The 494,111-nt window shown below is 43.5% G+C and overlaps 7 protein-coding genes across 11 annotated transcripts; 2 read left to right on the forward strand and 5 right to left on the reverse strand.

Moving 5' to 3' along the window:
- The first annotated feature begins 59,411 nt into the window (after positions 1-59,411).
- PTER (phosphotriesterase related) lies at positions 59,412-96,029 on the forward strand. Of its 5 annotated transcripts, none has more exons than XM_035129505.3 (6): positions 59,442-59,562; positions 77,477-77,526; positions 79,615-80,063; positions 80,883-81,148; positions 86,854-86,994; positions 93,620-96,029. In XM_035129505.3, the coding sequence occupies exons 3-6, from the start codon at positions 79,632-79,634 to the stop codon at positions 93,828-93,830; spliced, it is 1,050 nt and encodes a 349-aa protein (XP_034985396.1). In that variant the 5' UTR covers positions 59,442-59,562; positions 77,477-77,526; positions 79,615-79,631; the 3' UTR covers positions 93,831-96,029. The 5 variants fall into 5 exon arrangements, with proteins under 5 accessions (XP_088510311.1, XP_034985394.1, XP_034985396.1 ...); XM_088654186.1 differs by having other exon boundaries at positions 59,462-59,554; XM_088654185.1 differs by lacking the exon at positions 77,477-77,526 and having other exon boundaries at positions 59,412-59,554.
- Positions 96,030-99,488: 3,459 nt separating this feature from the next.
- Positions 99,489-108,850, reverse strand: C1QL3 (complement C1q like 3). The gene is made up of 2 exons (XM_035129561.2): positions 107,522-108,850; positions 99,489-99,988 (listed from the first exon to the last, which is right to left on the reverse strand). The coding sequence occupies exons 1-2, from the start codon at positions 108,107-108,109 to the stop codon at positions 99,809-99,811; spliced, it is 768 nt and encodes a 255-aa protein (XP_034985452.1). The 5' UTR covers positions 108,110-108,850; the 3' UTR covers positions 99,489-99,808.
- A 23,935-nt stretch (positions 108,851-132,785) lies between these two features.
- On the reverse strand, positions 132,786-199,038 carry RSU1 (Ras suppressor protein 1). The gene is made up of 9 exons (XM_035129135.3): positions 198,939-199,038; positions 196,479-196,594; positions 192,890-192,940; positions 179,081-179,201; positions 177,163-177,281; positions 174,931-175,013; positions 174,381-174,495; positions 166,680-166,812; positions 132,786-133,263 (listed from the first exon to the last, which is right to left on the reverse strand). The coding sequence occupies exons 2-9, from the start codon at positions 196,585-196,587 to the stop codon at positions 133,161-133,163; spliced, it is 834 nt and encodes a 277-aa protein (XP_034985026.1). The 5' UTR covers positions 196,588-196,594; positions 198,939-199,038; the 3' UTR covers positions 132,786-133,160.
- Positions 199,039-201,431: 2,393 nt separating this feature from the next.
- CUBN (cubilin) lies at positions 201,432-341,352 on the reverse strand. Its single transcript, XM_035129760.3, has 67 exons — positions 341,234-341,352; positions 340,967-341,096; positions 338,265-338,357; positions 333,857-333,895; positions 333,207-333,308; positions 331,429-331,532; positions 326,804-326,930; positions 324,868-325,036; positions 324,626-324,757; positions 322,724-322,819; positions 320,614-320,735; positions 317,671-317,857; positions 315,610-315,722; positions 314,583-314,817; positions 312,328-312,509; positions 311,349-311,511; positions 311,063-311,253; positions 302,967-303,126; positions 300,694-300,872; positions 299,030-299,192; positions 298,518-298,734; positions 296,765-296,895; positions 294,254-294,440; positions 293,645-293,805; positions 291,885-292,066; positions 288,989-289,145; positions 287,794-287,981; positions 278,836-278,995; positions 264,918-265,099; positions 256,088-256,262; positions 254,950-255,131; positions 251,936-252,092; positions 251,264-251,380; positions 250,540-250,653; positions 249,943-250,071; positions 249,427-249,559; positions 246,911-247,116; positions 245,660-245,841; positions 244,472-244,664; positions 243,267-243,464; positions 241,816-241,962; positions 240,003-240,193; positions 239,194-239,377; positions 237,875-238,049; positions 235,715-235,893; positions 235,396-235,605; positions 234,309-234,449; positions 233,823-234,004; positions 232,315-232,486; positions 229,580-229,786; positions 228,896-229,045; positions 228,024-228,145; positions 226,570-226,795; positions 225,591-225,778; positions 223,943-224,102; positions 222,418-222,567; positions 220,766-220,963; positions 217,077-217,206; positions 215,582-215,802; positions 208,913-209,121; positions 207,751-207,913; positions 206,693-206,901; positions 206,152-206,308; positions 205,849-206,024; positions 205,238-205,403; positions 203,612-203,847; positions 201,432-202,092 (listed from the first exon to the last, which is right to left on the reverse strand). Exons 1-67 carry the CDS (start codon positions 341,350-341,352, stop codon positions 201,985-201,987), a joined length of 10,914 nt encoding a protein of 3,637 aa, XP_034985651.3. The 3' UTR covers positions 201,432-201,984.
- A 5,943-nt stretch (positions 341,353-347,295) lies between these two features.
- TRDMT1 (tRNA aspartic acid methyltransferase 1) lies at positions 347,296-367,054 on the reverse strand. The gene is given in 10 exon segments (XM_088654237.1): positions 347,296-347,350; positions 350,429-350,596; positions 350,598-350,836; positions 351,279-351,351; positions 352,258-352,323; positions 356,772-356,842; positions 357,684-357,716; positions 357,718-357,763; positions 359,706-359,811; positions 367,021-367,054. Coding segments are annotated over 10 exon segments (891 nt in total).
- A 17,349-nt stretch (positions 367,055-384,403) lies between these two features.
- On the forward strand, positions 384,404-398,692 carry VIM (vimentin). Its single transcript, XM_035129406.3, has 9 exons — positions 384,404-385,053; positions 386,501-386,561; positions 393,167-393,262; positions 393,371-393,532; positions 395,143-395,268; positions 396,438-396,658; positions 396,752-396,795; positions 397,284-397,366; positions 398,329-398,692. Exons 1-9 carry the CDS (start codon positions 384,500-384,502, stop codon positions 398,365-398,367), a joined length of 1,386 nt encoding a protein of 461 aa, XP_034985297.3. The 5' UTR covers positions 384,404-384,499; the 3' UTR covers positions 398,368-398,692.
- Positions 398,693-411,667: 12,975 nt separating this feature from the next.
- Positions 411,668-457,511, reverse strand: ST8SIA6 (ST8 alpha-N-acetyl-neuraminide alpha-2,8-sialyltransferase 6). The gene is made up of 9 exons (XM_060280790.2): positions 457,217-457,511; positions 456,836-456,946; positions 446,497-446,595; positions 436,796-436,882; positions 424,220-424,364; positions 420,014-420,123; positions 419,035-419,127; positions 416,458-416,932; positions 411,668-415,501 (listed from the first exon to the last, which is right to left on the reverse strand). The coding sequence occupies exons 1-8, from the start codon at positions 457,309-457,311 to the stop codon at positions 416,464-416,466; spliced, it is 1,209 nt and encodes a 402-aa protein (XP_060136773.2). The 5' UTR covers positions 457,312-457,511; the 3' UTR covers positions 411,668-415,501; positions 416,458-416,463.
- Between the last annotated feature and the right edge of the window lie 36,600 nt (positions 457,512-494,111).

The following is a 494,111-nucleotide window of genomic DNA, read 5'->3' on the forward strand; positions in this document are numbered from 1 at the left end:
ACAGAGCCATCGTGGTTATTAACCACCATAGAATCATAGAATCCTAGAGTTGGAAGAGACCACAAGGGCCATCCAGTCCAACCCCCTGCCAAGCAGGAAACATCAAAGCATTCTTGACATATGCCTGTCAAGCCTCTGCTTAAAGCAGTGTTTCTCAACCACTGTTCCGTGGCACACTAGTGTGCCGCGAGATGTTGCCTGGTGTGCCGTGGGAGAATTACTTTATATATAGTCAATATAGGAACAGAGTTAATTTTTTTAACATTTTCTAATGGTGGTGTGCCTCGTGATTTTTTTCATGAAACAAGTGTGCCTTTGCCCAAAAAAGGTTGAGAAACACTGGCTTAAAGACCTCCAAAGAAGGAGACTCCACCACACTCCTTGGTAGCAAATTCCACTGCCGAACAGCTCTTACTGTCAGGAAGTTATTCCTAATGTTTAGGTGGAATCTTCTTTCTTGAAGTTTGAATCCATTGCTCCGTGTCCGCTTCTCTGGAGCAGCAGAAAACAACCTTTCTCCCTCCTCCATATGACATCCTTTTATACATTTGAACATGGCTATCATATCACCCCTTAACCTTCTCTTCTCCAGGCTAAACATACCCAGCTCCCTAAGCCGTTCCTCATAAGGCATTGTTTCCAGGCCTTAGACCATTCGGGTTGCCCTCTTCTGGACACGTTCCAGCTTGTCAATATGGTGCCCAGAACTGGACACAGTACTCCTGGTGAGGTCTGACCAGAGCGGAATACAGTGGTACTATTACTTGCCTTGACCTAGATGCTATACTCCTATTGATGCAGCCCAGAATTGCATTGGCTTTTTTAGCTGCTGCATCACACTGCTGACTCATGTCAAGTTTGTGGTCTACCAAGACTCCTAGATCCTTTTCACATGTACACCAATAGCCCTCTTCTCCATTATTTTGTCTAATCCTCACTTAAATCCATCCTGGTTGGTTGTAATCATAGTTTAACTATGCACTATTCTGTCCTGGCGTGCTCTGGTCCACGAGGTCACAAAGAGTAGGACATGACTAAACAACTAAACAACAACAATGCTGTCCTGAAGCTTCCAGCATTCAGCTTCATTGAATGTCAACAAGTTCTAGAGTTTAGCCTTGTTTAAAAGGTATTTGTTTCTGTGCAAATTGCCTTGCTACTGTGGTTTACTCTTCTTGGGAGAAAAGCAATGACAAACCTAGACAGCATCTTAAAAAGCAGAGACATCACCTTGCCTACAAAGGTCCGTATAGGAAAAGCGGGACATTCCAGATCAAATCAGAAACAGGGACGGCTTCTCCAAATCAGGGACATCCCTGGAAAACAGGTACACTTAGAGGGTCTAAAATGTTAATAATTCATAAACAGGTACACTTAGAGGGCCTGTAATGTTAATAATTCATTATTAAAATTTGACACCAGAGGACCCTGTATAGCAACCAGGAACTGGCAGTAGGGAAACTGCGTTGTTATGGACCAAACATGGTAAGGAAGGTTTTTAATTTACCATCATGTCCTGTGACATTTTAGAATGGTATATATCATATCATTCTAATAAAGTTTAAAAGGTGTTAAAGTGTGTATTGCGGTGTGAGGAATTCAAATCTGCTATTATTATTGTTGTGATTGGACAGCATTTAGCTTGGTAAGTCCATGTTTCATGAAGAAGCACATAACCTGCTTTTGGGAAACTAAAGATTTTAAATTTTACCTTCTGAAAATGTCAGGTAATGCTAAATAATAGCAGTAATTAATAATAATAATAATAATAATAATAATAATAATATAATAACTGCAAGTACTTGACAATCATTTTTAATGATGCACACATTTTACTTGCAAAGCAAAATTAAATTATATTAATTTAACCAAATTGTATTTTGAATTCCCAAGTCATGTTACAACTTTTTAGCACCCCTCATTTTTGCAGTTTGAAAGCTGAAAAATTCAACATGCTCTACTGTTGAAGTAAGAAGATGTATTACACACATACCTTAGCCCACGATGGCAAAGCAGAGCAAGATTAAACTCGGGGGTAGGGGTGGGGGTGGGGTGGAAATGTTACGGAAATTAAATATCCACCCCATAATCTGACACAGTTCTCTTGTTTCTGTAATACGCTGAAATAAACAGTTTGCTCCAAAATCAAATATGTTTCCTTGGGGTCTTGTTAAATAGCTGAATGTAAATTGCAATTGGAACTGACTATTAAAGATCTTGGTGGAGTAGGTTAAACATCTGCTCAATTTATTACAATTTTATTTGTACTTTAGCTGTAACTGGTGCAATTAAGCCAATCAGAGCAAGCGAATCAAATCTAATTTGCTCTCTAATGGAGTAAAAAGGAATGAATAAACACAGTTCTACTAGATCCAAATGATTAAATATGTCTCTGAGGTTCTTCCCTCCTCCCTTCATCTCAGTCTACAAAAATCAGGGCGCTTGTGCTATAATTAACCACTTAGGAGTGAGGCAAACTAGTCTGAACAGAGATTCATTTTTCATAGGTTTTCACAAGGAAGCTAAGCAAAGTGCTGGGGATTTAATGAATTGGGTGCTTGTCGGAAAACGGATAAGTTTACGCTTCTTGTAAAATCATTTGCTTGCTATCCAAATTTGTTATGCGACTGGGAAGGAAATGAGGACTGTGTTAATATAGATTCCATTTTTAAAAAAGGGGAAATGTGACCATTCGGGGTTTGTTTTTTTCATAACTAGATAATGAAATACTGTACAGTAACTGGCCACACAATCCTAGGTCCCTCTGCTGAGTTCAGTGGGGAGAACATAGTGTAAATCTGCTGTGAATCTGGTTCTTTTATAAGCACTTCTTTTAGACTATGAATTGGGAACCTGGGGTCTTCCAGATGTTGGACTACAGCTCCCAAAATCCCTGCTGGATAGAGCAGATGAGAGAGAGAGAATCCAAAAACCATCTGGTAGGTACCAGGGCTGCCAACCCTATTTAAGACCGCCACATGGTAATCGGAATTGAGAAACAAACTTGGAATGGTAAAGGAACTGAGTTATAATTCCTCATTCATTACATTTTGCTCTGAGAAAGCGCTTCACCATTTCTCTCTCCTTTCCCACACCCCTGTAAGAAAAATAAAATCTGACATTGCGTAGGTGCGTGTATTAGTTTGGCTCTCAGGGAGAAGTCTAGGCTCAACCTTTCTCTCTGAGATGATCGTTATGTGCAGAAATTATGTTTTATATGGTTGTTGTATGTTCAAGTTATTTATTTCTTCATTTAAATGGTTTGCATTCCGCCGACGGCTGGCTCAGCCATTCGGTAGAGTGGAGCTGCTGCCTCAGGTAGCTGATTTGGGGGTTCTGAAAGGACAGGAAGCTAATAGCTATTTAATTTATTATTATTATTGTAATGTTTACTTCTAAGGAGAGGTGAGTCTGGAATTTTTTGACTCAGGTACCAATATTACTTTGCCAGCCTTGGATACAACACTCCTTGATCTAGAGAAAGAGGCACTATCTACTGCTATCTGGCATGGATCTAGACATGGGCAAACTTCGATTTCTCATTTTTCCAATACAGTCGTATCTTGGTTCTCGAACACCTTGCGGCTTGAATGTTTTGGCTCCCGAATGCTGCAAGCCTGGAAGTGAGTGTTCCAGTTTGTGAATGATCTTTGGAACCCGAACGTCCATCGCAGCTTCCGCAGCTTCCAATTGGCTGCAGGAGCTTCCTGCAGCCAATTGGAAGCCGTGCTTTGGTTTCTAAACATTTTGGAAGTCAAACGGACTTCGGAATGGATTCTGTTAGAGCTCCGAGGCCTGGCTGTATAAAGTTTGGTTCTCCACAGTTTCACATCAGTTTGTGTGTGTGTGTGTGTGTTTTAAATCCTTATGAAAATTTACCAGCATTTTAGTGCAAATTTCTGCAAATATACACATTTTTGCAGGCAATTTATTTTTGCTAACATATGCATTTATATATGCACACTTTACCATAGTATATGGACTTTTTTAAAAAACACATCAGTTGATTGGAGGATTGCATTGCAAAACTGAGATAATTTTGAATTTGAAGGGTGATTGTGTTTCAGAAACTGTGAAGTAGGCAAGCTCACTTTTAAATGAGAACTGAATCCCATTTCTCCATCATCTCTACTGGGATCTGACGGGATCCTGATGGGCTCTTATCTTCAAAACCACTCTTTTCATTTCACCCAGAGCTGGCTCAACCATTGGGTGGCTCAACCACTATTTATTTATTTTTTAAAAAGCAATACAGTTCAGAAGCAGCGATAGCCCTGAAAGCCTTTCGAAACCATGAATGTGCTAAGAGCCACTTAAACAACTGAATGCCCACAAATGGCTAAAAGTCAGTAACTTCCAGGAAAGCAGACACACATCCCCTGCCCCACAGAAGTGGTACAGCCCCACAAAAGGGTAACCACTTGATCGTGTTGCTTGTGTGAACTGGCTTCAATAGATTTTAAACCTATGTGTAGTATGTAAGATGCAGGGTGTTTCTGTGTCTTGAAAGCCACATGCTCATAAATGTGAATTTAGAGTGCCATATGAATTCTCTTTTCCCGTTAGGTTAATTATTCGTCGTGACTTCAAATTAGTTTGCAAGTTTGAAAAATAAACATCTTAGCTTTGCCTTGGCAAGTTGTCCAAGTATATTGCTCAACTCCCTACTCTAATGCAGCAGAAGATGAAAAAGGTGAAGAAAAACTGTAGGCAAAAATGCTAAAGTTAAATTTCTGCTCAGGCCCTGAAGGGTAGGCTATATGCCTACAGATTTCGTTTTCTTCAACGTGATTCAGCCTCTAACAAATGCTTCAGCTTTGCATTGACATTTATCATTTAGTTGCAGTGCCACAATCTATAATCCCTTTGGAGCTACTCTTCACAGCCTTCTTAAGAAAATATTTCCTGGAAGCCAAGAGGGAACTGACACTCTTTTTTGTTAAGATGAAAACCAGGTCGCAAAAGGAAGTAGGGAAGAGATCAGAGCCGGTATCAAACTACTGCTCTTTAAGAATTAGTATGAAGATTTTAAAGAAGAACCAAATGGCAAGGTGTATATTCTCACTATATCAAGGAAACAGGTTGTACGTTTGGCCACAGGCTGCAGGGTGTTTATCCCATAATGAAATTGGGTTTTGGTTTGCTTTGAAGGCAACAAGCAGGAAGGCGGGGCTTATCTCTTTACCTGCCCATTGTGGTCGGAATGGAAATGAACCCTGCCTAGCAAGCTGGAGACTCCGCCCCCCCTCAGATTCCTAGCATTGTGAGTGGGTGTCTAATCTCCACTCCATTATAAGGGTGTGTGTGTGTGTGTGTAGATAAGTCTGTCCTTCCCATGAACTGCTTTCACAGTGAGAATTGGCCTATAACGAAATGGGGGGGGGGGGTTAAAATAACTTTTGCTAAAAAAAAAAAAAACCCAGAAGCTTTCTTATTAGGAATTACAGGTACTGACATCCCAAAGGAACAGAAAAGACTTTTTTATGTATGGAACAACAGTCGCCAGGATGTTACTAGCCCAGAGATGGAAAGAAGACAAGGCCCCTATCAGAGAGGAATGGCAAACCAAGCTGATGGACTGTGCTGAAATGGCAAAACTGACTGGAAAACTCAGAAGGCAAAAGGACAAATACATTATAAAAGAATGGGAAATATTTACAAGTTATTTAAGAGACCATTTAAGAGATGGAAACATTGGCAGGATTTTAATTTCACTTGTAGTGTAATAATTACCATGGATAATATGGATTGATACACAGTGGTACCTCGACTTACGAAGACGATCCGTTCCACGGCCGTCTTTGTAAGTCGAGGTTTTCGGATGTTGAAGCGCCGCTTGTGCGCATGCGCCGACCACACGCGCCGTTTCGGTGCACACTGCGAAAACACTTCCAGGGGGTGTCGACTTCGGAAGTCGAAACCTTCGGAAGTCAAAGCGTTTGGATGTCGAGGTATGACTGTAATAGTTAGAATTTGGAAGAATACGCAGCTTTAAATGTTTAATATGGGACCCCATGGAGGGGGTGGGGGGAGGTCCTGAGATTCAGAGTAATCTCTGTTTATGGATATATATTTGGTTCTTTTTTACATATAACTTTGTATTTGTAAAATCAAATAAAAATGTTTTTTTTAAAAAAAACAGAGAGAATTTGCCTTCCTCACTCCTGTAAATAGTTAAGAAAAAGCAAGATACATACCTGCACACTTCCAATTTGGCTCTCATGTCCGATTTCCCCCTTGTACGCTACTCTTTTCTGCAACCTGAAGGTAGACAGTGCATAATTCTGTTTGTGGGAAGATAATAATAATAATAATAATAATAATAATAATAATAATAATAATAATAATAATTTATTATTTATACCTTGCCCATCTGGCTGGGTTTCCCCAGCCACTCTGGGCGGCTTCCAACAAAACATTAAAATACAGAAATCTATCAAACATTAAAAGCTTCCCTAAACAGGGCTGCCTTGAGATGCCTTCTAAAGGTCTGGTAATTGTTGTTCTCTTTGACCTCTGGTGGGAGGGCATTCCACAGGGTGGGTGCCACTACCGAGAAGGCCCTCTGCCTGGTTCCCTGTAACTTGGCTTCTCGTAGCAAGGGAACCTCCAGACGGCCCTCGGAGCTGGACCTCAGTGTCCAGGATGGACGATGGGGGTGGAGACGCTCCTTCAGGTATACTGGACCGAGGCCGTTTAGGGCTTTAAAGGTCAGCACCAACACTTTGAATTGTGCTTGGAAACGTACTGGGAGCCAACGTAGATCTTTCAAGACCAGTGTTATGTGGTCTCGTCGGCTGCTCCCAGTCACCAGTCTAGCTGCCGCATTCTGGGTTAGTTGTAGTTTCCGGGTCACCTTCAAAGGTAGCCCACGTAGAGCGCATTGCAGTAGTCCAAGCGGGAGATAACTAAAGCATGCACCACTCTGGCGAGACAGTCCGCAGGCAGGTAGGGACTCAGCCTGTGTACCAGATGGAGCTGATAAACAGCTGCCCTGGACACAGAATTGACCTGTGCCCCCATGGACAGCTGTGAGTCCAAAATGACTCCCAGGCTGCGCATCTGGTCCTTCAGGGGCACAGTTACCTCATTAAGGACCAGGGAGTCCTCCACACCCACCCACCTCCTGTCCCCCACAAACAATACTTCTGTCTTGTCAGGATTCAATCTCAATCTATACAGTTTTGAAGGGCAGTTTTAAGTGCATAAGAGTACTAGAAAATTCATGCTGGATCAGTTCATCAAGTCCAGCATCCTGTTCCAACACTGAGCAGCCAGACACTTGTGTGATGGTGCTCAATACCCTGTGTCAGGTGTGTTGTCAAATCACATGGAAGTATTGATCACAGTGCTATCAAGCTCAACATGCATGCATGTGAAAAGCTGCCTAAAATGTTCAGCACACTCATATTTTATTGTGAAAGAGGAACCTTCAAAAATAATAATAATGAGGAGATTGGTTAAAAGGAATAGTCAGGCGGCTCTGATCTTTTCTGGGTGTCTTGCAGCTGTTTAAAAATCATGTTAAGAGATGCTCAGTGAGAATGTATACTAAAGAATAGCAAAGTTGGGGAGGGGGGCAAACACTCACAGATGCAACTGAATGCCAACATGGTTAAAGAGCAGAGTCAATAAAGCTACAGAAGGCAAGAAGGGTTCTTTTTTATAAAAGTAAAAGTCTTGCCCAAATGAGGAAAATAAAAAGGAACATGAACTTCAAGGAAAATAAATGAAAGTTGATAGAAAGGCAAGAGAGAGCGAATAAGGAAAAGAATGGAGAATATTGTTGTTGTTGTTTAGTCATTTAGTCGTGTCCGACTCTTTGTGACCCCATGGACACGCCAGGCACTCCTGTCTTCCACTGCCTCCCGCAGCTTGGTCAATATAATAATGGTCAATATAATATATATAATGGAGAATATACTTGAAACTATTATCAAAGCATTAAAGCAGAGAATAATTAAAAAGCATCTGAAAAACGAAAACAAATCAGACAAGGCAGTGTTGTGACCATTAGTTGACAAGAGTGTGAAGGGATTGCTGAAAGAGGATAGGGAGACAGCAGAAAAGCCGAATCAATTATTTGGATTTGTCTTCACTGTGGAGAAGGTTGAATAAGATATTCACACCACTTATTTTCCGGGAGGGTGTCTGAAGAACTGTCATCTGCCTATCCACTGTTGGAAACAGGGTCCTGCCCTAAACAGACCTCTGGCCCGATCCAGGATAGCTTATCTTATGTTCGAGGTTTCTGTGACTGAACACTGTGACTGAACACTATCACCTAAGTGGCGGTTTTTTAAATGTTACAGCATGGGCAAATTTGTGCTCCATATGGCTTATGTAAAAGAGATGTTCTGCTTTTAGTAACACATTGTTTATTTCATTTGCTCAGCACCCACTGCTACATGCTCCTTAAAACAATCTGTTGCATTTCACGACCAGGGTTCGCTGATGCAGCTCTGTACATTTATGCTTCTTTTTTTAAAAAAATGGGGGGGGGAAGCAACCCAAAGCAACAACAACAATGAAACAAGCTGCAAAACCTTCCATCAGCGTCAACATATTTTTACCTTGGGTTAGTAACACCCTACACTGTTTTTCATTTTTGTGTGTTATTCTCTCCTTCTACCATTCAAAACGTCATGGTTCCCTCTGAATGAATGAACAGTCTGGCTTGCTGAGCAGACTCTCAACTCTCTTTTTCTAGCTTTACCTGTAAAGTTGCAATTAATTAATGCTGTATTCATTTCAATGGGATTTCGGTATAATTTGCTTTTCTTTGGGTTTGGGCCAACATCTGCAATAAATGGGATTGTATGGATAGCACTGGGAGTTGTATCTTGACCAGTTTCTGGATAGTTGTGGCTGCCCATCCTCTCATTGAATCTTCAGCATTTGTAGATGTTCCTCAATGCCACTTTGTTCAACACTCCCTCTGTGTATTCTGAAAAAATATACATTAGCAGATCAAGCATATGATCAAAGGCAATGGGAAGTGCAAAACTTTCATTCATCTTAGTTGGAGAACCATTTATGCTGACCAGTCAATGAGCAAAGCCACTCCGCTCTGTCTTCTAATGGAAGACTATAAGGACATTCCTCCTGCCTTGCCTGAGAACAGTCATTTTGTCACTCAGAACATTTGGAGCGCCAAGTGATGGATTTGTCTCTTCTTCGCAAGGCAGTTGATTCACTTGGGAGTCTTTAGTGATGGATTGGCTTTTTCCAGGGCAGCAGCTGCTCCAGAGATACTGTACAAATTAGGAATAATCCCTGCTCCATCTTAAGACGTGTGGGTTGGGAGGTCTGGTGGCCAGAAGCAGTTCAAAGGGGGCGGCATCTGCATCATGGTCAGAAACAAACAAGGTCAGCATTTCAAATGAGAATTTGAAGGGTGGTTGTGTTTTAGAAAGTGTGAAGTACATAGCTGCCAAGTTATCCCTTTTTTAAAGGGATTTTCCCTTATGCTGAATAGGCTTCCTCGCGAGAAAAGGGAAAACTTGGCAGCTATGGTGAAGTAGGCAAGCTTCTGCAAATCCAAAATCCAGAGAGCAGAATGGCAGAGCAAAAGCTATAAAGCCCCCAGAGAAAAGTAGTTGTAGGTAAGGACAGGACAGCTTGGTGTTGCATAAAAAATAGTCACATAATGAGTACTGAAAGAATTTGTCTGGAAGATGCAGGGTCATGGTTTTCTTTTTCTCAAATACTTTTAAGCTTTCATTTAGGACAGTGCCTCTCAGATTGCCAGGGGAGGGAGGAGATTCAGGCAGCTGTTGGAAAGCAGGGACATTCAACCTCCACAACTGCCTCATAGGAACAAGACGTCCAGAAAAGAGTTGCTGTGCCCATCAGGCCTCGATCCCCTGAGCAGGCCCTGTTTCATTTAATAAAGTGTTAATTTTACTTACTCCGGGTGATTTATTGCTAACTGGCTCCCTGACAGATTGTGGAGACACAGCTGCCTAAATCTATTCCTCCCTTAGGACCTTCCCAAGCAATCTGAGGCTCTGCTGACTTGTCTGTCTCTGCTCCTCCCTCTTCAAACCTCTTTTGGTCCTAGGAGACAGGGGGGGTTGGAGCTTGTTGCAGCAGGAGGGCAAGACACCTTGGCTTCTTCACCAGTCTGACTCATCTCTGCCTCTTGGCCTCTCTTTTCTCCTGCCTCAGCTTCTGATTCTGGACTACTCTCTACCAGAGACTCTCCCCGCTCACTAAAGCCTGTAACCTCTTCAGCTTCCGACATCTCCTCCTCCCAGGCTTCTCCCTCTGCCCACTCATTATCATCGCACCATCAATCCCTGGGCCCTGAGCTTTGTTCCCTTGGGCCCCCCCCCCCGCTGGAGCCTCCCACCACTCCTCTGTGTCCAGCCAGTCCATTGACAGCTTCTGGGGTTCTGGACACTCCCTGTGGCTCTCTCAGCCTCTCTGTCTGTCCTGCAGAACTCCCCCAACCCCAACACTTTCCCCAGATTGCACACTCCCAACTCTAGAATTACCACTCTTCCGCTGTTTCCCTCCAGCAGTTGTTATTCAGAGGAATGCTGCCTCTAATAATTGAGGAGGAGTCGTAGCTATTGATAGCCTTATCCTCATGAATTTCTCTCTCTTCCCCCTCCCCCAACACACTCACTCTTACACACACACACACACACACACACACACACACCAGCTGCCCATCCCTATGGCGAGGCAAGTCCCTCTCTCCACCATGCCCAGTAAGTTGGTTCCCCATTTATCATTTATTTCATTCTTCATTCAGTTCCTAAAACACCCTCCACCCAACCAGGATCCCAGGGCAGTTTACAACATACTAATTAAAAGCACCACCACTAAGATACTTTGAATCAAGAGGAAGCAATAAAATGCCGACTAGAATTTACAAGATCAATACGCAAGTATAAATACAGCAGCAGTTAATAAATGAACTAGGACCTTGAACAATCAATTTCCTCCAAACGCCTCAGGTGGTTGTTGTTGTTTTGCATTACATCAGAATGTAATGTAGGCTCCATCTGCATTTCCAGAGGAAGGAGTTCCATTGGTGGAATACCACCACAGGGAAGGTCCTATGCCCTCCCCTCCTGCATAATGAGCTAGACCTACTGGTGGATCAGTGAGAAGAAGCCCCCCCCCTCCATCTCAAGGATCCAATTATATTATTCAAGCTGTGTAGTACACACAGCAATACTTTAAACTGGTTTTTATTCTTACCTGTGATGTGTTCTTTACTTACAGATATGAATTATTTCCCCCTGTTTTATTATCGTCTGCCACACTGTATCCCTGTACCAGGGACGTGGGTGACACTGTGGTCTAAACCTGTTCAAAAGCACGCCAGTGCAAGTAGATAAATAGGTATTGCTGTGGTGGGAAGGTAAATGTCAGGGACCGTGCTGAGGGGGGCTGCACTGAGGAGGAATGGCGGGAACCTCCCCGTCCCCACCCCCCAGCTCCTGATCCAGATCCTGAATCTTCCCAGGAGCAGGAGGACAGTATAGATTTAGAACAGTGGTTTGCAGAGGGGCATAGTTCAGAAGGCAGAAGCTGAGAAATACTGGATGGAGAACAGCTAGAAGAAGAAACACTGGGAGAGAGAGGATTAACAGATTCACAGTCTCTGGACAGCATTGATCCACCCACCGCTTCTCCAAAGTCACAGAGAGCTCAGAAAGTGGCAGAACAGAAAGCACAGAGGGTGCAAGCTCAGATTACAAGACATAGGAGTGATGTAGATTAATAGAGACCGAAGGGGGTGGGATCCTTAACTGGGAGCACTGCCATTCTGGGAGATGTGTTCTTTGTTCTCTCGCTGTGATTATTAAAGTTTCTAACTGGTAAGAAGACTCATTTTCCTTCGTTCTGCTTATCTACTGCCGGGGGGGGGGGGAGGGGGAGGAAGCCGATTCCCTGAAGTCTGACAGTAAATGGTGTTTGCGTGTGCTCTGGTTTCCGTCATGGTGTTCCGTTGCGCCAGAAGCGGTTAAGTCATGCTGGCCATATGACCCAGAAAAGCTGTCTGTGGACAAATGAGCCCATAGTCAAGTTGCCCCTTTCACAGCAGATTCCTGCATTGCAGGAGATTGGACTAGATGACCCTTGGGGGTACTTCCAGCTCTACAATTCTATGATTCTATGAACTGCTGTGTGGAATGTGCTGGCAGAGCATCAGAGACACCACAACTCACCAGAGCAGATGTCCATAGATGTTGGACCACTCACAACAGGTAAAACCAGCATTCTAAATCTCATTTTCAAATACCAGCTATACTGGCACAATTCATTTAACATGTCTAATCCTCATGAAACGTTGGTGGCTATGATGTAATGAAACCCAAAGGTGGTTCAACAAAGGGATCCTTTGAACCATTAGATCTGCGGTACTTTTGCTTTTAAAAAAACTGAAATTGACATGACTCACCCTGTGTGAGTTTTAAAAAGTCGAATGCACTCCATTAGTTCCTCCATGCTCTGGAGATGGCAGCATGACTTTCGCTAATATTTAATAGTTTTTTGTTTATGCTCTTTCATCAAAGAGCTACCAAGTAACCATTGACAACCAGGGTTTCATACATCCTGTCATGCTTGAATGTGTAGGCTCAGGAAGAGAGATTGTCCGGGCAGGAATATTTAGCTTGTCTAATTAATTCATCGGTATGAATAGCAAATTGCTTCCTGCTTTCCAAACTTGTGGACAATGCAACCAAGATTTAAAGGAGGTAAGCTCTGTGTGTGGATAGAAGAAGTGGCAATTATTATTTACAGCAGGAATTGGGAACTTCTCCCCCCCCCTCATGTTGTTCAACTTCAACTCCCATCAACCCTGACCAGCACTGTCAATGGTCAGGACAGAAGAGATTTACAGTCCAAGAACATATAAAGCACCAAGTTTGTCATGCCCCCAACTACTTTTTAGCCCAAAACAGGGTCTTGCTTTTTTTCCTATGCTGCACAGATATATATTGGAAGTCACTGTTTGTGAGCCAAGATCACCAAAACCAGACAAACAGAATGGTAAAGGGATTTTTAAAAAGGTAAAGGACGCCTGGATAGTTAAGTCCAGTCAAAAGTGCCTAAATGGGGTTGCGGCACTCATCTTGCTTTTCAGGCCAAGGGAGGCCAAGGGAGCTGGCGTTTGTCCACAGACAGCTTTCCAGGTCATGTGGCCAGCATGACTAAACTGCTTCTGGTGCAATGGAACACCGTGATGGAAGCCAGAGCGCATGGAAATGCTGTTTACCTTCCCGCCACAGTGGTACCTATTTATCTACTTGCACTGGCATGCTTTCGAACTGCTAGGTTGGCAGGAGCTGGGACAGAGCAATGGGAGTTTACCCCATCACGGGGATTTGAACTGCCAACCTTACGATTGGCAAACCAAAGAGGCTCTCTAGGTAGGGCTTGGAGAGACTCCTGCCTGAGGCCCTGGAGAGCTGCTGCCAGCCTGTGTAGGCAATATTGAGCAAGATGGACCAGTAGTCTGAATCAATATAAAGCAGCTTCTTAATTCCCTGCTCAAGGGTCATTGCAGAAGGAACAGCACTGGCATGAACTGAGTCCAATCACCCATCTCTCAAATACACAGTCCTAGGGAAGCCTTCTGCAAAAGTTGCCTGGGAGCCATTACTGATCAGAACAGATTCTCTGAGTTGAGTGAACCAATGGTCTGGCTCCATATAAAGCAGCTTCCCATTTTATGGCATTCCTTATAAAATAATCATCTCTGAAAGTGGTGTTGCTTTGAGTGTTAAAAGGCTCTCTGAAGAATTAGTTTGAACAGCTGTGTGAGGCGCATGGATCCAAAATGTTCCCGGAGGGTAAACTAGTGACTCTTTCTCAAATGCCAAAAAGTAGCAAACAACACCCTTTACAGAGCTGGGATGGCTGATCATCTGGCTATCCCAGCTGTGAAGCTGCTGTTTTGATTTTCATTTTGTATAAAAAAGAAAAGAGAGAGAAAGAGAGATGTTTAATAGGAAACATTTTCTTATTGAAGATGCAGCCAAATGAATGGCAGCTAGAAATTTCTCGTGCAGATGTTAAAAGTAGCAGTGAGAAATTCATAGAATTTTGGCCGTGATTCTGAAATCACTCCTTTTAATTAACTTCAGAGAGTAGCAGCGGAACAAATGAACAGGAAGGAAGGGAATTATTGCAGCTCTCGGTGCTTTCCTTTTTTAAGTGTAATCTCTTTATTACAGCTCTAATTGCTTAGATAAAATGTTGAAAATCAAGAGAATGATGAGCCCTATGTTTCAGTTTCCTATTGCAATGCAACGCAGTACAGAATTTTTTTTTGGGGGGGGGGTGGTGGTTGGATAATCACTGGATGAAGTTTACTTGTACCTATAAAGTGCCAAGACAGCATGGAACTGCAGAAGCTAAGTCAGTTGGTAGAGCACGAGACTCTTAATTTTAGAGTTGCAGGTTCGAGCCCCATGTTGGACAAAAGATCCCTTCATTGCTGGGGGTTGGACTAGTACATGATTCTATATACTATGTACATGATTCTATGATTCTATGAATGTGCTTGTTGTACTTCAGAATTGGAGAGACTGGGGCTCAGGGACAACTTCAGCACGCAGTCATTACTTGGGGCTTCAGATTATGTTAGGAGAACCATTTTCTGCTTCTAGTCTCCATCTATGTGTATATGTTGTTGTTGTTTTTTTAAAAAAATAAACTTCACTTCAAAATTCTGGTGCCTCCCCCTCCTCCTCCTCCTCCTCCTCCTCCTCCTCCTTCTTCTTCTTCTTCTTCTTCTTCTTCTAAAAAGAACTTTTGGAGCATCCCAAATGATCACCCTCTAGATCATGCTTTTTCTTGGGCTATGCAGCTGCCCATGATAATCAAAGCCAAATCTTTGATGAGATTTGAGTAAATGTAAGAAAGTAGAACTCTAGTTTTTATGCCTTTCTTCCCTGTGGTTCAGCCAGACCAAAAGTCACAGAGCCCACTAGACTAACAGCATAAGGCAGTATTTATGTGAGGAGGCATTCTGAGGGCATTTTGGTCTTTCAGCTTCATTCCAAAATCTACACAAGATGGTTCAGAAAGCGAAATCACCCTGAGTCTCCTTTCCCTTAAACTCTCCCATGATATCCTACTTTAAAGAACTCATCACCATGTTCCAGACCTGGCTGAAATCTGATCTGGAATAATGTTTACTGCGAAAAGAGTCACTTGCGCAAAGTTGCCTAGGACGGTCCACTGCTTCATTATTTGCAGCTGCAGAGCAGGAATCAAATAGCATGCCGCAGTGTCATGCAAATGAAAAACAAGTCATTAGTTACTTAAAAGTATCTTGCTTTGGAGATATAATGAATGCTCACAGTTATAATTGGCACATTGATGGTGGCTAGCACCATTTCTGATAACAGGATTCTTCATGAAAAAGCCACTGTTGCAGTATTTTGTACAAGGGAAAGAGCACATTTTGAGCAAGCATCAACCTATCAATGTGTAACATGCTTAGTACATTTCATTTCATAGTCAAAGCCTTTTCTTGTCAATCATAGTATCCACATCCTTCCAATGTCACATCTGATCCTTTTTCTACCGGTAATGACCAGGAGGCGGAGTGCTGTGTATTTAATTAATGAACCAGCATATAAAATTGTCCATCGGTCCAAGTAAAGTGTAGGTGGATTCCCACGAGGCAAGACACAGTGATAATAGCAAAAACCTTTACTGAACTAACAGAACTGGGCAACAAGGGCAAAGCTACTGCTTATATACATTTCTGAAGGCCTGGGCCACTCCCACTCCCAACATGATTGGCTGTCTAAACTTCCAAGCTGCAAATCATAACTCAGAGTTTAAGGGCCAATGGTAGAGGCCCAAATCCTGAAATGTTCTGTGATTGGATATGATGTATCAAATCCAGACTCAAGCTCAGGCAAACACAGACCACTGGATACGTAACACTAAGCCAGGACAACCCAACTTTTCATACCTAGTGGGCCACAAGAGTACTTTGACACGGGACTCTTGGGCCTCATTCTGCTTTATCTCACGGGGGCCAAAATTTCACACACACACACACAGAGCTGGGAAAGCACTAACCAGGCTTTGGGAAGAAGGAAGGAGGACTCCAGGACTGTGTCAGAGCCCTCATGCCTCCTCCCAAAGCCCAGTGCCTTGTTACTCGGTTTTGGGAGGGCAGAGCAAGGGCTGGTGCGGGGCATCAAATTTTGCTGAGGGCCACTAAAAAGGCCTTGACACAGGCCATGCACAAAAACAAAAGCAGAGTGAAATTATTTAGCACATATTTATACAGGTGACTCAACAGCCTGCTGTTTCCTCCACACTTCCCATTTTTCTGGCACTGACAAAACTCTGCATAGTTGTTAGAAAAAGCCAGTTCTGTGGGTTTCAATCCACCCCCTAAGCTCAACATTTGTGTTGGGTAAAGAGGCCTAGAAATTAGGAACCCACCCAGCAAAAATGCTCAGCTCATGCAACAGGAAGCCAATTTTCTCATCACTGTAAACAAACAGACCAGCTCAGAGTTTTTCAGCTGTCTTAATGCCATGTCCCCCGACCACCACAGGATATATTTCTAAAATTTGAAAGTGCTTTTCTCTTCATAGAATAGTCCACTTGTTTTCATTTTATTATTTTCTTCCATCTTACTGTGCTTTTTATTTCTCTCTCTCTCTCTATCTCTCACACACAACACTCCAGCAACAGGATTCGAAGTCTGAGATGTACCAAATATTTTTTCTTACCAGAGGCAATGTTCACAAACTATTACATGGGAAAGGCTGAGATTTCCTTGTAAGAGACAACACACAAAACACAGCAGCATGCAGAGAACTTCACGAGGCATACCTTCATTATGGACACCACTTAGAGAGGTTAGTGATTACGTGTTCTACAAATACTTCTAAAAAGAAACAAATGATAAACAAAATACCAGAGCCTTGTCAGTGCCTGCCCCCCAACTCTAAAATCCATACAGACACTAATGATTGTGAGACTTACTTCCAACTGAACACACATAGGATTGTACTGACAGGCAAGGAATGCAAGCTGTAATAGGGTGTGCGTGTGTAAAACACAAGGTTGTTTCCAGTGTTGCTTTTCTAGAAAAAGAGGTGCTGGAACTCACCACGAGCACCTCCCTTGTTCTCTTCCAATGTCAATGGCACTCACCTGAGACATGTCAGCAGGGCCGTCTTTACCTGGGGATGCAAGGGGTGAGGGGCACCCAGGTGCTGAATTCTGGGGGGCACCAGGCGCCCACCGCTGAAGCCACCTAAGCTCTTAACTATCTACCTGTTATGAAATAATAAATAATTTTGATCAAGTGTGGACATTCAAAGCCAGCCGCTGCTGCCAACTCCACCCTGGCCGCTTTCTCCTCCACAGAGTCCCGCCCTGCATGGAGAGGCGTTGCTCTCTTGCCCACCATCAGCGCGGCTGCTGTGTCCCTCTTCTTCTCCTTTCTCCTCCTGGGGAGCTTTTAAAAGCGCCTTTACAGAGCTCGGGTGCCTGGTTCTTGAGGGGCGATGACAGTGAGACTCGGAAGAGCAGGACGCCAACACAGACGCCTCTCCTGCAACTGTGGAGAAGTAAATCTTGGGTGTAGACGTGAGCAGCACTAAATTTGGGAGTGCTGGGTAGATCTTTGCACCCCGGCAGAGCATATGCTAAAGACGGCCCTGCATGTCAGGACTGAGTTGTGGTCAGTTCCAGCTGAAAATAAGCCCAGGATGTTTCCACCAACTTATCTTATGCCTCTCTGTGTTTGAGCCAGCGGGGCAGAAGTTGAGTGTGGAGGAAAGCTCTTGTGTTTTTCCATTTCTTTCCAGAAAAATAAAATACAGAAAACATTTTTACATTTGCGAAAGGGGAAATACTGTGGCATGCTCAGAAGTGTGTCTAAATCTCCTCTGCCTGGTTCCCTGTAATTTGGCTTCTCATAGCGAGGGAACCGCCAGAAGGCCCTCGGCGCTGGACCTCAGTGTCCGGGCAGAACAATGGGGGTGGAGACACTCCGTCAGGTATACTAGACCGAGGCCGTTTAGGGCTTTAGGAAGACTTATTTGTGTTGATGACTAGATGAGAGTCCATTTGTCTCAAATTAGACCTTTTGTGCAGCAAAAAGCAAACACACACCTCTCATGTATACATACTTAAGTATGTAAAAGGCTTGTTTATAATTATATTTTGGAAATGATTCATTTTCTTGTGTAGCTGCATTGTTTCCGACTTTCTGGATGTCCCACAATCATATTATGTAGTTGTGTTCTGTGTTATAAATCAAGCACTGCTAGGAGTTGTTTGTTTTCGTTTTCCAAAGTGTTTCTTATTCTTATTCTTAATAATAATAATAATAATAATAATAATAATAATAATAATAATATAAAAATTGGTATGGTGTGAGCGAATTGTTATTCTGAAAGTGTGGCCTAGAAAAGGAAGTTGGAGAGCCACTGTCTCCTACAGCAGGCATGTCCAACAGGTAGATCGTAATCTACCAGTAGATCACTGGATGTCTGCAGCAGATCACTGGCTCCCCCCCCCCAAAGAAGCTGAACAACTGTGGTAGATCATTGGCTCCCCCCAAACCCCCAAAGAAGCTGAACAACTGTGGCTCCCCTAAAAAAAAGCTCAACATTTTACCTCCTCCCTGAAACAACTTTGACCCGAACCCACCCCCAAAAAAGCTCAACAACTTTGACCTGATCACTGCCAGTTAGATCGCAGTCTCTTGAGAGTTGGCCACCCCTGTCCTACAGCATCAGGGAGAGAGACTGGATCTCCCTCTCTTATGTCAGAGCTCCATCTGTGTTACTGGAGGTACAGATCTGATCTGATCTGATCCAATCTCCATGCCCCCCAGGATACATTAGTGGACGGCTACTTGTCTATGCTTCTAATTGGTTTTGGAAATGAATATTCTCTAGTCAGTCTCTTTATTATTATTTAAAAAGAAAACCTTCCAGCTTCAGAGCAGCAGTCCTCTCCCCCCCCCCCCGATATGATGCAGTGTTAGAGATGGTTACAAATGCTTGCAAAGCCAGAGAGAACTGTTAAAAAATGTCTGTGATTCATGCACATGGAACGCTCGCTACATGAAGCACATCTATACCCCACTGCCAAATGTATTAGGAGTGTTGGGGAAGGGGTGGTGGGAATCAATTAATGGTTTATGATTAAATGTGGAACAAAGGATCACATTTTTGGTAATTAACACAAAGTAATATTAACAGTAATAATGTCTGCAGGCGTTTGAACCTCCGTTGTCACCCACACAGCTTGGAACCATTTCATCCATGGGAAGAAAAAAAAAACCTAGTGCCATTTGAGTTAACAATCTCTTCCCATATTCCCACGGCAGGCTTAACTTTCAATTTGTCATCCGGTAACATTCGCAGATCATCTGTTTGTCAATCCTTTAATTTTTCTCTCCAAAGTAAGAAAATGTAGTGCTTCTGGAACAGCTCAGAGTCAAGCTGCACACATTGTGTGGCATCAGATGGTGGACTGAGGTGGTCAAACCCCGGACCATATCACTTCACACTACAAGGATGGAGCATATTTCCAAGTGACCCATCTGCATCCTGCATGTAGCAACCTAGCTCATCAGGTAGAGGGATGCATTTAATCCCCCCCAATCTCTCCAGTGAGCTACTTATCTACACAAAGGGAGCTTCTCACATGGGGGAGCGTTTATATTGAGGTGACTTCTCACCTGAGTCAGAAGTGGTATGATCCAGATTTCTATCACCTTTTTCTACTACTTCATTCACTTACCTTCCAAGTCCCGGACTGCAGAATCCGGGACCGGCAGCCGCGTGACACCGGAAGTTGCATCGACGCAACTTCTGGTGTCGCTTTGCCCTTCTATGGGCACCAAAAATGGCTGCCGCCGGCTTCAAAAGTCATATCTACGCATGTCCGGAAGTGCGTAGACGCAACTTCTGGTGTCGCTCTGCCCATCTATGGGCACCAAAAATGGCCGCCGCCAACACCGGAAGTCGCGTCTATGCACTTCCGGACATGCGTAGACGCGACTTTCAAAGCCGGCGGCGGCCATTTTTTGTGCCCATAGAAGGGTAAATCAGGGGGGGAAATAGCCACCGGCAGGAGAAAATAACAGAGAAAAATGGGAGACGAAGTGATACGGGGGACCGTTGGGAAAAGGTAAGTAAAAACGGGGGGTTTCCCGGGGAAAATGGGGTACTTGGCAGCTATGCATTCGGTATAACGGGGGTGGGGATATTTTTCACCCCAGGGGCCACATCGGGCAGCCATCTGAGGTCCACATGCCAGTAGTTTGGTCAGAGGTTAAAGGGGGTGAAAATGTGACTCTTACCTCTTTGCAGTAGACTATGATTCTACCAGGAACACCGTTTGGGGAGGATGCTCTGACCCGTCAACCCCCATCTGGGCAACCAAACAAACTCCCCCTCCAGGACCCCTTTAATGAGGTACCCATTTCCTGTAGTGGAGAAGGGAGGACCCTGGGACCCCCCCTCCCCTTTTGCCAAGGCTAATGATCCAGCACAATGCCTTATCTGCCCACAAAGTCGTGATGATTGCTATCAGACAGGCTCCCTTACATTTGGACAATGCCGAAGTCTATTGCATGGCAATGGGGAATCCGACTCTGGCTAAGCTCGCTGGCTCTGGCATGGCTATTTTCTTATATATCTGAGTGAAGACTCTGGGTTCCAGGTCTGGCGATGTGGTTACACCCCCTTGCCTGCCTGTGATTGGCTAATTCAAATGAGCAGACTCCCAGCATCCTGCATGGCTGTGGGAGGAGCCATTGACGCCCTCCAATGGTTGTGCAGGGCAGGGTAGGGCAGGACAATGGTTCGCCGCCTCAGCTGCAGTCACGCCAGGCTGCAAATTGCCACTTCTGGACTTTGGGTGCAGTAAGCTGCCATTTTCAATAAAAATTAGCAGGAGTCATATCTGAATGAATGATCCTGAGGGGAAAGATTGCAGATTTTCACTCAGTTTTTATGCCTCTAACAGAATTAGTAACTCTTGCCATACAAAACTTTTCTGAGCGTGGGAGAGTGTGAATCTTTCCAGCTCTTAGAAATGAATGTTTTTGGCACAGATCACTATATGAAATATTCCGAAAAATTCAACTTCCCACAGCTTATGACTGAACTCAGATCTCATTTTCATAGAATATACAGGCAAATGTAACACAGGGGAATCTGTCCATGTGAAAATTTCACACATATACTGGACACAAATGGTAGCACTTTTTTAAAAAAAACAACAACCACACACCCACAAAATAGAATAAGATTCCCAAACAATAAATGGACCTCAAAATGTCTTTGCTTTTTTCCCCAATGACCAGTGAGCTTAAGGGCCATCCTGTACATTCAGATATATCTGTGGCCAGCACAGTGCAAAAATAATAACATTAAATTAAAATCCTAATCAGTGAAAGATCTCAAATAATGGCTTGCAACCTGTACCTGTAATTAGGCTACAAGCAGAGCATTCTTGCAAATAATATAGTACATACTAAAACTGAATGGCTCTAGAATGTTAATTGTGCTCTCTCCTATGTTACAAAGAGAGAGCTAATGTCAGGGATCTGAAACAAATAGTACTTAACCTTCTGAGCCCCAGATGAAAATGGAGATGGATGTTTGCTTTTGATTGTCCTGGTCTTTTCATGAGCTGAATCAATAAGTACCCCTTTATAGCTTTGAGTCATGATTCTAATTAGTCAGCCTCTTGGGCCCAGTTTACAAAGTAAAATCTAAGTCCAACGTGCGTTTGGAAATTTCAACAAGTAATCTGAACCCATGCCAGCTCAATAAAATAATTAAAATGCCATCAGTCTGTTAACATGCTTCCCACTCTGCCAACACACACACACACACATCTACACAAAAATATATATGTGTGTGTGTGTCTGTGTGTGTGTGTGTGTACACACACACACACACTCAAATGTCAAACTGCACTTGAAATTATGAGGGGGGAAATTTATTTTGAAGTTCTTCTGGCTGAGAGAAATTGTCAGATTTGAAATACAGATGGAGACTCATGGGAAGGCTTGCAAACAGTTCTGCAGACATGAGATTGTTATTCTTCTGGAGCAGGGTCCCCAAACTAAGGCCCGGGGGCCAGATGCGGCCCAATCGCCTTCTAAATCCGGCCTGCGCATGGTCCAGGAATCAGCATGTTTTTACATGTGTAGAATGTGTCCTTTTATTTAAAATGCATCTCTGGGTTATTTGTAGGGCATAGGAATTTGTTCATTTTTTTCCCCAAAATATAGTCCAGCCCCCTACAAGGTCTGAGGGACAGTGGACCGGCCCCCTGCTGAAAACGTTTGCTGACCCCTGTTCTGGAGTCACAATGTCACAAACCTACCTCTAAGGCAGGGATGAGGAACTTGTGGCCTGACAGCTGCTGACAGACTCCAACTCCCATCAGCGCCAGTCATTGAGACCAATGGGTGGGAACAATGGGAGCTGGAGTCCCAAAACATCAGGAGGGCTGCAGGCTCTCCATCTCTTGTTGTGGCCATGCCAGTTGAGGCTGGTGGGGACCATAATCCAAAATGTCTGAAGAGCACCAGATTGGCAAAGGTTGCCCTATGTATCCCAGGACAGTGAAGCAGGGGGTGGCTGAGCAATCATTTGCAGAGCCAGGCATTTCAGTCGAGGACAGCTGAAGGAATGGACAGTCACTGGAGCAAAACAGCACCCTCAGAGGGGAGATTAGGAAGGGCCACTAAACCCATATGTGCGTATGTTCAATCAAAAATAAAATAAAGACAAGAGAGTTCAATTTTTTATTTCAGTTTTCACCGTTGGCTTCCAAAGGGCCATTTTGCCTCAGGGGAAGTGAAAAGAAGCAATCTGATGAGCCGTCGTGATCCAGCTCCCAGTAGCAGCTCCATAACAGCTTCTGAGGGACCGTCCTTCCCTCAGAGGAGGGGGAGAAGAAAGAAATAACCTGGTGAGTTGGTGCCATCCAGCTCTCAGGGGTGTTTTTTCTCTCCTCCAAGGGCCACCAGAGAACCATCTTGCTATGAGGGGAACAAACGAAAGAGCGAACAAATCAGCTACCACAGACTGCTAAACCCTTAACACCTTTGGCAATTAGGAATGATTCCCTCTCAAAATGAGATTCACCCACCCCACCCCCCGCACCATGTAAACATATACATAAAATATCAGACACCTTTCCTAGTCCCTTTCCAGAGTTCTCAAAGAGCTGCATCATTTTATTTTGGCCAGAATTGTAGTTTGGTCACTGCTGTATCAATCAATATATGCAGATAAATATGAGTGACCCAGTTTGATGTACTAGCAGCTAAACTTAAGAAAAGATTTTGTGGACAATTGTGTAGGTTGTGCGGGGGAGGGGGAGATATTTGGAATATCCAGGTCATTCCCCCCCCCTTCTCCCCTCCTACACCACCATCTTCCTCTGATACCATGGGGCTATTATTGTGGTTTTATGTGCTTATCCATTTATCTCTCAGATTGTGAAGGCATAGCACTTTATTGTAATATAAAATGCCTAACAATACAGAATCTTTAAATAGACCATCTATCTATATTGAGAGAGACAAGAATAGTCTACCTGCGGGTTTTACTCAAATGCAAAATTTGCATAAACCTGGAATAAGAATTATAGTCCCTATAAAAATCTTGTCATTCAGCTCTATAAAGTTTTGATTAGAATAGACTTAAGCCCAGACATAACTTGTGGGCACAAATGCACAGATTATTTGGTCTAAAAAGTGTGACCATACTCAAATCTTAAATTGTGCATTGCATACACAAGATACACCACGGTACCTGTCTATAGGACTACAGGTGGAAATGCACCTTAAAGGTGTCACATATTCAGCTTCTTATTTTGCAGGGGGGGGGGGGTAGCATCCCTGGTGCTATGCAGGGACTCTGTGTGCATTTTCGTCCCGTGAACCCCGACTGCCTTCTCAGATACCCACATGAGAGACCACAGCAAACTTCTGTTCAGTGTTGCACCAGCACATCACACAAACACTTCAAGGGTTCAAGGTCAATAGCGGCTGCTGTCCTACTATAAGCTTTTCAATCTTCCGCTTGGGAATTCACCTATTAAGCTTCCCTAGCCCATAAATTGTCCTTGTTGTTAGAATGCCAGACAAGCACCCAGGAGTCAACCTGCAATGAGGGCAATCCAAATTGCAAACCTGGGAAACACATTTAAGCAAAAGGGGGGCTCTTGATGCTATAATTCTGCATCATGCCCCCATCCCCCCAACCTGAAAACCCTGATTGGATCTGGAGAAGCTTCGGTGCTTGGTGTTTTGAAATAATTATAGAGACCTGGTGTGTAAATGTCAAAATGAATGAAATTTAGCAGAAAATGTAGGAGAAATGGCCAGATCTCCCTATTAGCCCTTGCTGTACATCTCACAAGACAGCTGATTCCCAGCTCTGTATGGGTTCCAGCATCCAGTGATTTATTGGGTAATTCAGCATTTGCCAGTATGTCTTGTGCTAATTAAATGCATCGCACTCCATTCAGAAATGTCACAATTGATTTGTCTTCTGCAAGCACTGACTTTATTTCAATCTTCTAAAAAAGATTTTATGAGCCCCAGATAACTTATCCTGGCACATTCATCTCCCCGGGGCGGCTTCTGTGTGTGAGGCCAGGATGAGACAAAACCAAACAGCCAATGCAGGCGTCTTTTTGGGCAGCTTGTTTATCCGTTAGATGTTGCACACCCAGGCCGATATATACCATATATATGCATTGCAACTTTTTAATGTCTTTATAGATATATATGATAATAACCCTTAAAAACTGTCAAACGGGACAGAAGCTAACGCACGCTATCAACGGATTTTATTGGCTGACGGAGTTGGCAAACAGGGCAGCTTGCAATCTGTACAAAATGTGTTTTATTTATTAACTGTGTTAGGATTTAATATGGCTGTTAATTAAACAATACAAATTCTGACGCTGGCAGAAATCCACTGGGAACCTTCCCATTCCAAGACCCGTTGCAAGAACATTGTTTGACCTGTGCGAGAACATTGTTTGAAGAACCATCTGTGCTAATATGAATCTGTCCATGATTTAAGATTGCCATCAGAGGACTGGCTTGTTGGTGTCCCTTTAAGATTCTGTCAGGCTATTGGCAGGAGAGCATGAGGCCTGAGACTGTGGAGCTTCTCTCTTTGCTGGGCTGACAGACCAGCTCTATCAAGCTCCTCCCTCAACTTCCATCATTAGCCACTCCTTCAGGCCAGTAGTGGTTGGTGGAGCAGGGCAGATGGGGCGGCAATGATCATCTGCCTTCTGAGCATCTATCTACGGCTGGTTCCTGAAGGGTGGGGAGAGGTAGGGAGTCAGGCATGGTGCCTGCGTGGCAGGAGAGTCAGATTAGCTCTGCTGCTGCCCCTGCCACTGCGCTCCCTCTGTCCCTCCTCCTGTCCCTCTCAGGAACTGGGACTCATGCTCAGTGTTTGGAAGTCAGGTGAGCAACACTCTCCTGTCTGCACCACCCCATCGACTGCTCCTGCATCAGATTACTGGGGAGGGAGAGCAGTGGGATTGCAGGGCACCTCCATCAAATTCAATCCATCTCCATCTGCTCTGCTAAAAGACGAGCAGCTTTTGGCTCCACCTCTTGCTGAAATCTTTCCATTTCAGCTGCCGATTGCCAAGATATAATGTCTGAATGTGCTTCCCCCCTCCCCCCTCCCAATTCCTTTTCCTTTTATGACATTTCTTTATTGTAAGCCTAAGGACAGGGAACTCCCATATCATTGGCATTTGTAACCACTCTGAGAGCTTTTCTTTTCTTTTCTTTTACGGAAGGGCGGGATAAAATGTTTTTTAATGAATGCCTTTATAAGATCAGTAAGATTGGCAGGCACTGGGGACAGGGCCTTCTCAGTAATAGGTCCTAACTTACGGAATTCTCTCTCAAGGGATGTGAGGTTGGTTCCCTCTTTTGGAATATTTAAACAGGCTTCAAAAACCTACCCATTTCACATGGCTTTTAATTGATGTGTGAGTGTGATAGGCCCAGAAAAGTGGATTATATTTTTAAAAAAAATAATAAAGAACCCCCTTGAGTGTTATGCAGCTCCCATTCACTTCAATTGAGTTTGCACAGGGGGTTCTGCTCCATAAGAATGGTAAACCTCAAAATCCAATGGCCAAACACATTCAGCATCTTGTTTGTTCTATTTGTTAGTGAAATAGCCCGTAGATTCAGAAACAGGGTGTCATTTTAGATTTTATGGTAGAGGGAGACACCGTAAGAAGACATCATTCAAGGTTGCATTGCAACCCTCCCCCAGAAATCATTTTTAAAATCCCAAAATCCCAAATTTTAAGGCCATTTGTTGTGGTTATTTTTTATGATATAACTACAGCAACATTGGGTTGGATTCAGATTAGTTGTTGCACTTAGTTCCCATTGAAATCAATGGGTGTTAAGCTAGCCATGGTTACTTTTTCAATGGGACCTAAGTGCAACTACATTATTATGGATCCAGTCCATTTCAACACAGGACAAACAATCACACACACACACACACACACACACACACACACGTGCACACTGCTCTTTAATAAACTAGAATTTAAAAAATGCAAAAAAATGTCTTTGCTTACCTGGTAGAGAAGGGAAGGCCCATGCAATTGCTTATAAGAAAGGTCACTCAGGGTCAAAATGCACATGGCAATGGAGATTTGTCATCAGACCTCACAACATCTTTTAATTAACTGAGTTCAGTGGAGCTGACACCCAGGGAAGTATACTCCTAAACTGCTGAAACTACTCTCTCTGTTGTCATCCCCCCCCCCGCACACACACACACACCATTGAATGGGGTGGTGAATGTGAGTGTGAGATGGTGATGATATGGGCATCTTAAACTTATGCACATGGAAAAGGATCTCTGGTCTGAAGGTGTAGATTCATACTGAATATTCAAAATTTGGTGTGGATGAGATATACAATCATGCTTTCTAAAAAATTGTGGCATGGAAATGACAATCAAAGCATGCTTGTTTGATCCATAGGAAATTTCGATTTTCCTTTGGTCTCTGATTGTGAAAATAATTGTGTCCCCATTGGGTAGCTTGCTCCATAACATTTCCATAGAAAGACCATGAAGTCACTGTATGTTTCATCAAGCAGAATGTGCTAGTCAGGCATTGTGTTTCAGTGATATACATTTGCAGCAAAGCTCATGGTCAGTTCTGAAGCAGAGGCTGGTTTACTGTGAAATGTTGCTTTTAGCATGGTTTAGCTTATGCAAAAGACATGTAAGGTCACCGGCAGTGACAGAGGACAAGGCGAGTGGTTCAACAGGAATAAACCCCGCAGGCTGTTTTCAGTCCACAGAACAACAACAACAACAAATCCTGCTCTTGCAAACTGGACTGGTAGAAATCCATCGCTGTTGCTTTGGTGAGGGTATTGGGAGAGAGAACCAAGCTTGTCTTTAATAGAAGCCTTAGGAAACAAAAGCAATATTTGCATAATTCATTTAGGCTTGAGAGATCTCCTGTTGTGGTTTTTTTTACTGAAAATCCTTAGTTCCGCCACCCTGAGCTACATGCAAAAGACACGCACTTAAGATCCTTTTAGATGCCACACTTGTTAGCCCATGAAGGGGGAAGGGGGACAAGCGCACTGGTTCCATTTAAGTGACCCTCCAATTTGTGGAAGGCGATCATCTGAAATGGGCAGGGACTTCTGTATGTGTGCATTCTTGTTCTCAGCGATGCTGAGATGAGCAAAGGAGAAATTCAGTGGTACCTTGGACAGCGATCCTCTAGAGACAGCCCTGTGCAGAGCTCAGATTGGATCCACCAAAGGAGTGGTGCTCATATGATGTCTTGGCAGCAGCCAGCCTCAGAATGAGCCTTAAATAGAAGCTGCAGCTCTACCTCAGTTGCCCTTGCCTTCACTGAGAAGAACCTCTTCATCTAAAGGGCCTACTTGAGCTACTTGAGTTGACTCTAATGGACCAGAGCAGACTGTGATTCCATTAACATTTCTGGAGTCCTTTGAGTCAGAGGAGGGTAACATAATGTCCTTGGGCTGGAGCCTCCTCTTTCTTACACAAGTGGTTATGGTTCATTATGTACTTCCGGGGCTGGCTCCAAGAGTAATTCTCTCTCCCACTCCAAATTCCCAGCTTCGTCCTCTAAAAAGGAGACAGATTCAGTGTGATGACAGTTTCCACTCATGCATGTCTTCTCTGTTTTTTTTGCAGGTCTGTAACTAAGCCTCCTAGAATGTGCCTATAATTTTGAAGACTCTGAAGCACCAGAGTGGTGTCACTGCATTTTCCCTTTCCATTCAAGCAGTAGCCCTCTTGTTCACTTCCCCTGACCGGCATATCAAAAATTTTGCAGTACAGAAGTCAGAGAAGGAGGTGGGCTATAAGCTGGAGGAACCACCTGTAGTTTCACCTTGTACTGAGGTACAGGTACAGGGCACAGAATGCTGTAGAACATGGGACACTTAATCTCAGGGTTCTGGGTTCCAACCTCATATCGGGCAAAAGATTCTTGCATTGCAGGGGATTGGACTAGATCAGGGTTTCTCAAAGTTGGGTCTCCTGCTGTTTGGGGGCTACAGCTCCCATCATCCCTAGCTAGTAGGATCAGTGGTCAAAGATGATGAGCTAGATGACCCTTGTGGTCCCTTCCAAATCTACGATTCCATGATTCTGCCTGTAGGTACATTTTCTGGGTGAAGACCTGCTACTCTTTTATTTCACTGGTTAGCATAGCATAAATGCAGAATAAATACTCTTAGCCAATTACTTGCTTTTCTAAAGTTCTGGAGCTTTTCCTACCAGCTGTCATTTTGAGTAAGTCTGTGCTGGGCAGGAAAAAGGAGGTGGCACTTATAAGCTTCAAGCCTATTGCCTTTGATAAAGGCCACGAAATCTATGGAACTATAGAAGTTCAAACAGATAAGCCTTTGTGTGTGCCAGATTCCCCTTAAAGCACGAGGAATATTAATAGCAATAGCCTCTTGCCTATGCATGAAGCTGCTAGCAAGGATCTCATTAAAGAAGCAGCTCACGTGACTACTTTGGTTGTTCCAACACTGTCCTCCAGATAAGGCACCTATTTTATTCTTGCCAGGGAACTGTTGCCTTTAACTGCTTCATGACACAAGCAGAAAATCAACAGGAAGAGCTTTGCCATTGCTGTGTCACAACGATACTGAGGTTAGGTGCCAAAATCTGTCCTCCAATTTCTACCTCATTCTCAGGGTGCTTCAGAATTTCTTTAGGATTTTGATAGGTGTGGAGTTTTGAACTTACCTAACATCAAAAGGGGGCTAAGGCTGGTGGGTGGGTGGGATTTTCCTTACAAGAAACACCTTCATTATTCTGCAGCCCACACTTCCTGATCTAGATTTGATTGCTAGGGCAAATGGGCAGAGCGACTCAAAACCTGCAATGTTTTAAGAGGCTTCTTGTGTTTACTTATTGGTCGGGTCTAAGGCACTCCGTCATCGATTACATCCTTATTTCACAAGATCTCTTTGACGAATACATTGACTTTATGGTAGATATAAGAATGGAAAGTGACCATTTGCCTTTAAACCTTAAGAGGATTGAACTATCAAGATCACCCAGACACTGGCTCAGCCTGCAGGTAGCCAAATCCAACAATCTAAAACAAAGAGGCAGATCTAGAATTAAACGGTCCTCTCATGTTAATGATAACTTTAGCCTTTGGACACAGTCAGCAGACGGCCACCTTCTCCTAGATAATTCGGCCTCTAACAATATCAATGGGACCTCCCCAATCAATCAATATAATCTATTAATCTTAAAGCTTCAACCACTGTTTTTGAGAATCAGAAGCCCCAAACGGGATGGGTGCCCTATTAATAAAAAATGTTTTGACCATGAATGCATCCAATATTCTCAAATATATATTTGTATTATACTGCACCACTTTATTTTGTGAGCCACCTAGGCACAAGTTGCATAAGGCAATGAACAAGTAGAAGTAATAAGGAAGAATACTGAAATGCCACCACCACCTTTTAGCTTGATCTGCCTCTCTCGTAATACAGCCAGGTCTCATCCAAAGAATGAGGCTGAATGCTTGGAGATTCAGGAAGGAGAAACGGACGTACTTCACACCACACACAGTTAAAACTATGGAATTCATAATCAGAGTATAAAGGGGTGGCCACCAACTTGGATAGCTTTAAATGGGAATTAGACCAATGAATGGAGAATAAAGTTATCAGTGGCTTCTAGCTGTGCTGGCTGTTTATTCCCACCTATACTGGAAGCAGCATGTCTTTGTATTTCAGTTTCTGGGGAGCACAGAGGGTAGAGTGCTGTTATCACGCTCATGTCCTGCTTGTGGGCTTCCTGAAGCATCTTGTTGGCCACTGTGCAAAACAGGACACTGGACTGAGTAGGACTCTTCTTATATTCAATGGGGAGGAAAGGATCAACATGAGAAGGAAGGGTGAACCAGGAAGTCCTCCTCCCCATGCCATAGCCTGGTACAAACTGGGAGGCAACACACCTGCTCTTACAAGGAGAAATTGAATTGGGAGCTCCCAAGATAATGTACAGAATAAATCCACTTTTGTTGTGTCAAAAACAGAGACCCATGGTCCATTGGTCCATGTAGCTCAGTACTACACTGATCATCAGAGGATCTTTGGGGCTTTAGACAGGGATCTCACTGGAGATGCTGGGGAATGAACATGGGACCTATTTACCTCTGAGCTATGGACCTTTCCTGGCCACCCACCACCATATATTCATGGGTAAATTCATTATGTGTAGAGATATCAAGTCCTGTCACTATTATCTGTTCCTATGAAACGATGCTTCTTGCCATGAAAGAGGCTTGGGTTCTCCCCTCATTGTCAGCACTTGCCTGGCAGAAGTAGGAATGAGAATTAACCCCTCCGGCCTGCCCAACTGGGGGGAAAGAGTCAGAATTCCTTGGCAGGCAAGCCACTTGTTTTCCCCCTGTTTCTCTTGCAGGGAGTGCTGTGGCAAACAGGATGAGCAGAAAATATTGTGGGAGGTTACTCAGGAATCCCCACCCACCCACCAATGAAGCTTTCAACAGGAAATGCAGAGGCATGAATCAGAATATGGACAAAGAGGAAGAATGAGCTAACAGGCCACATGCACTCAGAAGGTGGGGGGGGAGCTCTGGGGCTGAGAAGGAGCACACACACACACACACACACACACACACACACACACACACACACACACATCTGAACGAAAGAAAAGGGGAATAAAAATGAAACATACCTGTGGCAAAATGAAGATTCAGTAAGGTTGAGATCTGATGCACACTTTTCCGGGAAGTAAATTCCATAGTACAGTGGGACTTACTTCTAAGTTGCACAGGGGTTGCATTTAATGGCTGCAGCCCTAAACATACTTACTAGGGAGTGAGCTTTGTTGAACTCAGTGAAACATCCTTCTCAATTAACATGCAGGGGGTCTGCACTGTGCCAAGCCTAAGGCTGGAATTCTGTGTGCAGTTATGCATCTGAATAAGCAAGAAGCAGGATCTGAGTCCAATGACATGGTCCAGTCAAGCAAAATCACATGAGGGTGCAAAGCAGGTTTGGTAAGGAGTGTGGGCTGGGGAGGGTGTTTGGCCAGATAGAAAGGTTTGGAGGGCTGCATTTGGCCCCTGGGGGTGAGGTTTCCCATGTACCGGTAAAATGTGCCCTGTGTACCTCAGCTGTTGAGAGGAGTTGAGGGGAGTGTGGGGCAGGAGCTGAATTTGGCAGCTGTGGTGGTGCAGAGCTGAGAAATCTGTGGCGGACTTCAGCAAAGAAAAGTTAGAGCAAAATGCGCATTCACCACTAGGAATACTTGATGATTTTGTTTGGTCTGGAATCCACACTTCCACTCATCCCGCTGCCTCTGAATCAGAACAAACACCAATCAGGTTATCTATGGATTTCCGTTTGTTCCGATTCAGCAGTAAAGAGCAAGTTTTCCCAGAGCAAAAGATAAACCCTGCACCTAGGAAGCACAGGACAAGTGGAAGCGTGGATGAGCGCCCTTTAATACAAAGATGGGAATGCACTTGTCCTTTGCTTTTCATATTTCTCTGCCTTTTGGAGTGCAATTCCCACCTTTATTTGTCATAGAAATGCATAGGGTAAAATGCCCCCAAAATGTGTATTTTGGGGAGGGGAATTGTTTAATGAAAAGGCATGTGTATTCTAAATGTTGACACAGATTTATTTCATATCAGAATGGTAAAACTCCACATAAAAGCATTTGGAAAGCAGCGTTGGAGGCCAATCTGTAATATAACTTTTGTTAAAATGTATTTTTATGGAAGGATGCATAACAGTAAGGCACTGCAATAACAGCAATTCATGATGTTCCCCTTCTTAAATTAGGTGTTTATTATCAGAGAAACCTACCAGGAGGATGCCAATATGATTTCCCATTGTGTCATGCTATTATGCCTTTCGGTAGTAGGGTCAGGTTATGACGGAATTTAATTGTGTCATCTAAACTGGGGAAGAACGTAGCAGAATGAGGAGGAAGCAGGATAGAACAGACATATGAATGAACACGTGTGGAACTGAAACAGACCAGAAGAAGGCCGATCTGCGTATCTGCTCCCACTGTATTCAAATGCGATATTTCCAGGATGAAAAGCCCTGTATGGTAAAGCATACCTGCAGATGGAAACAGTCCACATCTGTGCTTGCTGAGCCTTCTTTCCTCACCCCTCCCAGCCCAAACTTACTCTTAACAGTGATTGCCCAGCATGCATAAGACATTTGCATGCAATCGAGGGAGGAGAGAGAGAGAGAGAGAGAGAGAGAGAGAGAGAGAGAGAGAGAGAGAGAGCGAGCGCAATTGAGGTGGGGTAGGGAATTGTCTCCGAAGACAATCAAGAGAGAAAAATCATTTCTTCATTCTCATTGAAAGTCTACCCCCTCGGTAAGGTCAAGGGATGACTGATAGACCTGTATGACAGTCAGGACACGGGCTAGCAGTCAGATGCCTCTCCTGGGAAGTTCACACAATCAGTCCTGCGTCCTTTACACAGCCCTAATGAGCTTAGCATGAAACTCGCTGAACCCAAGCATGCAGTAGTTTCACAATTAGGAGCTGGAAATGTCGAAGTCTCATACATATTGTCACACTTTAATTTTCAGAATTCGGAGCATCGCCTTCATTCTCATTTTTGGCTGCCCAAGGACTCCTTTCTTTTAGGCTGGGGGGGGGGGGAGAAAAGATGATTAACTGACAGGCAACATGTCAAAAAAGGCCCCTAATCATGATTAATTAATTTGGTGTTGCATAATTTCTTAAACACACGATGCATTAATTTAGCCTAATTATGGATCTAACGCAAAAGTCCCCAGATGGCAGCTATAATTGAGCATTAATTAATTTGCTTGCTATACTTGTGGTTCACAAAATCTCGCGGAATGGAAGAGCTGTGGTGAAACTTGAAAACACCCACCAAAACACCCTCTCTGTCAACGACAACAAAAGCCACAATTAAAAAAAGGAGAAACAGAGAGAACAGAAAGGCTTCTTGCAATAAACGTTGAGATTATCCACTCTTGTCTCATAAAGGTAAAACAATTTAAAAAAACACACCCACAACTCTAAATGGAAGCATGGCTATAACTCTGAAGTGGCCCTCTTCCTTCAGCTGGCAAAGTTCTGGAAATTATATATATATATTCATCCCTGTTTATAATAAAAACAGTCAAGTAGAACATAGAATTTACAGATCTCCTTAGGGCTCCCTCCAGGTGCCCTTTCTATTGCACATTCACAGTGAATTGTGCTCATGATGCTATTGGAGCAGTCACACACAATCTCATTTTCAGTACCATTTGTGCCTGCAAAAGTTTTGGGGAGGACGCACTGCTTCATTGCCAATCAGTGCATTTCCCGCAACAATTGAATGAAATCCCATTAATTTTTATACCACAATTGTTCTGGTTTGTGTTTGCTCCACTTTAGCTCCTACACACAGCAATAATGTGGTAGTATTGGGGGAAGCACTGCAGAACAGAATAAACCCACTTTTGGTGTGTTTTATTTTTTAAAAAAAACACGTTGCAGAACACACCTGCAATAAAACACCAGTCTGGAGGGACTGAGTCAGACCATTGGTCCATCTAGCTCAATACTGTCTACAGTGATTAGCAGGGGATTTGGGGGGTTCTCATCCCGCCTTATCAGAAGAGGCTGGGGATTGGTGGGGCCAGAGGTAAAGGTGGGTGGAACAACAGATCTGACTCTTACCTTTATATAGTAATCTACATCCCAGTCATGCAAGCTTCAGAGGTTTCTACACACACGTCTCTTCCTCCAGCCAAGCAAGAGGCATGGACCTAGTTCAAGGATACATCCCAGCCAGGCAGAAGCACTCATACAGCAGGGCAGCTGAAGAGTGTGGTCTGGGGGACGGTTGGTGTGGTTTGGAAGACGGCATGGCCTTGGGCAGTGGTCTTCAACTGGCCCAAACCTACCTCTGACTCCCATTCTGCAGCATGGGGCCCACATTTTTTATTTTTTATTCATATTCAACTGTGAAAATAATGCATAGGATCATAGAATCATAGAGTTGGAAGAGACCACAAGGCCCATCCAGTCCAACCCCCTGCCAAGCAGGAAACACCATCAAAGCATTCTTGACATATGGCTGTCAAGCCTCTGCTTAAAGACCTCCAAAGAAGGAGACTCCACCAAACTCCTTGGTAGCAAATTCCACTGCTGAACAGCTCTTACTGTCAGGAAGTTCTTCCTAATGTTTAGGTGGAATCTTCTTTCTTGTAGCTTGAATCCATTGCTCCGTGTCCACTTCTCTGGAGCAGCAGAAAACAATCTTTCTCCCTCCTCCATTTGATATCCTTTCATATATTTGAACATGGCTATCATATCACCCCTTAACCTTCTCTTCTCCAGGCTAAACATACCCAGCTCCCTAAGCCGTTCCTCATAAGGCATCGTTTCCAGGCCTTTCACCATTTTGGTTGCACTCTTCTGGACACGTTCCAGAAGTTATTTAATCCTAAAATGGCAACTCACAGAGCAAAACACAGTGTCCCCTCAGGATTACTACTAATTGAAAACTAGTCCTACCCCAGCCAAATTAGCTAAAATTTATAGGAACGATCAAAATAATTGTTGGAAGTGTAAGGAGAAATTGGGAGATTTTTTTCACTGTTGGTGGAGGTGTTGCAAGATTAGCATCTATTGGTCAGACATATATGAAGAACTGAAAAAAATGCTCAAATTTTCCTTTGAAAAAAAGCCTGAGATCCTGCTGTTGAGCATAATTCCTGGGGACATACCGAAGGATAGGAAGAACATATTACTTTATGCTTGCGCGGCAGCCAGGGCGCTGATTGCCCAAAATTGGAAAGGAGATAAGATCCCAACAATCCAGGAGTGGTATATAAAACTAGCCGAATACATGACCCTAGCAAAATTAACCGCCTTGATTAGAGGAATACCAAAACAAAAAATCAAAGAAGAATGGAAATATGTGGAGGATCACTTTTATAAACAACAGATAAGCACTAAGATGGTGATATGTTTAGACTAAGAAGCACAAGATAGTAAGAAATAAGGAAATGGAAAGGGAATAAATGTATTCTAAGGTCAAAGATAAGGAGTAGCTTAGTAGAACTTAATTATGTAAGGGAACCGACTATAAGTGTTTGGAAGTCGGAATTTCACCTACCTCTCTTAACTATCCCTTTTAGTTTTACTTACCTTTCGCCTACCTTTTTCTATTTTCTTCCCTCCCTTCCCACCCCTTCTCATTTCTTTCCCCTCCCCCCCCCTATTGACTTACCTTGGATGTCTCGTTTCCTCTCTTCTGTTTATCTGTTCCTTTTTCCTAGTTTCTTCATAGTTTTGGATTTTTGGTATAGGATTGTAAAGAATCAGTCCGGGGATAGTTACAGGTAGGTAGCCGTGTTGGTCTGAGTCGAAGCAAAATAAAAAAATTCCTTCAGTAGCACCTTAAAGACCAACTAAGTTTATATTTTGGTATGAGCTTTCGTGTGCATGCACACTTCTTCAGATACACTAGAAACAGAAGTGTCAGACCCTATATATATACAGAGGGTGGTAGGGGTGGGTGGGAATGGGAGATGGGCTGATGGGAGTGGTAAACCTGTAGATGGGTGTTAATGGCTGCTGGTGGCTGCAATTAGTCCTGGGCTGAGGTGCTAAAGAAAGCTTGATCATGCATAATGAGATAAGAATCCGATATCTCTATTCATCCCAGGTGCTTCCATGGTTTTAAGCTTGGTAATGATTTCCAATTCAGCAACTTCCCTTTCCAGTCTGTTCCTGAAATTTCTCTGTAATAAAACAGCTGCTTTGAGATCTTGTATAGAATGTCCTGGGAGATTGAAGTGTTCTCCTACTGGTTTTTCAGTCTTATGGTTCCTGATGTCAGATTTATGTCCATTTATCCTTTGGCGTAGGGTTTGGCCTGTTTGTCCAACATAGAGAGCTGAAGGGCACCGTTGGCATTTGATGGCATACACAATGTTAGAAGATGAGCAATTAAATAGTCCTGAGATGGTATGTTGGATGTTGTTGGGGCCAGTAATGATGTTGTCCGGGTGTATGTGGCAGCAAAGTTGGCATCTGGGTTTATTGCAGGCTCTGGTACCAGTGTCCATGTTAAGTCTGGTGGTTGTATTATTGTGGGTGAGGAGTTGTTTAAGATTGGGTGGCTGTCTGTAGGCAATGAAAGGTCTTCCTCCCAGAGCTTGAGAAAGGGAGCTGTCATTGTCCAGGAGAGGCTGTAGATCTCTGATGATGCGTTGTACTGTTTTAACTTGGCAGCTGTATGTGATGACTAGTGGTGTTCTGTTATTTTCTTTTTTGGGTCTGTCTTGCAGCAGGTTCTCCCTAGGTATCAGTCTGGCTCTGTTGATCTGTTGTTTAACTTCATCAGGTGGATATTTTAGTTCTAAAAAGGATATTTTAGTTCTAAAAAGGTTTGCTGTAGATCTCTTAGGTGAGATTCTCTGTCTGTAGAGTTGGAACAGATACGGTTGTAACGTAGGGCCTGGCTGTATACGATGGATTGTTTGGTATGTTTGGGATGGTAGCTAGAAGCATGTAGATATGTTTGTCGGTCAGTTGGTTTTCTGTATAAGGTGGTGTCTATACGTCCATCCTGTATTTTTATAGTAGTGTCCAAAAAATGTATTTCTTGCATAGATTGGTTCATTGTTAGGTTGATGGTGGGGTGAAAGTCATTGAATGTCTGGTGGAAGGTTTCCAGGGTCTGTTGTCCATGTGTCCAGATAATAAAGATATCGTCAATGTATCGTAGGTACAAGAGAGGTTTGAGTGGGTAGGAGTCTAGGAAACGATGTTCTAAGTCTGCCATGAAGATGTTGGCATACTGTGGGGCCATGCGGGTGCCCATGGCTGTGCCGCTGATCTGGATGAACAGGTCATCACCAAATTTGAAGTGGTTGTGGGTAAGGACAAAGTGGCAGAGTTTGGTAGCAAAGTCCGCTGTGGTTTTATCTGAAATGGTGTTCCTTATGGCTTGTAAACCATCATTGTGTGGGATGTTGGTGTATAGAGATTCCACATCCATAGTGGCTGGTATAGTATTGTTAGGAAGATTGTTCAAAGATTGTATTTTCCTCAGAAAATCTGTGGTGTCACGTACGTAGCTGGGAGCACTGATAGCATATGGTTTCAGAACAGAGTCCATATAGCCGGAAACACCCACTGTAATGGTGCCAATACCTGAGATGATGGGGCGTCCTGGATTTCTTGGTTTGTGTATTTTAGGTAGAAGGTAGAAAGTTCCTGGTCGAGGTTCCGCTGGTGTGTTTGTGAGGATCTGTTCTTGGATGTGTAGGGGTAGCTCCTTGACAATCTTGTTCAGTTCTTTTTTGTATGCTTGTGTGGGGTCTGAGTCCAATTTCATGTAAAAGGCAGTATTGGAAAGTTGTCTGTGGGCCTCCTGGATGTAATCAGTTTTGTTCATGATGACGACAGCTCCACCCTTGTCTGCCTCTTTAATTATAATGTCCGGGTTGTTCCTGAGATTTTCTATGGCTCTCCTTTCAGCATGGTTTAGATTTTGTTGTAAGTGATGGTGTTTTCTGGTCACATCCGTTTGGATTCTGTGGCGGAAGCAGTCGATGTACAGATCTAGTGTGGTATTGCGTCCATCAGGAGGGGTCCACGTGGAGTCCCTTTTTGTGTAACATCTTTTCGGTGGTGGTTGGTGGTCGATGTTCTGTTCATTAATGTGTTTGGAGGGCGATGGTTGTTCCCCAGTAAGTTGAGAGGTGTTGTGTTGTGGGGATGTAGTTTGTTCTACTTTGTCTTGTTCTTGTTTGTGATGAAAATACTCCTTCAGGCGTAAACGGCGGAAAAATGCTTCCAGGTCCCCGCAGAACTGAATCATGTGTGGGGATTTAGCAGGGCAGAATGATAGACCCCGTGAGAGGACGGATTCCTCAGCTGGGCTGAGTGTTTGCTGTGAAAGATTGACAATGTTGTTGATCTTGTTTTGATTAGTGGCTTGTAGGTTGGAAAGGTTGCAGAGTTTTTTATTTTTCCGGTTCTTCAGTAACTCCAGTTGAGAGTGGTAAATGGTTTGTTTTTCCTTGTGGAACTCCTGCCAGGCTGGGTGATTCCTGATAGAGTTGTCCAGTGCAGAGAGTTCCTCCTTTATAAGCTTCTGTTTTGATTAAAGAACGCCGATAAGATGTTTGAGTAGCTTCTTGGATAAAGTGTGGCAAAGTTTCCTGGCATATTCTGTGGGATACGTTGATTGAAGGGGGTTCTTAATTCTAAGACCCTTAGGAACAATATCCAGGTTCTTGCATCTGGTCAGAAATATTATGTCAGTTTGTACCTGTGCCAGTTTCTTGGTGAGGTTGATGGACTTCCATTTCATGCGGCTCAATGTGGTGCCTTCCATAGTTCTAGTTACAGGTAGGTAGCCGTGTTGGTCTGAGTCGAAGCAAAATAAAAAAATTCCTTCAGTAGCACCTTAAAGACCAACTAAGTTTATATTTTGGTATGAGCTTTCGTGTGCATGCACACTTCTTCAGATACACTAGAAACAGAAGTGTCAGACCCTATATATATATACAGAGGGTGGTAGGGGTGGGTGGGAATGGGAGATGGGCTGATGGGAGTGGTAAACCTGTAGATGGGTGTTAATGGCTGCTGATGGCTGCAATTAGTCCTGGGCTGAGGTGCTAAAGAAAGCTTGATCATGCATAATGAGATAAGAATCCGATATCTCTATTCATCCCAGGTGCTTCCATGGTTTTAAGCTTGGTAATGATTTCCAATTCAGCAACTTCCCTTTCCAGTCTGTTCCTGAAATTTCTCTGTAATAAAACAGCTGCTTTGAGATCTTGTATAGAATGTCCTGGGAGATTGAAGTGTTCTCCTACTGGTTTTTCAGTCTTATGGTTCCTGATGTCAGATTTATGTCCATTTATCCTTTGGCGTAGGGTTTGGCCTGTTTGTCCAATATAGAGAGCTGAAGGGCACCGTTGGCATTTGATGGCATACACAATGTTAGAAGATGAGCAATTAAATAGTCCTGAGATGGTATGTTGGATGTTGTTGGGGCCAGTAATGATGTTGTCCGGGTGTATGTGGCAGCAAAGTTGGCATCTGGGTTTATTGCAGGCTCTGGTACCAATGTCCATGTTAAGTCTGGTGGTTGTATTATTGTGGGTGAGGAGTTGTTTAAGATTGGGTGGCTGTCTGTAGGCAATGAAAGGTCTTCCTCCCAGAGCTTGAGAAAGGGAGCTGTCATTGTCCAGGAGAGGCTGTAGATCTCTGATGATGCGTTGTACTGTTTTAACTTGGGAGCTGTATGTGATGACTAGTGGTGTTCTGTTATTTTCTTTTTTGGGTCTGTCTTGCAGCAGGTTCTCCCTAGGTATCAGTCTGGCTCTGTTGATCTGTTGTTTAACTTCATCAGGTGGATATTTTAGTTCTAAAAAGGATATTTTAGTTCTAAAAAGGTTTGCTGTAGATCTCTTAGGTGAGATTCTCTGTCTGTAGAGTTGGAACAGATACGGTTGTAACGTAGGGCCTGGCTGTATACAATGGATTGTTTGGTATGTTTGGGATGGTAGCTAGAAGCATGTAGATATGTTTGTCGGTCAGTTGGTTTTCTGTATAAGGTGGTGTCTATACGTCCATCCTGTATTTTTATAGTAGTGTCCAAAAAATGTATTTCTTGCATAGATTGGTTCATTGTTAGGTTGATGGTGGGGTGAAAGTCATTGAATGTCTGGTGGAAGGTTTCCAGGGTCTGTTGTCCATGTGTCCAGATAATAAAGATATCGTCAATGTATCGTAGGTACAAGAGAGGTTTGAGTGGGTAGGAGTCTAGGAAACGATGTTCTAAGTCTGCCATGAAGATGTTGGCATACTGTGGGGCCATGCGGGTGCCCATGGCTGTGCCGCTGATCTGGAGGAACAGGTCATCACCAAATTTGAAGTGGTTGTGGGTAAGGACAAAGTGGCAGAGTTTGGTAGCAAAGTCCGCTGTGGTAGCAAAGTCCGGGGATACTGAGACTTGGAAGCTTATTTAATAATGTTTTTCATTTTTGAACTGTTGAATAATCTGTATTTGTTTCGTGTATTCCTTTGTATTTTTTGTGTGTTAATTTTTCATTTGCTTTCTTGTCTTGGTATTTTCTTCTGTAATTTTAATATTCAATAAAGGTTTTTAAAATCTAAAAAAAAAAAAATAGTCCTGCAATGTGGCAGGATGAATCGTGTCCTCCCTCAAAGAGGGCATGTGTTACAGTGAGGCCTGGAGAATGGATCTCTGTGTTGTGGGTGGGTAAGATTGGTCAGCCACAACACCCGATTGGTAGATCCCTCAATGCAGGGTTCAATTTGGCCAATGGGGCACAGTCCAAACGGATCAAGGGACCTATATATGCCCATGGACATGACCCAGAGCTTCCTCTTTCGGTGTGTGTATTCGGTACACCTGCCCACTCTCGCTACTTTTAGGGCTTGTTGCGCTTCACCTTGCTATGCCGTCGTGTGTTGCCTGTTATTGGGACAGGGGCACAGCAGGAATTTTCCCCACTTGGCTGATTGGCTGGTGCCATTTGGGTTTCACCTGCCACGTAGCAAATTGTCACAACTTGTAAGGTTGCGGATAGGCACTCGTTCAGGTGATAGGGATGGGAGAACGCTCTCGCCATCCCTATGTGAAGAGTCTTCCATTAAAGGAATCCAGGGACTCAAATGGTTTGGTCAACCCCTGAGAGGGGGTTGTGCCCGTGTCTGAGTCCAGGGGGACATCTGGGTGGTGGACATAGCCTGTTCCCGGCTTTCCGCCTATCCAGGTGTTCACCCTTGGGTGACCTATGCTGGTTCCCTGGGTACAGGGAGATAGTCGAACCAGAGCCTATGCAACCACTCACTTTCTGTAATCAATAAAGTTGTGGCCTAAATTCTGCAAAAAACCAAACCAAAATTTGAGCCATGTGTGGATTTAATTAGGGGGGAGGTTTCTGGGTCTGAACATGCAAAAACATGTGGTGGCTAGAGATATGTTATGTAAAAAAATAATGGGTCATGTCTTTTCCCTGCCACATTGCAGCACTTGTGGGATTTGATAAAATGAACATCTCATCAGAGGAATGTGTCTTAGTCCACACACACTTGTAGTGCTCCTTTGGTCTGGTCAGCCTAAGCTGGAATGTAAGATGATGGTGGCAATAGCTTTGCTGCAACCCACCTGGTTTGACCTAATGAGAGTTTTGAGGGAGAGAGAGAGAGAGAGAGAGAGAGAGAGAGAGCTATAGGGGTGTATTTGCCCCCTGGGCCTGAGGTGCCCCACTCCTGATTTGGGCCAAGAATATCATGTTCACAATCCAGTTAAAATTAGCAAAGTGGGGAAGGATACTATTCTTTCCCATGCTTACAGGCTTTTGTGGAAGCTCATGTGCAGGAGCTCCTTCAACAACAATGGGGGGCCATGATGTAGCAAATCAGCCTCCGAAATGATTCATTTAATTGCCCTCTCACTAGTCACTTGCATGGGTAGAAGCAAAGTCCCCAGTTCAGTCAGCCATCGCAATGATTCATGTGGAGAGATGGCCATTTGTGTGTGCAAGTGACGGTGGAAACGAGTACAACAAATTGCACACGTTGAGTGACATTTCATTGCACAGCAGGGCTTGCTGCTGGGAAACAAAGAGAAGAGAAAGGAGAGCTTATGCTACTCAAATGAAAGGCAGGCCGCTGCCGGTTTAGCCCAAAGAAGGGTGTCAAAGGCAGACAGTCAGTCATTTGCTCATCTCTCAGGTATCTCTCTCAGTCAGCCCTGCAGCGTGTAGTATCAAGGCCCAGGGCATTGATGATCAACAGGCTCCCCAGCTGTTGCTCAAGTGTAATTGCGGACATGGAGGGAGATGCAATTAAACTGGTGCATCTGTGCTGTGCATTTATTTAGTTAGTCATTAAATAACTTTTATCCCATTCTTTAACACTCCCCCTCCCCAAAAGGCTCCCAGAATGGCATTGCAGATCAGTAAAAACAGACAGTTAAATGGATGAACATGTGATTGATATGAAAGTGCTACCTGTGCCTTTGATCTGGGGTGGCTCATTCACATAAGGATGCCATCCCTTTGATACCACAATCATTAACAAATGAGCATGCGTGTGTGAATCAGTGCTCAGCACAAGCCTATCCTGAGTCATCAAAAGCAGGACCGTCCCTCAAAAAGGAATATTGCCAAACTGGAAAAAGTCCAGAAAAGGGTAACCAAATTATCAACCCCTATGTTTGCAGCTTTTCGAATCCTTGCAATGGGGTGAGCTTCCGTTGCTCGGCCCAGCTCCTGCCAACCTAGCAGTTCGAAAGCACGTCAAAGTGCAAGTAGATAAATAGGTACCGCTCCAAGCGGGAAGGTAAACGGCATTTCCGTGTGCTGCTCTGGTTTGCCAGAAGCGGCTTTGTCATGCTGGCCACATGACCTGGAAGCTGTACGCCAGCTCCTTCAGCCAATAATGTGAGATGAGCGCCACAACCCCAGAGTCGGTCACGACTGGACCTAATGGTCAGGGGTCCCCTTACCTTTATGTTTGGAGCTTTTTAACATAGGGGGGAAATGGAGAATGAGGGTGTATAAAGTCATGTGTGGTTTGGGGAGAGACATTTCCCTCCTCATAATAGTAGAACTCAAAGTCATCCCACGAAGTTGAATGATGGGCGATTCAAGACAGACACAAAGAAAGCACATCTTCACATAGCACCTGTTTTAAAATACCAGATTTGCAGGCATGGGATGTTGTGATGGGCAGTGTTGATGCTCGGTCCTTTCTCAGAACCCAGGCGAGGTGAGGCAGGGAAGTGGAGGCAGGGAGTCCTCTGGATGCTGTCGATGGGAGCTGACCTTGGCTGCTATGTAAAAGCTGCACTCATGCACCGACACCACAAAAACACATTGGGCCCAGGGCCTGGCAGTGGGGTTGTGAGTGAGTGTGAGGCTGAGTCAGACCGGTGAGGGGCCCTTTGAGCCCTGGGGCCTCAGCCAGGGCCCAACCTGGCCAGCCACTGGGTTGGTGAGAATAAAATGCTGAGCTTTGTATTAAGCCCTACAGGCTTCATATGGGATACTGTTATCAAACCACAGGAGATGTAAAAGAAAATGCCAAATCTTAAATAAAAGAAGCACAGTGGGCTTCTTTCTTTCTTTCTTTCTTTCTTTCTTTCTTTCTTTCTTTCTTTCTTTCTTTCCATTCATTCCTCTAATTCCCAAGGAGAGTGTTGCCCTGAATGTACCCTGAAGCCCACTTAGTGAACAGCCTCTAATTTGAGCCACTTCAGGGCTTCATTAGGTGGGCGTCCATTAGGAGGACTAACAAACCTCACGTCCCCTTGCCCTTTTGGCTGGCGTTATTTCATTACGGCAAACCAATCAAGCTGCTGTTTCCATCACGAAAGATTAGCATCACTTTGCTTTCATCCATCAGACATAAGCAGGTGATTCTGCAGCAAGTGACTTAATTATGTAATGGTTTCACCTGTCTATCTGTTCGGCGCCCTGTCGGCTGCCTGCTTCTGGCATCTTCGGCTGGGGAGATGCTTCTATGCTCAGCATCTGAACTCTTAACACTATCAACCCTATGAAAGAAGCAGCAGAGGAAGCTAAATAATTTATATTGAGCAAAATGACTCAGACTTATGACAACTTTAGCATGATTTGGGCTGTGTACACACTATACCTTTAAAGGTAAAAGCACATTTGATGCACGTTTCCCCCCCTTGATAAATTCTGGACACCGTAGTTGGCTAAGTTGGTTGCAGGGAATTATAAGTCTGTGAGGTGAAACAGAGTCCAGAATCCACAGTTTCTAGGCTAGCAGCTTGCCTCTGTTATAGAACCATACACGATGCTTCCACGGGGTCCTGAAATACTCAGATCATCTGTGGGAAAATGTGGGAAGTTGAGTGTTGTGTGATCACAGCGTTTACCACCACAGAAGGTGGCTTAGGGGCTGCCTCTGAAAGTTCAGTATTGCTGCCACATATACTCACATTTAACCAGATACTTAGCTACTTGCTTGATAGAAATGCCTTGAAAGCTACTGTGTGCTCTTGCTTGAATGTACGGTATGCATCACTTTTCAGTAAATGAATTGCTGAAAAGGCAGAGATGGAGGGGGTGGGTGGGAGAACTGTGCTCATTCAGCTGACTGATATAATTTGTACAAAACTATATAAAAACAGAGCCTGCCTTGTCTACTGGGGACGAGACTGCTGAAATGTATCTGTTAAAAATTCATGTCTACTCATGTCAGGATTCCTCTCAAGAAAGGAAAGTTAATAATAAGGAATGAACAAAAAGCACAAGCTTGCGCTGCAGTGCCATAGTAACAAACCTTTGAGCAATGCCTGCATCTCTGAAGGTTGTGCGGAAGGTAAATAAATATACAAAGCTTATTTCCCTCTTGCACTGTGGAAACCTTCCTATTAAATGGGACCCAATTGGTTTGAACAGTTTGTTTTCTAAGGAGGAAGTCTCACCCTTCTGTCCAAGCCTCTCATTCAGTACTACTGAGAATCAAATTATCTATGGTAGCAAGATCAACATATCAAAGACAGATTGCATGTTCAGACATGGAGAATACATATTGCATTAGTTTTCTTGGTTATAAAGCTAGCACTACTGTCCCGGTGCTTTAATGTTCCTTTCACACTGCATTACCTGTTGCGTTGTGGGACTGTGTTGTTGTTGTTTTGGTCAATATACTGCCAGCCGCACTAAATTTAATTCATACCAGCGGGCTTGGTGTGACACAACAGCAAATATCATGGGCCATCTTCACCCCTTTAATGATCATGTGTTCTCCTGTTCCTCCACTGCATGGATTGCTCAGTTCATTAGAACGTGGTGCTGATAACCCCAAGGTTGCAGGTTCGATTCCCATATGGGACAGCTGCCTATTCTTGCATTGTAAGGGATTGAACTAGATGATCCTCAGCGCCCCAACTCTACAATTATTCTATGATGATTCACCCATAAAAATGGCCAGGAAAAACTATGTGCTAGAATACCACCCAAATGTCATCCTATGGCATGATCCATGAAAACCATAGGGAAATTATAGCACAAAACAACTCTAGGTTAACAAGCTTGCATTTTTCTTTTTTTCCCGGGAAGTGATTAACATGGATATGGGCACTAAGCTTCTGCTAGATCCCACTAGATTTCCAGAAGTGGTTTTTACATTGGGTGAAAGATAATATAAAACACAGAAAGTATCTGGTAAGGTGCTGTCTGCATGAAGCCAAAAGCCAGCCATGTATGTGATATCATCATCATCATCATCATCATCATCATCATCATCATCATCATCATTGCAGCACTTAGGAGACTGCCATATAGCAGGCTGGACTATTTTTTTCCATCCAGCCCAGTGTTATCTACTCTGACTGGCAGCAGCTTCTGATCCTTCTCAATGGAGAGGCCAGGGGTCTTCTGGCAGAGGTGTGGAGCAGGCTGTGAGTGTCCCACCACTGATCTACAGTCCCTTTCTGAGGAATTAAAGCTTTGCAGCGTCACATCAGGGATGCATTGTACCCTGATAGATATAAGTGTGCTTGACGTATTCTTGTGGTCTTTTCAAGGCGGCGATTCTCTATCCACTTTGGAGCAAGCTCCATTGGAAACAAATATATTTGGAACTGGGCAGCAAGAATGTGATGAAGTAAGACTTGCCTCCTGCCCCTCTCAGGAGCTGCAAGGGGTTTCCTAACAACTCTCAGCACCCTTAAGTAACTACAGTTCCCAGAATTGGGGGGATTCATGGCTGTTAAAGTGCTATAAAGGTAAAGGGGCCCCTGACCATCAGGTCCAGTCGTGTCCGACTCTGGGGTTGCGGCGCTCATCTCGCTCTATAGGCCGAGGGAGCCGCCGTTTGTCTGCAGACAGCTTCCGGGTCATGTGGCCAGCATGACAAAGCTGCTTCTGGCGAACCAGAGCAGCGCATGGAAATGCTGTTTACCTTCCCGCTGGAGCGGTCCCTATTTATCTACTTGCACTTTGATGTGCTTTCAAACTGCTAGGTGGGCAGGAGCTGGGACCGAGCAACAGGAGCTCACCCCATTGCAGGGATTCGAACCACCAACCTTCTGATCAGCAAGCCCTAGACTCTGTGGTTTAACCCACAGTGCCACCTGCGTCCCTATAAAGTGCTATAAGAGCACTTTAAATGGTATGGTGTGTCAGTGGCCCCTGTCATCCTTGCCAAATATTATTGGGTATAAAGTCATGTGACGTGGGGGGGGGGACACCACTTTATATCTTCAAGATTGACCCAATGCATTCTGGGCAGAGCCACCATTACTTGCCTGTGCACATTCTCCTTGCACTACTGACCTCATGGCTCTGATGTACATGTGTCATATATATGCATAGTTAGAGTGATACTAGTTATCTGATCCCGAGAATGTTTGTCTTCTGGTCCCAGCCTTGAGCCATTCAAGGAAAGCATCATCTGTCTCCAACAAGACCCATAAATCCAACTGTAAACATTAGAGCTGCCTTTTCCGTTCCTGGCCTTTTGACACACCCTATTTCCGAAATCTGTTCAGTATTCATTTGATACCTTTTCCCCAAAGGCACGGCCATCGTCTTCAAGCAAAGTTGCCATCCGAAATCCTTTCGGAAATCAAATATAGATGGTGACATTTAACTTAAGCAATTAATCATTATTAATTGCTTTGGTATTCACAGGAACAATAATAATTAGCTCATCTGAATGTAAGGCATCCTTTCACCGAGATAGGACAGACTGTCAAGGCAGGTACCCACTCCGACTTGATGATGAAGCAAGTTGAACCTGCTAGATCAAGAACTACATTTGCATTGGGTTTTGTTTGTTGTTTAAGTCATGTTCGAGCTGAAATGAAATTCAAATATAAAAATTTAAATCGAAGAGTTCCATTTTTTAAAAAAAAATACATTTTAGAGTTCTGTTATGTTATTTGGGCAAAAGCAGCTATTTCTTGTTTGATTTTAAATCCATTTAATTATGAAAAAGTGACACATTATAAATATAGACGATTTTTAATTCTATTTAGTCACTGTTACAGTTTGTGGTCCTTCTTGGCTCAGCTTAAGTGAATAACCCACTTTAACCCGAAATCCTATTTTTGTGTGGTTCTGCCCCTATTGCTTGCCATAGTGAGCACAGGGTTGTAGCCACCAAAGTCCTACTCATGGTAGACCGATTGAAATTAATGGGCCTAAACGCAGTCATGACCATTAATTTCAATGGGTCTACGCTGAGTAGTTCCAATATTGGCTACAACCCATAAGGAGAAACAACTTTTAGCGCTGCTTGCCCCTTGAAGTGATGATGCCAATGACAAAAAAGGGCATTATTATTACATTATTATTATTATTATTATTATTATTATTATTATTATTATTATTTATACCCCACCCATCTGGCTGGGTGGCTTCCAACACACATAAAAACACAATAACATCAAACATTTAAAACTTCCCAATACATGGCTGCCATGTTGTATAGTTATTTATCTTCTTGACATCTGATGGGAGGGTGTTCCACAGGGAGCAATATGCAGTAGATCCATTGAAATCCATGCAGTTTGTCATGACTAATTTAAGACCATTGAAGCCAATGATTACTTTGAGCATGACTAGGTAATAACCTTGGAAGATGGTGTTAATCACTAATACAGTGGTACCTCGACTTACGAACGACTCAACAACCAAATTTTTCGACTTACGAATGGGGCAAATGGCCGTGCGCTTATGAATGTCTCGACATCCGAAAGGAAATCATGGCGGTTTTAGATGGGGATTTTTCGACTTACGAATTTTTAGATAGGGTTACTTCGACTTACGAATTTCTCCGTTTCCAATGCATTCCTATGGGAAATCGCGTTTCCAATGGCGCTTTTCGACTTACGAATTTTTCGACCTACAAAGGTGCCTTTGGAGCGGATTAAATTCGTAAGTAGAGGCACCACTGTAGTAGTAGTGCAAGATGCTGCTTGCGTATTGTCAGGCGTATTCTTGTTCAAGGTTCCAGTCTGCTATGCCCTCTGTCATGTTACCATAATTTATAAGGGCCGAAAACAGGCTCTCTACCCCCGCCCCCTGTGTTCCCACTCCATATTCTGTTTTTCCTTTCCAATTCACATTCAACCATCTGTGGCAACTGAGCATGGCCAGTCTTCCTTAGGCTCTCATCGGGGGTTTGCTCTCTCAAACACACATGATACGTGAGAACCAGGCCAGTGGCTCGCCTAGTCCAGCATAGTGCTCTCAAAGTGGCCACCCAGAGGCCTTTTAATAGCCTGCAAACAGGACCTGAGTTCTCCTGCTGCAGTTTCCAACAAGCTGGTATTCAGAAGCATACTGCTTCCGACATCACAGTTAGCAGGCACCTCTTCTTTCTCCGTAGTGTTTCTTTCCATTCCAGTCCTGCTGGTTTGCCAACTGAGTTAACTGTTTTGCCAACTGAGTTAACTGTGATTATGATGAATTTATTTGGGGGGGGGGGTTGTCAACAAAAAGTTGCAAGGTTGCCTGCTGTATACAAAATCAGAATAGAGAGATATGGGGGTTCTTCTTTTGAGCCCATGGAGATGAACAGCTGCAAATAAGACACATAGATAAGAGAAACCATCAGTAAGGAGGAAGAATAAAGACTGGGAGGGAGAAGATATGGGAAATATCGGTTTTAAAAATATAAACACAGATTATTGGGGGGGGGGAGGAGGAGAAAAGTATAACTAGTTTTCTTCCTTTTACCATAATTATTGGACTCCTGTGTTGGTTCATTCCTATGAATTTGAATTAGGCATTTACCTTTAGCAGCACATTTTATTCCTTCTGAACTTATGGGTTGCGATCATAACCTAAGGAAACTTGGGTAACAAATACTAATGAACTATGAGTTAAAAGTGAATGTTTTCTGGGAGATAATAAAGCTATTTGGGGTATCAATTTATATTCCCATTTCTGATTTATTTATAAGTAACAGTGGAAATGCTTCTACTTCACCTGGCCTGTAGGAAAATCTCTGATTTTGTACTGCATATCTAGTCACAGCTCAGTTTGGGGGTGATGATACTGTGCAAATGCATTTTCTCTGTCATATTTCAAAGCATAGGGTTGCAAACACTCTCTTTCCAGTTTAAATTGAAATAGCCTTTAGCTGCCCTCACCTAGGATAAAAATAGTTCTCTCTCTCTCTCTCTCTCTCTCTCTCTCTCTCTCTCTCTCTCTCTCTCTCACACACACACACACACACACACAGAGAGAGAGAGAGAGAGAGAGAGAGAGAGAGAGAGAGAGAGAGAGAGAGAGAGAGAGAGAGAGATGGGAGCAGGGTATTTTAAAATCCAGGCATCCAGCTGACAAAATGGTCCTGGTTGCCAAAGAAGTCATAAAGCATGTTACTTCTCCTCCCGTATGAGCAGCTGTATGTGGGAGATGGCCACTTCTTCATCTTACACCCTTCTGTCCAAATATCCCAGGTAAGGCGGAGCTCTGGAGCTCTTCAATCAGTTGCTGCTTAGGGAGAGAGGAGAGGGTGACAGATCAGAAACCCCAGCAAGGACAGACACTCTCCTCTTGTTGTTCATGCAACTTAGTATGTGCAAGGAATGTGGGGGAAAGTTATGCATGTCAGAACTGAGCCCTATTGGACCCACCCTGTCTAGGGATAGGAAAATATGTAAATTTTGCTTTCTCTTCAGCTCTCATTTTTTCCAGTCCTAAATTCAGTCCTATACATTTTCACATCAGTCTGTGAAGGAAAGTTTCATCACAATCCATCAACCCTTTACTGTGAATTTCTCATTGTACATACATTTTTCTATGCAATTTTGCCTCATGTACACATTTTTGGCAAATTTATGTACACTATTTTCACTAATACATGGATATTCACACATTCCACTAGTATATGCCCTTTTGTACACATTATTTGACTGGATAATTGCATTTAAATTTTGGAGAATGCAAATTTTGGAGAATGGCTGTTTATTTACACACACAAAAAAAAAAATATTGTTTGGAAAGTACAAGTTAGGAAGGGTTGCCTTTAAATATAAACTGAATTGAATTTCTTGCCCCACGTCCCTAACTATGTGTTTTCAATAGAGGTTGTAAAAAGGACTCTATGTACATACAAACTATATAGGCTTTGTATGTGGAGTCTAGAACCTAGTAAAAACAAATCCCTAAATGTGCAGACAAGCCTATTGTCACACAGTTGTACTTCAACAGAGTATGTTGTCAAGCTCTTTTGAACACATGTAAGTTAGGAGCAAGACCAATCCTGTAGCATGAACAGCTGTTGGTGCTGTCAGGTCTCTGTTATTTCCTCTTTCCAATCTAGCTCCTGGAAACTGTATCTGGTTCCTAATTTCTAAACAAATAATCAGACCATTGATATGTTTATTCAGGTCCAAAATTAATTACCTATGTCATTTTTAGGGTTGCCAGACTCAATAGAGGACAGGACTTCTGTGCCTTTAATTTGCCCTGCTCTCTTTTGAGTCTGGATACCTTAAAGAGAAACCAGCAGACCCTTTGCTTGGAAATTAAACAAAGGGTCTGCTGGTTTCTCTTTAAGGTTTCCAGACTCAAAAGAGAGCAGGGCAATTAAAGGCACAGAGGTCCTGTCTTCTATTGAGTCTGGCAACCCTAGTCATTTTGTTATTTTGAAAGCACGGTTGGAATTCCACAACCAGCACCGAAGAGCAGAATAATCTCATGTGATTCTGTAACAAGTAGAAACAGTTTCAAGAACATCCTAGCAACATTGTAAAATGTACTGCTAGGGAAATAATAAAAGTCTAAATTTAACCTCAAAAAAGGACATTCAAAGCCTTTAAAAATTGATTATGGAGTGACACTGAAAAATGATTCCAAGCTTGCAACTCGGGGGGTGGGGGGAGGAAGTGAAGAAATTTAGAACTGGAATATTAGAGGGCAAAAAGAGGGGAAGGAAAATGAGGCTGCAACCACGCCTACTCAAGATGCAGAAGCCCCATTGAATTCAATGGGGCTTACTCTAGTGTAAGCGGGGTTGGGATTGCTATGCAGCGCTCTTTTTCCTGAAATATTTTTTCCTTGTTTGCTCTCCCTAATCTTTGAGAATGCCAGTGAGTATATGGATACAGGTCATTTGAGCTATATATTGTACTTGGGTTATCAGAAACCCTTTCATAATGGAGGAGATAGCTTTAATAATGAATGCACCAGCAACTGATTTAAAGGGGGAGAGTTGCTAGGAAGAAAAAGCGCACAATTCAGTGGTAACTTTACTTCTCCCCCTGTGCCCTTGTGCACCTCCCATTCCTCGATATGGCCCAGTTGACTGTACTTGGATTTGTAGTAGTTAATAAATGTGATATGCAGCAAAATGGACATAAAACAATGCAAACAGTACAATAAAACACTGTCAGTTCTGTGCATTATGTGCAATTCTGATCAGTGCTTTAAAAGCTTTTTTAAACAAAGCAAGGCCCGGGCTGGTTTGATGCATGCTGACCAGCACAAGCCAGCCTGCATATTGATAAAATGAAATGCTTTCATAAAGTAAATGTAAAAGACTGGGACATTTCATCTTGAAATGGCATTCCTGGATGGGATTAGGACAGATCTAGAGATGACAGTATACAGTCCCAGAAATTTATATGCATTCTAATAGTAGTAGTAGTAGTAGTAGTAGTAGTAATTTATTATTTCTACCCTGCCCATCTGGCTGGGCTTCCCCAGCCAGTCTGGGCAGCTTCCAACAAAAGATTAAAAATACATTAAAACAATCGTCATTAAAAATTTCCATAAACAGGGCTGCCTTCAGATGTCTTCTAAATGTAATGTGGTTGTTTGTTTCTTTGACATCAGATGGGAGGGCATTCCACAGGGGAAGGCGCCACTACCAAGAAGGCCCTCTGCCTAGTTCCCTGTAGCTTCGCTTCTCGCAGTGAGGAAACCACCAGAAGGCCCTCGGAGCTGGACCTCAGTGGGGAAAGAGGAAAAGATGTTAGTGTTTGCTTGGCACAATGATCTGACGTGGATGCCATTGCAATTAAAGTTTTTGTGTACCATACACTGCCAACATCCACAAACCATTGCTTGGCAACTCACACACAAGGTTTCTGTGGAATACTGATGGGCCCCAATCTATCATTTGGAGATGGTAATCAATCCTATCTTCAAAGACAAGAACTAGGGGACATCTGCTGGCAATACTGGAAAAATATATACAGTGGTACCTCTACTTACGAATTTAATGCGTTCCGAACACACATTTGTAAGTCGAAAAAAATTGCAAGTCGAATCCCATAGGAATGCATTGGGAGAAAAAATTCGTAAGTAGAAGCAACCCTATCTAAAAATTCGTAAGTAGAAAAAATCCTATCTAAACCGCATTCAAGATGGCGGACGGAGCTCCATTCGTAAGTAGAAACATTCGTAAGTAGAGTTATTCGTAAGTAGAGGTACCACTGTATACTGGATCCAGCGGCGGAGGAAGGAGGTGTGGTGGGTGTAGTCTGCCCCAGGTGTCACCACTGAGGGGGGTGACAAAATGCTGGGCGGCACTCACCGCGGAGCCTGCAGCACGCCCGAGCCACACGTCTCTCCTGGGAGAGACGCAGTGGCTTAGCACACGCAGGCTCCGGGCTGCCCAAACAGCCCGCACACTACCTCCCCCCCCCAGCTGTAGGGCGGCTGAGTGGGAGGAGGCAGGCAAATTCCGGAGGCCCCGCAGTGTGCCCTGCCCCTCTGGGTGGCTCACCCCGCCCCTATGGGCAGCTCGCCCTCCCCTGGGCGCACCTCCCAGGCACACGAGCAGCTTCCTCCACTGCTGGCTGGTTCTTTAGATACCAAAAATAATTTTTTGTATGTGAAGAGGAAACAAGCTACTTGGAGGTGACCCATGTAAATTCAGAGAGTCTTTGAGAGTCTGGATGTGTAACATAGGCAAAGGTTCCACCTATATACACATTGTAACATTCCTCATTGTATAACTTTTGGAATGTGGACCAAAAACAAATTCCTTTTTTTCTGCAATACCTAGGATGCTCTTCTAAAGAAATTTGCAACGGTTGGTTGTGGCTTGGGAAACTTATGGCCCTTCAGATACTGTTGGACTCCCATCAGTCCCTGAAAGCATAGTCAATGATTATGGATGATGGGAGTTGTTGTCCAACAATATTTGGTGGTACACCAGTTAGTCGTCCTGGTTTATATGATTGATCTGACATTGTAGAAGAGGTCATAAAAATGTTACAATATTATGTAATATTAATTAAAAGGCTAACATTATTGGGGATTTTTTTTAAAAAAAGTATACAAGTAGGTGAGTTTGAAGAAGTCAGGTCCTTCAGTAGTCAATGACCTGATAAGTAGCTTTGTACCGTAGTCAAATTGTCACAGCATTTCCTTTTGCTGAAAGAGAGGATGGAACACCTGGCGATACTATTATTGCACTATGGAGGTTCGTACATTTCTTCTGAAGCATCCATTACTGGCCATTATTGGATATATAAGACTGGGCTAGCTGGGCCTTTGATGTGACACACTATGGCAGTTCATTTGTTCACATCAATGTTACGTGCAATTGCTGCAGCAAAGTGCTAAACACTGACCTGCCACTGGTCATACTGTAGCTGCTCTCTAGATAAATAGAGTTAAGTCTCTAGGGCTGTTAATCTGACACTTTTCATGAAAACTAAATTCGCACCATAAAGAAGCAAAAAGGGAAAATACACAGCCTGGTTTAATAAAATGATGTTGAGTTGTACAGATCTGTAATAAACCAATAAAACTGGGGAAGTGGCTCTATTTTCAGAGCCATTGAAAAGATGCTTTCGGAGTAGCGCACTAAACAAAACTAATTTATTCTGGTAGTGTTTCCAGATGGACAAAAAGGCATTCTAAAAGGAACCCCATTTAAATTTAGTGGTAAGCTTAGAGAGGCTTTGTGTAATTGGAAAGCAATGGTAGTGGCATGGCTTTTGCAAAGAACGGCATTGGTGTGTGTGTGTGTGTATTTCTATGGCACCAGTATCAAAATAAAGTTGTTGTTTTTCCTCTTCCTCTATGCAATAATTGTATTTTTGTATCATTTACATCCCTAATGAAACACTACAATCACTATTACATGTGGGTTTCTCTTGCTATATCAATAAAATTAGAAGAGACAGGCACCACTTTAAGGCACTTGGGACAATTTACTTTGACATAATAGGGCCTTTCTGGGGGACTAAGGAGAGAAGTAGAAGTCTTACAATGCATTCCCATTTTAGTATGGTTAGGTGGACCTGCTGCTTTTCATATTACTGATTACAGATTTTTTTTTTAACTTGCTAGAAACAGAGCACCACATTATCCTGGTTCTTGTTTTATCCTCCAAATTGTTCTCTTCCCTCTGTTATTCACCCAAGGTCATACATTTAACGCACAAGGCTTCCCCCTGGGTTCTGTAGTTTGTCAAGTGTGCTTGGAATTCTAGCTCTGCGAGGGTTTAAACTACAGTTCCCAGAATTCTTCGAAGGGAACAACAGCTGTTAAAATGTGGCATGGATGTGGTATAAATGTATGATGTGGGTGCGACCAAAGTATAACCCAGTTCATTAAAAAGGTTCCTCCTATATCTGTTGTGAATTCTGCCTTTCAAGAGCTGATATACACCTTTGGCGCCTGCATTTATTCATAGGTATCATGGTGTGTTATACTCACTGATTAATAGTGAAGCATTGTAAATGGGCATACTGTCACCGAGCTGTGATTTTGTCTCACTGGAGTAGTTCAAAAGCAGCTGCCAGATGGAACATAATATTACATACTGCTGCAACATACAGAATGTCTAGTTTGGGACATCAGATGTGATTTAAACCATCTGAGGCACAATCTAGAAGCGTTTCCTGTTGTACTACCATCCCCGTTCCCACTCATCTTTCCCGTGTCGGCATACACAACCAAGCTTTGGGATACAAACATATCTGAAACTCTATTAAGGGAGACCATGTGCCCATCTAGTTTGGCCATACTGATGTCACACCCACAACAGACATTTATTGCATTTCAACCATCATTGTTTCCCACACGCAAACAATCCTGGGAATTGTAGTTTGTTAAGGGTGCTGAGAGTTGTATCGGGACCCCCCACACACACCGCCCAGAAAAGGTCAACAACTGTGGCCCGTGTTTTTGTTAGTCCCAAATGGAAAACGAGCGAGGTCCCAACCAAAGAAGATTGGCAGACTTAACGTATAGAATAAGAGAACAAGAAGAACATTTGTTTAAAGAAGACTGAAAAACGTTGATTGAATATATGGAAAATAATTGTGTACAGCTGAAAACACTGGCAGCATTAACAGTGTAAATAAGTTCCGATAGATGCAATACAGTAATGGAAAATCGATTGGTATAGTTTTTGTGAAATATGCAGGGATATAAGATATGTAAAATGAACCATGGAAAGAGAAGAAGTGAAATCACCGATATCTTAAGTATGTAAAATGTTTATTTGAAATTATAAAACAGAAAATTTAATAAAAGTTATATATATTTTTAAAAAGAGACAATTGGTTGGGTACCCCACACAGAGCTCCAGTTCCCAGGGAGAAACATGACTGTTATGGTGTTTTAAATGTATTGTGTGGATGTGATTACCAAAACCAGTATGTGGCCACCAGAGGATGTATGCTTCTGAATACCAGCTGCTGAAAACCACAGGGTGGGAGAGTGCTATTGAGCTCAGGTCCCGCTTGGGGGCCTGCCATGGTACTTGGCTGGCCACTGGGAGGAGAGGATGCTGGACTATAGATGGGCCACTGACATTGTCCTGTTCCAGCAGGCTCTTATGTCTTTATGGTCACCTTTCTGATTGCCTGTACCTGGCTCACTCCTTAGTGCCTGCTAACTATAAAATGAGTCTAAAAGCAACAACACTGGATGGGGTTGTTGTTTTTTCATTGTCTGATAACTACCTTTCATAGTACATTATGCACAAATTTTATTCCAAATGGTTAGCTCTGGGCCCTTGGGGCTATCTGCATACTTCTCTATTCTTCTCTATGTTGCCAGCTTCCTTGTGCAGACCTAACCACCTTCTTTGTAACTCAAGTTTGCCTGACTGAGCTAATCTAAACATAGGAGCAGGTTTCATCCTTAAAATGTAATAGATTTTATTTATCCAAGATCCAACAAATAGCCATAGCTGCCAAGTTATCCCTTTTTTACAGGGATTTTCCCTTATGCTGAATAGGCTTCCTCGCGAGAAAAGTGAAAACTTGGCAGCTATGCAAATAGCATCACAATGCAAAGTCCAAATTTCTTTGTTGCCCAGGGGAGCCCAAGAGGCAATAAATCAAAGAAACACAGCAGCCAAATGGGTGATTGTTTTCAATTAAAAGAAAATAGACCTTGCCTTTCCTTGACAGGATACACACTTAAGAACATACTAAATAATCAAGCTAGAATGTCTGCTCTCAGGAACAGTTGTTTTGTTTTAATGGAAAACCCTCGATGAATAAAAAAGTAGAAGGATGAAGCTTCCTAAACATAGCAACTTCTGTTTCTGTTCTGAAATTTATTAGCACTAAAGGTGACAGTGTCAACAATTTTGAATTTACGATGTGCATTACCAAAATAGAAGGCACATGATGCTACTTAATCCTAGGCAAATCTACTCAGAAGTAAGGCACAATTATTAAACTGGCTTTCTTTTTTCTTTAATAAAAATGACTTTTTTAAAAGAGTAGAAGTCAATTAATTCAAGAGGACTTACTCGCAAGTAAATGTGTATGGAACTACACCTGAGAAACAAATAAATGGGGGGGGGAAATGGCCCCCGATTCTGCAGATGCTCTTGAGGGCCTTGCCATTTTGGGGGGTAGTTTTTCAATATAAATTTTGCCCAAGATGACTATTTTAATTTTCTTTGGATAAGCTTCATGTAAATATTGGAGGGAAAGTATTAAAATCCCACCTCCATTTCTGTGATACTCATTTGGTTTCATGAGCTGCCAGAGTACAATAATATCTACTAGCAACAATAAAGTCCTTTATATTATATTTAAGCAAATGTTTAATGGTTGGGAATATGGGCTGTTTAAGTTATGTGATTTTAAAATAATTTAAACTACATTCAATACACATAGAGACAAGCAGCATTAATTCCCTTTGTAGCACAAGTCCAGGAGTTCCTTATATCTATGCTGCCCCAAGCATATGTGATATTAAGCACGTGCACATGTGTAATGTTCTCTCTGAAACTTTTTAAATGTGATAAGCAGCAGCCAAGAGGGCCTGGATCAAGACCCCAATATGCAAGGAAGAGGGTTTGATTCCTTCTTCCTGCACCATAGTCACAACAACAACAACCCCCTTTCTTCCAAGCTGCTATATTCTCCCCAGGAAAGAAGCTTATTTTGTTGTAAATTACACACCTACAGGCAGGAAAACATTTGCTACATTTTCTCAGTAAGTGATCAAATATAGGCAACCAATGTGGAGTATTCATTTAGCACAGTGTTCACATAACCATTTGACAAGCTGGTTGCCTACGTTGTTCAGCCAAGTAGAGAGTAGTATTTTCCTTTTTAAAACAACCCCATTGCTTCTCTTGATTTCTTACTAGGTGCAAAAGTGTAGTAAGAGATTCCTCATGGTCAGGCAATACTTTTCCCATTTGACCATGTAAACTGGTAATATTCCCACTAGGCAATGATCATTTGTTTAATATAGTCATGAGCACCCTAGAATTATTCCTTGAAAGCCATCACTGACCTACATTATACACACATAATTGTTTCATCAGAATAATTCGTCCAGGCAATATGAGTAGATACCGACGGGGCTTCTCTGTTGATCTTATTAATAACTCTCTCTCCTAGAGTGGCTTGCTTTTGGTTGAGGGCATGTTTTCTAAATCTTTTGGTTTTCCTTTGCTTTGCTTCTAGATGCACAATGCATTTAAAGCTCTAAAACTGTTGTTGGTGTTTGTAGATAAAATGCCACCAAGTTTACAAGGCACTGATTAACGTAGCACTTGTTGTTTTGTTCTCATTAAAGATTGCCTTTTGATCTGACATTGTGCAGATCAGGCCGCCTGTTAAGATGGCATACCCAAGGATCATGGGTGTAGTAGGCAGGATTTTTGTTAGGGGGCGCAACCTTTCGTTAGGGGGGGCAGCACCTCATATTTGTATTGTATTGATTATGGGGGGCAGCTTCCCCCTGCCCCCCAGCTACGCCCATGCCTAGGGTGCCCTCTCCTGCAGAATATCACGTTCAGTTGTGCATATAACGGATGAGCCCCGTGTTTTATGTATCCGGATTCCAAGCTAATTGGCAGCAGTAATGTGGGATGGAGCTTTGGGGGGCTTCAACGGGAGGGGAGAATTGTGCGAAATGGGCTTGCATCCTAAAATAGTTTAACAAGCAGCTTCGATTCGAATTGGGAAAAAGAACAAGCCGGCTGCCTTTTGCGCCGGTGACGTGTCCACAGCCTAATTCCTTGCGCGTGAAGGAACCATGATGCTCTGAGGTCACAGCATCTGCCGCATATGGCGAGGGAGAAACGAGTGTGGCTTCCTTCTTGCTCACATGGTGAGAGGGTGCACTGAGCTCTTCCCCTGCTGCGGGCTCCCTCACTAAACGTGCATAAGATCGGGGGGTTTGCAAGGCAACCAAGGCCCTTTCCTGCGGATTTAACCGGGGTTTTCCCCGAGGCACGCCTTGGCGTTTCCCTCCCTACGCGCGAGCCGCTTTCTGACAGGTCCTGAGGCGAGCAAAAGGGAACTCGAGCTTTAGGCGGGAACCGCCTCCCCGGGCAGGCTCCGGCCTGTGGCCTCAGCGGCCGCCCTGGTTGGCCCAGGAGAAGGGCGGAGTTCAGGAGGCGGAGAGGCGCGGAGAGGCGAGCAGGGCCCTCTTGCTCCGGAGTGAAGTCCACTTCCTTGCGGGGAGGGGAGCCGCGAGGGCGACGGCAGCAGGAGAGAGTGACCTGGCTGGGTCAGTGGGTGAGCCTGGAGAAAAAGGAGTGAAGAATAAGTTTCTTTTAGGGGCCTTGCGAAACCCACCCGCGCTAGCAAGGCGGGAAGTTTAGGGCGCCGCTTTTTGTCAGTCTCGCCTGCTTTGTTTGGTAGAAAGCACCAGGGACTCGGCTCTCTCTCCCCGCCCAGGGTTGAATAAAAGGGCGCGAAAGCCGGCTGAAGGGTCCCCCGGCCCCGCTGCTCGGTTCTTTCTGTCAGGCAACTAGTCCCCGAATCCCCTCGGATATATTTGCGGGGTTGAGGCCTTTCATCGCCAATAGCTTAGTGGCGGTGAGACTGGAGCAGGGATCTCTTCGTGGCTGGCTTTCCTGATCGTGGTGGACTTTGGGTCGTACTTCCCCCCTCCTCTTTAAAACCTAATCTGGAATTGCAGACCCTAGTTCTGTAATCAGTCACCATTGAGATTGTTGTTAGTTTGTTATGAGCTTGCAATCGTCATAAACTGCTGTTAAGATATTGTAAGAATCTGGATTACTGTTTCAAAGTGCTTTGTGTATGTTCTTCAAAAGCACTAATTAGAATTTATGCTGTAACCCACTGTAACAGGATTGGTGTGTGTGTGTGTGTGTGTGTGTGTGTGTGTGTGTAAATTCTTTTATCATTTTACCAGTCCTGCCCCCCAAAAGTAATTGAAGCATGCAACTGATGAAAATGTAGTGATTGAAATGTAGACAGTGGGTGACTATATAAGTGATTATTTTCCAAGCGGTAATTCACAGTGGAGTAAGAAAGTAAGTGGTATTGTCGTGCCCAAGGGGTGGAAGCAGAGCCAGCTCCAGATTTTTGTCCCTACCAACTTACAGTGGTACCTCGGGTTACAGATGCTTCAGGTTACAGACTCTGCTATCCCAGAAATAGTACCTCGAGTTAAGAACTTTGCTTCAGGATGAGAACAGAAATCGCACGGCGGCAGCAGCAGGAGGCCATTAGTTAAAGTGGTGCTTCAGGTTAAGAACAGTTTCAGGTTAAGAACGGACCTCCAGAACAAATTAAGTTCTTAACCCGAGATACCACTGTATTTCCACTGTCCTTCCCTTTCTCCCTGTGACTGTCCTTGTTTTTTCTCCTGCATGGACCATCTTGCATGCTTTCTCTTGCATGCCGCCCACTCGTTGTGGTTCTCTTCCTCCACCTTTCGCTCAATCCTTTTATGCTCCTCTGCCTCAGCTTTCCCCCCAGTTGTGTTGCCTGCCAGCAGCATTTTGAAGCCACTGGGGCTGCTGCAGCCACCCCACTTTCTTGCCAGCTGAGGCTCCTGGGTTCCCTGCCAGGGCAGATCTGCTGCTTCACAGCCCCTGCAGGTGATGTCAGGAGCCAGTGCTAAGACCCACAGCAGCCTTTCATTGTCCCCATTATCTGTTCAGGCTTTGGGATTGTCCAGAGCAGCAGACTACTTACTGGACATGATGAGTTAGGGTAATTCTTGCAGTTGAACATAGCTGGGATTTGACAAACTAGCTGTCACTGACTATAGCCCCATGGTTTGCCTGGAATAGATGACTGCCTCTCTGTCCTGCAAAGCGATGACGTTGGTAGGATAGGCAGGGTTTTCGCAGAATGCAAGATCTGGTAGCTGAATTATGGACACACTCTGAGTCACATAAAGATGAATGGTAGTGTAATGAACAAAGCTGCTTGCTATTATTAATGATTTCGTAAGTACTCGTATGTCAACAACAGGTTTTGCGTCGGGACCAAATGCTTCTGTTCTAGCTAGCACTTCTTCAGTTTCAGCCACCATGAGAGTCGGAGGTGCAGATAAATGGAAAAGCTACAGCCTTGACTCCGTGATTGAATGCTGCCCTTGTGGATAACATTGGAAAACAGGTGCCCTGACTAGACTAGATATCTACCATTGTCATCTTTTTGTATATAGATAACGTGGCCCATAAAATCGATATCCTATGACATAAGATTAAGAGCTGTTCTGATGTCATGCTGTCTTTCCTGGGAGTGCTTTGGGAAGAATTTCTCTAAGAATAATGTTATGGAAAGCATTATGTTGGAACTGGAAATCCAGTATTATTTTCATCATTGTAATGTTTTCCGTGAGTATGCCATGCAAGTTATTCTAAAAATGTTTGTCTGTAAAGCCCCTGAGAGCTCCAGAATTTGAGGGATGTTTGGACCAGTTGATTGCTGTGCCTGTTGTCTGGAATAGGAGGAAAGCAACAATGAGAGCTGAAGGACAGAAGCAAAACATATTGGGTTTGTTGGACAGTCCGTAATTAAAATATACTGTGCACAAATGTGTGCCTGAAGAAAATTAATAATAATAATGCTAAAGTGTTTAATGTTGTCATAGATCCTAAAACTAATGCTGAAGGGCCTCTTAGCAATATCTGCTCACCCCAGCCAGTAAGTTGGCAGGGTGGTGGTGTGCAGCCCAACAGGAGCTAGCCCTGATGTTGTCTCTGCCTGCCTCCCTCCCTCTCTTCCTCCTCACAGTGCAGGACAGATGGTGTCTTTGCAAAACTGATTCCATGCTCTCACCTGATTCTCAGCCCGAGGAAGAATAACAGAGGTGGCTGTGGAAGGTGCAGTGAGCAGAACGATTCTTGTCACTCCTCAGAGAAGGAAGAGACTTGTGGTTGTGGCAAGGGACTCCCTTTGTAGGGGGACAGAGGCAGCAGTGTTTGAAGGAATGTTTCAATGTTTCAGTTGTCTCTACACGAATGCACAGAGCATGGGAAGCGAACAAGAAGAACTTGCATTACTGAAACCTGGTGGGGTGATACTCATGAATGACATGTAGAAACGGAGCGGTACAACCTGTTCCAAAGGAACAGATCAAACAGGCACAGGCAGCAGTTCCTTTTCTTTCACCTTGATTCCCCTTACAGCTTTTATGATCCTTTTCGATTTTCTGTCCTAAACTGTGGTCTGATCACTGATTTCAAGGGATTAAGTCTGCACTCCTCAACAAGCCCCACTGAACACAGTGTGGGACTTAATTCTGAGTAAACACAAACAGGATTGCGCTATGTGGCTATGCTTCAGGGGTGGTGGAAGCAAAACTTGTGATATGGACTTTTGTGTTTTCCTGTCAAGTGGTGTTGTATTAAAAAGGCTATATAAATGTCAATTGTTATTATTAATCCCCTTCCTACATTAGAAGATTTTACGGACATAATGTTTTCCGTAGTGACACCATTGTCACAATCACTTCTGCTGTTTTAATTAGAGGTGGCAACAGTGGCAGTCAGATGTTTAATTACATTTTGTAAAGGTGACCAGAATTAACTCATAAAATTAGTGACTAATGCAGTGCACACAAAGTTGACTGCTTCTGGCCATAGTTAGGAAGAAGAAAATAGTGGTCACAAAGTCCATTAGAGAAGAAAGATCCAGGATGGTCACTGTGCCAGAGAGGAAAATGGAATAAGAAACCATTTGAAGGAACTGAATCAATTTGTTTCATTATCTGATTCAGTGCAGATCTTCTGGCTGACTCTTAATTTTTTCAAATGACTCCATGTTATTCTTTGGAAACCTAACATTCTGTCCCAAATAGCCAGCTGTTAGCATTACCTACAGGAATTAAATATTAAACCTTCAAGTATTCTGGCTAAACCAGATCTGCGACTCATTGTCCCTCTTCCCAGTCAAAAAGGAACTCTGCAGGTGTTTGAGAGAGTGAAATGTTTCAGTGTATGACAAAGCATGAAATGTGATATATCTCTTCCCAGCTGGTGTGCTTTCTGCCATTCAACTGCATTCCTACAAAACACTTGGGAGGATTGTAGGATTGAGTTCCCTTGAACTCAGTGGGACTTACATTTGAGTAGATATGTTTAGCCTACTTTCTGCTGAACATTACTCCAGACCTGCACAGCTTGTGACTTAAATCAAGCCAAACATAATCTGACAAATAGGATGCAGAAGAAGGAATTTCAGTTGTAGCTTAGTCTATCTGCTTAAAATACCCTCTTGCCTACAACTATTAGAGTTGCAGGAGTCTTTGGCATCTGGACATCCTACCAATACCCCCCTCATAGCTGCCAAGTCTCCCGTTTTTCGTGGGGAAACCCCCCATATTTTGTTACCCCCTGTTATCCCAAATGGATTTATATTCCGTAAATCTCCCAGATTTGGAATGCAGCTCCTGCCGGCGGCCATATCCCAGCTCCCAGCTGTCTGGACATGCGCAGAAGCGATTTCTGGTGCCCAGACATGCAGACACAGGCAGCGCCGGCACCGGAAGTCGCTTCTGCGCATGTCTGGACATGCGTAGAAGCGACTTCCGGTGCCGCGCCGCTGCTGATCCCGGATTTTTCAATCTGGGAGTTGGCAGCTATGATCCCCCTTGTTTTTGCAGTCCCAGCAAAAAATTGAGTTATTTAATTTCCTATAAGGGAGATGAGAACATAGGAAGCTGCATGTAATGAGGCAGACCATTTTGCCAACTAGCTCAATGGCGTCAACCCTGATTTACAGTGGCTCTCCAGGTTTTCAGACCAGAATCTTTCCCAGCCCTACCTGGAGATGCAAGAAATTGAACCTGGCACTTTCTGCAGGTGCTGCACCATTCGGTTTCAGCCTTTCCTCTGCTTAGAAGGACTTTGGATTTAGGGAAACTCTCTGATAAGGTTATGTCCCTGTGACTCAGAATAAATAGAAACAGCAAGCCATGTTGTTGTTTTGCAACCTTTATAGTCGTTGTTGTTGTTGTTGTTGTTGTTGTTTGTTTTGCAACCTTTATAAAAATCTCTGGAAAGAATTGCTTGATCCAGTAATCATTTTGTATCCTAGAAGGATATGTGTACTTTATGTTTTCCCCACCTTTTCTTTCTGATACAAATAAGTTTATTACAGAAACTGTAGCAAAATTCCTGTTGAGAGCAAGAAAGATGCAAGCTACATCTGCATCCAAATAAATGTAACAACTTTGTCTTACCCATGATAGATTTCTTTGATCCTGTATCTCATTTGTGTATGTTAACAGTTGCAGAAGTTTTATTTGGAGGTCTATTGACTGGTTCAATAAATGTATTGACAGGCTGACTTTACCCCATTTCGGGGGCTCCATTTGGGTTTGTTTAATGTGATGAGCAGCTCATTCACATGCTGCTCAAAAGTTCCTACTTTACCCCTCCCCTTCTCCTGGCTGTGCTGTGGCAGGAGCAACAAGCCACAAACTTTGACTTGTTGATGTCATTCAAATGCAGCTTGTGGTTTGTTTGAGGGGGGGGAGCCTGGGTTTGGGCATCATGACAAGGCTGGTAGTTTGCTCATGGTGCAGTGCTGGCAGGAATAGGAGAGGGGGAAGCAGGAAGTTCTGAGAAGGCCTGCAAATTTGGATTGGCTTTAAGGAGAGACAGAGGGATAGAGAGAAACTAGAACTATGGGAGTACAGGCATCCCCCTACTTAGGCTGAGGTTACTTTAATAGGGATGGTGCACGGGGAGAAGAGAGAGAGAGAGAGAGAGAGAGAGAGAGAGAGAGAGAGAGAGAGAGAGAGAGAGACTCACTTGCTGCTAGGGCTGCTGGCTGGAAGTTGCTCAGGGCCACTGCCCAGCCTGTCCTAAGTCTTCCCTTGCTCAGGCCACTGCCTGGCATGCCTTCCCTCTCTGCAGAGCAGCCCAGTATGCCTTCCTTTGCTCACTTCCAGGCAGCAGTCCCGAGCGAAATAACATCTATCTATCTATCTACCTATCTACCTATCTACCTACCTACCTACGTACCTAATGATGACCTGCTTATTAACATGGTTGCACACAAGTGGAATGTGTATAAGTGTGGGGGTGCTGCTGCTGAAAAACATAGTGGCATTAAGTAAGGAGCTCTAGTGGACAGCACCATTCTATATATGCCTGCACAGAAGAGAACCTCACTGAATTGAGTGGGGCTTACTCCCAGGCAGGTAGCTATCGGGCTGCAGTCCTAATCTTACAAGGGACACAGTTTCTGCTCCCCACCCTTGCCCCCTACCTGAGCAAGTTGGCCTTTTTTTTAAAAAAAAAAAGTATATTTTGGGTTTTATTAAAACAGGTTTCTGGATGAATACTTACCTCTTCTACTGCATGCTTTCTTTTTTAAAAAAAATGGTGTGGATGTGTAGACTTAAGCAATTCTTCCTCTATCCCTTATATTGTTTTAAAAAGATTTTATTTGACAGTGAATGTCCCACTTCAACTCAGCAGAGGGGAACATGTGTTGGTTTGCCTCTAAAACAGCAAATAGTCTTACTGATGGTGGTGGTGGCGGCGGGGGGGGGGGCAACACTCTCCCACCATAAGGATGAAACCATAATCATGCAATTGCTGCAGAATTTGGCTAGTGGGGTTGTACTTCTGCTAGTTAAGCTGCTGGCCATGGTACTTTAAAAAAAAAGTAATGTCTCCATGAGCTCGCAGGTCCTTGTTTTGTTTGAACCTAAAGTATTTTAAAATTAAGCAATTTTAAAATTATGCAATTTCTCACAATATGACTTTTCCATTCTACAGTTTGCATTCCACTGCTTTTCACACCTTTCCTAACATACTGATATGTACAGTAAAGTTTCACTGTGTCTTCAAACCATTTCAGTTTTTTCAGGTCTTATTAAATGTCAGTGACAGAGCACCATGCCTGCCATTAAAGTATTTACTGCTGTCTCTAAGAAATAACAGTTCTAAACCAAGATACAATACTTTGCATAGACATGCTTTTTGCATGGCAACTCATCTTTACAAAAGAGCAAGCTACAATTATCTCTCCACCCCATAGAAGGCAACGAATAGCTACTGGGACATGCCTCTACTAAGCATTTTGGGTCATAGCAATCTGGATTCAGCATTGTTGTTCTGCATCGCATTTACAACAAAATGCATTTTTAATATGTCACTATAGAGAGCCTGGACTAACAGCATTAAAATGTGCTTGCCAAGCCGAAATGACTGCAGAGACTGTGTGTGCGATTATTATAGTACAGCAAAAAGACATTACTATAGGAAATTAACCTAGGGAGTGTGCTCCTTACAAAAGCATTATAATGACTCGGGGCTGATATTCACACTACTCCACTGGCACAAACCTTATTTGGTAGAGAGATGTTTGCACTGCTATAATAATTTGAGGAACCATTCTAATCTCATTGGAAATTAATACCCCTGTTTTAAAATAAAATGTACTGTTACCTAAGCGTTTTGCCTGTGGGCATGGTTCTGGATTATATTTATAATTGATTGTTAAACTATGGTGACAGAATGATCAATTGTTTGTGGTGTGCTTTCAGGTTGATTCAATCTGCGGGGTTTTCTAGATCAGAGTGTTAACTTGCCAAATTAGTCTTGCAAACTTAATCTAGTACCAGCTTTGTATAGCAGTGTTTCTCTTGTTCCTTTGCTACTAACTATGTAGGGTCTACATATTTAGAGCAGCTGTGTGGGAATAGAAAGGAATATAGCTTTAATTTCAAAATGTTTTAGTAGCCTCCTATGTAGTGGCTGGAACATAAGAAAATGTGATATGCAAAGAACTATCTAGCCAGAAGAGAAGTGTTAGAAACTCAGATATATCAGCTAGGTGCCAAATGGCTCCTTAAAACAAGGCTTGCCTCCGTGGGGGTTTAACTGCAGCTTCGGCAGACTCTTCAGTAACCTGAGAAGCTTACCAGCTGCAGAGGGACTGGGTGTGCACAAACGGACCTGTTTTCTGACTTGGCGTGAAAATGGCGCCCGGCTGGGGGTTGTAGGAAACAGCTGATTTAGAGACCTCTGCGACGTGGATAAGAAGAGCTCAGTGACCGCGGAGGGGTGGCCCGCTGACGGTGCACGCCTGGCGGTAAGGACAAAGACTAAAAAGGCACTCCCCCCCCCATAATAAGCGGTGGGAGAAAAAGGGGGTGAAAAAGGTAAAAAGCTTAAAGCCTTATATTACCTTTGTGCAAAAATAAAGGGGCTTACTCTTCCTGGGAAAAGCCGACCCAACTGAAAGGAGGGGAAAGAAAAAGAAAAGACTGAGAGGAACCTACTGGAAAAGTTTGGAAAGCTGTGGGAATTATACCTATCTACCACTGAATTTATCCCCTGGGGTCAGATTGGAGTTTAGAGGTATTTACATGACTTACCTTGGATTATCTTTACTTCATTGAATATTTTTGGGAAACATTCTTTGGACGTACTTGACTTCAGGAACTTTGTGAATCGAGGACTTGCCTAAGAAATTTAAGGACTTACCTAGAGACTAGTGACTGGCCTAGGAGAGGAGATAAAATCACCTCTGGACTTTGTGGATTATTGGTTTGTTGTGCTTTGGGGACATACTTTTCTTCTGGACCCTTAAGAATGTTCAATTTTATTTTGGAATCTACTGACTGGGTCTAAAGAGGGAAAAACAAGAAGGAAGAAAAGAAGAAGTAAAGGACCATCTCTTCTAAGACAACAGAGATACAGGACGTCACTGAACTGAGGCGTAGGCGAAAGAACTTCTTTGAAAATTAATAGATTACTGTTTCAGTTGATTGTTCTGGTGGATGTAAGATCCTCTGATATTGTTGCTCTTGTCTAAAAGGTTTAAGGGGGGAACTGAGCGGGAAAAGACTAGGCTTGGTGGGTGGTAAGAGCAGTCCCAAAGGATAATCTGATAAGGTGGTTGCTTTCAGGGATTTTCCTCTTTAGGGATTTTGGAAAGACGGCCTAGAAAGCTAAAAGTTTATACAAACATGGGGGATAAAAAAGGCATAAGAACAACTGCAACGCCTTCAGATAGGCGTCCCTCCAGACAGGAGGAGGGTAGAGATTGGGAGGGACTCTTAACTGAGATTAAAAAAGAAATAACACAGAGTGAACAGAACATTGAAAAAAAATTGGGGGACATTCAGAATTCAATTGACCAAAAATTTGAAAAAGTTGTGGGGGAGTTATCCCAACAAATTCAGGAGGTAGCAACAAAATCCAAAGGTCTGGAAGAAAGTTCGAAAAAAGTACAGAAGGAGGTAAAAGAAATCAAGAAAGAGACAGATGGTCTTAGAGAGGAGATCAATAGACTAAAGAAGGAAAAGGAGGAAATCCTAGACAGCCTAGCTCTGATGGAGCTAAGACAGAGACAACTTAACTTGAAATGTAGAGGAGTGGCGGAGGAGAAAGATGAGAATATCAAAGAGAAACTGTCAACCGAAATTGCAAAGTGGTTAGGGGTAAATAAAGAGGAAATAGAAGCAGTCATCACGAATGCATTTAGAATCAAGGTAAAATCCGTAAAAGCAAAAGCTAAAAAATTACCGGGAGACTGCTTAGTGATTTTTAATTCAATGTATATGAGAAACGAAATCCTAAGACAGAGCTTCCTAAAAAAATTGATAATTGACGGAAGGGAGATAATTGTATTCAAAGAAGTGCCAACAAGAATGTTGCGCAAGAGGGAAAAATTCCGGGATTTTACAATAGTATTAAGAAAGAATGGAATAAGCTTTAGGTGGGAGATACCAGACGGAGTCTCCTTTTACCTTAAGGGCAAGAGATTCATACTTAGGAACCAACACGAGATTGACAAGTTCGGAAGGAAGTATGGCCAACTATTAGGAATGGAAAAAAGTAAAGAAGAAGGTGCAACAGGAGGGGAGGAGGAAGAGGAAGAGATACAAGGGGATGATGAAGGGAAAAGTAGCGCGGAAGAAGGGGAAGTAGATACAGAAATAGAATTAGATAAGGAAAATCGAACTTAAATATTGTAAAAAATAAATAAAATAAATAAATAAATAATAATAAATAAAACAAAATATGGCATTGAAAATAAAGTCTTGGAACGTGAACGGATTAAATAATAAAAGTAAAAGAAACAAATTAGAATATGTGCTGATAAAAGAAAAACTAGATGTTATATGCTTACAGGAAACACACATTTCAAAGAAACACGAAAGGATCTTGGGTAATAAAAAATTAGGAACGGGTTTTGTTTCATCCAATGAAAAAAAGAAAAGAGGTGTGGTATTATATGTGAAGGAGAAATATAAACCGGAGCTACTCTTCAAGGATGAAGAGGGCAGAGTAGTAGGGGTACACATAATGGTGCAGGGGGAGAAGGTACTGCTAGTGGGTATATACGCACCAAACCAGAAGAAGGCGGATTTCTATAAAAAAACTTGATAAAATACTGATGAAATACCTTGAAGATAAAATAATATTGATGGGAGACCTTAACGGGGTAGTAATGCCAAGCCTAGACAGAACTGAAAGAAAAAGAACAAATGAGGAGGGTAAACTCCCAAAAACCTTCTTCAGCATGATAGAAAGATTAGACTTAATTGACAGTTGGAGGCTTAAAAACCCCACCGAAAAACAATTCTCACACTTCTCTGAGCCCAATCAAAGCTCAGGGAGGATAGATTACATCTGGATATCCCAAGAACTGAGTTCAAAAATTAAAAAAGTAGACATACAGCCACGGACACTCTCGGACCATAGTCCGATATATCTGGAATTGGCAGGAGAGACGCCCTCATTTCGTTGGAGGATGAATGAGGGTTTGTTCAATGACCAAGAGATAATAGACAAAGCAAAAGATACATTCAAAGAATTTCTGGATTTCAACCTAAAAAAAGATATAAATATAAATATAGTGTGGGATGCTGGGAAAGCTCTCATGAGGGGTTTCCTAATCCAACAAAACAGTATAAAAAAGAAGGAAAGAGAAGAGAAAAAGGAAGAATTAATAAAACAACTCACTGAAAGTGAAAAATAATTGAACAAAAAGCCAGGAGATACCAAAGTAAAACAAAAAATAAAGATGTTGCAAACCCAATTTTCCATCTTAATTAATCAAGAAATAGAATGGAAATTAAAATGGTTAAGACAGAGGAACTTCGAATACGCAAATAAATGCGGGAAACTACTATCCTGGCAACTTAAGAAAAGACAAAAACAAAATTATATACATCAAATCAAGAAAGAAAATAAGGTGACAGGAAACCCAAAAGAGATAAGGAAAGCTTTTCAAAAATTTTATGAAGACTTATACCGGAAAGGGAAAGAAGAGGAGGAAGATATTGAAGTATATCTAGAAGGCTGCAAACTTGGCAAAATATCAGAGGAACAGGTCAGTATGTTAAATGCCCAAATAACATCGGCTGAAGTGCAGGCAGGAATCAGCAGAATGAAGATAGGAAAGGCTCCTGGCCCGGACGGGTTCACAGCAAAATATTACAAAGAACTGAAAGATGAAATAACACCAATATTGACATTAATGATGAATGAGATTTTGGATAGAGGACAGATACCTAGATCCTGGGAGGAAGCGCATATAACCTTAATCCCAAAGGAAAACTCAGATTCACTAGATGTTACAAGCTACAGACCTATTTCACTGTTAAACCTAGACTATAAGCTATTTGCGGACATTGTCGGGAACAGATTGAAAAAGGTTTTGTCAGAAATAATACATAAGGAACAATCAGGTTTCCTACCAGGTCGTCATATGAAAAATAATGTAAGGAATGTAATTGATATTATCGAGTATTTGGAGGTGAAAATTGATAAAAAAGCGGCTTTGGTATTTGTCGACGCCGAAAAGGCGTTCGACAATATATCTTGGAAATTCATGAAAAAATTATTGGAGAGAAGAGGAATGGGAAGTAAATTTAGAAGGGCTATCGAAGCAATTTATTCGAAACAAAGGGATAAACTAATTATAAACAATATGTTATTGGAGGAGTTAGACATATCAAAAGGTACGAGGCAAGGGTGCCCCTTATCACCCTTGTTATTTATATTAGTATTAGAGGTCCTGATGGACAAGATAAGAGAAAATAAAGATATAAAGGGGATAAGGGTCGGAAACAAAGCGTATAAACAACGGGCCTTTGCCGACGACCTTGTGATAACGATAGAAGAGCCCAGATCCAGTTTGGAAGAGTTGTTAAGAGAATTGGAAAAATTTGGAAATCTAGCCGGCTTTAAGTTAAATAAGAAAAAGACAAAAATGATTACAAAGAACCTGATGAAGAATGAGAGGATTGAATTGCAAGAAAAACTTGGTATTGATTCGGTAAAAAAGATAAAATATTTGGGAATCTGGTTGTCCAACAAAAATATAAATTTGTACAATGATAATTATAATAAGACATGGAATGAAATTAAAAAGGACCTGGTAATCTGGAAGAATTTACAGCTGTCGTTATGGGGCAGGATTGCCACAGTGAAAATGAACATCTTGCCAAGGTTCCTGTTCTTATTTCAGATGGTACCAGTTATAAAAGGTACCGGGCAATTTTCAGAATGGAGAAAGGAGATTTCGAAATATATTTGGCAGGGGAAACCGCCCAGAATAAGACACAAACTTCTAATTGACAAAAAGGAAAGAGGCGGTTTCGCACTACCAGATCTCCAAATGTATTATGAAGCATCCTGTATTACATGGCTGAAGGAATGGGTCACACTTAAAGATACCGACCTCCTGGACCTCGAGGGGTTTAACAATGTATTCGGTTGGCACAGCTACCTTTGGTACGAGAAAAAAATGGGACATAAGGGCTTTATAACCCATGTAATTAGAAAACCACTATATGAGGTTTGGGTTAGAAACAAACATCTCCTAGAAAGGAAAACTCCAAGGTGGCTGTCGCCAACAGAGGTCCTGAGTATAAAAAAGATAAATATGGAGGCAAATTGGTTACGGTATGACGACATTCTGATAGACTCGAAAGAAGGTTGGAAAATTAAGCCATACGAACAACTAAAAGAAAAAGGAATAGGATGGCTGCAGTACCATCAAATTAATGCCCTGTTCATGAAAGATAGGAAGAACCTCGGATTCGAAAATAAAAAATCCAAATTCCAATTAGAATTAGTGGAAGGTAATGAGAAACTGCTGTCCAAAATGTACAACTTTCTACTGGAATGGCACACAAAAGACGAGGCGACAAAAGAATGTATGATTAAATGGGCAGTGGACCTAGGTTATAACATAAACATAGATCAATGGCAAAAGTTGTGGAACCACCAGATTAAGTTCACTGCCTGTGTAATACTGAAAGAAAACATCATGAAAATGATGTATAGGTGGCATCTCACGCCCGTCAAATTGGCTAAAATATATAAAACAAACAATAAGAAATGCTGGAAATGTAATAAAAAAGATGGGGATTTCTATCATCTCTGGTGGACGTGCGACAAGATAAAGACTTATTGGGAATCAATTTACAATGAGTTAAAAAGATTATTGTGTTATACTTTCCCAAAGAAACCCGAAGAAATGCTGCTGGGTATACTGGGGAGGGAGATTAAGAAGGAAGATCAAAACCTCTTCATGTACGCCACCACGGCAGCGAGAGTTATTTTAGCTCAAAGGTGGAAGACACCAGAGGTTCCAAACATAGATGAGTGGAGAGAGAAAATGACAGAATATTTAGAGTTGGCAAAAATGACAGGAAGACTAAGAGACCAAAAAGAACAAAGGTATCGAAAGGAGTGGAATAAGTTCATGGAATATTTGAAGGATTATGTTAAATGATTAGAAACACTAGTAGAATTACATTTAAAATACAACAAAGAATTATAAAGCCATTGTCCACAAAATATAAGTAAAATTATATGTTAAATATAGGTAAGAACAAACGGAAGGAAAATATATATGTATATATACAAAGGGAAATTCTAAGTAAGATAAGGACAGGCAAGAAAAAGTATGGCACCGAAAATGATGGAATGGGAAATAAAACCAAGAAAGAAACAGGAGGAAGTCCAGTTCGAAAGAACAAGTGGAGAAGATGAACGTTATAGGAAAAGTAAAGATAATCACGACACAACTAAAGTCTGATTGTATAAAAGAAAGTTTATTTAAGAGGTGCATAGATTTGTATGTTTGCTTTTATTTATGTATATGTATTAATTTCCATTATTGTATGTACCTAAATTCAGAAATGTTGAAATAAAAATGATATTTTTTAAAAAAAAACACAAGGTTGCAGTCTCCAAAACAGAATATGCAATTGTCATTTTAAGGCAAGACAGCTCTAAACTTTTATTTTTCAAATGATGGACTGGCTGTTAAACATCTGGCTAGTTCAGATGACAACCTTGAGCTAGGTTAAGGTATTTGAGAACTGAAAGAAGAAAAGTCACTTTATCCAGGGACTGTCCACACATATATTAGCCTATTCCAACCTCCTTTTCTTAATGGTGACACAAACTATTCATAACGTAAGAATATTCTTCACAACCGTCAGCAGGGGGTGGAAGCAGGCAGTGGGGTGGAGTAAGTGAATACAAGCTACAACCCTACAACCAGGGCCGGCTCTAGGGGTAGGCTGGGTGGTGCGGGGCGCCAGAGCGCCGGCCCGGCAGGGGGGCATCATGCGGAAGCTGTGCTACGCCCTGCACCCGCCCACCAGCCGCGGCAAGAAACGGGGTGGAGCGGGGGCACCAGAGCGATCTCCGCACCACGGCTCCAGGGCGCCAGACACGCTTGAGACGGCCCTGGCAACAACCATTCACTGTAATGTTGTTCACTGCTCCTGCTGACACTGCAGAGAGAAAGCATTTTTGTTCCTGAAATCCCTTTTGATTGCGGAGATAAAATATAGCTGATAGAAATCTACAGGTTGTGGCATTAGTGTGAGAAAACAGTCAAGATCCAGTGTTCCCCAGGCATGTACCTCCAGGCGGTGGTGATGTCAGGTGCCATCTTAGTGCCCAGCCATCTTCACTTGGTTGGAAGTGGCCAATAGCCAGGTGCAAAATGTGCTAATTTCAAACACTGTAGAAGAGTGGTCTGCAGTGCAAACGAGTTTTTTAAAAAAACACTGGAATAGACTGATCTATGACAGGTTGGTCAGAACAAATGGATCATTCTTTGGGGGCAGTAGTTTGGATTATATGTCCTTTTGTTCCCTTCCAACTCTACATTTTTCTCCAGTAATGTACACAGTCAATCTTTGTACCAAGAAGAAGTTAGATGTGCTTGCATCAGTATTCTTAAATTACCTTATATACAATTTTTCATGCTCAAGTATGACTCTCTTGACAAAAAAGGAATGTGAATATTGGCTTAGGGTCAGGTTTTTTCTGATCCCTTATCTTCTGTGTACATGTTTAATTATAGGAAAAATCCACAGGAAGCTCAATGGAATTGTTGGTCAAGTCAAAACTACAGAATGTAAGGTTGTGTGTGGAGGTTTCACACTTGGGCTGATTCATATGTTATGTTCAGCTACTGATATTTGCATTTGACAGTATGTGCAAGTAAACAACCCACAAAGATGGTGTAACATATGAGAAATGGTGCATATGTAATGATGCAAACTTGACTTCTGAAGCAGGATGAGATCCAGTGGCAGAAATCAGTGCTCAAGGCAAATTGTTCAAGTTCTCCCACATGGGTTATGCTTTTTACTCAAGACATACAAGCGCCCACCACTTTCTAGAAGTACCATGAATCTCTTAAACTGAAATAGTGGGGAAGCTGTTGACTTCATTGTTATAGAAAACTAGATGAAAAACACACACACCTCGGTGGTTAAAATTATTTTTGTGCAGTGTAGTTTTAACAGAGTTTAAAAGGAGCCATGCAGAATAAGTTATGTTGAGCTCAGCATATTGTTTAAATCTAATTAACTTTCCAGTGGGCGTTTGTTTAAAAATGAGAACATCTATTAAGTGACGAAAGCCAGTCTGTGTTGCGCAGTCCTATTAACTTTTCTTTCCTTCTTTGCCTTGACTGTAAGCATGGGTAGGATCACTGAACTTTCACCAGAACTGTAGCCTGCTCTGACAGAATGTTAGCTCTCATCAAAAGTAGTCAATTAATAGCCAGGGCAGGGAGCTCAAATTTAATCAGAATGTACAGGAGATGTATTTTGCTTTTAATGCTTTGCACTAGAGAAATCCCCTTGGAAATCTTGTTGATTGTAAGCACTGTTTGTGACCTAACTTCTGTCTGCTCCTGGGCCCAGGAATCTGCGCTAGCGCTAGCAAAGCAATATTTCTTTACCTTCAATAAACAAATCAGTACTTTGACCCACATACTGCAAGGGAGACAGAAGCTTAAACCCCTTGAGAAAGGGTTGAAGGAGTGTGCATGTTTAGCAACAGAAGGGCTGATTAATAGTAGCCATCTTCAAATATTTGTTTCTGTTGCTCCAGAGGATAGGGCCTAAACATGTGTGTTCAAATTACAAGAAAGGACATTTCCATGAGGCATTAGGAAGAACTTTCTGGTGGCATGAGCTGTTCAGCGATGAACAGATTGCCTCAGAAGGTGATAGACTCTACTTTGTTAGACATTTTAAAGCAGAGAATGGAAGGCTACCCATATCAGGAATGGTGTAGCAACAGATTCCCTTCCTTGCAGTGATTTGGACTAGAAGACCTTTTGAAATCCTTTCCAATTAAGACTCCAATCCCTTTTTCATTCTACCCTCCAGTGATATTTTCCTTTAGAAGAGGACAGGCACATTTGCCCTTTCATTCCCAAGAAAAGCATCCTCCCCCCAACATAGATAAGCCATGCAGTATTGTATGATTCTATGCAAGAGATAAATGCAATGGCAAATTGGCAGGTGTTCTTTCTGCATGAGGTGAGGTTTCGCAGAAAACAGCTGAACCGTTCACCGACTGCTAGGTGACACGGACTCCGTTTGCTTATTTGCTGGCACTTTATATTTATAGTGGTACACTGTGGGTAGGTCATCCTATGGCGCTGTGGAAGGGTGCCAATTTGATGCTTTGTTTCTCCGCAGCCCTAAAAATGGGCCTGCTGGAGAAAGGAGCCTCTCGGGCTCTTTGCCCTCTTGACTCCAGCTTATCTGTTGCATTTGCAGAGGGAAGGGGAACCACTGACTATCTGCTTGGAGGGCTTTTTACCAGTAGCAAACCAATCTTTATGGTATTATGCGCTAAAAGGCAGGCAGGAAAGGCTTCTGTTTAATCAATAATGTATGCTCCAGTTAGTCTTATCCTCTGGACATCATTAAACATGTATTTTGTTTCATAACTGATGATTTTAGCTGACTGGAGTTTATAACTAGATATCCTCAAGCCTTTGCATCTACCATCAGGCAGATCTGAATTGAGCTAGGCAGTCAGCTATGTTTAGTGTTAATGTGGAAAGTAAACTTAAAAAATAAGTGAGAGTTGGGAGTTAATTATAAATAATAGAAGTGGAGGGTATGCAAGAGCAGACTTCATGACTCTGAACACAGTCAGACAGCAGCAGTAAGGCTTGATGTTTAAATGCTGTAGCCTACTGTGGAGGAGCTTTACTAGTAAGCTTGAAAACTTTGCATATTAAAAATCAAATTAAACCGCACTACATTTTGTTTAAATCAGGCATCCCCAAACTGCGGCCCTCCAGATGTTTTGGCCTACATCTCCCATGATCCCTAGCTAACAGGACCACTGGTCGGGGAAGTTGGGAATTGTAGTCCAAAACATCTGGAGGGCCGAAGTTTGGGGATGCCTGGTTTAAATGGTAAGGAAATGTACGTTCAAGGTTTACTTAATAATGTTAATTGGCAATGGAGCAGTTTCAGTTAACAAATGCGCTCCATTAAACAGATCTACCATAATATCTCACCAGCTTGGAAAGATGCACACTGGTTTCCTTGGCATAAAGCGTTGATACATAGGCTTGCAGTCGGACTCTGATTATTTAGGAATAAATTGCATGGCACTTGGTGGGACCTACTTACAACTAAACATGTGGGATCAGGCTCTAAGTGATAAATGATATGTGGTAGACAAAGTGAAAGAACCAGGCAATTACCAACTTTTTCTTTCTTTCTTTTTGCTTGTGGCTGAGAAAGCCAATGAAATTAACAGTTGATAGGGAGGACTGAACAAACAAGCATTGCTGTTTATTTAATTATTTAAGCCCTTGACTTTTTAGAACTCTGGAACAAATGGCAATGATGTTTTCCTTTAAATCCATTATTAATTCTGCAATATGTTTCATTTCTAATGAAAAGAAGATCCACCTTTGGTGCTAAGGAAGCCTTGATACTCATCTGTCAGAAAGGTTTGTGCAAGTTCAACAAATCTGCATACAGACATTTGTTTTGCATAATTTATGGTGCTTCCATGATCCACACTAGTATCCGTAACTCAGTTGTGTCCTAAAAGCAACAGCATCTGTCTGGGGAAAGTCTCCTGCATAGAAGAAAAATACAGACCCTTCAGCTTTCTCTTGCACTGAAGGCTCTCTGTAAGTTCATACTCTCCTTGATTTTTCCTGCCTATTTTTTCTCTCTGAGTTGCACAGATTTTCTTCCTCATCCTTGATGACAGCTTGCCTAACACAATGGCATATTGATGTATTCCCCCCCCCCTTTCACTTAGAAATGCAAGGTCTCTAATGCTCTGGCATCCTTTTCTGTATTCCCAATCTCTTTTCCTGCGGTTGCATTCCCACTTGGGTAGTCCTGCTGTTGCAAGGCCAACTACTTAGGCTTTACTGAATCTTTGAGGACTTGTGGTTTACTTGATTGTACAATAGCAGTTCAGTGTGAGCCTCCCATAGGGCTTTGAATCGAAGCAAGAAAAATGTAACTAAAATTCTGGAGAAAAGCCAGTATTTCACCCTCACAATTCTGCGTCCCTCCCCCCCCCCTCGGTCAGCACTATACATTAGTTGTTTTCATGCTCTAGCAAGAGCGAAGATGTTAAGATTGCTTTGTATTTTTCTCCTCCCCCTTGTACCACAGAAGCAGCCAGTAAGTACTTTCAATATCAGGGCAGAGGTATAGGCAATAATTTAAAAGGAATTTTCGCCTTACCTAGATTCACTTATTTTAGCAGCTCTTGTCTGTACTGTGCTTCACTACCCCCAAAGTACCCCAAAGCCTGACAAACTATTCTGAAACTGTGTTTAAGACTATAAAACTACAGATTTGGAGGTGGGTGGGGAGAGGAAGTCAGTGTGGTGTAGTGGTTAAGAGCGGCAGACTCGTAATCTGGGGAACCGGGTTCTTGTCTCCGCTCCTCCACATACAGCTGCTGGGTGACCTTGGGCTAGTCACACTTCTCTGAAGTCTCTCAGCCCCACTCACCTCACAGGGTGTCTGTTGTGGGGGAGGAAGGGAAAGGAGATTGTTAGCTGCTTTGAGACTCCTTCGGGTAGTGATAAAGCAGGATATCAAATCCAAACTCCAACTCCTCCTCCTCCTCCTCCTCCTCCTCCTCCTCCTCCTCTTCTTCTTCTTCTTCTTCTTCTTCTTCTTCTTCTTCTTCTTCTTCTTCTTCTTCTTCTTCTTCTTCTTCTTCTTCATATATACAGACTTAGTAATGTTTGAATGGACTGCAAAACAAAAAAGCTCGTCATCCAGCTTTGGTGACGAGTCCTTCCATAAAGCCTTGAGTTTTGCTTTGACTCATCAGTGTGCATTAGTTTGTACACCGAGTAAGAGATTTGGCCAGCATTATAACTACTTGACATAGATTGGATGACTCTTTTAAGAATATTTAGTAAGTCTCTTCAGATGGAAGGACAAGCTATGCCAGCCAATCTTGATTTCCTTGTTCATTTTGTGTAGCCTTCTCTCTCTCTCTCTCTCTCTCTCTCTCTCTCTGATTTCTTTTATTGAAGGATTTTCATAGACCATGAGGAGGGTACATACAAGATCTCTGTTCTCAGTTCATAGAGTCCTTTCTATAGGTCAGCTACATTTGGTGTGAGACACTGCTGTCATAAACATCGAAAATGGCAAACCCATACCAACACCAGAAATATAAGACAAACTAGGAGACACCCAAATTCCTTGGCTGACCCATCACCAACAGCACACCTTCTTAAATAACCCAACAGTAAAAGCAGCAGCAACTACTAGGCCTCTGACCAGGCATCCCCAAACTTTGGCCCTCCAGATGTTTTGGGCTACAATTCCCATCATCCCTGACCACTGGTCCTGTTAGCTAGGGATCATGGGAGTTGTAGGCCAAAACATCTGGAGGGCTGCAGTTTGGGGGTGCCTGGTCTAAACTGTGGTCTAAACCACCCTTCTCAGCCAAAAGAAGGGAACTCACATCGAAACTAGTTTAGTCTGCTCTTTGATGCATGGAGGAAAATTGGTGTATGGGGTCTTTAACATCTTTCTGTCTATTTTCCTAGAATACGCCTTTTTAAACATGCCTTCGCTGAAGGGTAAAGTCCAGACTGTTTTGGGCCTTGTTGAGCCTAGCCAGCTTGGCTACACGATGACCCACGAGCACTTGACAATGGATTACACTTGCTGTTACTACCCACCTCCTTCAGGCCAAGAAGCACTCTCTGAAACATCCATTGAGATGAAGAACTTGTTTTGGCTGAAACAGAATCCCTACAGCCACAAAGAGAACCTCCTCCTGCATCAAGAAACAAGTGCTGTGAAGGAAGAACTGCTGCAATTCAAAGCTGCAGGTGGTGGGACCATAGTGGAAAATACAACCACAGGGATAAGGAGAGACATGAAGACCCTAAAGCAGCTTGCGGAAGAAACCGGTGTCCATATTATAGCTGGTGCTGGCTTTTATGTGGGTGCCACTCATTCTCCTGAAACACGAGCGATGTCTGTCGAGCAGGTGGGTCTCAATACGTACTGAAAGTTGGGCTCTCTTATTGGCAACCTCTGAATACCTCAATATATGTTGTTTGCTTTTAACATAATTAAAATAGGAAGCCTCAAAATTGGGAATTGTATGTGTGTGTGTGCGTGCGTGTGTGTGTGTGCATAATACACTGGGTTGGATACAGAGGAAGTCATCTCTCTGGTGGAAGTGCTTTTCCTGACAAGGCAAGATCCTTCCATGAGAAAATGAACTGAAAACCAGTGGAAACAAAAAATAAAAAAAATCCTTCCAGTAGCACCTTAGAGACCAACTAAGTTTGTCATAGGTATGAGCTTTCGTGTGCATGCACACTTCTTCAGATACAGTGACTTCTGTTTCAGTGTATCGGAAGAAGTGTGCATGCACACGAAAGCTCATACCTATGACAAACTTAGTTGGACTCTAAGGTGCTACTGGAAGGAATTTTTTGTTTGTTTGTTTTGACTATGTCAGACCAACACGGCTACCTACCTGAAAACCAGTGGGTTTGCTGCTGTTATACACAGAGCATCCTGCAATCTCATGCACAGTATTTTAGGATGCATGTGTGAGCTACGTTTCTGTTGCCTACTCCCTTTGGTGATGGTTTGCCATTTTTCAATGCCATCCTTGGTGAGGTGTGTCTATTGATTTTCAGGAGAGATATAAAAACATTCCCGCTCACTCAGGCATTCGAAGGCCGAAAGATACTGACCATGGCAACCTTGAAATTAGGAACTACATTGTTTTACTTAAGTTCTGATACCATGCAGCACAGAGAGCTTTAACTAAAAGGGTGTTTATTTTCTACAGCTGACAGAGGTTATAGTTAATGAAATTCTCAATGGAGCTGATGGAACCGACATAAAGTGTGGGGTCATAGGAGAGGTTGGCTGCTCATGGCCTCTGACAGAAAGTGAAAACAAAGTACTGCAAGCAACGGCACATGCTCAGTCTCAGCTTGGCTGCCCTGTCATCATCCACCCTGGCAGGAATAGTGATTCACCTTTCCAGATCGTTCGAATTTTGCAGGAAGCTGGTGCCGATACCTCAAAAACCGTCATGTCTCACATGGACAGGTAAATGGGCCGCTCTGGTGTTGGATTGTTTGTAAATATTTCTGCTTCTAGACAGGGGAACTTTTAAGAAACCCACAGCAGCTTGAACCTAATCAGGTTTTATCAGTGTTCTGATACTTCATTACAGCAAGCATTGTCATCACAGTTCCAGCAATTGCAGGAATACTAGAATGCCGATACATACCATACTGCCAGATTGAAACTCTAGTGAAGTTGGTGACAATCCTGAAAGTGGCATGTATGTGCAAAACTGCTTAGTCCTGCTGACACCTACAAATCTTTAATTCCAAAAGGCCGGCAGTCTAAATGGTTTGTAGATCTCAGTGCTCATTAGAATAAGAGTGTCTGTTCATGTTGGGGAGTCTCTCCTTGAGCACCTAAATAAATCATCACATTTTCAAAGTCTACTTTGCGTTATCAGGACCCATTTATGTCAGAGGAACGTTCAGCACCATAACTAAAATATTGTGCTGAGATACAACACTTACAACAGTGTTTGAGCTATATGAAGTTGCACAACCCCCTTCAAAACTTATTAGAATATCAATGTCACTTCTCCAACTTCATTGGGTAATCCCTGTCTGGCTCTTAAACCTCTTTAGTTGCTTACCCCCCCCCCCCAGCTTTGCACACCCCCAACACTTACTGCTAACTCCCCACATTAACAGGCGTACATTTAGTGATGCTCCTCCCTTTGGACTCCTGTGTTGTCCTTTCTCACTGCCATTTCATGTCTCTTTAGAGCATTGTGACCCTGTTTCCCCCTCCATTCAGTATTCCAGTGAGGCCACATCAAACACATTGGAGCTCACGACTGGGCATAGATGCAATAAAGCATCCTTGCTAGTGTCCCACATTCCCCTGAGGATGCCTAATGTGTAGTTTGAGAAATATAGCATCGAGTTGCACACAACTTTGAACAGACACAAATATCTCCTGTCTTTTCATCTTTGACTAATTTGGCTTCTTAAATTAGCATACTCTTCTGTGGCAAAAACTCTAGGTGGGATACTGGTTGAGGGGGCATCCTCAAGTACCATACATTAGTTAAAGGTAAAGGGACCAGCACACGGAAACGCAGCACACGGAAACGCTGTTTACCTTCCAGCCAGAGCAGTACCTATTTATCTACTTGCACTTTGACGTGCTTTCGAACTGCTAGGTTGGCAGGAGCAGGGACTGAGCAATGGGAGCTCACCCCATCGCGGGGATTCGAACCGCCAACCTTCTGATCGGCAAGCCCAAGGCTCTGTGGTTTAACCCACAGCGCCACCCTCGTCCCTTAAGTACATTAGTTAAGATCAGCTAAAAGCCCGGTCTTGCACATGTTCATTTGGAAGCAAGTTCTGCTGAGTTCTATGGAGCTTTCCCTCAAGTAAGTATGCATAGGGTTGCACCATAAGCCCATTTGTGTGCATGCATGCTAGTTGAAGTGGCAAGGGGAAGGACCATAACTTGCTGGTGGAGCACATGCTTTCAATGGTTCAACCTCTGGCATCTCCCAGTGGGGCTGGGAAAGACTGCTGTCTGAATTCTTGAAGAGGTGCTGCCCTTTAGTACAAATAGAGGTTCTTCGACTGGGGTATTCTGCTAAGTTTTTCTCAGAGAAGTCCTGTTTATTTAATGGTACTAACTTAATGCCCATTTATTTAGCCTTAGGTAAAGGTAAAGGGGCCCCTGACCATCAGGTCCAGTCGTGTCTGACTCTGGGGTTGCGGCGCTCATCTCGCTCTATTCGCCGAGCGAGCCGGCGTTTGTTCGCAGACAGCTTCCGGGTCATGTGGCCAGCATGACAAAGCTGCCTCTGGCGAACCAGAGCAGCGCACGGAAACGCCGTTTACCTTCCCGCCCGAGCGGTCCCTATTTATCTACTTGCACTTTGATGTGCTTTCGAACTGCTAGGTGGGCAGGAGCTGGGACCAAGCAACGGGAGCTCACCCCGTTGCAGGGATTCGAACCGCCGACCTTCTGATCAGCAAGCCCTAGACTCTGTGGTTTAACCCACAGCGCCACCTGGGTCCCCTTAGTTTTAGGTAAATACCACTTATCGTTTGAATTGGTTGCATTTTGTCAGCTAGCTGGTATAAAGTGGTACACCAAGACCCTCTGCAGTTTTCAGATAGAAGCTTAAGAACTGTGGATAATGGACGGCGCTGAGCTATTCGCACCAAAGGTTTGATTCTGTGTAAGAAGAGCTTCCCATGTTCCTAGCTGGTAGCTGGTCCAGCCTGCTGCATAAAGGCAGTACAGTACATGGCAACATTTGGCATGGACACATTGGAGGGCTATGTATCTGCAGATCAGATAGCTTTAAATAGCCTGGCTCTCTTCCCTGAGTTTTCTGTTGCAGGATAAGAATGGATCTTCCGCTTTCTCCAGACTATGTTGCAAAACAACAACAACCCCAAACCTTAACAATTCCACACGTCCTTAAATAGCTACATCTACATCACATCTGTTGAATCCTCTCCTGCTACAACTGCAAGATTGTTACTGTTACCTCTGTAAACAAAAGTCACAGAACGTCCATGGAGGGCAAAGTAGTGGATGCTTCACCCCTTCAGTTAAAAGAACATGATCTATGCTGCTAAGCCACATTTTATATGACCTTGTGTGGTTGATGATTAGTTGGCAGATGACCATGTATTGATTGGCATTGCTGAAGGCTGGAAGCTATTTGTAGTCATATGACTTATCATTGAATTGTTGTGACTGCTCTAAAACTGATTTTCACTGATCATACATGTATAATTTAAATGTACTTTCCATGAAACACCATGTATGTTACTATCTACATTTCCATTCATGCTTAGGCATTTATGAGACAAAGGAAGCCTAAATGATTTTTTAAAAAAATAAAACAAAACACAAACTCTCTTCCAAATTGCAACTACTTTCTTGTCTGATTGCCTAGAATTAATTCTTGATTGCTTCAGGTAACCATGCCGGTTTGCTATTGACAGGCCTAATTTAAATAAATCCCCAACTCTTTTAATATATTTTCACACCTATACCTAGAAAAGCATATTCCTATGAACGTGATTTTAAAAATTATAATAATACAAAATATTGCCAAGGTACTACAGCGTATAAATACATTTACATAGCAGTTTTGGCTTCTAGTGATGAGCTGTAAATGAAAGCCATACTACTTGCACAGTACTTTGAAAGTCCATTGGATAAGAATCTCTGGTCCTATGTAAACTGTGATTATTTTTTTAAAAAAAGATTTTTATTATTAATTACAGTTGGCAATAATGAGTGTCCTGCTGGTGCCAGTTGTGTTTCAACAAGAGCTTTCTCTCACTCATTCCATCTGTTCCTTCTACTTAATCCTGCTGTTAAGTCACAATATTGAATTTGTGACATCAGTCATTTCCATAGCAACAGACTATGATGCAACTGAATTAGCTGTTAATGCCTTTGTGGCATTAAGCAGAAGGAGCACCAAAGTAATGTAGGTGAGAATGATTCTTTTGAGTTTCACCCATACAGTATTTTTGGGTAGTCAGGCAAGAGAAGGAGAAAGGGTAGAAGAATGCAAATAGTTTGACAACACCCCACATCCAACACTTCATGGAGGCAAACCCTCCTTGTTTCCGCTCTGTCCTTTGCCAACATTTATGCCAAATGTAAGTTATTGTCTGTCTGTCTGTCTGTTTCTGTTTCTGTTTCTGTTTCTCTCTCTCTCTCTCTCTCTCTCTCTCTCTATATATATATATATATATATTCTTCTTGACATCACCTCATATCTTATCAGAAATTAAAGTTTCTGTTGGAAGTTATATTTAAAAATAACCAGAAGGTTTCATTAACCAGAAGGACAGGAGACAAAATATTACGACCACATGTTAGAAATGTAACCCCCCCCCCATTTTTCAAAGGGGGTTTCCTTAGGTGGAGAAACCTACTTCTGACTTCTTGCCCTCAGTGATCTGCGGTAGTTCACCTTTATTAATTGGTGGACAACTTAGTTCACAAATAATTAAAGAAAAGCATGATTTGAATTACATAATTATTTATTAAACATGTATAAATATAAAATATTAATTGTATGGCTTTTCCCCAATGAACTATAAATTGCTTTGTTTCTAGGTTTGTTAGGAGGTATCTGCTTATTTTATGGAGATATTGATTGCTTTTACCATCTTAGGCTAAAAATAACCACAACTGGGAAGCTGGGGTGTGCATACGTTCTTTTTAACGAGCTTTCTGAATCTGGACTATTGCTGGCAATGCAGGCTATGTGAAAATTTACTTGCCCACAAACTTTTAGAAATGCCACCACTTTTTTTTAAAAAAAAAATGTCTCCAAGAAGACCAAACTAGTCTCTGGAATTATGTCAGGAATATCTTTAAAATTTATTAGCAACTTCCTCCCCAAGGTTGCCCAGGAATTCTAAGGGGGAGAGGAGAATCAGTGCAGTTTTGAAAGATTCAGTCCACCTTCTTGATTCAAAATGGCATCCAGTTGGATTCAAATATTGACTAAAATCTGCTCCTTGATTATGCAAAATTTGGGTTTGATGTCTTAAGAGCTGTCCAAATGCACAGTGAACAAACAACTTTACACAATACATATAGTAGAGGAATTTGGGTGTATTCTTATTCCTGAACAAAAAATAATTAAAGGCATTTATAGGTTGCTATTTTTCACCTAAAAATATTGTCTGGCATTCAGCTAAGTTTTACTCAGAGCAGACACACTGTGATTGCATAAGAAGAGATTGCTGGATCAGGCTGGTGGCCCATTTAGTCCACTATCCTGTCCTGACAGTGGCCAACCAAATTAATGGACCTAACTTAGTCCTGTAGATTAATTTTAACTCAGTTGAATACTACTGATAGACTGCTTATTGTTTGAGAGACTGTACATTGTTTTTAAACATATTCACATAGAATTCCACAACCAAAGTCTATCCCTTCCAATAGTTCACAAAATGGAAAAATAAAATGTAATTTAATACAGTCCACTGTTTTGATGGTTGTAAGGATAAATATGTGGTAGCTTGAAATGTTGTCAAATTTCAAGGCTTGGTGACAAATTAAACTAGATTGTAATTCTACTTGAGACCTATTGGTTATGGTTATGTATATGAATCCTTTAAAAAAAAGGTTTTATCAGCAAAATGTTATGGTGGTGACGAGACTGGAAATACTCTGAACCAACACAAAATAGGAATATGGGGAGAAAGTTCAAGAAATTAATTTTATTTTAAGAAGTGTTCACAATTTCTTTGCTAATTGACTTTACACCATAAATGTTGCTGAAGAGTAAAGAATAAGTAAGAAATCAAACTATGATGACTAGCTAGTCTGTTGATACCCATGTGTGTCAAAAATAATAATATTTGTAAGCATATCTGGGGTCAGAACCTCTGCAGTTATGTAATGTAGGCTGCAATTTTACTTACCTGGGAGTAAATCACATTGGACTCAACGGGACGTACATCAGAGCAGACCTACAGGGTGAGTAAAGGAAGCTCCATGAATACAGAGTACATGTTCCATGGGCCTCTTTTTAAAAAGACTCACCCAGTATATGGTGGATTGTGCCATGAAGCTGACTTCTAATGAATGAATCCATTATGAAAGAATATTTGCTGTGTTTGAAGGCTATTTTCAAATGAGGTTAAATGATTCAAGTCAGCTATGAGAAAGAATTGCATTGAGCAAGTTTATAGTGTATACTGTGATTTGTACAGGACTATATTTGACGAGAAGAAACTGTTGGAGTTTGCTGAGCTTGGATGCTACTTAGAGTACGACCTCTTTGGAACAGAATTTATTTTGTACCAAATGAATCCTGATATCGATATGCCAAGTGACAACGAAAGAATTTTAAGGTATGTATTGCAATGCATTAAAATGTACAGACATGGAAACTTCTGCTGGAGATAGCAATGTTGTTAGTGTCCAGGTTTTGAAAGTACCACAAACTGAGCCTGCGTGTAACTTGCACTAGCATGGCATTTCAATATGCCTGCCTTCCACGGATAGGTATTCTACTTAGTTTAACGTCTTAAATCACAAAGGTCCAGGGCAGACATAACACTCAGTCGCTAAGCATGGTTAAGAAATAAGAAGTGGAGAGCATAGCTGCCAAGTCTCCCGTATACCCTGGGAAACCCCCGTTTTTCCAGCTGTTCCCAGCCGAAAAAACAGATTTTTTTGTTTTTCCCCGGTTTATTCTGGCGCGGCAGCCATGCTCAGAAGCAACTTTTGAAGCTGCTTTGCCCAGTTCCAAAATGGCTGCAGCGCGACTTCTGGTGTGGCGGCCATTTTGGAACAGGGCAGACCAGCATCAAAAGTTGCTTCTGAGCATGCTCCGCCCAGTTCCAAAATGGCGGCAGCGCTACTTCCGGTCTGCTACTTCCGGTCCAGTCCCTTATTTCTCAGGCCGGAACTTGGCAGATATGGTGGAGAGGCCGTCCTCATTCCTTTTGCATTAAAATTTATCCTTCTCTTTCCCTGAGATCTTTCACCATAGGCCAAACCAGGTGTTATAGTAGCACAATATTTATGTTCTGTAATTTCAATATCCTGTAGCAGTGATAGAGCCATTTAAAGCACAGCTGTGGCATAAAGGGGGAATTCAAACTTCTGAGACCAAAAGTCCAGCCCCAACAGGAGACAATATATGGGGAGAAAGCATCTATAGGGGAAGGGTTCAGCCAGAAGATGGTTCTTCTATACCCTGTTTGATAAGAAATTGGCACAACCAGCATTGTAACAGAGGTGGTGACTCTCTTAAGCTTCCATTTTGACTTCATGGTTAAGGGTTAATGCCAGGCATAGGCAAACACAGCCCTCCAGATGTGGTCCTGTTAGCTAGGGATGATAGGAGTTGTAGTCCTAAAACATCTGTAGGGCCAAGTTTGCCTATGTCTGGTTAACGCTAACCAATATCTTCCTTAACTATAGTTACAGGTAGGTAGCCGTGTTGGTCTGGTATAGTCAAAACAAAATAAAAAAATTCCTTCCAGTAGCACCTTAGAGACCAGCTAAGTTTGTCATTAGTATGAGCTTTCGTGTGCATGCACACTTCTTCAGATACACTGAAACAGAAGTCACCAGATCCCCACATATAGTGAGAGGGTGGGGAGGGGCTGGACTGTTTATGGCTGCATTTGGTCTTACAGGAAGAATTTCCGACTGTTTACAATTGGTCCCACAGGAAAAGCAAGGGGTGAGATGGTTAAAGATAGCTTTATCATGTATAAGGAGATAGCTTTATCATGTATAAGGAGATAAGAATCCAATGTCTTTATTTAGACCAGGTTTCTCCATCGTTTTAAGTTTGGTGATAAATTGCAGTTCAGCAACTTCTCTTTCCAGTCTATTTCTGCAGCACCTTAAAGACCAGGCATCCCCAAACTTCGGCCCTCCAGATGTTTTGGACTACAATTCCCATCATCCCTGACCACTGGTCCTCTTAGCTAGGGATCATGGGAGTTGTAGGCCAAAACATCTGGAGGGCCGCAGTTTAGGGGTGCCTGTTAAAGACCAACTAAGTTTTTTATTTTGGTATGAGCTTTTGTGTGCATGCACACTTCTTCAGATACACTGAAATAGAAGTCCCCAGACGCTTATATGTGGAGAAAGGGTGGGGAGGGGTATAGGTGATTGACTTGACTGATAGCTGTTGGCATCTGGGTTTATTGCTCTGGTACCGGTGTCCATGTTAAGTCTGGAGGTTGTATTATTGTGGGTGAGGAGTTGTTTAAGATTGGGTGGCTGTCTGTAGGCAATGAAAGGTCTTCCTCCCAGAGTTTGAGAAAGAGAACTGTCATTGTCTAGGAGAGGTTGTAGATCTCTGATGATGCATTCTATACAAGACAAGTAGCTGTCTTACTTACTATTTCTTCGTCAATACAAACCAGCGTCTTTTTTTTTAGCTTTTATGCGTATAGGGACGTTGCAAAAAACAACAGCACATGATTGCATATCACAGAGTAATAACATTGCTTAAAATCCTGCAGCTCTCATTAGAAAAGAAGTTAAACTAGGTAAAACTGAAGGTGTGAACTTCGTTTCAGCTTCTCCATCAACCTGCCCTATACTGAGTTAAATTAACATACTGTGACGTTGCTCCTAAAACCTCTCTGCTTCTTGACTAATCTGGAGCCAATTTTGTGATGAATGAAAGCGCTCCTTGGACAGATACGATTGGAAGTTATGCAGGTAGAAAGGCTATTATTATCAGTAATGCTTTTGCTATTGATTGTGGCAACAGTTCACAATACAATACTCCTTTTTCCTCACCATGACAATTCCCTCATAATTCCTTCCCAAAACTGGCATTGAACAAAAGTAGCAGTAGATTTTTATAGGGAGACAAGATTGCCTTTCACCCAGAACGATTTGCGCATTTATGCTAGAGATGCCATTAAACTTCTTTTTGTGCATTCAGTTTATTGTTGGTGAGCATGCTAGGAAAACTGGCAGGCTACTATTAATTCATAGTCAGCTCATGTTTGGCTTGTATTCATCATAGTCATACAAATCAAGCTGACCTCTGTGTCTGGTTGTATAAACACTGGAGAGAGAAAGGTATTTTTCAAGACTTCACTCATGTTCAGTTCCACTAACGCTGAATAAAAGATTTGTAAATATCCAAATTTGCATGTGCATCTTTAAATATGTCCCTTGAGACAGCATAGGATTGTATAGAGATTTTTTTTTTTTGTCTTACGATAACTTCTCAACATTTTATTACTGGAAATTATTACTGAAATATTCAAATGCATAGTTATGTAAGTTTTGAGAGCAATTACCGTGTTTCTCATATTATAAGACACGTCTTATATTTATTTTTTCCTCAAAAAAACACACTATGGCTTATTTTCAAGGGATGTCTTATTTTTTTCCTCCTCCTCCTGCCGCGGCCGGCATTGCTGCTGCGCCTATCACTATGTCTTATTTTCGGGGTATGGCTTATATTCCTTGAATGCTTAAAAATCCTGCTATGGCTTATTTTATGGGTATGTCTTAAAATATGAGAAACAGGGTATGTGGAAGGAAAGTTGTTTTCTTTTAAAGTCATTGCTGGCTTGCTTATTTATTAATCTGTCAATTCAAGGATGTTTGAGGTGGGTGAAGCGATTATGCTCATGTAGTTCTGCATTCATAATAATATATTGCTGCTTATTAGCTCAGATGTGGCTACAGTGATCATGTAAAGCTCAGCCTCACTGATAATAGTCAACAACATAGGCAACTCTTAATGCTTGTGATCAGATAATCTTGATTCATTCCTCTATGATTACAGTGTTCATAATAATGGATAACTGAGTATCCCAAAATGACCCATGTCCAACTACAGAATTCTGCTCTCTGGACTGTGCTGACCTCTCAGTATTCCTGAATTACACCTGTTTTGCTAGTAGAACATTCAAAGCATGGTGCTATTAAGAAATCCAGCTCTGTCATCTCATACTCAGGATTCCAGGAAGCAAACTTTCTCAGCCCGTGGCTGACTAGGTCTTGTTGCTTCATTTGGTCATAGGTTTATGTAGTCAGTTAGATCTAAGACAGAATGCTCTTGGATGCCTATTCTTTATAGATTTCATGCATTGAGAGTGTGCAGATTTCTGTATCTTGTGCATGGAATCGCCAAACCTCAACCTTCATTCTCAGGCATTGTAGGATTTTTGGGAGGTGGGTGGTGGCTGTCTGTGTTGGATTGCATTTCATCTTCAGTTTTCCTAGACCAGTGGTTCCCAACAAGTGGTCCGCGGACCCCCAGGGGTCCGTGAGCTATGCCAGAGGGGTCCGCAAGATCACCTCCCCAAGATGCGCGTACTGAGCGGCGCACGCGCAGCGGGAGCGCCACGCACTGCTGCCGCGGCGTGGCACCCCTAGCAATCCGCTCCGTCGACTCGGGAGTCTCCTTGGGTCTCCTCAGAGGAGGAGGCGCCACGCCAAAAGCCCCAGAGCTCGCCTGCCTCCTTCCCGCCCTCTCCCTGCCTGTGGCCAGCAGCACCAGACGCTGTTCTGTGGAGTTTTTGGCGTGGCTCCGCCTCCTCCGAGGAGACCCAATGAGACTCCCAAGTCGGCGGAGGGTGGCGGACTCGCTGCTGGGCGCCCCTGCTCCCTCAATTCAGGACCCGGTGGGAGGCTTTGAAGCAGGCGCGAGGTCGCCTCTTCACCTCGGCAGCTGCGCCTTCCCCTCCCCCACCCCATTCCACTGCCCACCCCCACCCCCAGAGAGAGAGGGGGGCACTGTTTTTGGGGGTGGTGGTCTTACCCCCTCTGTCAGTGAGGGAGCAGTGTGGGCGCCTTACAAATCAGCCCCCTTTGCACAGAGGGGTGACTGGGTGGGAGAAGCCCATGGAATGCAGGCGCTCTAGCCCCGAAGAGGCTGTCACCTTGCTTGCAAAAGCAACAGCCTCTCCCGGGCTGAGCCGCCTGCCTGCCTTCTGTTGGCTCTCCTTAAAGCAAGCGAAGTAATTGCTTTAGAAGAGCCCACGGAACGCAGGCGCTCTAGCCCCGAAGAGGCTGTAGCTCTGCTTGCAAAAGCAACAGCCTCTCCCGGGCTGAGCCGCCTGCCTTCCCTGCCTGCCTTCCGTTGGAACGCAGGCACGGAAGGCAGGAGGAGCACTTTTGGGATGCCCCATTCCCCCCTGCTGCCAGTTACCAAGCCTGCTCCGCTTGCTTTGCTGCGAGCTGGGAGGGGTGGTGGTGGACGGGAGCTCCTGTCAGTCCGTCCCTTCTCCCAGCTCGCTGTACCACCAAGAAAAGCAAGAGCTGCTTGGACGCTGTGCGCGGCTCTCCCTCCCTCCCTCTCTCCCTCTCTTTCTTTCTCTGACTCCTTCCTTCCTCCCTCCCTCCCTCCCTCTCTCTTTCACCCCTTCTTTCCTTAGCATTTGCTAATTTCCACCTGCTGCTTCTTGTCAGCTTCTTCTCTGGGGAACCTTTCCTAAAAATGGTCAACAACTTTGGGGTCCCCTGCCTAAAAAAGGTTGTCAATTCTTGGGAATTTTTTTTGGGGGGGGGGCGCCGGAGGGATCTTCGTACCACGGCGCTGGATATGTTTCACTCAGCCATAATTGTTTAATAAAAAGGTGCTAATGGAGCCAAAAGTTATTTTCTGCTGACTAGTAGGCAGGTAGAGATTTGCAGTCAGATTTCAGAGTGAAAGTTTCAAGTTTGGAACCTAATATTTCAGATTTAACTCATCTCATTAAGAACTGAAAATTAAAACTAACTGTATACTGATGGAGTACTCTGTTGTAACTGTAAAAAAAAAACGTATAAAAAAGACTCTTAATTTGGCTCTCACTTTTTAATTTTAGGATTAGGAATTAATGGGGGTCCTTGTCACAATAGCGGCTCGATGAGGGGTCCTCGTGAAAATTTTGTTGGGAACCCCTGTCCTAGACAACTTCCCTCTCCATTCAGCTGCCAGCCCTCAAATGCATACTTCTCCTTTTGTCTAGATGTTTCCCAGCCAAACTGATTTTCCACTTCCCTCAAAGAAGCTGCATTATTTGAAAGCATTCTATAACTTGGATAAACATTCCATTATGTCACAACAACTCTGCCAATAGCTGGTGCCTAGGCAGGCAAATACCAAAGGGTTGGGCGAGTATCATTTTCAGCCAATTTATAGGCATAGCAGCTGTGTTTGCATATCATGCTAAACTATAGTTTAGCACAACTAGCAGGGACAAGTCACAGCAAGCCTTGGGATTGTGCAGTCTCCCTGTTCCTCCTCCCACAGAACCAGGACGAGGAGTTCAGAAGCTACTGCTTCCACTTTTGATTATCTATGGCTTGCCATGTCATTTGCAAAGTCCCTTGGACCCCAGACCTGTAGCCTATCTTAAACTGTGGTAAGTTTCAGACAGGCCACTTTCAAGACTGCTTATTTGAAACTGACCACAGTTGTTGGTCCAAATGATATGACAAACAGTGGCTAAGCAAAAACAGAAGCAAAAGCTTCCAAACTGTTCCTCCTCAGGAAGGATGGAAATGTTAGTTTATTATATTTCTTTTAAAACACACAAGAATAGGTCATTTAGTTTAAAATAGTGTGAGTCTGTACCTGATAATTATTTCTGCGTTAAAGGTAAAGGTAAAGGGACCCCTGACCATTAGGTCCAGTCGTGACCGACTCTGGGGTTGCGGCGCTCATCTCGCATTATTGGCCGAGGGAGCCAGTGTACAGCTTCCAGGTCATGTAGCCAGCATGACAAAGCCGCTTCTGGTGAACCAGAGCAGCACACAGAAATGCCGTTTACCTTCCCGCTGTAGCGGTCCCTATTTATCTACTTGCACTTTGACGTGCTTTTGAACTGCTAGGTTGGCAGGAGCTAGGACCGAGCAACAGGAGCTCACCCCGTTGCAGGGATTCGAACCGCCGACCTTCTGATCAGCAAGCCCTAGGCTCTGTGGTTTAACCCACAGCACCTATCAGATTAATATGAACTATACATTGACAGATGTGTATTGTCTGTATTTTTGCAGGGTTCGGATGTTGATTGATGAAGGCTATGAAGACAGAGTTTTGCTTGCTCATGATGTGCACACAAAAAATAGGTTGAAGAAATATGGGGGTCATGGATATTCTCACATACTTGAAAACATAGTACCAAAAATGTTAATCAGAGGCATATCACAAAAAAAGATCGATAAGCTATTGGTTGGAAATCCCAGACGATGGTTGACTTTCAAGTAGGGACTTGTAAGTATTGCTGTGGCTAGATTTGCTTCTGTGAAACTGGAAATTTGAAATCCAAATTATTTGAAGAAAACTAAAGTCCTACAAATCTGGCATCTTAAGAGTAGAATAAGCCATAGTATTGTGTCCATGTCCTTTCAGATACAGGGAGTGGGGGCAGTTACACAGCTTCGCCAAAGGGTAATTTTTATCTGTAATAAGCATTTGCTTAGCAAGTACAGTCGTACCTCGGGTTACGAACTCGATCCGTTCTGGGTCGCAGTTCGTAACCCGAAAAGGACGCAAACCGAGCGCTATTTTTGCGCATGCGCAAAGCGCGGTTTTTGTGATTTTCGCGCATGCGCAAAGCGTGTGCAAAGCGCGCGCACCGCTTCTACGCATGCGCGGAACGCGCGCGCAACGAAAACACTTCCGGGGTGCGGAGTTCATAACCCGAACTGTTCGCAACCCGAGCGGTTCGTAACCCGAGGTACGACTGTATGGTAGAATTGTATAGCTCTGTTCCACATACTATTTCTAAAATCGCCACAAAACTGCTTAAAGCTGCTGGGATGCATTCATGCAGTGCTTTTAGGGCATACTCCTAACAGCCTTGAGAACAGCATCATGCTGTGCAAGGGCTGAGACTGATGGAGTAATTATGATGGCTTCTGCGGACTCATTCTGGAGTTGGGTCCAAGTACCATTGCTGGAACATTTACACATAATCCTAGCTGGGCTCCTGCAAACCCCAGCTGCATGCCTAAGGCACTTCGGCACAGGAAATTCCCCATTGTTTTTTTATTTTCAACTTCACTCTGATGTGTCAGGTGACACTTGAAAGTAGGAGTGGGGAGCCTGTTACCCTCCAGATTCTGGACTGCAACGCCCATCGTTCCTGACCACTGGCTATGCTAACTGGGATCACTGGGAGTGGAGTCCTAATAATATAAGGATGGATACAGGTTCCCCAGCCCTGTTTTATTGCCGTTGATCTGCAGGAGAGCTGCTATAGAGAAGGGAGGAACCATGAGTAGAAGCAGAAATACAATAATACTTTTGTCAGCTTTCCATCAAACCTACATCAAAGTCAGCTGCCTTAGTATATTTGTATTCCTGATATTTATGGTCAAAACACTTTAACCCCAGTGCCTCCTTTGACCTTCCCTTGTAATATTTTGTGTGAATGCTGCTTTGAATTGAAATTTAAAAGTAAAGCAAAAAAATATGACTGGGGCTCTAAGAAAATTAAGAGGTTGCTTTAAATGTGGGGATTTTTGAAGGTGATGTAATGGTTGTATTTGCTTTAGGCATTTTCTATGCATGTATATTCAGACATTCAGGATTTACTCCCAAGTAAAGTGCTTGTGGTTTCAGGATTTCCACTTAAAAGCACAATCTTTATCCACTTAGTTTAATGGAGCAAACTCCCAAGTAGGTGTGCCTAGGGTTATTTTTGGCTAAAATTACCTCCCTCCAAAATGATTTTTTTTCCTAATACTGATGCTCCTACTAAGTATCCATATGCTATTTATTTAATGATTAGTTTTTATAAAATAATGTTCAAAATTTAAAAATGTTGACAATGTATATTTACATATTGAAAATATATTCAAATAGCATTTTAAGGGCTGGATTTCAAAACCGTATCAGGGTGAATAAAAGCATTTAAAGGCCTCCAATACACACTAGGCTCAATTGAATGCACTTCATTCTCATTGAAAATCAGCAGCCACAGGCGCACAGGATGAAATGTCCTTACTTTGATTTCAACAGGTTTAAACATGGTCATTTCTGCATCAGCTATTGGTCCATGGACTCAGGTGATCCAAACATTTGTTTTTCTTCCAAAACACCACACACACACACACACACGATGTATTTTATAAACAAAGCAGCTGAGCAAGATTTCACTCTTTTAGAAATGCTTGTGTCGCAAATTATTGTGGAGACAATGCCCAAAATCAAAATATGTAATAACAATAATGAACTAATGTAACAAAGCCTATAATTTACAAATCAGTTTGTCAAGATATGATTTAAAAGTTTGCCTTTTATTGTTTCTGTGGTTCTAACAAATAAAAATGCTGATTTTGCTAAAGAAAGTGTTCTATCTGTTTAAAATGACAGTCTGGTGATCTAACGTCGCTTATTATATTTCCAAGCGTGCACAGCATTTGATATCCTGTGGCAATAAATTTCTTGTATTATTTCATATTGGCTGTGCATGTTTAGTTATAGGCCACATTTGAGTGAACTGCATAGAAAAAGGGATTGCACATGTGTAGTGGAAACATTATTCTGCATTTCCAAAAAAAGCAGCACTCTACTGCATCCAGAGTTGCAATGGAAACTTCTTTCCAGGGGGGGGGGGGATAGCCCCTCTGCATAGGTGAATCTGCTCCTTCATAACTTTTGTCTTGCTTGAAACACACTATATGACAATGGGGAAAATCTCCAATGATTTGCGGTCAATTGATGTATACCAAGTGTACTCTCCATCAAATCAATTGTGAAATCAGTAGATGAAGTCAGATGTATTTTTCATCAAAGCAGAAATATTCAGTTCATATATGCTTACATTAAAATGAAATAAAAATTACTGCATCAACTCACAAACAATCATTAGGATAATTTAATCAGAATCAGCTAATCAAGTGAAAAGTACTCGTATTTTGAGAGAAGAATATGTGTTGTTGGATACATATTTTGCTATCTATAAATAGCATGGTGGAGCATCATGAATTTGAATGCCTTCCAAAGAGGGAGAAGATAATGGAATAATGACATAATTCCAAAGTTCCTTTTGGAGAATAGATCTACCTTTTTAATATCTGATTTACAAACATTTAAAAAATAAGACTGCATTATGAAATAAGGGAATGATATTTAGGAAACTTGAACATACAGTAAGCCTCACTTTCAAATGGAAGTTGAGCTTTCATGGTTTCTGTTAATGGGCTTGTGCTGCTATTTCTCTTTATAAGCAAAATATTAAAATAAGTTCATTTACGCAAGCTCCATATTTGCAACATGTTGATCCTAAAACCATTATACCCAGAGTTAACTACAACTGGGTTTGGTGGAAATTACTTTCATGTAAATGCATCTAGGAGTGAATACAACAAGCATTAGGAAAGCATTTCAAAGGTGGACTTGAACAGTCCAATTTAGAGTCCCCCGATAATTTCTGCTTTCAATTGTTTAGTGGGTTTTTTTAAAAAAAACTGTCAGAAGCATTAATTGTGTCAAATGGTTTTTCATGGAAGTACAACCGAAAAGTCTCTTGAACCACTTGACATAACAAAAATAGGTTTAAAGTAAACATGGTTTTTTGTTTCACATTTGAGAATGTCTCCTTTTGCATAATTTATTATATTTTAATAATATACATATATTATACAATCCTATTATTTATTCCGCAATCTGGCACTCTGAAGGCCTTTGTATTGGACTAATGGTAAGACGAAGCCCATCCTTTTAGTTTAGCACTCTTACAGTGCAATCCTGCATGCCTACTCAGAAGGAAGTCCCATGCAGAAGTATCCTGGGTAAGTGGGCATAAGGGTTGCATCTTAATATATCCTCATGACTCCCTATGTAATCGTTACAGTGATGCTTTGTCATACTGTACTGTATATAAAATCTTAAAACATTTATGCCAAACAAAATAGAAACTAGAAGTTTTCATCCAGTATTGTTTCTTGAACACTCATTTCAGTCGGACTTTAAATAAGCCATTAAGAACAGCTACCTTAAAATTGTATATATACCAACAGGTGCAGGAGAGAGCAAGTGTCACTGGTAAAAAGGGTGTAATGAGTTGAATTGACTCCTTTACTACATTTGTTTAGGAAGGCAAATCAGTTTAATCAGGCTGCTGTTTTCTATGTTTTATATTTTATAGTGATTTACCGCACATCATTGATCTTCTTGGGGGGGGGGGGGAGAGTGATATATAAATAATGATAAATACTGTTGCTTTAACACTAGCGGACCTATATATTCCAGCACTTAGCAATGGGTACTGTTGGTGGCTTTTGGCATATCATGAACTTCACCTTCTGATTCCATAGCTATTCATTTATAGGATTGTTACAGAAATAAGATGATTGAAAGGCATTCTGCCCATGAACAACACCATCCTAAATGTAATTGATGGTCTATCGAATTGTAGGACTTTTCTGATGCTGCAGTGGAACAGTTTATTTGCACATGCTGGGACAGCTTGCTCTACAACCAGGGTGTAAAAATGGTTTACTCATCTGATAAATAGCCAGGCACCAACAATCACCTCTCTCACGTTCTAACACGATGAAGGCTGCAATCCCATGCATGCATACTTCTGAGCTTACTTCTGAGATGACATGCATAGAAGATTATGCTCAAGGCCCCCTTTTCCGTATATGCACACATACACACGTACCTGCATGAAATGTTTAGCTTCATGTGTGCAAATATACCAAACCCTACAGACAGGACTGCATCGGATCATTGGCAATGTGACTGGCCCCTTGCTGCGTGTTTGAGAACCTGTATAATCAGTTGTACCTGTTTGTATTTACCTTGCATGCTGCCTGTGTTTTGGATAGCACCATAAAGGAGACGCTCCCATCCAGCAGTAGTTAAGTGTGGATGGAGCCCAAGAAATGAAGCACAAGGTGAAAACTCTGTAGGTAGGATCAGGCTCAAGCGCCATCAAGTTCTGAAGGGCAAAGCAAATGGGCAGGATTGGGCAAGATGTTGGGGCAACACTTGCTCCCCCAGCGTTTTCACTAAGAAACTAGCCAACAAGGATAGCTCGACCCCTACCAAAATGCTGCTCCTGAGTATCCACTTTTACAGTTTTTCCTTATAGGCCAATGGTTATTCGTGCCTGTGAAAAACAATGTTGCACCTGGAGACACTGCTGATAGTGGGTATATGACACTGGAAATAGGGTATGGTCCCCCCCCAAAACATGACCTACGTGGTGGGAAGAAGCCTTTGTAACACTTGACTAGGTTTTTAAAACAAAGGTCAAGCACCAGATCATATACCTAATGGAAATGGCAATATATTGTCTTGACAGAACTGGACTTTTCTATGGTTTTCTCTCTTTTGCACATTGATTCAGAGCACTGCAAGTGCTTCCCTGTGCATGTGGCTCGTTTGCTTGTGCAGAGACTGCCCATTCACTTCAGTGGAGGCAGCAGAATTATTCGCATAAAGGAGTTTATACACAGATTTGCTCCCTCTGTTGAGATGAATGGGTCAGCGCTTGTGGGTGATGCAACTCCATTTGCATATGCTGGAGCTACAAAATGTGTGTAAGAAATCGACGGACTGGAGCAACAGAGAAGAACGGAAAATGAGACACAACTGTGCTACAATCATTTTCAACCCCTGACTTGCACCTATATACAGTAAAATTAGAGCTAAGGCTTGAAGCAGGTATATTTTCTATTTCTAGGTAGTTAAGGGCATATAAGGACAAGGCAAATTCCTTTGGAGGGAATAAGCAAAAATTCAATTACATCTTCTTTTTATTGTAAAATCATTCCTCACCACATACTATGAGTTGGATCCACACGCATCATAGTTAGCAGGTAAGTCACAAGTACCAAAGCTGATGGATGGATAAAAGCAGCAAGATCATAGCACACCAAAAGTATCGTATATGCCGAAGAAATAATTCAGTGCTTTAAAGATTTTTTTCCCCTCTATAAAAGTTGTGATCTATATAGGACTTCATTCACATGGACACTTAACAACAAGGAGTATTTTGCTTTGGCGATAGTGGATCACACATCTGTTTAACTTGCTCTATATTTTTTTTAAACACACTCTCTGGGTTGTACAGATGTGAATCAGGTAGCATTTTGCCCCCACATTAATGAGGTGTCCCTCGGCCAGTATCCTCTGGGATTCTTGATTCGTCGATTTTGTTTTTGTTTTGTTTTTTGCCACGTGAATCCATCACTTAGAAGAATGTGATTTTGTGTTTCACTTAATTATCAGTCAGCATAAATTATAAATCCAGAAAATGTGCTGTATTTGTTGTTGTTTCCTCCATGTGCTTTCCCTCCATCTAATTTTATGTAGACTTCATCTCCTGGCTCCAAATGTAGAACGACGCTGTTACTGGCATAGTCGTAATTTTGGTCTGCATCCTGAGCAATTGCACTAGCTCGCACCTAAATAAAACAAAACACAATGAGAAGATGTGGTTTACAATTATAATACTCGTCAGCTCTGTGGAACGGAAGTGCACGAGTGGCATGCTCCAATGCCCTTTATGATTACGTTCTTGGTAGAAAAAGGTTTTGCCTTTACCACTGTGGCTACTGACATATAAGAGACTAGCAGAAGAGTCAGCCATAGCAAATTATTTTAACTTACGCCACCCAACATCAGCTTGCTTGACTGAATAATACATGACTAATTCCCCGTCTATCAACATACGCCTGTAACCTGTCGTAAAATCACTTCTAATAACTAGAAACACTATTTTATGTATTTGTTTCCCATATGCATAGCCAGGGCCAGATTTAGGTTTGATGAGGCCCTAAGCTACTGAAGGTAATGGGGCCCTTTATATGTCCAGCTGTCCTTTGTCAACAACAAATTGTCACTGTTTTTTGTGTTGAATATACGCTATATGGTAATTTATGGACCTAATAGGTATCTAAAGCCATTTGCACATAACAAAAGGCTAGCAGGCAGGGCCATTATTTCCATCATAGGAGCCTACACAACACAAAACACTGTTGTTGTAAGTAGGTTTTATTATATTTGCTTTTTATCTTATATTTTGGACATGTACATCCAGGGATTTTTTTCCTTTGATTTTTTGGGGGCCCCCAAGAGAGTGGGGCCCTAAGCTATAGCTTGCTTAGTTTATACGTAAATCTGGCACTGTGCATAGCCCATGCTCTTGGGAGCTCAGAGTGGTGTAGGTGAAGATTACTCTTCTCACATTAGGATGAGAAACAGACAGGCCCAAGAATTGGAATGCTGAGAGGTATTCTGAGCCAGTACAACACTAGTCAATTCACCAGATCAGTGCTCTAGACTTAAGCCAAAATATACAGAATTGTGAAACAAGCAGCGATAGCTCAGTTAGAGCATGATGGTTAGAGCATGATGCTGAGTTCTATGAGCTTGGTGTTTTGCCGGTGTGCTTTGCACCTTATTTTCCTTGAACTGTGCCTCCCACTATGCATGACAAATTGCTTCTGACACGAAGGGGAATTTTTCAAAGCAGCTTGTGAACATATGAAATGAAAAGGGAGTAAGCTAGCATTCCACTGGGCCAGCACAATCCCACCTAATGAGCCTAAGCAGAGGGAGGGGGGTTGGGGGAGGCAGGAGAAGCCGACCACAGTCTTGATCTCATATCAGATTCAACAGGTATGCATCAGTCTAACATTGCACTAGACTCCTGTTGGCTTGGCTCATGATCAGAATCAGGCCCATTGTAGGAGAAAGGATATGAGATTATCATAGAGATGTCAAGAGGGGTAAGTATATAATAAAACCACCCCTTGATGCCTTTGACTTTGAATCAATGAACTTTACATCATGTTTAAATTGATATACGAAGTTTAAATTGATATACGAAGAAGATGCAACACAGGAGCAAGCTACAAAATCAACTACCTCCACATTCATTGAATATATGCAGTTTGAAAGCCATTCATCAAATTAAATTAATGCAGGGGACATGTACATCACACCAGCTTTTCTGATTTGAGATTATATTTTAAAACCCTGAATTCTTAATTATGCAGTGTCTACAAGCTTAGAGTTGTAAGTGTATTGGAGTTTTAAAGAATGCCATATTGAATTGTATATAATTAACAAACTTGAGTCTTACAAACCTGGCCACAATCCTAAACCCACTGAAGTAGAACTGCACATAGACCAGTTTAACAGAATCGTTCAGAAAACTTACTAGTTTGGTTTCAGTAGCAAAATATTTAACTATTTATTTGTATGCGATTTATGTTAGTATAACACATCATCATCTGCCTTGTTGCCTGTTCTTATTCCAGCACAGATACACAGAACTGCTGGTGATTTAGGGCTTTTGCAAACCTGAACTAAATAATGCATAACTTGGCATGCAATCTCCTGGATATATTTTTTAAAAATCTTTTTGGGATTGAAAAATGTAGAGTAAGTAAAAATAATAATAAATACACAGGTGCCTTTCAAAAGTATAAATGATAGGTTTTCAAATTGAATTTTCATGTGATATGATCCCACATTAATTCAGAAATGTTAACAATGGATAAGACTTTTCACCATGCTAGATCTCATAAGGTATTAGGAAGCTTAGAAATCACAGGAGCAGGAAAAAAAAACCTCCTCTTCTGCATCATATAACAAGGTTCAGAAAGGCTTAAAAGATTTGTAATTGCTTAACAAATGTTCTAATTTAAGCTGATATACTGTATAATATCCTAGGCAATTCTACTTTGGATTCGCATCCTCAGAAATATGACACTTATTGAAGTGATCTGCCTTGGCTACTCATAAAGCAAAAAACTATCAACTTGTGTATTTCCTAAGGGTTAACGGGTGCTTGGGAGGAGCAGGTGCTTCAGACCATTAACCCCAGAGATATTCATCCCTAGGAATTACCCTGTTTTGAGATTATTAGTGATATTACAAATAGTAAAGAGAAAGAAGGGATGATTGTTTTTGTTTGAATTATTATCACAGAGTTTTAAGTTCAACCAATGCCTGCATTTTATTAAATCGGACTGCTTAAATTATCGCGCAAATTCCATTCATGCACTATGTAAATGCTGCACGTTGAATTTATGTAGCATTTTATGTTACAGTCTGATGAATCCTCCCCACTCCCCCACACAAAAAGCACGAGGTCTATTGTGCTACTGGCTTTAGCATTAAATGTGCTTCATATATCACTACGAAGACTATGTAAAGGCAGTGGGCACTCTCCACAGCAATGGACATTGTCTGCACTAAAATAATTGAAAGATTTATCGATTGAACTCCTAAAAATACTTTGCAGATTGCAGTCATTTGGTGTGCAGCTACAATGCCTTGTGACTTAACCTCGATCCCATACTATGTGTGCGCTACCTTTACAAAACACTGCCTCTCTTGTTGTTGTCTGGCAACCAATGTAATTTCTTTTTAAAGCCTATAAGGACAATCTTAGAAAAAACCCTAAGTGTATTGCAGTACACGTTAAAGGTGCCTCAAAATTAAAAACAATTAATGTGTGTGTTACATAAGTTTCACAATGGCTCGCCTCACTGAGTTATACAAGTATACAGGGACATTAAAACTGCAAACAAACCAATTATGTTATAGCTTCAGCACTTCTATATTTAAGCCAACTGTTAAGGAAGGCAATGTGTTACATGGGAGTCCTTGAGATATTCAATAAATGTTGCTCTTGAATGATTCCACCCCCAACCCTGCAAGTCATATTCACTCTCAGTACTGTACTCATGTTTTCCTACATTACCATCCTGAATCTATTAACACCCTGCTCTCTTTTTGGCCAGTCCCACCAATATTTTGTATTGAAAGCTCTATTGTTCAAGTTCATTAGCTGCCAGCTTCATCAAATCAAACAGTCCCCCAAACTAAAGCTACTCACTAATATGGAAAAAAAAAGTCTTAAGAATTTCTTATGGCTGAATAAATATAAACTGAGTTCAGAACTGCATGATCAATATTTGTCTATTCTGTTTGTAGAGTGACTAAATTAAGCAATTTATAAATGTCTGGAATTATGTACTTAGTCTATCTTCGGGCTTATTTTAATATTTATGATCATAAAAATATGCCATGCACTCTACTGTGTTCTATTTTTTATTTCTATCAAGTGTTAATAATGCTTTTTAATAACCAAAATTAAAAAAGTTTTTTTTTCCCTGAACCAGATGGTTGTACGTGTGAGACATGACAATTTGCTGTGCTGTATTTAATGTTTAACAATGTGGTCTCATCTCTAAAAGCAATATTTATGGCAGGTGTTTGCTAATTTGATTAATTTCTACTGATGTCCCCATAATTTCATTTTTACAGTACTTTTGAGAAACCATAAACAAAAGGTTAAGTGGCATATCAGATTAATATACCAGCCTTTGATGCTCCCATCTGTGATCTGCCGTTTAACACAAAGCTGAAGTGACTGAAAGAGCTCTCATCTGGTTACGGTACACTGGTATTCCTCAGTACCAGTGTTCAGCAATTTCAGCTTCATTATTCTGCCTTTCAGGGGGGGGGGGAATCTCTTCAGTCTCAGGCACTTTCTACAAACACACAATATCATATTTCAGCTTTTTGGGAACCTTGGTTAGAATACTGTGAAATCATGTTCACTGTGCTACCTACAATTAAGGCTATATAAAATAATGAAAATAAAATATTAAAAGTGAACCCCTAATAGTCTGGTGAGTTGCTGTAAACATGAAAACAATGACTAACAAGCCCTTTGGGGAGAAACAGTGTAGTAATCTATGCTCACTATGCATTTAGCACCCTACTGATATAAAATAACTATTTAGAAGTACAGTAAATGTAAAATTCAAGCTTTCTGATAAAGGTTTTTAAAGCTACTTTATTTCTAAACCTAAGACATGTGATATAGTTTAATCAAACTCCTTTTTTGGTTTTCCCTTTTTTAGGATTGAATGTTTATATTTGATTGTGGATACATCTGTAATGTTTATTATACTTTATTTTCACCCATAAACAATCTATTGGACTTCTGCATCAACAAAGCCCTTCTAGGCTCATTTTATCTTACCCTGTGCCATTATCAATCTTGTTTACAAAAACAATAATTAATGCAAGTGTGCTTGTGTGTGGTATGTATGTCAGATCTCTGGGAGCCACTTTAAAGCCAAAGGAAGCACTACTTAAAATGGATTATATATGCCTTTCACTTTATAGAAACACGTGATCTTTTAATGTTTGGCCTAGAAAAGCCTTGAAGGGTGGCTGGGAAGGGGTGCTAAATTTGGAAGCAAAGCAAAGATGGTGTTGTTTTAAAAGCTTTACTCTTCAGACCCTCCTCTTAACAGTCTGGTGAGTTGCTGGTGAGGTTGGAAAGTTCCTTCACCTATGCGACCCTGTGCATGTCTGATTTAGGAGTAAGCCACACTGAGCACAGTAGGACTTCTTGCTGAGTAAATAAAAACATGTATTGATAGGGTTGTAATGCCGGGTGTTATGTTTAGTGCAGTGCCAGCAGCGTCATGAATCTTGAACTTATGCTTGTCATTCTAGCATTTACCCTCCCCGTCTCTCCACCTGTAAATGTTGAGTTTCTTTTTTTAAAAAAGTTTCTTTTTAAAAAATAATAATAATCCTGGCCACTCTCCAGGTTATTATCCCTAAAACCACGAATCTGGGGCGGAAAGTTCCCATTGCCTTGAGCCCAGTCCATTCCCAGCCCCGGCCATTTTCTTCCTTTCTCGAGGAGGCGTGGGTGGGTCCCCCGCCCAGAGAGATCCTTTCGGAGCAGATGGAGAGCCTCTCCTGTCTTGAAATGGCTCTTTCTTCCAGGGAAAGTGGAGGGCGGCTGGCGTGCTGCTCAGGAGCTTCTTCTCCTCGCCCCCGGGAAGCCGCCCCTCCACAATCCCCACCCTCTCCCCGCCTTTCTCCCTCCTGCCCGCCAGGCGACTCCGGCGCCACGAGGAAAGCGCGCAGCAAAAGGCCCGCGCTTTTCCCCCTCGCCCTCCGGCGACCCGCGAAAGGAAGGAAGGGCAAGGGGGAAGAAGAAGCATTTCTTGACGGGACTGCTTGTCACACCAGGTTTTTTGTTTTTTGTTTCAATCCATTTAAAGCACACGCGCGCAAAAAAAACCACAAACACAAAAGCTACGCCTGCGCGCCGCGCGCTCTTTACTTTCTTTCTCCTCGCTTTTTGCAACCTGGTCAACAAAATCCACGAGGTGAGTTGATCTGCCCTTAATGACTGAGCGCGGCCTGGGTAAACCCTTTTGTTGTTATTGTGGGCTCGCTCACTCATTTGTGACTCTGAGAAGGCGGCTGGGGGGGGGGGGGTGGCATGGAGAGAGGGAGGAGGAGGAGCGTTTATTAAGAGACCCAATTAAACGAGGCGGGAGGAGCGGGGTCTCTAGCCTCAAAAACGACCACGGGGGGGGGGGAGAAGCACGGCACACAAACGGGCTGGGTTTCGCCCGCCCCACATTCCTATTCCCGGATTCCACCCCACCCCCCCTCAGGAAGGTCGAGGCTCCTCTTTCCCACGAGTCCGTTTCCCTCTCTCTCAGGACTCCTTTCCCTCTCCCCGGCATAAATTGATTGACCCGGCGCCCGCCTGCTTTTTGCGGCTCACGGTCCACTGAAGCCCATCAATTAGGCACTTTCACTCTCTGTACTTAATGGGGGGCGGGGCGGAGGGCAATGCGCGCTTTTGCTTCGAAAGGCGGCCAGCCAGCCAGCCCTTCTGCACCGGGGGTCCCTCTGGCTCATCCTGCCAACATTTCTGCCCCAGAGGCACCAGCGACTGACTGAACCGCCCCGTCCAACTCGCCCACTTAGGCTCGGGTGTCAGACTACAGCTCCCATCATCCCTGGTCATTGGCCGTGCCAGCTGAGGCTGATGGGAGTTGGAGTTTCACGTCTAGGGGGTCGCAAGCCCCCCACCCTGGGGTTGCCACCAGCCGCAGCTCTATCATAGGGTTCCCGAAATGGACTCGCATTCGACGTCCCGTGGAACCTCTGCTGTTTTCCCTCACGGAGGAAGGGAGAAAGGAAAGGCGTCCCACGTGAATTTGTCTTATGGATGGGCGGTACAGGCTCATGGTGCACAGAATAGTCTTCGCTTCCTCCCTAACTCCCTAAGGGGTGGAATTGGAAAAGGCCCTTCCTTGCCATTTATGCAGTCTCAGGGGCTGGGAGAATGGAGCAGCTCGCGCAACTTAAGTCGCCTCGGGAAGCAGCGACGCTTACTCAGTAGTCTGCACATACGGAGCTGACGGGCTGCCTCGGGTGTAACGGCAGCAGGACACTGCAGCCGATCCCTGTGGCTTTTCCTTGCCAGTTCCGGACTTTGCTGCCTCGTGGGAGCCTCCCGCAGCTCCTTCTTCCTCTGAGCGGGCAGGCTGAGCCCCGGGACCTTTTTAACAACCCCGGGGTTGTCTGTCCGCCGCACCCACCCCTTCCTCACCACGTTCAGCACTGAACAAGGAAGAGTGTCTTAAAGTACATACGCAGAGTCCCATCTCTTCACCACTCATAGCTTCCTAAAAGTATCCAAGCTAGTTTGACTATCTCTTAACATTAGGAATTAAGCGCTGGGCACCTTCCCAAATCTCACCATCTCCCCGGCTTTGAGGCTGCCTCTTTTCTACTCACTACCACTTCCAGGCGGCGCTCCTCTGAATTCCTTTGGGTTTAGGGCTGGCAAACTCTCCCCGGCAGAAATTCAACAGGTGCAGCTTTGTTTGGCACAAACGCGCTCTTCTCGCCTTTGCATCACCTGTTGAATTTCCACCTGGCTAGCCAACAAGGAGAGTCGCGCCAGGTAATAACAACTCAGGCAAACAAAAATAGATGGCAAGCCTCTTTGGCCTCGATCCGAGCTGCTGCGCGGAGTGCAACCGAGCGAGACGCGCTCCCCGCGTGCGCCCACGTGCGGGCTCCCCTCCCACCGGCTTTCTTCCTCTCTCCATCTATCCCTCCCTCTCTTTCTCCCCGCCAGTCCCCACCTGGTTGTTCTTGCACAGATCGGCCCACATGCTGGTGCCGTCGCCGCCGCGCATGAGCACGTGGTAGGTGAAGAAGTAGATGCCGGGGATGGAGCAGGTGAACTTGCCCGTGGTGGGGTCGTAGTGGTTGCCCAGGTTGGTGACGACGTCGTCGAACTTGAGCACCTCGTAGCCCTCGTGCTGCCGCTTGAGGCCCGCGTAGAAGGCGATCTTGGGCACCGTGCTATAGGTGGCGGCGCTGATGGCCCCGGCCGCGTTCAGGCCCGGCGCCCCGGGCGGGCCCGGCAGGCCCTGGCGCCCAGGCTCTCCTTTTTCCCCCGGCGGACCCACGGGCCCCGGCGGGCCGGGTTCCCCCGGCGGCCCTCTGGGCCCGGCCTTGCCCGGGCGGCCGGCCTCTCCTTTGGGGCCCTGGATGAAGGTGGGCAGCGACTGCATGAGGCCTCGGTCCGGGGTGGCGGCCGTGCTGGGCGCCTTGGTGCCGCCGTACGGGTCGCACACCATGCGGCAGGTGCCCAGCATCTCGTAGTGCGCCGACGTGCCCGCCGAGCTGACCAGCACCGGGATGAGGATGACCAGCAGCAGCACCATGACCACCCCCAGCGCTCCGGCCGCGATCAGCCGCCGCCTGCTGCCCACCAGGCGGCTCAGCGCAGGGCGATCCTCTTGCCTGCTTTTGGACAAAATCTTGATGGTGGGACGGGAACCTCCTCGAGCCGAAATCCTCGCGGGGCACCTTCCCCGCGTCCCAGGGGGCTGCTCGCCCTCTTACTCCTCCTCGCGGCCGGGAGGAGCACGCCGGAAGGGCTCCTTCGTCCGATCCCCAAGGCCGAGTCCCGAGAGCCTCGCTCCCCGTCGGGGGCACCTGTGGCTGCCTTCGCCGCCGCCGCTGCTCCCCTCGAGAGGAGCCGCACACACTTTTATGCTGCTGTTGGCGATCGACTTTTTCCCCCCGCCTGTGCCAGCTCGAATCAAGTTCCCTTCTTCTGCTCCTCCCGATAGCCTCCCTCTCTCGCTGCCTTCCCGCGGTTTTTTTTCTTCTTCACCTCTCCCCCTCTCCTCTTTCCAACCCCTTCTTTCCGTCACTCATTCATTCTGTCTCTTCAGCAGTCAGCTACATCAGCTCTGCGAGGGGATCGGGATCGAAGATTCCTGGGGAAATCCTGCTCGCGCTACAGCCAGATCAAGAGAGAGTAGAGCTAGGGGAGGAGAGAGGGGCGCTCCCCGTCGTCAGCCTTGGCCGCCTTCCTCGCTGAAGCTGCCGGGGTCCGCGAGCCGCTCGGTGCCGCTGCCGGGAGCTGTCCACAGGCTCGTCGGAGCGCGCGCAGCCACGACAAGAGGAGGCTGGCAAAGGCGCCGCCGGGGTAATTTATAAGCGCCCGAAAGCGCAGGGGAAAGGGGAGCTGCCTTGGCATCTCATCCCAGCATCTGCTCCGCTCATCCCACTCGCCCAGAGTTTGGCATCTCACTGACAAGTGTGGGGAAATGTTTTCCTCCCCTCTCTCCCTCCACAACCCCCCTCCCCGTCTTACTTTTTTTTTTTAAATTCTCGCTGAGCAGAGAAATTGTGAGCATTTCCCTTGCTGAGCCCTGAGTGATGACAGCTCCCCCACCCCGTTTTTCTTTTTCTTTTCTTTTTCTTTTTTTGCTGGAGCAGATCAAGGAGGGGGGGGGGTCGGAAGAGAGAGAGATCTACTTAGCACCTTTTGGATAACCTTCAGATCACTGATCCAGAATGTAAAGGTCACCCACACTTCTTGTTGGATAGTTCCCCCAGCGGTCTCTGTCTGTCATGTGAAATATCACTTTTAATACAAGGGCAGTGTATTACAGTTCACCCAGCAAAAAGCCATTTGGAAACAGCATCCGCTCCAACCACTGCCATGCAGAGAGTTGGACGTGTTTCCTGGTTTAAATCTGCATCTACCTAAAACACATGGAAAAATACTCTCTGTCTCTCTTTCTCTGGAAATTAAATGAGGAACTATAGTGTTATGGAGGATATAAAGGACTTTCCCCTGCTCTTTGGTCAGACACTGCAGCATTATTATTATTAGTCGTCTGTTAACAATAATTCCTTAGGCAACACTGTAAATATCTTTATAATAGTGCTCCTTTAAATATATCAGGCTAAGAGACCCTCCAGCCAAGGCGATATACAGCAAAGACAAGAAAGAAGTTTCTGTGCCAACTCTGAGCACCTTTTCCCAAAGAGAGGTAGTGTTTGCTCAACTGAATTCTCCTTTCTTAAACTGCCTTCCATCCCTTCTCCCCGTCCTCCCCACTGGAGATGGGGGTGAATGTCATTCTCCGGCAAGGTGACCAAGCCACCAGCTTTCCATAATTTGAACTGGTAGTTCTCTGCAACAGCTATCAAGCTAGTACCATTTCCCTTCCAAGCACAAGGCAGAACAGGGCTGCCTTAAACAAATAGGCCAAATTGATTCCTAAATCGTACTTCTGCATTCAGGAGCAATTGGACGTCAATCAAATGCAGGTGACATTTGCCTGTCAATACAGGGATGATGGCTGAACAAGTGTGACTTATTACGGCAGGGCAAGAATCTGAAATGAGCAAAAGCAGCAAATAAGCAAATAACACCATCCCCGGCGAGTGTTGATCAGAAAGCTGTGATCTTGTCTGGGGATTGCATAGCACGAATCTCTTCTTCATAATACCGCCCCCCGCCCCCCGCGGACTCCCGTTCTTTTTCTTCTGTTCCGTAACACAATAAGGTCAAAGAAGCAGCCAGTGGGGAAACAAAGATCCATCGATTCTTCCTTTTAAGTAGAAATGTCAGCGGCTCCTTGCTCTCTTTCCTAAGAGAATCAAAAAGCAAAGAGCGTGTGGCCACACCATGCCACAGATGGACCGGCCCAGCTCCTTATCTCCACAGCGTGCTGCTGATAAAAGCCTCAGCTTTTGGCATTTGTAAATATTCCCAACGCCGCCCCCTTTTTTCTGCATTTTGTCAGAGCTCAACCTTTAATAAAGTTGTTATCTCGCAAAGACACAATCCAGTTGCCAGATCCCTTTGCTTCAAGCTCCCAGGCCATCCTGTGAAAGGCTTTCTTCTTCTTCTTCTTTTTAATGGGCGTGTGTCTTGTTTATGCTACATCAGCTTCTCCCCAAAGGAAGGTTTTCTTTGTAAAGAGAGAGAAAGATGGAAAAGTCAGAAGCACAGCCAGTTTTTTGTATTCCTTGCATAAACATTAAGTTTTCAGAGCATCATATTTTGCTATAAAAAGTATGCACAATCTATCATTAAATATTATTATTGCATTCATATCCTACCTTTCCTTCAAGGAGCTCAAGGGGGTGAACATGGCTCCCCCCCCCACCCCAGCTTATCCTCACAACAACCCTGTGTAAGTAGGGCTGAGAAGCAGTGGCTGGCTAAGGTCACCCATGGATGAATTTCACCCATTTCATGGCTGAATGGGGATTGTGCCCTGGTCTCCCAGGCACTAGTCCAGCACTCTGACCACTATGTCATACTGCTACTGACAAGATCATTCCTCAAAGGTGGATCATTATGTAGCCAAAACATAAATTTGAATAGTCTGCACTGAAACTTTTCATTGCAGATCTCATTTGCCTTTTTTTTTTAGTTTCAAGATCTGTGTATATGTTGAAATGGCTCCAAATATATGTCCATGTTATTTGTTCCAGAGTCAGGCAGCTGTGTCAGGCAACAGATGTTGTGGATTCATGAGCAGTACTTCCTTGCCAGGAGATAGAGCTGTAAGTTCCACAGCAGGCACCCCCAAACTCGGCCCTCCAGATGTTTGGGGACTACAACTCCCATCACCCCAGCTAACAGGACCAGTGGTCAGGGATGATGGGAATTGTAGTCCCAAAACATCTGGAGGGCCGAGTTTGGGGGTGCCTGTCCCACAGGGACTGCCTCAGCTAGCCTGGTGCAGAGGAAGGTGCTGTCCCACTGCCGGTGCTGAACTAAAATCCAGCAGTCAGCTCGGTTGGTTTCTATATGTGGGGTGGAGAGAATCACTTCAGGCAACGAAGTATCTCTGGCCATCTCTGCTCAAGGAGCATTAATGAAACCTGAGCAGCTCAAGGTGTGCATACATGCATAAGCACACTCTGATCCATTGCACTGATCTAAGTTCAGAGTGCAGCAGCTCTAGGCAAACAAGCCATCCTGCTGTGCTACCCTCAAGTTGGCCCTGTTTTATGTATTTAGTTGATTAAGACAAATGGAAAAATTCTAGGCTCCAATTCAACATGCTTGTAATGGCGCACGTGAGAAAGAATGTAGCCCTCAAGGATAGGGAAATAATGTTTCTGATACTTCCATTGCTAAGATATACAATGTTAGAGAAGTGTGGTTGCAAGGTGAATTGGACTATGGCTGAGCATCTAAGAGCAGCTTTTTCTCCTGCAAGTGAGCACAGCCTCTTCCCACCTTCAAGGGGTTTTCGATGGACAGGGCAGGCAGATAGTTCACCCTTTCAGATGCTGATTCTGCAGTTCTCAGTCCACCCTCTCCTCTATGCTTCACACACAATGTCCATGTCACACTTCAGATATTATGCTCATACCTTTGTGCAACCAAATGTTCATTTGGTGTCATGAAAAAAGCACAATTTATTGTTTAGCAGAAATGGCTTCTGAACCACCAACAGGAAGCAAGTTGACCAACAGGAAACAAGTACTCACTTTTGGAAGATTTAGCATGGAATGCATACTGCAGCCTAGGCTCTAATTTGGGGTTTACTGGGCTTAATAAAAGTATTTCACACAATAAACCACTCGGCACATGAAGATGAATCAGTCATGTGCAAAGTTACTGCACTTACAAAGTTACCTCTTACTGCAGCTAGTATTCTCTTACTGCTTCATTCAAAATAATAATAATATCTGAATAGGTGTTGCAAAAAATGGATGCCATCAGAACAACAAACTTGATGTCATTGCTTTGCCATGGAGTATACTGGTATTTGATGGCTACAGGCATTCATAAAATTGTTCTGCTACAGGTACTAAATACATACTTCCATTCTAAATTCAGAGTCCTCTTTGAAGCGCACATGTGGCACTCTTTGCAACTCCCTCTTGCTTTTTCCTCTCATCTCACCTCTACAGTCACCTTTGATATCCATAATCGTTGATAAAAGGCTTCATTTATTAAGAAATATTTGACACAGTGGGCTTTTTTTGCATCCCTTTCAAAGGCCTTTTGCCTTTTTAACTTTGGATATGCTAAAAGAGCTCAGCATGTGTAATCCAAGTTTCTTTGCAGAGCTTGCTGTAAAGTGGTTGAGAGGAAATGATCGCAAACCATTGTTTTAGGAATACTATTGCTCTTATAGAATTATTTCCTTCCTCTATCTTCCCTTTCTACTACTGTCCCCCCCCCTCCACTGCCACGTTGATCTTCCAACCAGTTGTACATATTTACAATTCTAGTCTTTTTTTCAGTTCTTTCCCTTTAAAGTTTGCCCTTGTTACAGCTATCACCAAAATGTATGATCCCTTGTGCTTATCTGACCAGCTCTCTCTCTTTTTTTGGCCAAAGTTCTGTTTTTTTTAAAGAAAAGAATGCACCTCCCATTTATTCAGAGTGAGGACGGTTTTACACTTGTACTTTTGAGACCCTTGTGTGATTTGTATCCAGTTTTAAATGTTGTTAATATATAGAGTAGATAGAGAGAGGGATTCAAATGTATTTTTAATCTGTTGTTGGAAGCCGCCCAGAGTGGCTGGGGAGACCAGGTTAGAAATAATAATAATTAATATAGTATAGTATAGTATAGTATAGTATAGTATAGTATAGTATAGTATAGTATAGTATAGTATAGTATAATATAATATAATATAATATAATATAATATAATATAATATAATATAATATAATATAAATGTACAGTGGTACCTCGGGTTAAGTACTTAATTGGTTCCGGAAGTTCGTACTTAAACTGAAGCGAACTTTCCCATGGAAAGTAATGGAAAGTGGATTAATCCGTTCCAGACGATGAAAAACACCCCCTAAAACAGCAATTTAACACGAATTTTACTGTCTAATGAGACCATTGATCCATAAAATGAAGGCAATAATCAATGTACTGTACTATAAAATAAATAAGACAGTATTGTAGATGATAAAATAAAATAAAATTATTACAGTGGTACCTCGGGTTAAGTACTTAATCGGTTCCGGGATGCCATTCGCACCCCGAAAAGTCCTTAATCTGAGCGGTGATAGCGTGTGTGTGTGAAGCGCCGATAGAGCACTTCTGCACATGCGCAAAGCATGCAGATCGCTTCTGCGCATGCGCGTGCTGCGGAACCCGGAAGTAAACACTTCCGGGTCTGTGGAATACTTAAACTGAAATTACTCAAACCGAAGCGTACTTAAACCGAGGTATGACTGTAACAATATATATTGTGTGTGTTGTTGTTGTTGTTGATGATGATGATGATCAAACACAATATATATTGTAGCTGATGGGTTCTTCTTCTTCTCAGGGTGTTGCCTCCCTCCAGGGGAAAGAAGCCCACTGGACACAACTCAGTGGATTGGATCAAGACTTAGACATACTTTGAATATACCAAATGGGGCTTGTGATGTTCCATATTGCATCCACAGGGTGTGTGTATAGGGAAGCAGCAGACACACACAATCCTAGGCATGATTATTGAGCTATGTCGCATTGAGCTGAATGGGTCTTACTCCCAGATAAGCGTCCATAGGATTACCAAGCATATGTCACCCATTAATTTTTTTTTTATTACTAAGCATGAGTACCATAGAAACATTTATACTTGGTACCTGCACATATTGCTACACACATATAAAACTAAGCTTTAGTAGTCATGAGGTAAAGAGCACATACATAATGAGCCAAGTTAAGGGAATGGAAAATTATTCTATAAACAAGAGATAAATAATCTAGATAGCCTACAAAGAGATTAGAACAATGTGGGGTACTACAGCATGTTAAATAACTGCAGAAAGCCTACCCTTTACAGAATCAAAAAATTACAATAATAAATCCAAGATAAATGTGATAATAACAAAGAATAAAAAAAATACAGCAAAATAAAAGACGAATACAGAGCCGGCACAAATAAAAGGGTGTGCCATAAATTATTTTTTGTTTCATTTGTTTTCATTATTAAAACATTGTTAGTTTCATTATTTATTTGTTTACATTACTTTTGCTTCAACCGGTGGTGGCTAACCCTCTTCAGCCTCTGAGGGTCCCATTGAGGGTTGGCCCTGGTTCCAAGGGTCACAAGCCAACCTGTGAGCATCTCACACATGCACATGCACAGCACATTCACACACTCGACTCGGGGGGGACAGGAAAGGAGGCAGAACAGTCACACCTACACATATGCCACAGACAGACAAGCACTCGCTCACTCATCATTTGTGCTCCCCATGGCAGGACTGATGTTGTGGGGTCTCCTCATGTCCCACACTGCCCGGAGGAGCAAAAGCACAACACCCAAGCTTTCACTTGTATTTGCCTTCATTATTCATCCCCCCCCTTCATTGCCTGTTTCTTTTGCAATTTTTTGTGCCTTCACCTATGGGAGCTATAACAGCAGAGCGGCTGCCATTTTGTTTTCCTAGAATGCCTTGGCTATTGCATTGTTCTGAGGAATTTGGGGTGAGGGGTGGGGTGGCAGTCACAGTCCCTTCCCTTAGAAAGCCATGGAAGAGGGTGGGGAAATTTTACACCCCCAATGACCACATTCTCTCCTGCGCAAATGTCCAAGTTCACATACCATTGGTGGGCAGAGCCAAGGGCAAAATTGGGTGGAGCAATGCATATAAATGTTGTCTTCGTACAGCAGTTTTGTTTCTGCATGGACATCCTCTTCTCTGTCCTTCATTAAGGGAAGCAAAAGACATGATCCAAGTTTTAGGACACATTCCAGACCTGCAAAAACACTTGAAGAGGGTGTGAGGCCGAGTGAGTGAGAGGTGTTGCTGATGGGAAGGTGTGGCCTGTGGAGAATCCTGAGGACCAGATAGACCCTAGATGTGGCCCCCAGGCCTGAATTTGCACAACATCTAGAGCATTCTGGGAAAGTAAAATGGCAACTGCAAGGGGATAGCTGCTGAAATTGACAGCTGTTTCCAAAAAGGAAAAAAGAGAGAAGAAAATGTCCCCTTTTTCCTTAGAATATTGTAGAATACAATATTTTAAACACTAATTAATACTCATTTGTTACTCAGGACATTCATTTTCTGTCAAATTGACACCCATAATAAATAAGAAGCAACAAGAGACTGGGACAATAAAATAGTCAAACAGCTGCAGTCTTCATTATTGTTCTCCCCAACACCCTAAATATGTATATCCCACAATGCTGTTCTGTTTATAAGTGACCTCTTCTGAAAAACATAATACACATTTAAAAATATTTTAAATTCCTCTTTCAATTTACCGTAATCAAAAACTGCAGATGTATTTTTCAAATTGTTTTGTTTGTTGTAAAGATATAGTTGTTTTTTTTAAAAGAAATACCATAACTTTCCCTAACCTCCAAGCCTGCATTCAATCATCTTTCTTTGGACTGGGATTGATCTTGCAATGTAGTGATTCTCTGTTTGGATTCTTCACTGTTTGGAGCAACAGAATAGGACAGATACGTTCTTTACCTGAGGCCTAAGGATGTTAACCTGACGAATGGGAACATATTGCTTGCTTACCTTTCCTTTTTCTTTCTCCCTTAGGAGGTAAACGGTAAATATTAAGGGGGCTGAAGACAAATGCATCTTACAAGGTACTGAAATTAAACAGAACCCCTAAAATCTATGAATAAACTGTGGCATAAATCACACGGGCCTTTTATTAAAAGCTATGGCACTTGTTAAAGTCAGTCCTGGGGAATGAATCTGGCCATGAAGTAAGAATGTAGGGGCCTTTGAAATGGAGATTTGGATGCTGGACGATGGGGACTCAGAAGTAGCAGGAAGGACAAGCCCCTCTATTGTGTCATCTACAGTTCTAGACTCCCATGCTATTGCCCCTCCCTACCTGCAACCTTACACATGAAATACGGTGATCCTTTATATTCATCAGGAATTTGATGGATGTGCAATAAGAATGGATAGCTGGGAGTGGAGAACTCAAAATTAAAATCCTAAGAGTGGTGAATTGCCAGGAGATTTATTGTTATTTTTTTCCCTTGTCAGCCTCTCAATATATTATTCTCTTTGTTCCCTGCTTATTAATTCCTGAGTTGCTAATGGTGTAATTTACTTTGCAAATTGCAATCATTTTAATTATTCATTTGTAAGGCTAAAAAAGAGAGGGTGGGGGTGATAATAAAGCAGGGAGTGTTTCAAGCCAGGGAATCCTCCTTCAAGATACAGAACAGGCCACTAAGCTGCTGAGGATCGGATCCTGATAAGTGCCAAGGGTATTTTGAACTTTTGCAAAGTCCTTCCAAAGAACCCTTTTCCTGGACTCGCACTCTTGATGCTAAACATCAATACTAGCGTAGTTTTGTCTGCTCATGCAGGAGTGATAGGCCCAGCCTCTCTGGAGAATTTATTCTGGTGCAGCGTGCAGGACTGGACTGGATTAAGGATAATATTCCATCACCATTGTTACTGTTGTTGCTGCTTTTCCATAAATGTGTGTACTTATGGAGCAAACAACAACAACAACATCAAGAGTGTAAAACACAACAAATCCAGTTAATAGCACTACATTTAAAACTACTAAACAATTAAAGTATAAAATGGCAATATTAGACTGAAGCGAGCAGAAAAGCAGCAAACGGCTAAATGTAAAAAACAAAAACATTTTGAATGGGTGGGTATTAAAAAATTGTTCTGGATGAGTTTGCATTCCTCCTAAGGCAGAGGAGGAAAACTTTTCCAGCCTGGGGCCTCTTTATCTTCCCAGCAACCTTCCGGGGGTGGGTGGGGCCAGAGGCAAAAGTGGGAGGAGCAATAACTATATATTTTGTTTTTGTACAGTGGGCTAGTTTCCCTCACACACTCAGACACCCCTTTATAGCCTCCGTTCAGGGGAACAAGAGGCTTTAGCAGAGTTCAAGGGGACATTCTAGCCTGGCAAACAACCCTGAGGATGCCTAGCAAGGCCGGTGAAGGGTTCAACCTAGAGAAAAAGGGGGTGGCTGCAGAGGGGGTGTGGCCTGGCAAGAATTCCAAGGGCCAGATAGAGAGGGCTGGAGGGCCGCTCTTGGGCCTCAGGCCTGAAGTTCCCTACCCCTGCCCTAAAAAATCATTCTGGCCTGTACCTAAGAGTGGATGCCAGGCCAAGACCAGCCAGCTCCTGCAGAAGGAAGAAGCCTCCACCAAAGAAGATGAAGAAGATTGGCAAAATTAACTATTGAACTATGCAGGACAAATTAGCAATTGGAATTTGCTGCCAAGGAGTGTGGTGGAGTCTCCTTCTTTGGAGGTCTTTAAGCCAGGCATCCCCAAAACTTCGGCCTTCCAGATGTTTTGGACTACAATTCCCATCATCCCTGACCACTGGTCCTGTTAGCTAGGGATCATGGGAGTTGTAGGCCAAAACATCTGGAGGGCCGCAGTTTGGGGATGCCTGCTTTAAGCAGAGGCTTGACAGGCATATGTCAAGAATGCTTTGATGGTGTTTCCTACTTGGCAGGGGGTTGGACTGGATGGCCCTTGTGGTCTCTTCCAACTCTATGATTCTAAGGAAAGAGACTTTGAGTTTATAAAAAAGGGTAATGTTTAATGCATACCTTTTAAGCTTTGTGTTTAGGTTTCTACATTAGTATAACTTTTTTAAGCCACTTGTAATAAGATGAAGGTTTTAAAATGGGATTGTTAAAAATGTAAGGTGTTATAGACGTTCTTGAACAAGTCTTAAATAATGAAACCAAGAAGGTGGGTGGAGGGAAGTCAAGCAAAAAGTAATGGTTTATGATTTTTCTTTTTTCTTTTCTTTTGTTATTATAAAATCAATTAATTGGTTATTTAAAAAAAATCACTGGCAATGCTGGTTGGTCCAGTTTTGTCAGTGGAGGCCAAGTGGCAATAAGCACCTCCCACTGGCAAGGTGTCAAGTGCAACTCCTCCATACCCTCCAACATTTCTCTGAAGAAAATAGGGTCACAGTTATCCATATGCAGGTAACGTCCAGATGAGATTTCTGGGATGTGCTACATGCGAAGCATATGCCTTTGAAGACCAGCTGGAAACACCACTTTAATCCAAAAGTTGCAGCTACTGAGGGTATGTGAATGGCGTAGCCAAAAGCTGCTTTCACTAGATTCATTAAGAGCATGAGGCGGTTCCTTTGAACACCCATAATATGCACCAGGCAAGCAATGATCACCCAACAAGTTACAGTCTTAATATTAGTGCCTACATTCCATACATTCAGACCCCAGGAACTGAGGGCTGCTACATCGAGCAATATGTTGTTTTGAATTTATGTCTAATAAAAAGAAAACATATTTTTGTTGCTTGCTGTACTAACTTATTTATTAGATTTATACCCCCATCTTTCTTCCAAGGAGCGCAGGCTGGCTACACGGTTCTCTCCCCTCCTCCTTACAACAACCCTGCAAGATGGGTGGTGAGACTGAGAGATAGTGATGGGCCCAAGGGTGCACGTCATGACTCACTGGGTGGGGGTTTGACCCCCCCAGTCTCCCAGGCGTCACGCTATCTCTTTAACAACTTTGCCAGACTAGCTCCTAAAACTTCTAGTAGTAATAGTAACTCTAGCAATAACAAAACTGGATTAGCTCCACTTGTGCCCAATAGGGAATGCCATTCAGCTACCTCTACAAACTGACAGACAGAGTGGCTCCACGAGCCATATATTGTAAAACACTTTGCCACATCCACATTTTACGTATTTAAGGGCCCACCATGTGTGAAGAGGCCCTGAGGAGATCCTCTGACGTAGGCCTTGAAGGGGGATCTTGTCTTCACGGAGGAGGTAGCAATAGCTCCTTAGATGGCTGGTGTCTCCCTCTCATCCCCTTTAACAGTTGCCAGTTTCAGGAAAGTTCAGCTGGTGCCGAAGCCCAAACTTCTTTGAGTTTTCCTTTCCAAGCGAGTATGTTTGGAGACCTCCACGTGGGAATCGTAGGAGGCAGAACAGAGAGCAAAAACTCGGGAGCCGATCGTTCTGAATGGGACAGATGGCAACTCTAGCCAAAAATAGCTTTTTCAAGAAGTGGAACACATGGTAAGTTGCATTAATTTTAATAATTGCTTTTTTATGCCTTGATTTTTTTAAGCTGGCAAGGACCTCTCTACCCAAGATAATTAGTATACTTCTCAGTTTGTGCTTTGCTGTTTTTTCTTTCTTTCAAACTCTACGGTTACTGAAAGCTGCCCACTTATGTCAGGAATACTGTGCAACTGTCGGATATGCATCAGAGTCAGGCTGGTGAGTTGGTGCGAGGCGCCTCCTGAAGAATAGCTCTGCTTGCTTTATCAGGAAAGTGCCTGTGAGGTCCCGACAAGAAGGGATCTTTTGTTTTGTTACTAACGTGAACAATTTGTGGGGGGGGGGAGGGAGCCCCATAAAAGTTTTTAATAGTATTCTGTATTATCTGATTTTCAAAGATAGGTGGTGGGTTTGTTTGAGCACATTTTGGGAGAAGAGGACATTTTAAAGCTCCTGCAGCCATCATATAAGACACATTGCTCTGTTGCAGACTAATAAATGATCTAGGGATTTGATTCCTTAGTAATCTCACCTTGCAAAATTGATGACTTTGAAAATGTGCATGGAATCCACCCTTTGCTACAAAACATAGGGGGGGGAAGCCTAGTCAGGTTCCTAGTAACAGCTGAAAGAGGGGCACCCTATTTTCCCCAGGTTACTGGACTAAAGTGCCATCAATGGGAGACAAGGGTGAGTATTTGCCTTTTTGTCCAAACCTGTAAGTGCGGTGTGTACTCTTACCCAAGATGGATGCCTCGGTGAGTTGAGACATGAGAAATCAGAAACACCATCAGAATAGGGAAGGGGAAAAAAACATGCTTCAGGGGAGAGAGAGAGAAAAGTTGATTCAGTTCCTTCCTTCTGCTGTAAGTCAAAGATGTTACTTTTGACAGGATGGCCAGTGAGCTGTGATTTATAACATTTTCATAGCATTTGTCCTGCTTTATTAGGTTTATTAGAAATACTGTGTGCATGCTGAGGTTGGGAATTCAATGAGATGGGAAGAGCCCAACCCTCCACATTTCCTGGAAGAAGAAAACGCCACTCTGAGGCCACACATTTAAAGCACCATGATACCACTTTAAACTGCCATGGCTTCCCTCAAACAATTATGGGAGCTGTAGTTTGTCAAATGTTGCTGAGTTGTTAAAGGTAAGGAAAAGGGACCCCTGACCATTAGGTCCACTCGTGACCAACTCTGGGGTTGCGACGCTCATCTCAGGTTATTGGCCGAGGGAGCTGGAGTACAGCTTCTGGGTCATGTGGCCAGCATGACAAAGCCACTTCTGGCGAACCAGAGCAGCACACAGTTGTTAGGAGGCCCCTATTCCCTTCACACAGCTTCAATTCCCGTAGTGCTTAACAGTCAAACCTTCTTCCCATGGAACTCTGGGAACTGTATGCCATGGGCCAGGAGTCGGCTTCACCTGCTGATCAGCAGCCTGAAGGAGCAGGAGGCAGAGTGACTCCACCTGCTGCTGATCAGCCTTCTTGCTCCTGATGAGAACCAGTTGGCTCCAGATTTCTTAAGCAGGGTTTCCAGCCTCAGTCAGTTGCTGGAAACAACATTCGTCGTTCTTAGCCAGACCTTGCTGCTTCTTGCTTCTCATGACTGTGACCCCTCGGCTTTCTTGACCCCTGGATCATCTGACTACGTGAACTGAGATACTCCTGGACTGAATGTTGCATATGGACTCTGCCTCCAGGCAAGTACCCTCCCCTGAGACTCGGCTGGTTGGCTGGCTACTCCCTCCACTGAGTTCTTGTCAGTTAAGTATTTCTATTATTTTATTTGATCTGCCTCCCCTTGGCTACACTTACGTACCACTTTAAAAAGTCTCAAAACAACTTAAAATTATCAAAGTGTACAGGATAGAAAATTTACAACACACCAAACAGATAAAAGAACATTGATTGATTAAAAGTATTCCTCTTGTTGCATATTAAGTGGCTCCTTGCATGGGGGGAGGTAGGTGCAGAGTAGTAGGGATGTGGGTGGTGCTGTGGTCTAAACCACTGAGCCTCTTGGGCTTGCCAATCAGAAGGTTGGCAGTTCGAATCCCCGCAACGGAGTGAGCTCTCGTTGCTCTGTCCCAGCTCCTGCCAACCTAGCAGTTTGAAAGCACGCTAGTGCAAGTAGATAAATGGGTACTGCTGCAGCAGGAAGGTAAACGGCATTTCCATGCGCTCTGGTTTCTGTCACAGTGTTCTGCTGTGCCAGAAGCGGTTGAGTCATGCTGGCCACATGACCCAGAAAGCTGTCTGGACAAACGCTGGCTCCCTTGGCCTGAAAGCGAGATGAGCGCCGCAACCCCATAGTCTCCTTTGACTGGACTTAACCGTCCAGGGGTCTTTTACCTTTTGGGTGCAGAATGCAATCCACGCTTCCATAAAAATGCTGCATTGTTATTTATGTAAACTGGGGTGTAATGATCCTGCAAACAAGTTCTTAGTTTATTAATAAAAAAGCATGTGACCTTATTCCAATGAAAGATAAGTGGATAACCAATTTCTACTTAGCTTTTGGCATGTGCATGACCTCAGAGGACAATGAGGGAAAGTCTTCCATCAGACAATATATCCCGGAAAAGACCCTTGGAGATGGTGTTGGATCAATTAATTCAAATGGGATGAAGTCTTCTGTGGAAAATGGGCCATCTCTCAAAGAGTAATTAAAATATAAATGTTATATTATAATTAACCTCTCATACTTCGCATAAGCTCTTTTTATGAGGTAAAATATTTCTTTTTTGGTTCTTTAAATTCTGGAGTCGCGTTAAATATAGACAGGACAGATCCCATCTAGTTGTAAAGATGTTATACACAGGCTGTGAACCTGGGAGCAAGAGTGGTTGGTCAATCACAAAAATAATAGTCAATAGTAGGAAGAAACATTTCTTAAGTTTTTAATTATAGGCTGCTTTGATGTGTAGGATTTTTGCATCTGCTCTCACAAAGACAGGGGCTTCAAAACACAAATGCCCTATGAGTCGGGTTGGTGAAGGCTTGCCCATCACTAATTCACATACCATTGGATGAGAGGATGGGGGTTGAAGTGAAAGTTCATCTTCCAGGAGGTTGTAAAAGGTCCCAAGTTCAATCTCCAGTACCGTATCTCTAGGTAGGCCTGTGAAAGATTATTGTCCGAAACTCTGGAGAGAGCTGCTGCCAGTCAGTGCAGACATTGCTGAACTAAATGGCTCAATGGTTTGACTCATTATCAAGCAGCTTCCTAGGTTTGTATGCATTTCCTAATCAAAGTCCCTGTAGAACCTGGATGGCTTTGGAGTTTAAATTATTTCAATCTGTCTGCACATATGGTCCTCACAGCCCCCAGTAGTTTCAATAGTTAAGGAGTAGCAGTCCAATAATTCTATGGCCCCATAACCTTGTGTTTGAAGGGCCTTCCTACTTGTTCTGAGCAGGATCTTGCCCCAGAGCCCTGCCCTGATGGCACCACTGCCTACCATGGATGAACAGGCTGAGAAAAGAAAGTCGTAATGCTTCTTCTCGGACTCGTGTCAGCCAGCAAGTGCCACAGCTCCCCGACACCCCGTTGCTCGCCCTTCCAAATCCGTTGCCTTCAGTAGCCAAAGTTTCAGCGTAAACCCACAGTTAGGTGTCCGGAAAGTGGCTTTGTCTTCAGAATTGCTGAGGTGATAGTCTCCCCCTAATCCTGCTGCGATTGCAAGGGTGTGTGTCCTAATGATGATGCATGGCACCTATTATCCCGTTAGTGTTAATGGAAGGGAGAGACACCGATTAGCAGAAGAATGAACACCAGCCTATTATGCACAGTTAACATTAAACTGCTTGTGGAATGCTGAGGTATTTTTCTACAGAGTTTAAGGGCCTCTCCCTCACTGAGAGCTATTGTCTGCTCTCCAGGGTGATGGCCTCTCAAGTCACTTGCAAAGAAATGGCTCTTCACTTTATTTTATTTTTTTAAAAAATATGGATTTATTGTACCAAAGCATTTATTTGAATACACTTGTCCCTCCTTTTGATTCAAAACCCTAGAGCAGGCATCCCCAAACTGCGGCCCTCCAGATGTTTTGGCCTACAACTCCCATGATCCCTAGCTAACAGGACCAGTGGTCGGAGAAGATGGGAATTGTAGTCCAAAACATCTGGAGGGCTGAAGTTTGGGAATGCCTGCCCTAGAGGTCTCTGTTGGGGCCATGCCTGAAAGCTTCAGCTATAGTTCCTTGCGGTGCTCCGGCTGTAGGCTCCACTTCCTGTTCAGTAAAGGTTGAACCAACATACTCTTGATAATGTGTCTGTTCTGGTTGACAGTTAACCTTTGCAAAAATCTTCGCTGCAAGATGCCCACTGATTTAATGCCGCCGCCTTGTCAGGCAGAGATTCTATACATTGAATATTCAATCTCACTGCTGTTGCAAACGGAACTTTTCCTCTGGGAAGGAGCTATACGGGCCATGTTGGGGAGTTTGGAGTATGAACTTCCTCCTCAGCTAATTATGAGCCATAATTAAGGACTCGGCTACATTAGTAAAGAAAAATCATTTTCAATGCATTATAACACTGTGGCAACAGTTAGCGCTGTAGAGTTTCGTCTTTCGCCAACGTCATTTCCTATTACGACGTTTACAACGTGTTTTCCTGAAATGTTTTTTTAAATGTGTCTAGATCCATCCTATGTCAGCTTGAGCACCCACAGTGGTTCATAAGGTGTTATAGGCGCCACCAACAAATCTAGGGAAAGGGCATCCTGCGTTGCTGCCAATGCCTAGGGTTGCCATATGTCCGGGAAATCCTGGACATGTCCTCTTTGGGGAAGCCAACATGCCCAACCGGGGGGGGGGATTTTTACATTTTAAAGGAAATGTTCAGGTTTGAGGGTTTTTTTGGGTGTGTGTGTGTGGCTCAGGTGAGGGTGAGGGTGGCTTCAGGCTGTGTGCCTCTTTTTTTGCTCTTGGAAGACATGGCAACCCTACCACTGCCAGGTAAGGGGTAAGGGGAGGAACAAAATGAAAGAGGAGCCTGTGCGGGGATTGGGCCTGTGTAGTATCATTATAATCACCCAGGAGCACACCTGGACTATGAACTTACTCCTTTAGGAGGGTGTGTGTGTGACTCCACCCAAAACGCAATTGACCAATCATCCAGATTTAGGAACTACCCATCACAGGGTCTTGCCAGGATTCTCACTGAGTTTCTTACACTCCGCACAGGTACAAGGTCTCTGTTGTACACGTGTTTGCATGAAAAAGCCGAACTTGTCGATTTGTACAGCCCAGCTATCTGCGTACACAGGTAGTTAGATGGAACACTCTTGCATTTGAACAACTATACAAGTGTACAGCTCAACTATTTGTGTAGAGAGGTGCACAGATTGAACACGGAGGCAATTATGCTTCTGAATACCAGTGGCCGAAAACCACAGGAGAGAGGAGTGCTCTTGTGGCTTGAGTCCTGCTTTCAGGCTTCCAACAGGATGCCGAATTGAATGGGCCACTGGCCTGATCCTGCAGGCTCTTCTTATGTTCATGTTTTCAGGATTCACAAATGGCCCCTGGGATCATACGGTACTACAAGCACATTTCCTATATTCCCCCCACTGCTGATCTTCGCCATTTCACAACTGAACACAACAAACCCTAAACTTGCTAGATATATAAGTTTATATCATGCAGATGCTGCAGTCCTTGTTGACTAATGACATCAAAAGAATTTTTTTTAAAGTATTGCCTAACAGCATTTAAGTGCTTTGTTTTACAGGACCATATATATATATAAATTAGACATGCATGATATTCAATACTAGTTGTTGTTCAACGTTTTCTTCTAGGATTAGCCAATAAAAAAATAATAGTCAATATAATTATGCACGCAAATGATGTAGCTGGATGTTCTTCAGCATCAGGCCTTCAATATCTGACAGCATATCAAAATAACTCTTGAATGGTGTGCCTGCCATCCACTTGAAAGGCTCGGTTGATTAATTGTCACACCAAGAGGGGTGTTGATGCATGGCGCTGTCAGCCACACAGAGCTTAATTTGAGCAAGGCTCAGCCCCAGAAACTTCTTCTTAAATCCCAATGCTCAGCCCTGGAGAATGCAAAGCATGGTGGAAGGAGGGTGATGCATTTCTGAGCATGTGCAAAGTGCTTTCCCCTCCCTACCACCAGTCAGCCTGCACTCCTGTTCCAAATCAGAGGGCAGGGCAGAGTGGCCTGCATTAGTGGAATGAAAGCTATTTGGCTCAGGATTTCTGAGGGATTCAATTTTAGTTAGGAGGGCTCAGTGGCCCAGCACCCGCTTTTCATGCAGATGATCCTAGCATCCCCAGTTAAAGCAAAGGTTTCAGGTAGGTGGGGAAGGCCCCTCACCTGATCCTCCTGAAAGCTTTTGCAGCCAGCCTATGCAGCCAGCAAAGAGCTGGATGGACCAAGGGTCTGATTCAGTAGTACAACAAGGCAGCTTCAAGAGAGCCAGTGTGGTGTAGTGGTTAAGAGCGGTAGACTCGTAATCTGGGGAACCCAGTTCGTGTCTCCACTCCTCCACATGCAGCTGCTGGGTGACCTTGGGCTAGTCACACTTCTCTGAAGTCTCTCAGCCTCACTCACCTCACAGAGTGTTTGTTGTGGAGGAGGAAGGGAAAGGAGATTGTTGGCCGCTTTGAGACTCCTTAGGGTAGTAATAAAGCGGGATATCAAATCCAAACTCCTCCTCCTCCTCCTCCTCCTCCTCCTCCTCCTCCTCCTCCTCCTCCTCCTCCTCCTCCTCCTCCTCCTCCTCCTCCTCTTCATGTGACATCCAGGCAGGCCTGCTCTTCAGCTAGGGATGCTTCAAGAAAAAGCTTATGATGAATACCTAACCTGCACCTCCTGGGTGAATGTGCATATTGGAAGGCAGTTGTCCTTTGGTTTTGCACTTTCTCTGAATTCTATGATGCTGTTTTTGGCTCCGAAATGGATGAAACCATGTTTACTAATGTATATTCCAGGATGATGTGCCTTTATAAATGTGTATTTTGAGAGAAGTAAGTTTAGAAATGCACATTTTCTGAGGATTCATCCAAAATACATATTTATATACACATTTTGGTGCAGATTAAGAAGAGAGGCAGGATTGGTGCAGATTAACGAAGAAATAGGATAGAAGAAATTCACCTCTGAATACATGCAAAGGTGATACAGACGGGAAAAGGACTGATCTGTCCAACCCTCTCTTCATTTAAGAAATTAAGCCCTGTAGCTGCATCTCCAGGATATCTAAACATTAATCTAGATTTGAATAAAAGAGCAGGAATTCCTAAATGCCTTCATAAAGGGCGAGCAGTGTTGTGGAGATGTTGCACTCCTGTATTCTGCTGCTCTTTGCATTTGCAATTCAACCATCTTGTCTTCTGGCATTTGAATTGTTGCCTACAGACTATAAATGAGCTAATAATAATAATAATAATAATAATAATAATAATAATAATAATAATACAGCAAAAATAATTTTGCAAGATAGAGAGTAACTAAGTGACTTACATTTTAAGAGCATAGAGTATATAATAAAATCAGGAAAACAGAACAATGAATTATAATAAGTAATAGACGATGAAAATTATTACAAATTATTGCTTGCCTTTCAGCCTAAGGTCCCAGGGTGTGTTGCAGCAACTAAAACACAACATTAAAACACAATTATTGCACAGGACGCGGGTGGCACTGTGGGTTAAACCACTGAGCCTAGGGCTTGCTGAGCAGAAGGTTGGCGGTTCGAATCCCCGTGACGGGTTGAGCTCCCGTTGCTCTGTCCCATCTCCTGCCAACCTAGCTGTTCGAAAGCACGTCAAAGTGCAAGTAGATAAATAGGTACCGCTCCAAGCAGGGGAAGGTAAACAGCGTTTCCGTGTGCTGCTCTGGTTTGCCAGAAGCGGCTTTGTCATGCTGGCCACATGACCTGGAAGCTGTACGCCGGCTCCCTCGGCCAAGAACGCGAGATGAGCGACGCAACCCCAGAGTCAGTCACGAGTGGACCTAATGGTCAGGGGTCCCTTTACCTTTACCTATTGCACAATATTAAAAACAGTTTAAGACTACTTAAAATAACTTAATCCATAAAAGCAAACCTCAGCATCAAAGACATATCAGCAAAGCAAAAACATCTTAACTTGATACCTACATGAACATTCATCACTTAATGATGGCTGTCACTCAGACGTGTAAATAGTTTACTGTGGAAGTCAGGGCACTTGAGTTTCATAATGCTGCATGCAGGATCTGTGAATGCGCCTTGCAAAGTGAATGTGCCTTGATGCTAAAGCTGACGGGTTGTGAAGATGTATTTGCGAACAGTTTGGGATCTGATTGAAACAAACCAATAGCCACCTGATGTTCAAACCACATAGCAGGGATGGGGAACGTGTAGCTTTCCAGTCGTTGTTGGACTGCAACTTCCATCAACTTCAGCCTGCCTGGCCCATGCTTAGAAGTGATGGGAGTTGTTGTGCAGTAACATTTGGATGGCTGAAAGTTCCTCTGCCCCTGACATATACGATATGCTACCCTGGGTCGAGATCCAAGGGAGCTAGGCGAGAGAACAGTGTGTTCATCCGAGGAGGAGTAACAAGCAGTAACAAGATGATTAGGCTAGGGGAAGCCAATATGGTCCCCTCCAGATGTTTTAGAGCAGTGGTCCTCAACCTTGGGCCTCCAGATATTTTTGGCCTACAACTCCCATGATCACTAGCTAGCAGGACCAGTGGTCAGGGATGATGGGAATTGTAGTCTCAAAACATCTGGAGGCCCAAGGTTGAGGACCACTGTTTTAGAGGACTACTCCCACCATTCCTGAGAATTGGCCATGTTGCCTGGGACTGATGGGAGCTGTTGTCCAAAACATCAGGAAGGCACCAGCTTGGCGAAGGCTGACATGAACAGTTTCCATATGGCCTGGATTCCTGAGGGCCACCTTGCAGCTTCCTGAGCCTTGAGAGCCAAGTCTTGGCTTCTTCTCTGTAGGTGACTTAGGAATGGACTACAAACCTTTGATTTCCACGATGTTTCGTTCACTGCCAAAGCATAGCTCTGGTTCTTTTAAGGGCTTGGTTGTATTTTTAGCACTTCCTTCAGCAATTGTTGCATGGCTGCCTCTGAATTATTTGGAATCTTAATTGGTGGAGCAGATGCAAGAGCAAGGATAGGAAAGAGGAAAAAAACAGAAAGAAATCCCTGCTGAATTTTCAAGGACGTGCTTGTCAGGCCTTTGGGAGACATTTATGCTTTAAGGTAACACTCTGGAAATGTTTTTTTTTCCTCTTGTATGTTACGAGCAATGGAATGATTCCCCCCCCCAAGGGCTGCACCTTAGTTATTTTGCTTTCTGTTCCAGCTAGCAATATCATACCCAGGGCACATAAAGGATAAATACTGCATTTTGGATACCTCCCCAGCCTGCCATTCCATTCTAATGATATAACAGATAGACCCACTGGCATCTGAGTTTCCACCCTGGCCCGACAGTTGTAAATGCCCCAATTTCAAGATAAAAAAGATTTGATTTTTGTGTCCGGACTCAGAATAAATTAGCCGTGGGTCCACACGCTACATCATAAGCAGATGCAGTCCCATAAATGAGCAGAACACGAATGAAACACGACACTTTAGATGGCGAAGGAGTAAAGCTGGAGGTTTGTTGGGGAGAATGTAGGAGAAGATAACCTCCTTTACCAGTTGCCAGAAACGGCGGGAGGGGAGCGTGGCCACCGTGAGAACAGGATCATAGAATCATAGAACCAACTGTAGAGTTAGAAGGGACCCTGTGGATCATCTAGTCCAGTGATGGCCAAACTTGGCCCTCCAGCTGTTTTGGGACTACAATTCCCATCATCCCTGACCACTGGTCCTGTTAGCCAGGGGTGATGGGATTTGTAGCCCCAAAAAAGCTGGAGGGCCAAGTTTGGCCATCACTGATCTAGCCCAATCCCTTGCAATGCAGGAATATGCAACTGTCCTATCTCATGCTCTAATCTGCATCCTTGGCATTATCAGCACCATGCTGTAACCAACTGAGCTATTTAGGATGCTGGGCTCGATGGATTGGCCTGATCCAGCAGGCTCTTAGTTTCTTAACCGCTCCCCTTTCTACCAAGCACACTTTATGATGTGTTATGAACATATGGAGGCACCCTACTTCTAGTTTAAGTGGCTTGCAGAACAGTTTTCCTGCCTCAATTTACCACCCTTAAAAATTGTGCATGACTGGCAAGCGCCCAAATGGAGTATCTCGACTGCTGGTCACGAAGACACAGATGCAAACCCCTGTCCCTATTTTTATCACTGAAATCTTAGAAGATATGCACAAATGATTGAATCAGCAGCCCACACTTTTGAGAAACCCCAGCTTTAAAATTATATAGACCTGAAAGAAGGAAAACTTGCTTCAAAAACTGGTCTAATGACTGGTGACTGCTTACAAATGGGACCTGCAAGATCTTGACTGCGAGTGTCATATGCAGGGCTTATTCGTGCTTACTTTTCTCTGCTCTGACATGAGTGTTGAAGCCTGGAACGCTGCCCGGAAAGAGTGGGGCAAAAGATAACTGTGGCTAAGTCCATAAGGGTTGGGGTGCTGGCTTAGGAACCTGGGAGACCCGAGTTCAAATCCCTGCTGAACCATGAAGCTCACGTGACCCTTGGGACAGTCACTGTCTCTCAGCCTAGCCTACCTTCTTTAGAGCAGGCAACCCCCAAACTCTGCCCTCCAGCTGTTTTGGGACTACAACTCCCATCATCCCTAGCTAACAGGACCAGTGGTCAGGGCTGATGGGAGTTGTAGTCCCAAAAGAGCTGGAGGGCTGAGTTTGGGGATGCCTGCTTTAGAGGGTAAAATTGGGGAGGGAGAAAGAAACAACTATGTAGGACACTTTGAGCGCCTTGGAGGAAAGCTGAGATAGGAATTTATTATTATTATTTTATTTTGGGGGAACGCTTGCAGCATGGAGTGCTCCTGTTCATTGTGGCAGCCAGTTGCCTGTGCCCTCCTCTCCAATAGTCCTTTCCATCCCCTCTCCCACTTGGTTTCCAGTCATTGGTTGTTTGGAGCTCCTCCCCCACCTTCGGTCCCCCCCTCCCCACCAAAAATTTGTTGTACTTCTGCAAAGCTTCATGTTTCCACAAGACTGCTAATGCATCCGTTTTGTGTGTAGATCACGGGAGGGGAACCTGTCCCCCCCCCCCAGAAGTTGTTGGGACTCCCAGATTCCTATCACCCCTGGGACTTCAAATGTGCTTTTAAAGGTACGTGGCCTATGCAGTCTTTGTTAAAGGTCCAGGTCTGGTGTTTTTGAGTCGGAATCTGGTTTCTCTTCAGATCGTATAAATCTTTCTCCTTTCCCCCCACAGCTTTTGTTACATATTTAATGCAAAACCAAAATGTAGTCTGGGCTGATATCTCCCCCCCCCCCCAACATGCCAAAAGATCTGAAAAGGTTTGCAACAGGTTGCAAAGATCTTGAATTTAAGAGGGGGAAAACACAGGTTTTAGAGCACAATTTATGACTGCACATTTTTTTTTTGTTTAGCTGTTAAGACTCCTACCAGATGGAAACTTTACTTGTCGTTTTTATGTAGTGCCACCATATTTTATTTTTATTTTTTTTAAAAAAGTGGGAAGGAGACATTGTCTCAGATATAGATGTCAGCTGCTTAATCACCTCCCAACTATGATTTCTAGGTCTGGATGTGGAGCAGGCGTTATGTAGATAAAAATATTTCCTTCGGTAAAATCCACACACTAATTTAGAACAATTTTTCGATCCAAGTTTCTTTTCTTTATTCCTTTCTTTACAGAGGAGATTAAATTCTATTTAGGCTCCTCTCTTTTTAGCTACATTAAAAGACAATTCAACATTGGCAGAAAGTTTTTTCTTCAAATGGTAAAGTTTCTTTAAGAAAAGCCTCTAGCAGCTGGTAGCCCTCCTTAGTGATAACATTTCCCCATTTCCCACCCAAATTTACAGGGAAAAGTGGGAGGATGTTCAAGGAAAGCATTGAGACACACCAATAAGAAAGGAGAGAAGCTGATTAAAATTTATCACGTCTTACGCAGAAAGCGCCATGTTTTAAATGAGGTTCCCTAATAGTACTAAAAAGATGAAGCTTGCAGTTGTTGCCAATGTTTGATACACTCAGAGTAGACCTACTGAAATCAATGGTCAGGACTAACTTTGATTCATTCAAAATAAAAAAATTCCTTCCAGTAGCACCTTAGAGACTAACTAAGTTTGTCATTGGTATGAGCTTTCGTGTGCATGCACACTTCTTCAGATACACGCACACGAAAGCTCATACCAATGACAAACTTAGTTGGTCTCTAAGGTGCTACTGGAAGGAATGTTTTTTATTTTGTTTCAGCTATGGCAGACCAAGACGGCTACCTACCTTTGATTCATTCCGTGGGTCCGAGTAGAACTTGGTTGGATACAATTCTTAGCCCCTTTTTTGCTGGAAAAGGGCTCTGCACAAGATAACTGAGAGCCTTTGTCAGTCAGATAGGATTTTACTGGTCTAGATGGACCAATGGACTGACTCAAGATAAAGCAGCTTAATGGGTCTCCTTATATTTTTACTAATGTAGCAGAGTCCACAGTAGGTAACATTATAAATGTGTTATAACACCATGACACCAGATGGTGCTGTAGAGCTAAAATCGGAACTCTGACATTTTCCATTGTAAGTTTTTAAACGGTTTTTTTCAGAGCATTTTCAGAACATTTTTTAATAGCTGTGTAGATGCAGCCTGTGTTTGCCCATATTTTTTTCAAATGCACTTAAATGCAATTTTTTAAAAAATGCACTTAAAAAGCCGTACCACGTATAACTGTACAGTGGTACCTCGGTTTATAAACACAATTGGTTCCGGAAGTCTGTACTTAACTTGAAATGTACTTAACCTGAAGCGAACTTTCCCATTGAAAGTAATGGAAAGTGGATTAATCCGTTCCAGACAGGTCCGTGGAGTACTTAAACTGAAAATACTCAAACGGAGGCGTACTTAAACCGAGGTATGACTGTACCTACTTCCTCTCTAATACAAATGAAACATGCCACAAAATCCAGGAAAGGGGAGAAGAAAGCAACATATGGTACAAAAATGATTTTATTCAGGAGTATTACATAAAATATGATTGAGACACAGTTTGGTGCTGCAATAAAGTGTAGCCAGCTGTGTGAATTAGTTAAGCCAAAAGTACATTTCATACATGTTTTGAGAGTCAATAAAGTGGTTTACATTGGATCAAACGGCTATATGATTTAAGCAGAAATTAATACATAATTATAATGGATTACTCAGCCAATGCAGTTTACACTTTGTGAGTAGCTGTGGATATAAAAAGGTATTCTTGTGTTTATTTTATAAAACATCCATTTCTGCTAGCAAAAAAGTATATAAAAGAATTGGACATGCAAAAAAATAAAATAAAATAGAATTAGAAGAATGGTGAATACAGGCGGCTTATTTGTTCTTGGCAGCTAAGGGCTTCCGGCTGATCTTCTTGGACTTATCATTGTTCTTTTTGGGTGGTTCGGGGTTCGCCTGCATGTGTCTGCCATAAAGGCTATGGAGAAACAAGGAACAGAAGGAACATGTTTAGTACCTTCCCTGAACTCAAGTGCAGCATATAAAACAATTATTACAGTACTACTATCATCATCATTATTAATTTAGTTATACCCAGCTTTTTCCCCTGATGGGAGTCAGGGAGGCTTAGTAAACAAGTGTATCGTTTTATTAAAAATTATCAGTCCTGACAACCACCTCATCCTCCATTTGTGATTGTGTTGGACATGGCTCACTGGCAATGAGCCCATTCTCCATACATCATTGTTCCATATGTATGCTGTTGTCTTGCAATATTATTATTATTATTATTATTATTATTATTATTATTATTATTATTATTAATATAATATACTCAAAGCTGCTTACAACATTGAGAAAAATACATCCCAAGGCTTGTTTATCCAATACATCCCAAGGCTTGTTTATCCATTAAACAAGGATCCAACTAGTCTGATCAAATATCTAGGCCTCAGCTGCCCCAAAGAATCACTGCCCCACTGGACACCACCATTTGGGCAGTGGTTCATCCCAGGTTTCTTGCAGTCCTTCACAAGGGGAGGCTGATGGGAAAGGGTTCGTAGTTGACACAGGCAGAGAAATTAAAGCAGAATAAACTTGTGCAGGGTGGGCGGGTGGTCAGAATGACCCATTCTGTGGACCGTGCTGGGTGTTCATAATGTTCATCAACCACGAGGAATGTGACGGCAAATTGCTGGAAACATAAATAATGCGTTGGAAGGATTTACTCCTGCTTGCTTGAACTCGGAAATGGGATTTCAAGGTCGGTTCTGTGCTGTGACACCCCCCCCCCCCACCTTCTAAGTCTAAGACGAGGGTAGCCAAAGTGGTAGACTTGAGTTCCCACCATCCATGACCATAAACCATGTTGGCTGGGGCTGATAGCAGTTGCAGGCCCATCATCTGGAGGGGGACCAGGCTGGCTACTCTTGTTCTAAGACGTGATCGTATTGTGTAACATATGCCAGCAATTTGTTTGTATTAAGTTCATGTTCTATTTGTTTTTGTTGTTAAAATTTGAATAGTAATCTATCTATCTATCTATCTATCTATCATCTATCTATTTTTTAAAAAACTAGTTCTGCATGCTATGACATTTCTACCACTTCGAAGCCAAAGCATAAGAGTTTTTACACAACAGTTTTGCTGAAGGAAGATCCAGGCTTCTTAAATTCTTAACCTTGGAGACATTGACAAAAATTGGGTTGAATTGGCAAGATGGAATGTCGATGTAACAGAGAGTGAACTGGCTGCGTAACCAGAATACTCGAGGGCTTGATAAAGTGACACAGAGCAATGGTGTCAGAGTCTTCTCTGCCTGCTCACACATGATGGATTGTTGCAAGAGAGCTACCAACACATCAATGCCACATTAATACAGACCCCTGATTAAATGTTGACGAAGTATCCTACAATTAAGATTGCTGGCACTCACAGGAAAGCTAAATGGACTCTAAGGCTGAGAGGATTTACACTGAACACCAGAGAGCAATTAATGGATAATTTATGAGTAATTCCTACTTAAAGCAAAATTAAAAGCCTTTGAGACAAAACAGGATACAAATGTAAACTTGCTCTGTTGACAAAGAACCTTTTGGAAGATACTCTGCATGTCAAGAAAGAAAAGCGATCCCAAAACTTTTCCTGCTCTGGCGGAAGTGATGGGAATAGCTCAAGAAAAACCCGGCACCTGTTGTATGCAAACATATTCTCAACCAAGTCTGACACACAGCCGTCAGAATGAATTACTCTTTATTCTATCTTCTTTAAAAAGCCAAATAGTCACATTCTAGAAGTAAGGGCATTGGGGAAGGGCTGTAACTCAGCTGCAGATCACATGAACTATGTTAAAAAAAATTCCATGCTCAATTCTTAGCATCTCCAGGTAGATCTGGGAGAGACCTGTTTGAGAGCTGTTGCCAATCAGTGCAGACAAGGGTTGGGAAAACCTGTGGCCCTCCAGATGTTGGGCCAAGGTTCTTGATCAGTTGGTTATGGACCGAAGATCTAGGTGGTCTTGGAGGAAACTGGTTTTCTAGATCCATTTCAATTGGGGTTTAGGCCTGATCTTGGCCCCAAAACTGCTTTGATCACCCTGTATGATGGGAGAGAGACAAGGGAAACAGTTCCCTGTCAATGCTCGTCAACTTCTCAGCAGCTTTCAATACCATCAACCATGCTATCAGAGTTGGGGGTTCAATAAGGCTTACTCCCAGGTAAGTGGGGTTAGGACTGCAGTCTCAGCGCTTCAAAGAAACAGATGAACTCCAAACATCTGTTCTTCTCAGCAAGTGTCATCATAAAGTAAACTAGTAATTATTATTATTTGCATTATTCACCAGTTACTACATAAAATGTCTCAAAGCAACTTAGAATTGCATTCCAGGCTCTCTTCGGTGAATATGCTGGCAAAGAGAGACTCTCATATGTAACCATGATAACATGGAGGCAACAATAAAAGTTATTCATTAATGATTTGCAATAACAGGATGGTAAGATAAGGATCGCAGAACAAATTCTGAGTAGGCAGCCACTTATAGTGCAGGGGACACAACTATCTAGGTTGGACTGCTTGACCCTTGAGTGTGTGTGCAAAAGCCAAGAGAACAAGCATAGAGAGGGGCATTTCTAATGATTCTATCCTCAGATATATGTATATCACAGGTGGTGCTGTGGGTTAAACCACAGAGCCTAGGGCTTGCTGATCAGAAGGTCGGCGGTTCGAATCCCTGCGATGGGGTGAGTTCCCGTTGCTTGGTCCCAGCTCCTGCCAACCTAGCAGTTCGAAAGCACGTCAAAGTGCAAGTAGATAAATAGGGACCGCTACAGCGGGAAGGTAAACGGCATTTCTGTGCGTTGCTCTGGTTCGCCAGAAGCGGCTTCGTCATGCTGGCCACATGACCTGGAAGCTGTACGCTGGCTCCCTCGGCCAATAATGCGAGATGAGCGCCGCAACCCCAGAGTCGGTCACGACTGGACCTGATGGTCAGGGGTCCTTTTACCTTTATGTGTGTGCAAGTATCAGAATCTACAGTGTGCAAAGAAACTCTGAATATTACGTATTTAAAATGTAAAAATAAAATAAAATACACTGAATCCTAACAAGTTTCCATTTGTCCTTCTTGTTAGTGCTACCAGTACATGTTCACACATTAGCTGTTGATTATATAAGGCCAAGTTAAAAGACTAGCTTGCAAATTACTCTTCCCCACAACGGCCAGTTGGTGCGGAGATGGTGATTTTTAAACGGGATGCTCTATGCAAATCTCCGCAGAGCAATAATGAGATCATAGCATAAAACCAAGATTTCATGTTCTTCAGACATCTGTAATTATGCTGTGTGGCAACTAAAAAGTTGTTGGCGCTATAATCGTAACTGATAAATGGCACGGCCTCTCTAAACAACGATGCAGCCAGACCCGCCGCATTGTGTGCAGATTCCTCATTAAGGAAAAGGGCAAATAGTTTTCTAGAGGATTTAATGTCAGTCTGAAAATACTTTTAAAAAAACACACCAAAAAACGAAACCCTCCATAAGAAGATTTTCTGGGTTTTTCTTTGCCATAGAGTCTGGTTATAAATACACTCTGCAACAGCACACAAGTGTATATAATATGCAAATCTATAAACGAAACGAAAAAAGGTATCCAAAGAAACACCGTGCAATCTCTACCCTGCCCCACTGAGGGTAACAAATGAGAACACTCTGGCTGCTACAGCAAAACTAACAATAAGGGAGAAAGATGCTCATTAAACTTCATCATTCTGTCCACTTTAATGATGCCTTTACTTAATAAAAATTCCCTGAGCAGTTGCAGGGATATTAGGCAAGGTCTTTGGTTATGTATCAGGGGCCTAAGCTGTCACTAGCAAGCCTGCAGTTCAGGAGGGGCATCCCCAGGAGGAAAGGGCAAATGCAGCCTCCTTTGTAATAAATGCAGAGAGAATCAATAACTGCAGCTTGGTACATTACTTAAGCATTTAAGAAAATAGGTGATCTGTCTAAATTAAAGTGCGAAGTGCTAAATGCTGCAATTTAAAGCATAAATCAAGAGGCCTGAAAACCTCAGACACTGAAGCTATAAATCCTTTTATTAAGGCTTATAACTTTAACAAGGGCTATTAAAGGGGCTGGAAAATGGGAAAATATTTTGAAAGTAATTCCACTCCCAGTTCAGTTCCCTTTGCGAAGCACTGAAAATGTCAACAGGCCAAAGCTTATGCCTTTTTGAAATGGTTGGGCTGAAAGGGGACCAGAGCAAACTCGACTACAAATAGATACGATGCTCTTGGGGGAAAAGCTCTACATGTTTGTGCATGAGTTAGACTGTTCCATTCAAAATCAGCTGAAACTATTATTATTAATGATTATTATCATCCCCATTATGAAAATGTGGCAATGCAAGACGCCACCTTAGAAATAGGAGGTTTATGCTTCTCTGGGAAGATGCATTCATTTCTCACTGCATGGTTAAGCCACATACTCGGTTCTGGAGAAAGTGCCGTTTTTAGGTGCTTTAGCACTATGCCCGAGTGGAATAACTTGCACAGCAGAATGAAAATTTTCCTGCAGATTTCAGAATGGAGACATTGCTGCTCTCTAGCCTGCCTCAGACTTATTTCATCACGTTGTATAGAAATAACAAAAACCGTGAAAGCACTAAATCATATATATATATATGCAACACCGGAGGGGATGGAATACATAACACATATGCAAATGTTTCTGAAGAGGCGGATAAGGCTCAAAAAGTGCAACGTTCAGTGTGCAAAAAGTCCAATGTAATAAGGTGCTAAAGTCTCTCAGGCGTCCTCGTCTGTCCTTGTTATTTCATCATGTTTGCTTGATGCCACAATATTTTGGCCTATTCTGCAATAACGCACCTATATTTTCATATTTTGAATTATGGTGCTGGAGGAGACTCTTGAGAGTCCCATGGACTGCAAGAAGATCAAACCTATCAATTCTTAAGGAAATCAGCCCTGAGTGCTCCCTGGAAGGACAGATCGTGAAGCTGAGGCTCCAATACTTTGGCCACCTCATGAGAAGAGAAGAATCCTTGGAAAAGACCCTGATGTTGGGAAAGATTGAGGGCACTAGGAGGAGGGGATGACAGAGGACGAGATGGTTGGACAGTGTTCTCAAAGCTACGAACATGAGTTTGACCAAACTGCGGGAGGCAGTGCAAGACAGGAGTGCCTGGCGTGCTATGGTCCATGGGGTCACGAAGAGTCGGACACGACTAAACGACTAAAACAAATTTTTCATCATTTGGTCTTTTACAAAAACCAAGCATGAACAGTAGTACCTCGGCTTACAAACACTTCCGGTTACAGACTCCGCAAATCCAGAAATAGTACCTTGGGTTAAGAACTTTGCTTCAGGTTGAGAACAGAAATCGTGCCATGGCGGCGCGGTGGCAGCGGGAGGCCCCATTAGCTAAAGTGGTGCTTCAGGTTAAGAACGGACCTCCGGAACGAATTAAGTTCCTAACCAGAGGTACTACTGTATTTCAAAATGGGCAGGAAGGGGGTGGCAATGTTACTGATATGCTGTGCCAGTTACGACTCTGCCTTGAGACTTCTGTGTTTAACGGGAAAGCTCAGGAGGGGAAGGGAGGGCCATATATTGCTATATTTAAAAAAGTGAAAATCCGGACACACAGGTTGTTGAGGGTTTTTTTTTTCAAAGTTGTTGAAGTTTCTGAGCTATTTTTAAGAAAAACCACCCAAAACAACACTGCCAACATAGGTTGTCGTATGTCCGGATTTTCCCAGGCATTTTAGCGATTTCCACCCGGATACTGCAGTATTCTGGCTATGTCTGGGAAATCCTGGACATATGGGGACATGGGGTTGTTGCACACTTCTCTATCACTCTCTGCAGTGCTTGAGCCCTCACACATTCTTTTGCATTCTCAAGCAGGGCTACCGCCCTCAAAAGCCTTGACTCCCCTGGTGGTTGCCTTCCAAAAACTTTGCCCACAGAGCAAAATGGGGTCTATCATTTGGTTATTTAGGTAAATGGGCAATTCTTGCGTAGCAGGGCCAGTCCACCTCTATAGTCTTGTGGCCCAGAAGAATCCGAATTACCTCTAGATGGCTGGCCCTATTATACCCACTGGTGTCACTCAGCTAGAAGAGCATCATGTGCTTTATTGTGTGGGCGAAAACCAGTCACCTGACTTCACTGTGACATCAGGCGGCAGCAAAAGTTCTAGGAGTACCCCCAAGCAGCATACCTGCTCCTTCAGAGGAAGTGTAACCCCATCAAGAGCAGGCAACCTCCTATCCATCCAGTCTAGGGAACTGCCCACCAGCAGCGGTTCAGTCTTATCTGGATTAAGCTTGTTTATTAGCTCTCATCTAGTCCATTACTGAGACAAGACAACGGTCCAGCACATCCACTGCCACACCTGCAAAAGTAAAGGAGAAGTAGAGCTGTGTGTCACCAGCATATAGCTGACAACGTACTCCCAAACTCCAGATGACCCCACTCAGTAGTTTCATGTAGATCAGGCATCCCCAAACTTCGGCCCTCCAGATGCCCTCCAGACTACAATTCCTATCTTCCCCGACCACTGGTCCTGTTATCTAGGGATCATGGGAGTTGTAGGCCAAAACATCTGGAGGGCCGCAGTTTGGGGATACCTGATGTAGATGCTAAACAGCATGAGGGATAAAATAAAACCCTGAGAACCTCACAATGAAGGCTCCACAGGGCCAAAGAGAACTCCTCCAACATCACCCTCTGGAGATGACTACCCAAGTAGGACCAGAACCACCGCAAAGTGGTGCCACCTACCCCAACTCAGACAGTTGCTCCAGAAGACTACCATGGTTGATCATATCAGAAGCGGCTGAGAGGTCAAGGAGAATTAACAGGAGCACATTTCCCCTGCCACTCTTACATCTGTCATTATACCAAAAGCAGTTTCTGTGCCAAAACCAGGCCCAAACCCTGACTGAAATCCTGATTGGATCTAGAAAAATCAGCTTGCTTCTAGGCTGCCTGGATATGGCCTGTGATGTTCTTATGTTATTGCAGGATCTCTCTTTCTCTCTTAAAAATGGACAGAAAACTGTCAAAAGTTGGAAAGCTTTTCCAATAGTATGGCTGGACGCTCTGTGCAAGGGAGAGTGCCAGCTGCAAATATAGCCCCAATTTGAGGAAGAAGGATTCTAGTTTTGCATTATATGTTCGGTGGGATTAGTGCTGCTCTCTTCCCGTTGCCATGGCCCACATTACATGAGAGTAGAAAGCCTAGAGTGTGGGATACAAAGTCATATTTACAAGCCTGAAAATACATAACAAGGGTGATTAGATATAGGCTCCAATCCCATGGTAATTCCCAGACCCAATTTTGAATTCACATTTTAAATAGCATGGCACGATGTTTCTTTGTTTGTTGTTGTTTTACATCTCACAAAACAAAAACACTCGCGAAAGCACAAGATCACCACTGAGGCCTTGTGGAGAAGAGCCTGCTAATTAGCAGCTGCTCCCATTATCTGTCCCATTATCAGTAGAGTGTCAGGGTTGTACATATGAGTAATCCGCATGACTGTGTCAAAACTGTACAGGTTGCAAAGGGGGTCCTTCCACTTATTCCTCAGCACTTTCAAAGCCAAGCAACCCACCATCAATTAAGGAATGATACAGACATTATGAAGGGCCTCAGCAATTCTTCATAACCTATCACCATGGAGGTAAGACTGATTGAGAGTTTATTCGGGTGTGACTCTCCCTCTGTGCCAGCCAATCTTTATAGTAAAACTGCAGTGAAAATGTCACTTGCTGTAATGAACACAGATCATAAGTTAAGCCTCTCGGATATTTCTCCATTAGTTCTCATAAGATTTTTCCCCCCTGCGTTTGTTACATTTTTTTCAGGAGGAGGGGTGGGGGGAATAAACATGGAACATAATCGTCTCGTTGTTACTTAAAATGATCGTGTTAAAATTGTAACTGAGCAATAAGCAAACAGAGACAGTGCCAGAGGTGTTAGCATTGCTCACGTTCCGATAGTTAGCTTTCTAGATTGTCTTAGGTCTCTAAGGGCTACATAGAAGATAATGAACTGGAACACATCAAAATTAGGAGGAATAATCAAATCATTGGGTGTACCAAGGTGATCCATCCTGAAGCTTTTATGTATCTCAGTGTGTTCATGGAGCATACTTGTAGTGCCAGCCCACCCTATATTTCGCTAGCACAATTCAAAGTGTTGGTGCTGACCTTTAAAGCCCTAAATGACCTTGGCCCTGTATCTGAAGGAGCATCTCCACTCCCATTGTTCAGCCCAGACACTCAGATCCAGCTCTGAGGGCCTTTTGGTGGTTCCCTCATTGCACGGTTACAGGGAACCAGGCAGAGGGCCTTCTTGGAAGTTGCACCTGCCCTGTCAAGGTGATATATAACTATACAAGGGTGGCGCTGTGGTCTAAACCACTGAGCCTCTTGGGCTTGCTGATCGGAAGGTCGGCGGTTCGAATCCCCGCGACGGGGTGAGCTCCCGTTGCTCTGTCCCAGCTCCTGCCAACCTAGCAGTTCGAAAGCATGCCAGTGCAAGTAGATAAATAGGTACCACTGTGGCGGGACGGTAAACAGCATTTCTGTGCACTCATCATAGTCCTCTGTGTGCCAGTAGCAGTTGAGTCATGCTGGCCGCATGACCTGGAAAGCTGCCTGTGGACAAATGCCCGCTCCCTCGGCCTGAAAGTGAGATGAGCGCTGGAACCCCATAGTCACCTTTGACTGGACTTAACCGTCCAGGGGTACTTTACCTTTTTATAACTATACAACTTTTAGAAGACCTCTGAAGGCAGCCCAGTATAGGGAATGCCGTATTTAATGTTTGATGTTTCATTGTGGTTTTATAATTGCTGAAAGCTGCCCAGAGTGGCTGTGGCAACCCAGTCAGATGGGCGGCATAATAATCATAATCTATTACTTATATGCCACCCAAACCATGTGTAGGTGCTGTGGTTCACCAGAGTCAGGGATGAAAATGGGATGCTTGTATAAGAAACCCTGTGGCATGGATTTGCCTTTCCCCAAGACTGTTTCCTCTATCGCAGGCCTATGTGATAAAGAGTTAAGTTGGGAGTGACAGGATCTCCTATGCATTGACACTCATGAATGTAACACAGGTGTAAGGCACTCAAACAGTGTCAGTTGCAGTGTTTGGATGTCATGGTAAGCCATACATAATGGTTTAGCACACACATGCCCAGTGTTCTCACTTGGTTCCTCCCTACTCCCAGAGTTCTCAGATTCAGACAGGAGGGGGCATTATAAACCTGGATCCTTGTGCCAAAGCCAATGTCTGACAGGAGGAGGGAGGGGAGCCTGGCCCCAGCACTCATTCATAAACCGTGCTTTGTGAAGTCTCAAGTGTTCATCCTAGCTGGGTCAGTGTACGTTCTTCTTACCTGGCTATTTTATCTGTTCATTTATACTGTCACTGAAAAGTATTACTATCCAATTCCCTTGGCTGAATGCTTGAGAACCACTTGCTGTGGTTTACTGTTGGTAACCCTGAAAGCTTTGGTACATAAAAGAGTTTTATATCTGTTCTTCTAATGCAGGGATATTGATTAATCATACAAGTTAAATATGTGTTGCAGCTTCAGGTAGAAGGAATGTTTCTGCTCATATATATATAGGTGCACAGGAATACCAAATGTTTCTCATATGTCTGCCAACGCATTTAACTAATCCTACAAAAAGAGAGAGAGACAGGGACCCTTGATGTGTTCATCTGCTGATTGATGATCATAGAGAGTAGAGACCCAAGCATGAAATCTTAATGCAAAGACATTTCAAACTGCAGCCAAATCACTAGGGAAAGACAGTCAAACAACTTAATTCTGCAAAGTTTGTGACAACGTTATCGACTTTAAGAATTGGTCCTGGTTTTTCCTACTTTAACTGTCTGCCGATGCTCAAATATTTACTACTGTGCAACACCTCACACTGACACTCCGTAACATCAATTCCTATTTTATCTTAACTTGAATTAAAACATAAATGCTCACAGGCTGTATTTTTTAAGCAAGGTACATGCAGTATATTTTCCTTCCCAGGGTGGTTTAGCACCAAACACACCTGCTACTATGATATAAAATCATTTTATATTGAATGTCCACTAGGCTACAAAATTGCCATGTAAAGTTCATATATTTTTTTAAAATACTCTCTTCAAGCTTGGAGAAAAAGCAGTGAAAGGGGCTGGAATCACAGATATGCTTATTTGGAATCAAATTCCAGTGAAATCCATAATACTTATTTCCATTTAACTTTGCTTCTGATCAGGACCCAGCAAGGACAAATTCTCAACACATAGAAAAATTTGAATATATATTTCTGATACATTGAGCTGTTGATGCCTTTGATTATTTGGCTGCATCTACTTCAAATTCTGTATTTAATTAAAACTGGTACAGACGGTCCCTGCATCGTTAGAGTTTGAGAATAGCAGATGCAAAACAGGCAAGGTGATATCATTTATTGGAGCAACCTCAAGTATTTCTTATAATCAGGTATATAAGTGAAGATGAGTATACAGTTTATGTAACTAACCGCAACACATTTCCCCCCACTTGCAGCACAATATGCATTATTTTCAACTGGGAACTAACACCTTATCAGAGTAACTGAAAATGTAAATACCCCAATCTAATCATGTCTTGTAAATTGCAGTGGCTTTGATAGCCACCAGGGCATCAGCCACTTCCATGCAAATGCACCTATGTGGTCCTTGCAGAATTCTCATCTCCACCAAAGACGCTCATCCCTATCACAAAAGGTAGCTAAGCAGCCACGCCTTTTAAAAATGTGTTAATTTTGGCTGTGGAAATATATACAAAAAAATAATAATCTCCCAATACAAATAAAAACAACTTCCAGATTTCAAAGCGCACCAGATATTTCCACTTGGCTTACAAATGCTAGAACTCAGGAAGAGGTATTATTGATTGGTAATGAGCTTCCACTGAGATTGAATTAGCTGATAAGTGACTTGATGTTCATTACTGTCATCCCCAACGATAGGTTCAGATAATGGCATTGGCAGCTGCTGCTGCTTGCTGGCGTGAGGTCCAAGGCAGACATTGAACTGGAGCTTAGAAGGCAAAAGGAGCCTCACTTACTTCTTTTTGAGTAATCCCTTTTGCGATCTTGGGCAGTGAGCAGAGCACATGTACTGCAGACGGAAGGGCCCTTGGCTTCTCCAAAAAGGACTTGGTAGCAGCAGACCTCTCTCTACTAGGGTCACCAAAGAGCTGCCGCCAGTCAGAGTCTGCAATATTGAGCTAGATGGACCTGGTCCAAGCCCACTTCTTCTGTTCATATGCTGAGGCACTTCCTTTCCTTTCTGTGGTTCTTTATTACAGTAATATATGGAGCTTGTTTGTTTGTTTAGTCGTTTAGTCGTGTCCGACTCTTCGTGACCCCATGGACCAGGCACTCCTGTCTTCCACTGCCTCCCGCAGTTTGCTCAGACGCATGTTCGTAGCTTCGAGAACACTGTCCAACCATCTCATCCTCTGTTGTCCCCTTCTCCTTGTGCCCTCAATCTTTCCTAGAATCAGGGTCTTTTCCAGGGAGTCTTCTCTTCTCATGAGGTGGCCAAAGTATTGGAGCCTCAGCTTCACGATCTGTCCTTCCAGTGAGCGCTCAGGGCTGATTTCCTTCAGAATGGATAGGTTTGATCTTCTTGCAGTCCATGGGACTCTCAAGAGTCTCCTCCAGCACCATAATTCAAAAGCATCAATTCTTCGGCGATCAGCCTTCTTTATGGTCCAGCTCTCACTTCCATACATCACTACTGGGAAAACCATAGCTTTATATATGAAGCATAGATGCTTTAAAATGTCTAAAAGGCACCCCTGCCTTCAGCTGCTTTTGACTCACTATGGAGAAAAGGATCAGCCCTCTGTTGCGAGACTGCATCTCTCATCATGCCAAGACATTGGCCACACTGGCTGGGCCTGATGCGAACTGGAGTCCAACAATGTCCGGAAGCCACACCCCTGCTTTAGCATGTCCACAAAGGTGTTGGACAAAGTTAAGCAGCAGGTGGAAACCAATTCCAGGTTTCCAGCTGCAGTCATTGCTGGTGCCCTTCCGCCAGCCTGTCAAAGTGTGTTATTTGGAGGCTCATGCGCTACAATCAGCGCATAAGCCCATAAGATGCCACACTGGAGCTCTTGCACTGTTTGAAAGCATTACTATCAGACTGTGTATACATATAAAGTGACAATTTGATTAAAGGCCCACAAATGGTGGATGCTCCCTCTCCCTAAATTACTATTCAGAGTGCTTTCAGCACTTAAACAAGGCTGAATCCTATGTATACATATACACACATATATACAGATACTCCTTTTGACTATCAATAAAACCTGCTGTCATCTGATATCTCTCAATATCACTCACAGCTAAGGGTGGTCATGTGCAGCACAATATCCCCATGTGCTATAACCTTATGCCATAATCTTAGGTTTGGGGAATTCTGTGTCCCGTGATGCACAGCTATCTGAACTGAAGGAGATACAAACGGACAATGTCAGCTGAACACATAAAATACGGTGACTCAGTGAAAAGGATAATAAGATATCATCTCATTGAATAGAAAAAAGGAGGATATTAGATAGCCTTAAGAATGATGGATAGGCTTCAGCTAGAGGGGAAATTTCAGCTAGATGCATGGCGATCTGAAACAGATCTGAAAAATGTTTACAGCCTTCAGATGAAAGTCTGATACTGTATTGTGGCAAAGGCATTCATTAAATCGCTTGGGCCAGACAACAGCAGGAGGCATTTCAACCTGTGCCACTTACGCACACACACACACAGAGGGAGAGAGAGAGAAAGAGAGAAAGAAAGAAAGAAAGAGTGAGCGCAATGTGAACACGAAATAAGTGGGACCCCAAAAGGCAAATTTTCACTAAAATAAAACATCAGTGGAACATGCTGAGGACCACACAAGGATTAATCGTCCCTTTACTTTACTAACCTTCAAAACTCAGCTTAACTATCAAAGTAGCTGCAGACGACAGTTTGGAAGCTTCAGCTGGGGCAGAGATGTGTGTGCAGAGCTAAATGGCAACATGAGAACAGGCCTTCTCTGCAGTGGCTCCCCATCTGTGGAATGCTCTCCCAATGGAAGTTTGCCTGGTGCCTTCATTACACACCTTTAGGTGCCAGGCAAAAACATTCATTTTAAACCAGGCCTTTGGTTGATCTGTTTGACATCCTATACCCTTTTAAAATGTGGCTCTGTGTGTGTGTGTGTGTGTTATCGGGTTGTTGTTTTTATTCTGATTATATATGTTGTGATCTTTTCTGTGAACCGCCCTGAGAACTCTGGGTATAGGGCGGTATATAAACTCAATCAATCAATCATAATAAATGCTTGACAAGTATGAGGTGGGTGCTTGCTCCCATATGCAACTGAGTGTGCAATGACCGTACCACCCACTGGCTTTGGAGGATTACCAAATGTCAGTGCGGTCCTCAGGTTGCATGTGATTGCTTACTATGGCATTGTGTTCGCATCCTGCTCTTCTGTACATTAGGGGTAAAAATAACCAACAAAAAATTATTATGTGAACTAGAGGGCCAAATTTACCCCCCCCCCCCCCGGCCAAACCTTATTTTTCCATAAGACTGCATCTACAACTGCATGAAGGAAGAAATGAGGATTGTGAACCAGGCAATGCTACGGTAGGAGTCAAGTGGCAGCCTGTTCTGTGATCACAGCCATCTGTTGAAGTAACAAGAATCACAATTGCTCTCTTAGCTGGTTACACACACACATTGGTCAGTGTATTTTAAATACGGTAACTGAGTAGCATGAATGGTATTGAGACTGTAGATGAGGTCTGGGGGAATGTAGCACTGTTCAGACTACTTATATTTAAAACAATTAAAAAATTACAACCAATGATGAGCTAAAAACCAGATAGAGACACATGTTAACATTTCACATGTCTGGATAGGCTCGACTAAGTGACTTGGAAGGGTCAGCTCTTAACGGTCTAGGGGTTGTAATTGTTTTTCCCTGTAACTGAGATGCTCTACTGTGCTTATCTGTTGTTGGTATTTATTGTTTGCAAGCCACTTTTGGAATTCATACGAATGGAAAGCAGCATAGAAATACAAACAACGAAGCAGAGCATTCAACCTCTCCAATCAGTAGTGTGCTTGTGCATACAGTCATGTAGAAATAGGTAGGGGGGGGAGAGCTTGCATGTGTGAGCCGCACTCTGACCCTCACTACACTCTGCATCTGGTGAATCAAGTTTAGCCCCTCTTAAGTGATGGAGAAAGAACTAAAAAGAGCTTTGATATTATGTGGGAAGTCAAGTCTGAGGGGATGAAAGAAAGCCTGAGTTTAGGGTCAAATAAGTCCAATACTTTGGACACCTCATGAGAAGAGAAGACTCCCTGGAAAAGACCCTGATGTTGGGAAAGATGGAGGGCACTAGGAGAAGGGGACGACAGAGGACGAGATGGTTGGACAGTGTTCTCGAAGCTACAAACATGAGTTTGACCAAACTGCGGGAGGCAGTGGAAGACAGGAGTGCCTGGCGTGCTCTGGTCCATGGGGTTACGAAGAGTCGGACACGACTAAACAACAACAACAACAACAACAACAAAGTAAGGGCCAGGCAGAAGTTAGATCGTGATCTTCTGGCAGATCTCTGCATGATTTACAGTAGATCACCAACAGTTGTATACCCAACTGTTCCACAATAGCAACAACTCCCCCCCCCCCCGCAAAAAAAAGGCTGCTGAAACAACCACAAAAACTTGGAGAAACCCTTTAATGGATTTTTGTGTGAAATGGATTTAATTTAATGGATTTTTGATACTGAAAACAATTGCCCAGATTGAAATGAACTCAGAAGTGTCCTTCCTCTTAATTCTAAATGTATGCTCACCTGCCGTTCTAAGCTATTATATCGTACCTGCCTCCAGTTGATGGACTTCAGAGTACTTTGGGAAAAAACAAAGGATGGTATTCAACCAAATTTTACTCAGGGTAGACATATCAAAATTCATGAACATGACTAAGTTAAGTCCATTAATTTCAGTGGTTCTATTCTGAGCAAGATTTGGTTGACTACCACCCAGAGTATGAGCGATGAGCTCGACGTATGTTTATCCTCTCTATAAAGGAGGGTGTTCATAGCGCTCGTAGTGTTATATGGTCCGTGGTTTCATAAAGTCACAAAAAAGGGAAATAATGGTTTACAATCTTTCTCAGGGAAGCCTTCAAATAGAATAGCAGTTTCCTTACCACATGCACACACACACACACACACACACACACACACACACACACACACACACACACAACATATAATGCCGCCAACATCCACCAAGCAATATTACCAATAGGTTAAGAGCATTTATCCTTAGCTTTATAAAATTGCTTTAATGGTACTTAATATGGAAAACAAATAAGGACTACAGCTAGGTGCAGTGAAAAAAAAGAGAGAGCATTGTTTTATGCATTCGTATTTCCTTTACATTATTTATAGGTCCCGGAAAGTAAGGTATTTTACATAACACTAATGTAAAATCTGAAATAGTGGGAAAGCGTTCGGACAATAATATGTGGGGTAATATTACACACACACACAGAGAGAAAGAGAGAGATGTAAGCTATAAAACAACAGTAAGGCTGCAATCTTAATGTTTGCTTATGCATTGAACACAACGAGACTTACTTCTGAGTGACGGTGCACAGATTTACAGTGAACTGGCCTCACCAACAGAACTGAGTATTTTCTCCACGCTACTGATGCCAAGGCTCAGCAGCCTAACCCTGTCCTACACATTTTTACCTAGGAATAAATCCTACCAGAGGTGCCAACTTCCGAGGGAGAATGGGGGAGGCCAACATTGTGTGACGTCAGGACAAGCCAGGGGGAGGAGCCAAATGTGGCTGCAGCTTCAATGGCTGGCGACTCCTCCTCCTCCTCCTGCCACCGCTACCTGCCAAGGGCAGCTTTCCTGTTTCTTCCCCTCCGAAGCATTGGGAGGAGGAGCCGGCCATTGAAGCTGTGCCACGTTCAGCTCCCCACTCAGCCTCCTCTGCCCCCTTTGAACATTGGAGGGCCCCCAAAGGGCTCGGCCCCTAGGAGATGGCGCCCCTGAATCCCACTAGTTCTGTGGGACGTAGGCTTGTTCACACGGTACCTTTAAAGATCATTTGAAGCGTGTTCTTTCCCTCAATTAATTATGGGCCCTGAAGTTTGCCCCTCACAGAGCTGCAGCAATCCTTAACAAACTACAGTACCCAGAATTCTTTGAGGGGGAAAAGATGTGCTTTAAAGGGATACTGAGCACACTGCTCTAGGTTCTAGTAAGCATGCTCTTCAGTCTAGACCAGGCATCCCCAAACTTGGCCCTCCAGATGTTTTGGGACTACAACTCCAATTATCCCTAGCCAACAGGACAACCAGTGGTCAGGGATGATGGGAATTGTAGTCCCAAAACATCTGGAGGGCAGAGTTTGGGGATGCCTGATCTAGACTAACAGAGGGCAAACAAACCACTATGTCCTACATACAGCCCAATCTGATGAAAGCTTACTCAGAGCTCCCCTTGCCCCCATGAAATCCGGCTGTCATGCTGAGAATATTTTGGTTTCGTTGAGGCTCTGGGTGGTAGCAGCAGAAGGAAAGTGTACTCATAACGGATCAGAAATTTATTTACTAAAGTTATATCACACCCTTCCTTCCAAAAGGAGTCCAGGGTGGCAAATATGCCCGTGATTAAAATTGTATATATTAAAAAAAAATGTATATTGGGTTTAGACATGTAATGGCTATGCTTAATACTTGGTTTCTAATCTTTTCTGTTAATATTGTTTGTAACATGCCCTAGGCCTTAGGGCAGGGGTCAGCAAACTTTTTCAGCAGGGTGCCTGTCCACTGTCCCTCAGACCTTGTGGGGGGCCGAACTATATTTTGAAAAAAAAAATGAATGAATTCCTATGCCCCCAAATAACCCAGAGATGCATTTTAAATATAAGGACACATTCTACTCACGTAAAAACACCAGGCAGGCCCCACAAATAACCCAGAGATGCATTTTAAATAAAAGGACACATTCTACTCATGTAAAAACATGCTGATTCCTGGACCATCCGTGGGCTGGATTGAGAAGGCGATTGGGCTGCATCCGGCCCCCGGGCCTTAGTTTGGGGACCCTGCCTTAGGGTGAAGGCTCAAATTCAATAATAAATAAATAGAAAGTAAACCCACTAAGTTCAACTGGAACTGACTTGCATTAGATATTGGACTGCACTGTTGACATCGCTTGGAAAAGAAACAGTCAGGCCCCCACCCATCTTGGTGGATAATTTCTGGGCTTCTCTGAATAGGAGGATATGTAGCTGTAGCAAAACTTGAATGGTTTGATAGTCAAGCATTTAACACAGGCTGATGCAGTGTATAAGTTATTTTTACTACCATAAGCAACTGAAAGTTTTATGTTATCCAAAAGAAATTGGGGTGGAGGTGGGGGAGAGAAACACCTGTAAATGCTCATTCTTCAAGTCTGCATTTGATACTTTCTATGAGCAGATAAATTTTCAGTGTCACCGTTCCTGAGTTTTGCTGCTATTTTTATTTCCAACTTGACAGAATATTCAAAGCTGACAAATGTGGTAGAACAGACAAAATTATTAAAAGCTTCAATTTACAGCAAACAGTTGACAGTTTACTTTTGCAGCTCATAAAGCAAAAACCTTGGAGATGTAAATACACAGGTATTTCCATGGTAAGGTAGAGGTAGCATGCCTCAGAGAGGTTTTGAGATGGTGTTCACGAAGCATTTCAAATGAAAAGAACACCTCAAAACATATACTGTACATTCTTTCTAGCATACCTTGTAAAGGTAAAGGTAAAGGGGCCCCTGACCATCAGGTCCAGTCGTGTCCGACTCTGGGGTTGCGGCGCTCATCTCGCTCTATAGGCCGAGGGAGCCTGCGTTTGTCCGCAGACAGCTTCCTGGTCATGTGGCCAGCATGACAAAGCTGCTTCTGGCGAACCAGAGCAGCGCACGGAAATGCTGTTTACCTTTCTATTGTAAAAGCCAATTCTTGTAAGGTCACCAATTTAAGCTGCATTTTAACTCTTCACGGTCGGAATTGGGGGGGGGGATGTGGCTTATATTCAGGCCAATACGGTAAAGCCTGCTCTAGCCCGAGTCGAACAATTGTTCCAGCTAGCCCAGTACTGCTTACACAGACTGGCAGCATTTCTCTGGGGCCTTTCCCAGGCAAATCTGTAGGGACTGATCCAGGGACCTCCTGCATTCAAAGCAGATGATATACCACTGAGCTTTCACCCTTCCCCTTCTTCTGCACATGTCTTTAGAAACTACATACCTCACACAGTTGGCAGACCTTGGGACCTCAAATTTCTGTGGCACCCTGTGCAACATCAAAATTCAGCACCCCCTCGCTTCTCATTCTACCTCATAGTTGTGGTGCCCCCCCAAAAAAAACCCTGGTTGCGCACCCCTCAATTCGCCTCCACCCCTCACTCTGAGTGTTTTGATGTTATCCAAGTACTGGAACCATTTTGTTCAACAGTGTTCACAACATTCTCAGAAATGCGATCCTCAAAATTCTTGGAATATGCTCATATTCAACTAACAAGATGCTTTTAAGCAATTAGCTGTGAATTCCACAGTGTGCTCTATAAAAATAGGAAGAAGCTAAATGCGAAGTGCTTAACACAAACATACCCTGCTAACTGCATCCCCTGTTGCTGGTGCTATCCAGCACCAGGCGTGTTGCTAAATCCTCTGAGCGAAAGGGAGGGAGAATCTGGCAATGTATTTATGGTATGATATGGGATGGGGGGTTTGAAATCAATCATCAAGCATTTATAACTGATCAGCAAAAAGGATGGAAGAAAACACAAGAAAAGGACAGAGGGCAGAATAGAGATGGACAGACAAAGTTCTCCTGCAAGGAAGTGAAAGGAAGCAGACGGTGAAGATTTTCATGCTAGAAGCAGTTTTGCTCATCTACAAAGACTAAACCACAATTCCTAACAAACAAGGTAATAAATTGGTTGGTATTTTAAACTTGTCAAGAAAATAATTCAGCTAGACCTTTTGCGGATTGACCATAATTCACATTTATTTGCAGCTTTGAAGCAAAGGACAAGGTATTGGGATAATAAAGGTGGCGCTGAAACACAAGTGAATAATCAAACAAAAATGACAAAAAAGCCGAAGTAGTGATTTGCATAAGTTCATATTGGAGAGATGGCCGAGAACCTCAAGTTTCACTGACTGCAGCAATAATTCTGAATGCAAACCAGATTCTGCCAGGTTCTCACTAAATTCTGTCAGGTTCCACACCCTCTTAGTCTTTTAGCCAGACAGGGGGAACTTATGGTGCTTGAGATAGTACTGAACTACAACTCCCATCAGCCCCAGAAAGCATTGCCAATGGCCAGGGATGACAGGAGTTTTAGTTTAGCAACATCTGGAGGTCCACACCTACTTTAAGTGAAACTTATTTCCTAAGGCAGCCTTTCTCAACCCTGGGTCCCCAGATGTTATTGGGACTAGAAACTCAATCACTCCAGTACTGCTAGCTGGGGATGATGTGAGTTGTAGTCCAACAACATCTGGGGACTCAAGGTTGAGAAAGGCTGCACTAGGGGCTCTGATGCGTAATATAAACTGGGATCATAAACAGGGGCTGCTATGCCTGGATCTGCTGAATTCTTACTATTGGTTTTTTACTATTGTGCCCTGCTTTTGCGGGTAGTGTTATAAGTGTATAGTTACAATGGTTTTATATTCCATTTGGTTTTGTATTTTAACTTACTTTATGAGCAGCTTTGCGGCGCGTGTGCTCGCAAAGCAGATTATACATCTTTTAAATGAATGCAAACATCCCACCAGCTTTGTTTTATTCAAATGGTCAACTGTGTAGCTTATTCTACGTTGTATCTAGTGCAGCACAGCTTGGTGGCAGAATACATGCTTTGCATGCAAAAAGGTCCCAGGTTCAAATCCTGATGTCTCCAGGTAGGGCTGGGAAGAAACCTTGCCTGAAACCCTGGAAAGCCACTGGCAGTCAGAGTTGACTCTACCAAGGTGGATGGACTTGTTCCTAAAAGGGTGCTTTTAAGGGCTACCTCCTCTCACACTGAGTCCCCCTATGCTCCCAGAAAAATCCACTTGAGGGTTATGAAACTCTCCAGAATAGAACAGAATACAGGGGCTTCAGAGGAAAAATCAATGTAACGCAGGGTGGTTTGAGCTTACAGAAATGCCTTTCTGATCATGCAAGTCACATTTGGGATCCAACCCCATATTTTGACTACTGAAATTTGGAATTTTGTATTGCCTTGGGCACCAGGGTGTTTTGGATCCGTTCTGGCAGCAAGGGCTGTTCTGAATCAGGCAGCAGCGAAAAACTGCAGTTCAGTTTTAAATGTTTCTTCTGATCAATAAAAACTAGTACCAGTGAGTAAGATATATATGCATGTGTTGTGTGTGTTTTAATAAAAGCCTGGTTCCCACACAGAGGAAAGATATGTACATTTTTAGAGAGCTTCAACTCTGAACTGAATCGCCTCTCAGTCCTCAAGAGACTTTTCTGTCAGTATAACAAGCTCGAAAACAAAATATGAACGACAAGTGCAGATAGTTAGCTGATTGAGAACACAGAGTGAAAAGTAACCATATTAATCTCTTTCTTCCCAGAGATTGTGCAACTCCCAGGCAGAAATATCGATCCTGACCTAGTCTGCAGCAGCATGGATTTATAATCAGTGTTCCAAATATAAGTTGGAGAAATTTGTTCCAAAATGACAGCTTTTATCTCTTTCCCTCTAAATTTATCTTAGTTGGGTTCCTAATGAAAGGTCATCGTTGTTAAAGAATTTTTCCTTGGTGACCAGGAGGGTGTACAATCTTGTTACAACATCAACAAGCCTGAAACTGACATCAGAAATATTGTCTGGTCACTTCTTGCTACAGCACACGGGACTCGTTCCAAAGGGATTGGATTTGTTATGTCTGCAGCAGCAAAATACAACAAAATTCCATCATAAAGATGGAAAAATTATGATGGCATTAACTATGGGGTGGGGACTACAAGTCTGCTTCATCAGATGCATGAAATGTAACCCAGTTACAGGAATATACAGTATAAGATTGTGGTTGTGGGGGTGAGACTGCGAATGGTGAGGTCAGAGGGAAATGAAATGCAGAAAGCAGTGATAATTATGATATTAAACAGTTGCCATTCTTAAAACAGATGTTGGACAATTGCATGCAGTCTCTGGCAGTGTGCAAGTTTAGATTCTTTCCCAAAAGAAACGTAGCTGAGGTCAAGCATTACTCATTAATGAATTCCCTGCAAAGTTCCCCCATATGTATTTACCTAGCAATTCACTCTAGAGCAATGGTTCTGAAACAATTTTTCTGATGGACCATTGGAAAACTGGCAAGGGTCTTGTGTCGACCCCTTAATGATTTTTCTGCCTGTGGCAGTAATGGTAATGTGTTGTGCTGTATTATTTTTATTGCGATTTTTTTTACTTCTTCTGTTTCTTATATACATAGTATTTCACTGTGTTACAATTTGAATTTCACAGAATTCAAATTGCAATGCAATGAAATACCACGCAAAAAATAAAAGGAGCAATAGCAACACAATTAAAAACAAGTATGAAGCTTTAATGCGAAGGATGTGCTATCTCCCATCTCCCATGCTGTGGACCATTAAATGAAGCTGCCAGACCACTGGTGGTCCTTGGAGTTTAAGAACCCCACATCTAGTGTAACCTACATGGAACTGGCCGCAGGGAGACTGGAGAAACAGGGAAAGAAAATGGGATTAGGGATTTGGGGAGGAAGGAATGCTGACCAACCAACTCGAGGGAAGCACAGAAACGTTCTGCACATGTGCACATCCTTATGAGGTGTGTATGGGGAGTGGCAGTGGAGAAGCTGATTATTTTGCTTATGCACCACAATAACTGGTAGCTGGGCCCAAGTTCAAAGTCCATTAGGTTTAATTTGCAGCGTTTAGCTGAAACTTCTGTTTGTAAGAGCAAAAGGCAAACAAGCATTGGGCACTCCTATAGGACTAATTGCAGGATTTGATAATTTCCTATCTAGGCCTATCTAGTCCAGTACTCTTGCTCTCATAGTGGCCAACAACACACCTATGGGAAGCTTGCAAGCAGTCATCTTGGCATTTTCATACACTCATTAAACATATTAATGTTTAATAGATTATTTTATTTCATTTTTCTGTTGTAAGCCGCCCAGAATGGCTGGGGAAACCCAGCCAGATGGGCGGGGTATAAATAAATAAATAAATAAATAAATAAATACTCTGCTTCTAGTATGAATATAACCCATAAGTGGGCCATGTGCTTTTAGCTCCACCCCAATATTGTCTTTTTCTCATCTGCTGACCATGTGCTTTTTGAGAAAACCCAACACATGAGCACCTGCCCGTAGTGGCAGCTGTTGCCCATTTGGGAATGGTAGGGTGGAAGGCAGGGAGACCAACAACAGAGGGAGCCAGAGGCAATGACAGACGGAGCCACAAATTCTAGCTTTGTCCCCATCCTCCTCCTTGCTGCGTTCCACACTGACACTTAAGGGGAAAGAAGCTGACAGGCAATGCTGCTCCCTGGTCTGGTTGTGAGAGAGGAGACAGGCAGGCGAGGGCTAGCTGAGGGAAGACGAAAGTTCCTAATTTTATTTTTATTTCTTAAATTTATATTCCACCTTCCCTCCCAAAGGAGCACAGGTTGGTGGGGACCAGACTGCAATACCTGCTAGCAAGTAGGAGTTCTGTGCAATTGGGACACCTGCAAAATCATGTTTAGTGAAGGGGGTGGGGATTACTAGGGGGTGGGGACGCAGACTAAAAACATCAACTCACTCCTTTATCTACACACTTATGCCTTGCATGTCAGTAACACCTGAACAGGGCTTCTGTCACTCCTTGTAGTTTAAGCTTCCCAACTGCATATTATTTCTTAATTAAAATCCTCCCACATTTTTAGTTTTAGTTTTGTAAAAAGGCTGCACCTATTTGCTCCAAATTCATTCAGACTACTTCTTTTGTTTCTCCTCCTCCTAGAAATGGGAGTTGGCAAATGTTCTGCGAGACACTGATAATGCCACTGGGATTCCTCCCCAGCCCCCACTCAGGGATCAGCTGAAAATTTACACGATTTCCATTACAATGATAAAGTGGCCAGGATAATATATTGGCTCAAGAAACATGAACTGAGCAGTTCATCTAGGCAGTAGCCAGTTCTGAATATTTTTAATAAATATGCAAAGATGATATTCTGTCACATAAAATAGCTAGTCAGTGGTAAACCTGCGCTGCATTCTTGCCCATAACGTTCCAATTCCCAGAATTAAATAATCATGTCTATGCATATAAAGAAAACTTTTGCTCTTCAATATCTGCATTTTGCATTGGCTCTATGATTCATGTTGATTACCACTATATTTTATCCATGAATATCTATTTATTTATACATGTTACAGATTTATTTGTAATACCCATTTGTGTGTGTGTGTGTGTGGTTTTCTTTCTTTCTTTTTTTAATATCACTGTTGTATTCTATAATGCCAAAATGCATTGCCTATTAATATCTCAATTCCCCCTTATTCCCAGGACAGAGTAAAATGGAAGGGAATTACTGGATTGCTCAGGAGGTATAGCAAGAGAAAAGAACCACCAGGACAATGAAGAAATCTGAATAAATAGCTGCATGAAAACCGACAGAACAGGAAAACCAGCGAGTATTCACATTCTGGGCCTGGCCTCCGCAGTACATATAGAATGGGTTCAAGCTAAATAATGATCCAGATTACAAAATGTGCAGCAATAATAACCACCAGGCCACAAAGCCCCCTCACCTCTCCATCCCAGGAGCACTTCCTATCATTTCTGAATGTGGAACAACCATGAAAATTTAAAACCCCACAAAATTCTTAAGCATTTTGCTGGCTTCATTATCGCAAATAGCAGAGGAGGAATTAAAATGGTTTCCGGAATATACTATTGCTCCTGTAACTGAAGGCTGTTCCAAACAAACAAACAAAAACAAACAAACAAGGATTCCCTCCTCATAGGAAAACAACATGCCAGGGAAAATACCAAACAAGAACCTTATGCTCTAGTGTCTGGTTGTCTAAGTGCAGGAAATTTGCTTGCCAACAATTTCACTGTGGGAAGTGCACTGGAGGGAGGGGTGGCGAGAAGCTCTTGAAGCATCAGTGCAGGGGGGGTCGCAGTCACAGTGGAAATCCCATTTGGACGGTCTGGATGCCTGTGAAGAATTTCCATTGCTCCCAGGAAGCCCGGGAAATGGGAGTTCCCAATGACTCTTGCTCAATCCATCATGCTAGGAGGGCCTTGGGAAGGCCATTTGCCCAGGCTCCCTAGCAGCCATGAATGCTCTGTCTTGACCTTTGAAAAAAGAGACCTCTGCTGCTGGCGCATGCTCTCCCTTGGTGCTGCATTCTCCCCTTTTACACAAAGCTATGAACACTGCTGGCATCAGGATGCAGTCTTACAAGCTGGGGCTAAACTTCAGGAGCAGCACGCTCAGCTCAGAATAGGCTGGGTGGTGGGGTACTTTTGAAACGGCCACTGCAAGCCCTCAGTTACAATGTGAGGCACCATCACTAGTTCTTTTATTTTACAGTTTTATCCTAACAATTCCACATGGCTAAGCTTTCTGGCTGAGCGGCATCTGAATCCAAAGCCAACACTGTGGCTGTACTAAACACCCCCCCCCCCCGGTCCACAGTTTGTATTTATTAAACCTTTACCCCACGTCACATACCAACAGTGCAATTCAGCTCACGTTGTGCTGGAGGAAAAGATTCCTGCTAAATCTCCTGATTTTCAGTTTGCATCAGAAAATGTTCTGATGCCCTAGAGAGTGATGTGATTCAGCATGCTTATTTTATTTGTATTTAGTAAACAAAGCTAAAAACTTCGAAAATGACAAGCTTGCAATTCACTGTTAATAATAAAATTAGGAAACAAATAAGCTTCAATTGAAAAATAAAGGATGGGGTGGGGAAACTTCTGAAATTTTTCTGCCCCAATTCAGAAACCAATTTAGCAAGATTCATCTCCAAAAGGTAGACTACTCAGATACACAAATGGAGCTTTATGTAAGAAGGACTTTCCTTGCACACAGTTCAGCGCTGAGTAACTGGCTGCCTAGATCAGAGGTTCCCAAACTGTGGCCCGCAAGCTTCATTCACATGGTCCATGTTGTGTCCATAGATCTGCGGCTGATCGCAGAAGATGGTACATCCATCGTACTAAAAATGCATATTGATTTTTAATTGTATATACATTGCTTTTTTAACAATTTCCTATGTTGTTTTTTATTGGATTGCAGCTTGCATTCTATGACATTCTAACTGTAATACAATAAAATATAGTATCTACGAAATAAAAGAAACAATAAGAATACAATTAAAAATCATACAGCACCTAGCACAGCATGTTAGAATTGCTACAACAGTCAGAAAAACCATTAAGCCACTCACCCATACCTGCAGCAATTCTTTAAGAGGTCTGTGGGGTGAAAAGGTTTGGGAGCCACTGGCCACACAGAATATCCCCACACGACACCTCTAGGAACTTCAAGTGCCATTGGACTCTTTACCTGCACACTGGATTGGATTTCACAGAACTTACCAAACAAACTTGCTTTTCTACTGTGAACATTTTCAAGAATGTATAAATAAAGCCTCCAAAGGCAACAGTAAATACAATATATGACTGCCTGAAATACAGTCCTAAACGATCCTTTACAGACCACTTTGTTCCTCTATTAAGATGCTACTTGCTTCTTTGATTTATCTGATAATAAATTTTTGATGACTAGGTAAGTCCCATAAAATTGCTCTGGAGCAGACTCCATTGATTAGTAAGTCTGAGGAATTGAAACTGTCAGGAATTCATGTGTTAAGGGCGAAATTACTGCCAAACATGTATTAGATCATCCATAAAACACAAAGAGGTTCATTTGGCAATATTATTTTGTATCCGTTTGTTCAATCCAGTTTCTATTCATGCTCATCACTGTTAAGCTTTGCATACCTTTCCCCCTACTTAAAACCAACTAAGCTTAATCCTGTTCTAGGATTGTAAGGAAACGCTGTAATGAAAATGACATTCAGAAGTTAGTTAGAAATCAAGTCAGGGTTGGTGGTGGGGGTTGGGTGAGAGGGTTATTTTTAGACCATGAAGTTCTCTGCTGAAAACCGAATCATGTCAAGTTTCTTTGCTGAAGATAAATTACAGCATGTGCTTGCAATCCAGCGGGTTACATGGAGAGCTTTGCTTATTCAAGATCCCTTTCTGCCTCCTACATTGCTGCCCAACAAGCTGTTCCTGAAATCCAGCAGAATTCCTGGAGTGAGCCTCTAAATGTAGCAGAAGGAGGGTGAAAAGAGCAAGATAATAATGATAATTATAATAAAAATAATGCATGCACAAAAGCACTTGCAGATAATTAAAGAGTTCAGCCTGGAGCTGAAGAAACTCTAGAATTATGTGAAGCAAATCTGCAATTGTTAAAATATCCATGCATAATCAGAATTCAGCATTCTGAGATTTTCTGCTTTCACTTAACATAACAAGTTTCTAGATCTTATGAGGAAGCAGCGCTACATGCATTCCAATATGCACGGTGACATTCCTGCAAAGATATCCATCTGGCTTCCCTGTTCCCCAAAGTAAAATTTTGTTGCAGAAGCCAAAGAAAAAAAACAGCTGAATTTCAGGGTAACATTTTTGCCACTGTTATTTCTCAGCGCTGTGCCTTTGACCTTAAAAAGTACCCTGAAAAGAGAATACATTGCCTAAAATAAAAAAATAAGGACCATGCTGAACTGTGACTTGTCCAAATTACACTGAAATCATTTCCACTTAAGCTTTTTGCTGGATAAAAAAGTTGATAAAATCTCTCCATAAAGCAAAAGCCAGTTCTACAGCTACCCGAAAGCCCTCAACAGCAGAGTAAAAAACAGCTAAGGATAACACAAAAGCCTTAAACAATATCAGCTTGAAATAAGAAACTGGAGCTCCATAAAATACCAGCATGTAATAAAACAAGATATTACTGTGTTGAGAATAGAAACTGCAGCCCGTTCTGTTTTATTATAAAAATGCTGCTTTTTTAATTTATGTCCCAAATAAAAAAGAGCAACGTACATAGTAACTCATCCTGCCTAGTTGTAAATAACCTAACCGGAATGAACAGCTGAAGCATTTTTGAAGTTATAAAGGGTTAAGACCTTACCGCCATACTTAGCATTGCTCTTACTAAACAACAGAGGAATCTGATTGGTCTCCAAAGCAAGGATGTGGACCCAATTTGGCCCATGCAGTCTTTCCCCCCAAACCACACCCAGCTGCCCCACACGCAGCATCATATTGTCATGGCAGATATGGGGCAGGTGGAGACACGGCTGCCAATGCACAACCAAGAGCCTTCAAATGTGTTCCTAATTGTGCACTGGCAAGATGGGCTTGTTTGTTGCCACTGCCAATCAGCTGATTGGTGGCAAGAGCAAGCCAGCTAGAACGGGCTACACTACACAGTTCCCACGGGGCACTTTTTAGCACAACCAACCCTTGCGGAAAGCAGACCTTGAAGTTCACGCCGATCAGTTGATCTGCTTGGCTGGGCTTGGATTTTCCTATCTAGTGTAGTCTGCTGCGCTAGAAATGAAGAATGGCTCACTTGATGCCATTGTGACATCAGGTGACTGGCAGGTGGGCAGAGTCCACTCACATGTCAAAATGGCCCACCAAGGGTGGGGGATCCCAGGATACTCTAACCACCCCACCCCTGCTCTAAGGTTTCGTATTTTACACCATTAACTCCTCTGCCTTAGTTTGCTTCTAGCCACACAATGCTTTTTCCTCATTCGTCTGAATTCACCAGGAATTTCCCATAGTATATTACCACCTTCGCAAATGGCTGTGCTGGCTGGGGCTGAGGGCAGCTGCACTCCAGCAACATCTGTAGGGCACCAGGTTGGAAAACGCTGCGCCAAGGAACTGATGACTGAATATAATGTTGTGGATATTACAGAAGTTTGTATTTTGATTGTGTGTATGTATACATGCATTTGTTTTGTTATTGCTGGAAGTTGTACTTTAATCTATTACTATAAGCAGTCTTGTGTGAGTTCTTCTTATAAAGGAAGCCTTTAATTGTTTTTTAAACAAAGGAATTAAACAAGCACTCAATATGTTCCAAAGAATACAAATCCTACAAGAACTGACTGACGGCTCATTTTATTTATACTCCAGTTAGTTACACTTTTCTTGCTTGAGTTAAGCTCTCGAGAAACTAGTGCAAACATAGTTAAAGGATAAACCAAAGGCAAACTTTGGGACCTTTTTCTAAATGCGAATTGCGATCCTCATTACTGACAGTGCACTAGGGCTGAAGCTGCACAGCTTTGTTATGGACTTGAGCGGCAATAATGTTTAGAATTATAATGGAGGCAGAGGTGCCTATCCAGTATAAAGACCCATTCTGAAGTTTCCATTGTATTACAGTGGTGCCTCGCTGAACGAATGCCCTGCAAGACGAATTTTTCGCTAGATGAATGGATTTTGCGATCAGAGGTAGAAAAACAAACCTCCGACTGCAAAGTCCAGCGTGCAGCGAAAAATTGCCAGGGCTTTTTGCCGCCTGCCTTCCCCTTGGCTTGGGGAAGGCAGGCGGCAAAACACCCCCACATCTGTCGGGCGGGGGGGAGGGAGGAAATCCCGGATCTGTCAGGCGTTTTCGCTGGCTGCCTTCCCCAAGTCAAGGGGAAGGCAGCCAGCAAAACACCCCCGCACCAGCGCGCTTTCGCCCCATCACCCGGAGCCAAAGCGCGCCGGTGTGGGGACGTTTTCGCTGGCTGTCTTCCCCAATTCAATGGGGAGGCAGGCAAGACGCGGCGGCGGGGGAACGTCTTCCCCTGCCGCCGCTTCTCGCCAGCATGGGGCTTGGCAGAGGTGGGGGAAAGGCGCAGGATCATTCCTTCGCCTTTCCCCCACCCCTCCTGACAGAGCCGGATCCGACGAAGCTTCTGAAGCTTCGTCCGATCCGGCTCTGTCGTTGGCAGCAGCGGCGCTTGCTCTCTTGGCTCGGGGAAGCGCCTGCCTGCCTTTCCCGAGCCAAGAGAACAAGCGCCGCCGCCACCACCAGTTCCCCCCGAGCCCATAGGAATGCATTAATGGACTTTTAATGCATTCCTATGGGAAACGGTGCCTCGCTAGACGAAATTTTCGTAGGACGAATTGAGTCCTGGAACGAATTAATTCCGTCTAGCGAGGCACCACTGTATAGCTATTCTATTAGCATTCTATTAAGTATTGTTGGATTGCACAGCTAAGTATTGGCAGCAGGGCTGTTGGCTCCCAGGAACACACAGTGCTAATGTGGTTATTACCCATAGAATCTAGCAGACCTACACAAGAAGAGCATTTAAAATGTTCTTATAGCACTGAGTCCCAGAAACACAGCTATTTCTAGCAAGCATATATGCTAGAATGAGAATATGTGAGACTAGGCGCCTAACAGTGTCCTAAACTCTTGGGTTGCTGCCACGATATCTTCCTGAATGTAAACATATAGATTGAGATTTACTGATTCACAAGGTATCATGTCAAGGGATCTTTTAACTCCATTTGACAGTTCCCAAGGGGAGAGGAAGTTATAAATTGGAAGCATTCTCTATAAGAATCCTGCTGAAATCAGATGACAAGGTCATACAAACAGCACATTTGAAAGCAAGTGTTAAGACGAATCCATTTGGCGTAACAGCTGCTTAAAAAAACAAAAAACAACCCTGGCAAATATTTAAGTAAATGAAATACTTTAGCTTTAGCCAAGATGAAATCATCAGGTGGCAACCAGAAAAAGTATCACAAATAAGAACACTAAAACAAAGAAAAAAGAATGAACCATGGAGAAATGATCTGGAAGGACATGAATAATGCTTCGAATATACATAATGCTTCGAATGTACTTGGAAAACTGCCGCCTGTTTCTAAGTGCTATCAGCGAAGCCCACCCCTCTTTGCTCATTGAGGTTTAACCACATCATCAAGTCACTAATTATGTTACACTAATTCTGTATGATATTTCCAGACTGCAATTTTTCATAGGAGTTTCATTTGCTGTTTTGTTCTAAACGTTTGTGCCTGTGTGTAGTTGCTGAGTATATTATAGCCAATAAATCATACTATCCATCATGTCTTTGTCACTATTCTAGACATACAAGATCCTCAGAGGATACACATAACAAAAAAGGTCACTTTGAGAAGTTGACTAGGGGCACAACCACCCCCCCACCCCCCATGGTAGATATTGCCTTTTGGATAAAGTTGCTGTCATTATGCTTTACATGCTTTGATGCTTCTCTGTAGGAAAACAAACTGTGGAACACCCCCACAAAGACAACAAAGAGAGCTATTATTTTGGGAAGCTCTCTGTGGTAAAGTCCTGGGTTCAATCCTTAGCATCTCCAGGCAGGGCTAGGAGAGATCCCTATACGGAAGGCTGGAGAGCCTCGAACATTCAGTGTAGTCAACGCTGAGCTAACTGGACCAAAGGTCTGACCTGGTATAATGCAACTTCCTATGTGCAAACAATTTTGACTGCTGGAAAGCCAGGTTTCTACTTATTTGAGAAAGCCATCGTTATGCAGTCACATTCCCAGGTAAAAGGCAGCAGAAAGGATAGGGCGTGGTCTCTGGGAGGGACTGTGATATGCTTGTTGAGTGAAACTAGCAAGGTAACTGGGTCTCAGTAACTGACGCCACCTTTGCCCATTCCTGGGGTGGTTCAACTGACATGACATCCATAGTCATGCTGGAGACTCCATAACAATTTCTGCTCAACTGGTCCAGCTTCCTTTTGTGTTTACATAAGGTGCAAATGATACATGCCTCCTCTTGGGAGTCCTGTTGCTTGCACATCTGTAAGCATGCAAAGAATCCCAAGTACTTCCTGGGAGCAACATGGAAGCAAATGCGGATACAGGTAACGATTGGCAAAGTAATAACTTGCTACGATGTGCACAGAACCACAATGTAATTCAACAGTATTGAATACCTTGCCAGTTGGGGAGGGCAGTTTTACCACACCCTAGCTTCCCAGGATTCCTGAACAGGTGTGTGTGTGTGTGCAGTGAGGTTTCTCCTCACTTTATAAAAAAACCCCTGCTTTCTGTACGGGTGGTTATCATGGGGTAGAATTTTCCATGTACCATGGGACTTTGGTACCCAGGAGATTTTGCCACCTCGGGTGAAGGACAAGATGATGCCTCACCCCCAATTGCACGTACAAGAGCCAGTCACACCAGAAACTGAGTCCTGCTGCCACCTTTCATTGTGCCCAAGGCGAGCAAGCTCACTTAAGGAATGCCAGCTTGGACGCATGGCTCACAGAGCTCTACTCACTCCTGACCCCTCTACAGCTTCCACCCAAGGCAGCTGCTTCCCTTGGCCTGGCAATCCTGTCAGCAGCTGCTAGCATAATGCATAGTGCACCTTTGTTAGATTGTGACTACCTTGAAAACTCGTCAACATGTTGGTACGCAGGCACTGCTAGGAAACTACCTGAATACTATGGTCAAAATAAATGTATCAGTGTGTAGGTAGGCTTAAAAAGAAAAAAAAAACCACCACATTTTGTACGGCAATCAATTTCAATTCTTGAGCATATGGCCATTTCATCAGATGCATGTTGTTAATTAACAAATGTTGAGTGTGCACGAAATCTTTAAAACATGTTTGATGCACGTTTCTCCTTACCCCTCAAAGAATTCTGGGCACTGTAGTTTGCTATGGGTTGCTGGGAATTGTAACTCTGTGAGGGGTGAACTACAATGCCCAGAAGGTGGCATGCTGGAATGCCAGGGAAATAATGTGCCTTGAATGAACTTTAAAGGTATAGTGTGTGTGCAGCCAAAATAAATTTGTTGTATTGCTGTACCACGCCCCTCATATGCACACCTTTATTAGAGCAAGCAAGATAACCAGATATTTGTGTATGGTGTTGATATTAAAAGCTGCCTTCTCGCTCAGACAGAAAGAAACGTTCCAACCTTCCCTTCCCCTCCAGATGCTGTCACTGCTTGTAAGCAAGGAACTTCAGCAGGAACAAGCATGGCTTGCAAGACCATCCTTCAAACCTACACGCCATCAAAGACATTTGCCCACCTAAGGATCTATCACACTCTATGTGTAATTACATCCTTCTGTCTGATAAAATGATTGCGCTGCTGAAAAATTACTGGATTCCCATCTCTTTCAGTGTAGCCAGGCATTTCGTTATGGTTTCATCATAACTCCTAACATATGGCAGTTGCAATTTGACATATATCCTCTAATCCATGGGTGGGTAATTCATTCAGCACTGAAGACCTTATTGAAAATGCATCATAATGCAGAAGGTGAAGCTCAGTTTAATTATTTATGCACCTATAATTCCCTCTGCATAAAACCTTCCTGGCCATGGCGCTTCCGACCCCAGAGCTGTTGCAAAGCTGAGATGCACCTTGTACTTTTGTAGTGTCTGGGCAAATAACCACCAGTCTATGACACGGAGCAGCCTATGTAAAGACCTCCAAATGTTGTTGGAATACAACTCCCATCAGCTCCAGGTAATGGTCAAGGCTGATGGGAGCTGTAGTCCAACAGCGTGTGGAAAGCACCACATTGCCAACACCCCCATCAAGTAAACAACAGCCACCTAGCTTAGGTGCTTCTGAGGGACTGCTTTGCCTGAAAGAAGGAGAGAAGAAGCAGCAGTTCCTTCAGTGACCAAGAGTTTCTTTTGTCTTTCCTGTTTTATTATATAACTTTTATTGATGACATTTTAATTTTTTTTACTGAAATTGCTTTGTGAAGGCCACCTGAAAAAGCAGCATACAGTTAGATACCTTAATTAGGGTTGCCAGACTCAATAGAGGACAGGACTTCTGTGCCTTCAATTGCCCTGCTCTCTTTTGAGTCTGGAAACCTTAAAGAGAAACCAGCATGGAAATTAAACAAAGGGTCTGCTATACCTAGGAGAATTCAAGAAAGCAAAATATTTTTTTCCTTGTTTTCCTCCTCTAAAAAACTAGGTGCGTCCTATGGTCCCCCCCCCCCTTAAATATCTGAGGTGCACGTACCAATAAGATCACAAGGGCTTTGGGCCACAACTCCATTAAGACAGAGAGAGAGAGAGAGAGAGAGAGAGAGAGAGAGAGAGAGAGAGAGAGAGAGAGAGAGAGAGAAAGCTACTGAAGACAAACAGAAGGACAATACTCACTATTTGTACGTCTCTGAACGAATATATTCAAACACATGAGAAATGCCCAGCTGGAACTGATCTGCAATAGGGGTGACCCAGGGATTGTTCTCTGCTTTGAAGACTTGCTTTTGACCGGTCAAATCCAAGTTACCTGAAAGGATCAAACAGACATTTACTCTTCTTGGATAATTTAAATAACTCCAGCATTTAAAGAACCACGACCAAGAGAATCAACCAAGGTGCAATATGATTCTAAACATATTCACCTGTAAGTAAAGAGTCCTAATGTGTTGAAGTCAACTTCTTTCCGAGAAAGTCTGAATAAGACTCTATTTGTGCAATCGAATCCAATTTCTGTTAACTCAGAAGTACACTGAGTTGACACCAGTGGTGCTTACTCCAAATTATCCTGCATCCTGAGTATCTTTTATATAAGTGTCAGGAACCTCGAGCCCATGGACCTAATCAGATGCAGAAGGAGTTTTAATTTGGCCCGTGAGGCCATTTTCCTTGAGCCATGCCCACAAGTCATATGTGGGTAAAGACACAGCTGGAAAGGAACAGCCAGGAACCTTAAAATGCACTCCAGGTTGTTCCTTTTAAATCTGGCGCCAGATACAAACCCTACTGGGATTATTTCCACTCAGGAGCTCCCAATGGTCTCCAATCAGCTCAGCAGTGACTTCAAGCCCCGCCTAGATTGGCTGGGATTTTTGTTTTTATGCCTGAGAGCAGGCATAGGCAAACTCGGCCCTCCAGATGTTTTGGGACTACAACTCCCATCACCCCTAGCTAACAGGACCAGTGATCAGGGATGATGGGAGATGTAGTCCCAAAACATCTGGAGGGCTGAGTTTGCCTATGCCTGCCTAAGAGCCACATTCCCTCATGGACAACCTTCCTTTGGTGGGAGGGGACAGAGGCAAAAGTTGGGAAGAGCATCAGATGCGACCCCGAACATTGCACGGTAGATTTCATTCTGGTCAAGAAGCTTCTATACACATCCCTCCATTCCATCCAGACCAACAAGTTTGAAAACACATTCCAGCTAGGCAAAAGGCACACAGCATGGCTGCGAGGGTTGCGGCCTGGGGAGGGGTGTGTATGGCCTGGAAGGGAGGCTTGGGGAGCTGCCCTTGGGGCCCTATGTTACAGACTATCGCAGGGAAACAAAAGTAATTAGGGGGGGGGGGAACCTATCAAATAAAGCTCTGAGTCTTTAAAATGCCAGGTTGAACTATTGTTGCGAGCAAAAATGTCACAAAGCTCTTTCCCTGCTAATGTGAATTTGGGCATGGCTGAGAGATGAGTCTAAGTTCTGCTGAACCGTACCATATGTGAGATTTTATAAGGTAAGTAAGGGCTGTGGATAATATGCAGAGAGAGAGAGGGGGGCTGGGCCTCTGTTGCCCCCTTGTATTGCATACTGGCAAAGCTATCAGAACAACCTCACTTCCCTAGTGCTGGATCAACAAGTGGCAGCAATACATGACGTTCAGGCATTATACGGGGAAGCACGTGGTGGCTGAGCTAAGCAGCACTAGAGGGATGGGCTGCTTGAGAGCAGGTGCCGCCCAAAGTCGCTGTGGTTCGCTCTGGTCACACAGTGTGCATATTCCATGCTCTGTGCAGCACATGACCCTTAATGCAGCCCAGGAGAGGAAAGCCTAATGACTTTGGTACACGTGCAAAGGAGAAAGATGGATGCTCGCCTCTGAACCATTTGTCATTCCTCTTCTGTCAACTGATGGGAGGCCTGTTCTCTCCACCCCTCTGCCAGCCAGGCAGCAATTGCCCTGAGCACTTCATGCTTGAGTGCGCCTGGCTTGGAGCCTCGCACCCTGCCTCCTTTATTAGAGGCCTCGGACGCGCTCCTGTTCTAACAAGGATCAGGCAGTAGGATTAAGCACTGTGACAAAGAGGAACCTAATAAGCGAGAGGCCGGGGTGTCTAAATCTATGCTGCCGAGCTCAAACAACAGATTCACACAGTTTTAAAGGCAGAGGCTGTCGTGGAAGCAAGCAGGCGCTGTGATTAGCAGTAACCCCCTGACCAATGCTGCTATGAAGATCATATTTTACTTCGAGGCTTATTCGGCAATTGCAAATTGGATTTGCCATGTTATTACCTGGAAGAAAAAAAAACCACAACACCTACAGACACTTGTCTCTAAAGCCCCCAACAGTAAGCACTCACTTATGCTTATAATTCTGCAAGCCTTGCCATCGGGAGAAGGGAACGATCAGCCCGCCGCCACTCATGCGAATTGCAAAAAATGTGGCACAATGCTCAGAGTGTAGCTAGTCGGATCCAAAAATCTCATTCAGAGGAGTGCAGAGCAGAACGATCCAATCTTGAAATTGAGAGGCTTACTGCCAGGACTAAATCACACATAAGATTTAACTTTGGCTTTCTCACCCCTCAAACATAATGTTTCCGATAGAGTTACCAAGTACTAAAATAAAATAATTTAAATTGAACACATTTGAGAAGGGGGAAAAAATCATGCACTAGGAGATTGGGGACCAGCTTTTGTGGAGAAGGGCAGGGCTTCTAACCTTGCCATTATGGGTAAATGAGGCAGTGCCAGGAAAGGGCAGCTAAATGCTAGTTACTTAACTTCAGCCTATCCTATCATGGGAACGAGGCATGGAAATATTGAGTCAACCCCCCCCCCCCACAGAAGTAGGAATGGAAGGAATGGAAGCTACCGTATTTTTCGCTCCATAGGACGCACCTGACCATAGGACGCACCTGCCTTTGCCCCCCCCCCCTTAAATATCTGAGGAAGCTTCTTTTGCAAAGGGGGAAAGCTCCATTTTTTAAGGATCAGCTCAAAGTTGTACAGCTTTTTTGCAAATAGGAAAAGCCCCAGGTTTTTTTTTGGGGGGGGGGGTCAGCTCAGAGTTGTGCATCTTTTTTGCAAAGGGGGGAAGCTCCATTTTTTATGATCAGCTCAAAGTTGCTGAGTTTCCTTGCAAAGGGAAAAAAATCCTGTTTTTATGAGGTTCAACTCACAGTTCTGTAGCTTCTCAAGGAAAGGGACCCATTTCTACAATTTCCAGACAGATAATCTAATCAGCCAGTCACATGTCTCCCTCTGCAGACAACAATTAAGGCCTAGGCAAGGGGCTGGGAAGGGAGCCAACTCTCTTATCTCACTCCCCGATCTCTTGCAATCAGCTGCTGAGCGGGTTCCTTTCAATGCACTCATTCCCTCTTGTTAGCCTTTAGCTCTTTCTTTCTTTCTTTCTTTCTTTTAAAAAAAAGCAGGATCTGCCTTTAGCCCCTGGGCAATTCGGCTCCAGGGACCACACATCCGCTCCATAAGACGTACAGACATTTCCTCTTACTTTTTAGGAGGGGAAAAGTGTGTCTTATGGAATGAAAAATACAGTATTTAACTGAATGAAATATGCATCCTTTTCAGGATACGTAACCATCCCTAGAGACCATCCCAATATGAAACTGACTATTACATTGATAGAGGTATGGCAGAACAATGTAGGTCTTGCACGAAGTTGTGGCTGTGTTAGGATCTTGACAGCATTGTATTTGGGTACCTTTGCTCCCTGAACAAAGCGCAAACATGGTTTGCGGCCACCCAAAATGCTTGTTGTGGGCAAATGTCAAATAGATGCCTATTACTGTAAACCTTTTGAATGTGGGTTGGCCAATGGGAAAATTCAGATGACCCCAGCTGGAGACAGAGAAGGAGGAAGGGAAAGGACAAGCATCTCATGGCCAGCTACAAGGAAGTCAAGATGAATCTTGGAAAGGAATGTTTTTGGAGGAGAACTGGTCTAGCAACACACACACAAACATACATGAAATACTTTCTCGAACAAATGTTTTCAATGCTGGATCTCAAAAGATGAGTAAGTGGAGACCTTTATTAAGCAACATTCATCTCAAAAATGACTTCAAATCAATCTCATAATTGTAGAAAATGCTTGAAAACCCTGAGAACATCTGCTGGGAGGAAATGCTCATTCTAGCATTAACTAATTAACACTGGAGTCAGAAGAATAAGAGACAGAGGTCAGCAATGTGTTGGAATTTACATCCTGCAAAACTCCAATTTACATGCCAAAGTCACTGGAAATGAATGACTCTGCAATGACCCTCTGATTCACCAAGGAAAAAATTGAGTATCTCATCTTGCTTCAAGAGAGATTTGCACTATTTGGAACATATGTTTAAGTAATTAAAAGGGTAACAGGGTTTAACTAAAAGCATCATTACTCAACAGGAAGTGCTTTTTATTCCATCTCCACCTGTCTGTTCCTTTTTCTTTAGCGGTAAGGGGAGACTTGACTTGGGCCCTGAGTAAGTTCTACTGAGCCAATTCAAACCCTCAGCTTAGTAAACAGGGATGCAAGGAAGCCTTTCCCCTTTGCTCCTACCTGATAGTGGGACCAAAAGCTAAAGCAAAGCAGAAATTAGGAGAGTGGAAGAGTGGAAAGGGGGTGGGGCAGAGAGAAGAAGCAGGTGGACTAACAGAACTTCAACAAAAAGTACGTTGAAATGGCAAAGAATGAAACCTTACCCAGGGAGTATGAGAGCCTGAAGAAAGAAGGCCAAGTGTTATGCTGTTGGCTGTACTGAGTTGTAAACTTCAAGTAAGCAGCTCAAGAAAGTTAGGAAATTGTTTTGACACTCTGACTGTGGAATGCTGATCCAAAAATGGCGATACAGAACTCTATCCCCTCAGGGCATTAGCGTCTTGCCAGGCAGACCCTGAGTTAAGGGACTGTCCTGGCATTCTGAAGACACCCTATTTTAAACTCGTAACACGTGGTTTGAAGGTTTTATATTCCAGGAAACCAGAGTTTCTCAGCTCAGACAAAATCAGGAACTATGCTTGATTAAATATTTCCAGGCTGCATGCACAAAAGGTTTATTTGTATGTCAGTTAATTACGCTGAGAAAAAACTCGTATGAATCCGGCCATACTGTTCTCTCATCAGACTTTATTTATATACTCTCCTCTCTTTCTTTCTTTTCTGTTGTCCACCTTCCATTCCATGCCACTGCCCTTAAAAGATCCTTAAGCATTATCACAGATTTCTTTCGCAGGTGTTATCTGAAGGATAATCTCATATACCTGCATTGATCCCAAGATCATTTTCCGAGGCCCTTCTCCAGGTGCCTATGTGGGGTGAATGGCTGTTAAGGAGAGGCCTTTTCAGTCATGGCATACTGGCTGTAGAATACCCTCCTCAAGGAGGCCCACTCGGCACCCACACTGTGGTCTTTCCAGCATTAGGTGAAAAGCTTTCTTCCTTCCCCAAACTTTTTGCATTATAGCACTTTTTAGACCCTGGGCACAATGCTTCAACCTGTGTTTGATTTTATATTCATACTAGCTGGCCCTGCCACGCACTGCCGTGGCTAATCCCTGTGATTGCCACCACCCTGTGTTGATCCATGATGTATCCTGCCCCCTCTTCACCCTACCCCGGGTTTCCCCTGTGACTGGCCCCACCGTGTCCTGACCTATCCCGTCCCCTCCTCCCCCCAACCCCCACCTCCATTCGGCCTAGTCTGTAAAGGCTTTGGCTTAGTATGTAAACGGCAGCTGAGGTGCTGTTGAGAGGAAAGGTTCTATAGGTGTAGTACCAGGGTAGCTGCCGCTAGAGGGCGCTGGTTTGCAACCTCGTTCTTTTCCCAGCATGCACTTTCGGCTGAGTGGTACGTTCTGGAACAGGGGTATTTTGGGGTTTCACCTGGCGGAGGTGTGGCACCTGTCTTCGAAAACCTTTTAAGAGCCTTTGGACATTCGTTTTGGACGTTGTGTTCAAATTTGAATGGAATCGGTGAAGCAGTTTCGGAGAAAAGTGGACACAAACCCACATGCCCTTTTTACATTTATATAAATATAGATTGGATTTTTTAAAAAATTATGAGTTAAAGAATAAATTGTCCACCATCAAGAGTACTTGTCATTGACAAGCAAGATAAAAATACTGCAAATCAGCAAGTGATACTAAGGCTAAAGTTTAAGTGTCCTTTTCTATTTCCGCTCAGAGGACACGCTCTCTTTCTGATACTCTGTAGAAAGAAATTAATTTTATTTTCTTATTTGGATATAAATACCTCTGAATCTAACTTTATTAAAGGCTAAGTAAGGGATAAACCCTCTGAACAGAACATACAGTTAGGTTATATGTAAAAGCACGCCTGCCACGATTTTCTTCAGCTTTGCTCTACACTTTCAGGATTACATTTTTATTACTTTGAGACCACGTGATTTGCTTCCAAAAGAGAAAGACGACGTGGCCTCAGGACCCAATCCACTGGGGAAGTATTCTTTTGCAAGCCCTTCTGGAGTGACTGGAAGCTGCACAAGAACAGGCAGCCTCTGCTTCAAGAGGGGCTGAGGAGGAGGAGGAGTTCACAGTGAATTCAGTTCAGTTCAAAATTTATTTCTGTAGAAACAAGCATGCAAACAACCCCTATACCAAATAAACCATGACTACTTTGGTACAGCTGAGCAGAAATGTCTCTCAGGAGACTTTTTTTTCCCTCAGAAACCATTCAAGCTTTTTTTTTTTTTTGATCCCTAAAAATACTGCCATTTCCCCTCCCAGAATGAGCTACGGCCAGGGGTATTATTAATTACTACTGCTGCTTATTGCATTTGTCAGTCCCTCTATACAAAAGGAGGGGGGGAGCTTGAAGTCAATTCACAAGAGAGAAAAGAAATATAAAAAGCTGAACAATACAAAATACACAGAATGCTCGTTCAGCAATGCATTAATAATCTGATATCGCAATTAAATCTGTTGCTTTGTTTTGGCTTTTCTCCTCCTCTACCTTCTAAAATGCAACTCCAGTCATTGAGAAATCAAGAGTATATATGGCAAGAAATTTAGTGTTCCCTGTCACTTTATGTGACTGGTTACAACTCTGTTGTTGAGCTGAATCATGATGCGTCTTACAGTGCAGCACATAACATTTTAAATTCAGGGGGAAAAGACAACACCTACTAAAATTTTATCTATGGATACTGCTGCTTACCACAATCTCATGAACTGCATTTTGAGGAACAGTGTCAAAGGAACTAGAGATGTGAAGGTTGGGAGACGGGGGAATAGAAAAATTGGGAGGGGTGGGTCCAGTTATTCCTATTTTTCTGGAACACCCCCCCCCCAAGTTTTAAGACTTATAGTATTTCCCTTTGGTATCATACACTGAGAGTTACTCATTCACAGCCCTAGATTATAGCACAAAATGATGTAGACCATCATTAGTTCTCCTAGTGGTGCATCAATAAAACTGTGAGCACATTTGCTAAGCTAAGCAGAGTCCCGTATGGTTTCAAATTGGATGGGAGACCCTGTGTGGGAGATTCCTGCATTGCAAAGGGGTCGGACTCGATGACCCCCGAGATCCCTTCCAACTCTACAATTCTATGCTGAGTTAATACTTTGAAAAAGCCATGCAGTGTAAACAAACAAACAAAATGATGTTGACATGTTGCTTTATATATAACACGTTAAATACAATACCAAATGCCACTATTGCCAGGTGTGACAATATTAAGTTTAGCTGTGGCAGGAATCTTTGCCTCCCATGGTCAGAAATGTTCCTTAAGTATTTGCTGGGCTTGCTAGTTTTAAAGATGCTAATGGCTAAGTTTGGTTACCAAAATGAAGGGCTGTGTTCAAGTAGGCTTTCTCAGGCATCCTTATAGCAGCAATGTCCAAGTCTTACCTAGCTCAGGAGGCAGCACTGTAAGGCGGTTGCCCTGGATATGAAGTTCTTTAAGCTGAGTGAGTTCACCAATTTCTTTAGGGAGGGATATCAGGTCATTATCCCTAAGGCTAAGCTTTAAGAAAAAAGAAAGAGAAAGAGAGAAAGAGAGAGAGAGATATTGAGTGGGAGAGACACAGACAGGCACACAGTGTTGTCAGAACAATTCTCAGTTGATAGGAAGCAGATGTTTATGTCAATATCAGCCATAAATAAATATTTTATACTGCAAAGTCCTTTCTTTCTTTCTTTCTTTCTTTCTTTCTTTCTTTCTTTCTTTCTTTCTTTCTTTCTTTCTTTCCTTCTTTCTGACACTTCACCCCGCCCTAAACATTCAATTCCTCCAATTTAGTTACAAGTGTCTGCTGATTAACAATAGGCAACGCCAAGAATAGGAGGCCCGTTTCTTCAAAGCCCCCACCGCTCTCCTGCAAATTGACTTGATTCTACTCTTACAAGGGCCGCAAAAGCGAATTGATTTTTTTTCCAAGAATTTAGATAAATTACTTACTATCTGCAACTTTGTGAGCTTCCCAATATCTGGTGGCAGGATTTCAAAATCGTTGTCACTTAGATAGAGTGCACGCAGGGTGGCTGCAAATTAAACAGCAATATATAAACAGGGTGGCATACAACCCAAACCATTTGAGGCCTGATCAATAAAAAAGTGTCAGCTTTGATTAATAACCCTGACTTGGTGAAAAGCCTTTGACATACCCAAAGCTCACCATAATAACAAGCAGGTCAAACTTAGATTTACTGGCTTATTGTACTGTTGGGTCTGCTCAGGAAAACATCTATATCCAAAAGGACTGACACAATTAACAATTCCTATAACATTAGGCTCTGGCAGGCCACGGCACACCGTTTCAATGGGAGCCTGCCAGGACAGAAGCCATCACAGCTTATTAACTTCCAATTCCTAGTCATTATCGAAATTTGCATGTACAACCCACCCTCAAAAGCTCCCGATAGGCTTCACCCTCTGCCTCTCGTAGATGTCTGCAGAGAATAGCTGAGAAGTCATTTTAGATCGGGCTGGAGTACAAACACGGCAAATACAAGAATTCATTTTGTACAGATCTGGAACCTAAGAAGCTGCCTTATACCAACATAAAGCATTGGGTCCTCCAAGCTCAGGACTGCCTATACTGACTCGAAGCTACTTGCCTGGTTTTCAGACAGAGAATCGTTTCCCAGCCCTACTGGGAGATGCTGAGGATTGAACCTGTGATCTTCTGCATAGAAAGCAGATACCTGGACCAGTGAGCTTTGTCTATTCCTGCTTTATTCCTTTCAAGAAATGATAGCAAATTTGGGGGAAGTGGGGATGGGGGGGGAAGGATAACTTGGTTTCATTTTAGTTAATTACATTTTCATGGCTCCCAGATGGCTTAGTACACACCACACCCATCCCAACACTGAACATAAGGACACCGAAGGAAAAGCAGCCATTTCACCATGGAAAGATGCATTTGATGGAGACACAGCCTCCAAAGCTGGACCAAAATTGCATCGCTCAGTTGCAGATCAAACACGAACGCCACAGAGGCCATTAATGTCAATAGGTCTAGTTCCGGGGTGGGGAACCTTTTCGACCTGATGGGCCAAATCTTTATCTCCCCGCTGTGGGCTAATGTTAACCGGGTGTGTGTGTTTAGTTAGCCCCCAAGGACTGGGGGTTGGGTGAGTTCCCTGCACAGCATCTGATGCCGATGTTTATTTAATCTTGCTTTCTGCCAATCTAGATGTGCCTCTACCTGCCCCACAGCTGGTATCACATATGATATGGAGAAGGTGACTGTGGTTTGGGGGAAATGGCCCGGTGGGTCAAATTTGGCCCAGGGGGCCAGAGGTTGCCTACCCCATAGGAGCCAACTTCTAGGGGCCGAGGGGACTTGTCCCCCTAAAGTTGAGGAGTATTGCCATCCAAATGGTTGGTGTGTGTGTGTGTGTGTGTTGCATCATGTGATTGATTATGCAGGTTGAGGCTTGCCTGCCCCCCCATATTTTACTCATCTTGGCACCTCTGCTCCAGTGTGGCACCATGTTAGAGTCTCATGAGAGGGATTAAAACAGGGACAGCCAGCAGGTTGGCCTTCAGAAGCTGTTCAACTACAACTCCCATCAACCCTGACTTTTTACCGTGTTGGCTGGGTCTGATGGGAGTTGCAGCCCAACAACATCTGGAGGGCTACCCCTGGATTAAAAGGAAAGGATGGCTCATTTATTTGCTGCAGGCATCTTGGCAGGTAGAAAGGGGGGGGAATTAACTGGCCTAGCTGGTCTAGGGCAAGCATCAGCAGCCAGGAAGCTCTATATTTGCCAAAGGCGCTGCACGCTGAACCTAGGACTGATAAAGAATTGTTCGTGGAAAACAGATAACAACGTGGTGGCTTGCATTTCGTCGCTCGCATGGTGACCTTCTTAACTGTTCCAGCACTTGCCGAAGTTTTAGCTCAGTATGAAATGGAATAAAATTCAAGAAAATATGACCAAGGCGGTAGCTCATACAACACTCCTAGCCGTCCACTTACTCCCACCGAGATCAGGTGACTGTAGATCAAAAGGTACAGATTGCCGAGCTATGCAGAAATATTCAAGGCGGCTCATAGAAGGAGGCATATATCTCTAATATTCTTTTTTTAGAGTTCAGCCTCCCTCAAATAAATTTTACCTGCAGAAAGCAAAGCAACTTTTCAGGATGATTTAACACATTTTTTTTTTAAAAAAAGTTTCTTACTTAGATAGAAGAAGTTTCCGGGAAGGGAATTTTCGTTTAAGTTATTGTAAGTCAAATCAAGAACCTCCAGAGCTGGCAAGGAGCCAAATCCTCGTGGCAAGGAGTTAAGCCTGTTCATCCTAATGTTAAGAGAAGGATATGTAAGATATTATTTGGGATATGAAAGCAAACATGTTATTTTATTTAGTATATGCAGGCAACTGCTCATTTACATGTGTTCAAGGAACACACGACTGCACACACGGGCATCACCGCAAACCCAGAAGTGGCATAAAAGGGGGCAAAAGCAGCCACAAAAGAGCGCAAAAATGCTGCAGAAACAGCGCCGAGCAATCCCACAAGCTTTTGCAAGTGCAATCCCAGGAGCTCTTGCTCCTTTGAGGCCTGTTGAGAGTTGGAGTTTGAGCAAGGAGGTTTGGAGGATGTTTGCAGGCTTTTTCAGCGGCATTCCCAATATACACGATTTCACTTAAACGTGCAGTGCCTTGGAACGTAACTCCGGCATAAATGAGGAGTTGCCTATATCGCTTGTTTCTCTCTGTTAAGCCATTTTAGACTTTACTGAACACATTCCCTCTTGTATATTTGCTTTGGATGCTGCATAAGGTGACACACCAACATAACATAATCTAAAAGCCCATAAAAAGGGAAAAAACCCACCAATAACACAAGGAAACAAAAACAGCCACATTAAAAACTCACAATGGCTAAGGAAATGTCCTTTAAAAAGGGAAACGGTGCTTCCAGACTGTTGCTATTTTGGGTGGGATTCAATCACATACTGGGAAATTTAGGCTGTGCAATTACAGTTGATTGGAAAATCATGTGCAACAGATATGCTTCTCCAAAACATTTGCCTTTTTTCCAATAAAGGAAGTAATGGAGAAACGCACTGGAAAGTGTAGGGCAACAGTTTCTTTAGTGCAACACCATCTCACCTCCCAGCAAACAAATCAGAATGAATGCTGCTTAAATAACCAGTGTCGTCTAATATCTCTGCAAGCAAATCAGGATGAAGGCTCAATAGACAGTTCCCTGGGAAGAGAGGTTGATTGGTAAACCATTCTGAGAATTTTGCCTTGGTACAACTGGCTAGTTTCTGTACAAATACCGTACTTTTCTGTGTATAAGACGAGGTTTTTCCTTTAAAAAGTAAGTTAAAAAAATGTCTTATACACAGTCAGGGCATATTGGTGATGTGTGATTGGTTGATTTAGCTAGCCAGAGACTGCCAGCGGCTATTGTTCATGTTCTTGGTGGCTGTGAAAAGGGTTGGCGTTGATTTGCTGTCGCTGCGGCAGTTGGGCGGGCAATTGATGGCTTCTGCCGGTGAGTGGACATATGATAGGCAGCATTTTTGGGGTGAGCGATTTTTGGCAACCTCTCGTTGCTGCAGCAATTGGGTGGGCGATTGCTGGCTTCTGCTGGTGAGGGGACAGACGATTGGTGGGTTCTTTTGGTGAGTGAGTTTCCTTACCCCCCATAAAAAAAGCTCAGCAACTCTGGGAAATCCCCCCCCCCAATTTTATTAAGCTGGAGTCTCTAAAAATAGGGTCTAAAATAGGGGGCAGGTTATACACGGAAAAATACGGTATCTCTCTCCCTCTCCCCCAAATCCAGGCAACCAAGAGGCATCAAAAGAGTTCAAGAACTCATTCTAGCCAGGCAAACCCACTGGAGAGGTGAAGAAGGGCCACTGAGGGATGTAGCTGGGGGAAGGGCTGGGTCGAAAGCCCTGGAGGGCCACATTTGGCCCATGCCTGTCTTATTTTAATGTGTGTTGGAAGCCGCCCAGAGTGGCGGCGGGGGACCCGGCCAGATGGGCGGGGTACAAATAATAAATTATTATTATTATTATTATTATTATTATTATTATTATTATTAAGCATCCAAGCCACTGATCAGGACGGATACGCACCCCAGGTTCAAGTGCTTCAGCTTCTGAAGGCTGCTAATCTGAATTGGCAGCTCCTCGATCTGATTGTTGAAAAAGTTGAGTACTTCTAAATTCCGGAGGTCTGCAATGTTTGCAGGCACAGCTGTAAAGAGAAGCATAAGTCTCTCAAAACAACAACAACAACAGCATGAAAAATGCCACCCTTCCATATATGGACCAGAAATACTGTCTTTAACAAGGTCCAGAAAATTCATGCATGACAACTTATCTAATATTCATTGGCAGGCATCTATTAAAAAGACAGTAATATACCACTGGTTGCAAGGTGATGGAGAAAGATAACAAGGGTTGGCTGCTACTGACCTGCTTTCCCAAAGACACCTTGCAGACCATTGGGCAAGAGAATGACTGGACTAAACAGGACCTTTGCTTCACCTAGAAATAGCCACTCTTATGGGTGGAATCCAATTGGTGCCCTTCCAGTAACAGAAGGGTTCTTGATCCAGCAGGTGCCTTCACTGATGGAAGAGGATGGGAGGTGATTTTTGCCAAGTCCTCCCTCCCTGTGCGGCCCATCCCCATGCCATCTCCCACCCTGATGTGAAGGACCCCCAAACTCCATGGAACACACTTTTGGAGGGTGTTGGGGGGATCAAAATCCCTCCCACAGACACAAGGGCGTCCATTAGATCACACCCCATATTTGTATGTAACTAAATATGCACATATCTGCAACCTGGCAGAAGGAATGTTAAGTGATGCAGTGGAGGGAAGGGACCAGCAGAGGTCAGCAGAAAACATTATTTATTTTAATAAAATTTATGAAACTACTAATTGTTCAAAATATTGAAACCCCAACACCCTGGCCACTGTAAGGCTTAGCTCGTTGCACCCTGTGCCACCTTCATGCATTGCATGGCAATCAAGCAAGCTTGCTGAAGTTACATCTGTGTTCCAGAGGGTCATAACACATGCAAGGGAGCTACGGTATGTCAGGCTGGGGGGGGGGTCACTGGTGCAGGTACTCCAAGATACATGTGCTGTGCATAGGTTGCTGTTTTTTGAGCAGGTAACATGTTTCCTAGAAAGTTGTGCCCTGGATTCATCGTAATAACATAAGAAGAGTCTTTGGATCAAGCCAATGGACCATCACAATGGCCTATGGGAAGCCTTTAACAAAGGACGTGAATACAGCAGCACTCTCCCTGCTTGTGATTCCACAAAACTGGCATAGAGTGGAAGCAGAACATAACTATCATGCTAGTAGCCATTGATGGTCTTATCCTCCAAATTCCTCTTCCGAGGTCCTCCAAGTCGGTGGCCATCACTACTTCACCACCAGGCAGTGTCCACACATTCTCAAGCAGGAATTAGAATCCCCCGTTTTCCTTCTTTGAATGAAAGATGGAAAATCTTGGAACATTCTGAATACCATTTTGTCCCTTCTTACCAGTGAAGATGTGTTTACTATCCAACTGCTGCCTGTGTCAATTGCAAAGCCATACTCCATACGCCATTAACAATTGTCATTGATGGGCAGGGAAATTGGAAGGAAAACTATGTAAATCTGCAGATTGAGCGTGGGTATTCTTGCATCAAAAACACAGTCTCAAAATACACCTGGATTCCCACAGGGAACAACAAGAAGCGCACATCTATATGCTATAAATTGATCATATGGATGCCCTAAATAACATTTTTATTTGGCTCCATCATGAATAAAATAGAAGCAAAAAAAAGCATTCCAAATAAAATAGCCCATTTGGATTGCTGTTTAAATAACCTATTATCCCAAGGAGACATTCATTTAAAATTCAGTTAAATTGTAACAATTAAAGCTCAACTTTAAATAATGAGTTGTTCAGCCGGGCCATTTTTTGATTCGCGTCCCAGGAGGTAAATGCTGTGATCAATACACACACACACACACACACACACACACACAAGGTTACATCAGATTAGCAACAGATCAATGTGCTGATACTACCTAGAAATATGAAAAAAATACAGTTGCATGATATGAATACTACTACCCAGATAAAGATTAAAACTCTATATGGGTTTAATTTTCATGTGAGCTATTAAGGCGAAATCTAAGCAAGCAAATAATGTTTACATGTTTTGGGGGATTGTATCCATTCAAGCTTTCCACTGTATTATCACCCGAGGACACAATTTCAACATGATCCATATTCCAGTTAAACTGAATTCCTAAACTTTATGCCCATTCAGACACAACGAAGTCTATAGAAATAATTGGTTTGCATCCTTGTGTTTCAGATTATCTGGATAATGGATCTGGATGTCTAACAGCAATGTAGATAGCAGATTGAACAACATATACAGCCAAATAATTTGCAAAACTATCATCTAGGGAATATCTCATAACATAGGCATCACTCCCCATCCCATTAAACCCAATGAAACAAATATTTACACAGTAGAGTATGAGCCCTTCATTTCCTAGGTTTTTCTTATCATTACTTCCTTCAAAATTAAAAACTAAAAAATAGTCCAGTAGCACCTTAGAGAGCAACTAAATTTGTTCTAGGTATAAGCTTTCGTGTGCATACAGTGTATATTCTTCAGATACACTGGTTTCAGTGTACAGTGGTCCCTCGACTTACGGTATGAATTTAATCTGTCCCGAATGCACATTTGTAGGTCGACAAGTTTGTAAGTCGAAAAAAGCATTTTCCCTTAGGAGTTCATTGGAAACGGAAAAATTTGTAAGTCGAGTAAACCGCATCTAAAATTCATAAGTCGAGAAAACCCCATCTAAACCGCAACGGTTTTCCTTTCGGATGTCGGATGTCGGAAAAATGTAAGCATGCGACCTTTTTTTTCATTCGTAACTTGAAATTTCGTAAGTCAAGTACTTCGTAAGTCGAGGGACCACTGTACCTGAAGAAGTGTGCATGCACACGAAAGCTTATACCTAGAACAAACTTAGTTGCTCTCTAAGGTGCTACTGGACTTTTTTTTTTTTACTGCGTCAGACCAACACGGCTTCCTGTCTGAATCTAGATTACTTCCTTCAGTGTGTATGGAGGTCCTGGGCTGCCCAGGTGACAAGACACACACACACCCTGGCCTTGCTGATGTGGCCCAAAGGATAACAAAGCAGTATGTTTGGCACCAGCTTGGCTGCCGGAAGGAGGTGTACAAGGTGCCATCCAAGTGCCTTAGGGAATGCACTCCGGATTTGTGTAGGGTTTGCACCTTAAGACTTTTTCTCTCTCGGAGATATCCCGCAAGGCAGCAGAGGTCTAAGACTGAAGTTTTCCTTCTGTTAGATGGGTTACCTTCCCAGGTTGATGAGCCCCACCTGCTCCTCACTTCCCTCTACAGCATGTGCAGAAACTGCCTTCTGCCTAGGCCTGCGCCCCAGGGTGGTCACTTCGGTGCTGCTAATGCAGAAGCTTGACTTCACCCCTGGAGGCGCACTCTATTGTCTCTTGACACCTTCATTCAATACTGAAACCATTTCGAAATTATTCCCCATAGTTATACATTGGTGAATCTGCAGCCTACCTCATGGTGGTTAAATAAAATTTCCATCCATTGGCTATGCCGACTGCGCAGGGTTCTAGATTGTGCAGAAGCCTAAGTGACTACAGCAGGCTGCCCGCCTAGCAGCTACCCCTTTGACTAGTAGAGAGAGAAGTGTTATGTCCACGTAGCCGGAACAATCCTCAGGGAAAGGCTGGGTGAACAGTGTGCACTATGAACACAGGGAAAGCAAGCAAAAGGATTTGAGCCAAGGATGCCCCCCCAGCAACCCCACATCCCCAAACTGCACACAGTTGCAGCTCCCTAATGCAATTAAACCCTGTTCTGTGGGTACTGGCCGTTTTGACAGGATGAGAGATTATTTTACTCTCCTCACTAAATCAGTGCAATTTAAGAGGACAAACGATGCTAAATGTGAATTAAAGCTAGGTTATGCAGACTCTGTGCTGAATGGAACATTCCTCCTCAAGCCACTTTGGTGCGAGGGACAACATTTTATGACAAAGTCTTTCAAATAAAAGCTGCATCTTCTGGAAAATAACTGAAGATCTGAATGCATCCTGGATTAGAGCTGCAGCAGGGGTATTCAACACCTTCAGATATTGCTGGAATACAACTCCCATTAGCCCCAGCCAATGCTGATGGCAGTTTGCATTGTTAAGCTTTCAAAGTCTTAGATAACCCCTCTGATGACAATCAGTTTTTTTTTTACCATCTATTTCCTTACTGTTCTGATACATCCCCCTGGCCTTATCTCAGGCACATGAAGCTGTGTCCTAGATATTGTTTTGTCACCACCCCCTCAACCACCTGTGAAATTTACTAACCTTCCCATCATTAGTTCATTAATTAATAAACAAATCAGAAATGAAAACGTCACCTGAGGCTCTGCTTCAAATCCCCGGAAGCCAGGAAGGAAGACTGGTGTCAATTATAGGCAGGGCCTTTTATGTTGTGGCCCCTACCCTTTGGAATGCCTTTCTGAGCAGGGTTTTTTAGGTCCTCATTACTCTATTGCAATGGTTCTCAAACTTTTTCTCTCGGACGCACTTTCAGAATAAATTTGCTCATGCCACACCGCTTTTATCAATGAGAAATAAGTTAGAAAACAAAAAGGAACAAATCCTAGCAGTGCTTGATTTTGAACATAGCTGAACACAGCTACGTTGTAATATGATCGAGGGACACCCAGAAATTATAAAACAATGCAGCTACATAAGAACATGATTATTCCCAAAATATAATATTGATTGCCCTCGAATCTTCCTGCCACACTTGCCATGTTCTCCTATATACTCTTTTGAGAACCACATTGCTTCAGGTGGTTGCTGACGACGTGGCTTTTGTTATTGATGCAGTTTTTGGCAGTTTATGCTATTTTTGTGCTGCCAGGATTTGTTAAATGGGTTGGACAGTGCTAATTTTTAAAAAATCAGAGTATATACTAGAATTCAGGGATTATGTTTGCTTTGTTTAACTTTTATTACTATTTCTTAACCACCTCGATTCTTTTAGGAGAAATAGGTGGCACCTACTTTTTAACTAGGGGCGCGGGTGGCGCTGTGGGTTAAGCCACAGAGCCAACTAGGGCTTGCCGATCAGAAGGTTGGCGGTTCAAATCCCCGCAATGGGGTGAGCTCCCATTGCTCGGTTCCAGCTCCTGCCAACCTAGCAGTTCGAAAGCACGTCAAAGTGCAAGTAGATAAATAGGTACCGCTACAGCGGGAAGTTAAACGGCGTTTCCGTGTGCTGCTCTGGTTCGCCAGAAGCGGCTTTGTCATGCTGGCCACATGACCTGGAAGCTGTACGCCGGCTCCCTCAGCCAATAACGCGAGATGAGCGCCGCAACCCCAGAGTCGGTCACGACTGGACCTAATGGTCAGGGGTCCCTTTACCTTTACTTTTTAACCCAAACATATCCTGCCCCTCTTCTATCTTGGGACTCAGGGTGATGTGCACAGGGTTCCCAGGTGGTCTCTCATCCCAGCCAGATGGCTGGGGTATAAATAATAAAATCATCATCATCATCATCCATGCATTGACCAGACTAAGATCGCATCATCCTGGGACCAGTTCACGGGAGGGGGGCAGGTTATGTTTCAAGCAACATGAAGGCAATGTGTGCAGATTAACCTGGAATGTCAAAATGAAATTCATATTAAACCTTTTCCCAATGTTCAGTTTACATAGCAATGTGCTTCTCCCCCCCACAAGATTATATATTTTCTAAATCCCTTCAGCATGCGGCCTGACTAAAAGATGGTTATTGATTTTACTCTAAGCTTCAGAAAAAAGGACATTTTTTAGTTTAATGCATGAAAGATGGCTTGACACAAGTATTGTACAAAGATATTGCCAGCCTCTATTTTCATATAATTGAGAATGGGTTTGATTGAAATTTCAGCCGTCTTAACCATCTGAGCATTTAACTTGGAAGGATTCACATGAGGGAAAATGGATTAAAGCTATAAGCCTTCATATTACACAAGCATTTTTATTCTTATTTTTTAAGTCTGGAAGTCCTATGGCTTTTGTTTGCCTGAAGATGTTTAGATTAATTTTGATTGTGTTCAAACTAAAGTATGCCCTGCAAGAAAGCTCTCAACATCCCATTCAGGACTGATCTCATCCAGACCTTCCTAGCTGAAGCAAGACCAATGCATCATATATTTTCCAGCTACAGTGGTTCCTCGCTTAACGAATTCCCTGCTTAATGAAATTTCCGCTTAACGAAAGGATTTTTCGAGTGGAGGTTGCCTCGCTAGACGAATTCGTTTTATGAAAAATTCGTCTAGCGAATCGCGGTTTCCCATAGGAATGCATTGAAATTCAATTAATGCGTTCCTATGGGTGGCGCTGTGGTTAAACCACTGAGCCTAGGGCTTGCTGATCAGAAGGTCAGCAGTTCGAATCCCTGTGACGGGGTGAGCTCCCGTTGCTTGGTCCCAGCTCCTGCCAACCTAGCAGTTCGAAAGCACATCAAAATGCAAGTAAATAGGAACCGCTATAGCGGGAAGGTAAACAGTGTTTCCATGTGCTGCTCTGGTTTGCCAGAAGCGGCTTTGTCATGCTGGCCACATGACCTGGAAGCTATACGCCGGCTCCCTCGGCCAATAATGCGAGATGAGCACGCAACCCCAGAGTCGGTCACGACTGGACCTAATGGTCAGGGGTCCTTTACCTTTACCTTTATGGGCAAAAAAAAATTTGAAAAAATTCAATGCATTCCTATGGGATTCGCTAGACGAATTTTTCGTTATAAGAAAAGACCCGTGGAACGAATTAAATTCGTCTAGCGAGGCACCACTGTACAGTCTTGGCCTGCCCAGGATTGCTGTAACATAGGAAGCTTTCTTATACAAGTTCAGACCATTTAGCCTAGTAGGCTAATTTAGCCTAGAAAGGCTGCAGCTCTTCAGAGTCTTAGGCTAAAGTGTTTTTCACCACCCCATAACTGATCCTTTCAACTGGCAATGCCAGGGACGTAACTTGGAACAATGCAAAGCAATATCCCTTAACGTGCATATTGCTTTTTTGTGGCTCCAGAGTTAACACAGGCAGAGTTTCCCATTGTTATTTCTAATTCTGGACAGCAAACTGAAACGTATAAAGGTTTTCAATACCTCCATGTTAAACATAGCTGCGAAGGGCAGGCGTGAGACTGCTGTTTAAAATCCGAGCTGCTTACAAACAAATCTGACTTTTACTTAAGTACCCGCTTCTATTTATTTATTTATAGTATTGATATCCTGAATTCCCAGCACAATGCTTGCTCAAGGTGGCTTCTAAAAACAAGAAAATTCATCAAAAAGTAAATATACCATTAAAATCACACGCCAAAAATCAGTAGATGGAACAACCCCAGAAGCAAAGACAGCACTCCTTAAGAAAATATTCATTCCAATCAAATGAAATGCAGCTTTAAAAAGGGAGAGAGAAGTTTTCTGCCTCAACAGGATGCCATCATGGAAGGGATGAGGCAAATGTCCCTAGAGAGGAAATTCCAAAGTTTGAGTGTGGCCACTGAAAATGATCCTCTTGTGTTTTCTCTACCTGCAACCTCTTTCAAGTATGTGTTTCTAAATTCTGAAAGGGGAAATTGTATAGATCAGGGATGGGGAACCTGCAGCCTTCCAGATGTTGTTGGACTACAACTCCCATCCTCCCTGATCATTGGCCATGCTGGCTGGGGCTGATGTGAGTCCAATAACATCCACAGGTTCCCCTGTTTTGCTCAAATGCCTGGATCCACTTCTTCCTTACATAGCTGTCAACTTTTGGATTTGAAAATAAGGGATCAGCAGCCTCACCTGTCCCAGGGACAGTCTACAGTATATCTAACAATCCAGGATAGCAGCGGGAAACGGCGCTGGAATAAGGGAATTTCCAGCAAAAAAAAAAAGGGGGGGGAGGTTAACAGCTGTGGCTTGGAATAAGGGAGTTTCCCGCAAAAAAAAGGGAGGGTTGACAGCTATGCTTCTGAACCACAGGTTCCCTACCTGTGATATTAATGCAAAGCAACCAGACAACTGTGGAACAGACTGCGCAACTGGCCAACAAGTGCTTGCTCTTAACATCTGAAGACAGAGAGCGGAATGAAGCCAGCAAAATCCTAGAACAGGTATGGTTATAGAATTAGGGTCTATCAAAGATGGAACTGCAAGTTGCCTTATAACTCACAAAAAGCATTCAATAATAAACTCCTGCAGACAGTCACAAGTTTCCTGAAGTTTCACGAAGTGGCTTTTAAAGAAATAATAATAATCTCAATAGTGACCTCCACTGGACAAGTTAGACAATGCTTCTGTCTTAGGGAAAAAAAATCACTTCACGAACAGCACTTCTTTAAAAAAAGAGGGAAACAAAAATAACTAACCTTCTGAAAATGTCATGTGCATCAACACCAGCAATTTTTCACATAAATTAGGTCCAAAAAGTGACCTCTCAAAAGTATTTGCAATCAGGTTGAAAGTAATAGGCTAGGTAGTTTACGACAACCCTGAACAAAGTTGCAAACCAAAGAGTCACTCCTAACAAGAAACAGATAGAGTGGCAATAACGAAGAAACAGATATATTTATTAATAAACTGTCTGGTGAGAAGAGAAGAAAGGGAAGTGGCAGAGGCCTTCTTCTAACACGACTGCATACCTCCAGAAACCAGGACGACCTAGTCCAATTGAAAGCTGGAGCAGACCATTGAGTAACTTGAAAACTGCTGAACTCTGACAAAAGATATTGGTGGTCATTCTTGGATAGAAGACAGTTTAAGAGAAGGAAAATAGGACCTTGACGGTCCAGAATTCTAATGGAGAAAGCTGCAGAGATGTGAGCCTCCAAGGAAGCAAAATGAAATATGTATGTGGCTCAGCTGGTGGATGTAACCCTCCAGATGTTGCTGAGTTACAGCTCTCATCACCCCTGGCCACTGGTTATGCTAGATGGGTCTAATGGGAGCTAGAGGCCAACATCTGGAGAGTAGCAGGTCCCCCACCACTGTGCTAAGCAGTGATCTTCAGAAAACTCTTTCCAGCAACTAGAAGAGGAAGAAAAAGTGGGAAGTGATTGAAAAGTGCTACAACTACCAATGTCCTTGGCCCGTTCAAGTTCCCAATAATAAGAGCTTCTGCTCTCCCACTATGGATCTCAGTGGTCTTCAGAGACCCAAGGGGTTCACTTTCCTTTGGAAAAAACGTGGTGAGATGTTCACTCAGATTAGTTTAGAGCCCTCTGAGATCAATTTATTTAATCTGCCTTGTTTCCCCATTAGTCCCTCCACCATCAAGTCCCTCCACCACCTCTCCTTTCCCTCAGTTGCCCCTTGCCCTCTTCGCTCACTACTAGGGTGCCTAGCCCCAGAACTTCTGCCTTTTTCTTCCTCCCATTGTGGCAAGACTTGCTCTGAGCCTAGATCTTTGCTCTATTCTTCTTCTGGTACGCCTCCATCCTTGCTCCCTCCCTGCTTGGAATCCCCTCTAAATGGGCCACCCACTATGTGTTTCTCCACCAGCCGAGTCAAGAGTCTCTCTTCAAGGCCACCCTGCCGGCCTTTCCTAGTCTGTTTGCCTTACCTCTGCAGCTAACTGTTGGACTGAGCAGGGATCTGCTGCACTAGTCATTCCTGACCACGCTTAATGCAAGCATGGTGCAACGGATAGCATGTCAGACCAGGTCTGAATCCCTTAGCCAAGATTCGCACGTTGGTACAGCTTACTCTCAACTCAAACCTATCTTGCAGGATGTTGTTATAAAAAAATAGAGGGGGAAGCAATGCCCATGGGTATCACTGGTGGCAGAAGTGGTCTTGTGGGTGGAGGGAAAATGAAGGGACTGAGCTTATTTTGTATGTTTTGTATGTTTTGTTTCTACAAAAATCAATAAAAATTATTATTAAAAAAAATTGAGGGGGAAGAACCATTTATGCAATTTTGAGGAGGGATATAAATGTAATAAATGAAAAATTTAAAATTAACCATAATCGTCAGTAGTAATATCTAAAGGGCCTCCAAAACCTTGTTGAGATGTCTCCAGACTTTGGGAACCCAGTGGAACCCCGCACATGTCTACTTAGAGGTAAGCAGGACTTGCTCCCAGGCAAGATGTAGAATATTCCCCCTCTTTGCATTATCCTTTCAACAAAAATATATGAGCTTACTTGCTTTGCTTGGTAAGTTTGTTACCTGTTGCTTTAGGCTCTCATTCATACCTTTGGATTGGATCCAATCCATCCTATCTAGGAAAGAGTTAATTTTCTTTCTCTTTTTCTGAAAGGACTATTATTGGTCAAGTAGAAACTAGTTGAAACAATTCCTCAAATTTCATGGTTGATTGCCACAGATATCCAGAAAGATATATAATTCGATGTGCAACAGCTCCTAAAATCTCCAGAAAAGCATTATAGCACAGCAGATAAGGAAGCGAAGGTTTAAGGAAACCGAACCTTATTTGAAGAATTTGCATTTAAAATCTATAGTGACCCCCCCCCCCTTTGCTGCTGCCTCCTTCTCTTTTGGTCTTAATAGCTTGAAATCATGCATATTTTCCCCAATGACAGATGCATACAAGCATATTCTCCTTTGCTGATCTGTGGATGAGGCAGACACTAGTGTGCCTACATGTGGCAGATTTATTGATAGAAAGATGAAAAGCACGCTAAGAAAAATGCATTAAAAATGGAGATGTGAAAGCAAAAGAACGAAAGCAGGACATCGTGACTTACTGTAATGATATAGGGCTGGCCGTTTTTGGCAGGGTGACGGATGAAACACTGAATTGTATCCAACTAAGAGTAGACCCCATTTGAAATGCATGTCGCTATGTTAGGGAGGCCCACTGATTTCAGTGGGTCTACTCCAAGTGTAACTTGCATTGGATACAACTTACTAACTGGAAAATACTGGACACCATTCATGCATATTTATTGCCTAAGAAAATGGACATATTTACTATAAACAACAGAACAGCAAAGCAGGCACACTCATTTATATGCCAGAAAACCAGTAAGAGATGCTAATATGACCTTAGTGGGGCATATCAAGTGTCATCGACACTGTTTTCTCCAAGTCATTTTGAGGACTCTCTACTCAGACAATTAATTGTATCTTTTTAAGGGATTAGGTCAAGGGTGTCCAAAGTGACAAATAATAAAAGTGAGATTCAGACTTTTGGAAGAGGTTGGTGGGGAATAGGCATTTATTTTTATTTATTCAACCTCTACCCCAACCTCCAGCAATTTGCTTGGTGGCTTACAAGGGGTAGAAGTTTCCAAACCACAATTTAAAATTAAATACAAATACAGTGGTACCTCGGTTTACAAACACCTCGGGTTACGAACTTTCGGTTTACGAACAATCCTAACCCGGAAGTAAGTAACCCGAGGTTTCCGAGGTTTCAGAGACAGCGAGAGAAAGGAGGCTGCCCCGAACGCCGACAACAGCCCCTTGCAACCGGTCCGGCAGAAGAAGCAGATGGGTAGCAAGCACCGCACCGCGCCTCAGCGCCCTCGCCTCCCACCATGGCCGCGCCGCCGGTGACCCTCGACCGTCATCTCAGAGCGGGAGAAGAGACGGCGCCGCGGTGAGGAAGGCGGGAAAGCCCGAGCCTGCTCGGCAGGGAGGTAGCGCTTTCCCCGCTCATGGGGAAAAGGAAGGGGTTTGAGCCAGGCGCTGTGCAGGGCAGGCGCATGCTAGGGGTTCTTCTTCCTCAGGCGCTGGCAGCGAGGCTCCCTCTCTCGTCGCCTGAGGAGGAGGAGGGGGAAGCCGCCACGACGACGGAGGCGACACTTGCCGGCTGAGGGAGTTTGTGAGAAGCCGACAGAGCCGCCCTTCGCAATGGTGAGAGCGGCGGAGAAGCGAAGGGACGGGGATTGGGGGGTTCCGCTGCCTCCGGGGCTCCTGACCGTGTCCATCTCTTCTCTCTCCCAGCAGCCTGGCTCCAATCCCAGCGCCACCAAAAAATAAAAGTTAATTTAAGTTAAAAGACAGTAAAAATTGTGTTAAATTGCTGCTTTAGGGGGTGTTTTTCAGCGTCTGGAACGGATTAATCCACTTTCCATTACTTTCAATGGGAAAGTTTGCTTCGGTTTATGAACGCTTCGGTTTATGAACAGACTTCCGGAACCAATTGTGTTCATAAACCGAGGTACCACTGTACATTTTTTTAAAAATGCATGAAAAAATGTATTAGTAGTACTTTAGTTCACTGCCTACTGCATTATTAAGACCTATTTCAGCAGTGCTTTCATGGTCATTGTTAACATGGTTTGCTTTAGCCTGATATGTTTTATGTTGATTATATTTTTTGTTTTTTTAAAAAACCCTTCAATTGTAAATGTTCATTATACAATATAATTTACATTGCAAATATTGATCTATATGTTAAAATAACATTGATGTAAAATAGGGTACAAAGTAGCTTTTAAAATTTAATACAATTTCTTAAACAAATAAGTGGATTTTAAAAAAAAAAAAAAGACGACCAACCTCTTATTCTTCCTTCTAAAAAAGTGACTCTGCCTGCTCTCCATTCATAGAATAATTATTTGAGCCTATAAATACATGCCTGGCGTGCTCTGGTCCATGGGGCACGAAGAATCGGACACAACTAAACGACTAAACAACAACAACAACAACAAATACATACTATTTATTCCTTGTCTTGAAAATTTCTAGTTCTTCCTTCATATATGGAGTTACTGATCTCCAGCCTCTGATAACTCTAAATCTCTCTCTTTAAATGTAGCTGCTAACTTAACAATATTTAGTTGTTCCCAGAGTTTCCCCAAAAAGATGTACCTGGTATTTTCCGAGAGCTTCCCTAGGATTTGCATACAAGATCCTGACCAGCTGTTATAATATATAGGAGTAAAGTTTTATGGTATAGGATCATTCCAATTAAGGGTGGGTTTATAGATCAAGGAAACTCAATCAATTTCGGGGGGGGGGGGGGGAAGCCATCCCATAGATTAACGTTTCCACAAATTTTCTAAAAGAGGGTAGAAGTGGCAAATGAGGCATGGTGGACCAACAGTGGCTGGGATGCTACCAATGAGAAAGCTCTATCCCTTATCAGTGCTACAGGGAGTTCCAATAAGAGCTCTCAAAAGGCTCTTAAAATGAAGGAGGTCACCTCCCGGCAGCGCCGTGGTTTAAACCTCATGCGGTCATGACCCCTGGCTGCCTGATTGGTCAGCCGGGGGGGGGGGGAGCACGGGCGTGACGCAGCCAGGAGTCTCGGTGATGTGGGAGGCATCCCTCTACCTCCAATCTGGGCCACTGGGGGTCCCAGATGCCAGTCTGCAACACCGCCCCCCCCCCGGGAAGTGGAGCAGACCTCTCAAAAGGTTCACAATCTTAAAACACGATGTTATGGCAGGGGTGGAGATTCCATTTCAGCCCAAGGGCTTCCTTCTGAGGGCCAGTAGTTAGCAGGGTCAGAGACAAAAGCAGGTAGATTTACATCTAATGTTTGCTTTGGAGGCAGGCTAGTTGGATGCACACACACAAACCCTCTCCACCCTCCATCCAGACAAGCTGCTATCCTGGTGACAACCAGCAACCCTCTCTCCCAGACCCGCATTTAAAGAAAAAACGCTATGCGTTGACCATAATATGTAGTTTGGCCCTTCATATATTTGGCCCAGAATTTTGACCAGGGACTTGGCAGCTGGTTCTAGAAAGACAAGAAGCACCACTTGACCGTACGGCAGCCCTCTCACAAAATGAACCACAGCCACTGGCCTTGCAATCTAAGGAATCGGTAGACAAGTTCATTTGTGCTTAGGAAAGAAATAAAATACTTAGGAATAGAAATGCACTTACTCGTCAGCTTGTTGTGACTGAGGACCAGCTGTGTGATATGGGACAGAGTGACTGTAAATGAATAGAGACAATAAAAGAATAAACAGGGCAAAATTGCATTGGGGAAGAAGAAGAGAGACATACTTCAACAGGAATGCATCTGAATGGTAGAAATAGATACCCACATACCTTCCTAGCAAGGTATAGCCTAACAGGTTACAAAAGATGGCCCTTTGGACTAGAGATTACATTAAAAAAGAATTAGACTGGCAACTCGACAAAATTATTACGAAGGGGAAGATTACCACATTGTCACAATTCATATCCTACAGGAAACTTATTCTCTTGGTAACTGACAATTTCTTTGTGATTAATTGCTGTAACTAAACATAGCATAATGACAGACAGCTTTGAGAGTTAAGGGGGGGGAAATGTCACTGAAGATATTTGACAGCAAAACCCTTAAAGGAAGGACTGTGCTAAACTATGTCACCAGATCCACAAGATGGCATCCTAGCTTCATTTTCAATGCTTTAGAAAGTAGCAGATGATTTCAGAAGATTCCTTATGCTGCCATCGTAAGACTCGCAAAAACAGAGAAGACAGGAAAAAATAGAAAGTTGACATTATTACAGATCTTGAAAGGGGTTTGAAGTTTATGCCAACTTGTCATAATTTGAAAATAACTTCCTTTACCTAGGGAGCTGAAAATATTACCTAGTAATTTATGTACAGGGCCAGTGAAGAATGGCTAAGTTTAACTTACAGACATTCTAAGAGTGCTAGCCAATGCATATTTCTTCAGGCATGCAAATCCCAGTGAGCTCAGTAGGACTTAAACTCAAGTAAGTGTGCACAGGATTGCAGGCAAGCAGCACGATCCTAACCATGTCTACTTAGAAGTAAGCCCTAGTGAATTCATGATTACTCCTAGATAAGTGAGGTTAGGATTGTGGCCTAAATGACTTATATGCATTCACTTTTTACAGTGTTTGGGTACACTGTACATGAAGCATACAACATACACTAGTATCCTTGTACCAAGCCATTATTATTTATTACACCTAAAAGAAAAAAGATGGTGACAAATAACATACCAGAAGCATTTCCAGCACAAGGGACTATGGAAAGAAGGAAGCTGTGCAAGAGAATGGCTTCAATCTCCATTAATTTCAGTCAAGGCTTGTACACATTGCATTATCCACATGCCGTTAATATGCTATCACATTCAAGAAGGTAGCTTACAACATGAAAATGAGTTTAAAGAAAGATAAGGCTTAAATGCCAAGACAATGTTGTACCCACACTGTGATTCTGTACCCACACTTGTGATTCTCAGCAACTGGTTTTCAGGGGTTGTACCAAAAGCAGCGGTAGAACATAACCATTGTGCACCCAATGGGACTTACTTCCAAGTAGACATGTATAGGATTGCAGTCAGATACTTCCGCCCTTTTAATTTCCAAGGGAGAAATGACACTTTATACAACACACTTTTACTCGCCAAACACCCGCCTTCCTGAGGACAAATACATTTTGCCAGGGGTCCACAAATGTTTGGTTTGGCTTTGTAGTCAAGACTTCTATTTTCGGTTGCCACCAATTTCATTCTCAAACCTCTTGCGTGCAGAGAATTTGAGCAAAAGACAGGGTCTTCTCTCATTTGTGTGAGATACTGAGGAAATAAGGAACAGTAGGTGCTTCTCCCAATGCTTGAGGAGAACAATACCGTACAAGGCGGTATTGTTTTGCTGACACTGATTTCTTAACCTGCTTGAGAACTGCAGTGGAAATTCATGTGGTGCCAGTTAACATGCTCACCAGAGGGCAAGGGGCACTTGTCCCTGACTGTACACCCTGTGGACGGTTGTACACTCCTGATGTATGTTCAGGTACACGGCTTTCTTTTTTCTTTTTTAAAGAAACCCTCTTTTGGCATATAGATGGGACCTTTCCAATGACAAATGTTCATTTTCTCCTGGCCGAAAGAGTTAACGCTTTCCCCATGTGGCCTAGACATTAGCAAGTACTACTGCCTAATTAACCAAATGCCACAATGGGAGCTGAAGTGTGGCATCTGCCTAATAAGCTGCCTAGCTACAAACCAATAAATAACTTAAATATCTTTGACATTATTAAGCAATATGATAATTTCTGATGGGATAATTTAATGTTTCAGACAAAGGGAACTCTTGAGACAGGTGTTGCTACTTATCTAATGTCACATCGTGAAAAAGAAACCTGTTACAGCATATCTGAATTATTTACGAGATGATTAGCATAGACTGAGCACCCGCCTGTCTCCGAAGATTCAGGGGAGAGGTCGCTAAGGCACAAAAGAGAGACTTCCGTTGCTCCAGATTTCTTTACTGCCAGCAAAACCATTACTAATTTATGTTCACTTCAGAGAACATATCATACAAGAAGATTAAAGAAAGGTCTCAGCCGATATGATCTTTTTTTACAGTCTTTTTAATCCATGGCGCCAGAAGAAGAGTTTTCCAAAATATGAAGTTATTTGCATCCAGAAATTGACACGCTCTTGCCCTCAGAACAACCCTTTACAGTTTGTGCAAAAGCTCTTTTAAATAAACCTCAGCTTCTTACTTCCTGATGATCTTCCAGTGGTTGCTTCAGAAACTAGCAAGAGATAAGCTAGTGGGTGTTCAACTCATGAAAAACGAGAAGCTTGAAGCTGAGGATTCTGTAATTTAATTTATCCTCCAATCCTTCAGATGTCACAATTTTGTAAAGTCACCTAAATGCTCTCACTGTATTTATTTTCTTACATTTCTGTCCCATTGAGCCTAAGTTGGCGTCTATGTACCACCAAGGCATTAACCAGACACAGATTGGCTTAGCTTCAGAAATGTTGGGGTTTCAAATGCCAGTTTAGACCATAACCATATATTGGGTATCTATAGACCCTTGAGCTATTTTCCTAAGTGACATTAATAATACATTTTTGTTCTACGATTTTTCTTAATAACCCTCCCCCCCCACTGTGAATATAATTAATGCTGGATGTAACATGGGAAATAACAGTTCTAAATGTCTATACAAGTCCATGGAGTATTATTGGGTTTGAACAGTATGGCAGAAATGTGAACCAGCGTTTCACCACTGCTCTAGGGCATACAGAGTATTTATCTGGACAAACTTATGTGTGAATCAGACCTCCACACATTACATTTAATGTACAGCTGCCCCTTTTCAGGAAATCTTCAGATGATAACACCTCAAAAGCATTTCAGGGCTCTGATTTCAGTTTTGTCACCTGAGGGGACTTCCGAAATGTCTTTCTTTCCAAAGATATATGGCAGGCATCCCCAAACTTTGGCCCTCCAGATGGTTTGGACTACAATTCCCATCTTCCCCGACCACTGGTCCTGTTAGCTAGGGATCATGGGAGTTGTAGGCCAAAACATCTGGAGGGCCGCAGTTTGGGGGTGCCTGATATATGGTGATATATGGCTCTTACAGTAATGTGCCCTTCAGCATTTTCTGTGGTTGTGACGTGTGTTCAGACCCAAGAATATAGAAGCAACCTTATGCTTGGAAGTGCAAGAAAGCCATGATGGGGGCAAGCAGGGAGAAGAGAAATACTTACACAAGCCAGATATGTCCAACATGCTAGAGATCCCTCGATCACACATGTCCACCTCCAATATGTTCTTCTCCCTACTCTCCTCCACAATTTTTTTCAGTGATTTGGACATGGTTAAGCTGGAACCAGAACAGAGAGACATAGTAGAACAGGAATGAATGACAGATATGGGAAAGTGACATAAGACAGTAGCATTCTAACTACATAGAGTGGCCTTCCCCAACCTGGTGCTGTCCATATGTTGTTGGGACAGCAACGCTCAACCACAGGCACAGGCAACCTTGGCTCTCCAGATGTTTTGGAACTACAACTCCCATGATCCCTGACCACTGGCCCTGTTAGCTAGGGATCATGGGAGTTGTAGTTTCAAAACATCTGGAGAGCCATGTTTGCCTATGCCTGCTCAACCAGGCAAAGTGTACTGTTTAAACCAACAGTCAAGTCCATAAGCTATGTACAGCTTATATCAAGGTGGAAATTGTTTTTAAAACTTACATGCCAACTATTTATCAAAAGAAAATCCTGCCAGCTAATAAAAAAGAGACAATAGCAACACACAACCATGCATAGTTCAATGGAATCATAAATCAAACTATTTGCATAAAAACTCAGACCAGACAGTGACAAAGCAGCTGTCAGAACTCAAAAACATCAGAACACCAGCAAGAGGAAATATCCCGTCAAAAATATTCAGTAAACAACCATGTCTTCATTAGCTGTCTAAAAGTGGGAAGGCCTGGCACTTGGTGCCAGGATGGGTGTCACTACAGAAGAAGTTCTACTGGTGGTCACTGTCAAGGGTGCCTCATCCTGTTGAGGCATAAGAGCCTGGGGGACCAAGTCAATGGCTCATCTAGGCCAGCATCCTGTTCTCAAAGGGGCCACCCAGAAAATGATAAGTGCAGGCAGATAGGCTCATACAGCAGGTGGCAGTCTTCAACCTATGCAGGTCCCAAGCCATTTAGGGTTTTAAAGATGAACACCACCACCTTGAGTTGAGCTCAGAAACTAACTGGCAGCTAACACAGATCACACAAAACTAGTGGGGTAGATTAAAAATGCCCTACACCCACCAGCATCCTAGCTACCTCAACGATAGTCCTTCCTATCATTTCTCTGCCACTGACAGGTGGAACAGTCACAGGGAAAAAGGCTCTCATAAAACCTTGAATGACTGGGCTCAGAAGAAAGAACTTCTGGCAATTGTCTCTTAACTCTGCAAAGAACGAGGCAGTCAGTTTGCTCGCACATTAAGCTGGAAAGAGGCACAAGCCGTCTCCATATATGCACAAGTATTTGCTTAGGGAAGTGTACACTCAGCGATGTGCACAGCTTAGCTACCATGTGTGCAGGGGCAGACTCTGGTAATACGGTGCCCTGAGGCAAGGACAAAAATTTGGCACTTTCCTAAATATTGGATTTTCACAGCAATTCCTTTTGGTCCAGTTACTTTTTGTTAACGGATCTTGTTAGCAGGTACCCATCTAAACATAGGTATTATCACTGCTTTTTTCTAAAAAAAATGTTTAGGGGTACTCTCTTTTTGACTCTAGAAACTAATCACCATTTTATACTTGAAATCGGGGGAAATAAATGCAGCAAATGGACAAAAGTACAAAGATTAAAAAAATGTTTAGGGGTATGCATCCCCCTAGAAAAAAGCACTGGGTATTATTATTACTACTACTACTACTACTACTACTTGTACCGCCCTAAACCCAGCGCTGGCATGCACAGCTGCAATCATGACACACTTCCACGCAAATCACCGCACAAAAGTACACAACTCAACTATTCGTGTACTCCAGGCACAGGCAACCTTGGCTCTCCAGATGTTTTGGAACTATAACTCCCATGATCCCTGACCACTGGCCCTGTTAGCTAGGAATCATAGGCATAGCTGCCAAGTTATCCCTTTTTTTAAGGGATTTTCCATTATGCTGAATAGGCTTCCTCGCAAGAAAAGGGAAAACCTGGCAGGTAGGATCATAGGAGCTGTAGTTCCAAAACATCTGGAGAGCCAAGGTTGTCTATACCTCGTGTACTCCTTGGGTGTTATCACCTTTCAGAGCAGAGATGGGTAACCCATCACCCTTGAGCACTGGCCATGCTGGCTGGGATCTGGGCCACAGATCCCCACCCCCCTTTAAGAACCAAGAACCTCCGGGTTCTTATTTTTGCTTTCCATGGCACTCTCTGCAGAAACGCAGGAAGCTTCACTCGCGGGCTGCTGCCCGTCCACCGGAGCCTCGACCCCGCTTTGCAGAAGGGGAAAGAGTGACGGCGGCCTCGGGAGGGGGAGAAGGGGCGAGTCCTTCCTGGGTCCAGGAGGCTGTCAGTTCACACGACCAGCAGCGGCCAGGGAAAGGAAGGGGGCCAGGGGCTCCAACTCGCCGCCCAAGTCCGAAAGCCGGGCAGGCCCCGCCGGAGCTCTCAGGTTTCGGGAGCGACGCAACAACTCACCGACGGGACGGGACCGGGGCGCTGCTGGCTGCTCAATTCAGGCCGGACGGGCTCCCCGCTTCATGGCACACGCCCTGCTCTGAGGCGCCGCCTCCGCCCCGCCCCGCCCCTCCCCTCCCGGGGCGAGTGCCTCCCTTCTTAGTGCGCAGGCGCCCGGCGGGGAGGGCGAGGGAAGCCCCGCGCGCGCCGCTCCAAGTAAGGCGAAGCGCTCCGGGGAGCAGCGGCTCCGCCCGGCGCTCGGAATGCACAGCCGGCGGCTGCCCAACCCGAGAAGCAGCTCCGCCTTAGCCCAGCCGCCATTGGATGGGAGGACCCAGGAGCGAGCCAATAGGCAGCGGGCTCGAGGCTATGGAGCAGCGCGGGCGGTGGCATTGGAGGAAGTAGTTGGGATCTTTCGCGGGAGGCGTCCGGAGTGTGTTCTTCCTCCCCCCCTTTTGGGGGGGTTTGGGCAGCCGGATGCCAAAGCGCATCCTTTGCGCCGAGACCTTTTATGCTTGGAATTTGCGGGGAGGAAGAACGCGCAGGCCAATAGGGGGTGGAAAGAGGAATCAAAGGAAAACACTTAAGGCGGAACAAAATAATAAAAAAAAATTCCTTCCAGCAGCATCTGAGAGACCAACTAAGTTTGTCATTGGTATGAGCTTTCGTGTGCATGCACACTTCTTCAGATATCTCTAAGGTGCTGCTGGAAGGAATTTTTAAATTTTGTTTCGACTACGTCAGACCAACACGGCTACCTACCTGTAACTTAAGGCGGAGCTCTAGAAATGAAGGACACGGGAAGATCCCAGCCGCATCAGAGGAGAAGGTCCATCTGACCTGACATCCTGTTCTCGCAATGGCCAAGCAGGTGCCCGTGGGGCGCAGGTCGTGCAGGCAGGACGTGGGCGCAGCAGAGCGCCCCCCCCACTTTTGCCCCCCCCCCCTCAGCAACTGGTATTAAGAGGCGTCCAGCCACAGCGGGCGCTGCGACTGTCCAGGGGTTTGGCTTCACCCCCCCCCAAAGGCACACTCTCCCGTTGTCTCCCGAGACAAACGGATGCCAACAATTGCCTCCAGCTTTGGAGGTAATGCATGGTCATTGCGACTACTGGCCACTGATAGCCTTAACCTCCACAGATTTAATCTCCCTTTAAAACTGCCCAAGTTGGTGGTCATCAGCACATCTTCATCTCCCCCACTCCTGAAAATGCCTTAAGGCTTAGCACCCAATATTGAAAGCTTTCCTCCCAGGAGAGTTGCTCCATTTTGGGTGCCCTTTTCTGAATCTTTTCCAACTCCACCATTTCCCTTTTGAGATGTGGCAACAAGAACGTTAAACAGTATCCCAAGTGATCACGCCATAGATTTGTGTAATGGCATTATGGTACTGGCAGTTTTATTTTTAGTCTCTTCTGCCATGATTAATTTAGGCCAGTGATGAAATAAATCAGCAAATGTCTCACTTGCAGCAGTCTGTATGGACATCATCGAAGCAAAAGGAAACAAGTCAACTCCACAATGACGACTTACAATCATGGTTATGCTGTCGTGAGAGAGGAACGTAGGTTTACTTATATTCACCGTTCCTATAGACACCCTCAAACCATCAACCTAACAAGTGGGGACATAGCATAAGCATAATCAGCATGACAGATGCTTAATTAAAATGGCACTATCACTTAGTAAAAAAAAAGGTAAACGAGGCTACTGATGCCCAGCTGGTGACATTTGAACCATTTCTAGTTTCCGTCCCAATTCCAACACATGTATCCCAATGTGTTTTAAGATCCCATTGCAGGGCCATCTTACTTGGCACAAAATGCCCCTTGCATTTTGGAATGGGCAGCTCATCCCCACAAATGACTTTACTCAGCAAGCTTTACTGCCTAGGGTCAAAAACCACATTTGAGAGGTATGTGCACCACTTCCACTCAATTTATCTAGTTATTAAATGTATTAATCGCCTTTCTGTTAAAACCCACTCAAGGCCATTTACAGGCTTTGGTCAGGTTCCAATGAGTGTAAGTGCAACTTGTTTCCATGTGCCGAAAGGAGTGTTTGCTTGTGTTCCTCAACATGGGAAACCGCTTTTGAAACTGGGGGGACATTTCAGAGCTTTTAAAAATTGATACACATGGGACTTTGCTGTTCAAAGTGTGTGTGAGTTGGGGGGGGGGTTAAAATAAATCCCACGGTACATGTTGAAGCCCTCGGATGCACCTAAAGTAATGTATTGGATCCTAGCCAATAAAGTTAAATAACTCAGATACTAAAACCCCAGCATCAATGAAATCAGAAGACAGTAACACAGCACAGAAGCCACCATCATTTAAAGAGAGAAGCGGCTTTTAATATTGTGCTACTGCCTTTTTAGAGTCATAGAATCCTAGTGTTGCAAGGGACCTTGAAAGTCACCTACTTCAGCCTTGGGTCCCCAGTGTTGTTGGACATCGGCTAAGCTGGTTGTGGGGTGATGGAGCCTGTAGACCAGCAATATTTAGGAACCCAAGGTGGTTGCACAATTATTATTATTATTATTATTATTATTATTATTATTATTATTTTGTATTTGATCTGAATTACTGTGGTTATAGATATAATCAACTATTATTATTTTGGAAAGTGTGTAAATGTCCCAAATGAGTGATATGAATTTTAGACAAATTCACGTGTCTTAGAACTGAGCATGATTTTCTGTATCCAACAGGAACGCTAGTTGATGTCTTCCACTCCACCAATAGTTTTAGTTCAAGAGGTGTTTTTTCCCCCCAATGCTCCACTCTTACCATTGTCTATATAGAAGAGTGATTTTGGAGAATAGTTTGCTTAGGGGCACTCAGCTCTCATTTGGTGTCATTTTCAGTGTTGTGTGCCCAGTAGCAAACAGATATTCTTACAAGCAATCACAAAGAGCTCAAAATCATTTGAATTTTAAAAATACATAACAACTGCATTGACCAAAATAATTTTATTGTATTTATGGAGACAATTATATTCTTTGAAGTCTCTTCAATACAGAGAAGTGCTGAATAAATGTGTATTTTTCCCCCACAGAAGCATTATTTCAGCTGTTCCAAGTTAGCCTAAATCCTGACGGTAGATTTACATACTCTGAATGGAATTTTATGAACACTTCATGTGATGCAGCTGTAAATGGAGCAATGTTGGTGTCCTGAGAAGAAAAGGGGGAATAAAAAATAATAATACTGATTACAGAATCTTTTCACAGAAAGCACATTCCTATAAGAATGCTACACAGGATGATTCCAGGCTGTCTTTATTTTGCACAGAGGATTAAATCACATACCAGCAAATTCAGATTGCGCAGTTAAAAGTTTATTTGGAATTCCTCCCCTGCTAAAGTGGACTTTTTGCAATAAGGAAAGTGATGAGGAAACATGCTTGGAAGTGTGAGATAACAATTGCTTGATGGAACCTAATATAACTTCCCCCAAACAAATCAGAATGAATGCTCAATAAATAGCTGACACCGTCTAACCGCCTCACAAACTTTGTGGAACAAATCAAGATGACTGTTCAACAAACAAGTTGTCTGGAACCAACCCTGGTTTAAGACATCCTTTTTATTGTGAATTTGTGATGATATTGGGGTTATTGTACACGATGCTGCTTTCAATACTGTTTGCAGATGCAAAAGTTTTGGGCTAGACATACTGCTTACTTTCCAATCAATGCAGATCCCTAGACTTCCAGCGGAAACGTCCCTGTAACTTTTTATACTGCAAATGTTCTAATTTATTTTTGTTTTGTTTTGCTTTTGTTGCACTATAATGCAAGAGTGCCCTGGTCCCAGATGGCAACAGCATTGGAAAAGCATCACAAAACAACTAATGAAGCAGAATGAGGTGTGGATGTTTGACGAAACGTATCTTAGGTTGTGTCAAGCATTGCTTACAGGGGCTGTGTACACACCCATATCTTTAAAGCACATTTTCCCCACTCAAGAATCCCGAGAACTGTAGCTTCCTTAGAGTGCTGGGAAGTGTAGTTCTGTGAGGGAGAAACTACAGTTCCCAGGATTGTATGTGATTTAAAATGTGATTTAAAAGTATGGTGTGTACATACAGAGCAGGGTGCATTTCCATTGCTTCTGGTGGTGGCAGGGTATTCTGAGCAGCCTGTGGATGAAGATCTTAAGGGTCAGCCAGGCTTGCGTGCGAGCAGCTAACCCTTCCTAGTACTCAGGTCCCAAGCCACGTAGGGCTTTTAAAGGCTATCAGTTTGAATAAACACTCTGAATTCTTCCTAGAAACAAATTGACAGCCAGAGGGGTTCGTTTAAAAGTGACAAGATGTGTTCCCTACAACGGCTGTGTTTTGTAACAACTGCAATATGACTGAACTGTCTTCAAAGGCAGCCCAACACAGAGTATAGTATAGTCCAGTTAAGATTTCACCAGGCTGTGTATAACTGAGCTGCCTGCAGGTGAGGAATCTCATAATTTTATGCAACACTGCTTTGTCTGCATTGCAACATGAAAGGGGTGAGAGTTTGTGAACCGAGATATTAGTAAATCTCATTTTGGGCACGCACAGAGGAAGGAACTAAAATAGAAGGAACACTTTAGCACAAACTCCACTAGATGTCACTACAGTCTCTTTTGGAATAACTCGCAACAGAGCTGGAGCCCATCACCGGGAAACATCACATAGTACAAAATTAAAACATACCAATCCACAGTACGGTCCCATAGATGCATGGCTACTGTCCGGTCCATTATAGAGTTTCAGATAGTTGCTACTACAGTCACCAGGATCATCAATGCTGATGAAAGCAAAATTGACGGTAACAGCCCTTCCTTGGGGGGCTTTAATCGTCCACTCGCAGTCTGTCTGATTCTGATAAGAAGCTGGGTAGCCAGGGCTGGCAAATGAACCAGTCTCACCATATAAAGTACCACCACATCCTACAAACAGAATGTTTGTTAGTGCTAAATATTTTTGTTGTACTGTGCATTTTGTGACGGGGCAACATTCTCAGCAATAGACATAATGGAGGAAGTATCAATGGTTATTGCTGCATCATGGTATGACTTTTCTTCAACTAACTTCATTGGGCTTAAACTGGATGAGGAAGATCGCATGAGCGTTCTCCCCCCCCCCCTTAAATCCCAACTGGCCTAAATTTATAGGAATACAACTGCAAAACAAAACACAATGTACCAGTTTTTAGGTTATGTCTTGTCATTGCTCGTGAATTCCCAGGCAGCAGCCATGGCCAGGAGCACGTTTTACCAGCTTAGGCTTGTTGGCCAGTTACAAACCTTTTGGACAAGGAGGCCCACCTGGCCATTGTAATGTATGGAACGTCCAGATTGGGTTGTTGTAATACACTGTACAGGTGATTCACCTTTGAAGTTTATCTGGCAATTTCAACTAGTTCAAAGCATTATCAATATTTAATCTCAGGAGTTGGGTGAAAGGAGCATATAATGGGATTGTTAAAGTAGCTGCTCTGGCTCCAAATTTGTTTGCAAGCACAATTCAAAGCGATGGTTTAAACCAGGCATAGGCAACCTTGGCTCTCCAGATGTTTTGGAACTACAACTCCCATGATCCTTGACCTCTGGCCCTGTTAGCTAGGGATCGTCGGAGTTGTAGTTCCAAAACATCTGGAGAGCCAAGGTTGCCTATGCCTGGTTTAAACCTTCAAATTTTATAAAGCCTGATGTCATGAACTGGCAGGACACCAAGGAAGGAGAAGTGGATCCCAGCGAGGAGTGTAGCCACAACTGGATGAGGCCTCTTCTGCTGATGTATGGCAGGGATGGGGAACATCTGTGGTTCTCCAGGTGTTGCTGGACTCCAGCTCCCATCAGTCCCAGCCAGAATGGCCAATAGTCAGGGTTGGTGTGAGTTGTATGCCAACACATTGAAAAGTTTCCCCATCCCTTCCATACATCAACAGACGAAGCCTTATTCTGAGATTGCTCACTGATACAAGTTGGATTTGTGGGGATGAGGAGCAGCGAGTGGTTCCCTTTCCTTGAAACTATTTCTGCAGCAAAGGCTCCCAAACCAGTCCAGTCCTTCCATTCAGGAATGGTCAAAGGTTTCTTATTTCAGCACATATTTATTTAGAAGGTGAACCTGACACAGTTCTAGATGACTGGCAATCCATGTTTCATAGTCTACTCAGTGGGTGTCATTATAATCTCTTAAATAAATGTAGTTTAAATTAAGTCTTAACGTTTTAAAAAATAATTTGTAAGCTACCCTGAGAGCCTTGAAAGTCCAAATAGCAGGATATAAGTGGAAACAAACAAACAAATATAGAATGAAAACCATTGCTTGTACCCGTTGGTGATGAAGTCCAAGTGATTTCATATCCTTCACTGGAAGCTAGGATGTCGCTTTTGAAACGGAGATACACAGCATGATTTTTGGCAAATACAGGATTGGGTAGGGTGTTTCCACAATACTTGCCAAGCAGTGGAGAGTTTGCATCACTACCATTTCTGACCTTTAGAAGAATATACAAAGCCATTGTTAATGAAATGTTATCAGTGATGAATAACTAAAATCTTTGCAACTGATACAGGTAACTTGATGGAAACAGCCTCTGTCATGACACTAACAGGTATCTTTCATCTTCTTCTTTTTTTAAAAAAAGGGTGATTCCTACAAGTGGTTTGTCACAATGCTGACCTTATGATCAGCATGGTATCTGAGTCAGACCCAGCACATAGTAACAGAGGCAGAATTGTCACATGCAATACAGTAGCAGAGTCCTCTTGGAAGTTTTTACAGGAGTTACCGTAGGAGGGATGCTACGTGGCCCATTCTGGTCTATCGTCTAACCTAGCATTAAACTAGCTGCTACTTGAAAAGGAAATCGCAGACATAGGAGATAATCTGGATCAGGTTCCTGGTTTAAGCAGGCCATGTGAAGCAGATAATTGTCATACCTCTAAGAAATCACGGCATCCACTGTGTGGTAGGTTAAAGGAATTGAAAAAGAGAGAGATGGTGTGATTTAGTGGGGACCGCAGAATAATAGTACAATCCAAGTTGTGAGGGTAAGGATCAGGCCAGCCCGGGCTTTTCAGATAGCCAAATGATTGGTTGTATTCTCTGTTGCAGCCTAGCAGGAGACAAATATATAAATATAAATATCGTTACTACATTTTACAATATCTTCACACCTTTAGATTTTCACTCTGCATGCTAATAATTTTTGGTGCCTACAAGAAGCAGGGCAAAAGCTTTACCTGAAGCCAGGTAAGAGAAGCTAAGTCCATTATTAACCTCATAGGCTTCTGATCTGAAAATTACAACAGCAGTCCGCCCATAAGAATAAAACACAGGAATCACAAGATTTTCGGGGCCGCAGAATCGGTGGACATGATCAGCATGTTCTGGATTGCCCTGAAATGTAATAAGCAAGAAGTCAAATCTGGGGGGGGGGGGAGGGAAAAAAGAGCATATGGAAAGGAAGGAGACTTTCCTAACAGATTGTGACATATTGTGGCCAGTGACATTTTGCACAGCTATTGCAAGATATAGTACCATGTGGACACAGGCATCTGTTTGCCAGTGCTTGTGACATTCTTGGCATATATATATGCACATAAGTTCCATTCATGCAATTAGCATCAGGTCTTGTTTGGCCTTCAGTATCAGACAATGCAGAGATTTGGGCAAGGGGGATTGAAAGCAGGGAAATCTCATGGAACTTTGACACCCAGGCTGGGGACCCCCACCTTCACCCTTAGCACACAACGATCCTAGCGGCAGGCCTGGCTGACTTACCAGTGGTGAGTCTTGGAACTCTAGATAATTTTGAGAGCAGTCCTGGCTGGACTGGAGGTGGAATTCCTGCACCACTATTTTCACATGTTGCTCAGGAGGAGCATCAATAGTCCACCTGCAGTACGTAAAGGGAGGATATGCTTCTGGAAAGTAGGGCGATGTCGCCCTTTGGCTAGTAGAAGTTGCATTATACACACCTCCACACAGTCCTGTTAAAAACAACAGCAACACGGATTAGTCTTGCTTGTTGGTTTATAGGCACTCTTTCATGGAAGAACAAGGCTATCAGTAGCTACTAGGGATGGTGGTTCCTAGCTGCGTCCGAGGCAGGATACCTCTGAATACCAGTAGCTTCAATTCTCATAAGGGGAGGGTGGTGTTGCGCTCCAGTCCTGCTTGCAAGTTTCTATTAGGAATCTGACTGGCCCCTGTGGGAACTGCTTAAGGGGCTTATTTTGCAATAAAATGGCATATTAATTTAGTTAAATGAATAAACACAGAACAAGGACACTGGACTAGACGGGCTATTGCACTGATCCAGCAAGGATCCTTTTATTTACTTCGACTCAGAATCATAAGCTGTTGACCTAAAGCGATATTTATTTGAAAGCAACAAGACACTGAGGTACAAATGTTCAATGTCAAGAGATAAAATGTGCAGATTCAAAATAGTTCAATTATATCATGATGGGGTTTTAAATATTTTATTTCTATGACATTGGAGTTGTTTTGCTCTTTCAAATACTTGGAGCAATGTGCAAGTTCATGTTTTCTAAATTAGTGGTCTAACAGTCCTAACCAAGCCCCACCTTCTAACCCCTCTGATCTCCCCAAATCCTCTCCACCCAGACAGATACATTTCAGTCATCATCTCTTCCATCAAGTCTTATCTTCTCGAGGAAGCTGGATTCTCTCTACAATCGGTTTCCTAATCTGATAACACTGAGCTATATAAATGCTGGTTTTTAAAGTTTTGAAATCCTCCCTGGAGTTGTGCAAGACAAAGGAATGGCTTATTTCACGGGATCTTCTGGGAAGAAAATGAAAATTATACTCACTGTCCACAGTAGTGTAGGTAACATTGAAACCTGCTCTTTCTACATACATGTCAGTGACAAACTTAATGGTCAAGAAGTTGTCAGTAGAAAGAAAAGGAGCTGGAACTCCGGAGCCACAAAACTTGCCAACAACTGTAGCATTTTCATTACTACCATCAAACAGCTAAAAGACAAAACAGAAACATGACTTCTATGTGGCATGATATGTGTGTGAGCTTAACAGTTAAAAGCTACGGGAATGATTGGTGGAAGGAGTTCAAGTGTTCAGTTTGGTGACTGATGTCTCACAGGGTGTCTTACAAATGCAAGAACTACTGCAATTGATTGCTTAGCTGGTTAGAGTGTGGTGCTGATAACATGAAGGTCACAGGTTCGATCTGCATATGGGGCAGCTGCATATTCCTGCATCACAGGAATGTTATTGAACTAGATGATCGTAGACCACAATTCTAGGATTCTATGAATTATTATTGAATCAAATCAAAATAATGGTCCTGTTAAGATGTAACCTTTTATCCAGATGCTCTGTCCTTGCATCACCCCTTCCCTCTTCTCTTTTTGGTGCACTGCAATTGAATAATCATTCAGTAAACTAACCATAGTTTCCTGTTACAGTCAAGGCAGGAAACCATGGGTACAAGGTTTGGTACAAAGCAGGATTGGAGCCCAGAGTTTTGTGTTTGTTTAGGAGGCTATACCTTGTAACCATTATTGCACAGTTTGGACATAATGGGAAATTATGGTTATGTAGCCCAGGAAGCCTTCAATCATAGCATGCCAAGGTGGGAGGAGAAATGGAGCAGAATGAGAATCAAGCAGTCAGAGAAAGACTCATGCTTAAGAAACCAAGATATGCAAGTCCAAATGGAATCAATTTCTCTTTTTGATTTCATGTAAAGAAGGAAGTCATTTCCAACTAAACATTTAGTGCATGTTCAGTATCTTATTGAACTTGAATTAACCTATTCTTTTCTTTTTCTTTGAGAACCTTGAGGACAGGACCGTTTAGAGTCATATAAAACTATTATATTTCCTTTACCCCTGCGGTCAGGTGGACGTTGAATGAAAAGAAATAAGGGAACAAAAGTTATTTTGTAGCCTATGGTCAAAACACAGCAAAGAGAGTGCCTTGCACTTCTTGATTAGCACACACTGATCTTACTTGGACATAGTCATAGTGGCAGTTTTGAACAGACGTTTCTGCTTCCAGTTGAAAAGTGTTAAAGGTGAGATTGATCAGCTTGTTTATGGGGGCAGTTATAACCCACACACACTCAAGATCTTTGTCATATTTGCCATCCATGTCGGAGTCTGGTGAGCCAAAGCTGTAACTTGAATTTGTCAGATAACCACCGCAACCTTGCTGAGGTCCTGTTAAAAAGAGAAATCTGTCATGTACTGCATGTACTTTATAGCAGTATTTTAAAGGATGTTCTGTATTTTTTGGTCATATTTAGTATCTCTTTTCCTATTCCTGTCTTGATGCTTATTGTCAACTATGGGCTTTTGGGGGCTGAATTGCATCATTTTATGCTTTGCACAGCTTTTTTGTTTTTGTTTTGTTAAACTAAGCCCTTTTCACACAATATGTTCAATATGTGGCCAGCAGAATCTCACACGCTGTCATTGCTTCCAGACTCCATAGACAAACGATTCATTCGATTCACTGAACGCGAGAAGATTGAAGCAAAATTTCCCTTAAACTCCTCCCTCATTATATTCAATGTAATGTGTGAAAGTGGGGGTGGATATGTCAGGAGACGCCTCCAATGCTACCAACAGGACTGATTATTTGATAAGAAGGGATGCATCCCCTCCGACCATGTAGTCAGAAGCAAAAAATGCCCCAGCTGCATAATGAAAGAGAACAGCTTACTGCACTTTCCAGGAGAGTCCCAAACCGAGAGGAAGCAGGTAAGAAGGGATAGCTATGGCGAGAGGGGAGCCAGAAAGGTAGAGGAGAGAGAAGGAAAGCAGGAGATTGGACGTACAGTATATATTTATTTCACATTTATATGCCACTTGATTGTAAAAAAAAACCTCATAGCGGTTTATAAAAAGACAGAGGGAGGGTGGAAGAAAGAGGGACAAATGGGGGAGCAGTGTGAAGTAGGGGGGATAACTGGTGGGGAGCTTTGCCCCAGAGGGCAAGGGACAGAAGTAGCAGGAGTTGGTAAGGAAAGTGTGCAGACCAGGCAAAAACTTCTAGTGGCATATTTAAGGGAGTCGAGAAGGGAGTCTATCAGACAGGGGGTGCTAAAGGAAAGCCGTGGGAGTGCAACAAAGAGTAGTTGCCTTGATAAATAAAGCACACAAACTGAAGGGTTCAGTGATTGCTCGTTGATGATAAAAGAATACTTAAAAAGTAAGTAAAAGCAACATACATCTTATCATGTCACAGGTTTTTTTTAAAACAGTAGGTGGAGCTGTGTCCTTGTCTTCAGCCCATAAGGACTAATATTCCTAGATTCTATTAAAGTCGTTGAGATGTTAAAAAAAGAAGCACTTACATTTGTATGCAAACACCTAATTGCTTAGTCAATAGAGCATGAGACTCTTGATCTCAGGGCCATGGGTTCGATCCCCATGTTGGGCAAAAGATTTTTATATTATTATTATTATTATTATTATTATTATTATTATTATTATTATTATTATTATTATTTTACACCCCACCCATCTGGCTTTCCTGCATTGTAGGGGGTTGGACTAGATGACCCTCTTGGTCCCTTCCATTTCTACGATTCCACGATTCTATGTGGCCAGCTGATCAGAAATTCTGAGTGCATGAAATCTGCATGAGTATCAGGTGCTTATAATGATCAGATCAAAATAGGTATATTTTTTTGCTTGGCTGCATTTTTTTTAAAAAAAACAACCCCCTCCAACATTATGCAAAAGAATACTTCATCATAATGAACTTGGGATGCTGATAAACCAAAGTTAAAAAGATCTGCTGAGATTGGATGCAATGGCTGACATGCCTTAATAAACCAATTGAGGAAACTGTTTTGTTATTTATTTACATACTCTTTTTCTCCTATGATGAAACTCAACTTGGCAAAGAGCCCAGGCAAACTCTCATCACCCAAGTACTGGCCAGACTTGTTGGGCTTCAACAAGATTCCTCCATCATGTGTCTTCCAACCATGGTTCTGATGACATTTCCCTGTGTAACATATGTCTAAGAATCAAAGAATCTCTTTAGTCAAGCCGTAGGCTTGGACACACAAATGTACATGTGGAGGGATCACGCTATATAGCTGGGCATCCTGGAAAATTTCACAGCAAGAGCTGCATGGGGCCTTCCTAGAGAGCATGGGATTAAGTCACAGCTGCTGCAATGCCATTCCCCTAGGGATGCATGGATCGGTCCATTTCTTGATTGCATCCACTTCATATCTGTGTGTTTTGCATTAGTCGGTTCTGCCCCATTTCTGCATTAATTTGAAGCTTTTTTTAAAAAAAAAAAGTGTGAAAATTTGCATTTATTTTTTCCATATCAGAATCTGTATTTAAATATGTATTGCATCACAAAACAAACATTTAAATGCACATTTGAGATCAATGTGTGCATTTCAGTCTAAAATGCATTTTGGTACTTTTAAAATTTGAGAATAGTATCAGACAACTTGGGAGAACTATGGCCAGGCGGTGCAAATTCAGTTGGGCTTGCTTAAAAATGTGGAGTGAACAAAATTATGCTACATCCCTAAAACGCCCCTGCTCCCAGATGCTTTTTCATTATACACACCTGGAGGACCAACAAGCTCCTCCCACCCCCACTTTGGTTGATTCGGATAAAGGCCTTACTGTGGATTTTGACATTTTATAAAATAGGATAATTGAAAGAGTGCATAGAGCTCCTTCTGAGCCCCAGTCCGTGGAAACTGGAGCAGCAATATTACCTTGTGTCTTTTGCACATAATTTTTCTGCTAATGTAACCCATTGCAAAAATGTGCCTTTCTTGTGAAAATCTCTCACTGCTGACTTGGATGGAAGGAGGTTTGAAGCCAAATATTGAGCAGTATGATTTTGGCTTAAATGTAGTGCTTGTATGCTGTGACAGCAGTATTAGTGCAACAATATTTCTGGCTCAAATGAGATAATTGCAAAAGAAGAAGAAGAAGAAGAAGAAGAAGAAGAAGAAGAAGAAGAAGAAGAAGAAGAAGAAGAAGAAGAAGAAGAAGAAGAAGAAGAAGAAGAAGAAGCAGCAGCGAAATTGATAGAATTACAGACAAAACATTGGTTGGAATGGCACCAGCAATCATGAAGGGAAGAAATATGAGAGAGTCACAACTAAGGCAGAGGTTTTCTCTCCATTCAAAGCATGAATGATATTCAATCCATTCAGCTCCACTGGAGATAACTGTAAATACTTGCACTTAATTATAAACAGATCTCTGGTACGGAACTAAGCCAACATGTTGAGCCATATGTAGAATATCACTTCTCAACAGCTCATTCTTTGTTACATTATCTTTGCCCCTCATCACCGCAGCATTAAAAAGGTGCCAGAATAACACAACAAAACCCAGAATGAAAAACAGCCAAACTAAAAAAAAACAGAGGTAGAGAAATCAGACAAAGCTGAATCCTGGGTAGCCCAATTAACTGAGACCTCCAACCAACTAGTGAAATTCAGCCTGTATACTTGGGCTATGTACTTGTTTAGGCTGATTCCCAAGCCAAATTGAGAGGGATCTGGGCATTGGCTGGGCAGCCCAGAGCAATTTGGCCCTGTCAGAGGGTGGGGTGTCAGGTAGGGAGGGAAGGGGTGACTAAAAGAAAGGACTACTGGGCAGTTGCATCTTCAAAAGAGAAGGTAGGGGTGGGTGAGTGTGCTTGGCAGGGGGTTGGACTGGATGGCCCTTGTGGTCTCTTCCAACTCTATGATTCTATGATTCTATGATTCTAATTTCTCCCCACTCCCTGAAGCAACACCACACAGGATTAAATCTTCCTGCTTACTATGAATAAGCAGGAAGTTTTCATCCTGTGCAGTGCTGGTTACTACTGATTTGCAATGTTCCCTTCCAAGTGTCAGACACCAGGCTGAGGAGTACTGCTCTGATGAGGAATGGTGGGAGCCTCCCCCTCCTGCTGCCCCTGACCAGGACCAGGATCCTGAAGCTGCCCAGGAGCAGTGGAGCAGTATAGAGTTGGAAAAGCGGTTTGCAGAGGGGCATAGTTTTGAAGACAAAAATTGGGAAGAACTGGGGGAGGGGGTTTGAGCAGCAAAGTGAGCAAGACCAGGAAGAGAGAGAGAGCTAACAGATTCTCTCTTTCTGGAAAGCATTCAGCCTATCTGTCCAAGGTCATGTAGAGCAGATAAGGTGGCTACACAAAACACAAGGTAGGTTGCAAGATCAGGTTGCAAGATGGAAGTGACTATGGGGGAAGTGGGTGGAAACCTTAATTGGGAACACCTTCCTTCCAAGAATGGATGCTTTGTTCTTTTGCTGTGATCATTAAAGACTCTTTAAATGGTAAGGGACTCATTTCGCTTTCTCCTGCTTATCTACGGCCAAAAGGGGGCCGGGGGGGGGCAAGTCCCAGGAGCCTGACACCAAGTCACTGCTTTCACACACTTTCCCCTTCTTCAGTTTGGATTTTCACAGACCTTATCTTTTTCAGTGTATGCCTGGTAAGAGAAAATCTGGATTGAAGGAGGGGAATGTATGGGAGCGCAGTGATCTGGAGGAGAATTCATATGGACAATGGATAATAAATGGAGGTACAGAATCTTACCATCCACATTAAATGAGAGTATTGATGAGACCCTACTGATGCAGTATGCCTAATAAAAAGAAGTTGTTTTGATTAAATCACATGATGCTGTTTCTCCTCCTCATTTTTTTCTAATTAATTCCTATAGCTTCTTTTCATGTCAACAAACTGCTCATCAGTAATAATAATAATAATAATAATAATAATCCAGAAAAGATGAAGTAGAGATAACCTTATTTTGGATGGCATCTGTGCAGAAATCGTAAGTAACCATTGATGAAAAGGGGCAGGATTTTGAAGGAAGGAAATCAGGAATGTTTAGATTGCTCCAAATGAGTTTACCATTTGTGTTCACCTCCTTCCAAGATTTAATTAGGGCTACCCACAACATTAAGCAGAACACAGTAATCACATTAGCCAGTCTCACTTCACTAACACAGCCAGGGTGGTGTACACTTGATAAACATTAATGAAGAATTGCGTTTCACATTTGCCCTGTGGATGCTGCACCTCTTGGCCTTTCTGTTCTGGCAGATGAGATGGAGCTCCTTTCACAAGATTAATTTCCCATGAGCTTTCTGGCTTTACTTGATTTAGATCTGCCTTCATCACCAAAGTGCCCTGCTGATGTTCAGGACTGCCACACCCATCAGCCACAGCCAATGCAGTTCTGCTGGTTGGAGCTGACAGGCATTGTAGTTTGACACATCTGGAGGGCACAAGGTTGGTGAAGCTTGGTCTAGATTTAAGCAGAGTTCTTTAACCTACCTTTGAGGGAGGGAGAGGAGAATCCAGAATCCAACCTTCCTCCAAGAGGAAGCAGCACTTTAATTTCACAATGACCTTGTATTATATAGAAGGTGGCACTCCAGATATACTCCTTATCCCTATATTACTTTTAGATGGTATCAAATGAAAAACAGCTGCCAGCTGCGGTGTGTGCATGTGTACAATGGCTGAGTGTTAAGGATATTTCTGCTACGTCACAAAAGCTTTATGACAAAGTGACAAAAAGTTAAGGGAGTTACTCCCGCCCGCCCACCCACCCACCCCACCCCACCCCGCAAAATCCCAATGAATTACCAAAAGAAGAACAGGTAGGTAGCTATTTTCAGCCTATCACTGATCTATTCAACGGTCATAGGAAGGCTGAATTAAAGTCTGTATGATTAACATTAGGAAGAACCAATTATAACATTTTTATAGCATGAAGCTTGAAATGAGGTGGACACATGCTGAGTTTCTCAAGTGGGCTTGACCATTCCTGTTGGGGGTACCACTCTGAGTGCTTCTCCATGCAACAAAAATATTCCCTGCAAGGTAGAGAAACCTGCACATTAAGAAGAAATGTTCTGGCCCAATCCACTCTTGTGTGTGTTTGTGTGATTTACCCTCATAGGAAAACATTCATAAACAATCATCGGCTGTTCCCCTGCCCTGTGTGGGGCAGTTCACCCTACGAGCTCAGGATTCTACCACCTCATTCTGCTGCACATGAAGGTAAGGCTGGTAAGGTAATGACTCAATAATATTAAACCTTTATACCTTACCCTCGCTATGAGTATAAAAAAGGGTACTTCAGGTCTACTAAGGTGCTAAGCATTCACGGATAAAGGTAAAGGTAAAGGGACCCCTGACCATTAGGTCCAGTCGTGACCGACTCTGGGGTTGCGGCGCTCATCTTGCTTTATTGGCCAAGGGAGCCAACGTACAGCTTCCAGGTCGTGTGGCCAGCATGACAAAGCCGCTTCTGGTGAACCAGAGCAGCGCACGGAAACGCCGTTTACCTTCCTGCTTGGAGCGGTACCTATTTATCTACTTGCACTTTGACGTGCTTTCGAACCGCTAGGTTGGCAGAGCTGGGACCGAGCAACGGGAGCTCACCCGTCGCAGGGATTTGAACCGCTGACCTTCTGATCAGCAAGCCCTAGGCTCTGTGGTTTAAGCAACAGCGCCACCTGTGTCCCAGTCTAGGTTTGCCCAAATGAAGCACCTAAGGAAAAGAAAACGTAGCAAAGATTTCCTACATCTCATGCTATTTCATAACAGCTGGCTTGCATTGAAGGTGCTGGGAGAATTCCCTTTGACCGTTCCTTTTACCTAGTGTCTCTCTGAACGATGCTCTCCATCCATTGGCTGTTCCAGAGGAATCAGTCCTGAACAGCAGCAGCAAGTTGTTTGTGGAGCTCTTGATAGAAGGCAGGGCGGCGGCTGCACCACAGAACGTGCCCAGGAGCGGAGCGTAGATGTTCAGGCCATCATACACAGTAACAGAATCCTTGTGGCAAGATGAGGATGCTTCAAGGTGGAAGCTGTTGAACCTGTCAAGGGCATTTTTACTAGTGAGTGGGATTGTTTCAGCCCTTCTTTTCTTAAAATGCTTTTGGGGATAAATAATAATGGCAACAGATATTGGTCTCAGTTGGGGTGACCAACGTGGCATCCTCTCATCAGCCCCAACCAGCGTAGTCAATGGACTAGTATTTTATTTCTTTACAGGAATACTTATATACTCTCAGCTCATTAAAAACAATCATGGCAGCATGCAAGAAAAATATGATTAAAGTATCATAAAACACAGAACAAATGAAGAACACCGAAACGTATCTACTCTTCAAAAGCGTTCCACTTTTGCTGGAAAGAATTATGGCAGAACCTGTCAAACTGGGTTTCTCTCGGTTCCTCATTTTTCCAATCTTTAGTTCAGTCTACATAATACGCAGACACAGAAGAAGAATGTACATGTTTTCCTGTATATTTATCCTATTAAATACTTTTGGGCCTAAAATATGCATTTTCTTCAAGCCATGTTCCCTACTATACTGTATTTTTGCATGTTCCTTTCACTTATATACAAAGATTGTGCACTTTTCGCTAATATTCACTTTTCGCACACACTTTTGGGTTGGCGATGTGCATCACAGAAATTCAGGGAAGTGCAAATTTCATTTTGGTTTGCATATTGGTCTGGGATGTGCAAATTAGGTGGACGCACATTAAAAAAAAATTCTTATCCCTCCCTGTCCACAGCACCTGAAGAGTACCATGGTGTCTACCCTGGTCTATTCAAGCACTGTGGCATTCTGACTTTTCTTGGGTGTGTTTTTTTTTTAATGGGAAAGGTTCTGGACTGAAGAAAAAGCACTTAACAGTAGAACTACCATCACAATCCAATGTACCTGTAAGGTTATTCAGAAATAAGTTCCACTCACTGACTTACAAATAAAGTTGCATAAAATTGCAGTCCTATGTATACTTGGAAACTAATCACACTGGGTGCAGCTAAGCTATTTTGAAAGTAAACTTCCATGGGATTGGCTGTATACCTTTAAAGCACATTTCTCTCCTCAGATAATTCTGGGAAGTGTAGCTTGTTAAGGGTTGCTGTGTGAGAGGTGAACCACAGTGCCCATAATTCTTTGAGGGAAATAATGTACTTTGAATATGCTTTAAATTTATAGTGTGTGCACAGTCCTAGGTACTAGGCACTAACAATTCCCATGCTTGCTGTCACTATAGTAGTTTAAAACCAAACCAAACCTAGAGACAAAGATTTTTTTCATCATAAACTGAAAACTGCTCTTGGCTTACATACTTGAGTGCCACTATCTTGTTGCTTCCGACGGTGATGTAGTACGAACAGTTCATGTTGTGATGATACTCAGTAAATGAATAGGTAGGGCTCCTGACTGTACCCCGAGAGCTGTTGAATACGCCGCCACAAGCTACAGTGAAAGGCAAAAGATTGTCATTACTGCCAAAGAACCTCTTTGCCATACACACTTTGGGTCTAGGGTTTCACTCAAATGCAGTAAGCGCTGGTCTATTTTGTTGATACCTGATAAAATATCCCTTTCATTTGCTCCTTCAGAGTTGGAGTCCAACAATATCTGGAGGGCAACATGGAGGTATACATTCTAGTATATATATAATTTGTTATATGGTTAAAAACCAGCGTATTCCATTTAATACAACATATACTAGTATGGATAAAGTAAAGTAAAGTAAAGTAAAATGGTAAGTAAGCAAACTTGAAGACATAGTAAATTAAAAGAAAGATAAATGTTTTATGTAGACATCATCATCATCATCATCATCATCATCATTATACCCCGCCTATCAATCTTTCCATCATTACAGGGGAAGAGCCTTTTGACAATGGGGATTTTTCTGTAACACCCATCTAAAACTGCACGTGTAAGGGCGGCACACTTTGCAAGTGTAAAGGCCCTCCTATGACCATGTACCTCTAACTGGGACAGGTAGGGAGTTGGTTTACAATATATCTCGCATTAGCAGTGGATGAAAAAGAAGGTGCCATAGGCCAGTTGTAAGGAACCTTTGGTTCTGCAGATGTTACTGCACCACAGCTCCCATCATCCCTGGCCAATGATCACGCTTGCTGAGGCTGATGGGAGTTGTAGTCCAGCAACTTCAAAAAGGCCAAAGGTGCTAAGGAACTGCATGCAGGCAAGCGAAAGGCATTCCGCTCAGAAGAGGGAGAAAGCTGGCGGAGGAGGGCCAGAGCAAAGAAACCAAAATGAGCTGCCAGGGAATTAAAAGCCCCCCTCCTTCACAACCAGCAAATGAATTCTGCGAAAGGGATTAGAGCTCTCTGCTCCTCCTCTGCCAGCCCTCAGGGAGGCAGTAAACTTTTGTGGGCTTATTTACAAGGGTGAACTACGGTAAAGTACAACAGAAGATGCAGATAAAACACAACAATGCATAAAAATTGCATTAAAAAAAGAAAAGAACCAGCAGAAACTGAGCACTGAGCCTGGAGGCTGAAGGCCTGCCTAAGCAACAATGCCATCGGGTAGGTGGCAAAATGCTTTCAATGGATCTCCTGAGACAGAGTCCACAGAGCGGCTGCCCCAGGCCATCTGCTGATAACCATAGAGGCTCATATGGGAGGAGACCATTGGTTTCTTTAATTATTTCAGCCACAGTGATGGTTGTTTCCTGTGTCCCTGATTACTTCACTGGTGCATGGGAAAGGCTTTGCAATGCATTAAATCATTCAGCTGGATTCAGTAGATCCCAACTTTTTGGAGGGGGAGTGTGATTAAGTGGCTTTGTAACTGCTGCATGGCTCCCTCAGGGTGAAAGTTAATGTCCGCTTTAAGATCTACTGAACAATTTGCAGCGGCAGAAGCCACAGTACATTCTTTTTAAAATTCTCCATAATGGATGCCATTGGGAGTCTGAGAGGTGGCTCAGTCTTTGTCCCTTGGTTCACAGCTCTCTGCAAAACCATCTGTGACCACCATTGTGCTCTGTTTTATAGTCTTCCATTTGGCAGTCAACCACTCTGGGCTCTCTCTTGACAAATCGCCCAAGCCCACTGCTGTCCAAGCTTCTAAAGGACTAGTCATCACAGCAACCACTAGCATTGCAAAGCAAATTCTTTAACAGGCAATGAATGCCTAGGCTCCCATTCCTCATTTACAGCTACGGTAGGGTGGCGTCTATCGAGCACTGCCCTTTGGACTGTTGACAAATAAGAGACAAAAGCACAAGAGGTTTAAAAAAGCGGCGCTTATGGTACGCAAGAAGAGAAAAGCTTCTCTCTTCTCCCCCCTTTTGTCTTTTGTGAAGGATGAAGCTAGAAGGAAACAGAATGTTCATGGCTAGAATGTGTTTTGCATGGGCCAAAAAGCCAATAAAAAGCTACTAGTCATACTTTACAAATGTCAGGAGTCAAAGGTCAGGTGGCAGCAGCCAATTTGAGTGAGTTATGAAGGCCTCTTTCACAAGTAAATTAACATTGTCATCCTTTCACAAGTAAATTAACATTGTCATGCCAGTAGCTCTCAGGATGACTCATTTCAAACAATGATACTTGATTTCATGCTTCGAGGCAAATGGCTGTTTCTCAAGGCTATGGGCAAGGAGGGGAACATACTACCTGGTACAAAAAATGAGGTTCACATACTTGTTATCGGCCCAAAGTTTGATTAAGTCTTTAAAAAAATGTTTTCCAATGTCAAGGTCTGTGAGTTAGCTGGGGCCTACCTATTCTCTTTGACTCAGAAGCCACTCTCGCATCCAAAGGATGAGGGTTTAGTTTTGTCCCTGCCTAGAATATTTTATACTGGACTAGACACTTCCATTAGCTCAATCCCATGGGCATTGGACAGTTTGTCTTTAAGAATATTGCACTATGTGATCTTTGCAGAGTAAATTCTTTGCAATGTAACAGAACTAAAGTGTTCATAGGAGCTTTCTTATGAGACCCAAATGAGATTAAAGTACAGGAAGTTTTTTTAAAAAAAGAGCAAACAAGAATAATGCTTTATAGGATGCATAAAATTTACAAAAATGTATTCTCTGGAAATGTGATGATGATGATGATAAAAAATTACAAGAACTCACTAAAAAAATGACTACAGATATATGCTGAATGTGTGCACATGAATTTCTCCATTCCGGATTCCACCATTTCAGTGGCAAAGGAGAAGCAGAGGGGAAATTGCTTGCTTTCTAGCATTCTGGCATTGAACATTGAATCATGCAAATATTAAAAACATGGCATTGCATTCAGGGTCATTTTGCTTCATTGCCAGTGGGATAGACACAATGAAAAGAGATGGCCTTGAACTGTTTATTTGGCATTGGGCTAATCCTGAGCGTTTTATGACAATTATTTCTGAAAACATGAGAAGTGCTTTGTGTGTGATATATGTCACAGCTAACTCTAAAACCAAGGATGAAACCCTAAAGCATACTTACCTGAAGCTAAGCCACGGTGATCACAGAAGGGGTTGCATCGCAACAATCGTCCATAGGGTGATATCCAATTAATGGGCTCCATCAGTGCAAAGATTTCTGTTTGAGCAATGGAAATTCTCCCTCTCTTCTCTCACATGCCCTCTAAATCTGTTCCAGGGGTTTCCCCCAGCCTTATGGAGCAGATTTGCGGGAAGACCACAGGGGATTCATACGAGGAGGAAAAGGGAGAAGTTCTATTGGGCAAGTGCATATCTTTGGGATGCATTAGTTGGATAGCATCCTTAGACTACAGATGCCCATACAGGTTACATGGATTACCCCTTGGCCCCAGTTCAAAATGTTCTCTAAGCAGTGGTTCTGAAAATGGGTGAGATTTTTCATTGGCTGGTGTCTTGTTTCTTTCTTTCTTTGTTTGTTTGTTTCAGATTTGGAGGAACCCACAAAGTCAAGGGATAGTTAGGTCTTCTTCCAGGGCAGCATTTCGTTGCCTGACGCATAGAAAGACATGTTGTTCCCACCAACAAAAGGCTATATTTAAATGTGGCTACTCACGGATTGCAGCGTAAGTGGCCAGAAATCCGACACCAACAATATGAGAATCTGTGTAGAAATTCAACAGTGCGGCTCCAACGATGCTGATAGGATGAGGGATTTCATTGCCGCAAAACGTTTCTTCGGGGTAAGGACCAGCTCTGTCCCCTCTGAAGACCTTCACTCCATCATAGGCACAATCTCCTAAGGCATTATGAGCTGCATGGCATCAAATTTAGAATGGTTCGTCAATATTTTGTGGAACTGTTTACCCAGCCTCTAATTACTTTTTAAAGACAATTTACCCCATCATAGAAAACAGACTAGGATACTACTTGTAGAGCAGGAGCGGGAAAACCTTTTCAGCCTAATGGGAAATCTTCAGGGGGGCACATGCCAACGGTGGGTGGAAGCAGAGGAAAAAGTGAATGGGGTCAGAGGCAAAGGCAGGTAGATCGTCTCCAGGCATCCCCAAACTTCGGCCCTCCAGATGTTTTGGACTACAATTCCCATCATCCCTGACCACTAGTCCTGTTAGCTAGGGATCATGGAAGTTGTAGTCCAAAACATCTGGAGGGCCGCAGTTCGGGGATGCCTGATCCTCTCCTTCATTTAATTTAAGGAAGAGAACATCACATACAGTATCAGAGGATAATTTTATATATATATATATATATATATATATATATATATATATATAGAGAGAGAGAGAGAGAGAGAGAGAGAGAGAGAGAGAGAGAGAGAGAGAGTGTCCCATATATATATATTTCAAATTTCCTTTCTCTCAAAACTGATTGCAAAACTGATCTCTTTTTCAAACTGCTTGGTTACAGGTTATTTTTTATATATGAAAAACAACAACCCTAAAGTGGATCATGCTATAACTGATAGGTAACATTCCTGCCTGCTGCAGGACTGCAGTTTTGTTTCTTGTTTTGTAGTAAACAAGAAGCTAGCCAAAAAGTAATAATCTGGAGTGGTACAAGCCAGCACAATGGTACAGTTGTTTCTGATTTCCAAAATGCAAGCACATGCCAAGATGAGTGAATCATCTCTTAGGAATCATCTCCCACTCCTAGTGTGCTCAATTTCAACTAAATATTTGTGATACAGTGTGTTCTGTATCCTTCTGGTTAGAGTGAGCCTAGAACACTTTTGAGCTATAATACATCCTTGCAAACACAGATAAAGAAGGAAACCGTTTGTTTAGAGACAGCTGGTCTTGGAGGCCTCAGAAAAGATAAATAGGAACACTAATCTTCTATGTGACTCCTTTACTGTTCCTGTAATGCTTTTCGGAAGTAACTACTCGCCAATGAAATTTTTCCTACTTTATGGATGCTTCTGAAATCCTCTTCATCTAGAATTCTACCCCAGTTTTCATTTCCCACAACTGCCTTAGAACAACATTGTGTGTGTGTATGTGAGTAGGGAAGTCTGATACATCAGTGTGGCAACTCCAGATTTGCTTACTCAATGTGAGGGCCAAGGACAGACAGCTGGGCCAATGAGCTGTGCTGTGCTGCTGGGAAAGCACTGCAGCAAGTGACCAAGATTTCCAGGAGCTGATACCTGCTCGGAATATGCCTTTAGACACATTCATTCTTCCAGAGGAAACGTTTTCACAATCTGGTAAATAATGAGGTGAAAGGATTAACATTTCTGTCACTTACATTGCAAACCGAATGTTTGGAAACGTAGGATGACAATGGACTGCGGCTCCACATCTATGATATAATTGCAATTCAAGTTGTTGCCGTATTGAAGGGGAAAGTTAGGAGAGGCAATTCGACCTGATGGCGCAGTGAAGTTCGCTCCACACCCTGCATGCAAACAAAGAAACACAGTCAGTTGCCATTGGAAAAGTTCAAAATCAATTATCTCCATGTGATTTCTGGGTATAAGGACAGAATGGTAAGGACATGTAAAATACTTTCCATTTTTTGCAGCCTATAAAGTGTCTCAGTGCATGCTCTGGAAAGGTATTAAAGTCAAGCAAAAAATTAAAATACGTCAGTTTAGTTTTATTATTTATCCTCTACCCATCCAAATGAATGTTTAAGTTGATTTACAAGCAATTAATGATTATTGCTAGTATTTTTTATTTTATTTTTAAAATTAGAACCAATGCATTTGTCTCACATTTCTCATTCTAATACACCTAAGATCAGGCTTCCTCAACCTTGGCCCTCCAGCTGTTTTTGGCCTACAACTCCCATGATCCCTAGCTAGCAGGACCAGTGGTCAGGGATGATGGGAATTGTAGTCTCAAAACATCTGGAGGGCCGAGGCTGAGGAAGCCTGATCTAAGATCCTAGCTCTCACTAAGATGTGAGAGCTATACCACTTCAAACCTCAGGTGGGGTCTCATGTGTCTGTATATTCCTCTACAGCAAAATAAGATAAATCCTGCATACTGTATAGACAACCTGCAAAGGAGAAAGTGTGCAAAACTGGAATGTTCTCCTTGAGAAATTTAGTTGTCTGTGTGTAAATAATATTTTCTATAAAAGAGGATTTACTCTTGTGAGCCTTTGCTTGCAATGTGATGTAGAATAGCTACAACTGAACTTAAATCTCCACGCATGCCCTGGGATATGGGTCCATTGTGCCATCAGTTTGCATCAGTGTATCAAGCCTATAAGATTTGGTTAGTGTCGCAGTACACTGCCACAAATGGAGCTCCTGTGGGCAACGGGAAGTCCTTTACTCCTATCCTCTGCATTTGTGATGCCACTGTACTGACACAGTTTGAATTAACCTCCCAATAAACAGTGCCAACAATATAGAGGCCTACATCCTAATCAGTTTCCAATCCAGGTGTGCAAGCACCCAAGCTACACCTCCAATATAGATGGCGCTTCAGATGTAGATCATCACAGCAATCCTCGGATTCAAAATTATTTACTACATTTTACTTCTTTAAGACCAGAATGCATCTAACTCTTCCAGGAAGGCTAAATATTGTGCTGCTGAATATAAAACTCTCCAAGGACTTATTTTAGCATATTTGTAGTTTTGCTTTCTATTCTGTGCCTGGCATTTTATAGCACAGTACAGTTATTAGTAATTTTATCACTATGGCTCTCTATTTTGTTTTGCTTGGATTTATTTTATATATTTTACAAAGACTCTTTTTTCTAATGCTGACCATTGACCATAAGAAAGAGGTTGATTGATATTGATTGATTTACTCACTGCTTATAAAAGATGCAGAGAAGCCACGTCCTGGGGTGTCCTGTGACTGAAACACTACTGTCATCACATTTCCTGGTGCAACAATAGGTCCGGGAGCTGAATTTCCACACCCAACAGCTAATACTGCATCTTCCTGTTCAATATCATGTCCTCTCAACACCTGGGGGAAAGGATTACTCTTTTTTTGAACATCTAAATAAGGCATCATGCGGATTTTCATTTTACACCAGCTCCAAACAGTTTTGGCAATCCTGATTTTACCTTACAGGCCAGCAAAACAGTAGGATGTTAGACTCGTACAGAAAGACAATGGGCATATAATAAAAAATACCCACTGCCCCTCAATGAGGCCAAACTTAGATTCACAAAATGTTTAGGGGTATGTGTACCCCTGCGTCCCCCCAGAAAAAAGCACTGTTTATATGTACTGTGCATAACTGAGGAAGAAACACCTGAAATCACCTATCAATGTTCAAATGCAGCCTCAAACGTAGACCAGAGACCTGGTGGAATTAATGGTGTGCTTAGCATTAATTCACTCTTGAATCTAACCCTGCTTGGGTGAGCTTTTCATTATGGGAGAAAACATATTAAAATCCGTTGAGGTCAACAAGCTCAAATTGTGCTGAGCACAATTATTAATGCACAGGTGTTGCTGGTGGAGACACCTGGAGAACCTGGACTTGTATTCCCAAAAGTCTAGTACAGCTCTTTTGTGTATGCAACAGCTTCCCTTTTCAAAAGGAAAGGCATCAAATCGCTTTCTTTAATGGCACATTGAATGTTTCACCCAAAGAGCCACAGTGGGCAAATCCTTTCTGATATCTGCACCCCCCACCAAGGATCTCTTGTGCACAAAAGCATATTTCAATTAACATTTTCAAACTCTATCCCATTCAGTAGGCTGAAACATGAACTCTAAATTGGCCAAGGTATATTCCCATTGCTTCTATAAATACATATGCCATCTTGGCCCTCTTTGAGCAGTAATCCAGCAGCTCATGTCTTCCTACACGATGATAAATTATGCCTGCCCTTTATGAACAAGTGGGAGTTGTGTGCTTTTGCACAGTCTGGGAATAACAACACACACCATCTGCCAAATTCTTTAGAAAACTATTACACTCTAAGGAATGCCAAACATCCCCTTCTCTTCAAGTGTCTTCCAGAGAAGCAGATCTTTAACAGCCAAGGAAGTATACACGATTCTTTTGTTATTCCTGAACATTTCCAGGTATTTGATGAAAGCAACATTAAAGAAAAAGGTTTTCTGATACAGAATGCATATCAATTCATGTAGAAGCAGGCACAGATTGGGGTGCTTTTCTGTCATTGTTTTTCATATAAGATGCGAATAACTTGGCCTTGTTTTTCCAAAAAGACCCTTGCTGAGGGACCAATCCTAAGCACCCTGGGAGGACTGCCAAGGGGCCATTGGATGCTGTGGACCTGCCTGTCCACCTCTGGAGTGGGACATCTGTGGGCAGACAGGAAAATTCACCAGCACGGAAGTGAGATGCTTTACAGAGTCAGTCCTTCTACTTACCTGCAGCTCAATCCTCAGACCTGCTTCGCCAGCCTAAAACTGCTGGTGAACTATACTCACACTTACCATAGTCCACAATACTGACAAAACGTGTTTGCTTACCTTCACATAATTGCTCTGACACTGTCCATAGCTATCCGGAATCTGGAAATTCTCATTGAAGGTTATCTCCAAATGTTTGCTTTCATGGGTAATTATTGTCCATGAGCACCTAATGTTACTAGGAAAGTCCTGGGGCCAGTGAGGAGAACGGATGGTGCCATTTTCGGAATGAAGGATGCCCCCACATCCTGCAGAAATGGCAGAGGATTATAGAATGAGTAAAAAAATGCATGCATTTGGATGGAAGATCACACTACGCAGTCTTTTCCTGGTGAAAAGGTATGGTTTCGTGGTCAGGTGGCAGTGGTTTCTTGTGCTAACTGTTGGAGGTAGGACCATCACTCAGTGGCAGAGTGCATGCTTTTCATACAGTAAGTCTGAGGTTCGATCCCTGCCATCTCTAGGTGGAGCTTTCTGAAACCTCGGAGAGCTGCTGCCATTTAACGCGGAAGACAAAACTAGATGAACCAATTGTCCAAGGCAGCTCTCTACTTTCCCAACCACTTGTAACCAAAAGCAGTCATGGATTACTTATGTAGCACACTCTGAAAAGTGTATTATTAATAAGTCCCTATATCAGAGTATCTTTCCTGACTGTGTGCAGTGGTCTACTAACAGGCAATTCACAAAGAGTTTGCATGTATCAACGGCTTTCACTCAGCTCTCCCTGCCTCTGTGTCAACATCTCAACAATAGCTTAAGGAGCATTTACTGCATTGATGCGGATCATGCAAATGGGCCCTAAAAGGGTCTTTTAAAAGGGAGTGGAAGATGGACCTATTTTTTTGCCCATGGTATACCTGCATTTTATCTCTGACTCTCAAAGATTTCCTTCATTAAAATTGTTCTTTATTCCAGCAATGGAGACATTTCCCTGTCCACTACCATATCCAGAGATGGAGGGGGTTGGGGAGTCCTACTTCACAACAGTCAATGCTATGCATTAGAAGGAAGGAATTTATAATGTTTTCCTGCTTACCTAAAGAATCTGCAGTCCATGTTGCATAGAAACCATCTCCCTGCACTGAGTGGTCGGAATTGAAGTTTATTAATAACTGATTGGAGCCTGACTGAATGGTGCCTGGTGATGAAGCTCCACAGTATCGTCCAATGACAGGAGAACTCGGAGATCCACCATTCAGAATGGTGAGCGAGTCCCATCTACAGGTCCTGTCATTTTCAATTTCAAAGTCCACAAAAGTAAGCTGTGGGAGAGCAGTAAGAGATGACTGTGAACATAGAATAGTATTTGCAAAAATGCACCGGAAACAGAGCTATCTCAGTCTACTAAAAGCTTTATATGATAAAATAATCTATTTGTCCTCATTCTTACTCCAAAAAAACAGACATCATGATGTGCTCAGTTCCCTTACTTGTCCTACTTCCTTTTTTATTTAGGAGGAAGTGCTAAATAGAACCAAGCCAAACACAACCCACCAACCTTTTATTGTAGCTACCAAGGTGTTTAACAGCCTCCTGTTTTTCTAATCCCAGGAAAATGAAAAAAAGAGAGAATTTTACTGAGCTGCAGGTATTTGCTGGAGAGATTAATGCAGCTTAGTGCAGGGGAACCCGGCATTTTTGGTGAACGCATCTGGAAACACATTGTCGTGCACACCAAAATGTACCCATTCGGTGATGCTCAGCACTGCCCCACCCCCCAAAAAACAGGTAAAACACCTACACTCCCCTCAAACAAATAAAACAGACAAAAAATCACACATACACAAACATTGCAAAAAAAAGAACAATAGTTCATTTAAAAAATATACAACAAAAATTAGAAGGGGCAGAGGGTCTTGGAAGGAGTCAAGTGGGTGGTTTGAGGGCATGATGACACCCATACTCTCAATTAGAGTACTTCATGTAAAAGTTGCCTTGTTCTTATGGATAAAATACACCTATTTATTTTATTATAAGCTAGGACCCTCGTACTTACGGGACCGTCTCTCCCGGTATGCCCCGCGGAGGACCTTAAGGTCCATAAATAGTCAATAAATAGTAACATAGTAAATAGTCCATAAATAGTAACACCTTAGAGGTCCTGGGTCCAAAGGAAATCAGATTAGCCTCAACTAGAACCAGGGTCTTCTCAACACTGGCTCTGACCTGGTGGAACGTTCTGTCTCCTGAGACCAGGGCCCTGCAGGACTTGATTTCTTTCAGCAGGGCCTGTAAGACAGAGTTGTTCTGCCTGGCATTTGGCCTGGCGCCAACCTGATCCCCTCCCCCATTTTCGCTTTCCCTTCCATATGAGGCTGCATTTTTAATTTTAATTTTAATGTATTTAGTCTTGTTCTTAAGTTGTATTTTAATCAGTTGTTCTATATCTAGTGTTAGCCACCCTGAGCCTGGCCTTGGCTGGGGAGGTCAGGGTATAAATAAATTATTATTATTATTATTATTATTATTATTATTAATAATAATACTCACATTGATGGTATGTCCCTCTGGTGCTACCAAGAGCCAGGAGCAATGGCTAGAACTATTGTAAGGTGCTGGGTAGTTAGGGCTTGAGATAATTCCACTTTCACCTTCCACCACACCACCACAGGCTGAAATAAAATTTGAGATATTTGAAGAAGGTTTGTTCATTGGCTCATAGAAAATGCAGACATGCCAATTCCTAGGTGGCTTCATTGGGTGGGTGGGTGGGTTGGAACACACCACCTGCATTGCTTGCATTCGCACATAACAGGAAGCCATTGTTTGTTTCAAGCATATCTTTTAACAAGCCACAAGCCATTTCAACAACAACAATCTTTATTACGGTCCATAGACCCATCAATTCGTTACCAAGCGATACACAGCTGGGACACCCCCGCCCTCAAACCACTCAGACATCTTACTCAAATTCGGAATAGGAAACATTAGTTCTTGTAAAAGAACCCTGCAGTTGGCATGGTGGGGGCACATGCCCCTTGTGGTCTGGCCTCTGCCTGGCCTGCTCCTACAGAAAACTTCAATCTTGACCCCTCCCCTGTACTTTGGGTTTGGTTTTTTTTTACAAAAAAAATTATTAAAATTGTACGTTAAAAAAAAAATCTGCCCTTCCTCCCTATTTCCCCCCGATCCTGATTTTTGTACAGGCTTGTCTACCAATTGGGAATCTTGGTTTTTATATACAGTTCTGAGAGCTTCAAACCAAGGAGAGACTTTGCAGACAAGCCATTTCACAGATGAGCAAACATGGTATGTCCCATGTTCACGTCATGGTTTATTAATAGAAAACAGGTTGTTTGCTTTGCACCTTCAGTACAACCTGCTAGAATCACCATACACAGGAAAAGTAACAGGAAACTTACCCAGAGATCCATAGTGGATGAAGAATCCTTTGTCCCTATTTTGATCATTGCTCAAAAATTGTATCCAGGTCTGAGGAGCTGCTATTAGCAGTGGATGCTGAGGTGGGCTGTGGCCACATAGTCGGTATAAGAGCTCTCCATCAGAATCCCCTAAATAGAAAAACGGTGCTATGAAATATCTAAAGCCAGCTAAACTTGGCTGCCTCAAAACAAGCAAAGATACAAAGTTGTTGCAGTACCTTGGCTTCGTGAACCAATGCCCCTGTTATTAATTGACAACCATGGTTTAATCACAGTTTAAGAATGTATGCACAACTGCACCATTTGCCCCTCTCTGGCTAGGGAAAACTGATATTTTGTTATAGTCCGATGAATAAAATGAAATACGGAATAAGAGAGGGTAAAAGGAGGCATTCCAAGGGCAGCTTGAGATCAACTGGACCAATGCACTTCCATTCCTACAACACATACCTTGAGGTGGAGGGTGGGGGGGATAGGACCAAAGCAGAATAAAGGAATAACAACAAGGAAAACTCAAAATCCCACCACAATCACCTTTCACCCTGCCCAGTAGAGCTATGGATTTGACTGTTCATTCGCCACAACTCTTCTGCTGCCATCACCATGCTCCCCACTAGAATTGCTCTGTTATTTATTCACTGGTTACAGGCAGCTGTAACTTACCTCTCCGGATTTCTAAGTAGTCGTTCTGGCAATTAATGTGCTGCTCCAAGTGGAAATCTCCAAAGAGAAGGTAAAGAGTTGTGATGGATGGCTGTGGATTTTGGATGACCCACTCACAGTTCAGGTTGTTTGCATAATTGCTGGTGCCATCATAACCAGGAGAAGTGAGATTCCCACCACCTGAACTGAGCAGATGGCTGCCACACACTGGGAAAAAACACACCATTTGGAACAGTAAGGCAACATTTCATTATTTACCTATTTATTACATTCACATCTCACCTTTCTTCCAAGGAGGTCAAGGTGGTGTACACGGTTTTGCCCTTCCCAACTTTTTCTCACAACAATTATATGAGATGAGTTAAGTGGAGAGACAATGACTGGCCGAACATCGTCTTCCACATTCCACTGTTGATATTGGTACTAGTCTACCACTGATTACCAGGCCAATATTCTTGGTACTTCTATTACTCCATAACTCTCAAAGCAGGCAACACATTTGAAAAAAAAATTAACATGGTAAAATCTCTTCTTCTAATATGCCTCGAAGAGTTGATCATTCCACTGCCCAAACATACCAGAGAGGCACGGCAAGTTCTGACGTTATTTCGCCCTATTTCGCCCTTTAAAGACTGGCAAAATGGCTTGCTGTTGAAACACTCTGATTAAAGTCTATGTCACAGAAGTAGTGGTTCGGCCACCACAGGTAGCCAATGTGGTGCCCTTCAGACGCTGCTGGATCCAAACCCCAGCACCACCAACCTGTAAGGTCAGAGGTCAACACTGATGGGAATTGTAGTCTGGCAACATGTTGCAGATGTTGCATTGGCTACCACAGTATTAAAGATAGGGGTGCTCCAAGACATTTCACTGCTGAAAAGCAAATGAATCTTCACTGCAAAGTACATACCGTGTTTCCCCCTTTTTAAGACACCGTCTTATTACTTTTTTTTCTCAAAAAACCACAGGGTGGCTTATTTTTGGTGGCATGTCTTACTGGTATTTTTATTACGAGTCTGAGGGAAGGGAGGTGTGCAGCCCTCTCTCCCCGGCCCTGGGATGTTCGCGAAGGGCTGCTCTCTCTCTCCTCCAAGGTGGGGACTCACTTAATAGCAATCTGCTACACTGGAGCTTCTTAAATCTAAACCAGTATAATGGAATCTATCTGTGTGATACAGTCCTAGCAGTAGCCTATACGTAAAGCAAGCAAGGATCTCTACCAGCCAGCTGCCCAAGACTTAAGTTCCAACAGTCTGATGTTCCAACAATGTAGCACTTTGTAGTCACTGATAGCAAAGAAGCTACCTGCTGAGAACAAAGAAGCCAGCTAAGCAGCAATTAAGATTGCTGACTTGGTAAATGGTAGCAATTGAGAAGCAATTGAGCCAGCGAGGTGAGGAAGCACGTGTTGTTAGGACCTGCAGTTTAACTTTTGTGTAGAGCAGCGTTTAGCAGCTCCGTTTAGCAGCTCGCAAACAGCGAAGGAAAAAGTCCTTAATAAATAAAAAAAAGTCCCCAAGGCAAGGACTGCGATCCAAACTACTTACAAATCCTTAAAGGGGCAGCTCCACAGACAACCAAGCAGCATAAGGTAGAAAGAAAACTGCAGCAGGCTTTTTAAAAGGCTGCCTTATGCCTTCGGTAAAAGCAAGGAGACAACAATCAGACACGGGAGATTCCCGTTAAGAGGAAATCAACGTGCATTGAATGGAAAGGTGGGGGGAAGCGAGAGGTGGGCTGTGTGTGTGTGTGTGTGTGTGTGTGTGTGTGAGAGAGAGAGAGAGAGAGAGAGAGAGAGAGAGAGAGAGAGAGAGAGAGAGACCCAGGGAGGGAGAGAGAGACAGACGCGCGCACGGAGGTCTCTCCCTAAAAGGGAAAACAGCCTTTGCATTCTTCAATCGCCCCTCTTTTCTTCCTCGTGCCTTCATCTCCTCCCCACCCCACTTTTCTCCCCTTCACCAAGTAGAGCTTACACAGCTTGGCTAAAAAAATATTTTTGGATCCTTTTATTTAAAAAAATGCTCTCAGAAACGGGAAAGGGAAATCACGAGGCTTTGGCAGCCAGCAGCTACGGCTGTTCGGTGCATTTTTACAAGCTTTTAAAGGAAATACGTGTCTGTGGAACGACAGCAAAATGGGGAGAGATTTTTAGGGGGGGGGGAGTTGGCTGGCGGGAGGGGGGTTATTGCTAGTGGGTGAAGGGTCTATCAGTATGTCTTATTTTCGGGGTATGGCTTGTATCGCGCAATTGCTTAGAAATCCTGCTATGGCTTATATTATGCCTACGTCTTAAAAAGGGGGAAAGACGGTAATATCCAAGGCTGGTTGTGTTATTTCGGGATGTGAGGCAGAAAATCCCATGAGTACCTGTCCTTGAGAATAAAAATGTAATACTAATAAGTTAAATAACTAGAATTTCCCATCTTTTCATGGCATTCAAAATCAGGGACCCAAGGCGGCCACTTCACTTTTTCTAACGATAGGGCAGGCCCTGATTAGACACTCATTGGGCAGGTCAAAAATTAGGCAGAATCTTTCATTTACTCCTCACCTCCAGTTCTCCTCCTTGCATGTTAAAGATGCAAGCAGAGAACTGTAATACTGGAACTTCATATAAGTCAGTTTAAAGAGAAATACCATGTTATAAGAAAGCTGCTAAACAGACTTTATATTAATTCTTTTTGTCAGTGCTAAGTTGCAAAAACAAAACAAAACCCCCCAACATGCTCTATTACCTGCTTCTTCATCAGAAGCATATGTAATTCTGAAGCTTGCCTCAAAACCATCATGACTTTTTACCATTACGATGGTTATCTTGTTTCCAGAGGATTTCACCTGAGTCCCTGGAGCCACCAAACCACACAGCGTGGAGAGTCGAGGTGCGTTTTCACCAAAGCCATTGTGAACCTACTTGCCAAATAGAGAATAACATTAACAAGCAGACCTTTAGAAAAGGCTTTCTTCTAAGTGTGGTATGACCCTCAACATGCCTCAAACCCCATTGAAATTACAGTGGTGCCTCGCTTAACGAATGCCCTGCTTAACGAAATTTCCTCTTAACGAAAGGATTTTTCAAGCGGAGGTTGCCTCGCTAGACGAATTCATTTTATGAAAAATTCGTCTAGCGAATCGCGGTTTCCCATAGGAATGCATTGAAATTCAATTAATGCGTTCCTATGGGCAAAAAAAATTCAAAAAAAATTCAATGCATTCCTATGGGATTCGCTAGACGAATTTTTCGTTATAAGAAAAGACCCGTGGAACGAATTAAATTCGTCTAGCGAGGCACCACTGTATGGAACAAATGTGCTTTGAAACATGTAGGAGGAAGGGGAGTCGGAAGGTGCTTTACACCGAGTCAGCTCATTGGTCCATCCGGCTCAGTGTTGACTTGAGTGGCAGAAGCTTTTAGGGGTCTTTCCCAGGTCCACCTGGAGATACTCAGGTCTGAGCTAGGGACTTTGTATATATAAGACATGTGCATTACCACAGAGTCCCTTTCCAAGCTCTTCAGTCAAGATTGCCAAATTATTGCAGTCAAGACTGATACTCTACATGGCAGGGAGGAGGAGGTTGCACTCAGGATCAGATATTCCACCTCTTCTGCTGCTGCAGCCTGCCTAGCTGCCTTCCTTGTGCCCAAACCTTTGTGTGGTGTGGGACTTCAAAACTGCACCAGTGGGCAAGCATGCCAGTCATAGCAACACTGATCATAGCAACCTGTTGCAAAGCAAGGAATTCCAGCCATGGAGGTATTAGGAGGGATATCAGGGAGTGGATTAGGTTTGGTAAACCCAACTTCCCTGTGTTTTAAATGCATCGGTACTATTTGCACTGGAAGTTGGTCTATTTGGATAAAGGGGGCATTGCCACACCAACCTCAGCCTGTCCTCAGTCAGCCCCCACCTGCTGCTTTCCTAGTTACAGCCAACCAGGGGGGCAGCACTGCCAGCTAGCTCCCCCCCTCCTTAGTCTCTGTGCTGTGCTTTACAGAACTCAGCAGGGAGGAGGAAGATGGGGACAAAAACAGTTGCCTTTGCCTGTCCTTGGCTCTAACTCCCCCTACTGTTGATCTTCCTGCCCTCTGCCCTATCAGTCCCAATGAGAACCAGCCACCACTAGTCATTCCTAAAAAGCTAGGTGTGTTTTAACGTCCATTGTCCTGTTTTTGTAGTCAATTTAACTTTGCTATGCCATTTCCATATTCCACAGTAGTACAAATAACCCTTTTCCCCACACTCACAGCCACATAATTCGAGCTACAGTTCTGGTAGAGTCCAAAAGCCATGTCATGAATGGTAAGGGTGACCCGGCGTCCCAATGGCACCATGATTCTCCATTCGCATTTTAATTTGTGCAGGGCAGAATTTGGATAGTTGGGGGACGTAAATGTCCCAACAGTGCCGTGGAGATCACCTCCACACTCTGGAACGACACAAATAACAGGCAGTCTGAACTGATGTTTTTTGGGAGAGCAAAATAAAACGTATAGTGATTTTGAGGAAAGGTCAAACAAAAGGTCAAACACTCGGGTGTCTACAATGGTTGCCTTGTTTACCATTTTTCGTCTTGGTTCATAATTGAGGCAGAAACTAAAATCAGAATATCTTACACTGTATCTTCGACTTGAAAAAAGATTTGCCAATAGCAGCTGGACTAGAAGAAGACACACCCAATGGCATGGAATAAGCAATAGTCAAAAGGAAACCACAGTGTTTTTGCAGCTCACCTTCAACACTAGCAGAAAAATGTAGTCTGAAGCCTGGAGCATTGATGGATCCATCAGTGGCAAACTTAATGTAAGCCAAGTTGCTGGAGGTGTCCAATGCATTGGGTATACTAGCACCACAGTATTTACCTAATAAATCCCCTAGGTAGTTAAAGAGAGGAAGAGAGAAAGAGAAAGAGGCGTTAATAAAGAGGGTGAGCATCTGATCTGAGGGTCTCGGGTTTGATCGCTGGCATTTCCAGGCATGGCTGGGAGAGAGCCCTGCCTGAAGAGTTGGAGAGACACTGTCAATCAGTGACAAAGCTGGGTAAATCAGTGGTCTGACTCAATGTAAGACAGCTTTCTGTGTTCCAGTCATTGTATTTAGTTATATTTACTTGCATTTTACTTGTATTCTGTGTATATTAGGCAAAGCTGCATACTAAAATATGTCCACTAGGAGAAATTTGCACTAAAACGCTTTCCTCCACCACCACCACCTGAGACCCATCTTCATGTGCCTCCTCCACAGGAGGTCCAGAGGCCTCTAACATTCATCAGAAAATAGAGACACTCTAGCCTCAGCAGAGGCTCCCCATTTGTGAAATGCTCTCCCCAGGGAGACTTGCCTGGCACCTTCATTTAGGTGCCAGATGAAAATGCTCCACTTCAAGCAGGCCTTTGGCTGATGAACATTTTATGTCATTTTATGTGTTTGTGGGAGGTGGGGGGTATTGGTTTGTTTTTGGTTTATTGTGTATTTAGTTTGTGTTTTTATGCTGTGAACCACCCTGAGATCTTCAGATGGATGGTACACATATTTTAATAATAATAATAATAATAATAATAATAATAATAATAATAATAATGCCATTTATCATTAGGACTTTTCAAGCAAGCAAGCAAGCAAACAAACAAACAACTGACATTTCTGGGATGGGGTGGGGCGAGGGATAGCACAGAGAGGATTCCAAAGTTCTGCCCCAGTTGCCTGCTCACAAGGACAGCCATGCCCTACTCAGAATTGTAATGACTTTAGCAGAAAACCGTATCATACTGTTACTTCCCTGCACCAAGGAAGAAAGAGTAACGACATGGTTTCACAGACCTGACGCATACTGTTCTCGAATTTCCAGGTAGTCATATCCACACTCAGATGAGTTCTGGATATCTAGTGCTTCAAATCGAATGGTGAGAAAATGACCCACAGGTCCGTGGAGAAACCATTCACACAGCAAATTGTCTGGATAGTGGAGATCAGGGAATCCGGCACTTTCAATGACTCCGTTTTGTCCCGTCAGTGTTCCACCACAAACAGCTGCAAAGAAACAGAGTCTAATCACTGAAATGGTCCTACGTATTCCAGTCTTCCATTTAAAGATTTTGGATCAGTAAAAATGCTGGGTATTATTATTTTTTCATTTTACCTCTTGAATACTTGACATTGAATCCAGAGTGTGGGTCTATACTGTCTGAACGAAATCTCATATATAAGGTAGAGCCAGATGACCTTTGAATGCCTGGTAAAGAATTCCCACAAAGCTTGGCGATTACTGGTGAATTGGCGTCGGCACCGTCTCGCAATTCAAGGTAACTTAAAGTGCAGCTGAGAGAAGGCAACAGATACATTTAAACTGGTGAAAATTGCTTTGCAACATTTCAGGAAGTATCTGAAACATGGAACTAACATCCTTCAGTGAATGACATGGTAGCTGAATTCTGAGCGAGGCAGGAAAAACAGAGACAGACACCCCAACAATCAATAATACCTAGGGTCACCTGAGATATAAATCAATTATAGAGCAAGAAGTATCCAAATTGGTCACAGCATTATGGAGAGTTTGCTCTGCAGTACTTTACCCTCCTATCTGAAGCATGATCGAAAATGGCTTCTGAGGGCTGGGTTAAAAAACTGAATTTAGAATGCTTAGTTCTGATTCATTAAGTGCCAATTATGAATGCAATTAGATCAATCAAGCATTTTTGAAGTCTTTTAATTAAAAATCACTGTAGGAAGAGTAATTGGGACTATCTTCAGACACATATGGCTATGAAATCGACCGTATCATAAGGATGATTTTTTTCTTCTCATATATATTCAGTGGGAATGCTTTTAGGGCATATAATTGTCCCTGAGTATCAGCAGATGGAGAAAGGAAGGAAGGAAGGAAGGAAGGAAGGAAGGAAGGAAGGAAGGAAGGAAGGAAGGAAGGAAGGAAGGAAGGAAGGAAGGAAGGAGGAGGAGGATTGCAGGAAATGTAAGATGAAGAAGAACATTTCTCCTCTATTATTTCTTCTTAATGGAATATACAAGGCAAACAAAACTGATAATATAAAGATTCTTAGAAACCTCTCCCCCAGAAGGTTCTTCACATTTATTTTAAAGTTAACAGTACATCCTAAATGGGGATATAAATGCTATATCCTTCAAAAGACACCGAATTTATAGCAAATAAAACATGCCTGTGAAACTACTGACACAGTCACGCTTCCACTGATGCAATGCATGTAGGTTAGTGGTGGGGAACCTGTTGCTGGACTCTCATCTCCTAACTGTCCCAGACAGTATGGCCAGTGGTCCAGGATGATGGGAGCTGCAGCTCAGAAATATCTGGAGCGTCACACGCTCTCAAGCTCTGATATAGCCCTTAAAGAAGAACATAATGCTCAGCTAAGGCAAAGCTAGCACTTGCCCCTTCCTTAGGTTGCTAGTTGCCTCCCTACATGTCTTTCTACCTTTCTAGCAGGTTTCAGGAGATCCCACCCTGGCTGTCAGACATCCTGGTTCCTCTATGGCAGGCATCCCCAAACTTCGGCCCTCCAGATGTTTTGGACTACAATTCCCATCTTCCCCAACCACTGGTCCTGTTAGCTAGGGATCATGGGAGTTGTAGGCCAAAACATCTGGAGGGCCGCAGTTTGGGGATGCCTGCTCTATGGCATCACCCAGCTCACCCAGGCTCCTCTCTTCTCCGATAACTATGATTCATTTTTGAGACAGAAGAAAGTGTCGATTGGGATGAGAGCTCTTCCCCATCATGTATCACTGGAATATCCCACCATTTTTAATGGGGAGACATTTGACAAGCAGAGAAACAGACTGAATGTTCTGGAGGAGGGTCCCTGCTAGCCTGCAGTTGCAAAAAGGCCTCCTCCCCCCAAAGCCAGCGGTACCATTTTGCTTTACTGTAGCGTAAGTACAATACTGATTATGTTACAACCATACATCTGCTAGACAAGAGCAGCCACTGCGGTGCCATAGAGCCAATGTCCTGAGATCAGTGTTTCCATAGCTTACTGGGATGGTGCACAGGTGGGCAGTGGTGCCCCAGCAGAGGTGCTGGAATGGATCCACTGGTGCACCCGCACAGCACCCCCCATTGCCCTGCCCTGTCCCTGCACCATCTCAATAAGTGGCAGCAGCATTGGTGCCAGGAGAGCTCTGCTATACCACCCCACCATGCCAGTCACTCCTGTCTTTAGATTTAGAAGAGGAATAAAAGCAAGAACCCCATTACATTAACCCCCAACCCTCCATGATAGCTTCAGGAAATTTAAAGAAAGCTAATACAACAATGTGCTCCTACTTGGGTGAAGACTGGATATCAAAGTGATCTTCAAACTGCAGCTCCACTGCAGTCCCATAGGGAGAAATGATCGTCCACACACAATCAGCATGCGGTGGGTAATTGCCAGGATGGCCAGGTGAAGAGACAAATCCTGAGGGGTTGGACTGGCTGATATAGAAGTTCCCTCCACAAGCTGGAATCAGAAGATGAGGAGGAGCTGGTTGAATACTATAAGGAATGTGTATAATAATGTCTCCTATTATAAACACACCAAAATGGATCATCTATGAGACTCACCTTAATTTTCTGGTATCATAAGGACAATACATGATACATTCTTCTGTTGTTGTTTTTGTATGTGTGTGTGTGTAAGTTTTGACATTAAATCGTTTATAGCTTTGGTTTTATCAGTTCTGCCCTTCCTTTCAAAATTAACACACAGATGCTCTCTTCATGAGTCATCCTCATGGAGGGGACTTCATACAATGATCACGGCATGGGGCCATGCCACTGTCCCTGTCCCCTGGATGCATATGCATCAGCAATGATATATGCAGAGAGGAAGACCTGCCTGAGAGCAGTAGCTTGTGCATAGGTTTCTATGCAGTTGTGACACCTGCATGGTTGGGAGTCTCAGCTGCGTGGAAGTTCACATCCATGCAGATGTTCATGCCTAGCTTCCTCCCTGCAGATATCTACACCAACACACTGACGTCCAGAGAGTGGGGCCAGTGACATGCCCAATGCCTAGGGGCAAGACCAGCGGCATGCCCTGCCCCTTAAACTGGGTAATTTGTAAAGGAGGCAAGTTTCTCCTCATATGCTATATGCCATAGAGACTTTGTAGCTGTTTCCCTACAGGCATTCATAAAACACCAACTGAGAAATATGCCAGTGTGGTCCTTCACCAGAAGTATTGGAAGAGGTAATGTGCAAATGAGGTCCAGGGATGTATTTTGACCAAGCTGGTGCTCCTCCACTCAAGCAAGGACCCCGGCACTGAAGCCATGCTGAATTTTTGCAGTATACCAACAGCTATCAACCATGATGGCTAAATGGGCTTTCCAATGTCACAGACTCCCAGTTGCTGGGGGAATTACAGAAGGAGAGAGCTATTGGTTTCCTGCCTTGCTTGTAGGCTTCCCTGAGGCATCTGGTTGGTCATTATGGTATGACGGATGGTGGTCCAGATGGAGGTATGGTCTGAGCCAGTTGGGCACTTCTTAACCATTTAATGTTCCTGTCAATCATGGATCCCGACATAATTTGAGAACCACTGATTTGGAGTATCATGAATGTTTCGGTAGCCCCTGTTTGTATTTAGTGCCAATACTCACCAAGACCCTTTGCCTCGTACTTCAGTTTGAAACCTTGCCCTCCATTACTGCTATCAGAAAGGAAGTGGACAAATAGCTGGTTGTCTGTGGTGTACATTGTAGAAAGGGAATTGCTACCACAAAAGCGTCCATTCCTGCTGCTAGGTCCTAACAGTGGGGCAGAAATGTCTGGTCCATTCCTAAGCTAAAAACAAAAACAAAACATTAAATGTGCAAGATGATTTATTTCGTTCTCACAACAAATCTATGAGAACAAGCTATTACTTCCCATTTTAAAGATGTGGAATTGAAATGGACAGGTAATCCAGGGGAGAATTGGGATTTTAACTCAGCTGCTTCAGGCCTAAGGCCTTTTAAGATGTCAGAAAGTCAATAACCCACTATAGGTTTTGTGTCTCAACCCATAAAATGAAAAGGGGAATGCTACTGTTTTATGATGGGAACTCAGGGCTAACAAGGAACCAGTAAGAAGTAAGCAAGCTCATTACTGGTCCATAAGGTATTCTGGACACAAGCCAGTTAAGGCTTTAAAGATGGTTTTATCCAATAACTCCCTCCCTTTAGCACATGAACTTCTGCCTGTGTAACAAAGTTTCCTCTCCCTCCCTTTTCTATGTGCATCCCAATCTGTTCTGGGGTTGAGGAAAACCTAGAACAGGTTGGAGGGGTTCATGTGGGGAAGGAAGAGGAAGGCCTTTGCTCTAATGGGATGACTTTATTGGATAGAACCACAACACTATAAACTGATGCTCAGAAACAAAAGAGTAACTGGCTGAGCTATTTCAATATTACTTTCCTATTGTCCTCACCTCAACATAATCTCCACGGCTGCAGGCAGCATCTTCATTTATCACCTGGAACAGCTCCTCAGAATGGATGCCAACGATGAAGCCAACAGTAACCATAACATGCCAAGAACAATTAAGGTTAGGAGGATAGGTTTGCGGATAGTTGGGTGAAGTGATCACACCACTGTCTGTGTACAAATAACCACCACAACCTAAGTTAAAGGAATAAGACTCTGTTAAGGAAAGGACTGTTTACTTTTATTTTTATTATTACATTTCATTCCTATTCTGTCCAAAACTCTGAAATCTCAGATTTATCCGTTTGGTGCTTCTAGCTCTTATAGAATCATCCTCACAAAAGCAGTGCATATTATGAGTCTGGGCCAAACTCGTTAACATACATGTTTTCAGGCTCAATTAATTCATTTGTAGGAGATCTTCTACTAGATCTTTGCCTACAGATTATGCCAGTCACTTTAATTACAGAGGCAGGGAATGGGATCCAGCTGGCAGGACAGAGCCAGAATGGCACGTTTCTCCATGGGCCACCTTGACAGGTGAGTGTGGCTGCCCACCTGTCAGCCACCTGATGTCATACAATGTCAGGTGAGTCTACATTGAGCCTGCGGTTTTCAAAGGTAGAATTGGGATGTGCACTCTTGGTGAACTCCCAATGCTTCCTTTGTGGCTCTGACCTTAACTCAATTTGTGGTTGCAAAAAAATAATCATCATCATTTGCAGTTGTGGCTTGAATTCACCCTGGGGCTACAGCTGCAAAGGAAGGATTCAGAGCACCTTAGAAATATGCTCCAAATTCCCGCTTTCTGGCTGTGGTTCAGCACTTTTTGAATGTGGCACCTTTTCCTGCTGCTTCATGTACTTGAAGTTAAGTCCCATTGTGGCCAATGAGGCTCTTACTTCCAGGTAGCATGTATAGGATTGCTGCTGTTGTGCTTTTTCCACAATCAAATTTGTCACTAATATATCTTGAAATACAAAAATTTGAGAACTAATTCTCTCTAGAGCCAGATATTATGTGTAACATGTGGTGCTCGGTGCTTCAGCAAAGGTTTGTTTCATGATTCACTGGCTACTTGCAGCCAAACCTATCTCTCCCACTCCAGTTTGCTGCTGAAAAGCCAAACCTACAACAATTGGGGTGCTATTTCCTTGACATGGGAAGCGACAACTTCTTCTGAAGCAACTGTAAATGTTTGGAAACGTATGAAGGACTAGGCATCTCCTCTTGTATCATTTTAAGATTCTGTAATTTGATTATTCTGCTTCTCCAGGACAGAGGTACATTAAAAAATAATCATCTTGCAACAGTCTAATCCTGTTATCATATACATCTGGGTTCCTTCCTTCCTTCCTTCCCTTTCTTTCTTTCTTTCTTTTTTGCATTTGTAGGGACTTACAAAAATTTTTTTAACTACGTAAGAACAGTTGCACTGTTTTGTGGTATGCAATTCATTTTCCTTTAAAAAGAAAAAAGAACCCACAGCAGTACAAAGGCAGCTTGCAAATCTTACCATAATAGAGAAATGTTTTCTTACTCTGCATTTCCAGGCAGATATCCAGGCAGATATCAACAACAATAATTGTGCAGTGGTTTTGAAGTTACACTTGAAAATTGGGTGAATTTAAGATTACATCTCAAAAAACATGCACCCTTGGGATTCACAACATTTATGTGTGTGTGCAGAGGATTATTGCCGGACAGGACAGGCAACAGTACAAAAAATAAAGATATTCTATAATCACTTCCTTCCAGTCCCCCCCACCCTTAAATATGCAAAGGCACTCAAAGAACAGTTTTAAATGACAACTTACTTTTGTGGTAAGAAGCATTAAACCCAGCACCAGTAATACTTGCATCTGAAGTGAAGTGGATGAACAAAGCATCCCCAGTGGATCTTATTGGTCCAGGAACTTCACGACCACATAGAGTGGCCAGGACTGGTGCAAGGCTGTTGTCTCCTATGGGAAAAAAAGGGAAATTGCATTTTCATACTTCCATTACTTGTGAAAGAAACAGCCATGTTTTATTTGGAGAGGCAATGTTAGAGCTGGAAGTTCTCCGTTCACCATTTCATTGGTAGCTAGAAGACGGACTGGTTTGCATGCAACACTAAGCCAAACCATGACAGCATAGCTGCCAAGTACCCCATTTTCCCCGGGAAACCCCCGTTTTTACTTACCTTTTCCCGGTGGCCCCCCGTATCACTTTGTCTCCCATTTTTCTCCGTTATTTTCTCCTGCCGGCGGCCAATTTTTTCCTGATTTGCCCTTCTATGGGCACAAAAAATGGCCGCCGGCTTCAAAAGTCGCATCTACGCATGACCGGAAGTGCGTAGACGTGACTTCCGGTGTCAGCGGCGGCCATTTTTGGTGCCCATAGATGGGCGGGCCGACACCGGAAGTTGCGTCAACGCACTTCCGGTCATGCGCAGAAGCTACTTTTGATGCCGGTGGTAGCCATTTTTGGTGCCCATAGAAGGGCAAAGCGACACCGGAAGTTACGTCGATGCAACTTCTGGTGTCACACGGCTGCCGGTCCCGGATTCTGGAGTCCGGGACTTGGAAGGTAAGCATGACAGAGTCCGGGACTTGGAAGGTAAGCATGACAGTGGGAATCCATGAGTGTGTGGGTACTCACAATGAAAACCATGGGCAACTTTTTCCTCGCCATGTTTTCCTGCTGCGGAACTAATCAGAGCTAAGACATGGTTTGGCTTAGTGTTGTGTCAGACCCTAGGGTCATGGTTTGTCTCTCTGTTCAGACTTTGTGGCAGGTGCTTGGTGGCCTTTGGAAATACTTCTGTGTGGCATTTTAAAATGCAGTGGTATGGAGCTGCAACAATAGCCTCCCGGCAGCACCACCACAGCTACTTAATGGAAGAAGGAAGGGGGGGGGGTGAATTGGTGCCGAGGTTGAGGCTGTGTGAGTGCACCAGCAGAGCCAATCTAGCACTCCTGGTGCTGCACCCATACGGCCCTGGGCCTTGCCTTCTCCATACCCTCCTCCTAGTAAGCAGAACTGACACTGCCGCTAGGAAGCTATTGCTGTAGCTCTGCTCCATTGGATAGCCCTATCTGATGGCAGAAATCTGTGAGAGTCCCCTACTAGAGGGATGAGCCCCAGCTCACCATGAGTCTAACACAATAGGGGAGGCAGAAGACATGCAGACACAGGAAGCTGGCAAGGATGAGAATTGCAAATTGCATAAACCAGGATTTCCATTTGCGGCCCACAACTATGGAAAGGTGCCAGTGTTTCTCACCATCTCTCAGGACAAGTTTATCGTAGTTGCATGAGCTATGAGACTCAATATCCAAGGACAGGATGTTGATCTCCACTGTTGAGTCTGGCGCTCTGATAACCCATGTACAATCGGCAAAATTTCTGTAGTTTGAAGGCCAGTCCGGTGAGAACAGAAATGAAGGCGTTTCACTGGTTCTTGAGAAACCCCCACAGGCTCCTGACATGAAATAGAAAATCACGGGTAAAAATAAATTATTTTTTCATCCTGTTTAGTGACAACACTATTTGTTTCTCTTCCGTGTTTGTTTCTATGTACTGTAGCCCTCTAGATTGCTAGATTACAGCGCCCATTGATCATTGGCCATGTTGGCTGGGACTGAAGGGGTCCACTGGTGCCCTATCCCTGCTAGAGTATGTGTACATGTGTGTACAACATGTCCATGCATGTATTGGGCCCACCTAATGTCTTCTTGATACAAAATCAGGGCCTCCCCTGATTATTTTATTATGTGGGCAGGGAAAGGGCCTCTGTTGCTCCCCAACAACTGGCCTTGCATTCTGACACTGAGGTTCAGCGTAGCCTTTTATGGTGTGATGGAGTCTCCTTCTTTGGAGGTCTTTAAGCAGAGGCTTGACAGCCATATGTCAAGAATGCTTTGATGGTGTTTCCTGCTTGGCAGGGGGTTGGACTGGATGGCCCTTGTGGTCTCTTCCAACTCTATGATTCTATGATCCTCCAACTTGTTGCAAATATAATGTAACTGAGCTGTCGCATCTACCTGACAATTAATGCAATCCCTCTTACTGCTAAAACCACCTCGTATTGAACAAAAGGTTTACTATACAATAGGTAGCTAATCTTTAAGATAACTGCCACAGGTGGAAAAGGTGGTGGGGTTGTGATTTGCTAGGATATGAGTAGAGGTCTATGGGCTTAATTGTGTTGCAGAGACAAGCCTGTCCTCCTGCCTCTCTGTCCTGTGCTGTGCTATCACCTGCTCCATGATTCTGTATGGAAAAGCCAAGGCAACACTAAGCTGGCATGCGTACTGGCATGTGCACTAGAACGGTATGCTCTCAAATGTTTCACTTGGCTTAAAAGCATGCCTGAAATAAAGTTGACTACCACTGGATGATAGCAGACTGACAAACATACACTTTCATTGTCTGCCTTCCTCTCAGTTGCTGAAACGAAAAGGTTATCCACACCGACAGGAGACCAACCTATAGGAATGCCAGGTCCCACAGCTGTAGGTGCTTCCACCACATTCCAGTCCAAAAGGAAGCCCTTTCCATTTACAGAAAAATCAGAGGTGAACTGGAGAGTAACAGAGCTTCCAGAAGAGGTGAAAGAAAACGGGGCTACACCACAGTACTTTCCTATGAGACGAGAGTGTGTGTTGGGCCCATCATATACCTGCAACAGTGAGAATAAAGATTAGTAACACACTGATGGGTTTTTTTTTTAGATGCAGAGTCAACATTTTTCAGGATACACTTTTCTGAGCAAATTTCCCACAGTTCTCTTTCTCACCCCCTGAGGAAAAGAAGGCCACTTTTCAGAATTCCCCCCAAATTGTTGTTGTTGTTTAGTCGTGTCCGACTCTTCGTGACACCATGGGCCTGTCTTCCACTGCCTCCCGCAGTTTGGTCAAAGTCATGTTCATAGCTTTGAGAACACTGTCCAACCATCTCATCCTCTGTCGTCCCCTTCTCCTAGTGCCCTCAATCTTTCCCAACATCAGGGTCTTTTCCAGGGAGTCTTCTCTTCTCATGAGGTGGCCAAAGTATTGGAGCCTTAGCTTCACGATGTGTCCTTCCAGTGAGCACCCAGGGCTGATTTCCTTAAGAATGGATAAGTTTGATCTTCTTGCAGTTCATAGGACTCTCAAGAGTCTCCTCCAGCACCATAATTCAAAAGCATCAATTCTTTGGCAATCAGCCTTCTTTATGGTCCAGCTCTCACTTCCATACATCACTAGTGGGAAAACCATAGCTTTAACTATACAGACCTTTGTTGGCAAGGTGATGCCTCTGCTTTTTAAGATGCTGTCTAGGTTTGTCATTGTCATTTTCATCCCCCCAAATACTCCCCCCAAATACTCCCCACTTTTTGTGTTAGCAAAGACTTCCTGTTTGCTTCTGTCAGAAAGGTCCCCCCCCCCCAGGCATCTGGTTGGCTGCTGTAAGAACTGAATGCTGGTCTAGATAGGCCTTTGGCCTGATCCAGCAGGGGTTTTCTTATGCTCCTATGGTGGAAGGATTGAAGTGGTTGCATGTGCGGCCAAAATACTGTTTCAAGCCCCAGTCATTTTAAGTTGAGATCTAATAATCTGACAGTTCCTTTCGCTTTGTGGCTTATTTGTACCAGAGTTTACCAAAATAAAAAAAGTTTGCAAGTTCAAGCCCCACCTTCAGGTTGTCAAAGTAGCAGCTATACACATCTTCAATATCCATCTGTGTGAGTTGCCCATGGACCACTTGTGTTGTGTTGGCAGTTATTGTCCACCGGTAGTTGGAGTAGTGAGGGTAATTTCTAGGCCACAGTGGAGATGCAATTTGTCCACTGCTTCCCACCACAGTATTTCCAAACACTGAAAAATGAGAGGTGGTTGTTACTACTACTACTACTACTACTATTAATGTTCTGTTGAATGATTCTGTTATGTAGGTAAAAGAGGGGAGATTTTCTTCGAGATTCTGTCTGCCACCAATTACTGCCTCCAATTACTTGCCTTAAGTTTCATTTTTCCTTGCAAGGCTTTGCTATTTTAACTTAACAATAAGGTTAAAGATCCATAGATGCCTACATGCCCCAAAATTTAAGCATGTGGGTACAGTCATGGACAATGTGTTGGGGCTGCACAGCTCACCTGACTTCCCTCTAGGAGAGCCACTGCTGAATGGCAGGGTGGAGAAGGGGGTGAGGGTAGGTGATGGTGAGGTTGGCACAGTGCAGAAGGGAAATCCTGCCAGCATGTTTGCACTGTGCCAACCTTGCAGCTGTTCTCCTTCCCAGTACTGTATGCAGCAGCGACTCAGCCGGAGGGAGGTCAGGTGAGTGGTGAAGCCCCACTACGCTGTCCACTCCTACCTGAGTGAAGAGGGACCCTGAGTTGTAGCAGGGTGTCCTGATACAAAAGAGGGCATTGCTCCTGCACATTTAATAGTTGTATGGAAAGGGGGATTTCAGCAGGTGTAGTCTTGTTTTTAGAGTTGAGTCAGTGTACTAGTAATCCGCCATTTTTTACTTTCTGAATTTTGTGCGGTATCTTTCCCCTTCCACATTGCCAGTGCATACCTGCCACCTCTACCACAGACACCAAGGGCCTCTGATTAAGAATGCATCCAATGGCAAATCACATTTGATGTAACTTTTACATCGCCTCTTCATATTTTATGGATTTTTGAATCCCAGGGGATTTATTTAGCTTCAGTACTTATATCCTACCCACAACAGGTGTGTGTGTGTGTGTGTGTGTGTGTGTGTGTGTGTGTGTGCACTAAGCTATCACAAAGTTAAGGAAGTTACATGATGCTACACGCTCCAGAAGTGAAAACACAGCAATATAATCAAGGCGTACGTCTACACATATCTTTCTTTCCTTGCTTGCAAATGATCTGTAAAGTGATCGCTTCCCTTTGAGTTCAATATTTACTTACTGTGAGCAAATGTGGCCTGGAAGCCCCTTCCATCACCTGAGCCATCTGAGACAAATATAACCCACAGGCCATGTCCAGTGATAGACGTATAATTCTCCAGCAATGAGTCACCACAGAATCGTCCCACCAGCTGGCCACTGAAATTGCCTTCTCTAATTTCTAGGTAGTCCTTGGAGCAGTTGCCACTTGCTTCCACCTGAAAATCTCTGTTTTCAACAGCAATGTGGGCACATTAATTGACTTAACAGTGCATGGGATAGAATATAAAATACAAAGGGAAATGAATGTTCTGCATCGACCAATGATCTCTCAGTGATTTCACACTTTTCCTCTTACAAGGGTCAGTAAAATGCTAATGGTATTTAAGGGCTCCAAAATATTCTGTATAAAATGGGATCCAGTCCATTTGCAGTGTAACGCATATGGGAAAAGTTATCAGTGAGCCTCATCACATTATTACAAAATGGCGGCTATCCTGTTATACTGTCTACTTCTATATCCTATCCTTTCCGTGGGTGGTATACAACTTAGTTTTACTAAGTGTAGACCCATTGAAATGAATAAACCTAGCTTAGTCATGGTTGTCAGTTTCACTGTGTCTACTCTGAATTAGTTGAATACCACCCATGGTATCCTGTTCACCCTATGCGCTATCATGCAGGGTTTAAGGCATCCGTTTACCACTCTACACATCTGGAAGGATGTGCTCTTCAACTGAGATGAACCAGCTTGCTTGACACACTGGCATTAGTAAGTCAATTAACACATGTTGGCTTGTGGATCATGTGGCGTAATGCGTCAGTGCATCTGGATGTTAACCAGCAGGTTGGTGATTCGAGCCCAACCTGGGATGGCTGTTGGCAGGTTTCCTGCATTGCAAGGGGTTGAACTAGATGGCCCTCAAAGTCCCATCCAATTCTATGATTCTATGATTCTAATCTAGACAAATGCAGTGTTCAGAATTCTTTCAATTTTAAGGAAATGCCTCATTTGGGGGGGGGTTGGGGGGGGAGGTTCAGTGTTTATTTTGCTTTTCAACTGCATGAAACCCAAAGGAAAAGCTCCTTGCCATTTTAAAGGTTCTGGGTATATTTTTAGTTTTATTTTTTGTCCATGGGTGTGTATGCATTCCTTGCAAAATGCATGACTTCAAAAGCACATGCAATGGGTTCTGGCTTAATTGCTAAATGAAAGATGCCGAACTGCAATTTTGTCTTAAATCATACGTTTGCTCTTATACAGAAGTGGTTCTTTCTCATCCAAGGGTTTGTAGAGAATAGTTGATGTTTCTGAGCAGGGATTATATAGGATTCTGCACATACTTATAGACGCTATTTCCTTAAGACACATTGGCCAAGTATTCTTGTGAGCATGGGAGAGGGGATTAAAAATGGGACCCTCTGCATCTCAAAGTTTCACCAGCAACAATTTGGCTGACTTATTCATTCTTGAACAAATTGGCTTTGTCATATGTGTACACCAGGAACTAATCTGAACCCTGCATGCTAGGTAAACTGTATTTTTCCTGTATCAAAATTGTATTCTGTATTTCAAAGGTCAGCCATGAATAGAAAATCAAAACCAGAGTTTTGTATGGTTAACATGCACAAAATATCACTACTCAGATTTCCTTCCAGTTTAAGTGGGCCCATATTAAGTGTCTTCAGGGCACTTCCGCCCATCTGGACACACTTCGAACTCATTTAGAGCTTTTCTTTGGAACATGCTAGAGGAGCAATTTTGCAAGACCAATATTCAAAAGATAAATAGCTTTCCCCAAATAAAAAGATACAAAACTGATAACAGACACAGCAGATAATAACTGACATCTTAAAGACGGTTCAAAGACCTCCCACTACTTTGTGATTTTCCTTTCAGTTATGAAGAACTGGGAAGAAACTGCACACACACACACACACACACACACACACACACACACACACGTGTGTGTGTGTGTGTGTGTGTGTGTGTGTGTGTGTGTGTGTGTGACAGAATTTCATGATTTCCTCAAGGAGATAAGGATGAACTGCACCTGCTTCATTCCACATTGTACATTCATTTCTTACAACTGTGCAAGAGACTCTGGACTAGGGGGCGAGGGAAGTATTTGGGAATGAAATACCAGTTCAGTTTGGTAAATCATAGACATGTACTATAATAACTGCTCGATTAGTCTGGGATATATACATGTGTTTGTTTTGCAAGAGATCCTACAGAGGCAAAAGAAGGAGGATATCTAATAATCTCTCCTTGTTTCTGCTATGCCAGAGGAGTGGCATTTACAGCATAGAATGCAATTGTTTCAATGTCTACCATGATATGCTCTCGATAATGCACGGCGGAAGAAACAGACGGCAGGCCCTTTATGGCCACTACTGTGTTCTTTTTCCAAGTTGTTGTTGTGGGCACCGCTACACTTCTGCATGCTGGTAATTACATTTCCTACTAAACACAGCGTTTCCTTCCTGGAGCTCCATTAAAAGGCTGAACAATAACCCTTTGGAAATTCAATTTACGTGAAAGACAGCTGGAGCCGGTTGCCAGGGGAGACCAGAATGTTCCAGACACATTCAATATTTGGCGGGTAAGGCTCAGGGAAGTTGGGGCTATTGAAGGCTCCTCTCTCCATATGGAAGGTACCTCCGCAGGCTGCAAAGGAGAGAGGGAGAAATGAGCTGCAAGAAGACCAATGGAAAAGGAGAAAGATACTGCAAGCAGATTAGAGATTTTGATAGCCACGAAAACGTGGGAATTCCCTTTTGTATAGCTTCTTGAGAAAAGCAAATATCTTCATCTCGGATTTATGACTCAGAAGAGGAAATCCTAGCTATAGGAAGCTTTTCTAGTGGATCAATTTCTCTACTCTTGCACATTGTGGGGCTGAAAGTTTTCCACGGTCCTCATATGGCACTTTTGCATTAAATGAAAGGTGCAGGCTAGAATACATTTTTTAAAATGTTACACTGCGGACTCCTGCCTAGCAGGTGGCATCGAACCGCAAAGCTTTAAAATCTAGGAGTATGCAGGCTTACCAGATGTTGATGCAGCAACAATGGCATGGAAACCTTTGGCAGTATTGCCACCATTGGAGATGAAATTGACAGACAAAGCACTGCCAAAAGAAGTGACAGGATGTGGAATGGTGGTGCCACAGTAGCGTCCTGAAAAGACCAACATAAGATAAATTAAATGTTTGGTAGACCTTTTGAGGGCAAGGGGTCCTGTTTCATCCATTAATCATGGGCCTGTCCTCATTTCTTTATTTTTTCTGTTTAAAGAAGCTTACTATATTGCTCTTCAATGGAGCTTCTGGGATAGCTTCCAAAATGAAGATACAGGTGTCAAGGGCCTTACTACCTGTTATACTTATGGCATAAGAAGCCCTCACATTTGAGGGGATTAAATTCCATGTCAGGTACAGAAGAGGGGAGCACTGCACAAATTCACCCCACACCTGGTATTAAATGTCACCTATCTTCCATCCATTCCCAACTTTAAAGGTCACAATTTTGTCTGCAAACAAGTGAATTTGCTAAAGAAATAATGATTATGATAATAATAATAATAATAATAATAATAATAATAATACAATAATAATATTGCAACAAAATAAGTAAATGCTAACATACCCTGCAAAGGTGCATCATAATTATCCCCTTCTTGAATTTCTACGTAATCAGTGCTGCAATTATGCCATCTGTCTTCAGTTTCAAAGTCAGTAAATGACATTGTGACATGATTGACTGTTGAGAGAAAGATATGTAAGGGAAAGTTTTACATTTCACAAAAGGAGGACCTGAGTTAATGTTCACATTGAAGGCTGGCTATTTATTTATTTGATTTGATTTTTTTCTCACCAGGATAGAACCACTTAATCATATTGAGATGGTTCAGACATGCATGAACTCCTTCTTGCCACTATTTTTATGCACAGCGATCTCCCTTCTCTTTTCCTGGTCTGCGCATATATTCACAATTCTATCTGCAAATGAATGCTAGTTTCAAAGAACTGTGGGCTCTTTTGTGCCAGCACAAGACTTGCATTTGCCCTGTTGTAATTTGAGCTTTATAGCATTCAGCACAACCTTGAAACCTTATAGTTGGGGCACTTAGGGACAGAATGGCGAAATTGTACGTTATCTCATTTTGCCCCAGATCCTAAATTTTTTCACATTAATTCCCACTCAGAAAAAGATTTAAGTGTCCCTTGGCCATGCCCATCTACCAGGATGCAGGACTTCCTGCAAAGAGGAAAAGAAGGAATTTTGCATTGTTATCACAGATGAGGGGAGGATGTTAGTCATTCAGCCTGCTTTCCCATAAGAGAGGGATGTGTGTCTGTTGTTAACTTACATGGTTCCTGAGCTCGGATAATCCAACTGCAGTTCTGATTGTTTGGGTACTTGGCCGGGTACAGAGGAGAGGAAATGGCTGCACCAACTGAATCAACTTCCAAGACACTTCCACATTCTTTGGAATAAAAGATACAAAGGAACATTAGTTAAGGTGTGATATAAAACTGGGCTTGGAATCATGATGAAATTAGACCTTCCTTAAAAATCTTGCATGTACAGATGCTGACAATATGTGGCGAGGCTGCTTTCTGGAATCTCCCCAAATCACTTCCCATAATGGTCAAATATCCACTTCCATCAGTGGTGGGCAGAAGATAGTTTGCAATCTACTGACTTAGATTTCTAGGTACATCAGCAACTGTTTCTGACTCTTAATAGTTTGACAAAAGGTTGCTTTCCTCTGAATTAGATTGCTGAGCTAAAGAAAGCTTTGAGGGAAGCCAGGATATTGCAGTTGGGTTGTTGGCAACAATGTTTTTTCCCCCTTTTCTTTTAACTTACTGGGTTTTTCCTTGAAAGGTTAAGAAAGGGAGATACAGGCTGGCATATAGATAGCAATTGTATCGTGTTGCATGCATGATGAGAACTGACCACACAATAAACACCCAGTCTGGAAGTAACCCTAGCTAGGCCAAGAATTAAAATATATTCATGACAGTGAGAAACTTGCCTTCAGTGAACTGAGCCCTAAAGCCTCTGAGATGGACAGTGCTGTCAGAGCGAAACCGTACAAATATGGTATTTTGGGTGGACAGGATAGGAGGAGGTCTCTGCTGCCCACAAACTTTCCGAAGAAGTGGAGCTTCAGCATTGGAACCATCAAATACCTATATAGCAGAGCAGTATATATGATTAAGGTTAAGAACTTCAGAACAGCATGGCTTATCTACCAAGGCGAAAATACACACTATATGAATGTTGTAACCATAGTCTGGGCAGCAAATAAAAATAGCCAGTTACATCCAAATTGTACATGTACTGTACTAATACCAGGTTTCAGATGTGATATTTGAAATTTGTTTGTGGGGAGATTATACAATGTAGTATCAAACAAGTGTTACCCTACACTTAATTTTCCTTATTGCAAAACGTCTCTTGGGGAAGAGGGTTTGTTTCATAGGAACTCCAAATCAGCCTTCAATGTGCATCCTGAATTTGTCAGGATGTGATTGAATCCCACGCCAAAATAGTGGCAGTCTGGAAGCTGCCAGAAATATTGCTGAAATTGAGGCTTTACCAGGTGCCATAGCTGATATGTGTTGCTATTTAGCATTTTTGTTGCTATTTAGCATTTTTAGCATGGTTGAAAATTTCTAAGGGCACAGTACAGGTACAAACTGAATTCAATTGACTCTATTTTATTTTATTTTGTATTTATTTGTTTGTTAAATTTGTGTTTCATAACACACACACACACACACCCCACAGCTGTTCACATCAATGTGGCTTCATTAGTCATAGCTGCCAAGTTATCCCTTTTTTAAAGGGATTTTCCCTTATGCTGAATAGGCTTCCTCGCGAGAAAAGGGAAAACTTGGCAGCTATGTCATTAGTGTCAGATTAGTTTCTGTTTGTGACCAGTGGGCATTGAAAGGAAGGGAAGGGAACCTATGCAAAGGTTTTCACACCTTGTCAAGAGATCAATTAGGAATAGCTTAAGGATTCCAGGAGAAATTTATAAATGATCTTAACTGTAAACAGTTAAAATCCGTTAGTAGGATTGGAATATCACTTATAGTTTAATGGTGAGTTTTGGATATAATGGAGGTGTAAAAGATGCAGAAGGAAATGATTAATAATAGGACCCACAAAGGAGAGGGTGGAAGTCCAGGAGATTCCTTGGAATCTTGTTTTTATTATTTATGTTCGATATGTAATTGTAACATTTTAATCTGAAAATCCAAACAAATAAATAAAAATAAGGGGGGGGGGAGAGAGAAATAGCGTAAGGATTCCAATTGGTGTGAAACTGGTTTGAAAAACAATACCCCAAACAGTAGAGTTTTATAACATACTGCAAGATGCATATGCATTTTGTAGAATGATGTGCAAACACAGATTAAAAACCCAGCAGTGGAAATGCAGTGAGTACACAGTAAGCAGCAGTGTGATCCTAGCTGAGCTCAGTTACCCCTCTGGCAATTGTCACCAAATAGGGAAAGTCAGTGGAGAATTACATCTTATTTTGTGGAATAAACCTTTTATTTTCAGAATGAACTTTATGTGGTGTGTAAGATTTTGCCACATCCTGGAACGCCACTGAAAACTGAGTTTCTTCAAGAGGCATGATAAATTGCAAATCTCATCGTGTGTGGAGCTGGTGGGTAAAAGTCACAATGGGATGAGTCAGGCCCCTTCACTATCAGCAAACTGTGACTGTCAAAATGTCATAATTTTGCAATGCTCATTCTCTCGTCTCTTCTTCTTCTTCTTCTTCTTCTTCTTCTTCTTCTTCTTCTTCTTCTTCTTCTTCTTCTTCTTCTTCTTCTTTGCAGGGATAGAGACAGAAGAATGAGAGAATCTGGAAGTTGGGCATAATGCACTTTTCTACAGCAACCAGATTTCCTCGCTTCCCCTAAAAGTGCCTCATGTTCTTGAGCTCATGCCCTAATCGTCTCCAAATGCTGGAAAGCCTGACCAAAGATGCCGCTTCAGATGGGATGGCTACAAAACACATGAGTGAAATGTACAGAAATTGGTACATTCAGCTTGGTGGGGTTTTTTTTTATAACTGTGCTTTCCTGGAAACAGCAAACAGTGCAATTTACCACAAATACTCCACCCATATGCATTTTGCATAAGCATCGTTGGGTAATCAGAAACATGGATACATTATTAAGTCAGAAAAGGTCTCTCTTTTTGTGTGTGTGCCTGCATGCACACACATGCAGGGTGGAGAGACTGGAAGGAAAGGATAGCTACTATTGCTTAGTTTTGGGGTGAGGTCTCCTCTCTTCCCAGTCTAGCACTGGGGTGGTGGTGGTGTTTCGTGTGCCATCTCTTGTACTTCAAGAGCTGACCATTGGAGGGCAACACTATTTCCTGATGACTTGAAATATTGCTTAAAGCTTCCCAGGTTGGCCTGCATTCTATTCTCTTAGCTTATATTCCTAAATTGAAACACAACTCAAAACTAATCGGTTCCAGTTGTTGGAAGAGAATGACTCATAGTTTACTGGTATTGCAGACCACAGAGCAAATCTCAGTTTGCTCAGTACTTTTTGTGGTTGTTAGAACCTAAAACATTATAATTTTTTTCAAAAAGTCTGCCAACATGTACAGCTTTAGAAATGACCCTTAAAAAAACAGAAGCTTTGATTTTGCTCATCAAGCGAAGGACCAGGACCATGGTATGATAATTGCATTTCCAACATGCATATAACTTACATGGCTCGTTTTTTTGTACATTGGTACCGAGATAGAAAGTGCTATTCTTGCAAGAACATCCAGGTGAAACTACTGTGTGTACACATGCACGTGACTCCACTAGCATCCTGGGTACCACCCTTGTGAATAAGTATCAGAGGAATTTCCCACAGAAATTTCTCCCCAAGCTGTTATTTGCACTCACAGCAGCTTCCCTCCTAGGCAAATAGCAGCTGGTGGTGTGTGGACAAGTTTCATTGAGACATGGGAAAGTATTTTTCTTCTTCGTTAAAAAATTAATAATCTCTCAGTACTCACTGCAACATAGTCATAGTTACATGAACGATGAGATTCTATTTCAAAATCTGTGAAGTTCAGCAGAACACGGTGGCCCCCATCGACTCGGATGACCCAAGAGCAGTCACTGCTATTGCTGTAAGGCTGAGGATAGTTGGGAGAATGGATTTCACCGCTTGGAGCTTGGAAAACTCCTCCGCAACCTAGAAGTGAAGGTAACGGATGCCCATTGGAGAAACCTGCATATTTTACAGAGAGTTCAAATGACTATCTGCGCTACATGTTGTACGTAGTGCAATGTATCGGCAAACCCATTGACTCCAGAAATAAATGCTGTCCTGCTTATTAGGCTGAAATTGAAACAACAGTCCTAGCTTCATTAACGGGATCCACTAATGGGCACTTTGGTGGGCATCGAAGAAGGCAATGAAAGTTTGCCCATTGTGCTGGCTGGCTGGCAAGAGGGTAGGAGTGGGATTGTGCATGGCCTCAGTTTCTCTGGGTTACATGATGTGCAGCAGCCTCAGGACACAGCACAGGCTCTTAGACAGGGAAGTGTCTCTCCACTGCCTGGACAACTAGGTGTCTCTCCCAGCGCTGGCCTGGGGCATTCTGCTGCCTGAGGTGAACAGCGAGTTGGCGCTCCCTCCCAAGGTCCCAAGGTCCCTTCCAACTCCATCATTCTGTGAATTTAGGGGTCCAACTCAAAGCAATTCTTTGAGTTAAAAATATGCTGAAATGCTGTGCTTTGAGCTCAACCCTTGCGCATCCCATCATTCTCCGGGGCAACTGCTTATTGTCATTTTAACACATCTCTAATTACAATGATCATGGGTAAAACTTAAGGAAAAAAGAAGCAGAGGAAGAATGAGCTAGCTCCATGGCGCCACACTTGTACTAAGTATTGTTGTAGCATACTAGGAGAATTTGGAGTTCGACATAACTCTGGGGTGTTGTCTTCTACACTGCCTCTTTGGCTGCTCGCAGGCCCTATATTTAAAGAACATTTTAAGGAATTGGTATATAAATTGTTGAAAACAAATAAAATAAATAAACAAAGTTAAAGCACACGATTCCCCGCCTAAAGAATCCTGGGAACTGTAGTTTACACACACACACACACACACACACACACACACACACACACAATCATTCTCACCTCCAGGTATCTCTTGCCAAGTGGCATTGAAGCCCCTTCCATTCAAAAATCTGTCTGCCTTGAATCGGACTGAAACTGCATTTCCAGTGCTAGAGACATGTAGAGGATTTTGTAGCGATCTGGGGGTGCACAGTTGGGCCAACCTGGGAGAAGATAAGTCAGGCCCACCGTAGATCTAGAAAGAGAATAGAAAGAGCAGAAGCAAGTCTTGCTTTTTAAAGAGGAAGCAACAACTATCAAAAGCAACTACAGTCATACCTCGGTTTAAGTACGCCTCGGTTTGAGTATTTTCAGTTTAAGTACTCCGTGGACCCATCTGGAACGGATTAATCCACTTTCCATTTACTTTCAATGGGAAAGTTCGCTTCAGGTTAAGTACGCTTCAGTTTAAGTACAGACTTCCGGAACCAACTGTGTTTGTAAACCGAGGTACCACTGTGTCCCATTAAGAAAGTAGATTTAACATTTCATAAGAATAATAAAAACTGGAAGTCAAAATAAATGTACGTAATTGAATGAGGCTAAATGACATTCCTCTGAATATTCCAGCCGCCCTGGGCCATCCATCATTTGTGCAGAGCTCATGTGTTCTCCTACATCCTGCAAATCATGTAGAGGATTTTGTAACAATCCATTTATAGCCAAACCTCAATCCTGTGCCGACTTACCTGAGAATAAGTCACATTCAATTCAATATAGACACATGCCCTGACAGTCTCCCACCTCTAGTCCCACTTTTGATGCCCTTGAATAGGCTTTAGAAGATTTCCCCATAAAGATGCGGAAAGACAAGGGCCACAAAAAGTGTGTATCAGGGTACATTCAGCCTCTAGGCCTTGGGGTGATGCTGGTCTGCCCTACATGGCAGGTCAGTTATGAAGAAACTTGTCAGGTTCACAGCTTTAATATTTCTGTAACATTTCAGTAGGAACAGTTAAATGCCGTGGATTAATGTATAATGCATCACCTGCTAAAGGTCTCAGATTAACATATTTTCCGAGCTAAGCAAAGATTTTTAAGCTCTCCAAGGCCTTTTAACAACTTTTAACATTTTGTAATATTAAACATTTTTGTTATATTAAACTTGACATCCCTATTTATGCCTGCTTTATTGCTACTGGTCCATGTTTTAGTGGTAGCTGGCCAGGTTTCAGCTCTTTTTAGCTTTTTTAATATGAGCTGCATGGCTTTTATTGTCTCGTTTTATTTGGGATCTTTATGTTGTGTCTGTTTTTGCGCTATTCTATGTTACTTTCGTTTAAAAAAAGCTAATTGTTGTATGTCGCCTAGAGATCTCATGTTATGAGATGCTAGACAAATGCAAATAATAAATAAATCATGCAATGTTTTGAAATTAATATTTTTAGCTCTGATTCTAGGAGTTGCCTGGATATTTTTTTTTACACTTATAGCCCCATCCTTGATGGGCTTCCTGATTGTGTCAAGCCCCTACCCATCATCAGAATCTCAAGCTTTGGGGCTGCTCTTCAGATAGTCATGGGCAAGAGAAAGGAGCGGGAACATTGGGAGTGAGGCTAAAAGTGTGGCTCTGATCCAAAGTGATAATGGCAATGCTTTACATGCGTTGGGAAAGAAAGGTTCCCAGATCTTGGGGAAGCTTCTAAGTGTGTTCATTGGGGCCATATAGAAGCCCCCATTGGACCTTTGTGAATGTCTGAGAGGAGCTGGCAAGCCTGGGAACATGAGTGGGTGGCGTTTTCATGCGTGCCCCTGTGTTCTCTCAACACTTTTAACCCCCGCAAGTTCAGACAAATGCTCCAAGGGAACTATTGCAGAGATCACCACCACACACTTAAAGCACATTCAACACATATTTAAAGCATATGACTTCCCCAACAGAATCTTGGGAAGTGTAGTTTATTAAGGGTGCTGGGAATTGGTAGTTCTGTAGAAAGTGGAGTTCTTGGTGAAGTCCAGAAATAAAGAGTAAATTGCAAGAACTCGGGCCAGGAGGAAGATGAATTTCAAGTAAGTCTTCAAAAGGTTTTATTTATGTAATGATGAATTCAAATAGGAATCAATTCCAGTATGATAGTGAGGCAAATAAAAATAAATCCCAGGACAAGGCCTTGTTTCGACAATTCTTCATCAGCAATGTTTTAATGGTCAGAGTGTACCAAGTATGTTTGCCTTGCTGATGAAGAATTGAGGAAACAGGGCCTTGTCCTGGGATTTTTTCACTGGAATTTATTTTTATTTGCCTCACTATTATACTGGAATTAATTCCTGTTTGAATTCATCATTACATAAATAAAACCTTTTGAAGACTAACTTGAAATTCATCTTCCTCCTGGCCTGAGTTGAGTTCTTGCAATTTACTGTTTATTTCAGGAATTGGTAGTTTGGCAAGGGGAGAAGCTACTGTTCCTGGGATTCTTTAAGGGAAGTTTTGTGCTTTAAACGCACTTTGCATGTGCTTTAAGCTTATGGCGTGCATCTGCCCATTGGTAATCAAATTATCCTCCAGCATAGGAGTAGCCAAAGTAGTACCCTCGAGATACTACTGAACTTCATTTCCCATTGTCCTTGACCAGTAGCCATTCTAGCTGAGGCTGATGGGAGTTGCAGTCCCACCATATCTTGAAGGCACTATGTTGAGTACTCCTGCCCTAACTGCTATAGTTTGTGGCTGTTTGTGAACATAAATACAGTACAAAGAGATTATGATGATAACAACTGTCTCTTACTTAGGATTATACTCACACAGAAAATCAGGGAAAACCGAACTCAGCATTCTCATTTTCATAGTTTAATAAACCTTAATACCCCTGATATTGTGGTAATAATTTGAGAACTGCTGCAAACACCTCTCAATTGTACATTTAGTCAGCTGCATATTTCAACCCCCAAAGGGATTTTCTTTCCAACTCCTAAGCTAAGGTTCACGAACAGATGTTTTGCAAAGTGAATCAGTGCCATCAATCCTAGATATAGCTCAACAATATTCCTTTTGATTCATTCTATTTGAATGTAACTGTCACAATGAGATGTGCTCCACCCTGCCATGCCTTTCCTATACGAATTATAGAAAATAACATTCCCGTGTTTTCCCAAGGAAAATACTCAGTGGAAAGAACAGGGCAGCCCCTCCAATTCCATTGCTTTGAATAATGGAGAATGTAAAATAATAAGCCGTCACTGAACCATGACATTCCACACACCCCACAAAATGTATACAGATAATCTAGTGGCTCAAAGGTCAGAATATATGCTTTCATTTGAAAGAGTAGCAGCATATTGGCTTCTCGACTAGAGAAAGGGCATGTGATTCGAACTTATAATCACTCCTCTGTCCTATCGGTTCTTGAAACATGGTGTGGCTATTACAGAAATGAATGGAACTGCTGTTAAAAGGACATCTTTATTAAATAGTTGGCCTTCAGTTTGGGGAGGGCAATGGGGGTGCGGGGGCAGAGCCAACCTGCTCGTCTCAGCACCACTCCTGTCCCAGTATGGAATTTCCATATTTCTATAAAGCCTATTACAGTGGTGCCTCGACTTACGAATTTAATCCGTTCCGAAGGCACCTTCGTAGGTTGAAAAATCCATAAGCCGAAAAGCGCCATTGGAAACGCGATTTCCCATAGGAATGCATTGGAAATAATGCATTGGAAATGGAAAAATTCGTAAGTCGAAGCAACCCCATCTAAAAATTTGTAAGTCGAGAAAACCCCATCTAAAACTGCCGCGGTTTCCGTTCGGATGTCGAGAAATTCGTAAGCGTGCGGCCATTTGCCCCATTTGTAAGTGGAAAATTCGGATGTCGAGTCATTCATAAGTCCAGGTACCACTGTATATAAGGCACCTCCCATGTTCTGCACTATCATCACAGCCAATCAGGGCATGGTGGGCAGCGTTATACAATGGGTGAAGGAAGGGCTTGTTATGATGCCAAGCTTTCTTGATCACCTTAGAAGGTTCCGGAGAAAGCGAGCTTGGACACCTGAATCCTTTATGTGTACAGATCATCAAATGCCTGCATACGCTCCAACATTTCTCAGCTGAAAATCGGGACATGTGTCACGCTGCCACACAAGTCAGCTGGCTTGTGTGGAAGCACAGCACCAAAAGACATGTGCGCTGCTGCATGAATCTACCTGGCAGCTGCTTGCTCCCTTCCTCCACCTGTGTCACACCTTAGGCTACCATGACAGTGGTGGTGGCGGCTTGGGTGAAAGCAGAGAGGAGCCGGCAAGTCTGTTGCATGTATCTGCCACCTCCACTTCAGCGGGGAACTGCCTCCCCTGTGTGTGAGGTTCCTACTGTACAAGGGTTCCAATTACTAGTAGTAATACTTCTACTACTAGTAAAAGGGATGCGGGTGGCACTGTGGTCTAAACCACAGAGCCTAGGGCTTGCCGATCAGAAGGTTGGCGGTTCGAATCCCCATGATGGGGTGAGCTCCCATTGCTCGGTCCCATCTCCTGCCAACCTAGCAGTTCAAAAGCACAAAGTGCAAGTAGATAAATAGGTACCGCTGCAGCGGGAAGGTAAAAGGCGTTTCCGTGCACTGCTCTGGTTCGCCAGAAGTGGCTTTGTCATGCTGGCCACATGACCTGGAAGCTGTACGCCGGCTCCCTTGGCCAATAACGTGAGATGAGTCCTTGCTGTGCGCCTGTTTTAAGTGCCCTGCCATGAAGCTGTACATAGCCAGGTTAAGAAAACTTGTTATGCTACCGACACCATTCCAGAGCCTGAATCAGTAGCCAAGTTCCAACAGATAACACACTGGTTTCTAATGACTCCCTGCCCAGTTACAGCACTTCAATCCCATCCCATGCCATTTTTGGAAAGTCCACCAGCCTTCAAGAACAGCTTTTGATTGGCCCAAGAGGCTACAGAAGGAAGGGGGGAAATGTGAAAGCCCTCTTGCATGAGTGGAACTCCATTTGCAAGGCTCTGGACCCAAGCTTCCATCCACAATGCCCTACTTGGTCTCAGTCCTAATATCTTAAAAGCACGATGGGTTACCAGTTGTCATTAGGACTTGCAGCTCCCATAAACCCCAGCCAGCATGGCCAGTGACCAAAGGTGATAGGAGTTGTGGTTGAATGACATTTCAAAGGCCACATATTCCCAGTCCCTTAAAAGCAGCTGAATTGCTTGCAAATCAAGGCCGAGGGGGGGGGGAGGAGAAATTGATTATTTGTGGGTGCACCCCTACAGGAAGGGTGCAATACATTTGTATTTTTCTTATCATGGCAAACTGGAAAACTGAAGAAAGAGAAAGGGTAAACTTCCCCTTTCCACACCCTGCTTCCAATCTGGATTCCCCCAGCCCTACATGGCTGCTATTTCAAAAGAAAAGTTTTAAAAGATGGAGCAGGAGCTGTACATCTGAGTCATCGCCTCTCGCTTGGTCCTTAATTGGTTCAATGCCCTTTTGCATCAACCACTGGTTTCACAATTGCCTTTTGTACAGTTTCAAAAAATGCAAAGGCTATTTCAAAAGCCAGGCGATTGAGGAGTGGCTTCTCCCCCCCCCCTACGCCTTTCGCTGTGGATGCCAATTCGTCAGATGCTTTCACAAAGGCTGGAGCAGAGACAAGCCAGACTGTTTCCATGACAGAAAAGAAATATTTCATTTTATTTTTTTTATAAAAAGTTTGGTTTTGGCTATAAAGGGGGTGAAAAACCTCCAATTGTTACCACATGAATCCCACATGTGGGAGAAAAAGCTGCGGGAAGCTTAGAAGAATATTGGGGTGTGGTCCATGCAGAAGAGCCATATGCTAGAATAGAATGAAAAAAAGCTGTTCATAAATCGGAACACCCCTATGGAGAGAGAGGGGAGGAATAGCTCTCTTCCAACAGATCACACAGAGGGTGCAGCACAGATCAATAAAGCCCGTGGTTTTAGTCTGGCTTTTGCCATTTGCTTCTGCTCTGCTAGTTCCGTTTATTGTGACAATCAAACCGGCATTCCAAAGTTATGAGCAACAGAGAGAGGCCATTTCATGTGGCTGGCCATCCTCGTGGTGCAGATTTCAATGGGTAAAACTGGCCCCTGCTGAGATCTGACTGTTCTCCCCTGCCTGAACAGAGAGGTTCAGGCAGAAGGGAATATGCAGCTTGATCCTGCTTTGCAGGACTGAGAGGGAGGTTGAGAGGGAGCGAGAAGAATATAGTGTGCAGAAGGGGGGGGGTGAGGTGGAGCAGGAAAGGATGCTGCAAAGCTCTTTCACGTCTAAACTGCAATGCCAACTTGGTGTTGCTGTGCTGAAGGACTGAGAAACGGTCAGCGAGTTGAAAGTTCTGCCGAGCAATCAAAACATGGTAATTATGACAGATGTGGGTGATTGCAAAGTGTCGCTGGGGGAGAACCAGTTCCATGGAAAGAGTGGGAGGGGTCTGGTCTTACACTGGGGACTGCATAGTTCCACTGCTATCATCTCTTCCTGTTATGTACTAAGCTGGGTTCCTAGAACAATAGGCAGGTAGAATCCTAGAATTCAACAACTGATTGGCTTGTAGTAGCAGCCCAATCAGGCTCCAGGAGGGAAGCAGAATCAGCCAATCAGACGGGACTCATTGTGTAAATAATATATATAAAAGCCTGAGGTTTGGGAGGGAAATCCAATCACTGTTTTACACGCTGCAATAAAGAGCATGAAATCACTGCAGGACTCCGAGTATATTTTACTTCCCTTAGTCTCCTCCTCTCCAGGCTAAGCAGACCTATCATCCATCTCTCATAGGACTTGTACTCTAGAGTTCTCACCAGAGGCGTCCTTCCCATAGGGCCTAGTGGCTCATTGTGCCAGGGCGCTGGCCTCTCAGGGGCGCTGGCGGGGTGCAACCAGCTACTAAGCCCTATGGCTCCTCCGCTGCCTCCTCCTCTCCCTCGGCTACAGGAATCCCCTCAGCCGCTGCCTACCAAGCCACTGTTCTGCTCCTCGGGCCACTGGGCAGCAGCGAGAGCACCGGCAGCGGGCTATTGTCAGGCAGCGGAGGAGGAGGCAGCTCCCCAGAGCCTCGCAAGCTCCGTGGCCCTGGGACTCCTGCTGCTCACGGCTGCGCAGCCCGCCAGCAACCACCGTTAAAACAAGTGCACTCTGCAGGCAGCCGTGGCGTTGGGGGCTGAGATTTCTGCCAGGGAGTGGCTCCAGGCAGGGCTAGAGTTGGCCAAGGCGGGGGGCAGGGTGCAGTGCAGAGTTCAGAGTTTGGAGGCGGCAGCGGCAGAAGTAGCCGCCTCAGCAGTAGATCAGACGAGCCCGTCCCATCGGTGAGCCCACCTGTCTGCGCCATAGTGAGCCGCTGTGCACTCTGCTGGGGGGGCAGCGGGTGGGGGTCCAGGCTGGATATGAACCGCCCTCCAGCTGCTGCCCGCCCGGAGTGAAGGGTGGGGGTGGGGTGGGGGCGCCCGAGGGATCCCTGCACCATGGCGCCAGATAGGCCTGGTTCTCACCCTCCTGGGCATCCTCCTCTGAAAATGCTCCAGTTTGTCAATGCTATTCTAAAGACGAGGCACCCAGGAATGGACACATGACTCCATGGAGCTGTTCTCTTCAGTTGCACATCGTCAGCTCATCTCTCACCCTTTGAGTCTTCTGAAGCCTCCTATCTTCAGAGCGCCCCCGTCAGTGACTCCTCCTACTATCACAATCCTCATATCAAATTTCTCTGCTCTTTCATCTCCAGGCTCATTAAAGAGGCCACCTCAATCTTCTTTACTGGGATTCCTCTTTTAATCTACTTTAGCCTACTTTTGTCATCTTCTGATTTACTATTTTGCTTGCCTAAAATCATGGCTAGTAGGCAGAAACTTTTACTCCCTCTATTCCCCACAGATCATGCTAGTACAACACCAGAACTAGCTATTACTGTTATTGTCATAATAACAGTACCTAGGAATGGTTGTGAAGTATGACCTTCCTTTATGTCCCTTGCCTGACTGAAGCATAATGCTGGCTTGCTTAGACGTAAGATGGCACCATGAGCCCTGCAGGGACAGAAAAGGAGTCCAGACAGAAAGAGGGAGACAGTGGTCACAGCAGCAGGATGGACCTTGAAAGCTGGAGGCAGAGGAAATGGAAACAACCGAAGCTCAAGGGGGGAAAGAGCAGGAAGGAGAGTGGGTTGGCCAAACTCTAGGAGGCCTCCAAGGTTAATTCATTGTTCCAAGCAGAAACACCTCAAGGCTACCTAGGTCACCAGTATTTAAACTTTCAAAATAGTCCCTCAAAATAGGTTGAAATGCTTTTCAAAAAAGAGAATTCTGAATTGAAACCACTACAGCCAACAGTAAAATAGTTTGTGTTTTTTCCATTATTCTGTGGAAATTTTTCCAAAAACAGTAGTTTCATTGTGCTGTGATCTGATCATGATGTCCTAGCACACTTCTGTAAGACAAAAGCACACACATACAGAGAGGGGGGGGGCTTTACAGGGAGGGTGAGATGGGGAAGAAGAGAGATTCATACAGTGGTAGTTAATTAAGACTCCCTGTTTCCTCTTAGGTAGGGATATCTTTCAGATTGATCAGCTTACATGAATCATTTTAGGAACATGTGACTTCTAATCTGGGGGACAGCAAGAAGATAATATGAACTCTCTTGAGAAAAGAGGTAGTCTTTATCAATGGATTTGAAAACTCTGTGGTACATCATGCAAAAAACAAAACAAAACACCAGCTTCTCAGGTGTGCTTGCATCTCAGGTTCAGGTGTCTAATAGAGGGGGTTGGTAACTGGGACATATCCATATTGTCAGGATTATGTTTCAGATTCTTTTTCATTCATGAAACTCTAGTCAGTAAAAAGACCTGGTTCTGAGTCGCCATCCCTCCCGCCCTAATAAAAGCCACCTACCTCTAATACATCATAGTTGCAACTTGAATGGTATTCAACGTCAAATTCCACTATGGTGAGTTGAATGCTGCTACCTGGGGCTGTGTGAATATACCAGTGACATTCCCTATTGTTAGGGTACTTGTTTGGATATCCTGGGCTATGGAAAGATCCAGATGTTCCTGAAAGCTCTGCACCACACCCTGGAAAAAAGTAGGTGGAACAGTTAGGTTTCAGTTTCTGTTAAATGTACATATTGCTTTCCACTACAAAAAGTTCCAAAGTGATTTGCATCCAGGGTAAAAATACAGTAACAAAATAAGCAGGTTAAAAATATAGTCAGAAAACAATGATCATAAAAGAGTTTATCATCTCCATCATACATAACCACCCCACCCAACTTAAGATGAACACCAAATCAGAACAAACATTCCATCATTGGTGGTGTGCAGATGCCCAGGCTAACCCCATTCAGAGCAGGATGCAATCCATTCATCCAGACAGAGGAACCACCCACTGACAGTGTCTCAGTCTTATCTAGATTGAGCTTCACTTTGTTGTTCCTTATCCAGTCCATTACTTAGACCTAAGCACCGATCCAGCACATCCACAGCCACAGCTGCTTGAGGTGTAAAGAAGTAGCGTTGCGTGTTATCACCATACTGGTGGCAGTGCACTCCAAACTCTGGCTGACCCCATCAGCGGTTTCATCATGGGGGAATAAAACTGAACCCTGCAAATTCCCACATGAGAGGCTTCACAGGGCTGAACAACATCCCCAAACCCCATGACTGTCCAACTGGACTGGAGCCAACAATCCAAGTAGCAGCAGAACCATGAAAAATAGTTCTACTCTGGGCTCATCCACACTTCCATTTGCCCCACTGCTTTCCCCTGGGAAAGCCTATGTTTTAGTGCTGAGTTGGAACAAATGGCAACTGGGTTTTCCTCAGGTTGCCATTGGTTCCAATTTAGCACTAAAGAACAGGTTTCCTGGGAGAAAGCAGTGTGGCGAAGGCAAAACCATGTCTAGAAAGCACAGGACAAGCAGCAAACGGCTCAGGCCCATGCTTTGTGTGGACGAGCCCTCAAGAACCCCATGCTCAGTGGTACTGAGAGATGTCGAGAGTGACCGCTCCCCACATAAAAGGGGGGCACATTTTGCATGGTCGCGCACAGCCCCCTTGACCCCCAAAAGGCGACTCCCTGGAAGTTCGGATCTGGCACCACCTCGCCAGGCAGGATGCAGGGGGTCTCCGCCTACCCCAGCCCAATCCTGCCTGGGGGAGGTGTTTGCCAGGGGTCTGGCCAGGTATTGCGGCAACATGATCGGGGTCCCCCCCTTAAGGGGTATTGGGGGGAAGCATTGTCCATGCCAAGAGGTTGACATTGCTCCCCCCCTTCCAGCAGCGGCGAACGGGGTGCGGGCTCTCTCTGCTTGAACATATGTTCTCCAGAGCCAGCCCTACCCCCCATACATTCTGGATAACCCCGAAGCCTCCCAGACCCCCGGCTGGGGCCTGGGAGAGGATAACACCCAATGCTTGAGCCAAGGTCTCCCTACATCTGAATCTCAATAAAGTTGTGGCCAATTTTTAATCCCATAGCACGTTGCATTGCGTCATTATTCTGCTGAGGGGGTCGCATGGGGTTTGGGGGACTCCTCCTGTCCACGTAAATAAAGGAGAATCAACAGGGACACACTCCAACAATCTCTCTCCCAACAGAAGGTATCATACAGGGTGACCAAGGCAGCCTCAGCATCAAAACTGGGCCCGAATCCCAGTTGAAATGGATCTGAAAAATCACAATGGAAGTGGATCTAGTTAAGGATAGTGGGGAAATAACCATTCAAGCGCAAAGACACTTGTGCTAGTAATATGCTTAAAAGGTATGCATGGACTAACATCAAGAGAAGGATGAAGAGGAGATGAAAGAAGAATGATGTGGCTACATCAGGAAGTAAAAAAAGGGGGGGAGAAATTGTATTAAATTTAAATAATTTGGACTGATTTGTATTAATTTGGAAAACCAATAAAAATAATATTTAAAAAGGTACGCATGTCCAATTCACATGTAATTAAAATATTTTACATGCAATGTAAAATATCAAGTCCAGTTTTCAGTCTAAAGCTAGAGTGAACACTTTCTGTGTTTTCCTGTCTACGTTTGCCACGGACTTCCTGTATGTTGCAGGAAGTTGTGGGTAAATTCTGGAGTGTAGAATTCAGTTCACGACGGGCACCAAGAAGTATGTCAGGGCTCTCCACCGTGTGAATTGAGAGTGCAGCCTAGAACACACCCAATGCTCCCCTCTGGCTGCATATTGCAGGGGAAGGGGAGTAGTGGTTTACACTTCATTTTCATTATTTATTTAAATGTTTCTAACCTGCTTTTCTGTTCATAGGCCTCCAAATTAGATATTTAAAAAATAAAATAAAAAGCACCCACACAGAGACACACAATTAAGATAAAAAAACTGGCAGTAGTGCAATGCAGCAGGAAGTCAATAATATATGCAAGATCCAGGAACCAAATACACTAAAATAAGTCAAAGCTAATAACCCACTGAAATAAAACAATTCCTATGGCATCCCAAAAGCCTGTAGGGTGGGGGACATGTAAATTTTAGGGGGGAGTGGTGTTCCACCATTGAGAAGTCCCTGCTCCAATGTCACCTGTTTAGGGAAGTTTTTAATATTTAATGCTGTATTGTTTTAATACTCGATTGGGAGCCGCCCAGAATGGCTGGGAAAACTCAGCCATATGAGTAGGGTACAAATTAATAATAATAATAATAATAATAATAATAATAATAAACCATCCAACTGCATGCTCTGGTTATCTCCCGCTTGGACTACTTCAATGCGCTCTACGTGGGGCTACCTTTGAAGGTGACCCGGAAACTACAATTAATCCAGAATGCGGCAGCTAGACGAGTGACTGGGAGTGGCCGTCGGGACCACATAACACTGGTCCCACCAGATGTCAAGGCAATAAGCAACTATTTTACTTTTAGAAGACAACTGAAGGCGGCCCTGTTTAGGGAAGTTTTTAATGTTTGATGCTGTACTGTTTTTAATATTTGGTTGGAAGCCGCCCAGAGTGGCTGGGGAAACCCAGCCAGATGGGCGGGGTATAAATAATAAATTATTATTATATTCTTATGGAAGTGGAACAAGGGGCATCAGGACCCAAGCTCCTATCAACTTGGGTATTGATAGACATCAGTATGCAAAATATCCCTCTGAACTAAAGCAGCTACCCTTAAGGATTCTTAATGAGATTCTGATGGGATTTTGAACATTTTGAGATGCTGACTAATTTCTGTACAAACTCAGATTCTGTTTCTTCTATGTTTTCCAAAGCTGCCCATCCAACTTAGCTGGGATCTGTGGGTTTCTTCTCAAATAATCTAGCTGGCCAGAAGAGGGGCGCATTCTGGGGCTAAAATGGAAGCAGTTCCCAGTGTTGATTTGCTGTAAAAACATGCAAAAGCCTCCCCCCCCCCCCACATTGTCACATAGTTTCCTACTATACATTCACCATGAGTCATTAGAAATGCAGAAATAAATGCCAGACTCCTTTGCAGCTGGTTTTCTCATAAAGGGGGGGGGAGAGAGAGCAGGATTTGATATGAATCATTTCCTTTATTTCACTGTATTCGTAGCACATATGGTCTCTAGGGAGGCAAGGGTCTAAAATGGTCAATTCAATCTTTTACTACTACCCTCTTACCGAGGCAGAGATGCATACGGATTGGTTGAGGTCTATGCTCCACCAAACAACATATGGCCCATCCTGATTAATAAAACAGGCATAAATTAGCAACAAAGGGCAGGAAAGAGAAGGCCAAGGGAAGCCACTAATAGGCGTTCCCCGGAGGATGTGGCTTCTACTCAGTTTGTAGCAGGCGGGGATGGGGAGGACCAGCTGTTAGTTCCCCTGAGGCCCTGGAGCCAATTTCTACTTTTCAGCAGATGTTATTTTCACGCGCTGCACATCCGTTCTTCAAAAAAAGGTGCTTTTTTAAAAAATAATAATAACTTGTTTCAAATTCTACTTAACACTTTTCTTTTAAAAAAAAGGTGGGTGGGGGGACATAATTGACTAAGGAGCTGGATTGGGTTTGTAGTTCTGACCCTGATGCTGATGATCAGAGGACCATTGAATTCAAGGCCAGTAGGAGTCAACAGAACCTGATGCCACAACATCCAGGCCTGTAGAAGTCAGAACCTTCACAGACGCTTTTTCATAGGCCAGAGAAACTGAACTCCTCTCACTCCACCTCATCAGTTCAAGAGTGCACAAACCACACAGCACAGGAGAAGACCCTTTAAGAGATTCTAGTTCTCCCAAAAGGAGTGGAGTCTAGGAGAAGGGGTACTCAAAAAGCATCAGTTCACTTCTAACCCTTTTAGGATTAAGTGGCTCTCTAGGAATTCTCCTTGGTGTTGAGCTAACTGATCTGTTTTGTTCAGTGTTTGGTCATTTATTTTTGCACGGAAACAGAGAAGAAAACACTTGCACTATGTCAGGAGAAGCAGAGTGCTCAGGTTTGCTGATTGGTAGAACTGGCAGCATGATCCTAAATATACTTCCTTCATTGATTTTCACATACCTCCAAAGAAATGTAGTTAGAATTTTGGCTTCAGAGCTGCTGAGATAAGCCTATGAACAGTGCCATGCAGATTCTCATAGCAGCTATGAGTTAAGATAAAACTATCCCTTTCTCATGTTATCCCCTCAACACACTCAATGTGGACAGGTGTGTGGGGATTGTGGCCTCTGTCCCCAGCCTCATGCGGTAGGCAACCACCAGCCTCACCCCTGGCCTTTGTACATTGGATGAAAGTGAGAAGAGACTCTTTGCATGTACAACTGCAAGTGTACAGAACCCATAATACAACTGTGAACCATGGTCATGCATGCACAAGGAGGCTATGCTTATCTTTGGCCCAAATACATGAAATTCTGGGCAACGCCAGCCAGTGTGACTCTGCACCCCTCTATGTGTTGACTGAATGTGTGTGTAGGAAGTATAACCTTTGTTAGGCTTCTCTCCCAGACTGTTTCTTAATAGTAATTTATTATTTATACCCCACTCATCTGGCTGGGTTTCCCCAGCCACTCTGGGTGGCTCCCAACAGAACATTAAAAACACGATAAAAAATAAAACATTAAAAACTTCCCTAAACAGGGCTGCTTTCAGATGTCTTCTAAAAGTCAGATAGTTGTTTATTTCCTTGACATCTGATGGGAGGGTGGGTGCCACTACAGAGAAGGCCCTTTTAAGACTAACAGAATTGCAGCAATAAATGCAAGACCATGACACCCTGGTTCAACACGCTTTTCAAATATTTTTCAGGACTGGCTGATTTGCATTCAGATCTAAGCACATATAAACATTTCAACAAGGATAAGTCAGTGGGACAATAAAGGTGTATTCATATCACCTACAATTGTTTTTTCTTACTAGCCAAGTCTGTCAGAGTTCCATCTTTTCAGAATCATCCTCCACAATGTCTCAACCCCTACTGTGTTTGCCCTATAGCTTGTTTTCTAGCATCATCTCAAGATTTCCCCCCAGCAGGCTTCCCCCACATGGTGCCATCCAGACACCATTGAGCTATGACTCACATCAACTCTGAAGATTGGAAATGTTGGCTGGTACTGACGAATGTAAGAAAGAAGAGAAGAGCCTGCTGGATCAGGCCAACGGCTCACCATAGTGTGCTTTGGGAAGCACAAAAGGAGGGTGCAAGTGCAATAGCGCTCTCCCTACCTGTGATTCCCAACGACTGGTACCCAAAAGCATACTGCCCCTGACATGACTGGTAGCCATTGATAGCCTTGTCCTCCATGAATTTGTCTAAGTCTCTTTTAAAGCCATCCAAGCTGGTGGCCACCACTGCCTCTTGCAGGAGCCAATTCCATAGTTTAGCTATGCACTGCATGAAGAAGTACTTCCCTTTTATCTGCCTTGAATCTTCCAACGTTCAGCTTCAGTGGGTGGCCCTGTGTGGATGTAGCTGCAGCCCTGGTGCGATGTCCCTATAAACACAGGGATGGAGAATGTGTGGCCTCCAGACATGGCTGGACAACAACACCCATCATCCCTGGGTACTAAGCATACTGCCTGGGGCTGCTGGGAACTGGAGTTCAACAACATATGGAGGGAAGAACCACAGGTTTCCCCATCTCTGCTACAACACAAGGAAGCTTCTATCATGATATTTTATTGCAGTTTTCTACTGGCGTAGTAGGGACTACCTCCACTTTTCTCCACATTTATTTGAAGACGCTCCATAGGCTATTTCAGCTTCTGCTAAAAAATAATAATAAATCAACATGGATCTTAAAACCCACGTTAAAAATTTATGGTACATGTTGTTTTTGTGAGCATAGACATATTCAAACATAGTTGAGTTTCACTCCTGAGGCATATAGTAGCCTAAGTTTGGCAAGGAGTGAAACTGACCTATAAAAGCTTATGCTATAAATGTGCTGGACTTCAAGGTGCCACAGGGCCCCTTGTTCTGAATATTGCAACAGAACTCACCCTCTGGAATTTGTCTAAATATAAGCATGCAAAGCCGTCTTCACCAGCTTGCCTGCCAATTACAGATCAGCAGAGTTAAAACGGATCAACAGGAGGAACATTCACAGTAGAAAAACCAAATAAAACGGCCCTTGGACACTGCTGAATTTTTCCCAGCAAACAGAGCTTTCTCATGTGGTTTAATTCCTAGGGGGAACTGCAGTGCTACACTGGCAGCAATTTACTTCATATCTGGGGCTGAAAGAACTGGGAATGTTTCAACTTAAACAGACATTTATGACTCAACTTCTCCTACTGATCCCTTCCTGTTAGCCACAAATACATGTTTTTACTGAAAGCTCAAAATGGGCTAGGCCAGGGCAAAACTCCTGATGTCCAAAACTTAGCTCACAGGCTTTCTAGTTCAGCAACTCCTGTGCCAAACACTTGGATTTGTACATGGGTTAGTCTTTCTGAATTCTCCATAGATAAATTAAGTTGATGTCTAAGTTAAGTTAATGAAAATTCTTCAGTATGTTGTTATTTGTTATTGGCCTTTACAGTGGTACCTTGGGTTACAAACGCTTCAGGTTACAGACTCCGCTAACCCAGAAATAGTATCTCGGGTTACGAACTTCGCTTCAGGATGAGAACAGAAATCGTGCTCCGGTGGTGCGGTGGCAGCAGGAGGCCCCATTAGCTAAAGTGGTGCTTCAGGTTAAGAACAGTTTCAGGTTAAGAACGGACCTCCAGAATGAATTAAGTTCTTAACCAGAGGTGCCACTGTATTGGCGTACGTTTAAACAATAAGATCATAAAATCATACAAAGTAATCCAAATACCACATTTTTCCGTATATAACACGCCCCTGTGTATAAAACTACCCCTATATTTTGGGACTCAAAATTGAGAAAATGGGGGGAGCTTGCCCAGAGTTGTTGAGCTTTTTTTGGGGGGGGGATTGCCGACAATCTTTGTAGTATCTATGTAGATTTGTTTTACTGGGTGCTCTAATAAACATCATGAGCGGACCCGAGTGAAGCCTGCTCACTGACGTCCTGCTCTGCTGGCCCCGCCTCCACCAATGCTGCCGATTGGATAATTTAAATTGAGGTTTGGTGGGAGCCCCCAATGCATAGCTGCCAAGTTTTCCCTTTTCTCGCGAGGAAGCCTATTCAGCATAAGGGAAAATCCCTTAAAAAAAGGGATAACTTGGCAGCTATGCCCCAATGGCTGCAACATTAGAGAGGCAGGCCAGCACAACCAGCTGGGAAGTCCCATGAGGCTTGGGGGTGCTGCGCGCGGTACCACAAAGGGTGCCCACAGTCAGAGGAGTGAGCATTCATTGTTGAATAAGTACGTTATTTCAAGTAACTAATCCTGCACCTAGGTGAATTGTTAATGTGACCCTTAAATCAAACAGTATACTACATCAGGATGGAGCAAACTTTTTCATTTCAAGGGCCACATTCACATCTGATAAGCCTGTACGTTTCCGAGTACAATTCAAAGTGTTGGTGTTGACCTTTAAAGCCCTAAATGGCCTCGGTCCAGTATACCTGAAGGAGCGTCTCCACCTCCATCACTCTGCCCGGACACTGAGGTCCAGCACCGAGGGCCTTCTGGCGGTTCCCTCGTTGCGAGAAGCCAAGTTGCAGGGAACTAGGCAGAGGGCCTTCTCGGTGGTGGCGCCTGCCCTGTGGAACGCCCTCCCAACAGATGTCAAAGAGGAAAAAAACTACCAAACTTTTAGATGACATCTGAAGGCAGCCCTGTTCAGGGAGGCTTTTAATGTTTAATAGATTACTGTGTTTTATTTTTCTGTTGGAAGCCGCCCAGAGTGGCTGGGGAAACCCAGCCAGATGGGCGGGGTATAAATAAAAAATTATTATTATTATTATTCCAGGGGCCACATGCCAGTGGTGACTGGCCAGAGCCAACAGGAGGATGCAAAGCCAGGCTGGTGAGTGGTGTGTCTTGGGAGGGTGTGTGGCCTGAGGTTAGTCCAGGAAGTCAGAAAAGAGAACTGGAGGGTTTTCACCTTTGGCATAGTCTCCTCTAGCAATACCCTGTAACAATAGACAGTTAACCTCCTAATTTTGTCCTGAAAGCACACCTCCACTTAACACATATTTCAGGACTGACTTATAAATTTCACCTTTGCAACTTGGTAGTCACTAGGGGGAAATGCTTCTATGTAGCTAGGACTCTTTATTGCAGCAGCTACTGTCAATCGCGGGGTGTGGCTAGACTGTGTGTTTAGATTCCATGCTGGTGCCAGTGAAAGTTGGTACAGGAAGCAACTGCGCAACTCAAGAGGAACACTGGGTTGCCGCTTGCATACTTTATCTCTGCAATGTGTAATCCTGACCACAAAGCAACGGTTTTTCAATGACTACCAGCTTCTATGTGGAATCTGCTCATTGTGAAATTACATCTGAAATGACTTAACCCACACAGCTCAGATTCATGCGCAGATCAGAATTTTGCCATCCAACATTCTTCATGTGTTGCAGCACAGTACTCAGGAGTTTAAAGTTAACAAAATATGTTTTTAAATACATATTTTGAATGGTGTTTTTTTTAATAGAAAAATCAGAAACAGAAAAGGGTTATGGATTAACATGCACACACCAATGAAGGGGATTATAAGTCAATACCAGAAAGATACACCCATCTCTAGCTGCCACATTACTAAGACAATGTATGAATCAGGTCTCATTGAGACTTGATGAGCAGTTGCCCTTTTACTTCAATCCAGGTTCGCTTGCTTGCTTTCTGCTCTTACCTGCTTCCTGACTTCTCCTTCATCTCTATAACATCAGGCCCACCCACACTCCTTTGAGAGGTGGTGGGGAGGGCAGAGTGGGGCCAATGTATCAGCATGAGCAATGGGTGGGCTCTGTCCGCTATTGTTAAGAATGGAAATATTTCATCTGTTTACTTCTGCAAAACAACCCAAACCCACAGCCCTGCATTTGTTGGGATCTGCTAATAGGCAGGCTTGTCGTGATCATAGCTCATGTGACCTACATGTGCCCATGTTCCTCTCCGGAGTAGGTGCCCACAACACTTCCTCTTTGGTTGCAGAAAGGTCCTACTATTCTAACCCTCAGATATCAAAGATAGGAAACTGAAGCCAGATGCTAGCCTAATCATAATAAGACACAGTGACTAGATTTCCCTTTGGGGAGGAAATGATAAAAACACTCAGTATTTTTTTAAAAAAATGATAAAAACATTTTCTTTACTTATCTGCAAAATCAGGAGGTTTGAAAGATGTCCAATAGAAATGCAATGTGCTTTATTATGATTATTTGCTTGAATCCAAATATGGAATAGCTGAATGAAAATTTTCAAATGCTTACTGGATGGGTGACACCAAAATAAGTGTTTGTTGGGAATGGATTCCTAATACAGAAGCATTTTCCCCTTAAATCAGCTTGATGCTTTTTCTTGTATTTTTTTTTTTGAAAGCAGAGGGAGACATATGATTTTGTCGCTGTTAAAAATAGAAGGGAATTTACAAAAAAAAAAAATTGCAATGAAGCGGGAGCTGGTGTTTCAAAAGATACAAACAGAGACACAAAACTGTAACAAAAAACCTGAAGGCATACATCTCCCAGTGAACTTTCGTACATTCCAGGAGTTGTATTGCACAGCAAAAGAAAATTACAAAGGTCCCAAAGCAAAGGAACATTTGGCTCTGATATGTTTTGGTGGCCCTTGTACAGACAAACAAACAGCTGTACTTAGGATATGACTCCAGAGAATTAATTACATGCACCAATTTGGTCACAGCTACTTGTAAAGCATTTTGGGAAACCATATATTTTTTGGGGGGGGGAACTATGAGAAAAAAGAGGGAGAGATCTGGTTTCTTTTTATATATAGCTGACAAAGGTCTTGGAGTTCCCTCAGAAAGTACATTTACCGACCCAAGTCATAGTTGCTTGGAAACGATACAACAAATAAGAAGCATGCAGTCTGGTGGTGACCACATTTTCCTTGGGCCGGCTTCCTTATAACTTCAGACTGAGTGCAAAATTGTCATTTAGAAAGACCATGGGCCTATCAAAATAAACCACCACTGGAATAAGAATGCTTCAAGATGAATTTGCGTACGTTTGATGGCTGTGGTCCTTAGCTATGTGGACCTGCATTGATTCCTCTTGGTTGACTTACTTACGGCTGTAGCATATCAGCACATCTTCCTGTTTCTTTCCCTGCCCTCAGACCAATGCTGCCCCAAGACATTTTGCTACATAAGCTACAACAGCAATGTTTCCTCCTAGTCAACATGCCAAGTTGTTTCAGCATCTGAGGCAGATAATCCCAAAAGCACCTCCTCCCCGACATGACAATAAATATACGACAACAAGTTAAGCAAACTACATATCAAGTTGCTGCCTTCGTAGGCAGCAGTGATGCAGAGACATTCAGTTTGCCAATTTTCTACAGCAGGTGTGAGGGACTCCCTACTATCCCTGGCCACAATTGCTGGGGCTGATGGGAGTTGTAGTTCAGCAGCTTCTGGAGGACCTAAAGCTCTCCACATCTGTGCTACAGCCATGTGTACATTGAGAAAAGAGTTGAAAATGTGTTCACAGCCCTGTGACTTTCTATTTGATATACAGTATGCCTCTCTTGTTCCAAACTCACCTATGGTTGCCGGAGGAACTTAAAAATGAAAGCAAGCTAAATCAAAAGTTGTCAAATGCTCACATGGAGGTCATTTATGAAACCATTATGACAAAGGCTAAAATTAAATACAGGTGAAACTCGGAAAATTATAATATCGTCGAAAAGTGCATTTATTTCAGTAATGCAACTTATTATTTTTTCTTTTTCTTTTAATTTTTACAAATGCTTTCTTTTGGAAATTCCAAGTAATAAAACAAATAGTTACAATAATACAAAGATAAACAAAAATAAACATCGCTATTACATTTCATTAATTACATTCCATTTACAGTGGTACCTTGGTTTAAGTACACAATTGGTTCTGAGAGCCTAACGACAAATAATTACAATTACAACAAATAAAGGCTTGGCATATCTTGCTTTGCATGTCATGCATCTATCACATACATTGGTTTCACCTTTTACGTTGCATTACTGAAATAAATGCACTTTTCGACGATATTCTAATTTTCCGAGTTTCACCTGTACATACTGCAGATTAGAAAAGGCATGGACAGATTCAAAAGAATGCCGGGGGGGGGGGCAAACTAGAACCAAGACAAAAGGTTCATATATTTTTTTTGAAAGGGCAAGATAACTTTCTTTGAAATTTTGTTCTGCATCTTTCACATCAAGGAAAGAAGGCTAGACAAGGCTCTCTCTCCAGCTTCTCACTGGAATGCTTTGGGAGCATTGCATCATGTCTCTTCCAAGGCATTCCGGGAAGTGCAACAATTCTAGTGAAAATTCTCCACCTCCTCACAAGAAAGCAGAAGAAAATCAGCCCCCATTTTTACATGGGGAGAATACTTTTTTTGGAAACCAGGCAGGGGATTTTTTGCCTACCCCTGGTTAAAATGGCAGAATCAATGAGGCTGGCCAAGACAACTCGCTTTAAAAGAAAGTCAAAACCTTGCCCGATTTAAAAATGCAAACACAATGCAAACTAAATAAAAAATGAACATTAAGTAAGGGAAGAAGGCATTTGAAGAGCAATCTCTCTTCCTTTCACCCTTTCACCCCCTTGTGCTTACTGGAGGCAGCAAACTGCGGGGTGGGCTAAGAAAACAGAGTGGGAGTCCCATTTGGTATTGACACTGCATGTGAAAAGTAAGGGGGGGAAGGACCCCAAGGAGCACTGAGTGTTCTAAGTGGAGCATTAGCACATTATTCTATTCTTGATTTGAATTGCATGGAGAGCTTACTGGGGGGGGGGGGAGAGGTCTCTACGGTAGTACATTTACAAGACAAAATCAGTTCCAGAACAATTTAAAAGGACTTACATAATTTTTTGAGCAAACAGTAAACACAGGGCAAGTTGAAGATCAGGCAGTTGATTGCCTGGGATTTCCTGTCCTTTCCAATAAGCCTGTTACAGCGCCACAGAATGTGAAAGATTGTGGGTGGCCAGAGAACAAGGGGAAAGCTGCAGCTAAGATTAAATAATTTAGGGGATTTCCACCCCCTCTAAATAATAAGGCGCAGTGCTCACCAACAACTCGAAACTATTTAGAAGTTTGGGAAAAGAAAAGATAAGCTAACAGTGCAGCCCCTCAATGGAGGATGATGTCATCTGTCTCCACAGGGGGAAGAAAAAGGCCCTTTCCCCCTCTTCCTTTGTCTGGCTCTAGGATGACATCACCTCGCAGTCCTGAGATCTTATTCCTGTTGTTCAGTAACACTTCCCCTGCTGGGTTTCAGCTGAAGAGCTGTCTTCCTTTTCACAAGTCACTCTTTTCTCAGCAACGCTGCTGACCCTCGCTCCCCTGCCTCAAACCCCCCTCCCTCTCAGTTCCTCCTTCCTGCCACTTCGGATTCTGAACTCCTCAAAAATTCCAGCCAAAGAGAAAGTCCTTTGGGATCTACCAAAGGATTTCAGCCTTTCAGCCTCTGCTGCAGAGGAACCTCCCCTTCCAAGGCAGAGTAGGAATCCATACAACTGCACAACCCAAAACAGGGGGCCTCAGTGGCAGATCCCAGCCGCTTCGCAGGGCTGTCAAAAACTGAATTGTGTGAACTGATTAGGCAGACAAGGCAACTGTGGCTATTTCATTATTTTCCCAGCCCGCCCGCCCGCCCCCTCTCTCCGAATTGATGGACAATGCCACAGGTTTTCATCCCCCTGCAGTGGTATGCTGTTGTTAAATAGGTCAAGCCACAAAGCCAAACTGATGTACAGCCATGTTTCCTCAAACACACGAGAAGAAAGAAGAAAGGCAAACATATTTTCCATCAACATGGCTATTAATGCATTGCATTATGAAAAGGTGTGCATGCTGGCTTGGTCAACAGAGTGCATGACATCTCCTGGTGCACATGGACACTGGGGCACTAATGGTCCTGCAGTCAACAGTGTGGTATACCAGGTGTGAGGTAATCTGAACAGAAAGTGTGACAGAATCTCCTGGTACACATAAACTCAAATTACCATCCTCTTCTAACAAATATTTCTAGAATTTTGAGCAGCGCTGTTGGTGTGTGTGTGTGTGTGTGTGTGTGTGTGTGTTAAAAAATAAGGTACTGGTACTCATGACTTGATAAAAGCGCTGTGGGTGCATGCCCAAAAATGGCTCCCACAGGCAGCAAAACAAAACAAAAAACCAGAGGTGACAATACTCGATGCCAGTCAGCACCACCACCACAGAAGAAAGGACAGATTCTGAGATAGCACACCATTTTGTGCTAAACGAAATGAAAGAAATTTTGTTAACTTACCATTTACATGCCATAACATCTGGAATCCTGTAGATTCGCCTATTTTATCAGAGAAAAACACCACATGAAGGCTGGAGCCTGTTGTGCCTCCAGCTGGGACATCAGCATTGCCACAGAATGTGCTTATCAGGCTGGACTGGGCATTGGGTCCATCATAAAGCTGAAATCAAGCATAAGAAAGTGAAATGGAAATAGATCGCCGACTTGATGCCAGTTTTTTGAAGCGGACATTTAAAAGCAATAGTGATTGCGTGTCTCAGGTATTAGGCAGGTGTGTTGCAACAAATGTGGCTGGTTTTTTAAAAAACACTAATCCAGTAGTCTGTCAGGGGCTGAAATGCAGGTGGTTTCCTGATCCTGAAGGAGCGTCTCCTCCCCCATTGTTCTGCCCGGATACTGAGATCCAGCGGCGAGGGCCTTCTGGCGGTTCCCTCTCTACGAGAAGCCAAGTTACAGGGAACCAGGCAGAGGGCCTTCTCGGTAGTGGCACCCACCCTGTGGAATGCCCTCCCACCAGAGGTCAAAGAGAATAACAATTACCAGACATTTAGAAGGCATCTTAAGGAAGCCCTGTTTAGGGAAGCTTTTAATGTTTGATGGATTTCTGTATTTTAGTATTTTGTTGGAAGCCGCCCAGAGTGGCTGGGGGAACCCGGCCAGATGGGCGGGGTATAAATAAATTATTATTATTATTATTATTATTATTATTATGATTATGATTATTATTATTATTATTATTATTATTATTATTATTATTATTATCCCTTGACACCCTGGCCACCTCTGAGTGCTCTATTAGTCTATAGTGCAATAAGTAACACATGAAATCTATTGGTTAATTTTCTGTTTAGGGAAGAAGTACCTGCAGTGTTTGGTCTCCTGAAAAAAACATTAAGAAGTGCCTTGTCAAATAACATCCAAGTAACACCTAGCTCAACTTTTGGCTTCTAATAATCAAATGCTTTTGGAAAGCTCACAACACAAATGCTTTACTCCTATAACACCAGTCTTGAAAGACCTACATTGGCTCCCAGTACGTTTCCGAACACAATTCAAAGTGTTGGTGCTGACCTTTAAAGCCCTAAGGCCTCAGTCCAGTATACCTGAAGGAGTTTCTCCACCCCCATCGTTCTGCCCGGACACTGAGGTCCAGTACCGAGGGCCTTCTGGCGGTTCCCTCGCTGCGAGAAGCCAAGTTGCAGGGAACTAGGCAGAGGGCCTTCTTGGTAGTGGCGCCCGCCCTGTGGAACGCCCTCCCATCAGATGTCAAAGAGAAAAACAGGTACCAGATTTTTAGAAGACATCTGAAGGCAGCCCTGTTTAGGGAGGCTTTTAATCTTTAATCAATTTTTTTTTTCTTCTCTTGGAAGCCGCCCAGAGTGGCTGGGGAAACTCAGCCAGATGGGCGGGGTATGTATAAATAAATAAATAAATAAATAAATAAATAAATACTATAGGGAAATCTCAAATAAGAATACACTGCTTTAAGTATGGGGGGCGGAGTGTAAGAAAACCAACAAGGTTGTGCTGCTGTTTCTTAAATGGAAAGTTCAGTGCACCCTGACTTCTATTTTAAGCATATAATTTTACAGCAGTAGTTAATGAGAAGCAGGAATTTAACTCTGTATTTGTAAATATTTGTACTTGAAGTCTGGAGAAGCATTCACCTTCTATTGTGATTGTGCCCTACAGTGGTACTCTTTTGATTTTCTGACTCATGGTTCATGGTCATTCTGAGACAGTCCAGCAAAGACTTGCCATAGAAATGATGTTTGAATACCCCCCATTGCTAAGACATTGGCATGCTCTTTTTCAGAATTTCAATAGAAACTTCTAAGGGGCGGGGGGATGACTATCTTGGAGCATCTACTTGTCAAATAGTCCTCTCCCTGCACAACAAATCACTCTCCCCTTCCTTTTTGTGACTCCCCCCCCCCCCGGTATGGCAGAGCCCTCAGGTAGGTATGGGAAAGGAAATCAATTTTGTTCTCATTTAATGAACTACCAAATCACACTTTTCAAACCTGCATGCAAACCAAAGCACAATTATGCTTCAAGGTTTGTACGCCTCCAAATTTTGTAATGCAGTTCCTCAATCAAACAACGTGCACAGAAACACATACATTAGGAGGAAGTATGCATAAAACTGCATATATCTGTGAAAAAAACATATAAAATGCAGCATATTGGGGGAAGGAGCTTGCAAAACAATGTATATTAGTCACAGCTACGTACAAAAATGTTTTTATGAGGAGAAATTAGCACTAAAAATGCTGGTGAATTTTCATGAGAGAATTCTACAGTTTAGGGGCTGCTTCAAAAAAAATGCCCTCTCTTGGGCTGCCACCGCCAAACCTCTGAGGGCAATAGAACTACCAAGATGGCCATTCCTGCTGAAATTAACATCCAATAGAAAGGAAGGAGGTGGTATTTCAAATATTTGGAGTCTACGTTGATTAGAGGTCAACACAAATGTGAACACCTTCAATTGGCTGCAGAAATGAACTGCCAACCAGTTGGTAAACCAGTTGGCAAAGACAACAGAAGTTAGCTGTGGTAAAAAAATCCTTGCGGAGGTGGTGAACACCCCCCTTCGTAATTCTTTCCTAAACTTGATCTCAGACAGCAGAAACTTTGTACTTCTACGCAGCTTCTATCAAAACAAATCAGCCATTTCCAAATAAATAATGGTTGTCATAGAAACCACTTCACGTCGTACTGCTTCCAATTTGGTTCTCGGAGCGGGGCGGTTTATTCACAGGAAATTCAAATGAAAACGGCGAGACAGCTGTTAATCGAGAGTGAGGCAAGAGCTAGGGTTACAGGCATTTGTAAAGCGGTCCCACTTTCTAAAGGAAAAGAACAGCTGTGCATTTTCGTGAAGAATTTTGAACATCTCAGGCATAATTCAAGTCCTTAGTAAAGCACAGCCTAGAGCCAACTCAAATGAATTTAGTGCTGCCGTAGAGATATTCGCATCTTAAGTCATTTCTATATCTTGCCTCGAGGGTCTCCAAACGGGCCTTTTTATTTATGGCTTCCATCAGAGGCCGCCAACCTTTTAAAGCCCATGGGCACATTTAGAATTTAGAGTGAGTGCTGTGAGTCAGTAAATACACACTTTATTTTCCCAAGGGATTTGGGTAAATAGAATCCAGTATAATTAATCCGAGCCTTGAACAGTATGCAGAACTGAAAGAGGAAATGGGAAAGAGTCTCTTTTCCATATTCTTTCTTCAGCTCTGTGGTCTCGTCAAGAGAGAGAAGGAGAACCACACCCAACACCTCATGACCATGGGGGCAGTGAGTAGGGAGATGGGGGTCTCTGAGAATTCATGAGTGCCAGGGGAAGAGCTCAAGGACACCATTGCACACATGAACATCATGATAGTGACTGCTGGCTTACATCTTAAGAGCAGGAAGAAGCAAGGCTATATTATTATTATTATTATTATTATTATTATTATTATTATTATTATGCCCTTCCACAGGAACCCAGGAGGGCAAACACACAAATGATAAAACATCTAAAAATAATTCCAATACAGAAAGTCTGGGAAAGATCTCTACTTAAAAGGCTTGAAAGCTATTATTATAGTTATAATTCAACACATGGTTATTACATAGTTGCATTTGTATCCCCCTCCCTTTTCCCGAAAAGACCTTGAAGAAAAGACCAGAGATTTGCATTAAAAAAACATAATAAATGGCACATCTCACACTTGCTTTTTGTGTGCTATTATATGTTATTTTCATTAATATATGTACTTTCCCACACACTTTAGCCAAGTATATGCATTACGGTCCACACTCCTTGACTGGAGAATAATTGTATTGCAAAATTCGGAGAAGTGTGAATTTTGAAGAATGGCTGTATTTGGGCATATTTGGCCTTGCTCCACATGGCAACTCACCAAACAGGCACTCCAGCGGTTAGAAAAAAGCTGTAATAAGTTCAGCTGCTGCTTTATACCCATACACAAATATATCCTTATCTTGGGAGATGCTCAGCTAGAGGAAATGAGTATAATGGCTCAATGCCCGACAGAGACTTTGGTACAGATGGGCAACCCCAACTGGAGAATGTGAGAGCGTAAAGAGGAAGCAGTTGATTAAAAAACACACCATGATTGAGTCACCATCCTTCTCATCTTCCAACTATTGCTAAATGACTTACACCAGGGCTGGGGAATCTGCGGCCCTCCAGATGTTGCTGGAGGGCGTGTTTCATAACTGAACGAAACACACAAGGACAGCTAAACAGAGGGGAGGCCCATAAGATCATTGAGATCCAGCACCGAGGGCCTTCTGGCGGCTCCCTCATTGCGAGAAGTGAGGTTACAGGGAACCAGACAGAGGGCCTTCTTGGTACTGGCGCCCGGCCTGTGGAACGCCCTCCCATGTCAAGGAAATAAGCAGCTATCCTATTTTTAAAAGTTTTTAATATTTAATGCTGTATTGTTTTTAACACTCAATTGGGAGCCACCCAGAGTGGCTGGGGAAACTCAGCCAGATGGGCAGGGTATAAATATATTATTATTATTATTATTATTATTATTATTATTATTATTATTATTATTATTATTCTAGGCATCTAGCTGCATCACCTGCAACAGCAACAGCTATTCCTCCAGCTTGCCATTTGAAATTTGCAGATTTAGCCTTCCTCTTTGTTTCTTCAGCAGCCTCCAGCAGAGTCTACTTCTCAGACGGACTTATTTTTCATTTCATAAATATCTTAGGAATATTTATGATCAACAGGCATTCTTTGGCTCACTGACTATTTTCACAGAGGGGTGAATAACAAAGCTATTAAATTCTGCTAATCCTTAGCAAATATAACAGAGCTGATATTGATCTGCTAGGCAGGCTAAAGGTCATTATGCAGCCAAGCCAAGGATGTTGTTTTGCGAACTGCACTGGCACAACCCTGTGCCCATTCAAAACCATCCCGCAGGAAATACCACAGTTTGCCTTCTCATAGTTTCAGAAGGAAAGCTGCATTTTTTAGCAGTGAAGTTTCCCCCCTTCAAAGTGAAAAGGAATTTGTGAATAATTCACTCATTCCAATCACTTGACCTCTCCAGTTTTGCTTCACATCACTTTGGTTTTAAAACATACTTTATATCTCAAAGATAACGAATCATATCTAGAGCCTCCCATTTCCCATAGATATTTCTGGGAATTCCATAAACAGAAGAGGAGCACAGTAGCTATCTCCTGCTTGTGATTCCCATGACTAGAAATCAGAGGCCCAAGATATCTGATCCTTGAGTTAAAGTGTGCATAAACATGGATATATTTGTAACAATAATATACAACAGGGCATTATCCTAGCGGGAAATGCTTCACAATAATGCATAAAAACCTGTGTATATTAGGGGAAATTTGCACTAAAATGTTGGTGAATATTTATGAGGACTTTTGCAAACTGGTGTAGGAATACAGAATACTGAACGTAAGCCTGGAAGAATGAGAAAATGAAACTGACAGATTTGCTCATTCCTAATGGCCACTGGAAGGACAGATCCTGAAGCTGAGGCTCCAATACTTTGGTCACCTCATGAGAAGAGAAGACTCCCTGGAAAAGACCCTGATTCTAGGAAAGATTGAGGGCACAAGGAGAAGGGGACGACAGAGGATGAGATGGTTGGACAGTGTTCTCGAAGCTACGAACATGAGTCTGACCAAACTGCGGGAGGCAGTGGAAGACAGGAGTGCCTGGCGTGCTCTGGTCCATGGGGCCACGAAGAGTCGGACATGACTAAATGACTAAACAACAACAACAACAACAATGGCCAATAGGATTGGTAGCCTTATACTTCAGGAATTGATCCAATTCCCTTTTAAAGTCGTCCGAGTCAGCAGCCATCACTGTATCTTGTGGGAGCGAATCCCACAGTTCAATCGGATTAAGCGGTGATAAAAATGGTTGAGCCACAGTTTACAAGCATGCAAGGATTCCAAGTGTATTAGAGAGGTTAATACAAGCTTCCTTTATGGCTCCTCCAGGGACAGATGTATGCTGGTGATACATCTGAAAACACCCATCTTTCTCTCTCTGCTGGCTCTCATTGACTACCAGACAGCTTTTTAACAGTGGAAGGGACTCTCTCAGAAAGTGGTGGACTTTCCTTAACTGGAGGTTTTTAAACAGGGGTTGGACGACCATCTGTCGGGGATTTTTTAACTGTGTTTGCTGCACTGCAGTGGATTGGACTATAGATGGCTTTTGGGGGACCCTTCCACCTTGGCAGTTCTATGGTTCTAAGTGAGACTACGGCACATGAAACCAGGAATACCAAACTTATGAACATTCCCATGTTTCTACTGAATATTCCATCTGAATTAACTGCAGGCTTGTTACACCCGCTAGCATTTTTGCTACATGCAATCGCTAGTATAGCTTGGTTGGTAGAGCACGGCCATGGGTTTGAGCCCCACGCTGGGCCAAAGATCCCTGCATTGCAGGGGGTTGGAGAACTCTACGATTCTATGATTCTGCAAGCCATTGAAGCATGAAGCCTCTCATTTCAAAGGCTCACAATACATCAGGACATTTGTTAAAAACACACACACAACCAAAACCAAAATGGGAGCAACTGAATTAGCTACGCTGATACTTCACAGTTGCGCCGTTGTACGTTTTAATCATGCTGCCCCGAAAAGGCAGGGTGTGGCAGCTGAAGAAAAATCGCAACTAAAAATAAGCTATTAGTCATTCACTGTGGGGCTTGCATGTCTCAGAGTAAAACCACCCTCATGGAAGCATTTCGAAGCATTTGGAACTCTTAGTCATCTGAGGTTTGCTGTAATTAGAGACCATCTTTCTCTTGCATCCTTTACAGTGATTTTAAGTTCTGCTTTCAGATTGCCAGGTAGAAAATTTCTTAACCATGTCAGGATCAGATGCATAAGCACTGGTCTCCCTCCTCAACATTTTGAGGTCCATGGGCACAAATGGGGCTGGGTGAATATGCCACATTCAGTTTCTTTCAGCTTCTCATTGTGCCAATTTTGAAATTCAGTTTTCCACATTCCCACATCAGTTTGTGATTGAGGGGGAAACACACACACCAGAATTCTCATTCAAGTTTCTTCCTCTATACCAGGCTTCTTCAACCTCAGTCCTCCAGATGTTTTGAGACTACAATTCCCAGCATCCCAGACAACTGGTCCTGCTAGCTAGGGATCATGGGAGTTGTAGGCCAAAAACATCTGGAGAGCCGAGGTTGAGGAAGCCTGTTCTATACACATTCTTCTCTGCAATTTTACCTAATATACACATTTTTGCACAGCATTTCCCCCCAATACGTGTTTTTGTGTATTGTTTCCATGGATATATGCATTTACACAACACTTCACCCCAGGATATGCTTTTTGTACACATTACAAAAATGCAAAGATCACCAGGGTCAAAGCAATGATTCTTAAACATCAACTTCGTTGGACTGGTCATGTTGTTCGGATGCCTGATTATCGTCTTCCAAAGCAAGTACTCTATTCCAAACTTAAAAATGGAAAGATAATGCAACAAAAGAGGTTTAAACACTGTCTCAAGGCAAATCTATAAAAATGTAGTATAAACACCGACAACTGGGAAACACTGGCCTGCAAGCGCTCCAATTGGAGAACAGCCTTTCCCAAAGGTGTTATGGGCTCGAACTCAGGACAAAAGGGAGAAACATACTAAGAGGAAGGCATGCTTAGCAAACCCTCACCGTGATCAACTCCCGGCCGGAAACCTATGTCCCCACTGTAGAAGGACGTGTGGATCCAGAATTGGCCTCCACAATCACTTACGGACTCACTGTTAAAACCGTGTTTATGGAAGACAATCTTACTTGGCTATGAGTGATCGCCAAAGAAGAAGAAGATTCGGCTGGATAATTGCATTGCAAAATTTGGAGAATGCAAATTTGAAAGTGGGGGCTGTGCTCTGGTTCTCATTGTGTTTCAGAAAATGTGAATAGGGCAAGTTAACATTTAAATAAAAAGTGAACTGAATGTCTCCCCATCCCTATTCACAAACTAGGGAACTGTCATGGGCCCCACTCTCACACACCATGACCAAGCACACACCACAGCCCATTCTATTAGCTACAACAGAATGATTCTTTCAAGCCTAAAAGGAGCTGATGAGGAGACGCCACTGAGTGCCGTGGAAGACCTCTGATGGCGCCTGGGTGCCCCCGGGTGCCACATTGGCAACCCATGTTTTAGAGGATCCAGTGCCTTGGAGACTTACCTCAAGCTTTAAATCACTGACTATATCTGTAGAAAGTAAAAAACAACAACAAGGATCTACTGGTGGTAATGTTTGCTTTGAGTTTCACTGAAGTGTTAAGATATTTTCTAAATGTGCAGAAAGTGGAGGAGCAGAAATGCATTCACCAGTAGCAACCCGAGAAAAAATAGGGCTGGGGAGGATGACAGAAGAAGGAAAGGGCATTTCTGCAGATGAAAGTGATGGGTGGTTGGCGAGGGACCCTGTGTGAGGGAAGGGACGATCTCCAAGATTGGACAGCTGGGAGAAGAAAGGGAAGCTCCCAGGTGAGAGCTGGGAGGGTCCACCCCTTCTGTGTGAGACGAGGGTTAAAATCTACCTTTGCAAGAGGGCTTTGTTTTTCTGTTTTTTTTCTTTTTTGTTGGTTTTTTATTCAGATTAATTTGTTTTTTATTGTACTGTCTGCTTAAAAAAATCTAATACAAAATAAGAAAGAGGCAAAGGGCATTTCTGGAAGGGTGTGCAGTTTTACAAATGTTCCATGTTATAAAGTCATGCGTTTCAAACACAGTGTGAAGCAGCATTTAGTTTAGTAGGCTTCTTTCAAGCTCAAATATTTTCCCCTTTGATAACTCAAACAAGTAAGAGTTCCTCCTCGATTTGCCCTTGTTCCTTTTTTGGTAGATCCTCTTTCAACACCATATGCAAAACAGGAAATATTTTCTTCATACCTTTAAATGGTCACGCCCACAGTTTTCTCCTCCTTCTGTGCTAAATTCTGAGAAGCTGTAGTTGAGTGTATTGCCAGTTGTAGTTTGGATGGTCCAGGAGCAAAGTGAATCCGGAGGATACTTATTAGGGTAGTTCAAACTCTCCAAGATGCCTTGGCTACGGTTGGCAATGACCACACCCTGGCAAACTTGTGAAAAACATTTGGGGGAAAAAGGTTATACTTTCTAAAGTTTTCTTTTCTATATATTCAAAGAATCAACCAACACTAATACAGTCATACCTTGGAAGTTGAACAGAATTCATTCCAGAAGTCTGTTCGACTTCCAAAACGTTCAGAAACCATAGCGCAGCTTCTGATTGGCTGCAGGAAGCTCCTGCAGCCAATCGGAAGCCGCAGAAGCCCCGTTGGACATTTGGCTTCCAGAAAAATTTCAAAAACTGGAACACTCACTTACGAAGTTTAAAAGGAACTTCAGGAGCCGAAACATACTGTACAAGTACCAAGGCGTTTGACAACCAAGGTACAACTGTAATATCTATAAGTAACAATGAGAGTCACAGATATTTCGTAGAGGAGAATTCCCCCCTGTTCATCATCTCTTATGTAATATTCCCCAACACTCTTTCCAAAAATCTCAGTGGCTTTATAAACATGTATTGAAAGAAAGAAAGAAAGAAAGAAAGAAAGAAAGAAAGAAAGAAAGAAAGAAAGAAAGCTATCTCAAAACACCTGCTATGTCCATCCCAGACAATATATTTTATACAGTTTATCATCATTGTCTCATAGGACAAGTTTCTGGTTTAAGCAAATCTTTATAACAAGATGGATCACAGCAGCAGTACTACCAACATGCTGATTTCTTTTTTATTCGTGATTTTTTTTTAGGGGGGGAGGGAGATGGGGGAAAGGGAAAAATAGAGAAGGAACAAAATGGGATACAGTGTATCTTATACAGAAAGGGTGGGGAACCTCTGACCTGCAGGCCAAACATGGCCACTAGGGTTTTAAATTTGGTCTGAAGTTCAGCTTCATGGTCATGTTTCTTGGTCTTGCCATTACATACTTGAATAAATGGAAGTGGGGAAGGAACTTTTCAACTTGGATCAGGAAATGCCTGGCAAAGGTACGCGCACAGAGATAGCCGGAACTGGTTGCCACATTCATGTTATGGAAATCAAATTGTTAGTACTTACTCTGCTTATAACGAGCAAAGAAACCTCCGCCTCCGAAAGTGGCATCTGTCCTTAGTTTTACATACAAACTGTCCCCAGTAGAGTGGAGGGTGGGTGGTATCCGATCATCACAAAATTTGCCCAACATCTTAGCACTAGTACTGTTGCCATCATAGACCTATATAGGGCAATAGAAACATAGAAGTAAAAACAATATTAGCTGACTACTAAATTGATCATACAGTATATAATTTTTGCATGGGTTAGATGTGCAGTGCAGTGGGAATTAATCTCGTATGCCTTCAAGAATGTATGCAAATGAGCACATGTTGAACATACTGCAATCCTATTGTGCAATCCATGGGGTACAGCTAATTGAACTCACACAAGGCTAGCCAGACACATACAGTGGAACCTTGGTTTATGAACACCTCGGTTTATGAATTTTCAGTTTACGAACGCCGCGGACCCATCTGGAACAGATTAATTCACTTTCCATTACTTTCAATGGGAAAATTCGCTTCAGTTTATGAACGCTTCCGTTTATGAACAGACTTCCGGAGCCAATTACACCCATGCTTCGGGTTAAATACGCTTCAGGTTGAGTACTCCGCGGACCCGTCTGGAACGGATTAATCCACTTTCCATTACTTTCAATGGGAAAGTTCGCTTCAGTTTATGAATGCTTCAGTTTATGAATAGACCTCCGGAACCAATTGTGTTCATAAACCGGGGTACCACTGTATTTGATTCACGATACCATGAGATGTCTGCTGTGGGGTGCTTCTGTTTTGGCAATTATTTCATCCTGGTGCTGCAATTTATTTATTTTGCTGCATTATGTGCCACTTTTCCTGACACGATATCTCATTAGCCAGGATCATCACACCATGGTGAAAAGTAAAGTAAAAACAAGAAAACGGGTCCAAAAGCAGTTGCACAGAAACCATGGCTGCATTTGCATGTCGTGCTAAGTGAAATCATGGCTTACTGGAACCATGCAGACATCGCAAGCCATGTGGAGATGAGGTTTGGCTTAGTGTGTGATCTGAACCTGGTCTCCAAGTTAAGCTCTCTCCTCACTAAACATGAAATGCAGCCATAGTTTCTTCCTGGTTGCAGTTTGTGGCTAGCGAGGAGACACTTTGACCAAGCGTTCCCGTGGTTGGAAGCAAAGTGGTTTCAGGCTCTTCTCTGGGAGCCCAGAGTTTGACTTACAAAGTCATGCAAACCAGGCCAGTGGCTACACACAGGTACTGGAAAGGTGTATGAAAGAATGGAAGGCAATTTTCCTTCCATGACATGGCAATTTTCATCAGAATCAAATCTCATAAAACTTTGGCATGACCCTGCTCATAGGCATTATTAGGATAATGCTGACTGTTCAAATATTTGCTAGACTCATATGCGCTTTCAGGAATAACAGAAGTGGCTGGAATGTCCTGCATTTGGATGCTGATTGTTGTTTTTTTAAGGGGGAGCATTCACCAGGGGGTAAAAAAATATTCTAATGCTCCGATTATTAAGAAAAATATTCAGGTCATTTATATAACAATTTGAATATGGACAGACAATGGAGTTCTTGTTAGGGAACTCACTGCCTTTGTTCTTATAATTCATTAAAGCATTTTGCTAACAGCCTGATGTGCAAGACACATTCCCGCTCAGGATGAAAAATGTTCATCTTTATACAAGACAGCTCTCTGTGGAAGCAAAATTTAAGTGGCAGAATGCATTCTAGAATTTCTTAAAGTGATGGCACACTTTATGAAGGAACATCGACTGAAGTCCCTGCCTATCCTTCGCCATCGCATGGAGAAAATCACTCACTACTGACTTCCAAACTTGATCCTAGCTCTAGGGAAGGGACAGTGTAGAAGGGAAAAGATCGTTCCTGGGGAGGAGTTACCGTATAACAGTAGCAGTTTGCTCCCAAACCCATAAGAGAGGGAAACTATTTCCCTGTCCCCCACTTCATGATAGTGGTCCCAACACTGGAATCAGCAGTTGAGGGGAAAGCCAACCTCCAGATGTTGTTGGACCAACTCCCTTCAGCTCCCACTGATAATAATAAGGATAATAATAAGGATAATAATAATAATAATAATAATAATAATAATAATAATAATAAATTATTTATACCCCACCCATCTGGCCGGGTTGGTTGGGGATGATGGGACTTGGACAACATCTGGAGGGCCATGGGCTCCCCATCCTGGCTTTAGCCACATTTATTGTCTCATTCTTGGGGCTAAAAGGAGCAACTGGAACTTGGACAGCAACCAGAAGGACTCTTTTTTCTTTTCTTTTCTTTTTTCTTTTCTTTTTTCCTTTCTTCTCTTTCTTATTTCTTTGCGCTCTTCTTTCCTAGAACGGTTGAGACCAACCATAGTGACTGACTGCATATAGAGTAAACGTGCCCAATATGGCCAAGAATAAATAGTCCTCGATTAGGAGGAGGTTTGGATAGGAAAAATGCAACTCCAAGGCTGTGTCCTCTGAGACTAAGTAATGGGAAAATGAGGGGTGGAAATGACATCCATCCATAGCTATGGGCAGCAGTTCCTGCCACCATGGTGGAACTTTCCCCCAGGTACTGGGTGGCTTGGAATATTTCTGTAAAAAAAAAAAAAGGCATTGTGTAAACTGGCTATTAGTGGAGAATTGTTCTATTGGTGTTGAAGGTCTCTTTTTACATTACTTTCATATCTCTAGAACAGTCCCTAGTGTGCCAGCCCCTGCCAGCATGGCCAATGGTCACTGGTGATGGGAGATGTAGTCCAACGAAATTTGGAGGGCTGCAAGCTGAGGAAAGCTGCTCCAAAGCCACATAGTGCCATGATTCTTACTGACCATCCTTGGGGATAATCAACCTTATTTGGGGGGGGGGGGAGAGAGGATAAGCCACGGTACATACAGCAACATAGTCATATTGACAACGTGAATGTGACTCTAGGTGGAACTGATCAAACTGGAGTTCAAAAGGGCTTCCATGACTTGACTTGAGGAGCCAGTAGCATTCTGAATTGTGGTAGTAAGGCAATGGATAGTTGGGAGACGTAAAGATTCCAGAAGAAGTTGCAAGGGTTCCACCACAACCTGGAAACAAGTACAAAGAAAACACAGCTCAGCCACATTGCCCACCTCTGTTAAGGTCCAAAGTGCATGCCCAGTAAGGGAGAAATCCTTAAAATAATAATAATAATAATAATAATAATAATAATAATAATAATAATAATATATTATTTATACCCCGCCCATCTGGCTGGGTTTCCCTAGCCACTCTGGGCGGCTTACAACAGAAAAATAAAACACAGTAATCTATTAAACATTAAAAGCCTCCCTGAACAGGGCTGCCTTCAGATGTCTTCTAAAAGTCTGGTAGTTGTTTTCCTTTTTGACATCTGATGGGAGGGTGTTCCACAGGGCAGGCGCCACCACTGAGAAGGCCCTCTGCCTAGTTCCCTGCAACTTGGCTTCTCGCAACGAGGGAACCACCAGAAGGCCCTCGGTGCTGGACCTCAGTGTCCGGGCAGAATGATGGAGGTGGAGACGCTCCTTCAGGTATATTGGACCGAGGCCATTTAGGGCTTTAAAGGTCAGCACCAACACTTTGAATTGTGTTTGGAAACGTACTGGGAGCCGATGTAGATCTTTCAAGACCAGTGTTATGTGGTCTTGGCGGCCGCTCCCAGTCACCAGTCTAGCTGCCGCATTCTGGATTAGTTGTAGTTTCCGAGTCACATTCCGAGTAAACATTTCACATCCACATTGGAGGAAAGTGGTATATGCCATGCAACATTTTCTACTCAGGGAACTGGTAGTTTGAAAATCGGTGGCTCTGGATGATACCAAGAATGTGACTGAAGGTTAAGTGGCAGGAGGGCAAGAAACCAAAGGATCATCACTGAGGAAGGAAAGCTGGGCTGTACTCCTGCCCCTAGTAACAGTACCTCCATCAAGGTACTGTTCCATCAAGAAGAGACCATAAATTTTCCCAAGGGATTGTAGAATCATAGAATTATTTAGTGAATTTATACCTTGCCCTTTTTTTCCAAAGGAGCCTAGTTTGGTGAGGCAGTGTCCCTTTCACCCTAATGCACCAGCAGTTTCATGGCCCCTTCTTGCCACTAGTTATTTATTTATTTGACAGTATTTCCATAAGATGCATCAAGGGGGCTTAGGATACAATAAAACCAATCTATAAATATCTATAAAACCAAATTAAGATTGTCAATAGAACAGCATTCAATACTGCAATCGATAGCAATGGACAGATTTACACATTTATAAAAAGTATACAGCAAAAGCCCAGATGGCTTATGGTAAGGTCACACCATTAATATAAGAAATTATAGCATGCAACATTCTAAATATTAAAACCCAAAACTATTTCTGCCTGCCTACATTTTCCCCAGCATCTTTAGCATAGGCATAAATGGAACCTGTTGGGCCTCCTTTGGGAGGGAGTTCCACCATTGTGGCGTCACCACTGAAGAGGCCCTGTTTGTTGTCCTCAGCAGACAAATGGACCTGATTATAGTCTCACCCACAGATCCCAATAAGAAAGGCCAAAGAGCTTTATTCGGGAAGGATTTGCCAACAGAGAAACAAATATCTCTATCCCTATCTGACAGTAATAGACACCATTTTCTTTAACAGGCATTCTGATTTTACCTGTTGATGTTCCATCCCAGTAAACTGAGAATCCAGTGCTCGTATGTGAAAAATCACTCTCAAACTTTATCCACAGTTTGTTACTCTGGGAGATTGTAACTGGAGGCAACGTTGAGCCACAGTATTTCCCAAGCAATGGCGATGTCTCGTAACCTCCATCTCTGCAATCAGGGGGAACCACACAGTGATGGTTAAAAGGAAACCCTGCTGTACGTCCAATCACCAAAAGAGGTTCAGTTGGCGGGAATGTGAGGCAGGGGCTTTCCTGGGTCAGCTCCCCAATGATGGAATTCAAGCTCCCTGCCAGGGAGGTGAGGTGAGCAGCACAGTCCCACAACTCTGCAGCCCCCCTGGTGTCTCCTTGTTAAAAGGATCAGGTAGCAGTGATGGAAAAGATGATATGCCTGAGACCCACTGCCAGTCACAGTAGACAGTACTGGGGTAGATGGACAATCAGCCTGACCAGGTAGAAGACCTTATGTTGTAAGGGATATTTAGTGTATGGTGTTCAGGGATAGCGGCTGGAAGAGGGAGCATCTTAGGTACATTACAAAGTGAAGTGGATTCATGAACCTGTAAGATATTACTCTGAAGATCTCAGAAACTTGCCTGAGTTCTACGTAATCACTTGAACACCTGGCCCCTTCCTCCAAAGAGAAGTTGGTGAAGTGCAAAGCAATCTGCTTGTTGTTCCCCACGTGGATCCTGTAGATGCATGTCATTCGGTTGGGATAGTGGCCAGGATAGTTTGGAGATGTTAACTCACCAGACGCCTCCGTGTATTCATGTGAACAGACTTGAAAGGAAATGGAACGAAACAGGCAGGCAACGTTTAAAAGACATTGGGAATCTTGGCCTCATTGAAAAGATCTTAATAGGATACAAAGAGTTGGAAACAACCCCTGTTACTAACCACTACCTCCACAAAAATGAGCTATTTTTGCTTGTTCTTTGCTACCGCTTTAAGCTAAAATGCACCTATCAAGATCAAAGATTCAAAGATTTCACCTATTTATATATGGCTTACAGAAATTTCATCTAGACAAAAAAAGTTTTTATTGATAAAAATAATAATAATCAAGGGATGGTAAGAACACTAGATGTCAGAGCAACCTTCTCTGACCTGTGGCCCTTCCCCAACTTCTCTTGACTCCAGCTCCCATCAGCGCCAGCCAGCCCATCCAACAGTCAGGTATGATAGGAGGTGGAGATCAAAAACATCTGGACAGCACCAAGCTGGAAAATGCTGTGCTAGAGAGAAAACCTAGGCCCTGATTCAAGCACTAAAATATATCCACCTTGTGCAGATGGAGCCCCAGTTTGAGGTTTCCCATTGCAAAGTAGATGGGCAGTTCCTATTACAATGTATTTTGTGAAAATATGTGCTATCCTTCTAGTAACATGTGCATATGGTTAAGGGAAAATGTGCTTCTCTCTCTCTCTCTCTCTCTCTCTCTCTCTCTCTCTCTCTCTCTCTCTCTCTCTCTCTCCTCTTCTTGAAGAAACCAATTAACTCTAAAATTTAAATATTATCTCTTCTGTGCAGTTTTTCTAAAGTAGATGAGGATGGACCTTGAAACCTAAGCAGCGATGGTGTGGTTGCCTAATGCCTAGTGCACTTATTTTGGATAGAGCTGCACAGTGTTCAGAGAGATTAAAGACAGATGAATATAAAACTTAAACATCCTGCTTGGCTAATGTCCTTCCGTGTAAATTTGTCCAGCACTATTACAGTAACTCTTCCTTTTTCATTATCCCAACTGGAACAGAGGTACCCTATTCAGTAACACAGCATCCAGCTCCTAGATTAAATGCTATCCATGTGAATTATAAATAGCACATGCACAAAGTTTTGGGTTGGTGATCTTTGTCAATAACAGGAAATCGTCTGATGTCTTGGTGCTTTTATTAATCATTAGGAGAAACTTGTGTTTCCGTCCATTTTCAGTATATGAATTCCAGCTTGCCCAGGGGGAGTAAAATTGTACTGAGTAGCTGTGCACAACTTTCTCTGCCAGGGTGTGAAGATGGCTAGACCCATCTGGTTCTGATCCCTGCCAGTCCAAGCCAGTCCAAAGCTGGCTCTCATGGAAAGGGCAATAAAAGCTGCTGGAAGCTGAACTGTGTAAACAGCCAGTGGAAGATTAAAACACCATTTTGTTGTCTCTTTCTTATACACCATTGCGCAACCCAGAAAATTAAAGCTGGGACATTACCCTCTCCTGTTCCTCCAGAAACACAATTCAGATCCATTATTTGCCAAGATTCTAATTTTAAAAGCTAGATGAAGAGTCTTGCATTGGGCATGATTTTTCTTTTAATTTGATCTCTCCCTGTCAAAAGAGATTTGCTACTTTCCCTGAGAGTCCTTTTATCCTAATATTTGCAACCTCCAACTCACCCTGCACCCCCCTACAGAACATACTCTATCTTCTTATATATATATATATATATATATATATATATATATATATATATATATTGCAGACAATGAAAGAAAATATCAGCACTTGAAATCCTGCTGGTACTGGCACAGAGGAACATAATTAACTGACTTAATTTTACCAACTCGGAGAAAAGAAGGAGTCCAAACAAAGATCCCTTTGTGGATAAGTTCAAAAGCAAGCCCGTTTAGAAACATTCAGCCACAGACATTTCAAATTGAATCTTTATCCCTCTGCAGATTGGAGTGAATGCATTTGCCAAGCATGACATTCATTGCCAGCCTTTGCTCAATCAAAATCCAAGGACTAAGTAAGATCTCCTCTTCCCTGACATTATCACCAGTCACTAGCTGCAGCCCTATTGGGAGAAGGCAAGCCTCAATTAATCCTGGGCTAGTTACAGCTAGGCTTGAATGCTGCATTCCTCCCTATGTGGGGCTGTCAGGGCTGGTCCAGCTGTTAGGGCACACTAGCCAACTGGATTGCTGTTTGAAGCTTATTTGTCCCAAACCTACCTCCACTCAACACCTGAGGTCAGCAAGATGGATCAGGGGCTGCAGGACAGATTAGGTGGCAAACACATCCCCACCCACCCCAGCATCTGCTTCCCGAGGAGCCAGACTCAGGGAACCTAACAATAACACCGGCCCTGGACCCAGTGAATGTCAAAGCATACCTGTAGATGAATTCAATGAAACATAATTAACCGAGAACCCTTCAGAGGCAACATTGTGGTTTGTCACAAAATATAACATCAACGTGTTGCCGCCGCTGGTCATAGATGGTGGGACCGACCTCCCACAGTACCTGAGCCAAAACAATTATAAATAGCATATAACTGACCTGTTAGAACAACCCCCTTTTGGGACCTGCTTTCAAATCCCTACTTGGCCCTAAAGCACACTGGGTGACCTTGGAGCAGCCACCAACTCTCTGCCTAACCTACCTCACAGGGTCGTTGTGGGGATTCAGGGAGGGGAAGAACCATGGGCACCCTCTTGAGCTCTTCGGAGGAAAGGTGAGATATAAATGCAATAAATAAACAAATATAAGATAACCTCTGGTGGACAAATGGGCAATCGAGTATGCCACCACCATACATTTTAAAATGTTCAGCTAATATTCTAGCCTTCAAAGTAATAAGGAACAGAAAAATTGGACTGTTCTGTTTTACCATACCTTAAAGAGGATGGCTGGCGAAGTTGTGACAAAGAAAGGACTGGGTATTGATTAAAATTAGACAGTGGATGATGATGATGATGATGATGATGATGATGATGATGATGATAGTATATCGGGTCCTCTCTAACAAGAGGACACGTGTTGTGGTGGGACCTGGCAACCAGACCCTGTGTTGTGGGTGGGAACGTTTGGATAGCCACAACACCCTATTGGAGGTCCCTCGATCCTGGGTGCAATTGGGCCAGAGCGACGCCAGTCAAAGCAATTGAGGGACCTCTATTTAAGCCCATGCACATGTCCCTGAGCTTCCTCTTTTGGGCTATCTTTTGGGCCTCTTTTGGAACACCCGCCCACCTCTCCCTACTTTTAGGGCTTGCGCTTAACCTTGCTATGGTGTCGTGTGTTGCCTGTCTTTCGGGACAGGGACATGGCATGAATTTTCCCCACTTGGCTGATTGGCTGGTGCCACTTGGGTTTTGCCTGCCACGTAGCAAATCGTCACAACTTGTAAAGTTGAGGATAGGCTCTGGTTCAGGTGATAGGGGTGGCAGGATGCCTAGCCATCCCTATGCGTGGGTATTCCGCTAAATGAATCCACGGACCCATTGGTTGGTCTTCCCTGTGAGGGGTTGTGCCCTGAGCCTGAGTCCAGGGGACATCTGGGTGGAGGCCTAGCAGGGCTCCTGCTTGCCACTATCCCACGTGTTCACCCGAGGCTGACCTATGGTTGGTGCCCAGGGTCAGCGCTGCCTGCAAGGGTGCAGGGAGCTAGTCGAACCAGAGCCTATGCAACCACTCACTTGATTGTAATCAATAAAGTTGTGGCCTAAATTCTGCCAAAAAACAAACCAAAATTTTGAGTCTTGTCTGAATTTATTTGGAGGTGGTGAAAAGGTCTCCACATGCAAAATTCGTACCCTGCCCATCTGTGTTGCTCCAGCCACTCTGAAGGGTTTAAAAGGTTGTAAAACAGCTTGATGTGATGGCAGGCTATGTCAAGTACACTTACAATGCAATCGTATACCCGTTTACTCACAAGTTGCACTGAATTCTATGGGATTTATTCCTCCATATTAGCATGTATGGCAGGTGCTGGGAACCTTTGGCCCTCCAGAAGTTACTGAACCGCAACTCCCATCAGCCTTAGCAAACACTGACAACAGCAAAGGGATGGTGGAAACAACATCTGGAGAGCCAAGAGTTCCTCACACTTGCTGTATCAGATTGCAGATTTTATAAATACATACCGCCCCAGCGTTGTCATAGTGCTGTTGTCATAGATTTCAAGGTAATCTCTGTTGCAGTTGTAATCAAATTCCAAGTAGAAATACAAAAAGGTCAGGCGGACCAAGTAACCAGGCTGAACTAAGATGGTCCAGGCACACCTGACACCATGCGGGTAGATCAGTGGGTAGCCAGGACTTGAGATGATTCTGTTGGGTTCTGTGAGAGTCCCTCCGCATGCTATACCACAGAGGAAAACAGGGTATAAATCAAGCATCAAAAGGCAGCTATGGAGACAGTTAATAAATCCTTAAAGCATTTTGATTATAATATACTTTTTTGTTAAAAACTTTCAAACTTTATATAAAAGCGTTTGCACTATGCATTTAAGCCCTTTGTAAGGACTGTACTTTCTCCAGAAATAGTGCATTTGATTATACAATTTAATTGCTTTTCATTACATCAGCCCAGGTAATTTGGTGACAATGGCAGGGAGTCAAAAGGAGAGAGAGTGGGGAAGGGAGGTAACATTTACCAGCATCCAAAGACTTGTATTCGGCAAGGAAGCCAAGGTTTTCAGCAGACGAAGCTCTGAATTTGATATATAGATTGTTACGCATAGATTGAATTACTGAAGGCACAGTTTCGCCACAGTATTTCCCTAAGGAAGGAGCATTCTTATTGTTTCCATCTCTGACCTGCAAGGGGGGAAATGTGCAGAACTCGTGAAATAGCTGCCACGTTAAGCATACATAGGAAGCAGGCTTGTACAGAGTCAGGCCATGTGTCCAGGGCAGCTGTCTACCAGTTCCATCTGGTACACAGGCTGAGACCCAACCTGCCTGCAGACTGTCTCGCCAGAGTGGTGCATGCTCTAGCTTTCTCTTGCTTGTACTACTGCAATGCACTCTACATGGGACCACCTTTCAAGGTGACCTGGAAACTACAACTAATCCAGAATGCGGCAGCCAGACTGATGTCTGGGGGCGGCCGCCGAGACCATATAACACCGGTCCTGAAAGACCTACATTGGCTCCCAGTACGTTTCCAAGCACAATTCAAAGTGTTGGTGCTGACCTTTAAAGCCCTAAACCAGGTATAGGCAAACTTGGCCCTCCATATGTTTTGGACTACAACCCCCATCATCCCTGACCACTGGTCCTGTTAGCTAGGGATGATGGAAGTTGTAGTCCCAAAATATCTGGAGGGCCAAGTTTGCCTATGCCTGCCCCAAACGGCCTCAGCCCAGTATACCCAAAAGAGCGTCTCCACACCCATCGTTCTGCCCAGACACTGAAGTCCAGCGCTGAGGGCCTTCACGGTGGTGGCACCCGCCCCGTGGAATGCCCTCCCATCAGTTGTCAAGGAAATAAACAACTACCTGAATTTTAGAAGACATCTGAAGGGAGCTGCCCAGAGAGGCTGGGGAAACCCAGCCAGATGTGTGGGGTATAAATAATAAATCATCATCATCATGATCTACACACTGATTGGCAGTGGCTTTCCAGGGTTTCACTCGAAGATTTCAGGGATTGAACCAAGGGTCTCCTGCATGCAAAATTGCTATCTGCCCATGGGCGATGGTCCTTCAGCTACTGTAGTGGAATGTTATTCTTTTCACACTTAAAGGTGACCCTACCTAATCCATGCTTTCCAAGACAATAACAGAACCAAAATGCAACTCTCCTTCTCTGAATTTTGCAGTGCGCTTCTCCATCCAAGTAACGTGTGCAAAAATGCATGTGCTGGAGTAAAGTGCACATATTAATGAAAACAACATACCAAAAAATTATTACATTACGGGGAGGTGTTTGCAATAATGTGCACAGTAAGCCAAATTGCACAGAAATGTGTGTATTTTAGGAGAATTTCACAGATGAATTTTCATTAGGACTTTCAAAATAATTGCAAACAGGTGTGGAAACATGGAGAGCTGTATTTAAGATTGGAAAATAAAAACAAAAACAGAAAATGGACAGATTCATCCAACTTTAAAGTACTCTATTCTCTCTCTCTCTCACTCCTGCCTCCCTCATTTGAACCCTAAATATGTTTCCTCAGAATAGAAGTTCCATCAGTTTCACAGGGACTGACACTTAGTACACTTAGAATTGAGACCTAAGTCTATTGGTAAAATTGATCTCAATAAACCAAGATTTATATTTGGGTTTCTTTCTTTTTTTAAAAAAGACACTTCACCTCAACATAATCCAAGTCACAACTGCTGATGTTATGGAGCCGAAAGTCAGTGAAGTTCAGAATCACTCGATGGCCTTCTGGCTGAGAGATGATCCACTCGCAGATCTTGTAATGAGACAACGGCCTGGTATAATAGGGTGATCTGATGACACCTTCACCGGACAAAGCTCCTCCACAGGCTGCCAATAGAAATGAACCATTAGTAATTCTACTGATAATACTAGGAAGCAGTTTCAAACCAGGGTGGATAAAAACCAATGGTTTTTTTTTAAAAAAATTTTAAATCGGACTTTTTAAAATTTAAATCGGCATTTTAAAGTAAAATGCTTTTGGAGGAAAACTCTTTCTAAATATAGTTTTCTATTTAAGTTACATTATAGTCCAAAGGCATTATAGTCCATCAGGAAATAAGGATTTGTTTTAATTTTTTCGTGTGTGCTAAAACTCAGTCTAAGTTTTGTTTTTGTTTTTTAATTGTTGAACCACATCAGTTAACAAACATGGATCCATATGCTATAATGTTATTATTTTAGTTAAATAAATTGTTTAAATTGTTATTTAAAAAATGATTACTTTTCTTTTTCCAATAAAGTACAGCAAAAAAGTTGCTTATTTGGTTAACTTATTAAACCTCACAATAATTTCATAATTATCTGTCTATGTATTTCTAATAGTATACCCAAATCAGTAATTTTTTATATAATTGTAAAAACTACTCTGAAAATTTATTATTCCAAAAATAGAACCTTCATCTGGTTGCAAATATTAAGATTATACCAGCAAGGATGAGTCTTTCTGTAAAAATAAAATAAAATGATTTCAATCAAATCTTACTGACTAGTGATTTAAATTGTGATTTAAATCAAATCCACCCTGTTTCAAACCAAGCAAAACCATCAATCCAAGCTCAATATTGTCCACACTGACTGGCAGTGGCTCCCCAGGGCTTCAGAGAGAAGACTCTAAGGATCAAACCTGGGTCCTACCGCATGTTCCATCACTATGCTACGACCTACCTGGGATACTTATAGCTACTGTAAGTCCATAGTGTGCTCCATCATGATGATGTGTGAGAACCTGGTGATGTCCTCTTTCCCCTATCAACTTTATTTAAAAGTAATTGAAGCCTAGGAAGCTGCCTTATACTGAGTCAGACCATTGGTCCATGAAGCTCAATATGACCTACCTGGCCTGGCAGTGGAGCTCCAGGATTGCAGGGAGAAGTCATTCTTAATCCTACTTGGAGATGCAAGTAATTGGACCTAGCCCCTTCTGCATGCAAAAGCATATGCTCTACCACTGAGCTATAACTCTTTACTACATCTCAGGTTGTCCATGGAATTTCACTTTAGAATTGATTAATAAATTTTAGAGAGATTGACGAATGAAACCTGAATTCGCTCCATCAGAGTTTTTCTCATATCTAGTCCTATAAAAATCAACAGACACCACTGAGTTCTATGGGAGAAAATACATAACGGCCCACCCCACAGGTGGGTGTTGCACAGGTAAGGGATAATAATTTGCTCAGTTGTTTTGCTCCTGGGTCCAAGTGAGGACTCATGGCATTTATAAACCACTAGCTGGCCCTGCCACATGTTGCTGTGGCTCATCCGTGTGATTCCCCCCACCCTGTGCTGATCCATGATGTCTCATGCCCCCTCCCCCACCCCCAGCTTATCCCTGTGATTCCCCCCACCCTGTCCCGACCCATGACGTATCACGCCCCCACTTCCCCGCAACCCCCAGCTCATCCCTGTGACTGGCCCTGCCATGTCCTGACCTATCCTGTCCCCTCCTCCCCCCAACCCCTACCCAGGCGAGTCAGTACCTCCATTCGGCCTAGTCTATAAAGGCTTCGGCCTAGTATGTAAACGGGAGCTGAGGTGCTGTTGAGAGGGAAGTTTTTATAGATGCAGTACCTGTGTAGCCACCGCTAGAGGGAGCTGTTTTGTAACCTGGTTCTTTTCCCAGCATGCACGTTCGGCCGAGTGGTGCGTTCTGGAACAGGGTTTGGGGGGGGGTTTCACTTGGTGGAGGTGTGACATTTGTCTTAGCAAACTTTATAAGAGCCTTTGGACATTCGCTTGGGAAGTTGTGTCCAAATTTGAACGCAATCGGTGAAGCAGTTTCGGAGAAAAGTGGATAATAACCCACATGCCCAGTATATATATATATATATATATATATATATATATATATATATATATATATATATATATATGTATATGTGTGTGTGTGTGTGTGTGTGTGTGTGTGTGTATTTCCCTTACCGACATCATAGGCAGCCCTGAAGCTAGATCTTTGTACTGAGGTTTCGGACTTGAACTTGACCCAGAGGTTGCTGCCATGGGAAGTGATAGCCAAAGGAAGTGTATTGTTGCCACAGAACTTGTTGATTAAGGGGTCCATCTCAGTGTCACCATCCCGGACCTAGGCCACAAAAGAAAATGAAACCACTGAAAAGCTAAGCATCAACCAGAAGCATGTTTTTGAGGGAATGGCTGGGTGTGCCCCAGATCAATACAAATTCTAGGTCAAGAAACAACAGCATTCAAACACACCTGCTGCTTACCAAACTGGTGGCTCCCATGTTGGCTGCTGAAGAAGGTAGAAAGGTGATTTTAATCTTTGCATGTAAGCTGTTACAAGATCTGGCAACCCCGCCTCTTAGTCCCTCTGAATCATTCACAAGTCTCTAGTGGCTAGAGCAGGCATCCCCAAACTTCGCCCCTCCAGATGTTTTGGACTACAATTCCCACCATCCCTGACCACTGGTCCTGTTAGCTAGGGATCATGGGAGTTGTAGGCCAAAACATCTGGAGGGCCGCAGTTTGGGGATGCCTGGGCTAGAGGAACCATTCATAAGTTAGATGGTGTTATTTCAGATATGCCTGCAGCAGTGCAGGATTTATGCAGAAGCTAAACAAGCTACAGCTTAGAGCCCCACTCTCTTGGGAGCCCCCCAAAAAATTAAAGGAAAAAACCACCTGGATGTACGTTTCCAAAATATAAGATAAAAAACAAAATAAAACCTACCGGTACATACAGCAACAGTGTTTTGTGTTGTGTAGGCTCCTATGATGTAAGTAATGGGCCCCACCTGCCAGCCTAAAATATCACTGGTTTGCTCATTTCTATATCAATTACTTTGATAAAATACATATTTTGTTGTGTGCAGATATCTTTAGATACCCATTAGGTCCATAAATTACCATATAGCATATATTCAACACAAAAAAGTGACAATTTGTTGTTGACAAAGGACAGCTGGCAGGGGCATAGGAAGATATGAGCTGCCCCGGGCGGCGTGATCCCAGGGGCGCCATCGTGGCTGCCCGTCCCACCCCCAAAACGCGCACCCCGCCCCTGCACACGGCGTGCCCTGCCCCAAAATGCACATCCCGCCCCCAGAATGCCCGCCCCGCCCCCAGAACGCGCGCCACGTTCCTGGGGGCAGCGCGCCTGCTCTCCGCCCCCAGTGGTGGAGCATGAAGCTCCACCGCTGACAGCTGGACATATAAAGGGCCCCATTACCTTCAGTAGCTTAGGGCCTCATCAAAGCTAAATCCAGCCTTGGCCTACACCCTGGCACACTCTCCACCAAAGCCTTAATGAAAGAAATGGTGAGAACGGAGGGGAAATACCGGAACACACCAATAACACAGGACCTCATGTGGCCCTAGTGCGCTCAGGGCTAAACTAGCCCGTGATGGCAGCCACAGGATTGGTAATTGTGCGTATGCCTTTTAAAATGTACATCTATTGGGAAGGGATCCAGAGCACACAACTACCACTGGTAGAGGTGGGGGGGGTGTTACAGGAGATTTAATGCTTCACCCCCACACTGTGGTTCTGATCCAGATTGGGCATACACTTGTATTGTGGGAATGGGGAAAGCTTCCGCTTGCTCCAACTGCACATAGATCCAGATTGAGACAACAGCATGGGGCGAATCGGGTCCTCCCTAACAAGAGGACACGTGTTGTGGTGTGACCTGGCAACCAGACCCTGTGTTGTGGGTGGGAACGTTTGGATGGCCACAACACCCTATTGGAGGTCCCTCTATGCTGGGTGCAATCTGACCAATGGAAAGCCAGCTAAAGTCCTTCAAGGAGCGTCTAGTTTCCTCTTTGGGGGCTGTGCATCGGAACACCCGCCCACCTCTCCCTATATTTAGGGCTTGCGCTTGACCTTGCTATGCCGTCGTGTGTCATCTGTCATTGGGACGGGGACATGGCAGGAATTTCCCCCACTTGGCTGATTGGCTGGTGCCATTTGGGTTTCGCCTGCCGCGTAGCAAATCGTCACAACTTGTAAGGTTGTGGATAGGCTCTGGTTCAGGTGATAGGGGTGGCAGAACAGTCTGGCCATCCCTATGCGATGGGTATTCCGTGAAAGGACTCTTGGGACTCTTGGTTGGTCTTCCCTGAGAGGGATTGTGCCCAGAGCCAGAGTCCAGGGGGGCATCTGGCTGGTGGACTGGTTGAACACCACCTTCCACTAAGCTGGGTGTTTACCCAAGGCTGACCTGTGCTGGTGCCCTGGGTCAGCGCTGCCTGCAAGGGTGCAGGGAGCTAGTCGAACCAGAGCCTATGCAACCACTCACTTAATTGTAATCAATAAAGTTGTGGCCTAAATTCTGCCAAAAACCAAACCAAAAATTTGAGTCCTGTCTGAATTTATTTGGGGGGTGGTTAAAAGGTTTATACACGCAAAGAATTTAAGCCCCTGCACCCTGCTCCATGTCAAAATCCTGTATCACAGTACAAGCCTGCAATCTATTTTTTAAAATATAAAAAGAAATCACACATTTGTGTGTGCCTCATTTGTACTAATGGACCAGCCTCCACTGGGAATGTGCTAAACCTTTGTCTTTGGGTAGACTGCAGCCTGAAAACAGTGGAAGTATAAAGCACCTTAATCTCAGTTCACAGCTGTTAATATATTTCTGATTTATTTTAAACATGCTGGTATAATGTGACCCATAAAATCCTGCATATCCAGGGACTGACATACCTGTATAATTTTAATCCTTAGGCTAGTATCAGATTGACCTTTCTGCATGAAATACCCTGCTGTCATGGTAAGATGTCCAAGCAACACCATCTTCTTAGTGATCCCAGGCACTAAGGGCTGTTCTCGTGTGTTTTCAATAAAAAATGTGCCGTGTCACATTTCTGAAACATCTGTGTGCCTCCATTATACTGAGCTGCAATTAGACACAGCTTTCTGGAGCGCATTTAAGTGTGTCCATGACAATGAAACTGAAAGAAGCAGCCACTTAAGAATAACTGGCGTACACCAGGCATGCCCAAACTCAGCCCTCCAGCTGTTTTGGGACTACAATTCCCATCATCCCTGATCACTGGCCCTCTTAGCTAGGGATGATGGGAGTTGTAGTCCCAAAACATCTGGAGGGCCAAGTTTGGGGTTGCCTGGCGTACACCATATAGAGTGACATGTACAATATAACCCATACTACATGCACTTATGCATGGGATTCCCCTCTAAATAGGGAGGTATACATAAAAAGTGTCATACAAATAACTTGCTGTTGATAGCGCTGGCACGCTCTGGCTGAAAAAAAGCACAAGTTATATTCGGTCTTTGTTGAGCATTTATTCTGATTTGTTTGCAGGAAGGTTATATGATAACAAGCACTCGTCTTGATCTCATTTGTGGGGTGTTTATATGTCTTTCCATTAAACATTTGTTTGTTCCAAACTTTTCAGTGCATTTCTGTATCACTTTCCTAGCTGCAAAAAGTCTGGGTTTCTTTTTAAAGTGGATTTGCTGTACTGGGGGTGGCAGAGCATTAAGTCTACTTTAATTGCAGAAACCTAAATTGACAGTGCACACTTGAGCCTCTCTTGAAAAATAGTGACAGTCTGGACTGGAGGCACCCTACATGACCTACATAATAGCCTTTCAATGAACTGTCATGGAAAGGAAAGCAACAGCAAGAAACATCTCCCCACCTCTTGTTAAAGCAGTTCCAGAATTGGGTTGTTAGCCATTTTTTACAGTGTTCTATGCTTCCATTCCTCAGCTGAGTGGATGTGCAAGGAATCAGGGTGCCAGGAGTTGCCAAAGAAATGCAGACGCATCAGAACAAAACTACACTTCCTGCATTTGATCGCCAAGTAACAAGGTAAATGCTTTGCTGAACTAACACAAAGTGATTGGGCCTGGCAGAAACAGTTTTGTCCCTCTTGTTGCAGTGGATTTCGCTGCCGTTTTGCCAGCAATTAGGGGAGGGAATTGTGAGCCCAAACAAACAGAAGCTGTCTGTTTTCATTACACACCAAGCTTCCCCCTGATTTGGAAATTAATTACACTTCGTTCCAACCAATGTCAGAGGAAGGAAGGAAGGAAGGAAGGAGCAATGTTATTACAGCAACAAGCCAAAGCTGTAGATAACAGTTCAGTTTATATTAAAGATAGTCCACAGGAACCCTTTCTCATTTTTCCACCCTCAAAAGGCAAGTTTCAAGCTATATAAAGACAAATGAGTCAGCTGAGACCCAAAGAGCCTGAAGCGAGGGGTTTTCAGTAGCATGGGGGGGGGATTTGACTGCTCTTTTTAAACAGCTGATCTGATGCCACACAGAAACTAGATGTGGAAACCCCCTCTAGAATTTTTTTGCTGGAATTTAAAGTCTTTATTTTATTTTAAAGACCACCTCAACTCTTTGGGTTGTACTTTAGAATAACAGAGTATATAAATAAACTACAGTGGTACCTCGACTTACGAAGGCGATCCGTTCTGCGGCGCTCTTCGTAAGTCGAAACCTTTGGATGTCGAAGCGTCCATCTTGCGCATGCGCAAAGCGCGATTTTGCACTTCTGCGCATGCGCAGAACGCGCGTGCAGCGAAAATACTTCTGGGTTTGCCGACTTTGTAAGTCGAAACCTTCGGAAGTCGAGGCATTTGGATGTCGAGAGACCACTGTAATACATATTCAGGAAAGAGCTCAAGTTAATCAGACACATAAAAAGTGCTTGGGCTCCCTGATTTGTAATTATATTATCATGCAACTTGTTTAGGATGGGTTAAGACTAGGTCATGCTAAGAAATACAGAGATTCTAGACTTGGAAGGATGGAACAACCGCTATGGTTGGCACGCCTACATAGTTTATGATAAGGTGACTGTAAATAGGGACTTCCTGAACCATTAAATTAGGAAGTCATTATACAAGGTTTGGGTGAATTACCGATGCCTCTTAGAACCAAAGATACCCTGGTGGGTATCTCCCTTAGAAGTTGTAGCCATGAAAAAGAAAAATATGGAAAAGGGTTGGCCAACATACAAACAGCTATTAGTGATGGTGATGTAAGATTAAAACCCTATGAAGAAATTAAGAATTACTGTAATAGTTGGCTACAATATTACCAAGGAGCGCACCATTTTAAAGAAGACAAAAAAAATGGATTTGAACAGAAAACATCAAAATTACAAAGCGAACTCCTACAACCAAATAAGAGACTAATAGTGAGTATGTATAATTTACTCCTGGAATGGGAACTGAAAGATGAAATAATAAAAGAAACAATAATAAAATGGTCACAAGATCGAGGCAAGACAATTCACCTAGATAGATGGGAAAGGCTAGGGAGAACTGATATAAACTTTACGGCTTGCAATTTGATAAAAGAAAATATAATGAAGATGTTTTGCCGCTCGTATCTCACTCCAGTAAAATTAGGAAGGATTTATAAAAAAACAACAACAATCAAATCTCTGCTGGAAATGTAAATCAGAGGTAGGGACGATGTACCATATGTGGTGGGGGTGCAAGGTGGTCAAACAATTTTGGACATTGGTACATGAAGAGCTTAAAAATATATTCAAGAGTTCGATTTCTAAAAAGTTGGAAGCATATTTGCTGGGCTTAATAACTAGTGTCATCCCAAAGGACAAAAGGAATGTATTTACGCAACAGCAGTAGCCAGATTATTAGCGGCAAAAAATTGGAAAACAGAAAAAACACCACAAATATCAGAATGGAGAGCTAAAATTTGTGAATTTGCCAAGATGGCAAAATTAACAGCAACAATTAAGGGCCGCTCAAATCAAAAAATCAACAAAGAGTGGGAGTGCGTAAAGGAATATATAGAAAGATTAATATTTAGAGCTTAAATTTAATATGCAATAGGTAAACCACGCAAGGAGACAAGACATACTATAATATATATGGAATAATAAATATAAACTTCGGTTAAAACAACGAGGAATAATATTTTGTAAAGAAGATCACACATGGGTGAAGGGAAGTAATGGGTATGGGGAGAGAGAGATATTGGGGTGCATCTGGAAAACTATCAAGGATATATATGTGACCTAAGAGGATAAAATGATGGAGTCTAAAAAAGGAGAATAATATTAATGATGAGCAAAACAGGGGATTTTGTGAAGAATCTGGCATAATTGAAAACATATGAGATATGCTCTTGGCTGTATTTGGGTTATTATGATTGTAAAACCTTCTGATGATGATGATGATACGGTAATAATAATAATAATAATAATAATTTAATATTTGTACCCCGCCCATCCAGCTGGGTTTCCCCAGCCACTCTGGGCAGCTTCCAACAAGGATTAAAATACATTAAAAGGTCACACATTAAAAACTTCCCTAAAGTTAAGACTATATAAAATTATTAATAAAGAAAATATATCCAAAATAAAGTGCTTGGGCATGTGTATAAAAGAATACTGAATGTTATTTTACACACACACACACACACACACAAATCAGTAAAGTGATGAGTAATCAGTAAACTGAAGAGAATTTCAGTTAGCTAAGTTGATTACATCTAGAACAAAACACCATTTCCCTATAAAGCAGTTGCTAAATTCGGGGTTAGCTGTAGCCTTAGCTCAGGTGTGGGGAAACTTTGGCCCTCTTCAGATGTTGCTGGACTACAACTCCCATCATCCCTGACCATTGCCCATGCTTTCTGGGACCAATGAGAGTTGTAGTCATCAACATCTGGAGATGTTCCTCACACCTGTTTTAATTGATGTGAGATCATTTCCATAGTTAAGATTTCCCAGATCTTGTCTTATCTTCCGTTTGATAGTTGGAGGCCTTTAATTCTCCTCCCCCCATTTTCTTGCAGTTCTTAGTTTCAAGAGAAGCTTCTGCGGAGGGAGATGTTTCTCCTCCATCAGGGAGGAGAAACAAATCTACAGCCCCATAGATTCAGGGAACTAATTACATAATTATTTGAATCTGGCCAATACAGTATACATTTTGGACCCAATATTACTGTTGGCTGTTTTAGCACCTGAGAACCATGCACCTTTTATACTTCTTCTGTGCTGCTGCATCAGGCCAAAGGCCCAACTAATCTAGCATCGTGTTATCACAGTGAGCACCCAGATGCCTGGATGCAATCAATGCTCTCCCCACTTGTGATTAGGATTGCCAGACTCAATAGAGGACAGGACTTCTGTGCCTTTAATTGCCCTGCTCTCTTTTGAGTCTGGAAACCTTAAAGAAAAACCAGCAGACCCTTTGCTTGGTAATTAAACTAACAGGACCAGTGGTCAGGGATGATGGGAATTGTAGTCCAAAACATCTGGAGGGCCGAAGTTTGGGGGTGCCTGCTCCATTCTGTGCTGGGAGAAGCTACTTCTGCCTTCTATGCACCTCTTAAAGGCACAGGACCCTTTGCGGAATACAGCTCTGGCAAAACAAACTCACTGAGCAATGCTTATCCTTATCTTGTATTTGGCACACTGCAACTTGAGCGCTTAATCATATGGAGATTATAAAGAGTCACTCTTATCATATAGTTATGTTTCCGTGCCGATCTTTGCCTTTTATTAATTGCTCATAACTTGTTTCTTGTCCTCTGTGGCTTTTGGACCCTAATGAAGTTGGATGTCTATTTCCTTGCATATCCTAAGCCAGAAACTCTTCTCTATCATTTGTTTTTAGTGCAGAGACATTCTAGAGATGCTTGACTAGATCTCCTGTCACTTTCATTTTCTCTTTTAAAGTATCATGAGCCCCTTCAAAATATATCAGGACCATGGACCAGAGGGAGAATGGGTTACCCAGAAGGTTGCTGGCCAGTAACTCCTAAGGCACCCATGGAAGGTCTTCCTTAATGGTGCAGATAGGGTTGATTTCCATCAGGAAAATGTTGCAGGGGATAAACCACCTCTCCTCCAGCATACCACAATCTCATCCAAACCAAGACAATCCTCACCATGATTATTTTTTAAATAGATGTTAAAAGATGGGGAATCAAATCACATCTTTAACAAATGTCTCATCTCACTTGGCCCATCCTCCTCCTCCTTTGAAAGCCAACGTTCCAACTCTACAATTTGATGATTCTATCAAAGTCACCTCAACGTAGTTCCAATTGCAGCTGGGATGACTGTCCAGCTCCAGGTGCGTAAAATTGAGGATCATTTTTTCACCGGGTGGTTGTCGGATGATGTAGATACATTGCCTGTTGTTAAGGTAATGATTGGGCCAGTAGGGGGACATGATAACCCCACTGCTGCCTGTATAGTTTCCTCCACAGTTGGGATCCGCTGCATTGATGAAAAAGAAAAGGTTACTCAAAACAGCATCTGTTTGCCCTGTGAAGAGCTGCAGCTGTAGACCCGGTATGCAAAAACACACTTACCGGTTGATGTTGTATATGTGATATGGAAGCCTCTGTCACTATTAGACTCATCGGAATGAAAATGAACCAAGCCATACGGGCCAGTGGTTTGAAGAGGAGGTGGCAACACAGAGCTGCAATATCTTCCAAGGAGGGGATCTCGAGGGAGGAGGCCATCTCGAATCTAAATAAAAGCACCAATCCACATATTCATATCATGTCACACACATATGCACTTTATGGGGTGGACTTAATCCAATTTATAGTAGCCCCAATGAAACCAAGTTAGTCCTGGTTAATTTAAGTCCCATTGATTTCTTGGGTCTGCTAAAAACACAACTAAGGCCACATTCATGCCATGCATTTAAAGCACTATGATATGACTTTAAACAGTCATGGCTTTCCCCCAAAGAATTCTGGGAGTTGTCAGTATAGCATCTACAATCGTACCTTGGAAGTCAAACGGAATCCATTCCAGAAGCCCGTTTGACTTTCAAAACGTCCCGAAAACCAAAGTATGGCTTCTGATTGGCTACAGGAAGCTCCTGCAGCCAATCAGAAGCCGTGGAAGCCCTGTCAGACATTTGGCTTCCAAAAATAGTTCACAAACTGGAACAGTCACTTCTGGGTTTGCGACATTCGGGAGCCAAAATGTTTGAGAACTAAGCTGTTCAAAAACCAAGGTACGACTGTATTTGAAGTTGACGTTTTTTTTAAGCTGCTTATCTGGACAGCTGGAGTCTTTATGCAGGTGTTTGTGACAAAATAATGGTTCAAATTGAATTATACTGGCCTATCAAGGAGAATTACCTCTCCACATATGGCAAAGTTTCTAATTTTTAAGTGTTTTAGACTGCCGTTTTATGCAAACCTATCTGGAAGTAAATCCCATGGACCTCTGTGTAGAACTTCTGAGCAGAAATGCATAGGACGGCACCAGTATTCTTCTATCCAAAGCAACGTGTGTTATGAATAACATTTTTCTTCTAACAGATTTTACCTCCAGGTAGTCCTGGCTGCAATTATCATGGTGCTCAAGACTCAGTGTGCCGAAAGCAAACATGATGAGGAGGCTGGGATTGGTCGAGATGGCCCAGTAGCAATCCTTGTTGGGAGGGTAGTTACCAGGATAGCCAGGTGATTTAATTGAGCCATAAGTACCCGTCAGCTCACCACCGCATGCTAAGTGGGAGACAGAAAAACGGGGGATTCTTATTTACATTTTCACCACAGGGAGAAAAACCACTTATCCTACTTTGAAACAGACAACCCTCTATTTGTGACAAAAAAAAATTCTTCAGTAGCACCTTAAAGACCAACTAAGTTTTTATTTTGGTATGAGCTTTCGTGTGCATGCACACTTCCTCTATTTGTGAGATAGCAGTCCTATCTTTGAATGTGCCTTCTGTACCAGAAGGGTATTGAGAGCAGGATCCTGGATGCTGTCCCTTGATGGACAGCAGTCACACAGGTCACCATCTTCCTCTCTCTGAGGAGTTGAATCCCATTTCTATTAATCTCACCAGAGTGGGGAAGACAGTGACCAAGTGACCTGTGTCACTAAATTTGCTAATTGTTGCTAAATTTGCATCTAGAAATGGAAATTAGCATAGGCGGGTGGTGCTGTGGTCTAAACCACAGAGCCTAGGGCTTGCCGATCAGAAGGTTGGCGGTTCGAGTCCCTGTGATGGGGTGAGCTCCCGCTGTTCAGTCCCAGCTCCTGCCAACCTAGCAGTTCGAAAGCACGTCAAAGTGCAAGTAGATAAAAAGGTACCGCTCCGGCGGGAAGGTAAAAGGCGTTTCCGTGCACTGCTCTTGTTTGCCAGGAGCAGCTTAGTCATGCTGGCCACATGACCCGGAAGCTGTCTACGGACAAACGCTGGCTATGTTGACCTATAGAGCGAGGTGAGCGCCGCAACCCCAGAGTCGTCTGCAACTGGACCTAATTTTCTGGGGTTCCTTTACCTTTACCTTACTCTTTTCCCTGCACATTTTGTGCCCTCATATGTCCTCTTTTTTGGTTGAATGTATTTCCTCTTTCTTCGGTGATGAATATGTGGCCACTCTAACCACAAGTCATGTGCCCTGAAAATCAGACACCTCAAGACTTCTTGCGCCAACCTGGAATGGCATTGTAGCTATCAGAATAAGCTCTGGAGCATATGGTTTTTGAGGATGCCTGAAATCCTTAGTAAGCACTCAAATACCCTGGGAAGTGAAATGTCCCAGGGTCATAGACACCCAGAGTACTCTCAATGACATCACTAGGTTGTGGATTGGTTTTGGTTTTTTTTAAAGAAAACACCTATGCACTGCTGCCCATTCCAATATAAACCAAGCGACATCACTCTTCATTTCATTTTCAGCTTATAGGCATAGAGTAACACGTGTTAATCGTATATGACAGACACAAGGCTTCCATGTTATTTCTGAACAGGGAATGGATACATAATATGTGACGTTTTCATAAGGCAACAGAATTAGAAGCTATGCATTTTGCTTGGAATTAGTAAACTGCTCAGCTGTGAACATAACTAGCTTTTTAAAAAAACTATTTTAAAACAAATGTTTTCAAAATGTGGACTGCTGTCTTCAGCTCTGCTTCATTTAGGGCTCATCCACCCAGGAGTTTCATGCAGATGTGAAGCTGCACGTGTCTTAATCCCTACCCCACCCTCAGCATCGTCCGAATGCCATGCTTCTTATCTAACTGGCAGCCTGCACTTCCCCAGCATTAAATTTGGATTTTCCCAATTCAGGGATAACCTGATAAAGGAAGTAAATCCAATATAAAGCTACATGTTACTAAACTCTGGATTGCAATGAAGTGCATTGTGTGTTGGTACATTAAAAAAAACCTGTCTTTTTTATAAAAAAAACTTTACAATTTTATTTTAAATATATATGTCTACATGCACAGCTACAAAAATAGCTGCCCACATGCCCACAACAGACTTTAGGTTTCCAGAACTTGTAGAGTGGGGAAGTACTAATTGAGGGGAGGCAAGAACGACACTCAGCACATGCATCTCATCAAGCAGCGCTCAGTAATGTGGTAGGGAAACATCAAGGCAGATTCCAGAGACATAAAATTGAAAGGGCTCGCATGTGGGCAATGGCACACAAACACACGCACGGGAAAACTGACTCTCATCTGCATTAACTCCCTAGTGCTGCGGGCACAGTCTTATTTGTGTGTTTCAGCTCTTGATCCTTTTAAATGCAGCCTAATGTTTTCACGCACCACCATCTTACCCGGCTGCCGAGACTCCCAATGAACTGTAAACCCTCGTGCATTCATCATGTGGTCGGAGTGGAGCCAGAAATACAAAGAGTTATGGCTGCTGAAAAGCTCTTCTGGGGGAGAAGACCCACAATATTTCCCCAGCGCGTTTGCTGAAGCCGACTCTCCATCGTGAATCTGGAGAAAGCCTGACCTGCAGCTGATACTCTCCTCCAGCTGGAAGACTGGAAATGTGATCCGCAGGATCTAGCAGGAAAGAACAGAGAGGTTCATTCAATTTGCTTGTTTTTTCTATCCGTGGACTATGAGAGCCTCGGCTGAAGGATGATTAGATATTGTTTATACAGTTACACTGTGCAGATTAGATAGCACACCTGTCCACACAGTCATATGTTTGCCAGAACATTTGGAGGTGCTCTATATAATTTCCTGACAAACCCCAGAGCAGGCAGAAGGATTAGCTATTGCTAAAGGTCAAAGGAAGAGGGAAAGAGATAAAGTGGTGGGTATACACAGAAGTTGACCAGGGGATCTAATCCCAGATGCTCCAAACTATTTTGGTAACCTGATAGCTATTCTGGATTTCATATTATCCCATTTCAACAGGGACACTGAATTCCTCCCAGAAGCTTGGGAGTCCCCAGCCTGAACATCCCCCACCCCCACCCCTGTTTTAAATTTCCCAAAGACAGGACTGGTCAGGCTTGCAGAATCTACATCGATTTATACTAGAACTCCAGGAGACATGAACCAGAGCCAGGTGAAAAAGAAAGACCCTCAGAACGAAGCCCAGAAATAACAGAACTGAACTGAGATGCCATCTTCACAAACACCTACATCTGGTTCCCTGACTGCCCCCGTTTTTTTTTTTTCATAATTTGGGGTGGGGTAGTCATTTTGTTGCTGCCATTGTTAAACAACAGAGAGTCAGAAATCCTTGCCAATCTACTTCCACTCAATGATCTACCTTCTGGACTCCCTTGCCCTAAGATTTGTTTGCTGTTATGCCCTTTCACCCCCAGGTTGTGCAGCTTTTACCTTGTCGTTTGTAGTCCGAAGCACCCAAGCGCAGCTGACTGGCTGATTATATTGCTCAGTGTGATTAAGGTAGCTGAATGAGCCCGACAGGCCTGAAAGTGACCCACCACATGCTGCAGTTATGGAAAAGAGTAAGTAAGTTAATAATCAGCAGTTCCTTGAAGGAAATGAGAAATACCTATCAAGATCCCAAAAAGATCATCTCACCTCTTACCCAACCAGTCACTGCCCTCTGCAGGAGAAGACCTCCTGTAGATATCAGGTCCCTTCTGTACAATGAAGAAATTGGGCCTTTGGTGTGGTGGCACCTGACCTTTGGAATTCCCTCCACTTACATACCAGACAGGTGCCTTTTTGGTGCCTATTGAAGACCTTATTGCTCAACAAGCTCTCTTCAACAGATTAAAATACAGTATTTGGCCCCCATCTGCACTCCCGAGCACAATTCAAAGTGTTGGTGCTGACCTTTAAAGCCCTAAATGGCCTCAGCGCAGTATAGCTGAAGGAGCGCCTCCACCCCCATCACTCAGCCCAGACACTGAGGTCCAGCTCTGAAGGCCTTCTGGAGGTTCCCTCACTGCAAGAATTAAAGTTACAGGGAACCAGGAAGAGGGCCTTTTCGGTAGTGGCGCCTGCCCTGTAGGACACCCTCCCATCAGATGTCAAGGAACAACCATATCCTAGGCCAGGCACGTCCAACAGGTAGATCGTGATCTACCGGTAGATCACTGGATGTCTGTGGTAGATCACTGGTAGATCACTGGCTCCTCTCAAAGAAGCTCAACAACTTTGGCTCCCCTAAAAAATGCTCAACATTTTACCCTTCACCCCCCCCCAAAAAACAGGGCTTTCCCACCTCAGAAAAGCTCAGCAACTCTGACCTGAACCCCTAACAAATGGGGCTTCCTCCTTCCTAAAAAAATCTCAACAACTTTGACCTGAACTCCTAAAAACGAGGCTTTCCTCCTACCTAAAAAAAAGCTTAAGAACTTTGACCAGAACACCCCAAAGGGGGGTAGATCACTGCCAGTTTTTAACTCTGTGAGTAGATCACAGTCTCTTCAGAGTTGGCCACCCCTGTCCTAGGCCAACCCCAGCATCTCTCACCAACAAAGGAAAACAAGCGAACAACAGAGAACCTATGCAAACGTCACTGACAAGAAAAAACCCACCCCATCCCACCCTCCCCCCACCCACTATCCTTCCCCTCCCCTCACCAAAGTCTCAACAAACAAAACTGAGATTGTAACAATCTTAAGAGAGACATTGCTCTCATCTCTGTAAACCAAGAAAATCCTTAATAAAAATGATTTTAAAAAAAAGATGTCAAGGAAATAAACAACTACCTGACTTTTAGAAGACATCTGAAGGCAGCCCTGTTTAGGAGAGTTTTTTAATGTTTGATGTTTTATCGTGTTTTTAGTATTCTGTTGGGAGCTGCCCAGAGTGGCTGGGGAAAACCAGCCAGATGGGTGGGGTAACAACAACAACAACAACAACAACAACAACAACAACAACAACATTTAAAGCAGGATTATACCATTTTAAACAGCCATGGCTTCTCCAAAAGAATTCTGGGAGCTGAAGATCTTTAAGGGTGTTGAGAGTTGTTAGGAGATGCTTATTCCTTTCACAGGACTACAATTCCCAGTTTCCTGGGAAGAGATATTGATTGTTAAACAACTGTGAGAGTTGTAGCTCCGTGAAAAGAACAAGGATCACCTAGCCGTTCTCAGCACCCTTGTGGTCAAGCAGGGATGCAGAGATACACTGTACAGTCTGAAAGCTGCTCAGGACAAGAAGCTAGGTCCAGATAAGCAGCATTAAAGGACTAGTTGGAATTCTATTTCCCATTGATCGCTGCTAAGTTGACAGCTGCAATGCCGCCCTCTGATCACCTGCAGTGGGTGGAGCTATAGCGCATCAAAGAACAGGCAACAGCTTCCTTCTTCAGGCAAACTGCCTCAATGGCACAGATCACAAGGCACCCGCATCCTGCTGCTAGAACCTGCCGTTTAGGATCCCTGAGTGCTTTGTGACGTTCATTTATGGCGCACTTACCTTGTTGGGGTGTCTGGCACTGAGGTCCAGTCCAGCTGCTTGTACATTCACAAAAGTAGCCATTCACCGCATCGGTGCAACTTCCTCCGTGCTGGCAAGGATTGCTGGAGCACTCGTCAATGTTTTCTGTACAGTTGGCACCTGTCCAGCCAGGATGACACACACAGTTGTAGCCAGAGACTGTGGTCTGCAGACATAAAGCCAAACAAAAGAGAAACCAAACACATATGAATCCACTACTGCCATAACCTAGAAGCAGTTTCAAGGTACTTTAGACCATGTTGAACAAGCTTTGTATGCATGGTTGCTATATGGCTTAATAATAATAATTTTTGCATCCTACCTTTCCTTCTTCAGGAGCCCAGGTTGACATGCAGGAATCACAATACAGTGGTACCTCGACTTATGAACGACTCGACAACCGAATTTTTCGACTTACGAGTGGGGCAAATGGCCGCACGCTTACAAATTTCTCGACATCCGAACGGAAACCGCTGTGGTTTTAGATAGGGTTTTTTCGACTTACACATTTTTAGATGGGGTTGCTTCGACTTACGAATTTTCCATTTCCAATGCATTCCTATGGGAAATCGCGTTTCCAATGGCGCTTTTCGACTTACGAATTTTTCGACCTATGAAGGTGCCTTCGGAATGGATTAAATTTGTAAGTCGAGGCACCACTGTATGTAAAAACCATAATTAAAATAGTATCTGTGCAAATTCTACTCAGATTTGGCTTTTGGGACACCACTGCAAATAATGTAATAGTCAGCAAAAGCCAGATCCATGCTGAAATTAGACCAGAGGTTCCCAACCTTTTTTTGGCCATGCTTTAAAATCCTGACACCTCCCCCTCCCCAGTGACATATAATTCTTATTATTCAAAAAATGAACTCCTATTCCTCTGGAGGAAGCCTAAAAGGCCATTCACTGTTAATAACTCATTCTCAAATTGCCCCCCTGTGGGGGGGGGGGATGCCCCATGTTGGGAACCATGGATTTAGACCATAGCAGCACATACAGATAAGTGCCTCAGCATAGGCAAAAAGAGCTAGAAGTCAACCATGTGGGGTGTCCTTGTGCTGAAATGGAAAAAAAAATTAACTACAATAAAAAATAATTTGTATAGATTTTCTTCAAATCAAAGCATGTTGCTGAAACCGTTGCAATAACTCTGTATCCTTAGCCCATGGGTAGGCAAACTAAGGCCTGGGGGCCGAATCTGGTCCAATCGCCTTCTAAATCTGGCCCGCAGATGGTATGGGAATCAGCGTGTTTTTACATGAGTAGAATGGGTCCTTTTATTTAAAATGTATCTATGGGTTATTTGTGGGGCCTGCCTGGTGTTTTTACATGAGTAGTATGTTCTTTTATTTAAAATGCATCTCTGGGTTATTTGTGGGGGCATAGGAATTTGTTCATTTTTTTTTCAAAATATAGTCCAGCTCCCCATAAGGTCTGAGGAACAGTGGACCGGCCTCCTGCTGAAAATTTTTGCTGACCCCTGCAGCCCAACACTGACCCTTTGGGAACTAAAGTGGAGACATAATGGCAGGGTTTGCACATAACCAAAACTTATGGTTTGGACTGCCACTCATTGCCCTGTAAAATATGAGTGAACACTGACATGAGAGGAGATAGAGGATGTACTTGCCAAATGGCAAAAATTAATATAGCTTAGAGTAGGAGAGCAATCAATGGACAGCACTAAAACCCTCAGACTCATGTGCTCCCCTTTCTGGCAGGAGGAGACTAAAAACTTTCACCTCCATTTTTTATTAACTACAGTTTAGTATTGGGACTGAACCCTAAACTGTTGTTAATTTTAACTACGGCTTGGCATATTTCAGTAATGAACAGGGTGGGTTCAGACACATTGCTAAACTGTGGGTAGGGATGAGGGAGAGATTCAATTCAGTTCACATTTAAGGGTTAACCTGTCTATTTTGCATTTTCCAAAACAATGTGTGAGCTGAAATACAGCCATGCTTCAGAATTCATACTTCTCCGAATTTTACAATGCAGTTTTTCAAGCCAGGTAATGCATACAGAAATGCATACACAGCGGTAAATTCTGCATATAAATGTATATGTTTGGGGGGGAAATAACATACCAAAATATGCTTTACTGGGGAATACTGATTTACAAAATTGTGTATATTGGGCAAAATTTGATATAGACATATCTATATTAGGAGAAATTCACACTGAGCTGCAGATAAACCTTCACATGAGAACTTTTAAAAAAAGTAAATCAATTTGCAATTCCCACCCTTATGAAAGATTGTCATTTTAATGCACATTTCTCCTAATATAGTCATACCTCGGGTTACAGACTCTTCAGGTTGTGTGTTTTCGGTTTGCGCACTGCGCCGAACCTGGGTTCGGGTTAATTCCGGGTTTCGGCGCTTACGCATGCACAGACGCGCCACTGCGGGTTGCGAACGTTCCTCCCACAAGGATCACGTTCGCAACCCAAGTGTCCACTGTATATCATTTTTTGTTAACGTACACATTTTTGTAAGCATTCAAAGTATATGATGCATTTTTTGTGTTATTTTCAAATGATATTAATAAATAATAATAATATCACATGCATTCCTATGCAATCTTTTCCCCGATATATTCATTTTTGGTTGGCAATGATATCACAAAATTCAGAGAAGTGCAAACTTCAAAAGAGAGCCGAGTTTCAGTTCACATGTTGTTTTGAGAACTGTGAACTAGGTAAGTTCGCACAGAATGAGAATGAAGTCAAATTTCTCTTCATCCTTCCAGTTTAATGTAATAATTTATAGACATCTTTTTTAGCAATGCAACAGCAAAGTCCTATGTTCTTAGATGTTATGAGCCAACACGTAACTTGATCTTCTCAAAGCTTAATATTATAAAAATTCATGACATCTAAAATCGTATGCTTTCAACATAGCATTGAACACTTACAAGACACACTCCATTTAGACAAGGGTTTTGGGTTTGGCAGATAGTACTCAGTGCAACACACCCACTGGGGCCATAGCCACTCCCAGTGTATCCAGCCGGGCAGATACAACTAGGCAAAAGGCCTGCAAAAAAGAAGAAAGAGGCAAACTAATCAAAGCTATGAATGCCATCATAATTTGATATTAATCATGTTGAACACCCCTGTTTCAAAGGGCTGCTTTATCAGCAGCAAAATCTTCAAACAATCCATTGTAGTTGGCTTTTTAAAATTGTGACTTACAAATAATTTAAGATGCAATCCTCTGATTTAAGTCAGATTACTTAAACTAGCCTGGTTTGAAACCCATACGCTCAAGAGAAATGTAACCAACGATTTAAGCAACAGAGTAAAATAAAAGCCCTATTTTTTAAAACAACAACTACAACAACCTTGATGTAGACAATATTTTCCAGCTGTTTAGTCAAGCAAAAGCTGTTACTGGGAATTACCGGTAAGTGCATAGTGATGTTTAGCGGGAAATCCATTTCAATTATTAGGGTAAATATAATGGCTTGCTTACTCAATCCTTTTTTACAGGGATTAGCCCCAGTTAAAAATCTGATTCAATTACAAAGCATTGAAATTCCTGATCTGCAGCATGAGAGTGTCTGTGCTTGTTATTTTACTGTAGTATTGGGGGAGTTCAGGGGGCATCATATCCCTGCCCCCTACATGTTGGTGAAGCCCCCAGTGCCCGGCATCTGTGCCAGGGAGAGGAGGAAGAAGTCAGAAGATTGAAGTGGGGAGCTGACAGGCACTCAGCTTCCTGTAGTGATTGGTCCCTTAACTTGAGAGGGGTCTCCTCTCATCCAATAGTGTGCTCCTGAGCAATGCATTATGGATAGAGATTTGCATAAAATGTAGTAGTAGTAGTAGCAGCAGCAGCAGCATTAGCATTTAAATTTCTATCCCATCCTTCCAAAATAACTCAGGGCAGCAAACACCAAAGTGGTGAAACAATACTATAAAAAAAATAGAATAAAAACATATTTAAGAACAATTAAAAACTTCCGAAATATTTAAAGGCATCAAGCATGTCTTTATATTAGGCATTGTTTTAGATATCATCCTCATGTATAAATGATGATAAAGTTAGCTCTAGGACAGCATACTGAGAAGACACATAATTCTCCCCACTCTGGGGAGGCGAATTGTAGTTCTGTTTAAATTACACCCATTGTTTCTCAGTTTTAAATAGAAATACCATTTGTGTCACCAGAGGCAGGAGTTCAAAGCTGCAAAGTGATTTCCCTCAATAGAATGCATTTTAACAACAACAAAAAATTCCTTCCAGTTTCCACCCTCTTGCCTTTTCTCTTCACAACAAGCCTTTGAAGCAGGTTCAGCAGAAGCAGAATGGGTGAGAGAGACAGATCACATACACACCATACTTTTAAAGCACAGGGTTTCCCCAAAAGACTCTCTGGACCTGTAGTTTTACCCCTCCCAGAGGTATAATTCCCAGAACCCTTAACAAAATACAGTTCCCACAATTATTTTTGGGGAAACTAGTGCTTTAAACGGCCTCGGCCCAGTATACCTGAAGGAGCGTCTCCACTCCCATTGTTCTGCCTGTACACTGAGGTCCAGTTCTGAGGGCCTTCTGGTGGTTCCCTCACTGCAAGAAGTGAGGTTACATGGAACCAGGCAGAGGGCCTTCTTGGTGGTGGCACCCGCCCTGTGGAATGCCCTCCCATAAGATGTCAAGGAAATAAACAACCATCTGACTATTAGAAGACATCTGAAAGCAGCCTTGTTTAGGGGAGTTTTTAATGTTTGATGTTTTATCGTGTTTTTAATATTTTGTTGAGAGCTGCCCAGAGTGGCTGGGGAAACCCAGTCAGATGGGCGGAGTATAAATAAATTTATTATTATTATTATTATTATTATTATTATTATTATTATTATTATTATGGTGTGGATGTGACTAGTGACAGGCCCAAGACCACCCAATGCACTTCATGGCTGAACGGGGATTTCAACCAGGGTCTGTTTATTGTTCACCCAACTTTCTGTTCCACCACACTAGGGTTCAGGATGAGGATGGTGGTGATTTAGCAACAGCATTACCTGCTATACTGGTACATGCAGCGAGTGGATGACAACCTCCATTGTTTACTGAGCAAATATTAACCTGGGTGCACACTTTCCCATCTCCTTCATAGCCTGGTTAGGAAAAAAAACCAGCAATTTTATCAAGCTGCAGTGTCATATGATAGCAAACATGTGTTTATACTGTCAAGCCGTTGAAAAGATGACAGAGAACAGTGACAAATGAAGCCAGAGGCAAATTCTTCCGCAGTTTTATCATCCAATGAAGGCTTGTTCGGGTCCTCCTGACATTAGCACAAAGCCTGTCTATTTTAATATAGCTTATAAATCAGCAGGAAGTCGAGCGATCCAAGTCTCATGAGCTGGACAGTATCATCAGCCGTTGCACTTGGTTCTGCAGCGACTTCCCTAGATCTCTGCCATGTGGCGGGTTCCTGTAACAGCCCCAGATGCAATGGGGCTGGAGTGGTTGGTGCAAGCCAGATGTAAGCTGGCATCCCTGTGGAGCCAGGCGCCGTTAAACTTTCCCAGAAACAAATCACTCAAAGGGGTGGGGGTGAGGAATGTTAGGCTTCCTTCCCACGGACTGCCATTTTCAGTTTCTATTTCTCATTTTTTCCTGTCTTAAGTTTGGTTCTCCACATTTCCTCCTCAGCTAGCAATTAAAAAGTCCCCCTCAAAATCCACCAGCATTTTAATGCTAATTGATCCTAAAACACATGTGCTTGTAGGGAATTTTTGCCTAAAACACACATTTTTGCAAAGCGATTTCCCTCAATAGAATAAAAATAAATAAATAAATAAAAATTCCTTCCAGTAGCACCTTAGAGACCAACTAAGTTTGTCATAGGTATGAGCTTTTGTGTGGAAGCTCATATCTGAAGAAGTGTGCATGCACACAAAAGTTCATACCTATGACAAACTTAGTTGGTCTCTAAGGTGCTACTGGAAGGAATTTTTATTTATTTATTTATTTGTTTCGACTACGTCAGACCAACACGGCTACCTACCTCCTACCTGTAACTAGAATGCATTTTGTATGTTACTTTTCACTAACATATGTATGTTTATGCACCATTTACTGCAATATATGCATTTTTGTACGCATTGCTTGGCTGGAAAACTCAGGAGAACATATCAAGGGGACAGGGAATGTTGTGCTTTGTAGATTTGGAAAAAAGCAGGGGGTGGGCACCCCCCCCACACACACAACACAAGCTTAGCAGGTAAGAGGGAACTGGAACTGGCAACAGCAAAGTACATGTTTCATAGTGTCAAGAAACTCCGGGATACAAAAAGAACCTTAATAGCCACTTCACCTATCCTTGCTAGATCCCTAGCAATGCACTATCATCCACCTTACAGTGTGTGTCACAGGGAGAAAACAAACATGATGCGCCTTCATACCATTTCCTGGACCGTGTGCAAACAGAATCAAAGTGCTTCACATTTGTTGGATAAGGCAATGCATATTTTCTCAGCAGTCCAACTGAATGCAATGGGAATTGCAGCCTAAAATGCTCTCAGGAGACTCAGGGAAGTCCACTGCTTTCAAGTAAGGAAGGAAATCCACAGAGTTTCCTACTCAGCCTGAACAGGGATAAAAGTCCTTTACAGTCTCAAAGACTGTAATCAGTTTTTGCCCTGCATCACAATGGAATTTGCCTTCTTTGATAAAATCACTATAGAACCTCGCAGTCTCATAATAAATGACATCATTACAACCAGGTGAAGAAAACTATTGAACCTTTCCATTCATAATGTATTTGTCTTTCTGCAGATAGTTGAAAGATGGCAGGTTCCCAAAGGACAGGTCGGACCAATTTGCCAGATATTATTGAGTAGGTATAGCAGCATCAAGGTCTACAAAACAGCAAAGCTGAAACCGGTTGAGAAATGCAGAGGACGCCCATTTTTTACCTGGTGGGCAATAGCTGCAATGGAAGGAGCCCATGGTGTTGATGCACTGAACCACTGGAGCAGTTGAACAGCCTCCAGTATCTATCTCACATTCATTAATATCTTGGCAGGTGTAGCCGTTTCCTTGCCAACCTATGGAAACAGAAAGTTGCATGATACGGCTAGCTACTGTGAGGATAGAGTGATGGAGCAGATGGGCCTCTGGTCTGATCCAGCAGGACTCTTTTTATTTCCTTACTCACCTGATGGACAAGGACCACAGGAGTAAGAGCCTGGCTGGTTTTGGCACTGCACAGGAGGATCCAGTGAGCAGGGCGGTTTAGGGAGGCTACACTCATCGATGTCAGCAGTGCAGGCAGGGCTCCCTGGGGGCGCCATCCAGCCAGCATCACAGATGCAGCTGTACTTGGGCTGTCAAGTTAAAACAGGGAAATCATGAACATGCCAGTGTAAATGCCACAAGAGGAACTGCTCCTAATAAACCTTTTGCACTATTGCTAATTTCAAGCCAGGCTTGCAGCTGCACAGTGATCTCCCTTTAAAGGGTAAAGGGGACCCCTGGCCATTAGGTCAAGTCATGACCGACCCTGGGGTTGCGGCACTCATCTCATGTTATGTTATTGGCCGAGGGAGCTGGCGTACAGCTTCCAGGTCATGTGGCCAGCATGACTAAGCCGCTTCTGGTGAACCAGAGCAGCGCACGGAAACGCCGTTTACCTTCCCGCTGTAGTGGTACCTATTTATCTACTTGCACTTTGACGTGCTTTCGAACTGCTAGGTTGACAGGAGCTGGGACCGAGCAACGGGAGCTCACCCCGTCGTGGAGATTCGAACCACCGACGTTCTGATCAGCAAGCCCTAGGCTCTGTGGTTTAACCCACAGCATCACCCGCATCCCTTGATTTGCCTTTACAGAGCCCCATTTCTGTGTTCTTTGCCCAAGCTTGCTCTCCTCTACTAGCAGCAGAGGCTTAATGTGCTCCAGTAAAAGGGAACCTGTAATTTAATCAGAATAGGCCAGAGAATGACCAGTAATCATGAAATCAGCCTAAATATAATTAAATTCAGCGAGCACAACCTACTAGTGTATCGTAAGACTGATACAAACATAACCATCTACAAATAAACTTGGCTGCTCTGTCTTTGGAATACTGTGGGTTTGTTATGCTTTGGGGAAAATTCACAAACAAAAGTAATTCATTCACTGACGAAATGCATTTAAAGCTAGTATAGTCTGAACCAGAGCAATTCAAACTCCAAAACAAGGGCCAAGGGTGCTAGCAGGATTTTCTGGCCCCAGTACTTTGTGAATGTGGCCTTCCAAACCACTTGAAAAAAGGCCACAGATTTGCATCAAATTTGCATGTTTTGCATTATATGCAGATGTGTGTTCTCTCTTGCAGGTAGACTAAAGGACCCAATAATAAATCAGTGGCCACATACATAATAAAATGCCTAGCAGGCAGAATGTGAACATCTGAAGTTTTTGCCATATTTGCATTTCCATACAGTACTAGAAAAGGCTTAACCTATTGAATTTTTGCCTACCACGAAGCTGCTAAAGGCACAAGGATCCTGATTTTACACAATGCCTACATGAAACCAAAGCTTAAGTTTCAATCCTAAACCCACTTACCTGGGAGTAAACACAAAATACCTACTTCTGAGTAGACATACAGTACATGCAACTGAACTGCAATTTAACTATAGAGTGAATTCTTAATGGTCCTTGGCTCCTGCCCATGCCAAAGTCTTTTTGTAAAGTTTTTTGCATTTGCTATTTAGGGATGGGGGCAGTTCTTTAACTCTCACTTGTACTTATTATGTAGTAGTAAGTGCAGAACATTGCCTCTGTGGACTGCATGATCTCAAACAAACCCACCCTAGGAAAGATGCATCCTGGTTGCTAGGGAAAAGGAAGGACAAACTGCAGGTATTCCAAGGACTAGAAAATAAAACAGAAGCAGGAACAGTGCACTAAAGGGGAATGAAAAGCAGCAGCATTTTAGAACCCCAGGAATTCCTATGTCCAAACACCTATCGCAGCTCTGACTCAGTGGATAAAAAAGTGGGAGCAGCCAGGCTTGTTCATCTCACAGAAATTGTTCAGGAGGCTACCTGCACATTTTGCTTCATAACTTTCTTTCTCGGAGGGCTACATCGACTCTCTTTGCTTACCTGACCAGGTTGCTCCCTGTTTCCATCAACACAGAGCCCATGCCCACAGAGAGCAGGAGATCTCCCTTGGCAGTCATCATATTTTGACACGCAGTGAGGTCCATAGGTTTCTGGTGCACAGGTGCAGCTTTCAGAGGAAGAATGAAATAACACTGTAACACCCTTCCATGTGCCTAAGTTCTGCCCTCAATCTGCCAAACATTAACCAGTTTCATGCTATGAGTTATGATGTCTTAATTTGTACACTTATATCTGATCTGCAGCATCTCCTGCAACTTCCAAAGACCTCAGGAGCTCATTCCACAGTAACAGAGCAGGGCATTCAGTATGGCATCCTCTCTTCTGGGGAAGAGCTTTCCTGTTGAGATATTGGCAGGTGCCCTCTGGAAACAAATGAAGACATTTTTGTTCCAAGATCCCAACAAGATAAATGGGTCTCTACCATGGGTGTCCTTAAAAAAATTAAAAAATACACCTGCTATTTGTTGTGTTGATTTAGAATGGGTTTTAGCTGTTTTATGGTACATTGCCTTGAGAGGTGTGTGGAGCAGTGTTTCCCAACCTTGTGCCTCCAGATGTTTTGGGACTACAACTCCCATCATCCCTAGCTAGCAAGACCAGTGGTCAGGAATGATGGGAATTGTAGTCCGAAAACAGCTGGAGGCACAAGGTTGGGAAACACTGGTGTGGAGAATGCAAGAATTAACAGTAAGAATGTTATGCTTTTTTTAAGTGTCCAGAAAGATGAAGAAATTTATGAGTCATCAGAGTATTCTACGTGATTTCCTCGACTTGCATCAAACTTTTTCTCTACTTTGTAACATCTAGTTAACTTGGCTAGTGTTTGGATCTAGAGCCTGCCTTGCTTCCACTAACCTGAAGCCATTCCCTCCATTTACAGTGTTTCAACTGTAAGTGGCATTCCTTTTTTTTAGCCAAAAAACAGAACAAAACAAAAAACACCACCACACACACATTAGGTGGAGCTATAAGCAGGTTTGGGGTGACTCCAAGGTCTGCAGAAGCACACAAATTATTTAGGGGGGAAAGACCTAAGGGGAGAAGCTCCTCAAAATAGTCCAATGAGGACTAAGCATATTCAATGCCTACAGAATGCTGATGGTGGGGATGGAAAACAGAGAGGGGTAGATAGGAAAGAATGACTGGAATCCTGAACAGCAACAATCCTCAGTGCAACTTTGGTTGCAGGTCCCACATGTCATACAGAGAAAAAATTAAAAACTAGACAGGCAACCAGGGGATGAGCTATCTCGGGAAACTCTGCTTGGTTGCTAAACAACAACCCTACCTGCCTCCTTCTTGGTTAGTTGACAATAACAACAGAATTAACCCTTAAGTTACACAGAGAATGATCTCTTCTGTTGCCCTCCCAACAAACTGCAAACAGGCAAAACACTGTGCCAAATTGAAAAAGAGTAAAACAGCTGTAATCTCCTCCCTGGTCTGGGAGCCAGTACCATCACATGTTTGCACTAAGACATGATTTGGCTTAGTGTTCCATGCAAACAATATAAAGCAAATGAAGCTTTTAAACTATATACATTCACAGTTACATTTCATTGTACATGTAACTGTATATGCTCAGATCCCCGTTTCACTGTTAGCCAGAAGTCCAGATTATTAACTTTTCAGTGTTCCACGTTCCATTAGCTGGTTGACTTGATACATTCAAAGCAAGCAAAGCTAGGTTACTGAGCCCAGCCTCCAGTGAAGTGGTACTGATTAACTCAGATTTCAAAGCTTTAATGCTTGACTACCCCCTACCCAACTGTAATAAAGCAATGGCTTGTCTTTTAACAGGTTGTTTATTTCAGACAGTGGGACTTATTTCCTGGAAAACGTGTTTAGAATCAGAGCGTTAGACTCTGTAAGCACAAAGCATCTTCCAGCCTTCCGCCAATCTGGGGAAGATAAAACAAATCGCCCGGTTTAGAAGAAAAAGAACATTGGTTGGCACTTCAAAAAAGTGACCACAAGTCTCAGTGATTAGTCATGCAGACTTCAAAACACCAAGTTCTGCACTGATAGAACTCCCTGAGGAGGTATAAAATGATACTGTATTTTATCTATTTGAATAAGATATTAATTTATTACTACCGTCATGCTGTCCAGATCAAAGCTTTAGAAACAAGAATGTTCAAAAAGATCAGCTCCATAACAATCTCAACAGAACAATGAATGAAGGAATTGTTGGTCACTGTTTTCCATTTCTGGTCATTAGTTTTTTTTCTGAAACATTGCTTTGAATTGAAATGAAATGTGACCCTGTTAAGAAAATGTCAGATAGAAAGCAAGAATAACATTTTCTTAACTAGGACGGTGAGCTCTTTGATATCATCCCTATGGTACTTTTGGGTGGACCAAACATTGTAAGAGCGTCTCCATCCCCATTGTTCTGCCCGGACACTGAGGTCCAGCTCCGAGGGCCTTCTGGTGGTTCCCTCACTGCAAGAAGCGAAGTTACAGGGAACCAGGCAGGGGGCCTTCTCGGTAGTGGCGCCCGTCCTGTGGAACGCCCTCCCACCAGATGTCAAGAAAAAAACAACTATCGGACTTTCAGGAGACATCTGAAGGTAGCCCTGTTTAGGGAAGCTTTTAATATCTGAAGGACTATTGTATTTTAATATTTTGTTGGAAACTGCCCAGAGTGGCTGGGGAAACCCAGCCAGATGGGTGGGGTATAAATAATAAATGGTGATGATGATGATAATGATCTCATTTATTTTTAAATAGGGCATTTCATGTCTTGCATCTGATGAAATAGGCTGTACTCCAGGTGAACAAAGAAAGCTGACATACTAGGTAAAAGGTATAGGTAAAGGACCTCTGGGTGGTTAAGTGCTGTTGCAGGGGGAAATGGGATGTTCATTTTTCTGGGACACTTGGAAGTCATTCAGGTTGGTAGCCATCATTTCTCGCTGCAGAACCAAATTCCAGGATTTAACTATGTGCTACGGTATGTGAAGTGCTTTCCTTCTCTACCCGTCTCACACACAGGGTGGAAAAGGAGGTGTTATGTACTGAGCTGAATCATAGAACAATAGGATCCAGAATCAGCAGTCTGATGGGTCCGCAGGAGCCACCCAATCCAACTCCAGGTGGAAGTGAATCCGCAACCTGATTGGCCTGCAGGAGCAGCCAATCAGGCGGCTGACAGAAGTGAATCCGCAACCTGATTGGCCTGCAGGAGCAGCCAATCAGGCTGCTGTCAGAAGTCAATCCACAAACTGATTGGCCCACAGGTGTAGCCCTGAAGTAGCCAATCACGCAAAGCCCATTGTCTAAATAATGTGTATAAGCAGATGGTTTTGGGAAAAGGGCATTCTTCTCTTCTTCTCCCTGATGACTACGAGCTGAATAAAGAGCATGAAATTCACTCTCGACTCTGAGTATATTTTAGGAGGCAATTCTCAGAGGGTCTGACTGGCAAGCAAGAGAGAATCACAGTGTCCAGAGTGAGATGGGTGACACTTCAGGAAGGTTCTTGTTTTTAACCTTATGTGTGCACAGACAAAGAAGTAGACTAAAGAATAATCAAATCAAGAGTTGCCCTGAACTAATTTGTGTAAAAGCTTGCAAGCTTTCCAAAGCACAAGGAATGCCAAGCAAATATTTGCAGAGGAAGGGATTTTGTGTGTTGTTGTTGTTCCAAAACCAAAATGCTTTGCAGAGAACTCTGGCATGCGGTCCCATTACACTGAGAAAGCTTCGTCAGGAAATTATGGGTTGTTTTTTTTACCAGCTAGCCATTTTTTAAGGAGCAGGACCTTAAAACAAGTCCAAGCTAGGAGGGCTGCATGAAATGGGAAGGGGCAGAGGTAAAAGAGGGTGGAGCAATGAACTTAAAATGTGAACAGTAGGCTAGTTTTGCACACACACACACCCTCCCTACCCTACTCCAGGCAAGCAATATGCACTATCAGGGTTCAAATATATATTCCAGACAGGAAATAACTGTAGTGTAATTGCCCTCTTGGCTTACCATACGGGGAACTGCTGAATCAGCTCTCAGGCAGTGTGTAGTTTAGGTTGAGTTCTTCATTGCAAGCAACAACCTGCTGCATGGTTTGTTCCCTCCATAAACTGTTTTATATTGAAAAGAGTTGTTATAAATTCCCTGAATGGTCTCTTCTTTGTGATACTTTATAAAACCACTCAAGGATGGAGCCGTGACTGACTCCAGCTACAAAAGCTGCTGCTGCTAAAGGTGGGCAGCAGCTGCAGGCTGTTGATCATAGGATCATAGAGTTGGAAGAGACCACGAGGGCCATCCAGTCCAACCCCCTGCCAAGCAGGAAACACCATATGATATGATATGTCTTCCCATTAATCATTGGTCCTTTCCACGTTTTTTCTGTGCATTTCTCACTCAATTTCATAACCACAAAAGTCTGCTTTTATTGTTTTAGAAGTGGATTTGTTGCGACAGACCGTTGTTTAATCTGCTTTTGTTGCACAAGCCTAAATTTCCAGTATCCACTTGAATTCCTCCTGCAAATTGTGATGATCTAGAGGCACTCTTTATTTTTGTATCTTGCATGTTCGTAGCACTCAGCAAAACTATAACGGACATCCTCCTAAGGACATTAGCAGGAGTTACTTACCTGTAACTACCTGGGGTATTTACACACGTTGCCCCATTCTGGCAGCCTAGAGGTGTCCCAGCATAAATCTGACATTCATTAACGTCGGCAGAACAGAATGGCCCCTGAAAACAGAGCAAAATAGAGCTTATTTCCTGAGTAAAACAGACACACAATGGGTTCCGCAGAGCCAATGTGATGATATAGAATTTCAAAAGATTGTAATGCAGCATCTGGTTGGCTTGCGGCAAAACTGCCCTTTGCAAACACTAAAATAAAACTCAGTTGTTCAGATCTCCCCTGCTTGTCCATGGAAATATAGCATGCTTTTATTTAATTTAAAGCATAGGACCATTATAGTAGAAGCATGGAGCTTCCCCTTGGGAAGTGAAATCATGCACCATTAGCCCTCCAGCTCCTAATGCCAAATATGCAAAGGAGCACATGCTCTGCTCAAGGGGTTAATCTTTAGAGATCCATTTGTGTGCTGCCAATGAACACAATACATCCTACTAATACAAGAGGTTCAGTTAAACATCCACACTTGCCTCCCCCGCCCCACTTCCTCTGCATGAATAAAATTTTAATTTTGGAACTTGGGAAACCCTAGAATAGAATAGAATAGTTTATTGGCCAAGTATCAACCATACTTGGAATTTTGCTTTGACTACATTGCAATGTAAAGAAAAACGTATCTTATACAAACGCTATTCCCCTCACAATACAACAGCACAGCGAAAAAACCCCATACCACCAACTGGCCCCCCTTTCGTCCACAACTACAGATTCAACTATTTAATGGCACAAGGAAAAAAGCTATTCCTGTGCCTAGACGTTTTTGTACCAAAGTCCGGATGGGAGTAAATCAAACAGGTGATGACCAGGATGACAGCAATTCTCTCTGCTCTCTTCCTGACTCGAGCGGCATAAAGTGTCTCTATTGGAGGCAAACTAACACCAATTACCCTCTCTGCAGTTCTTACTGCTCGCTGGAGCCTCTTCTTATCCAGCTTAGAGGCTGTATCATGAATAAGATGATCAATGTTTAAATGAAAACCATTTCCACCTATGGTGCATTTCTTATCTGATAGCTTCACAGCACGGACTCTCTCTCTCTCTCTCTCTCTCTCTCTCTCTCTCTCTCTCTCTCTCTCTCTGTGTGTGTGTGTGTTTTGTTATTTCTAATGGATTTCTCCTCCCTTTGCTTTCCTCTCTTTTCTTTTGTTGTTCTTTTCCTTTCTTTATTTCTTTTGATATTTCTGACTTCATTTTTTCTAGACATTATTTTGTTGTATTGTAAAACTTTAATAAAAATTTCTGCAAAAATAAATAAAAAGTAATAAATATTGAAATCTATTGGACTGAGTCCCATCCCACATTAATGCTTCCATAGGATTGTGTTATTGCAAATTTTAATGATGGGTGTTTATATTTTGATTTTGTGTAAGTGGGTTGTTGTTTTTACTTTGTAAATCCAGCAAAGCTCTTCTTGTGTACTAAGCTGCTTAGCCAAAACATTGGTTCAGCTAACGCAGTACACTGACTGACACTGGTTTTCCAGGGTTTCAGATGGAGGACATTCACAGCGCTACCTGGAGATGCTAGGGGTTGAATGTGGGACCTTCTGCAGATGCTCTATCACTGAACTACAGCCCTTCCCCTAATCGATAACACCATGTTTATATTCCTACCTGCTTCTGTGAGCAATGCATTGACTGGGTCCTTTGCAGATGATGGCAGTAGCAGTGGTTGAACTTTACATATTGCATCAACTGGAAGTTGTTGAGCGACTACCTTACCTGCCAGTTGTTGGGGCAAAGGCAGAAGAAGGCATCTAGCAAATCAATGCAGGTTCCAGAATTCTGGCAGGGATTGCTGTTACAGGCTTTTCTCAGGATGGTCTGGCACAAAACAAGGGCAAAAATAAACCCAGTCAGTTAGCGTTTATTACTTCATTGGCACAGTCTTTCCTAAATAACCTTCATAGTGTGTAGAGGACTTGGCTCTGTTGAGGTGCTCGCAAACAGCCAATTCAGAGAAAAGACTTAATGGGTGTATAACGAAAGCTCTCCTTTTGCTTTGTCAATAGAAAACCTACGGTATTTCTCAGAAATAAGCATTAAAGTTTATTTATGAGGGCTGTCTGCTGACTCCAGCTGAACCCTGGATGCCTAAATGAATTGGGCTGATTTGGGTCAACCAAGGATACAGCCACAGGGTTGAGCCAGCCCTGGATCACCTGGTGTCAGATCAGATCTACTCGGAGTGATCCAGGACTTTCAAAAGGGAGGCAGGAGGGTAGCAAGGAGAGGGGAGGAGGAGGTCCACACAGCTATCCTGGGTTGTTGTTTTTAAGCCCAGGATTGAGCACAATTTATCTTCTTGCTGCACTACAGTACTAAGATTTCTGACTACAGAACACTTTGTCTTATTCCATAAAATTACTCACCTGCTCAAGGCTTTGAAGTCTGCCTTCGATATTCACAATCTACAAAAGAAATGTAAAGACAAACATTTGGGAATAATAGCTAGACATTACTGGAATAATAGCTAGACATTACTGGAATAATAGCTAGACATTATAATCAAGCATAATGGGCAGGCTAAGAAGAAAGGATGGACTTTCAAAGTGAATATATTTTCAGTACTGTTGTGTTCTCTGCAACACAAGCAGTGAAGGAAGTCCCTGGGCAGGGCTATCCAGATCTGGTTTCATTGGATGAGATTCATGGCACCTTCATAGCATCTGCTTTATTTGCAAAACAGCTCATTCTCCTACAAGACAGCAGACCCATTGTCCCACATCAGAACCCCAGAGAGATCTTGAGGTGCCAAGAGTGGGCTCACAGATCTTTCTCTTCCAAAAAGTTTTTCACACCCACCCACACCCCTCTTCTCCAAGCTCTGAAGAATCATCACCTTCCAAGCACTCAAGAAAATGCCAGGCAAAAACATTACCCAGGCCTATGTCTATTTAATAATCTATGGCCTGTGAAAGTGGGGGGGGGACTGCTAATATTATGATTGTTTTACTATTAGGTTGTCTGTATGCTTTTTACTATGCTTTTATAATGTTTTTCTTGTTGATGTTTCTAATGTTGTATACTGCCCTGAGATCTTTCCATAAAGGGCAGTATATAAATTGAATAAATAATAATGTAACAAGCAGGAAATTATCAAACTAAATAGAAATTATTGTCAAATTAAAAAGAAAATACTTTCAAACTTCCAAACATACTTCCAGTAATGTGATACGAAGTAACTGACATTAAAGCTTAAAAGAATATTTTCCTTCAGTTTACAAAACATGGCTTCATTTTTGTTAGTTGGTAGCAATCATGAACCTTGTTTCCCAAGACTGTTACACTCCATGGTTTTTTGTCATGTAACCTAAATCAGTGATTAGTGAAAGAAACTTATTTGTCTCTAGCCATTTTTGAGTCTATTTCACGAAGTTATGTAAAACGCTGTAAAAAGAGAGAGAGAGAGAGAGAGAGAGAGAGAGAGAGAGAGAGAGAGAGAGAGAGAGAGAGACCAACAAACTCTTATATTTGCTTCTGAATAAGTTCTTAGTCTATGAAATGTTTTCCGAAGGCCTACAGCCAAGGCCACTTACATCAAGAATGAATTGACCATTGAATATTTTTAAGAGCAAGCCTAAAGAGACTAAACTGCTCGAATTCAGAATTTTAGGTTTCTGCTCCTGCTATCTATATAGAGATACGGTTTTGTATATTGAATACAGAGCATTTAAAAGAAAAAGAAAAACATGATACAGAACTGTGCTTGTGTGATCTTCTAAACTCGAAGCAAAATCTCCAGACCACAGGATTGTGGGTTAAGCCTTACAGTACACATTTTATGTTTTCATATTTATGAAGGGTTTTTTTTTCAAGTTTACATAGCATTTACAAGTTACGTTAACTAAAGATCCCAAAGCTGCCAAAGTAATTCAAAAATTTGCTTAAAATAGAAAACACAATGAAATATACTTAGATAACTACAGATCAGTATCAATGCTGCAAATGAAGCTAATGATTAATCCCAAAATAGCAAGAAGGGGGTTAGTCCCTCTGGTCTATGTACAGAAGTTGAACAGACTGGAAGCTGGATCCTATTTCAACAGTAGTGAAATAGTACGTTTCCGAGTACAATTCAAAGTGTTGGTGCTGACCTTTAAAGCCCTAAACGGCCTCGGTCCAGTATACCTGAAGGAGTGTTTCCACCCCTATCGTTCTGCCCGGACACTGAGGTCCAGCGCCGAGGGCCTACTGGCAGTTCTTTCGCTGCAAGAATCCAAGTTACAGGGAACCAGGCAGAGGGCTTTCTCAGTAGTGGCACCCGCCCTGTGGAATACCCTCCCATCAGAGGTCAGAGAGATAAACAACTACCTGACATTTAGAAAATACCTAAAGGCAGCCCTGTTTAGGGAAGTTTTTAATCTATGATATTTGATGTATTTTAATGTTTGTTGGAAGCTGCCCAGAGTGGCAGGGGAAGCCCAGCCAGATGGGCGGGGTATAAATAATAAATTATTATTATTATTATTATTATTATTATTATTATTATTATTATTATTATGGCAGCGTGTCCCAACCACAACAGGCTCACTTGAGGGGGGCAGGAAGAGGGGAGCGGGGGAAGTGCATCGCCCCCAGCAGCACGATCCCAGTGTGGTGCCATCGTGGCTCCCCCCCCCCCGCGCGCTGGGCGCCACACCCCTGCGGGTGGCGCGCCATGCCCCCAGGATGCACACCACGCCCCCGCCTGCTTTCCAACCCCTGGTGCCGGAGCATGAAGCTCCACCACTGGGTGCAGGACAGACCACATGGCACGCACAACCCAACCCACTGAACGTATGTGTGCCAACACCATGGCCCACTTTGCTTGGGAGCCAAACTTGCTTACATCCACGGTGATTGGTTGGTTCCAAGTCCACTTCCCTGCCCGCCTTGCTTGGACTCTGAGAAAGGTATCCTTCTTAGAGCCAGACATTTGGGGTGAGGTGGCACAGGAAATGTAGTTTGCCAGGGCAACTAAAAAGTCTTTTCTTCAAAAGCATAGTTGGGGGAAAAAATAAAGCTGATTCTATATATCTAAGTTTTTAAAAAAACTTTCTAGCCATGGCAGCAATTCACAGTGGTGGTACTAAAACTTCTCCCACCACCCTGTTCAAAATGCCGAGCTCAGACAGGTACTGTTTCGGTTTGTTCTTCATCAGCTCTAGTTTCATAGTTTCAAGGTCAAAGCATACCATTCACATGAATGGTACGCTTTGACCTTGAAACTATGAAACTAGAGCTGATGAAGAATAAACCAAAACAGGGCCTTGTCCTGGATTTCTAAAAACTGGATTGCTACTGGAATTTGTCTCATTATTCTCAACTTAAAACTTTCTAAAAATTATTCCTTTACCTGGCCAGAGCTCTTGGAATCTTTTCATTTGATTTTCTCAACTCTCCAAGGACTCCAGTTTATTTGTATTGGAGCTCAGACAGGCGCCTGTTCTGGACCCAGAAGTGGCAGAGAAACCATCAGTTCTGCTGCCATCACAACAGTGAAGAATATGGTCAACTAAGTCTTAGTCAGAGTAGACCCATTTCAATTAATGAAGATAACTTAGAGTCATGTTCATTAATTTCAGAGGGTCTCTTCTAAGTAAAACTTAGCTGAAAACCACCTTACACTTCTCCTTTTTTTAATAAAAAAAAGGAAGAGGGGGGGCAGAGGAGATGATTCTTTCTTCACTTACTCCATCATTATCTTAATCATTATGCTTTGCCTTTGACGCTTCATGAACAGGGCTGACCAAAGAGATTTTCCTGCCTGTGCCTCTCTTTCCCCTACTAGGGCTGCCACTTTAATCATCTTATTGCACCAGTCAGAAGACACCTATTTCCAAAATTTACCGTTAGCACAGTCCCCTCTGGAGCGGATCAGTTCATCCTGCTGAATTGCAGGAACCACCTCCCCGCGTTTCATTTCGTTTTTTAAAGGCACAAGACCATAGAAATGGACCAGCTGCAGTGGTCCTTAATTTGAACAGGAAAAAGTTGAGCACATATTTAGTAACTTTCTCCCATTAAAATCAGCAGGATTTACAATAGCTTCATTATGCACCACCTGAACCAAGCATGCCATGGGATTTTACATTTGGATCTGCACTGTCAACTTCCATCTGTCTAGCTAAAACTTGTGATTTGCCTGGAAAGCAAGCAAATTTCAGTGCTGGGTGTATGATTAATAACGATACAAGAAACGGGGGTTTTATTTTCAAATTCAACCAGCTTTGGTAACTCTTTGCTAGAAGTTCTTCCGCAAGTTATGTGCTGTTTTTAACGAAAACGACACTCCAAACTCGGCTTTCATGAGTGATTGTGGCAGTAGGTTGGTAAAAAGCATGGAGCTGGAGAAAAAAATCCATAGAAATAGGATTTGGCCCAGTACCCAGTGAAATCAGTATATGTCTCTTTATAGAAAAAAATACAATTATTTTTGAAAATATGTATTGTGAGCACTGTCCATGTGGTTTAAAGTGCAGAATTCTCAACTAGGATATGAAACTTTATTGCAGTTATTTCCCACTATTTCCTCCAAGAATTTTGAGACAGTATAGATGACTTCCTCACTGCCCCATTTCATCCTGACAATAATCCTGTAAGGTAAGTTGGGCTGCAAAATAGGAATGAGCCCAAGGTTGTGCAATGAACTTCATGGCTGAGTGGAAATTTGGAAAGGTCATTTCCTGACATTCCAACTCCTACATCACTCTTATGGCAAAAGACTGACTTTCTTTTTTCACATGGTGAAGAGCTGAAAATATCTTTGTGTATAACGTTATAGAAAACAAGACTTACCTTAGAATGGAGCTGTGTGATCTGACTGGAAATATTTTGAGGGATACCAGCTATTCTTTTCAGTTCCAGAATCTCATCTTTATTCTTTCTGATCTAAATTTTAAAAGAAATCAACAGTGCTTTAAAGTGCAGGGAATGAACTCAGTTTTCAGGGATGTTGTGAGAAATCCACAAGGGCGATAAATACAGAACACTGCTGGTTGCTGGAGGGAGGCCTACAAGGCACCGTCCAACTGCCTTAGGGACTCCACTCCAGATTTGTGTAGGGTTTACTCCTTAGACTTTTCTTCTCCTGAAGATACAGTGGTACCTCGGTTTAAGTACACAATTGGTTCTGGAAGTCTGTACTTAACCTGAAGTGTACTTAACCTGAAGTGAACTTTCCCATTGAAAGTAATGGAAAGTGGATTAATCCGTTCCAGATGGGTCCACGGAGTACTCAACGTGAAGCGTACTTAACCCAAAGTATGAGTGTAATCGGTTCTGGAAGTCCGTACTTAACCTGAAGCGTACTTAACCTGAAGCGAACTTTCCCATTGAAAGTAATGGAGAGTGGATTGATCCGTTCCAGTCGGATCCACAGAGTACTTAAACTGAAAGTACTCAAACCGAAGGGTACTTAAACCGAGGTATGACTGTATCCCGCAAGGCAGTGGAGGTTTAAGACCAGAGTTTTCCTTCTCCTAGATGGGCTACTGCCCCAGGTTGACAAATCCCATCTGCCCCTCACTTCCATCTGTAGCACATGCAGAAACCACCTTCTTGACTGTTGGACCCACTATTGGTCTCGCCTGCCCAACCCGTCCAACCTGCATCTTCACATGGAGGGGAAGTCCCTAACTCACTGAGGCTTTGAGACCCTTTGACTACCCTCACCTGGTTCAGCTGGCAAGTCGCAGCCATTTCCCAGGGTGTGGCTGCTGTCACATGCTTCTAGGAGCCACAGGTGAAAGCTGAATGCAGGGCGGAGACCAAAGGTCGACAAACTACCGCAGAAGGAGCACCCTAACACCCTATACACCCCATATAAGCAGTGTATAAATTTTGGCATATAAAAAGTAAATACATACATTACTTTCTGCTTGGTTGCTCACCTGGCCTTCCCCTTGGGGGTGGGGGGCAAATAAGGGAATAACAGCAACAATGAGATTGAGGGGTTCTCACAAAATGGGGGTGAAAGGGCGATGACACCAATTCTAGTTTTGCATGTCAATTGTACACATACAAAAGCCCACCCTGTGATCCAAAGGTCTTACAAGGCCACAGTATATTTCTGTTGTTGTTGCCACATGCTAACCCTGACATCACTTCTATTACATGATGTTGTTATTATAAAGTTCATTTAGATAAGGCATAAATTATATACTATAAAAGCCTATCTTTTAATTTTTATATAAATTCTCAATTTATGGCCCTGTAATCAGCCACAATCATCTCCAGCAGCTATTAAGGGCAGCAAAAAACAATTATTATTTAGACAAATGGGAGAAGATCAGAATAAGATAGAAGCAGGAGTAGATGCTGGATTGGTGGGCTTGAAAGCTTTGAAGAGCTCTGAACCCACTTAGTTTGGAAGAAGCCACGTGACTATAGCACTTGATTTCTCCTGGTACCGTTGGTTCTATGAAAAGAGGAAAACCAAGGATACCATGAAGAGAGGCTGGCATGAGCTAAAGAACTCCAGAAGCACTTGTGGCCTGGACTGTCCCCATAGCAACAAAAAGACCTCATATCACAACTGTGTTTTCCACGTGGCCCAATTACTTTTGCAGAAAGGCATGCACCATGTGGGATAGTCCAGTCCAGAGCTGGATTGATTGAAGCGGTCTAACTCACAACAGATGGAAGTGTCCCATCAACATTGTCAACACAACAGCGAAAGGAAATGGCACTATCTGCCAATTAGCTACAAAAACCAAATCTAAAGTATAAAGTACTATACAGCTTGGAACCAGGATACCCCAAAGATTGCCTCACCCCTTAGATACTTAATCACTGTGCTGGGTTAGATCGTGGTGCTGATAATGCCAGGGTTGCAGGTTTGATCCCCGTATGGGATGGCCGCATACCCCTGCATTGCAGGGGGTTGGACTAGATGATCCTCGGGATCCCTTCCAACTCTGTGATTCTGTGATAGCATCTTATCGGGAGGTCTGTTCCATATGAAATAGGAATCAAGCCTTTAGTACCTACACTTTGGAATTCCCTCCCATTCCGTATCTGACAGGTAACATCTCTCTTGTCATTTTGGTGACTATCCAATACCTTCCTTTTTCAACAAGCCATTTAAGTGGATGCAATCTGCGGCACAGACTTTTATCCCAGTCTCTATCAGTATTAGATCTGAAATTGTTGTAATATATCATTTTATTGTTGATGCTTTGGTTGCTATTCCTTTGGGATGTTTTATGGGAAGTGATTCATGAATGAAATAAACAAATACAGTTGATATTTGAAATTACGGTGGCACTAGGTACCACTGTATACTCAAACCATTTTGGCTGACCTCCCCTACCCTTCCTCTGTGCCAAATTATTCCCTGTAAGCTCCTCGGGACAGGGACCTATCTTGTGAAGCTCTATGTGCCCTGATGGCTCTGTGTGCTGGCCTATGTAACTCCATACGGAATGACTATAACTCTTTGCATCCAAAAGCCATTGAAAGGACACCAATGAACCAAATAAAACAACACAAAAGATTACCTGGATCAAAGTCTCCACAAGGTCTTCTTCGTTAACTTTTATTCTGCCCTGCGATCCGGTTCTGAATTCAATGTTTTTGGCAGAGCCAGTATGGAACACTAAATTTCCCCTTTCGGAGGACAAGCGAGGCCTGGCGCATTGAAAAGGAAGAAGATTTCACGTGGTGTCAAACTTGCCAGAGATATCGCGAAGCTGCTTAATCTATGCTCTGTCTGTGCTGTCTGAGCAAGCCAGGTTGCAGGGAACACCCTAAAAATGATTACTTACTGATCCTGACTGATGCTCCTTTTTGCTCTCTTTTTCTCAGTAGATTCAGATCCATAGTTGAATCCAGAAATAATCAGGAATGTCACCAAAGTCCACTGAAGAGAGGCTGGACTCAACATTCCTCCTTGCAAGTCTCCCAGGACTGTGCAGTGGGTTAAAGTGAAATCTGCACTATCTTCAAGGATTAACCTAGTGTCAGGTTGTACTTTGCCCTGACAGGACTCTTTGCATATTCACAGAGATGCTTATTCAGCTCTTTCCCCCTTCTGACCCATCCATAACTTAGTTACGAGAGACAAGGGAGATTGCATTTGCCAGGAGTGACAATATGCCTGGTGAGTAGGTTTGAAAGAGCAGTTTCCGGGACATGTCAGCAGGTACTTCTTACTGGGCAATGCTTCTCTGTCTTCCAAGACTTCTCCTTGGACTGGGAATCTTGGTGTGTGCATCCTGATGGTGCCATGTAACCAGGCAGAGGGCCTTCTCGGTAGTGGCACCCGCCCTGTGCAACGTCCTCCTACCAGATGTCAAAAATAAAATAAAAAACAACTACCAGACTTTTAGAGGACATCTAAAGTCAGCCCTGTTTAGGGAAGCTTTTTATCTTTAAGAAATTAGTGTATTCTAATATTTCTGTTGGAAGCCGCCCAGAGTGGCTGGGGAATAAATAATAAATTATTATTAATTAATATTACAATTATTATTATTATTATTATTATTATTATTATTATTATTATTCTTTTGGTTTTACCTGCCTTGTACCCTTTCCATAGTCCCAGCAATAATAGAAATACGGCTGGAGATTCAGCCATGTTCACAATATAAAATCGCAATATAAAAAACAGCAAATACATAATAAATAAAAAAACAAAGGCTACCCAATAATCCCCACCTTCCACAACACATTTTAGAAAAGCATCAATCAGCCAAAGGCCCGAGAGGAACATTTTTGCCTGGCGCCTAAAGGTGTATACCTCCCTGGTAAGGACCATTCCACAAATGGGGAGCCATTGCAGAAAAGGCCCGTTCTCATGTTGCCACCCTCCGGACCTCTCATGGAGGAGGCATGTGAAGAAGGGACTCAGAAGATGATCTCAGGACCAGGTAGGTTCATATGGGGATAGGTGATCCTTGAAGTATTACAGTCCTGAGCCGTTTAAGACTTTATGGGTCAAAACCAGCACTTTGAATTGGGCATGGAGATATCCCCATCATAGTAGATGACTCTTTCCACTCAGTTTGTTCGTGTTGGCTCAGCCTCTCCTACATTGAGCCCCGCTCCCCTTTAAACTCACAATGATCCCACTTGCAATGATAATTAATAGCAACTGCCCATCATTCCAAGATGCTGCGATGGTGCATTAGATCCTGTCTGAGAAGATTTCCATCTCTTTTAGATATTTCCCGTTGTTCTTTGCTACAAAGATATTAACTGGTAAACACTGTTCATTCACAAAAGTGGGTATGTCTGCCAAAAATCCACAGCTTTTAAGGGTGAAACAAAGGTCACCAATTGGTGGCACCAATCCTTTATATCTGCACACCCTTATTGTCTGTCCTGTTTGCCATTTCTATGCATATTAGACTCTAAATTCTGTGACTAGATCACTGTTTGTCGACAAATGCCCAGGAGGGTATGCTACACCTTGCCAGAGACAGAAGAGGCTATCTTTATCGATTCAGGACTTATAAACCCAGAAACCACAAGAGCACTTAAGAGGTTTCATATATCGGGGCAGCAAGATATATTGAACAACTAATGGGTTTTGATTTTAAACAAACTTACACAGGAAATTGAGCTGAATTTGATATTGAGAGTCTCCTGCAGGGTGGAAAAAAATTATTACATTAGGAGAAGTATAGTGGAACTGTGGAAAGCAGAAAAGTAAAGTATATCTGACAGTAATTAATTGCCCCCCAAAAATGGTATATGGAGACAAGCCAGTGCAATTCAAGCCATTAGCCAAATCTGTTAGGTAGATGAAGTTCTTATATCTAATTTAGGAACAAACTAAGATGAATTATAGGAATAAAAGGTGACAGGATAAAAGTACATAAAATTATGCCCGGTATGAAAAAAGTGAATATAGAAACATTTTTCACCCTCTCTCACAACACTAGAACTCTGTGGGATTTTAAAAAATGTTTTTTTATAGTGGTACTAAGTAATTGCAGCTGGTTATGACTTTTCTTACAAAATAGTTTGTTTATTTAAAGCATTGGCACCTCAACAATCTGCTGAAGTGCAGAAACGTGCAGTTGGCTTGACATTAAAATGTGACTTGTTCCTTAACAGAATGTAGAAATTTATTTGTCACTAACAAATGTAGGTTATAGTGCCTGCAAATTACAACATAGTATTAATTTTGAGTAATGCTCTGTGTTTCCACAACTGTCTTATGACAGTCACGTCAACTAAGAGAGGTTTATTCTTCCAACAAACATTTTGTAAGGGGCGTTAAACATTTGCAGTTACCCATTTGCAGTTTTCCTCCACTTCCAAAGAGGCAATCCATCTTCTGCTGTAGCAGGATGTATGCTGGACAGTTCCCCTGATCCTGCCGTATTCCAATATTATCCAATAGAGATTAATTTTGCAACCATGTGTACATTGATGTTGTTTCCCAGCAGAAGGTAACACTCCTTTGTGGTTACTTTGTCAGGAAAACCTAATGCAAACAATAATAGAGAATTCAAAATAGTCTTCATTCTCTCAAACATCAGAATTTTCTCAATTTTCTCAATTCCAAGTACAATTATTGGTTATTTGATTACCTATGTCCAGCACGGCAGTCCTCTACTCAGAAAACAGACTTTCTTCTGATTTGACATGTATAACATGCACTATATCCAGTTCCTTCACTTGGAATGGACCTAAAACGTCTCTCTGTTTTGGAATTCCTGATGTCTAATGCCCAATGCACATGACTTCTGCAGGACCTGATCCATAAAAAATGGAAATCCAGCATGTACCACAATTAGGCCCACTAACCCTTGATATGGATTTTACCAAATGTCTAGCAGTAAACTTTGCAACACTGCAAAGTGGCTCTCTTCAGAGTGTTCCCATTTAGGGAACAGCTTGTCTTGCTTTGCCTTCTCACGGCTGCTTGGCAAAGGACATGTTTGCCTAGTTTAGAGTAATTTTTCTCCCCGTTTTATCCATGCCCAGTGACCTGCAGAGAGACTGGACTCAAGTGGCTCAAGTCCCAAATGCTACGCTCTGAAGCATCCCTTGTTTGCAAGTGGAAAAGTGAAGTAATACTCTCTCGAGCCTGCTTGTCAACCAATCATTCCTGCACTTCACTTCCCTACTCTCTGGTCTTATGTTCCGGAGCAGAAAAATAGCCTGACTAAAATGATGTCATCCTTCTGAAAGCTAGTCGCAGGTGCAAGAACATCCTGGTCAATAATGATGTTGTTTCAGCAGTCTTTGGAGACCTATTATATTAATGATGATAAAACAATTAGAAGAGCTTATGACTCCACATCATAGCTGCTTCTCCCGTATCCAGGGGAAAGGAGGACCTATAAATCCATCCTTAATAGCAAGGAGACTATGAATTGCGATTATGGACCACATAAAGGTACTGCAGAGTGGCCAGTCATCTATAGCTATTGTTCCAATTGGCTACATTCTCTTCCACACTCAGAGAATGAGCTCAATGTTAGTATATAACAGCCCTCCCCAAGCGGGTGCCCCCCAGATGTTTTGGACTACAACTCCCATCAAGCAGTGAGAAAAAAAAAAGTTAACTGCTCTGGGTGGACAATCACTTTACATAAAGTGTATGGTCCCTTACCTCTCTCGCCCTGATCTGGCCACAGTGATCCATGTGACGGTCACCTCCAGGCTTGATTATTGTAACTTGCTCTACGCGGGGCTGCCCTTGAAGCTGACCCAGAAACTCCAGCGGGTGCAGAATGCCGCGGCGAAGATCCTTACGGGGTCCCGGCTGCGGGATCACATTCATCCAGTGCTTTACCAGCTGCACTGGCTCCCGGTGGAGTACAGGATCAGGTTTAAGGCGCTGGTTTTGACATTTAAAGCCCTATGCGGCTTGGGACCCTCGTACCTATGGGACCGCCTCTCCTGGTATGCCCTGCGGAGGACCTTAAGGTCCACAAACAACAATATTCTGGAGATCCCAAGCCATAAGGTGGCTAGATTGGCCTCAACTAGGGCCAGGGCCTTTTCAGTATTGGCCCCAACTTGGTGGAATGCTCTTTCACGGGAGACCAGGGCCCTGCGGGATTTGTCATCTTTCCACAGGGCCTGCAAGACAGAACTGTTCCGCCTGGCCTTTGGGTTGGATTCAGTCTGACCCCTGTGTTTTCCTCCCTCATGGTTTGGATTTATGGACTACTTAAAATGAGGCTGCATTTTAAATTTTAATATTGTATTTTAATCTGTATTTTAATTAATTGTTTTCTTTTCTTTTATGTCTTATTGTAATTTTATTGATGTTAGCCGCCCTGAGCCTGGTTTTGACTGGGGAGGGCGGGGTATAAATAAATTATTATTATTATTATTATTATTATTATTATTATTATTATTATTATTACATTTGTACACTACTTCTTTAGCAATTAATTCCATGCCACAACAACACTCCTTGAAGGAGCCTTTAGGGGAGCTGAGTTGAAACTCTATTGCCACAGGCCCATCGGATTCTGGGTTGTGAAATGGGTAGGAAGAGGTTGACCAAGCAGCCGTGCCACAAAAGGCCAAGGTTTTCATTCAAGCAACCACGAGGGTCTAGGAATATTAGGGGCAAGCTATTTGGATGCTTTTCAAGGCTAATCCTACGCAGAGTAGACCCACTGAAGTTAAAGGGTATGATTAACTTAGGCTCAATACTTTCAATGGGCTTACTCGGAGTAGGACTTGCACTGGATACCACCTATTGTCTGAGCAGCACTTGACCCTCCACCACCCCTCCTATGTTAAGATGTGGACTGGGAATGTGCTTGGAGAAAGGAGTCAAAGAAGGCAGTCAAGGCAAGGCAAAAAAACGTCCCTGAGCCATCAGGAGAAAGGAAGAAAGTGTTCTGCAAGTGAAGGCAGAGTGTTGAGAAGAAGTCTTCTCTGTTGCATTTGCTGGCAAAAGACTCCTTTCTCCTCCCCCTGCCTCATCACAGATCCAAAACATAGTCTAGATATCCAAAATATTTCTTCCTTTTCAAATTTGGCTGTGGGAGAGCATATTGAAAGTAACAGATCTCCGGGTTGTTTTTTTGGCTTGGAGGCAGGAAGAGAGAAGGGTTGTTGTTGTTGTTTTGCAAACACTCATTTCTCCCTTTACCCTAGTCCGGAATGGAAGAAAGGTGTGTTCTGGATATGTTTGGGAGCATTTTGCAAGAAAAGGCAGAGCTCCAGAAGTCTCCTCCATTGCTTTTGCTTGCAAAACTACCCTTTCTTCCTCTCCCATTCTCCGTCATTTCTGCAATCCTCGTGCAAAAATAAGTGGAAAGCACACTTGCCTGTCAACCATGTGACATCATAAGGATGTCATGTGACTCTCGGGTGGGTTGTCTTTCTCACCTGTCAGAGTTGGCCCATGAGGAGCAAAAAAGGCTCCCCAGCTCTGCATCAATGCAGCCGTGGTGGTGAGCTGTAGTATCAGGACACATAGGCCTCAATAGCTGCCAAGGATGACTAGGACCAATGCTCTCCCTGGGAGCAGTTTAATGAGAACTTCAATGGATGATATTAAGATAATCAGATTGAGGGTGGAACATGCTTTTTTGTATTTAAATACAGTAGTCTATTCTGGGGGGAAAGGCCATGTGTTATTCTTACATTCTATCATAATGTAACCTCTATTTTACAACTGCAGAAAATTAAGGGCTCTTGCACCCTTGCAAACAATATACCTGGAATTGATTGCACATATCCACATTTGTATTTGATGAAATCTGGGATTCCAGGTTTATTTCTGTCAAGTGTTTCACTGCTTATATCCCCAGACTAACTAAAGCAGTGAAAACACACCTAAATATACCTTAAAACGAATATACCTTAAAACGAATCTAGGAACATATAAATGAGGCTACTTTACCTAAATATTCTCTGCTGTCTGCAACACTCAGCCAGTTCCTTCTATATAGTGACCACACCATTTAAAAAAATCAATTTAGGGAAGATATTAAGATTCCTATGAGATTTCCGGTATTGATTGTGTGCAGGGGTTAAAAGGGCAGTGCTCACAACAGCCTAATGAAAGAATCTGCACAAAACATTATTATTGAATGCAGATGATCTGGGGGATTGGAAAATTAGCCAGTATGAATTTTAAAAATAGAAGACCTTACAATGCAATCAATCCAAATAGGGTTTATATTCCCAGTTGCCCTGCTTGTACTCAGAGCCAGGAATTTCCTGTAGTTTTTGCTTCATTTCCTCCCTTTCAGTTTTCTAAAAACAGTTTGATGGGCAATTGCTAAAATGAAAAATATAGTGTGCACTCGACTCTTCTGCCTTGTGTGATTCATGCTTCTTCTGAATGGCAGCCATGCCCTGCTGAAATCGGTGGCTAAATGTCCACAGATTCTTCATCAGATATACTAAATGCATTTCCTATTGTATGTACAGAAAGCAGGGCCACTTCAGAAGTTTGGGCTTTCTTCCCAATGTCTCAACAAATGAAACTGATTTGTAAAGATGTTACGAGAAACATTGCACATATTTTTTTCTAAATCAAGAAAATCTTTAATAAATAAAAAGAAGTAGTTTGGGCTCACTGATATTCAGACAGAACCATTAGTAAAAGACATATGGTTTTATTTCAAAAAAGACCCAGAACAATGAACTCAACAAGGTGTTGTTTTTAATCAGTACTTTCAACTTAATGTTGAGCACACACACACAATTCCTACATTTAACAATGAGAGTCCGGCATTTATTTATTTTTTAAATGATGCTGTGCCTTTTCTAGATTCAATGCGGTTTTCTGTGTAAACATGTCTACTCAGAAGTCTCTTGCAGGCTGTCATTTAATGTTAATTATAGAACAGGAATCTAAGAAATGGGCTTGATTTCCTTGATAACCATTCTGAAAGAACTGGCTGAGGAGAGATGGAGTTTTAGAAAGTGCACTTTAGATCTCTCGCCCATATAGCAAAAGCATATAACAATAGAAAACATTTAAAAGGGTGCATGCTGGGGAGAGGAAGGTAAATGTTTGCACTGGGATGAGGAGGGGTGAAATCTGTACAGTGTTTAGCTAGCAAACTGTTCCATCAGTGCTACTTGGAGTGAAAAATGCTTAGTGTAGGCATTGAAGGCTGTGGTCAGCTAGAAACTCCAAGAAAGACCACACTGCATGGCACATGGAATTCCACAAGAGTTTAAATTACTGTCATAGACAGCGATTGACTTTGCAAATAAAACAGATACGGGGGGGGGGGGACCGAGGTTGCAACTCCTGGGAACACCGTAGTGCAGCCTATCCCAGAGCAAAGTGGTGCTTCCTGCAAGTATTGATCAGCTGATTGGAAATCCTCATCTTTCAATTCCAATGGCACAAAGAAACCAGGGGCTGCAGCTGCTACTGCTGGTTGGCAGCAATTGCCAGCCTTGCTTTCCTTGCCAGTCCTGTTTGATTTGGGCAAAAGAAAATGCTTCGCCTGGTGTCATGGTGATGCCAGATGACTGACAGATGGACATCAGCTCTCCCCATCACTGTTGCAAGATCAACGCCAGGAGGGTGGAGAGCCACTGTACAAAACCAGTTTTAGTGTCTCCAGAAATTATCCTATGCTTAGATGTTATATATATATGTGTGTGTGTTTGTGAAATAAACATGTGCGTTTCCAGGGGGGCATAACATGCCACACCTGAAATGCCACTGTTGGAAACAGGATACTGGGCTGTGCAGCAATTGATATGATTCAACAATGCAATTGTGATTTATATTTTTCTCCATGAGGCCTTTCCTGTTTTGCTTCTCAGATGGCAGCTACCACCACTGAGGAAGCTGGCATTTGGAATCCCTCCGATATTCAACTGGAGATAGTTGAACACAGTTATAATAAATCTTTAATATGGTCAAGGACCAGCGAGAGAATTATACAGTACAGTTTATAGAAGGGATATCTACGTAGTAAAATTGCAGTTAAAATGTTACAAATTTTAAAATTTTATGAAAGTTTGATATATGAATCTCAGCCACCTGTCGGCGCTCCTGTGATGTTCCTACGATAGATCAACTAGGTTACCTGTCACAGGTGTTTGCTGTCATCACAGCGTGTCTTTTTCTTGTCGCTATGTAGCAAAATTTTGCTACAATCCTGGTAGTCTCTATGTCTTTGTCAGCTAAAAGGTATCTGGTGTAGACTTCCTCTGATCAGCCGGGCTGTTTCACTAGGAGCGGGTTGAACACAGTTCACATTCATGATATTGAACAAGCTGAGAAGCAGTGGCAGTTTAATGAGGACTAGATACATCACTCTGCATAATGCACCATTGTCTTGAAGAAACCACATGAAGTGCTGTCAGGGATGAACCAGCGTTTTCCAGTTCCCCGGAGGAGGGGGACCAGGAGGAGGGAGATGATGTGGGGAGAACGGTCGGAGTAGTAAGTCTAGAGGCGAGAGAGCCAGGAAGTTCACAGGAGCAGCAAGGGATAAGCTAGAGCTCAGAATCAAGGGGGGGGGAGGTTTGCCCCAGCTATCTCGAGATGCAGAAAAAAAGGAGGGCGCTAGACTTCGTAATTTTTTTGGTTCCTGGAAGGACAAGCGCAGGCCTCAGCAGAGATCTGAACTGAGTGACTCTGATGGATGGTTATTACGTGCTAATTGCCTGTTGTAAATACTGTAAATAAAGTCCATAAAAACATCAGGAGACTCTCGTGGTGATTGCTGTGAAGAGAGGAAGCCCATCAGCCCTGACAAGCACATGAACAAATGATTTTGCCAGCAACTCATAGCGTGGCTTCGCTCTTATGAAGGATAGCCACGTTTCTTTGAAAGCCATTCAGCATTGTCCATTGTGAGCACTGTTTTGGGCTGGATGTTCCCACAGGCTAGTCCGTTCTTTTTTATTAGATCAGGAAGAATGCAGTTAGGAAAAATATGTTCCAGAATAGTCTGGTTTATTGGCTGGCTTTTTTTGAGAAAAAAGAAAAAATACAAAGAAAATATTGTATTCTAATGTGAGAATAATATTCACCAACACTTCTTTTCAGAGAGGCTTACCCTTTTATGAAGCACGTAGATCTTCTTCAAGAGGGTGGAACAATGTCTAGAAGAACAGCGTAACGCAGTAATAACTTTCCTGGCAGGAAGTACTGACTCAGTGCTTCCATCACATAATCTTGGAGGTACTCTTTCAGCATTTGCAAAGAGAAGTCATTGTCCGCTTTCCAGTTCTCCCACTGTTTTGAGCTTGAAAAGAAAGTCCTCCTTCTGTGGGTGCTGTCTGCCATTATTGTCATAACCAGAGTCTGGCTCTTTCGTAGGCTCTGGGGAGCTGTGTTCTGCCAAGTCTGTAGGGCCTTTGGACACCTCTGAATCCGCTGGCTCTGAGCTCGGGAAATCTTGTCAATACCAAGCATTAAACAAAAATGTGCAAGCAATTAAAGAAATTCTCTCTATTCTGGGCTTAAGAGAAACACACTAGTTCTTTGGCTGTCATTGCAGGGCTACTCCAAATGATATATTATGTGATTCAATTTATTTATTTGCAAAGAGGACTTTAAAAAAATAATATTTTATTAATTTTCCCAAATCAAAAAAACCAAAACAACAAAACAACAACAGTACATCTTCATAATCAAACATGAAAAAAGAAAAAAAGTTGACTTACCCCTAGTTCCTTCCCTGGTTCCATTGTTTATCATCATACCGCATGTCCATTTAAAATTGAAAAATCATTGAAATTACTTATTGTCCATTCATAATGTCATTACAAGTATTTCTAAAATCCTGCTAATGTATTAACCTTAACATTGCTTCTGTATATATGCAATAAAGTCCTTCCAATCTTTTTTAAATTCATTGTCGTCTCTTCCTTGCAAAGAGGACATTTTGATTACGACATTACTCGTGCAAGTTGGAGACAGGAAAATTCTTGATATATAAATCCACAGTTTTCCAGTGTTCGTGTGAATTCATCTCTGCCAATACATTAAAAAAAAATCAAAACACGAATTGCACTATGGCAAGTTAAATGCCCAGGTAGTGCTATATGTATAACACACTTTCTGCTGATAAACTGTTATGCTTGCTGAGTCACTTGGGGTCAGCAATTCTCATCAAGAGAATTAGTTCAGCCTTCTGTTTTTCCTTTCTGTCCTGATTACATCCTTAACCTTTATGGCCTGTGGGAGACATGCTGGGTGAGAGCAGGATGCTGAAGGAGATAGGCCTTTGGTTATTCTTATCTGCTTCAGAGAAAGTGAAAGGATAACATCTCTGCAGCGTCTTCTTCACATTCCTGGGTCAGGATTTAGTGCTGAATTTTAAATGAAAGCCAATTTGCCCTTCCCTAGAAACACAAGTTTCAGAATATATATATATAAAAACCAATAGCATAAGATGTCCTAAAATTTCCTGGTGGCAATTGTGAATCTAGAATTATAGAGGCTCTGCTGACCACTAAAATCCACCGTGAAAAGCTTTTGAGTATGGAATTTGAGTTATGTACCTTATCCTTATATCCTGTCATCTTGGGGTAGCATCCATGCTTGAAAGTCAAATATAATTGCATGGCTGTTGGATTTAGGAAGGGGTTGGACTATATCAGGGCGGTTAACAGCTTCCATCAAACCTGGCCTTTGGCCATGCTGGCTGGGATTGATGAGAGTCAAACAACACCTGGGAAACAACTGGGTAGTCACTCTTGGACTGGAAGGCCACCAAGCATCCTTCCAGCGCAGATCTTCTGTTATTTTCTATGTCAAATCGGTCCCCAGGAAACAGCATTTTCCAGCCTGAAAATACCTTTTTGTTATTTTTCAATTGATTCCCTCCCACCCCTCCAATTTGCCAGCAAATTAGAAAAGATGTGTAATCCACCATACCTGGCCGGAGATGTTTCGAAGCCTTTGACATTTTCTAAAAGTAAATATTTGGGTAGCTTTACAAATCTGCAAAAGAATTTGTTTAAAGGGTAGATATAAAGCAAGAACGTTTGGATCAAAATCGCCATTAGGCCTTCTACATTTGACATCTGAACAGTGCATTTATCCCTCCCTCTCTTTTTTATAATTGACAAACAATGACAAAAATGTTCAACATTTCTAGAGTCAGGAGCCCCAGGCAATGAAAGCATGTGAGCACTATCTCAGCGAGCTGGGGGAGTCTAAAGAAATAGCCTTGGAATTTGAGTGCTTGCAGCTTCACTGAGAGACACATGGCCAAGGAAGATTAGAAATGTGTTTGCATATTTCCAGATAATGTCACACACACACCCCAAGCAGGGTGCAGAGCGTTGAAGAGGCTAGACAAAATGGTTTGCTTACCGAACAATATTTGCATGTAAGCAAAGAGATTATATAATTTAAATAGGCATCATTCAAAATTCTACATTTCAGCACTATAGCATTGATGGCAGGAAATGCTTTTAAAAAAAAAAACACCTCTCCTTTCCTAGATATATTTGTTACCACATATATAAAACCTCAAACGCTGGTGATATAATTAATAAATAAACATTACATTTTAAAAATGTGTCAACAAAGTGTTTTTTCCACAGAATATTAGTGGAAATAATATTCTTCCAACTCTATGATTCTAGTAAAAGTATCTAAAGTTCCATTCATATGTGCAGTCACTTGGAACTAACCCCTAGTGGAATTTGTAGCACTTAATTATAAGTAACATATGCAGAGAATGCTGCTGTACAGCTAATTAACTAGCTAATGATTTACAGAGCGATCCCTACAAAAGATTGGATAAGAAGAGCTCGTGTGAGGCAGAATTGCCTATCTGATGACAGGGAGGCGTTCTGCCAGCAAGGCATATATCTGCCCAAAGGTCCTGCCAAGAGATGAAACAGGGTGTTTCATCTAATCAAGAATGACTTGGGATTCAACCCCCCTTGCTCCCCTGACACAGCCATGAATCAGGCCCCTAAGCTATGGCAGCCTGAAGCTGGAATAGACATTTCCCCTTCCACAGGAATGGGGAAAGGAATTTTTTTAAAAAAACAAAGCAGCTGGGAGCAGGGAAGAGAAAACAGTCACACGCACACCCCTGGTTTAGAGGGACCTTGCAGGCCTCTGGGTGAGATGATGGGCCTTTCCCACACACAATATTAGGGTTATCCTGCCCTAATATAATGGACAAACACCAGGACTATAGACTTATAGGTGTCCAGTATTAGCTGAAATTTTACTCACAAGGTTTAGCTTCAAGAGACTGTGGCCGGTTTTGTCGTTGGTTTGTTTTTGATCTGCATAGCCTGGAGCGTGTAAATTTAACACCAGTGTATTCACTCCTTGCCTCCTAGATGTTGGACAATGCATTTCATCTCTGCTTTCTCTTGCTTAGGTTATTAAATATTTATGAACACTTCTTATTACATCACTTCCTAAAAACCTTCACTGGTTTTTAGGAAGTGCTTATGCTGATATACAATGCCCTGAATGGCCTGGGCCCCAAATATAGAAAAGAATGCCTCTTCCCATAGAGAGCGCCATTGCCCTGTGAAGATTATAGGGTAGCGGTGCATGAGATGGCCTACTCTGTAGTGGCTCTCAGGTTATGGAATGTCCTCCCTTCCAAGGTGCATCTGGCCTCTTCAATGTATACATTTTAACATCAGGTCAACACACACCTGTGGAAGTGGGACAAGTGTGGACGACCCCCAAGTATTACATGGGTTCCTTGTATTGAGCTATATGTAAGCTGCCCTGAACTGCATGGTGAAGGGTGAGAGAAGTGCCCATAAAGAAATAATATTGGGGATGACTGTGGCAAAGGTGAAAGCAGTACCCATGGCATAGTCTCTTACTCAGGGAAAGGGAAATCTATGGCCTAGCAAAACTAAACTAAACAAAACAAAACCCAATCTTATTCAGAGAACTGTTGCTTGAGGTCGTGTTATTAACAGTCGTCATGACTACATGTGACAGGCGGTGTTATCTCAGCTGCAGGCACTGTGACAACGTCATCAAGTACGAAAAGCAAAACAAAGATATGCTTTTAATAATAATAATAATAATAATAATAATCATCCAGAAACAATTTTTAATATACAAATAAGCATTGGTAAGAAGAGATCCGTGTGAGCTTTTTGAGCGAGAAACAGCATTAAACCCCATTCTGTTCTTCTCATTCCTTTCTAGATTCCCTGATGGAGACAGTCATCATGTAGCAGATGGGAATCAGAAGTGTAATGGAGGGGGAATGGGAGAAGCAAGCACAGCACAGGACTTTTTTCAGAGCAGGAGCAAGTATGTCATCTGCCGTAGCATCAAAGCTGTCAAGTTTTCCCTTTTCTCGTGAGGAAGTCTATTCAGCATAAGGGAATTTCTCTTTTAAAAAAGGGAGAACTTGACAGCTATGCGTAGCATTGGGGTGAGTGATGGAGCCTCTTGCTTTCAAGCCTTCAAGGTCCACTATTGTCTGCAGCAGATTAGCACAGCAGAAGTCAGAAAACACAGGGAATCCTGCAAGCAGAGGTCAATGATCAGGGAGAATACAATAGTCCAGTAACTTCCGATGGGCACCATACTGGCTACCCTGCTTCAGAGGATATTCATAAGGACTGGATTGGAGTCAACATTTTAAAGCTTTTTCCTGCAGTTTACATACTAAATCATCATGTTTAATGGCAGCAAACAGGCCTCAGGTGCATACCCTCCAACTCCCAGACTGAAAAATCCGGGATCAGCAGCGGCGCAGCACCGGAAGTCGCTTCTATGCATGTCCAAACATGCGTAGAAGCGACTTCCGGTGCCGGCGCTGCCTGATTTCTGGTGCCCAGACATGGGCAGAGCGGCACCGGAAGTCACTTCTACGCATGTCATGCTGAGGCACCTGATTGAGGCCTGTATGAATTTAAAAGATATATTTGCAAATGTTTGAATGCTGCACCAGCCGGCAAAAGCATTCTAACTGTTGTTTGTTTATTTTCCTGCTCTCCTTGCTAGGGCCCCTGATTTATGACAAGCAAAAGGCCTTTACAGCCTCTCAGGCTGTAAAAGGTTAAAATTACTGACTGGGAGATGACCCTGCATATTTAAAAAATACAACCCAGCTGCAAATACACTAATTAAGAGTTGGTAAATAAGTAAGATTTATTGTTAAACAGAAAGTGATACCATGAGAGAGTCCTAGCCATTATTTTTCTAAAGTTTAAGGTTTACTGAGAATGCTAGAGCAATTGGGAAGAGCTAATGACAAAAGCAGCTGGGAAGGAAAGGGGGGGGCTCATTTCTAAAGAACCTTTTCAAGCCTCTGCTTGATCTGCTTGAGGTCTTTTGTACACAAACCTTTTCTGAAAGTTCCTGTTATATTGTATACAATTATAAACCAATGTGCCTTTTATGAGATTTGTTGGCTTAATGGAGTTATGCAAAGGATTTAGAAAGTAAGAAATGTTAGATTCTTATGTTAGACTCTTATGGCTCCTAGGTGTGTGGGAATGCACATCCAGGCTTTTGTTTAGATAGAATTTATTACCATAGCCATCTGTTTTAATCATTTTGTTTTAGCCATTTGTTTTGGAATGCAAGGGCAAAGGTGATCTGGTAATTAAGGTTCCTTGTTTAGGCAAATGTAAGATATATGACTACTTGTCTGCCATTTATGATAGAAGGAAATATAGCTTTGTCTCCCATAAAAGGTAATAGGAAATGGGTGTATCTTTTATTATTGGCTCTAGCACACAGCCAATAGGAATTTCAACCAAGCTGATTGGACAGAGGCAGCCAAAGGAGGAGCAAGGGGACTGGGCTGAGGAAATATAAGTGCTGACCAGCAGGTCTAGAGCAGGCAGAGCTTTTTGGTAACTATACCACTGTGCCTATCATTTATTTGTCTGACAAATAAATTATTATTTTAATTTCTCTATTGCTGCGTTGAATATTTCATTCCAGCTAAGTGTCAACCACAAGCAGGGTGCTACAATGTGTAGAAGCGACTTCCGGTGCCGCTCTGCCCGTTTTTTCAAAATCCAGGGGAATTACGGGATATTTCGCCATTCGGGAGAACAGCGGGAAACGGCTTTAAAAACGGGGGTTTCCCGTGAAAAAGGGAGACTTGGCAGGTATGTTCAGGTGCTTATTATGGGATACAATGATTGGTAAGAGAGCAATATCACAACTCAGTCAGAAACTGACACAAATGGGCCACAGCTGCCTTTGCTGGGACAGCCTTTCCTTTCCCTGAGATACCTGCAAAAGCACTTGCATCAACACAACTTCACTCTGCAGCAATATTTTATAATGCAACCCTGTGTTTTGCCTATTAATCTGAGAGCTGACAAGTATTAGGCTGCAATACGCTTGGTTTGGTTTGGGACACTATTGTAATTACCTGTAAAACTCAAAAGAAGGCAAAATCACTTTAGAAGTTTTGATTCAATTACCTTGGAAGAATATCAAGAATATAGAGGAAACGCCAGGTCCTGGGGTCAGAAACACCACCCTGTCACCCTGTAGAGCAGGCATGTCAAACCTGCGGCCCTCCGGATGTTTTGGACTACAATTCCCATCTTCCCCAACCACTGGTCCTGCTAGCTAGGGATCATGGGAGTTGTAGGCCAAAACATCTGGAGGGCCGCAGGTTTGACATGTCTGCTGTAGAGAGAAAGAGAACAGAGTGAAAGCTATAAGCAAACGTGACTTTTGTGCATACAGCTCTGACTTCAGACTGGATAATTGCTAGGCTTTCATTTCACACAAATACTAGACCTCAATCAAGAGGCTAGGTGCAGTTTTTGTTCATTCACATGCACTATATAGGATACAATTTTCATTCTTGTGACTGCCCCCACAAGCAAGCTTGCAGTTTATTCAGCTTTGTTTTGTCTTAAGATTGAGAAGTTTGAAAACTGCCCAACTGCAGTTCTGGGTGGTATTCAGTGGAAATCCTGCTCACTATAGACCCATTGGAATCAACAGACATCCTTTACTTAGAGACATTGCTTTCAGTGGGTCTACTCCAAGAGAAACATAGTTAAACATAACATTTTGTTTCATCATTAGGCCCAGTGAACAGGAGAGCTCCCTTTCATAATAGGTGATGAACACAATTCTGACAGACAGTAACCCAGCTGTGCTGAAGCTGGTTCACACTTCTGCTTTTATTTCCTCCCATCTGTTCTTTTTTTAAAAAAAAATTATTCAATGCCATTAATTGTCATAGTATTGTACTTCGTTATTTTTTTTTAAAAGCAATCATATATCCCTTTTTGAGAGCTGTATTTCATCTTCCAAAATGTGCATCAATGCATGTTTTCCTCTCTTTCAAAACAGAAGAAGGGAATTTGAAACATGCACCTCGTAAAGGGTTGACAAGGAGGGCTCATCAAAAATCATATCAAAAGACAATCTGTTGAACCTCTGTAATGATATTCCCCATATAAAGAAATTAATTCGGCATTTTACATTACGAATAGGATGCTTCCGTTCTTTGCTTCCGCGTTAAAATTCCATTGTGTTCACATTCCATTGCATATTGCAGTGCCACCTTAGCTTAAAAAAGTAACACTGCTAATGCCATGTGTTTGTCATAATGGTGGCCATTCTCTAATACACAGATAATGTTATTTGCAGATTTATAGTCATATCAAAGGGCCAGCCACCATAGTGATGTCAGCAGGAATGTGCATAGCCCAGAATGTTATTAGCTAATCACTTTAACAGAACAGCAGGAACAGCTCCAAAATTATTCCAATGAGATTAACAGGCAGCTCACTACAAAAATGAAGGGGGGAGGACACACATTTCAAAGCATTAACAGTGTCAAAATTTAAATGGCTAGAAGAAGCAAAAACTGCATTTTTAAGATAGTTACCAATGTTTAAACAGTGGTGCTCGACCATCCACACAATTCTTTCAGGATGGGTGATAAATGTTCACAGCAGGCCACAGGAGCCTAGTTGCAACATTCTGCAGCAGCTGCAATGTCTGAACCAGCTTCAAGGGCAGACTCACATGGAGTGGATTACAGTCATCCAGCCTCAAGGTTACCAGCACATGGGTCACTGTGGCGAGGTCAGATGCAATCCAGAACAGTGGTGTAGCAAGGTCAGGTGGTACCCGGTGCAGAACCCACCCCCACATTGCAATTATTAAAAGAAGGAAAAATAAGATACAGTTGCAAGTGTTTACTTAACATTGTGAGCACAAGCACTTAAAACCTTTTTTCGCGATGGGAATTTCTGATGAATGAATTTTTTTTACTTAATTTTGCTATTTTGCAGCTTTAGCTTAATATACAGATACAAACAAAGAGCATTCATCATAACGTTTACGTTACTTACCGAACTCAATATCATAGAGAAGAGGATGATCACAATGAATGAATGAACTAAAAAATGTAACATGATTAGGAGAAGGGAAGCGTGTTGTAAATAGTAGGAAGAAATTTTTCAGTTTTTGTTTTTTCAGTTTTTTCTGGGTTTCCCCCCCCTCACTTTCTTTTTTTTCTCCCTTTTTTCTTTTTTTGTGTATGTTTCTGGAAATTTAATCTGTTATTACGTGAGTGAATTATTATGATTTTGTATCTACCCATTATATTATGTTGGATGAGTGGATTTGAAGCATTTATGATTTATATAATTTATTTAATTTTATGTTGGATGGGTGGATTTGATATATTTATGATTTATATGATTTACGTATTGATGATTACATACCAGTTTTGTAAATATTTTTTAAAGATAAATACAGTATATTTTTAAAAATTAAAAAAGTAACAAAAATAAATTCAGCACAGCACTTACAAGCTTCAGTAACTAACTACTGCACAACTAACTCAACAGAATGACGTGGGGGGTGACTGACCAGCACGACAGTGGATAGGATTGGTTGCGGATGAGTCAATGGTTGTTTACGTCTTGCTTCAGTACCAACTGCAGAGATGAATCGGCGGAAAGAAACACCCCCTCCCCTTCCTTATGCATATGCTCTCCACTACACAGCATTCAGTTCAGTTGCATTTTGTTGTGTTTATTGACTAAACTAAAAAGTTTTAATACGTATTATGTTGACTTGTTGAGGTTAATTAATTGTCAGATGAAGTTATTAAACTCATTTTAAATAATATTATTTTTTCAAAAAAGTGTCGTGAGTACCCCCCCCCCCATTTTTATTTTAAAAACACATATTTTTGCCATTTTGTCACCCCCCTCAGTGATGACACCTAGGTCGGCCCACACCCACTGCACCCCCTTTCCTATGCCACTTATCTAGAAATAGAAAATCCAATTTGCTTTCTTACTAAACCTAACCTGTCAAGTCAACATTGACTGGGATCAAAACCCCAAAAGATTTTGGCACCATCCTGGCTCCTCACCTCAATTGTCTTGGGCCACAGTAGGGTGGTAGGGAAGTTGTGGGTGTAAATGTCATTAGCTACTGTGTTCACAACAACTGCAACAATTTCAGCAAGGCTGCCACTTGCTAGAATTCAAGCAGGGGCAATTAGGAGAAAATCAGCTTCAGAACAATGCCATCGCTTTCTATTTTTTTAAAAAAATGTCATTTAGTTAAGAATGATATCCTTCATAAAGTCAGTTGTCCTTATTCCTGTTCTTGAAATAAAACTGCTTGCCAACTGTTCTGGTGAAGCTGTCACACTGGAAAACAGAGCAGTCGTGACTTTTTAAAATCTGCAGCCACTGAAAACGTCAAGCAAACTCTGCTTCTCTGCTGTTCCAATAAGCTGGACAAGGCCATGAGCCTCAGGGCTTTCAAGGTCGACAGGACACCAACAAGCAAGAGCTACTGAAGTTTAACTACGAGCACCAGCCCTTATTTCCCTTGAAACCAAGCATGTCTCTGTGGAAGGTTATTTCAGTTTAATCAATTAGCTCAAAGGGGTCAGAAATGTCACCCTTCAACACAGCTGTGTGCTGGGTGGCATCTGGAAGGAAGGCAGTGGAAATGAACGTAAGAGCATAAAAGCAAAGCCCTGCTGAAACAGATCAAAGGCCGATCTAATCTAGCATTCAATTCTTTCAGTGGCCAGATGGATGCCTCTGGGGAGCAGAACATGAGGCCAAAGTGCTCTCCTGCTTGCAGTCCCCTCCATCCGGGTCTAAATGTAATAGGTAAAGGTAAAGGGACCTCTGACCATTAGGTCCAGTCATGACCGTCTCTGGGGTTGCGCCGCTCATCTCGCGTTATTGGCCGAGGGAGACGGCGTACAGCTTCCAGGTCATGTGGCCAGCATGACAAAGCTGCTTCTGGCGAACCAGAGCAGCACATGGAAATGCTGTTTACCTATTTATCTATTTGCACTTTGACGTGCTTTCAAACTGCTAGGTTGGCAGGAGCAGGGACCAAGCAATGGGAGCTCACCCCGTTGCGGGGATTTGAACCGCCAACCTTCTGATCGGCAAGCCCTAGGCTCTGTGGTTTAACCCACAGCGCCTTAAACAATGCACACTATTGCTGCAATAATCATAATAAGAACACACACAATCCCAGTTTGAGTAACTGTAACAATATCATTAAAGCTGCCCCAAGTCCCAGGAGAATAGAAATGTTTCAATCTGGAATGCAAATGATAGCAAAATTGGTGCCAGACAGGCCTCCCTGTAGAAAACATTGCAAAGACAGGGAGCCACTGCAGAGAAGGCCAGTATTTTGATGCACCCTCCATGCGTCCTTTGAGGTGGGACACAGGGAATGGTCTCAGCTGCATATCAGGCTGTTGACACTTGCATATTGGGTTGCTGTTACACGGACAGTAAAAAAAAGTGGCCACTCTGCTGATAACTAAAAGTTAAGCAAAGAAGAAATGTCTTTGTGAGCTAGGAAGTAAAACTTTGCATCAAAGCTTACATTCAAGGAATCTCACATATCCTAGTTGTTTTGTAGAGACGCACCTCATATTTCACAGTAAACAGGATGTAAACCTCACAAGGAAGAAGCAACAGGTGATCTGATATAGAAGTTCCACTATAATAGACACTTCTAAAATCAGCATGTTTTGTTGTCTTCTCTAGCATTCCAGATGAGCAGCAAGAACAGTACTTTGTGTTTGTATAGTAGTCACCTGTATGTTAATTTGCTCTGCTACAGGGATAGCCTGTACCTGAGATGAGAGATCAGGTAAGTTAACACTGACACCTAGTGTGGGGCAATAAATCAGCTTCAACAGATGAGTTCTTAATTTATAAACAAATGCAATGTGATGTACAAGACCAATGCAATAGCTAGCTTATGGTACACTGGAGGGGATATTATCTTGTATGCAATTCATGTATTCTGTCCAGATTTTAAAATGCTTTTTGTCTGCAAACCAAATGCCCAGTTCGCACTATGTATAAAGATTGCAAACATGTGCTGGATTATGGAGAAAGCTAGAGAGTTCCAGAAAAAAAATCTACTTATGCTTCATTGACTACGCAAAAGCATTTGACTGTGTCGACCACAGCAAACTATGGCAAGTTCTTAAAGAAATGGGAGTGCCTGATCACCACATCTTTCTCCTGAGAAATCTCTATGTGGGACAAGAAGCTACAGTTAGAACTGGATATGGAATAACTGACTGGTTCAAAATTGGGAAAGGAGTACGACAAGGCTGTATATTGTCTCCCTGATTATTTAACTTATATGCAGAATTCATCATGTGAAAGGCTGGACTGGATGAATCCCAAACTGCAATTAAGATTGCCGGAAGAAATCAACAACCTCAGATATGCTGATGGCAGAAAGTGAGGAGGAATTAAAGAACCTTTTAGTGAGGGTGAAAGAGGAGAGCGCAAAATATGGTCTGAAGCTCAACATCAAAAAAATGAAGATCATGGCCACTGGTCCCATCACCTCCTGGCAAATAGAAGGGGAAGAAATGGAGGCAGTGAGAGAGTTTACTTTCTTGGGTTCCCAACCCACCAGTTTAAAACCAAAGCTTTATAAGAAGGTCCCTATAAGAAGGTGTCCAACAGGGACCAGGCAGGTGTTTACTTTCTTGGGCTCCTTGATCACTGCAGATGGTGACAGCAGTCACAAAATTAAAAGACGCCTGCTTCTTGGGAGAAAAGCAATGACAAACCTAGACAACATCTTAAAAAGCAGAGACATCACCTTGCCGACAAAGGTCCGTATAGTTAAAGCTATGGTTTTCCCAGTAGTGATGTATGGAAGTGAGAGCTGGACCATAAAGAAGGCTGATCGCCGAAGAATTGATGCTTTTGAATTATGGTGCTGGAGGAGACTCTTGAGAGTCCCATGGACTGCAAGAAGATCAAACCTATCCATTCTGAAGGAAATCAGCCCTGAGTGCTCACTGGAAGGACAGATCCTGAAGCTGAGGCTCCAATACTTTGGCCACCTCATGAGAAGAGAAGACTCCCTGGAAAAGACCCTGATGTTGAGAAAGATTGAGGGCACAAGGAGAAGGGGACGACAGATGATGAGATGGTTAGACAGTGTTCTCGAAGCTACAAACATGAGTTTGACCAAACTGCGGGAGGCAGTGCAAGACAGGAGTGCCTGGCGTTCTCTGGTCCATGGGGTTATGAAAACTTGGACACGACTAAACAACAACAACAACAACAACAACAACAACAACAACAACAACAACGATGTTTCAGGCCATTTCCCTAGATATACTCTTAAAAATAATCACATGCTTATTTTTATCACATGGAATATGCTGCTGCTTGTAATCTCCATCATGTGGTCTGATGGTAAGCATTACAGTGTGATCATTCTGTTCATCCAGGGCTTTTTAATCTCAGACCATGTCTAGCAAACCCGTAGATAGCAGTGAAACTGACTAAATCTATGCAACCAGCTTCTGCATAATTTCATCTGGAGGGGAGATTCAACAGAGAGAGAGAAAGCAAAGCAAAAGAAAACAATACTGAAAGGGGGACATTGCTAAAATGATGAGATTATATTGCTTTATGAAAAGACATCTTTGAATATCAAAAGACCATGCAATTTTCACACATCAATGGGTGCAATTATAACTTGCAGGCCCCAGAAATATTTCTGTGGTCTGGTTGAAATGATCCTCAGCAGAATATTTTTACAAACAGTAGGGCGGGGGGGGGATCTCAGATATGCACATCTCTACTTCTGCTCTATATAGACCCTGCAGTATAAATCACTAACCTGCTCACCAGAAAAAGGGGGCATATGGTCAACAGTGCAGGAATGGGGTGATGGACTAGTTGCAGCATTTACCTGTGTAGACCTAAACTTAAACTGAAGCTTCTCTGTTTGATGAGGAAACCCATCCTCTCTCCTACACTTTAATGTGCATAAAACCTAAAATCTTTGGGTCTTGCAAATATTTACCCATTACAAGCTGTGCTTTGCCTGCATCCTCCTTACCTGCCAAACTTTGACTGTGGGGGGGGGGGGAGATAAGGACCTGCCCCACCAGGCAGATCCAGTTCCCCACCCCTGACCAAGATAATGGGATTGTGCATAAACTGGGACCAAGTGTATATAGCATTTCACATAGGAAGCATCTTATTATCCATTTTTAAAAACAGTCTCTAGAGCAATAAATCCTAGTTTTCATAAAAATAGTCATTGTTGCATACCTATAGTTTTGACTGTGCAGAAAATGATTTTCTTTTTTAAATTAAAAAACAAAACAACCTAAGCTGTAAAAAAAAATTGCTGCTACAGAAAAGTACAACACCCTACAAATCCAGAATACAATGAAATGCTTGTAGTGGTGGTTTTTTTAAAAAAGCTTTCCATAGGATTGGCCACAGCATAAACTGAAAAATACACTCCTGCCAAACTGGCTCTTCCTTGCTCATTTGCAATATATCTGGAAACGCGTGTTTCTAATGGGCTTTTAACATTAATACAGATGGTTTTAGCAGACCCTCCAAGTGTCCCTATTTTCCAGGGACAGTCCTAGATTTACAGAAGCCGCCCTGGTTTCTGATTTGATCCCAGAACATCTCACTTTCCCTCCAGGATGTCTCCTATTTTCATTGGAGATCTGCCAAAACTCTTACATCTGTTGTCAATGAAACTGTGGCCTTATTCGATCCAATCTAGGTGTGCTATGTCCATCATTCATACCCACTCAGGTAAGGCGAGGAGCGGAACCTGGGCATGCAAAGTCTTTCTAATGTTCATGTTCCCTTAAGTTCAATGAAACACGCCTCAGACATGTGCTTTGACTCTTTTTAAAAGCATTTATAAGGATCCCGTCCCCTTTGGGGGGAAAATGTAAACGTTTACTTATTTCATACAATCATAGAAGGGAAGGGACCCTAAGAATCATCTAGTCCAACCCCCTGCAGTGCAGGAATACGAAGCTATCCCATACAAGGATCGAACCTGCAACCTCTTGGCCTTATTAGCACTGCACTCCAACCAACTGACTTGTATCCTTTTGGTTTTCTATTTTTCTAACTTAAAAGAAGAAAGAAAGAAAGAAAGAAAGAAAGAAAGAAAGAAAGAAAGAAAGAAAGAAAGAAAGAAAGAGGCAGAGTTTGATGGTTATGACTGTGTCAGACGGGTGGTGATGGGAATTCTCAACATGGGGACAAAATCACCCACATGCCTTTATCCACAAATTTATCTGTCAAATCAGCCTTATCAGAGATCTGAAACACTTCCTAGGTACAACATCTTCAAAGCAAGCATGTAATATGAACACATTATAGCATTAAGACACCCCAACACTACCATGCTTCTTTTTTAAAATCAACAACACATTTTTCATGGGGATCAGAATGCAAACAATGCCATTGTCATCTGCTATTTTAATTTCAATTGACATTTAACCCTTCAAATGTCTCTAGAGTAAAATGGAAAACACATAAAAGCCTAGGCTTCTCCTACACAGTTCCAGTTTGTATATGACTACAGAAATTCCCCAGCCTTTAAGTTTAGATTTATTGTAAGTGATTTCATTTGAAGCAATCCCACAAGAAGAGAAATGTAAATTGTGGCCTTCACAGGCATGGCAGCTATTGTTCACAATCTCTATCTGTGGGCCTAAGATGTAAATGTAGGTTTCAGAAATGAATAGCATTTTGTCCCTGTATTCTGGGACACCTCTCGTTCATAGCTGTCAACTTTTCCCTTTTTTAAAAAGGGAAATTCCCTTATTCCAAATAGGATTCCTCATGAGAAATGGGAAAAGTTGACAGCTATGCTCTAGTTGTTCAGATGATGAATGGTTTCACTCCAGATAGCCTAAAAGTTCCATGTAGCTGCAAGCCAATATGTTTAAAATGTTAAAAGCAATCAGTTAGTATATGCACTTCTGTAGGTACCAAAACATCTGACTTGAGAAAATGGTTGTAATTTCTTTGGATGGGTAAATCTTAAAATTAACTTGCTATAAATCAATTCGCTTGTTTTGTAAACCTTCACAGCCCATGCTTTCAGATTTTCCAGGTTCAAATTTCCATTCAGTCATAAAGCCATAGATTAACTGGGCTTCTCTCTCTCTCTCTCTCTCTCTCTCTCTCTCTCTCTCTCTCTCTCTCTCTCTCTCTCTCTCTATCTCTCTATCTCTCTATCTCTCTATCTCTATCTCTATCTCTATCTCTATCTCAATCTAACCTACCTCACAGGGTTGTTATGAGCTTAAAATGCAGAAGGGGGATAATTATGTACACCTCAGGGGAATATAGAGGTAATAAATAAATCAAGCTGAGTCTTTACATTACAATGTTGAAAAAAACCAACTCATTAGGGTGTTGCCATAGCGAAGTGCAAATTCCCTTGGGCATTGCAAGTTTCCACATGGACTTGATGCTGACCAGCAACTTGTGAATGTATAATGAAGTGTCACATACACACGCTCATGCTTTGGAGGCATCTATTTGTGGTTGTCTTGTCACTGGATTTTCACATGTTACATTGGTCACGGGTCATCTGCCAGAAAACCTTTTCTCTAAAGTTTCCAATAGACATGACCATAAGTGTGACATTTGCCCATGAAACATTAGCTCTTTATTTACCTAGCTTCAGAATGGGGAACAAAAATTGATTCATACTTTTAGTGAAAATGCTTATCCAAGTTATAGGTAAATTCTTGAGGTTTCAAAACTGTTAGATGGGTTAATAACAAGAAAGTGTGTAAACTACCACTGACATTAATTAATTAATGTACAACACACATACGCAAATTTTCAGAAGCAACGTCTTCTGTCATCTAACCAGGACAGGCAAAGTTTGAGAACCTTTGCGGTGATCCCTACAGCCAATAAAAAGCCTTGGTGTAGTTTGCTCCCAGCTGCAGAATTGCACCTCTAGAAGAAATTAAATTACCAAAGCACTGATGTCTTCAGTGGTGATGCAAACCACAAAGCTAAACCAAAAGATTTGTTCCCCACCCACCCACCCAATTATTGGAAGCCACATTTTAGTCTCATTCTTTTTACAGCAATGGTTTTACTGAGTAACACTGTTTCTTAAAAGTTTCTTTTTCTTTTTCTGCCTAGCAGGAGAGGAAGGAAGTTAGTGGTGAAACTGTTTCGCTTCCTATGCTTTTTAAAAAAGAATAAGTATAAAAGTATGATAACCAAGCGGTTTGTGCAAGAGGAAAGGAAGTAAGAAACAAGATTACATTCTAAAGGGGAGCCTTTTAACTGAAAACACAAGGTGGATCCATTGCTTATGCGAGGCACCTTCCTCAAATCCTACAAACTGTTAGGCATCATAAATCATTACTTTCATCCAAGGGGAGCTTATCCTCCGCTTGCATTGTGCATGACAGATTATGCGCAAGATATACTTTCTGGGAACACATGATATAAAACATCCCCCCTTTATATTTCCACTGATAAGTTGTGGTTTCTTTGAAAACAGGTTTAAAAGACCACATCCATTTTGGTTCCTTATCTCCACCGACATCAATTAAGTTATATTCTGATTATTTTGGTGATGTTGCATAGAAGCAAGTGGACTAAAGATTATATCCATCCTTGTATAAACTTATAGCACATAGTGCAACTCGTCGACAGAGTCATGACTTCACAGCCCGTTTTAAATTTTGTAGCTGCATTTGTGTATCAGCCCTATGCTACAAGTTCACATCCTTGAGCATTCAGAACAGAGCTTCCTGAATCAAGATGCATGAACTGCAAGGGGAGAGGTCTGGCACTGTGAATTTATTTTTCTCAATACATTCCAAACTTTGGTAATGAAAGTCTGCCCTTCTATCTGCACAATCTAATTAAAGCATGCACTTCTATCTATGCGCAATCTATCATCTCTTCTTTTAGAGGGGCCTCCGGTCCCCTGAGGACTGCCTTTGAACTCTTCCCTTGCCCTGCCTGTTTTTCCTGCATCTGGTGTCTATTAATTTGGAGCATCTCTGTTATCCCAGCTGGCCTCTCTATTTGCACCTGCTCTTGTTCACCTGTCACAGTCATGAACAAATGCAGAATGTTGACATTGCCCAGAACCTGTTTGATTACACATGCACAATAGGAGTTCTAATGCTGAGGATGAAATTACATAACTTGACCCATTGAATAGAAAGATCAGCCGCTAGCATGGTACACTGACCAATGATGCTAACATTTTCCCCTGAAGATGTGGCCAAATGCCTGTATTTTCAGGTGTTAGGCAGACTTTTTCTTCCAGACAGCATCTTATTGCAGAATTGATGATGCAAGCATGCAGATTTCTGGTTTTGATTCAATAATAATAATAATTGTTCTAAGCAAAATCTGCTCTTATTCCCTTATGGGGTACACAAGAGCCTTATTGGGTTCTCCATCGGTCGGAGAATATATAACAGAGGCCAACCAGAGAAGTTTGAGAAGCAAAGCCTTTATTTGCTGTTGCAACAGGGTCCTTCCCCTCACACAGGAGAACAAGGAAGGAACCCAGAACAAAAGAGAACCTCCACTTTTATCCGTTCCCCCATCACCAAGAAACGCCCCCAATACCTCATTCCTACATCACAGCTATGTAATCAATACCTCACAAAAAAGGAGGGTTCAAGGTAGAAATCTGAGCACTTTTGACACCTCTCCTAGTCCTCCTATCACCCCTCCCAGGTGTGAATTCCTAAACACAAAGAGAAATTAACATTTTTATAAGAGTTGATCACTGTCTTTTGTTCAGAGGAGTCTTCCATTGTGAATGAGATACCACTGACAGCGAATTATGGCTCCCAAGTTGCTAGTCATGTGGAAATGTGTGCATATGCTGATCCTTAAGCCTTCCTTAAGGCAGGGTTGAGTCCAAGCGGGAGGGGTGCGGGTCTCTGGAGTGGAGCAGAGGCAAAGAAGGTGGTGTTGCGAGGGATTCTGGGTAACTGCAGCTGTCAGGTTCGGTCACCCCTCTCTGTTCATTAGTAATGGTGTCCTGCAACCCCCCCAATATTATTTAATAATAATAATAATAATAATAATAATAATAATAATAATAATGGTTGTTGTTGTTTGTTTGTTATTTATATCCCACCCACCTGCTGTAACTTCACTTGTGCCTGCCACCAAGTATAACTGAGAAAATGCTATGATATCTTACTGGACATACACGGCACACACACTACTTTTGCTGTTTGCTCTGTTAAGCACTGCAGGGGTGGAAGTCTACACCTCTTGCTAATTGAAAGGCTTTGTGTAGGTGGGAGAATTGCTGCCCCCTACTCCTGCTTGGCAATGCTGTTGGAGTGATCTATTTTCAACACTTCAAAGACAGACATCACACTTTTGAGGGTGAAGACGGCAATCACATTAAAGGAGATTAGACAAGGGAAGCCTGTGGGCTCTTCCCAGTTGTAGGCTAAGGGTGTTACTGGAATTCATCAACAGTACACCTTTTCACAGATTTGTGTTTTGCATCATGCTGAGTGTCATGGACATGACCAAGAAGAAGAGAAAAATAGGTTTCTGGTAAGGTCAGTCCACATCGGAACCTGACATTAACAGTTGCCCATTTCTTCTAAGATTTTTTTGCAGAAAGGAAATTTTGTAACCAAAGTTAGAAATTACTAGCATTGTGCGCTTACAGGAAACATCATAAAGAAGGAGGGGAGGAAACCCTTCCAGCTGAACAAATGAGTAGCCGATTCTTCCCAAAGGGCAACTTTGAGAACACAGGACCAGAAATCATTTGCCTTCTCTTTGGCAGACAAGCAGAATGGAATCTGCTTACTGACATGACAATATTGCAATTGTGTTGTAAAGACAAAGGAAGCAGATGGGATAAACCTCCCACAATTCTAACAGAAGTACCTCCCCATCACTTTCATTACCTCCTCTCTTTTGACTGGGGAAGTAGAGCAGTGATTGCATTTATCTAAATTCAAGGAAGTTTCCATAGAAATGCAAGCCCTGGAATCATAGATGCTTTCGACTCAAAAGCCCACTTCAGTAAATGGGAATATTCCAGCTGATGTCATCATCCTGTAATTTAAGTTACAGCTAATGCTTCCTTCTTGGGCTAGGCAAATCTGCACAAAACTAGGTGGTCCCATCTTGGAATGTTAATTTGTCCAACTCTTCATGAATCAAGCAAAGTTCCTCCCGAAATTGTTATCTGGTTTGGAGTGTGAAAGGAGGTTTAGCATGGGTAGGACTATAGTCCTATAAAATCTATGCATGTCCTATAACTGGGCTGGGGTATTTACATTTTAGATAATTTAAGATGGTCAGTGGACACCATTGTTAACTGCCATTTAAAGGAGTCTCAGCTCATCCTCTGCTAAAGTGCCAATCAACCATTTTATTTATATGCTGCCTTTCCAGTGCAGGAGTGGGGGGGGGGAGACAGAAAATGGCTACCCCACTCACTTCTGACTCTGGATTACAGATGGGGGGCTGAGACCACATAAAACCAGTCTTGAAAGACCTACATTGGCTCCCAGTATGTTTCCGAGCACAATTCAAAGTGTTGGTGCTGACCTTTAAAGCCCTAAATGGCCTCGGTCCAGTATACCTGAAGGAGCGTCTCCACCCCCATCGTTCTGCCCGGACACTGAGGTCCAGCACCGAGGGCCTTCTGGCGGTTCCCTCGTTGCGAGAAGCCAAGTTACAGGGAACCAGGCAGAGGGCCTTCTCGGTAGTGGCACCCACCGTGTGGAATGCCCTCCCACCAGAGGTCAAAGATAACAACAATTACCAGACCTTTAGAAGGCATCTCAAGGCAGCCCTGTTTAGGGAAGCTTTTAATGTATGATGGATTTCTGTATTTTAATATTTTGTTGGAAGCCACCCAGAGTGGCTGGGGGAACCCGGTCAGAAGGGTGGGGTATAAATAATAAATTTATTATTATTATTATTATTATTATTATTATTATTATTATTATTATTATTATTTGATTCAGTCCCCATTTAAATGCAAACCTACATAATCTGCCCTTTCCAAAACAATATAAGAACCAAAACACAGCACTCCTTTAAAATTTGTACTTCTCTGAGTTTTGTAATGCAGTTCTCCAACCAAGCGACATGCACAAAAATGCATGGGCCGGGGTAGAGTGTGCATACAACTGCATATGAAAATAACATACAAAAATAACATTAGTAAAAAAAAAAAAAAAAAAACACCGACCACATTATAGTGTATGAAGATGCTTTTTAAAAAAATGGATAAAGTGGGCAAAATTGCATGCAATCCTCAGGAGAAATTAGCACTAAATGTTGATAAATTTTCATGGGGGCATTTTTATGGGAAATAATTATGATGATAAACTAATGTGGAAATCTGGAGACTTTCATTTAAAAGAGAAATGGAGAGAAGTAAAAACTGACAGATCTGCACATTTAGGACCCAATCCACCACTGTCCCTGCCCACCGACTACCACTCCAACCATATACAGTACAGGTAAAACTCGGAAAATTAGAATGTCATCAAAAAGTGCATTCATTTCAGTAATGCAACTTACAAGGTGAAACCAATATATGAGATAGATGCATGACATGCAAAGCAAGATATGTCAAGCCTTTATTTGTTGTAATTATTTGTCGTTAGGCGGGTCAATTATAAATGGAATGTAATTAATGAAATGTAATAGCGATGCTTATTTTTGTATTATTGTAACTATTTGTTTTATTACTGTGGAATTTCCAAAAGAAAGCATTTGTAAAAATTAAAAGAAAAATAAAAAATAATAAGTTGCATTGCTGAAATAAGTGCACTTTTCGACAATATTCTAATTTTCTGAGTTTCACCTGTACACCGAGGTAAAGCAGTCCTTGGTAGAAGGAGGGGGGAAGTATCTCCTTCCCTTGACATATAGGCTGGGTAAAAAGGGATAACAGAACAGTATTCATATCCTGTAAACAGAGCAGCTCCACTGACAGGCCTCTCACTGAGGGACCAATAAGCCTCCCTACCTCCCTTTGTCTACCAAGCCAAACAACCGTCAAATAGCCAGAACAGCAGGTAGCCAGTTTTCTAGTCCTCTTGGCACAGAGAATTTGGCTTGGGCACTTGGCATCAGGAATTGGCCAAAAGCACTGCCGTCACTTAAGGTGGCAGCTGCTCTGGCTGGCTTGGGGCATCTCAGAGGAAGAGTCAGTCATTGCCAGATAAGCAGTTCCATTACTGGGCTCTGCCTCGTCCTCAGGAATAGCATCATCATTTCCAACCACCTAACAAAAACATTCTACTGTTAGTTATGTTCTGCATAGATGATGGAGGGAGGAGGGTCAGATCTAAACACATTTCCTAGAAAATCTATTGGGCTGCTGCTTAACCACCCCCTTAAGTCAGATTTGTGTTAACCTTCCAAAATGAAATTAAACAGCAGTTGACTGCCAGTTCTCCTGAATGGGGCATATGGTTCTACCATTGCTCTGCACAACACTGTTAAAAATAAATTCCAGGCCTTCTAAAAGGGATGCAAATCTTTAACCTTGGGTTAAAAAAGAGAAAAGTACAGGGATATGGAACCTATGGTCCTGCATATACTTGCTTATTTATTGCATTTATATCTCACCTTTCCTCCAAGGAGCTCAAAGTGGCAAACACGGTTCTTCCCTCCTCATTTTATCCTCACAACAACCCTATGAGGTAGGTTCATCTGAGAGGCAATGCCTATCCCAAGGCACACACATGAGCTTCATGGCTGACGGGATTTGAACCTGGGTCTCCCAGGTCCTAATCTGACACACGAACTACTGCACCACACTGTTGTTGGATTGCAACCCCCACCATCCCTGACCAATGTGTCATAGCCCTGTCTCAAATCCCATTGCCGAACAATGGAGAGCAGAGCTGTGTGGGGTGCGAGGCCAAACAAACAAGAGATAGGAGTCTCTGAGTTATGCTTACCTGCAAAAGGAGTCCACATGCGAAGTCCAGTCCATTCCAAGGGTTGGGCAAGCAGCTGCCCATATAATCCAACAATCCATGGGTCATGGAATCCAAACAGACATGAAGCCAAGGGTCCAAACAGGGAGTGGGGAGCAGCAAGGTAGAGCAGGCATTGTTTCCAGTGTCCGACTGCTGCCAGAAGGCAGAAGCCAGAAGCTAGCTGGTTCTCATCTGTGCCTTCTCCTGATCAGCTGCAGGTAGAGTCACTCCACCTTCTCTACCTTCAGGCTGCTGTTTAGCAGGGGAAGCTGACTCCTGGCCCATGACACCATGCATAGCTGCCAAGTTTTCCCTTTTCTCGCGAGGAAGCCTATTCAGCATAATGGAAAATCCCTTTAAAAAAGGGATAACTTGGCAGCTATGACACCATGGGCCATGCTGACTGGGACTTATGGGATCTGCAGCTCAACAGTTTCTGGAGAGCTTTTGAGTGCCCATCATTGCTATGGAAGGAAGGTTCCTTAAAAAAAAAAAAAACTGGGGATGGAAGCCAAGAAGAACAGGAGCTGTCTCCTGCTAACTCAGCCCTCAGGGAGTTTCTTCAACAATTCAAGCTGCTCCCCACATCCATCTCCAGAGAACTAAACGAGGGCTGTTTTTCACCTACACATTTTTAAAATATACAATGGCCTTTGCAAAAAGGTGCAAGCATCTTTTCTGAATTGGTGGGGAACAGAGCTGGCTCACATCTGCAATTGTGGACTGCAACAATCTAGCAGCAGCTTAAGGTCATTCTAGATGTTGCTCATGTCTACATGTAAATTTCCTGGATATTTTATTTTAATGAAAAGGAATCTCAAGTGGCTGCAGTCAGGAGTGGAGGAGGAATTGCAGTTTGTGTGTGTGTGTGTGTGTGTGTGCGTGCGCGTGTGTCATTAACTATTTCCCCACTAGCTGCTTTTCCGATTATTTTTCTGCTCCTGAGACTGTTTTTCATTTAAAAAAAATACAATATATAATCGCAAAATTGTATTATTATTATTATTAATATAAAAAAAACACTAAAGTAACATGGTATAAATGTTACACATACCTAATCTGGCCTTTCCCAAAAGGGCTGAGGGCTACATTTTTTATTTTATTTTTTGTTTCACTGAAGAGAGCAGTGAAGCAGGTGTGTGCCATAAGTGAGCTGCAAACCTCAAATCATTTACATCGAGCTCCTATTGATTGCAATAGGATGATGCAAGTCATCTGGGGGTTGTAGCCATAGAAACCAAAGTGCTATTGGCCTAGGATAGAACAATGGAACTCGGATCTTAGTCCCACAGAGGCAGGAGTAGCCCATTGAATGCAAGTTGCTGGGAATTGCAAGCGGGGAGAGTGCAGTTGCGTTCAGGCCTGCTTCCAGGCTTGCCATAAGCCCCTTAGCTGGCCACTGTAAGAACAGGATACTGCATCAGATGGGTCTTTGGCCTCATCCAGCGGGGCTCTTCTTATGGGGGAACAGCACAAGGGGGAAATATTACTGTTCACCTCCTTCCCCCTGTTTTGGTCTTCTGTTTCAAACTGCAGCCTTTAAGACAGCTGCCTTTTTCTTAAAAAAAGAGAAAAGAACAAAGTTTTGGAAGGAAAAGGAATCACATAATTTAGCGTACTGTGTAATTCTAAACCAAGTTCTCCCCAACTTTCTGGGACTTTGGGAGAGGGCCATGGGCACCCACCCTTCTCTTCCTGCTCCCCACAACTGCTCCCCATCCCCAAGAGAAAAACGTGTCTGCATGCACACACACTTTGCTTTTTCATTGGGTCTGGATAAAAGTTAGACCCAGCAGAATTAAAACGGATCTGTATGGTTTTGCACTCTCAAATTAATGGGTTACGTTGGTAGATTGTGCAGTAAACACCGCAGACCCAGTGCTTGCCAGCAATGCAAACAACATTTATCCTAGACACAGATCCTTCTTGGTTTTTTTGTTTTGTTTTTTACACAGGGTGAGAACAAAGCTACCAAGAAATCACAGAATGCTTCTGTGACACAGAGGTAACCTACGACCAGATGGTATGTTTGAGCCTTGTAAACTTTATGAAGATCCATGCCTTGGAGCTATATTCTTGGCGGTCCCAAAAAGCACTGGAGCCCTGATTTGTACAGTTCAGTACTGAAAATGGAGATAGATGTCATCTATGATTTGATAGTGGTCTGAAAGAAATGTAAAATTCATGAGGCTCCTGGAAATTGTAGCTTATCCCCTCCCAGAACTACAGTTCTCAGCACCCCTAACAAACAGTTCACAGGATTCTTTTGGGGGGTTGGAAGAAAATGTGCTTTAAATGGATAGTGTGCATACAACCTTAAACGGCACATATATACCTGCACATGTACCTTTTCTCCCCTTCTCAAGGACACCATTTCCCCCCCTTCCCCTCATTCTTTCTGGCGCTTCACTCCCTTTTCCTCCCAGCTCCTGTGGTGCCCTACTTTCTCCCCCCACCTCCCCCCAGTCACCCTGTTTTCTTCCCTCCAAGTCCCTCAGACTGCTCTCCGCTTTCCCTCCCACCCCTTTGAGACGCTCTGTTTTATGTTCAGCTGCTAGAGTGCCAATCTGCACCTTCAAACGCGAGTAAGAGCCAAAAGAGGAAGCGGGAAATGATATTGCTCTTCTTACTTCCTGCTTTAGTTCAAGGTCTTTTTTGGAGAGGAGGAAGTAACCACAGTGCAGGGTGGATGGGCTCAGAGGCTTTGCAGGCACCATGTTGCCTGCAGGCCCCGTGCTAGAGCCCCTAGTTCTGAATTCATTCTAAAACACATTACTAATTGTAATGAATTATATCTGGACATTGTTGACTGGCCAGCACAGCATATAGGTGCAGATGTATTCAGTGGCGAAGCTGCATGCTCTGCTATCGGAGGCAGAGAGCAGGCAGGGGCGTGGCTGGTGCCCCCCCCCCCCCGGGAGGGATGAGCGGCATGTGTTCAGGGGGGCCGCCACAATGGCACCTTACCGAAATAGTGGTGCCAGGGGCGGTCCGCTCCCTCCGCACCCCCGTTCCTCCGCCAGTGGATGTATTTGAGGCAGCCAAAACATCTTGATATCTGCATATCATCTCTTGTCCTCCAATTATACAACATCTGGTCGCAGCGCCCTCCTCGCGCCACCCAGCCTGCACGTAGGGCCGGCCCTGAGCAGTACCTATTTATCTACTTGCACTGGCGTGCTTTCGAACTACTAGGTTGGCAGGAGCTGGGACAGAGTAACAGGAGCTCACCCCATCATACAGATTCAAACTACTAACCTTCTGATCGGCAAGCCCAAGAGAGTCAGTGGTTTAGACCACAGCGCCACCTGTGTCCCCAAGTCCTCCAATTACACAACATCTGGTGATTGTTCTCATTTCATGGTGAAGGGTATAGCCTGGGGGCAGGGGCTGGAGCTGGGGAGGGGAGCTAGCCTGGGAAAAGACCCAAGGACTGGATAGAGACTCACTCCTGGAGGGCCATATTTTGTTCCCCCTGCCAGGAGATGACATAATAATAATAATAATAATAATAATAATAATAATAATAATAATAATAATTTATTTATACCCCGCCCATCTGGCTGAGTCTCCTCAGTCACTCTGGGCGGCTCCCAATTGAATATTAAAACAATACAGCATTAAATACTAAAAGCTTCCCTAAACAGGGCTGCCTTCAGATGTCTTTTAAAATTAGGATAACTGCTTATTTCCTTGACATCTGATGGAAGGGCATTCCACAGGGTGGGTGCTGCTACCGAGAAGGCCCTGTGTCTGGTTCCCTGTAACCTCACTTCTCACAATGAGGGAACCCCCAGAAGGCCCTCGGCGCTGGACCTCAGTGTCCAGGCTGAACGGTGGGGGTGGAGACATATTAATGTTGTGGTAGCTCGGCAGTGATAAATGCACCCACCACGCCGTTCAAATGCCCTCTATGAATACATAACATGATGTCACCTCTCTCATCTTCCAATGCAGTCTATTCCCCTGCCACAGCAGTTCATGCCATGGGGAAGTTCTGAATGTTTTGCTGAAAACTTCTATCTTGTAAGCTGAACGTGGGACCTCCCCTCTGGAAAAGCCTCCCAGGCATATTGGACTCTAGCTCTCAGCCCATAGACAGCATAAACAATAGCCAAGGATGATGGGCGTTTTGAGGCCAAATATCTAGGAGGCCACATGGTCTGCATCCCTGGCTTAATGTAACTCTTTCCTGCATTTATCACTTGATGTTGTTGCTGTTCTCATTGCCTTATCCCTACATTGACTTATTTCCCATCCCTCCTGTTTATGTTTCTACCCCCTGTACCCACACATGCACACTGTCTAAATGTAAATCATAATGTGGTCCTTGGGGACACAGGGGCACTGTTACTTTACTTACATTACTTTGTAAAGCAGAATTTACATTGCCGATACGCCCTAAATAACAACAATAATAGCAGCTGTTGCTTGAATCAGATCCATATGAACATCTGCTGCAGCACGGACAAAATACCCTGGGTCTGCCTGCCTCATCATATTGGTGCACCAGCACAGCTTGCAACATTTGCAGTGGTGATGAAACCCTTGCACTTTATCCTTCATATTTATTGCCCGTTCATTGTGATTCATAAAATTGAGCCACTGGACTCTTGAGCAAGGCTATGCTAGTCAACGGGGATTATGTGGCATAAGGGTTAGAACCTCCTATATCGCAGCTACGAAACTTCTTGTGGCAACTCTTTCCAGAGGCCCATTGGTCTGTGTTGGGTAAAATAAGGAAAGAATGGAGGTCAGCAGGCAGTTGGATAAGGTTCTTTCCGTTCCATTTGTAGAGCTTACAAAAGTAAAGTTGAAAGACCAGAGGAACTGAGCACAAGAAACCAAACACAATCACTATGGAGATGGAACCAGTATGGTTTGCGTAGAATGAATCATCTGGAGGGTACTTCCTTTCTGAATAAGAAAAAGAGTGAGAGAATCATAGATGTACACCAGACCAAGAGAGAGAGAGAGAGAGAGAGAGAGAGAGAGAGAGAGAGAGAGAGAGTGAGTTTTGAATAGAAGGGGGGAAACCCAGTCATTTCCGTTGCTAAATCACCAGCTTACTGCTCAGAGATCTGTTATGTGTGTTTGGGGGGGGGGGTGTTACATGGCAACCGGAGAAAAAGTATTTGGTTCCATTTACTAAATAAATTATTACCAAGAAAGGAAAAGAAATGTTGCTTACCAATAAGCACCAAAAGATTGAATTAACTGAGGTGTATTTTTTCAAGATTGGCACCTTTGGTTTCTTCAGTGTGGGACAAATTAAACCCATAAACATGCACACACCAGCAATTACATGGGTTCCTGAAGAAATGGAGAAGAAGAAGAAAACTTTTCTCCTACGCTTGAAGGAAATAACTGCAAGACCAAAAACAGCTAACCAACACAGTGATCCAAAAAATTAAAAACACTTATTTCCCTTGCATTTATTTCAGACCCTCCAAGTGTCCCTATTTTCATAGCTGCCAAGTTATCCCTTTTTTAAAGGGATTTTCCCTTATGCTGAATAGGCTTCCTCGGGAGAAAAGGGAAAACTTGGCAGCTATGCCCTATTTTTCCAGGGCCATCCTTGATTTAGAGAGGTCATCCCAGTTTCTAATTTGATCCCAGAATGTCCTGCTTTTCCTTAGGATGTCCCTATTTTCATTGGAGAAATGTTGGAGGGTATGGAGTTATCTGACCCTCGAGCCGTCTGAAGGCAATCCTGTATAAAGGTTTTTTTAAAAAAAATGTTTGATGCTTTATTTAGTTTTTATATATGTTGGAAGCTGCCCACAGTGGCTGGGCCAACCCAGTAAGATGTGTGGGGTATAAAGAGTAAAATTATTACTATGGAATGGGACTTTCCTATTTTCATTGGAGAAATGTTGGAGGGTGTGTTATTTGCTATATCTAAGCTGCCATATCTAAGCTGGAAGAACAGTGGACATCCACAGAGAGGGAAAGAAATAAAGCAGACAGAAAAGAAACTGGTAGTGCTTTACTGAGGGTCTTGAGTTACCTCCGAAGGATGGAGCACATCTGAGTGGTTGCTAGGCTACACACAACTGTCTGTTTCCTTGATTTGGGGAACCTATACTGCAGAAATAGGGTTGGATCCTGGCTTAGTCATACTTAGACTAATCTCACAGAAATCATGACTAACGCTAAGTCTGACTAACTCTGGCTACTAGTTTGTTTCTAACGGTTGCAAGATAGTTGGCTGTTGGAACAAACGTACTGAATCACAGACATGAACACTTCCCAGTTCAGAGGATATTTGGCCTGAGACGAGAGCCTGTTCATTAAGTGCTTCAGCAGCCTTGCCCTCATCCTTTTTTCTTTGGAGAGGATCGTTGGAGGGATTTCTTTTTCTTTTGCCTGTACCAGGAGTTTTGGGAGGCTCACAAAGGATTATAGCTCAAACTTGAACAGCTTAACTAAAGAGCTCTCAAAGAACTGGACAGCTCGACAAATTCAGTCCTGGGTGCCAGTACAGTTAGGCCCAGCAATGTTTTCTGTTCGTGTGACCTCTGATCCCCACTGAATGAGAGAACAAAATGGACTACTGTATGGGGCTTGCGCTACCAATACTCCTTCAGTTCAAGCTTGCCAGCTTCGTTTTCTTGACTGCATGACACAAATAAAACAAAATAAAGTTAGTCCAGGGGGCTAAAACAAATCTCTCTATTTAGTTGCCAAACAACCTTATTATACGCCTGTGTGTCCCATCTAGAATCAAAAGTTAGTCCTTCACATTGACAAAGCAGTTCTGGGGTGGGGGTGAGGAAACTCCAGACAAAACTGGAGCAATTCTCAGTGACGGAACTCAAAAGTTTAAACTGGGCACCTGCTAATAAGTGGTGCCCTGCTGTCGGCACATCTAAAACCAGCACCATTTCTCTTCTGCCAAGGCCACAGTTTTTAGAACAATTGCCTTGCAGTGAGAGCCAGCATGGCGTAGAGATAGCTTAGTGTGTTGGACTAAAACCTGGGGGACCAGGGTTCAGATCCTATGAATCTCACGGAGTGACCTTGGGCCAGTCACTCACTCTCAGCCTACCCTACCTCAACAGAGTTGTTGTGAGGATAACATGGGGAAAGGGGAAGGAACCATGTATGCCACTGTCAGCAACTTGGAGGAAAGGTGGCATATAAATGTATATAAATGCAACAAATAAATAAATTCGGCACCAAAACAGGAGCATCTTGTTCAGGCATCCCCAAACTTCGGCCCTCCAGATGTTTTGGACTACAATTCCCATCATCCCTGACCACTGGTCCTGTTAGCTAGGGATGATGGGAGTTGTGGGCCAAAACATCTGGAGGGCTGAAGTTTGGGGGTGCCTGATCTTGTTCATAGTTCTGTGCAGAGTATCCTTCAAGATGTGTCTGCACTACCATTTCCATCATCCCAAACTGGCAATTAAAAAAAAAACCCAAAACCCTGCTAGGACATTTGCAAAGCTAAGTAGGCTCTGGTATGGTTTCAAATTGGAAGTGGGGCTGCGTGTTCACACCCCTACATCCCAGGGGGTTGGACTAGATGGCTCTCAGGGTCCCTTCCAAGTCTACAGTTCTATGATTCTGTGAATGAGGTGGATGGGAGTTGAAACAGTCAACCTTTGCAGCAGCATTGCTTATGGATCAACATTCCGTATCAGCGGAAGCAATTAGGTAATGAATTGGGCAGTGCATGGACTCTGGGGGTTTGCTAAATGTGTCACAAGCCCAAAAAGTTATTAAGCCATAATGAAAATGGTTATTTGGCCTTATAAGGTTATGAGCTGCTTCTGCTATCTCTCAAGTAGCTTCTGCAAAGCCAAGGCATAGGTAGCTTTCAAGTGGGAGCCAGGTCAGTATTAAAGACACGCAGAGAATTAGAGCAAACTGTTTGCTAGAAATTAATTACTGCATGTAATAATACAAATGGCCTCCTCATTCCACAATAAAAATCTTCCACGATGCCTATTAAAACTTGTCTCCTAAAGAGCTTGTTTGCAGCCCTTTTCTTTTGAAGAGAGTACAAGTCCTGAGTGCTTTGGGCTATTTTCCCTTCACACTTATTTTGCTGAGGTATACACCAAAGGAACACTAAGAATCATAGAGTTGGAAGGGACTACAACCCCCTGCAATGCAGGAATCTTTTGCCAAACATGGGGCTCTACTGGCTGGGTGAACTTCTGTACAGGGTGCGAGATAGTGTACAACCAGGGGTGGGAATCCTTCGGCCAACAGCTCTAATTAGGCCCAGCATGGGTAGCAATTTGGACCACAAGGGAATTTCTCTCAAATAAATCATGCCCATTTGACCTACACCTGGTGTCCTATCAGGTGTGGGGCAGGTAAGGGCACACTTCCAAAAAAGAGCGCATTCTTAAAGTGGACTTCCCATTGTGCCTTTGCAAGTAAAGCTCACTGATGTTGCCAATCAGCTGATCCCTCGCCCAGATCCTGTTCCCCACTCCTGGCTCTGCACTGTGTAATGTGATTGGGGCATGTGCTCCCTGATGGCCACAGGATCCCCCTGGATTCCTATGGGGCAGTGTCATATAGGAAGAGTCGCTTAGAAGAGAAGATGAATTATAGCAGGCAGAGAATGGGTTGAGCACTTCCTTCCTGTCAAAAGCTGCTTCAGTGTTGAAAATTTCATAACACCGTTGGGATTTCAACATGTTCATGGTCAGCTTGTATTTTGGTTTTCATAAGAGTTATGGAACAGTAGGGCAGGGATGTGAAGGTCGTCTCCACTGCTGCAATCGCTGTTGTTTTGTCCACACACAGGAATAAGGTTAATCTGTCTCGATAGTGTAATACGTTATTTACCTTCAGCTATTCATAAGCTGAAATTTCACGAATGCGAACTGTAATTACAAATGCATTATAAACAAGTTCTACATGTGCAAGCAAATTGTCCTTTCTGTCCAATTCTCCCTGCTCTGACTCAATATACTGTATCCTAATGCCATTACTGGGATCGACATTTTGCAATACTCCCATGAGCAGCAATTTCAGCATTCATCCTTTTAGAGACGGTCACAAGCCACAAGTGGCATGACCAGAGCTGATTCAGGCTGAATGTGACACATGGCAGCAGCATGCAGATGAGCAGCTCATGTGCCAAATGTTTGCAAGCAGCTGGAATTTGACTGAGGTCATCAGAATAGACCAGTAATGGGGATCCTCTGGGCCTATTAAGGCTTGCTCATTGGGGGCTGTATATGACTTCAGATGTAGGGCAGGTGAGTGTGGCTTAGCCAAAATGGCATGAAGTCTAACAGGCTTGATTAGGCTCCTGGGCCAGAAGGTCCCCACCCCTGTCCCTCCTCACAAGAAAAAAAAGAAACCCCTACCAGTGTTTCTCAAACTTGAGTCTCCAGCTGTTGTTGGACTACAACTCCCATCATCCCTAGCTAGCAGCACCAGTTGTCAGGGATGATAGGAGCTGTAGTCCAACAACAGCTGGAGACTCAAGTTTGAGAAACACTGTACCGTCCTGAGTTCCCTTGAAGGAGCATGGATTATAAGAGCAATAATGACACATGTATTGTAATAAGTTTAATATTTTTTCATCTGTCTTTTTATTTTATTTTTAAAAGTTTAAATTGTAGTTTGCAAAGAAAACAAGAGCTGTTTTGGGGTGCTTTAAAGATTTAACAAATGTAGAGGAGCACATGGGGCGGGGAACCACTTTTGTCAACTGCATAAATTATCAGTAAAGAATTCTGCATGGGACACTGGGCTTTTGTTTCCCACTGGCTAGCTATGTACGGTTATTATAATCTCAAGGGCCAAGTTTGTGTTGCTGTCCTTCAGCCAAGGATGTGGCATGTCAATACACCTCTTCACTGTTTACTGCGCTGAAACGCCCCTTGGCTGTAGAGATGAAGGCCAAATTGGGCAAATTCCTTGGCGACTATGCACAGAAGTGGCGCACCTCAGGCCCAGGGACCCAATGTTGGGCACACACCCCTCCCAGCCTCTCTAGATTGTCTCTCCAGTCTTCACTAGCCCTGCATCACATCCCCGAGTGTTTTTGCCTGGCTAGAAGGTGCCCTTGAACTCTGATAATGCTTGGTTGGATGGAGAATAAGAGAACAGGGTGTGAGTGAATGAAGTTTACAGAACAAAGGCTCCTGCCACTTTTGCCTCTGGCTCCATTCACCACTGCATGCAGCTCTCCAAAGTTTTCCCAGATGAGAATGTGGCCCTTGGGGTGAAAAGGGTTATACAGAATACAGTATGCCAACTGATGGGAGGAGAAGCGAGAGAGAGCTATTGCTGTGCTTGCCCTGCTTCAGGCTTCTTACATGATGCAACTGGTTTGCTGCTACAGAAAACAGGACACCTTTGGAAAGACCCATCAGAGATTTTCTTATGTTTCATTTTTAAGCCCCCTGGGGTTTACTTCTGAGTAAAACAAGCACAGGGCTGTTATGACTTATGCTGCCTCAGCAAAGGATAACCAGTTGCAGCAGAATCCTTGTCAAAAAGATGTACGTTTTCGGGTGTGTGTGTGTGGAATCTGTGGCTCCCTAGATGCTGCTCCTGAACAACTCCCATTGGCTAGGCTGGCTGGGGTGAGGGGAAAGGTAGTCTTTCCTCCAGGGTCAAAGCTCACGCCCACTCCCATCATCATCCCACTGGTTGAGCTAGATAGACACCCATCATCATGGGGGGGGGGAGGCACGTTCCCCGCACCGAATTTTGCCATTAGTAGCTGGTTACTCAGAAGCTGCAAGTCCCACCGAGTTCAGCGGAGTTTGCACCAGGGCAAATATGCTACGAGGGTGCCGAGTCTGGCGCACAGCTTTAAAGGGGAGTTGCAAACTTTAATGTCCTTCCCTTTCGGATGCGTCTCCAATCGTGCAGGAGAAGCATCGACCAGAAAATGCAGCCCAACTGCAGCGAAAGGTTTTGTTTGTTTGCTTGTTTGTTTTAAAAAAAGAGAGCGAGAGAAACCAGTCAGCCAAATAACGGCCCCGGCGCCTCAGATAGCCCCGGCTGGTGCCATGTGGAAGGGATTGATAATGACGCGCGCAGCCTCTTGCGTCTCTGCAGGCAGCTCGCTTTTGCTCGCGAGGCAAAGAGGCTCCTTCTCCTCGGGCTGGAGGCGCCTCGACACGCGGGGACTCCCCACAGCAAAGGGGAACTTCTTCGCCACCCAGCCCAGCACCTCCCTCCCTCGGATTCGTTTTCCTTGCTTCTCAAAAACTCTGCGCGAGGAAAAGGGGACGTAACGGTTCCCCCATTAGCTTGGGCGTCCTTCCCATTCCGCCCCCATCCTGCAGTCAGTTCCTTCCACTTTCCACAGGCTCCGATCTCCACGTCTCGCCTTCAAGCTCTCCACATCTGTTCCTCGTTGGGAATGGGATCCCTCCAACTTCTCCACCCCCCTGTTGCGGTGTCGTTGTCCCCCCGCGTTCTCCGCCCCCGTCCTTTCCATCCTTTTCTCTCTCCCCTCCTCCCTCCTGCACCCTGCGCAGCCACAAATCAGGAGTTTGCAAGGCCAGGCGGTGTGCACCGCCTCCCTCCTCCCCCACCGTCCTGGCTTTTCTCCCTTATTAATCACCCCTCTCCCTCCCCTTGAGCAGGAAGAACCTTTGCTTCTGCTTTTCTTTCTTTTGCAATCAGAGATGGGCCGGGATTGTGGGGGACCAGCCCCGCTCCGCCCGTCCCGGGGGACCCCGACGGGCAGCGGTTGGCCGCCGCGCGGGGCGGGGCTTGGCTTTTGTTGGACGGGGCGGGAGGGCGTGACTGGCGTATAAGAGGCACCGCGGAGCCCGCTCGGCCGCTCTCCCACACCTCTTCCACCCGCTGCGCGCACCGGCTGCCCTTCTCGACGGCGCTGCTCTCTCGCTCTCTCCCTGGGATTGCCCACCTTCCTCTTCTGGGATTACAACCATGAGTACCACCAGCAGCAGCCGGAGTTCCTACCGCCGTATGTTCGGGGGCGGCGGGCGGCCCAGCTCTTCGAGCAGCGGGAGCCGCTACGTGACGTCGTCGAGTCGCTACTCGCTGGGCAGCGCTCGGCCCAGCAGCATCCGCCTGTCGTCGGCGCCCGGTGGCGGCGGGGTCTACTCCTCCAAGGCCGTGCGCCTGCGGAGCAGCCTGCCGCCGATGCGGCTGCTGGGCGATGGCGGCATGGACTTCTCTCTGGCCGACGCCATCAACACGGAGTTCAAGGCCAACCGCACCAACGAGAAAGCCGAGCTGCAGGAGCTCAACGACCGCTTCGCCAACTACATCGACAAGGTGCGCTTCCTCGAGCAGCAGAACAAGATCCTGCTGGCCGAGCTCGAGCAGCTCAAGGGTAAAGGCACGTCCCGCCTGGGCGACCTCTACGAGGAGGAGATGCGCGAGCTGCGCCGGCAGGTGGACCAGCTCACCAATGACAAGGCCCGCGTGGAGGTGGACCGCGACAACTTGGCCGAAGACATCATGCGCCTGCGGGAAAAGTAAGGCGCGGGTCTCCTGGACGGGGCGGGTGGGGTCCGTGGCGAGGGCTAGGCTGGGTGCATCTGGGGCTGGGGTGCTGCTTGAGTAAGCTACATTGGCCCCAATGGGACTTGGGGTTTGAGTAGCGGCTTGCCTTGCCAGTCTTCCTGCTCTCCGAGTAGTGGTCCCGTCTGTGATGGCGCGCGCGCATCCTTTGCAAACAAAGGAAATATGCTTCTCTTTTCAAAATGCTTGCATATTGTGCGAATGGAGCCAGGAGATTGATTGGTTAACACTTCCTCGTTCAGGTTACAGCCCTCGTTCTGTCTGTCTCCATCCATCCCTCTCCCCCTAGGAATGAAGTTGTCGCACCAGCGCTAAGCAAATATAAAATTCTGAGCGTTCATTCATTCCTTTAATTCAGAACGCTTGTGAATTCAGTCACGTGGGCTGATTCAGAATGGTCACATTCACTTTGTAACTCTGGGAAGTCATCGCATGAAGGACTAGTCATGTGAAAAAGTTCAGAAAACTTTTGCACAGCTGAGTCTGCGCTGGCTGGAGGCACCGAAGAGGCAGTTCGGCAAGCGGCTTTGTCTTAAGAATCTGCAGTGTGGTGGGTCCTATTATTCAGACTCTGCAGCACAAAGAACAAGGGATGAAGTTCCATTCTTGCTTTACTCTGATGCTCTAACAGGGCAATTCCATTAAAGGGGAATTACTTGCAAATAAACATTGAGAGCTGTGGTTTACACCCATGTAAGTGCGCACAGAATTGGGCTGCTAGCCCCACCCAGTTCAATAGACTTACTTTGGCTTCAGTTTGCATTTTTTGCTAGAAGCAAGGCCCATTGCACTGGGTGGGAATTTCTTCTGAGTAAACTTGTAGAGGGTTGTGGTGCTAGTCTGCAATTCCTCACAGACTTATTTCTGTGTAAAGTTGCATGGCTTGGATTGCACTGTTACTCTGCCCATTGTTGTATCAGTTTATGCTGGTACTTTCTAAAGTTGTCCCTGGTAATTTGCCATGTTTATATTAGAATTATAAGGTCTAGATCAGGGCTAACTTTGAATTTATGGTTTGGGGAGTTGCTGTAAACCTCCAGTTTTAACAAAATGTGAATTTGCAAGGTTAGGCAAACAATCCACAATTGTAGGTCGGCTCTCCCTCCCACTCAGCTAGTTGAATAAGTAGGGTAGCCTTCCCCCCCTTTTTTTGCTGGGGTTATGTTTATTGGTGGATTTAACGCTGCTGCTGCTGCTGCTCCAAGTCTGGTCACACTGTAATGAAAACGGAGCCACACAAATGGAGGCATGGGGCGCTTTTGTGTGGAAGACCTCTCCCCCCCACACTCTTCCCCCTTTTGCTTCTCTTTCCCTCATGGGTGTGGCTGACTGTCCATCAAATCTGAACTTCACTTGGTCAGCTTTTTTCATTTCTTTGAATGGGTCCTTTAATTTTTCCAGACTTCAAGATGAGATGCTTCAGAGGGAAGAAGCTGAGAACAACCTGCAATCTTTCAGACAGGTTTGTAATTTTATACACACACACACCCCCCCCCTGTTAAAAAGTTTTAAAGCATTTGTTAAATTCTACTGCCTTAAATGCTTACAAGTAAGAAGCGGAACGGAAAGCCACCTGGTGGTTGGAAATGGATAATGGGAGTGTTCTGATTCTTCGGTACAAATTAATTTGCCACTAGTTTGCCTTAGTAGTTCTTTCACTTACATTGTGTTTTGACTCATATGAAAATTTTTTGAGCAGTATTGAAATGTTAAGGTCATAAGAGCCCAGCTCAATCAAACCCAAAGGTCAATCTAGACCAGCTTTCTGCTTTTGCACAGTGGCGAATTGGATTTCCCTGGGAAGCTGGCTACCTTTGTTGCTCCCCAGCAACTTAGTCTGATGCACACTGCCTTTGTTCCTGGAGTTTTCATCTAGCCATGATGACTAGTAACTATGAAGATCTATGCTGGGGTAGCCACCATGGTGATGATGGCCTAAACCAATTTCCCCCAGCCATTGGCCATGTTGGCTGGGACTGCTGGGCGTTGTAGTCTAACAACATCTCGATGGTACCAATATTGGCTAACCTTGATCTAGACACATTGTCATGTAACAGCATTGTTGCATTCAGATGCTGAAGATGAAAGGATAGCATATTTCCAAAGGCCAAGTAGTAAGTTTGTGGCGGAGAAACTTTTTAACAGAACTTGCTGGTCATGCTTCCAGGCACTATGTTAACACCAGCTGTGTCCAGCTTTTTGAGCAGTGCTTGGATTTAGCAGAGGCACTTGCAAGCACATAGCGCTCTTGCGGGGGCCAATAATTGTTCCTGTTTTATCAACGTCTAGCCTGTTACCCAGAGAAGCTCTGTGGAATTGGTTTTTCAGATTGGTAAGGGTGAAAGGGAGCCATCTGTTCGCTTGGCTGAAAGGTATTAATGGTTTCTATGGGATTCACTATGGAATGCCGATGCAGGCATTAACAGCGACTGTGGTGACAGCAGATTGAAATAATAGGAGCCTTTGTGTTCTGGGGGTGCTTGTGGCAGGCTGCATTCCTGCTGGATGTGTAATGATGCAAGCATATTTTAGAAACCCACAATTTAAAGCATTGGCCACTTGAGCCGGTCCAGTCTCTAAGTGATTATTGAACAAGATTGCCCACTCATTATATTGCTGACACGAAAACTGACCTAAAATCAACAAGGATGTTAATTTAGGACTGCATAATAATTAATAGTCCAGACATTCCTTCCCGTCCTACTAGACTGGTTCACTGGACATTTGATGTAAATAACATTTGGAGCCTTTTAAACCTTAGCCATTTTGCTTTGAAAAATGAAGCTTTTCTGCCTTAAGTTCTCTGTGTGCCAATTTTTAATAACAATAACTAATTTTCGAACCTCTGTTTCAAAGGAGAATGTGAGATGGAAACGGATCCTTTTAAGTAAAGCCATCTCCATAAGACAGTGAGAGTCTGAGTTTGGGCAAAATTCATGAAATAAGTTGCATTTTTCAATTAACTTAAAATAAAAATGTTTGCAACTTTGCTGACTATATCCCCCCCCCCTTTAGCTAGATTCTCAGTTTGTGGAAGAAACATTCTTAGCCCATACTCCTATACGCAACCTTGTAGTAAGCCCATTGAATCCTGTGGGAATTACTTTAGAGTTGAAGTAGGATTGTGTATTTGGTTTGAGACTTTCAAGTAATAGAAGGGGAAGGTGAAATTGGAGGTGGCTGAGTGTACAAGCCTGAATGAGACATGTTGCTTGCGGAGTTGTCTTCTACAGTTGCTGGTGTGAGCCCCCAGAATGACCCTAAACTGAGTCTTGGTACTCTTTGGATATGTCTAGTGCTGCAGAGAGCTTCAGTTTCTCTGTAGCTCAGAGCTCCTTTGTGCTTGGCCTGATAGTTTCATTTGCATGGTTGTCTTCCTGTCTAAGTGTGGGGAATCCGAGAAGGGTGACTTACGGGATAACATAGCACATTGCTAGGACCACATCTGTCATGTGGGTATTCTCCAAGACTTCCACTCAGGCAGGAAAAGATTACCAAATACCGAGCCGCCTTGACTCATTCCCCTTGCTTTGCTGGGACTCTTGATCCTATCCTACATGAGCCACGTGACTGGGGGAGCTATTAAAAAAGGGAACAATGCACAGTGGTGTTGTGTCCTCTTTCCTGATGTATTTTCAATGTTGATTGAGGATTATTTAGCCCAGACCCATAATGCAGATGCAACACTTAGGAGCTTATTCTGTTTTTACTTTTATCTCTGCCAAACTGTAAACGTAAAGCACACTGGCGATGTTCTAGCATTCTTGAGCACATGGAAGAATATGATAAGAGATGGTCATGCAACAGATGATGTAATAAAGTGAACCTTTGGGTGAAATATCTGATCTGGTAAAACACTTGTCATGTAGGAAGCTGCATGCATTTTTCTGGCGAGACGTTACATTTGGTACAGTACCACTGTATAGCTTAGGCATTTGCAAGAGAAAAAGCAGGATCTTGGAACAGAACTACTTAGGGTGGTGAAATCATTAAAATCCTTAACATTAGGCTAAGCATTAGCTATTGGAAGCCCCTAGGCTGATTCCCCTAGGGACCCAGGTGGCGCTGTGGGTTAAACCACAGAGTCTAGGGCTTGCTGATCAGAAGGTCGGTGGTTCGAATCCCTGCAATGGGGTGAGCTCCCGTTACTCGGTCCCAGCTCCTGCCCACCTAGCAGTTCGAAAGCACATCAAAGTGCAAGTAGATAAATAGGGACCGCTACAGTGGGAAGGTAAACAGTGTTTCCGTGTGCTGCTCTGGTTCGCCAGAAGCGGCTTTGTCATGCTGGCCATATGACCCGGAAGCTGTCTGCAGACAAACGCTGGCTCCCTCAGCCTATAGAGCGAGATGAGCGCCGCAACCCCAGAGTCTGACATGACTGGACCTGATGGTCAGGGGCCCCTTTACTTTTACCTTTTAGGCTGATTTCTCACTTCCACCTTCCTAGCTATCTCCAGGTATGCTTAGGACACCTCGTGGGAGGGAAGAGAGAGACCAGTGTTGTAGAGAGGTAGAATGAAAGATACTTTGTTCAGGCATTTAGGGGGCATTTGACTTGGGACAGGGTCATAACTTGTCTTAGACAGAAGGGTCCTAGGTTACTGTCAATTGATAAGTTCTTTGGCAGCAGGCGTAAACCAACTCTGTTGAAGTTCACTGGGCTAGCTTGACTTGATATAAGTACTTCACATACTCAGGCTGGTCTGCCTGTAAGAATTGCTTCTTCATTTTACTGTGCATGATTGACAGATGGAGGCCATGGAAGAACCAGCACACACACCAAATAGCCTAACTGCTATAACTTTGTGCAACAGTGAAGTTGCAAGATATCTTTAAAAATTTAACTTAGTGTGGATCCCAAATTTGATTGTGACCTCCCAAATATAGGGGTTTAAGGCTGTGATTAACCGAATGTAAATATATACATATGTGTGTATGGTGTCAAGCTTCCCTCCCCATAATTTAATGGCTCAGAATGAAATAGCAGCTCACAATGAGTGTTTTCAGCAAACTGTCTTTGAAGTCTGTAAAGTGAGACTTGAAAGAGATGAGGGTGTCCTGCTGGAAAGAGCTTAGGAAGGATAAGCTTCGTTCCCCTTGGTTGAAACATGGGGAAGGAAAATGTGCAATGGCATGCTAAATTCCTGAAGCCGTGGGTGTGGTGTGGTGTGGAAGCTTGTATTCCTCTAGTATTCCATAAATGTCTTGGGGCATTCCTCTAAAATGGGTGAGGAACCAATGGCCTCTCCAGATGTTATAGGATTCCTCAACTCCCATCAGCCCCAGCCAGCATAGCCAGTGTTCAGGGAATGATGGGAGTCGTGGTCTTGCAACCTCTGAAGCATCTGGGGGCTCCCCACCCCAGCCATTGTCTTCAGGTATAAAACCTCAACTCTCCATTACTCAGCAATGCTGTGTTCCTAACCAGCATCTCTTGGCTAGTGACCTGCTTCAACACAATGCATCTCTTCAAAGTGTTGGTGTTGGCCTTTAAAGCCCTAAACGGCCTCGGCCCAGTATACCTGAAGGAGCATCTCCACCCCCATCATTCTGCCCAGACCCTTCTGCCGGTTCCCTCGTTGCGAAAAGCCAAGTGACAGGGAACCAGGCAGAGGGCCTTCTCGGTAGTGGCACCCGCCCTGTGGAACGCGCCCCCCCCATCAGATGTCAAAGAGAAAAACAACTACCTGACATTTAGAAGTCATCTGAAGGCAGCCCTGTTCAGGGAAGTTTTTAATGTGTGATACTTTAATGTATGTTAAATTTTTGTTGGAAGCCACCCAGAGTGGCTGGCGAAACCCAGCCAGATGGGCGGGGTACAAATAATAAATTATTATTATTATTATTATTATCTTTATGTATATATACATTTGCTCTCTTAACCCTCTGCACATGTTAACTTGAGGAAGTAGAGCATAGTTACATAGAGTGGGGCTCTGCTTTTACCTTCCCCCCCCCAAATTGTGTCACCCTCCCTCAACAATGGCATGCTCTGCATGTAGAAAAAAGCCCAGTGTGCAAGGAGCTCCATGCAGTTGGGACAGCTGCATAAAGAGGTGTGCCAGGCATGTGGTGCCCTGACTTGCAGCTACACATGCGTTCTTCTACAGGCAGAGTGAACCATGTGGTTGTTGAAGGTGCAACACCAGACCTGAAATTGGCTCTTCTCTGCAGTCTACATGATTATGCCCTCTAAAGTTCCTTCATAGCTCTTTGCTTTCTCCATAATTGTGTTCCACTAAGAGCCTGCACCTGTGGCTTCCTGGAGTCAAAGGAGCTCCTTGCCCAATACTTCAAGCCCAGACTGTCATCTCAACCTCTGGTTACACTTGCATGTGGACTTTTTATTTTTTTAATGCTAGCTGCAACTGGGTGAATACTTTTGCTGCCTGAGCTTGTGTTGCTTTCCCAGACTCTCAAATAAAAATCTGCAATACCCTTGGCCAGCTAAGTTACTTTAGCATGGGGGTGGCCAATGGGGTACTCTCCAGATGGTACTGGACTGACAATTGGGCTGATGGGAGTTGGGAGTACAGTAACATCTGGAAGGGAGCACATTGACTACTCCTGCTTTAGCACCTGAGACCGAAAATCGCACAAGAACATTTCCCCTTTCTAACAGTAAAATAAATATCAGTTTGCTTGACCACTTATGACACTCCAAAAACATCTTCTGGCGATGGCAGTCTATCACTCTTTGCCTAGAGCAATCTGCATTAGTTTTCAATAGACTGAGCATGTTCATTTTTCAGCTATACTTGCAATAGGTGCCTTGAGAGGAGGATGTGAACTCTTGATATGGGCTCACACTTGCCTGGGATAAGCAGTAAGCTTTCAGGCATGAAATCTGATTTCTGAAATGGCATTGCTCAGTCCCTGTGTGAAATAACTGGCAGCTTTGCACAGTTGCAGAGAAAACAAAAAAGTAGGTTCTGAGATGAGCTCTAATTTCTTTTGCTTATTGCCAAGTACACACAACACAACATTATTCTGTTGTGGCTGAGCCCTACTGTATTTTGCCGTCCTTCTCCAGCCCAGATATTCCTTTGCCTGGAGTCTTAAATGACACCAACTATCTCCTTTGTGTAACAAACCTGCTGTCCTAAATGGAATGTAATAATAGAGTTCATGGTCATTAATCAGTAGCTTGTTTCAGGTGCATTAATATTTCCAATACCTTACCTGACATAATATCCTAAAGTTCCTAAAGTACTTGTATGCCTTTGATCCTGTTGCAATGAATTTAGTGTAAAACATGCCACACCATTCATTTAATCTCGGACTGCATACAACTTCTATCTAAACTAAACATATTTTTTTTCCTGGCGGTCAAATGTGTTTAGTCTAAGTTGACATCACCCAGATACAGTGATGCTGGCTTTCCAGAAAAAATACTGGAAAATTTCTGCAACTCCATATTGATCTGATTCTGCGTGTTTCAAACTGGTATTCATAAGCCAAACTAAAAGTATGTCATACTAACTTTAAAGTTTTTTCAGTAGCCAAAAATAGTTGAACTGAAATACTGAGAGTTAGGGAATTCAATAAAGTGCACTTGGTGTACTTAAAATATTACAATCAAAGATTTTATTGGAAATTACTGGTAATGGAATGATTAAGACATAACGTGACAACAGTATTTTTTTTAATTAAGAAAACAATTGAAGGCGCCAATAAGATTTATACTTCCCCCTCCCTTGACTGAAAGGTGTGAAGCCTTTCTGAAGACAGCTCCCTAGAAAAAGTGATTGCAGTTTCAGATTTGACTAGACTTTGTTAATCGTTAATTAATGTTATGAAACAATGACTTTCTCAAAATGGAAAATTGTAGGCAGAAAAAAATATATAGCTGTGGAGAGCTTTGGTTGGATTCTATGCTGCAGACAATTTTCCATGGAGAAATGTCAAACCCCCACCTCAATGATTGAAGGAAGGAAGTGATATCGAGCCGCTCCTTATTTAGACAGAAGTTTGTTCATTGCAGACATTTTTGCTCCATATTACAACATTCTCCCTGTTAGCTTATGAACATTTCTGACACCTTTCCCCCTGTTGTTCCTCCCTCAGGATGTTGACAATGCCTCATTGAACCGTCTGGATCTTGAACGCAAAGTTGAATCTCTGCAAGAAGAGATTATCTTCTTGAAGAAGCTCCACGATGAGGTAAATTTTGAACTCCCACCAGTTTCTCAGTGTGATTCCTTGGGGGGGGGGAATGAATTGCATTGGTGAACGCTCAAAATCTGGAATGTCATCTTTTTTCCCTTGAAGGAAATCCGTGAGCTTCAGGCCCAGATCCAAGAACAACATATCCAGATCGATGTGGATGTTGCCAAACCTGATCTCACTGCTGCCCTGCGCGATGTGCGTCAACAGTACGAAAGTGTTGCTTCTAAGAACCTCCAGGAAGCTGAAGAGTGGTACAAGTCCAAAGTAAGCGAATGGCCTGACTATCACCGCCCCTGTACACTAGGTTTCAATTACGGGATTTCTTGAATAAAATAAAATAGACTTTAGTTCAGCAGTTGTTCTACACTTTGTAATTTGGATGCAGAGTGCTAATCTAAGTTGTCTGAACATGAGGGCCATGGAACTATCTATCTACAGTAGGCCTTGATACTACAGAAAGCACTGCCTCAAAAGGGCAGAATACTGTGATTTCCTTTAAAAATAAAATAATGTGTGTGTGTTAGAAGATAATATGTCCCACACTTTCTGTCACAAAAAAGATTCTGAAAGGTGGCTTTAATTATTTAATAAAACGAGACCATTAAAAGCAATCCATTAAAAATAAATCATAATTAGTGATGAGAGCATTTCTTTCTTGTTTTAAAAGAGAGGGACACTTACAAGCTACACTCAGCTCAGGCTACGTAAGGTGTATGCTCTTCTCTTCAAAACCCCCAGTGCCCAAAAGAGAATGCCAGAAACAGTTAAGAAACAACTCATTGTCCCCAAGTAACACAGAACTTCGGAAACCATGCCAGAACTGAATTGCGTGAACATATGAATTTGGCAAGTCTGCCCAGGGATGCAATTTTAGCTTCTTATCATCAGCATTATAATTCTTCTTATAATTCCTATTTATTTTACCAGCAAGTCCCAGGGTGGGTTACAACAATTTAAAATTCAGAATTAAAAGCAGTTAAGACAGAATACAGTTGCAGGAATAGGGTGGGCCATGAAAACACACACATTATATCTGTGTTAGAATCACTGGTTTTATTTATATTTCTTTTTTTAAAAAAAAATGTTGCTTGGGTTTACCCTCTTAGAAATTTTCTGTCAAGTAAGCGTTACACAAAATTTTCTTAGTTTATATTTTCTATACTTTAAATTTAAGTCATATTTTCAGTTTTTAAAATAAGGTCGGTCCCTGGTGTTCCTTGATAAGTGGCACTTAATAACATGTAAAAGTTGAGAAAATGTAGGTGCAGCATTGTAAGTTCCATGCTTCTAAGAATATACCGTATTTTTCAGTGTATAAAACACCCCCATGTATAAGATGCTCCCTATTTTTGGGGACTCCAAATTAAGAAAAGACCCCTCAGCACTACCTGTGTATAAGACGAGCCCTAATTTTAAACCAAATTTTTGGGTTAAAAAAACACAACCTAGTCTTATACACGGAAAAATATGGTGTAGGCCGTAGTTGTAGGCCAATAACATTAAAAAATAAGTATTGTGTCTTGTTGCTAAGGAGCATCTGGCGAGCTGCAGATGGGTTTGGTTATGTTGTTTAAAGCAGTTGGAATCCTGTAGGGACTTCTCTGCATGGTAAACAAATGTCTTGCAGACACATATATTGGGAGGTCACATTGCAGTTGTGAAACTAGCTTGTTAAAATAGACAGGGATATAGCATGCTAGTCTTCATGATGCAGAGCCTAGTCCATCAAAAGTAAGGTGAGAATCAGCTGAGTTCTGCAGATCAATCATGCCCTTTTGTACCAGAGTATAATTCTCCCAGTCCTTAATTATGTGTCTTAGCTAAAAAGCGGACTCTTGGGAAAGTTCGTCTAGTTAACCTTGGTGTGGTGTTAGTTTGCAGATCTGTCCGAAGCAGCCTCCCGGAACAATGATGCCCTGCGCCAGGCCAAACAAGAAGCGAATGAGTACCGCAGGACAATTCAGAGTCTCACCTGTGAAGTGGATGCACTTAAAGGAACTGTAAGTGAAAGATGGTGGCTCTGTGGGTTAAACCACAGAGTCTAGGGCTTGCTGATCAGAAGGTCAGCGGTTTGAATCCCTGCAACGGGGTGAGCTCCCATTGCTCGGTCCCAGCTCCTGCCAACCTAGCAGTTCGAAAGCACATCAAAAGTGCAAGTAGATAAATAGGAACCGCTCTGGCGGGAAGGTAAACGGCGTTTCCGTGCGCTGCTCTGGTTCGCCAGAAGCAGCTTTGTCATGCTGGCCACATGACCCGGAAGCTGTCTGCGGACAAACGCCGGCTCCCTCGGCCTATAGAGCGAGATGAGCGCCGCAACCCCAGAGTCGGACACGACTGGACCTGATGGTCAGGGGCCCCTTTACCTTTACCTTTTAAGTGAAAGATGACGCTTGGAGGGGAAGACTTTGGCAGGTGGTGGTGGTATTTTAAGAAGAGAAGTAGGTTTAGGTCTGTATTTCTCAGCCATTCTTTCGGAATTGCGCAACTTAAATATTACATGTTTGCAAAAGAGACCTTTAAACAATAAAGTTGGCATATGCCCTAACAAAGCTACCCTACGTCGAAATGAGCCTGTGGTTCATTTGTCTCTGATCTCAAGCTGGTGATAAAACTAAGGCCAAGATCTCAGCCTACCCTAAAAATTCTTTCAATTGGAGATTCTAGGGATTGAATGTACAGCCTCGTTATGCATGTGATCTGCTGCTGAGCTGTTGTCTTTGCAGAATGTTCTGCACTCGTAAAATGAATCTAATCTTATTCTGCACATTCTTGTAGCAAGTGAAGGAGTCTTCTCTCTTCCATGTTTGCACTTTGGAACATATAAATCTGCCTTAACACTGAGCCAGGCAGTTGTATCTCACTCAGGATTGTCTACAGCAGAACTGGCAGACATGTGGCCTTCCAGATGTTTCTGGATTAAAAAAATAAATTTTTACCATATGTAAACTTGAATCAGCCCTGGGCAGCATTTCTTAATGATCAGGGATGAATTGAGCCATTGGGTTTTGTTCCGCTTTAATCCTACTGGAGTGTAAACTCATTGAAATTAAGAGACATTATTAACTCGGGTCCACTTGCTTGGCTACAACCTTTTGATTTCACCATTTTACCCATGAACCGAATGCCATTGCTTGAAGCCTGAGTGTATGCTTTTGTAAAATCTCTCCAGAACGAATCCCTGGAACGCCAGATGCGTGAGATGGAGGAGAACTTTAATCTTGAAGCTGCTAACTACCAAGACAACATTGCCCGACTGCAGGACGAGATCCAAAACATGAAGGAAGAAATGGCTCGCCATCTGCGCGAGTACCAAGAACTGCTGAATGTAAAGATGGCTCTTGATATTGAGATTGCCACTTACAGGAAACTGCTGGAGGGAGAAGAGAGCAGGTACTAAATTCATCCGCTGGACCCTCAGCAGGCATATCTGAAAACAGTCTCAACCGCCTTGCCTAAATATGACTTCTGTCTTCTTCTTTTCAGAATCACAATGCCCATTCCGACTTTTGCTTCCCTGAACCTGAGAGGTAAGCAACTGCCATCTATATCTGGTAGTTGGATGTCCTTGGTGTATTAACCATTTTAATGTAAATAGTACTAACACAGAGTTTAACTCGGCAATAGAAGGTCTCGGTTTTGGCATCCGATGTATGTAAAGGGTCTGGACATCCCTTGAGGCACTCTTGAGTCCTTGTTGCAATGCCCACCTTGTATCCGGTGTGTAATCTGGGACTAGAATTGTTGAAGTGTACTTCTCTGGGTGGTGGGTGGTCCTGCCTTTTCCCAGTGGGTGGGTATGGGATGGTCCTGACTTAGGGTTGACTTTGCCGTTTTCTTTTTCAAACATTGTTTTGTTGGTAACCTAAACGGAGAGCTTTCAAAAGGCCTGATATCTCATTGGTTTTGCATAGCAATATTACCCAAGCACTGATCTAAGATCAGCATTGCTGTGGTATCTTTCTAACATGAGTGAGAATTCTCTACAGAGTTCTAACTGTGCTATTCTTATCTACAGAAACAAACCTTGAGTCTATCCCAATCGACACCCACTCCAAGAGAACACTTCTTATCAAGACTGTTGAAACTAGAGATGGACAAGTGAGTGCTACTAACAATTATGTATATATACATAATATTTACATTTATGCTGTTAAACATATCTTCTAGGGGTGGTGGTGGAACATACTACTTTAGCATATTGGAATATATTATGGCGGTAACCTTGCCTCTCTTCTGGACTGGCTGTGTGTGTGCACACACAATGAACATCTAAATGGTCAACGTTTTATGCCCAGGATGCTTAATGAAAGTCGAGTGTCTACCTTTGTGAAGGATCCTTTGCGAAGGATCTAGATCCTGCGTTTGCAGTCGTTTCATTGGAATGGTGGGAGAGATAGATACTGGTGACAGGGCATGAAAATTTGGATGAATGGGACTTAATTCTACAAGGATTCTGGGTTAAGACTAGAATGCCATCCAAAAGTCAATAACAAGCCTATCTAGCCCTGGTTTCTGAGCCCTTAAGTCAGGCTGCTGTCTCCGTTCAAAACCTCTGCAATGTGAATAACATTTTCATTGAATGCTGTGCTTCAAATGCTGTGTGGTGTAGCAATTCCAAGGACTGCTCTGCATTTGTTGGATGTATTGGGCAGGTTTAAGCATGTGGTGACAGAAGGCCAGCTATCTCTAAATTGCTGAGTTGCCTTGCTTTAAACTCCCCCCCCCTCCACACACACCCTTGGCTCCCAAGTAGATATCTTGAGCAGGTAGTGGGAAGCTGGGAAGGCTTTCTAGTGTCCCTCCATATGCTTTGAGGTAGCAGAGGGGAGGTGGGCGCAGTGTTGCACCAGCCTATTGAGTTGCACCTTCCCATTGCTGCCTATACAATCTGCGGACCATGTGGCAACCCAGATAGTGGTGTTTGTGCAAGATTCCTAGTCACTAGCTTCAAGTGGAAAATATTTCAAGCCGCAGTTAAGCTTGCCTGTGAAAGGTTTAGGAGCTGAGATCAATTGACAATTAAATACCCTTCTAATGCTTTACGATACTTGTCTTAATAGGTTATCAATGAAACTTCTCACCATGATGAACTGGAGTGAAGAAGAGAGCAGCACATCTTCCTTGTGCCGAAACGAACCCTTACCAGCAAAACTAAAAAAAGAGAAACAGCTTTTCAAGTGCCTTTCTGCAGTTTTTTCCAAGAACGCAAGGTGGTTATGCTAGAAGATATAGGTCTTAGAGCATGCAAAACTGACTCTCTTGATGGGTTAGAAGAGCTTTAAAAAAGGGAGTCTAGTTCAGATAGCACTATCTTGTGCTGCAATACTGTTGTTTTTTTTAAGTTTCTGAATTGAATAAAACTGCTTTTTCAGCACAGTATGATGAGCAACCTCTCACTGCTTCAATAAACATTTGGGAAATTGCTTTCTCATGTCTTCTTAATTTGCAGCAAGTTTTTAGCAACCATCATAGATCTACTTTCATTGTAGCAGCAAAAAATGCTTCCAGGATTTTTTCTTTTAAATGGAAAACACGCACGCACACATTTACACCTGCTCTTTGAAACATGATGTCTGTCAAGATTAGCTCTTACACAATAATTATACACTATTGAGGGAATAGATATATTTTCCTTGGGGTATAAACACATGACTGTTCCTTTGCCAGCACCCTCATTGTGATATTTGTTTTAATAAAGGAAAAAGGTGTCTCTCATAGGAAGCTTCTTCATACCACATCAGACAACTGGTCAATTTCGGCTGGTATTGATAGGCAACCTGCGGCCTTGCGGATGTTTTTCAACTCTCATCAGCCCTGGAAACATTTGGAGAGTGGCAGGCTCCCCACCCTCTACTCTACACAGACTGGCAGTGGCTCTCTAGCATTTGAGACAGCTTGTCTGTCTTAGCGCTACAAGGAGAGACAGGATTGAACCAACCTCTGCAGCCTTTTGCATGTGAACCATCTGCTCTACAAGTGAATCATGCCCCCTTCACTAGTTGCCTCAAGGGACCACACTCCCTTCAGATCAGCTTTTATACTGGGCTGAGCTGATAGTAAGGTATTCCTTCCCCAAGGCTGTGAATTTTTTTTTTGCACTCACCTGAAATCATTAAAAAAACCAGACCCTATTGTGATTCCCATAAGCTGATCTGAGCATCTTCTCTTGCCCCCAACCCTACCTGGCAGCAGTGCCTTTGGAGGTGCCTAATAAAGGTAGCTACGAGACTTTTGCACCCCTTGCGCCAGAATTGCAACAGCAGTGGCCCAAGAAACATTTATTATCTATCAGATTTTGGGTGTCCTGCAAGCTACTTTTCCCCACAGGTGCCTGAAATAATGCCATGGCATTCCAGAGCCTGTGAAGGCAAATAGGTCTTGCCATTGCCACTGTTTCCAGTGAACTTTTGGGGAAGGGAAGAGGGACGGATGCTAATAGGGTCAATTTGGTTATAAGCCAGTGCTTGGGGCGGAAGTTTATGGCCTCACCAATTTTGACATCGCTAGCTGCAATAGTAACATGCACAGAATGTGCTTGATGTTACAAACCATCTATTGAATGGTGCCTGTTCCACAATGTGGGTATGGGATGGACGTTACTCTCTAGTCTTTTTTTTATAAAAAAAATAGACTGCTTTTGTTGTTGCTCAGGTGCACTCATTTAGCCCTCATTGGTACGGGGTGAAAACCCGTAAGGCTCTTTATCTCCTTGCAGCTCCTGCCTTCCCATGTCTAGTAAACAGCACAATTTGACTCCGGAATGTGAGAGTGCCACATATCTCCCCCATTTGTCTCATTGATGGGAGTAAACACAGAGCACATATTTATGTACATATACGTAGTGCCAGGCTTCCTATATATCTTATGTACAGTTTTAAATGGATCAAACTTGCAGGCGGCCATTCACGCCACTTTTGCTGTCTTTATGTACTAATTTAACAGGGACACGTGAATGGGTTTATTTTAGGAGCAGCTGGAGGTGATGCACCTGGTTCTCCCTGCCTCGTTTTCTCACAACTGCTTTGAGGGTTTTCCCTACCATCAAGAGGTATATAAACTTCATGGGGGGTAAAAATCAACAACTCTGAGGTAGGACTGGTCCAAGGCTATACATGGAGCTTCATGGCTGAGGGGGGGGGGGTCTTCCAGTTCATACCGTAGTACCAACACTCCTGCCATTATACCACATTGACCTCTCTCTCTCTCTGTGTGTGTGTGTGTGTGTTGTGTGCCAGTATTCATGGCTGGTTTAGCTTCCATTCATTTGCTCTTGCAGCTGAGCGCTTGTTTTGCTCGCATCTGCTTTGTCTGCGTAGCACAAATGATTTCCCTGGTGGGCTTGTGGTGCCAGCATGACTGGCAGAGAACAAGGCTTAGCCCCTTGTTCCCTCCCAGCAGACTTTGGCCCTGTAGGGACCATACAGCCAACTGCTAGTTTATCTCACACAAGTCAAGCCTCCGGTAGTGTTAGCAGAGTAAATTAATATACCAGTAATCATTTGATGGGTGATCATGTGGCCTACCCCAGCCTTTGAGAGCATGGGTGAGCAGGCCTTTAAAAAATTATAAATACCCATCTTTCTGTTTATTATGGAGCGAAAGCTCTTAATGATAGCTTGAGAACAGGTGGGCAGTTGATGTAATGCCTTTCCAGATTTTTTCCCCCTTTAAGAACTGTGATTTAGAACAGTGTGATAACAAAAGGTTGTTGGGTCTTGCTGCTTAGTTATTATAACCATTACTTACTATAGGCATTTAGCATTATAAATCCATTTTGTTTTTACTATGCCCTTAAAAAAAAAAGATTCCAGATGAAGCTGCACTGAAATTACAATGAAAATGAAGCTGCACTGAAATTATGTCTGTATCCCTTTTTCTCTGTGACACCCATTCATTTTAAACAAACAAGCTAGACTGGATTGAATGTAGCTGGAAGGACACACTCCCATCTTCTTTTTCTGTTTTCCTGTTGTTGAAAATATCTCACCCAAGTGATTATATAAAAGATACCAGCCTCCAATTACTTTTTTTACTAAGCATCCCTTATCGGGCAACCTTTTCTTATCTTCAAAGCTATTATTTCTGATTGAGCAGCATTGACAATATTAATATATTTCATTTGTATAAATTGATATGATATGAAAGGCGTAGGAAAATATGGCATTTGAAGACCAATGCTCATATGGCGTCCACATGCAAATTATATTATATTAATTATAGTATAGTATAGTATAGTATAGTATAGTATAGTATAGTATAGTATAGTATAGTATAAACATTTAGGATGGTATTTATTCACTGCCTGTGAACATGGCTTCTGTTTCAAGCCTGGCTTTCAGAACTCCTAGTGCTGACTGTATTTTATCAGCCCTCCCTAATAGTCACCCTGTCTTTAGACTCACATACTAAATATATAACCATCCTGCCCTTCAAGTCAACATTTCCATGGTGGTTTGTAATAACTAATAAAAAACACACAATGGAAACAGTGAAAGGCAGTACCAAAACACTCACAGTTAATATACCTGAGATTAAAAACCAGCCCACCCTCAACGCTTGTGCTTCACTGAACACTCGGGTCATTGATCAACAGGGTTGAACAGGAATTCAACCCTCCAAAGGGTTTTTTTTTTTATGGCCTTTTCCCTCCATGATTCACTTCGTGGCCCTGGCTTAGGAGAATCCTAGGCCAGCTCCTGTGGCTTTCTAACCAAGTGGCGAGAATGGATTGTAAAGAATGGATTGTAAAGGAGTCAAAATCCTTGCACTAATACAATTGCAAACCCGTTCATGAAGCCAAATAAAGTCGTGGCCTGTTTCATCCTGCAAAGGTGGGTTGGTTATGCTCATTCCTGCCGCCCTCCTGGGCTGCCACCTGTGACTGCCGCACAAACAACATGATAAATGTGAACTGTGGCGGGTGTCATGTGCACACCACTTCCCAAAGCAGCGGTTGGAGAGCAAACAGGAGTGTCTGCGAAATCGAATCACATGCACACATATCGCTGGAGAAAAGAGATGTGACAAAGCTGAGAAATGGATGTGAATGATCTCACAAGCACCTAGTGTCACTCTGCATTGTCAAATGACCAGCACCTGGGTAGAAGGTACACCAGCAGGGACCCCTCAAGCAAGCAGAGGACAAACAGGTTTTAAGTCCATCTGAAGAAAGAACTAGATGCGATACTAGATCTATCGTTTTCAAGAGCAAGAAGAGAGCTACCCAGCAAATCCAGGTAAGAATGGAACAACACCATGAACCCTGTTCTGAGCCTCCTCTTAGTTTTGTAGCCCACTTCAGGAATGCCTACTTCACAGGCTTCCCCAACCTGGTGCCCTCCAGGTGTTTTGGACTGCAATGCCCATCAGCATGGCCAATGGCCAGGGATGACAGTACCTGTAGTTGTAATCCAAACATGTCTGCAGGCCACCAGGTTGGTTATTTAAGTACCGGGTGAAAACTCTTTTATTTCCTTGGGCTTTTCTTTATTTTTTGTTGATGTGTCATTGCTTTTGCCTCACTTTGCTCTTGGATTGTTTAACCGTTATTATATATTGGACAGTTAGCTTTACCGACTCTTTTTAGGGGGGGTTGGGTTGAATTTTTGCCTTGCAGGCAGCCTTGAGCTTGCATTGTGGGAAAGAGCATGAAACGTTTTAAATAAATGTAAGTAAGCACAAAGGCCACTAGGTGGCTGATGTGAGTCAGGACCACTGAGGAGAGGCATCAGGCAGACAAAGCTATTGAAGGAAGAGAAATTAGATTCCACTCTGTTTTATATCCTAGCTCCATATCCACACCAGCCTGACTTCCACAGCCTACAGATGCAATGACTATCAGAAAGTAGAAATTGCCAATAATCCTGACAGTGACTCTGCCATGTTTTTAACTCATCTTCTTGTATGCTTTTCATTTTCTTTCTTTGGAGGGAGATGTGGCGATTGCAATCAAAAGAGCCATGAGGTGGCACTGTGCAAAGAAGTTTGGCTTGAACTTGGAGGAAAGAACACTGAATTGTTATTCCATGCAGGGTCTCGGCTCCCCCTTAATTCTGCAGCATATCCCCCACTCAGGCTAGGCCCGGGGGGGGGGGGCTATTATGCACAGGAGAAAGAATGCACAGTTTCAACTAGTGTCTGCATGTGCTGTGTTTTTGCATGTGTCAATACATGCAGCTGAAACACAAACATGTCATTGATGCAATACTGGACCATCCACCCATATTTCCACTTTATTAGTTGTTCTGCGATGCTTCTCCAGTTTTACTGCAATATTGCCATCCGGAGGGCACTCTTGTACTACTGCACTTCAAAAAGCTCCATCGTTAATGGTTTTCCACTGTTTCTGAGCTGGTGTCTCCGCAAATTTTTATACATCACTTGGCAAGACAGGCGAACTAATATCAGTGTACTGGAAGAAGCAAAGATCACCAGTGTTGAAGCAATGATTCTTCAACATCAACTTCGTTGGACTGGTCATGTTGTGCGGATGCTTCCAAAGCAACTACTCTATTCCAAACTTAAAAATGGAAAGCATAGTGCTGGTGGTCAACAAAAGAGGTTAAAAGACTGTCTCAAGGCAATTCTTAAAAAATGTAGTATAAGCAATGACAACTGGGAAACACTGGCCTGCGAGCGCTCCAGTTGGAGAACAGCCTTTACCAAAGGTGTCATGGGCTTTGAAGAAACTCGATCTCAGGACGCAAGGGAGAAACGTGCTAAGAGGAAGGCACACTTGGCAAATCCACACCATGATCAACCCCTGCCTGGAAACCAATGTCCCCACTGTGGAAGGACGTGTGGATCCAGAATTGGCCTCCACAGTCACTTACGGACCCATTGTTAAAATCGTGTTTATGGAAGACAATCTTACTCGGCTACGAGTGATCATAGAAGAAGAAAAGCTACAACTTCCCAGCATTGAGCATGCAGCTTCTTTCGTTTGTGCCCATCAGGAGCACTCCCCAAACACTGTTGAGTCAAAGGCTATAGCTGGGGAAGGCAGCCTGCAGGATCAGGCCAATTTCATGCTGGCACCAAGGAGGAAATATAGCAGGGGCAAATGGGGATGTGTGTATTGTGGGGTGGGAGAAAGGAGAAGTAGAGAGAGAAAAGGGAATGGCAGTGAGAGGGGGGGGTTTATCCTATTCCACCTTTGGCTCTGACCTTGTTCCTGCCCTCTGCATCCCCCAGAGGAATACAGCCCATAGCAGCAAAAAAAAAAGTTGCCCACCTCTGGGCTATAGGAACCCTCAGGGTAGAAGATGCAAATAGGAAGGAGGGAGTGGCAAATGTTTCACAAGGCAGACTTCTTGCCTTTTTCTTGCCATAGGGCACTTTGTGTTCTAGCTGATAGGAAAGCCCTCTCTGAATTAGAGACAGTGTGGTGTCGAAATTACAGGTGTGTTTATTGACTGTGGGTGTCCTCCAAATAGTGAGGCAATGAACCCAAGATGATTGGGGAAATGCTCAGAGCTTGAGAGGGAGGAGGGGGGAACTTTTGTTTTGATTGGCAGGTCTAGTTTTTAATCATGTGAATTGTGTCCCCAGTGCACTCCAGTCACAGTGATTTGGGGAGGATGTGAGGAAGTAAATGCATGGGTCCATTGTTCTCCTGTTGGGCCAGGCTCTCTCAGTCCTAGCCTACATTGCAGGATTGTCGTGGGAGGGCATGCGCATAGCCCCAAAATCCTTGATAGAAAGGGGAGTGTAACAAAAATGGATCACATCAGAGGATATAGTATCTGGAGCATGTGCTCACCTTTTTGAGAGCTTTCTGCCCAGCAAATCTGGGGGGGGGGAGTGTTATTCCCTTGCCTCCTGTCCCACAAACCAACTTTCTCATATATATATTTCATCTTTCCGATGAGGCTGTTCCAAGCAATTGCTCCCATACAATCCCAGCTTAACCAGCAGCAGAGAAACTAACATTTGCACTTCAGAATATCCGGCAATTATTTCATATCAACACGGCTAATGGCAAATTCCGTGGGGGTTTCTTAGATTTGCAAATGAGTGTATGAGGCTGTCAGTCAAATTGCACCTCATCAAATAAACATTTCCAGTAATTGAAATGATATGAAATGACTTCTTTTGATGGGGGAAAAATGCAAATATAATTTAGCAAAGCTACAAATCCACAGCCTCCCACTTCTGTGGGTTTTCCATGAACGGAACTGTACATTTCTGTGTACAGACAAGCCAGTGGAATCTCTCTCTCATCTGTTGTGCGCCTTTCCACAGGGAGGAAATGACCGTCCAACCCTATGCATTTGCACTCATACAGCAGGCAGTGGCGACCATGATCAAACTGGCTGGCTTTAAGTTCATGGGGAATAAGTCTGTCAATGACTATTTGTCACGATGCGGGTTATGCTCGGCCTCAATGGACCAGGAAGGCAGTATGCTTCTGAATACTGGTTGCCGGGAACCATAGAATGGGACAGTATGGCTATATGAACTGGCAGAGGAAGAGGTGGGTGGGGGAGCGCACCGCCCTCCGCACCATGATCCCGGAGGGGTGCCATCACAACTGCCCCCCCGGGCTGGGCGCCATGCCCCCGCAGGTGGCGCACCACGCCCCCGCCTGCTCTCCGCCCCAGGTGCCAGAGCATGAAGCTCCACCACTGGCTATATGCCAGTTGCTTGTTGACAACTGTGGGTAGAAGAAGAATACTGCCTTCATGTCTTGCTTATGAGCAGCCTAGAAACACCTTTGTTGTTGTTGTTGTTGTTTAGTCGTTTAGTCGTGTCCGACTCTTCGTGACCCCATGGACCAGAGCACACCAGGCACTCCTGTCTTCCACTGCCTCCTGCAGTTTGCTCAGACTCATGTTGGTAGCTTTGAGAACACTTTTCCAACCATCTCATCCTCTGTCGTCCCCTTCTCCTAGTGCCCTCAATCTTTCCCAACATCAGGGTCTTTTCCAGGGATTCTTCTCTTCTCATGAGGTGGCCAAAGTATTGGAGCCTCAGCTTCACGATCTGTCCTTCCAGTGAGCACTCAGGGCTGATTTCCTTCAGAATGGATAGGTTTGATCTTCTTGCAGTCCATGGGACTCTCAAGAGTCTCCTCCAGCACCATAATTCAAAAGCATCAATTCTTCGGCGGTCAGCATTCTTTATGGTCCAGCTCTCACTTCCATACATCACTACTGGGAAAACCATAGCTTTAACTATACGGACCTTTGTCGGCAAGGTGATGTCTCTGCTTTTTAAGATGCTGTCTAGGTTTGTCATTGCTTTTCTCCCAAGAAGCAGGCGTCTTTTAATTTCGTGACTGCTGTCACCATCTGCAGTGATCAAGGAGCCCAAGAAAGTAAACACCTGCCTGGTCCCTATTGGAAACCTTCTTATAGGGACCTTCTTATAAAGCTTTGGTTTTAAACTGGTGGGTTGGGACACATTATCTGGAGGCAGCCTGATCTAAGTAGCTTCCAGGTTGGATCAGTGCAAGGCCCTCTATAACGGCCCATCCCTGAAGATGCCTTGGAAACTTCTATTGGTTCAAAAGTTACCAGCAGATTACTGGCCGGGGTTTCCTTCAGCTCTCATGTAACACCTGTTTTAGAACAGCTGCCCTGGTTGTCATTTGAGATGCATATTCTAGGACCCGCCTTATTTCTGCGGTGGTAAGTTGTTTTAGGCTGTTTTTAGCACAGTGTTTCAATATTGCAACCCATCCTGAGACCTGAAGGGTGGGTAAATAATAATAATAATAATAATAATAATAATAATAATAATAATCCTATATAATAATGTCCAAGTTGTCCCTGCGTCCAAGCTGTCCCGTGTGTCCCTGGGGTACTGCGCATGTACCCCAGAGACACAGGGATTGGACGGAGAGACAACCAGGGACACAGGGATTGGACGCGCGCGCTCTCCCCCCCCAACCCCTCTGCCAACCGCCGCTCCGCCAACCCCCGCTCCAAAGCCCAGTCTCAAGCTGGAGGTGCGCGGTGAGGCGGCGGGGGAGAGAAGCGCTCCCCCCGGCAGCCTTGCCGCGCACCGCCGGCATGGGACGGAGGAAGCCGAAGCGGCGCCGGGCGCCGAGGGAAGCCGGCTTTGGCTTGGCGGCGGCGGGAAGAAGGGGAGGAATTCCTCCCCTTTTTCCCGCCGCCGCCAAGCCAGTCCCTGAGCCGAAGTGCGGCGCGGCGGGGGCTTTTCGCTGTTTGCCTTCCCGGAGCGAAGGGGGAGGCAAATGGCGAAAAGCACCCGCCGCGCCGCACTTCGGCTTGGGGACTGGCTTGGCGGCGGCAGGAAAAAGGGGAGGAATTCCTCCCCTTCTTCCTGCCACTGCCAAGCCAGTCCCCGAGCCGAAGTGCGGTGCGGCGGGGTTTTTCGTCGTTTGCCTCCCCCTGGGGGGAAGGCAAACGGCAAAAAGCCCCCCCACACCTCAATTCGGCTCAGTCCCCCACGCGCTTTAGTTTGGGGAAGCAGGCAGGGAGACGGCAACAGCCCGGGAAGCTGCGGGCTGTTGCCATCTCCCTGCCTGCTTCCCCGAGCCGTAGCGCATCGGGGGACAGAGCCGAAGATCGGCGGGCGCTGTTTGCCGGGGTTGACAAGCCCCAGCAAGCAGCGGCCGCCGATCTTCGTGTGACAGGCGGTGGGGAATGCAGGCAGGCAAGAGAGCAAGCGCCTGTCTGCCTGCCTGCCTTCCCCGCCACCAGTCCCCCGGTGCTTTGTGCAGCGCTGCTGGGTGCCGACCCGGCAGGCCGCTTCCTTGATCTGGCGACCTGCCGGGTCGGCGCTGATCAGCGCTGCGCGGAGCCATGCCATGCCATGCTTCTCCCGCCCCCCGTCCCATGCCGGCGCTGCATGAGAGCAGCGTTCTAGCGCCCGTTTTTAAACGGGCTGAATTCCACTAGTAATAATAATAATAACAACAACAACAACTGTTGCAAAAGCAGCACTACCACCATACAAAAAAGGGCAAAAAAGAGGGAGGGGTGTTTGGTTAAAAGTGGTTCCTGAGTCTGAAAAGGCTGGAGACTTCTGCTACACAACCTACTCCATAAATTAACAGCCTCTTTTGTGGGCAGATTGCAGTCAAGATCAGCACAGCAACAAAGCTTTATTATTTATTAACTTGGATTTGATTTGTGCTGCAATGTGTATGTGCATGTTTGTGGCTGAATGGGGGTAAAAAAAACAACAAAACAAAACCCAGAGTCAAATGTCCTGGAATTATTATGCTTCACTTTATTTCCTAGGTTTTCTTATTTTGATTTTTACAAAAAAGGCGGACTGCTACTGAACAGAGCAAACATTTTTAAGGAATCAAAGCAGATGCTCCTCTCATTCCAACCCCCCCCTTCATTATATCTAGCACCGAGAGCATTAATTAATTAAGCCATGCAAATGAGAATTTCCCAGCAAATTTTAATCAGAGCTGTCACCTGCAAAAACAATCTTAGGTGCTGATGGCACGGTAAACAATTTATTTCCCTCACTTGATTCAGGATGTGCTTAGCAGAATTTTGTCAAGGACTGTTAATATTCCCTCCCGCTGTTCAAACAGGGGAAACAATTTAATATTTTTCCGTGAGACAGTGGCCTAGTTTGCACAACTCAGTCCTCATACAAGCAAGAAAAGAAGCTTGGAAGTCACAGTGAATAGTTAACCCTTGAGCCAGGAACTAGAGTTCATGGCTCCCAAGCAAGATCTGCAAGCCAACTTTAAATTATGGTTTCATATTCTGGCTTGTTTACAAGTCACTAGCTACCATTCTTGGTTTGCCCAGGATGGGAAGGCATGTTTGGTGTTCCCCACAAGAGCACAATATCTTAAGAGAGTTCGCTGTCCCCTCTTTGATGTCACTGGATGGGAAGAGAAGATCGTTCACATTTGAAGGTGAACTTGCCTAATTCACACTGTCTAGTGCACAAACTTCATCCAGCTAGTCCTTCCTGCTTCTGTCTTCTTTCCTCAGCATTCTCTTCTGCCTATAAAGCAGAACTGGCCCCATCCACACCTTTCCACTGGGGCTGAAACCCAGGCTGCGGGGGAGGATGAGGAGCCAAACTGCCTCACTGTCTGGCCAAGACTCATTGCACTCCTATTAGCTGCAAGTTCCTGGCTTGTTTCCTGGCTTATGCAGTGAGAAAAGTAAAGGCGGCAGCAAAAGGGCTGTGTGAGGCTGGATGGAGTTTCAATCATGCAAACTTGGCCAATGTAGTAGTAATAATAATAATAATAATAATAATAATAATAATAATAATAATAATAATATTTTATTTATACCCCGCCCATCTGGCTGGGTTTCCCCAGCCACTCTGGGCGGCTTCCAACAGAAAAATGAAATAATCTATTAAACATTAATAGCCTAAACAGGGCTGCCTTCAGATGTCTTCTAAAAATCTGGTAGCTGTTTTTCTCTTTGACATTTGATGGGAGGGAGTTCCACAGGGCGGGCGCCACCACCGAGAAGGCCCTCTGCCTGGTTCCCTGCAACTTGGCTTCTCACAATGAGGGAACCGCCAGAAGGCCCTCGGTACTGGACCTCAGTGTCCAGGCAGAATGATGGGGGTGGAGACGCTCCTTCAGGTATACTGGACCGAGGCCATTTAGGGCTTTAAAGATCAGCACCAACACTTTGAACTGTGCTCAGAACTGTACTGGGAGCCAATGTAGATCTTTCAAGACGGGTGTTATGTGGTCTCCGTGGCCGCTCCCAGTTAACAAAGCCTATTCGTTCTTCAGTTAATCAAAGAAAAACAGGAGGATTGACTAGTGGCCTGATTTAAACATCCAAACACTCCATCTGAGTGGATGGAGCAGCCGAGTAATTTCGTTGTTCCCGCAGGGGGGGGGGCAATGACAATAAAGATTATCTTATCTTATCTAAATCCATGACTACAAAGCAATCTCAGGCATGTCCACTGTTGAGTCCAAAGGGGCTTACTTGTGTAAGCATGCATAGGATTGCAGCCTCAGGGAACATTGATTAAGAGGAGGGCCATAGCTCAGTAGCATTTGCTTAATATGCAGACGGTTCCAGGTTCAAGTCCTGGCATTTCCAAGTAGGGCAGCAAGAGTCCCTTGTCTGATATCCTGGGGAACTGCAGCCTGTCAGTGAAGAAAATATGGCCCCAGATGTGCAAGTGGTCTGAGTCAGTGTAAAGCAGCTTCCTGTCTTCTTGAATCTCCAAGGTCCATAATCTTGCCTGTGTTTCCCTACATGATGTGCCATTGTCAAAGGCCGCCATTGTCAAAGGCCTACAATGCTCATCATTGCTTTTGCTACTGGTTGCATGGTTACGATGACTAAGCTGAAGAGAGGAAGAGCCACAAATGCTCAGAATCAGGGTGTATAAACCTTTCAATGGGCTGATGCTTCCCAATCGTTTTTCAAGAAACACACTGGCAGAGCCCACCCAACCATTAGCCTCCCTGAGGCAGTCAGCTCAGGTGGCAGGCTGGGGCAGCTGGAAGGGGTGGCAGATCTGGAAAGAGGAATTCCACTTCTCCTTTGGCTGTGGATAGGAGTGGCTGCCATTGCCAACAACCCACTGACCCTAAGGGAGACAGTCCCTCCACTGCTGCCTGCTCCTGTCCAACCTCTTCTCTTCCCTGCTGCCTTCAGCATGCCAGGGCTTCCCTGAGCCACCTCCAGTTGCCCTAGGCAGTGGAAGAGGAGGAAGCAGGGTGTGCAAGGTGTGTGTGTGTGTGTGTGTGTGTGTGTGTGTGTGTCCCACTGTCTTGGGTTGCATAGGTGCCAAGTTCCGGACTGAAAAATCCGGGATCAGCAGTGCTGCGCCGGCACCGGAAGTCGCTTCTATGCACTTCTGGACATGCGTAGAAGCGACTTCCGATGCCGCTGTGCCCATTTCCAAAAAGTCCGCTGTGCCAGAAGTCGCTTCTACACATTTCTGGACATGCATAGAAGCGACTTCTGGCGCTGCGGACATTTTGGAAATGGGCACAGCGGATCGGAAGTCGCTTCTACGCATGACCGGAAGTGCGTAGAAGCGACTTCCGGTGCCAGTGCGGCACCAGAAGAACCTGGCTGCCGGCAGGAGCTCCGTAATCCGGCGGAATACGGGGTATTTTGCCATTCGGGACACCTGAGGGAAACGGTAAGAAAATACGAGGGTTTCCCGGGGAAAACGGGGTACTTGGCAGCTATGTTGGGTTGGCCCTGCCCAGTGATTCTATCAGGGTCCATGATTTGGGTTTCATTGCAATAAATGGAAGCTGTGCAAGAGCACCCTAGCTAGAGCAGAAGAAATCCCAGGTGAGGTATGTTTTTCCCATGCAATCCTATGCACATTTACTTGTAAGTAAGTCCATTTTGAAGCTTACTGTCTAGTAAGTGTGTTTAGGACTGAAGTCTTACAGATCTGGCTGAAGGCATGTGTATAATCTAGTGGAAGACATGGCTATAACAAGGCGTTGTTTTGTTTTTTTAATTTCCAAATAAAATTGCAAAAATATTCCAGTTCACATCTAGTTAGTGCAACATCCAATGAGTGCAACATCCACTGTATACACCATGACATGAAAGCAAACGGTCTTTGGCACTGAGGCACTTCATCAATACAGAGCATCAACGACATCATCTGGCTGACAATAAAACTTTACCTCAAAGTACAATAAAATTAAAAACAGAAGTGTGACACAGCACTCCTCTCAATACATCACACAGAAAGAGAAGTTATCCATACATTAATACAGTCAGATACTTAGCAACAGTTTCAAACAGACCATAATATCACATTTAGATTTTAAAGCATCAAATGTCTCCTGGTAACACTGGACCTTTCGATGGGGGAGATTTCCTAGAGCAGAAGACCATCAATGGCTACCAGCCATGGTGGCTATGTTCTACCTGTGCTGGGAATCCTAAGTTTGAAGAGTGCTGTTGTGCTTGGGCCCTGCTTGTGGGCTTCCCATTGGCAGCTGGTTGGCCACTGTGAGAACAGAATGCTGGACTAGATGGGCCATTGGCCTGATCCAGCAGGCTCTTCTTATGTTCATACAGTATCATGAAAAAGGGAGATCCCAATACAGTGAGAGTTGTAGGAGACAAGAAGCTGCAAGTAGTTACTACAATGTTCAAGTATAAAGATCCCAAAATGCAACGTTCGTCAATCTTGGCCAGCCTACAGCAACCCAGTGCTCTCTGGCTGTTTTAGACTTCAGTCCCCATTCGCTTTGGCATACGCCGGTTGAATCTTTAGTACAAAATAGCCAGAGGGCACCAGGTTGGTGAAGCCTGATAGTATCACATGCCGAAAGAAAAGGATATCCCAATATTTACTGAGATACTTAGAATGGTCTTTTAAAGACAACCCTTCAACTATAAGAGACAGATGCCTGTTTTTGACGTCACAGGGCAAGAAAAGTCTGTATAAGGATTCCCTGTAAGCACCTTGTTCGGCAGTTGACCCTCTGTGGGATTCACAGCTCAATAGCTCAGTCAGTAGAGCATGAGACTCCTAATCTTGGGGTTGCAGGTTCGAGCCCTGTGTTGAGTAAAATATTCCTGTATGGCAGGAGATTGGATAAGATGACCTTTGTGATCCCTTCCAACTCTGCAATTCTATAATTCTATGATTCTGTGTCTGTGCGAGATAAACACCCTGTGTCAGATGCGGACGACACATCTTGTCCCAACAACCCATGGTACCATACTGACTATTGCAGAGAAACTTTAAAAATTAAGAACAGTTTCTGGCAGTGCTTTTTTTCAGGGGGTACTCAAGGGTACGCAATACCAGCACCTCTTGTTGTTGTTGTTGTTGTTGTTAAAAAGTGTGGAACTTACTGTAAGAACTTCATGGTGAGTATTGGCACCTGTTTTTCTGGGGGGGGGGGGAGAAGCACTGGTTTCTGGTGATACTATACGTCCAGTAATGAAAACAGTGTGCAGTATGGAGTGTGTGAGTGTGTGTTAGCATGCAATGCAGGGGTGGTGGTCATTTTTTCAATCCAAGGGCCACATTCTTTTCAGGCAGCCTTCTGGAGGCCATATGCCAGTGTTGGTGGTGCCAGGGGACTCTGCCAGGTGGGCAGAGCAGTTCTTGTAAATTTTATCCTTGGACAGTAAAGTAGTTTTTTTTCCTACACGGATTTGCCTGGACAATCTCATAGTTCAAAAAACATATCCCAACCAGGCAAGGACGCTCAAGGAAGATGCAAAGCAGGGCCAGGGGTGGGTGTGGTTGCAGAGAATCCACAGGGCTAGAGAGAGAGGCTTGTGAAGCAGCATTCGGCCCCTGACATGGTGAACTGCAGGTATTAGGTGTACACTGCCTGTTCCATTTCAAAGCTTAGGAGCTTTTATATTAGGAGTGCAAAACTTGTGTCCTAGCAATCTGAGGACAGCCTGTGACACCAGCCTTTGTCTTACGGCCTGCCAGATGTTTGACACCCAGCCAAACATTTACGGTCTCAGAGGAAAAAGTTGGGTTTATCAAGCCCCCAGTGGACTTCCATTCACAGCTAGGTTAGACTGCCTTCTGCTTGTTTTGCCCAAATTAAGCCCAACATAGAACTCGCCTCCATTTCTGAAATTGCTATGTCCATGTCCATGTGAAAAAGAACCCTCCCTCGTTTTCCTCACTTAGGGAAGACTCAATTCACACAGTTATTTCGGAAGCCATGCTCCTTATTAGATGACAGAGCTCTACAAATGGCCTGGACATGTTACTCTAGGGGCATATGAAGGTTTTCTATTAGGTAACATTATGTACCTTATTCCCTCTTGACTCATATTGATAAAAGAAAATTTAATCAGGGCTTTTAAATAATTTAATTCTAACAGGTAGTCTGATGAAATGAGCATTAAGAATTTAATTGTAGAAGTCCAGTGTGAAGTTCTTCTGTAAAACATGCATCAATTAGATACAGATGTGCCCTTTGAAAAATATACCTTGATTCACAGGTGCACAAGATGGAGCCTGGAACCACAGCAACCTTCCATGACAGAAAACTGGTAAGTCAGAAATTGTCGTGAGCTGATGGGGTCTGTGGATAGCTGCCCCATGTGGCGAGAGCATGAAGTTCAGGTGGCAGTTTCTCTGTGAAGCAACCCTCAGGCCTGAACTAACTATTCACTTAAACTAGATAGAAAGGACAGTGTCCTATTCCAGATAGCCCTTTTGAGCAACAAGGTCTTCCTGAACTCCTGGGCTCACCTCAGAGTCCTGCCCACAGCCTCATCCTAACACATAGGCCAACTTTTAACAATCTAATTTTGTTTTACCGTCTAACTTGCCTCCCTCCATTATGTCATCTGTATAGTCTATAATTTCCTCCCAGTAGGGTTAACTTTCAGAACTTAAGTCCAGTTGGAGGCAGCATCGCCTTGGAGGTCAAACTGAAAGGAGTTAAGCCATAAGCAGGGGGGATAATTTTGTGCTCCTCACACAGGCAAGGGGAATATTTCACGCGTCTCACCCACAAGTCCCATTTGCTCTTAAAATTGGAACACTGCCACTGTATGACTGGAGGATGCCTGGCTTTCAACAGACAGATGTGCTGTCCGCACACCTCTTCAGCTCAACTACGAAGTGGGTGTGGGTGTCTCTTTAAATGAAAAAGGTGGGAAGGGGAGGCGGAAATAAAATTGCTTGCATTTCCTTGTTGCACTTTGTTGTTTTAGACAGTCCCCCTCCCCCCAACTCTAGCTCTGATGCCACAAGTGAGAATAAAGGATAAATTAGCTGGCCTGTCACATCTTGTTCATGTTGCAAATGGTGGAGATGCTTGAGAGGTATTCAAGCCCTTTCTCCGTGTTTAAAGAAATCATTATGACAAAATGAAAGAGAGCCGGAGCACAGTCTTTTGGATAGAACAATGAGGAGGTAAAACTATTTGTGGGCTGCGGCGCTTCAGACTGCCAGCTGAAGATGTAACCACGTGTAATTGTTTGCAGATCAGCAACATGGTGAAGTCATATTATAGCTGCAAGATACTAAGACAGATCGCTTCTTAGATGGCATAAACAAAAACAATAGTTTTACAAATGTAACTGCCAGCTATCATCCTGAGATTTGGCTTTGTTCTCTCTAGTGGATATTCTGGGTTTTGTAAACATGTTGTTCCCATGTAAGAAAAAGGGCAGGTTACAATAATCTAAAGTCACACACGCCACTATGGTAGAAAAAAGGGAAAAGACTGCCATCCTCAAGTGCAAAATATTTCTCAATTATAGTAGCACAAGTTGACATTTGATCAAATCCAAACCTCAGCGGTGCATACAAATTCTCTTCTTAGCAATCATCACTCTGGAAGTGAAACAAGAAAATACACCAACACTATTATTAATTTGTGAGCAAACCGTACCACATGTGCATCACAAGCCACAGTTGGCATTTATCTGCCTCTGGGTTAAAAAGGGCGAGGGGTTAAAAAGAAGTCCAAATGAATAAATCAGCTTGCATCACTTCACTGATGAATGAGCAGTCAGACAAGTCGCTTCAGTTTTGTCTCAATTTAAAATCCCATATTGCTTCTCTGGCATATGATGATTAATCAAATATAATGTAATTTTGGCCACTCTCACTTTTTCTTTTAAATGACCCCCTTATAGGACAGCCCTGCAATTTACACGGCAGGCTCAATCATTGCAAGAACATCCAGGCCAGGCTGTCATTTTCTGCCTAAAACATTTGAAGTGGGGAAACGTTAGCCTTCCAGATGTTGCTGGCCTAGGTCCAGTATACCTGAAGGAGCGTCTCCACCTCCATCACTCTGCCCGGACACTGAGGTCCAGTGCCAAGGGCCTTCTGGTGGTTCCCTCGCTGCGAGAAGCCAAGTTACAGGGAACTAGGCAGAGGGCCTTCTCGGTAGTGGCACCCGCCCTGTGGAACGCCCTCCCACCAGATGTCAAAAAGAAAAATAACTACCAGACTTTTAGAGGACATCTGAAGGCAGCCCTGTTTAGGGAAGCTCTTAATCTTTAAGAAATTAGTAAATTCTAATATTTCTGTTGGAAGCTGCCCAGAGTGGCTGGGGAAACCCAGCCAGATGGGCGGGGTATAAATAATAAATTATTGTTGTTGTTGTTGTTGTTGTTGTTGTTGTTGTTGCTGGATTGCAACTCCCATCGTACATTACCATTGGCCATGCTGGCTGAGGCTGATGGGAATTGTAGACCAACAACATTTGGAAGGACACAGGCGTGAGGCATGGGATTCCCCTGGCTTAGTGAAATGCAGGACATTCCCACAAAGAAACCTACCTTGGCCTAGTCAGTTAGACATTTGCCAAACTGCAGCTTGAGGATGCCCCTTCCATGGAGCTGGAGAATCTGGCTGTACTCTTTGGGCATTGCATGGAAGCCAGGCTTGGGGAGCTGGTTGTCGTAGTAGTGGTGGCTGATTGGCGTGCCCTCGATGCTTTTTGAGAAAGGCCAGAAGCCATAGAGCTTCACGTTCTCGCACAGTTCCACAGCCGCACTGGTGATCATAAAGCCGGAAGACAACCGATAGGCTTTGACGCCCTTAGTCCTCCAGAACTGGGCAAGATTTCTGAGATATCTGGGATAGAAAAATATGGCCTCCTGCTTTGCGCTGAACTCTTTCAGAGTTTGGTGCACTTTGAAAGAAGCTGCTGTGTTGCTCCTGAAGGAAAAGGCAGGGAGCAAAAGGAAAGCTTCGCCATAGCTTGCAATGTTCTCCAGGAAGGTGAGTTTCTTTTCATTCAGTTTGTTATATCTGCAGAGACGCAAAGACATGTGGAAATTTCTTATCAGTACAGATATTCTGGGTGCGATTGAGTGGGGTCCATTACTATATTTTATAAACCGTTCACCACTGGAAACAGAATGCGAATTAAATCCCACCTGTAAAAACAACAGGAGCAATATCCTGTCCAGTCCTGTGAGACTCTAGCTGCATTCACATGATATTTTGTTCCATTTTCCTGACGTTTCCTTAATTTTCATATTATATTTGAGCTTTCACACAATGTAAAAGCCACTTCCAGAAATAGCATGGAATATAGCACAATTCCATATTATTTGCAGACTGTTTCCCCACCCCACTCCTGGAAGCAAATAAAATGGAAAAGAAGACTAAATGTTGTTCTGTAACGAGCCCATCACCCCATTTCTGTTTATTTGCTATTTATTATCTAATCAACGCAGTTTGTATGGCAAAACTAACGGCTGTACTGAGTTATGGTGGTGGTGTTTGTGGGCAATGCTAAGCCAAACTATAGTTTAGCAGTATATAAATTTAATAAATAATAACAAACACAACAACAAGCAAGTGTGGTGGTGCACAGTAAGAAAAACTAGGCCACTTCATTTCTCTCACAGTCCTGCTGCTGCTCCGCTACTAGGAAGTAAGCTATGGTTTGTCTTCTGTTATGGATCATGAGTGCCTGAGCTCATGGTTTCTCTCGCACAAAGTAACCACAAGCAGTAAACCACAAGCTTGGAGCGAAACCACATGACTGGATTCATTCATAACACTAAAGCAAACCATGGCTTAGCTCTCAATGGTGTGACAAGGAAGAAGCAGGTGTGTGTGTTTTAAAACTGTGCACTAGCATGATTGCTTGCCCATGTTAAACCAGGCATAGGCAACCTTGGCTCTCCAGATGTTTTGGAACTACAACTCCCATGATCCCAAGCTAACAGGGCCAGTGGTCAGGGATCATGGGAGCTGTAGTTCCAAAACATCTGGACAGCCAAGGTTGCCTATGCCTGTGTTAAACCATACATAGTTTGGCTTAGTACCACATGTGAGCTAGGCCAGTACTTCGAGCTATTTGGAGACTTTCTCTCTCTCTCAAGTGGTTTATATAATTTCACACACACACACACACACACACACACACACACACACACACACACACACAACCTTAGTGAATGTGAAAGATAGCAGATTCTGGAAGCAGAACCTGACTGCCATTTAGATCTGGGATGGCAGAAGTCCTCTGCAAGTGATCATTTCAGAACCCTGGCAAAAGCAATCTGTCCCATTTGCTGCAGCCTGCTGGAAAAGGGGGAGAATAGACAAAGGAGAAGCTGAAAGAGAGGAGAGAAAATGGGGGTGGCAGAAAAAGAGAGTGAAGGCTCTGACTAAGGATGGGCAAAAACCTCAAGTTTAGTTTCTCATTTTTCCAATCTGAAGTTCGGTTCTTCGTGTATTAGCAACAGACCGTTGTTTCATGTCCTCATGAAAATTCAGTGTATCTTAGTGTGAATTTCTCCTAATATACATATTTTTGTACATAGTTTAAGACAATGAACACATTTTTTTCAATGTCATTTCCCCTAACAAAATGTTATTTCCACTAATATTTGCATTTCTATGCTCACCCCACCCTGGTATAAATTACTTGGCTGGAGCACAGCATCGCAACATTTGGAGAAGTGTGAATTTCAAAGGATGGTAGTGTGTTGGATAATGTGAATTAGGTAGATTAGCCTTGAAATGGGAACTGAATCAAATTCCCCCCCCCACCCCTCATTCTACCCCTGCCCCACCATTAGCATGCAACCCCCTCCCCCAGATGACCACCCCTGATTTAGATGGTGGCTATGATTTTTGTAAAACCGCACAGCTGAGAATTTATGGGAGCAAATGGCTGCTTTACTCCTTTCACCAAAGCTTCAGCTCTTTCCAAAAGCACGAAAAGCTTAAGGGCTTTCAATCTGCATTGGGCTGCCAGTTAAAAGGGAGCTTGGGACCACTAATGAAGCAATTGGAATTCAGTGGCTGTAGTGGTGACATGACGATGCGTTTCTCTAATGGAGAACCAAGCAATTAAACACGAGCCACACAAAAAACATTGCAGTCATACTCACTTCTGTGCTATGATGCTCGGGTTGACAGTCACGAGGTTTGTCTTGTTGCCAACATCTTGACTGATGCTTCCCATTGTTGGGGGAAGGTTACACCTGAAGTTTTACAAGAGCCGTTTAGGAGCCACTTCAAACATCCCATTGTTATAGCATCCAGTCATCTCTTAGACATGTCACTTGAGTCTGGTCCCTACAGCTGTAGTCCTCCTAGACCTAGGCACGTAACTAGGAAGCAAGCACTATTGTCTGCAATGGGACTCTCAACATGCATCTGCTGTAAATATCGTACACACAGAGGCAAGGTAAGGAGACGGCTTCAGGTGGCAGGATCCACAGGGACAGCAGATCCTGATGTAGATATTTACACACGCACAACAGTGGCGGGGAGAGACAGGGCAGCGCGGTTTGCTGAAAGACCAGCATTTTTTTCCTCTACTGCCGCACTTCTTTTCTGCCCAAATTCTCTCTAGTGAAGAATAGGAGACCCTTCTTTCTGTGCATCTATACACATAGTAGCCATTCTCTTAACAAAAGCATGCATAAGAGTTAAACTAGATGTGGCACTAAATGCAGATACTACTGCCAGGTTTTAATAATGATAATAATAATAATAATAATAATAATAATAATAATAATAATAATAATAGGGACATTTTTGTCTGAACCACAGCAAATAGGGAGGGGGTGTTGAATTTCCTCTCTCTCGCTACTATTAGCCTCAGCTCTCACAGACCCTAAGAGAACAGAAATACCACCTAGGAACTGACCACAAATATGCTCGTGTAAGCTACACTTGCATATTTCAGAGCACATTTCTGCTCTTCAAAGTGGCCAGAAATTTGTCCTTAAGTAGAAATCATGTACTTCTGAGAACATGTCTGAGGGTTATGAAAACAGGCAATAAAAACTGCAAAAATAAGGATGCTGCTGTCAGAGTGCCCTGTGCAAGCTACTGCATGCACCACAGTTTAGAGTTTCTTACCTAAACACAAAGTCGGATTTATCAATTTCTGCTCCACAGCTGGAGTTCTTGAGGATCCCCCCATTTCCAACCACGGCACAGTTCTTGAATGGGTAATCCAGGGGCTGTGACTGAAAACAAAAGCAACGGGTGTACTCTGTTCTTGCACAGCAGAACCAAGAGTTCATAGGTCCTGTGTCCACCATCACTAATCTAATAGGCTGCTATAAATGTTATTTATTGACCATGGGTCTGAAAATGATGATGGAGCCGTCACAACTTGGGGACGCTGGAATCAGCCAGATATGCCTAGGAACACAGGAAGATCTCCTTATACAGGATCTGGCTGCTATTCCTACCAACCCATTACTGTGTTTCCCCTTTTTTAAGACACCGTCTTATAACTTTTTTTCCTTTAAAAAACACAGGGTGGCTTATTTTCGGTGGGATGTCTTATTTTTATTGCGTCAGTATGGTACGGTACAGCTATTTGCGCGCTGAACAGGCGGTGGAGAAGTCAGCTGAGAGGCGTGTTTTTTCCCTGCGTCTGTTGCCGGTTTGCTGGCTCCCTGAGCATGCAGGAGGGGCTGAGGAGGTGACAGGAACAGGGCCGTCTTAAGTCTACCCAACACTGTGGGAGGCAACTGAGCAGGAGAGAGGGTGGCGCTGTAAGAAGGACTCAAGAACGTGGCCTCATACCAGATAATAACTCTGATCCATCTTGCTGAGGATTGACTGCACTTGGTGATGGAGGCTCGCTAAGGTTTCATGCAGGACCTTCGCAGAGCTACCTGAAGATGTGGGATCCTTCTGCATGCAGGACAGATGTTCTGCCAGTGAGCCACCACCCTTCACCAAAGGGACTTCTGATACTTCAAGGAGATGGTTGTGTGTTGCGCTCTGGATGACAGATGCATAGATCTGGAACTGGGCTGAGGTTGACTCACTGGAGCTGCTCTCCTGGTTCCAGGGTTTAAGGGCCAGAAGTATAAAGCAGCATCCTATGTTTCTGAGGAGAGAGGGAGGGAGGGAAGGAAGGAGGGAAAGAGGGAGTGGGAGGGAGAGAGGAAGGAAAGAGGGGAGAGAAAGAAGAGTAGGAAAGAAGGAAGGGAATAAAGAAGGAAAGAAAAAGAAAGAGGGAGAGAAGACAGAAAGGGAGAAAGAAGGAAGGAAGGAGAGGGAAAGAAAGAATAAGAACGAGGGAGAGGAAGGAAGGAAGGAAGGAAGGAAGGAAGGAAGGAAGGAAGGAAGGAAGGAAGGAAGGAAGGAAGGAAGGAAGGAAAGGAAGGATGTGGAAAAGAGAGGAGAGGAAAATAGAATTTGGTAGGCGGGGAAAGTGGGGAACAAACTAACGAAGGCTGAAAAAGATGTGTCCGAAGGGGAAAGGGGGATGAGGAAAACAAGTGAACCATAAAGAGGAGGAGAGGCAAAGAGGGGAAAGTGAAAAGGAACAAAAGGAGAAATCTGGAGAGTTGGGCAGGAGGGCAGGGGAGAGGTGGGCAGGGTCCTGCCTGCTCCCACGCAGGGCTTCCACGCCTCGTCAGTGCACGAGGCTTGAGACAAATTACAAAGGCAAACAGGGGCTTTCGGGGACGGTGGCAGCGGAGCCGGCAGCTTTCGCGCACTCGAGGCGAGCCGCGCTGACGGGAGAAAGGTGTCTCTCTTCCCCCACCTCCGGCACAGCGGCGAAGTTTGCTTTGTCTCCCTACTTCACGCCCTGAGGCGCCGACTTCCCCAGGAGCAATCACCCGCCCCAGGATCGGTGCCTGGAGGATCGCTGCCTCTGCAGGACTCTCGCGCGGAGGTTTCCTTCCGCAAGCTCCAGGCACCGATCCGCTAACGGCGCCTGCAAAAGGGGCCTGCCCACATCAGGACGGAAGAAAGGGAAAGGCATCCTAGAAAGAGAAAGCCACGCCATGTCCCTTTCGACCGGTTAACGTCCCTCTCTCCCTTCGTGGAGGCTGTCAGAGTAAGCGCGGCTTCTCTCTCCCCACCTGGGCTGCGTCTCATTCGCAACAGTGTGCAGAGAGAAAGGCACCTCTCTGCTCTGTTCCACCCCATTGTGAACCCAGCGGGCAGCGGCACGATCCCGGCTACATCCCCACGGCAGCTCTCCCTGCCTTCAAGACTGCTTTGCCAGAGGCACGGCGATCTGCACCCCAGGAGAGCACGGCATCGGGCAGCTGGCCTGGCTAAGTGGGGGGGGGGCGCCGCTCGACGGAGGCAGCTCCGCCGACACGTGGGCGGCTCAGTGTGCATGCCTCCTCGATGCGCCTCTGCTGGGCGGGCGCCAGGCTGCACCGTGCCATTCAGCCCAATGGGAAGGACGCCCCTGGGCAGGAGCAATGGCGGCTTACTTTCGGGGTACGTCTTACTTCTATTACTTATAGGAAAACCCTGCCATGGCTTACTTTTTGACTACGAATTAAAAAAGGGGAAACACGGTATTGTCTACATTGACAGTAGCTCTCCAGGGTTTCAGGCGGAGGCCTATCCCAACCCAAGATGGAGATGCCATGGATTGAACCTGGGATCTTCTGCATGCAAAGCAGATGCTCTACCACTGAACTATGGTTTCTACCTGGGCCCTGAGATCATCAGCTGAGACTCTTCTTCTCCAAGGGGCCCCGCAATCTGAGATGCAGAGGGTGGCTCCAAAGGAGATGACCTCTTCTGTGGAATGTCCTTTCCAGAGAGGCTCACCTTGGTGCCTTTGTTAACATGCTTTAGGCACCAAGCAAAAAAAAACAAAAAACGTTTCAGAGCCCCAGGTCCTTTAAGTTCTACTCAGAATAGACCCATTGAAATTAATGGACCCAAGTTAGTAATGTTAATTAATTTCAGTGAATCTACTTTGAGCAGAACTAACTTTCAGTACAACAGATTGATTATACTTTTTAATTTCTATCTCAACTGGAGTGTTAGGGTGGTGGCTTTCAACTGTGTGGGGATCATTTCATTGCTCTTTGTACCCTATGGCATTTGCCTTAAACTGTGTTAATTTCTGCTTTGACGTGGATGTTTCGCTTTACACATTTTTTTGTGTTGCTCTTGACTGGACTTCTTTGGGAACTTTGGTTCTAATTGGCCCATCACCCAGAGAACTCTGGCTATTAGGTTACTGATAATAAATGAAGAGAGGGGAAAGGAATATTTAATAGAGCAAAAGAAAGTATCGAGGGACTCCACCACAGAGATTTCCTGTAGATGCCCCACTTTGAGTATTCATCTTGATTTACTTACATGGAGGTTAAACTATGCCAACTTTATTGTTTGTTCCGATTTATTTGTAGAGAGCTTATATTGCAAAGAGCATTCCTCCTGTTTTCATCCCGAGTTGCTTGTTGGATACGAATGCATCTCCCAATTAATCATTCATTCACCCCACCCTTTCCAATGGATCTCCCCATCACTTTCCTAATCACAAGAAGCCCATTGTTGTTGGTTTTTTAAGTGATTTGTTGCCCTAGTGCAGGCATAGGCAAACTCAGCCCTCCAGATGTTTTAGAATATTTTATTGGCCAAGTATCAACCATACTTGGAATTTTGCTTTGACTACATTGCAATGTAAAGAAAAGCGTACCTCATATAAACACTATTCCCCTCACAATACAACAGCACAGCGGAAAAACCCCATACCACCAACTGGCCTCCCTTTCGATCACAACTACAGATTCAACAATTTAATGGCACAAGGGAAACAGCTATTCCTGTGCCTAGACGTTTTTGTATATAGAGTCCTGTACCAACGTCCGGATGGGAGTAAATCAAACAGGTGATGACCAGGATGCGAAGGGTCTACAGCAATTCTCTCTGCTCTCTTGCTGACTCAAGTGGCATAAAGTGTCTCTATTGGAGGCAAACTAACACCAATTACCCTCTTACTGCTCGTTGGAGCCTCTTCTTATCCAGCTTAGAGGCTGTACCATACCAGACAGTTTTGGGACTACAATTCCCATCATCCCTGACCACTGGTCCTGCTAGCTAGGGATCATGGGGATTGTTGTCCCAAAACATATGGAGAGCCGAGCTTGCCTATGCCTGCCAACAGATTGCTTTAATCCACGTTAATTACACAAACCTACATTTCTTGATATGTGCTTGAGTCCTTCCTGCAAAATACTGAGTCTGGAGGCACCCACAGAATACCAAAGGATTGAAGGTATGTGTGTCTTTTAGATTACATTTTTATGGCCATGAAACCATCCAAGGGGCTCTTATTATTACCTCAGGCAGCATTCTGAATATATCCTCTGTGATGTGAATGGTTTTCTTGTTGTCCACTTCATAACTCATGTTGCTTCCCAGCGGGGTGTTATTTTGAGAAGCGATAAAGTTGTGAGCAGCATCGCAACACGAGGCAAGCTCTGACCTGCACAACAATAAATAAATAAATGATCAGCCTAATAAATGTTGTGGAGGCAGCAAAGAAACATAAAACAAAATCAGCTTTATTACTCATGGCCCTTGGCGGCACCCAGCGCATCTGACTGTAATAGAGGAGGGAGAAGGAGGGATGCAAGACCACCAACAGCTCTGCTGAGAAGCCAGGCTCCTCTCTCCATCACCGGTCACCTGGCAGAAGCCGCCCCAGGAGACTCCAGTAAAGGGGGAAAGAAAAGGGGTGAGGGACCACCCCATCCATACAGCAAAGAGGCACATATTTTTCTTTGAATTTTTCCACGCCAGATAGTCATCAGAAGAGCTTGGAACAAAGAACTTGCACCTGACTTCCCTTATTTCCTCCTTCCTTCCAATCCACTTTCCTTTTGTGTCATATCCTTTTAGGCTCTAAGTCTGAGACCTTACGTTTTTTTCCATTTTAGCTGATCAACACTGAAAACAATTTCAAAGAGGCTCCCTTTAACTGACGGTCATCAGATTGTGAGGGGTCATTTACGCCTCCATTTGCCCTGTTGTTTTGGAAAACAGCAATCAGGTTTTTTTATTGCTGTTCTGATTTAATGCTCAACAGTTGGGAGTTTTTGCGGGGGGGGGGCAGCACCAGGGCAAAGGCAAAACCACCTGGATGGAAGTGTGGAAAACCGCGCAGTTAAATGGAGGCCCTCCTAACACTAGAGCATTTCCCCCTCTGCAGAAAAAGTTTGCATTCAAGGCACCGGGGAAGTGCTCTGAATACAAAACTATTTCTTTGGAAAGAAAGAAAAAAATTCAATTTTAAAACTGAACATTTGTGTCCCCCCACTCCCTGAGAAAGTGCTTGAATTTAATGTAAAGGTAAAGTGGCCCCTGACCATCAGGTCCAGTCGTGTCCGACTCTGGGGTTGCGGTGCTCATCTCCCTCTATAGGCCAAGGGAGCCAGCATTTGTCCGCAGACAGCTTCTGGGTCATGTGGCAAGCATGACAAAGCTGCTTCTGGCAAACCAAAGCAGCGCATGGAAACACTGTTTACCTTCCCACCGGAGTGGTCCCTATTTATCTACTTGCACTTTGATGTGCTTTCGAACTGCTAGGTGGGCAGGAGCTGGGACCGAGCAATGGGAACTCACCCCATTGCAGGGATTCGAACCACCGACCTTCTGATCAGCAAGCCCTAGACTCTGTGGTTTAACCCACAGTGCCATGTAGGAAGTGCTTTACATCCATGCTGCTTCCACCGGCTCTCTTGGCTGTCTGTTCTGCCAGCAATTTTTAAAAATTAAATTTCATTCATGCTTTGATCAGCCCAGTCACTACCATGAAGAATATGGTGCAAAGCTGCCCATGTTAAGTCATGGCAGAAAAATATGAAATTGAACCCATGATGTTGACCATTTGGATGTAGCGCTAAGCTAAATTCCTGCTTTCCAAAGGTATTCTGGAGTGTTCACATGCGATCAAGAGAGAAGATCAGGCCAGCACAGTGCACGTTTGGGCTTTCAAGATCTGAGCATCAAATGAAATGCCTTTGTGATGGATAACGTTCATTAGCTACGACGGTGCGCACCTCTTCTTTATTACCCCCAGCATAAAAGGGAATGCTTCAATATAATCGGAAACGGTCTAGCATAAAAGAAGATTTCAGAACTAATAAGAAAAGAATTGTTTCTAATTAATGTTATGGTTTAGCTATTGTGATAAAACACAGCCAGGCAGTGCGATATTAATGCAATGAAACGCTGTGCCACAGAGGGAAGTAGCTTGAAATTATTCATTTTTCTTTCTTGAGAGATTAATAAACACAATAAAACTTGATGACATTCTACAGTATACACATTCTCTTTTTTTGGGGGGGGGATCATATACAATGAGTAGAGGTCCCAACAACTTAACCATCTTTGACATTGGACTTTGCATGAGACTATTATCATTTATAATGCTTTATGAAACAAATAAGTTGCTTTTCTAATCATTAAAATGTCCAAAGTCAAGCAAAATAAAAGAACAGAACAGAAGAAACGCTAAGGTTTAAAACAAACGCAATTCATAAAACCAGCAATGACAATTTTTTCATTAAAATAGACTCAGGCTGACAATGGCACCCTTATTAAACTGAAAGGTTTCCACTGCTGGCAAACTCACAGGTTGTGTGAGGCAGGCTGCATCAGACCAGTTCTGGTGTTTACAGAAAAAAATGGCATTATCTAATGAGCAAATACCTTTCTGTGTACCCTAGAGCTATTCCTGCTGTTTTTGTAGACTGAGACTGAGCTTGTCTGCCTTATCTCTCTTTCTTGCAGCCAGATCCTATGGATCAACTTTGTATGTTACAGCACAAATTGCAATTTGCTCCATGGCTATTGATGTGCAGTTTTATTCTTGTTCAGGCAGAGCTGCCTGATTCTGTCCTGCCAGGTGATGGTGCAGCTAGGTAGGTTTAGGCCCTGGACTTCATGGTCTTAATAGACAGTTAAGACAAGTTGCACAGTCATGTGTATTACTACAGATGTGAAGCACCTAAGCATGTAAGACAGCATCGCTTTACATTCCAACCCAGGCATAGGCAAACTCCAGATGTTTTGGGACTACAACTCCCATCATCCAAAGCTAACAGTGGTCAGGGATGATGGGAGTTGTAGTCCAGATGAGGGCCGAGTTTGGGGATGCCTGTTCCAACCTGTGTTCTGTGTATGCAGTGCTGTTTCCGTTCTGCTGCAGCTCAGTTTCTGACAAAGGCAACACTATTCTACACCATTAATTTCTGTTGAAAGGCTCATTCATTTCAATACAAAGGAAATGCAATGCAAATGGGGGGGACACACCTACAATTACGTATCATTTGCAGACTGAAAACAGCAACAGTGAATACTGAGCATATTTGTTGGATTGATTTTCATTCTGGATATAGGACAAATAAGGCAAAATGGACAATTTCATCTTCTGTTTCCATTGGGATTCTCTGAAATCTCTAAAGCAGCAAATAAATATTTCTTTTGTCCTCCCAACACCAACGTTGTGTACTTGACAACTGTTTCTACATTCCTGATATGCTGGAGAGAGAAAGATCAAGCTAAACATGATGATGATGATTATTATTAAAAATGCAGTTTTGCATTTTATTTTTTAAAATCTCACTTAAATCACAGCACCATCATGACTACAGTTGACTTCTGATTAGCCTGATGCCTAAGCACATTTACCTGGGAATAAGCTTCATTTTGCTGTAGGCATAATCTTAAAGTAACAATAACAAAATCATCTGTAACCATGGATGTGCCTAGCTGGCCAGCCCCCCAAGTAAAGAAGAAGAAGGGGAAGAAGAGGAGACCAGCCCCAGCCCCAGGGGGCCCTGGCACATCCATGCCAGCCAAAGTGATGTTGTGGGGTCTGTTTGCCACAGCCCTCATCACCTGCTGCTTTCTGGGCAGTCATTTGGGTCAAGAACGCAACTGAAATGTGTCCAGTTTGCAGCACAGAATGTATTCTGAAATAAAGCTTAAAATACAGGCAGCGAAAAGGAAGAACACACATAACAATGCAATATTTATCCCACTTATTTCAAGGAAAACCACTGGTTACAGCAAAGACAACAAAGGCTCTTGTGGCACCTTAAAGACTAACAAATTCATTATGGCATGAAGCTTGTGGCTTGTGGTGGCTTATGCCTTAATGAATTTGTCAGTCTTTAAAGTGTCAGAAGAAGACTCTCTATTGTTGTTTTTTTGCTGCAAGAGGCTAACACCCTCTGGAAATCATTTCACTAATTACAGCCCTCAGCATAAGCTTGTGGGACAATTAGAGTAATTCAGCCTTAGGGGAAGCTTGCTCACCAGAGGCTATATAAATGACAGCCATACAATCTTTTAAGAAAGAATTGGGGTTCCTTGCTTGTTGCACTTGCTCAGTAAGTTTGCCCAGACAAACGGTCTCTCAAACATTTATTAATCCACTGCTGTTTAGAAGCTTGCCTCCAATGACATGCTAAGCACGGCTTTGCTGCTGCATTCAATCGACTACGAAGGTCTTTAGGCAGAAATTCAGGCTCATTAGATTCAAAATGATGGAGAACCATGGCTTGGGGAGTTACCTATAATCTAATGCTTTAAAAAAATTATGGCTGTAACCAGCAGTTATGGTCACTTCTGGATGGCCTGTTTACTGAGCATTCATCCTGATTTCTTTGCAGGGAGATTAAATGACATTCACTATTTATTAATCATTTATTTGAATTGGTTTGCAGGAAGGTTAAATGGCAATGCGGCAAAGCAAGGATTACCTCACATGTTGCACTGCATTTTCCCATCCCTTTTCTTGTCACAAAATCTTATCTTTCAGGGAAGCAGGTTTGTTGTGCAAGACTTTAACGATGCAACCTGAATTTAACAGTATGTGATTAAATCTCACTGGAAAAAAGCACCCCATGTTCCAGAACTCCCACACTATTGGATATTCCCACCAAATGGGATAGTCTGCATTCTGCACATAGTATAATGGCATTAGGGCATTTAAAACATCCACGATTATACTGACACCATTATAAATGTGCTCCATTTATTCTATTATGGGGGACCTGCTGCTCTGTTCTGTCCCAGCTTCTGCCAACCTCATAGTTCGAAAGCACACCAGTGCAAGTAGATAAATAGGTACATCTGTGGTGGGAAGGTAAACAGCATTTCCGTGCGCTCTGGTTTCTGCCACAGTGTTCCGTTGCACCAGAAGCGGTTTAGTCATGCTGCCCACATGACCAGGAAAGCCGTCTGTGGACAAACACCGGCTCCCTCGGCCTGAAAGCGAGATGAGCACTGCAACCCCATAGTCACCTTTGACTGGACTTAACTGTCCAGGAGTCCTTTACCTTTAACTTTTATCTATTATGGGGGTGAGGATGGGGAGGTAAGGAACTTGAAGGGGGGTAATTGAAAGAAAAAAATGCTAAAGGGGAGAGCGCTAAGAAGCCCCTTCCCATTGTGGCTCCAGGGTTGTATTTTACAAAAAGTAGTGGTGGGGGCTAATTTGGAATTGGAGGAGTTTGAAATATGGACTCCTGAAGTTCAAAAAGGCTCATCCTTTACCGAGGAATCATAGCTCAGTAGTAGAGCACAAGCATGGTGGGCAGAATATAAAAGGGTCCGCCAGCAGACAGTGTGAAAGGCTGGAACTGAGAGCCGAGTCATTGCTTACCAAGAAGGGGGGAAGAGCAGAAAGTGGCAAGGAGGTTGGCATGGCACAAACCCAGCAGCAGAAGCCCGTCTGCACCATGCTGACCTCCCCACCACCTCACCCCTTCCTCTTTCCTTCTAAATAAGCAGCAACAACTCAGCTGCTGGGAGGTGAAGTGAGCCCCACCAGGCCACCTGCTTTCGCCAGGATCAATCCCAGGGTCAATGCCTAGCATTTCCAGGATAAAGGCATCCCATGCCCTGGTGATGGCTCAATGGCCTGACTCTGTGCAAGGCAGCTTCCTCCGCATCTGCATATCATAGGCCTCTGATGCAAACAGCTTTGAAATGTCAGAATCAAAGGGCACAAGCAGGTGTTACCTTTTGTTTAAGCCCAGGTGCTTTCCAATCACATATTAAATGGGAGAAGTCTGGTTTTTAGAGCAAAGGGCCAAAGAGGAGAGTTGCTGAGGCTTCCCCAAACCTGCTTCTCCTTCTCCTCCCCACAGCCTGTCCCTTAAAAGTACTTTTCTCCCAGCTAAGGAGGCGTGAATTTATCGATTTTGGTTTCCCATCTGTTTCTCATCCCCGCCCTGCCCATCTTAAATTCAGTTCCCACATTTCTACATCAGTTTTGAGGGTTGGTGCTGTTTTAATCCTTATGAAATTCATCAGCGTTTTTGTGTGAAATTCTCCTAATAGACACATTTTTTGCAAGCAGTTTCCCATCACATTCCATTTTTGTGTGCTACTTTCACAAACATGGGCATTTTCTATTTTTGTTGACATTACAGTACTTGGAAGGAGACCTGCATTGTAAAATTCAAACAAGTGTGACTTTTGAAGGATAGTTGCATCTTGGTCCACTTGCGGTTTTGGAAAAACTGAATTGTATATTCCTGCGTATAAGACTACTTTTTAACCCAGGAAAATCTTCTCAAAAGTCAGGGGTCGTCTTATACGCCGGGTCGTATTTCTTATACAGCGAGTATATCCCAAACTCTATATTTTAACTGGGAAAGCTGGGGGTCGTCTTATATGCCCAGTCGTCTTATACGCCGGAATATACGGGTAACTAAATGTGCTGAAATTCTTCCCTCCCCTTTGCCCCCACCCACCCACCCAAAGCTGAGCTCACTTTCCCAACTCCAGCTCGGCTTGGGAGAAAAGCATGTGGTTGCAAGTAGAGCAAGTGCTCAGTATACCCTCACAGACTTTCATTTCTCTAAAACCTGGACCCCCTTTCCCTATTTTGTGCATGACTGGACTAATGTGGGCTTAAGCAAATGGGTCTCTTTCCATCGGATGTAGATTGTGTCTATAATTATTATTATAAAATAGGAATATGGGGAGACTACAGGTGGCGCTGTGGGTTAAACCACAGAGTCTAGGGCTTGCTGATCAGAAGGTTGGCGGTTCGAATCCCTGCAATGGGATGAGTTCCCGTTGCTCGGTCCCAGCTCCTGCCAACCTAGAAGTTCGAAAGCACATCAAAGTGCAAGTAGATAAATAGGGACCGCTCCGGCGGGAAGGTAAACAGCGTTTCCGTGCGCTGCTCTGGTTCGCCAGAAGCAGCTTTGTCATGCTGACCACATGACCCGGAAGCTGTCTGTGGACAAACGCTGGCTCCCTCGGCCTATAGAGCGAGATGAGCGCCGCAACTCCAGAGTCGGGCACGACTGGACCTGATGGTCAGGGGCCCCTTTACCTTTACAGAGAACTATATGTTACATTTCTAAAGAAAAGTCGTGCACCTAAGGAAGAGTGGCTTTGGGAGGTGCTGGTTTGGAGTGGAGACGTGTTGGGGGAAAGAGTACTTAACTCATGTCTTCTGTGGAATTGCTTCCCCCAAGACTACTCCCTACTCCCTGCCTTCCTCCCCATATTGCAGACATTTGTAGGCAAATGCAAAACTCCCTGTGGAACTGTTGGATGAGGTGGGAAGCTAAGTGGGGTTATAATGGAAAATTGGCTGGCAGGGAAAGGGATAAGCACTCCTCCCCAGGCTGATTCGCAGCTTAATACCACCCACACCCGAAGCTACTTTCCTCCTGCTACTTTTGTTTCATGTGCATCAAGTTCTGCCCTCAACCTTTCCTTCCTGTTTCAACAGTTGCTTTAGCTTAGAATCTATAACGGCCCTGTATTTAGGGCAGAAACAGACACCAAAAATGTAGGCTAATTAGTATGTCGTGTGGTTCACTGAGCAGCCAGAGAGAATTGATTTGTGACTGTGCTCTGTGATTGACATTTCCCCCAGTTTCAAACTTTTGGTTTTAAATTATGTGTCAGGGAACATTTGCTGGTGATGGATGTGTCAAGCCCTCTCTGCATGCTCACCACTTCAAGCTGCTCATTAATTAAATATCGGTCTTCTTGCATGTTCGATACAGTGCCAATAATAGATGGTAATGTGTGACAGACTTCAAGAAAGCAAGTCACTAACATGGTGATTATAGCAGTGTAAGCCCTTTACACCCTGTTAATATTTAGAAGGAACTGTGAACAGCTTTGATTTCTTCTACTTCCAAGTTTTATCTTCAGCTCTTGCTACAGATGTGTCTTGACTGTCCTCCTTGGCCTGTTTAGATCCAATATAAATTCAGCACATTGTGTTCATGGTATTTTTTCCTGCTGTGCAAGGGAGTGCAGATCCCACACGGATGCACATATCTGCATGCCTTGATAGCTCTTGCCTAATGTAATGACACACTGCCAGAAAACACTGATAGAGCTGCTTGCTGGTGGCTTTACCTGTGCCTGGCAACAAGTATTGGTGATCAACATGCAAAGCCCAAGGTCTGTCCTTATCATACACTGAGCAATGAGACAATGAGTAATATAAATTAACAAAAGCTTACTGGCATGCAGTTTGCTTATTTTTATTCCAATGTCTGCCATTTCTTTACTTCCTTCCCAGCTGCCCAGTGGGGACAACATTTGCCCCACCCCCGGGCACCAGCAACCCACGCTATGCCACTTGCTTTCTCCCCTTTTCAACAATACTTAAAGGACCAATTCACCCTGTTGCATGGAGTCAGTTTCCAAAGCCAGCCTCGGGCTTAGGAATGGCTCATCTGTGCATGGTCTATATACCATGGATAGAGTGTTGGAAGTACAACAGGAGAGATCATCCAGTTAGTAAACTAAGGGTTAATTCTGTCAACAGTCAGACAACTCGTGTGTGTGTGTGTGTGTTGGTGCCACCTAGATCAGACCACTTCAAGTAACTCATGCCTTGATTGGCTGTATAGTTCGGACAGTTTCTCCCCTTGCATGCTTTCCTGCTATGAACAATGCCTGATCTAAGAAAGACTAAACCTCTCTGTTTATAACTCCTTGTGCTACACACTGTTCTTTATTCAGTAAAGTTTTATCAATTTCTTTTCTGTCTGGACTCGGTTTGCATTATTCAAATGATTCCACTAACATGGGGGACCTCGGGCCACATCACCTATACCTAAACCATATTTTACCAGCTCTGCATTCTCAACTGCTTTTGCTTGACCAAAACGTGTCTCTTAATTGTGAGAATGCCTCTTGCTTGCCTGGATGGAGAGAGATACATGTGTGCATAGGAGCCATCTCCTGGGGGCCAAGGTCCCTTCCCACCTCAATAAAATATTTGAGGGTCCCCCCAAAGTTGATGGGCACTGCCATTTAAAGACACTGCCATGTCTTGAGATTAATTATGCAGGGCATGGCTGACTTGAATCCCCCCCCAATATTTTACTCAAGTTGTCACCCCTGTGTGCATGTGTGCAACCTTTGACTTCTGCTTGACTGGAATGTAGCCTACTGTAGAAAAGGTTGGAATCAGTTGCCTCGCTCACTTTTGCTTCTGACCACCCCCAGAGCTGGCATGTGGCCACCTCTGTAAGTTTGTCCACAAGAGAATGCTCCCCGCCTCTGGCCTATCTGCATAAAAGCCTGCAAGGGTCAGCCAAAAACCTACAGTTGACTTCCAGATGGAAGCCAGGCGCCTGCTGTGCACATCATATTGCATGTGCAAAATGACACTTGGTTGGAGCCTCCTTGCACAGTCAGTGAGAGGCAGCAAATGGCCTAGATTGCCATTTCCAGATATCATCTCTGCTGGCTCAGTGCCTATGTGCTGGGAAGCCAGAAGAAATGAGAAGAGTCTGTTATGCCACAGCTGTAAGGAGAGCATCTGAGCAGAATCCTATGGGCATCTACTCAGAAATGAGACCCATTCATTCAACAGGATTTACTCCCAGGTAAACATGTAGAAGACTGCGGCCCAAGGGTCCTGATGAGTCTCCCCTAAGCAGCAGTTTCCTTTTCAAGACATTTCCAAAGCGGAAACAGACTCCCCAAGAATGTCGGCACCCCAGATGGTTGGTTGATCTACTTCTCTAATGGGGGCACACAGACATCAATCCACAACATGTGTGTCCTCACAATTACCGAGAAATTCAGGGGATGTACTTGGTTCTAACAGGAGAAGCCTGTTTTCTCAGATGTATTAAAAGATCAGAACTCTTGCCAGCCTCTGATGTGTTGTCAAAGCAAGATCTCTGTGAAATTTTAATATCCTGTTTCTGAAAAGTGCAAAAAGGAGAAGAGATGGGGGGGAGGGAGTTACATGAAAACAGGCACTTGTTAAAGAAACATTTCTCCCCCAGAACCACTGGCAACTCAGTTGGTTATGTATGCAGAAACAAAAAGTCAGCCTGCCTCATTGTATTAGGAAAAGCAGACCAAAAACAAAAGCCTTAGATTCTGCCTCATTTTCTTAATTATCTTCCAGTTGCATAACCTATAGATATTTAAAAGCACATTAAAAATAAGTAAATCTGTGGGCTGTTTTTGAAAAGCAGCTAATTGGTAACCTTCTACAAAGATAATGTCACTATGGCTGCATGCAAGTTATAATGAAATAGCTTTTCAATCTGTTTATCTGGTACTGTTTAAAATTAGCTTTCATTGCTCATTGCCACACATCTGCATCAAGAGTTTAGAGGCATGACCCAAAGCCCATCAAACTCAAAGGTCATAGTCCCCGTAACTTCAGACTTCAGTGTAGCTTAGAACATTAACCACAAGGCTTTGCCTTCCCTAATCACCCTTGCAAGCTGGCCCCTCTGGCATGCCCAGTTCTTGTTCAGCTGCTTTGCAGAATTTCGCCCACCCCAAAGTAAGAACATAAGACCCTGCTGGATCAGGCCTGTGGCCCATCTAGTCCAGCATCCTGTTCTCTCAGTGGCCAACCAGATGTCTGTGGCAAACCAGCAAGCAAGACCCAAGCACAATAAGAACATCCCTTCCTGCGGTTTCCAGCCATTAATCAGCATTGGGGACTCTGACCATGGAAGCAGAGCAGAGCCATCAATAGCCCTCTCTCCCTCCCATGAATGTGTCCAATCCTCTTTGAAAGCCATCTTAGGTTGGCAACTCTCACTCTCTTCCTGTGGGAGAGAGTTCCATAGTTGACTATGCGCTGCAGGAAGAACTACTTTCTCTTATCTCTCCGGAATCTTGCAACATTCAGCTTCCGTGGGTGTAAATGCATTCTAGTGTTATGAGAGAGGGAGAAGAACTTTTTACTATACACTTTCTCTAGACCTGCATATTTTTATTAACCTATATCATATGACCTCTTTCTAGCCTTTTCTCTTAAATAAAAAGTCCCCAAAGCTGCAAACTTTCTTCAAAGGGGATTCGCTTCAAAGGGAGGAGAGACTTTCTGTTCCCCATCCGGCAATAGTGTTTCCACCTGTCTTGCCCCACCTAGCCTTTCCCAGACTGTGATTCTGAGAGCAGCAGCAGCAGCAGCAGCTGGGAAGAAATGACTCCAGGGATTATTATTTTTATTAAATAGTTTAATAAGTTGTGCTTCTTTGTTTCTCAATTTGATCCTTGTACATGGTTTTGTGGTATTTTATGCATTTTGATTTGCTGTTACTTTTATTGATTACAGTTTGGTAGTTCTTTATTGAGGTTGAACTGTTTAATTATTATTTGTTGATGTTTAATTTTACTGTTTACTATTAGATTTGGATAGATTGTTGAATGTTGCTTTGTTTGATATAAGTTGTTTATTTTAAAGTTACTGTGACTTTCATATTGGATCAGATTGTTACTATTAATGGTTGATGATTTTTTTAAAAAATATGCTTTTTAATTCATTTTCTTACTTAACAAACACACACAATAAATGTATGTTTTTGGGGGGTTTTTGTTATTATTTTATTACTTTGGTTGATTTATAATGTTTGATGTTTTATTATGTTTTTATGTCTTGGAAGCTGCCCAGAGTGGCTTGGGCAACCCGGCCAGATGGGCAGGGTATACATGAATTATTATTATTATTATTATTATTATTATTATTATTATTATTATTATCAATCTCTTTGATCATTCTGGTCACCCTTTTCTGAACCCCAAAGTCCTACTTCCTCTATAAAGATGGTTCTGTTCTTCTGCAAACAGTTAGGTCTGCTGATACTTTCCTACTGTACTGTACTGTACTGGGGGGTGCTTCTTCTCCCCACCCCCACCCCCTGGCTACATAAGGTCTACCACTCAGAGAACTAAGATCTTTGTTAGTGTATATCAGATGTGTCCCAGCAATTCTATATGGGCCTCTGAGGTCTTCCACAGCAGTAATCTTCTCATCAGCAAAGAACATACTCTTTAAGGATTTGATAATTATGCTAGTTAACAGCTGCTAGAGTGATAATTGCAAAACGTCAGAAGACTTCTCTTCTTAATCTCCTTGGATTCTGGTATCGGGAACAATGTCAAATTGCTTTAATGGAAAACTTTGCCCAGAAGGTTAAAGTGGGAAGGCATGGATGGAAGACAGATAAATTTCCTATGGTTGCCTACAAATCTATGGAGCCTGTGTCATTGTTGAAAGGCATATGCCATCCATTCTCTATGCATAAAGAATGAACACTGCTTTGAACCCACTGAAGTAGCTTGGGTTAATTCTGCTATGCATTTCTTTATATAGTGAAGGTATTTTGCTATTTAATTTATATCCTACCCTCCCTCCCAAAGCAATCCAGGGTAGCAAGGTAGACAAAGCAGTATTTCTGTTCATTCCTTCACTTTTTGCACTGCTGAAAATTGCCCTAATATAGCATTCTATTCCCAAAGCAGCAAGAAACAGACAACTGTATGTTCTTTACAACAGATGTAAAACAAACAAACATGATTTTGATTATTTCAGTATATCACATTTTCATAGACAGCTCTCCTGCAGACAGTTTTGTAGAATTAAGGAAACAAACTTACCTGAATCTGGCATACTCTTGTGGCTTCTTCTTCCATGTACAATTCTGTAGTTTCCCAACTATCTGCAGATAATAGTCTTCAGAATACCTGTAAAGATTAAAATAAAAAGAGGCATGTATGTGCATCAAAAGCACACTTTTTTTGCCCTTTAATACATGGTGTGGCATAGACCACATCTGTGCCATGCGTTTTTAGCATCTTTACAGCATTTTAATAGCCATGGCTTCCCCCAAACAATCCTGGGAACTGTAGTTTGTAAAAGGTGTTGAGAATTGTTAGCAGCAACAATGCCCCCAGAGGTTTGACAATCAATCCCTCTTCCCAGGGAAACATAGATGAAAAGCTGCTTCTTGATCTCAGAAACAAATATGTAAACGCTGGTTAAAAATCCACGCTGCTTTGAATGGCACAGTTCGCCATCTTGATTCCAAGTGGCATCCAATTCTATCTAAGTATAGATGAAAACCTGCTCCTTGATCTCAGGAATAATAATGCAAAATTTGGATATATGGTATCTGAAGAGGTGTCCAAATGTGTAGAAATCAGACAGACAAACCACTTTCCAAAATACATAGCAGAAGATGAACAATGGTTTTGAATTAAGGCCAAGCAGGCAGGTAAAAGGTCAGCAAGTGATGTGAGCTCTTCCAGTTGGGCATTTCCAGCTGAGCAACATGAACATTGCTCCACAGATCTCCACAGTATAATGGAATTGCTTCTGAAGGAAAACCTGGCAGCCCTACTTGAAACAGCCTCTCTGAAACACACATCTCTTCCCGCATTTGTGCCGCATTTGTAATCTCCTTCTTGTTGAACCAGGTTTTTAAACATTTATGATGTTTGGAGAGACATGCAAGCCTTGTGAAGCAACATTCCACCCTGCGCTGCCTTGAATGTTCATTTATTTATTTCTTGGGCTCTTTCAACAGCTTCCCTTTTGTGTTCAAGGCTGTTCAATATTTTTGTTGCAAAAATGAATGTTTGTCTGTCGAGACTCATTCTAAGCAGAACATCACATTCAGATGCAATGAGCCTCAGTGGCAAAGGCCTCACAAAGATGCAAGCCATTGAAATGTTTTGCCCCTTGATAAAGTATCTTGCAAACAAAACTTCATTCGGATTCGAAAAACAAATGTTCTATGTGTTTGCTGCCTGTCCTAATTCCATTTGTGCCTTAAAAGTGCAGCCATATTGAGTTCAGTGACTCTTACTTCCAAGTGGGTACATACCCTCCAGCATTTCTCTGATGAAAATAGGAATGTCCTATTCAATCATCACCACCCTCGTTTTATTATTTATGCCCCTCCCATTTGACTTGCTTGCCCTATTCACTCTGGGCGGCTTTCAACACATATAAAAACAAAAAAAAATTGCTTCTGGTGCAACAGAATACTGTGACGGAAACCAGAGTGCAAGGAAACACTGTTTACCTTCCCACCGCAGTGGTACCTATTTATCTACTTGCACTGGTGTGCTTTTGAACTGCTAGGTTGGCAGGAGCTGGGACAGCACAATGGGAGCTCACTGCATTGTGGGGATTTGAACCACCAACCTTCTGATCGGCAAGCCCAAGAGGCTCAGTGGTTTAGAGATAAGGCTTGTTGGAAGACGATGGTCTTCAACAGGGACTGAGGAGACCATGGAGATGGTACCTGCCTGATATATCATGAAAAGGAGTTCTGGAGGGTGGGTGCTGCCACATTCAAGGCCCAGTTCCTACATTGCATTGAAAGGGTTTTCCTGATGAAGGGTTTTCTGCAGGAGTACAGTAATCGGCTGGGTATGTAAAGGGTGAGATCATCTGAGATGACAGGACAGGTGGCTGCTCTCTCGGCCTTGAAGGTCAGGCACCCTTACAGCACATATAAAGATAGTGGGTCATGCAGCCTTAAAGCCAAGAAGCGAGGGACTCTGCTGAATAGTTTTCTTTCTTCTTTTTGTAAAAGGGACACTTGGCAAAAGAGAGACCCAGAACAAATACGATGAGCAGAACAGAATTGCTCTTAAAATAAACATTTCAATATAATAGGCATTGACACATTGTAGCTGATAGACACCTCCAACGAAGACGATTTCTTTAAACAACCCGCCTCCAAGTCATTCCAACTTAGCTGATTTTACTAAGCAACCACTTACATAAAAAGTATGGTTATATTAGCTGCAGGCTGCAGTTCAGCCAGGGAGAGACAGAGAGAGAATTAGTTGGCTGTGGGGAAAACTGCTTGACGGTTCCATTCTTTGATGCTGAATATCATCATATACCACAAAATAATTTCACTTAGAAGATTGAGGCCTGAGGGGGAAATCTTGATAAATTAAGGGGAAAGACTATAAAGCTGATACAACAGAAAGGACACTGTGTGTGTGTGTGTGTGTGTGTGTGTGTGTGTGTGTGTGTGTGTGTGACTTGGGGCAATTATGCTGTCAAGGGGTAACTCCCACACGGTTCTAAAAGCAGACTTCTGCCTCAGGACATCAGCAAGTTGGAGATCACAAAATGAGAACAACTGGAAGGGATGTCATTGGACTGGCAACATATTAAAAAGCCACAGAACCAATGTCTAGCTTCAAAACACATCCAAGCACTCTGTTTAGACTCCAGCTCAATGGTCACATGAAGGACCTACTGAGAGAGAGAGAGAGAGAGAGCCTGGTATAAATAATTTTAATAAATAAGCAAATTTATTCACTGTGAGGGAATAGATCCTGAAGAATAAAACTCAGAAGATCACTCAATTGGAAGCTGCGAAAGCCCCATCGGACGTTCAGCTTCCAAAGAACGTTCAAAAACTGGAACACTTACTTCTGGGTTTTCAGTGTTCGGGAGCCAAAACGTACGAGTACCAAGGCGCTCGAGAACCAAGGTACAACTGTACAGACCAGGGAGCAGACATTAGCTCAATGTTGGAGAACATAGTTTGCCTCTCATCTCTTGTTACTTTCCTTGGGTCCCCCCCATTTACTCCCTGACTCTCTGTTTCCTCCTCCATTTCTGCCTCCATGCTCACTCACACATTCCCACTCCTTTTTCCATTCCAGCCCACCTCAGTCTCTCTTCTTTGTTCTTCTTCCTTCTTCCTAGCTTCTAACTCACCCACACTCTCTCTGCTGCTGCTGTTCTTTTTGTTCCCATTTCTCTTCCCAGAAGTCAGTTGACCTGCTCCTGTTTCCCCTTCTTGTCTCAGTGGCTGGGACCCACACTGAAGGCATCACTTGACCCCACCTGTATCTTCCACCAGGCTGAGCAGTGCTGAATGATCAGTACCTTCTTCCCACTTCATCCCTTCCTGGATCACCCTGGTGTCTCCTCACACATGATTTTATACTAACATCAACTCTTGAAAGAAACTTAAGTTCAGAGGGGCTACTGGAGCCCTTGAGCAACAACTCTCTCACCCTGAAGACTCTAACTGGAGATGGAAGCATGATAAACCTTGACATTGTTCTGTTCCCTTAAGCTCTCAACACTTTTTATCTCAATCCCTCCAAGTCCCATTTATCCCGAGGGTTAGAAGAGATCAGTATGGTTTTCCCAGTAGTGATGTATGGAAGTGTGAGCTGGACCATAAAAAAGGCTGATCGCCGAAGAATTGATGCTTTTGAATTATGGTGTTGGAGGAGACTCTTGAGAGTCCCATGGACTGCAAGAAGATCAAACTTATCCATTCTGAAGGAAATCAGCCCTGAGTGCTCACTGGAAGGACAGATCCTGAAACTGAGGCTCCAATACTTTGGCCACCTCATGAGAAGAGAAGACTCCCTGGAAAAGACCCTAATGTTGGGAAAGATGGAGGGCACAAGGAGAAGGGGGCGACAGAGGATGAGATGGTTGGACAGTGTTCTTGAAGCTACCAACATGAGTCTGACCAAACTGCAGGAGGCAGTGCAAGACAGGAGTGCCTGGCGTGCTCTGGTCCATGGGGTCACGAAGAGTCGGACACGAGTAAACGACTAAACAACAACATTAGAAGAGATTATCAGCAACTTTCCTGCTTCTGTACAGAGTCCTTGTCCTCAGCAATAGTCTTTGGTTGAGTCATCGTCACTTCTGTGACACAAAAGTTGGATAAAAGGAATTAAGAGATCAAAGCTTCTTGCAACAACAGATGCAGCAGCACCCACTTAAAATTTTCTTATTTTTACCCAACTTTTAATAATTAGTTTTTAATTAAAGATTTTCTTGTGCAACAAACAAATAAACAAAATAAAACTAAACTTAAAAAGTACATATATAGTTTTTCCACTTCCTGTTCATAGAATCTTTTTCACAGTTTGTTTGCTTTCAGTATGAGACACTGTGGTCATATACATAGTGCAGTTGGGGAGATAGAGAGAGGACAGAGGGGGGGATAATGATATTTCTTTCTATTGCATAGTGTTTGTGCAGGGTTTTTGTATCAGCATCACGTAGGTAGGTCCTTTATTTAAATATTTATTTATTTTTGTGGGCATTGCAAGAGTTTGGAGGGTCCAGAGCTTGGTTGGTTGCAGTGTAGTTTGTTTGCATGGGGGGGGGGGGGTCAGCTGGTTGCTGAGCCAGGTTAGCCATATTGATTCATATGCTGTTGGTGGGGGGGGGAGATAAATCATAGTCTTCTTGTGCTGTATATATAATGAAGAGGATCCACACCAGGGTGAAGGCATCCTCCGTTGATTGCCCCCATGCTAGTGAACTAACAATTTTCTACCCAACTATTTATCTGTAGCCAGTGGCGGGTGGCGGGGAAAACAGATCCTAATGTGAAATAAACAAGATAGCTTAAAGTATTGTATTGCTTTAGAAGTTTTACTGTCAATCCACAAAGCCCCGCAAACTGGGCAAGACTGAGAGTTTCACAAGATTTTATTGAGGTGGTGTTAGAATCAAGCATTAACTGCATGCTGTGCAGCACAATGTCCCTTCAATACCAGTTAAGCAGAAAGAAAGAAAGAAAGAAAGAAAGAAAGAAAGAAAGAAAGAAAGAAAGAAAGAAATCTTCCATCTCCTACCTTTCATTTTTGAACATGAAATAGCTCTGCTTGGTCTCTAAGTGCCTATTTGTTTCTTAAGGAGACTTCAGGGCCTTTATTGACGGCTTTTGCAGGAGGTGATCAGCATTTCACTTTACAGAATTTTTGAAACTTCTTCGTTCTGTCTCCATTGATGTTTTTTTAAAATAATAATAATAATAATAATAATAATAATAATAATAATAATAATAATAATAATTCAGGTTTTGAACAGCCAGGGCAGTCCTTTCTGTTTGTTATTTTTGTAATTATTTAAGACAGCTGTTCTTTCTTATAAGATAGCAATCATTTATCCCATCAGTGCTCATGAGATTACAAACCTATTCAAAATGCAACCCAATACGAACTGGGTGTTTCAAGTGGAGTGTTTTGCTTCAAATGTGGGTAAATGGTACATCCAACATAATGGATGGAAATATAACGAAACCATGTAGCTCAATTACTTAAAGGTCATCAAAACTGTTCAGCTAATCAGACATTTAAATCAATGGAAATTCCATTTACATTGGCAAGGATCTACTGGAAGGACACACAATGAATTCAGATAATGAGGAGATGTGTATGAACAAATATAAAACGAAGAGGCTTAGTGAAAAAGCTTATGCTTTGCATGGATAACTTCCCATGTTCAATCCCTGGAATTTCCAGCTGAAAAGAGCTCAATTAGCTGGGCTAGCAAAGACCTCTCTGCAGTACACTCCCTGCCAATAAGTCTAGACAGGGCTGCCTGATTAGTGGTCTAATTCAGTATATGGCAGTTTCTTACAGTCTTACATAACTCCAACAATTGATCTGGTGAAGGGATGATGAGGTGACCTCTGGTGAACTCCAATCTCCATTTTGATTTTTGAGCCACCAGTAGCCTACATAATGGGGGCAAAACACAGTATGTATCCTGCCCACTAGCTGTCAAAAATCATATCCTCCATCAATTGGCTTAGTCTTGCCAGTGCATGGCTGCTTTCTAGAAAGGGAGAAGCCTAACCATGGCAGTGTTGGGCACTCCTGCATACACACATCTCTTTTCAGCAAGGCGTTCATGACTTTGCAATGCCTTTCCCCAACTCTCCCTATAATAAAGCTGTGGCCAAAGTTTAGCATTTCCCATCTTGGCCAGCTGTTATCTGGTTGTTGTCATTCATTTATATACAGTGGTACCTCTACTTACGAATGACTCGACTTACGAATGTTTCTACTTACGAATGGAGCTCCGTCCGCCATCTTGGATGCTGTTTAGATAGGGTTGCTTCGACTTAACGAATTTTTTCTCCCAATGCATTCCTATGGGATTCGACTTACAATTTTTTTCGACTTACAAATGTGCATTCGGAACGCATTAAATTCGTAAGTAGAGGTACCACTGTACCACCATTTCGTCCAAGGACTCAAGGTGGTGTACAGTCATACCTCGGTTTAAGTACGCCTCGGTTTGAGTATTTTCAGTTTAAGTACTCCACGGACCGTCTGGAATGGATTAATCCACTTTCCATTACTTTCATTGGGAAAGTTCACTTCAGGTTAAGTATGCTTCAGGTTAAGTACAGACTTCCGGAACCAATTGTGTTTGTAAACCGAGGTACCACTGTACACGGTTCTGCCCTCCTCATTTTATCCTCACCAAAACCCTGTGAGGTAGGTTAGGCTGAGAGGAAGTGAGTGGTCCAATGTGATTGACCCAGTTCACCCAGTGAGCTGAGTGGAGATACAGACCCCAATCTCCCACTCTGGCTTTCTCACCATTACATCACACTGGCTCTCTAATGGGCTTGGGGAAGCTGAGTGACTTGCTTGCAAATTCAGTTGCCTTAAGGAGCCACAGAAGCCTTCAAGGAGGAACTAAAGAAGTAGCTCTGAGGGAGGATGGTGAAAGCACACAGCTGCACACCACAATGTAGAGGGTGGAGATATCTCCTTCCCAACCAGCATATGTTACATTCTCAATAGGAAGCAGGCGTCTCCTTAATGACCTTGGAATCTGCTGATAACAGACAGTTCCTACATATATTGATGCCAGAGATTGAACCCGGGACTCCTGAATGCAAGGCAGGTGCTCTGTCACTGAGCTACATCCTTTCCCTCATTCATGCCTTAAGCATGGGTCACCAATATGATGCCTGTGAGCACACATGTGCTATAATGACGCCCACAGGCTCCCATCTCAACTAGTGTGAAAGAAGCCTTCCTTGGCCATTGGAAAGTTTTTCTTAAGCCTAATTATGCTATGGGGAGGGGGGTTACAGCTGAAAAGCAGAGAGTTGTGACACAGAGGACACAGAGTTTCTATGGTTGGCAAATGTGTGTATATGTTGGCTATCCTTGGCTATCCTTGGTCTTAAGGATACAGGCAGGAATTCCCCCACACCCCATCCTAGCAGCCAGGTATTGCACTAGCAAACTGTTCCGCTGACTACTGCAGAGTCAGTCTGTCACCATGGCTGAGCCATCAGAATCACAACTTTGCACCTTGCAAGGGGCTACTGCTCTGATATGCTGTGCGCTCTTCCATCACATTGTGACTCGTCAGAGCAATTTGAATGCGAGAGCGGACCTAGAAGCATCTCATTCAACTGAGGCAAACTTTTAAACGTTATCTGCTGTTCAAAACACTTTAAAAAAAGAAGAAGCCTAAATGAAAATATTGTCTTGATGATTTCTGTCCTAATGAAGGATTTTGGAACGCTTGAAGTCTAATGAGAACAAAAGGAATGGGAGGTGGGGAGAGAGACTTCTCAGGAGAAGCAGTAAATGAAATATCTTGCTGAAATAGGTATAGTCACTGTTGCTTGTTGAAACATGAAAAATCAATACACAGAGAAAAGAACAAAACACTGAGGGTGTTTGTCCTTGTGCACCACTGCATTAACATTTGTGGACAGCATCATGTGAGAGAACAAGGTGGGACAACCTTTTTCCCTTGGGGTAATCTGTCAGCATACCTGCCAAGTCTCCCGCTGAAAAATGCGGGATCAGCAGCGGTACGGCACCGGAGGTTGCATAGAAGCAACTTCCGGGGCCACTCTGACCATGTGTGGGCACCGGAAATAGGGCAGAGCGGCACCGGAAGTTGCTTCTATGCATGCCCGGTGGCCATCTTGGTGGTGGTTGCATGGCGGCCACCACCAAGATGGCTGCTGGGCATGTGTAGAAGCAACTTCTGTTGTCTCTCTGCCCTATTTCTGGTGCCCACACATGGTCAGAACAGCACCCGAAATGGAGGATCCCTGGCAGGTAGGAAATCCGGGGGATTTCTGGGATTTTTCTCCATTCGGGAGAACAGCGGGAAACGGATTAAAATCCGGGGGTTTCCCGTGAAAAACGGGATACTTGGCAGCTAAGTCTGTCAGGGACTGTGTCCTGACAGTGGGCAGGACTGAATCCAGTGGTAGGAAGGGCCAGAGCAAAAACAAGGCAGGACCACCTCTTTTGTTTTCTGCCCCCCCCCCGCTTTCTTCCAGTCCCCCTTTCTACTGCCTGCTTTCCACTCTCATCTGGTGCTTCTTCCTTCCGCATCAATCAGGCTGCTTGCAAAAGACTTTTTGAAATTAGACCACAGGTTGCTCATGTGTTGTACAGTGGAACATAGCTGCCAAGTTATCCCTTATTTTAAGGGATTTTCCCTTATGCTGAATATGCTTCCTCGCGAGAAAAGGGAAAACTTGGCAGCTATGCAGTGGAACCAGAAGTTCTGGGACTAAGAAAGGGAAGAAATTAGAAGTAATATGCTTGTTGGGCTAGAAAAACAACAACAAAGAACACCATACATCCAGGAACTCTGGGACTTGAAGTAGACAGGGACTTGAGGTTGAATCCAAAGTTAGTTCTTGATTAATTTCAGTGGGTTTGCTCTGTGTTGAATTTAGGCTGGTGGACTAATGGAAACTGTATGAACTCCAGCCTCAGAACTTCTTCAAGCACTGAAAGGAAGAGGGATAAGATGTGAAGCATCAACCCTTGTAGCTGACCAGCAGTATGATGCTCCTAGATTGGCCAGGGTGCCATTGATAGGTGCCGGTGGAGTGGTTGGCAAAGTTTGAAAGCACATCCAAGTGCAAGTAGATAAACAGGTACCGCTACAGCAGGAAGGTAAACAACGTTTCTATGTGTACGCTGGCTCCCTCGGCCAATAATGCGAGGTGAGCTCCGCAACCCCAGAGTTGGTCACGACAGGACCTAATGGTCAGGGGTCCCTTTACCTTTACATTTAGCTACCAATTATCTTTCCCACAATTCCGCATAGTGATACTATATTGAGGCCATTGTGGGGGGGATTTAAATGGTTGCTAGACCCAGGACAGGCATCAGCAGTGGGCCTTGGGAGATGCCCCAAGATGTCAATTATATAAATACTGGGAACCTGGGGTTCTACCCGTGCCTGTTTCATGTGAACTTCAAGCTCCAGTTCAAGTCCTTGACTCCAGCTCTTGTCCCTGGCCTGAGAGACTCAGGTTTGGAGATTATGCATTCCACGTCTAGATTCACGTCTGGCCACTCCACGCCTTGATCTGCAACCTCAGTCAGTCTTGCAACTCATTTCTTTACAATGTGACTCCACCATAGCCCTGGTTTCGCAATGAGCATCTCACCCTTGAAACTACTGCCAGCACACAACATCTGGGTATCCTGGATTGTGTTTAGCAGCTGTATTTGGATGTAAACCAACTAAATTTAAGAACAGAAGCAGACCTCCCTACCTTTTTTTCTTGATAGATGAAGACCAATTGTTGTTCCACAACTCTTTGCATTTTGAGGCTTGCTCAGCCTTCTGAATTCCAGTCTGATTGGGAGCCGTTCTGTTAAGATAAAAGGGGAAAATCAGTCTTTGAAAGAATAAAAATGGTCTTGGCAGCAGCTGTACAATGGATGGCTGTGAAGCAAAGATAAGCAGCAGCAGCTCCAGCTTGGGAGGGGAGAAAACTCAGAACAGCAAAGTCTGTTTCACTTTCATTCTGTGATTTCCAGAAGTGGGCTGCTCTGAGTTGCCACCAGAAGCATATTTTATTATAAAGGGGGGAGTTTTGCTTGCATTGTTCACTGTATTATGTTGATTTTTTTTTGTAAATCAGAAATGTGTTTATATATATAAATATATACCAGAGAAACCACACACAGCTTCAACATAATTGCATTTCAGAAAGGCACGTCAATTTTAACAATAAACATTAATGACTTTTACAAAGACCCAAGATGCTCATTTCAAATATGAATGTGCATTTCAAATAGCACTATTAAAGCTGTATTTGTTACCTTTATGCCCTGCCTTTCTTCCATGATTGAACTCGAGGCAGAGTCCCTTGACAGAACTCAAGGCCACCTTCCATTTGGATCATGTCGAGACTCCGTGCTACTTCGCCTCTGCGGAGTTACTGCTGTGTGTGCTCTTAAGACAGGGGTGGGGAACTTGCAGCCCTTCAGGTGTCCAGGGATGATGGGAGGCGAATGTAGTCCAACAACATTCAGAGGACCAAAGGCTTCCACCCACTGCTTTAAACCTACTTTCTAGGCCTTTGACTTCAGGCAACCACCTCAATATGGCACGAAATGCTCCACACAGAGAATTTAATTTGCCTGCATTCTCCTCAGATATTAGGGCTGTGCACCAGATTCAGCCACAACCCAAAGCATGAATCAGAATCAGTTTATTTCAGCTTTAAGCTCATAAAAATACAGAAGCAACCAAGGCACTCGTAATTGAGTTACAATTAATAAAATAAAATATGGATAGAAGTAAAATACTAGGAAAATATACAAAACAACCCAAAGATTGCAGTCCAAAATATCTGAAATCCACCAAGTTGGCAAATGTTCTCCTAGGCATCCCACCCATCCCCACCCCTGGCCCTAACTCCCCTATTACTCTAAATCACCTCTGTTCATCTTATTCCCCTGAATAAGTTCATGGTTCTGTCAGGTGGGTGGAGATTTCAGGATCAAAATTCCTCTTCCCCTTCAACAATGGTTCTGCCTTCAGAAGGAGACCGCTGTTCAATCCCCTGGCAATGATGTCTCCAAATACATAGCTTTCATCTTCACAGTAGGAATGAATGACAGGCACACAAGAATACAAGAGAAAATAAAGTGCCACACTAAAAATAAAAGTGGTGTTGAAAACTGGCTCCGAGACAGACACACAACCATAAAAATCAAACACTGAGAGTGCATCTCTGAATGTATCTCTATTAAATAGCTTTAACGGGACAGTGCAAGCAGACCAAGCCAACATGCTAGAATGCAATTGCTTATAAACAGCACGAGTTCACAGCCATCCCACCATGAGGTTGTGCAAATGTGTTATGCTGTCATGAGAAACAGGTGTGCCCGCTCAAATATTTTGGAGGAGTGTGTAAAACAGAAATGGGACCGAAGCAAAGCAGCTCCATCTTCCACAGCCAACAGGCCTTAGAGTGTCCTAAGAGTGGCGACCGGCTTTAAATAAAATCCATCATTACTTATAGTAGAAAAGCAAATAGCCCAGTGTCACTCAGCTCAGTTCTGCTCCAGTCTCCAGGCCACCTGTCATTTTGCTCTTGTTCTTCGGGTTTTTGAGATCCAGGAGCCATTCCTGACATTTTGTGCTCGGGAAACACACAACACGGATCTCACTTTCAGTTTCCTTCTGAGTGCATGGGAGTGCAAATGACTGCCACTTCGGGGGGGGGGCAGGGAATGAAAGGTAATAACATGAAAAACGAGCTCTGTGTGCTGCAGTTCCTCTGCGGTAGCCAATGATTTCCAAAAGCTGGGTAATCTTTTATTTCCTGGTCCAATGCTTTCTTACCCAATCACAATATAATCTCCAGTTTTCAAAGGTTGGGTGACTTTGACCTTTTCTACATATTAGCATTCCCTTCTTTCTTAGCCTTGACTCTCATACTGCCTAAAACTCATTACTTCTAGTCGTCTTACCTTCTGGATTTCAAGTGGGAAGTCAAAAACTGTGCCAGCTCACAATACATGCTCTTTATATTTTCACTCTTTCCCCTCTCCTTTCAAAAACTATTGGAATCAGCTGATAGACCCCCTGATTGCAGGCTAAAATTCCCCTTCTGGATTCTACACTTATTTCAAGTGCCTGGCACTATCTTGACACATGGGCAGCTGGATCTTGGCATACGGACTGGATAGACACTCACATAGTTACCCCAACTATGATCCCTCTTCCCCAAATCCAGGATTCACCTGCTATTACAGCTGGGGGGGGTGTTTTTTAGCCTGAGGGACACATTCCCTTCTGTGTAACCATCCTGGGGCCACATGGCAATGGAGGGCAGGCCCAGAGGGGAAATGGGTGGATGAATGGAAGTATATCATACCTTCGTATTTAGGCTAGTTTCTGCACATACAAATCTCTATCACCCATCCCAGGCAAACAAGGGGCATTAACCAAAGTTCAAAGACTCATTCCAGCCATGGGAAAACACTCAAGGTAGAGCCAATGAGGGGCATGGCCTGGGGAGAAAGAACTGGGGGGCTTCATTTGGCCACTGGCCTGACTCTCCCTACCCCCAATATTACAGTTTGGACACTCCCCAAAGTGACAAAATACCATGTTCTTCTATTTCTAACACTGCTCTTCATTCTTCATTCTCTCCCATTTTTATTAAGTCAGCTACTCCATGGCCATTATAAACCAATTGTTGTTCCCCAATAGGATACATGCTTTAAACTTCTTAAGTATTCTGCCACTAATTTTGTCGAATTCAATAATGAGACTGCCTTGCTGTTTTAGGGTTCATGACACTTTGATTAATAAGGTAATATGCAATCTAAATGCTCGGTGAAATGGACTGTAAAATCTTAAACGGCAGAAGTAACAAATTGTCTAACAACATTAATCACGGCGACTGTGTAAGAGGTTGTCTAACACTCTCTTCACACTCTCCCCCCCCCTCCCCACAAAGGAATTGTCACTAATGTTTTGGGCCAATGAAAGGCAGGCATCTCCTTCTCACGCCCCATGGCTGGCCCAAGACATTTTTCTGGCTGATGCAAACATCAATATGGAACTCCTAGGACTGTAGGAAGCTTCCCAATATTGAGTCAGACCACTGAATTGAACCTAGGACTTTTGCATGTAAAGAAGATGCCCTACTATTGAACTCCACTCCTTCTACCACAGTCCGTGCACAGACACCACTTGTTTTGGCAGTTGAATCTTCCTTTGGGTCATTTTAAACAAATCCAAGCTGGTTTAGGTCAGCAGAAAGTGCTTCCCCGCTCCTCCCCACAAGGCCAAAAAATTCATTTGGCACCTAAGGCAGAATATCCCACAAGTATCTCTCCACATTCCCGGTCAGTCAAAATACAGCCACAACAATCAATTAAGTAACCAGCAGTTTGCTGCCAATTCATGGCACTCAAAATCAGCACCTGAGGCAGCTGTCTGATTCTGCCTAATGGCAGGGCTGGCCCTGGCTGTCCCATAAACTTATCAGTGTGGCATTTTTGCCATAAGCAAAGGCTCCTGTGCATTAATCAAAGTTCAAGGGCTCATTCCAGCCATGGGAAAAGAAGAGACTGACCCTTGGGAAATGCTGTGGCGAGGATCATCAACAAATCACTCTCCTCTAAGGCAGGGGTGGCCAACTGATAGCATGTGCCCAAAAGTCTTGGAAACAGCAGTGCCATCAGGGCCAGACTCTGAGACAGAGGTCCAGGGCCCCACACAGCAGAAGCAGGAAGGCCCCTCAAATGCAACAGCGGTAAGGCTGGATGACCACATTTCAAAGGGAAGTAATCACCTCCTAAAAGAGAGATCCTTTGTGAGGCCATTAACTCAAGAATCTAAAATTACTGAACTATGCCATTGCTTGGTAATAAGGTTATGTCCACAGAGACTATAAAGCGAAGCAAGGAAGCCTCAGGCCTGTGATCTCCCTCCTCTTCAAGCACCAAGCTTATTTTCTTCTATAACTCAGGTGCAGCGAGATTATATGAGCAAGCTCAGTGAAAAGAGAGCCTAATCAAATCAGAACTCTGCCTGGAGGGGCAAGAACACTACTGAATGCCGAATCCAATTGATAGCTACTCTGGGTTCAGCAGCTGGCAAGGATGGGATGACGCCCTCTTCCCCAGAAACCCTCACTCATCTGTGCAGATTATGCTCAAGGTGGGTAAAGCAAACTCTGCAAAAGGGAACTTTGTCATTTCTAAAAATTAGACATTCACATTTCTGTTTGTCTTGCGATTCCATGTAATCAATTCCCCTCTTTTTTTATAGCTTTCGACATAAAATACAATGAAAGTCAAACTAATCTAAATAAAGGGATAAAGAAGAAAAAGAAAACAATACAAACCCATATATCAATGTTGCATCTTAACTCTTATTCCACACAAAGGAGGGCGAGCCCTCACGGCTCTCACCTGCTGCTTTCCCCAGGAAAACCCTCAGAAAAACTGAATGACGTTTGTTCCAATTTGGAAGTATACAGTGGGTTTTCCTGGGGAAAGCAGTGAGACAAAAGGAAGACCTCTCAAACCCCTGCTCAGGAATCATGGGACAATTGTGGATGAGCCCTAAGCTCTGCTCTGAAATAAACCCACTCCTGCCCATGCTCAGGTCTCCTGCTATGGTTCACAGGGGCCTTTAGCCAGCCAGGAGCCAAAGCATGGATCTGCTGGCTAAGAGTCAGGACCATGGATAGCTCACTGTGCATTCAAGATCAGGCCAGGCAGCAGGCCTGCTTGACGTATCAGTAGCCAACTGCAGATCTACGTGGTCCTGCGCAGCAAGGCGGGTGCCTCTAGCTCTGCTTCCTCCAAGCTGGACTGGGGGGATTGCTTGGGCTTAAAGGGGTTGCACCCTACTCCAAAGGTATGTGCTCCAGAAAAGCTGAGGTGCCTTTTGTCCTCAGATCCAGGGAGTACTTTTTGAACATGCGAGAGACAGGGTGGAAGATGCGGCCTATGCAACTAGATTAGGGGGAACAGGAACAGAGAGGTAGCCGCTGTGGCACGGGAGCCTTAAGATCATGCAGAGTTGCGCTGGGGTGAAATTTGGCACAAAGAAGCCACACACACACACAAGCTCACCCACAACACAGCCTGAGGTAGAACATTGATGAGATAATCGATAACGTTGACAAACTTAATTTCCATAATGGGGTCCACAGTTTCTTCAAGAGTATTTCTGCATTTGGAAGACAAGCATGGTCCCTGCTAAGTTCCACCTCTCCTGAGCTTGTCAGGGGGTAGAGATGTCATTCAGGAAGAAAAGAGGAGTGGGGATTATTTATGTGGTCTGCTTCTGCCCCTTTAGCAAGAAGAGATGTATGACTGGCAGCAAGTGAAGCTGAACATACCCCTCATTCATACCATACATTTAAAGTGCTATGATACCACTTTATACAACCATGGTTCCTTCCCCCAAAGAATTCTGGGAGCCGCAGATTGTTAAGGGTGCTGAGAGTTGTTAAGAGACAGCTGTGCCCCTCTGAGAACGACAGTTCCTAGAGTTCCTTGTGAGGATTGATTGTGAAACCACTCTGAGAATTGTAGGGGAACGGGGTGGGGTGTGGGTCTCTTAACTCTCAGCCCTTTTTTTAAAAAAACAAAAAACGGCAGCTCCTTGAACTCTTTGGGAGAGCCATAAGTGTTTAAAATGGTATCACAGTGCTTTAAATGCAGCGTGTGAATGTGGCCATAATCACCTATTCATTCCTGTTAAAGGGAGTTAAAGGGACAGCTATAGAAGGGAGAGTTCAGAAGTCAACACCCCTGCAGGAGAAATGTGGGGCTAGCTGGCCGATGCTTTCCAGCATATCATTTCTACCAGATGCACCCCAGAAAGGCTATTTCATAATGTGTCTTAAAGTCATAGTCTGGGAAGAAATAAGAATGCTAATGATGGCAGTCAATTTAGCACAGCTGCCAGGCTTGCTGAGCAATGTGTATTGCAGTCCATTACTTATGTGCTAAGTAACTATTCCCATTCTTTGTAATAACTATTTCACCCTCAGGGGTACAACGTTGTGACAGGAGAAAGAACATAGAGGTCTCTGTAGCACGCTTAATAATTAATTACATTTGGTTAATTATTTCACAGCTTCTCCAAAAGGGTCTGTTGTTGTAGACAGGAGCCATGAAAAAAATAACAATCACATAAGCACACACAACCCCTGTTTCTTGTGTCCACGCACAAGCCAGGTCATTGCTTGAGCTGCTGTGATGTCATAGAATGTTTATAAGCACTCTAAGCTCTAAAGGCAAAGTCTGTCATCGTGGAAGGTCAAATATCAGGGCAGGTGCTGTGTGGTAGGTGCAGTGTCAGTTTTGGAGAAAACCCTTCTTGCCTGGCCGAGTGCCTGGAGAGGTTCTGTGGTATAGAGGAACTGTCGAGCAAGAAAGTAGAAACAAAATAACAAAATTGGGCAGAAGTGGGCATAGAGGATATGGGGGCATAGATAAACAGGGCGTAGAAGAATGAGATGAAGAGATAGTCAGGAGACAGGATGGAGAAGGGGAAAGACAGCTCACACAGGGCCTAGAAATAGGACTGGCGGCATGCTGCTAGGTAGACAACTGGTGGAAAGAATTTCTCACGATCAAGTCCAATAGCAGAGATCTTTCTGTTTGGATCTCAGGGGTTAATTCTGTTAATGTTAAAGTCAACTAGCCAAAAGGTAGGTGGGTGGAGGAACTGCTTAGCAACCAGGCAGAGTGGCATGCTCTTTAACAACAACAAACAACAACTTTATTATTTATTCCCCACCCATCTGGCTGGTTCACTGAGGTGGCACATGTCCTGAGAGGGTTTTCATCTGTATATTTGGTTGAACAAAACAAGGACTGAACCCCTCTGTTCCTTTCTCTTCAAATTACGTACCATTTCCCGCAGTTTTCCTCAATAAAGTGTTACAAAGATTATTTTCTCACTGGACTCCATCTGCATTACTTAAGTGACTTTGCTAACACTTATACAATAATAATCAGCCATAATTTTTAGCCAAATAACTCTAGTGCATTATATTGATGTAATGTTTCATCCCTGGAAACAGGTGCTTTCCCCTCTTTATTAGTCAATTAATCTCTCTTGCCTGACTGCTGCTCTTACAACATGCACATTACAAACTTTAATGGAAACTGGCAGGAGAGTCAAGAATGTTTGGGGGGGGAGAGAAGCGTAAGAGGCACCACATCTGTTTTGTGTGTCTTGCAGTTCAGCACCTGGCATCCTGGTAGGGAAAAGCTTACCAGGAAATGCTTTTGTTGTTGCATTGCTACTCCTGTGGTTGCTTTTTTTGGTGCCAAGTATTTTCTTATCATTGCTTCCACACAATTAAACGCTAGGTGCAAGCAAACAAAACGAACTTTTAAAAAAGCCAGTGGGAAATTTATATAAGTGGATCGGCAATTATTGCCCCTGGAGGTGTCCCCAGTGTTCTACAGAAGTGCAGCAAATGTTGAACATTCAATCGCAGAATGAAATAAATATTGTCAGTCCTTCACTGCTTTTGAACCCTAAAGTACTTTGAAAATACAGGAGTCACAGAAGGCCAAAGAGACAGGAAAACATTCTATTTTACTGTAAAAGAGTTTTGACAAAGAAAATGGATGGTCTGTGCCATGGCTTAAAAAGAAGAAGAGAAAGAAAGAAAGAAAGAAAGAAAGAAAGAAAGAAAGAAAGAAAGAAAGAAAGAAATCACTGCTTGGCTTAATTTGGCAAATCCTTTATTAATTGTAATGGAATAAGACTTGTAAGGCCTCCGTTTATACCTTTAATCAGCATCAAAATCTAGGTGGGAAGGCTTGTTTGATATTGGAAGTGCTATAGAAGTGAGCACTTTAGTAATAGAAAAATGTTAGTTGAATGCTGGGGGGGGGGAATACTTGCAAAAGGCACAGATCAGCTGAGGAAATAGCTACATAAGAAGAGTGAGTCTCTGTCCTGGGAGACTTAAAACCAATGCAGAGCAGCCTATAATGTCAGGTTGAGGAGGATTCTGTCACATATGGAATTGAACACCAGAGTGAAGTAGCTGTTAGGGTGTTGGATTAGGAGCTGGGAGACCTGGGTTCAAATCCCGACTCAGTCATGAAGCTCACTGAGTGACCTTGGACCAGCCACCATCTCTCAGCCTAACTCAACACCCAAGGTTGTTGGATAAAATGGGATGTGGGGGAGCCATGAACACCACCTTGAGCTCCTTGGAGGAAAAGCAGTATACTGTATAAATATATAGAGAAAGCCCCCAACCCACCCAAAATACAGGGGAAGAATAACCTGTGGACCTGTCTGAGAATCAGAACTTGTTGCTAGTGTCAGAAAAGGGATTCTGGGTGTGGAGTCTGAGCCTGCTGCTGAACCATCAATGGGCCACCCACCCAAAAGCAGTAACTCCTCTCTAAAGCCCTGATCAAAATGTTAGCAGGCATAGTGTGAGCTCATCCATCAGTGTTGTAATGCAAGGCTCCAAACCAGATAACCCACCCCTGACATTCTGTTTAGCCCTCAGTTAAGGGATGGAGTTTGCGTGGTGATCGGCTCCAAGCTCTATAGACTTAACACTGGTCAGGTCCCTGGCTGTATTGATCTTGGCTATAGATTCTATTGTCCATGCACTGGTAACCTCCAGGCTGGATTACTGCAATGTGTTCTTTGAGGGGCTACCCTTGAGGTTGATCTGGAAGCTGCAACTGGTGCAAAATGCAGTGACTCAACTGCTCATTACCACCATTGCTGGAGAAATTGCGCTGGCTGCCAAATCGGCTACCAGGCTATGTTCAAGGTACTGGTTTTGGTGGATAAAACCCTATACAGCTTGGGACCAGCTTGGGACTCTGCAAAGTCCATTCTTCTCAAAAAGTCCATTCCAGGCAATACAGCATTTTGTTGTTACATGAATTACATGAATCTCAAGGCAATTTACAATCCTACAATAAAAGCTACTAGGTTTAAAAACAGTATAACTAGACAATGGAAATAGAGACCCAAAAGAAACCTCATCAATCCCATGCAGCTGGAAAAGACTGCCCAAACAAGAATGTTTTCAATCTGAATTCTCTCTTCATGCGAAACTTTTTCAGAACCTTCCTCTTAAACCGGAACCTAACTGGCTGTTTACAGTACAATCATATACACGTCTACTCAGAAGTAAGACTCTTGGTTAAATGGGATTGGGAGGTTGGTATAGAGTTTGTAGTCACAAACTGCTGGGATTCTAAAAGCAGGCGGGGGTTGGACCTGAGAACTCTCCAAAGGTTGAATTGTGCGAAACTGTTCAGCTTACTCTGGTGACATTTCCATTTCTGCAACTTTTCACACCACATCCTAAAACTATTTTTGTTTTTTATGCCGTGGGAGTTTAATGAGCGGGTTGAGGAGACAAGAAACTTCTCAAGAAAAAAAATTACCTTGGTCTCGTGGATCACAGTTAAAGTGTTTGAAAGAGAAACACCTGAGCTCAAGGATGGTGACTCACAGCAGAAAGGATTGAAGTGAAGAAAAGTTGATGGATAAAGTAAGTAAAAAAGAATAAAGAAAACAAAAGTGGGGGGTAGGGTAGAATATCTTCAAAGCTGAAGATGCCTCCTCTGCTAACCTAAATGGGGAAGAATTTTGATTTCATTTTTTCCTGGAAAGGAATCTGGTTACCACCACCACCAGTTACAAAATGATTCCTTGTGCTGCTTCAGTTGCAATATAATATATCATTAACACTTTAAAATGCAATTTTAAAAGTAACTGATAATACAGGGATAAGATAATCTACCACCAAGCTTTTCGCCGCTGTTGCTGAAGCCAAAAGGCACGTTACAAGAACAATGTTTTGCAAAGAAAAAAGAAAAAGAAAAGAAAAAGTAAAGTATGTTGACCCTGTGAGTTGGGATCCCGAAATGAGAGCAGGACAATCAGGGACCAACCACAACTCGTGAGTGTTTTCAAGATGATCGGCCCTTCTTGGAACACCGCTGCTCCACAATCCAGATGTTCGCGGCTGCTTTTCTCACGCTGGACCAGCGCAACTCTCCCAACACAGAGGCGAGAAAAGGCGTTTCAACAACAACAACAACAACACAGCTCAGCCTTTTTACCTGTTGGTGGCCAACTGAGGCTCCAGCTGGGCAGATGCCGACGGCGACCGGAGAGATCGCATCACCCTGGGGGTGTCCCCAGTCGTCGCCCTGACCTCCTTCTCCCAGCCCCTGGCAAGCAAGCGAGACAAACCCAAGTTGGTCAGCCGAGAGCATTAAGTGGCGCGAGGAGATGTCCCCAGCAGCCACAGCAAACACCTTGGCACCTCCGTGCAACCCCCCCTTGCAAAAAACGCGCGCGCCCTGCCTTGGGGAAGCCCCCCCTCGTGCAGGGAAGCTGGAGTTGGTCTCTCTCCCCACCCCACCCCCGTGACTTCACCCCCCCCCCCGCGTGGGATCCCGCCACCCCCAGCAGCCCTCCAGGCAAGATCCCTCCAGTACCTCGCGCCGCCGGAGCCATCGGCGGAGAGCCACCCGAGGCACAGGCACAGGAGCAGGCTGCCCAGCAGAGCCGCCAGGGCAAGGACCGCCCGCATCGCCGCCGTGGGGAGGAGAGCTGCCTGCCCCCTGCCGCGGGATCCGGCCGCCGTCGCCGTCGCTGCCCCCGCCCGCCCGCCTCCCACTGCAGCGAAGGCGACCCCGTCGGGCAGAGCAGGGGCGGCGGCGAGTGGCAAAGCAGGGACGGCGCTGCTCGGCTGCTCTCGTCCCCCGCCCCTCGCTCGCTCCCGCCTCCCTCGGCGCCGCCCCCCAACGCCGCTCTGGCTCCGCCCCTCTCCGGCTCCTGGCGGATCCGTTTCGTCTCCTGCGGGGTCTGGGGAGGGGAGCTGCCGCCGGAGGGGCCTCAGCTCATCCCAGCCACTCGGCAGCTCTAGCTAGCCGCTCAGACTCTCTGCTGCTCGCTGGCGAGAAGGGATGGGGAAGGTGGGGGTGGGGTGGGGGTGGGGGGATCTGTCTGCCTTGAGAAGATGGGGTGGGAGAGTGGGGCGGATAACTGTGCTCCTAAAGGACCAGGTGTGTAGCCTGGGAGTCATTATGGACTCACAGCTGTCCATGGAGGCGCAGGTCAATTCTGTGTCCAGGGCAGCTGTCCATCAGCTCCATCTGGTACCATGGGCGTACCCAGGATCAAAACTAGGGGGGGCAAGGGGAGGGGCCAAGGCACGGAAGGGGAGGGGGCACAAAGTGGGCGGGAACGGCGAACTCGCGCTCCGCCGGGCTGTGCCCCTCCCTAGAAGCAGGGCTGGTGGGCGGAGGCGGAGCCCAGCCCAGTGGAGCGCGAGTTCAGCGTTCCCGCCCGCCGCGCCGCGCTCTCTGGTTCCCCGCCGCGCTTGGCCTTGCCAGAGGGCACGACGGGGAGCTGGAGGGAGGGCGCAGCGCGGCGGGCGGGAACGGCGAACTCGCGCTCCGCCGGGCTGTGCCCCTCCCTAGAAGCAGGGCTGGTGGGCGGAGGCGGAGCCCAGCCCAGCGGAGCGTGAGTTCGGCGTTCCCGCCCACCGCGCCGCGCTCCCTGGTTCCCCGCCGCGCTTGGCCTTGCCTGAGGGTGCACCGGGGAGCTGGAGGGAGGGTGCGGCGCGGCGCGGCGGGAATGGCGAACTCGCGCTCTGCCGGGCTGTGCTCCGCCTCTGCCCACCAGCCCTGCTTCTAGAGTAGGGCAGCTGCCCTAACTTGCCCCATGGTGGGTACGCCCTTGTCTGGTACCCAGGCTGAGACCCTACCTGCTTGCGGACTGTCTTGCCAGAGTGGTGCATGCTCTGGTTATATCTCGCTTGGACTACTGCAGTGCGCTCTATGTGGGGCTACTTTTGAAGGTGACTCAGAAACTACAACTAATCCAGAATGCGGCAGCTAGACTGGTGACTGGGAGCGACTGCCGAGACCACATAACACCAGTCTTGAAAGATCTACATTGGCTCCCAGTACGTTTCCGAGCACAATTCCAAGCACAATTCAATGTTGGTGCTGACCTTTAAAGCCCTAAATGGCCTCGGTCCAGTATACCTGAAGGAGTGTCTCCATCCCCATCGTTCTACCCAGACACTGAGGTCCAGCGCTGAGGGCCTTCTGGCGGTTCCCTCACTGCAAGAAGCCAAGTTACAGAAAACCAGACAGAGGGCCTTCTCAGTAGTGGCACCCGCCCTGTGGCACCCTCCCACCAGATGTCAAAGAGAAATACATCTGCCAGACTTTTAGAAGACATCTGAAGGCACCCCTGTTTAGGGAAGCTTTTAATGTTTAGCAGACCATTGTATTTTAATATTTTGTTGGAAGCCGCCCAGAGTGGCTGGGGAAACCCAGCCAGATGGTCAGGGTATAAATAAATTATTATTATTGCCACAAGACCCGGGTTCATTTGAAACAGCAAGGGCTGCCTCTGAGCATGTGCAGAGAGTAAGCGGAGGGCCAAAGTAGATGGGAACTCAGCTGATGAAGGAAGAGGCAGGATTGAGATCAGGCTCGCAGCCCAGGCGGAGGGCTTGCCAACCCTTCCCCTCGCCATGGGCAGCTGCCATGAGCAGTCGCGCCCACCCATCTAAAGTTACCACTAGCAGAAGAAGTGGGAGGGGGCAATTGCTGCCTTAGATCTGCCTCTTCCTCCAGCCCCCCCCCCAGCAAATCGCAGCCTAGGAGGATTTATGTTGGGGAAATGATAAGGTGGGGAATAGGAGCCAATCCTAGAGGCTGAGGTCCCTTCGCCCCAATAAAATATTTGAAAACCCCACCACCACCACCACAATTGATGGGCATTTCCATTCATGCTGGGCAGGGGCAGGGCTTACCTGGACTCCCCCAATATTTTATTCAAGTTGGCACCCCTGAGATAGGGAGAGCAGAGTCAGAAACTCCTCTTTTAACCAGAGAAGGCACACCATTCTGGCCTGTCCAGTTAAACTCTGGGGACCTCCAGGGAAACCCTCAAGGTGAGGAGCCAGGGTGAAGGCTTTTCTCTGCTTGGCCTGAGAGCTTTGACTCTTTGCCCTACTGTCTTGCTTGTCATACATGTTACATTCAAGGGCTTATGTCTGTGATTGGTTTTTACTGGCTTTTAATGACTATATTGTTGTGCCATATTGTATTTTAATTGTACTTCGGCACAGAAAAAGGGGAAATGTTGGGGGGGGGGCAGCCCACATCAGTGCTTTCTATTTATATGATGACACATTCTTCTAAAGAGCATGAGGAAATCTCAGAAGGTGATTTAAATTACATGTGTGAAAATGTGCCTGATCATGCAAGAAATCTTGCAGGATATATATATATATATATAGCGTTGTGAGGGGTTCGTGACGGGAATCTGATAAACATTGCGAATGCTAACACCAATTGCAATTCCCAGAGTCCCTTAAGGGGAAGCCATAAATGGCATAAGAAGAGGCTGATGTGCTGAAAAAACCTGGAGATGCCAGAATGTCCTGGGCCGCTTTTATGTGTGTCATCGAATTTTCTACAATACAGTGAGGACACTAGGCAATAGATATTCATCAGGATGATCCAACGAAAGGAACTATGTTTTATTCCTGCCCTTCAAAGGTGTCTGTACAAGGTGGGAGAAGGATTTTGGTGCTCCAGTGAACATCTATTTTTGGCATTTCATAAATTAGGAGTCCACCAAGTACTTATTCAACTGGGTGTGGGGGTGTGGCTCTAAGTCAGTCCCAGGCATAACCTGCTGAGTGGGCATTTTATTGTGCCAGCGTATGGACTTAAAGAGTGGTAGAGTGGTAGGCTCCCAGTTGCTGAAAAAACAAAAGCCTTGAAGAAGGATTCTTTCCCAAGGTGTCAATGTTTAGATCACTTTGGTACCTATGCAAATCACTGGTTTCAGGCAATGCACATGGTTAATCCTAACTACAGCTGCAACAAAGGCGGGTGCTTTAACTGCCCAAACTTTGGATGTTGTTGCAACACCTCACACACCTTAGGAATGAGGTGCACCCATCTTAGGGCAGTGTGTGTTTCTGCAGTCTCTCACTATGCCTAGCAGCCATAGTGGATCCTCCTGGACCTAGGTGAAGGTCCTAGGTGACTATGTCTTCTGAGAGGTGGCTAGGACTAGTGGAACATCACCTTCTGGGTATCTGATAACGCCAGGCTAGGTTGCACAACAAGCACTACGGGTGTGTCAGAGATGATGCTCTGACAACCCAAAAGAGGGAGGTGGGGTTTATCCATCATGGGGGTGGATGAGGCAAGAGAGCAGGTTGAGGGAGTACACACACACACACACACACACACACACACACACACACACACAGGATGTCAGGGTTGCGCCAGACGAGCAGGAGTGGTGGCAAGCCCCCCTAGGCAAAGCAGCAACCAAAGAAGAGTCTGGGGAAATGGAGGAATTCATACTTGGAGAAGACTGGTTGGTGGCGGCACTCCTCAGAAGAGGAAGAATCAGATAGGGAAGAGGGGAGACCAGAACAGGAGGAGGAAGGAGTTGAGTCAGAATCAGGCCCTTGTGAGGAAAGGAGTCGGCAGGTCCTCTCCCCTCCTCCCTTCACAGCTGTAGAGCCTAGAGCTGAGAAACCAGCTGCAGCTCGTAAGAGGCGTGGTGATGAGCTGGCTACTTAAGGAAGGCTGGCTGCTCCCTTCGCCAGCACTTGCAACTGCTGTGCTGAAGTGCGTGGTTGTCCTTGCTCATCCTGTTCCTGATTCCAGTGTTCCTGACTTTGGCTCCTGACCCCCAGTACTGATACCATCTTGGCTGGTTCTCAACACGGACTGCTCCTGACCGGCTTCTCCTGACCCCTGGTACTGATACCCACCTCGGCTGGCTCCTGACGCAGACTGCTCCTGACTCCAGCTTCTCCTGACCCCCGGTACTGATACCCGACCTTGGCTGGTTCCTGGCGCGGACTGTTGGACCTAGGCTCCATCTGCATCTGACTGCCGCCTTCTGCACGCCAATGTGTTGACACCCTAACACATACATACAAAATTCCTGGGCTTTCAGTGTTGGCTGTGATGTGAGAAAGTCTTGTAGTCCAGTATAGGCAGCAGTTTTTAAAAAAACACATCAAGCTGGAGAGAGGTTCTTGGCTGGTGTCTGTTGGGATCCAAGGCTACAACTATGGGAGAAGCAAGACCTTCTTGCAGTATTAATGCTGAGGATTGCTCAATCATAGGCTCAGGTTGTATATATGTGTAAAGAAGCCATCTATCATAAGGGCACCACAGTCTCAGCTGTGCCTCATTTCCAAAAGGAAACAGGAACCCTGGGTAAGCCACCAAGAACCCCCTAGAACAGGCATCCCCAAACTGAGGCCCTCCCGATGTTTTGGCCTACAACTCCCACGATCCCTAGCTAACAGGACCAGTGGTCGGGGAAGATGGGAATTGTAGTCCAAAACATCTGGAGGGCCGAAGTTTGGGGATGCCTGCCCTAGAATCTCGCACCACTGGGTGATTGGGGCAGCATGCAACAATAGTACATTTCAGAACAAACTCTGCCATAATTTAGTCATGCAGACAGATGTGAGTGTCTGGAATGTTCAAGTTGGTTTACAGTAAATTTGAAATAGCTACAGGCCATTCAACAAAGCAAAGCAGAAAGAAAAGGAAAAAGTCTATGGAGAGATTAAGTACATAAAATGAGTCCTGCTGAATCAGGACATTGTCTATCTAGTCTGGCATTTTGTTTCCAGCAGTGTGATCAACCAGCTGCTTCTGGGAAAATTACACGCAGGGCATGCAGTGAAGTCATTAGTCAAGTCATTAGTCATGCCAGCTCTCCACTATTGTCCATTCCCAGCACCTGACATTCAGAGGCCTGCTATTTCGGAACACAGAGCTTGTATGGCAATTCAGCTATTGCAGATGCTGAATGGATTTCCAACTGGAGTCCACTTGTATGTGCCTTTGATAGCTGGGCAGCCTATCTCATGCATTCTTCCTCCATAAGAAATACGAACAGGACTGGAGGCACTTGTAATGAAGTACAGAACAAGCTCATGTTGGCAGTCATCATATTCCAATTGATTCAATGGAATCCCTGATAATTCATTTATTTATGTAACAAAATGTATATACCGCTTGATTGCAATGAAAACTCAAAGCTGTTTACAAGGTAGGTATGCCCAAGATGATGGTCTCCTCTCAGGTCCATTTCTGTAGGCATTACGCAGCCAACTATCAACTGCTCAAGGAGAAATTCCAGTTCCTTGTATACCTTCAATCAGAACCTCCCAATTATATTAATATATAGCTATTGTGCTGCTGTGCAGTGTCATAAAACAACAGGTTTGATCAAAGCGAGAGGAAGCATGGTAAAAAGGCAGATCACCTGACCTGTTGTGAATTATGAAGGATGCTATTTTTAGAACCCTATTTTTAAAGTGCACCCACTTTTTCCAGCTTCAACTGATTGGAAAGATGAAAGATCTCGGGGAGGACTGGCTCTGCCATAATGGGAAAGTGAGCCAGCAGATGCACAAGGGTGGGGAGCAGTGGGGAGACAGAATTGCAGAGTTGGAAGGGACCACGAGGCTCATCTAGTCCAACCCCCTGCAATGCAGGAATCTTTTGCCCAATGTGGAGAAGGAGCCATAGCTCAGTGGTAGAGCAAGCGGGGTGGTCCCTGGTCTAGTCCCTAGCATCTCTAGGTGGGACCCCGCCTGAAAACCTGGAGAGTGACCACCAGTCAAGGTTGCCAGTACTGAGCTTGATTGATCAATACTATTAGGCAGCCTCTTCCTATGGCCCTATGACAGGTGCATGTGCCTCAAGGCTTGCTAATACATAGCTTAAACAGAAAAATGTCTTGGTCCAGCCATGCACTGAAGACACTGGTAACTGGAGTCCAAGCTGCCATCTCATTAAGATCTATAGGAGTCTCATTAAGGTCTCATTAAGAACAGGACTGCATCTGAAGATGCATCTTGATGAAGACTTCTGGTGAGCTAATGACTTCATTGAAGCTCTGCTGGCCTTCCAGCCATTGTACTCTGCCAGAGGGCAATATCAGGGCTGATGCAGACAAAGGGAAGGGGCCACAACTCAGTTCTCAAGGAGGACAGGCCTTAAAGGCCAAAGAAGAAGAAGTTTGGATTTGATAGCCTGCTTGATCACTACCCGAAGGAGTCTCAAAGCGACTAACAATCTCCTTTCCCCTCCTCCCCCACAACAGACACCCTGTGAGGTGGGTGGGGCTGAGAGACTTCAAAGAAGTGTGACTAGCCCAAGGTCACCCAGCAGCTGCATGTGGAGGAACGGAGACACGAACCCGGTTCCCCAGATTACAAGTCCACCGCTCTTAACCACTACACCACACTGGCTCATAGATCCTTGGTTCAATCTCAGTCATCCCCATCTTAGAGAAACCCCAACAACTATGTTGGGAAAGACCACTGCTCACAACCCAAAGAGCCACAACAGCAAACAGCACTGTGTTAGACACCCCCAGAATTTAGTTAGCAGCATCTTGTCTGGATTTTTAAAAAAATTTATTGATTGATTTCTATCCTGATTTTTTGACCCAGAAGGATTCCCAGGTGGTTTACATGGAATTTTTAAAAAAAGGAAACACAGTAGAGCTTTTTTATGGAAATGGTTTCTGAAAAACATTATCAGTGGGTTGCTGAAATTTAATTCCTTAACTGGTAATTGGGAGCATATCTTGCCAGAGCATAAAGAGCTCCCAGTCTATTTACAAGAGCTGGTGCTTATCTGGGTCTCTTCCAGACTGTCACTATTTTGTGGAAGAGATTCGTCTCATTCCAGACATTTAGGTTTGACTAATTAAAGTGGATTAAACAAATCCACTTTTTTTAAAAAAAAAACCCACCAACATACTTTTGAAATCGTACAATGCACTGAAATGTGTGGGATAATAATCAATCGACAGGAAGTCATATACTGCAATCTCCACACAAATAAATCAGGATGAATCTTCAATGAAGACTGGGCATTGTATAATCTCTGTGCAAGCTTTGGCCAAGCAAAGTAGGCTGAATGTTCACTAGACAGGTCATCTGGAGGAACCTCGGGGAATCTGGAGAACTGCTCTTTCCCATGTCAACCTGCCAGCTGCTATAAATCCCAGTGTACTGGGATCACCTCCAGAAGCTCTCCTCCAGGGTATCCTGTCACTTGAGGAGACTCCTGAGGATGCCTTCCATTTGGAGAAAAGGGTTCTCCATCACCCCTGAGTGCTGACTGTGATCCTTGAAAAAAGCTGTAATCTGGTGATGCTGCAGCTGCAGTTGCAAAATAGCCTCGGCTTTTACAATGGGGGAAGCATGTGTGTTCTCCATTTGAGTGTGGAGGATGGAATAAACCTCACTCCTGTTGTCAATCATATGGACCCCCTTTTGCTTCTTTTCATCTCACAACAGCTAAATTGCTCAGCTTCTGAAGGCCTATTTGGGAAGCACTCAGTGAAGCGTGAGCTATCATCTGACGGAGGAAACAAGAGAGGCACCTGCATCCTATTGTGCCATTCCATTTCTCCGCAGGCCATGGTCCATGGACCATCAGTGATCTACTGCCACTGCAACTCCTATCCCTGAAGCTGTCACCTGCACATGTGCTGTCATCTACGCATGTACAATGGCGACCTCAAATGTACACACAAGGTGACTGTGGCTTGGGGCAATAGAAGAAGAGAAGAAGAGTTTGGATTTGATATCCCGCTTTATCACTACCCGAAGGAGTCTCAAAGCGGCTAACAATCTCCTTTTCCCTTCCTCCCCCACAACAGACACCCTGTGAGGTGGGTGGGGCTGAGAGACTTCAGAGAAGTGTGACTAGCCCAAGGTCACTCAGCAGCTGCATGTGGAGGAGCGGAGACGCGAACCCGGTTCCCCAGATTACAAGTCTACCGCTCTTAACCACTACACCACACTGGCTCTCATGCCCCTGCTTTGAGGGGCAATGCATTGAACATGCATCGAAAATTGAAATGCATTGGAAAGTATCTCTCTCAATATTTCCCAAGGATAGCCCTGTGTCGTGAGTACTGTCATGGGAACACAGATTCAAAAGCCAGCTGTGGGGGAATAAACAGTCTGAGTTTCAGGTTTTTCCTCCTTAGCCAGTATAGTATTCCAAAAGCAGCAAGCACGGCAAGATCATCTCTCCAGGATCTGGAGCGTGAATTTGCTTCTCCCACTTCTTCCTCCCCATCCCTTTTTCCTTTTGAGTCATGTCTTTTACATTGTGAGCCTGAAGCCCCCCCCCCGGGGGGGGGGAGAATGCTGTCTTTTCTGCTGTTGATCTTCTGTAAGCAGCCCTGGGTGTGCTTTAAATAGATCAATTTAAGTGCCTTTCTCAAAAAAAAATAAGCAAAGAAGTAAGCAAACTTCTCTGGACGGATGAAGAATATTGTCACAACACACATACAGAGGTTGCACAGAAAAGGCACAGTGCTTGCCTTGCACGTGGCTTTTTCATGAAAACAGAACAAAAAAATTAATCATGTTTTAGCGGGCTCGAGTTTGGAATTCGCTGTTGCATGGATCTTTCTTGGTCTAGAAGTACTCAGTCCCCAGAAGCTGCATTGAATGAGCTCCCTGTAAGCCCTGCCCATCCTCATCCTGTCCCATCACACTTAACTGCCTAGATGTGAGCTTTTAGAAGACAGCATCATGCATGGAGGCATATGAAGGGATGGAGGAGAATTCTTAAGAGAAAAGGCAGCATGAAACTATCAAGAACAGCTCCACTCTACGTCCCCAAAGGCCAGTCTCTCCATCATCGGATTTTTCTGTATACAGTATCCATGCGCACACACACACAATAAAGAAACGAAGAAACAAGTACAAATTCCATTATTTCCTGGCAATTCCAGACATCCTACATTAGCCTGGGTAGCGAAGGGTTTGTTTGTTTGCTTTCTTGTTTTTGCGTATGAGCGTTTGCAGCACATCTTCCAAATCTGCTCGGCTGTTCCTACACATTCGCAGTATGCCTTCTCAAGGAATCATTATGAAGCACACTGTGAATGCAAATTAAGCAGAGCACATCACACTCCAGCAGATCCTAACTGGCCAGTGGCATGATATTGAACTCCAGCCAGGGCAATTAATTCTAATACTGCCCATTAAGAGTACAAATTGACATGATCAAATCAGCTCTGAAACAACCCATTTCAAATTAGAGCTCCCCAGTCCTTTTCAACGTGCCATTTTTTTCTATAGGCACTGGCATTGCAGCCTAGACTGCGGAAGTGGAGCCCAGCTAAAAAAGAAACGGTAGTTTGTTTGCTTTAGTTACATTGTTTTTGCACACTCCACTTCAGACCAACAGCTGCTTGCAACAGTCAGTAGCCAGGCAGTCCCTGCTGGAAGGCCTAGACCACTTTGCATACCGCTACTCAAAATTATCTATAAGCACTGAACAACTGAATTGCATAAATATGAGCATTCAGCATGCTAAAAACAATTCAGCAATCCAATAAAGGGATAATACAAAAGCTGGCTACACTTCAGGGGAAGCTCGGTTAAACGAGGCATTTTTAGCATTAGCATCTAAAGGATAAAACAGAGGGAGCTTTCTTAATATGCATGGGAAGGGAGCTCCATAACACTGATGTTGCTGCACTAAATGCTCTACTCCTGTTGGCCAGAGAACAGACATAATATGACACTGTTAGACGCACCTCCATTGAGTGGGATAAAATGATCCCTTGGGTAAACTGGTCCCAAGCTGTTTAGGGCTTTATAAACCAGCACCAGCACCTTCTATTTAGCCCACTAGTATGTCAGCAGCCAGTGCAGATCCCTCAGCCAGGGTGTTATCTGCTGTCCACACCCATTAACAGACAGCTGCCATGTTCTGTGGCTGGGAAAACCCAGCCGGATGGGTGGGGTATAAAATATTATTATTATTATTATTATTATTATTATTATTATTATTATTTGCTAGCTGTAGCTTTCAGATCAACCTTAAAGCTGGTCTCACACAGAACACATTGGAGTAATCCCATCTCAAGGTAACCAGTGCTTGCTTGGACCACCAATGCCTGAACATGACACATAAAGGAAAAGGGACTGAGATGGAGGGAAGGAAGGCTGGTAAAACAAATTCAGCCCAACACCTTTCCTCACTTCCCTTAGAGATCATCCAAGCTGCATGCCCCTCGCTTTACAGATTGCCCAGACCCCGTCCCCTCCCCCACAAATCACTCAAAACCTTGATTACAGGTTTTGATTGCTGAAGCTGAGGACACCCAGTCCACTCACACATCATCTATGGCAGTGGTGGTGCCAGGGCAGGGGAATGAAAGGAAAGAGGACCTCTTCCCACAAGCCCCTGCAACAGGGGATCTGACCTTCTCCCACAAGCAGCTGCACTGATCTGACCCTGCCCTGCTTTCCACCCTGCCCACCTCCATCTACCTGCCTCCAGTTACCCCCTTGCTGGCTTCAGCAACTCATTCGCTTGCCTACCTGCTCAGTCAAACCATGCTCCTCCCCTTATAGCTCTGCCAAACTGCAGTAGAGGAACAAGCAAGATCGGCTGAGACAGATCCCCAGGATCCATTCTGCTCTGCTGTCCTCCACCTCGGCTGCCGAGGTAAAAATATCAGTGTCAGTATGACATGCACAATGGCAGCATTCTTGTTTGGGAGCTGTCCCAGCCATAGCTGCCAAGTTATCCCTTTTTTACAGGGATTTTCCCTTATGCTGAATAGGTTTCCTCGCGAGAAAAGCAAAAACTTGGCAGCTATGGTCCCAGCCTGTCCTGTCCTGTCCTGTTCTGTTAGTTGCCACGCAAACTGCAGCATGACAACAGCATGGCAATTTTATTATATAGTAAGATATATGCATCCGATGAAACATTTGTTGTACCTTTTACCATTGCTGATTATTCTGTTTTCTTTTCTCGATGCTTATTTAGGCAATTTGCTGGAGTGTCCACCAGCCTAGCTGGTCTGTCTGTCTGTTCCAGGTATTTTCTAATGCTTATACATTAGTTCCTGGTGTCAGTAGCTTCACAGGAGGGCCATTACAAGCCACCCCTCTGTGCTGCAGTTTTCTGGCAGTTGCAGATCCCCAACTATGATTTATTGAAAGTGTGTGTTATCTAACTTGGAGCAGGCCACACATGGTGAAAAGGAAGGATTGCAGTAATTATTTGTTCTGAGCTATGAATATGCAAGGTGATTTCAATAGATAAAACCTCCATGACAAAGGGAAGTATAAAGAGCCAGCCTTCTCAAAGACAAGCAGGTGGAAGCCTGGACCATTATTAGACCGCCGTTGCCATCCCTGCAGATGGAAAGTTTCCCCAAATGTATAACCTTCCAGTCGCTGAAGATTTTGTGCCTTCAGTATCATGAAAAGTAGGTGCTAATTTCTGTTGCTCCAAGGATACCTGCTTTTTGGCAGGGCAGCTCGTATAATATTGAAATTTGCACTCTAATCCTATAAATGTTTATCCAAAAATAAACCCCACTGAATTCAGTGGATTTACCCCCAATTTCATATGCATAGGATTCAGTTCCAGCCTTGGGAATGCAGAGTAGAATAACACGCTTATTCCACGTTCTTAATTTTGAAGTTGAAGAAATGTGAGGAAAACAGTAAGTGACAAGATGTTATTGGCTGCAACCCAGAGAAGATTAGATGTTTCCTACAGTGTAATCCTATATATGCCTTCTCAAAAGTCACCTTGTAACACCAGCATCACTGCCACTTATTGAGCTGAGGCACAGCAGTGAGGTCCGGGTGGTGCAAATCCAGTGCTGCCACTGGTGTGCCCACACTGCCCTCTCCCAACGTTGCCACCACCCTGTCTTGCCTTTGCACTGTCCTGGTAAGCAGCAGTGATGCCAGGGCTGGGAGGTAAGGTCTGCTACCACGGCCCTCACCACCTGCTATTCCTGCTCCCAAGTAAGTGGGTATATGGTATAGCCTAGGCAGCAATCTTATTTCCACTTAGTTGGGACCAAGTCCCATTAAACTCAAGGTGACTTGTTTCCAAGAAGACACATATGGAATTGCACTGCAAATCTCTTTGAAATCAATGGGCTTCAAACCCTGAGTTGATTGCTGAAATCCCACTGATTTTCAGAGGATAATGAAACCCAAATCAATTTCTAAACACATTTACATAGAAGGCACTGCCAATTATTTGAATGGATTCCCCCCCCCCTGCATATACTTAGAATCAAACCAGAGTTTTTGTGTTCAGATTGGTTTTTTCATACACCAGTCGTTTGGATTGATCAACTTTGACTCTGTAAACAAGAAGCGTCATACGTCTTCTCCAAATTGAATGTAATAAGGTGCTTCCTCAAACCTAACTTATACAAATACATCTGTGGGGCTTTTTAGCATAAGCCCTAATTGCAGTCAGAAGATTTGGCTTGAGTTAATAAATCCTATTATGCACTATTCAGTAGTTTGCATCGTTTCTGGAGCCTAATTGCCTGCGTCCCACTAGTTAGTCATACGGACAGCTCCGCTCATCTGAAATAATTAGACTCAGATGTTAACCTGCTGTGCAATGTATAACTTCCGGTGTTTGACAATTGTTTCATGAATAAAAGTACATCCCTGGGCCTCCTTGATGTATAAGGAAATGTGAAGTATATGAACCATTTCCTTTCATTTGTAGTAGCTTCTTCCAGAGTTCAGGGGGCTAATTTTAACAATTGTATGTACAGTGAGTGGATGGAACAAAGAGAAATAGATGCAGCGCTAGTGGCCTTGGAGAGCATGTTTAATATGGGCAGGATGAGGCTCCTCAAGAAGAAATAAGTCATGGCAGGATCAGAGCCAGACAAACAGCATGTACTTGAGATCTCCTGCAGGGTCATTTCTTGTCATTTTGGCTGGGTGGTACACATTCAAGGATGCCTCTGAGACAGGGAGAATTACTTTATTCAGGGCTAGAGTTGTCATCTTCTCAGGCTTTGGTCCTGAGACTAGCAGCAATACAGTATCCAACTAACACATCCCATTAGTGCAAGGATTTCTGCTTGTGCCATGGGACATTCCTCCCTCTCCCTCCCTCCTCCCCATGACATCCTCTGGCCTCCCCAAATTTGCTCTAGAGACTTGGGGGAACCTCTAGAACACATTTAGGGGGTAAATGGGGAAAGGAGAGGGAGAGAACATTCTGTTGCACAAGTAGAAATCTTTGCAAGCAGAAATTACAGCATTAAGTTTCTGAGATTCATTTTCAGCATGGCAGACCCAATACATTCTGCTACTCAAGGCAGAGGGCAAGAAGATGCCTTACCCCATCCTATAAACAGAAGCTGCCCAGATACCATCCTGCACAGAAGGGCATGAAAATTGCCCATTAACAGCACTCAGGCAGCAGACTAAGCAGGTACACAGCTCACCCGGTCCACCGTTTTTTAAAAGTACCGTAGCTTCAAATAGTGTGGTATGTAAAAATTATTAGCAAGATCATAGCAATTATCCATACATGTTCAGGGAGATTAGAATGATAGCCATTTTCTTTAAGAGTGATATTTGTTTTATTTATTTAAGGAGACAAGATTTGTACAAGATAATGTTAGGACACATATATTACCTATGGAATGTCGTGGGTAAAAGTTATTTATTCTAGCTGGGTTTATCAGATGTGGAAGATGTAACATGCTTTGTATCACCTGGTCTTGAATTTTCTGGTTTGTTCTCTTTCTATACATGTAGTACAAGCAGCTTTATTGGAAATTACTAGAGTGGATGAGAAAATACTGCAGAGACTGAGAACTCCTGTGCTTTCAACACTCATCATGCATGCATGAACTCCAACAAACAAGCTCTTATAGGAGTGTCAGAGAAAATGGACAGTATTTATAGGTACAGCAGATTCTGTTCTTCTGGCTTCCTCCAAGATGTATTGCCATCATTTAAGAGTTTTGCGCAGTTGTCAAGAAACTGAGCAGAAGGCACAGACATTTGTGGTGAAAGCCACTAGCATAGAAACTGATAATCTGAAAAGGGGGAAGGGTAAGGTGCCTTTAGTCACTATAGGCATGAAGCTAATCGCGGAGAACTGATTTTGCAAAAAGCGGGATGCATTAAGGATTGTTCTGTTACCTACTGCCCTGCTAATGGATTGCAGCTGTTTCTGATCTTTTTGAGTCATCTACATTAATCTGACGGTGTATTCAAATGCACAAAAGGCTGCTTTAAATTCAGCCACAGGGAATAGAATTATCCCTCTCTCTGGTCGAGCTCCTAAACATGACAGGAGAAAATCAGCACAGTCGTTGTGCCCCCCCCCCCGCCCAATTTATGCCCCTGTTAGCTGAAATTTCACAATAGTTCAGCATGGTAAACAACATTGTTGTTAAGCAAGGGTGGGGAACCCACAGCCCTTCAGATCTTGTTGGACTCCTGTTCCCATCAGCCTCAGACATAACAGACAATGGTCATGGATTATGGGAGTTGTAGTCTGTTACAGGGCAGAGTGCCAGATACTGAGGGGTGCATAGCAACAGACCTGTATATGCCACATAATACATAATACCTGTATATGCCGCATTGCTGTCCCACTGCCCACATTGAAGTAAGAGTCAGCTGTCAGTTCAGCCAGTTGTTGCATGTGGAGGGGGGAGGCAGTTTCACCTTTGCATGTTTTGGGCCAGCCCTAGACCAGCAACACCGGGAGGACCATCACTTTTCAGTTGTTCCAGAAACACAAAATGTCCACAGCAATGTGAGGGAAAGCCCCTGCTCCCTGGCCTCTGTGAGGAGAGAGTCATTTGTCAATCTTGCATCACCACATAAAATTTCCAGGTCTTGTCAAGGCGAACAGTGCAAATGCAATGTTAAGGTTGGAGAATCTGGCTGGTGAGATCCAACAGAAGGCCATGAACGGGCAGGACAACAGGGAAGAGGAAGAGGATCCCAGCAAGGGGTGCAGCCATGACTGGGTGCACCGGGCCAAGGCGGGGATGGGAAAGGAGAGGTTGGGGTTGTGAAAGTACACACAGGATGACAGAGGATGGCAAGGGGATGGGAGTCAGTGTGCTGGGACCAGAAGAGCAGGACCCCTCATCAGAGCCAGAGAGGCCCCAGTCTCCACGAACAAGGCAAGCTCTGAGGCGTAGGGAGCAGCAGGAGGCATGCTCTGGGAGGCTGAGGAAGGCCCACAGCCCAGGTGGGGCTCATTAGCTAGGGAAGGAGGGGTGATTCCTCAGCTGGAATAGGTTCAGGACAGGTGAAGGCCACGTGCCTCATCAAGCTCAGGTGCTGCAATCAAGATGCAAGGCATAAAAGGGAAGCAGAGCTGAGGCGCTTGGTCTGCTCAAGTACCCATGTTGAGGGAACATGGCTTGGGTGCTCCTGGACCTCTGTGGGGCTGTGCTTTGGGTTTGGCTCTGTACTTGACTTACTTGGATTGACCCTGGACTATGTTCCCTAGTCTATGGCCTTTGCTTACATGGACTGACCCCCAGACCGCTGGCCCCGACTGTTGAACTTTGGACTTGGCGTACTGTACATAGCTGTCAAGTTTTCCCTTTTCTCGCAAGGAAGCCCATTCAGCATAAGGGAATTTCCCTTTTTAAAAAGGGAGAACTTGACAGCTATAGTACCGTATATGCCAGTGGGAATTGCCTTCAGGTAGGCCAGGGGTACAGGGGACGCGGGTGGCACTGTGGGTTAAACCACAGAGCCTAGGGCTTGCTGATCGGAAGGTCGGCGGTTCGAATCCCCGCAACGGGGTGAGCTCCCATTGCTCGGTCCCAGCTCCTGCCAACCTAGCAGTTCGAAAGCACGTCAAAGTGCAAGTGGATAAATAGGTACCACTACAGCGGGAAGGTAAACGGCTTTTCCATGCGCTGCTCTGGTTCACCAGAAGCGGCTTTGTCATGCTGGCCACATGACCTGGAAGCTGTACACTGGCTCCCTTGGCCAATAACGCGCTGCAACCCCAGAGTCGGTCATGACTGGACTTAATGGTCAGGGGTCCCTTTACCTTTAGGCCAGGGGTACAGGACGCTCATGGAATAAACACTACATGGTCATAATAAGCCTACCACTGTACTAGGGGTACTGGCGAGGGGGATAAACATAGCCTGGTCTTTTTCCTGTTCGTTTAATAGGATTTGATATGTAGGAGATTTATTATTTTTCATGGAAGCAAATACAGGTATACTATTCATCTGCTAATTGCAGCAAGTTAAGGGGCAGTTGGGAACTCTCCCTTCTGCGTGCAGCTGCCCTATGTGGTGAACCATTTGGCAGTGAAGGCTCTTCGGCTCCCGACTGTTCCTGCCTACTCAGACAGAAAGGGGCTATAAAGAGAGGCAGTGTGTGCAGTGATTTGTGTTAGACTAGGTCATAAGAAACCAGGGCTCGAATCCCTACTCAGCCATGAAGCTCACTGGGTGACTTGAGGCCAGTCACTCATGCTCAGCCTAACCTACCTCACAGGGTAGTTGTGTGGATAACATGGGGAAGGGAAAATTATGTATATGCAATAAAATGGATGGGTGGATGGCTTTGTGCTTTGGATTGTGGCTTTGTCTGAGGAACGTTGGTCTTCCTAGCTTTGTTGTGTCTTGGTGTCATAGCTGCCAAGTTTTCCCTTTTCTCGCGAGGAAGCCTATTCAGCATAATGGAAAATCCCTTTAAAAAAGGGATAACTTGGCAGCTATGCTTGGTGTGGTCTCTGGCTCTGACTCCTGCCTTAACACAAAGACCTGAACGAGCTGAGTTGCTTCAAAAGCAAACCATGTCGGCAGGGATATAGCCAAAGTGACGCCCTCCTGATTCTATTGGGCTACAGTTCCCATTATCCCTGACCATGCTGGTGGGAGTTGGAGTCCAATGACATCTGGTGGTGGCGTCTTTCTTAATGTGCCTTGACTTCCCTTCATTGCTCCTGAGAAATTAGTGCACAGGGTCTTTTGGAAGAAATCCCTTCCAAAGATGACTATTACAGTCAAACCTCAGAACTTGAATGGCTCCGTTATTGAATGTTTTGGCTCCCAAGTGCCAAAAACCCAGAAGTAAGAGCTCCAGTTTTAGAACATTCCTCGGAAGTTGAACAGCTTCCGGGGCGCCTTTTTCATTTCTCTCCATTTACTTTGCAGCCAGCCCACTGATCCTCGGTCTTGTGGAATGGATTATGTTTGAAAACCGAGGTTCCACTGTATTAATTATTATTATTATCATTACTAAATAGTATTTATACCCAGCCACTGTGGGCTGCTTCCAGCACATATTGAAACATAATAAAACGTTCAACATTAAAAACTTCCTGAAACTCCTGAGGTACTATTGTAACACTTTTAATTAAAAAAAGAGAGAAAGCTATCGTGTCCTTGCCATTTTGCACATCATCCATCAGTAAGGTAAAGTAAACACTAGATGGCATGGTAACCGTTCCAAACCAACAGGCAAAGCGGATGCTTAGTAAACCACTGAGCCAGGTGGATCAAAATACTTCAGGCCGGCATTGCTGCTGTGCCTATCACTATGTCTTATATTCCGGGTATGGCTTATATTCCTTGAATGCTTAAAAATCCTGCTATGGCTTATTTTATGGCTACGTCTTATTTTCGGAGAAACAGGGTAGGAGTAACAAAACAACCGCTGCTGTCGTTCGAGAGATCGGTCTATTTCTACTCCATGTTTCTTCCGCATATGTTCATTTCTGTTCTGACACATTTCCTGCCAATTTTCTTTTTTGAAAAAAACTTGTGTGAAAATTCACATTTAAATAGGTATTTCTTGTGTGTTTTATCATCATCATTATGCATATTGTACTACTTACTATTTGCTTTACCATTTGCATTTGATTTAATGAAACAACAACTCACAAATGGCACAAGCTAGGGTCCTTGTATATAGATTTCTGTGTTAGATCACTTATTACAATTTATAAATGTGATATCAATATGCAAATATATATATATATACATATATGTATATACATATATATATATACATACATATGTATATGTATATATATATGTATGTATATATATATATATATATATATATATATATATATATATATATATATATATATACAGCCCCTGTATTCCTTTAACAGAATTCCCTAGCAGCAGCAACAAAAATGAGGGGCGGGCACAGCCAATCCATAATCCCCTCCACCAAAGGATGAACCAATGCCTACCGGCCAACCTTACAAAGTTGTGATGATTTGCTACACGGTAGGCAAAAACCAAATGGCACCAGCCAATCAGCCAAGTGGCAAAATTCCTACCGGGCCCCTGCTCCAAAAGTGGCGACTCCTAGACAGGCATAGCAAGGTCAAAAGCATAACCTTACATTATAGGGAAGGAGAGCGGGAAATCTGCTGCACGATGCGAAAGAGAAAGTATTTCACTTCGGGGAGCCCCCTAGTTGCCAATCAAACCCCAACTGACAGGAAATTTCCCCCAGCAACAAAGGGGCAACCAATGAGGTGAGGAGGTCATCCAAACGGGCCTGCCCCAGCAACAAGAAGGCAGTTTGGTGATCTCACTGCAACACGTGGCTCTCCATGATTTGGAGGATATGATTAACGAAAGAACACGCAAGATGTGTACAGTATTGACAAACACAGGTTACTTTTAGGAGAAACTCTAGAAAGAGTAAAGCAAAGCAACAACTACTGTATTTTAATTTTGTCTCCTCTTTTTTAATTTCCTTGCCACCTTTTCCATTCTTTCCAAGTCATAGGCTACTGGTGAAGCAGCTGTACTTGGAAACTTGAGCTGGGGCAGCTTGAGAGAGATCACAGAACTTTTCTTTCTGAAACAGAATGACATCATGCCTTAATCTAGGAAGATGGTTCCATTTGCGATTGGCATTAATACTGAATATAGCCAGGCTTCTTTCTGACATTGGCAGATTGCTGCGGGCTTCGCTATTACCATTAAATGGTCCCAAATCTTCCTTCTGTCATCCTATAAATATTACCATTTCTCCTTACCTTCCTTTTCAGCTTGCTGCTGGCTTGCCAAAAGATGAATTCAGCACTCCACTTTTGCAGTGTGATAATAATTTAAAGTAGCAGTGAGATTTTAATTAATGTCTTGAAATGGAATAGCCTGCTCAAGGGCCCTTAGATTCCTGGAGTTGAATTATCAGTTTCCTTCTTGAAATGCTGGGCATTGAGGTTCCTAATCTGCATTACAGGTGGATGACTGACTTTAGCAGTTATTAAGAAATATTTTTTTTCCCAACAAAAGACATAGAAGGGCAATCTTTTGTAGGTCTCCGTTTGTTATTTTCCATGGATGGCACCTTCAAATGCCTCATCAACTTAAATTAGTGGCTTGAAATGCAGGAAGGTAGTTTCCCCTCACTATGTTTCAAGTTGCATTCTTAAGTTGCTGTACAGACCGGACAATGCATGGGTATGTCTTTACCCTATTCCCATTACCTGATTTGTTTCCTTGTGGCTGAACCCCAGTCGCTGAAGATACCGTGTTTCTCATATTATAAGTCATGTCTTATATTAATTTTTTCCTGAAAAAAACACAGCATGGCTTATTTTCAAGGGATGTCATATTTTTAAATTAAGTACCGGTACCGGTATCTATACAGACCACAGACCTGCTCCCACCGGGTCTTTGTGCGCGGCAGGCAGAGGCTGCAGCCGGGTCCTGGGGCTGCGCGCGCGGCAGGCAAAGGCTGCAGCCGGGTCCTGGGGCTGCGTGCGCGGCAGGCAGAGGCTGCAGCCGGGTCCTAGGGCTGCGCGCGCTGCGCGCTGAGGCTGCAGCCGGGTCCTGGGTGTCCGCGCGCAAAGGCTGCAGCTGGGTCCTGGGGCTGCGCGCTGAGGCTACAGCCAGGTCCCGGGTATCCGCGCGCAGTGCGCAAAGGCTACAGCCGGGTTTTGGGGCTGCACGCGCTGCGCGCTGAGGCTGCAGCCAGGTCTCGGGGGTTAACGCGGCAGCAGCAACCCTTCTTTGCCACAGACCTTCTTCCACCACCCGGTACGGCTTATTTTCGAGGTATGCCTTATATTTTTCCACCTCAGGAAAATCCTGCCATGCCTTATTTTGTAGGGATGCCTTAAAATATGAGAAACACGGTATCATCTGCACATGTGCAATGGCTACCTGAACTGTGCACACCTCAGCTTAGCCGCAGCGTCCATTTTCTAATCGGATGGAAGCTGGTTTGCGGGAAAGTGTAGCAAACAGTAGTTTTTCCTCAGGATTGTGGCTAATGTCATGTGTATTCCCACCAACCGTGGGAGCACACAGGAGCCGGAGTAAGCCATAGTGTGTACTCAGCCATAGGTAAATTAACAGCCAAAACCTATGCATCTCTATTTGGAAGGAAGTTCCACTGAGTTCAGTGGGTAAGTACATAGCAGGGATGGTCAACCTCTGACTTTGGGCTACATCAAGCTTCCTCAAACTCAGCCCTCCAGGTGTTTAGAGACTACAATTCCCATCATCCCTGACCACTGGTCCTGCTAGCTAGGGATCATGGCCAAAAACACATGGAGGGCCAGGTTTGAGGAAGCCTGGGCTACATGCAGCCCTTGGCATAATTTAATGGGTGTTAATGCGGGGATCTTGGAAGGACAGAAGCAGGGCAGGAGGAGAAAAATGGAAGGAGCCAAAGCAGATGAAGCAATGGAAGGAGGAGGAAAAGCCTTCTGCAAGTGATTTGTTCAGACCTCTGGCAAAAGCAACCTAGAAGGGTGTGAGCAGAAAAGAGTGGGGGGGGGAGAGAGAGAGCACAAAAAGTAATGGCATCCCACTTTGGACTCTGGGTCCTGGACAATGTAGAGAACCAAATTTAAGAACAGAAAAAAATGAGCAGCCAAGAGAACCAAAATGGACAGATCAGTCCATCCTTCTTGTCCGTGCTAAAGTGGCACAACCCACACTCAAGAAGGCTTCAGAGAACTCCCACTTTTGCAGAAGTTGAAAAAGATATTGTTTTTAAATGTAGCAGGGGACACACAATGGTGCTCAGTGAGTATTGAGCATGTTCAGTGGCCACAAAATCTGTTGGGGAAAGAAAGAAAGAAATATATATTCAGGAAGAAAGCATGGCTGCTTGGCTGAAACACCAAACACAGGTACCCCCATGCCATTGCAAATCCCACTTGTCAAGCCTAAACATTATGGATAAACATATCTGCCATTTGTCTATCCCTTTTAAAAACAAAACAAAACAATGGCATGTTGGCATACTCATCATCATATTTTGTTATAGTGAATGTCCTACAGTAATTATGTACTGGGCCACTGGCAGTACTGACAGCCACAGACAGGCATGAATGGGGAACTAGCCCAACACAATACATGAACCGTTCTTAAAATTCTAAGGGCCCTCCAAACAACCTTTTTATTGTGCATTCACAATTATTTGTGTGCTCATTGTAGTACTGAGATGGTCACATGTGATCCTACTTTAATACTGTTTGCATCTGCAAAAGTTTTTTTTTGGGGGGGGGTGTCACACTGCTTCATTTCTCATCAGAGCATATTCCATAACTTCCTGCTGAAATTTCATGGCCTTTTATACCACAAATGCTCTGGCTTATTTTTGTCCTGTTTTTGTTGCACTGTAGGCCCTTTCAGAGAGCAATAATGTGGTAGCATTGGGAATGCATTGCAGAACAAGCTGAAGCAGAGTAAGTCCACCACTAATGCCCTATTATTGGGTCAAGAACGTGTGACAGAATATAGAATACACTTGATGCAGTAAAATACCTGGCTGGAGGGGCCCTAAGGAAGGTCAGCTCTGGCGTCGTCACATTTCCACTACTGTAGTCATATTGACTGTGGAGATGGTGCTATTCTCTTCCCATAAATAGAAAAAAAACACCTCTTGCTGTGGGAAATGGCATGCAGTGGCATGAGAATTGGTATTTTAGATGGATGTGTCAGAAGTCTCGCGGTGTGAAAATCAAGCATTGAAACGGTCCTTCACATTGGACCATCCATTTTCAGAGCATGAGACTTACAGTAAAATGTTAGTGCCTCCATTAACCCCCCCCCCCATGACAAGAGCTGCCAGCTAAGCCTTTGCTGGGTGCTGTGATTCAGGTCTCAATTCCAAGGCAGTAAATGAAGTGCACACTGCTAAAATCCATTTCTCAGTACAAACTGCTGCCAGCTTTACAAGCTGTCTCTGCAATTAAGAATATGTAAGGCGATCCCCTGCAGAGAGGAGTACAGTAGCAATGAATAATAAATAATAATAATAATAAATTTTTATTTATACCCCGCCCTCCCCAGTCAAAAACCGGGCTCAGGGCGGCTGACACCAACAGAACCACAATAAAACATAAAAACAATTAATTAAAATACAGATTAAAATACAGTATTAAAATTTAAAGTGCAGCCTCATTTCAAGTAGGCCATAAGTGGCTGACACCAACAGAACCACAATAAAACATTAAAAAAAAAAAAAATTAGTTAAAATACAGATTAAAATACAGTATTAAAATTTAAAGTGCAGCCTCATTTCAAGTAGGCCATAAATCCAAGCCATGAGGGAGAAAAACACAGGGGTCAGGCTGAGTCTAACCCAAAGGCCAGGCGGAACAGCTCTGTCTTGCAGGCCCTGCGGAAAGATGACAAATCCCGCAGGGCCCTGGTCTCCTGGGAAAGAGCGTTCCACCAGGTTGGGGCCAGTACTGAAAAGGCCCTGGCTCTAGTAGAGGCCAATGAAGGGAATGAAGTCAAGTTGAATCCTAGGCCAGCAAATAATTTTCTCCTGGCAGGACTCGGTAGGAGACACACAAGCAGGTCATGAAGCCATAGCTAACTGGTGACAGTCTAGACTTGTTCCACTCCACTCCAGAGCTTTCCAGAGCTTTTTTCAGCTGGAACTTGCCAGAACTTAGTTCCGGCACCTCTTAGGTGGGTACGATTGCCATTTTAAGAGAACGAGAGAGGCGTTTGTTCCGGCACCTCTTTTTCTAGAAAAAAATAGCACTGGACCTCTCAATGGCCCATATGCGAACATGTCCTTGCATTTTCAGGTGTCATTTCATATAAAGTAAATTTCTAATTCTTTTATATATTGAGAAATAAGGGGAAATGTGCAGGCAGCATCCAATCTAATCGCTAACAAAGAAGGGATAAATGCCAGGGCCGCCCCCACTATTACTAGGCAGGGTGATGTGACCCCCACCATATGGAAAATGCTGGGTGGTGTGGAAGGGCAGTCAGTGGCAGCAGCCCCCAGGCATTTCTCCGAAGGCCCCACTCTTCCCCTCTGTTGGAAGCCAAAGCTATGTGTGCTACGCCACCTTTCCTGTGCTTCCTAAGTTAGCCTGTTGCTCATGGGTTCACGGGAGATGCAGTGTTGAGGTAAGATTCAGCTGCCACTTCAGGCATCATCTGTATGTGGATTGTGGAGGATGTCACATTGCCCTGTGCCTCAGGCAGCAAAATGTCTTGGTCTGACTCTAGAAATCTGATTCCTGCATTCCAGCCAATGAGGTTGATTTGAATAAGCAGTGCCAACTTGAATAAAATATTGGAGGGGGGGGGAGAGTAAGCCCTACCCCACATAACAGACCACAAGACGTGGCAATGGCAATGGCAATGAATGGCAATGCCTATCAACTGGTGGGGGCTCAAATATTTTAGGGGGGGCAAGGGGCCTCAGTCCATAGGAGTTTAATACAGTGGTACCTCAGTTTACAAACACAATTGGTTCCGGAAGTCTGTACTTAACCTGAAGCGTACTTAACAGGAAGCGAACTTTCCCATTGAAAGTAATGTAAAGTGGATTAATCCGTTCCAGACAGGTCCGCGGAGTACTTAAACTGAAAATAGTGAAACCAAGGCGTACTTAAACCGAGATATGACTGTACTAAACTGTGGTTTGGTGTTACGTGAGTGCACCTTGGGCTCATTTGCTTCCTCCTCTCTCACCTTGTGGCTTCTCCGACTTTCTCTTTCACAGCAATCCAGAGTTTGTTGGACATCTGAAGTGGGCAAACTATGCATTGCACAAACCACAGTCTGCCTGCAAATCAAAACTAGGTCTTTGGATTCATATTTGCAAGGGGGGGATTGTTTCTGCAAACCAATGTTTGCCCAGTTTGGCTGTAATGAAAAACTATGGTGGGCTATGAAAGGGGACGTCAAGGAGAACACGGGCCAATATGGGAAAGGCAAGGGGAAGGAACATGAGCCTGACTTTATATTATGTCTGCACCAGCTTGATAAGGGTTATTGGATAACTTGATGTGTGTCTCTGTGTGTTTTCATCCATTTATAAAACAGATCTACCCCACCCCCCACCCCCACCCCCCAGTGTGCCCTTGGACTCCAGCAACACATTTCTAGCTGTGGGCTTGCATTTTGCATAACTGTATAATTTACACCTAAATCTCTCGCCTAAACCAAGACTGTCATTATCACAACTGTCTAGGATGATTTCTAAAAGCATAGCTGCCAAGTTATCCCTTTTTTAAAGGGATTTTCCATTATGCTGAATAGGCTTCCTCGCGAGAAAAGGGAAAACTTGGCAGCTATGTCTAAAAGTCTTTGAACCCATTAACATCCCTGTCACAGCTCCCTATTAGGTCGTGTTTAGAGGATGTTAGATTGCAAAATAAATATTCTTTACCCCCACTCTTGTTTATGTGACCAGACTTCGGGCATTTCATCCTACATTTTTTACTTCTTGCTACATACTTGCTCTTTGTAAACTGCTCTGTATTGGGGGGGGGGGCTGCTACAGTTCCCAGGGTTCTCTGTGTTAAGCTACATGCTTGAAATGTGCTTCCCTGGCATATTTTCAGCACCAGGCAAGTACTTACCACCCAGCTTTTGTTGGACTGCATGGTATGGATGTGGTCTCAGTAACATCATGAAGGAAGGCGATCTGCAGGCATCTGCTTGAAACTTGCAGAAGACTTCCCCATCCTCATTCACATGAGAAGAAAGGAATAGGCACCATTTGGACTATGGGTGCATCCAGATGAATATTTTTATGGGATTGGTGCTCCTCATGAAAGCACATTTTTGCAGTTACCGCATGGCGTTGTTGGCATCAAAACGCCCCACTAAATTTGAAATTTTCCTATTCTGGGAAAAGCCCAAATAACCAATATATTAATGATGTAAATTTTCCAAATGAAGAAGTGGGATATGAATCTATTAAACACACAAATTTGTCTTTTGAATCAGGGAAGGTATTTATAGATTTATTGTATCGGTACCTGTGTGAGGGGAGATAAAACTGGGGTAAGTTCACACTGGACAGTTCTGATGGCCTTATTTCTTTCTCCCTCATTTGATATTTGTAAATGCCTTCGAGGACATGCAGAATGTTACATGGTGTACTACAGAAACTTAATACTGTCTGCTGAACAGAAGCAGTGAACGGAAGAGTATCTAACAAGCACTGCTAAAAGGCACTATACCAGAGTTTCTGAAACATTTGATACCCAGGCCACAGGTCTGCCCCCGCTGCCCTTGATTAAAACTGGGCGGAAATGTCTTCCTTAGACTGAAGATGAAATGGGTTGGTCCGACGTCACAGCAGGATTGAGCAACCTGCTTCAGACAACGCTGCGAAATAGATGGAGGCATAAATTTGTGTCCGAATGGTGCAGCAAACCATTTCCAAGTGCTCACCCATGTAGTGGTGGGTGGGAACATTTTGGGCTTAGTTTTAGGCTGCAAAATGTCTTGGGCCAGCAGTGGAGAGTCACATGGCAGCCACTGAAAAGTAGGGTTGTCCCAGAAGCGTATTTGCTGAATGCAAGGTGCTTCCACTTCTTCAAGAGACTTTTTAAGGTGTGTATAAAACATGAATCAAATGTTTAGAATAAAAGTAAAGTAAAAAGAAAGAAAGACAGCAGGAGGTAAAAATAGCTAGCAGCAGAACATTAAAACAAGTAACTCTAAAATGCAGAGATGAAAACTCTTAAAAGTGGCAAATAGAACTCCAAGTAGCCTGAACAAATGAATACTTTCAATTGGTACCTAAAACTCATGTAAGCAGTGCTTTTTTTCTGGGGGTACGCAGGGGTACGCATACCCCTAAACATTTTGTGAATATTTGTACTTTTGTCCATTTACTGTAATTATTTTCCCCAATTTGAACTATAAAATGGGGGATTTTCTTGAGTCAAAATGAGAGTACGCCTAAACATTTTTTAAGGAAAAAAAAGCACTGCATGTAGGGAACTGTTAGGTATATATGGGCCCAGGGAGGGCATTCCAGAGCTGAGGTACCACCACTGAGTAGGTATGATCCCTCATCCCCACAAAACTCACCTCAGCTAGTGGGGCACCTCTAAAAGGGTCTCCCCAGATTCACTCAAAATTTTGGGCCAATTAATTCAGGGACATGCAGCACTTCAGACAGCCTGGTTGTAAACCATGTTCAGATTTGTGTACTTTGAACTTTTCCCAACAACATATAGGAATCCAGCACTGTATGACTGTTTTGAAACTGGAACAATGTGCTGCTGTTTTGTAGGCTCGCTGAAGTACCCTGCACCCTGAATTTTCTTGGAAATCTTCCAAGGTAGCCCCACACATGGCATAAGGCAGTAGTTGTTCCTGGATAATATTAGAGAATGGCTACCTCTTGAGAGTCACATGGACTGCAAGAAGATCAAACCTATCCATTCTGAAGGAAATCAGCCCTGAGTGCTCACTGGAAGGACAGATCCTGAAGCTGAGGCTCCAATACTTTGACCACCTCATGAGAAGAGAAGACTCCCTGTAAAAGACCCTGATGTTGGGAAAGATGGAGGGCACAAGGAGAAGGGGATGACAGAGGATGAGATGGTTGGACAGTGTTCTCGAAGCCACCAACATGAGTCTGACCAAACTGTGGGAGGCAGTGGAAGACAGGAGTGCCTGGCGTGCTCTGGTCCATGGGGTCACGAAGAGTCGGACACGACTAAATGACTAAACAATAACAACAACCTCAGGCTACCTCTCTCTGAGAGCTGCTGCAGTTGTGCACCAGCTTAAGCTTACAAAAGGCTTTCATGCCACCAACACCCAGTTCAAAGTAAGGGCTGAATCTAGCAGCACTCCCAAACTGAAAACCTCAGGACTGGACCAAGGAGTGCGCAGCAGCCATCACTGCTACCACGACAGCTGTCACCACCACAGGTGGTGATGCATTCCTTGGAGGCTGAATCTGCTGCCCTTGTGGATCCTGCCACCTGAGGCGATCACCTCGCCTCGCCTCAGGAGTGAGCCAGCCCCTTGTGCAGGCATTGGGAAATAAATCAGGTATTGAGCATTAGGTGAAGACAAACCCCTTCTGAGGTGCACACAGCAATGTAAATACAAGATTTCAAACGCAGAGGAGAGAAAGAACCTCGCTGCATTTTAAGCCAATAATGTATATACAGCTCTAGTCAGGCTACAGTTTATACAGAATCCTTTTCCACCTGATGAAGAAACACGCTGAGATTATGTTTGTGAAATATGGTTGGCAGGATAAAACAATCCAAAATGTACTTTGGCCTTTCCCCCTTGTTTCAGATTCTAGTTTAAACCAATTGAGAAAAGGGCCTCAAAAGAAGAGGGGAAATGCAGTGGAAATAAGATAATATTCCCTATGCAACTAAATGGGTTTTATTGTTAATTATGTTGCACTTGTGAGCAATTTGTATTTATGGGTGTGTGGGTGTGTTTCTTTGTTTTTAGTAAATTTTGCACAGAAGAGCAGGCTCGTTTTCTATGGTTATGATGTTTCTCCTGTAAAAGATCCTTTGGGGAATTATTATAAAAGCCTGTTCAATGTTCTGAGGGCATATATCATACATTGTCAATGAAACATTTGCAGTGGCTTCCAAAATCAAATATATTGAAGCAATATTAAGCTTGCATTTTCTCTTTCTCTCAATTTATGACTATCTATTCCAGATTTAAACACACTACATAGGACACCACACTCAAGTTATGTTTATTTTAACTTCTTTCTCCTTGGGGTCCCCTGTTCTTTGACTGATAGAATAGCTATCCAGACCTCAGCATCTATGAGTTCCCAGCAAACTAACTTGTGTTCACCTCCTCCAGCCAACAGTGTGTCCTTTCTCTTGTCCCTTGACACTATCCAAACTGACCCTTCACATTCTTCACAGAAGCTGTTCCATAATCAGACCTCTTCAGAAAATGCTACGTGGATTTTTATCATGTTCTTGACTTATCTTATTGGCTCACCCACTTAGCTTACCTCACTGTGTCATAGCTCATTCAGTAGAGCATGAGCCTCTTAATCTCAGGGGTCATGTGTTTGGGCCTTATGTTGGGCACAAAGATTCCTGCATTGCAGGGGGTTGGACTAGATGACTTGTCGTCCATTCCAACTCTACAATTTTGTGATCTGCACCAGTTGTACTTCTTTAGTTTCCTGTTTCCTAATTGCAATTTAAGCTCCCTACACACACACACACACACACACACACACACACACCATTTCTAAAAAGAGATGGGAAAATGGTACAGAAAACATCACTTCAATGGTTTGTTAGTGATCATCTGGATCCCCTACAAAACATGACTGAGTGGACAAACACTATCCATTACAGATAAAACAGCTGATGTGGAAGAATAAAATACTATTCATCTCAGTACACACATGGATAGATAGCAAAACACAACAGAAATATTGTGATTGTTCCGAGTCTGGGCTCTCACAGTGGCACCTGAGTTCCCAGCGTCAACTCATTGAAGAGTTCCAAAATTTCTGCTCATTCCAGAGCACAGATTGAGGGTCACTAATGCAACACCTATGGGTGCTAATGTACCCACCTACGGTGCCCATGAAAGCCTTAGTCAATAGCCCCTAAATACCCAAAGATCCTGTTTGCATTGGCTTGGTCTCTCCTACACTGAGCACTCCCCCTTAAACATGCCCATATTTCATTAGATGCCCACCCCTTCCCTTCCATTCTGAACAAAGGAGAGATGCAAATAGCAATGCTGGCTAACAAGGCCTTTACCCCATTGATGTGAGGAGCTGATGACAGCCATGCCCATGACATTTTATGCCCCTACCTCTTTTCCTCTTCTTTTACATGGGACGCCTTCATGGCAACCATTTTGCATTATTGTTGTTGTTGTTGTTTAGTCGTGTCCGACTCTTTGTGACCCCATGGACCATAGCATACCAGTCTTCCACTGCCTCCCGCAGCATACCTCCATAGCAGTCGTTTTGCATTATGCCACAATTCCTTTGAGACTGGTGCCCATGACGCTTTCTCAAAATGTGTCCACACTGGCTCAAAATATCTGGCAACCCCTGTACCGTGTGGCCATTTCTAGTTCCTCACCCTTGTCTACAAAATGCTTCCCAGAATGCCCCTCCTGTGCAGTTGTGTTGGTAAAAACTAAAACAAATTGGGAAACATCATTTGCTGCTTTAATGTGTAACAATTTGCTTTCATTAAAAACAACTTGTTTGTAGCCTCTCTTTATGCAGAGCAAATGCATTAGAATATGCATAACTACATCATATGTTAAGAGCTAGTAATGACAAGACATTAGCAAAATCTCTCAAATTCCGCAAGAGCTCCTCTAATAGGAAGTGCCAGGCTTTCCATTATCATATCTCCAATCTGCTCTGCCAATTTACTTTATTTTTGCCCTCAGCCTTAATAGGCAGAATGAATGAATGAATGAATGCCAGGACAAAAGACAATCGCTGAAAATATTCCAAAAGAAGACTCTGAATTGGTATTCAAGGTCATGATGAGAGCTATTGTGCAATTTATTTCTGACTTGCCTAGTCCGAGGTTAGGGATGGATGATTCTGTCAATGCAGGTTTCTCTGTTTTCCAGTCCTAAGTGCAATTTGTCACATTTCTGCATCAGTTTGCAATTTTCCTTTGAAAAAAGAAAGTCCAAACAAAAATTGGCCAGCATTTTAGTGCACACTGCTCCTGGTGTTCTCATTTTTGTATGCAAGTTTGCCTAATATGCACATTTTTGCATTTTCCCTTTGATATAATGCATTTAAATGCTATTTCCAACAATATGTGCATTTTTATGCCCACTGTCCCCTAAGATGCATGCTTTTGTACATAGTTTTTGGATTGTAGAAATGCTTTGCAAATTTCAGAAAAGGGTGGGATTTCTTTCGGTTCACATATTGTTTTGGGAGGCGTGCATTGGGTAGGTTAGTACTGAAGTGAGAAGCAAACCTATTTCCTCTTCCTTCCGGGCCTTCCATTTCTGGTGCGCCAGGAATGGATGCCTCCTTCGACATCGCAGGGAGAGACAGACAGAGATAAACAAACATTGACAGGGGAAACTCATTATTTGAATTCCTCCTTGGGTGGGAGAGGAATGGGATTCACCCGCAGATTGTCCTATAGTCTGATACCGCTTCCCATGGAATGCCAGAGCAGGCAAAGGCACTGGGCACAAGGAGCACTCCGACTGCCTCAACCCCCCAATCCATTCCTGGAAGCAGAGGTGGTCCTGCTAATTGGATTTTAATTGGATTAAAGCACATGTGTATGCTAGAAATGATGAGACTACAAACTGCAGAACAACAACCCAGCTGCATGGATTTAAAGGTTTGAATTGAGATGGGATTTTATTCGGTGCCAAGAGATGGAGGAGGGAGGGGAGCCCATGGTTTGCTTATCCAAAGTCTTTTTTTCTACATTTATGATATGGCAACCCTCCCCGGAATGCAAGTTAAAAAATCATATGTACAAGTGAGGTTAGAAGAAATTAGATTATTGATATGAAATTTAACAACAAAAATGGAACTGTGTGTGTGAAAAAGGGGGAAAGGGGGAAGCTGTGCTCTGCGAAAGAATTATGCTTAAAACAAAGATCCAACCTACTATCTACAAAGGGAACTGAAAAAAACTTGGAATCTAATCTAACTTGAAGGCTAATTGGTCATAAATCTTCAGCTGTAAGGGTGAAAGGATTCTGTGGGCTGTTGAGAAAGTGTGTGGAGGTTTTCTTACTAAATCATCTGCAGTCTGACAGACCGCTCTTCCTAGGCTGGGGGGGGGGAGGGAATTGGAGACAGCAGCTTATTTACTTCTAGAGTTCCCTGTGCAAAATAACTAAACATGAGACGGAGTGATGGAGATACTCTTGGAAAACAAAGGGACACCCAAGTCATGATGGGTAACAGCAACAATTGGAGGAAAGAAGGACAGAACACCATACATGGACAGTAAGAAACATCATGGACAAAATAATCGCTGCACACAGGAAAAAATAATGATAACACAGTTCCTAACTTAATTACTTAATGTAGCAACACGAAGAGAAATCATCAAGATTGCAGCTGTTCTATAAAGGATTATAACTGGAATGTAACCGAAATTAATGAGATTTTGGAAAAATCTCACAGGGAGGAAAATTAGCAAGCCATCAAATCTAGCATGTGGGGGGGGCACTTTGGTATTTGATTAATTTATATTAATAATTGTATTATTTGGATATGAATTGGCATTGTTATAATGGGGCTATTATTGGAATAATATTGGAAAACTAATTATTATTTTTTAAAATCCTCATCCTTCCCTATCCTAAACTACAAAGCCCTATTACACCCTGGGACCAGAATACCCAGGAGATCACCCCATCCCTTATATACCTAGCTGATGGCTGCACTTTGGAGGAAAAAGCCTCCTACAGATCCCATCTCATTAAGAGGCCCATCTCATGCAGAGTTGAGCTGTACATGCAGGAACTGGGCCTTTTGTGTAGTGGCACCTGCCCCTTGAAACTCCCTCCTGTTACACATCAGATAAGTTGCTTTTTGGTACCTACTGATGTCCTTCTTCTTTCAACAAACCTTTTAAGTGGAAGCATATTTCTTCATGTCCCAATCTGTATCAGGATTGGGTTTGAAATTGTTTTTACTGATGAAATTGATTCAATTGGTTTTACATCGGAAGTGGTTTTACATATGCTTTTTATTGTTGTGGTTTCTGTTGTTAAATGGCTTTGAGATATTGACCAGGGGTCCCCAAACTAAGGTCCGGGGGGCGGATGTGGCCCAATCGCCTTCTAAATCTGGCCCACAGAAGGTCTGGGAATCAGCATGTTTTTACATTAGTAGAATGTGTCCTTTTATTTAAAATGCATCTCTGGGTTATTTGTGGGGCCTACCTGGTGTTTTTACATGAATGTGTCCTTCTTTAAAAAAAATGCATCTCTGGGTTATTTGTGGGGCATAGAAATTCATTCATATATATTTTTTTCAAAATATAGTCCGGCCCCCCACAAGGTCTGAGGGACAGTGGACCGGCCCCCTGCTGAAAAAGTTTACTGACCCCTGTATAGGAAGCATATACTGAAACTAACTAACCATGAGGGAAGGGAGGGGAGCATTCCTTTGCCCCCAGCAGTCCACTTTCTCACGCACAACCTGGTACCTAGCTCATCACTGAAGCGTCTGCTCTGAGAGAGTCTAGAGAGGAAAGGAAGAAAGGTCAAGCAGCTCAGCTTACTGATGAACTGATGCAACGATGTGGGGTGGGGGGGTCAGCTCTCTGTGCAGCACTGTACCTCATAGCCCTGCGCTAGCCTTCCTAATGTCGTCTTGCAGAGATGCCGGCAATTAGTGGGATAGGGGAGATGAGCTTGCTCACCCTACAACACTGGGGCCTATCCTGGCAAGATAACAATGTCAACATGAAGTGCTCTTTAACCACAGTAGCTCAGTTATGTGTAAGGCCCTTGTCAATTCTTCTGGGAAGTGCTGGCATTTTACATCAACCCCAGAAGAATTACATTAGCTGCCTTTTTGCTTCTGAGACTAATTCAATCCAGTTAGGCTCAGGTAAAAATCTGCAAAAAATACAAATACAAAAATTGAGAGTGTTTCTCCATTTGTATGATCTACCAGAGTCTGCCACCTCTCTGTTCTACCACTTGACACCGGGATGGTGAACCTGTAGCCATTCAGATGTTGGACTCCAGGTCCCATCTTCTTCAGCCAGCATGGTCAGGGAGGATGGAAGCTGTATTCCAACAACACCTGGAAGAACAATTGCATGGCCATTCATCCAGCCTTACTTCCTGCCACACTCCCCATGCCCGTGCTCTGCCACTCCAGCTTGAAAAAAAATAGCCAACACCTGTCAAGATCCTGGCCGATCTCCTTGGAAAAACTTGGGCTCTCAGGAAGAACCCCTCTCGCTCGGAAGACATAAAGGAACCTGCACCAGCCCAAAGCCACCTTGAAGAGCCCCGGTTCAGAGATGCCTCCCCTGTCCTGAGACCCACCTTGATCCCTGATTCTCCACCATTGTCCCCTCAGGCCTCGGGAGCAAAAGCATTGGTAGTCCTACGTTTTGTTTGATCATGACTTGGGGAGCATTTGATGACAATGTTGTGTACTTGGTGGGCAGGAGAAGATTAAAGGTGAAGAACCACCGGTCGGCAGATTCTTTTAAACGTGTCTGCATTCTCCTCTGTAACCTGCCATCTGCTACATCCTGTAGCTGGTTGCACTGCCTTCAGGACAGGCAAAATGCCATTATGTTGGAATGGCATGAGCGAGAGAAAATTAAGGAGGTTAACTAGGTACAGCATTCCAAGCTGGGAACGTCACAGCAGCTGTGACTTGTACGGCACTGCCTATTTTTAATAGGATGTGTCATTAGACTTAGACTCCTCGTAGAGGATTGCTTTTTGAGATGATTTCTGTAGGTGTGTGGGCCCAAGTGTTTCCTCCTTCGCAGAATAAGCAGAAGTGGATTATTTCAAAGTCACACACACATATTTTGCTCATTCTGCCAGATCCGCTTCCTACAAAACATCCATGGGATGGTTGCCACTTAGCTGGATCACAGTAATGTTAGCGCAGTGTCACCCAGCTGGCCATTTCACTGAAGCGGCTCCCAACTTAGAGTTGGGAGTTTGATAGTTATAGAACTATCAAATAAACCATCAGAAATCTTATAACTGAAGCAGCAATCCCCTGCTCTATAGATCAGAACCTATATGGAAAAAGAACACCCTTCATGACATCAGCACCCCTTCCAAGCTCTGCTGTGAGTTTCAGGAGAATCTGGATTCCAGCCATCCTGGTTTCCTGCTGGCGTAAACACCATGTGACCTCATCTATGTTCTCAGAAATGTAGTCCCTAGCTCCCTTCTCTAAACCCACCTGGGCTCCTTGAGTGACCTCCCAACTGCCACATTAAAGTTCATAGATGACGGTGCTTAAGGTAGGTGCTTGTGGTGGTTCCCCACCTTGCCTGTACTTTGATTCAGAAGGATCTCAAGATGCAGTGTCTTTCCTCCTCCTAGGTACAGTTTTACTCTGAGCTCCAGCCACATCCTTTTGTTACCCCAAGCAGCAGTAGCCCATAACCTGAGGACTGAAGTCTCTCAGCCCCACTCACCACACAGAGTGTTTGTTGTGGGGGAGGAAGGGAAAGGAGAATGTTAGCCGCTTTGAGACTCCTTCGGGTAGTGATAAAGCGGGATATCAAATCCAAAGTCGTCTTCTTCTTCTTCTTCTTCTTCTTCTTCTTCTTCTTCTTCTTCTTCTTCTTCTTCTTCTTCTTCTTCTTCTTGGTGGGAAAGGATTTAGCATGCTCTGTGGCGTAGCACAGGTTCCTGCAGCTGATTTATCGGATTTCAATGTATTCTTTGGGACTCCTACAAGCAAAGGCATCATTCCCAGATGAAACATTGGAAGAACAACTTGAAATGTGAGTTGGATAGAAATCTTACATACTGTACGACTGGAGAGGGATGCAACCTACGTAGAATAAATTATCAAGTATGACTGGATGCATTCTAAGAAATGGGGGAATAGTCACTAGATAAGTGAAGAGAAACTGAGGCCCCAATCCTTTACTCAGTTCCTGAGAGCAAGCCCATTGAACCCAGACATGCATAGGATTATGCTGAGAGAGGCCAAACAGAAAGACTTGGACCTATGTTTAGTTACAAAACAGGAATGGGAGAGAGACAGACTTCAATACATACACAGCAAAATGACTGGTTAAAGACTAATTTACAGATCAAAACACACACGAGAGAGCTTTATTTGAGGAAAGGAAGATAAATATCCATGGCCCATTAAGTGAAGGTTGTATCAAACATGCAAAAGTTACTATTGGAGGAAGGGATCGTTCTTGAGAGCTCCTGAAATCTGTAGCACTGGAATGTGCTTGGTATTTAACACACGACGCAGCAGCACATTGCAGGATCAGACTCATGTGTAAGTCCCTAGGTAGTTAGTAAACAAATAAATGGTTATCAATAAGGTTTAACAAGTTTGTGTGGGTGTTTTTAAAGGCTACACAAATATAAGATCTATTTGCTAAATAAGGTAGTATTTGCATTTAAAGGGGAAGGATATTGCAGGAAGGCTATAAGATGGATATGTGCCAAAAAGTGTGCTGTAATTTATTGCAGTTAGGATTTCAAGGTGAACTTGAGTGTGCAGTAATCCTGGTTATGGAAACATAATATTTGTATCCATGCAATGACTGCTATAACCTTCTGAAAAACTTCAGCTGCATAAACCGACCGGTGCCCTTTGGTCAATGCTTGGTAAAAGCAGACATATCTAAATTAACAGGAAGCACAAATTTTAACTGAATTGTTAAGTTAATTAGCTACAGTACCAGAAACAATATGCTTTAGTTTGCAGGCTAGTATGCAGTCAAATCCCCAAAATGGTGCTATGTAAAAATTGTGAAATTAGCTTGTTTAAAAGTTCGGTTTTTCTGTTTTTCTCAAAAAACAAAACAAAAACCCATTTCGAGAACTGACATTGTACAACAGTATTTGGGGAAATACACCTTGGTGAACTTCAAGTTTATAGACTGAGTTAGGTTTACAGCATGAAATACCTTTACATGAAATGATTGGATTACATCTAAGCAGAAGACCTCTGAAAACAAAAAGGGGAAAATCACTTGTTATCAAGTGAAGGCACAGAATATACTCAATACAGGACACTTAGCATAGGAGCCAACTGAGGTCCCCTCACCCCCCACTCAATAAAGTATCTGAGGGGGGGGAATATGATGGGCATTGCCATTCAAACAGTGGGTGTGCACTGTGTCTTGTGATCGGTTATGCGGGTCGGGGCTTATCTACCCCCCACAATATTTTATTCAGGTTCACACCCCTGCCACTTAACTTGGGGATCTGATTCTCACAGATGGCGAGCAACCACAGCCTAAAGGGATTCTATAAGTAGAGTAAACCCACATACATTCAGTGCTCAGAACTGAGACAATGAGACAGTTATGAGAATAATATTGTGTGAATGCAACCAAACATTGTTTACATTTACCATCTTTTCTTGGTGGGATCTGTTTATTTCCTATTGCCAAAATTAAGCAATATGTTCTATGTAAATGGAACTATTTACAGAGGTTTCCAGATTGTTTAGGATGTATTGAATTCATAATTTCCTAGTCAATCTGGAGACACAAAGTGTTGTTTTTCCTGTATTTTTGTTGGAAGCCGCCCAGAGTGACTGGGGCAACCCAGTCAGATGGG

This window comes from Zootoca vivipara, chromosome 11, assembly GCF_965207765.1.
Source record: "Zootoca vivipara chromosome 11, rZooViv2.hap1.1, whole genome shotgun sequence".
NCBI lineage: Eukaryota > Metazoa > Chordata > Lepidosauria > Squamata > Lacertidae > Zootoca > Zootoca vivipara.

What these genes read in the sequence shown, in the direction of transcription:
- PTER (XM_088654185.1), top strand. Translation starts at nt 79,632, where the DNA reads ATGCCTTCGCTGAAGGGTAAAGTCCAGACTGTTTTGGGCCTTGTTGAG. An exon ending in GAGCGATGTCTGTCGAGCAG is followed by an intron (nt 80,064 to 80,882) that starts GTGGGTCTCAAT and finishes TATTTTCTACAG; the next exon opens with CTGACAGAGGTTATAGTTAA. An exon ending in GACAACGAAAGAATTTTAAG is followed by an intron (nt 86,995 to 93,619) that starts GTATGTATTGCA and finishes GTATTTTTGCAG; the next exon opens with GGTTCGGATGTTGATTGATG.
- C1QL3 (XM_035129561.2), bottom strand. Translation starts at nt 108,109, where the DNA reads ATGGTGCTGCTGCTGGTCATCCTCATCCCGGTGCTGGTCAGCTCGGCG. An exon ending in ATCTGTGCAAGAACAACCAG is followed by an intron (nt 99,989 to 107,521) that starts GTGGGGACTGGC and finishes TGTTTTATTTAG; the next exon opens with GTGCGAGCTAGTGCAATTGC.
- RSU1 (XM_035129135.3), bottom strand. Translation starts at nt 196,587, where the DNA reads ATGTCCAAATCACTGAAAAAAATTGTGGAGGAGAGTAGGGAGAAGAAC. An exon ending in GTTGGACATATCTGGCTTGT is followed by an intron (nt 192,941 to 196,478) that starts GTAAGTATTTCT and finishes ATTCATTTACAG; the next exon opens with TCACTCTGTCCCATATCACA. An exon ending in CGTTCAGAGACGTACAAATA is followed by an intron (nt 133,264 to 166,679) that starts GTGAGTATTGTC and finishes GTTTCTCCATAG; the next exon opens with CCTTTATGGCAGACACATGC.
- CUBN (XM_035129760.3), bottom strand. Translation starts at nt 341,352, where the DNA reads ATGTTGAGTCCAGCCTCTCTTCAGTGGACTTTGGTGACATTCCTGATT. An exon ending in TTGTGGAGACTTTGATCCAG is followed by an intron (nt 338,358 to 340,966) that starts GTAATCTTTTGT and finishes TTTAAAATTTAG; the next exon opens with ATCAGAAAGAATAAAGATGA. An exon ending in TGGGACCGTACTGTGGATTG is followed by an intron (nt 202,093 to 203,611) that starts GTATGTTTTAAT and finishes TTTTCTTCTCAG; the next exon opens with GACACCAACATTGCTCCATT.
- VIM (XM_035129406.3), top strand. Translation starts at nt 384,500, where the DNA reads ATGAGTACCACCAGCAGCAGCCGGAGTTCCTACCGCCGTATGTTCGGG. An exon ending in TGAAGAAGCTCCACGATGAG is followed by an intron (nt 393,263 to 393,370) that starts GTAAATTTTGAA and finishes TTTCCCTTGAAG; the next exon opens with GAAATCCGTGAGCTTCAGGC. An exon ending in AAGAGTGGTACAAGTCCAAA is followed by an intron (nt 393,533 to 395,142) that starts GTAAGCGAATGG and finishes GTGTGGTGTTAG; the next exon opens with TTTGCAGATCTGTCCGAAGC.
- ST8SIA6 (XM_060280790.2), bottom strand. Translation starts at nt 457,311, where the DNA reads ATGCGGGCGGTCCTTGCCCTGGCGGCTCTGCTGGGCAGCCTGCTCCTG. An exon ending in GATGGCTCCGGCGGCGCGAG is followed by an intron (nt 456,947 to 457,216) that starts GTACTGGAGGGA and finishes CTTGCTTGCCAG; the next exon opens with GGGCTGGGAGAAGGAGGTCA. An exon ending in CAAGAGTATGCCAGATTCAG is followed by an intron (nt 424,365 to 436,795) that starts GTAAGTTTGTTT and finishes ATTGTTGTGCAG; the next exon opens with GTCAGAGCTTGCCTCGTGTT.